The 576,716-nt window shown below is 37.6% G+C and overlaps 1 protein-coding gene across 5 annotated transcripts; it reads left to right on the top strand.

The window, feature by feature from the left end:
• The first annotated feature begins 122,368 nt into the window (after positions 1–122,368).
• pcdh11 (protocadherin 11) lies at positions 122,369–379,312 on the top strand. 5 transcript variants are annotated; one of them, XM_035409664.1, is made up of 7 exons: positions 122,369–123,145; positions 135,713–136,292; positions 142,134–144,620; positions 240,620–240,679; positions 287,385–287,522; positions 289,558–289,756; positions 374,433–379,312. In XM_035409664.1, exons 2-7 carry the CDS (start codon positions 135,753–135,755, stop codon positions 374,825–374,827), a joined length of 3,819 nt encoding a protein of 1,272 aa, XP_035265555.1. In that variant the 5' UTR covers positions 122,369–123,145; positions 135,713–135,752; the 3' UTR covers positions 374,828–379,312. The 5 variants fall into 5 exon arrangements, with proteins under 5 accessions (XP_035265555.1, XP_035265557.1, XP_035265560.1 ...); XM_035409665.1 differs by lacking the exon at positions 122,369–123,145 and adding an exon at positions 124,117–124,247; XM_035409666.1 differs by lacking the exon at positions 287,385–287,522.
• The last annotated feature ends 197,404 nt before the right edge of the window (positions 379,313–576,716 follow it).

Raw genomic sequence — 576,716 nt, 5'->3', positions numbered from 1 at the left:
AGAATGCACGGGCAAGTTCCTGCGTGTGTACATTCAATATTTTCAATTTGAAGTTTCCTTTTTAACACTGAATGATGATGCTACACAGTGCTTTTCTTATTTTTTTCTCCTTCAGCCATCACTCCTGTTAAATGATCTGAACCACACACTTACACGACAAATATATTTATGGATTTCCATTGCCTTGGAAAAATAAACAGATACGCATAGAGAAATGGCTCTTATAAGCCCTGTTTTTAAGACATTTTTCCCTTCAGACTAACAGGGAGGTTTATGAAAACTGAGCTTTATTTTCATGCAGTAAGCTCTAGGACACTTTATGTTACTGTAAAAGCAGGCTTGTTGACTCAAATGTTATTCTTATGAATTCATAAATCTTTTTTTTTTTTAAGTACTTACTTTATACAAGTACTCTATTGCTAAGTGACAGCCTGTCATTAACGCTGAAGTGGTTAACAGCCATGATTCCAAAGCTACTGTGTCAATGTCTGTCCCTGGCCAGCTGACAGATGCAAGTATGGTGATGAATAGTGATGTGTTCTGTATCCTTGCTTTCCTTTTCTGTTTTCAGTCAATTAACAGTGGAAACGTTCTTTATAACGTAACTACTGTATAATGAGGTGCCAGTCCTGCCGCTGGTAATTGATTAATTGCCCATTTGACTTCTATGCACTTCCCACTCCATGTACAAGTATATGGAATATATGGGTGAGAGTATATGTTGGCAATTGTAATTATGTAGCTATCCACTGAAAGGGCAATTTCAAATGCGCATAAATGTGTGTTCTTATCAGACATACTTATCTGGAATTATTTGTATTTCACACATTATTCACTTGTATGCTGGATGGTTAATGGAGCACTTAATTTAATTACATTGCTCAGAGGTAGAAGAGCAGCATTCCATCAGAGACTCAAAAATGCATCCTGCAGGTTACATGTACAGATCTTTAACCAGAGTGCCTTGCAGTGTCTGCTTTCAAACCAAAACCAAAGCACATACAGGTAGTGACTGAAAAGGTGGGGACACTTGGGTAAATGAGGGACATAAAGTACATTGAAAGCAAGCGCTTTGAGATAGGTGTGGTTCTTGAGTGAATTAAGCACGTAACATCCCATCATGCCCAGGGTCATTCTATAAATTTTGTTCGGGTCTGTTTGTCTGTAATTAAAGTTAACATGGCTACATGACAAGACCACTGTGACTTTGAAAGAGCAGCGGTTGTTGTCAGTTATGAAGAAGGCTCGCTCACTGATGTTTAACGGGCTGATGTTGGCATGGATCTCTAAGGAAAAGACATCATCAACGAAGGGCAACTGTGTTCAGAAGCGTATACTCCTGTATCATGATTTCCCAAAGTAAACTGCCTGAAAACTTTAGCCCAGGGCATGAGCAGGCAGTTTCATCAAGAACAGTCCATTAAGAATGCTATACAGCAGGATACCATGCCATTATTTTTTATTTACTTTACGATTATTATTATTGTTATTATTGGTTATCTACCGGTATCTCTCCAAATGCATATATGTTTTGTACTTAAAATTGATTTATGTGTAGGCAAAGCATTTGCTCAAGAAATAGATCCTGAATATATAGACGTTAAGATTAATTCTGACTGAACTGTCTGAATCGGATTGTATGGCATACACCATGGAAATGGAATTCTAGGCTACAATTATATTCGTATAGCTGTCGTTTATGAATTTTACATGAGAACATTGCCGGGGACATAAATAAGAAATATAATTATTGTAATTATTTTCAGAGCAGGAGGTGAATTATGCTGTACATATACACTATCATCACAGGTTCTTTGACTGGACAGATTACATTCTTCTTTTTGGTGATACAAAGGAAATTGAAGCTCTATATGCTGTTTGAAAGAAATCATACTGTGACAGAAAGCACTGTGGATGATACTTTTACATACATTTATTTGTGTTTTACAGTGTCTATTACTATGTCTGCTATTGATTTTTCAGGTGGATAATAACAGAAGCTGAAGAATAGGAAAGAGGTGGGCTTACTTCACACACAAATGGCATTTAAATTAAACAAACTTAAACTTTATTTATTTGTTAGCTTAAGTTTGGATAAATACCATTGAGAATGGTACAATTCATGTGAATGTGTTCTGCTTCCCCATCCTGCAGTGTTTTACTCTCAAATTGTAGGTTCTTGTTTCCAAGGCATTCGATTTCATGACCCACTATGTATGTATATGTGTGTGTGTGTGTGTGTGTGTGTGGAAGAGAGAAAGAGAGGGAGAGAACGTGTGTGTGTGTGTGTGTGTGGAAGAGAGCAAGAGAGGGAGAGAACGTGTGTGTGTGAGAGAGAGAGGGAGAGAGAGAGAGAGAGTGTGTGTCTCAGAGTGTCTCTGTGTGTGTAGTACGTGTGTTCCATTTTGAAAAGCAGAAACAGAAGAAAAGGTGTTTCTTGGAAAATACTGCCAAGTAAGAGTGCCCTAGCTGGCACTTTTTCAAATTGCCTGTTTATACATTATCAGCACTTACTGTCACTTTAAACATTATATTTTTTGTAAAATCTGGAATTCCCATGTGTATGTATTCATTTAAGAATATCATAATTGCATTTTGTGTATGAACCTTCAAATTTTAACATTAATATTTTACCTATTTAACTTTATCCCCCCCAAACACACACACGCACACACACCCCAAACAGAAGTACACACATACTCAATGTTTTCTTTTTCACACGACCACACACACATGCAAGCACACGGGGGCACGCATGTGCACACACACACACACGTGCATGCACATGAACACACACACACAGACACAAACAAGCATGCACGCATACACTCGTACACGCTCTCTTTCACACGCACACACAAGCACCACAGAAGTGATTTGTCTCTCTCAGGAGGGGAAGCAGTTGGGGTACATTACAACACTTTAATATCACTTTCTATTTTTAAGTGATCTCATTTCCAAACCAGTAATCAGGTAATTAAAACTCTCCATCATAGCTGCATTTATTGCTACATGTCCCTGACTGACTGCCTCTGCAACACTCTTGGAGTGGAAATTTTCCTCAAGCTGTGTTTTTTTTTAGTTTTTGCAAAGGAGAGTGAAAGAAAATAAAAAAGAAAACCTCTAAATTCTGCTTGCACTCATTGCACATTGAGGACACTTTGAGGCAGAAAAGCATAGGTGTGGGAATGTTTCGGCATGCTTTACTGTGAAGATAAGATAATGATTTCAATGTACTACAGAATCTGCACTCAATCTAATCAAGCTGTCTCATGTGAAACAGAGTGTTCCCATGTATGTATAATCATGCCCAGAGATTGACAGGTGCCACTGGAACTCTTCATTGCCATTCCACAGTGACATTCCCAGAAGGTCATTTCATATGTCTTGCAGTCATAATGCATATGGGGACTTTTCTGTCAGTTCATGTACCATAAATGGATATCAGCATCTAGGAGGGTGTTAAGCAAGATCTAAGTTAAAAGCCTGTTCACAGCTCAATGCAGACCAATACAAACTTGATTATAATGAAACTTCTGATCTCAGATAGAAAGGCAAGAGAATCCAAATGGTGATAGCTCTTCTGAACCTTGACTGTTGCCATTTGAGAATGTGTCAGAAGTATTAACTGAAAGTTATATGAGTGTTCTCTGCCTTGTTCACAACCAACTCTAAGACAGCAATTATTACAATGAATGTTACTAATGGAATTTTAGGCCACACTTAAAAAAAAAGAAAAAAGTGACCTGAAAAAGACTTCAAATCTGAGACGGTACAGTAATACATGATTTCACAGTTTCACATTAACGTAATATTTTATAACCATTCGTGTTATCAAATGTTTATAAAGAGGGTGCAGCTGACTTGGGTTGGCTATAAAGCCTTTATTTATTATTAACTGCAAGGCATTCACGGTTCTTCTACTGAGAGCAAATAATGTTAAGCCTCATACAAGAAGGATACTGTTGGCTTCTTTGTGACGGTCCACATGATGTTCATCCAACAGAGCATTTTCACATGAAATATTGAATAGAAAAAAGGTTTTGTTTTGATTTGGATTACTAGCAATACACAAGCACTGTAGCCAACTGCCAGCTCATGGTATGTTGAACTAAGTATGTAAATCTCTTCTCTATTCATGTCTTCCAGAATTGCAATGATGTTTACAAGACACCCTGAGTTATTTGTTTCTCTTTCTGATCAGTTTCTGTGAGGATTAGAATTGTTTTCTTTGGTCATGCCAAATGAACATACAATGACCATGCTTACAACAATGTCTTTATTTATTTTTAAGGATTCACACACACACGCACACACGCATGCACACACTCATTTTATACAACATACTAGACACGTAATTCACTACTTTACAGTGACTGACATTGCAGTTCAATATCTCATGATGCTGTCCAAGCCTGTGAAGTCTATAGTTTCTAATTTATTCTTTTCACAAACGTATCAATGTGGTGGGACGACAAACTACATTAACAGGTTATTCATGCAATATATTGCTGTTCAAAGACTGAGTTGTTGACAAGGGATTTATCTTATGTGTACATGTCATTATTGCACCAGCATTATAATCAGCATGACTTATGTACTCAGCATAAGGCTTTGAAATGTATGACTTGTACATGCACATGCAAATGTACATGCAAATTTATGTGTATCTACTGGATATCTGATGTGCATGTTAAACCAGTTAATGTTACAAATTATCCAGTTATAAAAATGTTGCCATTTTGAGATGTGAAAAGTACAAAACCAAGGGAAATTTGTTTGATTGGCCACACCAAGCATTAATAAATCAGCCCAGAAGTGCCTTAAACTTGATTTTTGTGTGATACATCGTTTTTTTCCTTTTTAATGTATGTGTTGTACTCCACTTTGAGAGTGAATTGTACACAAGTAAAGGCCCTTTTGATGCTTTTGTCTTCTTTTATCAATGTGTTATCATGAGTCTGCGTACAGAGCATATTTAAGAATCAAGAACAAGGCTAAGGTGCTCTTTAAGTGTTTGCCTTGACAAAGGTTGTCAAAATATTCAAGAGTGTACATAATGAGAATGGGACATTGACATGCTAATTAAACTGGACGTTGCACTTGTGGCTCAGGGGAACAGTATTTTTTTTAGAAGTTGCTTGAACATACACCCATACCTGCTAAAACAGTTGGAAAAAAACCAAAAAAAAAAACATTTGGACATTGTGTATTTTGAGTCAACTAAAGTTGATTGAATCCAGGCATTGATTTTTCTGCCAAAAGCAAATTTCAAACATGTGATTTGTCAGCAGCCGTGTGACCACGTACCCTGCTGTTGCCAAATGGCTAAAGCCAAGCTGGTGTGGGCTTGGTTAATACTTAGATGGCAGGCCTCTGGTGAAAATTAAGATGCTGCTGGAAGGGGTGTTGGTGGGCCAATAGGGGGAAATCTTCCCTCTGGTAAAATGTGCCCCTGTGCTGTGCCAGGGTCATTATGCGGTAGGAGACACTGTCCTTTGGATGAGATGTTAAACCAAGGTTCTGACTCATTGTGGCCATTAAAGATCACACAACACTTATCACAAAGTGTAGGGGGTTCCCTGGCGTACTGGCTAAATTATCAACCAGCCACCTAATCATCCCCCAGTTTAATTGCCTAAAATCGTTCTCTCCCTCTTCTCCTCTGCTGATGAGTGGCAACCATTCTGCTGCAAAATGGCTGTTGTGGACCACCTTGGTGGGTACTACACATTGGTGATAGTAGAGGAGATTTGCATCACTGTAAAATGCTTTTCAGTTTGAGAAATGTGTTATTCAAATGCAAGCCATTATTATTATTATTATTATTATTATTATTATTATTATTATTATTATTATTATTATTATTATTTTTTATTTTTTTTATTGTATAATCAATATACGTTTTGCCAGCAACATAATTTGTGAATAAATACAACATGGTTTGCAAAACATGTAAACTTGGTTTGAAAATGATTCACCAATCAAGTAAATTTATTTGGAAATAAATAGAATAATATTTGCAAAGTTGCAAGATGATTTGAGAATAATGCAAGAACATGTATGCGCTGATGTGCTCAGAGTTTTGACAATTTTGTGGCAAGACCCCAAGTTTTGTTGTTGTCTTAGAAGTGTGAAATGTGTGTTGCTGGATTTGCAAGCTTGTGTGACTCTTGGGGCAGGACATCTCACAGTCAACCAATCAGATGGGACTCTAGGCTGACAGGTATTATACTTTCTCATACTCTGGTTTTCGTAATCATCAAACATCAAATTTTGGATTTTCATGCATATGTAATTTTGATAGTGGTAGTTTTAAATCAATGCATTTAAGTTAGACTTCTCATGACACCTTCTCATGATTTTTTAATTTATGAATTTAACAGTGAATGCCAAACAAAGCTATGTCAAAAAACAGTGATCCAGACTTGAAGACATATGCTGACTGAATCAATGGCTGAATGTGCAAGAGAGAGAGAAACAGTTTTTTGATTATGATGTTGCATTACATTACATTACATTTGTATTAGGCAGATGCTTTCATCCAAAGCAATGTACAGTGAGGTCATTGGAACAACTACAGAACATAGGTCCAATAATTTACAATTCTCATTAAACATCAGTTAACCATAGCCATGGACAGCAAATCTAGTTCATACTGTAAGTATAGGCCAAGTCAGTAAAGTTATGGAAAGTGAAACTAGAAGTGAGGCATAATTACAGGAGATATGGTAAAAAGCTACAACCATCAAGATGATAGTAAAAGTGCAACACAAAAGTGCTAGGTGACAATACAAGTGTAACATTAAAGTATCTTGAAGATCAAAATAAAAGGATACACGTTATATAAGACAGTGATCCAAGATTGGGAGTAGCCCTGTGGAGGAGTAGCGTTAGAGTTAGTCAAGGTACAGTCTGAAGAGATGCGTCTTCAGTCCATGGTGGAAAATGAGCAGTGACCAAGTAGTTCGTAGAGGAATGAGGAGTTTGTTCCACCAATGGGGAGCTAGGACGGCGAAGCTCCGTGGTTGGGACGAGAGAAAACTATTCACCCAGATGACAGAAGTGCAAGTCACAGAGTTGTCAAGCTGGCATGTAAGGCTGAATATGTTGACTGGCTGGAGAAACTTGAATGTTGTTTTTACCTTGATTGTCTGAGTGATGAAAACTGAAATTAAATTCAGGCTAGGCCAGTGCTGTTGCAAAGAAAACCTGGCCATGCATGCAATCAAGGAATGAGGGTTTCATTAAATAGCACAACTCTTATGCTTTGCCCTACATTTCACAATTTTAATGAGTGAAAAGCTTCTGTAAGTTAATTGTACATTTTCTACACTTGTGTAAACTTGGTGCAGAATGGTTAATATCATTCAAAATTATTTATATTTTATCCCAATTACAGCCTTCTTGTGTTTCCTTGTAAAAAATGTCTAGTTGGCCTCTTGTGAGTCTTTTGACTTTTGTTAGTCTTGTGGGCAGCAATGTTACAGGCATCCCCCTCCCTTTTTTATGTTTTAACCAATATTTTGAAAATTTAAACACCACATCATAGAACAGCAGAAGTACATGTAATGGTAATAATTCTTGTTTTGCCCTCTAGGTATGGTTTTCCTTCAGTTGCTTTTACTGAGAGTTATGCGGTAATTTCACTTTATTACATTGAACTAAAAGTAGTCTCCTGTTATTGAGACAGCAATGGAAGGGAAACCATGAGACAGCCAACTACCCAGTTTCAACATTGTGAAAATACATTGTGTATTGCATGGTCAAAGCAACATATACGTAAAGAGCTACACCCTTCTTCTTTACGGTTTAGCTTTTGTCATCTTTGGAAATGATATTAACTCTAGCTGCGATTTAATTCTGTGGTGGTCCAAAAGGTATTAGCAGAGTTGATGGATGTTAAGATGTGCATGTTCTGACAATGTGTGGCCTCTTGCGAAGCAATAGATATTAATCATTATGAATTTCCATTGACACAGGCATACATGCTGCCAAGAGAGGCAGAGTGCAACAAATGAGAGCCAGTTTTTACTGTGAGGTTGTTACATATTTGCATACAAAACGTTATTGAATTTATTCAATGGTTTAAAACAGTTGAACCTTTACAGACATCTTAAGGACAAACTTGCTCAATGCAAGATCTTTATTTTTGTAATAATACGTAATATGCTATGTTGATGCTATGTGTATACGAGTACACATCAGACTTAATGAAATGTGTTGATGCACAACTTTTCACTCAGCTCTGCGAAAGCCTCATTCAACAGTGGATAAAACAGAACACACATATTGGTTGTTTCTCCACCAACATCCTAGCTCACAGCACTTACCTGTCCCCTCGCATTCTGCAGATACCAGTCACCATTGTTTTATATAACAGATATAATCTTCATCTGAGTACAATCTCTGTTTTTCTTGCATAAACAGCTGATGTGAATTTTTTTTTTTAGAATGAAAATCTATATTGCCTATTTTGTGCTCTCATTTGGCACATATGTAAATTCAATAATTCTCAAAATCAATTCAAAATTTTTGATTTTAATTTTCAAAAGTGCACTAACAGAAAGCTCCAAACTGTGGTGTGTTCCAAAATGTAAAATATTGCACACTGTTTCAAAACTAAACTCTTTCATCTTTTTTAGGTTATTCTTTTACAACATAATGTGTTAATAATTGTATTGTATTATTTATTTGTTTATAAGATGTAATTTCCCGTGTCAGCTTATATAGTTTACAATGTATATGCTTGTTACAAGGTGGAATGAACAGAACTATTTTCAGTTGAGAAAACTTTAAAAAATATATAGGTGTAAAAAATAAGTTTTTAGATTTATCCAATGTAGGCATATGTTTAATTTCAACTGTGGAGGAGTCACACCGCTAGACCATCTCGTCTTGCATAGTCAAACGTTAAGTCTTACAAGTACACTCGCTAGTCTAGCAATTGATGAAAATGAAAATATTGGGGGTGACAGGGTGTCACCCTGTCTCCCCCCAAACCGATACGCACATGGCTGAGACTTTTTCACATGATCTGGCAATAATTTAGTAATCCTGCTTTGTGTTATACCCTCAGATGTAGATGGCCCAATGTAATCAAGTGATTCAAACAAGGTGTAGCTTGTTTGCAATAGAGCAATTTTTTTGACAGCGACATCATTAAAAATGACAACATTCATTGTCAAAGAATGCATAGAGACAAACTTGAACTATTTGACAGACATGATGGTGTTGCCATTTATGTCCATTTTAGGTTAAAGAGCAAATATTCATTAATTCTGTTCAAATAACTGGTGGGGTTAAGTGGGGTTTTCAAGTTTCATAGCAGGTTTGGAATATAGCCAGGACCCCAACTCATTATTATAGCTGTTGTGAAATCTTTAATGACCATAGTGAGTCAGGACCTTGCTTTAACATGTCATCCGAAAGATGGGTCTTCCGACAGCTCAGTATCCCCATCATTACCCTGGAGAATTGAAGTTTATTTGACTAGAAGAATGATCGCCCTTGTACTGGCCCACAAACACCACTGCCAGTAGCAACTTAGTTTTCCCAGGGGGTGTCCAATCCAATTACTAAACAAGACCACACCTGCTTAGATTCAGACATTGAGAAGGAGCAGGGTACATAGTGGCATGGCTGCTGGCCAATTGGTTCATAATTTATTTCTGTTTTATTTACTGTGTGCTAATTTTTTCTTTGTACATTATTCAACAGTTGCCTTGTATCTTGATTAAAGTTATTGGTTCAATACTGGTCCCCCCAAAAAAAAGAAAAGGGGGAGGGCCCCAAATGCATTTTGGACCCGGTACCCCAAAAAGGTCAGGGATGGCCCTGTGGACACACACAGAGTTACATGCACAGTACAATTTTGTGCACTGTGCAATTTACAATATCCACCTGTACTCATCTGTATCTTCTGGACAGGTTGGCCGGAGCACCTAAGTGAATTGGGCAAGCGTATTTGATGCAGCTGCTGTAAGCCTGGAGGGAGAGCCTGCTCAGTCTGCAGGTAACAAGGCCTTCTTCCCAGTTTGTCTTGGCGCTACATTGAGGGTTTGCTCTCATTCATAGGAATCTAAGCTCTCCAGAGTTCACAATGCCAGGGCTGGAATTACTTCCACAAGCCCTGGAATCTTGTTATTCAGAAACCCCCAGCTCCCCTAATTGGCTTCCATCATTATCTCCTAAGCCAGACAAAGCCCAAGCCTGAGGTATCCAGCCCCTGTGTGTACTGCTTACTCTCGAATGGCGTCTCCAAGCTCATAACAAGATGCCCATTCTCTGGGTCTTGAGGGTGGGGGTGGTGTTTCATGATCCTCTCAAAACCAATCACAGCACACTCCATCCGATCAATGACTGACACTTTTTTGAAGTCCCGGCCAGAGATCAGTGGCATGATACTATGGTACAATTTAATTACACAATTCCTGTTCTTATCGAGCTAATTAAGCCAGAACTTTAAGAATTTACAAAACCTCAATGCTAGGGCAGTAATGTTTGTAGGAGTGTTGCACCAGTCCTACCCCCCACCCTGGTACTTCATGGACTTTTGTCATGGGTGACAGTTTACTTGTTATCGCTTGTTTTCAGCAAGTTGTTGACATTTGATGTGGAACAATACCCAAACTTCTAAAGTTTACTGGGACATGGCTGTAAAAAGGCAAGGCAAATGCATGTTGCACACTTTCACCTTCACAGCATTTGAACTGGTATGGCACTAAACTGCTGAAACAAAATTTCACTGAATACGAAAGGGGATTTATAAATCCCAAACGGATAAGAAAGAAAATAAAGAGCCACACAAAACAAGGATATAAACTATGATTTAAAAATAATGATTTGTATTACTTCCTTGAATTGTTAACTCAGTCGATTTCTTAATTTCCCATAGAACTGTTGAACACACACACACACAAGAACTGTAGTTTGTGTTTGTGTGTGTGTGTTTGAGTGTGTTGTCTACTAAATTACAGTGTGGGGGTGGGCCAGAGTGGCTTCAGTTATTCTTGTTAAAATAATGCAAAACATACCAAAAAAGTTGACCCTGGTTTGGGAGATTTAAACACTGAGAAGCTCTGATAATATCAGACGTATTTGCCATGGTCTGATTGAGTGGTGCAGGGTATTTAACATATCTTCTTCAGGGACAGTGCTCAAATTGCCAATAGTGATATCGACAAACTCAAATTTTATCTCTTTTAATATCCTGTTAAGCAAATCTTCTTTTTATTGATCACATAATTGACTTTTTAGAATGCAATATCAGGAACTATTTGAAAATACCATCCAGAGTGATTTTTAATGACACAAAATTGATTCGTGAAGACACTTCATGGCTCCTGCAAGATAATGTTATCATCAGCTCTACAGCTTTATCAAGGTAATAAATTCAGCAGACACAATTCATCTGTTGTACAGAGGATTCTATGTTAGAGCTCCTTACTATGGCAATTTCACCTTTCCATCATGAGGTCCAACAGCTAAGAAGTAGATAATCCCATATATTTCTCCACTTTACAGAATAACTTCTGAGCCCATGTGAAAAATAGATTTTCAACAATTAACTATGATGAAAAAATAATAAATACATTTTATAGAGTGCAACAATTTTACTTTTCATCAATTAACCATGATATGTCATTGTCTGAGTCTTAGAAATGTTTTATTAAAATTCTCAGATGTGCATAGCTGTGTGTCTAGTGTTGTTGTTGTTCAATTGTGTGTTGTGTTTTGTCCAGAGTATTAAAGTTTTTTGGTGGACGACAATATTACATTTACAGCTCATTACAAGAAGATGGGCTGGCAGTGTTACATTTTATCAGGACAAACTCATGCATGGCGTTTGGCCTTCATTACTGTTGGTTTATACTGAAACATAATTAACTGCATGAAAAGTGAATAATAGTTCTGATTTTTGGCTCATCTATCCATCCATTATCTCTACCTGCTTATCCTGGTCAGGGTCACGAGAGTATCTAATTAACCTACCTGCATGTCTTTGGACTGTGGGAGGAAACTGGAGTACCCAGAGGAATCCCACGCGAACCCAGGGCGAACATGCAAACTCCGCACGTAAAGGCCTCGGCCGGGAGTCAGACCCAGGACCTTCTTGCTGTGAGGTGACAGTGCTACCCACTGCACCACTGTGCTACCTTTTTTTGGCTCATAGCACTATCAATAATAATAACAACAACAACAACAACAACAACAACAACAACAACAACAACAACAACAACAACAACAACAACAACAACAACAACAACAACAACAACAACAACAACAACAACAATAATAATAATAATAATAATAATAATAAAATTCTGCATAAGGGAAGTATGAAAAGCTTGAAAGGGGGGGTGTCACCTAACAAAAATATAACTCACCATTGCTAACAAAAAAGATAAAAAATATTTTCTTTGTTACAGTTTCAAATTTCAATAAAACCTGCTTACTATTCTGTGTAAAATCTGCGATTCCACATTTAGTGATTACATATGCACCTATTTATTATAACTGATTATACTCTTACTTTTCTAAGTGGACTCTTACTTTTCAAAGCTGGTGATTCTAGCTTTTCTTAATGAGTAGTGCTGGTCCTGAGGTAAGATTGTTGGTTGTTTTTTGAAATGTTGAAGTGTATGTATAATTATTTATCTTTCATCCTACTTTGTAACCACAGAAACACACAAATAAACAAACAAATGAATAAACACATTTTTTTCATAGTTTGCAATATATGTATGTACTTTTATGTCTAGCCACCGTCTTTCATTTTGGATGACTTTACTCACTTTAATAAAATTAAGTAAAGAAATACCAAGGTTGCACACAGCAGCTAGTTATGTTACATACTTTCATATCTCTTTCTCTTTCTATCTCTCTCTCCCTCTCTCTCTCTCTCTCTGTCTAATTTGCCTCTTATGGTCCACTCTAGCCAGAATTTCACAAGTTTTATACTGAGATATATTTATTGGGCACTTAAAATTGTACTTTTATGTGCAGGGGATGGGATTTAGTCAAGGAAAACATCTTTCCTCAAAATGGTAGTGTCACCTCTTCAGGGCCTTCTAGAAAACAGCATGAGAGAAATTGCTGAAAATGCAGGGATAATCTCTGAGAGAACTTAACTGAACCTAGAATATAAAAACTGTGTGTGATGAATTCAGAAAGAATAAGAAAAATAATAATACATGTGAAGACATAAAAATTGGTTACACTTTCAAAACAAGTTCTGATAATCACCTGAATACGACATGAAAGTGTGTAGGGTGCTCCATAATGTCTGGGAGAAGCATTACAAAAAAAGTCTGGCTCTATACTCCACAATTTTAGATTACTTGTCAAACAATACACGTTGCTAAAGTGCCGATTCTCCGCTTTTATTTAAGGGTATTTTTATACACTTTGGTTTCACCATGTAGACATTACAGCGCTTTTTATACACAGCCTCCCATTTCAGGGCACCTTAATGTTTATGACATATTAATGTTATGCAAATGCAAGAAGTCATGTTTCGTACTGTTGCATATCCATTGCATGCAATGGCTGCTTGAAATCTGTGTACCATATCACCAGAGGCTGAGCCTCTCTGGTGATGCTCTACCAGGCCTGTACTGCAGGCATCTTCAGCTTGTTCAGTTGGATTCAGATCAGGGGGGACTGACTTGGCCAGTCAAAAATTTTCCAGTTTTTGGCTTTGAAAAACCTGTTTGTTGCTTTAGCAGTATGTTTGGGATTGTCGTCTTGCTGTAGGACTAAGCGTTGTCCAAAGAGTTTGGTTGCATTTGGTTGAATTTGAGCAGATAAGATTCACTTCAGAATTCATTTCAGAATGTATTCTCATACTGCTATCAGCAGTTCTGTGTGTGTGCGTATTCGATTAATTAATTAATAAAAAAATAACGTTAAAAAAATAATGCAGATTAACGCATATAATATTATTTAATGTTTATGTTAATTCATTGATGTACCAACGTTACTGTAAGTTGCTACACGTGGAATAACACTACCTATATTGCCAAATAACCACTGCATGATACAATTAAGCAATTAACATACTTTCATGTTCTGTGGCACGTATTAAAATGCTGAGAAGGCACAGTTGACCTCAATTTTTGATCAAATGGCAAGAGGAAAAGTGACTTTGAAGGAGGGTTCATTATTGGGGTACAGATGGCAGGAGATTCATTCACAAAGACTGCTCAACTGGCTAATATTTCAATAGGAACAGTGATCTTCATTTAAATCTATGGCAAAGACAGCAGTAAATAGTGTAACTGTTGTCGAAACCGTACATTCAATGACCATGATGCTCATGCATTGTGTGATATTTAAGGAAAAACAGAAGAGCAACTTCTCCTCAGATGACTGAGAATGTCAAATCAGACTGTGTCAACAAGAACAGTTCATTGACAACTACATAGAGAGGGATATTATAGTAGAGTTGCAGTACATAAACCCCTCATTACAAAGATCAATGCACGTTTGAGAGTTCCGGGGTAGAAAAACCATAGGCACTGGTCTATAGAGATGTGTAAAAAGTGATTAGTCAGATTAGTCATCCATCACCATATTCTCTACAAATGAATGAGAGTGTGTGTGTGTCGTATACCGAGCCTGGAAGATTGACCCTACAGTGAGAGGGTCCAGTGGCTCTGTTATGCTGTGAATAATATGCTTCACAGTCACCAGATCTCAAACCAACTGAACACCTATGGGAGATTTTGGACTGACATGTTATACAGCGCGTTCCACCACCATCATCAAAACACCAAATGAGGGAATATCTTTTGGAAGAATGGTGTTCCATCCCTCTAGTAGAGTTCCAGAGATGTGTATAATCTATGCCAAGGTGTATTTAAGCTGTTCTGGCAGCTCGTGGTGGCCTAACACTTCAGTAGGACACTATATGTTGGTTTTTCCTTTAATTTGTCACCCGTCTATATGGCCATATAATTATAGGCTTTATAAGAGGCCTAGCTTCCAGGCCTAAAGACAGGAGTTTTGGACAGTGTTTGGGGAAGCTGGGCTATAGTCTGGTGGGTTATTGCCTGTTTGTTTGATTTTTTGCTGTTTGTTTGCCTTTGAGGCATTTGGTTGCCATATTGACCTTTTAATGTTTTGGATTTCTATTGCTTTGGTGGGTTTTGACCAATAAAAGGTGGTAAGCCAAACTTTTAGGTTGTTTTTTTTCTGTCTTCACCACATGAGCAGTGGCCACCCCCAGCCCTGCCTCGCAGTCAGTAAGTATTCACTGACAAACTATTTTGGCTCTGCACTTCAGCACATTAAGAGTATTTGCATCCATATCTAAAGGTCCGAGCAATTATAACATGTGTTTGTACATAGTCCCCAGAAAGAAATGTGTAATTGTAACCTATATTTTGTAGTAACACCATCTCAGTGAATGACAGTGGTGACAATCTCAGTGAAATACCTAGAAAGCATCCACATAGCGATCACCTTTTTGACACTTATGTTAGCTCACATTATCCTACAAACAAAGCCTGAACTAGCTAGCCAGACAAAATGACCATGCAATGGCACCTTCATCTCTATGTCGATAAGGCACCCATATCATAATCAGGCCTTCTTAGCTTGCTAAAGTGTTGAATATCTAAGCCATTTCAAATAATTCTGAGTGAATTTAAATTGGTTTAGTTGGAACACATCCTCACCGTCTTGCTGTTGTTGCTTGAGAGAGAGAGAGAGAGAGAGAGAGAGAGAGAAGCAGGTAATGCTCCTAGCTATTGTGTGCAACTATGACATTTCTGTACTTAATAAACCATGTTTTACCATTGCTCTACTCTCCCTTGAGAAAACACAAGAAAGCAATAGTGTCCATGGCAACCTTGGATCCCAGTTGGACAGGTGGTTTTCTGACAGAGAAAGAAAGATACCAATAACAATGCCTGAAAAAACAAAACACAAATCTAAAACAAATTATTTTTCTTCAGATTAAAGCATAATATTACAAATATTATTTTGAGCCTTATTTACTTTGAGTATGTCTCTTATATTAGTCTACTCCTGAACCAATTTAAGTCTCACCTAAAGCATTAAAGCTGTTATGGTCTATATACAGTCTATATACAGCATACAGTTATTTTAAGTACTTTCAAGGGTATCTTAATGGATGATGTTTCTTTTCTTCAGCACAGAAATATTCATTATGTACCATGTCCGTTTCTCCACCTACTTAGGCTTTTATTAAATCTGCTTGATCAAAGTCCAGGACCAAACTATGTCAACAGCTATAATATGAAGAAGGAAATGTTGCTGCACATTCTCTTTAGCACCCTTAACAATGCTGCAAAACTTCAAAAAATACCAAACTGCTGGAGGGAGTCATTAAGGAAACACAATGACAAATGACATCTCAGAAATTCAGTCTTTCTATTTTAAGTCAAATTCCTTTTTTAGCCATTAAAAAAAATAAAATAAATTTGTAGACATAGCGTTTTGGATAACAGCCACAATGCAGACAAAGCCCACAAATTCAGAAATGGAACTGAACATTATAATTTAGAGAGCTGCATAATTAGGTTTTAAATTACTGATGACCAGGTTGTTCCAGGTGTATTCTGCAGAGCTGCAAATCGTAATGGATTGAAAAGGTGTTATTTGTTGAAATGTTACCAAAAAGAAAATGGGCGATATTACTATTGCCACACCGTCCTGACCTTTGCTGAGGCTTCACACTGCTGTTACAAGTTTTCTAACCCCTACACGCAATCCCCCTTGTGGCCATAATGCCAGCATCCTGAGATTCTACTGTCTATATCGGAGACTAAATATGGAATAAATATACAATTGTACCATTGGTTCTACATGTAGCTATGTCCCTTTCAAGAATGAGTGGTCGTATATTATCTTGGATAATCCGTTTGTGAAATATACACTCATTTGTGATGCCTGGGTATCTTCCAAAATAGCTGTGCATTTCAATCTGGCTTGATTGAAAATTATTTTATCCAGTAGATGTCAGTATAAGCTTTGTATCAATGTATAACATGTCAAATTTTACTTTTGGACTAACGTTTTATAGTCAGCGTAACCAAACGTTTTGTCTCATCATTGCCGCCCTATACAGTTTGTGATCTCAGTAAAATACACTGTATCCGGCAAAACGTAAGAGTTGAGTTCCATCATTTTTTGGGAAATATTATTATTCTTGAGAATTTCTGAGTATGACTAAGATATATGTTTTCTGATAGATCTCTGGAGTAAATGGGAAGAGTAGAACAACAGCATTGATTCACTGGAGGAGGGGAATGCCTGTGAACACATAAGATTTCATCCTTGATATGTCAGTACTAGTACTCAAAATGTTTCAGTTATATGCCTTATTTTTTGTTATTTTTAATTCCGTGTCTTTAAATATGTTGCTATTAACAATGAGGATATTTCACACTATAGCACGAGCGTTCGTTGGTAGCTCAGTCGTGTATATGTTTCATGCGACAAATGTTTCATCGACAAAATGTTTCTGCGGATGGGGGAATATTGTTTTAATGTCATCCCATCCCCTTGCAAGAAAATATTACTTACTGTTGAGTGCAGAAAATCATATGAGACTTGATGATAACCCATTTAGGTACGTGAACCACTTTGTGTCACAATGTTTTTGTGTTGTTTTAAAAAAAATCTGATATCAATGTTTCATCTTGAACCATCATAAAGGGCCCATTCATATGCTTTATAATGGACAAAAAGCATTTTATTCATTTCAAATGAGATTTTGCATATCTTTATGTATCCCCTGATATTTTAGACCACTTTACCGATGGGAAGCTTGTCATTCCCACTTGAAAATTATGCAATAGTGAGTTTCTTGAGTCAAAACAGTTGATTTGTAGTGATTATGTTGTGATTCACAGCAATGCATAATTTGGACATTTTGGAGACACTAGGTACACTGCTTACTTTTTTGCTTCATAGATATTTAGGAGTTCTCCATATCACCCTTAGATTTTGCACACTTGTGGTCAAGAAGCTTTTGATCCAGGACATGTATAGTTTAACTTGTTCAGTATATGCAAGCTAAAAATATATATTTTTTAAAACAAGTTAATTTACTATTTTTTGCCAAGATATTTGGTTTTGTGTTTAAATGGTACAAATCTGTGATACCCGCGACTTCATCTTAGCCATGAGGTAATATGAATTTGACTCTCAACCTGAAATAAGGCATTTTCTTTTAATTGAATTGTTTTAAATAATGAAAACATAAACTGTTGGATAATAAGTAAAATGTTTCACTATGATTTCTTCTGTGATTAGGCAGCAATTAGTAATGATATTCTTTGATAGCACTGTCTTTGCTAAAGAAAATATTGGCTTTTTTTCAGAAGTGGCCATCATCTAGCTACTCTACTAAAGATGCCAAATGTGTCAAGTGCTGACAAGATTTTTGATCTCTGGACAGTTTGTCCAATTTCTGCCAATGAGCTGTGCAAAGCAATGTTGTAGCTGGTCTTTTGATTACTTCTCGACAATTGGCCTTCTCACCTGTTTTCTCAGTTTTTAATAGGATGGCATCATCTTTGCAGTGTATGGGTTGTGCCATTTTTTATTTATTTTTATTTATTTTACATGTGTTACAATACACTAAACTGTGCTTCTTGGAAGGATCCAAATTATTTTATAACCTTCTCCAGCCTTTCCGTCCCAACAACTGAGGCACATTTTCAGAGGCAATTCCATGGTGTGTATGACTGCGTGACTGATCTGATCTGCTTTTTCCCTTGTGAGATCTCACACGAGTGAAATTTATTCTATAATCATGCAACTGAACACAAGTATATTCAAAATCAACATACAGTACTGTCCAAAAGTCAGATACCATCCTTTCGTTTATTCAGTTTCCAGACAAATCAGCCATTCAGTGCTATTGTTGTTTTCTATACCAGTAAAGACAAGAATACAGAAAAGTACAGAAAAGACCCCACAACTATAAGAACTGTTAGACCACCAAAATGATCACCATCACAAAGACAGTATTTAAAGATTTTATCTGAGAGAGAGGAAAAAAATCAAACTCTACTCTTGCTTCAAATCTGAACATATCCACAGGTGTTTCTGTCAATCCTACCACTGTGATAAGACAACTCAGTGTGATGGGTCTGGAAGGATGTGTGACCCCAAGCTCACTACTAAGAAGTTCAAGCTGTTGGTGTTCTCAGAACAATGTTCAGACCTCAACTTTATTGAGTGTGTTTGGGATTATTTAGACTGATAGAATCAAAAACCAACTTCTAAGACTGAATTTTAGAGGTGTTTACAAAAAGTATGGAAAAATATCCCTGTGTGTTTCTTTGATAAACTCAAATCAATCTCCCAAAATGAATGGAGGCTGTAATAAAGACAAAATAGTCTGTAATTCAGACATTAAATACTGAAATATTTGATATTTTACATAATTTGTGTAATTTTGTTTGAAATATATGTTTGCAGCATTATTATTTTTTAATTATTATTTTCTGTTTTCACTAGAAAGTAAATAAAAGTATGGGTGGTCTCTGACTTTTGCACAGTACTGTAGGTGGACCTCTTAAATAAATAAATAATAATAATAATAATAATAATAATAAAGAATGTAATCCCTACACAGAACACCAGATATGGTTGTAAATAGCCTTGAAATCCAATGGACTGGAGTCCAATATCTAATATAAAGCCTTCCCAGAAGAGAGGAGGTTGTTATAACAGCAAAGATTGAACCAACTCCATATTATTGCCCATAATTTTGGATGAGATGTTGGATGTGAGGTGTCAACATACTTTTGGCGATGTAGTGCATATATCATCGAACAGTATGTTTAAAGCTCTGGAATGGACCTTGGAATATAGGACCAAATGTTAAGAGATAAATACTCAACATTTTACTGTGTACTTTCAACAGAGCACAGCCACACTTTCTTCTCAACAGCCAAAATCACAAGAAACATTCCCTCCCCAACAACATCTTTAGATATCTGATTCAGTCCTTGTGTGCGGCAAATAAAAGTGGTTATTTCTGAACAAATGGTGCTAGAGACTCTGCTAATAAACCTTATCCCCAACCCATAATACACCCCCCAGCCCCCCCCCCCCCCCCCCCCCCCCCCCCTGCGCCCCCCCCCCCCCCCACACACACACACACATACACCCACCCCAAGCCTCTCTGCTGATGACAAAGTACATTATCATAAAACCACAAGTGGATTATCAGACAATGCTCTTGTTATGCATGGAAGAGGCTCATTCTTACTCGCAAACTTACAAATGTCTCATCAAAATAGAGACTTCCATGAAGCCTTTGTCATGGTTTCAGGGTTTAACAATATTAGGCTCAGATGAGCCCCAAAAAAGTAAATAAAATAGTAAAATAAAAATATATATTAGGTGCACAACTCAAAGCCTCTATGTGCATTACATAGGTGATTTATTCAGAATACAGATAGCTAATTGAATAGATGGATTTTCTGTCATTTGTAGAATAGAAATCCTCATTCTCCTGTCTCAAAAGGAAACCTTTTTTGACATGGGAATATCCAGACAGGTTTTACCCACAGCTACCCCCACTGCTCATTAAGATTAAAATTATGTTCTAATCGGAATGGACATTTTGAGGGTAATGTTTGTATTGTTGAATCACAAAGGCAGAAAGGGTCCTGCACTTCCATCCTTGAGTCTGGAATTGAAACTAATGGAATCTGCTGAAGACATGCAGCTATTAGGGATGCAATGCTTTTCATTCTATTATTTCCCGTTTTGTGGTTGCCACTGGAGAGAATTCATGTTTAGGTTGGTTTGAGTTGAAAATATAGGGAATCTTCATCTTCAAAATATTTATGCATAGTATAAAAAATACAGTGTCAACAACCTTAATTCAATCTACTGTCCTTATGCAATGAAAATGCATTATCATAGAAAAAAAAAAATCTAATTCATGTCATTCTATTTTGATTTTCTTCCATTCTGTAAATTTCAGTGTGTAAAATTATCAAACCCCAGTTTACTTATGTAGCTGGCATCAGATCAGCTGTTTAGGCACACTCTCCTGTTCTCTGATGACATAGTTCAGCCATTATCATTATCACTGACTTTGAATTCTTTATTCTATTTTCTAAGTTGCACAACTTATGTTTCAAAATTGAGATAATTGAAACATTGGTACAAGAGAAAAAATGATGATGCTGGACAGAAGTTTGGAATTTGCATAATTGCCATTGGTAGCACTGTGCAATTGAAGCTGCTGCTAACACTGAATACAAATTCCTCAAATATAAGGACACACATAATATTGTCCTCCATAAAATCTGCAGTACAGTTATTGCATGGTCATCATCAACTGTCCTGGGAGACACAATGACGAGGGCATCCTCAGTAGATCATTCTTCAGGAGGAAGCCCAAAATGAGAGCTTGATTTCCCTTGTGTAGCCACCTTACCAAGCTCTGCCATAACCATGCTGCATGTTCTCATTGGCAACATGGTGTTCTCACCTTTCCAAAATTTAGTGAGGCTCTTACCAGGGTGCTGTCTAGGAGAACCTGTGGGAGTTTTTAATTCTAAAGCCAGAAAAGTAAATGAAAACAAATATTGATTTTTTTCAACCAGGTAGTGTGTGTACATAAAGTCCACACACTGTGAAATAAACCAAGCTATTGAGATAATCAGAGGACATATACCCTCCTTCAAATACCAGTAGCTATGTGGTTTGGCACTGGGTACATGTGAATCTCAAAAAAGCTGAATATTTCATAGCTACATATCCAGTTGTTGCTATGTCCATAGCTCTTCCGTTTCACTAAACAAATGACATGTACACGTATGGCCAAGCTACTTGAAGCATAGCTTTAGTTTGAGTGTTTTTATGTTTATTGTAACTATATGCAACACAATTGAATTAGTTGTATAATTCAAATAGGCTATTGTATTTACCATTACTGTCATATGATCATTTGTTTGCTTCTTATCCATGCAGCATTACCATTAACCATTAACCTTGGTTAAATAGTAGTACTGTTAACCTCTGTCTTTTGCAGAATTATCATTTCTTCTGATTCACTGATTAACTTAGTTAGCTGCAGCCACCTAGCTTGGCATAGCTAACATATTTTTTATATGCCGCTTCAGTAACATTAGCTTACAATTTGCCTTTGTCCTGTGCATGCAATTTCCCCTTTCTGTGGCTCTCAAGTGCAAACAAAAAGAAAACGCAAAAACAAAAACTTTTGGCCCTGAGGTGCAGATGCAACATACAAAAACAAAAAGGAGTGGTCCTGAGGTGCAGATGCAATATACAAAAACAAAAACTAGTAGCCCCGAAGTGCACTGTTTTGCAGTTTGGGGCTACTAGTTTTTGTTTTTGTATGTTGCATCTGCACCTCAGGGCTGCTTGTTGTTGTATGTTTCTGTTTTGCACTTCAGGGCTACTAGTTTTTGTTTTTGTATGTTGTATTTGCACTCCAGGGCTGCAAGTTTTGTTTTTGCATTTTATTTTTGTATTTGTGTTTTGCACTTCAGGGCTGCACATTTTTGTTTTTGTATGTTGCATCTGCACCTTAGGACCACTCCTTTTTGTTTTTGTATGCTGCATCTGCACCTCAGGGCCAAAAGTTTTTGTTTTTGCGTTTTCTTTTTGTTTTTGTGTTTTGTACTTCAGAGCCACCGTATCCCCTGCATTAATATCTCACTCATTAGATATATGGTCTACTGTATTTACAATGGCAAGGTGTACTGGGATTAGCTAGATGTAGCTAACTTTAAGCCTAGCCCTCTGTACATGGCCATTTCCCTGGTTCCCTGGGCCACTTTAATATCACATTTTCTGGTGAGCACACACATAGGTATACACACACACACACACACACACACACACTAGTCCTCTGCCGTATCCTCCCTTGTTTAACCTTGGATTTTAGTTTAGATGTGTTTATTTGTTTAATAAATTCCATTTTAGTTGGTCTATTTTAGTTTTTTTTCTTTTTTTCTAGTTGGTCTGATTATTATTTGGGTAAATGTTTGAGCTTACAACCTGTAAGCACTTATGCATGTCATTTTATTTACAGTTATTATTTTAATATGTAATGTTGAAATTCATAATCATGTTTTGAAATTTTATTTTATAATACTGAAAAAAAATTGATCACCACATGAGGTAATAAATATGTATATCCACCACATTCCTTGGTACCTACTTGTGAGAACTGTTAAGACAGACACGTTTTAATTGTCTGTCAGCACCATTCTAAAATTAGTAGAGATGTTTTCTAATACAGAACTGCAATTATGGCAGACCTTAAGGCTAGTTTCTGTTTTACATGTTAATGTTAGCCCATCTGCATAAATTCCAACATTAAATCTGATGATATTTCTCTTTCTTTTTCAAGCTAAGTTGCCCAGTGAATGCATAACCAAAAAATATGTCTTTGGTTTAAACTTGCATTTTGATTACACACAATTTTTATATGATTTAGGTTATATCAGTTCATTCATAATTTGTAAATGGTTAAACGAGTGATTCTTCTCTCTCAATGATAATGAGTGAACATGAATGTGAAATACTAAATTAAAAATACAAACATGCTTATAAAAAACAAATATAGATAATAAAGAGAAGTGAGCTTTGAACTTGTCAGCTCATTGTGTCATTAGTTGCAGGGCTTTTATTTACTGGTGACATAGGTTTACTTCACTCTGTAAAATGAGTTTGAATAAATAAGGCTATATGGTATTGAAAAACACATTTACATCAGCCACTATCCAATGCATATGAAAACAGTATTGAAATAATGTAGATTATTTATGCATACAGATTATCAAGTTTCATAGTTGCATTGGTAAATTTATAGCATAGAAAATGTGTTTAATCAAATTTAGTGTTGTTTCACCCATGGGTAGGGCAGTTTAGAATTGCAGATATGGATGGACAATGGGGCAGGTTGTGGGTCTACTGAGTTCAAGTTCATAGCACCATGGGGGATCCAGTCAGTGCTTTTTCAGCACAAAAGAACACTTTTCAGATGAATCTGGACTTTTCTTTGCGCTAACAACCCATCTGTGAGATGTTCTCAGATGTTGTACACTGCTATATTTGGTCTATGGCTTTGTCTGAAAAGATCAATCAGTGCTGGCTCATAAACCTGGCACAGAGTTTCCAGGAGAGGGAAAAATAATGTCCTGCCTAATGTCAGTGCCCCAGCTGCAAGGTGAACACCGCTTTAACAGCACAGCTGACAAATTGTTGTTCACTGCTTTGAAAGAAAGAAAGTTTTAAGATTGTATTTAAACCACATTATTGCATTTGCTGATACTGCCATACTGACCCAAAACCATAATATGCATTCATTTCAAGAATAGAGAACATTTTGTCAATGGTAATAAGAGCGGAGGGTCTTCAGGAGGGTACTGAAGAGAAACTAACAAAGGAGAATAATTTGTCCTCTCATTCTGTAGCAAATGCTGGTCAGAGATGATTTGCACCATTTGGCTTTCCAAACTAATGGTTGTGCATGCTCTGATTAGCAAAACGAATGTGGACAATTAGTCTACTCTCCCTGGAGATCCTCCGGGACATATTACTATAAAGTTCACCAAGATGGTCATTGTGGTGAATCATCTCTGACAAGGAAGCAGGGACAACTGATTTCAGGACCAGCAGAACCCTACAGCGCAATTACCACCAGCAGCTCTGTAATTTGGTTATGACTTTTATCGGTCTAATCTAATATGCATATATTTTCCACTTAATCCAAAATGAGGCAGGGGTAATGAAATCTGTTCTTCTGGCAAAGTACCAGAAACGGAGCAAGCTTGAGCATTTCAGGTCATCAGACACCATTGCACAGTCCAAGAGCCTTCATATCCCCCCCTAAAAAAGTGTGTTCATCAGTTTTACATATTATTTTATTGTAATGTTATCGCTGTAGCAATTCTTATTAGAAATGTGCCTATTGTAGACTTTGGAGAGTATGACACATTTTATTCAACTGTTGTCTCATATTGAATAGCTGTTTGTCTTATTTGCAGTGTGTGCTCATTCACTGTATGGTATAATAAATAACACTTAAATAAGATAAAGCTAGACTTTCTAGTGCATGTGTTGTAATGTAAAGGTGGTGTAACTGCACATAGGATAAAATCTAAATCTAAAATCGGTATTATGACAAAGAACTGTATGAATAGCTGGTATTATCAGGGTGTCAGATTTCATTGCATTGAATGTATTTATTATATTTTTAATTTATTTAATTGTATGCCCTTGTACCTCATTCCTTATCTACATCAATTTCTCTCCATCAAAGCAATTAACCAGCAATTACGAGAGCCAGTAACTATGTGTCATGCTACAGGGCACACAGTAGTACACACGAGGAGAGGCGTATCATTCACTGATGACTACTGGTCAGAGTCTGGTGCATTGTTAGGTGGCGCTAATATAATTATAGCTCAACTACCCCCCAGCTCACCTAAATCCAGCATTCCCCTCGTAAAATGAACTTTGTTCCACTGCAGGCATGTGGCTGGCATAATCCCAGGCTTGAATCTAAGACACCTAAGCTTTAGGGCCCAGTCTACCCCCATGAAAACGTGCTGGTTCTTTTACTGACTGAGTCAATCTGGAGCCTGATATAACTCTGCTGTTTTGCTCTCAATATTGTGGAAGTACATTGATTATGATGTGCTTGTCATGCAAAATCTTCATGCCCATCGTTTGTATTTTTTCTTCTTTTTTTTGTTTGTTGCCAAATGTCTAATCTAGTTCCCTGTGCATATAAATGTCTCATAACTCAACAGCTAATAGGTGAGTTCAAAACTAAAGCATAACGTTGAAAAAAATAATAAACTGGTTTGCTGTTCCTAAAAGAAAATCTGTTTTGCAGCTGTTTTGCTGGCTCCAAGGCCATGCATCTCATCTTGTCATGATATCTGTGTAAGTATATAATAATAATAATAGTAATTATTATTATTATTATTATTATTATTATTATTATTATACACTACTCAAAAGAAAAATCACAGTTTTAGCATACAAAAATTGAGCTCTGATCTAAAAATACAGCCCATTCTATAAAAATGTGTGATGGTGTAGCTCTTTAAATACACTTCTTTTGAAAGAAATCAGGAAGCATGTTCTTTCTGCCTCAGCACCTCTGCTATGGATGATCAACCATTCCTCAGAGAACCAGCACATCTGATGCAGGCTGCCTGAGAATCTGAGTTTAAACTCCACATGGTATACAAGGTGATATTGACTCCTTCTGCCTGACTTGAACTGAGAAAGATTGCCATTTAATGATGAAAAGGAGGTGCCGATGCTCATCATCTGCAGACACTATGAATTCACTACTCTAGCAAAACCTGAGATTCATAAAGAAAAGATAAATACATGTTAATAAATGAACCAATAATAAATGTTCTTGAGAAAAAGGAGAAAAAAAGGAGAAAAAAATCTAAATTGGCACTTTGTTGGTATGTAAGGGACTTAAAGAGAAGAACTTTTGTCAAAATGTGCCACTATCATTCAAATGCGAACCGTGCACATCCAACATTACTTGTTTTAATGTTATTTCCCTTTCCAGCCATCTTTATAATACAACACTGTTCTAAAATGATTTAGATCGGTGGTGTATGATGATCAGATTGCCATGAAAGGGCTAATTACAAAGGAGACCAAAGCTGATATTACCATTAATAATGTAATATAATTATTATCATCATATAATTACATATGACAGTAACATTTGCAATTAACATACTGCTGTAATGTTGTTTAAAAAAGAGCAGTTACAATAAAATGGTATCACTAATAGAAAAATCTAACTCATTTGAGAGCATGTATATTTTCATCAAACTAAAAATAAAGCCTATACTGTTGAAACTGGCCCATTGATAATGGGCAAGATTAAAATTTTTAATAAAAAATATTCAGTTGTTCAGGTGTACTACATCACATCATTGTACAAGCTGTATTTTGGTGTTACTTGTAATGTATTTTTGTTGCTTTATGAAACCTTCCTTGGCAAATGCCTCATAATTGCCATTGTAAAGCCAGCTGGCCCTCACAAACTATACTGTAAATATCAAAATATATTTCATTGCACTGTGTCAATTTAAATCATATACAAAATCTTTTTTTCTAATCCAGAAAGTTATCAATTTAAGCATTTTATTCAGAATTACTCTCAATAACAATAACTTGAACTTGAATATCATAATATACTATTACACATAGCAATACAATTCAGGCTTAACACTTGTGTTGGTTAAGTCCATTGTTTTTTTTTTTTTGTTTCATATATTTCTTTGATCTCCTTGCTTTCACACCATATTTCCCACATCACATTAGAAAAAAAAAAAATTTTGGACCACCCATCAGAGTAAATCTATAGCAGATCTTTACAGAAGAATGAAAACTAAAAAAAATAAAATAAATTTAAAAAAAGCTAACGCATAAAAAATGCACATTTTAATGGTTCACATTCAAAGGGTCAACGTCACAGTTGTGGTAGTGGTTACACTTGATTTTTAATTTACATTTACAGTACACTGAGACAATTTCCATTGCTGTACCCAATGTTCCATCTGATCTGACAACCAGCTCTACAACAGGATGCCTCGTGACTCCTGCATGCTTATTATGGCATGTGATGTGTCAGTAGAATGTTGCTGACATGCTGCAATGTTTAGATTTAGATTCCGACCCAGACTACCTCCAGATGTGACTCAAACCGGATTTGGACAAATCCAAACCATATCCAATTTCTTGTGTTTAGACTATAGTTATTGTGTGGCACATATTCGGATTTGTCTAGAAATCAAATATATTTGAAAAGGCAAGTGTAAACCGGTCTATAATAACTTTTATTTACCTTGGTATAAAAATATTTCAATGGCAGCAGTAAAATTAAAATGCAGCAAAATTATGCTTTTTACAACATAACCACTATCTATTTGGCTCAAGATTAAATAGAATGAATGTTTATTCATGCAAACTAGTCCATGCAATAAGGTTTGTTGATTGTTGATTCCCTCCCAAAAAATTTTTTTATATATATATATATATATATACAGCCCTTATAAGGTTGTAACCTGCAAAAAAAAAAGAGAAATGCATGTACATTTACATTCTGCTCTGACACATTGCTCAATAATATGAGCTCTCCAGCTCACCATGGTGCCAGAGGATCTGACTCTCCATATTGACTGTAGCCTGGCTGATAGAACATTGACCCACATAAAAGCTGGGAACTTGCTGCTCTGAGTCTTGCTTGTTGCCTCAATCAGCATGATTCTCCTTCAGGTCAATCTCTGTGGTAAGAATGTTTGAATCACATCACAAAATTCAGAAAATTCCTGAAAGAAAATATGGTTATTTATATACACTTTATTACACTTACACTACACTTTTAGGTACACCTGTTCAACCGCTCATTAACACAAATATCTAATCTGTGATGTTCTGTGCAAGGACCCAAACGCAGACCAGGGAAATCCAAAAAACATTGTCTTTATTCAGTCCAAAGTTCAAAGCCAGGTAAGAGATAGGACGGTACAAAATCGAGTTTCCAAAAGAATAGTGGTAAACGGGCAAAAAATCAAAAACCAGGAGATCAGATAGGCGAAGGTACAAAGGAACAGGCAAAAGAGAAGTCAAAACAAAGTGAAGGTCAAACCAGAAAGCAATCAAACAAAAGGGGCAGGCAAACTCGAAGTCGTACGGAAAAGGCGTCGCAGGAATCTCGATAAACAAAGGCTTACAACACATCGGCACAGTGAATACGATCAACGTTCTGACAGGGAGCTGGTGGAAAAGACTGACATTTATACACTGGGGAAGGTAACAATCAAGGAGGGGTTACGTGAGAGAGGGCGGAGGAACAAACAACATCCAGGTGAAGAACATTAGGATAACTAATTAAATGACAGGGGACTGACAAAACGCGGACTGGAATCACATAGACAACAATGATAACAGACGGCCTGGGTTTAGCAGGTAAAACACGTGCAGAGAGAGAGAGGTGCAGTTAGAGCAAGAGACAGGTGCAGGCAATTGCAGAACTCAGCGTTAGGGCAGACTAGAAAGAAAAGGGGCGGAGCTACAGCGCAGCATGGAAAAGGGGAGAATGGTTAATGTATTAGTATAGTGATTTAAACTATCAAAAACCCAAAACTAGTGTTTGTTAATCCATTAGTAATATTAACATGTTAGTATATTAATGAGGACGGCACTGGGGAGACAAGTGACCGGGAGAATGAAAATACTGGGACGGAGGATGTGAAAAATAATAAACTTACAGAAACATAAAATAAACACTAACAGCAAACAGATACTAATACAGACTACAATACAGACTACAACATAATCAGCCAATCACGTGGCAGCAACTCAATGCATTTAGGCATGTAGACATCAAGACTCTGCTGAAGTTCAAACCAAGCATCAGAATGGGGAAGAAAGGTGATTTAAGTGACTTTGAATGTGACATGGTTATTGGTGCCAGAGTGGCTGGTTTGAGTATTTCAGAAACTGCTGATCTACTGGGATTTTCACGCACAACCATCTCTAGGGTTTACAGAGAATTGTCCAAAAAAGAGAAAATATCCAGTGAGCGGCAGTTCTTTGGGCAGAAATGCCTTGTTGATGGCAGAGGTCAGAGGAGAATGGCCAGACTGGTTTGAGTTGATAGAAAGGCATCAGTAACTCAAATAACCACTCGTTACAACCGAGGTATGCAGAAGAGCATCTGTGAACGCACAACACATCGAACCTTGAAGCAGATGGGCTACAGCAGCAGAAGACAACCCGGTACTAGCAAGGTGTACCTAATAAAGTGGTCGGTGTGTGTGTGTATATATATATATATATATATATATGATTGTTTTGCTTTGATGTAAATGCAAATTACAATGATCTCATTGAAACCTTTTACAAAGTAAAACCAACCATTCTGAATGTATTGCACTTTCCCATGGTTTACTGGAGAAATTACACCTGAATTCACAGGCCCAGGAAGCCAGGTTTCTTGATACTAAGGCATCCAGTAGGAAGCAGCAGTTCAAATGAATATTTGCTCCTTTTCAAGCCTCGGGAAGTGGCCTACTGCCATGCCCTAATGGCAGCCCACTCTTGGCCAGAACAGGAAATGCCAGCCACATCACACAATGAGGGAGGGAGCTCTGATGGACAGGCAAACATGGCCATGCCGCCGTAATGTTTCACTCCATTATCCGGGAGCCGACAAGCTTTCAGTAATTACTACAGATGATACAGCCTCCGGTGTAATTAAATAACAATTATTTGGAGTGGACCGTGCCAGGCCAAGATCACCCTCTGCTCCCCAGGACCAGAACCTGAGAGAGGGCTGTCAAGGAAAATGGATGCCACTCGCTGGCTGGGGCACAGGGAGCAGAAGGGCCACGTAACCAGAGAGGAATACCTACAACTGTGGATATTCACGGGACACAGCCAGCACCAGGAAAACCAGAAATCAATGCGACTCAGGCCACATTATTTTCTAACTCTCCCTTTTTCCTTGCTGAAGTCAAAGTGATTATGTATTCAGGATACAATGCATGTCTCGGCCACTGAATCACCTCACCCCAATCACATCAACACTCAAATCATCCTTCCTCAAGCACCTTTCTATTGTTATTCCATGTGTACCCATTGCCCCTGAACTGAAAGGCAAATTTGTTCTGTTCTGTGAGCAAACCCAGGTTTTTGTTAGGCTTCTCCTGCAGTTCAGGGCTTATGCCTGCCATATTGATGAGTAACACCTCACTTAAGTTTGGCAGCAAGTGTAGCATACCCATGAAGAAATGTAATTATGAATACGCAAACATTTTGCAAGTCCAGCATGGGGTCAGTTCTTCAGTCAAGGGGCATAGCTGTATTGCGTGTATGTTAAAATTAGTCATTCTGACAGAGCGGCAGGACAGAATCCCAGGAGTAAAAGGCAATTAGGAAATGAGGAATCCAGAGCCATTTGGCGCAACTTACATCTGTGTGCATGAAAAAGGTTGATCTATTGCATTAATTAAACTTTCAATGTGTTTTGTAATGACTGTTGCCCCCTGGGGTAACCACTAAATTTCAAACAGAAGTTGTTGTGGGTGTGTGTATAGCTCCATAATGTTTGGGACAAATTCTGTCTTGATTTGGCTCAGTACTCCTCATATGGTTAACGTGCACATTCTCAGCTTTTATAAAAGGGTGTTTTCATACATTTTGGTTTCACCATGTAGAAATTACAGATCTTTTTATACACAGACCCTCCTTCAAGAGCACCATAATGTTTGGGACAAATGGCTCCAAATGTGTTTCTGATTAGTTCGGTGTGTTAAATTGCTTCCTTAGTATTGGTATAAGAGAGTTTTTCATGTCTTGTCCTGATTCTAGGCTTTTGATGGCCTTTGGGATTTGCTATTGTCATATGTCAACATGAAGACAAGAGTTGCGCTAGTGAAAGTCAAGGAAGCCAACATGAGGCTGAGAAATAAGAAAAAATCCGTCAGAGACATAGGTCAAAGAGTCAGAGACATAGACCAAACTGTGAATTTCGAAGTCGTTAAGTGCTTTTAAAAAGTCAGTTGCTATATTAAAACTACAACTTACTTTTTTAAAGCTCATAACAGCTTGAAATTTACTGTTGAGATACTAATGGGTGTAATTTATAGCATAGAACAAAACGTGAAACTTTTCTTAACTGTAACATCTTATTGTAAAGAGTCTGGTAGGTTTTTTCACTAGATACTACGTTTACAAATCACTGGTTCTCAGTGAAATTAAATGGTAAAATGGTAAATGGACTGCATTTATATAGCGCTTTTATCCAAAGCGCTTTACAATTGATGCCTCTCATTCACCCATTCACACGCCAACGGTGAAAGGCTGCCATGCAAAGTACCAATCAGCAAATTATATATCCTACAGTTTGGTTTTGAATACTGTGCACTGCAGCCTGTGCCTGCCAACCTCAGGACAGTGTACAGTTGGCCATAAAGTCACTTACCCAGGGACTGAAGGCTTCAGTCTGTGCTCATTGTGCAAGAGGGTTGATCAGGCACTTCTGCGCACAGTACTTCTCTGAAGTAATAACTGCAAAGCTCTGCTGAATGAAAATAAGTGTTTCCTTGAAGACGCTGTGCAGGATTATCAGGATTGTCATTAATATTTATTCGTATAAATATATTATTACATATGATTTTCTTATAGTTCTAAAAAAGGTATGAGAAGAAACAATGAAGTAGCAAATACGCATTGGTTTTAAAGGCAGTGACAGAAAAATAATATTGTTTTATTAATTATATATATAATATAATTGATTCAACACAAAGCGTGTTGTTGAACGACCCCAGCAGTGACTTGTGTAATACTAATTCTAATTATTAAAATAAATGCTAATGAAAATACAAAAGAAGCACATTTGCCCTTTCTGTTTTAAATGCACAAATATGGTTTGCAGACTATTCCATGGAACTGCCATACATTTCTGGAACCAGATACTGATGTATTGGTTAAAGAGAAGGACTGTCATGAGTATGAACTTATGTCATCTGTACATCTGAGACAGCTCAGGTACAAATAGAGTTAGATAAAAGGAAAAGTGAGTATGATTCACTTAACTTATTTAGCTGTCATTTCTGGCTAACAGTTTCTCAAAATATCTGTTTGTCTGAAATACAGTACAGAGACTTGTAAAACAGCATTACAGAAGTTGATTTTACAATAATTGTCTTGATGGGTACAGACCTGCAGGTCATTTTTTATTGATTTATTTTTTTGCATCTCAATACTACATTTTTTTTTCATTCTACACTTGCTCAAAGAATAATAAAAAAAAGTATGTATATAGAGTTTTTTTGTTTATTTCTGGCTGAATATAATTATCTTTTTTGTATCATAGATACAACAAGAAAAGCAAAGTATACTGTCTCCACATTAGGCCTGGGAAATTTACAGCGTTGCTCTTTAGTGCAAGGTTTACTCACTCTTCCTGTCCTCACTGTATCACTCCTTACTGACATGCAGAACATGTCTGCTGTTCAGTTATATATGTAACACATCACATAGCTAGTTGAGCCAAGCAGTTTCTGACATCTCACTGTACCCTAATGTAATATAATATTGTTAGATTATAAATGGATGAATGGGAAAACATTTATTTATTTATTTATTTTTAATTTATTGTCACTCTTGAGATGAGCTACACAACTGTTTAAGTATTTGTGTTCTGCCATTTTATTTATTTATTGTTCAGCGGCCAAGAGCCAGAATAAAATGTAGTTTTTCTCCAGTTGTTTGGGGTACAATTAATGCAATTAAATATTACAGAAATAATACAGGTTAGAAAGAATATGCATATGTGTTTCAATTTCTTAGAGAAAGACATGCGTGTGTAACAGTCTCAGAAATATTGCAGTCTATATTCACAAAAATCCTTACGCAGCATAATGTTAGATATGTTCAGTACACCCACCTCCTCCCCCCACCCTGGTGAATATTTAGTGACCAGTAATTCATGTGAAGTGTCTTTCTCAAGACTACATGGATATTGCCTCACCAAAAAATGTTATATACAGTATATGCACCAATAACTCTCTGATGATGAACGTCCACCTCCCTAACCAACATGCACTATGCACCCCCCCCCCCCCCCCCCCCCTAAAAAAAAGGAGTTCATTTAACCAGTCTTTGTCCATGGCAGATCTTAGCTTTCAGATTCATGTTTCCTCTTGCGAGCTGGAGATGCTCTAATGTGTTCCATGTCTAGACAATACCAGGACAGTCATGACAAAGAACAATTATAACCACTTGGGCAATCAACATAAGTCATGGTAGATAATAAATATGGGATTCCTGTCCCATATAAAGATATTGTAACTACTGTTTCCGTTATTACATTAGCAACTGAACTAATAGAGATAAGTATGTCTGGCTTGCTGATTGTTTTTTTTTTTTTTTTTTCTGGATAGAGTTAAATGAGAGACTTAAGTATTATTCCCTAATACTGCAGTGCAATACACACAGTAAGCTCCACAATATCTGGGACAAAGACATATTTTTATTGATTTGGCTATGTACTCTACAATTTTAAATTTGTAATCAAACAATTCACATGTGATTAAATGCACACATTCAACTTTTATTTAAGGGTATTTTCATACACTTTGGTTTTACCATGTAGAAACGACAGCACTGCTGTATGCACCACAATGTTCGGGAAATATTAATGCTGTGTAAATGAAAGTAGTCCTGTTTAGTACTTTGTCACACATCATTTGCATGCAAATGACTGCTTTAAGTCTGTGACCCATAGACATCACCAGGTGATGAACATATCCTCTGGTGATGCTCTGACAGGCCTGTTCTGATACCTTATTGAGCTCCTGTTTGTCTTGGGGGCTAGTTGACTTACATATTCTCTTCTGCATGTGAAACACACATTCAGTTGGATTCAGATTGAGTGAATGACTTGGCCTGTCAATAATTTTCAAATTTTCCAGGATAAATTCCTTTGTTGACATAGCAGTTTGTTTGGGATCATTGTCTTGCTGTAGACTGTCCAGTGAGTTTGTAAGCATAGAGTTGAACTTGAGCATATAAGATGCTTCTGTACACTTCATAATTCATTCTGCCGCTGCTATCATCAGTTGCATTATCAAAGAAGACAAGTAAGCCAGTACCTGTGGAAACCATACATGCCCACACCACAACACCCTTCGCCACTGTTTCACAGATGAAGGTGGGTGGGTGCTTTGGATCTTGAGCAGTTCTTTTTGGCCTCCACATTTTGCTCTTACCATCACTCTGATACAAGTACAAGAATCTTGGTCTCATCTGTCCATGATACTTTGTTCCAGAACTCTGTAGGCTCTTCTGGTTACTTCTTAGCACACTTTAACCTGGCCTTCTTGTTTTTGCTGTTAACTAGTGGTTTGCATCTTGCAGTGTAGCCTCTTAATTTCTGTCCACAAAGTCTTCTGCGAACATGAGTCACTGACACGTCCATGCCTCACCAGCGCTCTCTTTCAACTTAATGATTTTCCAAACAGTTGATTCTGGTAAGCCAAAGGCTTGGCCGATTGACTCTGACTATTTCTCATCCTTGTAATGGCTTCCATGACTTTCATTGGCACAACTCTCATCCTCATGTTGACAAACAGGAATGTTTTCCACAGGAAAAAAAAACCTTCATTCATGAACATGTAACAATGTAACTATTGACACATGCATTTGAAATGGAATATTGTATTGAGGGTCCTTGAGCATAAATAAATGTGTTTATGAGATGCCCAAAACATATTTCACCACACTGAGGAAAGGTTACTTTGTTGACCCCCAGTCTCCATTGAGGAAATAAACTGCATGTGTTGCAGTGTAAACTCACTATGCAAAACAGATCACTTGCATTGTGGGCTCTGTGAACTTAGAGAGATAGAGGATCAATCAACAAGTAAATTACAATAGTAACTGAGGTACTGCTGGGGAAACAGCAGGGCTGAGACAGTTTCAAAGTGTCACTCTTTTGAGCAACTGACTGTGACCTTGGTGCCTGTCTTAGTATTGTAAAATCTGATTGAAAATAATCAATCCTTGCCACTTGCTACTTCTGAGCTGGATGCAAGCTGCATGCAAATGCCATATTTATTGATTTCAGAAGTAGAGGAGAAGAAAGATTTGAAACCATAATCATGTGCTTATATCTGAGCGAGACTTTGAATGAGCAGTGGCTTACTTGTGCCAGATGCACAGTATGATGCCAGCTCCAGCAAGCATTAATTGCAATTTGAATTGTTTTGAAATGTCAGCAATGCAGTTTACCTTCAGAATCCAAAACCTTAAGAATGGCTAAATCTACCCACAATCCATCATTAACCTCATCTTTAAATCAGTCCATCTCACCATTTTATGACAAACCTTATTAGTGTATCTGTATAATGTGAATTATGTTACTAATTCATTTTAAAGATCTTGATCCAACAAATAGTGTATTATGGTGACCTCCCTGGAAGTCAGAATTGCCTGCCAAAACTGCTGATATAGCAAACATTCAGCTCCCCTGTATAAATGAGCATTTGCCTGTTACATTACAGGATAAGATATATGTAAACAGACACTCAAAAACTTTGTTAGAACTACAATGGAAAATTTTTAACTTAGTGTATGAGTACTAGCACTAACTCTAAGTGTAGTGATACTCCCCACCATAGCCGCGGGAACATGTTTTGAATAGGGGTGCTGCGCTATCGACTCGACCATTTGAATAAGAGGTGAAACAAAGAAATGCATATTACCAGCATGTTAACTGGACCATATGTGACAGAAAAGAACAAGACCGGATGTGTTAGTTTCCTAGAAGTGAAGCAAGATTGATCAAAAACTGAAAGGCATGACTGTATAATGAGCCCTGTACAACTTAAGAGTCTGAAAAATGTTATCCTTGGATGAAGTGACTATAACAAAAAATTAAGTGAATTTCAGTGATAAGACAATGTACAAGTGAAATGGCATTCTAGTATTAGTGCTTATAAGCTATGCATTAATATCCCTCAGAGTATTTAATCACATTTCTTAATTTGAAATGACAATATGTGGAGCAGTCGCGTGTCCAGACTCCAAGGGGCCAAATATATATTGTATATTGTAGTCAAGTTTATACTTGTATAAATTATACAAGTTTCAGGTAAATTTGTCACTCCAAAAAAAAAAGGAAAATGGCCACTGCAGTAAGAATAAATCTGGACCCTGGCTCAGTACACACTGCCAATAGTATGTCAAGAGTCTGACTATATTGCAGTGTCACACATCATTTAAAAAAAAATAATAATAATTATAATTCAGAACTGCCTGTATCTTCTGGTAATGGGTTACACCGGATTCTTTTTATTTTTCAATTATTATTATTATTATTTTTTTTAAATAAATAGCACATCTTATACAACAATTGCAGTTTATTGTGCTATACATAAAATGAGAAAAAAAAGGAAAGAGAAAAAGGAAATAAATACTTTCTTTTAAAAAAATAAATAAATTTATTAAATAAATAAAAAACCTCCCGAGCATGTGGGATATACAAATTATAATCACTTATAGTAGGAACATGTTGGAGGAGCAGCCAATAAGTAGCATGGTAAAACATTTTTGAATTGTCTTTGTCCTGTGGAACATATTTGTGTCATGGTCAGATCCGTTTGATATGTTCTATCCCTGTTTCATCGCTACTTGCTAGCTACATTCACTGTGAGGAGAGACCCTCTTGATTATTTTTTGTGATATAACTAATGGAAAGTCGGTGCACATCCTTGAAATGACATGGGCAAATAAATCCAAAATATATGAAATATGAAGACATATATGCCATGTAGAGAAAGACAGCAAGATCAAATGAAAACCTTGCAGTCCTTCCATGCGTGATGATATTTATTAACATGTGTAGTGCGTACAAAACACCCTTTAAAATGACCTTCAAAGCAGCAATGCTTAATCGCATTAATAAGTCTACTGAATTTGGAGAATGTGCCGACAGGGTGTAGGGTGCTGAAAAGCAAATCTCTCAGGATGGAGAACATTACCTCCAAACAATTCACCTGCATATCATCCTTTTGGCAGTCTCATAAAGAAGACACCTTTGGTGATTTACCAAAAAAATAATAAATTGTCATCCTCTATGCTCTCATTTCAGGGCCCTTGCAAGGGTTATATGTCACTGGTTATATGGCTGGATTCCACAATTGATGTACATAATTTACTTTTAAACTGTTTTTTTTTTCCAATCAGGAAAATGAGTTTGACACATTTAAATGAGAGCTCACACTCCTAAGTCATTAAGCTTGACCATAATGTGAATTTAAATTCTGCTGTTGAAGCCAAAACAAAAGGATGCTGTCACATTTCACTGTATCAGTCTCACTTCTACATGCTTCTATATCCAGATCAGTCTTAGAGTACGTTTTAGTGGACATTTACTGGCATTCCACTAGTCAGGTACATTCCATCAATATCTGCAGTGTCCCACCCTGAATTCATCCTAGGAATTACCTGGCATGACCGTGTGCCTCACTCTGAAATACTCACAAAGACCAACTGCAGAAGTATTGAGGCTATGATCACCCAGCACCAGCTACGATGGCTGGGGCATGTGGTAAGGATGCCCCCAAATCGGCTGCCTCGCAGAGTGCTATATGGCCAGCTACACCATGGACGACGCTCAGCAGGAGGGCAGAGGAAGCGCTACAAGGACCAGCTGAAGACTGCGTTAAGGAAGTGCAAAATGAGACCCGAGGACCTGGATGATGTTGCTGCTGACCGTAACAACTGGCGGCAGCTGTGTCTGGATGGGATCTGCATGCTGGAGGAGGAAAGGACAGCCAAAAGACCGCAAAGGAGACTCAGGAGGAACACACCCATGGTTGCCACTACCACTACCATCAAATATACATGTTCTACCTGCAATATGACTTGTGGGTGCAGGATAGGACTATTCAGCCATAAAAGAATTCACCAATAAAAGACAGAAGTGGACGCCATCATCAGATTCGATGGACAACCAAGGGAGAGAGAGAGTGTGCGCGCGCGTGTGTGCACACGCGTTCGTGAGTGTTTGTGTATTGGTGGGGGAAGGGGGAGGGGGATTTTGTGAGGTAAATCAAACAGTAGTATAGGTGGTATATTGCAGATTTGTGAAATCATGAAAAAGTCACGAATGATGTTACATTGACGGAGCTCTAACAGCTGCAGACTGACTGAAGGGACTTTCTTACACAATGTGCTCATGCATTTGGGTGCCTTGGCTCGCAATAACTTTGCAAGAACTACGCTAGTACTTGTTGGACACAGACAGTGTTGTTTGGTATGTTCAAGTAAGCCTATGTACCAATATTTGGTATGTAAAGTGTGTACATTGACAGGGATTGGACTTTTTGGCCATTTGAATCAACCTCTATATACCACAACAGAAAATATCAGTTGATTAAAAAAAAAAAAAAGATCTTATCTGGCAACTCTGAATTTCAATACTACCCAGAAACAGCAATACACATTAAAATAAATAAATAAAACATTAACACCCCTCTTTGTTGAGCGCGTCTCCCATAAAACTTCAGGATGTCTGGCCCTCCAGCATTGTGGAGCTTGTGATTTGCAAAGTCCATTGGTTTATTACACTACCTACCAAGTTTAGTGTCTTTTTTTAATTAAAACTCACATTCTGTGCTGCCAAGCAATTGCACTGCAGCAACACTGCCTTGTAGCGATATTGTCTTCATCAGAATATTTTAATTTTGAATGCAACCACTTGCCATCGGTGCTTTGTGTGATTAAATGACAATCATCTGCCAATATCTCGGTGCATTAATTAGACTGCACCTGACTCTAGCCTGATAACATGAGGCACAAACGGCTCCCAGAGACAAGTCCTGGAAATGATGTCACTGACTGATGTGCTCAATACACATTAGAACAATCAGAAGGCAGACTTGTCAGAGCATGCCACATCCCTTTGTAACTAAAGGAAGTATACTTAACCTTCGGTCTTGGCAAGGGGGTGACAGGCAAGGGCACACTAACACACTATTTAGCAATTCACACAATACCTCCGGAGAATCAAGTACATGCAATTGTGTGTGCAATCTCTCCAATCAATCTCACTCCTTCAACAACAGTCAAATAATGCAGCATACTCCTGTACACATCTTTACACTCTACCATGGTGGTTTTATTTATTTTTCCCCAATGTGCTCAAATGCATTGTTTTTTTTTTGTTTTAGTTTTTTTTTTTTTTTTTTTTGATTAATCAAATTTACTGCACAACAGCACACTAACATGATGCAGTATGTTGAAAATGAAACACTGCAGAACAAGGGCACACGAATGATTGTGTAGAAGATTTGGATTCAAAGACAAAAAATTAAATAAATTATTTTAGCCCAACGTCCCCTTTGTTGTAAAGAAAATCAATATGGTCTCTGTTCTGTCTGCTTCCCTTTTGCCGAGTATGCTAAGCTCAAGATGTTCTCAATTCTCAGTGGCTTTTCAATGACACCGATACCCAGTCACTTGAAAGTCTTAAATTGAAGAAAGGAGCCACAGCTGTGAGCCCCACTAACGGGCAGATAATGGCCATGGATTTGAGAATCAGTGGAAACGGCACAGGTCGATATCAGATAAAAGCTAATACAGTTGAAGTCCATCCAAACATATTGGCTCCCCAAATATTGTTATTTATTTATTTCTTTAATTTGTGGCTCGACCTACTGCAGTTTTCTTTTTCTGCCCATATGAACACAAAAATGATCACTCCCTTCATAACCTCATAAATATTGATATCTTTATAACTTGTATCCTCCTGGGATCCAGCTTGACCAGTGCAGGCTACTTGTACTGACGATTTCTATAGGAAAGACAGGATGTACAAACTACATTCAGTATGAAACATACCATAAACAGCTTGTAGGTCTTTATGAAAATAATGACATACCTATGTACTAGAATCCAGCATTCATCAGTCATGAAAGTCTTGTACTGAAGTGAAAGGGCTATAAAGTGCATAAGAAGAGAATGCTATTTTCCACGCAGCCTGCAGACTAGCAAACAGAACAGAATATTACATTAAATTTCACAACATTCTAGTGTGCCTTTGAACCTGTCTTAAGTCATATATAACCTTCAGGCACAGGAACAAGGAGTAACAAAGCAGAACACTTGTTGCCATGGAAACTTTTTTTCTCACATAAAAGAAGTGAAGAAATGAGGAGGCACCCAAAAGATGAGTTTTTATTTTATTTATTAATTTAATAATTTATTTTTGAAGTAGTATACAATAAACAAAAAAAACAACAACACTGATAAAGTGTACAGTGGGGCAATTAAATTAGGTGTTATATATCCCTGAATAAAAGTGCAAAGGTCAGGTTCGTGGTCGGTAAATGAGACAGAAGAGCCTGAACAGAGCTCGACATACCCAATGCTAATGCTTGTCATTGAGTGGGAGAATATTACACTAAGACGGCAATACTTAATATCACTAGGGACAGTATTCTAAATCAATAAAAGTACCATTTTATTCATTCTTACATTTATCTGAGCATTCTAATTAATCAATTAATTAAATAAATGAATGAATAAATAAATAAAATGTACAATGGGAAAGCTACGGAATAGTTCCATAATGGTGACATATGCCACTTTAAACCAGTTTTCATATTAATTACAATCACAGTTATATGTAAATGTCTTTAAACTTGTACTTAAACTTATAGTAAAAAATAATAAAACCTGCAGTCATTACTGAAATTTTGCCATAAAGTCAAAGAGGAACCAGCAAAAGCAATTAGTAGCAGGGGAAAAGTATATTTGGAGAATAGTGTTGGTCAGGGGATTTAGAATGTGCAGTACAATGAAACGTAAGTGCGCAATATGACTTTAATTTGTGATGCAGCCAAGATCATACCAAAGCCTTTTGATAGGCTACACATATATTACCGACTGCAATGTACAATGTAATTAAAACCATGAAAGCTGATAAGCTGTTGTTGTATTGCACACACGATGCAACAGGGAACATGTGGCAACAGTGGTAAATACCATTTTGTTGCAATCTAAGGATTACTTGATAGCAGATCTAAATAAGCACATACATACCTATCAACACGTGGAATGACATTGTTTATATAAAAAAAGGTTGAGCATGACTTGATACAGTAAATCTGGAAAGACCAGAGACAAGACTATTTGGAGCAGGATTGAACTCATTGCACTGTGGTGGAGCTATACCTTCTGCTTGAATGACTGCAGGACCGGTTCCTCTTTGCTGTCATGGTGCGTTTTTCTACATGTCAAAGGCAGCTTACTTTGCAGTTTCTGACTCACTATATACACCACCCTGTCCTGCCAAATATTCTTGTATATGTATATACATATTCTTGTATTCAGGTATACATGTAAATTTTATTTTAGCAGACATTTTTATCCAAAACAAAAACCAATGTAGAGTATGTAAATGCACACATCTTTCAGTAAATGCAACCCTTTGGAATCAAACTTACAACCTTTGCAACACTCTAACAAATGAGCCTCAAGACAACGACTAAAATGACTAAGATGTAATGATACAGTCACTACATGATCTAGAATTATGAGCCAAATGCACTATATTCCACTGTGTGTATGTCATGTGCAATTTAAAACATACAAAGCAAACATGTTCCATGGTTCTTCAAAGCTGAATGACTTTGAAATAGACCAATGCCACTTTACTGATTATTATCTTCTATTTTTTAATATTTCCTTTATTGACTGGCTAGTTTTCAAAAGGAAAAAAAAAACCTTTTTTTGAAGTATGGAAAAGAGCTTGTGTTGCAATTGGTTAAATCCATACTAAGGTCTGTTTACATCAGGACAAGTTATCAGACGTTAAATAACAAATATTTCATTGCAATGAGAAAAATATGGCCATTGCAGTATAGTCTGGACCTCGATTGTGAGTAGGCTCTAAATATGTTGTTATGTCCACACTTCTCAAGGATACCATCTTTTTTCTGAAAGGAAAGTTAATCAGAAAAGTGAATGAACAGGGCACAATGTCTTAATCCAATAACTAAACACACAGCAGGATACAACAAATTGAATAAATGGAAGCTGATGATACAAGTTATCCATTTACTTCACAGTCAGTTCCTGCTGTATGGAAGTAAATACAATTACAAACCATTTTGGAAAGAGCATTGTGCAACATCAGTCGGCATTTGATAAATTAAAAACAGCACATTTTCAAGAATAACAAAATCATTCGGCTTTTTTCACATAAGTCACACAATATATTTAATATTAAATAAATAAATATTCCACTTGAAACAAAATAAACATTGGGAATCAAACTAAAGGTGCTGTACAGGCTGGTACTTATTTTCTACTAATATTTAATACTATGTTTAATATTATGTATATTTTAGATATTTTTTAATATATTTTTTAGATATTTTTTTATATTTTTGCTCTTGCTCCTACGTAGTTGCTGCCTGCCATGTCATAAGAATTTCTTTGCTCAGGATGACCTGTGTTATACTGTGCACTTGACAAATAAAAAAACACTTTGACACATACTTTGACACTTTGCATATTCCTGGCAAGTCATTTGCCTCCACCCCTCATTCGGCTCCCAGTAGTCTTGCTATGACATTTTAGAAATGTTAAATTTATGCAGTATTTTGAAGAAATTATACATGCTGGTTGGGTTAATTAGAATATCTGATGTAAACATAATTTACAGTTCTGCTGACAGCAACAGAAAAGATAAAGCATTGTTTGCTCTTAACATTTAAATTCCCTTTGCTGGTGTACAATACATTGGCTAAATGCATTTTGTTGTCCATTCTGCATGAAGCAAGTGCATTTTCAGAAGATTTTTATATTGTATGCAGTATGTACAACATAACTCACAAAAGCCATCAGAACATGAGGTGGAGAGGCAAGTCTTACGGGAATATTGAACTACAAACACCCAATGGCATCGATGTGTTATTGCAGTTGAATGGGATCCATTGGTCTGAGGAGCCCCAGGTGATCTGGAACTGTGGAGTAAGAATGCTCCAACAACACCTTAACAGTATGTAACCTTTTTTTCCCCCTTTTTTCCTTTGTTACATTTGTTTTTGGATCAAGGGTGTAAAAAAAAGATTTCTCTGGACACCAAACATTCTAACTGAATGTGTGCATGTGTGCACATACAAATAGTAAACATCCCTCGGATGTTTTAAGCAATAATGGACACTCAGTATGAACCAGATACTTAAAGCATTACCCTAGGGCCAATTTCTAGTTACAGGCACTTCCATATAAACAATTTAGTTCTCTTATTTAACATCTCTTAATACAATTTTGTGATTTGATTATCATTATTTTTCATATGGTCAGAATTATGACAGTTAGCTGGCACCTGAATCTCAGTAAAGGTCCAGTGTTAATTCAACTCATACATATGTACATATGTGCATGTAGTACATATGAGTGCAATAGGGCCCACATTTACTCTGTAAGGGTTCATTTAGCACTGGATATTTTATTGTGTAGTTTTTTTTTTTTTTTTTTAACATACTGTATAAAAAACCACTTACTTTGCATAAAATAAATAAATATTGCTTTAAAAAAATTATAGAGTATTACGTAAGGATAGTAAGATAGTTGTTAAAGATAGTAAAACACTGAATAAAATAAACCTATGATCTCTAGCTGCTTTAACCAGATAATGCAGCCAATTCAATTAGCCTCTTCATATTTAATTGCCATCATCTCTTTGTATCCACTTTGCCTTTAGTGGGAGATAGGACTTTGTCTGTCATGACACTTCAGAACGGAAAGTGTTGCACTTTAAATGGATAAAGCTAATGTGACCTATTTTTTTATTGTTGCATATATTGTTAATAAAGATATCGGGCTCTAAATCCTGCAGCCTAAAGCTGACTGCAGTTCTTTATTCAGGATCTTTAGTTTTGTCTCCCTTTCGAGACAGTGAATGATAAAAAAGACTTAATGTATGAACCTTTAAATTGTGTTATCCTTCTTTCAAGGACTTTTCCTTTGTAATAATATGAAATCTTGGCAATGCTGCCTGGATGGCTTTCAAAAGAATTTAATAAAAAGCAGCAATGATAAAATTAGCAAATGTCCATTGGCATTTTATCTTGGGTTATTATTGAAATAACTATATCCAGTTATGTCATATTTTCCAATGCTGGGAAATGACATAGTTCAGTTTTCTGATTCTTTTTTCTAATGAATTATTAGTGATAAATGAACACATGAAGAGTACGTCTTGTGCAAAATGCCTCCACTCTGCCTAGGTGTTTAGAAAAAATTTGGTTAAGCCTGCTTGTCTGAGGGATAGGAAGTTACTGAAATGTGCGGTATTTTGAGGATACCATGCACATGGTGAATATTTCTTTCTTTCTTTCTTTCTTTCTTTCTTTCTTTCCTTCAGAGCTTAAAGGCAGCATACTGTATAAAGTTTAAACATGTTACTTTATTTTTAAGGGAATAAATGTCACTTTTGCTGTCGATATATTTCTTGGTCAAAACATCATTGCATTCTTCTTCTTCTTCTTCTTCTTCTTCTTCTTCTTCTTATTATTATTATTATTATTATTGGCAGTAGTAGTAGTAGTAGTAGTAGTAATTGTAATTATTAATTGTTGTTTTTTTATTTTTTGCTTCGCTTTGCTAAAGTAGATCAATATACATATATTTATTCATTTATTTTATTTTGGTTTTTATTTAAATGCTCTGAACTCATCACACAAACTTTAACAATGAAGAAAGATGGCATTCTAAAATGCAGAAGTCTTGCAGTAGTGCAAATCATTTGCTTGTTTTACATCATAGAGGATGTCAGCTGTAATGATGGAGGCCCACGCAAGATACATGCAGACAAAGAGCGCCAGCTGTATGTCTTCGTAAGCCCATGAGAGAGTTGGCTTGTGAAGCAAAAACAGCTTTCGCTTTCATGTTTTCTTAAAATGTATTTTACCGAAGTTTTAAATAAATTCAGTATTAGAATAGTATCATGAAACACAGTTCTGTATGTCTCAAGCCATTTGACGAAAGTACATTTGCTTTAATGTTAGATGCATGTGCCTTTCACTTGAAATGCCAACGTGCAAACACGGATGAAAGTTAAGTTTGAAACAGCACTGCCTTATCTGATGAACATAATATATATATTTTGCTTATTTTTTTTATCTAGGTTTTCCCTGCCTCATAAATGACCAAATTTACATGAAGCAGGCTTTGGCTCCAAAAGCTTTGGCAGTTTAAGTGAGACAAACCTGCGAACAAGAAACAGGGGAATCAACTACTTTTGATACATTCCCTAGATAGCGCAACATTAATTTGAGCAACACAGTGTAATGCAATGGAGAACAAAATATAACCAGTTTATAATAATAATAATAATAATAATAATAATAATAATAATAATAATAATAATAATAATAATAATAATTAAAGCCGCAAGCGGCGTTGGGAGGGGTCAAGCATTGGCACCATCACGCCCCCTATGGAGAGATTTTAAAATGGCTTTGTCCTCATGATCATATGCCTTCACCCAACATATCTACTGAATATCATGATGATCCTATAAAATATTGATGACTTATGGCCAATTTTGTGCTAAGAGACGCTGTCGGATGACTTAGTTACGTCGCCATGGATATGTCTTGGCCGCTTCCCGTAAAGGCCTTTACTATGTCGTAACACTTAGATGGCATGTCGTAACACTTAGATGGTCCGGCGTGTATGCACAGCTGCAGTGTTTCTGCGCCGCAACTAAAAAAGGCGTCACACTAGTGTTGTCACGATACCAAAATTTTGACTTTGATACTGATACCAGGTTTAGTATTACGATACTCAATACTGAAATGATACTTAAACTTAAATGAAACTTAAACGATGCTAATTCGATACTCGGTACCTAACGATACTGAAATTACCTTAATAGATCAGAAACGTAATGTCCACAAGGGTTGACCTCATTTTCGAATTCATGGTTTATTAACAACCTGGTTCATTAACAACCTTTAAGTTGAAGCCTCTTCAACATATTAATATGCATAGGCCTATAGTGTTACAACACTGAACAATAGAAAAATATGTTAAATATATTTCAAAAATTAAACAGTTGTAAACTAGATAATCTTTAAAACAGGTCTTTCACCTTTAAATAGATTTAAAAACAGCATATTTTAATAACAGTACAGCATCTATCTATAATGAAATATTTCCTAATTGGAACACCTATTGCTACTGAAGTGAACTGAGTCAAAGCTTGCGCTGTATCAAGGAGCTGAGTGCACAAGCGCAAGTCACCTCACTTGGCAACCTTAGTTGCTATTGCCTTATAGCGAAGATTCTGACAAATTACACTTTTCATCCTCTCAATCAGTAATGTGGGAGACAATTTTCCCTGGCTTTTACATTTGACTCAAAACTACCGAACGTCGGAATATTCTAATACCGAACAATTTTTTTTTTAAGGACCGAAAAAGTGCTGAAGTTTCGGTATACGGTGCAACACTACGTCAGACACATATTCCAATCCATTGCTCAGCTTAGCAGAGAATGCACATTTCAGAGCGCCTCAGAGACAGATAGAATAATAACACATGAATACGCATTTCAAATAAAGACGACATTGAGAAAAAAACGAAACAAAAGACGAAATATCAACTCGCGACCTGCGTGCTGGCCGCAGAGCAGCCTACCGTTTTATTTATTTAGACATTGGCAGATGAGAAAATTTTTGGTTACGCTGACCTATAAAATGCTATTCCAAAAGCAAAATCAGACATGTTATACATCGTTAGAAAGCTTATACTCTCACCTACAGAATAGATTAATTGTCAATCAAGCCAAATTGCACTAAAAAGGGCGACAATGCCGTAAGCAACAAGTGTGGTATTACGCACAGCTATTTATGAAGATAGCCGACCCAGGCGTCACAGTTGCGGATTGTCCAAGACAATATATGACCACTCTTTCGCAAAAGGGACATCTACGCGTAAAACCAATGGTAAGATTGTATATTTATAAAATGTTTAGTCCCAGATATTGACTGTAGAATGACATGGTATAATTTTTTTTTTTAATTGTCTCGTTTATTTCGTTATTCAGTGAGCAGCGTTTTCACTTCTGTATTGGCATATTTTAGGGCTAATGTCGGGTTTATCTTGTTGCTACGGAATATTGCATTACATTACATTACAGGCATCTGGCAGACGCTCCTATCCAGAGCGACGTACAACAAAGTGTTCAACCATAACCAGGAACAAGTGTGTCGAAAACCCTAGAGGGCAGTAGCCTACCGTTCCATGTGCAGGGAACAACCGCATAGTTCAACTTGGACCCTGTATGTTAAACTGATTAACACTAACACAAACAAGAACAGCAACAATGCAGTCTATGCAAAAATACAAGCAATAGTTAAGACGAGTGCATTAACTAAGTCACCTATGAAACAGCTAACTAGTTACAACCCAAAGCTTATAGTCAATGTAGAGATTAAATTGAGAATACGATTTCTCTCAGCATAATGACGGATTTAAAAAGTAAACAAACTCACCCGATATTGTCTTCAAATGGATCCATGCCAAAGAAATCATCCTCTCAAAGCTTTTACTAACAAACTTGTAGTAGCAAAAAATATCAACTCGCCATCCATGCTAACTGCTTCCTACGCTCAGAGTACCGTATTATTTATTTAGACATTGGTAGAGTACAGCATAAATTGCGTCTTTTGTTTATATTCAATATTAGTAATTGCAGTGAGAAACTGCAGCTGTAGACACAAGATAGTCTGTTATGTTATGGTAGCAACGGAACGAAGCGGACTATATATGTATTACCGTCATTGTTTCATTATACCAGCGTGTTTTAGCACGTTTGCACAGAAACTCAGAACCTATCAATAAAATGGTTTAGCTATTTCTCAGCATAATGACAGATTCAAAGACTAAACGAGCTCATCCGATACTGTCTTCAAATGGATCCATGCTCAAGAAAAGTAATTATACATCCTCTCAAAAAGCTTTTACTAACAAACTTTTGGTATCCTAGCATGCACTCTGGGTGGCACTGTCTTCCATTCCTTCCCCGACGGTCAGACCCTCCCCTCACTGATAAAAACTAGACCCTACGGTGTCGGATTACTTGCGTCGCCATGGATGTCGCTTGCCGTAAAGAAGTTTACTAGATGTCGCAACACTTAGATTTGGAGCTCCAGCTCTTCCGCACCCCAACTAATAAAAAAGTCCAAATGGCGGGCAAACAATATGGCGGACATGAGTTGTAGAGCACATTCAGATGCATCAGTCGATGAAGTTTTGTGTTGATCTGACTTATGGTGTAGGAGTTATGGACTTTTAAAGTATGACCCTTTGTTATAGCGCCACCATCTGGTCGACATAGGTGATTTTTCGTGCCTGGGTAGTGGGGGGCCATAGGAACCCACCTACCAAACTTGGTTGGTCTACAACTTATGGTTGCTGAGCCTCAGACATTTTAGCGGAGAAAACTTCCACAGCCCAACTAAAAAGTCTAAATGGCGGGCAAACAATATGGCGGACATAGGTGGTGCCAATGGCAAAGTTGTAGAGCACGTTCAGGATGCATAGGTCGATGAAGTTTTGTGTTGATCTAGCTTATGGTGTGGGAGTTATGGCCTGTTACGCATGACCCTTTGTTATAGCGCCACCATCTGGCTGACATAGGTGATTTTTAGTGTCTGAGTAGTGGGGGGCCATAGGAACCCACCTGCCAAATTTGGTTGCTCCAGGACTTATGGTTGCTGAGCCTCAGACACTTTAGTGGAGAAAAATAATAATAATAATAATAATAATCCTAACAGATACAATAGGGTTCCACCAGCTTCACTGCTTGGACCCCTAATAAATGTATCATTTCTTAATCTGCATAATATTAATGGTGGCTGTGGTGGGTATATGCTTGATAGTTAGCATTGTAGCTGCAGCAAGATGGCAACTGTGCACATTTGCCTGTATTATTAATCGTTTTTTATTAGGGGCATTTTTATTATTTGTTGCATTTGTTTTGCTATGCGTGTGTTGGTTGGGATTAACAAATTCCTTGACCATGTTGTTTTACATTGTTATAACTTAATTTTATGAGACTGATTAAATTAACTAATCACTTAATACAAAGTAAGGTGTCACTAACCTATTAACGAATTACCCATCACAGAATTATCATTTCCTGATTAAGAATACTATAATATTATTCCTTATTGTGGCAGAGCTTGGTTTGCGGGAGGAATTCAGGACAATTAGAGGACCTTAAGTAGGCACACACCTGGATCATGAGACCAGGTATCGCCCACGACCAAATGGGAGAGCACGGCACGAGAGAAGTGAGATAGCTGAGCTACGATTTGTAATTAAATTAATTTTGTCTTTGTTATTTTAGTTTTTATTTTTACTCCGATCTCATGAGGGTGACAGGCAAAGTCTTTGCATTGTTTTATTTGCTTGTATTGAGAACGCTCTTTCTCACTCTGTGTTAATAAAAATAACCCGGAGTAATCCGGAATTCCCACATTTGCCTGTGTCCAGCTCTTCTGTCCCTACCAGGGTGGTCATGGTGTGTGACACTGATATTATGCAAATTATTGTTTTAAATCAGCCTTAATTCATTATCAAAGCCAATAAATACATATTATTTATTTCCTAACCATCACCATGTCTGTTATTTCACTAAGTTGGGCTCTACAGACTTACATAATTCTAATTGGTTGTTGAACTCACTTGTTCTGAATAAACTTCACCAAACCTCAGAACAGATGTATATTTACTTACATTTATCAATCAATGTATGACTACACGTATATGCACTATATGCCCGCCAATGGTTCCATTAGAAAATAATATTGAAATTATTTAACTATTGCTATGATTTCTCCCACAATGTCACTGATTTTTATCAATACCTCCTTGATGTAAAACCTCTAATAACTGCCCATGCTGTTTTTGATTCATTAAAATGTGCCATTGCTTAAAATACCCATGCTTTCCATTCTTTTACAAGGTGAATAATCATTGTTTATTCCACAGCAAAAGCAACCCATGTACTCCTCTGGACTCATTCACTGAGTGAAATATATTTGGATGACTTTATAAAAAGTGACAGGGGAATTAATTTTGACATTTTGTTCTCTGAATGGAATCTTTGTACATAGAGGTCTGCCACTGCAGTGCACATATTCTACTTCACTCTCGCATTGCATCAGCACTCCCACCCCTGGCCTGACCTGTGTTGCCAGGTATCCAGTTTTAAACTGGAATGTCAGGTTTTTAAAATATTTGTATGGGTTGTGATCCTGACCACTCAATGTAATGATTGGACAATTAAATTTACCGGTAGTTTGTAATGAAGTCGAATGTCAATGACTCCCTGGTCTGTCATCGGCTCCAAGGGACCCCCCACCCGTGGGTCTGACAGCTTCTAGCCTTGTTCACAATTATACTTCCAGCTGTGGATGTTTTGACAAATTCTAGGTCTGGCAACCCTACCCTGGCCCCCACACCACCGAACTTCCCGAGAAAAACACTATATCTGTGAGTCACAAAACAGAGTCAACTTGCTATTTTGCATAGAAAGAATCAGACGTTTTATCCCAGCATGATGCTGAATGAGTAAAGGATGCTGAAGCCTCCATTCTCAGGAGGCAAATGGAAGCGATAACCCCAGGGACGGGTGCTGTGGGCCTGACAGTTTTTCTCAGCCTGGTTGCTTTATGATGGGTAGAAACCATCTGAGATCACCCATTAACCTGTATTTTTATAATTTATCACCCGTCAGGAAACTACAGGACAGTGTTACACACCCAGTAACAAGGCATTCCTGTTTCCATGGACACAGAGAGGATCTGCATACTACATGTTACTCTGCAAACTCAAACTCCGACAAAAGGACAATATTTCCCTGCCCCAACTTCTATTTCTTTGTCTACTAATGTACTCCAAAACCTAGTAGAGATCTGTACACTCCAGTGAGTCAATGATTACATTAATGAAAAGGAAAAATCTTTTAGGGCATCTAGATGAGTGGAGCAGATGTCCATGTATCCTGGAGGCTGTTATGCTGTCGATGGTAGATTATTCGCCGTAATAAATTGTGGTTTGAAATAAAAGCAGCAGGTTTTGGCCTATGGTGTCTTCTAAATAAGGAGCTGGGATTGATGTATCCACCCCTGCTATAGGGGGTTGGGGGCAGTGTTTGTGTGTGTCTTTGTGTGTGTGATGAGAGGTGGGGTGATGGACTTTGGTGGCTCCACGTACTCCACTTTTGAAGTGAGGTCTGGAAGGACAACCAGTGAATGAAACCTTATGTTCTTTCAAACCCTTCAACTGCCCACCCCCCCTCCCCCGCCCCACCCCAAATCCAATTGAGATTTCCCTCAGAGCATCAAAGCGCTGCACCTTGCCCCTCCAGTCAGAGGATCAAATGCATCCTCCCTTGAACAAACATGGAATGGTAGGCCTATCTTAACTTCACATCAAGGCCCAGTTGACCGCCAGCAACTGGGTATTCTGCTTATCTTCTCACTTTGTTGGTCAGTGGAAACATTAAAAGTGTATTTATTTTATACATCCCTCCCTCATGACAATAACAAGATGCCCTGTTTTTTTTTTATGCTGGTTCAAAGCAACAAACCCGGGGAAAAATAAAATAAAAACAAACAAAAAGATTTTTCTGTTAAATTATTTTTTGGGGAACAGCATATTTGCCAAAAATGCATCAATTTGACCCATCTACTGGCGTAGCATATGTGTGGTGCATCAAAGGTAGAACGCACGATATTAAAGAGTAATTACATACAGATCATGCTTTTCTGTTGCAGTAAATATGTTTGTACTACTGTAATGACACATTTTATTCCATGCTCTTATTTCAACATTTCTGAAATCATATTTGGAAGAAATAACTGATAGGAAACATTGAGAATCATGCAAGAAACACTTGTATGGACAAATTTGTTCTTATGTGGCAGGTAAAAACAGTGTCTTATTTTGTGGAATTCACCAAGAAATTTAAGACTGGTAATGATCTCGTATTAACGGCCTGTTATTCACCTAAGCTAATAAATTATATTTTCCTAAACTGGATTGTTCTTGTAGTGATGAAATATTAAAAATAATCTTTTTTTTTTTTTTAAACTAACAAAAAAAACATGAATTTGTGAATTATATGCCATATGATCTCATAACCATAATGCATTTATCAGGTATTGTTGTGATTTTCTTAGTAAAATTATATGATTGAATTATTTAGGCCTATTGTATACAATAAAATAAATTATCTGCAAAAATGTATCAAAATGATATTATTGAAGGTCAATTAATCACAGTGTTTAAGGGCAATGGCCTACATGTCCATGCACAACACCACCAGTCTTCTGCTTTTGGATTCCTTGGCTTGCCAAGCCCAAGGAAAGAACTTACGTTCAGAGATTGAGCTGATCTGTTTGTGGAGATGGATGAATAGTTATTGTTCACATTTTGTTAGCCATAATGTGCACTTCTCAACCTGCACCTGTGTTGGAGCCACAGTTTAGAAGAGAAACATTCAGATTCAACCCTGTGTTACCACATCTCCAGGTGCTCACCACTATTGGCTAGCTAGCCACAAGAACATTTCAGAGAGCGACAGGGGACAGAACGGGTGTTGCACAGTCCTTCATGAGTCATGTGTTGCTCTAGGTCCTTTAAGGTTTCATCAAATTAATACCTCAGTATATCAAATTTCCATAAACCATGGACCAAAAAATGCAAATAAAGAAGGACCTTCATGCTATTTCCGGTCTCTCAAACATCATTTGAGCTAAAGTGCCCTCCCCAGATCCATTCCTCTTCCTACATCAAAAACAATACCACTGCATCAACATCCAAGTTATATCACATGCAAAATACAACCTTTTAAATGTCCTTGCTCACAGTGCGATGAGAATGTGTCTTGAGCAAGGTTCTCGTGAAGACGGATAACTTGTTGGTAAGTGACTTGTCAGCTATTAAACAGGCTACCTCCACACACTGACTAAAACAGTTTATTCACAACCTGGAGACTACTATTGGTTTTATATTACGTTTTATTAGATTAAATTCTCAGAACTTTGTTTATGCTTTCCAGACTTTTCCCAAGTTCAGTGCATATAGTTTACAGATATTTAACAAATGCTCCTTGATTTCTTAGGACTGCATCAGAAAGTACTTGTGTGTAAGGAGGTTGATGATGATGAGTGTCAGGTGGTTCCAGCTGTGGTGGGGATATGCCATCTTGGATCTCTTGTTCCAAAAATAAAATATATATTTAAAAAAACACAACCATTTGAAAAGGAATATCAAAATCAATTGTATTGAGAACATTTGGCATATATCTGGCAGTAGCAGATATATCCTACCAGAAAAGCATGTAGCGTACTGTAGACTGCAGCTTTTGTTACAGTGAGTGTAGGCTACAGTTCAGTTTATTGATATGATGGGCCTATCATGGGTAGATGGGTCCAAAATAAGATAAAATAGTCTTCGGATTTTAGAATATGACAAACCATGACTTTCAGGTGATGCAGCAGCTTCAGGTACATGTAACTCTCTGTCCAAAGGAATGCCCTCTGCCTCAGTATGCAACAGTGCTCCCTTGCGTATTATCGTGACTTCATGCCCCCTACTGTGGCAGTCATGGATGTTGCATTTTTTGTCATCCAATTTCATGTCAAAACATTTATTTATTTATTTTATTTCACGCACGGTGTGCCCTTCTGGTGACACTGTATCCGTTTTTTGTTTGCTATTCTTTAATTTGGCTGGTCCTTTAATTCCATTATGAACACTTTGGAAAATTACATTCTTACACTTTGAGATATCCAATAGGAGCATCTCTATCTCTGAACTTGAGAAATTATTTTTCTTTAGCTCTTTCTAAGAGTCATTGTTGTGAAAATAATTCTGGTTAGACAAGCAAAACAACTGGCATTATATGGCATTTTTTGGCTTTAATGGCAATAGGGAATAGGGAATTCACCTGAACATGTGTTGCATTCAGTTAAGAACATGTGGTACTCAGAAAACTTACTTGGGTCTGTAAGAAGGGTTTCTGGAGGTTAAGAATGTTTGATGATTCAACATGAAGCCCTCATACAAACATCTCTGAAGATTATATATGAAAGAAATTTAAGAGAAAAATAAGAGAATGTTCTTGGATGAGGCCCATTGTCTCATGAGTATAATAGCACACAAATTGTAAATGGTTAAATGCATGACATTTTACATATGGTCTACTATTGGACTGATTTAAACAATATCCACCAAAGAAAGTGCTAATATGCATAATAAAAAGGTCAATCGCTTAGGTTTCTATGACTTCGATGAAATTTTTTTATGCACATATTCCATCCATGCCTGTTGGACATGCATAATTCACAAACTGAATTCTTATGCATAAAATCAATGCATAATGTGAAATGTCAAATTTAGCATGTTTTTTCTTCCTTAATCTGAAAAAAAATATAACTTTTTTTTCTTTTTTGAATCACAGATTTGCAGTATTTCTAGTAACAATTGAACCGTGTAACAACTGTAACACTTTAATTACATGTTGGTTGACATGTTTGACCTTCACAAATAAGAAATTAAATACAATGCCATTTTTAAACCCCATAACCATATATTATCATTGTCGATATGTCAAAAACAAGCAAAGCGTCATTGTACATCACGCTCTGTGTTTTGTCAACTGTATCAAGCAGTTACTACAGACTGCAAGGGTTCATCTCCTTTTTTTATCCTTTTTGTATCCTCAGTGGACACAAAAAAGATTGTATGGGCCATGTATTGATGTGTCCTTGATGATGGAATAATAATCATACAAAGACCAATTTTTTCAATGAGAAAACGAGAGAGACAGCAATAACATTTTGCCATTCAGGGCAAATATTGACTGTTCTGTCTCTTTTATTTCTTCTGTAAACCCAAGTCTTTTTTGACCAGGTATTTCAGATCCATTTAACATTCCAAGACTGAAACCATAAATGAAATCAAACAACCTTAAATGGCACTAAGAGTAGGTTTCTGGTCATATTCCCTTCCTTGTGAATAATTACATAACTGGATCATAACAGCCATCAATGCAGATATTGAAGACAAAATATGAGTTAAAAAAGAAATACACTAAGAAGAAAAATAAAGACTTATGATTTAGAAAATGTAAAAAATATGGTTACAATGTTAGTTTGTCATTACAGAATGGGCTGCCCATAGCTCAGGGATATAGCCTTCATAATTCTGGGTACATCAAATAGAGCAACACTGAATTTCTTTAAAATGTGTCATGTGTCCCTCTCCTCCACAGCAACCATTTTGGATCTAAAATGGATTTTACAGTGGCTCTGCGCTTCCAATCTGATGTCAGGAGGAAATCATTATCAGGGCCTGCTCATCAATTGACTTGGCAGGTTTACAGGGATGAGTAATTTTAAAACTAGTTATGGGAGTTTTCCCAACCAGAGCAGCAGCTGCTCGTGTAGGCAGGTGCTCCATTCAGTGTGAGGTGATAGATTTACTATCACAGTAATCCGAAAGCTGAGGACGTATTCTACCATTATGTGTCAATGAATCCAATGCTAGTGCTCCCTGGCACATCTTCATAAGTTCCAGCATCCCTTTTTCTCATGATCCTAAATGCGGCATATGAATAATGCCAATAACAACCTGACACCTGCATTCATAGTGACAGGGGCACATGATTGCTGCGACTCAATTTGTTGTGAATGATAATGATACATTTGAACTACTTTCTGTTACTGAAAAAAATACTATATTCTACTCAGTACTCAGTTCAGGTGTTGTGACTTCATACTAGAGTAAACACAAATGTTTCATGGACATTATTTGAAAAAAAAAAGTTTTGTAGTAAAATTTTGTATATTGAAATGTATATTCTTAGATGTGTGGATGAAAATTAGCATGTGTGCACATGCTATATAAAAATATTGTGATGTAATAAATGTTGAAACTGTTTTTAAAAAGACCATTGAGATAATCAAAATCTTGCATAATGACAATGTAAGGACAGGGCGCCATGTTGGATCAACAGGTCAGATGGATGTCACGATCAAACATCATCATGATAGGGACTGGATGCAATATGTCACTTCCTTTTCTATAAAACAAGCCCTCCCTGCCTCTTTTGCCTTGATTTCTTGATGCTCAACAAGGCACTTTTTTAAGGCAATGGTAACCCACCCTGTTCCTGGAGATCAATCATCCTGCAGGTTTTCATTTCAACCCTAATTTGGCATACATGATTCTACTGATTAACAGATCAATGGGATCTCCAGCTGTTGAATGATGTGTACTTTGCTAGGGCTGGAGTGAAAACTAACAGGATGGTAGATCTCCAGGAACAGGGTTGGGTACCACTGTTTTAAGAGCACAAGCCCAAAGAGAGCAATGGCCTGCCTGTAAAGGAACACTCGTAGAGGCGCAATGTCTCTCTTGGGTTATAGCCACGGGCAACAGTTTTAACTCCCAGTAAACATGTTAGCTATACTGCACGTAAGCTAAAGAAACTTCCATCTCTAGAAATGACAAAAGGGTGGGAGGAGCAACAAGGAAACCCAGGATGGAGACTGGCCTTTCTGCAGAGAGGGCAACAGAGATCTAGAGACAGTGACCAAGTCCGAGGTTCCTTGGAGAAGCCTGGACCACACGGAACCACGTGATCCATCTATTTTCTAATCTACAATTTTTTTCAATTGACAGCAGCAAATGAGAGTCCAGGCATTTAGACCTAAATTCAACCAATTTAAATGACAGTCCTTGCTCTTAAACAATACAACAGATTTATTCAAAACACATTATTGCTTCTACAGAAGTAGAAAATAAATAAATAAATAAATAATAAATAAATAAATAAATAATTTTGCATTTGATCCAAACTAAGTGCCATTTAATTTCCGCGCTAATTGCTTTGCCATTAACAAGCAAGGGTTTGCTCTTTTTGGCGTGCTGTGAATAGAGCCATGAACAGCTCCCCCGCTGAAAAGGTACCCATGTGTTCATGTTGGTGATCTGTGTAAATCAATTCTCTTTATTTTTATTTAATTTATTATGAGAATAGAAGACAGTGCAGTTTAGTTTAATAAGAAACATTTCAGTCCAAAGCGCAACATGCTGAACCTTGCGTTACAGCCGAGAGAAAATAAACTAACCCCAAATATGGTAAATGAGAATATTTACAACACTTTTGATTGACTGTCCTTGAACATTTTTGTTTTAGCCTGGAATCAGTTTTTTAATTTGTTGTGTGTGGAAGTGTGTCCGTTTGGTTATATGTGTCTTTCTCTATTGAACTGTATTTGTTTGACTTATATCCATTTTTGATTGTCAGGATCTTTAGCTTCAAATATGTTATCTCTATTTTTGGTCCGTTAAATTATTGTAAAGGAAATGTCTTCATTGTTACAGATTCGATGAATTAGAATAGTTTGGATTGTTCCCAAATGGCTTATACCTGGATATTTCTTCAAATTGTTCATCTGTTTTGTTATAGTTAGCAACTGTTCTGCACATTGGAGATGTACTATGGAAACACCAGTCACATATGAAAATATTTTATATTGTTGTTTCTTTATCCAAAAATCTTTTATTTCTGTTTTAATTAAAATTTTACATGTCAATGATTCCAATCTAAGACTGAGTAGTAATGGGGACAGGGGGCAGCCTTATTTTGTGTTGCATGTTGTATGAATTATGCCTCATGATGTTTGTAATCAGAGTTTAGGCATAAGCAATATACATGGTTGGGTTCCATCAGTTGATAAACATTTTTGTCATAGTTTCTGTCTATGAAATGAACAGGCAATGTTTTATGTAAATAATGTAATTATGTATGGTAAAGGGCTTTTCGCACATAGCAGTGCATAAGGTATAAGGGATTTCTGCTTGATGTAACAAGTTAAATGGTTTTGTAGTATTACCTGATGAAAAAACATTTTTTTTTTAAATGAAGTTAGTTTAGACCAGGATTGATTTGTGCAAGAGCGTATAGTACATAGATCTAATACACACATAATTCTAATATTTTTAACAATGACCATATTGTCATGATCCACGACAGTGAATGGGCAATGTCTTATACATAACAATGGGTCCTTGCCATTTTGACTATTGCAGAAATTTATAATGAGAGGTTGAAGATGCGGTTGACCGTGTTTTATGAAATGTTTCTAGTAGGACTGGAGACTTGTTTTGAAGGCTTTGTAGGATTTTACTGTGTAGCCACCTGGTACAGGACATTTGTGCAAATTATGCATTTCCTCTGAACCAACTGGTTATTTTAGTGGAGCTCTTTCTTCTGAGATGAAGTGATGTCATTTAATGTCCTTGAAAAAATTGAATTTTAAAACATTTATTAATTTCTAATGTGTGTAGATCAGGATCAAACAAAGTAAAATACAAATCAAGAGATGAGATTAGGTTTTGTCGTGTTCTGATGTGATCTATTCTAATGGTAGCAATGCTGTGTTGGTTGCTATATTGCTGTGTTGGCTGCCAAGTCTTCCTGTCTTTTCTTTCTCTTCTCTGAATTTCACATGTGCTTTGCTAATTCTATTTTCTCTCTCAGTAGGTCACCATACTGAAGTTTTAATTTACACATCTGGACCAATCTGAGTCACTATATTCTTTGGCGGAGGCTGGCTTGTTTGCTTTCACCTCCTGTTTAGCACCACTGCCTCTTTATCCTTTTTTAGCGGCCTATTCATATTATCACCTCTAAAGCAACGCTTAAGATCTTCCCACACCATCCTGAAATTGTTGACTGCATTTTTTTTCTTTAAAAAAGTTGACAATATAGCTCAGTTTTTTAAACATCTGTGACGACATGAATGTAAGCTGAACCAGATGCAGTGATATGGAGTGATATGACAATAGGGTTAATGCATAATGAGCTTGAACTGTGTTTTGTAATATGTCAAGAGTCAAATATATAATCAATTCTGGAAAACGTATAATAATAATAATAATAAGAAGACGAAGAAGAATAAGAAGAAGAAGAAGCAGAATAAGAAGAAGAAGAAGAAGAAGCAGAAGAACAAGAAGAAGAAGAAGCAGAATAAGAAGAAGAAGAAGAAGAAGAAGAAGAAGAACGGAAACGCTAACAGAAATTAAAAAGGGGGGGGGGGGTGGGTGAAAATGCATGTGCCCATTATCTAAAAAGGCATTCAACGGTCAAACTCTTTTTGACTTCATGTGGTGTCAGTAGTTTCCAAAAACATACAGTCTTTCTCTGCTGAATCCAATGCATGAAATAGCTCTACATGTATGTTATATTCACTGAATTTTAGGACATGTTAAGGTTAAGGTTCTTAGATCTTAGATCTTAGTTTCCATTGTCAGAAATGTTTGTCAGCAGTTCCCACAAGGATGAATGTGTACCCATAATGTGCAGATGCATACTGTAAGGCTACAACGTCCAAGTGAAATTCTAATGGGAGTCTTCAACTGAGTTTTCATTGGCTTATGTGTGACATCTGTGGTCATGATGCATGTAGCCTATTTCTAATTAGTTAAATTGTACGCTGTTTGTTGTTCTTAGTTCAGGAGCATAGACTCATTAGCTTTCCTCTGGGCGGTCGGAAATTGTCGAATGCTTTGTGCTATTGTGTACTGTTGGGTTTGTCGGCAATGTGGGGTTGCCGTAGTGCTGTAATTCCTGTTATTATGCCTTTCCTATTTTCTAGCCTCTCTATTCAGGTGGCTGATTTTAGGAAAGACTAAATGGTGTGGAATGGTGTTTTTTTTTCTTTCTTGTAGACAATTTTTTCCTCCTTTCTCATCATGCGCGTCATTGATGTTTGTGAACTTTCTAATGGGCATTGCTAAAAGAGCAACAAAAATATATATATATATATATTTATTTATTTTTACTTTCAATGTGGTGTATTTGTATACATGAACATGAATACAAGGAGACTGGTAAAATACTAAACTGACTTATTCAATATTTAATTAATTGATGACTTTTTTTCTCCATTTCTGGTATTAATACAGGGTGCAGGTTAAGTAGCGCCATGTTTCCTCTGGTAATGGCAATTTATCATTTCTGGTATTTTGTTAGGATTTCTACCTGCCTGGCACCCCTTAACCCAGTGGTAACCAACCCTGTTCCCCTAACCAATCTATCATCCTGTAAGTTTTCATTTCAACCACAATTTGGCACACCTGAATCAACCAATTTGCAGCTCAACGCAGACCTTCAGATGTTGAATAAGATGTACTTTGTTAGGGTTGGAGTGAAAACCTACAAGACGGTAGATCTCCAGGAGCAGGGTTAGTTACCACTGCCTTAACCATTTTATTTTTATGCAACTCCATTACAACATGAGATCAAAGGGTCCAGAAGTAAATGTCTGGAATTAGTGAGTATCTGTGGTTATTTTACTTTTTCTGTGGAAAACCCTGAAACGTGATGTGTAAGAGCTGAGGTTATGTATGCTATTGGGTAAGGAACTGTACTTGTAAGCTAAAGGTCACAAGTTAGATTCCTGGGTCTGACAATGCCGTTGAGCGAGGCATTTAACCTCCACTGCTTCAGGATCTGGCTGTCTGAATGGATGCAATGTGAAATAAAAAATGTAAAAAAAGTTGTGTAAGTTGCTCAGGATAAAGATCTGTAAAATAACTTTCTCTTTTCTCCCAACTGTTCATCATACATTTGACATCACTAGCTTTCATATTATTATTTTTATGTGAATAAAAGTTTAGAAGAGAACACTTTTTTTACTTGTATTAATATGCAAATATGATCATGCAGCCTGTCCTGATTATAATGATTAATATGTGGAAACATACACAATTTAATGACACCAGCACATTTGTAACATTGTGTGCGCAACAGTCCAACAACAGGCCATTTTCTTTCTCTAGCATACCTTCCTTGATGGTTCATTAAAGCAGATGGATGACATTCAATTCTATGCTCAGCTGATTTGAGGTAACATTTCAAAATCTTGACAAGTTTCATAAAGCCTTGCTATAAAGTCAGGCCCTGCAGGTCTGTCCTTGCATGGAAAGACCAATTAGCAGGTTGAAATGCCTCAGATCTTATAATTGAGCTGATCTTTGATGAGAACATATAAGGGGGACATATCATTTAACAACTTTTAAGGGAAAAAAAAGAAAAAAAAAATCTCGGTTTTGTAATGCACTCTTTTAATGTGCTGACAAATGTGTCCCTGTGCCTTGGAGGTTTTTTTTTTTTTCTGTTCTATAAAATTAGTAAATGCAGTGCAATAGGCTATCTTTCAAACATTTTGCAATGCATTTACTAAATTACAGTATAGTAGGCACATTATGCGAAGCTAAGCAATACAAATTTTAACATTCAAAACCTGATACGTAGTAAATTATATGACATGCAAGGCTTTTGTTCAATTCATATTCTGCAAGTTCCTATCATACACAAGCATGGTGAGGTAAAGGCTTTTATCGTCTGTCACTGTCCCATCTTTGATGGAGAAATTATTGAAATGCGTGATAATGATTTGTGATTAATAACAGCAGGCATGTTATATGGACAAGCACACTAACACACACAAACTATTTCCTGACAAATGTGTTATTCAGGTCATTGTTGAGCTCCCTTTTTCAAATGTCTTGATTACTTTCAGAAAATCTACCAGCAGTAGCTGAAGGAACAGAGCCAAATTGCAGTGTTGACAGTTGCAACAGTAGTGGAGGACACCAGGCTTGAAGGTTTCAAAGTTCACAAGCAGACCATGTGTGCTAGAATGTGCCCTTCTCACTGCCAACAACCTTTACATATGCTTTGAGGTTTTGGCAAGAAGGTGCTTTTCAGCTGTAACCCACAGGTGGAAAGTGGGGGCAACTGCTGGGGATCAAGTGGGGAATGGACATCTGTGCACAAACCAGCCAGCTCTGTGTGTTAATTGAAGTTCCTGATGAAAGACTGGCAGGGACAGTTTTCACTGTTTTTTATTTATTTTTTGCTATTTATATATTTATTTACTTCATGGTTCAGATACTTTCCCTTTTAGTCCCTAACAATGTAGAGCCATGCTATTTGGATTTACCTGATGGAAATAGGTAGGAAAGAACTACGTTTTTTGGCAAGAGCGAAAATAAGACATTGAGTAAGGATTAGGAAATCCTGTCCTGGATGGATTTTAATTTAATTATTTATATATAATTGTTTAATGCCTGGTGCATACTACAGGAATGATCAAATCCTAACAAATATTTATAACGTGGGAAACCCCAAACATATTGACAGAATTGTTTTCCTTTGTCAACCGACTACTAGATGATATGGCTAAGACTGAGCATCACCCAGTTAATGTTCATACTCATAATCAATCCCAACACGTCAGTACCTGAGATTTTGCAGACACTCACATGATCAAACATAAGCATAAAACAAAAAAATTCAATCAGACAATCAGACACAATTTGTTGTGCTTGTTGTGCGTGCATTAATAAGCATTCGTATTGCTTAATGTCTTGCTGTTTTACTGTCTACCTGGCTCTGGAAACAACAGAAATCCTCTTTGTATTTGTCGCTATGTATCTGTAGTGAGTTCCGAAACTTCCAGTCAGCTCAGCCCATATTGGCTATTGCGGATTTCTGTTCGAGATTCCATCACTGTTCCCTTCACACTACAGTATTTCTGTTCATAGTACATTTACAGCTTCTGTCTGTAAGCACCTCATACTACAGAATCATTTGGGTAGATAATTGTTCAGACCAACTCCAATTTTGGAATGCTCTTGCCCCCCATGATTGTCCGGAGGGGCCCAAAATCAGCCCAATTATCCAGTAGTGTGCACCAGGCATAACTCAGCTTGTGTTCAGCATTACACCATGAAATAGTATGCAGGCAGACTTGTAAATGGCAGCACATCAAATGAAATTTTTAGAAACCGGGGGTTATTCCTAGAACACATGGCAGGCAGTGTGGCACTGTGGTTAAAGAAGCTGGATTCACACTCGCACGCATGCACTCATGCACGAACACACACACACACACTCATTATATTTCCCTTATCAGTTGCAAAAATAAATCAATAAATAAATAAATGGCATCCTGCCAACACAATAGACAGATCCCCCCCCCCCCCCCGCCCCCCCCCAAAAAAGTACTAAATAAATAAATAAATAAATAAATAAAATAATGCAGATGACAATTTGATGCAGCAATTATGACTATGCAGGAAAATAATTAGGGACACAATTCCAAGTACTTCACTTCACTTCACAGATATGTCCTCCTGGTTTCAGGCAATGTATTATGTTCATATTAATTAAAATTTAATTAATTGTAGCCCTGTACGACATCAGAGAAAATCGACTGACTAGCTGAGAATGGGACCGATAAGGGAGGCAAATGTTGAAGTGAGTCTGGAAGTATCAGACTTCAGATCAGTCGATAGATAAAGAAGGGGAGGGGATATCAGGAAAAGAAATGGCCTGTGGGCAGAAAGTCTGTTTTACACTAGCAGAGCCTGCAGGTCGCTGTGGGCAACATCCGCCGCAAATGACAGGTTTTGACTGTTTCCTCCCAGCCACTTGTTAAACTCCAGAGACCCGGCCACTCACTAGGCTGGTGTCAGCAGAAGCTGCCACTGCCCACTCCACCAAATAGGCAGGAAACACCACAGATCTGAGCCTCTTCTCTTCTCCTCTCCATCATCATTGTTATAGTGCTGTTTTCACACATTTATGCCCGAGCATAGTTTCACCTTGAAAAGAGAACATCTCAGCTGCTCTCTCACAGCGAAGCTTGAAATGTGTCTTCAAAAAAAAAAAAAAAAAAAGTAATGGGAAGAAAAATGCCTGCAAGCTTTTACGTTTTTGTCTTGAATGCATTTAAACTAGTTCTTGCTCAATCAAAGGAAACAGAACATCCCCTCCTTCAAATGAAACAGAAAACCAAAGCAGCTGTCTGATTTGGCACTAGTCCTGGAGTGATTTATGTTTAACTAGTTGTAGAGAAGAAGGGACACTGACTAGTTTGCCCTTGAAAACTCCCTCCCCCTTTCCCTCCAGAAGAACCTTTCAGCTTTTGTTACAACAAAGGCTGGAAACAGATTATGTAGGTCTATTATATGCATCTTCAAGGCTTTCAGTTGAATTACTGAGTCACTGGAATAAGTGGCTGAAAAATATCAGCAACAAAAAAAAAAAATGTTTTGTTTTTCCTGATATTTTTCCCCCCATTTATTTATTTATTTATTTATTTTTATTTATTTATTTATTTTTTTAATAAATGCACCTCAAAAATAGATTTTGGTAAACTTTGTCTCATTTGTTCTGAATTAAGTACTAATGACAGACATGGGGGATATTTAACCCCTTATGGTTTTCTTCAATAAAAAGTGTCTTGTTATTTGTCAACCTGCTATACCAGGACATGTTAATAAAGTGATGGGTTATACAAATGATGTGAGGGACAACCAGAAGACGACCTGAAAAATGAAAATTGCCAGTCATCAGTGACATGTTCTGTTTATAAGCAAATGTTTGGAATTCTTATACAATGAAAATTGTATAGACAGGCTTTAAGGGCTTTATTACATAAAACTGCACATCATCTTTACAAGGGTGTAACATTTATATAAAGAAAGGGGGGAATCCTCTATCTGTTCAATACTTAATTATTTTGTTGCTGAATTACAGCAAGCTCCATTATTAGCTTATGTTTGCAACATTCTTCCAAGTTTGTGTTTTTCTTTTCTACTGATGTGAAATGTTCCTTAATCAGATTTACATTTTCTCAATTAAATTATCTCTCCAAGCCTAAAATGAAAGTTTTATTTATTTTATTCTTTTCATTTTGTATTTATGTATTTACCTTGTGATCAGTTGTTAGAACATTCGTGTATTTTAAAGACAATTTACCCAGAGAGGGAAGAGTGACATTTAGAATATAAATGACAGCTTTAAAAAATAAATAAAAAATTAATAAAAATCTAAGTTGAGGTTTTCACTGGCTCAACCGAAAAATGACACTGAAACGAATATGTCAATTAAATTTAAAAAATTCAAATTTGTATGTAGGCATAAGGACCAACAGAACCAGTGTTGGGGTGCCCAAGTTTCACCTGTTCCTGCCTGCGCATGAAATCACTCTTTCCAGTTTGTTGGAGGAATGGGAATATCGGATCCCTTATATTTCTACCTTTGATTAAATGTGAGCTTGTCTTTGACTGTGTCACAAGGAAAATGTGAACATCATAAAAGAAAATAGAAAAAAAGGCTCAAATGGGAAAATTGTGTACTCGACCAGATATTCTCAAATTACAGCCAACAGTAACAAAAAGAACACCACTGGCCAGTCCATGCCATATTGTGAGTGATGTTGAGTTGATATGATGAACGTATTCAATGACACCCTGTCTCCTCAAGCAGGAACGAGTTATTTCCATTGAGAAAAACAAATGAAATGACACATGATCAGTAGCTGCTGAGCATTTTGTAGATGTTCAATCGTAATGGCGTTGCATGCTCAGATTACTCTTATTCTTGTTATGAATAAAGTCACTCCTAAATAATTATTGTGTGCTGTTCATCATATCTTTTTTATTCATTTAGCAAATAATGTTATTGGGGGAAAAAAAGACATATATTCATATATTCTGACTTCAAAGGCCTCAGTATTACACCATGAGTAAGATTATCTATTAATCAAAATTAGCTGTCGTTGATCCACAATTTTGAAAAAAAGATTGTGGTTACATCTCAATTAACCAGTAGCATTGAAAGGCCTTGGAATTCATCAATCAAACCTGACTATGATGCATTTGGCTATGCTTGCAGCATGTTGGAAAGCATTGTCTGGCCCATTTTTCAATTACATTTTTTTTCTATAAGGTCCCACAATTGGGAGAGAGTGCCTTTTTCTTTTCCTGCTTAGGCATTGCAACTAAAACCTTAAGAATATTCTATATTGAATAATATTCTTTTATATGGGTTTTCCACCAAAAAAAAAAATTCAATAAACTACCGAAAATGGCTTAGTAGTATCTTTATACCTTTACCTTCATTGAGAAAGCCAGAATATGAAAATTGGCAACGCCACCATGCCCTCAATGCCCCCACCCCCCTCCCCATGCCCCACAGCTAAGCCAGCTAACTGTGCACTTCATTCCATGATGGCAACAAGAGGCAACATTGGAGAAATATAGTCATAGATGTTCAGTCTGACTCAGAGTTTGAAGACGCTACTGTTCACCAAGATTGGAGACTCGTGGATGCATCTGAATGGCAAGTTTAGTTTTCAGTTTGTGTTTAGTGATATTGTTCACTATCGGCTTGCAACTGACAACTACTGTAGCTATCTAGATAGTAAGGTAGCATTGGTCATAGGTAGATGGATTTCAATATCAGAGCTGCAAGTGACTCAGATAACAACAAAGACTTTGCTGAGCTTATGATAGTAGATCTATGTCTAATAACTGTTAGCTGCAACAATAAAGCTCTTCTCTACTAACGTTATCTGCACCTTGCTCAGCTTACCAACAGCTCAAATCGCGGTGCAGCTACTGCTATCCAATTTGTGTGCACCTATGACCAATGTGTTTTGTGGGTTTGGTAGCTACTCACCTTTAGTAAACGACAAGGTAAGTGTAGGTATGGTAGTGGGTACTGTACTTCTTGTAGCTAATAGGCTACCGACTGTTACTTGTTTACAGTACCCTAAAGTTGGAGTTATACCTGGTACATTTACATCAGGTATTTACATTATTTGCAGTGTGCAAGGCAAATTGTCACCAACGTTGTCAGTAACATCATTATAAACTTCCCTGAGACAATATTATTCAAAAACATATATGCTTCCTTTGCCGAACATACCATTTCCTGTTTCTGTTTGTCTCGCTGCTACTCGCAGCAGGCATTTGTAGGCTATGTACTTTCGAGTTTTCATACTAATTGAATCTTTCAGTACATTTCATTCATTGAGTCTTTCAGTACATTCAGTACAATCAGTACATTTTGTTACTTTAGCCCCTTCAGTACATTCGGTACAGTTAGTACATTGTGTACGAAACATACGAAAAGACTGGTTTGACAGGCTTGCACTTCAGCACAGTCTACTATGTCGCCATCAGCATAGGGGCGATGTTAACTAGTCGGAGCATGACGAGGGTGAGGTAGTTCAACTCATTTGGCAAACTGAATCAGTCCAGGAGCTGTAATTTAGTTTCAATATGTTCATTGACCTTTCGTAGTGTACCAAGTTTAAAAAGGAACCGTTAAAAAAGATTTGTTCATTCAATTTGGAGCAACACTACTCCATGTCAAACACGTCCTAATGCAATGCTTACAGAATCACACTGCATTCTGTTATAACCAGCATACAATCCACAAAAGATGGTTTACAAAAGATGTAATGTTCATGTAAAGCACGACTGACCTGGATTAAGTGAATATTGAGGCTCAAAGCTGTGCTGTCAAAGGACTGTCAGGAACACGCATTGTTCTGCCCTCTACCTGGTGTAAGGTCACACTGTCAGAAATGCAGAAGGAATCATCACACTGCATTACTCAATAATGCCTTGCTTGTCAAAAGTATGACGGAACAGACAGAACAGACTGTCACAGACAAAGTTGTGAGAATGTGGGATGAATATTTTTGTGGCCTACCATAGTGATTCTGCTGCTTGCCTGGCAGTACATACAGTATATGCAGAGAAAAGTGAATGCACGGATGAACAAATGAATAAGTACGAATAGATTTATGTATACATTTTAATATTAGTCTGAATCGAGGCCTAGGACACAGCAGCAACAGATGACAGCAAAATGGTGTCAGAAGTCACTTGGCTACTGATGTTTGTTCCACTTCCTCGATTCAAACAAGAGGATTGTGGTCCTGTACATAAAACTATAACAATGTTAATACAGTGCTGGGAAGGGAAGCACAGCTGTGATGGAAGCAAAGGGCTCAGATGTGCAGAGACGGCAGAGACACTCCATCTCTCAGCTGGGAGGGGAAAGGGGGGGTAGGCCCTGTGGGAGCACTCTGTAAACCACCCCTGAAAAGAATGCACGAATGCACATCTGTATCCCAGCAGGTGTGCCTCTATTTCCCAGGATAGACTCTGGCTCCTTGGGAGGAGGTGGAACCTGCATCCCTGGACACCTCTGAACAGCTGCTGTGCTCGCTACACTGTGGAGCTAAGAGAAGTGATGGAGATCAAACGCACAGAGCCGTGTATTGTTTAACTTTTGTGCCTGCTGTCCGGCGGAAAGTGTTAGAGTCAGCAAGCCGTTATTGCTCATTGCTCATCCAAGTACCGGCTCCTTCAGCTATCCAGGGTCCCTCAATCTCTCTCACATCTCGCCCCCCCTCTCTCAGCCTGTGTGTGTGTGTGTGTGTATGTCTTGTCAAATAGTCTCATCTTTTTCAAGAACTTTGCAACAAACTGTAAACATTAGCGGGAAGGATAAATCTGCACTGGACTCCAGAACCAATGACAGTTCAAAACCAATGGCCTGGATAAAGTCCATGCTCAAACAATTAGATGTGTATTTATTGTCTCAGATAACAGTTCTTTTTCATGTAACGCACATGTATGTCATAAAACATGACAACCGCACTAGCCATCATTGAAATCGTGCTCTGACACCTTACATTTAACTTATTTTATTGAAGTGAAATATTTGCGTACTTTTCATTTCTGATACAGCTGTATTTCTGATGTTAAGACACTGACTGCTCTTTCAGTGTTTGCATTTTTGTTTCATGATTTATCATAAGACGTGAGAGGACATTTTTTCTGCACCTAAACCCACTTATTGCAGAGGTGATTCTCGTGAGTAGCTAATGATGTGTTTGAAGACCTTGGCCCCATCCTGACTGACAGAGAGGCAGACAGGTTTTATTGACTTTTTAAAAACGAATGGGATTTTCTCACCAAGGGAGATAGGCTCACCGCCACTGGGGACACAATTTCTGTCACAGAACCGAGGAGGTCTGCTTTGATAAAGCTGGAGCTCAGCTTGCCGTCAGCCCAGAGTCATTTGGCCACTCTGCCGAAAAGGTTATGCGAAACATCCATTCATTTCACTTGTTTCAACATGATGTCTTCCGATTTACTGAAAACTACAAATCAAAATTGAACATGATCTGTCACTGCGTCATTAACAATGAATATATTATTAATAAAATTATTTTTAAAAATTTCAGTAGAACTAGGAAGGTATGTGGAGTATATGAGTCTAGATCAAAACTTCAACCAATGAATAGAAGAAAATAAAGGCATTCACTCACCTGAAAACCATTATTTCAGATAGTTATAAATGCCATGAAAAATAAAATTTTCATGATAATATATTGCAAACAATACATGAGAAAAGTTCATTTCTTTTGGATGAAATGAAAGATGGGTTAATAAATAGGCTTGTAATTAGGTTTAATTTCTTTCCTATTTATTTATTTTTTTTCCTGAAACTTATTAACACATTTCAGACTCGGCTCATTACCATTTGCTTTGTTTTTGAATTATTCATTGTCTTCCAGATGGTTACTTTTATTGGGCACATGTTCACCAGTAAGGAGCCTATTGATTCACCTCAGTCTTTACTTTGATCAGTTAAAAATAATTAACCTCATTTTTATGTAATTGTTTGCAATGTAGTTCAACAAGTACAATATGAAAATAGTCATTTTAGTCATTATGGCATGCATTGCTATTTCTGACATAATGTGGTTTTAGAGAGTAAATAATCCCTCTGAACATGAAACCTAATTAAGAAAAGTTAACAGCTTGTTAAAATTCTGGGATTGAAACTGTGATTGGAAGGAAAGCCTGCATTCACTAGGGGGGATCCAGTGCCAAAGTGAAACAGTAATTGATGGATGATGACAATACAGTTACGATAATAATAAGCAGAATTGTTTTGCAAATTTAACTTGCTTCATGTTATGAAATAAAATGTGAATGATACCCATCCTGAGTCATGAAATGACCTTATGTGTGGTTTGCATGGGAAATGATAGAGAATGGATTTCAGAATTATACATTGATTTCACACAAAATTATGCAGCTGTAAAAGCAATAGTTTGAATGTTTTTGCATATAATTAGTTGGCAAGCAAGCTAGCTTCCACACAAAGATGGCAACTGCAAAGGTAAAAAAAAAAATGAATGTCCATTTCACGTGTGTATCTGATATTGTCATTGGCTGATGTAATCTAAGAATCCAGTGGGGAGAATTATTCATGATGGCACTGCAGTATTTGTGATGATGTAATTGGCAGGAAATAAGAAGAAGGAAAAAACACAAAATCTCGGGGCTTTATTGTGTGGACATGTGAAGTTGTTTGTGAATTCACAAACAGGAGATAATGTTCGTAAGGACTGTGGTCATTGTGGTGATTTCTGTAGGAAACTCTTAAAAGTGACAAACTCTCGGTGCTGTATAGGTACAGGGCATGCTGCCCCACCAAGGCATAATTCTGAGCCTGCATGTATTATAAATGGTTTATGAAATAAAGAATTCTCACTAGTTTACATCACAGCCTGGTCGGAACTGCAGCAGCAAGGAAAGGGAGATGACTAAACCCCTACAATTTTTCCATAGATTTAAAAGCATTGGATAACCTTTTCCCTCTAATTCACTCCCCTGAATATATATTGAAGGGCAGGCACTCCTCTGACAAGCTTCATACCTTTATTCCAGACAGGCACTGTCTCTGCCACTATCTATCCGTCGCACAGTTTTTGCTACTTTATACATTTTGGAACAGACATATCCACATTGGCAATGCCATCACATAACACTCAAATTATACAATTCAATTCTGAACTGATACAGTTCACAACTCCCCTAAAACATGCTTTTATATTCAAAAATGTGAAAGAATACACACTTTCACTTCTGATTATAAAATGAAGTAGAACATTATTTATTATGAGATAAAGGGAAATATGACACTATATTGACATTGCATGCGACATTGCAGTGCCTCAACAGCAAGGGAGTCCAATTTGCAGGGTGTATTGTGCAGGGATGATGGAGACAGGGGCAAGGAGACAGCCCACATCTTTCAGAAAGGATGACAGGCGACAGCTCAAGACAGTTATAAACGTTCAGGGCCGATTCCCTTCATCAGCAGTTGTTCACAACAAGTTGGCGGCAAACACACAACTGCAACTGCTTCATGTTCCCACGTTGATCTACATTCCATGCGCTTTGAAAAGTATGGACATAACAACCATAATAGGCCAGATTTATGTACATAAAATTAGCAGCACAAATTATGAGCTGACAAGAGTATGTTGCGTATCAGGCACATCAGAAAAGGTTCAGTTCAATCTTAAAAGGTGCAGTTTTGTGCATTGAATTCTGAGGAAATGTCCAGTGTTAATTTTATTCTTACAGAGTTTATATAAGTCCACTCTGGCCATTGTGAATTCATAAACTCTGTAAGAGTTGATTTCACACTGAAAATTGTACTATGTATCTCAACTGGATGTAGGGAAATGTATGTATCCCCTGGTGCCACGTAAGAGTGTATCCAGCACTATATATAGCGCAGAACAAAATGCGTAAATTCCAGCTGTAGCAGCGATTGCCAATTGAATTTATCCAGATACAATGACTATTGCCAGGATGAAATGCAAATGTTGTGTGGATGGTTCTAGGTCATCTATTATTTCTTCCAGAAGAGTAATTCCAGAAGGCTGAATGTATGAGTATTTTTTTCAAAATATTTGTCTCCACCATGTGACCTGCAGGGAGTTAAACTTGTATTTAAACTGTTATTCTTCAGGGGTCCCCATAGGCACTTCAATGGCACAGTCAAGTGACAAATCATACAATTGAATTTATAAGTGAGACATTCACCAAAACAATTAGTTGATCTATAATGGGGAGAGTTAGGAAGGAATGTACGGTGGCTCTGAAGTGCAAAATACAAAAACAAAAAGAAAACACAAAAACAAAAACTTTCTGCCCAGAGGTGCAGATGCAACATACAAAAACAAAAAGGAGTGGTCCTGAGGTGCATATGCAACATACAAAAACAAAAACATGCAGCCCTGAAGTGCAAAACACAAATACAAAAAGAAAATGCAAAAACATAAAGGAGCAGCCCTGAGGTGCAAAACACAAATACAAAAAGAAAATGCAAAAACAAAAAGGAGCAGCCCTGAGGTGCAAAACACAAACATACAAAAACCAGCAGCCCTGAGGTGCAAAACACAAACATACAAAAACAAAAACGTGCAGTCCTGAGGTGCAGATGCAACATACAAAAACAAAAACTAGTAGCCCCAAAGTGCACTGTTGCACTGTTCGGGGCTACTAGTTTTTGTTTTGTATGTTGCATCTGCACCTTGGGGCTGCTTGTTGTTGTATGTTTCTGTTTTGCACTTCGGGGCTACTAGTTTTTGTTTTTGTATGTTGCATCTGCACCTCAGGGCTGCTAGTTTTTCTATGTTTGTGTTTTGCACCTCAGGGCTGCTCCTTTTTGTTTTTGCATTTTCTTTTTGTATTTGTGTTTTGCACCTCAGGGCTGCTCCTTTTTGTTTTTGCATTTTCTTTTTGTATTTGTGTTTTGCACCTCAGGGCTGCTCCTTTTTGTTTTTGCATTTTCTTTTTGTATTTGTGTTTTGCACTTCAGGGCTGCACATTTTTGTTTTTGTATGTTGCATCTGCACCTCAGGACCACTCCTTTTTGTTTTTGTATGTTGCAAAGTTTTTGTTTTTGCGTTTTATTTTTGTTTTTGTGTTTTGCACTTCAGAGCCACCATAGGAATGTGAACATTGATGGAAGTTTAAATCCTAGGAAAAGCATGCCTTTCAGCCAGTGGTCCTCACTCCTGGTCCTGGAGAGCTGCAGGGTCTGTTGGCAGCACTTCAACAGCACAGCAATTTATCAGTTAAAGAAGTTAATTACACAGTTAACTCAGGTCACCTGGTTTCTTGTGCCTGATTCAGTCACTGATCTTAAGGGGGAAAAAAAAATCCAACATAATCTGTGGCTCTCCAGGGCCAGGATTGAGCCACAAGCTTCCGTGCAAGTTAAATGTTATATAACTGCTCTCATTTTTAATGTGGGCATTTCCAACTGCTTCTAACAAAATCATTCCCCTGTACAGCACTTAAAAATACTGCAGCATGTCCATGCTATTGAGTAATCAAACTGAATTTAACATGAGTGTTGCTTGTAAACTTCGCTGTCAATCATTGTCTGAGCTCTATTAGTGGCAATTACTTTATCAAATTAAATTACTGAGGTGGTGAAAATGGGATAATTGTTTGAAAAGGGGCTTTACGAAGAGACTGTTGTGACCTCTAGCCAGCGGAGGACTAAAGTACCATGCGAGAAAACAAGAGGAGAGGAGACAAACTGGTGGTTCTATTTACGTGTTAAGTGTTTGCTTGGTTGTTCATATTTGGTGAGAGTAATACCACAAATAATTAAATTGAATGTTAATAGTGGGCATGCTTTTAGTGTGTTTTTGTTGGTCCAGTGTATATTTGAATTACCTCAAAATATACCTGCTTGTATGGTTGAACTTTAAAATGGCCAATTTCCCCAAGCAGTTTAATATGGTTGCTTGGTGTGCTTTGGTGTTTGATAGGTAGTTATGAAAAGAATAAAATTTAAAAAAGTTGTATGTCAAGAATTCTGATCTTGGGACTGAGAAGATTAGAACCCATGTAACGCCTACCTTCGCTGATGTTAAGCACAGAAGGGTTTTTCTGAAACATGGATGGATTAGAGGTTAATCTTCTTTGACACAAGGGGTCATTTCAATTGATTCTCATTGATGTGTCAATATGGTGTGGCTTTATAAAATAAAGTCATGCCTGTTGACCTATCTGGATTCTCTAACTTTAGCTCCTCCATCTATACATGACATATATTAAACTGCTAATATTATTATTATTTCTATTTCCATTTTAAGCACACTTAAGCCCAATTTAGATCATAGATTTGAGACAGAACAAAACCGTTTAAAATGTTGCAGAGAGGAGTTGTAGCAGTGTTATATACCGTCTCAGAATGTCTGATGCTGGTGTTTGCCATTGCAAACTTAACTGCAGGCAGGAAGTTTCAGAGTTCCCAGTTTCAGCTCATCATGTTGCAAATCTTTGGTCTGAACTGGGCTTTATTTTTGTTTTATTTATTCAGATTTTTTCCCCTGTACACAGTCCACCAGCTGACCTGCATAGTCATTTCCACGGAGGATAACCCTTCATGCACAGCTGGTGCAAGCAGGCTGCAGATGTCTGGCCCACCAGGGGAATCCCTGGGGCAAGATGGACAGCCCCATGGACTAAAATCCCCCCCTCCCATGGTGGTTTTGTGAGTAGTTTTGTGCCAGCAGTAAGGGATTGCCAGCCAGCCAACACTGAAATGGTCAGGATTCAATTCCAGACTTTGGTGCACACACTGGAATCCATTATGTTTTTGTTTTTTTTAAACAGTATACAAAGGTATGAGTTTGAAAAGGCATGAAATGGCAGGTATCCCGACTCAATAGCTGTTTTCAGGGAATAGTCTTTGAGTTTCATTAATTGTTTCCTTGGCTTAAATTATCAATAATTGCTTGTGTGATGGTCCTGTTGTACAAATTGATGTTTAATCATGCAGATTACTTTAGATATGGTTGTATGCTGAACAAACATACACATGGCATATAATAACGGAACATTTCATGCAAAAGCTTGCATAAATACGCAGAGCTTTGGTTTCATGGTGCGTTGTATGGAGCAGTTTAATTTGATCATCTTAAATGTGGTTGTTATTTTATTTATTTTCCCTAATAGGTCAGATGTAAGACTGGCTCTTTCACTACTCCCTGAGAAATGGTAGTAAACTTTACTTGCAAACAACAATTGTCTGCCCCTGCTTGGAGAGGCGGGCAGACAATGGCACAAGATGAGCATTGAAGCAACAATGCAGCAAGATAATAAGTTAAGAAATCAAAGTATTGACATGCTGGATGGAAAGATTCACAAACACTCAGCATGTCACTCAGACCTACACTTGCTATCTCCCATGTAAAGAGTTGTTTGCAGGTATATATCCTAGCTAGAATCCACCACTAGGCAGAGAATTTGCTTTAGCCATGCTGATGATTTTGCAAAATCAGAAAAATTTTCAAAAAACTGACAAAAAAAAAAAACTATTACACCTCAGCAAGTGCTAATATATTACTGCATAATGATATGGTTTAAAGCACAACTCTGTGCTGAAGCAACCACTCAAGCAGTGGGGCTCTCACTATTTATAATAAAATTTGAATGAAACATTACACACACCACTGGAAACTTGTACTGTCCTCTACACGATAAAATAGCTATCAATCAAATCAGAATTAACTGAAAGGACTTACGACAATGAATTTTGATAAAGACGTGTTTACGTGCAAAACCAACAGTAAGATTGCATATTTATTCCATTTTTAGTAGCAGGTCTTGATAGTAGAATGATATGGTATAATTCCACCAAAATCCATTTTATTGGGATGGCAGCACAGAGAGTTTGGCACTTTTTAGGATTCCCTACAGAAATAACCACAACCACCACATACTCTCAGCCGTTAAAAACATTAATTTCTATACCTTCTGACCCCATTTCAACACAGAATTCACAAACAACTTCACATGTCCACACAATACGTCTCTTGTTACATTGCGTTCTTCCTGTAGTTATGGTGCAGATTTACAACTGATTATTTTGCTAGGTAACAAAATATTTTTCTTCTGCCACTTGATCTTCCTGGTCCTCGGTGTTAACATTATTGCCCATCAGCAGGGCCCTTCTGAGTGTGTACTGAACATTGCACCTGGAAATCTTAAGCTTATTTGCAAAAAAAAAAAAAAAAATACATAAATAAATAATCACTGAACCAATGACTGGGATATTTAAGATGTTGTCCCCTAGTACTTTGATTCTATAGGTAAGTACAGCTTCCCAGAGAATTCCCTAACTGATTTCTGTTTGATACATCATTATTTTACACTATGTATAAATCATTAACATGCCATAATTACAGTCTCTCTCTCTCTCTCTCTCTCTCTTTCCCTCCCTCGCTCCCTCCCCTCTTCTTCTCTTCTTTAGCCCTGAAGGGATGTTTCACAGAGGCATTGGTTGTTGTCTTGAATGAATTAACCTAGTTTTATACAGACTTGCCTAAAGCATATACAGATGTGTGACACTCTTCATGCAATGCTTGAAAAAACAAAATTGAGACGAGATGGATGTCTCTTTATCAGTAAGTAATGTTCCCATAGGAAACATTACCTCGGAAACATGCAAATTAAATCACATATTTCTTCAGCAATATCCCATAAGCTTTCACAGGGGAATGGGCAATATCTCTGCTTTGTGGTTGCTCTGTAATTGGGAAAGCAAAAGTTTATTTTTATTATGATATGATGGATTTGAAAAGGAAACATATTTAACCCAAAGTCAGGACAAACTGAAAAGCTAGACCCCTCCCCAGTTATTTTTATACTTGTCTTGAATCCACATTTTTAATGCAAAATTGAATAGGAAACCTACTCATTTATTATTTCCTTCCCCTCACAGAATAATATTGCTTTGATTATTCCATGACCACACTTTGTTAAACTTATCTTCCTTCCCAGATTTACTCAAACTTTGAAATGCTTGCAGCCATCTAAAATTTGCATTGCGCACATACCCCACTGCACCTTGGGGAAAATAAGGGAGTAACTGAAAATTCAAAGCATCACATATGGGATTTCTGTTATAGCCTGTTAAACATTAAATTGTGTGTGCACGCGTGCGTGCGTGCGTGTGTGCGTGCGTGTGTTTGCGCATGCGTGTATGTATATGTGCGTGGTTGTGTGTCTGTGTGTGCGCCTGCATGTGCATGTGTGTTTTGTATTATTACTAATGTTATTATTGTTCAAAGCTGAGTCTTGAAGGATTTTTGCACATGGGGTCACCAGACTACGTCTATAATGAATGCCTAGAAGAAAAACACTCATCACAATCCACAGAATTTCTGGGTCACGGAATGATTATCTACATCAGTGTTCACTTTTGTGAAAGTCTTTTGATTCTTGCATACTGTGTACTGTGTACCTTTCCTCTTTTTGGTACAGATTCACACATAAAGTGGCCCAACACACAACTGATTGAAAAGTAGCTACTTATTAGCTAACCATTAAACTATTTAGCTGTTCTGCATGGTCAGTAAAGTTATTTTATTAAACTTGGCTGTGTCTTTGCTGTTCAATGAGCTGTAGTAAATGTAAGTCTATGTGATACAAATTGCGCTGTAATTGATTTATTTTTTTTATGAATGGTATGTATTTGCTGCACTAAGTGCATGTTGATGCTGATAAATATAAAAACTGTTTTGGAATGTTCTACAACATGTATAAAAACTACAAATAATCTATTTATAGCATTAATGTAAACAATGTAAAGTGTAAAGAGCGCACATTTTAACTTTTATTCTGAGTCATAAACCAAAATTCTTTGCTTCGATATATAGAGCTTTAATTACCCTAGTAATTGCTTTCATTGAATTTAATAATTCAAATGGACCAAAACTTATTCAGCCTTAAATAACTGATAACCATTAACTGCATCAGATGTTCATTTGGGAATTGCCTGAAAGTACTTGTTACAGCAGCACTGAGTTGAAATGGTAGAGAGAGAAAGAATCTGTCTACACTTGACAGGTCAAGGCGTTATGACCATTCAGATGTGCAGACAGCAAAAGTGAAAATGAAGCCTCATGCAGAGATGGTGCCTAAAACAGTCTTAGTTTTAATAGAAGGAGAGGCCTGCGAAAAATCTGAGAGAATGTACGTCACAGTAGTCCTGACTGCTTAACAGAAAACGTTATACAGAAGACTGCAAACAATAGAATTGCTTTAAAAAAAAAATAATAATAAATAAATAAAAAACCCACACAGATATATGCACGATGTGTGTACTTTAACCCATTCACACAGATGCCAAATCTGGCCAATCCTCACCTTTAAGGGGGGGGTGTATAACCACAGATGTGAGCGTCACAGAAACTTGGAAAATGTCATAAATAGAGCAGGACACCTGTTTTACATTAGATTAGTATATATTCATAATTAATCACAAAAAAATAATGTTTAAGCAAAATGTTTGCATTTGCTGACAGCCTTTAATGGCAAGAAAAGAAATTGATCTGCCTTAATGCTAAGATCAGCCTGCCCTCCATCATGGTGTATCAGCACAGATCTTTGACAACTACTACAACCCTAAATATGTCTACTGTACTTCAAACAGAAACACTCTGTTCTGGTGTGGATGTGTTTGTGATTACTGTCCACAGAAGACTTCGCAAACAAAACTACAGAGGCTACGCCACACGATGCAAATCACTAGTTGGCTGCAAAACAAGATGGCCAGTATGCAGTTTGTTAAGAGGTACCTAAAAGAGCCTGCAGAGTTCTGGAAAAAAAAGTTTTGTGGACAGATGAGACCAAGATTCACTCATTGCAGAGTGATGGCAAGAGCAAAGTGTGGGGGCCAAAAGGAACTGCCCAAGATCCAAGACAATGACTCCAAACATATTTATAAAGAAACAAAGTAGGTTTTCAAAGCCAAAAACTGGAAAATTCTTGACTGGCCAAGTCATTCACCCAATCTGAATCCAATAGAAAATGTGTTCAATATGCTGAAGAGAAAACATTAGGTAACTAGTCCCAGAAATAAGCAGGAGCTGAAGATGGAGATACTCAGCACCTGGTGATGTCTATGGGTCACATACTTCAAGCAGTCATTGCATGCAAATGGTATGTGACAAAGTACTATACATGACTACTTTCATTTAAATAACATTGATATCTTCTAAACAATATGGTGCCCTGAAATAGGAGGGCTATTCTAAAAAAGTGCTCCGATTTCTACATGGTGAAACCAAAATGCATTAAAAAAAATGTAATTAAAAAGTTAAAAAATAATAAAATATGTCTTTGTCCCAAACAGCTTACTGTATAAACTGCATGTCACTTTGGATAAAGAAGTTAAAAAGCACATATAAACAGTGCATAAGTGTTTTGACAGTGCATAATATTTGTTGTTTTGGCAGACTGACAATGTTAAACATAAATGTTTATGGGTTAGTGCTATTGGATTGTGCTAGCTACACCATGCATCATACTAGACTCATATAGTGATCAATAAAAGTTAACAACATGCCAGCACTTCTTGTCATTTTGATCAACACTGCAGTGAAGTTAAAACAAATCAACAAACTACATTTTCTGTGAGAAATATATTGCCAAGCACACATGCACACTCTGCTGTCTACATTGTAAAGCTCCATTTTCCCTCTGTACTATAAATTTGCATTGAAATGGCAGAGGTTCAAAAATATTAGTTATATATTGGACAGCAAACCAATTCAAGCACACTATATATATATATATATATATGTGTGTGTGTGTGTGCAGGTTAGACTGCCTAATGTGGAATGGAAGGATTGGGCATGATAACTGCACAGCAGCTCATCTTGTGGACTGCAGAATGGAACCAGATGAAAACGAAGAGGAGTGCACTCAGTAGAGTGCAGATCTCCGCCAGGCGTGTTAGCTTTGCTGATGCAACAATAGAGGCTACACAATCAATGCAACCAGACAAATACAATATTACAAGTTTTTACCATGTGCCACTGAAAATCCCAAAAATGCCAATTCAGTGAAGTAACGCTAAAGGTGGTGACATGTTAGCTAATTTCATTCATATCAGCCACGATGTGTTAGACAGAGCTAACGTTGACATCATAGTCTGGCACTTTCATTTCGAATCTGGACAGCGACAATCTGGACAGGAACAATTCCAAAAACAAGTAATGTAACATATCAATTTCAACGTGAAAATGCCAACAAAATAATTGCCACAGATTCAAACATTAACGTACCCAGTTAGTTGGCGGATTATTTTTTTGGCATTTCAACGTTGACATTTTACATAGCTGGTTTTTCATTCCAAATGGAAGCAGCTGTTGATCACTTGTGGCCCCTACTGGCCGGTTAGAAGGAGTGAGGAGTTAGCAGTCAATGTATTTCAATGGACAATGATGGAAATTAATTCAAATAAAATACTTGTCGTTGACCAATTTGCAAGATATTCGAGAATTCAGGTCCTTGGCCTGCTGTCAGCATGCACAACAAGTATTAGGCTGATCAGTCCAGTAGTATGCAAGATTAGCTGTAGACAGATACACAAACACACACACACACACACACACACGCACACACGCGACCAAACACATAATCCACACCAGGTTCTCGCCTGAAAAATCTGATATTATCAATTGCATAAATTCATATTATCTATTATACATATGCTTGCTTCAGTAACAGGTTTGGCTTTATTTAATCTTATATTTTATGCTATCTCAAAATACAATAAAAGCAGCTATTCTTGTCACATTCTTGTGCCATTAAAAAAAAAAAAAAAAACATTAAACATAAATCTTGTATTGTTATTATGTGTGACCATAACAGCATGTATTTTGAAGCGTGAAGAGGTAAATTGTGTGTTGTGTACAAAACACATTGTGCTTTCCTGTCCAGATATATAACCTAGATAACACTGAATTCCCATTGAAAATCACTGCTCAGCAGGAAGATAATTAAGAAAAAAGCTTTGTTTTACAATAATGTACGATGTACTCATGGATTTCAAATGTAACTGGATTGTGTACTGGGTAGTTTATTGATCTGTACTTTAGATGTGCCAAGAACTGTTCAAATAATGTTGGCAAACATGTCTGGCAAACTCTGTGATAGAAGGTGAATTTGAGGCTAGTTTCTAATTTACTGAAATGGAAGAATTGAAACATTGGTGAGTTATGACAACAAATGCAGAGCACAACACTACAAGTGAAGGGAAAAATGCATTAAAAGCATAGTTACCAAGAAAAGTAGGTCAGCAAGTAAATAAAACCCATGTCATGGTCTGAGGTGTTGATTATTTGAAAGGAGGTTCATACCCCAAACTAGTTCTTAGTTCTCTAACTGTTTAAAAATAGTTAAGGCTTATTGTTTTTGGTTTTTAGTTTTCAAAATAAAAATAAAAAATCTAGTAATGTATCGGTGTTTATTTTGAATATTAAAGAAAAATGGGTGAAGTCTGCTTGTAAAAATAGCCTAATGCAAAAATCCAGGTGAAAATATGAGTGTAAAAATAACAATTCAATGATCAGGGTGAAAATTTAATTCCAATTGATAATGTACTGCTTTTCATTGCATAATCAGCAGCTTGTTTGTGCTTTCTTCACATTTTTTTCTCCACTCTCTATTTCTGGAAGCTTGTTCTGAGCTGTCTTGTATACCTGGGCTGCGTTTCCCAGAGTCTCCTTAGCGCTACGTGCGTCGTAAGGTAGCCTATACCTTAAGCTCTTTCTTTAGGTCCCGAGCTGTTTCCCAGCGTCTCCTTAGCTAAAGGTATACCTTTAAAAGGGTGGTCTGAAGCTGTCCCTTAGCGCTGCGCTCCGCTAATCCTGTCACAGTTTTGCCTTATTATGCCAACATTTTGCTTTTCAAATCGACAGTTGTACTACAGTGCGCATCTAGTAGCACATCGGCATGCGAAAATGAGTTTAATATTAACTTTACGAAAAGTAATTATCCAATCAACGTGTCTGTGCATAGCACGTCGTGAGAATGTTGTCGTTTTACCTGTCTATCCCCATCATGATGGTAATTAAGTATAGGGCCTATCCATGATACTAATCCAATTTGTGAAAAGTAAAAAAAAGTTTTTTTTAATTTATACGTAGTGGCGCTAACTTAGGATATGGCTTTTCTGACTGCATACCCTGTAGAAATTAGTTTGTTTGTGTGTGAGTCAATGATCACACTGACTTGGAACAAACCGCCGGTTTATTAAGAATATAAAACCTGTGTGTGCAAAAATAACGTTGAGTGAGTCTACTTGCATGACCGAACTAGAGCACGTTGATTGGCCTAGCCATAAACACACATACAGGTACAGTGGCTCATAATGGACAAACATAGCCAAATGATCTACATCCCCTTCCTTTAGCTCACACCTCCTATATAAAACAAAACAGCACTGGGTAAATATCAACATTACGGAACATTTTTCTTACCATGTTGTTTTACGATTTTCGGTAAACAACCCAATAATGATAGTCTTGGTTAAATTTAAGATTATCCAACAGCAAATTAAGGTGGATGAACAAATCACTTTAACAGGTAGACCTATTCATAAGGCACCCGGTATAGAATTCATCATGATCAATTTCCACAGACGCGCGTTTGCCTTTCATCTACAATCATTTTTGTAAAACTAGAAAGGGTTACATTTGCTGAAGAAAATGTATGTGGGAAGTATAAAGTACAGTTGAAGCTAAAGGTATTCAAACTCATATTTTCACAACTCTGCACGTTTCATGTTACCATACGTTTCTTTTGGCAAGTCAATTAGGGCATCTACTTTGTTCACATCAGAGGTAATTTTAAAACAATCAATTAGAGACATATTTATTTCAGCTTTAATTCACTATATCAGAATTCCAGTGCATCAAAAGTTACATACACCAAGTTGATTGTCTCTTTAAACAGTCTGGAAGATACCCGAAATTGATGTAATGACTTTTTAGAAGCTTCTGATTGGCCAATTGTCATAATTAGTATTATGGCGTCTTCCTTATTCCTCTTTCTCTTCTCAAAACACTTTGAAAACGCTTTATGGTAACAAAGATCGTGACTTTCTGTCTCTGATGGCAACTCAAATTTCTATGTCATAGATTAGGCACAAATGCAGGAAGGTCAAGGTGGAATAGTCCATTAAATGTGAAATGTGGGTGATAATAAATATTGGCAAATATAGATATCTAATTGGATAGGCCCACATTTACATGTAGACAGATTTATTTTTATTTATTACAGATTATCATTCGTTTGGAGTGACAAGAAAAGAAAAATGTTTTATAAATTTAAAAAAAAAAGGAAACACAAATTCACGAGGCCCCTTCGGTGGACGAGGCCCCAAGCAATTGCTCTTTTAGGTAATTCTTAGCAAACTGTAACCTGGCCATCCTGTTTTTGCAGCTAACTAGAGGTTTTTGTCTTGTAGTCTAGCTTCTGTTGTTTTGTTTTTTTTTAAGTCCAGCAGATGGTAGTCAGTGACACATCCATGCTGGCCTCCGGGAGAGTGTTTCTCTTCATTATGGTGAAAATTCTTGGTCATCATCTGTGGAGGTTTTCCTTTGCCTACCCGACCCTTTCCAATTCCGTCTTTTTTCAGCCTCATAATTGCTTCCTTGACTTTCATTGCTACAACGCGGGTCATCATGTTGAAAAACACCCATAATTGACTCCAAAGGCAATCAAAAGGCTAGAATCAAGACTAGATACTGAAGGCTCTGTTATATCTGCACTAAGGAAGCCAATGAATATACCTGTCTAATAAGCAACACCTGTGACGCCATTTGCCCCAACCTTATGGTGTCCTGATATGGCCACTTTAACCACATGTGAATTGTTTGATTAAAAGTCTAAAATTGTGGAGTACAGAGCCAAATCATTAAAAAAAAACATCATGAACCTCTCTCTCTCTCTCTCTCTCTCTCACACACACACACACACACACACACACATATATATATATATATATATATATATGCAAAAAAGTTATATATATATAAACCAAACCCAGGGAAAGAGAAATATTGTATGATACAAATGAATATAAATTAAATATAATTAAAAGAGTTTATTTCTATTATTTTATACTAATATAAAAACTACAACTATTAATAGAAAGTAATCATGTTCTTTGTCAAAGAAAAGTTCATTTGTTTATTTTTCACGTCTTTGGCCTGCATTTTTGAGAAATGTGCAGGTTTTTTCAATTTGCTTCAAGAATAACTTGACTCATTTGTCAAGGTTCATCTCCTGGGTGAACCAATCAATCCTTTGTTGCTAGAATTTGATTTCAATTCACTTCTTTTTTCAGTCAGTGTGTTTTTTTCTTCTTTTCTTTTCACTCCACTTCTGAGGAGAAACTAACAAAGTCTCACCTCAGGCAACCATGTCCACCCAATCCAGGAAAAATCAAAATAAAGCTGGTGAGGTAGGAGGAAACTCCCGCTGGTAAGTACTCCCCTCTGTTAAAAAGGAGATGAACATCTGTAGGATGCGACTCCAGCTAAAGAATGTCAGCCAGGTCAAACATTGTCAATGGGTTGAAAAGAGACTATCAGGGACTATTAGAGCTGCCTGATGCCAGGAATAAAGGCTTCTAAACTCTCAACGATGGCACTGTTCCGAACATTCAGCTTGCAGGAGCCAGTTCTCCAGTAGTTTCCCTGCTGCCGTTCAGGGGAAAAAAATAATAAAATGAATAATGATAAAATTTGGAATTCAATCATCCTGGAGAGATTAAGATTTGGAGAGATTATTTTCCACCTTAAAATGCAAATTGCATTAACTGATCACAAGCTCTATTATTAAATCAACACCCAAAGGGTACAGTATCAAGTATCTGCAGAAGGCAAAAATGTCAATGAAATATGGATAAAACAGGTCCAGGAAACCAAGCCAGAGATGTGGCCACCATGCACCAGAAAAAAACTGACCCCGTAAAAGCAATTTATATTGCTGTCCATTTCATGATCAGTTATGAGACAAGGTCAGCGCAGTGGTGTCTCCTCAATAACTCACCAAGACTGACCCAAGTAAAGCCAAAAAGTGCTTTAATCCTACTAAGTGTGTGTGTGTGTGTGTGTGTATGCACACACACATACTGTACACCCACCCGCACATTCACACACATATGTGTGTGTATATATATATATATATATATATATACTGTGTATATATAATATTATTTTAAAATAATATGTGTACATGCGGGGGGACATTTGAAAAGCACTTAAAACAAGAGACTGAGCTTAGAAAGCCATTAGGGCGTGGAATTGTGTGAAGGCTCAACTCCTGCCAACTGAAGTGTTTCTCTGTGTCACACAGGCTTATTGGCGTGTTGCATGCCAATTTCAATGAGCTTACACTGCTAGCACCACTGAGGGGCCCTGTCTGCTTTCCAGCATCGTGCGCACAAGCCGAGAGAGATCCGTCCCCGGAGCCTCTGTTTACCAACCAAGTCGGATTTACTGGGCGTGCAGACGGGCAGGCTCACCTTACCCTGGAGCTTTTCCTTTCGTCTCACATCCAGGCTAGCTCGGCTATAGCCTGAATCCGCTCAAGAGCTCCCCAGACTGAGGGGGCTTCTATGCAAATCACTGCACCAAAAATGTGGTTACAAGCCCATTTGATATTCAGACAGCCCGGAAGAACACTTCAAACAGAAACCATTTAATTCTCCCACAACAACATGGAGAACATTTCCATCATGGCTCTAACCCCCTCCAGCTGGTGGCTTATAGAGTTTGTTCATTAGCACTGCAAAGGAGAGAAATGTGCAGCTTTTCTCCTTTATTTCTTCAAGTGGATTTCCATCAGAAAGGATGAGAGCAAGATAGATGTGGATTTTGTTAGCCTGAAAATAAAGGAATATGTAAAGATGAGTTTGCTACATATTGTTATTATTAGTATTAGTATTTTTTTTTCCAGAAAATACAGTAGATTAGAAAATATTGGAGTTATCATGTAAAAACAGTACAATGCACATTGCATATGACTGCACATTTTTAAGTGTTTGGACAGACCTGAATCTGGAACCAGGGTATGAATTTCCAAAAATGGCCACAAGGGGAAGCCTATGACTTTTGGTTATTTTTTAAAATGTGGTTTGGAGTTCAATACCCAGTTTTTCCACAATGGACAATTCAGGCTTCTAGATTACCCTTAAAGCATTTATTTAATTCATAATGTATATGGCCTTCAAGCTTTCAAAATGTGCTGTCAACGGCCATGCTTGCTACTGAGGGATTCTCTCTTTATGCATAAACTTAATGTTTCAATAAAATTATATTAAAAAAATAAATGCTGTGCAGTTACACACATTTCAAAGGAATTTTATAGTTCTGATGAAAGAAAATAATAAATAAAGAAACTATGCTGAAAGGAATTTAGGAAAGAGCAGATAATTATAAAACTATCATATCACTGTGTTTCAAATGTTAAAATCCAGCTTTTTTCCTGTACAGTCTGAAATGTACATTACCAGTGCTGAAGGAACCTTATATAGAGATGGCACAGCTGATTTTTATTTTTTATTTTTTTATTTTTTCATGGTCATTCTCTCCTGGTCTGTCACGGGGGATGGAGAATGAGACAGATCCTGTCACTCTTGGCATAGGCTCTTCTGACCCTCAGACGTGAAATCAATATGGCACGCTCCCCACCTGATGGACGGGTACAACAAAAGACAATCTCCACCGCCGAAAAACTGCGGCTGATTGTTACAAAATTCCTCTTAGATGGATAGACTGACTTAGTCGGCTAAGTCCATCCATCTATCTATTGCCTGTCAATGCTTCAGTTCACGTCAGACAGACCAGGGATATCACAGATTGTGTGTTTTATCCACAGTGTACAAACACTGAGACACCATGAAACCATTTCTCATGTTTGGCATGAGAAACGGCACATGGTAAACAAACAGGACTGTTTTCAGGAGATAAAAATATGTTACATGTGAAAACAAATGTGTGACAACAAAAAAGGTTATGATTATTCATGCTCGTTGTTCTTTAGATATAGGCACATCTGTCGCTCTGCACCTTAATATGCAAATTTATTATAAAGCACATGCACGGATACCTGAGAGGTTGCGTGCATCAAGAAAATAACAACCAAGAGAACACAAACATCCTGATCAAAGTCCTTTCCCAATCCTTTGTGGATTACAGTATTCAGGGAGAAGATAGAAAGGACTGATGGTTATTGCACCATAGGTCTAGCTCTGTCAATAAGGAGTCTCATGTCATCAAAGGTCCCGACTGCCACACAATTAAATCAGTGATAACAGCGATGCATAGACCATCACATGGATAATTTGATTCTAAAGAATTTCTTTGTAGCAAACTCAGTTTTGGAATTGGTCAATTCCCATATGCTGGAGATGAGTGGAAGTTGTGTTCACTCTTGACTGGAGGCCAGATGGAATGCCAATCATACTCACATGGCTTGGGAAGTATACTACTTTTTGAAACCCATAGTACTGTAGATCAAACTTTTATTATTAATAATAATAATAATAAGAAGAAGAAGAAGAAGAAGAAGAAGAAGAAGAAGAAGAAGAAGAAGGAGAAGAAAAAGAAGAAGAAGGAGAAGAAGAAAAACAACAACAACAACAAAACAACACAAACGTATTATTATTATTATTATTATTATTATTATTATTATTATTTCCAGAAATTACATTAGATTAGAAAAGATCTAATAGTGGCAAGGATGCTAAGCAGTAGATGATATTGCAATTGCTCAAGTACCTGCCTCTGAAACATACTATGCAGTATGAGGTTTCCTTGGCCCGGGCCAAACAAGAAACAGTATGCACTCCTATGCAGTGGTGCATTGGCCTTAGTGGTTCTGTTGTTTCACTCTCTCCTTTCCCTTACTAAACCTGTCACTGGAATGCTTTCAAACACACTGCTGAATTACAGCTGATGCCCTGAGTAATCTGTTAAATGTTTGCCGCGCACTTGTTGTACCTGTGCCAAAATATTTTTTGAAGGCAGCCTGCCACATGCTGCGCCGCAAAATGTTTTCGAGGGTGTCAGCGAGAAAGAAGTTGCACAGAGGGGTTTTCATCCAACCAGCGTGAGTGAGTTTGTAAGACATGAAATCTGACAGAGCAACATGCTGGGGAAACAACCACGGGGAATGATCTTTATCAAAAATAACAATTTTAAATGCTAAAACATTTTTTTTTTAAAGTTTTTTCTTTGAAATGAACAGATGATATTTTCCTTTTTTAAATGAAGCATAGCATCATCGTATAACAACACATATTTTTTTTCACCCTTCATTACACAGCTCAACTTCATTCTAATGCTATATCTATAACTGCTATATCTATCATTGTTTATTTATTTATTATTTTGTATATACAGATGATTTTAATAAATATAAAACTTTCATCAGTAGTTAAATGTTTTCTCAAACATGAAGAAGAAATATGACAACATACATTCCACAGGTAAAATCACAAGTGACACAGAAATATATATATATATATATATATATATATATATATATATATATATATATACACACACACACACACACATACAGACGGGTGAGAAATTAAAAAAAAAAACCTGAATAAATGAGTGGAGAAACATAATGAATGTAGATGCTTCCATACAGGCATACTGCATGATACAATTAAGACATTAAAATCCTATCATGCTCTGTAGCATGTATCAAAATGCTGAGCAGCCCCAGACCTTGATTTTGGATCACGATAGCAAGAGGAAAAGATCTAAGTGACTTTGAAAGAGGTTTCATTGTTGGGGTATGGGTGGCAGGAGCTTCAGTCACAAAGACTGCTCAATTGGCAAGTGCTTCAATAGAAACGGTGACTAAAGTGACATCTGCATTTAGATCTATGATACAGACATCAGTAAATAGTTGGACATTGTGGTCAAAAGCGCACATTCGATGATCGTGATGCTCATGCAACTCTTTTTCAGTTGACTGAGAATGTCAATGCAGGGTGTGATCAGACTGTCTCAGCAAGAACAGTCTATCAACAACTACATAGAGAGGGATATAGTAGGATAGCAGTGCATAAATCCCTCATGAAGTGAATAATATACTATGGCCTTCACAGTCACCAGATCTCTACCCAGTTGAACACCTACAAGAGATTTTGGACCAAAGTGTTAGACAGCACTCTCCAACACCATCATGAAAACACTGAATGAGGGAATATATTTTGGGAGAATGGTGTTCTACTCCTACAGAGTTCCAGAGACTTGTAGAATCTATACCAAGGCGTAATTCTTTAATTCACACAAACAGTACATGCATTTTTCCTACCTGAAACTAAAACCATGACATACGTTAATTGATATATGTAATTAAATATATTAAAAATCTTAGTATACAGAAATATACAGAAATATTAAATACACACGTCAATCTAATCAAAAGGAAAAAAATTAAATGTCATGCAATGTCCCTTTCACACCACAGAGAAAATGTGCCTATGCAAGGTCTGGAGCAGTCATAAATATTTAAAGATACATTCACTTTTGTATTGAAAAATCTAATACTTTCAGTGAAACTGTGGGTACAACTTCTAAAAATGTAATTTCATTGCGCTCAAGTCTTATAAAGCCACTATCAGTTTTTTCATCAAAAACTCAGTCTGACAAGTTCAGCAATGACCAAAATGAACGCACCAATCAGAAATAGACAAAATAAAATACATACTGGTAAGTCAAAGTCATTGAAATAAAGGCAATGTATATTACATTTTCATCATTTGACAATCTTATTCACAGAAACTTTAAGTGAATTAAACTCCTAGAAAAAATATTTTAGACTATTGGAAAGAATGTCTGAAGTAACACAGAACAAATACAGCATATATATATACATATACTGTATATATATATACGCTTAATGTACAGTAACAAAGTTGTCAACAGAATTAGACACATTTTTTTTTTATGACACGGGAATCTACCAGCATGGTCTCTGCGATCGACCGGTCGATCATGGTCGACATATTGGACACCTCTGTATTAGCCTATCATATCATCCTAAAAAAGTTAAATGAAATTTTTATTGAATTAATCCACTCTTCATGCACATTAAAATTTATATAATTAAAAGTAGTGCATAAACTGTCTAATTAGGGGGAAGGTATTTATTTATTTATTTATTTGAAGGGTGGAGAAGAGTTTTATTAAGTATGAACTGTATTTGGTTCTCAGACCTTCCATGACGGCTTCAGGCTCCAGGCACTGAACTTCCCAAGGACAGAAAGTTAGTGTGTGTGTGTGTGTGTGTGCGCGCGCGTGTGCGTGTGCGTGTGTTTCTTTCTCTCTTATACATTCCCATGTCTCCAGATGGGTAAGCTTAGCCCTTCCTCTACCCTGCCCCTTGTTATACAAGGGAGGAACCGTGCCTGATTTCAAGTTCCCTTGTACTCTCAAAACTTATGTTGGATAAAGTCAAAATGCTGGCTCCTCAACATGTTTTTTTCTTATTCAATATTCATGATATGCTAAACATAGCCAATCATTTACTTTGTTAAATTTCGCTATATGCTTATGTATTAATTATTTGCCAATCATGTACTTGTACTTTTCAATTTAAAGAACCAGTCACTGCCCCCGGCTTTCAGTTTGGGTTTGTACACTCTGCTGTGTGTAAGTGCTAGACTCTTCCTGCAGAAATAAATCCTCTCGTTTATTGATGTACATTGCTTTCCTGGTCATCATCGGTGGAGTTATGAGGGGAGACTCTCTCCCCAACACTTTCTTTCTAAAATGGTCAGCTGTTCCCTTAGATAATTCATAATAATAATCAAGGCCATTCACCTGGTAGTAATTGCAAAGCTATTGCTGCTAGGGGTGACAAACCTTGGCCCTTTCCTCCAGCCTTCCTGTTATGCAGTTAAACATAGGCCCTGAACTTCTTCAGTGCAGACAAAGAACTTGATAGACATACAGGCCAAAATATACAAAACAGCACATGCTTTACCCTCTTATAATAATTTAAATTATAAATGACCCATCTGCATTCATGTTTAATTAAATATTTGGAAATTAATAACAAAAACTGAGAGTCACAGAATGATATTTATAGAGGGTTTCTGAAAAGTTTCCATAAATGCCAACTTACTGGATCTCCTTTTCCTGGATATGAAATCTCTGTGTAAATTTTCAATAGCACAGCAGTACAAAGTAGATATTTATCATGGGGCTATTCTGCCTGAAAGAGAGAGAATAGCACCTTTCTTGGCACTCTATTGATGAGGCTCATCCTGGCAGACCAGAGCATATACAGAATCATGTCTTCTTGCACCAGAGAATGCAGAGACAATGAATCCCTCAGGCGAGAGTAAATCTTTCCAAAGGTCATGGAAGCTACCGGGGAAATAAATATGCCATCAATTGCAGAGAGGGAGAGAGTATTTCTTTAGATGATGGTTCAATAATCAGCCTCACCCACTCAAAGTGAGGAGGATGAAAAATAAATAAATATATAAATGAGAAATCCTTGGGTGAATGAAAATGGCTAAGTGCCTTGATGGATTTGAAGGTACCTCCAGAGGCATGGGAATTCTAGCAGATGAGTTCAATAAGGCATCTTAGAATTGCAGTGCAATATGGTATTATGAGAGAAAAAAAATAATGTGCAACTAAGGTATTTTGAACCAGCAAACATATTTAAGGCAAACAAAAGACTGCTTGAATAGTTTTTCTTACTGAAATACATGAAAAAAAAATTATTGTGCTGTATACTGGGTGGCCACTTTATTAGGTACACCTATCGAATACCAGGTAGGACCTCCTTTTGCCTCCAGAACAGCATGGATTCTTGCAGCATGGTTTCATTTAGGTGCTGGAAACATTAGGGATTTTGGTCCATGCTGACTCAATCGCATCACGTATTTCCCACAAATTGTTTGGCCACACATTCACGATGCAAGCTTCCTGTTCCAAAGTTCTGTATTGGATTGTGTTCTGGGAACTGTGCAGGCCATTTGATTAAACTGTCACTGTCATGTCCGTGGAACCAGCTGAGATGATGTGTGTTTTGTCACATGACACGTTATCCTACTGGAAGTACCCATTTTAAAAAAAGGTTGTGGCCATAAAGGGATGCACATGGTCAGCAACAATGCTTAGACATGATGTGGCATTCAAACATTGTTCAGTTCGTATTAAGACATTAAGGTGCCTAATGTGTGCTAAAAAAACATTCCTCATACCATTATACCCACAACACCACCAGCCTGCACCATTGACACAAGGCAGAATAGATCCAGAAAGAAATTGCAAAGAAGCTTAAGGTTTCCAAGTGTAGTGTTCAGTGCACACTCAGAAGGGTCCGGTCGATGCTCAGCAATGTTAACAGAAGACCAGGAAGAAGAAGGATAACATCAGAGGCAGACAAAAATATATTGCTGTGTCTGTCAAAAGAAACCATTGTACAACTGCACCACAACTACAGAAAGAACTCATTTCCGTACTTCTGAAATGATTCCGGTGCACGTGCTGCAGAAGAGAAGGTCTATGCTGTGATATTGATGCATTTATTTAATTATTGGAAAATAATGCTTTAAAAAATGCTTTCTTTCTGTCTTAATACAATATAGAAGTTTTACAATTTTATGTTATTATCAAGCAATATAATTGATATGTGGGAAAAAAACAAAACAAAAAAAAACTAGTTACATGGCCACAACCCAGCAATTCCTTTCCATCCCCCGTAGAAGACATGATTCCTGGTCTGAATCTCAAGAACCATGTATTGTACTGTGCTGAAACACTATAAAAGTCATACTAGAATAAAATGTATTATATTTTAGAAAATATTTTCATAGTAACAAAAATTAGTAAAATGTTTGTGTAACTGACAAACATGTGATGTGGTGAACAGGCCCAACACATTTTACAGGTTTTAAAAACATAGCACATTTCAAAACATAGTTTTTAAAATATATTACATAGACTAAGATATTAGTGGTGCTAGTAGGCAGAAGTGTATTATTATTTTTTTTAAACTGCACAATTTTCAGTTTAATACAGTTTAACTACTTCATATCTTTTATCTATACAGAATGCATGCTTTTTTACACCCGTGCCCTGTAACTGCGCCTACGCAGGTAGCCCAACCAGCATGTCTTTGAATTGGAGGATGAGACCCACACAGACAGGGAGAACATGCAAATTCCACACAGAAATGACCTAGCAGGAATTTAAACTGGCAACCGTCTGGCTGTGAGGCGACAGCACTATCCACTGCCATTTAATTCCATTTAATTCAATGGAAAAAAAATGTTATCCTTACCATTATCTTTGTTGTCTGTTGTCCCTTTTTAGACATAGGTTGGTAATACATCATTACAAAAAAAAATTAAAAAAATCATTACAGCTCAGTAATGCTGGACTCTTTCCTTATTCTTAATAAGACATTTCCTTGAAGGAATGGATATTTGCCTGTAACTGTAATTTGCCAATATACAGATGAAACAAAATTATTATCATTATTATTGTTGTTGTTGTATAAAGATGAAACCTTAACACGTGTAAGTAATTGGGAGTTGAGGATAAATGTAAGATAATTCCAGTGTTGATATTTTTCAATGCATTTTTAAAGTATCACTTTCAAATTTGGCATTACAAGTTAATGGCTGCTGTCAGAATTTGCACTTATTTATTTATTTCTAGGTGTGAAATGTTCTTGATATTTCCAGAAGTGGCATACATTGCATCATGGGATTTATGTTTTTGACATAACACTTTTACAATATCAGGGGGTTGACACACTACAAAATTCTCAGGCAAAGCATGCGCTCTCCAGTCTTGTCCATGTGCACTTAATATGATTAAATGTGCAAAACAGAAAGGTTGTCAGCTATGGCATCCTCTTAACACCATTTTAGAGGAGCAACTCCATCATGAATTGCCATCTGCTGACATGTATTACCAGCTTTCACACATGTAAATCTCCGTGGGAGTGACTGTGCTCCAGTGGCTGTATTATTGTTTTTACATTCATGTATTGTATTGTGTTTCTCAGCAATAATCACATAGTAAATACATATGAGCCTCAAAGAGACACTGCTGATGCAAAGGATTGGAAGATTGGACAGGCAGCAAGTTAATACTATTTTTGCAAAGTGTGTGACTGCACAGCAGGGAACTAACTTTTGCAATGTGAGAGCTTTACTCTGAACTGCCATGGAAGCACTTTTACATAGGAATTGTGTCTGAATTGAATGGGTTTTCATTAAAATGCAGAGAGAAAAGAAAACAGGTGTATCATTTCACTTATCTGAGATCTGTTGCATTACATAAAATAGTCACTGTAAGTTATGGGGCAGGGTGAACCCATTGAGCTATAGGAAGAGTTTACTTTTGATTATCTGATGCCACAATGCAACTATACCCTTCACATTACCCTGAATGAAGGTCTCTTAAAATATGAATGATGTTGGGATACATTTGCCATACAGGAGGAATATTTATGAGGAACATGGATTAAGATAAATGTTTTCATAATGTATTTTTATCACAACCAAGTGAGGTGTTTTGAGAGTTTGTCAGATTGGATTCGATTTAGTATTGAATAATAGTTAATGTTAAGGTTTAATGTGCGATTCAGGGATTAGGTTGGGGTTTAAGACTGGCATAGTTTGTATATCCATCCATCCATCCATTATCTATACCTGCTTCTCCTGAGCAGGGTCGTGTGGGGTGTTGGAGCCTATCCCAGCGTTCATTGGGCGAGAGGCAGGCATACACCCTGGACAGGTCGCCAATCTATCGCAGGGCACACACACCATTCACTCGCACACTCATGCCTATGGGAAATTGGCCTATCTATATGTCTTTGGACCGTAGGAGGAAACTGGAGTACCCGGAGGAAACCCACGCAGACACGAGGAGAACATGCAAACCCCACACAGAAAGGCCCCAAGCCAAAATTCGAGCCCACGACCTTCTTGTGTGAGGCGACAGTGCCACCGTGAATATGTGAATTTTACAAAAGTTTAAATCTTGCGTTCTTCATATTTATGATGCATTTTAGTGGATTACATAATTCCTTATGTACGGTTATAAGACGAGGCATTATAGATGCAATAAACAACAGCAGTGCTGTGTAAAAATGGTCTGCAGGACCATACATGTTGCAGGTACATGTTGCAGCTTGGTCAGTTTTGTCTCTGTTTCCCTACTGACTGAATGTGACTGAAAGGTATTTTACTATGGTGTCACAACAAAGGATTCAGGATCTAAATGTGTCCACAAAACATCTCAGTCTTATTGACAAATCTGATTTGCATAAAACAACTGACATTTTTTTTCCAGGAACAAGCAGATTCAACATATAATGTTTATGAACAGAATGCAGGCATTGTTATTTGAATGGAAATTTGCATTTCTAAGTCTTATCCTGAAAATCAAGCACTGATAAACTGTCAAATGGGTTTGAGATGGCTTCAACATTTGGATAAAAAGACATGGTGGTTGCAACTAAAGAGCATAACAGGCAAATTAGACCAACATGATTAAGCTTAACTCCAGAAAGTTGCAAATTATCTGATCCATTATGTATGTGCATTTATTTTTGGATCATTCAGGGTATTCAGAAATTCTACATAAACCTCAATAAGAATAATAAGGTTTCTTATCATCCATTATAGCTATTTTTTTATATTTCTTGATATGTCTTTGTGTAAGGTTGCATTTTTGATCAGCCCAGTCAACAACAACAACACATAAATAAATAAATAAATAAATAAATCAGGACAGCCAAACATCTCAAAGGTCATTTTATGAAATAGTAAAGAAACCATTAATGCAGAAGAATATCTATCTCCCTATCACTTTCATGACAGAGTAAATGCTGACAGACATTGTTAGCAACAAACTTGATGAGTGTCAACGGAACACTATTTATTAATATAAGACGCATGTCCCTTCTATTTTCTCTCTATATCATCTAAAGATACAACAGACCTTTCTTTCTGTAGAACAAAGCGATTACATCACTATTTGTAACTATGAATGTGAGCTCAATCTGTAACACGCAGCTCTATTCTCCATGCATGCGCTGTCACTATAAGTATGCATTAATTCAGGGGTCCTCAGTCTTATCCAGAAAGGGTCAGTGTGGGTGCAGGCTTTCATTCCAACCAAGCAGATACACACCTGTTTCTATGAATCGACCACTACAGTCGTTGCTAAGGTCCTTCATTAGCAAAACCCTGCACCCACAACCAGCCCTTTGTGGATAAGATTGAGGGCCCTACATTAATGAGTCAAACCCATTTGGATATTTGTTACTGTGTCTATGAGACAAGAAATTCTGGCAACACGCTTCCATCAGAAAAATAAGGTTACTGTCATGTTCCGGTGTTCCTGTCTGTGTTTCCCTTGTTGGGCCGCCAGATGGCGGCACTTCTGTTTTGTGTCCTGCTCCCCCCCTGTTAATTGTATGATTGTTTTCAATTGTCTCGTTATCCCATCATTGTTCCCACCTGTGTCTTGTTATCCCCTCCTTCTGGTTTGATTGTTTTTTGAGTTCACCTGTGTCTTGTTACCCCTTGTCTATTTAAGTTCTTTGTCCCCTTGACTCGGGTGCTGGTTCCTTGTGTTTGTTCCCAACTTGCGTATGTTTCAGACCCTTTGTACCTGCCTGCGTTTTTTACCTGCTTGTGGTTCGTTCTGATTGTTTGTTCGTAATCCATGTGTTCGTGCCTATGCCCTGGTGTTCTGGTGTTTTTGGATTTTTTCATTTTCTTGTTCCTGTGTTTGTTCCTGAGATCTGTTTTGTTCCCGCCTATGTTTTTGACCGGTTTGTGTTTCTTACTTTGTTTCCGCTTGTGTGTTTCTGTGCGTTTCTGCCGTTTGTTTTCCGTACTAGTGTAGTTCTGTTTTTTTTTTTTTTGTCCTTAAGAATGTTTTGAGTTTGTTGTTTTGCCCTTTGTGGCCTTGCCTGTTCCCTGTTTGTGTTTGCCTTTTTTTGTGTTAGTAAAATCTTTGTTAATTTTCCCTTTTTGAGTTTCGTGTTTTTTTTTTTTTTTCCCCCCACTCTGCGCCTGGGTCCCAGCACCCATACTGTCACAGTTACTCAGCTAACCACTATTTTGATGATCCCATGTCAATGGATGCAATCAATTTCTGCAATGGAGGTAGGCAAAATTGTACTATAATAGAGAATGAGTTTCTGTTTTATATTAAGGGTGATTCAAATGCAATGAAGAACCTGAAAGTTATGTTCAATGGCACACCGTGGGCCAGAGCCAATGAATACTTCAAGTGCTCTGAAAGAGAATAGGAAAGGGCTGATTACAATGCACCAATACAAACAAGGAGCTGACAAAATCTTCCAAGTGTTAAACTGGGTTCGTGTCAGCTAATTTGACATGTGATTGACACAGAAAGCAGTTAGATCTCCCTGCTTTGCTTCAAAACAACAAAATGCAGCAAATGAAATCCAGCACTGCACAGCCAGTACATATAATGGGAACACATTACATATGGTTTCTGTTTGTCTTTACAATCTTTTTGTTTTTTAATCAAGTGTATCTTTTTGTACAAAATATGAACCAAACCTTTCCACCCTCAATTTTGGGTGAGCTCTGTCACATTGTAACATGCTCTGAAGTGCATTCTGCTGGCTTTCCTCCAGCTATCTGCTGGCAGTTTAGTATAATGGTTAAGGAACTGGTCTTGTAACCTAAAGGTCACAGGTTCAATTCCCGAGTAGGACACTGCCGTTGTGCTCTTCAGCAACTTGCATTCCTTCAGTGTTTACCCAGCTGTATAAATGGATGCAATGTAAATGCTATGTAAAAGTTGTGTAAGTTGCTCTGGATACGAGTGTCTGCTAAATGCCTGTAATGTAATGCTGAGAGGCAGCACAGGTGAAAAATGCAGGAAAGGTGAAAAATGTTGCAAAAATTACTATCTGGTCAAAATGATGTTACCAGAATTGTGTTCCTAACAATCAAATCTACCATTTGCCTCAATTTCAAAATTTCAATCATTGTGTGAACATGAGAAATATTAGAAGATATATGTTAAATATTGGGACTAACTCACGATGAGCCTCACAAGTGGTTAAGTGATTGCATACCTCAAGTGAGGCTGCGTGTATCTCAGATGCATCTGAGCCCTGCTCAGCTGGGAGTCTGCAAAAAGCAAAAAGCACTTAAGTTCTTCAAGTCAGAATTATGCCCTGTATGGGTAAAAGTAAAGACACAAGAGGGTGTGCTATATTGTGAATAGTGTCACAGTTAAAGGGTGTTGCTAGGCATAAACACAGCAGAGCAATTCCAATGACAAACTGTATGTAAAAAGGCACTAGAGGCAGAAGTCCACTCACGGACATAATCTCCCAAGCCTCCAAACCTGAGTCTGACAATTTCTGCACCAGGGTGCTGAAGTGGAAGCGATTAGCACTACTGCACGGCCTGGTGGTGCCCATGGCTTTACAAATCCTGGGAAACATAATAAGGTAATTTATCCCTATAGGACGTATAGTGCAGTGGTTCCCAAACTTGGGTCCTGAGGGACCACTGTGTATGCTGGTTTCCGTTCCACTCACAATTGCAACCACCGGATTTTAACAACCTGACTTCTCTTAATTATGTACTTTTTCGTTAAAGGGACTATTTACCCTCTTATACCATATTATGCCAGAAACAGCTATGCATGTCATGTAGAATAAAATATCCATGTTCACATTGTACATACTGTGCAACTAATTATACAAAAAGACTAAAAGAGGTGTGGATTTAATCAAATTTGTTAAAAATAATCCCTCTACACATGGAAAGCACCTAATTAAGGGAAAAAACAGCTTGTTAAAGTTATGGGATTGACATCTTGTTAAAATTGTGGGATTGCAATTGCGGTTGGATCAAAAACCAACCTACACAGTGGTCCCCACAGCCGAATTTTGACCTACGTCAGTTTAAACACCATCATTATGATAGCTAGCTGGCTAACACAGGCATTTTGCCTACTAATGTTGTTTATTCAACACACCTCTTCTGTGATTCCATTTGAGGTGCAAACTGGAAATTTTAGCTTGGCTTCGAATAGAGTATGACCAATCAGAAAACAGAACTGGAACCATCTGCCTCATAAATGAACATTAAGTCTAGAAGCCTAAAAAAGTAGACCAACGGGAGTTCCACAGCCTCTCAACAGTGACCAAATGTAATGGGCTCTGCTCACAATTCAAGCTTTTAAAAATGAATGTTGTTATTATTATTATTATTATTGTTATTATTATTATTATTATGATGATGATGATGATGATGATGATGATGATGATGAATAATAATGATAATACTAATAATAATAATGTCTTTGTTTAGGCTGCAGCACCTATAAGATGGTTGCAGACGAAAAACCTGAAAACAAATTATAGACAATAAAAATTACTGAAGCCAAGGTATAAAAAAAAAAAGAAAAAGCGTCACAGTGGTAAAAATTGAACAAGCATAATTTGAGTACAGAATCACACAGAAGCGAGTAGCTTACACAAAATACTGACAGCCTGTTGTACCTGCCTCCAAATCCCTCACCCTAGACTTAAAAGCCTTTTTTTAAGATTAAGATAAAACTTTATTGACCATTTTCCCGAAAATTTGTCTTGCATCAAAAGCTCCAGCAATCTTCATAAATATAGCGATACATGAAACATGATATACACATAAAAACAAGAACAAAAACAACAGACAATGATGACACGCAAAAAAAAAAAAAACATTTAAAAAAAATTCCAAGCGAACGGAGCAGCATACATAAATTCCCTTCTTCCCAATTCTGTGCAGCCTCTGGGGATGGAAAGCAAGAGTAGTTGCAGGGAGCGTAAACAGTAATGTTCTACACTTCTTTCGTATATGAATACATAAGGAAGATGGAACCAGATCAAGAATTGCCTTATACACAAAAGTATACTATTATTATTATTATTATTATTATTATTATTACATTAATTTAGCAGACGCTTTTATCCAAAGCAAGGTACAAAAGTGCATGATCATTGGACTACTACAAAACACAGGTTCAACGAGGTACAATACTAATCTCGTACAGATTTAGTCTACGGTTGAACAGTGTAGTCAATCCCCCCCGCTCAAACAGGGATAAATGGTGAATGTGTCCACATATACTATCAATATCACCTCAAATATTTCACCAATAACTCATCCTCCACCAAAAGCTTTCATAAACGAGAGATGGAACAGTCACCCATTAACATATCACCATCTTGAGTAAAATAAAGCAAGCACTTTGGGAACAACATCAGCTGATAAGAAAGTATTTGGACTCTATTCTGACACCTTTACTTACCTCTTAAAATTGACATAAATCCCATAAACTAAACTGAACAATGACAACAGAGCTGCTGAATCTCAAAAGTCATTACAGAATTGAGATTCCAATGAGATTCCATTCACTACAGGCAGCAGCATGCACTCAAACATTGCATTACAGAGTAAAAGGGAAGCACTGACTAAACTGAGGCCAACATTTCTGAGTTGGAAGAATAATCATTGGCTGGTCGGGCTGGCTGACTCTTCAGAGAGATCCGATTCCATTGGTTTCCTATTAGTTAACATTCCCCAATGGATTACCTCTCTAGCTGGCCATAACATCGAAATTGATTGTGCCCATCACCTGTGTGATGACAGTACCACTACAAGGGGAGTGAGACTGTGCACATCCATTTTCGGGCTCCTGAGATATACCGACATGCCATTTTAAAAGCCATTTTTAAAGAGGGCCAGGGATAATCACCCACTGAGATTTGGCCAAGCAACTTTACTTTTCTTCTTGGACTACAGTCCAGGGACAGAGTCAGAAAAAGTTACTCCGGTAATCAAGGGAATGAGCACCCTTACAGCCATTCCTCACGACCTTGTCTCGATTAAAATTTGGCACAGTGGTTAAAAGTTTACCAGAAACATCTCTCGCAAAGATTTAATCTGAGTGAATCTGTTCTCATCCAGCCATAACCAGAACTTCCTGAAGAATCATGCTGTAAGGGAAATGAATAGTTTTTGTTCAGGTACTAAATTTGTAGGCTATTTCCAGATTGTACATGTTTGTTTTTTGCTCTTCTTCTTTAGATGTGCTTTTTGGCTTTCAATACTTACCAATGTTATTTTTTTAATTTCTTTTTTTTATTAGCTAGCATTATTTAAGTTTTGCATAAACAAAATAACATTGAACTACACCTCATGTATGATGCTCTCTCTTTTAATATATTGAAATACAACATGTTTTATTTGTGTAATCGAAAGGTCATGTCTTACTAACTGGTGACTTTGTGTGGAATTAACAGCCTGTGTTGTAGTAGACAGAATCACTGCTCAGAAGGTCATTATGTTCTACAGGCCTGAAGGAGCATTATTTCCTTATGGTTTGATGTCCTTGTGGCATATATAGTTTTGTAACCTCTCTCTAGTTTTAACTACGAAGATGGCAATAGTTTAATTCAGTATTTGTAGATTTAGCTTCATGTACCCCATTGACAGTAATGGTGATACTTTTTTTTCTGTCACTTTGTTTTCTCATTGCAATGTGACAGCATGCCTAGCAAATCATTTCTGATATCATGGAATGTCCACAACCTTAATTCACAAGTTAAGGGAACTAAAGGTTTGGAATTTTTCCATTTCAACTAGACTCTATATCCCTGAATCAGGAGTCATGTTTTACGGATTGCAATGTATATAGGCTTCAGAATTGCTGCTACATCATTATACCCATATTTCCACTGCTGGCACTGGTCAGTTTTATACTAGCTAAAATAACCATTAATCAGTTTAACATTGCACTGGTACCAACATATGCTCAGACTAATTTGATTGGGATTTTCTACCTATAATTTCACACCCTGAGAATTTTTCGTGTTAAACCCTTAAAGTATGTAAGGATCTGTTTGTGAACGAATTTTAATGTAGGGTTAGTTATCCGCAAAGTTTGGGGGGACAGAAGAAACATTACCCCAATGCCAATGATGTGGCTGTTCAATTTAACTGCAGTAAGTTAGTAATTTTGTAAAGGAGGTAGACATTTTCACTGAAGTAATTTACAAGACATCCCAAAGGCTGAGTTTCAGACATGCATATTAGATGCTTATTGCAGTTCTATCCATACATTATTTTCAATTATTTACTTAAGGATGTCTTCTTTCCTGTGGCTGGCAGTACTGAAGTTAGGGAAATGCCAGAGTGGATGCTTTGTGCTTAAGGGAGACCACTGTGTAGTGCTGAAGTGGAAAAAAAATAAGTGATGGTACTCTGAGCAAAACGAAGAAGTCCTTATACGGCATACTGGCCTGTTCCAGCTCAATTCAAACAAAAGTACTGCCACTGACTACAACAGTCTTTTACTCTGGAAAATATGGTTAGACCGTGGCAGGAAGGAGTACTGGGAGCTTAAAATAAGTGCCAGTACGCAAGAAAAAGTCACAGTACTCCAAATAGCAAAATGTAGAAGTGTTGGTACTGCTTACTGGTGAGTACAGCCCACTTGAAGCACTGCTGCTGTGAGTCACCCCCTCGGTATCCACTGGCAACTGAAATGGCAGAGCCTTCAATGTAGAATTATTTATATCATCGGTTACTTGTAGGGAATGAACTTGTTGAGGTGGGGACTTGGGGGTTCTAGGGGATGTAATGACCATCAGAGGAACAAAGCAGGGGGTGAAAAACGGTCATATGTTATTTCTGGGTTAATTCTATGAAGCATTTGTTTGAAATTTCAAGGAGGAGGGTGCAGTTAAACTTGAATTACTCCAAGAAGCAGGAGGAGATATGGGCCTAAACATGCAGATGTGCGATTACCCCATCACCCCTCCCTTCCAACATCACCCCCACCCCCATCCCCACTTTAGTTCACTTTCCAGTGAACTGCAAAATCATTATGCATGCTGTGTTGTCAACCCCACAGTTCCATCTAAAGCCAGCTGCCTGTGGGACAAAAATCACCCAGCAAGTACATCCTTCTTCACACGGCGTGCATCGTCCCTCACCCCAGCGTCAGCAATTTACGAGACTCGCCTTCACTTTTATTCATTGCACAATGGCAGAATTTAGCTCAGGCTGATTTGAGACAAAGGAAACGCAGACGCCCCGTGATGCGAATCACAAGCATTGTTTTAATCTCGGTTCATTTCTGAAGAGTCAATAATCACCTTCTTCTCCTCTCCACCGTGTCAGTGGCCACATTTTCAAAAGCTGTACCTACGTGTTAAGAGCTGAAAAATACAAGTCATACCTATATCAACTCATCTACACCCTGCTCTTTTTTTGGGAAATAAAGAAAAGCAAAATAGTCCTTTTTGGCAAGGTAACATGGCAACTTTTTATGACTCTTTTTGGGAAAAAAAATTAATAATGAACATACATGTTTAATGAATTCTCAGCTTTAAACACATGTTCAGGAAAATCCCATATGGATAGAGTATCCTGTGAGGATATCCAATTTAAAACCTTGAATGAGATTCCAAAATGATTAAAATGAGAGAATCCACCACTGACATCAGAGGAATCCCCCACTTTGTTTATATAGAATGCTTCCCAAGATGATGTCCAAGCCATCCTTGCTCAAATATGTCTCCATTAACAGATAATTGCTGCATTAAGATACAGTAATGTGGTGGAACCTGACTGTGCAGGGAGTACCTAAAGCCTGCATTCCTCTGATGAGAAGTTGATTGCTCAGCGCCTTGAAAGCAAATAAATCATAGCAAAACAGTTCAGTTATGGAACAGGGCCTATAAACTTAATAATGAATTAATTTTAAATTATATTATAATTGCAGTCTACCAGATCACTGAATGATTTGAATCTAGACTAAAATATCTAAAGGTTGTGTTTATTTTGTGCAAAATATCAAAGTCCTATGAAAAAGAGTGGTAATTTGTCAAGGAGATCTGGCCATTACCTCAATTTTTGGGTACTTAAGTCACTGTATGGTTAAAGATTAACCTGACACTTATAGTTTACCCTCAGTATTTCAAATAATTCAGAGTGGGGGAAATCTATCACTATCCATCATGAATGTGTTTCACTTGCTATTGCATTTCTTCATTTCAGGAAAATTTATTTTCACCAAATATTTTAAGCCTTATTAAGAACAGATATGGATTAGTCCTAAATTCATAAACATAGCAACACATTGCTACACAATGTTTATTTTTCTCACTTCCAGAAAACAGTTATATAAATATGTGTGTTTTTATGGATTTTTGATGGTTTATTGGTAGGCTGCATTTGAATAGATGCTGCAAACTATCAATGATTCAAATAACAAGAACTTTACTGACACTTAAAAATGGCTGCCTGCATCACTCGTTAGATTCTGAATCTTTTAACATCCACGACCCAAAAAACATTATTATTATTTAAAATATATTAATGGCCCACATGCACACTGCAGTATAGCTTTTAAAAATACCGTTTGAAATGTTAAAGCATTTAAAAAATAAACCACTATGGGTCCAACTGTTGTAGATATTCCAATAGATGTCTCAGATTCTTGACAGCAAAGGGAATTTAAATTTAGGCTTGAAAAAGTCATGCCTTAAGGACACCACCCACATTATCGATATTATATATTTTAGCAAATTGAATCAATATTTTAATTCATTATATGTCTACACACAATTGTCTTATTAAATAAGCATGATAAAATCCCTTACATCTAAGGGCATGGTAAATGGCATAATGATACATTTCCTTGATCTGTGTGCAGTATTCCAGATTAAACAATTGCTGGACAATTGGCAAACCTAGCGATTGATGTAGATACTGATTCAGGATGTCTGGCCAGGCTAATGACATTTGTTACCTTATGATTTATGACTTTTCAGTTCATTATTACCTATAGGCATATGGACATGAATGTGGATATGTGATTCCCAGTTAAGTTACATTTTTAGGGCTCCCCTTCTGCCTCATGCGATAGTTTCCATGTGTAGCCCATCTCAACACATACACACAATAAAGGTCAAAGGGAATATGACTCATAGTAGGACACAAAGTTTGCTTTCAGACTTGATGTACATAATAGTATATTTAAGTCATGGTATGTCATGTATGGAAACGTATGAAGTCATGTGTCAGTGGAACATACTACATGTTTATTTTTTATTTTTAATTATTATTATTATTTTTTTTTTGTTTTGTTTGTTTTTTCCCTACTGCATATAACTAGCTCACAAAATTCTGCACAAAAGGTTTCTGGGATCCTTTTTTTCTGTCCTATTTCAATTAAGAAAAAAAAAAAGTGTAATTGTGACTGACAGCTAGATGACAAGTGAACCCTGGTACATTTTCCCAATCCCCACACATGATTCAGGTAGGGATGAAATAACTTTATTCCCACAGTCAGAGAGACAGAGCCATCAAAATAAAGAAAACAAACCTTTGCATCAGCCTTTGTGTTTCTCAAATGGCAAATATAAACAGTAAACTTTGTTTCCAATATGTGTCAGAGTCTATGTCCCTGAAGACATGAAACACGTTTTCAAAAAAATATCTTTAGGTCCTAAATATAGACACATTCAAAATGCCATTTTGGCCAAATTTTACAATAGTGGCATTTGGAACAAAATCTAATTCCAGAAGACCTTGGAAACAAACCATGTATTATGTTATCAATTTGAACATAAAATAGAATGTGTTCACTGTATACCTGAGAACCAGAGCGTTCATCTTCAATTGTGGTTTGTATCAACAGCTGCCCTTACTTAATGAGTAATTTTGTATTAATCCATATATTTATTTTCTTAACTTTACAACACACATTAAGATCATACTAGGTTGGTATACCTAATAAGCAGTTCACACTAATGTATTCTGTTTACCGCATAAGTAGCATGCCTTTTTTTAACACAAGCCCAAGAATGACATATCCTAAAAAAAGAAAAGGTTATTATTATTGAACCCTTTTGACTTAATTCTGGTCTCTTCTGAAAGGTAACACTTGGGAGTTTGTTTTCCAAGAGTTCCAGAATTACACTAAATGCTACTGGAACAAAGTAACAGAAGTTCAAACACAGTGGACATTTTTTTTTTCTCACCTTTATTTTCTTCTTAATATAATTAGAACAAAATACAAATTGATAAAAAACTTAGGCTGGGATTCAATCATCATTTGCCTCGTTTGTCCTTGACTAATTATCATCCATCAATCCATTTTCTAACCCGGGTGCTGAAACCTATCCCAGCATGCATTGAGCGAGAGGCAGGAATACACCCTGGACAGGTTGCCAGTCCATCACGGGGCAGACCATCCACTCACACATTCATATCTAGAAGCAATTTAGACTCTCCAGTGTTTAGCAGTTGTCTATGACCATGAAATGCACTTTTTGTACGTCGCTTTTGATAAAAGCGTCTGCCAAATAAATGCAATGCAATGTAATGAAACTGGAGTTTCATGTGGGGATGTGGGGAGAACATGCAAACTCCACACACAAATGCCCCAGCCAGGATTTAAACCAAGGACCTTCTTGCTGTGAGGCAACACTGCATATTCATATATTTATTTGTTTTGTCGCTCATTGCAAATACAGGTTGGCAATTTCAGAAATAACTAAAATGAAGTTGCCAAACTTTGTTTATGAAACCATCACTTGTGAGCCTTCACTTTTAAGTCAAATACAGTAGCATGAATTTTTCCCCCACAGTAAATCCATATTTTTATTAAAAATGTTTATTTATCAATATGAACAAAAACGTACTTATGATCAAGTACTAGACAAGTGCTGCATGACATTCATATTTTACTGTGTGAACGTATACAGGTAACACAGCAAACATTTTTGCTTCCTAATGATCCTATGTCTTAGCCAGGATGAAGTATATACAATCAAAATGTTTAAATTGACAGAATTGACTCTCATACTGAAATTCTCCATGAATCGTGAGGCCAACAATATTCAAGCAAATTAATAAAGTGGCTATGTACTATGCACTACTTTTCCACACGTAATTTGCTTCCACAATGGGAAACAGACTACATTGGAATACTATTGGTGTAAAATGCCTGTAATAGGATGTGTAATTTCATGAAACGAGGCACAGTATCCAAGCACCACTTTCAGTTGTTATCAAAACTTACAATGGATTTTCACAGAGAAGAGTGAAATGAGATAACTTGTGTCTTTCACCAAGCATGCAGATCTCACCCTGATCAGCCCCACAATGAGGACAATTCCAAAAATATAAAATCAATTAGTACCCTTCATCAGTACTTCGGTGTATTGTATGCAAGCATTTGCCAATAAACAAATGAAGCTCCAATAAACAATTGATAAAGTGCTCGCTAAGCATCCAATCATGCGCTATGCGAAAACACAAAAAGAAAGAAACTGGTTAGAAAGCAGCATAGCTAAGACATCATTTAAGCTAGAAGAAAGTCTTGAACTATGTTCAAATGCTATGTAAATGAGCTTGGAAAAGACGACACTGTAAGGTTATTGCAAAGTATACAGGGTTTCCAAGCAGGGGTATAAGTCATGATAGCTAGATATAGAGATGGTCAATTATTTCAGGTAGTAGCTTGCTTTTTGGTCATTTGCTCGACATTGGAATGTGTAATTGAGATCATTTTCTCGCTGTTTGCAATGTAAGAAGTTATTTTTTTGCTCCTGAAAATGCTTTCAGCTCAATAAAAATAACGCAAAATAAATAATAACTTTTGTTATCCTCTATACAAAGACCAGGGCTGCATTTCCGAGTTTCGATGTACCTTAACGTTTTACAAAGGTTCCTAAGGTATACCTTTCAAAGGGAAACCGCGTTTTTACAAGTGTTTCCCAGACTATACCTTAACAGTTGCCTTAAGGGACACCTCAAAGGTATATCGTAAGTTGGAGCTGGCCTTCACTGTGGTGCTGAAAAGTTTATCAATCGATGCCAAGCGAATCAATTGCCTCACTTGTAAAGGCTTATGAATGACGTTTTAATATAACAAGTGTTGTCATAATCATTTTACATCAATCTAATATTGCAGAAGAGGAAGCTATACCTACTAAAGATCATCTGCTAATCTCTTTAAGAGTCCATTAAGACGAGACCTTGTGATAGTTTCAATAAATACGTACATATAGGCTACAAAGGATAAAATAAAAAGCATCAATCGGGACATATAAGCCATAGTCTGGGACTTCGTGGAAGCCCAGGAAAAAGGATATAGGCTACATATGGGTGAATTATTTTGTTCTTATTGAAACAAAGGTCTAATGTTAATTTGTTTTTGTCACAATATATAGGCAACTAGCAGCATATCCACTGATTCCCGCAAACTTTTCTTTGCAATGCAAAAATGATCGTAGATGAAAGGCAATTTGCGCGTCTGTGGAAATTGATCATGATTAATTCTATACCGGGTATGCCTTATGAATAGGTCTACCTGTTAAAGTGATTTGTTCATCCACCTTCATTTGCTGTTGGATAATCTTAAGTTTAACCAAGAATATCATTATTGGGTTGTTTACCGAAAATCGTAAAACAACACGGTAAGAAAAATGTTCCGTAATGTTGATATTTACCCAGTGCTATTGTGTTAGGAGGTGTGAGCTAAAAGAAGGGGATGTAGATCATTTGGCTATGTTTGTTCATTATGAGCCACTGTACCTAGTACCACGTGCTCTAGTTCGGTCATGCAAGTAGACTCACTCAAAGTTGGCTTTGCACACACAGGTTTTATATTCTTAATAAACGGAAGTTTGTTCCAAGTCAGTGTGATCATTGACACACACAAACGAACTAATTTCTACAGGGTAGAAATTTTTTTTCTTTTCACAAATTGGATTAGTATCATGGATAGGCCCTATACTTAATTACCATCATGATGGGGATAGACAGGTAAAACGACAACAATCTCATGACGTGCTATGCACAGACACGTTGATTGGGTAATTACTTTTCGTAAAGTTAATATTAAACTGTCATTTTTGCATGCCGATGTGCTACTAGATGCGCACTGTAGTACAACTGTCGATTTGAAAAGCAAAATGTTGGCATAATAAGGCAAAACTGTGACAGGATTAGCGGAGCGCAGCGCTAAGGGACAGCTTATGAGTGCCTCAGACCACCATTTTAAAGGTATACCTAATAGCTAAGGAGACGCTGGGAAACAGCTCGAGACCTAAATGAAGACCTTAAGGTATACCTTACGATGCACGTAGCGCTAAGGAGACTCTGGGAAATGTAGCCCAGATTCATTGCTTAGGGATCAGAGTAAGCTTTTAGCAAAATCAATGCCATCACTGTAGTATTAGCAGTTGTTTGACTTGTTGTGGACAGTTATTGGATGATAAAATACCATAATCATCAGCCTGGGGTGTCAATTTCAGCCATCCTTTGGGGAAAGGGACTGCCTTATTTCTTTTGTTATCTCTAGTGGCTTGTCTGATTGAGACAGGGTTTTTTGCATCGAAGTGCAAAGAGTCAAAGCTTTACAATGGTGTAAGTGTTACAGCAGAGCACCTTGAATCAGTGACCGATAAAAGCAATAATTGGAGAATGATATTTTTAGATACCACCATCTAATTGGGGCTATAATAAATTGAACAGGTTTATCCAATAGATAACAATAGACTTGTTGCAACCCCTCATTTTTTCACAGGACTTGTCCCTATCTGGAAATGTCAAGTTTAGGCCTGGATATGATATGGATTAGTTGGTAGACCCTACTATAGGAGGAAAAATCATTTTCACTTACAAAAAAAATATTTCACTTGAGTATATCTTCAAATCCAAACATGCCAGTTCAGGTATATCAACTTAAATTGCAAGAATATGTTGTATGGAGTAAGCACATCATAGAGCCATGCCAATAGGACATAGCATTGCTTTAGATTGTATAAAATATCAGCAGAGTACCTGGCAAAAATATGCTTAGAAATTGTTAAATTATATTGTTTTATTTTGATGACACAACAATCAATTAAAACAATAAATAACTATGTATAACAATAATACTGTAAATATTATTCTGTGGTCCCAGTCCTATGTCTGCGTTGGCACTTTCCTCATCTTTTCTCTCTGTTGTAACAATGTCCACAAAAAGCTCTGAGTCAAAGTCCTCATAATCTTTCTCAACAGTGTATATATCTCTGTACCTTGTTCTACTTGGAGTATGAAACTTTGATTTACATGCTCTTGCATGTGGTTGAATTTTTGGCACTTTAAGCACTGTTTTCTCTTTGCTGGGCATTTTGTTAGCTTGTTGTGGTGCCCTCCACACGCACTACAGGCTTTGTTAAACGTCTTCGGGCTTTCGCTTGGCCTGCTAACGTTTCTCACAGCGCCTGGCTTTCCCGCCTTGCAGTGTACTGTATGCACTTCATGGCTGTTGTTAGCCAAAGCCTTTAGCTGCACCTCTGCTAGCTCGTAGGAGCGGCCTATATCGATTGCCTTATCTAGCGTTAGCTCCGGTCCCTGACTAAGCAACCTTTCACGCGCTCTAGGTGAGTTGGTAGTGAATACTTTACGGTCCCTGACCATTTCTTCACTATTTGTATAGTCACAGTCTTTAACAAGCAGTTTGAGCTCCGTTACAAAGTGCTCAAATGACTCACCACTCCCCTGCATCTTCTCATGGAACTTGTACCTGGGGAATATGGGGTTATCTTTCAGCGGGAGGTATGCAGAAAATCCGTCGTAGTACGTTTTTAACAATTTCGCATTGTCCTCCGTTATTGTCCAAGTGTTACTCATGTCCCGTCCTTTGTCCCCGATCCACAGCAGGAGGAAACTGCATTTCTCCCCCTCCGTTTTGTGTTGAAGCGGGCCTGTGAACATGAGCTCGGCATGTTGTTTGAATCATCACCACGCATCTGGTAGGTTGGACGAATCCCAGTCCATCCGCAGGGTAGGGACACCGAAAGCCTCCATTTTCTTCTTTTTTTTTCAAAGTGGGTTCGTAGTCTAACTATTTATTCTGACACCATGTTGTGACTGACTGTCGAATATAAAAATACCACCAGGTACACACAAATGTCTGGGAGAGTTTTAGTAGCTTTATTCCTCATGCTCTGCATGGACCATTCTGCTGGCAAGGTTGAGTTTTTCTTACCAACTCCGGTTCAAGAGCATTTCATAATAAAGGTAGCCTACTGCTTATAGCAGTATTAAACATTACAATTATACTTTTCATTAGAACCTCCTTGTATTTGTTACACTTATTAGTCAAAATACTTACAATACAAAAAGCCATTGTTCTCATACTTGCCATTTATAAATTAATTAATAAATGTAACCAAGCCCCTTTTCTTTGTTTCAGTGAAAAGTAGGAAGTTATGGTTGTATAATACCAAAATGACAGATTTATGTCAAACTATTATAGGGACATGACTATTTAAAGCTGGCTTGCTGCCGATGCACAGAGCGACAGATGTTTGAAGAAATTAGCAGAAAATAATTTCCTGAACAGTTCCTGTGCAATACGGAATACTGTGTTCTAGAAAACAAGGAATTCTGAGTAGATTTTAAGGGTTTATTTAACAGAGCCTTGCACTGAGCCCCAGTTTCAGAATGCACCCACATTATCACATGCCTATAAGGCTAGGTTTTTAATGCCATGAAGAGAATTTCCTCTACAGAGCTCCACCGAACAATGCCATCCTGTTTGAAAAGCAATGATTGCTACAATACTTACATCTTATGATGAATGATGAATAATACATTATAAAAAATACAGCTTTGTAACAATAACCACAATTTTGGGCTGGCACTGCAGTTTCCATGAAGTCTTTTTGATGAAATATAGTCTAGGATGGAAAACATAATTTTGTTCTTTACATCTCATTCCAATCATGGCATAATTTTTGCTCTGAAATTGTAGCCCATGTACAACTGTAGATCATGTTTTTTAAAGCTGTAAATGTGTTTGTATGCCCACTTTATAATGAAGCATTTAAATCCATGCCATTATTTCAACATTTCAGAAAGAATAATCGCAAAGAGAAAACTAGTAGAAAAGCATATTTTTACTTCCCTCTAACATTTGAACATTTTTTTCTGCATTCCACTCTAGCCCTGCCTCAATCGTGATGTCAGTATACCTCTTTGGAGGTACTACTACATCATATAAATGTCAATCAAGATATCCAGCCGGAAAATTGTTGCTGCACACAAATGTGTCCATTTACTTTCTAAAGGGTAAGCACCAGATATGGTAAAAAAATGTAATACACTAGCCAAATGGAAGAAGTTGTACTATTTTATAATTCACATTATAAAACAATTTTATTGACAGAGTAAGGAAGTGAGAAACTGTCAAATTAGCTATAGCTAGCTATAGCTCCATTAAAGAATAAAACTAGTGTAACAACCCTAATGGAAAATAAGTCAACATACACTACATTTATAAAATTTAATTGCACAATCTACATCCTGAAATAGCTACTGTAGCAGCAAACATGTATTGGTCGAGTTACTTTTATGATGCATTGCATGTATACCAACTTTCACCTAAATCCTAAGTAAAACTAACATGGACTATTGTTTCACAGTCTGACCATTCTATGAATAACCATTTATAAATGTAAATTTCACTCAGATACACACACAAATGTCATGGGTAACAAGAATAGCTTGTCCCTTTTTACAGGTTGTCACTAAAATGTATTTTCCTCTCCTTTCCAGTTAAAATAAGAGCAGCGGTAATTTGACTGTAAGCCACCGTTCTAGTTCATTTATGAGTCCTGTGGTCGACGAGTTAACAGCTAGATATGGATTTTAGTGCTCACATGGTTGTGCGAACAATAAGTAATTCCTGTATATATATATATGTGTGTATATATATATATATATATATATATATATATATATATATATATATATATATGCAAATTTGCCTCTGACAGGAAGATCTCTCAGGCGGCAGCACCAAATGAAACCTTCAACCACTGTAAACAGTCCATTGAAATATGTTTCTGAAAACATTTGAGAAATAAGCCATACATTTGATCTGCAATGCCTAGCATTACGGTTTGTTCCGAGTTTCATAAGCCGGGCGCAGTAAGGCTGTACAAAATCATTTGCATGGGGAATACTTTATACAAACGAGATGGACACACCTACTTCACCCACCTAAGGAAGCATTTTTTAAAACTGTGTAGTAGGCAGAGCCAGGCTGAAGCAGTGAGTGAAATTACTCTTTAAAGCTCATTTATATTTAAACATTTACCAATATCAGCAGATATGAATTGGAGGTCAGATTGCTGGCGTACGTATACACAACAATACTAATTCCAGCTCATATCAGTGACATACACAGGGATACATATGGACATTTTAATTCTCATGATACATTAAACTTTACCTATAGGAGATGGATTGTGAATTTAACTGATTATGCAGCTGCACACCCCTCCTCCACTGCCCCTCCTCTCTGTGTGTCTCTCTCTCTTCTCTCCCCTCTCTTTTAACAAGCTGGAACACATTGCCTGCATTACCAGAAGCTCAGCATCAAAATTTTTAAATGAACATGATTTTATATTTAAAGAATATATTATGGTAAAACTCTATTATCAGCTATAGCCAATGTTCTCTGGTGCATTTTTCATTGTTACCTATTTAATCAGCAGCATTTTTGAACTGCAGCGCTCATGTGGATGATTCTCCCTGCTTTCGAGAGACCGGCTTTGTTTGTGTCTGGTGACTGCCCCACAGTGGCACAGCAGAAACGGAAGAAGCTCATGCCTGTTTACTTCAACTGCGTGGTCTGGTTCCAATTTTTGTAATGCATGACCTATCAACATGACCTTGTAAAGCTCTTTGTCTCTCTCACTATCTGTCTTTCTGCTTATCCATCTCAATATGTTAAAAGATATTTTAGATTAAAGGCTATTTGATAAACTTAGAGCTTTTGTCTTAACTTTGCCACACAAAGCAGAATGAGAATGAAGTATTTTCACACAGAGAAATGTTTATTCCTGCTTGAATGCCAAACTTAAATGTATTTTTGTAAATAAGAATAAATAAAATTGAAATGTATGTAAGAGATGTGTTGGTCAGTATTTCCCAACTACTTTGCTGAGGTAGGGTATATATAAATATACACTGTATATAGTTAGTGTAATGTTAGTGACAAAGACATATTTGTTCTTGATTTGGCGCTGTACTCCATAGTTAGATTTGTAATCAAATAATTAACATGTGGTTAAGGTGCATAATCTCAGCTTTTATTTAAGGGTATATTTATGCACCTTGATTCACCATGTAGAAATGACAGCACTTTTTATATATACTGTAGCCCCACCCATTTCTGGGCAATGCAATATTTGGGATATATTAATGCATTGTAAATTAAAGTAGTCAAGTTTAGTACTTTGTCAAATATATTTTGCATGCAATGACTGCTCACCAGGTGCCAAGTTTCTTCTCTGATGATGCTCCTGGGGGTCAGTTGTCTTTCTCTGCAGCATATGAAATGCATGTACAATTGGGTCGGGTGAATGACTTGGCCTGTCTCAAACTTTCCAGTTTTTGGCTTTGAAAAACTCTTTGTTGCTTTAGCAGTTTGTATGGGATCATTGTCGTGCTGTAGGATGACATACCTTTCAATGAGTTTGGCGGTATTTTCTTGAACTTGAGCAGATAAGATGCTTCTGTTCACTTCAGAATTCATTCTTTTTCTAGTATCTGTAGCTACATCATCAGTGAAGACAGTGAACCAGTACCTGTGGCAGCCATTCATCCCAAAACCATAAAACCTCTCCCACCATACTTCACAGATGAGGGGGTGTGTTTTGTATCTTGGGCAGTTCCTTTTGACCTCCACACTTTGCTCTTGCCATCGTTCTGATACAAGTGAAACTTCACAAGGTCTCATCTGTCCATAAGTCCTTTCTTCAGAGCTTTGCTGGCTCTTTTAGGCACCTCTTAGCCAACTGTAACCTGGACATCCTGTTTTCTGTGGCTAACTAATGGTTTGCCTCTTGCAGTGTAGCCTCTGTTGATTTCTTTGTGCAGTCTCCTGCGGAAAGTAGTCTCTGCCGCACTTCCACGCCTGCCTCCCGAAGAGTGTTTCTGATCTATCAGAAGGTTGTTTGTTTGTTTTTTTTGTTTTTTTTTTCTTCATTATGGCGATAATTTTTCTGTCATCAACTGTACAGGTCTTCCTTACTCTGCCAGGTCTTTAGCGATTACTGAGCTCAGCAGTGCTCTCTTTCTACTTAATGATGTTCCTTTTCTTTTTCTATTTCTCAGCTTCATAATGGCTTCCTTGATTTTCATTTGAACACCTCTGGTCCTTAGGATGACACACAAGAATAACAGATAAAGGTAATCAAAAGCCTAGAATCAAGACTAGATACTAAAATATCTCTTATACCTGCACGAAGGAAACAATTGAGCACACCAGACTAATCAGAAATGCCTGTGCAGCCATTTATCCCAAACATTATAGTGCCCTGAAATTGGTGGCTATGTATGAAAAGTGCTGGTTACCACTGCTCTAGAATGGCTGTTATTTGCCCTATTATTTTACCTTATAGGGGTGAAACTGAAACTACACCATATTTCCAAGTAAACTTAAGTTTCACTCATTAACAATCATTCCTTCCTTGCTAACAAGGAGGACAAATATTTAATTTGTTTGATATATTACACTCCAAACCATGTGGCAATGCTAAGGGGGTACAAATGCAGGGTAGCTATGGAGGTACTGAGACTGTGGGGAAAAGAAGGAGACACATGCACACCAAACAAATATCACAAAGTCTCCCCTCCAAATGGATAAACTGTCTGCTGATATTTAAAGCATGAAAAAACAACACATTCCATATAAAATTAGCATTGGCGTTTATTTACTAGTTTTGGCTCCTTAGAAACTGGCATGCCATAAGATTTACTAAGTTTTGTGTGCCACAGTTGGGTAAAAAAAGGTTGGGGAACACTGATGCATGCAAGTACTCAATCCAGACCTAAGACAAAATGCAATGTTTGGCCATTTTCAGTTGAACAGCAATAACCAGTTAAGGGTTATTTTAAATTTAATCAGTTTGTTGTACAATATTTAGATATTTCTGCCCACTTCCAAAAATGTCACATGGGACTTAACCCCATTTTTAAGAAATAATACTTATAAAAACAATAGCATTTATAATTGTATATTACATTTTCACACTAGTTTTTGTCAACATTCTGTGATGGCTAATAAACAGGCCTGGATGGGCTTAATAAAGGAAAAGGTGACTGGAAATTACAGTACTCTGAGGCCTACATTCTAATTTACCTTTTTAACCCTCACTAACCCTTGACCAGCTGTACCAGACCGATAAGGCTAATTTGTGTGTGTGTGCGTGTGTGTGTGCCTGTGTGTGTGCGTGTATGTGTCTGTTTTCATTTTCCTCCAGTGGTTTCTGTTTTAAGTATAAATAATGAGTCATAGATCCAGTGGGTAAAACTAAAGCATGCAGATTAAAGGCAGCAGAAAGGAACACCCCATTTGATCCTATCTGGCAAAACAAAAAAATCCCTCCAGGTTTATGAAGCACTCATATTGACCTTTTTCCAGCTCCCAGTTCAGCACTTGTTTGGGTTTTTTAAAGGTAGGCGTGAGTCCTTGGTTCTCTGGCTTGGTATTTTAAGAGAAATGTTTAACATGTCACTATTCCCACGATGCACTGTGCTAAAGAACTGTTCATCATGCAGATTGCTTTGGGAATGTTTTTACCACATTGGGATAAAAATAAAAGGGCTACATGTGGTCTCATGCAAGCATGTCTTCTTTTTTCCCAGCAGTCTCTTCAACACATGAAAGATTTGCTTGCTGCTACTATACATTCATGTGTCCCTAGACTTTGCAGTGCTTGTTAATCACAAGTTCCACACTGGTTTATCAAATATACTGTTTAAAGGATGCATCACTTTGATTCCCACGCCTGACATTACTGCAATTACAGTTCTCTATTTAATGGTTTCCATAGCTCTGGTGGATAGAAGAGACAACTAAAGAGGATCAATGTAATCTCTTAAAGGTTATTTCTTATTTTATAATTGTGATCCTAATATATAGGTTACTGTACCATAATTATCATAATTTGTGGTCAACCTCATATTTCCATATGCAATACTTTATACACATTCTGATAGCTCGTTCACCGATCACTCACGTATGCTGAAAACACATGCTTGTGGAGTTCAATCTCTAGGTTTATATATATATATATATATATATATATATATATATTGAGATCGAACTCCACAAGCATGAGTTTTCAGCATGCAGGAGTGATCAGTGGGCAAGCTATCAGAATGTGTATAAATGTGATCAGGTTGTCTGTAGAAGACAGAAAGTGATGAAGGATGATTTTAAGAGTCTTTAAAAATCCTGAATTGTCAGCTTCAGTAATTGCTCATGATTTCCATATATTGGGGGTGAAAGTATCGCAGGTCACAGAAGAGTGCACAGAAGAGAGAGGCAAGTTACATAGGCTATACTTTCAGATGTAAACCTCTAATCAGCTCCAAGATCAGAAAGGCAAGACTGGAATTAGAAAAAAAAAATGCAAAGATGATTGTGATGCATTTTGGAAAGAAGTTTTTTGGACAGATGGAATGAAGTGAAGAAATGCACAAGTCTATTAATGCACTTACTTGTGCTTTTTTGCTAGCGACAACTGACCACTAATTATTTTTAAACTTCAAGAAATTGTTACTGTTGCTACAGTTGTGCATATTATTTCAATCACTCCCCATTGTCGTGCAACCTATGGTTAATTAAATACAGTAATAAATGTAATAAGTTATTGTCTTTTTTTACACACTCTCATTTCTGGCTCCATGATTTTAACAACTTTGCTGTGACCGCTCTGTGAAAATATTTCCCATGACAACCACCCAGCCTTAATTATTGCATGACTGCTCAATCTGTACCATTTTATGATTTCTTGCTCAGGGAATTGAAATAATGTGAATTTTGTTGCAAAGATTATCTCAGTGTGTTTTTGAGGCCCATACCTGTTTCTGTCTTGCTTTCATTTTGATTTACGCCTGCTAATTAGAGGCAGAGAAATTTCACACAAAAATAAACCCTCATTAATTGCATGAACATTAGTAGGTTAAATAGAATACATAATCAGATACACTAATATATATATATATATATATATATATATATATATATATATATATATATATATATATATGCCTGTTATTTGTATGATTCTCCCTTAAATACATAAGCATTAAGGAGAAACGTGCACCTTGTAATGACTAACGTAGATGACACGTAATCTGCGCTTCCGGACCCATGTGCCTATTTGACAGTACACAATTGTTTGTTGCAGTTTTCTTTGTATTGTTAGTTGTTTGTTGTAGTATTGTTTTTCACTGTTTGTAGATGTTCTACCGTCATGTTTTATTAAGTCAATTACATTTTTCTCAATCTGTGATTTGTTGTTTTTGGTAAGTAAAATGTGAAATTTTCAGTTACGTTTTTTTTTTTTTCTTTTCCCATTTGCACTATTTTCATCTATTATGTTGTATAGTGCAAATGAATAACTGGCATCCCCATTAAGCTGAATTTGTGCTGAATCAGTAGACATATCAGTAGGCACAATATATCGCTACTGTACAGTCAATAAAACAAAACATGCCCAAACATCCACTTGTAGGTTTGGGTCATAAAGGGTGAAAGTGTTTGCCAGTTTGAAAATATAAACGACCCTTATGAAGGTGTTATGAATACTTTATATGAAGTGTTAGTAAGACCTATGTAGACCCGCTTCGAGTTAAGTGCTATTAAAGGTTGTTTCTATGTGATAACTACTCCATATAAAGATTATCAAGGTCATTCAAGGTGTTATGAATATTTTATGTAAGGTAACGCAAAAAACAAAAAAACAAAAACAACAAAAAAAAAAAAAAGAGATGTGCCTGCTTGCTACAGCAAAGAAAGACTTCCAAAGTGGACTGATTCTTGGAAAAGGTGGAGTTGGAGCACTCTTTAAGACAAAAGCAGAGAACAAAGTTTTCCAGGAATCAGTCCACTTTGGAAGTCTTTCTTGGAATCCTTTTTGTCTGTTTTATGTAAGGTGTCATAAATGATTATGTAAAATATCCCCCCCTTTTCTTCCATGTTGGCGTTCACTTCGATAGGTCTGCTAATTCAATATCCAACGCAAGCTAGCAGCCCCTGCCATTATCACCATCTATGGCTTTTGGTAGATGCTCCAACCTTTTCAGAAATGCATAACTAGTTTCTTACAAAGTTCATTTTCAGATGGTTTCCTGAATTATCCATGAAGCTTGTTGTGACTTTTCATACCTATTTAAGGTTCAGATCTGCATATTTAAGACCCACTGTGAAAAATCCTTCAGTTGCATACAATACAAGATATTCTTCCACGGCCATTTGGGCATATTATTTTACCATTGTCAAGCAAAACTCTCGTTGGTAGTTCTATTTGGACTGTTGTTATGCACAAACTCTGGGCTGCGTTTCCAAGTTTCGATGTACCTTAACGTTTTACGAAGGTTTCTAAGGTATACCTTTAAAAGGGAAACCACTTTTTTACGAGTGTTTCCCAGACTATACCTTAACAGTTCCCTTAAGGGACACTTCCAAAGGTACGTCGTAAGTTGGAGCTGGCCTTCACTGTGGTGTTGAAAAGTTTATCAATCGATGCCAAGCGAATCGATTGTCTCACTTGTAAAGGCTTATGAATGACGTTTTAATATAACAACTGTTGTCATAATCATTTTACATCAATCTAATATTGCAGAAGAGGAAGCTATACCTACTAAAGATCATCTGCTAATCTCTTTAAGAGTCAAGACGAGACATTGTGATAGTTTCAATAAATACGTACATATAGGTTACAAAAGATAAAATAAAGAGCATCAATCGGGACATATAAGCCATAGTCTGGGACTTCTTGGAAGCCCAGTAAAAAGGATATGGGCTACATATAGGTGAATTATTTGTTCTTATTGAAACAAAGGTCTAATGTTAATTTGTTTTTGTCACACAATATATAGGCAACTGTAGCAGCATATCCACTGATTCTCGCAGACTTTTCTCTGCAGTGCAAAAATGATCGTACGTTGCCATTAATTGCGAAATTGGACATTGAAAATGGGAGGGGATGTAACTACAATTCAAAATCGAAAGAATAATGTTGCTGTTTAGCTGCTTTAGAATGCTGGATTTTGTAGCGCATTGATTTTAGAACTGTTAAAAGGCCGAGGTTTCCCTTTACTGAGAATTAATGCCCACCCTTGGACCAATCAGAGTTGAGTATTCAGCCAAGCCATTGTATAAGCTTCAATAAGGGTGTCAGCTAAGTGCATAAATAATATAATGCAGATGAGTGTAATTTTATTTTCCATTTCCATGGCAATGAGCATATGCCCATAAGAAGTTATTTTATACTTTGGGTACATTATTTGGAGTTTTCTTGTCTTAGTGTGCTTTTAGTTACCCTGTTTTACTATTTTTTTTTTTTTTTCCTTTGAGTAGCAGGTTTTGTATTCGGAACTGCCCATGCATTCTTCGACTGACATGGTTCCATGACTTTTAAGTGAATTTCTCTGATGGGCTGTCCTAAATACAACCTGCCATCTTTGTAAACAACTTTAGTTTTAATCTGACCATTGGAAGTCTGACAGAGCACTGGAGTATTTTTTCTACAGATGATAGAATTTAAAAAGTAAACTGAACGTTAATATGGCACCTTGAAAGCCAACAGAAATATCTAGAATTTAGTGTTCTATGAGTCATACACCTCCTGTCATATTACCTGTGCAGTCATATTTCTGAAAGAGACCAAACCCACATGGAATCTAGGGTACTGTTGTGCTCTTTCAGAGAGCTTCAAGAAACCATGTTGTCTGAGGATGTAAACAGGGCTTTGTGCATACGTTACAGTAAAATCATAGGTAGATGTTTAGGAATGTTGTTCACAAAATCACAAAACCAATGTGATACCTGATGTTCCAGTAGTGTAGTATTGAGCAGTTGAGTCACTGGCAGTGCGTGGGATGAACTGATAACCCTTGTGGAGGTCGTGACCTTTGAATGACCTCACCAATACACAATGCTATCTTACTGAAATCTCAACATTCCTGAGACTGGAAATCCTAAAATCTCTTAAAACAAAATTGAAGGATCAACAGCATAATACAAATTAAAACAAGTCAACTGCCACTGGAATATGACTTTAATTATTATTAGTATAATAATTATTATTATTGCTCTTCCTGGGCTTTTAAAATATCCTCCTCATCATTTACAGTTTAATAGTCTGAATTTTCATGGCCTTGTAGTTTTGGACTGACATGTCAGCTCTCTCTTTCCACCTTTATTTGATCTTAGTGTTGTCCACTTTTAGTTATGGAGGGCAATTACAGATGGCTATGCTAGATGATGGTTACTATTCACGGAGAATAAAGCCCTGCCTAATAGACTACTTAATGGACATCTACTGAGAACCCATGGGACATGCTTAACCATGATTACATATGAACATATGAAACGTCGTGCGGATCTTTCTTTATCAACCAAACGTCTTCTTGTTTGGAAGGATAAAGGACTTTCTCACACAATCACTGATAGTCTGAATGTGCAGGGAGAGCAATTACTATTGATCCATTTGCATGGTGGTACAGATATTGTATGCCAGCATAAATTAACCTGAGTAAATAAAAGAACCATGTAATTCCACTTTGAAAAAAGAAAGCATTCTTTATATGTAGAAAGCGGCAGGGGAAACATCACTACGCAATTCCGGAAGCACTCACATTAATATAAAACATGGGCTATATATATATATATATATATATATATATATATATATATATATATATATATATATATATATATATGACTGTACACCGTTCTGTAACGTTTCTGGGATAGTACCTCTCAGTAAAAAATAAAAATAAAAAATGCAAATAAATAAATAAATCACCATTTATTTGCAAAGCGAACAGTGCCCCCTCTAACTCACAGGCGCCAGTTGCATCTCGCATACTACTCTCGCTGAGACTCAGCGCAACCGGCCTACCAACGGCTAGTGCGGCTTTAAGGAAAAACCCATCATTTGTATTCTGTCCTAGGCTCCTCCTTCCACAATGATGTCAATCGGAGGTGGAGTGGTAGGCAGTACTAAGGGGCTGAGTTCATTCGAACACAACTGAGAGAGCTAGAGATTTGCGCACAGCAACCTCATAACGCGTAATTCAACAACTTCTGAGAGTGATGCTGAACCAAGCCATACTCGCATCCTACTTTTTCGGGGAAGATATGCAGTAACTACAGCCCCCACACATTTGTTTTTTTCTTTCAGAATAACTCTGGGCTGTGTCTGCCTTACAAATTGTTAACAATAATAATACCAATAAACGGCGGCAGTTATTAGCAGCGATTTCAGACCGTAACATTCTTTCCTACATGAGTCGTGGATCTAATACAAGTGTGTTCTATTAAGAGAGCTGGCAAATGTGCAGATCGATGAAAGGGACTCTGTATGACAGATTTCACAATTTTGAACTCCTAACAAGAATATACAGTTGAAATCCCTCATATTGCGAAAGAGACGACTTGGACCATCGGTGTCATCATTCCGTTGGAATTGCACAGCAGCTTGCCCAAGATATCTGAAGAGGAATTATTCTGTTTCTCAAAAATATAACAAAGTAACTGAATAACAATGTGTTTTTTTAAACGGTTCGGACCACAGACTGCACAAAGCAAGGATAATTTCCAGTAGTCGGATTTAATTTGATCAATACGTTATTATATTTCGGTTACCGGAGGAAATTTTTTTCTCTCACCCCCCCCCCCCCCCCCCCCATTCCTTCCTTATCCGTTCGATTCATGGCACATCATCTTCTAAAGCACTGATGTCGCTACGTATCGGGATTTGCTAATAATTTCGCATTTTGCTTCAAGGAATTAAAGGTAAGGTGAATTCGTTTTTGTCATCAAACTGAAAAATAAGAGGCCATTTGACGACATTGCTACACATTTCAGAATGTACGTTTATAGAATGTGGTCGTAAAAACCACCGGTCAATGTGCGTGTGTATGTCAAATTTACTTTAAGATTCCGCTTATCAAAGTTAATGCGCCATTATACCATAACTTCCATGGTTGGAAATTGATTTTCATAAGCTTCGTGATCCACGTAAATGCAAGTAACACTTTTCAGAGGTTATCGACTTATAAGAACAATCAAGCAAAGAAAGTCGTGGTAGGAGTTACAAATGCATCATGTTGCAATGGAAAAAATAATGAAAACCATTATTTATCCTACACGTGATTGTAGGATATTCGGATAGCCTACATCGCAACGCTGCGATACAGGTTAATCGTAAGTGCCGTTTTAATTACTGTAATTAACCATGCATTATGGCATTTTAGGGAATTCATATTGCCAGTCTAAATCATTGCACTGCACTGCGTGTTACAGCCGACAACGCAACGGCGTTTCAGGTTCGAAGTAGAACGAGCACATAGCGACAACTGAAAAACCAGTTTTCGCTCCATAAATTTCAGAGTGTATTACACATGTGATTGTAGCCTACAAGTTGGTTCCGTAGTATCTGTTACAGAAGGCCAATTATAACATTTATCGTCCGGATAAGCGTATTAGCGCTACATTACGCAACAAATACAGACGCACATTCCCAGGTAATTCAAACATGTTGAAAATATATTGTATATTGTTTCCAGTATCCAAAAGGCTTTATTAACATAAAAAATACTGCACGGTCAAACAAGAATGCTTAATTTCTTTTGAACAGTTAGACAGTGCGAGGAAAGGCTATTGACCGGCACTCGCGAGGCAACTTTGGGAGAATAGGGAAGATGATTCCAGTGGTGCGATATTGTTCCTTTTTATGAAGTAGAAGGCGGATTAACGTGCCATTCCATATCATCTACATTCCTAAATTCAAGCAGCAGAAACGGGGAACCATCCACTTGACACGCATACCTAGGAGAGTATGTAGACCGGTGATAAGATGGGGAACAATGTCGGCAGCGTCTTAACACTGAGAACTGTAAGTGCAAATAACCGTGATGACTGATTGTTTTTGACAATTCAGATAGTGTTTCTGACAAAATGTAATTGGCATACTCGTTGGACTCTACTTCAGGGAGATGTACTGGCCTTTTGGCTGCTGAGCATGTTTTTGAGCATTGCACGGCAGTGTTTAAGTTGCATGGCCATACTTGTACTAAGTATGATATAAGCCAACACATATAGTAGGCTATCTACAAGTTAGCATTTTCAGTGCGGTATTTGTGAAGTGCTACGTGCTTGGAATGATGGCAAATCGGATCGGCTTAAATACATATGCAACTTGTTCCTGTTAATTGACCGACAGGTTGGGCAAGGGTTACGTTTTGGTATTGCTAAGAAAATAATTTTGAGCTTACAGCTCAGCTGCACGTGATCTACTTTTGCGTGTTTACTATGAACACAAATAGTGAAATGCACCTTTTTACCATAGCAACTTGCACAGTTGCCATATTTTAGCTCAGTTATTTTGAGAACAGTGAATTTCGGCCTATGAAGAAACTACTAAATTAGTCTTAACTTTGCTATTTTGCTTATCAGGGTTGATTATTTATTTATTTATTTATTTATTTATTTATTTATTTATTTATTTATTTATTTATTTATTTATTCATTAATTCATCATTCATTGCCTAGCCTAATATAATATAAGTACTTGCATTTAGTCTTTAAATAAGTGGATGAAAAAAAAAATCACATATAAAAAAAAAATCACAAATAATTACTGGTTCTTACAGCAAAGTGGAGTCTGATATTACCCCTATTTTTCTTTTATGTATTCTTAGCATACCCTGATGTTTTTCTTTGTACTCAGACAAAATTGATTGTATTTTATACATAATATATGAGGAACATTTTGCTAAACAACTTACATTACAGCTCCTGAATTCACTGAAATAGATAACCTTCTTTCAAGATATTTTTGCAGGGTCATTTTACACAAATGCCCATCAGGTCAGAAATCCCTGGGTATTAATGTAGCTAGTCAATTTGCAAAATATTCTGTTTCAGATTGCTGATACACTTCTACTTTTCAGTACGGATAATTAAATCCTTAACCGCTACAGTTGTAAAGAAGTAAATAATCTCATGACAATGTTACCTTTTGTCAATTAATCATATTTTCTGCCTCAGTTGAACATCTGAAGCCTGGATGTATTTCATGAGATTGTTCTGTGAAGTGACCTTTACCAGAAGCTTTAATCCGGAATTATATTTATTTGCTAAATGTATTCCAAAACCATGTGTACTTTCACAGTATGTTGATTTTAAATGATACTGTTCTGTGATCTTGACTGTTAATCTCAAAATCTTTGTTTCTAGAGATGATGCTTGTCATTAACTATAAACTGGTAACAAATTGGAGAGGAAAGGCTCCTAGTTGGAGCATTGATTTGCTGCAACTACTTTTCCACTTTTTGTATCTGTAATTTCAGCCGAATTTACGAAGGTACATTCACTTTGTTACATTGAATATAGAAATCAATTGGCCAAGTGGCGAAACACTAAAGTGGTATTATTTTAATTGTATTTTACTCATTGCAGTATAATTTTCTTCATATTCAAAACTTACCGTTTTTACATTGCCCTGAAACACATCCCATGTAAATGACCAGGATTTGAGCAGCGAACATCATGGTCATCTTGGGTTGGTTTTCTTCAAGTATATAAGGAAGGGCTATTCTGCATAGCAAGTATGAAGTAAACTGTGAATTAACACTGTACAAAAATAGAGAATATTGACAACTGGTTATTCCTGGAATATGAAGTATACATTTCAGTTTAAATGGCTTAGTGTGTGGTGCAGATAGCAAGAGTTCTGGAATAAAAAAAATTAAAAGAACATTCGCTTGAATTTAACCCAGCACTAAAATTCACAGTACTTGGATGTGTTTAGTCGATAAATGGATATATGTGGATATGGACAAATTGATACGTTTCATGACCATGAAGTCATAGTTCAGTTCATGCATTTATTTATTTTATTGTGATTGATCAAGGGTACTGAGGTGTAAAAGACTATGCAATTTTAGTCCCTTGAATGGCAATGCATGAAATTTACCAATTTGCATGTACAAATTTGAATACAGACATTATTTGCAAAATGGCATCTCAAGCAAGTCATCCAAGTTTAAAAAACATATTATTTGACTCTCATTTCGTTGTTGCATCGTTTGGTGATGTACTGTACAGTCGATGGTATACACTGCTGATTTCATGGTTTAAAAAAAGAGTTCAGTATGTTTGGGTTTCTGCATATATGTCTATTTTGATTTTATGTTGATACATTCATTTTCATTGTAAGTACGTCCATTGTGATTGCAGTACAATTTGAGTTAATAATGGCCATTTGAGGCATCTGGTGTTCAGTGTCGCTCAGATATGATGGTAAAGGCAATCTCTATTACTGTAATTTAGTGAGTAGGAGATAATCTTAATTTTATGAAGCCACTGACTGATATGTCAGTATTTAATGTTCTTGATAAGGTGTGGTTTCTGAGCCTGTTGACTTCTGTAATTCCTTGGATTTTACGCATTCAGCCCTTGAGATTTCCTGTCAAAATTACCACTTTTAGACTGCCCTCTAGGGGTAGTATGAATATTGTTGCTACCATTTGGGCGCAGGTCTCTCAAATGAAGGTTGTAGGAGTTATGTGTGTAAAAATGTAACGGCAAATTATTGTATTTGCATGTTTCAAATACATAACGTCTGTCAAAGAGGTAATATAGATTTTAAATTTGAAAGATTTTTTTTATTTTTATCATTGTATTCAGTTGCAGCCCACAGTTGTGTGCCCTGTAACTGGAAGCTGCACCAGTCTTTTGAAGTGATTTCCAGTTGGCTTATATATTTATGAAAGGTCAACACTATTAGTTCTCTATAAACAAATGTGTCTGAGGTAGAATAAGTATGAGACATATGACAAAAATCCTAATTTCCTGTGTACTAAAAAGTACTGGCAATGCCACATTGCTGTTCAGCATATTTAGTATCAGTCCTGATTTGTAAACATAATGAATGCAGTTATGTATAACTGAGGCAACCTTTGGGAAGGGGGGGAGATTGTTAATCAATTAGCTTTTGGCCGCTAAACAAATGAATCAGTGTTTCTTTTTTTTTCTGAATATTATTCTTGTTGTTGAAAATTAAAACTAATTAAAATGTATCCCACTCATATTGAAAGCAAAGAAAAATTGAGTGCTCTCAGGACAGGTGGGACCATTGCCGTTGGAAAGTATTCTGGTCTACGCTTCTCAGGCAGATCCCATCGCTGTCTGCCGCAACATTGGTGGCAGCCAGTTTAAAGACCGTGGTCAGTATTACAGAGCTAAGGCAGAACCAGGAATTATTCTTTCCTGACAGCTTGATAAGGCATCTGCAAGGTCATAGATCTGGAAAAAGGATTTAATGGATCACTGTGGTAGGCCTGTCTCTCAGACTGCTTGGAAACACGAGAGTCATCCTCATTGTCAGCCATCGACTCTGAGAAACCCTGCCTTCAGCTGCCTCAATAAAGCAAACCCCCAGTATCTTGCAATTCACATCTGCGTCACATTTCATGTTCTCTGCTCACTAATTGCCTTGTCAGTTTGTGAATCTCTATAAGCAGATTATACCTTACCTCAGACTGACACAGTGCTGTTTGAAGATTTTTCAGCTCATGATAGCCAAACAAACTAAACTGTATGCAGATGCTCCATTTGCAATTAATGTGGATTACTTCATTGTGAGGCCATCATTTTAAAAGAACCCCCCAAAAAGGGCAGGAGTCCTTTTTCTGTGCGTATCATATGTTGGACAAGGCAAATGGGGAAATAGATAAAATTAGCATAATTCATATTTGTCTAAATATACTATGTATCTACCCGCTGGAAAAGAAAAAAAAGTGTACAACATGAGTTGTCATGCACATGAAAACTACTGCAATGCCCATGAAAAGCAAAGCCAGCTCATGCCCACATTCTATCAGAAAAACACGGAAAAATACATTTGCACGCAACTTTAAAATGTGAAGGATAAATACATAGTTTGGCAGAAAAAAGGTTTGGGGCTCCCAAATGTTAAGCTCAGGAGAGTGAAAGGGCGTGCGGTGAGATTAAAGCAAAGCGACACCTTGTTAGCTGCGAAAGGCTGCAACAGGACACACGAGTAGTATGAGAAATTGTTTCTTGGGGCCTCGACGGTGATGCGTCAAGTTAATTCTTTCGCCCTAGGTACATCCTTGCACCCCACGGTCTTGAATAAAATCCTGAATATGCCATTGCCAACTGGGGCCAAGAGTCCTGCCGGGAAATGAACAATCAGCCAGTGTTATCCAGAAAGGGTTTCCGTCAGCAGAGAATTTTCTGTCTCACCAACTCACCTCTGACTTCTATAAAATGTCACAAAAATTTCCCTGGAGAGAAACTCCCCAAAAGAAGATCCCCCCCCCCCCCCCCCCTCCCCAAATGTGAGTTCAGTACATTTGGTGTTTATTTATGCAGAAAATTTGCGAGATCGTAATACTGCACCCCGCTTGTGCATTTGAGCGTGTAGATTTAAAGACAAACATGGGGTAATATTCACCTACTCTGTGAATCATTCTGCGACAATACCTTTGCTAATGGTGCAATATAAAATTAATATCATTGATTGACTAATTTTGGCAAGTTAACTACATTCTAGGATGATCATAACATTTGAATATCCCATTGACAGCTATGTCCGCCTTTTTGTCCCTGGGCGTAGCTCTGTCGGTTTGATTAATTTAATTTCATACATTAACATGATTAAACTGTATATCAAATGAACTGATTCTTTTTTTCATGAAGAGGATGGATTTAATACACACACACACACACACACACACAAAAGCGTATGCAGTGTATACAGTAACTATACATTTTCCATCCAGATTGACACCAACCAAACCACCTCTTTCAATAACGGCTGTGTACTTCTTAAAGTGTAAATAGAGTTGTTTGTCCGCAATTATACTAAAGTAAATAAATAAATAAATGAATAAATTAATTCACATTTTAACTTATATCTGGCCACTTTTCAACCAGCGGTGGGTCACAGAAAACATATTCCCTCATTAAGTGGGCTGTGGGCTCAGACAGGACGGGAATCACTAGCTTAGAACATACTGTAATTAACTTTAATGATGAGAACAACCATTCAGCCCATCTTGGCTCATCGTCTGTTGTCTGAAAGCCCACTTGTGCTCTTTGTTTACATTGCAAAATGCACATGACTGTGCTAAGTACAACTATAAAACCACACACGTGGTTTTATAGTTGTACTTAGTACTACACCCACACTGACATGGTTTTTTAGGCAAAGGTATTGTGCTGCATGCAGCTATACTTTTTATTCTTTACCTGTTTTTGGACACAAAACTCTGAGAAAGAATGTGCTGTTTGATCACATAAAATAGAGACTTGGTCCCCAGCGCACTACTTTTGATGGTGTTATTTCAGATTTTAGTGTCACTCGGCTGCCATGCAGGATGCTAAATTGATAAATGGCCGGGATATTTCTCTTTGGGGGTTAGCTATTTTTTATTTGTTTTAAAGTCAGAGCTTCATCAGAGATTGTGGTTTGTAGATTAACAGTGGGACAAAGGTAGTATTTGCATCCAGAACCCTAGTTTAGTAAATAAAGACAGACGGCTCTGTCCATCATTTTTTAGTGTAAAGCGAATTCAGCTTTGGCTTCTATTCTCAGTCCTGACTCCTGAGAACGGAGGCAGGTTTTGTGCCTGCTGGATTAAATCATCCGTCTACGGCTCAAAATAGCCTCCTGGAGACCAGGGAAATGTAAGCATGGAAGATGGCCTCAAAGGCATTTGTGTTTCTTTTCTCTTTCATGCTCCATTCTTCAAAATATGTCTTCCCATACATACCACTGTGCTAGCCGTTCTACCGTTCTGCCGCACAACATGTTTTTGAAAAGGCACCCAGGGTGGTTCCCTGAGACAATAAAAACCTGGTGAAACTGGTCAGATGTATTAGACAGTTATGAATCATCCTCGTAAGTACTGTTGATTTGGTACGTGTTTGATATGTCCAAGTAAGTGTATTCCTGGGGATTCTTAAAATACATACTGACCTTATCTAGGAATGTTAACAATTAAATTAATGTGAAATGTGAAATTACATATAGAATTATGCATAATATATATATTATATATAGAATATATATATATATATATTATATATAGAATTATGCATAATATATATATATATATATATATATATATACACACACACTAACTTTATTACTGTGCCATTGTGACATGGATGGAAATCTATTTATTTTGTGAAAAGAGGATAACAGGTCTTGCCAACAAAATATCTGCGATGGATTCTACTGAATTGCCATATTACTACACCATTTTTGCTTTGTTTATATTTTTGGATTTTTTTTTCTATTATTTTTTTTTTCTTCTTCTCATTTTCATTCTTGTTCTAATTAGTTCAGTATCCAACACACCTTGCAGGACTGGTGCTATTACTTCCATAAATCATGGCATGGCACAATGGCAGGCAAAGCTAGCCTGGAGGCATGTTTAAATACCGTCTTTAAGCCAGTTGTCAGAAAGTGTTTTCCATGAGGGGGGGTCAAAGGGCAGGAATTGCAAGGTTCTTGATTGAGTGAGGTCAATAAATTGTCGACACTGACCAAAGAGCTGGTCACGGTTAGCTGCTTGGGCCACAGGGTGCTGCACCTTTGCGGTTCATCGGCATATGATCCAATACTTAGATTTCTGAGCATGACAATCTGAAACATGGCCTTCTGAGCTGTGAGTGGAGCAGTGTTAACAATAAGATGATTTATTCACAATATTTCTAGGTTCTTTCAATGACTAAGTATGTACAGCACTGGAAAAAATTGTGGAAAAGCTTCTGCACGAAGAAGAAGACTGGTGCTATTAAAACTTATTTGTGCCATTTGCTGTTGTTGCCATTTTTGTCTGTGAAAATATATTTGAAACAGTTATTTTCATGACCACGAGTGGTAATATCGTGACCATCAATAATTTTAAATATAGTATAAAAGCTGAAAAAAAGGTTTGAGTAATGAATATTATCATTTTATGTCAAATAAATATAATTCAAGCTCATTATAAAATGTCTAAAACAGTAGGGTATATTAGACTGCTTAATGATGTAGTTATTAATTAATACATATAAGAAGGTTGATAATGAATTGTTTAATACCAATGCTAATTATTTCTTTTTTTTGTTTTATGTTGATATTACATTTATTAGATATCACATTGATTGTGCCAAAACGAGAAATTGTTGCAACATTGCATTAATCATCAAACTGTTTATAAATTCAGTGTTTCCATAATACGTGCCAGCAGCATGTGCATGTTTGTGTGCGTTCGTGTGTGTATGTGTGTATATATATATATATATATATATATGTAACAAACAATGACATATATGTCATATAGCCATAACAGCTCTTATAATACTGAGGCAAACAGTACAATCTAGTTTTAAAAAATGTTTTTATAGATCAAAACTTTGTTATTCATCCTTACTCTGAACTGCATAGTGTGAACTGCATGAACTCCACCATCACCCCTACCTGAGGGACACTGAAGTCAATTATAAACTGAAAAATTGTTTTTATAATTTAAAAAAATTGTTCCTCATCTTCATTATGAACAATTGTATGCTCTGAACTCCTAATGAAATAATAATAATAAAAAAAACTACAGCATGTATGGCTAACATATTTTGTTGTTTTTGTTTGTTAATACTTTTTTTAAAGTCCCAAAGTCCCACTTTACCTGTATGTTTGATTTGCATAAGCTTGGATAAATTAAAGAAAAACAAAAGCTTCCCTAGGAGGAATACATCTTCAGCTATTATGCTCTTACTCTAACTATCCCAAGTTGTATTTTGTGGAGACAAGCTCCTTCCTTGAGCTGGGAGCAGTCTAGAGCGCTGGGGAGACACAACATCCCCTGCTACACACTTTTTGGGGGGCAGGTCAGATATTTTAGAGCCACATGAGCCAGTGCTGGGTGTTATTAGCCAACAACCTGTGTCTGTAATGTTTTAACTCTAGAAAGGCCACGTTTTTTACTACCTACTAACACATCTCTGATGTCAAGCGTTCTCAGATGTATCCAGCATTACCGCATCGATTTCCCCTTGTGGGGGGGGGGGGGGGGGGGATCCTCTACTTTCCAAATATTTTGGAAAGTAGAGGAAGGAGGATATAGCATTTACGGCATTGAAGTAATTTGAATTGTTGTCACTCTGTCTAGTGTTAAGGGAAACTTTCACTCTGACTTACTATCTCATTGCATGTATGTGCGTGTGTGCGTGTGTGTCTAATTAAGAAACTTAGTGCTGACTTTTGAGCAAATCACATCAAAGAAACAGGGAAAAAAAGATCAGAATCCAAATAATGTTGGCCAAATTCGAGATGAGAACGCATTATCTGAGTGTTGCCGAATACGGTATTTGTATTCAGCACCACCCCTAATATATATTTATGGCAAGAACAAGGTGTGGAACCCAAAAGGGACAATCCAAAGCACCCCTCATCTGTGAAACATGGTGGTGTTTTGGGCATGTGTGGGTGCCCCAGGTACTGGCTCACTTATCTTCATTGATGATGTAACTGTTGATAGCTGCTGCACAATGATGTGTATTACAAATACTGTAATGTCTGCATGGTGAAACCAAAAAATACCCTTAAATAAAAGCTAAGCATGTTCAGTTTAATCACATCTGAGCCGAATCTAGAAAAAAATACAATATATGTATATTTATATGAGTTAAAGATGTCCTTGGAGTCATCTCTGTACTTTTGGAGGTCAATCTGACAGCTTCCGTCTCTGTGACTGGCAACACTAAGAAGGATATATTTTGGCTTTTGATCTTATACCCTGCTCGCTAGATTTCTCCTTAGCAAGTGTGTTCTTTTCATTACATATTATATGGTGCAGCAAGGAGTTGCCAGGACCAGCGTGAGCTGTGGAATAGTAATTGCCCACACAATCTTTAAAAAGGTAAAACTTGAAAGTAAGGCAAATAAGGAGCCATGTCTTTTCAAAGGGCAACACAACACTTTGTGTAATGGTGCAAGGAGCGACTGGCACATTGATCACTGTCATGTAAATAACTCTGCTGGTTTTCTCCTGCCCAGTGGACCCATAATGAGTCTCTCCTGAGTTTTCCCTTCTTGAAAGCATTGCATTGTGACAAATGGCACGGCACATGAGGATTAGCATTAACAGTGGATGGCACTGCTTTCACAACTGGCCTAATCAAAACATTAGCTTTTTAGTTATCTCCTTTTAATAAGTTGCTCCTTTAAAAAAGGGTAATGTGAAGGTAAATCACACTGCAAACAGGGCAAAACGTGCCCATTTTCAGTGAGCAAAAATTATATTCAATCCTCAAAAGAAATTATATTAAGGTTTTTCTTTCTTCTTTATCCACACACAAACACATACACACACACACACACGCACACCTACACACACACACACACACAGGAACTAGGAACTACGATATGCTGACAATTGATGATTTTTTGAACAAGGCCGCTATCAACATTAAAAACTGTTGTTGATGGTTAATGGAACACCTTACATTAAGAGTTCTGCTCATTGTGGGGTTTGTAATGCCTCATTACCAGACAGGTGTTATTCTAATAAATATGCATTTGTCCTCCCAGAAAAGGCGAAGGCCTAATTTTTGTTTCCAAGAGTTGATCATTTTAATTCTTCTGGAGTTGGCGTTCTGTGTTGTGATAAAAATATTTGACCAGATAATGTGTCATGACTAAAATAAATAAATAAATACAAGTGATGTTTGAGCATGTCAGTTGTTCGGGGAAAAATCCCTGGAGGTTGAAAAATGCATTTAAAGATGCATAAAGGAAACCAAGTTTAAAAATTTAAATTTCCCTATGTATTTGTTTGCAAGAAAATAAAATAAAATAGGATGGCATTCCAGTGTGTCTTTGGAGATGTCAGAAATGTTCTTTCATCTAAGGATTGATACTGCATTACTTTGTAAAGTAACAGTAACCAGCTCTGGAAAATGCCTGACGTCTCATCCACCATTTTCACAATGACCTACTTCAACTTTTGTTGCTCACTGAAGAATTCAGCCCTTCAGCCATTTTTATTTATATTCAGCCAAAATTGGATTTGCATTGCTGTCGAACAATACAACATGTGACAGCCAACCCGGAAAATTTTTAAATTATGTCAGATATGACAAAAACCTACAGGCTCTTAACATGGAACTTTTTGCACTTCTTATCAAATTTTTTTTGGCAAACACATTAAATGTGAGTTAATTTCTCGTTTTTAGGGCACTGCCCAATACAATAATGGAGGTGTAACCTACACATTGTGGACTATGTTCTTTGTATGGGTGTTATAGAGTAAGCCTGCCATTGGTTGATAAAGTCAATTATTATAGATTGAACATGAAGGGAAATATGCCAGTGCTAATAAGAAAACACATTTGATCAATACTTAAATACGTGTAAGGTTAATGGTTAATGGCATGTACATGAGGCAGAGTGATCAAAAGTTTCTCTCAAGGAATTCATGTCACATTTTTTGCAGTGAAATTGAATGCACAATGTGTAAAATACATTAACCATGAATAAAAGTGAATAACAATCTCTCATCCTCGCCCATTTATTGGAAAAAGCAGTGTGCACGTGCCAGTGAGCCAATGAGCTGTGTTTCCAATGACAACTCCATATTGCACTGTAAAATAAAGCAGTAATTTACAGAATATCCTTGTGTTTTGCATCACTGATGAGTGTGATGAAGCTGTGTCCCAAGGTAACATAACTCTGAAACCATTTTGTTGTTGAAGGAAGCATAATTCGCAAGTGTGGATTGTTGTCATGCATATTCCCCCAGAAGCCGCCAAAGTCTGTCCACTTTAAAACTGAAACAGTGTTTCCATGGGTACCCTGGGAGAATGAGAGGATGAATAAACATCAGAACGAGCCAGTGACTGAATAAGTGAACTAATTACTTTTTCATGCTGATGCAGTCCATAGTTGCTGGCGGACAACAGAGGTTAATTGTGTGAAACCGCGCCGTAGCCTCGCGCCACAGCCCTCAGTATGCTCTAGAGTGGAGCTGACTGTGACAGAGAGCTGTTTATCATAGACCTAGGGGGGTTCTGGCTCAACACCGGTTTAGAAGGAAGGGGCCAAGGTCAAAGGTCAATCCTGTCACAGACAGGATGTGATTGTGCTGTGGGGAAGCTTAAACTCATTGGAAGAGAAAAGGCAGAACTGTGTTTTAAATGATTTGTATCACATTGGTAACACATTTTGCTTACTCTTTCCTCCTCAAATTTTGTAGGTTTTCAGAAAGAACATTTACCATTATTGTTTCTCTGTCAGTCTTTTTGTTATTTTTCACAAATCCATTTCTCTATTTTCTTTGTCAGAGCTGCAGCCTTACGGTGAAGGTCCTCCCCCATACTGAATATGGACTTAGCCTGTGAGGCGCACCTGCTGGTGGTTCTGATCACCTGCCTGGCCTTGCAGTCCTGGGCCCAGGAGAAGGACTACACGGTGCGGGAGGAACTGCCTGAGAACGTACGGATTGGGAACCTGCGCAAGGACCTGGACCTGGCTCTGGACCCCAGCTTTAAGCTGTCATCACCGTTGCAGTTCAAACCTGTCTACAAGACTGGTGATGTGCCTTTAGTGCGGGTGGAGGCCAACACGGGAGAGATCTTCACCACCTCCAACCGCATTGACCGCGAGAAGCTTTGCTCGGGCATCTTCAACGAGAAGCGATGCTTCTACGAGCTGGAGGTGGCAGTGCTGCCCGACGAGATCTTCCGGCTGGTAAAGATCCGCTTCCTGATTGAAGACATCAATGACAACGCCCCCTTGTTCCAGTCCACTGTCATCAACATCTCCATCCCCGAGAACACGGCCATTAATTCTCGCTATCCCGTCCCGTCTGCTGTGGACCCAGATGTGGGGATCAATGGAATTCAGCACTACGAGCTTGTGAAGGTGAGACTTTTGACAGATTGTCTTCTGGTAAATTAGACCTGTGGATGAGTATCATTGATCCCACAGAACACTTTCAGCATAGACCATCAGGATACCATCACAAGACATCAACAGAACAAGATTGTAGCACAGGTGAACATCTCATCAGTATTTCAACAGAAGCTTTACCATTTGATACCATTTAATAATGGGATGATTTGCTAGGGGATATCATTCATACTTTTGGTGCAGATTTTCTCAATGTCTTGACATGTCAGGATTTGCACCTTATGCATATTCCATGATGCCCTTCGGGTCACTTGAGATGCTTTAAAGGTGCAGCTGTTGTGTTGATCTTATATTCCTGGTAAGATATTGTACACACAAGAGAATAGAATTAATCTTCTTGGATCAAAATTTGTGATCTCTTGTTTTTTCTGATATTTATTTATTTACGCGAACACGGGGGAGGGGCTGAAGGCAGGATTGGGGGTGGGGGAAGTAACGCTATGGATTCTCAGTTTGTGGTTGTCGTGGTGATACTATACTGTGATTAGATTAAAGCATGAACAGTTTTTTTAAAAAGTATTATTAGTGTATTTATTGGGACCTTAATAACAATGATGGCTGCGTGCAGCCATATTATTCGAGATTCTGACCACCACTGTATGATAATCATAGTGCCTCTTTTTAAGATGGGAGAAAGGTCAGTGATAAATGGTTTAAGGTAAGTTTATAATTGGGGCTGAATGGAAAGGAAAAGATAAATAGATGCTGCACAAGGAGCGCATTTCTCTCTCATTGTCTAATTGATGTTTTAAATAGAAAAAAAGTAGCAGAAAAGACCTGGCGCAATATTCTCAGTAGCTAATATTGTCCAGGAGCCCAGAATGAAGCATAATGCAGTACACTCCCTATCATGAATCGCATATTACACCAGTTTCATTATGGAAACGGAACATTGTAGTTTGACAGAATTCATTCATGTTGGTTTTTAAGTTTCAGTGTGCATGGAAAGAAAACACACGTGCACACACACCCACACACACATGCAAACGTGCATACACACAAGCAGACACACACACAAACATTTAAACCCAAGGTAGGCTTTAAGGCTTTTTGAAATAAAGGCTTTTTCAATAAAGGCAAGCCATTTCTGCAATGTTGTACATCGCTCTGGATAAGAGCGTCTGCTAAATGCCTGTAATGTAATGTAATGTAATGTAATGCAACGACAATAGCATATTAACTGAACATGTTAATAGAGAAAAGCAGTTAGTGCTAAACGAATTGCTCACTGCATCCAGTTCAAGACTGCACACTCTTTCCAGGGATGGGTTTTTTTATTTTGAAAGGAAACAGGGATTCAAGGAAGTTCTGGATGCATCTGGATAAAGGTTTGCTGTAGCTTTTTTGGCCAGTGGTCTGCTTACTATCAAAAATGAATTAGCAAATATATAAATAAGTGCAAGACAAGTTCACTGTTTGAGGCTGAAGAGTTATTTGTACCTTTTTGGGGGGCAAATTAACAGAATTCCCTTGCTTTCTGTGTCTGACTTGATTACCAATTTGCATTTTTAAAGAGGTTTATCTCAGCCAAGGCCTCTGCTGCTCTGACCTGAATTGATGAGAAAACGACTGGAATTGTTTATTGCTGGAAGATGACCAGCTTAATGCTTGTAGCATCACAATGAAGACGTGGCACCATTTCCTCAGCCAGTGCTGTCATTTTATTTAATTATTTTACCCGTCTGTGTCACAAGAGGGCATTTGAGTGGACTAAACATATAGTATATGGCTATAATGATGTTAAAAGGCGATAAGAGAATTTGTGGGAACACGCACAAAAATGTTTAGTATGCATTTCTAATTTTCTGTGCCTTAAATATCATTGCCACCAATAATGCAGCTAGGTGTGCTAGGTCTGTGATTAATGTTTTATGAAACTTTGAAATGTCACAGATAATAAACAATCTACTCCTTGATTTTGAAGCCTATAGTTTTGCAGTTCACTTTTTAAGGTTATGGACTTTCCAATATTTTTTACTAATTGTTACTAATAGTTACTAATGTGTGTGTGTGTGTGTGTGTGTGTGTGTGTGTGTTTGGGTGTGCTTGTGCGCATGGATGTGTGCACGGACGTGTGTCCACATAGTGCTGCTATTTTTAGCCGAGCATAGCTAACTTAAATATACTTTTTCTTTGCTACCTGGAATGGTGCACTTTCTGCACCTCAGGAAACAGCCAAGGTCATCCCAGGGAAAGTAATACCATGCATGGCTAGAGCAGGGCATTCCATTAGGAGAGATTTTATCACTTAAAAAAGAGACCCTCTTTACACCTTTCATCTCAGGGTATGGGGCAGAGTGAAGCTCAGGGCCAGAATTATTGACTGTTTTTGGTCTGTCTTCTCCTTTATGTGTGTATGTGTGTGTGTGTCTGTGCATGTGTGTGTGTGTGTGGTTTTAACAATAACTTTCTTATAACAATAGTAGCTTTTATGTACCTGCCATTCGTGTCACTATGTATTGAACATGAAAAGTTGTATTTAGTGGTGAATCTGGTTCATTTCTGCACTTGGGAATGCTGGAGAAATAACAGTTCCATTTGTTACTCCGGCAGTAGTTTTTTTTTTTTTTGCTCAGTCGCATCAGCCTGGCTTTGGCAGTAGGATACACCGCAGTGTTCAACTGTGTTGGTAGGTCAAAAATGTTATCCATCACACAAGCAGAGAGAGAGAGAGAGAGAGAGAGAGAGAGAGAGAGAGAGAGAGAGAGAGAGAGAGAGAGAGAGAGAGAGAGAGAGAGAGAGAGAGAGAGAGAGAGAGAGAGAGAGAGAGAGAGAGAGAGAGAGAGAGAGAGAGAGAGAGAGAGAGAGAGAGAGAGAGAGAGAGAGAGAGAGAGAGAGAGAGAGAGAGAGAGAGAGAGAGAGAGAGAGAGAGAGAGAGAGAGAGAGAGAGAGAGAGAGAGAGACCACAACTATAAGCCCATGCAGATGCACCCATCCGTTGCTTCGGCCTGTTAAATTCACCGCAGGTCCTCACTCTCCTTTAGCTTCTTAAAGGTCGCGGAATTGATCGAGAGATGCTTCAACTGATAATCTGAACTATTGAAAGTGTCTGCGCATGGGCTTTGGAGCGCTCTCCCGCAAGCTAATGCCACCCAGGCTTCAGCACTGTTGTTCAGATGGTGCTTCACTGTATCAGTTTCACACAAGCTCGCTAGGGCTTATTTGAGTGGAAGGGCAAAATGTTCATATTCCCAGTTAAACATTTTTTATCATAGATGCCTTTGTTAATAAAAGAGCTGTTATTTTTCTATTTCATTTTGTGAGATAAAGAGGGACCTGGTTCTTTGTTTTATTAAAATGTGTCTCATTGTGCTGCAGGTCAATCAAATGTATGATTAGATGAGAATTATTTTATTTCTTTTTTTTAAATAACTTGCTTCTTATTTTAGAAGAGATAATGCTGTCTGTAGTGGCTGTCACTTAACCTTATAGCCAATGATTCATGTTCTCATTCATTTGTTTGTAAACCTGCCCAGGAGGTAATCAAAGTTGTGGAGGATCTGTCAGCCTTCTTTGGCATGAATGGCAATTTAAAGGGAGATGATTGATCACAAGCACAGGCTTCAGACAGAGCTTGTATTGGCTAATTAAACGCACCAGGGGTGTCATCGAAAGTCTGTAACTCTGGAAACAAAAACTGTGAAAAATACATCTTGTTACAATGCTGTCTCTCTCACAACGTGAGAATGGGCAGCATAATGATGGGTGTTTCTTATTTCTGTGCCAACTTCCATATGGATTGAGTAATATAATCAAATTGTTTTTCAATAGTTTTCAGCATGTGGCCAGTATGGGAACTGTGGATTAGATTCAAACGTACCTTTTTTTAAAGTGAAAATGCACATATTTAATCTCATTTGAGAGCTGTACCCAGGACAGGGTAATCTTTTTTAACATTATGTGGCACACGAAGCTTATCTCCTGAGAAAGATGCGCTTTCTTGTTATACCATGGAAATGTTTCTGACTGAAACGGCTTCAAAGAACCCCTTTGTACCATACATGTGTATGAGTCCCATTCACGTTCAGAGCCCTTTCTTCCTTCTTGTCTCAGCCTCACCCTACATCAGAAGGACGGAAAATGTGCCAGGTGCTAGCTTTACCGCATAGTCGGTCTGTAATCGTAAATATTAGCGCTAGTTTTAGGGGGGGGAGGCAATTACTTTGAACAGTCAAAGCTGGTTTCCCATGGGGATTACATATGCATTTGTTTTTCCATTTGCTCAAACTGTGCTGTTGCCTAGCCTGAGCTCTCAGAAGAAAAGCTTCTTTCTTCTTTCTTTTTTAATGCACAATTTTTTTTCTGTCTCTCCTCCCCCTCCCCACTTTAATCTATGACGCTCTTGCAGCATATTTTAAATTGAAGCTTAGCTCTTTGGCTTCTCTTTCAACACTCCCTCACACATATGACCTGCCCTTGAAATCCTGTGAGCTCCCTCCTGTTCATAGTAGCTGCCATGAGATAGCAGGGGTGAAATGAAATCTCATTTTGGGTGAGGCATTGGAGAGCCAAGTGGAGAAGGTACAGTGCTGAAATCAGTCTTTGATTAAAGGGCCACCATTAGATAAGGTATGGTGGCTTTGTACTGTGATTTGGCTTGGCAAACTCTTTGCTTTCTCACGACAGTATGACATCAGTTTTAACTGCTGTATATTGGACCCTGAAGTGCATCTCCAGGCATCAGCAAGAAGCTAAATGTATTTTACAGGAGGATGAAAAATGTTCAGAACAAGGAAAGCAAGAATAAACAGCCATACTAACAGATACAGAAGAAAAATAGGACACCAGATATGGGTTAGGTTTAAGATATTTTTCAAAACCCAGATGTTCATTGGGAAACTACAGAATGCACATGCAGTGTGCACATACATGCACACACACACACTCACTCACACACACACACACACGCACACACACACGCACACACACAAACACACACACACACACGCACACACATGCACACACACACACACACACACACAATTTGTTATGTAGGCACCTACATTCTGGTTAAGTTTAACTTTCTTACATAATGAACCAGCAATACTGGGGACTCAAATATGCCGTTTGAAAAAAATTAAAAACGAGAACAAAAACAACCATGCCCTATAATTATAATTTGAAAAATACGTAAATGTTTAGGACATATTTGGGAACATAAAAATTCACTCTGTTTTCTTGTGTTTCCATCTACTATTACATTTACACCATCAGAGATGTGTATGCAATTTAAAGTAAGCTATACAACACTGAGCTGTACAAATATATGGACCGGCTTTTTTCTGTTAATGCAGGGAACTGTGTGTTCTTTTATAGGGATTAATGTTTGCTTGAGTCATCACTTTTAAGTGGGTAATTTCCTCTGGTTGTGTTCTCTAAGTCAATATTTTGAAGACCTTATGCATCTTTTAATAGGATTAAATAACTTTCACCTCAAAGTAATTTGTAGCAAAAACAACTGTTTAATGCAGAAATAAACTTGAAATACCTCATTTGTTTTGTTTGAAAGGCCAAATAGCTGTTGAGATTAGCTGAAAATACTGAGAAATGTGTTTTTTTAGCCCACATTTTGGCTCAGGTCATCACTAGCTAGTGGATTGAGGTTTGCTGTAGAGTACACATCTCATTCCACATTCAACATATACTGAGAGGACATGAGCTTTATTTACAGCCAGTTAATTTGTATCAGCATTTGTAGCAACACTACTAGCTGACAAAGTAAAAAAAAAAAAAAAACAAACAGATGAGAATACAAACTTACTCTTTGCCCATTTTTATTGTTTCTCTTTGTAGAGTGTGAGTGAATTTGGACTGGATATCATCGAGACCCCTGAGGGTGACAAATGGCCGCAGCTCATAGTCCAGCAGAACCTCGACCGTGAACAGAAGGACACCTTTGTGATGAAGATCAAAGTGGAAGATGGAGGGACTCCTCCAAAGTCCAGCACTGCCATCCTACAGGTCACCATCTCTGATGTAAATGACAACAGGCCGGTGTTCAAAGAGAGTGAGATTGAGGTGAATATTCCAGAAAATGCACCCGTGGGCACGTCAGTCACCCAGATCCACGCAACGGATGCCGACCTAGGCTCCAACGCACAGATCCACTTCTCCTTCAGCAACCAGATATCCGCTGCCACCAAACGACTCTTTGCAATTGACAGCAACACTGGCCTGATCACTGTTAGGCAGCCCCTGGACAGGGAGATGACTCCAGTTCACAAGCTCATCGTCCTGGCTAGTGATGGAAGCTCCACACCATCGAGGGCAACAGTGACAGTCAATATCACAGACATTAATGACAATGTGCCGTCCATAGACACCCGTTACATAATGAACCCCGTTAATGGCACCGTCCTACTATCTGAAAATGCCCCCCTTAACACTAAAATAGCCCTGATCACTGTGACAGACAGGGACGCTGATCTGAATGGGAAAGTTACTTGCTACACTGACCATGATGTACCCTTTAGGCTGAAGCCTGTGTTTGACAACCAGTTTCTGCTAGAAACGGCAGCTCCTCTAGATTACGAGATTACTAGAGAATATGCAATTAAAATTGTGGCCTCGGACTCAGGAAAGCCTCCCCTGAACACTTCAGCTATGGTCCTCATAAAGATAAAAGATGAAAATGACAATGCTCCCATCTTTCCTCAGCCTGAAATTCAGCTGTCCATTCCAGAGAACAATGACCCTTCAACACAGTTGATAAAAATCAGTGCCACAGATGCGGACAGTGGTCGTAATGCTGAAATAACTTACTCCCTAGGCCCTGACCCACCTGACGGCTTTAACATCGATCGCCGGTCAGGAATCCTTTCTGTTGGGAAGAGGCTCGACAGGGAAAAGCAGGAGAAGTACACATTCATTGTCATTGCACGGGATAATGGCTCCCCTGCTCTACAGAGCAACGTGACGGTGAAGGTGATGGTCCAGGACATTAATGACAATAGCCCAGCCTTCACTCACCCTGAGTATAACTTTTACGTGCCTGAAAACCTGCCACTGTATGGTACAGTGGGCTTGATCACGGTCACGGATGCAGATGCTGGCGACAACGCGGTGGTCACCCTCTCTATTCTGAATGGCAAAGACAATTTCATAATTGATCCAAAAACTGGTGTGATAAAGCCAAACATTACATTTGACAGGGAGCAGCAGAGTTCCTACACCTTTGTGGTGAAGGCAGTGGATGGCGGTAGGCCGCAGAGCACCTCTTTTGCCAAGATCACAATAAACGTTGTGGATGTAAATGACAATCGACCTGTGTTTGTCATACCTTCGTCTAACTACTCCTACGACCTGGTCCAGTCTACTACCAGCCCTGGGTCTGTGGTGACAAGAGTCTTTGCCATAGACAATGACACTGGAATGAATGCAGAACTACAGTACAGCATTATTGGTGGGTCTCAAAGGGGTCTGTTTGCTATAGATAAAACAACTGGTAACATCACGCTGCAGGAGAAGATTGTTGCTGCTGATCAAGGCTTGCACAGGCTGGTGGTACAGGTCAAAGACCTGGGACAGCCGGAGTCATTGCATGCCATTGCCCTGGTTCACCTATTTGTGAATGAAACTGTGTCCAACGCTTCCTTCATCCAAGAGCAGCTACGTCGGAGCATGGAGACCCCATTGGACCGCAATGTGGGGGACACTGAGGTCACACCCCAGGCTAATGGCTATGTCATCGTGGTCATTGCCATTATTGCAGGCACAATGACTGTCATCCTGGTCATTTTTGTGACCGCCCTGGTGCGCTGCCGCCAGACACCCAGGCACAAGGTGGTTCAGAAGGGCAAGCAAAGCGGTGAGTGGGTGTCGCCCAATCAGGAAAACCGTCAGATCAAAAAGAAGAAGAAGAAAAAGAAGAGGTCGCCCAAGAGTCTGCTGCTGAACTTTGTGACTATCGAAGAATCAAAGCCAGATGACCCCACCCACGAGCACATCAATGGCACACTGGACCTCCCAGTGGAGCTGGAGGAGCAGACCATGGGGAAGTACAACTGGGCCACCACTCCATCCACCTTCAAACCTGACAGTCCAGATTTGGCAAAGCACTACAAGTCTGCTTCTCCTCAGCCTACCTTCCAGATTAAACCAGAGACCCCCGTCGCCCCCAAGAAGCACCATGTCATCCAGGAGCTCCCCTTGGACAATACCTTTGTGGTGGGCTGTGACTCACTTTCCAAGTGCTCCTCCAGCAGCTCCGACCCCTACAGTGTATCTGAGTGCAGCTGTCAAGGGGGCTTCAAGGCGCCTGGGCAAATCCACACCAGACAGGTAATGCACTTCTTCTCCTGTTTCCTTTTTAAACCCTGCACACTGCTATTGCTCACCCTCACCTCTGCACTATACAGTTCCTCTGTTGAGGGGGGTGGGGGGGGGTCTGGGGATTTCACCATCTCCCGCATTTGAAATGTGCATGAAAATCATCAGCACTGAAAGAGGAAGGAAGGAGGTTTGTAGTGAAGCAGTTTTGGCATCCTCGACCGTGGCTGAGAGCCAAGCATATGGGAATATCTGGAAGAGACAGAATCCGTAGGTGGCACTGTGGCACTTTTACCTGCTTTCAGGAAATATTATGAAATATTGAAATGTACTAAATACAAAAAAGATGTTAAAAAGGAAAATAAGAGGGAAAAAATGTTTAAGCCTGTGTCAGCTCTGCCATTTGTATGTGTGCAAGAATTTTAGATAATATAATCAGGCTGCAGAGTAATAACACATTTCAGGATGCATTAGGTTGGTTGTGATGTTAATAGAACAGTGTTTGGCTGCATTTGCCAAAGAAGGAGTTCAACCTCAAGGTCTAATGCAGGCCGACAAGACGATATTAGAAACACATGAGAAGGCTGGAGGGTGACAGAAAGATTACAGCCATGTTTAGGCTTTCAAGAACCGTTTGATTGACACTTTAAAGACAGCCGCTGTCAGACAGATGCAGTAATGTGATTCGACAAGAGACGGCTTAAAAGAGGTACACTTGTTTCTCATGCAAACCGTGAATGCAGTTTGGCGGGACTGACGCTTGCAGTCTCGGGACGGAACAATGCTGACTGCTTTGTGGTGCATTTAGGCGTGCGGCCGAAGTGGGAGATTTATACGCAGGAATCCGTCTGGCCGAGGCACCGGCGGTTTTATGAGAGAGAGAGAGATTCATTTGAATACCTGTGGCACATAGCTCACGCCTCCCTTTGCCAAGTGCCAAATGCAAAGTGGCTAATAAATAAAGGAGGAAAATTAATGTAAATCTGGGATGAGGAGAGTCTGCTTTTCTCAGCGGAGATGAGCGCCGCCACTCCGCATGGTAGAGAGTGAGGAGTGCTACGTATCTCCGGTCACAGGGATCAAGGTGGAGCCAGGGGGACCAAGACACTTAATTAGTTTGAGAGAGAAGATGGAGAATAGGTAATAGCTTTCCGTGCTAACACATGCCATCTGTTTAGACCTTGCATTACTATATTTTTAATGAGCAGATTAATAGCTTGTTGTTTAACACAGCAAATGACAAAAATGAATTTGTTCTTGATATAATCAGAAAACGATGCTTTTGTACACATACCCATGGCCATTCTGGTCACCTTTAACAGGTAAGGTCATGGTCATGTGAATATCTGTGTAATTAGAAAAACTGGAAAGCTACATCAGCCATTAAGTGTGTAGCTAAGTATAATTAAAAGAAAGAGGTTAGCACACAGAAATAAGTGTGACTGATGCAGATACTGTGGAATTCCACAGACACATGGAACATGTACGAGGCCATGTTCTCCTAAGCACATCTGTAGTATGATTGCATCTGAACCCATTACTGAAAGTGAGCTTAGCAATATATAGTATGCATTTGATACATTATAATGTTTTTATAGCAAAAAATTTGAGTTTTTCCACTGCAGGTATTTGTATTTCATTTGCACCAGTAACTGGACAGGGTTCGTACGGTCATGAAAAACCTGGAAAAGTCATTGAAATTTAAAATGCAATTTCCAGGCCCTGGAAAAGTTATGGAAAATAATATTTTTTGAAAAGTTTTGGAAAAGTAATGGAAATATAGCTAAAGTTGCATCAAATACAATTGCTAATTAATCCAATCATAAAAATGGTATGTATAGTAATAAAACGTAAATTGGCACGTAACCTTTGCGGTATTTTGGTGGTGTGAGAAGTTCATTCGGTCTGGCTCAGTCTGTTTACACGCACGCCCAACAGGCACGCTTCTCCTAATGTAGCAGTTAGTAAACGTAGGCCCTACTGTGCCAACAATATGCCAGGGAAGTGCAGCTTCAATAATATATCAGGGCTTGAAATTAACTTTTTTTACTTGGTAGCACTGGTGCTCCCAATTTCAAAAAGTTAGGAGCACCCACCAAAATGTAAGGAGCACCAACAATATATGCAATAGATTTTTTATTGATAAAAAACGACGATATAACAGTACGGTTTAAAAGTAACAGTTAAACTGTCACGCCTAAAATGTGTCGACTCTTCAAGGAATTGCGTGTTATGCATTCAAATGACAAAGCGCTTCTCGTCACATCAATACCGCTAATTAAATCAACCGCCAGTAAACTGCATCGGAGAAATTAGCTGTTTCAACCGGGTCGCTACACAAAACACTACGTTAATGTTTCAAAAAAAATGCCGTAATCGTTCGCTTCAACTTTTCAGCTTTCGATAACGCTAATAAATTGAACATAAACTTTTGTCTTCAGGTAACATAAGTAAACGCATTAGCTCTCTGTGTTGCGTGACAGTGGAGTGCTGCAAAAGGGAGTGATTGAAGGCTAATATTAAGCAATTTAAAATCAGCATTAAAGGTAAGAATGTCAAGCTCACGATTGGTTAGAAGGGTCACCGTTAGCTCACAAGGCACATACTGAGTGTACTAACTAGCGAATGTACAGAGGAAGAGACGTTCGACTGGAAAAAGAAAAAAAAAAAGTTGTACCAGAACAATTATTTGCACTCGCACAAATGCTCCCAATTATATTTCGAAGTCGCACAGATTAAATTTTGGGAGCATATGCGACCAAAATGGTCGCAATTTCGAGCCCTGTTTGAGACATTGACAAAATGTTAAACTATTCGAATTAAAATATGAAAGAATGTATCTAAGTGTGTCTGTCTGGTGTTTATTTGTTTTAGAGAGGCACCATATGTTTCAGATGCAGACCTAATTTTACTTAGTGTTACAATAAATCATTTTAAATCATCCCACTGAGATAAAGTCATTTGTTTTGGTCATGGATATTCAGTTAAAGGTTGTGGAGAAGTCATGGAAAAGTCATTGAAAATCATTGGTGAAAAAGTGTATGAACCCTGCTGGAACAAGGCAGAATATAGTATGGGTCTGGAGGAATGCATGGTATAAATATTTAATTCAACCTACAGTATCTTCTGATAGAAGATACCTTGAACCAAGTGTATATTGGAAGCTAAGTGGTATTCACTTAGTTCAGATATGCGAACCGTGAATATATTTGTGCTTTATTTAGATAAACCTCATTAAAGGGCAGCTCACTCAAAAAATAAATAAAGCTGTGTATACTTACACAGAGTGCTATCTATCCGTCTAAATAGTTGTCCAGATATCTGCTGCAGCTCACCATTTTACAATGGACATCAACAAGACCAATGCACAATGCACTAAAAATTTACATTAGAAGAACTGAACAGCAATATATCTTTCCAAATATAATGCAATGGTTACTCACAAATATCCACAGACCTTTTTGTGCATGGTTTCACAAATGTTGTTTTAAAACAATGTTGACACTATGCCCCAGAATACCTCTGTGCTCCGGTTGAGACTGCAAATATAAACAGTTAAATTTGACAGAAAGTAGTTTTCAATGAAACCATGCACAGCAAGATCTGTGAATGTTCGTAAGTAACCGTGTCATTATGTTTGGAAAGACCTTGTTGTTGAGTTGTGCAATTGTAAATGTTTGCCACTTTGAACACCAACTTGGTCTCATTGAGGTCCGTTGCATCAGAGCGAGCTGCTAGAAAACTCATTAAAAATCTTAGTTAAACTATCTGGATGGATGGATAGCATTCCAGGTAAGTAGAAACGGCTTTATTTTATTTTAGATTAACTGCCCCTTTAAGCTATTTCAAATTTAGACTGAATTTGTAAAATATAAGGACACAGCTATGATAGTATTGAAATTATGTTGAATATTTTTAAGCTCTGAGTGCCATTGTGACAAATATTGTTTCATATTGTTGACATTTGGGATGAATTATCATGGCAGAATTAGTTTTTGGAAAGCTTCCCTAGGGCCAAAAACATACATTTATATTCAGTATGGATAGAACCTGTAAATAGGAATGGGAAATCAATGTCATTTTATTTTTATGGGCCAGGAGTAATTTAGTGGCATAGAGCTATATAACAGAATGAGATTTTATTGATGAATATCAGCATAAAGCTTAATATAGGTATTGCTTAATAGACCCATAAAAACCAGACCTTTTGCATTACAACCAAGATTAAACTCTAATAATTATGACCTCTAAAGGTAAATGTGATATCATACAACAAACAAGAAAAATGTCTTGGCGATATCTTATCGTAATATTAGGTAGCCTTGCTCTATTTCATGGGATCATTTCCATACAAAATGTAATATATAATATATAATATACTCAGTCCAAAACTGCCTTCTTCAGTACTGTTCTTCAGTACTGACCCAGATTTTTCTCTAATGTCTGAATCTACATTTATGTTCAGTATATGCTGTATTAATGAGTGCTCTGCATTGTTAGAGATAAGCAGTGACTTGGAGACTTAATTCATTCATCTTTTGTTGTGTGTGTGTAGTACCTGTTAATGTCCACAAATTACTTTTTATTTTTATTTATTTTGTTCTTTTTTGCACCATTTCTGGGTACTTCAATTCATTTTGCGGGGCATTTAAAACTAAATCAAGGTGCAATGAAACGTTTTTTTTTTTCTCTCTGCACAACTCACTGAATCAAAACCTGCATTCTTAACTTCTATCCTCTAATTATTCCATCTCCTTGACTTCTCTTGCCTCTTGAACAGTAAATCCTCTGCATATTCCAGCAAATTACACTTTAGCCACTGATATGTTGTGTACATGGTAATTTAAGGTGACACCCACACAGAGTTGAAATTAGTGTACCACATCCACCTTTTATTTTTAAACCATAGCTAAAAGTCAACGCTGTGCCTTGGCACATTACCCATAAGCCTTTGTACAAACCCAGATTATGAAAGAGCAGATGATGTAACTCAGTGTACATTTACTATGCTCCTTGTAAAACTTGTCAGAGTGGCTTTCTGCTTCATTTCTATGTCTGTCTTTATATATATATATATATATATATATATATATAAACATGCAACATACATTTACAATGAGCACACTTGGCACTTTACAATTTGGAGTTAAATCTAAATTTCATAAGATCATTACTAAGATCAATACAAATACAAGAAAATGGTTTATCAAAATAAATATTGCTCTTCTGAAAATGATTTCCATTCCCTGTTCCCACAAAAGGGTCTGCACTAATTCAGTCAGTTCCAAGGCCATTAGGAAATGCTTTGAGACACTGCTATATTGCTTTTTTTATTTGTTCAGTTCTCTTTTTTTCACGTCACCCAGTGGCAATGCCTGCATTTGGGTAAAATATTTAGAGAAAATTTAGAAATGTGTTGCTTGATTTTAACAGTCATTGTTTTAGAGCTTCAGAGTAATATTGAATTGTTGTTAATCACAGTGCAGCGTAGTGGCTAAGTACCGTAGATGGGTTTGCTTCCAGAAGGTGGCAGTTTAGATTTCAGTGTGTTGCCTTCCCATTGTGCACTTCAGAAAAGCACTTAACCCCTAATGTTTCAGTATTTTCTGTATATCGAGCTGAAAAATAAGTTGAGTCTTGTTATCTACAGTGCTGTGAAAAAGTATTTACTCCTGATTTACTATATTATTGCACATTTGTCACACTGTTTAGTTTCAGATCTTTAGACAATATGCTATATTAGACAAAGGAAACCTGATTTCCACTTTTTTCTCTAATTTTTCAATAGAACATTATCCCAGAAGACTTGGGGATCATCCAGGTGCTTTTTATTTGGAAATATGAGATAAACATTGATGCTTGTCTTGGTTAGAAGTGGTTTCTGTCTTGCTCCTCTCACATTAATTCCATTTTGCCCAGCCTCTTTCTAATTGTGGAGTCATGAACACTGGCCTTAGCTGAGGCTAGAGAGGCCTATGATTCTTTGAATATTCTTCTGGGATCTTTTGTGACATCCTGAATTAATTGTTGGTGTGCCCTTGGTGAACTTTTGGAGGGCCGGCCATTCCTGGGAAGATTCACCACGCTTCCTAGTGTTCCCCATTTAGAGATAATGGCTTTCACTGTGATTCAGTTGAGCCTTAGATATATTTTAACCTTTTTTTTCTCATCAATTCTGGAATTCCCTTACAGCATGGCATACTGTGATTGTAGAAACCTTATGGTGACTACTTCACTCTGATGGTAATGTTCAATATGAGTGAGGTGTAGATTCAACAAGGCTGGATGCAATCAAGCCTGCATGTGTTCAATCATCTGAATACAAGTTCCAATTAAATTTGGTTAATTGGTTAACTGAGTAACTAAGGCGGCAGTTACTTTTTCACATGGGTGATATGGGTGTTTGATAATTTTTTTCATTAAATAAATGTAATAATTTTAAAATGTGTTTTGTGTTGATATTACATTTTGTCTAAAGATCTGAAACCATTCAGTGTGACAACTATGCAATAACTGAGGAAATGAGGAAGAAATACTTTTCATGATATTGCACTCTAGATGAAGATATATAATAAAATATCTGATTATTATTACTTGATGCATCTTTTTAATATAGGTGTGATTCATTTCTTACCTGGAAACAATGCACTGAAGGTCGTTATGGAGGTATTCACTGGAGATTTTATTTATACAGTAATGATATCATTCATATATTTCACATCTGCCCAAAAGCTGCGGATTGACAGCAATATATGCTGGACCAATTTAAGTAGTACTGAGTTTACTACTCTGATGACCACCGCATACTATATCACTTACTGTATTCAGTAAATCCCACTTATTGTTGTAAAGCTGTCAAGAGGTTTACAAAGGCTAATAATAGTCAAAAGACCTGAAGGGTTTGGTTATAACATCTGATTTGTAAAACACTAAGAGGGTGGGGACCTCCCACTTCTAAAATGATTCCAGCACCCTTGTTGAGATGTAAGGTCAGTGCTTGAGTCAATCAGAGACTCAGTTTATCAATGTCAGACTGGTCTGGAGGTTGAGAATTTGCGGGAAACATTAGTAATGGGAGAGTTAGACCCTGTGACTTTCCAGATGTGGGGAACCATTATGTCATGGAATGAGTTTAAATGAATCAGGGTTTTCTTATATGAAGTAAGTATTTACAGCAGATTGAAGCACCACACTTTGTAATGTAGGATTAAGGAACATCAACCTCCTGTCATTTATAAAGATAACCTGTCATTTCCCTGAGCAGTTCCTTTGTGACTCTGAGATTCAATCAGACCACTATTTGCTTTTTTGTGAATTGTGACAAATAAATTGTATGACAACGTACTCCATTAATATTTACAATAGTCAGAGGAAAATGAAATGGTTCATTTGATTTTTTTTTTTAATAACACCTGTTTACCTGTTTCTTAAACATAGCAACATATCAACCCTGTAATGGATACTTGTTGGAAGAAGTTATCCTTAATGAGCTTAAACCCAAGCAAGCATACTCCTACAGGAAACTCATTGTCTTTTGGATTTATGTGTACAACTAGGGCTATGATCTTAGAGCCTGTAATTCCAAGAGGTGGATACAGGACACTATGAATTTACATGTTAAGTGATCAACACATTATGGTACCTTAATCATCTCATTTAATCATTCAGTTTCCACAGGGGTGTCTAGTATGATCTAACTGGCTGGTGTGGGTGCAAGCTTTTGTTTAGGCTAGCACGGTTACACTTTAATCGGCAAATTTAGTTTACAAATCAGGTAATGAACTTGATTAGTTGAATCAGGTGTTTTGTTGCTGGAATCCAAAAATGGGAAAACGTGTTCAGATCGGACATTTTTGGATCGGATGTTTGGTATAGAGTGCCAGAAATCTCTTTTGCTTCTCCACTGTGTAACTGGTCACATTCCTTCAACTGTTTTCACTGATCACTTCAATTAGAATCTATACTAATGCCTTGAAGTTAAGGGCTGAAAAACAGAGTACATTTATCCGAGGACACACTCCTGATCTTTGTTTCATCACCCACTTGGCACACAATGTGTTAGCACTACTGTGCATTTTCAGATGTCTTATATTAATATAGCCATTTGGATTTTCAGTTTTCATAGACCCTCCTCGAGCCATAGAAGTCCATTTTGCTTCCGAGCAAAGTGGCAGAAATCCAGCCTGAGGATGAACTCTTTGTCTCCTTCTGAACTCAGATAATCTCCAGTCCAGCGGCAGCTAAATTGCCTGCTTTTAAGATAGAGTGTCTCAGGGCTTCTTTCCAGTTCAGTATTAAATAAAGAAACCAACTCGCCTTTACAGGGCCCTACCAGAAAGTTCTGCCAACCTGCCTCACTGATTGTAATGCCCCATAGTATTTTATTTTGTATATATTTCAAGGAGGACTGCTAACTGATAACGGCTTCATTGTCACAAAAATCCCATTATATAAAAGTAAACCCTGAGCTATGAGAACAAACCTGCTGTATACCCTGGCCCTAATACTGTATGTGGTTTATTTTTTTAATACCTTCTCTTATTGGTTTAGTTCTCTGCCTAATCATAGTGCAGTTTCAAAAAAAAAAAAAGGCTATGTAGGCTTTACATGCGATTTTAAATTAGACCTGCCAAGATAGCATCAAAATTTATGCAGACCCCACCTTACTGGCCAGACACAGGAGAAATATTGGTTTCACACATGCAAAGCCACGTGTGTGTTCTGATGGAAAGAAAAGTGAGAGGGAGTTCAGTGTATTTATATGAGATATTTGAGCACTCTCCATCAATGTTTGTGGGCGACCTTGTGCTGAGAGAGACTGAATTACAGGTAACGCTGCATCTTACCCGCTCCTAGTGAAAGCCAGTAGAGGAGGCCACTCAAAGGGCTCTCTTTGGAATTCAAGGAGCATTCTGCTTATTTTGATCATTGCTAACGAGCCAATCAAAAAGTATTAATTCTACACAGTTTTGTTTAAGCTATGAATAGTAAAGAGCCTGATTTACTCATGTAAATGAATTGTACTATACATATAATGAACTGCATTTAATTCACTATTAATATGGCACAACTTTCTACATGGACACTAAACTACAGTGCTTCATTACTTTGTAATTATTGTTATCAACAAATGTATGATCAGATGAAATTTAAATATTATGCATATTTTGAAGGTAGGCTTTTCGTACGTATTTGCCCTAAAGTCTATTTATGGCAAGCAGCTTGCTACTATTGATTTAGCATCCACTCACAAAAACAAAAAAGAAGAAATCAGGTAGGGATATATTGCAACAAATAATTATTTAAATTAAGACATACGGACAGTAGCTGTGGCAATAGCAATATTTAAAGGGAGAAGACAGGTATGTAAACATGAGAGAAGAAAGAGATGGTTTTTCATTTAGGAAGTGTGAGCGTACAAGGGAACTGAATGTTGTAAAATGTGTTCAGGTTTTCTAAAAGCAAAAGCTTGTCAGAGACCTCAGGGATTCCATATTTATGGCCCTATACAGCTCTCAATGCTATAGGAGTCCATTTGGACCAGCAGCATAGATGTGTACCACGCGCTGCCCCGTTGGAGTGGAGTTTTACAATCATTTCACATAGGCCTGCTTCTTGCTTGATTGGGACTAAGTCCAGACTAACTCCCTGCCCAATTCAGTGCCTGTTGTTTCACTGCTGGGTTTTCTTTTCATAGTCATGGGTAGAAGTAATGTTCTCCCCTTAATAGTTGGACGTGTGGCAGGCTGATCAGGATGGAGGCAGCTGATCAGTATGCAAACTCGTGCTCTGAGTCTGTGAGTGTGTGTGTGCATGTGTGTGTGTGTGTGTGTGTGCTCCCATGCATGCATTGTGTGCATGTTGGACATCTTGTTTATTCTTCCTTATTTATACTCAGTTTGATAAACTCATGTCATAGCAGGAAGACGGCAGTAAATTAAGTAGTAGAAACACATTGTTTTTTTCTGTGGAACATTCTTCTTTGTCCTTTATCTTCTTTATTCCATTATAAATACAGCCACATACATTAGGGAAATCTATTGCTACAGCAATGAGCAATTGATAAAAAAATGTGCATCCATAGGTATGTGAAAACAGATGGGAGGAGTGAGCACTTTTGTGCCCATTTCCTGGACTGTGTCTTGGAACATTTGATGACTACCATGATATGTTGGATTGTGCTCCAGAAAAGCTAAATCTTTTCAAACTAAAAAATGCATGTTAGCTCTGACCAAATTTATTTTTTTTTAATTGAAAAGACATGGTATAAGCTGCTTTCTCTGTCCCATGTCTTTTAGAGGTCATCATATGAGCCACACTTACTCCCTCTTCTGGCATTTGGCATTGCATGTATCTATGTGTGTGTATATATACACCGATCAGCCACAACATTAAAACCACCTACCTAAAATTGTGTAGGTCCCCCTCGTGCCGCCAAAACAGCTCTGACCTGTTGAGGCATGGAATCCACCGCTGAAGGTGTCCTCTGGTATATTTGGATTTTTGTATATATTTGTATCTACTCTATATTTGTATCTGATATTTTGTATCTACTATAAATTTGTATTAGATTGTGTTACTTTGTTGTCTTTGATACTGCAACAGTGCAAATCCCCCCCCCCTGGGATCAATAAAGTACACTACTACTACTACTACTACTTATTACATTATTGGTTTTTATTACATAAAAAATATAAAATGGATTACATTATTTGGAGTTATTACACTATTGGTAGTTTATTACATTATTAGTTGCTACAGGGCTATAAAAAGCTAAGATATTGTTAGAGGGTGATTTATTTCCACATGATTTTAAAAACTCTCGACGGGTCAGAGCTGTTTTGGCGGCACGAGGGGGACCTACATAATATTAGGCAGGTGGTTTTAATGTTGTTGCTGGTCGGTGTATACATATATATATATATATATATATATATATATATATATACACACACTCATAAAAATACACACATAGACATATTTTTTCTTGATTTTTCTCTGTACTCCACAATCGTTTGAATATTCTCAGATTTTATTTAAGGGCATTTCGATACATTTTAGTTTCACCGTTTCAAAACTGCAGCACTTGTTATACATTGTCTCCTCATTTCAGGGCAGCATATTGTTTGGGACACATTAGTATGTTTAGCACTTTGTTACATATCCTTTGCATGCAATGACTCCTTGAAATCTGTGGCCCATAGACATCACCAGATGCTGAGTATCTTCTCTGGTGATGCTCTGCCAAGCCTGTACTGCAGCCATCTTCAACTCCTGCTTGTTTTGGGGGCTACTTGCCTTAATTTTTCACTTAAGACTATGCAACACATGCTTATCTGGATTCAGATTGGGTGAATGATTTGGCCAGTTTTTAACTTAGCAAAACTACTTAGTTTAGCAGTATATTTGCAATCATTTTCTTGCTATAGGATGAAGCGCCATCCAATGAATATGAAGGCATTTGATTGATTTTGAACAGATAAGATAAGCTGTGTGCCCAGGGGGTAATGTTACCTCACATTATAGACGATTCTGTGCTTCCCCAACAGTTTGGGGAAGGCCCTTTCGTTTTTCAGTGTGACAATGCCCCCGGGCACAGAGCAAGGTCCTTATAGAAATGGTTTTGTCAGGATGGTGTGGAAGAACTTGATTGGCCTGCACAGAGCTCTGACCTCAATCCCATCCAACACCTTTGGGATCAGTTGGAAAGCCAACTGCGAGCCTGCCAATTGGTGCCCAACCTCACTAATGCTCTTTGGGCTGACTGGAAGCAAATCCTTGCAGCAATGCTCCAATATCTAGTATAGAGCCTTCCCAGAAGAGTGGAGGTAGTTGTAGCAGCAAAGGATGGACCAACTCCATATTAATGCCCATAATTTTAGATGAGATGTTGGATGTCAGGTGGCCACATACTTTTGGCCATGTAGTGTATATAGTGCAGTATCAACTTCAATTTTAGGATATTTACGTTCTTATTCAGTGACCCATGTAAGAATTGTACACCTTATTATACACAGTCCCCTCATCTTTGGGGACCAAAAGTAATTGGACAGATTAACATAATCTGTATATATACAGTCACAATAAAGAGATTTATGAATCATTTGGAATTATCTGGATAGTTGCATTAATTACTCATTAAATGTTGTCTGATCTCCATCTATGTCACAATAATAGACTAACACAGTCTGCTTAAACTAAGACCAAACATTGTACTTCTTGTCAATACTGAATGCATCATTTAAACATTCATAATCTAGGTTGGAAAAAGTATGTGAACCTCTAGGCTAATGACTTCTCCAAAAGCTAGTCCAGTGTTCCAGTCAATGAGATAAGATTGGATGTGGGTTTTAGGTTCCCTGCCCTATAAATAAAGCGCACAAAGTTACCATTACTGAAAGAATCTGCTATTCTAATGAAATATCTGTTCATGTGAATCATACCCTGAACAAAATAATTTTCAGAGGAACTTAGAAGAAGAATTGTAGAGATGCATAAAGCTGGAAAAGGCTACAAAGGCATTTCTAAAGGTCTGGGTGCATCAATCCACAATAAGACAAGCTGTCTACAAATGGAGGATTTCAGTACTGTTGCCACTCTCCCTAGCACTGGAAAGCTTGCAAAGATCACAGCAAGAGCGCTGCATGCAAAGCTGAAGCAGGTCAAAAATAACCCTAGGGTAACAGTAAAAGACCTGAAGAAATCTCTTGAACTTGCTGAAGCCTCTATTCATGTGTCCACTATAAGAAAAACACTAAACAAGAATGGTATTTCTGGGAGGACACCACAGAGAAAACCACTGCTCTCTAAAAAAACATTGCTGCGTGTCTCAAGTTTGCAAAGGACCACCTGGATGTTCCACAGTGCTTCTGGGACAGGTGAGACAACAGTTGCACGCTGGGCAGAAATGAACTAGGGAAGGAAAAAGCACTGCTCACAAACACCAAAACCGCAGCCTAACTGTGAACCATGGTGGAGGGAGCATCATGGTTTGGGCTGCTTTGCTGCCTCACAGCATGAACAGGTTGCAATTCTTGAGGGAACAAAGATAAATTGTATCAAGAAATTTTACATGAGAATGCCAGGGTAGCAGTCCGTCAAATTAAGCTTATTAGAAGTTGGATAATTCCACAAGACAATGACTCAAAACATATGAGTAAATCAACAACAGAATGGTTTAAACATAAGGAAATTCATGTTTTGGAATGGCCAAGTCAGAGTCCAGACCTTAACCCAACTGCGTTGTTGTGGCATAACGATGGCTGTTCATACAAGAAAACCAAGAAATGTCAATGAACTGAAGCAGTTTTGTAGAGAGCAATTCTCTAAAATTCCTCCTAACCATTGTGGAAGTCATTGCTGCTAAAAGGTACTACAACTATGAATATTTAGACAATGTGTTCAATAGAGAAATTAAAAATCCAATTGATTGTTATTAGTTTAAGCAGAATGTGCTTGTATGTTATTGTGACTTAAATGAAGATCAGACCAAATTGAATGAGTAATTAATACATGGATCCATGTAATTCCAAAGGGTTCACAAACATTTTGTTGCAACTGTATATATATATATATATATATATATATATATATGATTAATTTATTTGTTTCAAATAAAAATAAAATTCAGATTAAATTAAAATGTATAAAATTCTTAAGCTTTGTGCATTTATAAAATGTAGAGCAGTAGATGCCTATTTTATTCAGATCTGTCCTAGATAGCTTTGCAAGTACTCAGCTGCAGTATTGTATTTATTTTTTTTATTTTTTGCGAGAAAAGAGGAAAACATAGAAACGGCAATATGTGTGCTTGAGTGCACAGGATGAAATCACAGCAAGTGTTGGTGCGAGTGCCTAGAATTCAAAGTCAGCCTCTATTATGAATCTCATTAAGAATCTAGCAGATATGCAAATTCATGGCTGGACGGAACACAACTTTAGAGTACAAGAACCCTCTGTATGTTTTCAAAGCATTGGCATTAATTTCCCCTCGGGCCTTCTAGATACGTAGCTTTTTTAGCTGTCTTGGACATGCAATTAAGCACACTGTTTGTTTTCTGATGCTACGCTTTAGGGTTCTCCTTTATTTTATTTTGAGACAATTTTCAGGAAACCATATCTGCTTTATTATGGAAAATCGCAAAATTTCTCAGTTTGCAATTATTTGATTTATACAGGGGCACCAGATTAAGTCACATTTTTCAGAGCAAAAGGTGGGTTGTGCAATAGCGTGGTGGATGCAAGACAGAAATTGGAGCACAAAGCAGTAGGATAAGTCTGCATGCTGTCAAACGTAAAAATGTGCAAGCCTAGCACGCATACAGCCTTCTTCAAGGAAACCTGACAAACGAAGTCACCCATATAGAATCAGAGTGCCTTGAAGAATGCTCTATTCCTTCTCTGTTTATGTATCTCTAGAGATTTGTTTTCACTGATATGATTATTTTTTACAGTAGAGAATACACACTCTGCAGCTTAGCAACTACCCAGAGCTCGGTGATAATGTAACCACAATCTCCCTATATCTGTCTGTCTCTCTATATTACAGGAGACGGCACTGAAACCACCACTCTATGGCACACTGTGTGGCACAGGTACAGCTCGCTCCCACAGGATAAAAATCAATCTCTAGCTGCCAATACCTAGAGAGGGAGGAGGTCAAAGACTGAAGAGGTGAAACACACACTATACAGGTTCTGCAGCCTCAGACAAGACCTAGAGAGGATCCCCCCTTTTTTTGAAACAAAAGAAAAATAAGAAAAATACCTGAAACAAACATGTCTTGCTGCCTACTTGAAGCTTTTCAAAACTCTTATTGTGAATTCATAGGGGTCTTGAATAGCCCTGTTCAGCTTCCCCTATGCCTCGCTTTCCTGCGCCATATCAGTTGGCACAGGAGAAAAAATAGCCGTTTTGACCAGTGTTCACACCCAGTACAAATCAAACATTACAACCACAATGATGTAAAGATTGTTTATATGTATGTACATATGTTTGTATGTATGTATATTTACCACAGTCATAGTTGAAAACTTGTCTCTCTACCCATGGGTTTTGCTTTTTAACTTTGACCTCTTCACCTGCCTTATAGACACTTTGTTTTTGTTTTTTCACCTGTCCATTCCCATGGGACTGGCACTCTAACTCTTGGATCACATGAACACATGACCAATGATGTCACACATGGCCCACATGACTGCTCTGTCTGTATGTGTAGCCCCACTCTCACTATTGGTGACACTGTTCTAGTCCTAGTGGATGGTGCGGTTAGCATTAGTATGCATAGCTTTCATTAGGAAGTAGCAACTGACTACATTAACCTAACTGCTGTGCCACTGGTGGTCAGGGAAGTCTGGTGGGGACTCACAGGGATGAAAGAAGTTGTAATGCTTTGAGCTAAGCCATGTTTTGAAGGCTTCACTGCAGGCTTGACTCGGAAAACAACGGATGTCAATATATGACAGTAGAGCAGGTTTCCTAGTTCTATGTCTTCACAGTATCAAGAAGGTGCTTCTTGTACATGTGATGTAGACAGCCGCCAGTCCAATTGCCAAAAATAATCTAATTCAATCAGCGTGATGTTTTTAATGATATTCAAGATCAAGGCATTCATTCTGAATGGAAAACCTCAGGCGGTCTGTAATGAGATGCTGTATGACTCAAGCATAAGGGCCTGGTTGTGTGCACTTATTTACTCATTTATTTATATTGATGTATTATTTATTCATTTTAAGTAAAGATTTTCAAATGATATATTGAGCACCAAAAAATAAAATAGGCACCCAGGCTCCATATGACAGCAATAAGTTGTGTTGGTGAGGATTCATTATCAAAAATATAGACCAGGTACACTTATAAACTTAAGCTTTCATTTTGAGTTTGAGATTTGTGCTTTTATGAATAAAATAATGAAATTATTTACGTACATAAATACAATATATTTTATGTATATAAAGGCTATCTTTACACATCAGAGAAACACACAATCATATGCTACTTTTGAGACACCAAACCTCATGGAGTGACAGAATTGATTAGTGCACATGTAACTAAATATGCTTGATTTAATGGGGCCACATTATTGTACAATCAGTAATCAGTTTATCGTGGCCTACAGACTGCTTTGGTAGAATGGCTCTCTGCATCAGTACAATGGCTTCTTGTGAAGTGAAATAGATTTAGGGAGAATGGTCTGTATGTTTCCTCTAAGTAGGGTTTCAGCTGTATGGCTTTTGCATAGGAGTAACTATGTGTGTCCTGTCAGGGCACTTCACTGTAAATTACATCATGGGATTTGCCTGATATTGTGGAGAAAAAAAAAACCCAATGAGAGCTTTTTTTTGTTTCCTTTTATTTTCATTGTTGTTGTTGTTGCATAAGGGAGAGGAAGGAAGGATCCTCACCCAGGTTTCATGTGAAGTAAAATATGCACCTTAAACAATCTTTGTATATGACTTTGATTTGCCAGTGTGTGAAGAAAACATGAAATGTGCTTAAAATGTTTTGTTTATGTATGTTTGGGCTTACAAATTTATTAAAGTCTTTTGCATTGTATAATACATTCCCATGAGTCTTTCTTTATGACTCACTGATAGTTCTTAAGTACACCCCATATCCATGCACATTCAATCATATCAGTCAAATTAACCTTTAACCAATGAAAATGTGCTCTGCTCTGTAAAATGTTTACCCATGGTCTGTTTTTTTTATAAGAGCCACAAGGGTTAACAGTACCTGCGTAATGCTCATTCACAATCTTGAGATTTAAATATAAAAAAAGTACTGCATGGCCAACTATGAGTCATACTCTCTCTCCCTTTGCAGTGTAACCTCAACAGTATATTGGAAATGTAGCATGTTGACCTGGCTAAATAAAGGAAAATAAATGAATTGACTGAATTTGAAGTGAATATATTGTCCCAAATTTAAAGTAAAGGCAACAATTTAATATAATAATAATAATAATAATAATAATAATAATAATAATAACAATAATATATTTCAACAGCAGTTATATTTTATGGCTTGTTTGATTCATTATTGTATACAAGGCCTTTGGTCATTTAAAAATCTTTCCCTTGTGACACTCTACCCTTCAAGACAATGCAGTGGTTATTACCTCTACTGATTCTCCATTGCTTGATTATCTGTACTGATTCTGCTCAGGATCTCTGTGACTTCACAGAGAAAATGGCCAATTGTTATTTTTTTTGGGACAAATATTTTCTCTCCTCTAAAACTGTGGCTCACCAGTTATTACATTTTAATGTTTATGAAGATCAGTCAGACTCCTGCTATTTGCCTAAATATGATGTATGCTTTACAGTTCTTATTATCACAGTAATTATTATATATTAATCTAATAATTAATATTAATTATATATTACTATCATTATAATAATTTTTAGGTCAAAATTGAGTTCTGATTGCATTGAATACTTTATGTTTAGCCAATACTCTGTTTTAATATATTTTTGGAAGTTTTCTGTTAGAATTGCTTTCTTACATAATAATAATAATAATAATAATAATAATAATAATAATAATAATAAATTACATGGTCACTATCATCTATGTCTAACCCATCTTTTTCAACTTTGATCACAATTACGCGAAATATTGAGAGCATACCTTCTCACACAAGCCTAAAATGAGTGATTAGCACTGTGTTACAACTTCAAAAATAAGAAGACCTTGTGAAGGAGATACTTGAAAACAACTAAATTGTTCTTTATTCTGTAATATAAAAGCAAACGTTCCAAAAGTGCACATGAAAGGGAAATAATCTGAGAGCAGGAATGGAAATAATTTAATGACTTATCAAAGTTCCTCAAGATTTCTACACTGGAGTGCTAATCATTTCCCTTGAGGAAAGGATGTCCTTGGTGATTAGAAAGTACAGAGCACAGCACTACTGAGCACACACGGAGGGAGAGCAAATGTCAGACTTCTATACATAGCTTTATGCAAACCTGAAATTCACAAAGATGGTAATTTCTTCTCTTTTGAAACATTCAGACGGCACTGAGTTTATTCCAGCTTGTTGTTTTCAACCAAGAAAATGGATGGTGTGTAATGTTCTCTCAAACCCCCGTAGATTATTTCTTCTGTGTATGTGCAGGAGCTCTGCTTCTCCAAATGTGATATTCTCCGATTCTCCTTGTGGTGTGATTGTTTTGCTGGAGGAGCATGCCATTACCTGGAGGTCTTCAGAGCGACTGTGTTTCTGAGAGTAATGTGTCCGAAGACGCCATCGAAATGCAAGGACAAGGTTTAGTCTGGCATTCTTTCAGTCCGATGAAATCAGGTAGAAGAAACATGCCAGATTGGATTTCTCCAGGGTGTCAGGGATACCAGGGAAATTTATGGGGTGTTCATTACAAATATGTAGCTATTATAATTTTGAGCACAGGTCGCTGAGCATGTGTTGATGATATACATCTGTCGTCCTGCTATGAGTGTAAATTTTCACTGGTTTTCATCCGATATAGGATGACATTCAAAGGTCGTCTGCTGGTGGTTTTGTGCCATGGATAGGGAGTTGGGGGTAGTGGAGTGTGATTGGGAGTAGGGATGGTGTGAGGGTGAAAGTACATTTTTGAATCTTGTGTTCATGACATTTTTATCCATAATTTATGAGACACAAGCATATAGGTTTCCAGCCCATAGAGGTGGCCATATATTATTTATTCATATCTGTTTAATTACATACACTGCATTGATCTGTCTGCTCATCTATCAAGAAATTGATGAAAAAATCTTAGTAACATATGATTTTTGTACCAGATGACCACATTGATGTGAACACACACACGCGTGCACACACACACACACGCACGCACACACACACACACACACAAACATTTTTCTTTTTTTCATATCATACCCTTACTGTATACTCTTAACAACTATCAATAAGATCCTGTGGACAATTTCTATTGGAAAGAAAAATAAGTAGAAAAGGTTGTTTGTCATTAGTTCTGGGCGAGGATCTTCTTGCAGAGCTTGTTAATAATAGCATAATGCATATTCATGAGTTCCTTTCTCTGAACACGTTTCTCATATTAGGGAACTAATGTAACAGTGGGAGTGAAAAAGAAAATGTATTACGCATGCTGGCATATTCCATCGGTGAAAATGCACTTTAATTAAAACCAAGAGCCATTAACCTGTAATAACCCACATGCAGCTGCAGTAATATAAAATCTGTGCTTATAATATTTGATGTGACTTGACAGTTTTTCTTTCTTTTTTTCCCAAATTCACTCACATTCATTCATTTACTGTTTGTTAATCTGGATTTTTTTGTGCTGAATGCTTAACAGTGTGATGCATTCAAACATGTTGGGACACTATAAGCTTGTCAAAACAATATTACCAGTAGACAATAATCAGTTTGGTTTTATTGTATTAAGATGCATGCTAGCTGGTGCCATTTGTCTACACATCCATTTAGTTACAGTGAATAGATTTGTTATTTTACGCTCATCACAGATGCTATTTTACCAAATGTAAATCATCTCATAATTGGATAAAACTAATTTTTATGCCAAGCCCATTAAACGCAGGTGAATTAATGGTTATCATAATGGAAGGACCTATATAAGATGACTTCATTTTTATGAGACGTTACGTCGCAGATGTCTAAGAGCAAATTTTAAAAAGTGAAACAGTCAGAAACACATAACACATTCCACATAATATGTTTTTTTTTTTAAGGTAGGCAAGGCAAGGCCAGTTTATTTATATAGCACCTTCCAAACACAGTGGCAATTCAAAGTGCCAGGTAATTGATTTTAGCATTTTTAGCTACTTGGCTCTAAAAGTAACTCCCAGTAACTTGCATTCATTTCAAGGAGTGATTCATTGGCAGATTGACAGTTGGATTGAATTATTGTAGCTCATCTGTGGAAAATTGCGTTGAATGGGTCAACGGTGCTTACAGTTCACACTGAGTGCCCTCACGAGCCCCATCACTCTGTCATTACAAGGGTAGGCTGTTTGCATCGGTGCCCCTACGTTCTAGAGTATCCCAGGTCACACACAGATAAGTTGAGTGTTTCAAAACTGAGGTCAGGGATGGAGTGGCCTGGTCCTGAAGCCCACTGTTGGTCCGCACGGTACAGTATGTTTTGTGTGTGTGTGTGTGTGTGTGTGTGTGTGTGTGCTCTGTGCCGTGGTGCAGGAAACAGGAAGATGCTGTCTTGCTGCTGCTTACACTCACAGCACAGCTCCACACAGTCGCTGCCAAAGTGAATAATTCAATCATCCCCTTTGCTGCTGCGATTCTCCTTTGTGTGTGTACATCCTACCATGGTAATCAAATTGGTAAAAATCTAGCAAAGGGTTTGCTGTGACACTGAGTTCACCCAGAGGACCGGGGGCTTTATTTTTTAAGGACAGATGAAGCAATTGTCTTTCAAGACAGAACACTTCTAACCTCTGCTCCATGTCTGAATAAGACCTTAATAAAAAATGAGGTTTATATTTTACATTATATTTTACATTATATATAGTGTGAGAACCATTCATTTGGAAAACTATGATTTTGAGGTAGTTTGCATATTATGCTACATACAATTATGTCCTTGTGAAAGCAGGATTTTGTGATTTACTGATCATTTTGATGGTGTCGGTGTATCAAAATGCCAACAATATTTGAAAAAAGAGAGGTCAAATCATTTTCAGCTGTCAGACTAGGCAGATAGATAAGATCATAAAAGTACAACAACAAAAAAAAGATAAAGCAAACATTTTTATTGTAATTCTGTTCTCATGAGCTCAAATTCTACTTTCCAGTAAGCTGTAAAGCAGTAACTGGTATTTCTAAATGTACAGTTTTACTGATCTCATAGCTACACATATTTATGGTTTTGTTTTTATTTTATTGTTTCCTTTTGACTCCAATACATAATGAAGTAAAAGTCCGAAACATTGCATTGCATCTCAGTTGGAGGTACCACAAATGTTCAAACAACTTTTTTTCAGCAGCAGGATTAATGATATTATAAATTGTTTTTGAACCTCTTCCTCTGTCCTCTGAACCACTGTCTTTAAATTACTATTTTTAAAAAAATGTTTCCCTTTGTGGATTAAATACACCGAAAGTGAAACTGAACAAAAATTTTTGATTGACACGAATGGTCTTATGGAAGAAACAAACAAATATTGGTTAGGAAACCACACTTTAATGTACCGATAATAATTTCCATTCTCTGTCTTGAGTTTTCTTTGAGAGAGTGCTGGCCTTAACCAATAGACCTCTGGCACATGACTGTTTTATGGTCATGACCATCTGGGACAAGGGGAACTACAGAACCAGGTTAGCTTTTAAACATAGAGAACATTGCGTGCTTTTTCTCCCTGCCTCATTTTACCCTTGATCAAGCAGAAACCCTTGAGTTGGTCAGCACTCTGTCATGCGATAGGCTGATTGAGGGAGTTTTCGCTCTGGCTCAGTTTTCCCATAGGTCAATTGGCTTCACATCATAACGCTGAGGCCCCTGCTCCAAACCACTGAGTTCTCGGTGATGCAGGCACCAACTGGCAGCCTTTTGGTTCAATGTCTCCTTTCCCATTGTCCTTTAATGTGGCAATTGTGTGACCTTGACACACCCAGTGGCCCTAAAACAGCAGAGCATACCGACAAGGCTCATTAATAAAAAATGTTACCTTTGGTTTGGATGCATTCTGGTCTGTGTGAAGTTCTCACAGATATTTGCCTGTTCTGGGATATGCAGCACAGTGGGTTGCACTGGTTGATTCGATGAAAAAAGTAAAAAGTAAAGGTCAGAAGCAACAAAAATAAATAAAATAAGAAACAAAAACAAAAAGTTTTTTACCACGTTTATTCGGAACGTGGCCCTGTTGCCCGGAGGATACTTTGATCTGACATTCAAGGGAACACAAGCAGCCTGGATGTTTGTGAGCACTGGATGGGATTTGGATGATGAAAAGCCGGGGAAGCAGGAGGAAGCCGAGCTGAAGCACGGCGACTTAGAGATGGAGCTGAGAGCCATGTCTGCTGCCGTCCTAATCCCAGTAATCCCATACAGAACTCTTGATTTGCTTTTGCAAAAGAGATTGGAAGACGATAAGATCCCTGGCCCATCTTGGAATAGCTGGTAATCTGGTTTGGATCGGGGACTCTGGGGTATTTATACTATCCTGACATTTGTAGAAGCAGATGGTGGGATAGGGAGGGGGTGGGTGTGGGCCCGTCCAAACTTCTCAATTTATGTACAAGAAAAAAAAAAGAACAGTGGGTGATAATCAATGTTGTTTATTTTGCTGCTTGACTTCTTATGTACTTTCAGCCAGATTATAGGCTTTCCTGAGGATAATCGGAGACGGCAGACAATTGCCTTTTTTTCATCCTGCAGCTATCCCCTGTGAACACGTAAAGAGGGCGGTTTAGAGAGGATGTCGGCCTCTAATGCCTGATTAGTCCCGTTCCAGAGCCAGCTAAAATTAAACGGGCAGGGTGCTAATCACCGCGCTTCAGGCACCCCCTGCCCTGCTCCTTCGAGGAGCAAGTGTCCCGTGAGAGCTCTGAGTCCCGTCGAGGATCCATTACAAAACTGTCCCATAAAAGAGCCGTCCGCTCAAGGGACAAGTGATCTGACCATGCACGGATTTCCTTCTCTTTTTATATTTTTTTCCTCAGTTTCCTATTGCAATGTGTCCCCCATTGAGATGGTCATGGGCACGCCATACATGCAACAGTGCCACTTGTTTCCTATGGTGTGAATGCTTGGTGGAGACATCATTACTGCCCTTTCTCTAATGTCATGCATTATTTCATGGAAATAGCCATGAAATACCCATGGGAACCAAGTAATGGTATCTTGATGTTATATTGCATATCCAAGAGCACATTTAAGTGAATTAAGATTTTCCAACCCAGTAGTATTGTATATTGCCACTGTTACAGTGCACAGCAGAGCTTCTACCACACACTGATACTGTATAAACATGATGGCACGCAGCCTAAAGCACGCCTCCTCCTCCTTCCCTGCCACCACCTCACTAACCTAATGCTGCTGGCAATCTCTACAGTCAGAAGCAGACCTCTGCAACAAAGGCATTTTTCTCTAATTAGTTTGGTGCATTGAGTAATTTGATTTTGCATGGCAACTATGTTGGCAGTATTCTACATATTTCCTTATTGTGTCATCCTACTCAAATACATCACATAATGGTACCATACCTAAACATATTGGAAAAAATACGAGACAGCGTTTTACTGTTGTAGCACAATGGAGCTTGTACATTGGAATCATGCATTGTGAACATGTTGCCAATGGCTGCATTCCAAGAGTTTATTTTTACCTGCTTAGACAGCGAATTACAGTTTATTTTTAATAATTAGATTATTTCTGCAAGTTTTTTTAATCCAAAAATATAGATTTCAAAAAACCATACCTTTGTTTTTGTTTTTTGAAAAAGATTTGTCATTGATGTTTACCAAAAATAAACAAGTAGAAATATTTAGATGTATACTAGTCTTTTATCATATACCTGTTTTATTATTAAAATTGTTGGTAAACTTCTAGGACCCATGTGTAGTATTTGTTATTTACTTGTTTCATTTTGTTTGGTTGCTGGGCTCTATGTATGTACATGTTTCATAGTTGAATATGGAAAATCCCTAATTATTTCTATATTTTTTCTGCAATTAAAAAAATGATCTCCTTACTTCCTTTCCTTGCGTCCTTTTTAAGCTCCTAGGTCCACAAATCGGAGGACGCAAGGAAAGCAAGCAAATAAGGGTGAAGCCACACATCCTCCAATGAGAAGATAATTTTATTTATTTTCAATGAACAATGGTTCTTCGCATCTGCAAGGCATGCTGGGATACCTGGTGATGCAAGCCGGTGGAGTGGCCGGAAGGATGGGGAACATGGTGCAATAGGCACACATACTCCGATGAGTTCACCTGGCATTGCTCTCGCCTCCCACAGTCTGCTGCTTGTGGCCATGTTTTCTATTTTTAAAACAGTGTTTCTTAAATGCATATCGATTGCATATTTCAGAAATCCCCACACAGCAATAATTAATGAGTCCTCCATAACAGAACTATGGGGAATGGAGAAATAAAATTTGAAATCGGAGACAGTTTACGATCTTTAATCTGATTGGTTAGCGCACCATGTTCTCTGTCCTTCTGGTCGCTCTGCCAGCCCACCTCACATTTCCAGCTATCCCAGCATACCTTGCGGATGCAAAAAATCAGCTCCCAGGCGATTACGACATCACCCTTCGTTGGAGGATGTTTCAAGCATCAGTATGAAGCCATGTCAATTGCAGAAAAAATACTTCCGCATAGGATGCACTCATGTTTTCTTGCTCCAGCATCCTTTGGGAGACTACTAGCTATTGACTCCTAGCTACTTCAAGGGCATTTAATGGGTTGCAATGTACTTGAAGATGGTGGAACTCGATTGATTACCCGGGTCAGGCAAGGACTGAGGGGGCAACGACGAATAAAATAAGCGATTGGAATGAGGCCCACACGTCAATTTCGCATATTTTTGACCTGTTTGGCCTACCATACTGGGAAAGGATGCAAGGAAAGGAAGCAGGAATGGATGAAATAAGTGACTGGAATTAGCCCAATGTCTTGTCATTTGCCTCAGTCAGGCATAGACTGCTTTACACGTTGTAGGCATGTAAATGCATCTGTTAATTTAAAAAAGCTGTGGTATCAGAGAATTGACAAGAAAAAATAAATCCATGTCTAAATATTCCGGAAGCTTATATTATCCATTTGGACCTAAGTTGTACAAAACAACAAATCAAGTAAATTTAAATCTGATAACTGTAGTTTCCCTTTGAACGTTCAATAAATCTGGGGAAACTAATTCTTGAAAGTCACCCAATGAAAAGCCCGTTCACCTGTTTGTTTAACACAGTTTGAGAATATTGCCAGGACTTTTAAAGCTCTTCGAAAAAGTCTTATTTATAGCTCAAACACAGAGCAATGATCTAATAAACTATAAATCTATGTAAATTCATTGAGCCAAGAAGCAGTTTTAATCAGCTGAACTCAGCTTGACAGGCAGCAAAGATATCATCAAGCTTGTGGTCTAGAGGCTTCACAGCATACTGTTGTGAGAATATGAGGGGAGAACAGATGTACTTTTCAAGTACATACAGAAACCACCCAAGAGATGTCAAAATTCTAGACACAGAATTATCAAAGTATTTGTACGTGTGTAAAATAATTAGGTTGGATGCATATCTGTGAATTTTGTGCATTGAGGGTAGATACGTGCACAGTAGGTCATAATATATAGCACACAAGACTTATGCTGGAATTAGAAAATGTTCTAAAAGAGTCTCCTTTGGCTGACCTGTTCTTCAACCCAAAATGGATTGCATTATCTCCCCTTAAGAATCTGGCCACGTATTTTTGAGAAACAGTTTTACTTTGAAGATGTCTTAATGGAAATCGGTCCTGACTACACCTTGGTTTGCCTGTGGAAGACAATGCATTAGCTGTGGCATGATTCCCGGAGGTGGCAAAACCCAAACAGCCCTTGCTGAGACAAAACCCCATCAGTGTCAACAGCCCGACAGATCACTACATAACCCCTCGAAAGGCTAGAGTGACACTGCAGGTGATGGGTACAGTATTTTTATAATAATAATAATAATAATGTGTGTGTGTATTGTAAGCTCCATAACATTTGGGACAAAGTAATATTTTCCTTGATTTGACTCTGTACACCTTAATTTTAGATTTCTTATGAAACAATTCATAACACTTTTTATACATAACCCCACCATTTCATGGCACCATAATGTTTGGGACAAATGTAGAGGTTAAATATGATTATTATGGTAAAATAAATAAAAAATTTTCAACTTCAAATTAATTAGGAAGATGTCTGCAATGCTCTAGGAACTTCCAAAAACCAATCCTGTACACATTTATGGCTAAAACACTTATGATCCTATCGCCAAGGGGTTTTAAACTAAAATATTTTGAAACCCCTGGTAGTGTGGATTTGATGGTCTTAAGGAGCTGAAATGGTTTTCGAAATGTGTTTTAGCACTAATGTGTATGAGGCCTAAGAGGGCTTTCAGTATCTAGTCTTGATTGCCTTTGGAGTCTGTTATTGGAGTCTGTCAGCATAAGGACCAGGGTTGAGCCAGTGCAAGTTAAGGAAGCCATTATGAGGCTGAGAAATAGTTTAAAACCTGTCAGAAACATAGGCCAAACCATAGGCTTACCAAAATCCACAGTTTGGAACAACATTAAAAAGAAATGAAAAGGTTTTTTTTTTTAGAATTGAGCATATTTTTCGGTCATCCACTACTGTGGTCTTCCATGGTCTAAGAGGTTGTTTACTATTGCTGAGCTCACCAGTGCATTCTTGCTTCTGAACAATGTATGAAACAGTTGATTTTGATTTTGACCTGATGCTTTGGCTCTGATGGACATATTTGATTTTTCAGCCTCATGATGGCCTGGTTTACTGGCATTGACATTTATTTGGTTCTCATTTCGAGAAACAACGGCAGCAGACCCCAATTGTAAATGCCACACCTACATTCAACTCTAGACCTTTTGCTAGCTTTCTTGTACATGAACACCCTGGACAAAGCCGGTGATGCGTTTTAAGGCAGTTGATCAGACACACGCAAATTATTAGGTCATATTGATGTACTCTGCTGTCATGGCCATGCTGTTCAGTTGGCTGGATGTTGATTATCTGGTGATATGTATTCACCTCAGGTGTGGGCTGCGAGAATTATTGCCTCTTACAAGCACGTCACCACCTGATTCTGGCACCGTCGAATTAGCATTTTTCAAAAAGAGCTGCCATTCGTTGGTGTGAAGCAGGTTTGGCAGTGAATACAACGGTGATCCAAAATGAAACATGCCACAATAGACGATGCAAGAACATAGACACATAAACAAAATACATAAAAGCAGCCTTTGGCTATCATTAATTGAGCAATGTGTTTTACAATGGCACCTGAAACCTTTACAGTATGTACAGACCTTTACATACCTGCAGTGGCTTCACTCACAGGCATTTTGGAGCAAGAACACCCCCCACACCCCCTTTACAATGGCTTTGGCTAATTAATTACCAATCTGTGGTAATTAAAAAGGAAAGTTCTGGGTTTTACCAGGCTCCCATCAACTTGGCAGGTTTATCTTACTTGATTTAAAGCATAGGCCTACTGCTTTCAGTGGCTGGCTTGAAAGATTGATCAGAGGAAGGAAATCTGCATACAAGATACTTCACCTCAGCCCCTGAGGCTGGGCAATAAATAGAACTGGACTTACAGAGACCGAATTCTGGTACAGGATGTCAATACTTTCATCACAGAATATTGTGATAAGAACAAGAGGACTTGTCTAGTGAATATGTGATGAATGCTTGATAAACAATACTGCCAGCAGTGCTTCTGTTGAGATGGAATGCAGCAGAACTCTGAAGCTGGATTCTCAATTGATTAAATGTTCACATGAGTTTCCTTAAAGCAAAACTTGAAACGCCCCCCTGAAAGTAAAATCACTAGCAGGATGTCCTTCATAAAGTTTGCCCTGAATGATAGCTGGTAGGACCACTGGCCATTAGAGCACTGCAAATTCAAAAATGTATATCTCTGAGTAACACTGAGCATATATATATATATATATATATATATATATATATATATATATATATATATGCAGAGGTTAGAGCATCATTGTGCCTACAAAAGACTTGTTTTGCAAGGAGGAATCCATTGTACTCGTAGGCCATACCTTACTGTGAATATACCCCTGCGTGCATAATCCAAAATTGCTATTTGTTAAAATATGCTAATTTGGGCCGTGTTTAATATAAATAAGGAGTTAAATAATTGGTTTATCCATCTAGCCGCTGTATTTGCATGTCTGTACAAGGGACATTTCCTTCAGATCGTTTCGCTGCATAGATAAGCACACACAGGGCCCATATCTGCAGATACTTGCAGCTCAGGGGAGCCGACAGCACTTTGCTTGGTTTCCAGCACCGGCCCCACTTTAATGTCCTGAAAATTGTTTTCTCCTCCTTGAGATAATGACCATGACCTCCTTTGTGTTTGAGGTGGTGACCTGAAGCAATGCTGTTCGGGTGCAACCGGAGTCTGGTCAGACTACCGACTGATTAGGGTCACCTACAAAAATCACATTTGTACGACCTTGTACTCACATCAGCTGCTGTTTGAATTCACAGGGGTGGGGGTGGTGCATGTTGGGGGAATCGTTTATGTTATTCTGCCCAAGGCAAATAGTGGTCATTGATGGTTTGTTTGTAGGTGCCACCAGGGCAAAATGCTCTAGGAGGACTAATTTCAGATCTCTTTGTCTTTGTTATGAGCAAAAAGTCAAACAAATGTATTTCATAGCACCTGCCTTCTCATATTATTGGAGACCTAAATCACATTGGAAATGCGAGTGGTGTAAATAATGCATTACCCCTAATAGAAATACACATTCAAGGTCAAGCGTCTGAAATCGAACATGGCTGAAGTTACACAAAGACAAACTTATATCCCTGCGCACCTCCATGTCCTCTGGCAGTAGTCAAAGCTTATAGAGCTCAGATCCATCATATAGGTTTATCCAGTGTCAACAGACAGTGTCCCCTCATGATGCAAACCAGCAACCAAATTGATGTTAGGTGTGAGGGACGATGTCTCAGCACCCTGTCTGTGTCCATTATGGTTTCTCAAAGGCCTTCCGTTAATGATCCACTCCTCATGAGACTTTTCTCTTTGCCTGGTCCCGTCTGCTCTGACCTAAGTGACTGATGACTCTCTGGATCTCTGTCTCAGTGTCATATTCTTCCCATCCCTCTCATCTCTGCTGACATCACAGGGGACAAATGGTGCACAGAGGCATTTGGACACATGCCCCTTTTGCTCTAAGGTTACATCGCTCCATGAAAATGAAAAAATAATGATATAAATGAATAATTAAATGCACAACTTGTAACTGATAAGCAATCAACGGCCAAACAAACGGCATGCCTGCAAATCGAAGTTGTGTGTTAAGCAAATGGGCATATCGCTGCGGGCTATCAGAGAAAAATGCTGTGTAACCGCTGTGCCGACTGGCAGGCACTCCCTGGGCCGAAGTCTTTCAGAGTGTGTCATTCCGTACATGGTAGTTCATTTCACATTAGGCCCACTCAGTTGTATGGTTAATATTTAATTAGAAAGTCTTAAAAGGGGGATTTCTCTGTCAGAGTGACATGGTTCTGGCTGCTTGTGTGCTTGGGGGAGAACATGAATTGCTGCAAAATGGAAGCTCATACCTTCCCCTTGAGGCTGCTGAAAGTTCAGTGTGGCTAACACTGGGGTTTCTCTTGTATACTGTTACTGTTAGCTTCACCCAACATAAATTGCTAAAATGTTCTGTGAGGCTCTTGTGTATTTAAATTATTGTGTGTGTGTGTCTGTGTGTGAGTGTGTGTGGGTGTATGTGTATGTGCATGTTTATTAAACATTAATTTTGTTTTTGTTAGATTCCTTGTTAAATGCTAAAAATATCAAAACACAAAACCGACCAAGTTTTTTAAGTCTTTAAGAATGACTTTAAAGCAATCACATGCACATTAAGACATTATGGATGGCTCATGAAAACTTGTGTCAGAAACAAACCTTTAAAAAAGGGGCAAAAGCTGCACCATCAATAACGAAATAGTGTTACGTTTTGAGATATTGAACATATATGGTGTTATTTTTCATTTAGACAATAGAAGGTAAATGTAAACCTAACTCAAATGTTAAAGAAATTCTGAATCTTGTGCAGTGTTAATATTTAACCTGTAATTGTGATAGTTACTGGATTGACAGACTTAAAAAACATGACCTGATGATTTGACATTTCAAAGTTTCAAAAGCAAATACCTTCAATGTGTCATATACAATACATTGTCCTTGCTTATTTCTGCTTCTCTTTGTGGAGGTCATTTTTTCTAACAGTTGGAAAGGACATTTGCCACAAATTACAGGAGAAAACAATAGCTGTCATTTCACACAGTTAAACAGAATTCTGATATCCAGCTGAAGAACCTTCACAAACTCACCAAGTTACCAAATGGAGTGAAAATCGATGTGGACCTGTCTTACTGTCACTTAATTCACCCATTTTAAGTCTGAAGGGTATTTGAACCAAGAGTACCAAGAAATCTAGCTTAGAAAAGACAGCTTCCATACAGACACACGATTAGTCTCCATGGTGCTGGAGTCAAGAAGTTCAGCCAAGAGACATCTATATACAAGAAGTGCTGCAATTTTTAGTGGAAGTTTGCCATTAGTGAACAAGGTGTAGAGACCAAGAAATGTTTTACCAGTATCAACCCGACTCCCCAGGTCAAGGTCAATAAATTGACAATTTGACTGATTGATCTTAATAAGTCAGTTGTTCTTTGAAATCAGTTGAGTGGAATTCTACAGCTCTACTTATATCTATGAGCCCACTAATGCAGTATCCTACTATCAGCACACTTTGGTGAAACTTAAATTCCTTTATAGTCTACTCAATTATGTTGCAAGTTGACAGTAATCATTTATCAGTCGTGGCGAGCTTGAGCTTGTTTTACATTTCTTAGGGCTCAGAGTTCAAGCTTTTTTGAGGCAGGCCACTGAAATTGACACCAGAAGAATGGATAGCTTAATAGTTTCTTTCTCGTAACATTAACAAGAATAATTGCAATGGAAAGTAAAGCACTTTTAGAGATTCATTGCCCTGCAGTTTATTTTTTCAGTTAATAACAAAAGCCCAATTTAATTTTCATTTTAAATGTGGACTAAGGTGAATTTTGGTTCAAAAACAGTTTTACAATTCCCAAATGTAACCTTGTAGCTATGGTCTTACAAAGGTGCGACAAGAAACAGTATCAGAAACAAAACATAGGCTCCCTCTTTTTCTTTTTCTATATATATATATACACAGACACTATATATATATATATATATATAGTGTCTGTGTGTATATATATATTTATAACAACCTATTCTTACGAGTTTTCAAATCTAACCGTCCTTGGCTGTTTAACTTAAAAGAGCTGACATAAAAGGCAGATTGAGTCAAGACACAAATTCTCTCCAAAGTGAGGAACTCTGCCTCTTATGTGTTTGATTTTGCACTTGGGGAATTTTTCTTCATCTCTTTCTTCTAACGTCAAATGCCAAATTAATTTACATGCGCTGGAGGCAATGGAAGTTAAAACAAAGGATAGTAACTTAGCATGGCTAGCGACAGATTGGTTGGGATGATGTCTAAAAGGGGAGGAGGCCATGGCAAGTACAGGGAGGCGGGTCTACGTGAGAATGCATCACAGAGTTTGAATGCTTCATTTGACTATGTCAGCATTTCACTTCTCCAGAACTGAGTAAACTGGCCAGGCCAATGGATGTGAATTTGCATTCTCCTAGTGCTGTGAGAGGACGCAGACTCTATGACAAAATAAAATTGTTTTGATGATCAAAAATCAGCTTTAATTTAGTCTTACATTATTTCTGATATCTGACATAAGTTAATATATAATTGGTTAGGTTTGCCGTCTTTTGAATGCAAAAATGTTTAAGTGTTTGGAGGGATGTGAGCTGATTTTGACACTTAATTGAATATATATTCAGTAATTACGGAATCAGATTAGAGTTTGCCAAAATAAAACAATAAAAAACTTGTGAATTTTATGGACAGATGAGACCAAAATAAACCTTTCCCAGTGTGATGGAAAGCCAGAAGTGTAGAGAAGGGAGAAGCAATGAGAAGGAGAAGGAGATGGAACAGCCCATGATTCAAAGCATACCACTTCATCTGTGAAATATTGAGGAGGTAGTGTCATGGCTTGGGCATGTATGGCTGCTTCGCGAACAGGCTCACTTGTCTTTATTGATGATGTAATGGAGTATGGCAGCAGTGGAATGAATTCAGAAGCGCACAGACGGATTTCCTCAGGCTATGGACAAAGAAATTCAGCCGGCACTTTGTCCTGCAGCAAGACAATGACCCTAAACACACTTCTTCTGCAACCAAGGCATTTGTCAATGGGGAAAAAAGCGCAAAGTTTTGGACTGGCTAATTCAGTCACCTGATTTAAATCCAATCAAGCATGCATTTCACTTGTTGAATAAAAGACTGAAGACAGAAGCCCCCAAAACAATGATCAATTGAAAGTGACTGCAACACAAAAACTGCTGTTTCTGTAAAAACAATATATATGTATATATATATATATATATATATATAGAGAGAGAGAGAGAGAGAGAGAGAGAGATGCACAGAAGAGACAACACTATGGGATACAGTGTTATTCTATATAAAATAGCGACTTCCTCCTCAAGTAAGATGGAGCATATATCCACAACCAGTGCAACCTCATCCCAGATGGCCTTTACTCTTTAAAGCTTCTGGCAGGATTTAAGCAATAGAGGTGCTGGATCACCCCTTTCTCCATCATGTACATCACTCCATTATTTCCTATTCAGTTTCTTATCATCAAATGATTCTGCCTTTAACAGAGCCTTGTTCGTTGATCTACATGGCTACTGATGGCTCTTTTTGACCAGATGAAACACACATAGAAGCCAGAGAGAGGCTGGAATGAATTTTGAGGCTGTGTGTGTGTGCGTGTGTGTGTTTGTGTGTTGGGGGGAAATTCTCACCACCTGGCTCAGAATTTCTATTGTTGTTCTTGCATGTATGTGGTATGTGGGGCACGCTCACTAGCCTAGGGGTACAGGCATTTCATCTGGGAGAGGAGCAAATATTACTTGTAAATGCTGTTTAGTAGATGATGTTTATCAGATTGATAAGATGGGAGCGAGGCAAAAGAAACATTCTCTTGCCTTTCCTTTCCATCCTTCCATGAATATCTAATTCATCAATTGTGTTTAAAGAGGCATGCCATGCATGGAAAAGAAACATTATGGTGCTGGGATAATCCTTTTGAAGACGGAGCCAGAAGTCGCCTGGGGGGGCTGAAGGAGAAATAAGGGAGCAGAATCTTTCCTTCTAGTTCAGTTCACAGCCGTTATCTGGGTTCCCCGTCCTCTTGTTTAGTCATATTGTGTTGTGTTCTTTGACATGCTTGTTAATCCAAAAAAAAAGAAAGAAACGGGGAAAAAATTAAACAGGAGATTATGTCGTTCCTCTGAACACTGGATGATATGCAGTCTCATGCCTCAGGCCACAGAGTCTATCTCATCATTCCAAATTTTCAAATCAATAAACAGGTTCTGTATTTTTCCCTCTTTCTTTCACCTTTATTGTAATTTCACTCACTGCGGAATCATCTGGTTTAGAAATCGTGGAATTGAGTTGATATGTAGGATAGAACCATGTGCTATGTGTATGGTGCATAAATAACTGAACTGTTGATTAGCATCAGTCATTTTTTGTGATTAGTGCATTCTGTGTTGAAATAGGGATCACAGAATCCGCTGTTACTCATGAAAAAAATCAGTTTTTGCTTATTATTGATCTAGGTTATCAAAAATGCAAGCCAATACCAAGCTGATGACTGTTCTGTCATCACAGTTACAGTCTGATTAAGGACCCAAAATAGTTCTTGGGGAGTCTGTGTATTACGTGTGACATGTTGGCAATGCTGTGTATTGTATAACGTATTGTGAATAGTAACAAGGTGTTTCATTCTCTTCCTAAATATGGTCTTCAAATCTCTCTCTTCTGAAGGATATACTAAACCCAGTACCTGACACACTGTCAATTACCGATCTCATACCTCTTATTACAAAGAATAGCGGAGTCCCCGAGGTCCTGGCAAAATTCAAAACTTGGCTGTCTCTGTCTGTCCATTTAATCTTACCACAGATTAACTGTCTTAATAACATGATCCCTCACCCTTTTAGATGATGTGCACTGAGTGTTTTTGTACAAAGTGGCTCACGTGCAACATCCTGCTTGGTGCTACTGGTTGATAGTAGTACATTCTTCTACTACATGCTAGCTGTCTTATTTGCATACGCTGCTGTGTTCCATGCTCTATGAGTCCTTCCTAGGCTTCGCTTATTCTTTGTAAACAAATGGTTTGGTTTTTACATGGTTATTTGGTCAGTGACAATGTATAATTAGCTACAGAAACTCGTTTTTGTATGTATAATGTATTTATGAAAACTGTAGTGTTATATAATATATTGTTTTTGAGAACTTTGAAAACTCCAAAATCGTAATCCCAGGTGGGGCAATCCCTTTGTACCCATATGCACCAACATATACTGAAGGATATTCCCCATGCCCCATGACAGCAAAAGTGACCTTTTGGCTGCAGTGGTTAATTTTATTTTATTTTTTTACTTACCACAGGTGACCTTTTTGATATTAAGCATATGCTCCACAAAATGTCTGTGCACTGCCATGCCCGTGAGCAAGGTATACTTCCCCTGAAGTGCTTCAGTAAATATTCAGGTGAATAAATGGATAGACTGCACAAAGAATAAAAGCTCTGCGAGTCACTCTGGATAAAAGTGTCTGCTCGAGGTCTAAAGTGTAAATTCGTCATGATAAAACAGACAAAAGAAATACTGCAAAGAGTTTTTTTTTTTTTTTTTTTTTTTCAACAGATAGCTGCTAAATACAGTTTCCTTCTCCTGCTGGTTGGCTTAGTGCCAAACCTAGGCCAAATTAACTCTCTGAGAGGAGTGGGAGGAAATTATTTTCTTGTGCTCATTCAGTACCAACCCCATCAGGCTCCATGCCTGATGTGTGTGCATTCACATAGCCATGGCCAGGCCAAATCAACATGAGGACCTCCTGGTGAGTGAGAGGGTGGACCAACTTCTCTCCAGCAGTGTCCCTTCACATAAGCAAAGTGAGCAAACAGAATGTCTGACCCATTTCTGCTGATGGGAAAATACCGTCAATTACATTGTAACTCAGTGGTTGAGTGTGTGATCTGAAAGTTTCATACTGGGCATGCTATAGCACTTTTATTTGTAAATTGTAATTAGCCCACTCTCACATTGAAGAGAGTTCTGGTCGGCTTCCCTCATAGTTTCATAATCCCAAACGTGTATGAAAATTCACAGCTACCTTAACAAAATGCTAATGATGATTTTGTTTATTCATTTATTGTGGCAAAATGATGAACATCAGATCCTTTTTTAGTGTTTTAGTATTTTAGAACATCTCGGTAACTCCCCCAGGGGTTTTTGTTTAGTTTTTTGAAATGTATGACCTGACATCCTTTTGAAGCTGTTTACTGAGAGAACATTGGTAACTTCAAGGAAAATGTAGAATTTATACTTTATGTGAAAGTAATGATAAGCATAAAAGAAGAAAGATAAAGGAATAGTTTTTATATTTTTATTTATTAGCAGCATTAAAATAACCTTAAAACTGAACAGCATATTTGCTGTATGTAAGTTCAGCCAAATATTATTTTCTGAATGTGAAAACAGGCCATTTTCCCTACATTGTTAAATACTTGTCATATATTATATTACATTAAGCGCAGAACCTTGATATGTCTGCCATTTCAAGACCAATCTCAATGCCATTATGGGGGTCTGAAGGGGAAATTCCCTGCAAAAAACAGTTTTTTTTTTATGTAGCTACATTGCATCATTACTATGTTGTGGATACCATGTAAGAAATATCATGAAAAACTCAATTTAAATCCAATGGATCCTGACAGATGACCCCTCATTCAGTCGGTCATTTTGACACATGCTTGCTTTTTATATTTTCATGGCTGTAGACTATTAAATTTGAATGAAAAAAAAAAATCTAATTTTTGATGATGAATTGTCCATAGACTTTACATAGGCACAATGCTAACATAAATCAGACTAGCTTCTTCAAGTTAATAATTCCATCATTCTAGAGTTCTAAATGAACATGAGAGAACAACATGAGACAGTAATGTCTAGTGCCTCAGTTTCACCAGTAGCAGATAGGCACATCAACAGTAGCAGCCAGTCAGACACACAATGGCAATGCCAATCAGTCAATTCAAGATAATGTGTTGGAACCAGTAAAGAAAGGGGAAAAATGTGGGCAAAACCATGTAGCTAATCAGTTCTATTAATGTTAAGTACTGTATTGTCTTTGATGCCTGTTAGCTAGATAATCACAGCTAGGGTGACTAACATTATCCCTCTAGTAGGATCTCTATTGATAAACTGTCTAGCTAGCTAGATAACTGTATAACTAATCTGATATGCCGAGTATAAATGATGAAAGTTAAAAAAATGTTTTGTGTATTTAAATTGTGTTAACACTAGAAAGGCGTTCTTTACTATCTTAAATGCCCAGTGGCATCCGGCTCATCCAGCATAAAGGCATTGGTTTTAGCACCCACGGCCACCTAATTTCATAAAGATTATGGAACATTATGTTGCAAATATATTTTCTTCAAATAAAGGACATGACTGTTTTAATTTGCATTTCATTACATTTCATTTATTTGGCAGACACTTTTATCCAAAGTGACGTGCAATAGGTGCATACTGAAGGTCATTGGAACAACTACAAAACACAGGTCCGATAATGTACAATACTCATCATTTTATTTACGGTTGTGTGATTTCTCCATCCTGTTGTCTATTCAGAGTTTATCATCCAAAGTCACCATTTCAGTGAAAAACTGAAATTATCTTGGAGGCGTTATCTCCACAAAGTTATAAACCCATCATTTCTATAACTACAATGCACACAATTATTGATCCCCATGCTGTAGTCAATAATCAAAGTAAATCATCTTTATCTTTAACAATTTCAGTGAATTAACTTTATGTGATTATATGTGCAAAATTACTTTCAGTAGCGCTTGACCATGACTTGATTTGTATCAAAGTGTCTGTCATTTAGTTGCTGGATAGCATGCCGGAGGAGAGAGCAACCAAGTCACACCTGGGTATTTGTACCTGCCACCTATTGTATAGTGGATTTTGTGAAGAAAATGGCACAAAATTGCTGTATTTCTTTAATGAGTCTATTTTTGTTAATACTAAAAATGCAGTTATTTTAAACCCAGCTAATTAAGAAAAGTTGTGGAAGGAGGAGGGTATTGCATTTTAAAGTCCAAATGGCCAATGGCTTTGGCTCTGGCCTTTATATTGTTAAACTGGTCTGCATTTGTTCAACTAATTGCTAGGCAATACCAATGTGTTTCATTCATTTTTGTCACTAAGAACATAGCTAGCTACTGTAAGTAGCTAACTTTCCATTCTAGCTAGCTAACATGAAATGCATGGTGATTACATACTAACATGTAACAGTTTCAGATCATATTACTAGCTAGCTAGTTTTTGGAGGTGGTAGAGCACTGAATTGCACAATCCTGAAATGGCTATGGTAGCCCCATTGAACAGTAAGTTATTGACCGTGTTTCCTTTATCAAGCATTACATATATGGTAAATGGACTGCATTTATATAGCGCTTTTATCCAAAGCGCTTTACAATTGATGCCTCTCATTCGCCAGAGCAGTTAGGGGTTAGGTGTCTTGCTCAAGGACACTTCGACATGCCCAGGGCGGGGTTTGAACCGGCAACCCTCTGACTACCAGACAATCGGTCTTACCTCCTGAGCTATGTCGCCATATATGGCGACTCTTCGCTATATCTAGCCAGGTTTTAGCCCTACCACACCCCAGCTTGCACTACTGAATAAAATATGTTTTTGGCTTTTACTCCACTTCAGAGAAGTTTTTATTTTTATTTTACCTTTTCTTGGCCATCTTTTTTAATTGCCTGCAATGAATTCCAAGCTCCTTATATGATATTTTAGGGGGGGCAATTCCAATCACAATTGGCAATGTTAATCACAATTTCGGTGAGCATGGTTTTCATTTAGGATTAATATGTATTGATCAACGTACGCACATGGATATGAAAAAAGCTGTGTCTACGAGCATTTGATAAATCTAGTGGAATTTGTTAGTTCATTTCTGATTATGCGTAAATTTAAACACAGTTTTACGAAAATATTGATAAATGATGGCCATTGTTTCTCATTTTGCTGCGTTTCCCTGTCAAACAAAATATTTAATAGATACTGTTATTTTTCTACTGCTATTTACAATATATCACTCCCTATAATGATAAAACTAAAATCACATTGAATAAAGAGGTCAACCTATGTTGATTGTCAATGCACCTCTCATCGATTGCATGACTGCACTATAAATATAACTGACTTGGTGAGGTTCACTACTGAAACAGTACATGAGAACTGTCATGTTATCATGAAAACCAAACAAGTACTCATGGAACTTTGAGATTAAGATGTTAGGATGAAAAAAATAAATGTGGATAAGATTCTTAGTAGATTGGCAAACGTTTCTATGAACACTGTTACAGCCATTGTAACAAAATTGAAAAAAATAAAAAATGTGGTCAAATACAGACACTTCCAACTAAACTGAGCAGCCTGACGAGAAGGACAAATTGTGAGAAAAATCACCACGAGGGGCTGACTACAATGCTTAGAGAGTTGTTGATTTCATTGGCTGAAATGGGATCTCTTCAACACTTCATAAATCTGGCCACAGATTTGGGAGAGTGGCTAGTTGGAAGCTAATTCTGAAAAAGACAAACATTACCCAATATGACAGACCCTAAACCTTCTGGAATATTATTTTGAGGTCTGATGAGACTAAAGTTATTCTCTTTGGTCAGAAGGAAAAGCACTATATGTGGTGCAAACACACACCCAGGTAATGCCATCCCTACCATCAAGCATGGCAGTAGCAGTATCATGCTATGGGGTTGTTTTTCAGCAGAGGTGACTGGAAAGCCTGTTGCCATCATGGGCAAGATGGGTTAAAATATCTCCATGCCTGAATGGAAATGATTAATCTCTCCCTTTTTATCTGCTTTGCGTGTAAATAAATAAACACTAATTTAATGTTTATACCAATTTTATTCCTCATAATTGAAAGGTGAGCATTTATAAACACAATCAAGTGTAGCCAAGTGGTGTAGAAGTCACATTTAAAATTAATAAATGCATTAAATGTTTTGTTTGAAACCGATTCTCTTTAAACTGAAGGCATATTTCGGTCTCCTGTTTATTAGTATGCTTTCTTGAGGAATGCAAATTTGCAGACTGTGATTATTTGCAGTTTGATTTTTGAGCTTAAAAAGACCCACCTTTGCAAGCTACCAAGACTGGGATTCACATGGATTTATCAATATTAAAGCTTATTTTTTGCGAGCTCACACTAATTAGTACTTTGCATGCTTTATAAAAAGTAATTCAGGAAAACCTTTGTCTTTATTATCCAACTCTCTGATTTTGTATTTGATGGTAATTACTCAGAAATGTCAATTTTCACATGACCAATCCCTTTGGAGGTTGGTTATTTGCTGCTTTAGCGCTTTGCGCAACACAGTATAATAAGTGTGTAGCCCAATAAAATATTAATTGACGTTCATTCTTTCTATCAATGATTTATCAGGTTAGGGTTTGAAGAGACATGGTCCACCATCTCATTTTCAAACGTTCCCAGCATGAATAGGCAGTCGTATCATTTATACATATCTTTTGGTTGCCCCACCTCCTTTTGTTTTGTTTTAAATGATGGCATTGCTGTCAGTAATTGATTTGACAAATTGGATGAGATCAGAATTTAGTGAAAGAAAAAAATTAAAACCAACCGGCTATCATTCATGAATAAAAGTTGACACCTTTTATCATCACTGTTATGCATCATGTAGATGACCAGAGGATTGAACTATGTGGCTATTACAGTAAATATATGGAATGTAAAAGCACTGGCAAGGTTCCAGCTGAGGAGTGTCCGTTATGGAACTAAATAAAGGCTTAAGACCGAGAAGTTTATTCCCAGTTCACTCTTAATTTCATGGTTCATGCAGAAATATTCTCATTCAACACGTTAACGAGATGCAGATTTTGTAACAGTGTGGTGTTCAGGGTAATTGCATGAAAACTCTTGCCAAATGGTGTATGCAATTAACAAGACTCCAATGCAATAACATCAGTACAGTATAATTACTTTGCATCACTAAATGAACATTGCTGAACAAGCAAAAAAGAATATATCTGCATCAATATTGCATATATATATATATATATTATATATATATATATATATATATATATATATATAGATAGATAGATAGATAGATAGATAGATAGATATATCGATAGATATCTAGTCTGCACTGCACTTTTGTATGCTTTGGCTAGCTGAAACCAGAGGCTTTTCCAACTTTGCCTACTTGAGTACTGTCATAGGTTATTATGGATCACTGCTTAGCAATTGCAGATTTGAAGTTTGAAGAGCATTCCAGCGTATTAGTGGCAGCTAATTGCATTACCTGCAGAAGACGGATGGCGCCAGTTAAAATGGTTGGCTAGAGTTCAAACTGTGCTGAAGACAAGTGCATCTCTACAGCCTTTACATCATGTCTCCGGCTGAGATCTGATATTGTCAGCTAAGTGATTTTCTGGCATGTTTTATTTTCCCCACCCCCACCAACCACAGCAGCACACATTCTACCAATCAAAAAAAAAGAAAAAAAATGATGTCATTTTTACTTAATATCACAATTGCATTGTGCCATGAAAATGCTGATGTGTTTACAGCATCATTCTATTGGAAACTTCCATTAATGAGTACAATTGAAGCAAGATTTTTTATAAAAACCTGGTAATAATAATAATAATAATAATAATAATAATAATTTTAAAGTTCAAGCAGTTAACGCTACTGTGCCACAGCTATATTTAAGTGGTCAAATGGTTCAAAATGAAAACCCAATTGTTATGTGTTCATGTGCGTGTGTGTGAGTGTGTAATAATTCTGAAAAAGAAAATTCAAAGAAAGTGATTTGTTTTAGTAAACCCTTTATGACACCTTTACATTATTTTTTTTTTTATATGCCATAATTATAATTATACAAATTCCTTCTCTCTTTCGTCAATATCCATTTAATGTACTCATTGAGGGGATAGTGAAGCTCATTACTTTGATTTTACGGAAACACATCCATTTCATTTCCTGTGTGCTGTTAAAAGGTGATGCCAACAAACCGAAACTGCCTGTGGCAAGGAATCCAGGTCAAAATCATTTTGTATTTCAACAGAGATTCACAACTGAAATGTTTTTTGACCTTCCAAAGCAGTTGAAATCGAACAGAAAGACAGATGTTTCTCTGAGCAAACATCAGCAGTGACCAATGTGACCTCCTCTGTCAACATGGTAGCCTCTCTCACATTAAATCCTGAACAGGTGCTCTATATAAAAGAGGTTCAACAGGCAATCATTATAGCAGAACTAGTTCTATGAAAGGTTCCAATCTCCTGAGGATCAAGCCTAGTCTCAATATTCAGAAAAAGGATTCTTTCAGATATTTCCTGGAAGGAATGCAAAACTGACCTCACAGGCTAGGCTATGTTCCCATTCTCATCCATGAATGAAACCTAAATGAGAGAAGATATTATGACAAGAATAAATTCCAAAGAATTTGTGCTAGTAAGAAAAGGAATAATTTATCATTATTATAATAAATAAATATGTTCTTAATATGTATCATAGAACAGCCTTCCGAGGATTGTTTTTCTTGAAACCACTTCCAGTCAGGTTCTAAAAAACATTACTGTACAACAAGGGACCAGTTTCCATGGTGACATATGTCAGTTCAGCTCTTTATTAACTTTGTGAACTGCTGATACCATGAGTAGTATTGAAGAAAATAGGGCACTGGGCAATGCTCATTCTAAGCAAAATTAATGAACTTTGTATTATTATTATTATTATTATTATAAAATATATATTAAATAAAATATATATATTAAAAAAAAATATATATATATATATATATATATATATATATATATGTGTGCGTGTGTGTGTGTCTTTTTTAAATCCTCCCTCCTATTGGCTCCATCAATACACCAAAGACCAATGTTTTACCTGGACACAGTACCCTGGAGTCCCCTCATTGTTTAACTGACTTAAAGATGTTGTTATTAATGGATTTACAAAATAATTTGTGACTGAATTTTGTTTCATCAGAAAGATTATTTTGTTTTTATGACAGGCTGAATTTGTGAAAGAAAAACTGCATCAGAATGAGGTTGAGGTGCTGGGGGTGAGGAGGCGTTTTCCAGTGCATAGTTTTATCCGGGGGTTTGGACAAAAATAGCAGATGCTAATGTGGGTTTAGTGGGGGGGGGGGGGGGGGGCAACGGCTCATGGTTTTCCAGAGCTGAGAGAGTGCTACGACTTTTCAGCTGTTGTGATGATGCTCATTTGTAGAGTGGAGCGAAAGTGCCGATTCCTGGTGAAATTGGTCCACTGGGAATGCTACCTATTGGGATTGTTAACCTTCTGCCATTCAGCTAAAAAGCCAGTGAGTTCCATTAAAATATATAATTCATGAAGTGCAGCGATTGTTTGCGATTGATCAGCACTTGAATAAATTGAGTTGCCGTCATTTTACCCAACAATGCTTAAATTGAATTGTATATTTACGCTTAAGAGTAACAAGTATGCGTAAATGTATTTACCATCCTTTAATGGTATTTTAACAGCTTAATGCAGCAGGCAATAAGCAAAGCAACTGGTTTGGTTGCTCTGCTGAACTGTGTAAATTTTAAATTAAAAGCTATTTAAAATAGCTTTTTAATAATAAGAAGCGTGTGTGACATAACAGGGTTTTGATGTAAACTCTTAATTGATTGCTTAATTAATTCTGTGAATTGCTTAATCTGTAACAACCAACATGGACACATCCATTAAGCCCACACACTAAAAGTTCATGTAGACATCACATTATATTGTGCTTCATTTTGACTTTCTTTTTTCATATTATGTGGGACAAGCTAAGTGGTGACACTGCTCCAGTTCTGTATATATTTGTCTGCAGCCTGAAATCACAGAGAACATTTCAACTGAACCTCTCTCGAATATGAGTGGATATTAAATCCTTGGCATTTTAGCTCAACGTGTAGCTACTTGTTGTTTTTTTTTTTTCCATTTTTCTTGCCGCACACTGTCTGCGCTCTGGTTTTGCTGAGTAGGGCAGATAGCTCATTTAGCAGCAGGCAGTGTGCTACTTTGGGCTGGCGCCTGTCTCCTGCACCACAGTGTCTGTAGGCCTCCCTGACTGACTCACTTCCCCAGTGGCTGCACTCTTTTCATTCTTCACAAAGCATTTGCATGTACTCGCATTTAAGCAATTAGGGCCCAACCTGTCATTCCAAGAGGCAGTTTCTGTGCGCTTTTTTTTTTTCTGTGCACTGTCCCTAAATGCGCTTTCAGAGAATGCGTCTGTGCCGAGTCATCATGGGACGAAGCCGGCAACCGAACCAAGAATAATTAGGCCAATTAATTCAGGCAGATACCCATTTGCCATGTGTTTTCCCGGTCAGATCCGGCAAGTGGTATGTCACATTGTCCCGTGCGGACTCTGCCTTGACCCAAATTGAGGTAAGGAAGCTTTCCCCGGCAGCTTTTCCTGCTCCTGGCTTTACCGCTACAATGCCAAGGAATGCTGCCAAGAGAAGAAACCCTTCATAAATAAGTAATGATAATAATAATGCTGGCACTACTATATGTTGTGTCCCGATTTATACTGCAGAGAGGACCGCTCCATGAACTGTTCTGTAGATTTTGACTCAGAGACAAGGCCCTTAAGGGTTCTCAGTAGTTCTTTCTGCCTGCTACCGTGGCACCATCTTACAAATGTAAAATTCTAACATCTCTTTTTGTGGTTTTGCATTGCAATCTTACAATAACCACATGGTATTTTTTTATGTGTCTCTCAGCATGCAGGCCTTAATATGAAGCTCCAGTCCTTTCAGGAGGATCTGAGAAGCAATAAAAAGCTATCCTGAGATTAATAATTTATTCTTGAACATGAATTCAGCAAGATGGGGGTTGGCTGAGCACAATTAGCTCCCTAGACCCATCACACACGCATGCAACACACACACACACACACACACACACACACACACACACACACACACACATACACAGACACAGACACACACACACACACACACACACACACAGAATGCCCCAAGTTCTATCTGTCACAATATTACATTTGTTTAAAATCAAATGTATTGCCATATTGGCCTCTAATGTTCTTTAATAGTTTGACCACAAAATAGGGAAAAAAATAAAAATAAACTGGAAGCAGAATTGTGAGGTAGGCTTCCAAGTGGCACAATTGGTTAAGCAACTGATCAAGCCATTGAGTGCAAACTGCAGAACATGACTGAATTGGGCTTTGCTTTTGCTTTTTCAATAATACTCAATTCTAAGGAAACACCTTGATGTTTAGTTATACCACTGCGGGTGTGGATGTATAAAAACAATGGCATCCAAATGGCACCTCTGTCCATTAAAATATTTACATTAAAAAAATAAATAATTATACCATGATAACTTTCTTCTTATGTGGTATTTCATAGAGTGATATAGTAGATAATGTGACATAGGTGCGTCCCCCCTCTATCTACCCACATTATGTTGGAGGCTGGAGACTCAAGCTGCGGATGACTTCATAGGCCCTCAAGAAGGACAATGTTGAGCCCATTGGGTTGCCGATTAAACAAATGAATCTGATTAATGAAGCGTATTAATTTTGCTCATTACCTTATTTACCTGCAATACAAAAAAAATGACAAAAAAAATAACTATACCACAGGCCCATTTATGATAGGCATTTGCTATCAAGATCATTGTCATGATAGTCATTTGCTATCAAGATAATTCTAATTACTGAACATTGGCACACCCCGATTTACATCCTTGAAGGAGTGTTAATCCTTGTCCCTGTTACACATTTTGCGTGCTGATTTTTTTTTTTTTTTTCAAACTTCATGGACGTAATAGGGTATAGTCTAATTAAGATATTAACTGAACAATGTTCTGTATTTATGTTTTCATATTTATCTGTTCAGTTAATCTACTACAGGGCCAGGATTAAAGAATGAAAGATGAAAGAATTGTTATTTCAATTATGGTTGTGATACACTGGGTTTGTTCAAAATTATTATATCAATGGCTTGCTCAACATTATTATTATTATTATTATTATTATTATTATTATTATTATTATTATTATTATTATTATTATTTCAAAGTTAAAGTTTGGCCCTAAACCATTTCTGGGGATTTGTCTCAAATAGGCATCATTCAATGAAGCTTAATACAGATTTTATGAGTCATTTCTTTTTAAAGGATCACAGTTGAACTGAAATAAGTGGAAGAATCAAATTTCTTTTAATTCTTTGTTTGGCATAAATACCCTTGCTTCAGTCCATTGTTTCCTCCTAACACATGACGCATGATCAAGTTTCAGTTCCAGGTTTGCATTCTGTTACAGAAAGAGCTTAATTAAAATGATCTAAAAGCATCATACACTGTGTCAAGTATTGTCATATAGACCCAGACTGAGCAGCCACCAGCTTTAGGTTTCCTGTTGGAAGTGGTCCAGTCAGACACTGCAAAAGAGCAGATTTAGTAGATCTTTTGTCTGTGGCGACTGTAATCTGGGAAAGCATTAATGTCACAGAATTAGAATAATAAAAATAATACATATCTCAATAACATGCCATAATCTCCCGTAAACCAGAGGTCCCTGAAAGCATGTGGCATGTCTGCTTTCAAGAAATCCCACCAGATGACCTAAACCTGACCTATAATTTTACAAAACAATACATCTCCAATTTATTATGTTTTTATTATTATTGTTTTTTAAAATGTAATAATAATAATAATAATAATATCTTCTTGGATATACATATACACAATCTATAGCCAGGGTCCAAAACAAAAGGTTATATTTACATTTGATATTTTTAAAAAAAATAGAAAAAAGAAAGTGTCATTTTTTTCCTTCCAAAAACACAGTTCAGCAGTCCACAAAATTAACTCACCTAGCTGCATGACGGAATTCTTGCATTTGTTTGTCAGTCAAAGCTATGTATGTATGAACGGCACTGTGTGGGAGTGTGTGTTTGTGCGTGTGCGTGTGTGCGTGTGTGTGTGTGTGTGTGTGTGTGTGTGTACTACTGGGAAAATGGAAATACATCATTTATAAACAGTTTTCTTATTAATGCAATATCTTTCTTTTTTGCCATAATAAATGTAATATGTAACAAATGTAATATCAACACAAAACAAAAAATGAAGAAATAATTAGCATTTGTGTAGAGCAAGCAATATTGTGATGGAGTTGGAGTTTTGGGAGACCAACCGCGACTGAACAGGGGGGTTCTTTAAGCTATTAACCAGAGGTAAAATAGCCACAAAGTCTCAAGAGACACGGGAAAGGAAAACAATACTCCTTAGGGAGAGTATCCCAAAGAAAAGCTCTACACAACCCACGTACTGGGTACAAAAAGAACTAAAGCTTAAGGAGTATGAAAATAAAACAAAACTGCCAGAGCAGAAAACGGGGCAACTCAAAGAAAACAGACCTCGAACCGAGGCTGAAAAAGTAAAACCCTAAAGAAAGAATTCTGAGCTTAGATTGTGGCACTAACTGGTTGCCAACAATCTAAAAAAAAGCTAAAGACTGTTGTGCTAATTTTATAGCCACAACAATCCAATATCGCAACTCAATCCTATACCTTTACCTTTACCTCGCTTGACAGAATACCGGCTTTCGTGCAACATAAGTGACACTGAAGCAAAGCTTATCGGCTTGCTCAGGGTTTAAATAGAACACCAACAGGTGCAAATAGTAAAAGGAAATTTGCACGTGTATAATTCAATCAACTCAAATGGCCGTAATAACTGAAGAAAAGGTGCATGAAAAAACCAATGGCCGTAATAACTGAAGAAAAGGCGCAGGAAGAAAAAGAAATGGTGGCATCAGCCAAAACCATGACAGGACCCCCCCTCTAAGGGCCGGCCCCAGACGGGCCCTCTGAACCACGCCTGCGGAAGTCATGAATAAGCTCAGGGTCCAGAATGTCTCTAGAGGGGACCCAACAGCGTTCCTCAGGGCCATAGCCCTCCCAGTCAATAAGGAACTGAACACCTCGCCCCACTCGTCTCTCAGCCAGAATGCGGCGTACTGTATATACCGGCTCCCCATCAATGAGCCGAGGCGGAGGTGGCGGTTCATCCGCCGGAGCCAATGCGCTCACGAGAACCGGCTTGAGGCGAGAGACATGAAACGTCGGGTGGATTTTCATGGAACGAGGGAGCTGCAAGCGAACCGTGACCGGGTTGATTTTACGCACGATCTTAAAAGGGCCCACAAACCGAGGGGCGAGTTTACGAGATTCAACTCGTAAAGGAAGGTCACGGGTAGATAACCAAACCCGTTGACCCACTCGATAGGAGGGTGCCGGACGGCGATGCCTGTCGGCAAGTCCCTTCTGTTTGGCCGAGGAGCGCAGGAGGGACGCACGGACTTTCCTCCACGTGGCCCGACATCGCCGAACAAAGAACCCAGCAGACGGCACCTCGTTGTTCTTCTCCAGTTCTGGGAACAGAGGAGGTTGGAATCCAAACTGGGCCTCAAATGGTGAGAGCCCCGTGGACGCGTTACGCAGCGTATTATGGGCATACTCCGCCCACGCGAGATGACGGCTCCACGATGTCGGGTTGGAGGAAGCCAGACAACGAAGAGTGTTCTCTAGCGTCTGGTTGGTACGTTCCGTCTGTCCATTAGTCTCTGGGTGGAACCCCGACGAGAGACTGACGGACGCACCCAAAAGAGAACAAAACGACCGCCAAAACCGAGAGGCAAATTGAGGCCCCCGATCAGACACCACGTCTTGAGGCAGACCATGCAGTCTGAAGACGTGGTCGACTACCAGCCGTGCAGTCTCTGGTGCGGATGGCAATTTAGGCAACGCAATGAAATGGGCTGCCTTAGAAAACCTGTCCACCACAACCAGGATAACTGTGTTGCCATCAGAAGCCGGCAGACCGGTGATAAAATCCAAGGCAACGTGGCTCCATGGACGACTCGGGACGGGCAAAGGGCGTAAAAGCCCAGAGGGTGGGAGCTGAGAACCTTTGTTGCGGGCACAGACCGAACAAGCGGAAATAAATTCCCGAACATCCCTTTCCATCCCAGGCCACCAAAACCGCCTGGCCAGGAAATCCTTAAACCTGTGGATGCCAGGATGCCCAGTTAGATGGGAGAAATGTCCCCACTGCAGCACCTGGGCACGTACCTTGGATGGCACAAAAAGACAGTTAAGGGGTCCCCCACCTGGATCCGGCTCCAGTCGTTGAGCCCTCCGCACCACAGACTCAATGTCCCACATAACTGGGGCCAAAATCTGGGTGGTAGGAACAATGGGCTCAGAAAAGTGGTCACTGTCAGAGTGATCGAAAATCCGGGAGAGTGCGTCAGGCTTGATGTTTTTTGAACCTGGGCGATATGTTAGTAGAAAGTTAAAACGAGAGAAGAAAAGCGACCAGCGAGCTTGCCGCGAATTGCGCCGCTTTGCGTTCTGAATGTACTCTAGATTTTTGTGGTCGGTCCACACTGTGAAGGGGTGTTCAGCTCCCTCTAACCAGTGCCGCCACTCCTCTAGAGCCAGCTTAACCGCCAAAAGTTCCCGGTCCCCGACGTCATAATTTCTCTCAGCCGGAGAAAGTGACCGAGAAAAATAAGCACAGGGGTGCATTTTTTGATCCTGGGGAGAACGTTGTGATAAAATTGCCCCTACCCCAAGCTCCGAGGCGTCCACCTCTACCACAAACGGGAGTGAAGGGTTAGGGGTTATCAGGATGGGCTCCGAACTGAACCTCCTCTTCAACTCCGTAAAAGCAGCCTCGGCTTTGGGCGTCCACTCAAAGCGTGAAGGGGTATTTTTCTTCGTCAGTGTGGTAATTGGCGCCACCACTGAACTAAAATTGCGTATAAAACGCCTGTAAAAATTAGCGAACCCCAAAAACCGCTGCACTTGTTTGACCGATTCTGGGGTAGGCCAATTCATGACCGCGGAAACTTTCTCTGGATCCATTTGTACCTTCCCCTCTGTCACAATGAACCCCAGGAAAGAAACGGATTTGGCATGAAACTTACATTTCTCTGCCTTTACAAATAGCTGGGCGTCCAAGAGACATTTTAAAACCTGTCTAACATGTCTGACGTGCTCCGAAAGACTGGCAGAAAATATTAAAATGTCGTCTAAATAGACAAACACAAATTTCTCCAGCATCTCTCGTAGCACGTCATTCACAAATGCCTGAAAAACAGAGGGGGCGTTAGTGAGACCGAATGGCATGACCCGATATTCGAAGTGGCCGTTGTGCGTATTGAAAGCCGTTTTCCATTCGTCTCCCTCACGTATACGCACTAAATTATAAGCGTTACGGAGGTCGAGTTTAGTGAAAACTGATGCATCCTGGAGGCGTTCGAAAGCTGAGTTCATGAGGGGCAATGGATAGCGGTTTTTAATAGTGATATTGTTCAATCCTCTATAATCAATACATGGTCTCAGTCCACCGTCTTTTTTCTTCACAAAGAAAAACCCTGCCCCCGCCGGCGAAGTGGATGGTCGGATAAAACCGTTAGCTAATGCCTCTTGGATGTATTCCTTCATAGCGGTACTTTCCGGCGCTGATAAGGAATATAAGGAACCGCGAGGCGGTACTGTGCCAGGATATAGATTAATGGCACAATCGTACGGTCTGTGAGGTGGCAAGGTGGTAGCCCTTTGTTTGCTAAACACCTCAGCGAGATTCGCGTAATCGGCTGGTACGTTAGGTGGTAATGGAAACTGAAGCGCACCCACCATACTGGTATTTTCTGAACTAGCGGGAGAGTGGGGCATGGAGTCAGAGATAGTCTCTGGTTCCGTTAACTCCCCTAGGGATAAGTCATCAACCGGAGGATCCCAGTCGAACCGCGAATCCCAATCCAAACTCTCCTCTCTGTCCTCAGAATGTGGGGATGGCGCAATTGGGTTGGACGGAAACCCCTCTTCCTCATCGTCCCAAGCCGAATTAGTCTCTCTTTGCCAACCACGAAAATTAGGAGTTGGTAATGACCTCTGTTGGCAATGTTTGACACACTTGGGCCCCCACTGAATCACTGTGTTTTTCTTATTGCCCCAGTTAATGTGCGGCTTATGTTTCATCAGCCACGAATGACCTAAAACAAGTGGATAGGCTGGTGAATCAACCAGGAAGAGCCGGACTCGCTCCGAATGACCACCAAAAGGGACACGCATGCAGACAGGGTCGGTAATCTTTTTAACCAATCCGGTGCCCAGTGGGCGACCGTCAAGAGCTGTAATGTGGCGAGGCCGTGAAAGGAGAACCACAGGCAATCCAATTTCACTAGCCCAATTAGAATCCACAAAACAGTCAACTGCTCCTGAATCTAGAAAGGCGTCAGTTTTAACTAATTGGTTATTCCAGGATAGCTCAATGGATAAAACAGTTCGAAAGGCTGATGGGTTACGCCTCACTGGGACCTTTCTTTCACCTAGTGAGGCCTCCCGTTTCCCCCCAGCTTAGGGCACTCATTCTTAATGTGTCCCTTCTGTCTGCAATACCGACACCATTCGTTGCGCTGCCTTTGTTCCTGCACATTGCGTAGGCTGGAGCTATCTATCTGCATTGGTTCATCATAGCTCAGAGAGCCTAATGGGGGAACCAAAACTGCAGGCTTAACCGGAAGAGGCGCAACATATGGGAGGGAACGGTTCCTCCTCTCACTTCTCTCTCGCTCACGTTCCCGCACTCGGTTATCAATCCTGATAGCCGTCCTTACTAAAGCATCCAATGTGGCCGGGGGCTCAAGAGTTGCTAAAGCGTCTCTCACTGGCTCTGAGAGCGCATTCTTAAATAACGTCATGAGCGGAGCCTCTGACCAACCTGTTTCACCAGCCAATGAACGAAACGTGACAGAAAAGGCTGCTACACTGTTCTCTCCCTGACGAATGCGCGTTAGCCTTGTAGCTGCTTCCTCTCCGGTAATATCATGATCAAAGACCGACGCCATTTCTGCCATTAAACTTCCAGACGTGTTCATTACAGGGGCTTGTGAACGGATGAGCGGCTCAGCCCATGCAAGGGCTGTCCCTGTTAGCAGGGATAAAATAAAAGACACTCGTGAATCCTCCGTAGTGAAACGTGATGGTTGAGCTCTAAAAAATATCGTACATTGCGCTAAAAAACCCCTGCATCTCCCTGCTTCTCCATCATACCGCAGGGGAAGCTGCAGTTTAGGTTCGCGGACAATGACTGATACCATCGGCTCTGGGGTCGGGGGAAAGGAAGGTGCTTGTGGAACTGTGGGGTTTAATGCGCAAGCCAGTTGGCGAACACTGTCAGCAAGCTCCCGCAGTGCATTCTCCTGGCTGCGCAAACTTTCTTCCTGACGGTGCAGGCGTTCAAGCATTTCCCCCTGCCGTTCATAAGAGGTTGTTTGTTGGGAATGTAATATCTGAATGCCCCTATCATGGGCGGTTAGGGCAGCCTGTTGAGCTGCAACAGCCTGTTCTAAGCCCGTTGGAGTCGCTGGTACATCCATTTCGCGGCTTCAGTGTACTGTGATGGAGTTGGAGTTTTGGGAGACCAACCGCGACTGAACAGGGGGGTTCTTTAAGCTATTAACCAGAGGTAAAATAGCCACAAAGTCTCAAGAGACACGGGAAAGGAAAACAATACTCCTTAGGGAGAGTATCCCAAAGAAAAGCTCTACACAACCCACGTACTGGGTACAAAAAGAACTAAAGCTTAAGGAGTATGAAAATAAAACAAAACTGCCAGAGCAGAAAACGGGGCAACTCAAAGAAAACAGACCTCGAACCGAGGCTGAAAAAGTAAAACCCTAAAGAAAGAATTCTGAGCTTAGATTGTGGCACTAACTGGTTGCCAACAATCTAAAAAAAGCTAAAGACTGTTGTGCTAATTTTATAGCCACAACAATCCAATATCGCAACTCAATCCTATACCTTTACCTTTACCTCGCTTGACAGAATACCGGCTTTCGTGCAACATAAGTGACACTGAAGCAAAGCTTATCGGCTTGCTCAGGGTTTAAATAGAACACCAACAGGTGCAAATAGTAAAAGGAAATTTGCACGTGTATAATTCAATCAACTCAAATGGCCGTAATAACTGAAGAAAAGGTGCATGAAAAAACCAATGGCCGTAATAACTGAAGAAAAGGCGCAGGAAGAAAAAGAAATGGTGGCATCAGCCAAAACCATGACAAATATATCATTACACCTTCCTATATCCATTAGTTCATACCTAAATAATTGATGCAGTCCAATGTGTCTTAAAGCTGAAAATTTTATAATCAGCTTTTGTATTTATGTCCAGTATTTTGCAAAGAAAATCTTTTTTATTTTTTGTATACTTTATTTCACATTACTGACAGTTGTATGTCATCATCACTTGTGATCAAGAAGATAACTGTTTTGAATACAGTTTTAGAAATGAAAATGGCTCTGAAAAACATCTGAAGAAGAAAGGGCCCATCATTTTGTAAGGTGTGCCAGTACTGTGTGTGTGTGTACGTGCATGCGTGTGTAATTGTGAAGAACACTGCTTCCAGGTGATGATCATATTTTGCCTGGAATGAATATGAATTTTGAATTTGCATCAGAGGCTGAATTATGTGGGGTTGTGAATCTCTTGGGTGGACAGGACCTGTATGAAACACAGATAAGAATTCAGGTTCATTCCCTGGAGTAATGTCCTTGTCCATAACCTCTGATTCTAAAAATAGTTGTCATCATTTGTTTTTGCTGGCATCATGACATTTTTATGCTGGTGTTTATTTACTTGTGCAGACAAATTGATTTGCGAATTTGAGCTTACCAAAAGATACCTGCACGCTATAACAATCTCGGCAGCATGAAACATTAAAGGTTATACCACGTGAGAGACGATTCATAGTTGCCATGTGCTATCATACTCCTCACTAAGAGATGTATATTAAAAGTTCCTTGTACACTTTTGAATACTATAGCACTAAAGCTTATAGGTTTATTCATATAACTGCCAAAGGAATTCATCTCACAGAGGAAAACTTTAAACTTTTTCAACTTTGGCAGGAGCCACCTTTTGCCTTCCCACTGCAGGCAAAACAAAACAGAGCATGTCTCTGCAGTTTGTTCGCACAAAGACAGGCTACAGAGATAAAGGGACCTGAGAACATATTGCTTATGTGAACACTCATCTTACTGCTCTGTTTCAGGAAAGAAAAAGACAGAGACTTTGAACCTATGATTTTTTTTTTTTCTCTTGTCTGTGTAAGGCAGAATCTGAGCATGCGATTCTGATTCCCTAGGCCACTGAAAGCACAGGTTTCCTTAACTGTGTTGTCTTTGTGTTCACCAAAAAACAAAACAAAACAAACAAAAAAATCAAAGTGGATGCCTCACCTTTAACTTTTCCCTTTCTGGACAGAGGTTGCTGCTTAAGAGTGAATTTCAAGTATATAAGTAAATAACTAAATAAATAAATACATTCTGCCATTAAATTACTGGCAACATTTAAATGGCTTATGATCACCCCGTCCTAAGGAAAAAAAAAACAAACTCATTCCTCCCATTCCTGACTAAGTGAAATACAATTCCAGACAGCTGATAGCTGCAGGTGTATGGTTCTACATGACCATATCACTTAATAAATGACATAGCATGTACTTTTTTTGTTTAACCTCCATTTTTGAAAAAAAAAAAAAAACATTTTAAAAATGCATTTGCAAGCGTGGTCTTTTCTGTATTACTCTATTACTAAAACTATACTGATTTGAATAATTGATGAATTAATTCATAAAGCAATATTTGGATCAGAGCAGGACCCCTCAGATTAACCTTGAGAAATGTATCTTGATTAATAGCACAGCGTAATTTATATTTGCAAGTAACATTTGTTAAAACAAATGTGCAGACAATAAGTAAAACATTCAGTACCAGCAATTACAATGTGTTTTACCCAGCTGTGCTGCAGGTCACATGAGGATACTTGTTATCTTGCACCTGGGAAGTAGGCTAGTGTACTTGTACTTCCTAGTTTGTGTTTTGAACTCAATAAGGACGAGTGCCAAACTGTACCACAACAACTAAAATTATTCACGTGAGCATTACCACTAATAATTGTCATTATCATCATTATATTAGGAGGATGTCTCATATCATTGTATCACTAACAAAAGTAATAGTCATGCTGCCATCAACATCATGAATTTATGCAATTTCATAATTGTTATGTATAATTTCAACACACATGTTCAAATTAAAGTTAGTCAACCTTAACCCTAACCCTTCATGACTATCTTCATAACTTCATAACTAACATTCTTAGGACAGCTAGTCAGCTTCCAGGAACATATTACTATTTTCATTAAATCATAGTAAAAAAAACTTCATGATAAAAAAAAAAAACTGTTTGGAAAAGTTTTACAGTATTACATTACCGTATGATAAGTATGTGAGTAATGATTTCATGTGATGCCATGACTAGAGCATACAGTACAGTATAATGGCAGTATCCCATGTTTACATTTTGCTTGTATGTGGAATTACTATAAACAGTAGTAAGTTCTCAATAGAGATAACCCAAAGGAACTATTTTATCTTCTTTACCTGCATTGTGGCCTTACAAAATATACATCAATTTGGTCGTGCGAAATAAGATTTTCAAAGTAAGGAATTTACACCCACCATCCACCAAATACGGGTGATTTTTTTGCATTGGAAGGTAAATTTAGTAGGCGTGCCAGCCACAGTGGCAGGTACCTTTTAAGAGGATACAATTTAAGAGGGTATCTGCATTGCTAAATAGTGAAAACAATGGTGCTGACAGGTTAGCAACATACACTGTGTAAAATAACCGCAAGAAAATGTTAAGAATCTATGCCACTTATTCGTTCGATGTTGCATGCGTGGAGCTGTGAAATGAGCGCACAGAACAGTATCTGCACTTGTGTAATACCGAAGCGAACGAGGAGAGAAGCACGTGAGGGAGCATTTCTGTTTTGTGTACAATACCGCAGTGCAACGAGTACAGAGTTGTCACATGCACAAACTTGCTTTTCTCCTTCTCACAAGTCAAGAAGATTTTGAGACTTTGGGGGCGGGAATTGAATAGAGAGAGGCTGGAACTTGAGCGGCAATCTCAGTAGACAATGTTCAAAGAGAAGTGGTGACATGGCAAGGTGGGGAAGTTGCACAAATGGCTCGTTTACGAGTCATGTACTACATCTAGCTGCCGTGCTGAGGTTTTGTGCCGGTGGCAGCTGAACTGTATCACCTAGGTGTTTTTGTTGTCAGTGCGAGGGGGTGAGGTACTGGATGTTTTATACATATAATACATATTATTTATCAGAAGTATTAAATATGTGTATGCATTTTCTACAATATATCTTAATCCTTTTTTCTGATGTCCATAAAAAAATATATAAAAAATTTTAAGTGGTTATACATTGGGCTGGTTGGTAATATTTGGGCATCTACCAGCCACTATGACTGGTGGACCAAAAAGCTTATTTCCCACCCTGCTTACAATTGCTGATTTTGAGAATGGGGATCGTGGTCTTAAGGACCTTATTTCATTTCACTAATTAGTTTTGAGGATTCGGGTCAGGTGTTGTTTTGAGTGAAATACTAACCGTTTTGATAATGAGTGATATCATGTAGCAAGATATCAAGAAAACAGTGCAAGCCATTAATTTGGGGAAAAAAAAAAAACAAAACAAAAATAAATGTCTAAATCTGTTTGAAACCAAATGGAAAAAAAGTTTTAATTCATGGTTAATTAAGTTGTCACTGATCAATTTAAATTACTCAAATCACATAATGCTACTTTTCTGATAAAATGCGAACAGGAAATACCTGTCCTGGTAGGTGTTTTGTGCTCAATGACATTGTCATGTTATATAAGTATTGACGAGGTACTGTATATTGGGTGATTGGTTAAAATGAACAGTCTATCCATTAATTTCAAATGATTATGGCCCTCGGATTAATTAACTGGATTGATTTTATTATCAGTCATAACAGGATTATTTGGCTGATATATATTACTGTTTACTGTTGAACGCGATCTCTGACCTTGGCCTGCTTTTTGGCTTTGCAGGAATATGCAAGAATATACAAATAATACAAATTATACACATAATATAGAGTTAGCTCCATAATGTTTGGGACTAAGACATTTTTTCTTGATTTGAGTCTGTGCTCCACAATTGTGTTTTGATCTTTTGAACTGATCAAATTGTGAAAATTCTTTGGTCATCAACTGCAAAGGTCTTCATTGGCCTAGCAGGAACTTTGCGATTACTGAGCTCACAAGTGCCCACTTTCTTTTTAATGATGTTCCAAACAGTTGATTTTGGCAGGCCTAAGATTTGGCCTATGTCTCTGACTGTTTTTTTTTTCTTCTTCTTTTTTCTCAGCCTCATAATAGCTTCCTTGACTTTCACTGGCACAACTCTGTTCCTCAGTTGACAAACACTGATAACAGACTCCAAAGGCAATCAAAAGCCTAGAATCAAGACTAGATACTGAAAGCTCTCCTATACATACACTAAGGAAGCAACTGAATACACCTGACTAATCAGAAACACCAGTGAAGCCATCTTTCTCAAACATTATGGTGCCCTGAAATGGACGGGCTATGTATAAACAGTTCTGTCATTTCTTCATGGCAAAACCAAATACATTTAAATAAAAGCTGAGAACCTGCACTTTAGCCACATGTGAATTCTCTGATTGCAAATCTAAAACTGTGCAATACAGAGACGAATCAAGAAAAAAAAAAAGTAATTGTCTCAAATATTATGGAGCTCACTGTATATAACACATTAGTGTCATAAGTAATGTATGCATTGATGGGAGAGAGCAGTGGCAGCTGGTGAGTGATGTACGAGCGGGTGAACACGCTCTGTGTTCAGTTGGGAATCATGTAGCAATCCCCTCTGTATGCTGGCAATGCATTAAAACTGTAATTTTAAATTGAGAGTTGAAAGTACATAGATTGCAAGGCGTTGAAATGTTTTCAGCTTTCACTTTCAACCAAAGCCGGCTGTAGGAATGGGCCCAGGGGGGAACCAATCACATGATAACAATTAAAAGCTGAATTGCGTGCCCCACAGATGGCTGTGGTCCTAAACCACTGCATAGACCTGTTATGCCAGCGGCCGGTTCTGCTTTCAACCAAAACCAAACGTATATTAAATGAATTGCCATGTCGTCTTTTCAGTTTCGATGACAATTTGCTGGATGGGATTAAGAAACAAAAGTTATCCTTTCCTGGGCCTGTAAACACTGACCAATCCCAAGAGAATGTGCATATATTGCATTCTGAAAAGCTGTTTAACAGTTTGACTACCCGTCTCTCTTTGTGTTTTGTAAACAATTACTTTCTATTTGTCTTCTGGCAGGTAAGGGATCTCTTTTACAAGGGACATAATGAGGACACCTAAAACAAAGCATGTTGAAGAATACATTAACATATCCTTGACAGCCTGTTGTCTTTATGTCCATCATTTAATTTCTTCTGCCCAGGGAGGTAAGGGCTATAAGGCCTACATGTAGGAGATATCTAAACAAAACCAATCTCTCCTGTATATACAGTGGTACTTCTGTAATGTTCATGTGAATCATTTATTCTTTACAATTAACTCATAGTATGAGTTATGAGAAAGTACGTTTTAATTAGGTAAAAATAAAGAAATTATTCAAAGATCAGACAATGTTGAGCACATTTGTTCCACGGATGGAGCTTATATTTAAAGGGGTAGTTCACTTTCTGGGTTTTCAGTTTTAGTGCATGTTTTTGATTGGATTTTTTTCAATATTTAAATATTTAAAGAATTACTCTTCAAAGATAATAATAAATTAGTAATTAAAATAAAATAAAAAATAAAAAGACAAAGTGACATAACCATTTAAAGGGAACTGAAAAGAAAAGTTATGACAATATGATCATGCTATTTAGCTTGATGTGCCTTCATGCTTACTATGGAATTAGTCAAAATGATGGTCAAAGCAGTTTTATTAATCAAACAAGTTTATAAACACTGTCTATGGACATAGATCTATGTACTGTATATGTAGTGCAGAATTTGGACAGTTCAGCACATTGGATGAAACAATCAAAATGAAACCATGCATGTGGGCCTAAAGTCTGTCAGCTTTAATTTGGCAGTATTTACATATTGGGTGATCCATGTAGAAATTACAGGCTTTTTTATACATAGTTCCCCCATTTAAGGGCCCAAAATTAATTGGACAATTGGCTGCCCAGCTGTTTTCTTCTGTCATCCACTACAAGCACAAAATATGTAAATAATAATCAGCTCTCGTGATACTATTGCAGTCACACTACTTCTATTTCTCATAGTACCTCCATTAACTCCAATGCTTCTAACAGCATGAATAAATCTGTCTTTAAGACTGGTGGATTCATTTAATGTAATGATAAGATAATGAAAATTGAGTCATTAAGCATGAAGCAATGCCCATTGGCCGCAGTGACTTTTTATCATTTCCCTTTATGGAAAATAGCGTGTGCACCAATACGTGGCTGTCGCCCTACATGCGCAGTCGAGCCTCATTTGTAAAATGGATGTGGATGGCTATGCCTCAGCCCTCCGAGAGCTTGACCGTCCTGAATATTGCATGAATACATAAACACTGCAAACTGGTGCTTAGTTTACCATTTTGACCGGATCTGTTTATTTATTCCCTTTATACGATAACCCAGACATATTTGGAAGAATATTTTGTTTTCAAAGCACCTCCGCTACTCCGAATTATTCCACTCCATTCCCCTTGCATACATTCCATGGTCAAAAAAAAAAAAGAAAAAAAAAATGCTTCGCTTTCTCGGGCTTGATTGGTCTTTCTACAGACTCCAAGGCTTAACATTGTCTGCATTAAGATTGGGGTAACATTGAGCGGCGTGTCACAGAAGAAGTACAGAGACTCCATTGTGCATGAGCAAGACCTGTAGCAGAGTAAAAGGGCATCTTCCTGAACATGGGGCCTCGGCTCTTGAGCTTTGAGTAAAATGATAGTGGAGAAAGGTGGATGTGTGTGTGAGTGTGTGTGTGTGTGTTTTCAGAAGGGGGTTCTGTTGTGAGGGTAAGGTGCTGTGGGATGGAGGAGTTGGTGGGGGCGGGGGGTGGTTGTTAACTTTATTGTACAGATCTGTCTTCTCTGTTTGCTCTTTATCCAGCATCTCGAATGGGGGAAACGCTGCCTAATTAGGCTATCCGCGTGACAAATTGGATGTGATGAAGCTGTCGGAGCATCCCGGGAGGGCACAGCACTAATCACTTACAGAGTTTAGGGGCAGTAATGGGAGTGTTGACACTGTGAGGACACATTATCAGCTGGGTATTTCTGTTCACTGTATTTAACACCCCCCCACACCCCCCACCCCCCCAACACAACCCATCCCACCCCCCCACAAACAAATGCACTCCTTGATACTTGCCACACTACACATATTTTTAAAAGGGGGGGGGGGGGGCAGCACATTCCTTTATTTTTAAAAGCACTGTCTGCAGGCTCCTCCAAATTAAAAGCTCTATGGTCTTTCAAAGTCCTGAAATGCAATTCTCATTCCCACTGAGAGCATTAAAACAGGAGTGAAATGTCTAATTGATTTACTGCAAGATCTTATATATGCGTCAGGGTGTGTGTGTATGTGTGTGTATGTGTATGTATGTGAGGAAGCATGTGCATCAGTTTGTGAGCATGTGCTTTTGCCTTAAAACAGACACCTTTGATATCAGACCTACTTCACTTAGTTTAACACCATGTCTATAAACGTCTGGCTTAGCTTAGCATTTAAATCAAATTAACTGATTGATTAATAGGATGAATGAATCAGAACAGGAGCGTAGTCATACTATAGCTTTAAATGTAGTGATTTAGATCTTGCATGTGACAGTGGCTGTCTGTCATCAGGGATTACTTTATTTCCAATTTAGAAATGTTTTCCCTTGATGAAGAAATCAGTTCACTTAATATACTTTCTGTGAAACTGCCCCCTTTTGGAAATTCAGTGAATTGACTGTCTCCACAGATAACAAGATAAAGTTCTGGAACACTGACCTCGGATTTCTCCAAATGGATGTTTCAGAAATGTGTGTCTTTTCAAAGATTTGACAGTCTTTCTTCTGATTGTTAATTGCTAAGGGGATTATAAAATGTGTGTATCTCACAGTACACTTGTGTGTCTAATGCAAGTTATAAATAGAAGGGCTGGAAAATATGACTACTTACTCTACACATACGGGGATAAATAATACTTTTGCTGCTGTAGTTTGTTTTTATTACTTTTTTTAGTGCCATTTAAAGTCACTTAATTTCAGCACTGGGAAATTGGAACCTTGCTTCCCTTCTTTGAAACAGCTGTGCGTATACAGCTTATAGAGAGTTTACAGACAGCTGTGCAAATACACACTGCAATAAAGATTCCGAATGCTCAGAAAAACCACTTTCCTTAATCAAGCTAAAAAATCATCATGTCCCCAGTGATGGTCAGATTATTTGCAAGCTAAACTATTTCTGGGAGTACCCAGCCAGAGGTGTCAGTCACTCAGCAGAATCTGGAATGTGGAATTAAATTATTCTCAAATGAGAAACATTTAACAAGAGTGTGAACTTAAAATAATTTGCTACTAAGCAAGACATTCTGGCTACATTAGCTGTGTATTACAAATTATGTTTTTTGTGCGTGGGATTATTATAACAACAACAACAATAATAATAATAATAATAATAATGTCTTAAATTTATTATTACACTGCCAGAAATGCTAAATAGTGGCAATTGAAAACAGATTTCTAATTTCTGAATCCTTGTTCCAATGTTTAAAGGAATACAAAAATACAATGTCTTTCTGTGTGACAACCCTATAAGCAGTACTAGATTCACTAATTTTACCATTCATGTTTTGCTCTTTCACTTAAAACATGAAACTGCTTGTTTTTCTAGTTGGCAAAAACATTATAGTAAGTTACTATAATTTTGAGAATTGGCAGAACTTTGCTCAAATTCGTGCCCTTGATGATAAAAAGAATACATGCTTGCATTTCTATGTGCAGCAAAGGCAAGATATGTATTGTCATACCTCTAATTCACCATATGGTCTGTTCTGAGCCCTAGGAAACTTCAAAGGGCAAACCCAGAGTGGCCTAGAGATAAGATACTGAGAGCAGGACCCGGGGGGTGGGGGGGCTGGGGGCTGGGGGGGGTGGCCATTACAGGTGCGTGTGCGCGGTTATGGGTCTGAATGTGAATTTATGTGTGTCAACAGGGGTGTCCTGGGAAACCTCTTGCTGGTCTGGGAATCCTCATACTATTTAGATTAAATATTGGTTAAAAAAAACCTATAGCCACTATTTTAGAGATTCTGGGTCAGCCCATACTAGAATAAAGCTGACTGCTGGCTTTGTAACTTGGTCTAATTGTTTGCCTGATCTAGTCTTTCCACATAGTAGTGCACAAACATTTCAATAATAGCTAAAGCTGTCACTCACAAAAATAACTCAAAATCATTAATATACTGTATAATGTGACTATATTCCTTACTAGGAGAGGGTTAATTTCCCTAATGCGTTTAAAAAATATATTATATTTGACCCAACAGTAATATATAAAATGGAAGAAATCTTGTCATTAAGTGGGAAGTTGGCATCTGAGTCCTGCATGTAGTTCTAGCATTCTACACTTCATCCATTTTTTGATCTACAATTCACAGAGGTGTTTTTCCCTACACATTAATTTATTTTGTGGCTGTAACTTGTTTATGTCTGTTATATTCATTGTTCTTAACATAGTTAAACCTTCAGCTTTAAATTAGACATTGAATATTTGTTGTAACTTAATAAATCTCTCATTTTCATTGGGTTGGGAGTTGCAGATTTTTGATTGATCCAACTGATTCAATTTATTTTACCTGCAGGATACGCGAAGTGTTTTAACTGTTGATGCAAGTGTGTTTGGTATTCATTGATGAAGTGTTAGTTGTTAAAACTCCTGGATTCAGAAATTAAACACATTTACGTAACCCTCACTTCCCTGACAGTATAAACCTACACCCTAGCGATAAATTCCATTAGACCTTGCAGCCTTGACATAGGGTATATCCACTATTGGCCTTCAGGTAAAATAAATATCAAGCTGACCGATGCATTAGCAAATAATGTAAATGACTTCAATCATTAATTATGATGCACAAAATGTATTATATGGTATCAATATATGATATCAGAAACACTTTCTTCTAATATTTCCATATTATCTTGAAATGTTATCTGTGCGAACAATTGTCAGACAAATTCATGGACAACGTATAAAGCCAAACCATATCTTAACATTGTCTATTCTCCAAGTGTTTTTGGAGGATGAGAAATGTATCTGACTAAAAGAATATTTAACACTACGTATCGCTGTTAGGCCTTGTATGCAATAGGATTAAAATGTGTTTCAAAAACCATATCAATTTCTTAAAACCATTAAATCAGCAATGTCAGGGGTTCCAAAAATGTTTTAATGAAAAATTCCTTGGAGGAAGGATCAGAGGCAACCTTAACTGGTTTTTGCTGTGAACGTGTACAGAATAGGTTGCCGAAACCTACTTGTAGAATCATTTCAGACTGTCAGATAATTTAACAGCTGAACTTTTTTTTTTTTATTATTGTCATGTTTTATCTCAGTAGCAGCTATAGCTGCCAATCACGGTACAACTTGGACAGAGGAGAAGGTGTATAGCCTCTGCATAAACACTTGGAAAGCAGAATATCAATCTATATTGTTTTTTTTTTGTTTTTTTTTTTCCAGCTGTAAACTATGGTTACTAAGGAACATGACAGATCAAATCTGCTCTCAAGGAAAAATGCTGTGTGGATCACATTCTGGGTTTTGAAAACAACAGAATGCATTCAAGTAATCTGTATGAACAGGTCCAGGTAATGAAAAACTGTAAACTAAAACGTTTCCGAAACTGTAACCAAACCAAACCTGCCAGTGTGTACGATTCCTTACTCAGCTCAGAATTTTATCAGCTGGGACTGTGCAGCCGCTTCTTCATCAATCTCCAAGGCTCTTCTGCTTTGTAGGATTAAAACTGAAACCAATCCACGGCAATATTAGTCTAATTACGGCCGATGGAGATGAAGGGGAGGCGCGGATGGTGACAGGTGTCTCTGATTAAGGTTAATCTGCCGGCCCTCTCTGCGGTCATCTCTAATCTTAGCACGGTGCCTCTGGCTTCTGAGGCTCGGTAGCTGACTGCCGTAATGAGCTCTTCAGGCCTACATGGGAGGCCCTGGAGTGCAGTCCCTACAGAAGCGTAATGAGCACTCCAGCACACCATTGTGTGCTCTCTACCACTGAGGCTGAGCCCTCCCCTAGACGCTGGCACACGGGCAGGCACAGCTTGTTCTCCACTCTCCTGGTGGTGGCGGTGGGGGAGGTCGAGGGTGTTGCAAAAGGGGATTTCGTGTGAAGGGTTTGGGGGAAGGCATTGTGGTCCAAAGGAAGGAGAGAGAGATAGAGAGTGAGAGGGAGAGAGAGATTTTAAAATGTACCCAGCTGCCAACCCTACATCTGATTCAGTGTTTCTGTGTGCATGTTTCATCAGCCTGCCTTGGTCCTGCTCTCTTGAGCAACCGGAAGGGATGCCTTAGGCTCAAAATTCCAGCATGGTGGCCCTGGAAGGACAGGGGGCATTTACCTGTGTAATGCAGTCAGCATTAAAGGAGCAGTGAATGGCCATGGCAGTTTGTTTTTAGATTGCATAATTACTCCTTCTATTGCCACATATGGGACAGTACATTTTGTTATTGTCCTCATGATTACATTCATCATTATTTAATAGATTGGAATCGGAATGAAGTGGGATTCATTTGGCAGGAAAAAGCACTGCACAATCAGCGCAGAGTTGTTGCAGGGCACTTAATTATAACATTGAATATTCACAAAACAAATAAAGCCAAACATAATTTGCATGAGGCTTTGCCGGAAATGAGGAGCCACTTTGAGGAGACATCTCATTAACAATGCAGCGTGCACGTCTCTGTACGGGGTCTGGGTGCTCGCAGAGCGCAGGTTATCTGAGCTTCCTCCAGCCGCTCACATTCAGTTATAAAGAGAGTGAAATACGATCACATTATTTATGCATTAACATGCGCGGAAATGGGGAAGAATCTGCGCTGTTTGTCTTGTACTTTTTCCCCCCATTCGTATTGCTCTACGTTTTAATGAGTTCACCTCTCCTCTGCATGTTAAGCAAAACCTCTGCTGGCTAGAAACAGCCATCCTCAAACTGCCCCATCTGGGAATAAGGATTACAGTGTTATTATCTTCTGGGGATTAGGGATTTGTCTTCACCGCAGAGTGGAGTGTAGAGAGAACATAAGCAAATCACAACACAATGCTAGAACAAAGCCTTTATTGTTCCTTTCAAAATAAAACAAATAAATAAATAAATCCATAACAAGTGGGTAATGCCACAGAATGATGAGCATGTATTGTTTCATTATAGCAGCATGTCAGATTTTATGGATTTAAAAAAGGAAACATCAAACCCTAAAGCAATATATTACATGCACCAATAGCATTCGACAAGATTTACTTTATGTATGAAACGAATGATTTTATGGGAAATACAAGTGCTTCATGGAAGGGAAGAATGGCGGTGGTTCTGATTTGGACACAAATATTTACTTTGAAGCCGATTAGAAATAATAACAAAAAAACATACAATACATAAAGTCACCAATGAGGGGTGGCATTTCCCGTATGCTTAAAAGGATGCAGAGAGATATAACTTGAGTAAAGTTTAAATTAAAATGCCTATCTATTGATTTATCTATCTATCTAGCAATTTTAGATTTGTAATCAAACAATTCACATGTGGTTAAAATGAAGATTCTCAGCCTTTATTAAAGGGTATTTTTTACTTTCGTTTCACCATAAGAAATTAGAGAATGCTTATTCAGGGCACCATAATGTTTGGAACAAGTGGCTTAAGAGGTGTTTATGATTAGTCAGGTGTTTTCAATTGCTTCCTTAGTGCAGGTATAAGAGAGCTTTTAGTATCTAGTCTTAATTGTAGGCTTTTGATTACCATTAGAATCTATTATCGGCATTTGTCAACACAAGGATCGGAGTTGTGCCAATGTCAAGGGAGCCATTATTAGGCTTCGGAATAAGAAAATTTTAAAAAACAGAGACGTAGGGCAAGGAAGACCTCTACAGTTGATGACTGAACAATTGTCACCATAATGAAGAAAAAAAACAAACACCTGTCCAAAAGATCAGAAACACTCTTCAAGAGGTATGTATGAATGTGTCAGTGAATATTGTCCGCATCTACATGCACAATACATTTACAAATGTATGTGGCCAACGCTTCTAATTAGCCATGCAATCTCCATTGACAAACATTGGCAGTAGAATGGGTCGTACTGAAGGGCTCAGTGACTTTCAACGTGGCACTGTCATAAGATGTCACCTTTCCAAGTCAGTTCATCAAATTTCTGCCCTGCTGGAGCTGCCCCAGTCAGCTGTAAGTGCTGTTATTGTGAAGTGGAAATGTATAGGAGGAACAACAGCTCAGCCTCAAAGTGTCGGCTAGAGTGGTGTAAAGCACAATGCCATTGGACTCTGGAGCAGAGGAAATGTATTCTCTGGAGTGATGAATCAAGCTTCACTATCTGGTAGTCTGACAGACGAATTTGGGTTTGGCAGAATGAATAGTACCAACTGGACTGGCCCGAATAGTGCCAACTGGTGAAGGAATAATGGTCTGGGGCTGTTTTTCATGGTTTGGGCTTAGTTCCAGTGAAGGGAAATCTTAAAGCTGCAGCATACATTCTTGAGAATTGTATGCTTCCAACTTTGTGGCAACAGTGTGGGGAAAGCCCTTTCCTGTTTCAGCATGAGAATGTTCCATTGCAAGAACCATAAAGAAATGATTTGTGGAATTTGGTGGGGAATAACTTAACTGGCCTACACAAAGCCCTTACCTCTACCCCATCAAACACCTTTGGGATGAATTGGAATGCCGACTGTGAGCCAGGGCTTATGCCCAACATCAGTGTTCAACCTCACTAATGCTTTTGCAGCTGAATGGAAGCGAATACCCGCAGCCATGTTTCAAAATCTAGTGGAAAGCCTTCCCAGAAGAGGTGCGGCTGTTACAGCAGCCAAATGGGGTTCAACTCCATATAGTCCATGGTTTTAGAATGACATGTTCAGCAAGTACATAAGGGTGTGATGTTCAGGTGTCCACATACTTTTGGAAATGTAGTGTACAATATATAGATTATATATACTGTTATGAACCAAAACTCACCTGCGTTACAATAACCAGGTGTACACTATCGGATGTAACACAAAGCCACTTCAACAGTCACCACAACCCGAAAGAAGACCCAGTTAAACACAAAGTGATATATAAAACGGAAAGAAGGCGTTTATTATACAGCAAAGCAGGGAGTTAGATCTATTTGTCCTAACGGTGTTCTAAGCATATATACAGGTACAGCGCAGGTTGCAGGATCTCACTAGACAGGTAGATGTAACCCACACCAGAGTTAAAGATGGTCCTCTTTTCTAAAAGTCTGTCCTCCAGTTCCTTACTGATGTTTCATGTTGGAAACTGGGGTAATTGCTGGCTATCCTTACTATCTGCACTCTTATCTACAGTAGCATGCAATTAGTTAGACTGTGCGCAGGAATGGTTCTTTTACACGACAGACACCATTTACTGAGGTTGTATAAAACAACTTTCATCTCCTGAGACTACACGTCACAAGATTGGCCAATAATTTGACTTGATTTCTTCACACATAGCCACACAATGACCCAGATTCTAGCTTTTCATTTCTGTTTAAATGTACTGTATAAAGTGTAGATTAACATTGATTTGGTGGTATGGGATAAGGTTAATTGAATTGTGGCTACTAATGTCCAAGTAATTTTAACCAATGACTTAATTGACTAACTGAATCACACTCAGTTACTGTACTAATTTACTGGTGCATCTGTTATTATGAGGTTACAGAATTCAACTCAGTGATAGCATTAAGGACTCTGTACTAAACAAAAACTGCTGTTTGATAGTCATAAAAATGTATGAAATACCTCATGGTTTCATGAATCAATTGATTATCATAGGAGCTAAACTTTTTTATTGGGCATCCAAACTCAGTTCTATGTCACTTTTGTCTGTCCTACAGTATGCACTTTGACTGAGAGCTGCGATACTGATTCAATGGGACTTACTGGACCTCATGTGTCCCACATAAACATCATTCCTCCAATGGCAGACAATTCTATCCACAGTGACTGACATAACTTTTCATTTCATTCATTTATACAACTTGGTATATATGGAAGAAATTCAGCTTAAGTACATTGTTCAAAGGTACAATGACAGTGATGGACCCTGTCTGGGGATCCAACCTATACCCTGTGGGTTACAAGCCTAGTTCCCAAATCATTAGACGACATTGCCACCCCAATGCCAAACTTGCAAAGCCAATAAAGTGGGCATCTCTGAAAGAAAGTTAGACTTTTTATCCTGAATTCTGACATCCGACATTGCATTCAAAATGTATTGCCTCTGAGCCGCTCATGTTTACTATGAATTCACGTAATTGGCTGTTTTGAAATGTGCAGTGGGGCTCTGAAGGTTGTCATGCCACGAGTGCCGCAGGGCCTAGGGTGACCTTAGATACCATAACAACCTATTCCAATCATTTTTGCTCATCCTGATGGACAGTGTGCTGTCTCATTCTCCCATCTTTTACCTGCACAGTCAGTCCTTATGTGTTTATGTGTCCATTATAATCAAATAAAAAGCATCTAAAGAATAAAAAGCAAAAAAAAAAAAACTAATTTGCACAAATTATATAGAGTAACAGAAAAAGCATATTGCAGCTATATACTGGGGTTTGGTCATATTATGCCAACAGCAAATTACAAGCTTTTTTATGAAAGAAAGCTACTCCAATAAATAAATAAATAAATAAATAAATGTCATTCCAGGTTAAGAGACCATTACATGGCATCATAATTACACAATTACAGTAACAAACAGATATGTATTCATTTTTTGAAAATATGGATATAACAGTCAGGCCAGATATATTACAAAGTTGGCATAAAAAAATGCAAATCAGTCTTTCTAAAATTATGATTTCTTTTTTTTTTATTATGTAACCCAAAGGGTAGAATGCAATTGTGTGAAGCACACCAATACCAACTGGTATATAATTTAGAGAACAGATGATAATTTGCATATACGGCTGCCAATTTCACTTCCAAATGAGGTCTTTCCCTTTGTTCCCTAATTGAAACCTTTACAATTCCTTTGCTAATTAGTTAAAACCATAACCTTAAAAATCTAACTCACTACCTGGCAAACTGCCACAGGAAGGTTGTTGATTTGTGCATAATCAAATAGGGTTTGTAGCAAATAGTCTCTCACAAGGTCTGACTTGGGCTTTTCATTTTCCCTCACTGTATTTAAACCACTGGCCTGCTTCCCAAAACAGCTGAAAGGCACTTTTAAAACGACCCAAAATGCACTGCAAATCAGCCAGGAAAGTTTCTACTAGAGGAAGTTGTGGGGTCATGATTTATCTTAAGTCAACTTCATTTCTCACTCAGCAGGAGTTAAGGCTGAAAGAGATCTGTAGTTTTATTCCATGTTCCCTGATGCATACCGTATTCCATTTGCAGTCAAAATGCTGTACCATTTCCAGGTTTATAGATGAGAAATTTTATTTATGTATTGTAGTGAGGTTTTGTCTGGTTTAATCCGAATAAATTAAGTTCAGCAACCAAACAGAATTCTGTCCATCTGCAGGGCTCAACTTAGTGAAATAAAGCAGATATGACTATGGTTTGGAGGAAAAAAAAAACATTTCAAGCCATTTCATCAGTCTCATAAAATGAAGTTTTAACTGGGTAAAACAACAAGATCAATAATTTGCTATTCTAGACCAACACACGCACAGCAAAACAAAACACAACAACGAACAGCAGTAAAATGACCCAATTGGGTATTACAAGTTCACCCTATCCTATTGTTTGATGGCAGAGTTAAATAAAATTCATTTCAATACTTAATGGTAATAGAAGGGGAGGCCGGTCCTTAATTCCTTTAAGTAATGCATTAGCTCATCAGCTGGTCTCAAGTCACTGCAGGTGCGTGATGACTTCTTTGAAGTTTGGGTCACGATGGGGTTCTTGTAAAGACAACTTGGATGTGCACAGGGCTTCAACTGGGCCCGACCACGAGAGAGATATTGGAGGAAAAGTATGTGTTTGTTCCTCAAAACAGCTGTCGAAGGGAAATAAACCAGCTTGGTTTATTTCGCTGATGGTGGCAGACTAACTGTCTTGGTGATGAGGTGATGTGAAGGATGGGATGCTCAGCAAACTTCATCAATGAGTGCATCTGATCAGTTAGGCAATGTCCTTACACTCAGAGCAAAGTTGTTAAGTTTATGTTCAGCGCGAATATCATTGATGCGACAGAACCCCACGTGCATTCCATGGTGAAGGGGACAGACCAGGGTACCAGGGATTGGCATTCTCTCTGAAGCTTGCTAGTCCAGGGGTTACTTAAGGTATTGCAGATTAGTAAGCCTCTCTTGCCAAAAAGCAAATTTCCCTATTGAGGTCCATTTAAAACTAAGAATTTACCCTTGCCAAATAAAATTATTTTGGACAGTACTTTTAAACTCAAATTTTTTCACACTGAACTAATTACCTTCCAGGCACCATTTTTTTCTGATCCCCACAGAAAAAGATATGATTTATTTCATTCCAATTTTGTCTGCATGGTTTTATATCATAGTGCGCGCAACTGCTTACACGGGCACACCCGCACATGAATGAGTACAAGGCTTTGACTGACTCAAGTGACATCAAGTGAAAAGGGTTGAACTGAGTTGCCTGCACAGAACTGATGTATCAGAAGACGTTGAGTATTAAACCTTGACCTAGAATTATATGAATCCTACAGCAGTATCGTTTTGATCATTGTTATGTTGATAATATTACTATCAATATTACTAATAATGTTACCTGCAATACCGTTCTTGTGTCCATTGCTCATGGTGCTGTATCGTAATGAATAAATTAATAATAAGTAATAAAGCTGGCATATTTCGCTAATAAATTAAGATGCTATTATGCTGATTCCACCATGTTATTATTTGGCCCCATTGTTATTTTTTATATTGCTAATGATAGCCTACTGCTATTAAAAATATTATCAGTTGTATTTCTGCCTTTGCACGATAATGGTGCTGATGATAGAGTAATCACATATGAAAAACAAATAGGCCAATATAAATAAATAATGAGATTAGCTTAATATAGGCTATTCAGTTTGCTTTTAAATTATTTTTGAGACAATTCTATGGCGCTGATAGGTGAAGTAGTGATGATGGAGATGATAAACATGTCAATTACAAAGATGACAGCTGTAGAATATAAAATATAAAATAATACATACGTGTAAGGGTAGCACCGATGAGCCAGAGGCAAACAAAATGTGGCGAAGCAGCAGTGAGGTCAAAAAACTTGCTGAAGTAATTTTTTTCTTTTTTTTCTTTACAGTACCGGTACCGGATAATGCACTGCAAAATATGCACACTAAAACAAATAATAAATACTAGAAAATAAGAACTGCAACAAACAAAGGGAAAAATAAAGAAATAAAAAAGAAATGCAGCAATTTGCTAAATTTGGGCAAGCCTTGTGGCCCAAAGTTTGCTATGCAGGTTGAGTCAGGAGGAGCTCATTTGTTTTATACCACGTAGCTCCTCCCCCGACATAAACCACCATGAATTTAATCAGTTAACTACAATAAATGAACAATGCAGAAACCATGATACCAATTACAGAAACAACATAACATAAGAAAAGAAAATAAAGCCACTCAAAATTATTTACACGCAAATGATAAATAAATAAAAAATCCCCCCCTACAAACCTAGACTGCAGTCGTAGCTACCATGTACACGTACACCCGTCTATTTTAGGTTGGTTTGTCCCTTGCTCCGTTTGGCGGTTCCAGCACATGTTGGGATCAAGGGAAATGAAGCTGTGGATATATTGGCCAAGGAGGCTTTAGCAAATGAGGAGATACAGGTAGCAATTCAAATAAGTAAAGCAGAAGCAAACGGTGTAATATGGAAGAAAGGGATACAGAAATGGCAGGAGTGGTGGGATAGAGACATGATAGGTAGGCATCTTTACCAAATGTGACGGGTGCTGGAGAAAAGGTCCGCAAGTCGCAAATCTTTAAATCGCGCTAGGAGGCAAAAAGGGTTTTTTAAATTTTTTTTACTGTTTTCCTTTTTTTTCATATTACGAAAGTTAAAGTGTTGAAGAAGTCACTCAATAGAATACACAACATTTTTAGGGTCACTAAATACTTATAATTTGTCAGCAAAGTCGGCTTGTTTTAGTGATTCTTACAGCCGGGTTTTGGAGGCGTGATGGGGGTGCAGTTTAATTAGCATGTTTGATTTCGTTGGCTATTGTCACTTTGTTTCGGTCAAGCCACCGCCCATAAATAAAGCCGTGTGGTAGTAGTATTTTTTACAGTCTCTGGGTAGTAGCCTATGTTTGTTTACTGTGTGAGGTTGCTAAAATGGCGGACGCTCAATCAGTAGGTGAGAGTATAAGCTTTCTAACGATGTATAACATGTCTAAATTTGCTTTTGGAATAGCGTTTTATAGGTTAGCGTAACCGAACATTTTCTTACCATGGCATTCGCTCTATATGGTAGCATTAAAAGACGTTGCACCTAACGAAACGTTGTCAACGATTTTTTCGTAATTCCTTGGAAAATACCATTATTATTGAGGAGTTTTGGGCATAGCTAAGCCATATGTTTGCTGATAGACCTATCTGATATCGTTTTCTGGAGCAAAACAGAAGCGGATATAACTGTCATTGATTTACTGTCTCTTGTCTCCATCTACTGAACATAGATAAGATTATCATTGCTATGTAAGTATTACTGCTCAAAATATTTCGGTTATTACGTTATTTTAGAAATTGAGTGTCTTTAAATATGTTAGTGGTATTATGTAATGTGGATATTTCACACTGTAATGTAAGAGTTAGTTAGTAGTGTAGGCTAATGGTTTTTGTGACGCATACAACAGTGATGAGGAGAGTGTTGAAACATTGCCAAAACGTGGTGGACGGCTGAAAAATGTTTTTATATCGTCCCATTCCCATACAAGAAAACATAGGAGTGTACAGAGTATAGAAATAGGCTACATACAAGAGTTAATTGTTACACATTTAGGTACTGTGCAGCATTGTGTGACTAGCCTATATGTTTGCATTAGGCTATGTTTAAATTATATCTATGTTTCCTCTTGAACCTTCATAAGGGGCTCATATGCTTTACAATGGACAAAAAGCATTATATTCCTTTTTGGAGAGATTTTGGATTTGTTTCTGGACCCTTAGCTATTTTAGACCAGTGTTAATAATTTAGACATTGTGGGTAGATTTGGAGATGCTGGGTACACTGCTTAGTTTTTGCTTCATAGATCTTTAGTAGTTCTACATATCCACCCTTAGATTTTATGAACTTGTGGTCAAGAAGTTTGGACCCAAGAATGACGGAGTGTAGCACAGTGGGTAAGGAACTGGACTTGTAACTGAAAGGTCGCAGGTTCGATTCCCGGGTAGGACACTGCCGTTGTACCCTTGAGCAAGGTACTTAACCGAAAATTGCTTCAGTATATATATCCAGCTGTATAAATGGATACAATGTAAAATGCTATGTAAAAAAAGTTGTGTAAGTCGCTCTGGATAAGAGCGTCTGCTAAATGCCTGTGATGTAATGTAATGTAATGATCCAGGACATGTCTACTTTAACCCGCAATCTCCCAGTAGGCCTATTTCATTGCGAACTAAAAAAGGAGCAAATTCATTTTAGATTTTTTGACCATTGCATTTGTAGCACTTCATTTCTTCCACAATTATGAATATAAAGTAATCTACAATAGTAGGCTATTGTAATGGTACAAATGTATTGCTTCTTTTAAGCCATTTTTCAAGTCTCTGTGGTGTTCACATCTGGAGTTAAAGCTTTAAATAAGGTACCCCCTAAATGGGCAAGGATGGGCCAGATTTGGCATGTGCGCTAAGGGGTTAATGCATCAACTCAGGTGTCTGTGATTTGATATCAAGAGGAGGATGTTCCACTGGTAATAATGTGATTTTGTGATGAGGAAAGACAGATATAAAAGAGGTTTCAGTCTCTAGTTTTGATTATAGTCTTTTATCCCCTTCAGAGTTATTGGTGTTTGTAAACATGACGACCAGAATTGTGCCAGTGGAAGTCAAGTAAGCCATTATGAGGCTGAAAAATAACCCCACATTTCAGGACATCATAATGTTGGTGACAAATGGTTTTACAGGTGTTTCTGATTAGTCAGGTGTGATCAACTGATTCTGTAGTGCAGGCATAAGAGAGCTTTCAAATATCTAGTTTTGATTTAGGCTAGCTTTTCGATCGCCTTTGCTGTTTGTCATAATGAGGACCAGATTTGTGCCAATGAAAGTCAAGGAAGCCATCATTTGGCTGAGAAATAATAAAAAACAAACTGTCAGGTACATAGGCCAAACCTTAGGCTAACCAAAACCAATAGTGTGGAACCTCATTAAGAGGAAAGAGTGCACTGGTCAGCTCAGTAATCACAAAGAGCCTGGTAAGCCAAAAAATGAATAACTAACTAAAAATAAGAAAAATCTTTGTTGCCCTTATTACACCCAATTATAAATAACCAATCATGTTTATACAAATCCCATTTATTTTCACTCCACTGTCCATCAACTGTCATTTTAAAGCTTGGTTGCTCAGTCATGCCAACTTGATTTACAAGCACATTCAACAAAGCTATAATTAAAATCAGGATGGATGTCTTTAAGCAAAATATTCTGATACCCCCAATGACTGTTCTGAGAACTGCTATCCCAAACCAGATCCTAGCAGAAGCATTGGATAAAAAATATGTAACTGTTCCATGATCAGCACTTACTGCCTCTTTGGCAGGGAAACTTTGACTTGAGCCTTGGTACCAGTATGTTCCACCAGCTTACTACATTGTCATGGTAACCCATGCTTAGGATGCATTTGAATCAAGGGGCCAGCTTTCGGTTCTCAACCTCAGGACCGGATGCAATATCGCCCCCTAATGATACGTATGATTTTCGCTCAAAAAGCGAGTTTCCCCATTTGGCTCTATTCATTTTTGACAGCGAAAATAAAATACTTCCACTCAAATGTTGATGTTAACTCATTATATTAGGAAGAAAAATCACTTATTATTTTTTCAATGTAAATTTTTTTCCCCCCTAGCACACAGAAAAAGATATGATTTATTTATTTATTTTAGCCAATGTCTGTGCTATGCTTGTTGTACATGTGATTTAGGCATGTGACCAAGGGCACAACTGAGCATGTCTGTTGAGTGAAAAAATTCTACTTCCTGGTTCTGATGTGCTCCCCATAGGTTTCTATTGATTTTGCTGTCTCTACATATTGTATACTCTAAGATCTGAATCTTAACCAAAATGTCAGACGAGCATTGATGCTTCTCTTGGTTTCCGCCTTGCTAATCTCCAGTGAATCCCATGCATCTTATTGTCTTTCTTATTATGATGTCATGAACACTGACCTTAGCTAAGGCTAGAGAGGCTTTCAGTACTTCGGATGTTCTTCTACGATTATTTGTGTGCTGTTGCTGTACCTTTGGAAAAATTGTGGCAGGATGGCCACTCCTGGGAAGATTCACTACTATTCTACCTGTTCTCTGTTTGAAGATGTTAGTCCTCACTGTGGTTTGGTGGAGTCCCAGAGCCTTAGAAATGGCTTTGTAACCCTTTCCAGACTGATGCATTTCAACAATTTTCTCATCTGTTCTGAAATGTCCTTTGATTGTGGCATAGTGTACTCAGTGGTGATTTTAGCATGGTAGCTATTTCTGGTGGGGCAGTTTTGTATGACGTCACAATAACAAAAAATAAAGGTAGCCAATTAGTCTACGGTAGGCCTATGCTATTATATGGGCTGCGCTGTAAGTGCCAGGGAGCAGAAAGATTTCCAAACGGAATAATAAAATAAAGCTAGCTAGAATGAAAGCACCTATTATCGACCACCCTAACCGGTAGTGTATTTACTTCGTATTTATTAGAGAGAACTGGACATTGTTAAATGTTAAAAAAAAAAAAACCAAAAAAAAAACCGCTTCATACATATAGACATTTAGTTATATTAATACAGCCTTATTTACAATATCAACTTTAAGATAAGCAACACATTCGGAATAATCTCTTCCCGACCCATTAAATGCAATGGCGCAGAGGTTGCATCATAATTTCAAACTGCTTTCCTAACGGTTATTTTGCGTCTTGCGACTTGGGTTACAACAGTGAATATGTACGGATTTCTAGACGTGCTGATAGCAACCACCCTTTCTCATATCTCATATTAACCTCAAATGCGCAAGATAGGACACTTATACAGTATGCTAGCAAATTTGTGTCAAGTTCCATTCATTTATATGGGGTGGTCGATACACGTCCTCTTAGCAACCAAAAGCTAGCGCAGGACCACCAATTACATATTTGCCGACACAGAAAAAAATCGCTAAAGTACTGAAAAAATAACCACTGGAGGAAAACAATGACATTTTTTCCTACATAACTAGGTACAGGTTGTTACCGATATTTCGCCTATTTCATATATAGTTGCAAATCTGTTTACGTTTTCTTGTCTGTCAAACGAAGGTAGTAGCTAATAGGTGCTCTCAATCTAGCATTAGCGATAGACGCACATCAACCGATTAACGGTTACGTTTATTATATTTTCGTCACCTCAGGTGGCTCACCTGTTACAAGGCTGAATTCGTAGGGGCAGAAACATTTCTGCCCCTCCGCCCAACATAATTTGCGGGAGGTTTTCTCTGCTTACGCAGATCACACTCACGTTGTTCTCCTAGCAACGATGGGGCAGAGTGCTCTGCTGCCCCACAGGAGAGAGATAGGACAGGGAGCGCAGTCCACAGCGCAAGCACACGCATACACACAAGGGAAATTACTCCAAAACACCACTATAAGGATTGTGAGTCAAGTGTATTATATTTATACACGCCAATTTCACCATTGAATCACTATGTTGCATTAAATAGAAAATACATTAAGCCACAACGTTCAGATGTTACGATAATCTTGCACCACAGCGCCACCTTTGGTGGGGCACTGCCCCATGTGCCCCTAATGTAAAAACGCCCCTGAGTGTACTCATAGAAACTCTGGTGACTACTTCACTCTGATGGTAAGGTTAAATGTGAGTGAGGTTTAGATTCAACAGGGCTGGCTACAATCAAGCCGGGTTGAATATAGCAGTCAATTAAATTAGGTTATTTGGTTGATTAAGTAACTAAGGGGGCGATTATTTATTCATTATTTGTGAAATGGGTGTGAAAGAATGTTTTTTAATGTGTTTTTTGTTTTGGTTTGTAATTTTACATTTACATGTTGTCTAAGGATCTGAAACCATTCAGTGTGACACGTATGCAATGATAGAGGAAATCAAGGAAGGGGGCGGGGGTACTTTTTCACAGTACTGTATCACAGTATGCCCATACATACACAACAAATATGATTTTTTCCCCCCCCATAATCATCTCCTATCTAGGACTCTGGTATTACCAGTGCATGGATGCCAGGGTTCTGATAGGAAAATCTTAACACCCCTTGAATCTGTAAAAATACTACTGCCCCATGAATTTGCACCAATCTCCACCCCATATGGCTGACACAGCCCCCTTTCCACCCACCCAGGACAAGCACTCAAAAACATGGTTGAAAATAACAACCTAGGTGCAAGGATGACATCCTTGTGTCTCTTTGTGATGCTCTAAAGCTTCAGTTTGCGGTTGAAAATAGCTGCAATTATGTTAGCAGGAGCATATTGCATCCTCAAAATAGAGCCCTAGATGTCTTTGTTTCTCTACAGTAAATATTGAAAAACCACTACTTTGCCTTGGATACCTTTTCTGTTTGTGGCTAGATGGACAAACAGTAAGGTGAAGGAATGTCAGGGGCTGTAGTACCACATGACTTTATTAAAGAGATTAGCCATCAAGCTCCTGTGATCAGCCACATTGCAGTCTCTCGTTTGATGTCTCGAAATAATTTCAGCACATTAATGAAACACTGTTGAGCATTTTTAAGATTTTCACCAGTTCATCTTCACAGTTTTATTTCACTCTGACATTGATGATTTTTTTTCATGTAGATCAAGGGTGTGAGGATGCAACATCGAATGTTAAAACAGACAGCCTCCTGGTGCTGCCTGGATCTGATCTCACCCAGTGCAGGAAAAAAGGATACTCGGTAACACTTTACAATAAGGTCATATAAATGTAATTGTTAACAGTTATTAATAATGAAGAAATACATTAACAAATACATTAACTAATGCAAATTGAGGATAAATGTATAAATAGTTAATACATGCATTAACTGTTTTTAATTCCAATATGAATAGGGGTCAACTAATGCTGTTCTTAACATGAATTAATGATGTACAAATACATTAACTTAAAGTTACAGATTTGAAGGAATATAAATATTTTTAGCCTTGTGTGGTCCTGTGTTTACAGTCAAATAAGTTGTCTCCTCTGTCTTAAACCCCACCCACTTACCCTGAGTACCTGACTTAGACCATCTAACTACCTAATGTAGATGGTAACTTGTTTTGCTTCACTATCTGGGCTTCTCACGTCCGCCGTTGCAGCAGCTAGCTTGCTGACAACAACCAACAATCTGATCCCACACTACAGGCTCTGTAGCCGCACCCACCCCTCCCCACACAGAAAAGGGTGCCACACCCAGAAACATCCGGAACACATTTTAGGAAGTGCGTAAGAACAGATATTGCCGGTGCATCATAGAAATGCCTTAGCATTATATTTTCAAGGTAAAAATCCAGCATAGTTTCTTCTTGCTCTCCCCTACATGTGCACACTTTCACCAGTCAGGGGCCTATTGATTCACTTAAGTCTATAATTTGATCAGTTTAATAATTGTGCTACTTTCTATGTAATTGTTTGCGCAATTGTAGCACAATAAGCACAACGTGAACATGGGACTTTTAGTCTTCATGCCCTGCATAGCTATTTCAGACATAATGTGGCATAAGAGGGTAAATAATTCCTCTAGACATTGAAAGCACCTAATTTATAAAAAAAATAAACAGTTTGTTAAAATTATGGGGCTGCAACTGTGGTTGGAATGAAAGCGAGCATATACAGGGGGTCCCCAGGACCAAGGTTGGGAACTACTGTCAGCGAACATGATTCCATAACATCTTCAATCTCTGATATAAATTACAATCGTGGATACATGGCTTCTGCCAGGATAAACAGAAAGGCAATGAACAGAGCTATGCTTCAGCTGGCAGATGAAGGGAGATCACACTCAGTGAGCCCATCGTGGGAGGTGGTGTGTGGCTGCAGTCCTGTTTGAAGTAGGCCCTAGCAAGGTGAACAAGGCCTCCTCATGGAGCTTTTTAGTTAATGAACAGACCATGGGAAGAAGGTCTTATGGCCACAAATATCCTGTAAGAAGAGAAGAGAGGCAGAAAGTGAAGGGGGTGTGACTGAGCACTGCGGTTTTGCATTGAATGCATGTTTTGATTTAAAAGATGTTGGAGGAAATTCAGAAATGGGCTAGCTTAAGTTTAGGTGAGAAACAAGAGAGCAGATGGGCCTCTGGCTGTAGATGATGACACTGGCAGAGAGGCCAGGACAGGATGACAGTTTAGTATAACATTAGCCTATAACTTGGAACTAGTAAATGCATTGAGTAGGCAGCATGTAGGTGGATTCTCCTGATTTTTAGCCATGAAACAGTGGCTGGACTGGATCAGCACAGTGATGTTGTGAGGCCAGACACACACATTTTTGAAAGTAACTCTGAAGTTCTGGCAAGTTGGTTTTCTCTTGGGTGATGCTGAGATCCAGGGCCAGTGATGAGTCTGGCTGGGAGGTAATTGTATATGTGTGTCATGCAAAGTCAATGAGCTCCTACCTGATCCGCATCAGCTCTCACAGGGTAAACTGGATAAATCCATATCCCAGAAGTGTTGCGCTTCTGACCTACATACACTGGAAATCTGAAAATTGACTTTAGTGATCTCTGAAAGCCAACAATACAGGCAGAAAACTCATACATGGACATGAGCAAAAGGAAAATAGCTTGTGGTGGACATTACATCTGAGCCCTTTTTTGTTTTTGCATTCCGTTTATTTGAAGGGGGAAATTGCCCATTTAACCAGTGCATTTAGAGAAGGTATTCCTTAATTCCTTGTAAAAAGAAAAGCCCACTCAAATTCATGTTCAAAGTGTCAAATATGTCAACCCTCAGTAGTTCAAAGTTCCCTGTTTCAAGGCTCTAGACCAGAGAACTTTCAAGTATATAGTGAAGCTTTTATGCCAAAGTATGACATGGCTTTCAGTATTTCCCCAACATTTAGTTTTTCATAATGTTATGCATCTATGTTATCACATCAAAGATAAGAATAATAATAATAATAATAATAATAATAATAATAATAATAATTATTATTATTATTATTATTTCAGATTGAAAGTAAAAGAATCTGGATCTCAAACACAAAGGCTTAGAGCTACCACATTTAGTGAATAGGTTGGAAATGAAACCCACTACCCCGGCAATGAAAAATTATACTGCCTGGCCGTGATAAACATACTATTACCACTTTTATATTTTGGCCTATTAACTTCTGAACCATTTTTTCTGCTTGATCAACCTCAGGACCGGATGCAATATCGCCCCCTAATGATATGTATGATTTTCGCTCAAAAAGCGAGTGTCCCCATTTGGCTCTATTCATTTTTGACAGCGAAAATAAAATACTTCCACTCAAATGTTGATGTTAACTCATTATATTAGGAATAAAAATCACTTATTATTTTTTCAATGTAGGCTAAATTGGATCAAGTGAAATCAATCTATTTAAGCCACATCCATCTGCACCCGAGTATATTTTCCACCATTTTAATTTTGCACTCTTTGACCGTTCATACAATTACCTCCAAATTTGGTGGACTCCTGTGACTAAAAGTTGGTAACACTAGAAAGGCCAAATTTTTTACTACCTTCTACCGCAGAACCCAATATTACAGCATCGATTTCCACACTCACAGTGACCTAATTCCATACAGATTATGAAACCGTACATTGCAAAACTATTTTCTTGAAATAAAGGACACAATTGTAGCAATTTCAACATTTTAATTTCTAAATTATAGTGTTTTTTGTTATATAGGGAAAGTGAGGCACGGTATATTACAGGCACACTAGGAAAAACACTTAAGTGCACAAAACAATGCAAAATACAAAATGGAAAAAGCAGTTCAAGACATAAAATGCAATATTAAAAAAAAAAAAAATTTAGTCATAAGGAATTCAGCTCACTTCTTCCTTCTTTTTTGCAGTGTGGACTGTCTCTCTCCTCTTAGTCATCAATTCCACAGGGAACACAGAGCTTTGGTTGTTTGTGTGAACAGGGACTGCACACAAATCAATTGCATTTTGCACAGTTTTCTTTAGCCAAAGTTGCAGTTTCAGTGAAAAACTGAAAGTATGTTAGAGGCTTTATCTCCACAGAGTCCTATAATTTCTATAACTAGAATGGCCACTATTATTGATCCCCACACTGTTGTCAAACATCAAAATTAGTCATCCTCGGCAGATCATTTGCAATGAATTAATTTTGTGTGATTATAATAGCAAGATTAGTATCAATAGTGCTTGATCAAGCAATTTGTATCAAAGCATCCGTCATTCAGTTGCTTTCAGCTGCTGCAACCTGCAACTTATTCAAAATTGGGTACCAGCACCTGCTACCTGTTTCCTGGCTGGGGTTTTTTGTGAAGAACCTGGAACAAACTGCCTGTATTTTTTTAATGAGTCAATTTTTTTTTTTAAATTCTGAAAACACAGTTATTTGAAGGTCACATATTTAGGGAAAGTTGTGGAAGGAGGAGGGAATTGCATTTGCGGTGTTGGAATAATTTTCATTTTAAAGTTTAAATGCTTGATGATGTCAGCTCCGGCCTTTCTAGTGTTAAACGGTTTTTAGTATGCCTTATTGTTTGGCTGAATACATCTGTCATAATCTATTTTTATTTTCAGAAAAACTTACTCCTTCAACACTATTTGACCAGTTGTCACAATCTTTTGGATTCTGCCCCTGTAATGGCTGAAAATGAAATGTTGTTAAACCTTTTGAACATAATTTATAAAATATTTCCAATGGGCTCACAACAAACTGTTACATCAAACTAGGCTTTGCATGGTTGATGTTACCCTTGATATGAGTTCTGGTTATTATTGCAATGATAAGAATAATAATAATAATAATAATAATAATAATAATAATAATCTTACCCATTTATGGGGAAGTTGTCATACTGCCACCATATCAGCGGATACCGGCTGTCATCACCCCACACCATGTGACCACATGGCTCTGCGCTATATGTAGCTGCTTTGTTTAGTAGCTGCTGTTTTTAAAACTCTGACTTTATCTTTAATTTTGCCTGCAATGGATATCTGAAAATTTCAAAAATGGCCCATGTTCACAGTACCAAGGATTCTCACCCTTTGGAGTATGCTGTTAAAAAGCCATCTTTTTTTTTTTTTTTTTGCAATCCAAAGTGTTTGACCACAATGCCCTTTTAAAATTTGTGATGAATAGGGGCAAAGATGATGTGATGTACAGGTAACCCAGATCAGATACAGGGTTAACATACAGTTGTGAAGGAGCATGATAACTAACCAATCATTATTTAATGCTCAAGACAGCTTGCAATGGTTTTACCCAATCAGAAGGTTAGGCTCACCTCTGGGTATCAATCACCATTTTATGTTTCTCCAGTTCCCAAAACAGTCATGTTAGCAACATAAATTTTAAATGAATAAATTCTAGTTAAAGTTTCTTCAGAATTCTGGCTTTATTCACTAAGTTGTCAAACAAGTGGGTCATTGTGTTTAAGTAATACATTTGAGTTTTTAAATAATATAGAGAGAAGCATTGACGCTATATTCACAATAATGGTAATAAATACCATTGGAAGTGAGCTTATGCTACAACAATTAGCATTCCATAGGGGACTGTCTAAAGCTAATTTAACAAGTTTGAGCAAAACGTCTTCATTTTGGTTAAAGCATTTCATGTTTGTATATTACTGTAACATTTTGAATTTAACCAGAACATATTTTGCTCAGAAACTATGTTTGTGCAGGCAAATATAAGATGCCATTACACAGAGCAGTCACATACAACTTTAGACATGACGTACAGTTACTGTTATTGTTGCTAGTAGCTTTTAGCTTGCATGAAGCAAGCTAAAATAAAATAAAACCATCAATAATTACAAGAATTTTAGCAATAAAAACTATCATAGTAATAAAAACAAGTTAAAGTTAGCACATTGTAAATGTGCAAGTGTCTTGACTAGGTACTCAGGGTAAGTGGGTGTGGTTTTAGACAGAGGAGACAACTTATTTGTAGACACAGAACCACCCAAGGCTAAAAATATTAATATGCCTTCAAATCTGTAACTTTAAGTTAATGTATTTGTACGTCATTAAGACATGTTAACAACTGCATTATTGACCCCAATTCATATTGGAATTAAAAACAGTTAATGCAAACAGGTTAACCTGTTTACTATTGCCAGAACGTTGCCTCTAACTCCTCAACTATTTGGTCTACATTAAGAAGCTCTCAATTCCAAGTTTCATCAGAGCCTGATGTTTTATGTCATTCAGTTCATTCTGATATATGATACATAAGATTTTTCAGCTGTGCACAATTTTACCAGTAGTGCTTGGACTAGGCTATTTGCTGCTCAGGTTGAAGTTTTGTATCCTACACCGCTATAAAAAAACCCATAAACAAACAGGACATAAACCGCTTTTGTTTTCTAGAAGTTCAAAAGAATTAGGCCTATACGATCCACTCTCATGAATCAATGTATAAAATGAAAGAGAAAACCCACTGTTAGGCAAGAAAAAGGATGTTGATGTTTCACCCGTTGGCTTCGTCAGGTCATAATCTTGGAAATTTTGTTTTGGCTGGGTACATATCCAACTGTGCGTCACTCAGATTGTATTCCACTCCCCAAATATAGTGCTATCCCACAATCTATTGCTGTAAATTTTACAAAAAATAAAAAATAAAAAATTAGTCGATGGGGGGAAAAAAAATTCAAAAGTTTATATAATGAAAACCTAACACTTAAAAAAGTTAAAATATGCTACCCAACCTGACTGGTTCCTCCACAACTTTTCAGGTGGTGTGATGTCCTGATGTTTTGGAGATATTTATTGTACAAATATGGCCATTGACAGTATGGCCCTTGGAATAAAACTGTAGAGTGATTACAGTTAAAAAAATGTGATAACATTTTTGGTAGTCTCTTTATACATTATTCATCTTGTATTAAATATGCATAGAAAGAACACACTATGTGCTGACTCCGACTGAAATGCACCCAGATATACTTTTTAACAAGCAGTAATTTATTTATTTTTTGGGGGGGAAAGAAATGTCTATAGGATGTGGGAATAATAGTATAACTATGTACGAGGTGAGAAACCTGTACTTACATGCCATTATTCCACTTTAGTTTTTTCAGGGGGTGGGTATTCTTAAATATTCTTGGACTCTCACTGAAATTATACAGAACAATGTAAAGACCATGGAATAAAATAGAAACAAGAACTAGACTGCTTTGGTTATTTTGCTTTTCGGAGGACAAATTGCTTTGCCAGTATGCAACATATGCCAGTTATTGCATTTAGAAGCTAATGAAAGGAAATATTCACCACATTTACGCTTTCTTCTTTTTTTCATTTTAATGATTAATTAAGAGGCCTGTACAAATGTTTTGGGTTATATACCTAGGAGGCAGAGAAATTTAATTTTAATGAGCTACCAAAAACTGTTGCTAATCTGTGGAAAGCTATCAAAGAGATGTGTTAAAACTTCCTTAAGGCTGTGTAGGTTTTATTTATTTATTTATTTATTTATTTATTTATTTATTTGTACCCCAAGACACATAAATCAAACATGTCTGAATTTCAAGCTCCATGCTTCCTACTAGATCTCATGTATTTACATTTATTGGATTTATATGTAATCTACCTTCCAACTAAAATGAAAAGCTTGTGGACAAGTGTCTGTTCTTATATTGTCAAAGCAAAAGTGACATGTTCTGTATAGGTATAGAATAATCATGTCAAAAGCTAATACAAAATGCTAAAAATGAATTATTGGACCCTTGAACAACATATGTAGCCTCCATTTATTCAGTAACTATAACTTACATGAGGAATGAGTTAAATGTGGAAGATATGAACCACAGTACCAAAACCATATTAGATAACTGGACTGGTGATATTTTATTCACACATAATGTGCTTTGTACTCTTATAACGGTCAAGTGCAGATAAGTGGATGATCCATCTTACTTTTGCAAGTGGTATAATATTTTAATATCTGTACATACTAAATATTATTACATAGTTCTTACAGTTTAAATAGCCATATGCTGTAGTTCCAGGTATATTTGTACATGTTAATGAATAATATCATCGCTCATAAGAAAATACACAACAACATACGTTATTGCTTAAATCATGACATTTCGGCTACTTGGCTTTCAGGAATACTAAAAATAGCAACGGCAAAAAAAATCTGTGCCTGTCATGCAACGACAGTGAGAAAGTAGACAAAAAAAACACAATTAATTAACCACCAGCCTGCTGCTGCCTATCAAAAAATGGTTTTTGATGTGACACATTTCATTTATACATCATGATTATCCAGCTAGCTTTTCCTTTGTTTTTCCAATGTTCTTTTTATTTCTATCAAAGTAAATGAGAATGACGGGGCACCATTCCGTCATGTACTCTTCTTTAACACATGGATGAGGCGGTGGTATTCCACACAAAGGATGAGAGCTCTCAGGCTGCAACTGATCCAGGTACACCAGCTTATTGATCCCGACACCTAAGGGGAACTGCAATACAGTGCTTTCACCACAGAACATCGCATCAGTCCTAGTGACAGCCTCTGTAAGCAACTGGCATAAAAAAGCATTATTGTGAAACATAATCTTTTGCTCTTTGTTGTTTTATTTGAGACAAAGGAAATCATAGTTTTGTGTTTAATGTAAAATTGGAGGCCACTTTTGTGTGTGGATGTGTGTGTGTGTGTGTGTGTGTGTGTGATGGTGGGGGTGCATGTGTGCGTACTTGCATGCATGTTATAAGTAATGTATGTAATAATAACAACGATACATTATCATATTATCTCTCACCCAAGGCTTCTCAACGCCTTGTTTCAGTTTTCCCCCTTTAGGGACTTTGCTTGCTCTTATATGGAAACATATTTTGTAACAGCACTTAGATTGTTTAGAGATAGAACCCCTAACTGATATAACTTTGTACTGTTTACTTTCATGGTGTCTTTAAACAGCAGCATACTGAAAGCCTGTATTCTATCTAATCATAGATCGTATGAATTTTAGTGCTCAAATTAAACAGGCATTTCAGAGCCAGTGTTTGCTACATCTGCAATGACTGCAGACCCATAATTTAGTCAGAAGTGCATTCCAAGGATCTTGTGACCACCCTTGAAATATGCATGTCCCCATGCATCAGGTCCCCATGAAGGTGAAACATAGTATGAGCAGTGAGGGTGTCTCCCAGTGCAAAACTTGTTAACATGACTGTGATTAACTTAACACCAAACCTGTTTTTTTCCCTTCTTTTTTGTCTGAATAAAATAAGAAAGTGGAGGCAATCCAAAGAAAAAATGCTTTTCTCTTCTTCTACATTTTCTTTTTGTGCTTTATTCCATGTATTTGTCTGAAGCAAGACTCCGAGGACCAAAGCCTTTGGCCATTGCCTTGTGTAAATCAAATGTGTCTTCCAACAGAGCTCTCAGAGCCAGCAATGTAGAAAATGGCTGTGGAAGAGACTAAAGTGGGGTGCAAATGAAGTGCCTGTCTTTTAGTTAATTATCTGTTATTTATTACAATCACACAAACAAATAAATAAATAAATAAATAAATGAGCCAACAATGAGCACTGATAATTTGAAGAAAGGTGTAACAGTGACAGCTGCATTGAAATATAATTTTGCTTGTTTTGGTTGCTTTTTTAAAGATGTTAAGTGAATCATGCATGACTCACAACCAGCTGTTTTGATCTACTGCCATGTATAAATGTAACATACTTATTAGCTGCGACCACAGCTCTATAGCTCCTGACTGCATGCATGTTTTGTGTTTTAGTTTGTTTGAAACCCATGACTTGAAATATTGACTTGAGTCTCAACTTGAATGTATAGATATCTTGATCATTAGCTAACCCTTGCTGCTTTCTGAAATTCACTGCTGTAGCCCTGAGCGCTATGTATGTATGTATGCATATATATATATATATATATACTTTTTTTTTTTTACATGATACATCCAAAGATGTTTTTTGACTGACACAGCCTATATACAAACATGACAGATGGACAGCTTGACTGCCTTGCAGGGTTTCGTTATTAAAATGATATACATTCAGCATTTAATGGCTTCTGCCTGAAGCCACACCTAGCATTGTCTTCAGGTAGGCCAATCAAATCAAATAGTTTTGTCCCCCGAAGCAGCATCAAAATAATTATTCTGATATAGTGTGGTTTTATCTGCCATTGAAATTAATTGGAAATGAAGCAAGGAAAAAAATCAAAATCATTTTCAGTAGAGAGCATCTAAAATGAGCCATGAATTTTAGTTTAATTTCAGCTTAGCATCAAACATATGCAGAAATCTTACACTTGAGAATGAGATGAATTAGAACATTGACTGTGTGCCCGGCCTTATCGGCCAATATCTGTGACCGACCTTACTAATGCTCTTGTGGCTGAATGGAAAAGAATCCCTGCAGCCATGTTACAAAATCTATTGGAAAGCCTTCCGAGAAGATTGGAGGCTGTTATAGCAGCAAAGGGAGGACAAACTCCATATTAATGCCCATGGTTTTGACACATGGGTGTGATGTTCGGGTGTCCACACCTGACATCCAACATCTCCAAAATGATGGCCGTTAATATGGAGTTAGTCCAACCCTTGCTGCTATAACAACCTACACTTTGCTGGGAAGGTTTTATGCTAGATGTTGGAGCGTTGCTGCAGGGATTTACTTCGAACAGAAGAGCATTAATGAGGTCAGGCACTGATTGGCGATTAGGCCTGGCTTGCAGTTGGCTTTCCAATTGATCTCAAAGGTGTTGGATGGGGTCCACACCGACAAAACCATTTTTATATGGACCTTGCTGTGTGTCTGGAGGCATTGTCAAGCTGAAGCAGGAAAGGGCCTTCCCCAAACTGCTTGGAAAGCACAGAATCGTCTAGTAAGTGATTGAATTCTGTAGCATTAAGATTTGCCTTCACTGGAACTAAGGGGCCTAGCCCAAATCATGACAAACAACCCCAGATAAATTGTTTACCGATACTTTGTTTTTTTGTCATATTGTGTGTCTATATATATATAGCCAAGTTCTTTGAGATAATTTCTGAACATGACAACTATTGAACTTGTATCTGAGTTGTGTTAAACAGGCCTGGATCTGAGGGTGGATGATGAGGGAATATGAATTAGAATTGGGAACATTCTTAATTTTGATAAAAAATTAAATACAATATTTTTCATTTAACTTGTGATGATGTGCAAATATATTTAACTTAAAACTTTGATATCTTTATTGAAAGTAAAAGTCAAAGTAAAAACATTGCCTAAATATTCTTTTTACAACTAGTTTAGTCAGAGCAGTGAAGTATTACATTCCCCTGCAGAAAGTCCCAGATGTACAGTGATATTCACGACTGCAATACTGTTTAGTAAAAGCAGCTGCTGAAAACATTACCACTCTCCTTCTCACCAAACACATATATGACATTAAAAGCATACATTAAAACAAAACGGTAACAGTTGCTGCAGGTATTGCTCTGAGCATCTTGTAAAGGAAAGTAAGCATCTTGTAAAGGAATATGCCCTCAAACTTTTTTTTTTTTTTTTGCTTGCTTTTAACATTCTCCATTCTCACCAGCTGTCATCTCCCACTGTCATGCTACAAAGTGCCCCTGGCAATGTGACTCACAGAGATTGGGGGAAGAAAAAATAATCTGCAATGAGATCAAAAACATTTTATACACATGATCAAAAATTCTACACGTTAAAAAAAAACAAAAAAAAAAACGCCTTCCTTTTTCCCAGCACAAGAAATACAGGTTTTTTTTTCATTGTCGTTCGAGGGGAGAGAAAACCCAGAAGTAGCTTACCCAAAGTCAGGCCCGTTGGAGAAGCTGTCAGGAAGTAGACAACATAACGTCTCCTTGTGAGAGTGAAGAATGTCACTGGAGCAGGCTGCCACCCAATGCCAATGTGCCAGCATGCCCCGTGCTTTTCACTTAGGGTTGAATGAGACGCTTGTTTGGTAATGAGTCCGCCACAGCTATAGCTTTTTCTCCCCACCTGGTGAATGCTGGGAAGGACATACCAACATGCCTTCGCAACATTGGCAGAAAGAAGGTGAGGTGCAAAAGCATGACATAGGAAAGGCTACTACCTAACCTTCTCAGGCAAACAGGGTATACTAATGTAATCACAAATTACTCAAATGTGTCTGGTTCTGGCTCTCTCTCTCTCTCTCTCTCTCTCTCTCTCTTTACTTGGAACAAAAAATGGCAAAAATAAAGTCAGGAGACACATTACACCCAAATGACCGAAAATTATGTTATTGCATGATTTAAAATCATCTGTTTTTTTGATGGCATGGGAAAATGTAACTGGGTAGCAACAGTAAACATAATACCTAATAATATCGAAAACAAAACTATCACACCATGTTTATAAGCAGTGCAGTTAGTATGCTTATACGTAGTATATTGTATTATGTATGGAAATTTGTTTGCAATTGACCTACCTGTTTAAATAAATAAATAATTAAATAACAATGGGGCACTTGTTTACCCTCATACAATAAAGCACAAGAACCACTGGGATTTTTATTAAGGGCGAGGCACAGAAGAACATTTTTAAATTACATTGCCAAATTGCTGGTATTTTTGCAATAATGGTTTTAAACTGTATTGAGCACATTAGCTGAAAAAAAACTTGATATAAGTAATGCTTATATGTTAGCATTCATGCTTTATCAAAAGAAAGATCTGTCATAGTTTCAAAGCGATTGTCACAGACTGTAATAATAGCCTACTGTTAAATACCTCAGTTGTGTGTTTACTTTGAAGAGTGTAGTTATTTTTGGCTGCGCAAGCAAGAGCTGAATTTACACAGCATACCAACAGTTCAAGCTCTCGAGGAACGTGGCCTTTTGGCATATGCTTTTCAGTCTGGAAACATTGATGTGTAACTGCTTAGCAAGCACATCTCTCCCGCCTTCGCCCGGTTCTCTTTTCTCGAAAACCGCTGGTTTATTCGCTTTGTGTTCTGCCAGAGCCCTTTTTCTCTCTGAGACCAGAGCTAGGCAAATCCCTCTCTCAGGCTAATCTGTAGAGAGACAAAACCCTTTTCATCCGGTTTCTTGTTTTCTCATTGCATTTGTATGGACAGCTATTCATGATCTGCATACCAAGGGGTATTCGTGTTATTTAATATAATTATATATTAAATAAATACAAAATGATTGAGGTATTTAATTTTCACAGCAAAGTTGAATATAGTACTTGGTTGGCCATTTAATTCATTAATTAATTCATTCATTCATTCATCTAGAGTTCTGAAAGTTCCATGCAAAATCATACTTAATTTTAACCATAGTCACCACCCAGCCGGGGATTCGGCTAGGCCTGGCACTTGCTCATTCAGATACTGTACGGAGGCAAGCTGATATGCAAGTCAATATTGCGAAAGCCCCTCAGGTGACATTACCAATTTAAAACTCAGTCATTCTGTTCCAATTTCTGAATTAATTAATGGACACATTTGGAAACACAGTCCACTTCTGGTCTTGATATTTATGCATTTGTAGAAGATTACATATATGCTTTTCCACTGTGGTGATAAATGAATGTGTTTTTGTGTGAACAGCTTTGTTTGGTTTTGTTGTGAGAATGAGATGTGATTTTAAATGCAGTTAATCCTGTTAAAAGACATTGCAAATAAACTCATTACTGCCAAAGGAAAAATAGAGGTGGAGGGGGCCAGACTGTGCTTCTCTGCTGTAGGTGGAAAGATTAAGCACAATATGAAATACAGCATGTCATTTTCTTTCAAGACGTGAGCTCAAGACACTACTTAGATGTTAGTTCTTTTGTCATATTTGTGTTTGTCTACCTGCATTTATGTGGGATTTGGTCTCCTAAAATCGGGGGACTATGTAAAATTGGCTGTAATTCCTGGGTCAATGGACGTGGATGCACATAAACTGAAATTAAAGCTGACATTTTGCGCTTTAACCTCATATTCATTGCTTCGTTTCAAATCCAATGTGCTGGAGTACAGAGCCAAAACAACAAAAATGGTGTCACTGTCCAAATACCTGCAGACTGCTCTGCATATACAGTCAAACAATCCATGTGTGCTTAAAGTGCAGATTCTCAGCTTTTCTTTAAGGGTATTTCTATACACTTTGGTTTCACCATGTATAAATTACAGCACTTTATATACATAACCTGCCATTTCAGGGCACTATAATATTTGGCACATACTAATTTTATGTAAATGGAAGTAGTCATGTTTAGTACCTTGCTGCATATCCTTTGCATGGCTCACAGGTGTTTCTGATTTATCATACAATTAGTTGGATGTGTATTGCCTCCTTCGTAAGAGCATTACGTAGTCCTGATTCTAGGCTTTTGATTGCCTTTGGAATCTGTTATTGGCATTTGTCAACATGAGGACCAGAGTTGTGCCAATTAAAGTCAAGGAAGATATAATGAGGCTGAGAAATAAGAAAAAAAGCAGTTGGAGACTTAAACTTGTCTGACAGATCAGAAACACACTTCTGGAGGCAGGCATGGAAGTGTCGGTGACTACTGTCCGCAGAAAACGTCACAGACAAAAAAAGTGCTATAATTTCAACATGGTGAAACTAAAGTGTCTAAAAATACCCTTTTAAAAAAGTTGGGAATGTGGTGCTCTTCAGCAACATCTGAATTGTTTGCTAATTAATCTAAAATTGGACTACAGAACCAAATCAAGGAAAAAAATATGTCTTTGCCTCAAACATTATGTAGCTCACTGTGTATATGTTGAGATCAGGGCTCTGTGCAGGCCAATAAAGTTCTTTCACACCATTGTCGACAAAACCATCCCTATATAGACCTCGCTGTACGGGGCATTGTCAAGCTGAAATAAGAAAGGGCCTTCCCCAAACTGTTGGGGAAGCATAAAATCATGTAGAATGCGATTTAATGCTGCAGCATTAAGATTTGCCTTCACCAACTATGGGGCCAAGTCCAAACCACGAAAATAGCTCTTTCGGCCATGTATATATATATATATATATGCATCAATAGATGTTATTCTGTACATGTGTTCTGAAAGTGTTGTAAATTGACTGGGTTCACATACATTTTGCTTTGAGATATATTACATTACAGGCATTTAGCAGACGCTCTTATCCAGAGCGACTTACACAACTTTTTACATAGCATTTTGCATTGTATCCATGTATACAGCTAGATATATACTGAAGCAATTTCGGTTAAGTGCCTTGCTCAAGGGTACAACGGCAGTGTCCTACCCGGGAATCAAACCTGCGACCTTTCGGTTACAAGCCCAGTTCCTTACCCACTGTGCTACACTCCGTCCTATACTCAGTCATATAGGTCTCCTAAACTCCTAATGCCACATTATATCATAACTTTAATTGAGGACTCTCACTAGTGCTCAAGACCACAGAAAAAAAAATATTGGATTCAGACAGCTTAGCAAATGAGCTCACTGCAAACGATGTCTCAGTGCCCCATGCTCTTGTGGGTAGCTGTCATCGCAGAGAGAAACCCCTTGTAACAAGAGCACTCTGAGTTCTAGTCACGGTTCTCTTCACACTGCAAGCAGAGAGAATATTGTTCTCTGCAGTCTGCAGCCCTCCTCCAAAGATACTTTTCTGATGTGACTGTAAAGGTAGAGCCCCCCGCATTTACCAACTGCCTGAAATGCAGGACGGTGGGCTGCACTGGGATGGCCAATTACTAGGAAAACCTTTAAGGGAAATCCTGCAACATGACTTGTTCTGTTGTACTTTGTTAAAAAGCCAAAAGGTTTTAGAGAGGCATTTAGTTGTGTATAGTTGAACTATTTTTTGCATGTGGTTTACAGAGCCAAAAGATTTGAAAAGGCTTCTACAAAAGCTTTTAGGGGTTGATTGCTAGTGGTATGTCTGCCCAAGCTGTTTGTGTTCTTTGGGCACGCTATTATGACTGCATGACAATATTAAATCACTGGATAACGTATTAACCTTTTTGGTAGGCCTGATTGCCACAATCTAATGTAAAGGTTCAAGAAACTGGCATCATTGTCAGCAATTCAAAGTCAAATACATTAACATATCAGATGCTTAAAGCCACCTAAATATACAGAATCTGCTTTCAAAACTTCAAAATTACGAGTTTCAAAATTACATTTAATTGCATCATGCTCTTTACTCTCCATGAAAGAGAAAGAGAGGCCAATGCATATAAGTCAAGAATTATTAAATCATAATATTTCTTTTTAACTGCTTTGATCAATTTAGGTTAACATAACCCAGTAAAAAAATGCACACATGAAATGAATTAAAATCAAGAAGTGCAGATTAAAGGATTAACATATGTCTGTTGGATTGTGGGGCAGAATTCATGAGGTTTCAAATTACTCTGAGAATATTAAACTACTTTAGATATGCAAAATTTGGATGGGTGGAGCTTCAACCATGTTCTATCAGTTGCTATGAAAACGTATGCATTATTTGATTTCATAATGTGACTGCCAACATCTGTTTTAGTTAAGTTGCATATCTTAAAGTGTACTCATGTCTGAAACTAATTCAAACAGAAGAATTAGTTTATGATGCATTTGTGTCAAACATTTATCAAGTAACATTTCATCTTTCCTTGTAATTTTGATGCCAGGGATGGTCACACATGACTAGAGACAAAGACTTTTGTTCTCATTAAAAGCAAAGAAAATAAGACGAAATTTCAAAAACCAGACAAGGCCTGGTTTTTCTTTAAAGGGTGGTGTGTGGGTGGTGCTGTTAGTGAGGCTGTATTATCCAACATTTGGTGAAAACTCTTCCTGCCTTTAAACAGAGATGAAATATGGACATTGAAGCCTGGACAGTTCAGTGTTTCATCTTGTTCACTGATACCATAAGGAAAGCATTAATAGTGTCAGGGAGCATTAGCCATGCCACAGGAAGATAATTGGATATGAAAGTCTGACTGGCGGCACCTGCTCAAATTCTGTGCTGTATCGAGAGAGAGAGCGAGAGAGAGAGAGATTGCATATTGTCACATAGACAGTTCAGCACACATATGCTCTACTGCAATACAATTATCACTTATCTGGAACAATAATTCACATGCAATCCTAGGCAACAGGAGATTGTGACATCATATTTAGTTTGTTAGAAATTATAATTATTTGAGAGAGCAATGCATAACCATTGAGTTCTGATGCATAATAAAATCATATGCAAGAAATGGTATAGTACACATAGTTTATAATATTATGAATTCAGGATGTGGATTTATTCTGTTATATGTATAGACAGTAGTAGACCGTGGGGTCAGAGACAGGGCCTTCAACAATGCAACAACTCCCCACTCCCACCCACCCACAGAAGCACACTCAACCGAGCTCAACCTTTATAGCAAATACACACAAGCATGTTGCTCAATGAGATGTCAAGGGTACATGTCAATACAAGTCTTATTCTTATGGCATGCCAAAGTCTTACAGTGATCACTCTAGCCAATGGAATTCTGATTTTTTGGAAAACAGGACATTTAAAAATCTTTGTTTTACACTAATTCACTTGCGTTCTAATATAAAACATATATATATTTTTTGCTGTTATTTGTCAACGATTTGTCAGATTTTATTGTCACTCTTGTGATAGAAATGGGGTGAAATAGTGGGATTAACGGGATGAAGTAAAATACAAATGCTTTTGCGTTATGATCAAAACAAAATTTTTCTTTGTAGGCTAATAATACTAAAAAAAAACCCTAGCAGTGATTTCTGTTTTAATTTATTCATGCTGAGCAAGCTAGCTAGAGTGTGACATCTCGTTTAGACTTTTCGTTCAGATTGAGCGCTTTCTCTTTGAATCTTGCAATGCTGACAACAGCTGTGTGAATATGATGATCAATGAACAACACTGATAGGTCAGACACCAGGATTAGCTCAAAGAAACAATTATTTTGTTGTGGTTGAAGTCTACGTCTCCCCCCCCTTGTAATCTTTAAAAAAAAACTTTGTTATATCTGGGTTTATAGAATGTGATTTGATAAATCTGTCTTGAAAATGGGACTGGCATTAAATTCACAATGAGATGAAGTTCTTCATTTTTTGTTACCTTCGACTTTGAGAACTGTACATATCCACTTGTCTGAACAGCTGTTACTGGCGCAAACATAATGATATCAAACAGTGGTGGCCGAAACAGAGTAGGTGACCTGGGGATGTTCTAATCATACACATCAAAATTTGATTGGCTGATGCATCATCACTCATTGTCTTAATCCAATATGAAATTATAGAGGAGTCTGACAGTCAAAATGTGGCTAGCCCTCAAGAGACAGGAATGTCAGAAATGTGACGCACCTTCTGAGATCACAGTTTTGAACTAACAATTTTCTGATAATATGGAAAGGAACCCATTCAAATGTTCCTATAAAATTGGCTATATATGAACTCAAAATTAAATAATTTTATCAATAACCACAATCAAATTTTTTTTGCAATTTTTCTCCCATTTTCTCGCCAATTTAGTTGTTATACCAATTCCGCGAGTGGACCAGCCACAGTCCTGGTCGATGCGCTATCCTCTGTTGGTATGGGGAGGGTGTAGACTGCCACATGCCTCCTCCGATACATGTGGAGTCGTCAGCCGCTTCTTTTCACCTGACAGTGAGGGGTGTCACTGGGAGAGCGTAACACACGCGGAGGTTCACGGTATCTCCCCTGGATCCCCTCCCCGCTGGCGAGACAGCGGATCGGGGTGGGGTGGGGGGTGTAATTAGAAATTGGCAAGTGTTAAGTGTGGGGTTGGGAGATAAGTAGCGATTGTAAACTGGGGACATTTTGCTAACTATCATGAATGCAAAGTGCTCCATTCTCCCAATTTTTTCCCCCATCATTTGGTACCCCTCCCAGAGAGTTGGTATACCCATACAGATGGAGCCCTAGGCAACAGCCTATATCACCTCTGCCTACAATGGCCCTGCTGTCAGGCAGTCATTGACAATGAAGCTTTTGTATTCCATTGCATTCAATCATTAATACTCATTTTTAGTAACAACACAAGATCGGATTGTATGTCCCCCATTTGTGGCCTTACATAAATATATCATTTGATAGCTATTCGGCAATACCATTTTCAAGCACACTAGCTTCATGGCTACAATGTTCACTATGCATTCTGTGACCCTGACTCCTCAACTCCCACTCAGCAATGAAAGAGTCCATCCTTTAACAGTCGTCATACTAACAAAATATGAAATAGGATTATTGTGAACAGGTCCTTAACCGCCCCCCCCCCCCCCCCACACACACACATACACTCCCCCACACACCAAAAATGGAACAAAAATAAAAAGACCACCAACAAATTAGCTAACTGGGGTCATGATGGTAGCAGCTGGCCCCCTGCTGGTATGACCACAGCATCCGCTGAGGAAATTGTTCTTGACATGCTATTGTGTTTTTTTTTTTTTCTAGAATCAGAGCCAGACCCCTGACAAGTCATTCAGCTCAGTTCCGCCCACGTGTCCACATAAGGTGAGTGGTGGCTTATTCTGACTTATTCTGACTTGAAACTATGAAACTATATTCCATGAAGCAATATTTACAATTCGTATTTAAAACAATATGTTTTTAAAGTATTTTAAAAGAGATATGCCATCCGTTTTGAAGAAAATAAAGCAGGCTAAATGTTCAGATAATAAATTAAAGGACAAAACGTGCTACTATGACTAAATGTAGATTGAGAATGCATTTCACTTTTGAGGGGATAACCTAGATAAGCAGGTAGGGAAATGAGTCACCAATCAAATGCCAGTCTAGTCATGATGTGGGTAAAACATCTCATCTTAAAACTGAAATGTACTGCAGGATGGTGCAGGATCTCTAGACACGGGGCACTGATTTTTAAGCCCACCAAAATCATTTTCATTGGTAACCTGGTTTTCCCAAAAGGTGTTCCATTCTGGTATGGGCTAACCTAGCCCAGCCAAAGCCCTAGGCCCACCACTCTGTGAACTACTAGGCTTTTTCATTGATTTTAAGGGATACAGAAAACAGCATTAGACCTTAGGGTCAATAAAGGATCTCAATGTGTTCCTGAGGTGAGGGATCTGGGACTTCAGCTTAGTGAGATCACCATGTCACTTGTCAGGAATCATGCTTGGTCATTATGAAGACTGTGGGGTTTGATCCACAAGCCTGAAATATGATTCACATGTCAATGTGTGACATATGATGAGAATAATGTAATAATGCTCTCACCATTTTATGAGGAGCCCTTTTGGCATTCAAATTTTAAGCACTTTGAAGAAGGGATTTCAACTAGTAATGTGTGTATATATATATATATATATATATATGTATATACGGTGTAGTGTACCATTGCCTCTTAAAACTGAGCGCCAGTGAGAACTATTTCAGTTCTATTTTGATTTTCATCCTGCTGCCTCAGTTTGCCATCTGTAAATGTGCTAAATAGCAACGTCTTCACTTGAAAAGTTTCCCTTTTGGCAACTCCAAAGGGCTAAAGTGTTTGTGTCCTTTCATGGTTGACTAACAGGTCAATGCGAAGAGTGTGGCACTTGGTAAAAAGGCAAGGTGTCACATCTGAGTGCCTGTTAGTAATTGGTCAGCATGCATACTGTCTGGAGACAGCGGTCAGTGCATTACATGTCTCCACATCACTCCTGTTCTTCAGTCCCAGTGAGTCTGTAGCATTAGAGCCCACAGAAGACATTGTCACAATGGCTGAAGTATGCAAGATGACATTCCGTTTCCTTGTAAAATAAGAAAAAAAAAAGGCAATCACCATCGTTCTGACCGAGTCAACACAGAAAAAAAGGGTCTAATTGCCAGTGAGTCCTTCACATGAACCTGAACTGTTCCCATTAAGATCACCTTTAATGAGGTGTTCCGAGGAATGGCGGCGTGGTCTGGGTGTGCCCACACAACATCTGAGCAGACATCGTCCTTGGAATTTAAGGAGCGTTGCAGTTCCCGCATTATCTTCAGCTCATGTGGAAAGAACTGATCTGGACTGGCATAATGATTGGATGCCAAGCATTTGCAATGATGATAAAAAAAATTTCCCTGCAACCAGTACGACATAATCTTTCTGGTAGACTCACATTAGTGTCCATGGGCTGTGCAAACCAATATGCATAGAAAAAAAAATGGGGGCAGTGAAGTAATAATTTAGCATGTTACTTAATGCAGGATAAATGCATATGGATAAATGTGTGACTATCGCAGGATACAAAACAGTTTTTAATATGTTTTCATAATAGCAATGTGCACTTATGTGTGGCATGGCAGGGTGGTTATATTTTGAAGGGGAGAGTAAGCAGCACAGGGGTCTTTTAAAAACATACATATTATATAAGATATTATTACATGCAAGAGAGCAAGCAAGCGATTGGCAGAGATATATATATATATATATATATATATAGAGAGAGAGAGAGAGAGAGAGAGAGAGAGAGAGAGAGAGAGTGAGTTAAGTGGAAGTAATTGCACATGGTGTCACACTATACATGGGCCAGATTCTGCTGTGCTGCAACCAGACTGGGGATGATTAAGCAGCAGTCCAAGTGGGCCAGCAGCTCCTTCTCTCCAGAGTCCCCAGTCTCCAATAGCAATTCCACTCCAGTGGCAGTACTTCATATTCAAGTGCTCCCAGGGACCTGTGCATTGCAAAAGTCCTCAAACACAAACAAACACTGTACCCTCGCTGTCCAGGCACTATTGGTCACCAAACATCACTGTAGTGACCAGAATCACTGGCTGGGTTTACATGGAGCCTAATATTCCAATTAAAATCGGTTTAAAAGCCCAAGCAGAATGAAAATGCTCCATATAAACACCTCAATCAGAATAAACAGGCCCAAACCGATTGAAATTTCAATTGGTTGCAGAGGGGTAGTTTAAACCTTTTCATAAACCGATCACAAGAAAAATTATACCATGTAAACGATTAAACTGATTATTTTCTGGCTGCGTTCTTTCTGCGCATGCCCACCGTCTTGACATAAATGCGTGGTGACGTATACGTTTCTCTTCACTGATCAAACACATGGTGTAGGTGTGGACGATCATAGATATATATGTGGGCAATATGTCGATATTAGATTGTGAACGATTAAAATGTCTCCACGATCTGCCTTTCCAGAGAGATCGGGAGTATCGGGCTACAGTGAAACTGCACATTCTATCAGTTGCACTGACAGCGCTCATACAAGGCATCTAACGTTGTTTTCTCAGCCAAAACTAAAATCTATGTTTTCAGTAGCCTACTTTTGCATTTCTTTTCTGTGCCGGCAAATAAGTCAGAGGTGGTCCAGTGAGCTCTTTTGGTGGCCAAGGGGATGTGTATCGACCACCCCATATAAATGAATGGAACTTGACATAAATTTGCTAGCATACTGTCTAAGTGTCCTATCTTCCGTATTTGAGATTAATATGAGAAAGGGTGGTCGCTATCAGCACGTCTAGGAATCTGTACATATTCACAGTTGTAAGCCAAGTCGCAGGACGCAAAATAGCCATTAGAAAAGCAGTTTGAAATTATTAAGCAACATCTGCGCCGTTGCTTTTAATGGGTCGTGATGAGATAATTCCGAGCGCGTTGCTTGTCTTAAAGTTGATACTGTAAATAAGACTGTATTAATATAACTACATGTATATGTATGAAGTTGTTTTTTTACATTTAGACAGTTTATTATGCATATTTTTTTACAGGACTTACATTTTAATAGGTAACGATGTCCCGCTATCTCTAATAAATATGAAGTAAATACACTACCGGTTAAGGTGGTCGATACACGTCCCCCCCTCTGGTCGATAATAGGTGCTCTCACTCTAGCTAGCTATATAGATAGTACAGGTGCGCCATGCGGCTGGATGGCTGGCACTACGGAGGAGTTTGTCCCTAAAAAAAAATTTGACGTCTGTGATATGGAACTGGTTTGGGTTTTCCAAACGTGTAAACACCAGACCGTATTAGATCACATCCCATGTAAACGGTTGACCCAAAATCTTCAATCGGAATGATTTCAATCAGAATGAAAAAAAGTGTGCATGTAACCGCAGCTACTGTGTGCCTGGTCTTCAAGAATGTCTGTGACATGGCCAGCATAACTACTATGTTGACCATTAAAGAAGAACCTTTGGATAATTGAGTGCCCGAAACAAAACTGTGCTGTTTGCTTCCTAGCCATCATAACCACTGAGAACACACTTTGATTGCCTGTACCTCTATGCTGGAGTGTGAAAACAAGGCAGATGGAACAGGAGTTTACTCCCCCCTCTCTGAGACTTTTGCATGCTGAATCCTGGCACTGCCAGACATCCAAAATTGGTATGACAAACATGCCATTCCACACTCCCTGGGGAGGGGGGGGGGGGGGGGGTGTTCACTGTAGTGTTGTCACTTCCCCCATACCTACAGGCGTATGAAAACATCATTTCACAAACTCAAGGCACCAAGCTGGGAATGTCATGCATTGCGTCATTGGTAAAATATTAGGAATTTGGCATCACTATATATATATATATATATATATATATATATATACGCACACACACATACATGCATACATACTTACGTACAGACGGGCAACTAGTTCAAGGAAAAACCAACATAAAGTGTCTTAGTAAGGTGCTGGGCCACCACAAGCCACCAGAACAGCTTTAGTGTGCCTTGGAATAGATTCTCTGGAACTCTACTGGAGCAATGAAACACCATTCTTCCAAAAGATATTCCCTTGTTTGGTGTTTTGATGATGGTGGTGCAGAGCACTAACACATTGGTCCAAAATCTCCCATAGGTGTTCAGTTGGGTTCAGATCTGGTGATTCCGAAGGTCATGGCATATAATTCACATCATTTTTACACTCATCAAACCATTCAGTTGACCCCTCTTGCAATGTGGATAGGGGAAGTGTCATCTTGGAAGGGACCACTATCATCAGAATAGAAATGTTTCATCATAGGATAAAGATTATCACACAGAATAACTTTTTATTGATTTGCAGTGATCCTTCCATCTAAGGGCGAGTGCATGTGTAGTGTACACCAAGTGAACGGTACATGCCTGAATCCTTGACCCACCGGTCCGGTGTCTCTGTTATGCTCTGGGGGAATTTTCCTGGCATGGTTTGGGTCCACTTGTCCCCTTTGAGGAAATAAATTAATTACAATAAAATAGGAAAGGTCATTCCTTGTTCCATTGGTTTCTCCCACAGTGCGACTGTCATAAAAATGTATCATGGGATGCTGGCCAGCCCTGCCATACTGGCTAGTGTAGGACAACTACATTTTCCTACAATGAACGCCATGCTTTACAGTACACACGGGAAACATGTTTTCAGTGAGATAGCCAGATGTTCAAAGATCTTAGTGTACACATAACAAAGTCATTTTCAGCTTATTAGAGTGGCAAGGTATTTTGCACATTTACACTGTAGATTGGCATATTGTAATGATAGGTAATGTTCTTTTTCTCACCTCTTTCTCTTTCTCACACTGCAACATTGCAATTTTCACACTTCATAGTAGTCCTGTATATATGTGTATTCTTATAAGTAGTATACACTATAATTAGTGGTATAATTATGCATGGGCAGCACATATGCAATTCTATCAGAATTATGCCCAAAGGAAGTCAAAATAAAAGTATACAATTACGTCAGCAAGCTTGATAGTACTTAGTTGAGTTGTTAAATTTAAATTAATTTTTCGGTAACGTTGTCGTGTTGGTGTGTTGCAACGCCATAGTCACAGAGGCCGAAAAACCTCATTGGGGGGAGGGATGTGTCTAGGGGGTTACTGTTGTTGTTGGGAAGCTTTTGTTTGGTCATATCTAGTAACCCATCTAGTAACTATCTCAACAAGGTTGCTGGGTACCGCTCATAGACCATATAAAAATATGGACGAAGTGCTTCATGACATCGCCCACTGATTTGCTATGGTTAGTGTTCACTGGCGCATGAAGCCCAAACTAGGGCACAGCTGCATTGCCCGTTGCAACCAATGCAAGCGCAGTGGAGAGAAAGACTGGAGTCCACGACTACAGGAAAATCCACCCCGACTACCTTACATGGTAATTAGACATGCCTACGTCTGGACAACAAGCGTGGCCTTGCAACCACGGAACCGTACTGTCATAACATTTCAAAAAAGTTAATTGTGCAAGATACGTTTAGTGTTAAGATATTTACATAGAAAAATAGATCAAATAGATCACTAGCTAACTAGCTAGCTAGTTATATAGACAGATAGATAACAGAACTCTAGATAGCTAGACAGATATATCACAAGATAACTAGCTAGCAAGTTAGCTAGATAGACAGATAGATTGATAGCAAGACAGTAAGCTTGCTCCCCCTACCTAAGTAAATCGCACTAGCTTGTCTTCTTAAAGAAGCTTCAAAACTGCTTACAAATCTGATTTCACCAACAACATATACAAATTATAAAAGAGAATCAACTGAAACCCCGAAATGGTCAGAAATCGCATTCTGACATAGAACCTTGTTTATCTGAAAATGTCTCAAATGTATTAACCGAAAGAACTGGAGAGAGGAATCCTTAGAATAGCGGTTAGTACAGTTGAACGCAGCACACAACATTTTTGGACGTTGGACTTTTAAATGGTGAGATCGTATGTACCTAGCTAATCGGAATAAAACGACACGGCATCACACCTGCCGCTGAAGCACTTTGCCTGGCTTCAAGGATGGGGAAATCCTTATACGGTCATACGGTAGTAGGACAAGCCACATTGTGCGCACTGAAATTAACCAAGATTTGGGAATTTTGGGGGACTTATTTTTAAAAATCAGACCCAGGGGAGACATTACAATGGATGGGATTAACTAGTTAAACCATCATTTCTTGTGAAAAACATTTATTGACTTTAGCCTATATTTCCTCAGAGAAAATTGGCCTCTTTTCAGGCTTTCCCCATTGACTTAACATTGGGTGGGCGGGGTTTCAAGTTCTTTTTGCAACCAGGTGTTGCAGTTCACACAGTAACCACTGGGGTAAAAGGCTTCTCTCATAGAGGCGAGTTGTTGCCCCTTGGTACCGCTATGAACGCATTATGAACTAATACAATTATACGCACGTAGCATATGATTAGTAGGTGACAGACAACAATCAGTTACACTTGACTCATAACACAAATGTTTTAGCCATACAACTAGATTTACAGTCCGGCAGCTGTCTTGCTACTGCTAGCCTTGTACGGATGCACGCATAAATAGCTAACGGTATGTTAAACTTTGAATTATGATGTTACTTAAGTCAGAGTGTGGAGAAGAGAGGAAGAGAGGAAAGAGGGCGGAGAAAGTTATCCCCGAGACCCAGCTAAGTTCAAAGCCGGAAAATTCAGCTTGAAATGGAGTGCTTTATATTACAGAGCAGGGGCATCCTGCAAGCCAAAATTCTGGGCACAATTAGAGTGAGGGCCATAGGGGTCCTTCCCCAGAAAAAAAAGAAAATAATGACGCAATTATTATTATTATTATTATTATTATTATCATCATCATCATCATCATCATCATCATCATCATCATGTTGTTGTTGTGAGAATCATCATTAGGCTATTCACATATCTTTACCTGCTTCACACAGATCAGCAACTTTAACTGCCTGATTATCATCATCATCCCTTGATTGGTCTGAAATGGTCATATGAAAGAGGGAACACATCTTTCAATTAAATCTGCATACATTTCCATGAAGGAAAAATAGCCTATCACTATAAATCTCACCTAAGATAACCTACCTCTTGCACTATCAACCTCCTGACTGAGGACAGGGCTGGGGCTTTCTGTTGTTTTTGTAAAGAATGACGAGATTTTCCTCTGCATCTTGACCTGGAGATATCAAATGGAATTCAGTGTTTTGCTAACTATAACCTGTGATAGTGGTGGTAAAAACTATCAGCTCACTGCCATAAGATTCACACAGCTCTCCTTTACCAATGTTAAATAGAATGCTATGCTAGCTAGCGAGCCAGAAGGCTAAACAACCGGATTGAGGGATGGCTACTAACTTTAGCTGGTACTAGCCAACTATCTTGCAAAGCAAACTATGCCTATATTTCTCAAATGCAGCTAAGTGTGTATAACTAATTGCATTTCATTTTCACACGTTTGAAAAAGGGATTGATGCTCTTCTGACCACTTCAGCAACACATCGTTAAGCTGTAGCCTACATCTCCTCCGGCATTGATGCGCAACAGAGTGCTGTGCGTACCTGCTGTTGCGAACCGATTTCATCCTCCAACTTTTGGAAGAAACCAAGACCATAGGGAAAGGGGGTGTGTGACTTTTTGAGGTATGATCTATGACATAATTAGAAGAATACGCTTGACTCATAATATAAAATGATCATAACTACATATAATAATAATAATAATAGTAATAAAATAAAAATATAAAAAAATCCAGATATCAAAAATCTGGTGGGGCACTTGCCCCCCCAGCTTGAATGGGCATGACGCTTGAAATGGAGTGATTTATATTACAGAGCAGGGGCATCCTGTTACAGAGTATTCCAAAAAGCATTCGAATTGGAATAGTTTCATCCCATGGATTTTTATAATTGCATCAATAGAATATTTTTACATCAGATATTCTTGTAAGATGGTTGCACTGTAGCAGGAGTAGGCATGCCACCTATTTCTATCATAACTACTGTGTTGTCATGCAAAAGGGGAAAAAAAAAAATGTTGCACTTGCTTCATTATTCTTATAAATGAACAAAATGGATGGACTGTTAACTAACTAACTGTTAAATCACAAACATCAGCCAAATTTTTCCCAAACCCCTCTGGTTCACACAATTCCTTTTGGTAAGCAAAGAAAAATACAAACAACATAGTGGTTAATGGAAACATATGTCAGTCTGATGGTTTGCCTTCCTTAAGTTAATTATTTGAATTTCCTTACTCTCTCATTAGGTCTTCAATCATATATATATTGTCTTACATTGTTTATATGATTAGCAGGCCATTATATGTTGTGATACATGTAGTTAATATATTTTTACAGCCATATTTTTACCTGTTTATAAATGTATTTGATTTGAATGTGAAAATTTTCTGCAAGCCCAGTTACTTAACCATTGCACTACCCACCCATGTGAGAAAGTGGCTTTCATAAAATTCCTGGATTTTGTGGATCTGTGAATGTAACTTTTTGCTAGTGCACGCAATTCTGTTAGCACTTCCTGTTTTTAGCACAACTGTTCTCTCCACAAGTATAAATACAGTCCTGCTTTACAGCCTGTTGTTTTTCTCCCACCTGAGATGTCAAGTATAAAGCTCAGTTGGCATGATAATTGTGTTTATTTGACAAATATGAAAAAAGTCACAGCAGCAGTTGAGCTTATGTGTTTCTCTTACCCGTCATCTCGTGGGGGTCAGACATGATTTATGTTTAAATAAACAAATCACTTGGACTTATGCAATAGAAGTTATTTGCCATATGTTTTGATTTCAGAAAGGACAGGAAGAAGTATTTAGTAGTGGGGAAAAAATAGAATTGCACATTACACAAGATAGTGTTACTTGGGGTGAAAGCTGATATTTAAATCCTCACATTTTGCCAACATGGGTTTAATAATGACTCACACAAATCAATTCAACAAGCAAATAGAAAGTGTAACATTTCCATACAGCTCATGTAAAATATAAATCTGCTCATCTTAACGATGCAAATCTGCTCATTGGTATTCCCCATGTATTTAGCACAAAGTGTGTGTGTGAGAGAGGAAGATAGAGAGAGTATTAGGAAAAGGAATACCAGCTGCCCCCCTAAAAAAAGACAAATGAAAAAGCAGGAAGAGGCAGGAATATACTCTGGACAGGTTGCCAATCTATCGCAGGGCACACAAATCATTCACATCTATGGGCAATGTAGTGTCTCCAATTAGACTACCTGCATGTCTTTGGACTGTGGGAGGAAAACAAAGTACACTTCTTGCTGTGAGGTGACAGTGCTACCCACTGTACCACCGTGCTGCCCAATGATATATATATATATATATATATATATGTGTGTGTGTGTGTGTGTGTGTGTGTGTGTGTGTGTGTGTGTGTGCGCGTGTATGTGTGTTTTGAAGCTTCAGAGTCTGTTTTGAAGATCACACAAGTTTAGATAATTATATAGCTCCCCAGTGTTACTGTGACCATCGGCCTGTTATAACCTTTACCGTATGACAGGAGCAGCCTTCCATGTTACTAAGCACATAGGCTAGTGGACAGCAGAACTACTGTCTGGAAACTAACAGATACATCTAGCACACAACAGTGACAAATACTCTTGCTAGTAAGTCCCACAACAGTAAATAGGGAATACTGCTCACTTTCACAGTTTGGCACAAAGCAAAAACTGCATAGCTGCCATGACTACTACTATTTCTATTTGCAACCAAAAAGCCATTGTCCCCCATTAATTACATTGCCTCATCTTTTGTTAACGTTTTGTCCATTTCCCCTGCCCTAATTGGCTCAGATACACCATATCTTTGACAAACCATTAAGAGTCTGGCCATAGTGCACTGCATTTATTGGGTCATATGTTTCAAGGTCCTGTGGTCATGTTTGATCCAGATAATTAAAAGTTGAGTGGAATTCTAACCATGGTTGTGCAGCAGTGAACAAAGCAGACCAGATGATTTGTAACCAGAAAACCAGATAAATTGCTGAGATATTTTTCATATTAAGGACATTCCACTGTACAAATACTTATACTGATTTTATAATGTAGTTTGGTCAGGGTGTTCGAGAATACTGATATTCTTGAACTCCTGTGTATCAGAATCGTGCTCTTCTATGCCAGGCATTTTTTATCTAATAAAATATATTTTATTTAATATTGTTGCACTGGAAATCTCACATTATTGCAACATTTATCTCGTAACTATAATAGAAGCTATTCTCACAAGAGGGGTACAAACACACCCACACACACACACACACACACACAGAGTAAAAATGTATGTGCAAAATGTTCTCCACCTTTTCACAATAGTTACTTCTCCCCAAATAACTTGATTGTTCTGAATGTCGATTTGCATGTTTAAATAAAACTAAGAATGGACTTTATGCCTCAAATCCAATCAGTTAAGCCTAAATCAGTGCAAGCATCTGTGATGATGAATCATTACTCAAACTGCTTCACAGGGTTGAGTCCAGATACAAATTCCTCTCCATCTGGAAATTTCAGTAAACTCATGGCATTCTCTTCCCTGGTTCTGGAGAGCCATTGTGTGACTATAGAACGTTTCACCTGAGAACAGTTTAATATGAGACATTTCCCTAACCATTTAACATCCTGCAAATAATTGCTGGTAATTTGCCAAAATGTATGTATTTCTTGAATAAATATAGCATTCCATATAATGAAAAGAGCATACCCAATTTTATGGATTCTTTAGCTTTCATTTGTGCATTGTATAAATAGCAGCCTGGTGTCCATTTTAGCTTTCTCAGGTATCACCTGCCAGCACTGAAATCTCAGCCAGAAAGACATCAGCTCGAATGATGTCTGGCTTCATCCTTCATGCTGAATGAATCTATACCTCGACTAACAAGCCTTTATTTCATAGGCCCTTGTGTCAAATGGTCCTGTCCTTATGGAATTTTTCAGGCCACTTATTTGTGAGCCCTTTCCTGAAAGGGCATCATCATAAATGGCATTATCCAAACATCCTACATTCACACACACTTCTTCAAAACAGCCTCATTAACAGAACTACACAGCACCCTCATATTTCACACTGTGCATACTTATCGTGAGATCAGTTGTCCAAAGCTCACATCTGTGTTTTTCAACACGCATGCAGAATTCACTTTTTAGCTTTATGAAGGAGCAACTGGTTGTTGAAATCAATTTATACATAATATTAAGTTTTTAAAAAATCTGAACTTACACCTTAAATGGATAGTTCTCACTAAAAATAATAGAAGATCAACGCCAGTGTTTGTGAAAATTAGTCATTCAAAGACTGTAAGTGTAGTTATGATCACACCCAAAATGATAATTTTTATGTTATCTTGTTTTCATAAGAAGTGGCAAAGGAAGTCTCATTCTCATTCTCAACCACAGCTGAATCTTCTTTAGCACGGCTTGAATTAACTTTGAAATGGGGCCTTTTTTGGTAAACAAATCTGCAAATAAGAAATGCTGTGGTGTACTGTCATTGGTCAAAAATACAATTATTGAGGGAGCATCATAAGTCACAAAATATTTATTTTTACAAGCTAGGATAACTGTCAAACTGTCCTGTTATTTAATATGTTACGCAAATGAGGTACAAGGGTGTTGTTGATACAATGAGAGAAGCAATAAGAGAAGATTGGGTGATTTCTGTTGGCTGAGGTTTGAGGGCAGCCAGTTGATACCCAAGGGGATCCTAAAATTGGCATTGTAGTGCATAACCTATTTAGCAGCTACACAAATGAACCATAAGAAATATAAGCTTAAACCATGGACTGGGGTAATGTGCTGTAATTGTACCCTCAGAAAAGTGGGCTAATTGAGGTGTTAACTTCCTACAGAGATCACATACTAATTGAAAATGTATCTTGTATGCATCTGGTGTTATTAATGCTTACCAATGCAAACGCCACACTTACTATGGAATTATTTATTTATTTATTTATTTATTTATTTATTTATTTATTTATTTATTTATTTTAGTTTTCAAAATGAACCATACAGACTTGACATACAATTAAGTGCACACTTATATATTAATCATATTCATACATTAATCATATATTAATGTTCAATGCAAAATGTTTGCATTTGCCAAAAGATGGGAATTGAAATTTAAACAGCCCTTATGCTAACATGAGCCTGCTCGGCATCAAGGTGTGTCAGCACAGATCTTTGACGACTGCTACAGCCCTGTGTATGTCTACCGTACTTCAAACAACATGTACTCACCACTGGGCAGTTTGCTGAAGACTCAAACCTTCTCTCAAAGTGCCTTGTTGGTGTCGTGTGAACAGTGTTGATTTTCCATGTATGCAGTAGCGATGGCAGGTGGGGCTGGGCTAAGGTAATAGTGAGTGGGCCAATTTATTTAAGACTGAGATAGTGTCACATTAATTTAGTTTAAATAGGACAATCCTCTGGTAGTGTTAAAGTAATAATGTCATTTTCGGAATACAGAGACATCCTTTGCTCAATTAGTCAAATAAAGGCAAACGAATGACCCATGGAAAAACCCTAACTATTTGGAAGTGAAAATAACTGCAGACTAGCATTACGTCACGAATAAAAAAAACCAAATGCAAGGAATAGCTATCGTTGTTTTTATGGAAACATGAAATAACCATAACAATGAGATAACAATCAGCTAAATATAGATTTATAGATATTCTGCCGTAATTTTTCAATAAAAACAGTTCATTAGTCAGTGCTACACTGGATCAGTGTTGTCGAAACCAGGCAAAAGGATGTTGTAAAAACTTTGTGGTCACCATCTTGGTTCTGTATGGAAGCTAGCTGGCTTGCTATCTAAGAATTGCCAAAAAAAAATAATTATGCTTTTACAGCTGTATAATGTTTGTAGGAAGCTTATTTATATTTCATTTAAATGCATTCTGTATCATTTCACATGAAAACCACACATAATATTGTTCCATGAATCATGCAGGTACTGTACATGACTTCAAGGTACTAAATTTGTAGCCATTAACTTTATTACTCTTTAAACAAAACATGGTGTTGCCAGCAGCATAACCTAGTTTGTTTAATTCATACAGTTGGCTGGCTACTTAGCTACAAAGCGTGATTAAAGCAGCTGCATGGATAGCTAGCTTGCTAACTCTTAAACTCAGCTTGGTTAAAATGAAAAATCTAACTAATGTTACTGAAGTTAGCAAGCTAGCCAGCACTGCCATATGGCATCACTATAATCATTAATAACTTTAGTCTAGCTGGACAGCTATATATAAGCTGCCTGCTTAACACTGCAAGCTACCTTCTGTGCTGTTAACTTAAAAAAAAAAATGAACAGTAGCTAGCTAGCCAGTGACATTAACTATAGTTAAAAGTTCACTACTGGCTAGCTGCCAGCAGTTTCCACTCGTCACCCATAATGTTCAGGTTAGTTAGCTACCTATCTAAAATGCTTACATCAGGGGGTAATAATGGAGGAGAAAACTGTATTTATGACAATGTTATCATTATCTTTGTCATCACTGATCATGAAGTTTACCCACCTAAGCTATTGTTGTAAGTTACCCAAACCCAAACCAACAGTTGTAGTCTACAGTTTAACTACTTTAACTAGGCTAATGTTACTGTAACTGCCTTGCGAATGCCACAATTAATGTTAGCTAGGCCTACATATCATCTAAAGACACACAAACAATTAGGTCCATTGTTTATACAATAAGACCCATGGAAAACACACTGTAATCCATTTAAAACTAGACAGACACTTACCTTTTTTGTAATTCATGGTAAAGGAAAAATGACTGAATCCACATCTTTGTGTTTCTTTGAGCTAGGTTGTGTTTTTTTTTTTTTTTTTTGTACTTGTGTTTGCATGCATTTATGAGTATGCATGTCTCTATACGTTTCATTATCTCATGATTCATACATTTGTATGCATTACTATACGTTACTCATACCACAGAACAAAAATAAATAATATCTCAACAAAAACACATTTTCAACATAAAAAATGCCAAGTTACGCATACAAAGCACTGTCTATGTATGGTAAGATTAAAAAACACAGGGCCAAGTTACATGATATAGCCTAATTTATAAAACATTGGGTTGCATTGCTTTAGAATAGAGCTTGTTTAATTTTCATGAGCTAGGGTAACTAATATTGTTTGTTGTAACTTTGCCTCATTTTGATATCAATACTTTTAATTGCAGGCCTACATTTAGTGAGTTTATGACTTATAGACAATGCTTTGTATGCGTGAGTAATTTGAAATTTTTCTTTTACATTGAAAAATGTGTTTTTGTTTAAATATTATTTATTCAATTTTATGTGATGCAGATAAGCCGACTAGTAAATACATCCAAAATAAACGTATAGGCATTAATCCAATGATTGTTTTTCTTTTTTTTTTTTTTTTGCTTTTTCTTAATCTTGTGTATATGTGGGGAAAAAAAACAGTTTGTTGGAATAAAGACCAATAAATGGTGCATATTCATCTCCTATACTGTTCACCTATAATGGGCAATTGAAAAAAATGGATCACATATCTCCATCTAGTGTTGCTATAGTAAGTAAGTACAATTTAGTCTTCAACTGGGTCAAGGTATTAATATCAGTTTATTAAAATAAATAACTAAAGTAAAGCTGAATCATATTTATTTAATCACTTCCCTTGATCATAGTTAGTACAGGACCAGCTACTATTTACCATACATTTACAGTGTATAATTTGCATTTACATATAGACAGAGCAAATGATAGCACAAAACATACAACAGGTATGTTTTAAATCATTGAATGCATACTGTACTTAGCACAGAATAAAATCCCCCCAAAATAATATTATTATTATTATTATTATTATTATTATTATTAGAAGTATACTTTAAATCTACCATTTACAATTTAATCCATATGCTAGCTGCCCAGAGAAACTGCCCTCATAAGCTGCACAGAAGTGTTAACAAGGGACTCCCACTCCTCTCTGCTATTGGTCACAAATATGCAGAATTTTTTTTTATGATTTTCTCATGAGCTTTAAGGCAAATTAATGTTCCTCACCTTCTTATGACCTTTGTGCTTTCTTCTCCATGCCATTATTCATAGTTTTCTGCACAAAGTACTGCAATCATTTGTGAACTATTATTACACCTGCTAAGTCTTTCTCAAGGGAGGCTATTGATGGAACAGATAACGGCCTTGTTTGCCACACTATTTAATACCAATTGTTGTGTGAAGCAATTGCTGTGCTTGGTTTAGTTTGAGAAAGCTGTGATTTCTGAAATATTTCTTCTGAATCCAATATAAAATGACTATGAGAGGAGGCAGAGGAAATTGCATTAGTAAGATGGTCATTAAAAGGATGCAAGTGTCCCACACCAAATAATGATAGCAGACAATGCCCCAAAATATTCCATTTCATCTAAATTAGTTATTTTGCCATTTGTAATGAGGGAGCAGCACCCATGGTAAGGGAATTGCAAATTCTGAAGTTAAAAGAAAAGATAAAAGCATGATCACATATTATGAGAATAATAATAGTGACCTCATTTCATTCATTGCCTTGCTATCCAGAGCCGATATTGCCTGTGTATATCATTGTTAACATTTGCCATCTTTGCTGAAGGTTGCAGAGGAAGTGGTCCTGTTGATGAAATTATATTCTAATCAGATATAAAAGGAGGACAAATGGCTCATTTTCTTTTCTGCAGTTAACCTTTAAAAACAAATACTATAAATGAATTTATTTCAATGAGAATAAATTTACAGTCAGAAAATATTGAATGATACTACTTTTATTTTTAGATTAGCAATGACAGGTCCACCCAATAAGAAGGATCAATGATTTTATATTTTTTAATACATGTTATATTTTGTACAAAATATGGGAGTTACAAATCAGAATGAAACTCCTGTGGCCCTGTACAATAATAATAATAATAATAATAGTGTGTGTGACACTTAAATTTGTCTGACATTGACACCGACTCTTCTGTTCTGCTTATGTTTTGTAATCTAAAATATACACAATAATGATAAAAATCATCATTTTTGTATGGTTTGGGGTGAACGACTACACGTACTTCCCTGAATGAAAAGTGAAATGTTTACTTGCAAAACATGAACCATATTTATTAAAGCACCTGGAAAAGCTTTCTCTCAAGACATTTCTTTTAGCACACAGAATGACTGTAACCACTGGTTGGTAAGGTTTGACATTTTTAAAGTTACAATATGATTAATTTTGTGATATATAATAGTGTGTTTACAACTGATGTATAACAATATATTATAGAATACATGTTGAATAATAATAATTGCAATAATGATAATGAACTGACTGACATTTTACACTAAACAGGATTGATTGTAGGTTCAAAAGTTTCTTGTTGTGCTGCCTTATTATTTTTTGAGAACAACAACCTTTGACTTTTAGTTGCATCTTAGTATCACTAAAGTTATGAAATTATACCTATAATCTCTCTCTCTCTCATACCAACATACCAACATGCCTTCGCAACATTGGCAGAAAGAAGGTGAGGTGCAAAAGCATGACATAGGAAAGGCTACTGCCTAACCTTCTCAGGCAAACGTTACAATAATGTAATCGCAAATTACTCAAATTTATCCCTTGTCTCTGGTTCTGGCTCTCTCTCTCTCTCTCTCTCTCTCTCAAATTCAAAATGCTTTATTGGCATGAAATACATTTGCAGATATTGCCAAAGTGTACATACACACTTTCTCTCTCTCTCTTATACACACACACACACACACACAAGCACTCTCTTAAACTGCCAAATTCATGTTTTAACAGAGATATGCAAAAGTATTGGGATGGTGACACAATTTGGTGATATTCATTCTGATTTGTGACATCCAGCATGTATGTATGTATATATATAGTATATAGACAAAGACATATTTATTGATTTTGTTCTGTATTCCACAATTCATAGGTGCACACTTCACATATTCACGTGTGGTTAAAGTTCACATTATCAGCTTTTGTACATTTTAGTTACACCATGTATAAATCGATTTATATGTATGGATGTATGTATATACGCACTACACTACATGGCCAAATGTTTGTGGACACCTCACATCTAACATCTCATCCAAAATTATGGGCAATAATATGGAGCTGGTCTATCCTTTGCTGCTATTGCAACTCCAGTCTCCCGGGAAGGCTTTCTACCAGATGTTGGAGCATTTCTGAAGGGATTTTCTTCCATTCAACTGGAACAGCATCAGTGAAGTCGGGCACTGATTGAGTGATTGGGCCTGGCTCACTTTTGGCTTTCCAGTTGATCCCAAATGTGTTGGATGGGGTTGAGGTCAGTGCTCTGTGCAGGCCGTTCAGGTTTTTCCACACCAATCTCGACAAAACCTCACTGTATGCCCAAAGGCATTGTCATGCTGAGGCAGGAAAGGGCTTTCCCCAAACTGTTGCCACAAAGTTGTAAGCGCAGATTAGTCTAGAATGTCATTGTAGTAAGATTTGTCTTCACTGAAACTAAGGGGCCTAGTCCAAACTATGAAAAACAGCTCCCGACCAAGATGAGTCTACTTTTGTGTGTTTGTGTGTGTGTATATACAGTATGTACACATGTATATTCATCCTATTGGCCCCTGGTAAACAAAGGGTGTTTTTCATTGCCTGATGATGATTAGTATTCTAAAGATTCTTGTTCTTTGTTTTTTTGCTCTTTGCTATATTTAATGCCATTTTTGCCCACGTTGCAGTCCCAGGTGAAAGATAACGGCATTACAGTTCTGGAATTTTTTGCCAGGAAGAATAAAGATTTATGGCAGATGGTGACTGTTGAACATTTTCCAAAGCACTCCCTGACTTAAAACCTGAAAACAACTTTTAGAACAAACTTGCAAAAAAATAAATTACGCAAATGTGAATTATTTTTTTCACATTGTTTTGTTCACAGTTTAATTCCATAAAACCTTAGTAAACATGTGTAGCATACATTATCGTCATAGCCAGACATATTCATATAGTTGGGACTGCGGCAAACTAGGTGTGCGCTCACAGTTGGGTGTGGTGGTTCAGCTAAAAGAAATAGATGGGCCGGGATACAGTTTAGGTGGCTGGGGACCACCCTGGCCCACCTATCCCTACGTGGTTGGCATACCTTAATACATCCAGTAATATCTTCACGTCACACATCTTCAAAGGTTGACTACCTTTTTTAGGAAGCTATTATAAGCGTATGGTTATTTTACAGCACCGAACATGAAATACCACTTGTTAAATGTGTCTTGTTATCAGTGTAACGCAGAGCATCACTGTGTTTAATTTTATTAGGCGCTGCGTTTGTTTATAAATAGCTTATAAAGTACAATTGCCAGGCTGTCAATTGTGTTACTTCTTGTTTTATGAAAGAAGAATATGCTTTACATAAGAAAGTGACCTGACCCATTTTTAATGATAAAAAACATCCCCACCATTCTTCTTTTATCCCCTGTTATTATACTCATCCTTCTTGGAGTCACCATTCAATCTGGAGATACAAACATTATCTTGTATTCACATCACTGGGCTTATGATTTTCACAACCTATTATTTTGGTTGGCAACAATACTAAATATACTTTTAAGACTGGGAAAAACATATTGCTAAATAGTGAAAGAGGTGGCTTTCATTTGTGATGAAATGTTATCTTGGCAGACATCAATTACTTGCTAGTACCTATTATGATTTCTTAAATATGGCTTGGGATAATGATTTAATATGAGGAAAATTCCCATTTATGGAGTTTTTCATGTAAGCAAAGGTGAATTTCTGATGTAATTAGAGGATAGAGGAAGTTCCAAAGTCCATTTCAGCTGTAAATCTGTTGTGTAAATTGTAAAGCCCTGGCTGATTGTGCACATCCTAATTCAAACTGGCCACTAGTACAGCTATTATTCTGATTGGATAATCACTGTTGGAGGCTATAGCTTAGGGCAGACAGGGCGTGACCTTTGCTAATGTTCTGGCTAGCTGGCTAACAGTGCCAAATATACTGAGTGAGGGTATTCATTGAAAATGTACGAGGTTGTGTTTCATTGAAAGGATATTGTGGGGAGTCTGGGGGAGGATGCTAAATGAATGATACATATCCAAAATGGCTCTGCTCAACGGATTGGAACCGGGCAGAGCAACACACCAAGAAACCATCACCATTAGACAGCTTAAAATATTGACCTGTGCTAACCTGTAGTGAAAAGCCAAAGCATAGTTGGAAAAATTACGGAGGAAAGACAACATGCAAAAATGGCAAGAAGATTACAAATTACTAAAGAAAACCCAGTCAAGCAGGCAGTAGTTGAAACAGCAGGCAGGTAATGCTGAAAAAAAGACAAAAGTAAGTTCAACCCAAACAAACAATGTTGAACTGATGACAAAAATAAACGAAAAACAAGAAATCATATTGATACAAAACAACGTGTGCATAAAGTGGCAAATATGACAAGCTGTCTGAATGTCACTACTGAGCTACATGCATGAAATGTGCAGGGCAAGTTTGGTCAAGCAACCACGTTCTCGTATCAGCCAATTACATACACACATTACTACATGTCCACATACTCAACCTATCATGTGCACACACCACTAATTGAGGTACTGGGGGGTTTTGGTATTTCTCCCATTTAGTAGAGGGTATGCATTCGATAGGATAGCACACAGATGCACCTAAAGCAGATCAATTCAGCACCAAACCTACAATAATTACTTTGCGTATCCATTCATATATTTAAAAATAAACCAGCTTAATTTTAGTCTAATAAGAACGGGCATGTGGCAGTCTTTATATTTTTCTCTGAAATGGGTACATCATGACAAAACACATCTATTGCAAATGCCACAGTTTCAGCCAATATTTAAAATTCAAGACACGGATGTACACCAGAGATACAAATACACATTCCAGGTCCATTTGGTCCATTGTACTGTGGGAAGGACACCTGTTCAACTTTAAATCTGTAGGTATTTGCCATTAAGGTAGCTGCTATTAAGTTATTTGCTGATGATGGGTTACATTTTCTTTGTGGCACCATCTGTCAAAATAGTCTTGAATGTCTGCATTTTAATTATGGGTGACATCCAATGCCAGGGGATTACAAAGACAAATACTGCAACATTTGAACTTTCACTGCAGAGTCAAGTCAATGTTGTCTGTGACAGACTACACCCACAAAGCTATATAATGTGGTGCTAAGGAGGTATGTATCCATGCAATCCACAGCATCCCTATACCACACATCTTAGATTTCTTAAATTACAAACATAATGGTTAAGGCAAGGGGCTGAAAAAATGTTAGTATACATTTTATTTTGTCTATATACATCATAAATTGACATGTCTGTATTTAATATACTTGTGGATATTCTTATAAATGCTTGCATATATCTGTGCATTGTAAACGATGACCGTGTTTTCCAAAAACAGTTTACCCTAGTTCTTCTGTCCCCACCTTGTTCCCACTCCTTCCCCCAAAGAGTAGATTCAGTACTTTGACTGGAATCCACATCTCAGTTGTGTCTCGGCAATCCTCTTGAGTTTATATTGATTACTTTATTTCTTTCTTTATTCTTTCAATTCCTTTCTTATTTTCTTAGTCATTCTCTTTGATTTTTGAAACTGAAATTGAAATGGAAATTATGATTATAGAGCCAAGGTGATCATTAAGGCACACATTTTCATGAATGTGTAACTATAGCTTTGAATCCGTCTTTTAAAATGGTACCATAAGGCTTAAGGCAAAATTAAAAAAAAAAAAAAAAACTCTATGATTTTTATATCAACACCCATCAGCTGGAACTTAATATGAATCCCAGTGAAAGTTTTTGGATGGACAAACCAGGCTTTTGTGACTCAGTCATGTAAAAATGGTTGGATTCAATTATTGTTAAATATTCTTAAATAAATCCCTGAAATATATTTTCACACAGAAGAAAATAGGTGCCATTTTACAATGAGATGCATTTTCTGAGAGTCCATGGTCTGAAGCCGCCCATTGTTTATCACTGGCGTACGTTGTGTTCATTTTTCTGTTCAAATGAATATATGTATCATTGCAAGATGTATTAAAAGCCTACTTATATGAAGGATATCAATGGTAGTGGATATAAACAGAGAATTGCATAAGCCTGTGTGTCACTTCTGGTTTAAAGTATACCCTCTTCTGGTTTCTATCCAAATACATATACTTTGATCACTTTAACAAACACAGATACAAATAGCAGCATATCTGCACACCCATTTAGTGCAGAAATAAGTTTTTATTGGTTTGGCTCTGTACTCCAGTACATGGGATTTGAAATACAGCATTAAGGTTAAAATTCAGACGGTCAGCTTTAATTTGAAGGTATTTACTCTCATATTGGGTGATCTGTGTAGGAATTAAAGCCCTGTTTATTCATAGTCCACCATTCACGCTAAAATGGCATAAGCATTGTTTATATTAAAAATCTGAATAATTATTTTAATATTCAGACATATTTATTATTTGTTACAATGTCATTATTTGTATGTTCTTGAAAATGTTATAGTGATTGGTCATCACTGAGCTTGTTAAATTGTTTGTGATAAAAATTGTGAATAAATTTAATTTTGGTGCAATTGTTTTGTTCATTTTCTTGGTGAAAAAATCCTTCCTGACAAAACAGGAATTCTTGTATGAATGGACAAACAGCCTACAATAATGATAAGTAACTCTCCACTTGTTTCCTACACGAGAGCCAGCATTACCAGTCTCCATTAGGTTAAAAAAGTACAATGCACCTGGCCTTTTCTTTTCCGTGAGCAAAAGTGTTAGGCAGTTCACTCCACAGGCAGATCAAGCACATTCACAATTCACGTGTCACCAGAAACCTGTCATTGTACACTACCATCAAAGAGGGAAACTGCATTATCTTTTTTTCCCACTCGATGCCCCCAGTTGAGTCCTCCGGCTAATAAATAAATAAATAAATGCAGCCTGGCTGGCTTTGCTGCGTGACACAAAGGCTAGGTGCCTGTCTCCCTCAGGCCTCTGAGTGGGATGCTGTGCCACGCATGGCATCTCAGATTTGCATAGATGAAGGGAGCTCTGCTCCAACAGGACTGACCCGTGCTTTAATGAAGCCTCTTCAAAACATCTCCCCTGCGCTAGAGGTGAGGGGGGCAGGTGTGTGTGAGAAACAGACAGCCGCAGAGGTTCAGACACTACTTCCGTATGTCTGAGTGTAGGGCTCTCTTTCAGCATTGCACTTTCACTTGCTGAATTTTAACAATTGTCTACTGACGACTCTGGCCAAGCAAAGGAGTTTATTTTTAAAAACCTACAAGCAAACCTTCATTATATCACTTCAGACTAAAAAGGCATGAGCATACAGCCTTATTTCTTTTTTTGATTTGCTTCTTATGTCGACAGCTCCAGTGAAAGATGGTTAAGTCTGAGATGGCGTGACTTTAAGGGACCTCCCTGAACTGTGTCAGATTTCAAGGGATGGCTCAGCGAAGCTTGCTCTCCACTTTGTGGAAGGCATGCCTAATTGAATTTTAATACATAATTAAATCAAGCAATAATTCAGTTCAACTCCCATTGGCTTTTGCCTGTTCAAAACTCCTGAGCACCACAAACCAATTATTATGAACTTATTATCAGAACTGGTGAGATGTCAAAGATATCTTGTTGCTGTTCATCACATTCTTTTAAATGCGGCAAGCACATTTAAGTGATGAGAGATTACTAGTTTTAATCCACTTATTTTCTCTTCACATATAAACAGTAAATATGTAAATAAATGGCTAAATGACTATATTGTATGGGCTGAATAGCCCTTTCATGTAGTTATGTGTTTTACCCTTATTAAAATAGCAATGCATTGAAAATGCAGTTTATACAGATGGTCGACTAAGATTTCACTCCTGAAAAATGGCAGTGTAGTTACACATTTGATTTGTATTAAAGCACTGTTATGAAACAAACATTTTTTATTCGTAATGGGATATTGAGTCAATCCGAAAAAAACAGGTAGACTGATTGTCATGTATGAGTGATTCATTCATTTTTGCAAATTCAAAGCATTTCCTTAAATGCAACTTATAGATAAATAATAGTTTCTGGCCACACTATGTGAAGAAATGTTAACACTTTTTAACCCCATGAATTAACTGCTAGTGTCTGTCAGTTTTTAAGTCAACATGTTTTCTGTTTGTCAGTTTGTCAGTGATTGGTAACACATGGTAGTTCCACCCATTGTATCTTTAATAAAGCTTCTCTTTCAATCAGTACAGTTTAATACACAGCCTTGTTAAGAATACAGCTGAACCACAAAGACATAACCCTTAGTGTTAAAGACTGGATAATCAACCCAACGGGGTATGAAACTGAAAGTAACATACAGTGTTATATTTAGCTGCTTATTGTCACAAATACAAAAGGTATTAAGCAAGTTACACATCCATTTGAAAAATATGACAATGGGGCTTAAAAGACCAAAGACAGTAGGTTAGAAAGAGTTCTGTCTAAGGGAAGTCAGTGGGAAAAAAAGAGAACTCACTGGTTTGGTTTTAGGTAAAAAACAAACAAACAAAAAAAAAGATTTTAAAAGATGTATGGTGTATTTTGATGTCACTTTCAAAGCTGTGAAAAATGTAATTGTTCCTAATGACCTCCATTCCCACCGTGTTTGTATTTCTGAGGTTTAACTGTAGTTCCTGTCACTGAGTTCTAAGAAAGTAAGTGAGATGCCAGTTTGGGAAATATACCTAGAGAAGTAATGCTCCTTTTCATTTCAAACTTGAAGGTCAAACAACTTGAAGGTCATGAAATAGAAGGTTTATTTTTATTTTATTTTTATATACAATCATAACTGGGCAGTTTGACAGCCAACTGACTAACCACCTTCCAGCTTCACAGATATCTGTCCAGCTTCTGACATTGTCAATTGGAAGCCAGATTAAATCTTTGTGTTTGTGATGATTTTCACTGTCCCCGGTATACATTTTCTCTTCTTAAATGGCTGTAAAAAATGGCCGATTTAAAAATACCACAGCACTTGAAGCATGGCAAACCATTCTGGCCTCCCTGTGTAAATATTCATATATTGTCCCCTTGTTCCCCCTGTTTAATTCAGCCAATTTGTTGATCATAATGAGAGACTGAAAAGTTGGAGTGTGGGGTAATTAATGGTGCCGGGGCCTAATCAAATCAGAAGGGAATGGCATGCATACAGGGGATCGATTGAGTGGCTGGACAGGCTACAGAGATACTAATAACACTTTATCTCTCAGCGTGCTTGCTAAAGCTGGTGAAAAGACAACAAGACCATTGACATTAAAATAAAATCAGACTGAGAATGAAACTGTAAACTGAGAATTTATGCAGAATGAAGCACGCAGCCTGTGTCTCTTTGCAGTGGGAATAATTTTTGCAGGTTGTTCCATCCTATGGTATTTCTAATGATATGCCAAAAGTTGTGGCACTTGTTATAATGCAAACCTGAAAAGCAAACTTTGTTTCTCATGTGTAGACATGTCACACCTTTGTTTTACTTGTGCTTTTTATTTTATGAGCTGTGAATTCAGAGATAATGAACACCCTTTTTGAGTGTTTTTTTACACCTTAATGGATGGAAAATGAATATGCCAGCATATACTTATCAGACTGTCACATGTTAGGGAAATTATCTTCTGAGAGTGTTAAAAACTGTTAAAATGAAATAATAATGAAGTGAAAATAATCACCTAATATTTTAGTGCAAAATAATGAACATGTACATCTTGTTGTACATGATATACTTCTGTCTACTACCTAAAGAAGGAATCCAGTCTAAATGACATTTAATACAATGTATTGTGCTGTGACAGTAATTATGAGTGAGGTTTGAGTGTGAGCATTCCAAACCGCATCCTGTAAGCCTAGATCCCAGTGCTCTGCCTCCAGATAATGACTCACACCAGCCTTAATAGCAACTTGCCCAAGGTTTGTTTATATATATATATATATATATATATATACATAATCTAATTCTTGCCCAGCTGTCACACATCACAATGGAGTTTTTTCATTATTAGGAACTATGTGGAAAGCAACCTTGTGTTGCATTTGCGAAGCACCATGTAAACAACCCTGCAACTCACTTATTTTCAACTCAGCTACAAGAAGTTGCGAAAAACCTCAATCTTGTGAGAGTAGTTTTATGCAACAGTCAATCAAAATTCAGAAACCATATTACGTCAAACGTTGTCAGTGAGAGCTGACCTGTAGCCAACAGACTACAGCTACATTGTCAGCAGCCATACCACCATGCACCCTGCTTCTGCTGAATGGCTGAAGCTAAGCAAATGTGGGCTTGGCTAGTACTTGGATGGGAGACCACCAGGGAATACTGTGTTACTTCTGGAAGTGGCGTTGGTGGACCAGCAGGGGGCAATCTTCCCTCTAGTCAAATAAACCCCACTGCCCCAGTGCAGTGATGGGAACACTGTACTGTAGGAGATGCCGTCTTTCGGATGAGACGTTAAACCGAGGTCCTGACTCACTGTGGTCATTAAAGATCCCATGACACTTGTTGCAAAGAGTAGGGGGTTCCCCGGTGTCCTGGCTAAATTCCCCTTCTGGATATCTCCAACTTGCCACCTAATCATCCCCTGATTTAATTGGCTAAAAAATGTTCACTCCCTCTCCACCTTAGGTAATGTGTGGTGAGAGTTCTGGTGCAAAATGGCTGCCGTGCATCACCCAGGTGGGTGTTACACATTGGTGGTGGGTGACGTGAGTTCCTACGCATCACTGTAAAGCACTATGAGCGTTCATAAAAGTGCTATATAAATGAAATCATTCATTCATTCATTCCTACATTGAAATTGTTGAAAAAAGTAATGGACAGAAGCAATGAAAGAAACAGACAAGTGATTGGTACTTTCAAAATGGAGATTACAATCGTTGAGTTTATGCAAGATTTGTAGCCTAAATACAGTCATACTTTTACTTAGATCTTGTGTGAACATCTGCAAAACTAGTGAGCCAATGGTAAATTAGATTAGATTTGCTGAATACTCAATTATGATTGGTCCAGGGGTGTGCATTCATTTTCAATAACGGGACACCTTGGCTTTTTAAAAGTTATAAAATCAATGCGCTACACAGTCCAACATTCAAAGCAGTTAAACAGCAATGTCATTCTTTCAATTTTGAATTAAGATTACATCCCCTCCCCTTTTCAATGTCCAATTTTACAATTAACGGAAATTTCACAATTAACGGCAATGTTTTAAGAACAAAAGTAAGAATACTTTAAGAGAAGTCTTTTGAATAGGGTCCAATTTCTGTATTTTAACTGATTAGTGAATGTGTACAATGAGCTCCATTATGTGTCTTTTGTTTTTGTTTTTTTTCTTGATTTGGCACTGTACTCCACATTCTAATAAAACAATTAATGTGGAGATAAAGTGTAGATTTTACTAACACATGTTTTTGTACATTTTACTTTCCTGTAGAAATTGCTACACTTGTTATACTTAGACCCCCTACTTCAAGGCACTGTGATGTGTTCCTGATTTGTCAGGTGTGTTCACTTACTTCCTTAGTGCAGGTATAAGAGAGCTTTCAGTACCTAGTCTTAATTCTAGGCTTTTGATTGATCATTGATTGATTGTTTGGAGTGTTATTGGCATTTGTCAACATGAGGACCAGCATTGCACAAATGAATGTCAAGGAAGCCATGATAAGGCTGAGAAATAAGGCAAAAACAGTTGGAGACCTTAGGTTTACCAAAATAAAGTGGAACATCATTAAGAAGACTGAGAGAACTGGTGAGTCCAGTAATCGCAAAGGGAAGGATGATTGAAGAATTCTCATCATAATGAAGAAAAACTACCAAACACCTGCCAACAAATCAGAAACACATCATGAGGCATGAATCGTGTCACTGTCTGAGAAGACTTCATGAACAGAACTGCCGAGGCTACACTACACTACACTACTGCAAAAGGGCAAGTCACAGTTTGCTAAAACGTTCCTAAAAGAGCCAGCAGAGTGCTGGAAAAAGGTGGACAGATGAGACCGAAATGCACTTGTATCAGAGTGGTGGCAAGACCAAGTTTGGAGGCCAAAAGGAACTGCTCAAGATCCAAAGCATCCCCCTCATCTGTGAAATATTATGATGATTATGATGATGATGCTGTAACTGTTGATAGCAGCATTCGAATGAATTCTGAAGTGTACAGAAGCATGTTATCTCCTCAAGTTCATGAGAATGCCTCCAATCTTATTTGACGGTGCTTCATCTAACAGCAAGACAAAGATTCCAAACACACTGCTAAAGCAAAAAAGCACTTTTTCAATGCCAAGAACTGGAAAATTATTGACTAGTCAAATCAAGCACCCAATCTGAATTCAATCAAACATGTTTTTCATATGTCTAAGAGAAAACTTAGACATACTAGCCCCTGAAACTAGCAGTAGTTGGCTGCAGTACAGGCCTGGCAGAGCATCACCAGCAGCTAGTGATGTGTATGGGTCACAGATTGCAAGCAGTCATTGCATACCAAGAATATGCAGCAAAAGTACTAAACATCACAACTTTCAGTTTCATAACAATACCTGTTCCCTCATGCCACCTAGTGGTATGGGTACCAGCTCCCACAGAATTTGTGGCACTTTTCCTGCGCATGGTACTGGCTTGACTCGACTAGACTCGACTCTACTCGCTTTTTTGGATTTCCATCAGGAAAAAGTTGTGGATAGTACCTGGTACCTGGTACTTTTTTGGTATCACCTCCGTCGAGGTTCCAAGCGAGCTGAGGCGATACCAAAAGGTGACGTGAAAACACTGCAGATCCACTGATTGGTCAGAGAGAATCATCACTAGGTTAGCTTACCCTCTTGCGTTGCCTTTTATTCTAATGAGCAACCAGAGCAACCTCTCGTCGTCTGAGCTCTGATGTAGGATTTCCCGAACTCTCCTGTTTTTTTTCAGAAGGCTTTTGTCTGAAACAAACCTAAAGCTAACCAAACCTAACCAAACCTTTCTTTTCCCTTCCCTTTCTTTCCCTTCCCTTTAGCTCAGTGCAATAAAACAAAAGGTGCCTCCCTGTCCCCCAATGGGTCATTGCACCCAAAATCACATCATAAACTTATCTTTTAATACTTTCTACAGTTATCTTGCTGTGTATGACTTTACATGAAAAAAATCTTATACTGCACATGAAATTGCAAAATATATAATCCATTAAAATAGTTTTAAACATTCATATGTAGTGTAATTGTTCTCACTTCCAGTATATCCAATACTTGGATCTTTATGGTTCTTTTGTCCACATGAATGTTTTTCTAATCCAAAATAGCTCAGTTTGTTGCAAGCTGTCCCTAATTTAGAGCTCAGATTCCATTTTGAACTCAATCCAATACGTATCAGCTTGAGAACATTCCAGAGAAGCAAGTCGGTAACTGGTCTCTAATCGAAGCTTGGTGATCAGCTGATTTTTGCGGTTGTCTGAGAAGCTGTTAGTTTCCTTACAAGGAAACTGAACAGGGGGGCAAATTGCAGAGGCCTTTCAGTTTTAAAACAAGCCCTTATTGGAGTTTCTGTTTGAGGGCTGTTTAAATATAATATATTATATATGTATTTAAAGTGCTGTAATTTCTACATGGTGAAACCAAAGTGTGTGAAATACCCTTTAATAAATGTGTGAATGTGCACTTTAATTGCATGTGAATTGCTTGATTACAAATCTAAAATTGTCGAGTACAAAGCCAAATCAAGAAAAAATGTCTTTTTCTCATGATGGAGTTCACTGTTTTTAAAATGTCCTTACTTCATAAAATTGTGTTTGAGTGCATACACCATAGATGCCAGTCGATCCAGAGAGACAGCATACTATATATTTTTTTACTTTTTTTGAACAGGTAAATAGGAGAATGGTGGTAATAAAAACAGAGGTCAATATGATGTCATCCTACCGATAGTATCCATCACAAAGTCCTTTCGAGGACATTAAGAATGAGAGTTTCCTTGTTCAATTCAGTATTGCGCCACAATAGAAAACAATGTGCCTGTTATCCACCTCCTAAAAAGAAATACTTGTTTGTCAAGATTTAAAGAACGTAGTTTTCTTTCCCCTTACCAGTATCTGTTCCGCCCTAGACTTCTTGAAGCTCCCAGCTTTTCCCAAAAGACGGTAAAAAAATCCTCTGTTGCCTGAGAACAATGATGCCATTCCACTGAGTGTCCTCAACACAGTACAAGCCAAGCACAGGGGAGAAAAATGAAAAGAGGGGAAAAAATAGACCCATTCCTGGCTCTTGTCCCTCTCTTCTATCATTATATTTTGCCCCATTGAATTTAACCTCACCGAAGTACATGTACTTTTATAAGAACAATCTCAGCACTTCTTAGCCTGCCCATCTCTTCACAAGCATTCACAATAGAAGGGGATTGCTGACATGAGACAAGGCATATTTGGTGATTGTGTTTGAAACCAGACAAGGACGTTGCCTTGCTCCTCTTTGACAACGAGATGTTGTTTCTCACAGTGCCTGTCACTGGTAATGGCAAGCCGTTAAGAAATAATGATACCAATGACCTTCACATTTATGGAAAGCAAAGTTATATATTTGTTTTTAAATGATTATTTTGCAGCAGCTGACAGATAGTTAGCTTGCTAGCTAGCCACTGCAGTTTGTTCTCTTGCAATGCACAAAGTTTACTTCCTGGTTCTTGTCTAGCTAGCTTATTAGTCTGTCCAGCTAGATAGTTATTGGTGATTTTAGAGCAAGTCATTTTTGCATGATGGCCTTGGGTGCTGTACAGTATAAATAGGGCTCACAGCCACAACTTGTTGGCCGGTCTTGCGCATATGTTAACATGGTTATATTTTGCTGATAATAAACTTTCTTTTGGCTTCAAAAAATATTTGCCTGGTCTGTCTGTCTTGAAAATTGTGACAGTATATATGGCAACGTATTGCTGCCACAGTGAAACAATATATTTTCTACTCAGTTTCTCATTATACTGAAAAAACTTTTCGAGAAACTTTTCTTGTCATAGCAAGAAACTTTTCTTGTTATAATTAAAAACATTTCTCATTCAAATGAGATCATACCAACATATCTGCTTTTAATGAGAAAAGGATCTCATTGTAACGAGAAAGCTTGGACTCTATTATCCGACCAGCACAACATGTGTACAAATGGCTGCTTCGGTGAAATGGTATTTTCGTCAGGGAAGTCGTTAGGGCAAGTCACTAAAGTACCTGTTGGTAATTGCTGAAGTGCTGAAGTGGGAGTAAAGTCGCTGTTTGGGGTGTGTCAGTGAAGATCAAGCCGTGCTCTGAAATTTTGCTGCAGTCAATTGTAATTTTATGTGTCAGTGTATTCTTCCATGGTCTATGGCACCAGTCACAGCCCAGTGTATTGTGAGCTGCTAATTTTGGGGTTTCCTAACCAATGCATGCAGGATCATAACCTATTCAAAAGCCAATCAACTATTTTTGAGGATCATATGCTATCCGATTTGACTTTGATATAAATCAAACAGGAAAAATGAATTATTTTCCTTTATCATTCATTCTCTTTTTTCCCACGGCACGCAGGAACTGCCGCGGTGGGTTATGCATGGCACTCACTCACTCATGGATGACCTGAGAGGGATGTTTGGTGGGACGCATGCGCAGGTGATGCTTCGTTTAGTAGGACGCATGCGCAGGTGCATCTCCCAAAATCACCACTTTGAAAGGCACCAGATCTTTATGCACAGCTTTAGCGCCTAACGTTACTTTAGCTAACCCTAAACACCGGTACAGATGTATGGACACACGGAGGACAACAAATAACAGTACAGAAGTGAGGACATGCCATAGCTAGCTATGTATATAGTTAGCCACATTTTACTCATGACACTTTGTACATGTGTGCCGTGGCTCTGCACGGTTTTGTGCTTGTTATGTTAATTTCTGCATTTTTTACATTGCATATGGTAGTACTTGTACTGCAGTGTGGTCCCAGATTACTGTGGTCCCAAATTACGGTGTTCCATTCTTTTTCTTTCACACACCTGTAATGAGAAGAATGACAATAAACGATAAATGTAAATAAATTATGAACAATTAACTTCCCACTCTCTCTAAAACACTATTTTCTCATTATGATGGTGTATCTCAACATATCTAATAAGGAGAAAAGGATCTCTTTTTAGACAGAGAAGTCTCTTGTTTTAATGAGATTCTGATACCATTTCAGTACACAACAATATTTTATGTTTTTCTTAATATTGCTGTCTTTATCAGAATAATTTCCCTTCCATTTTCATTGTATGCATTGCACTGTGTGTGCAAAATGTCAATTATAAAACAAAGCAATGCAATTCTACTATCATAGCTGGCTTTTCTGTTTTGTGCTGACCTTAAAATACCTTGTGGAAAAAAAGAAAAGAAAAAAAAATCTGAAACACTGCCTGGCTTAATGTTTTGATTAATAATGTATTCTCAGCTTTCTCCCTCTTTGCTGAAATAACTTCTGATATTTTGTCTTTGCTGTAACATTTCTTCAGTCATAACATCCCTGATTTTTGGTAATATATCAGACCTGTCCTGATACATTTCTCTTCACATCCAGGGACAATCCCTGTCAGATTAGTCCCATTCCGGATCCTTGGGGACCCATGGGGAGGCTTGTTCTCTTTCAAACTATAGCCTCTAATAATTTGTTGTGATTGAGCCTCTAATAATTAGCTTTGATTTCAGAGATATTGATTTGAATACAGATCTGGGAAAGATGACACAGTGAAGTGACACAGAGAAGTCTGCAGGACCAACATGGTCTAACGCTGGGTTGTATAAGACCAACATGGACACATTCATATTATTCTCCAGGAGGCGCTGTATGGAGCAAGTCTCCTGGTCTTCTCTTCACTTTTTTCAACAGAAGCACAGAAAGTTTCAGTCCCAGCTGGTATGACATTTTCAGAGCACTGAGCTGCCACCGTGGGTTATGCACGACCGTCTTTTCTCAGACTTTCTTGCTGACCGCAACCACACACACTTCCAGAAGGATTGTGTCAAGCCCTCAGTCATGTGTAAAGTTCAGCAAACCTATTGCACCAGCAATAGGGGGCAGACCTGTCAGGATTTCCATCCCTCGCTTGCTCTGTGGTGAGTGTCAGGGGAATAGACATTTAAGCTGTGACAGGTGATATGCCTTTTAATGTCTTTCCTGTATGGCCAACAATGCCCTGTGCTTTGAGTGATAACAGGAAGGCTTCGGGTGAGAGATCGTCTGTCACAGGATGTTAAATATTTCCCAGCATAGCAATTAGATAAAATCACCTGGATAATGTTGTCTGTGGAGAACCTGCTCATGATTTCAAATGGCATTTCAAGTGCGGAACCTGGTTGACAGTCTGTAGCTGGAAATCAATGTTACACAATTACAGTAATTAAGCATTATTGGAGGGATTGGATTATTCTTAATGCAATAAACGTGGAAGCAGCTTGAATGGGGATGCTGTCAATTTTGGGAGAACTATTTAATTTATCTCCTTGATGATGTCTCTGTTGATTGATTTCTCTAGTGTGGAGCAGTGTAGGAAAGCAATTGTTTGTGCCTGCCATTGTATAAGCAGGTGTTATTGTGAAAATTAGGTGACTGGGAGTTTGCTGTGAATTTCACAATGCTGCAGATTGCCCTAATGTGAACAGAACAACACGTCTGCCAAGGCATAAATATTTTCTGCAAAAATTTGATGCATAGTTCCTGTCCCTCCTAATTAATTCCTGCATGGCTTTCTTTTGAACTAGTTCATTTTTCATGACTAGCTGTAAAATATTAGAATTCAGTAATGTGTGTCTTTCCACACCCAGTGCTGATTCTGTATTTTGTTTCTTGGCTAATAAAAGGCTCAGAAAAGAGCAGACAAATTAGAAATTAAAATGGCGTCTTGATTAATGAAATGTCATTGCAGCAATGGAAAATTTTATATCATTTATACAAAAAAGTTGATATGGTTTGCTCTGTGTGTACTGTAACCAACTGTGTACTATTGACACAGGTAAATGCATGAAGACAAAACTGGTTAAAATGAGATTTGGCCAAATGTATGAGAATTTAAAAGCTTGTAAGCCCTTTGGCTCAGGGCACAAAGTTCTAGTCTGAGTCTGGGGTAGATGGGGTAGATCCAGGGCTGGTTCAAGGCAAAGGCAATATAAATGATTGCCTGGAGCACCTACCATCTGAAGGATGTGAAATGAGGGGGGGGTGGGGGGGGTGGGAAGGCCTAGTGTCCATGATAGAGGGCCGCGCAAAGGCTAGGGCCTGGCTGGTCCAGAGGCCCACAACATTGTTCGGTTTGTTTGACACATAGCCTAATAGCCAACAGTTCTGTGTCGGCCTGTTGCTGGTATGAATTCAGATCCGGATCGCAGAGTCCCTTGCTGTCTAGCGTATCAGCTCTTAAGGCCTGCTTGTGTGTGTGGGCACCTGTGTGGATATGTCTGTGGTTCTATGTGTTTTTGTTCTTATATGTGGGTTTTTTAAAAGATGTAAAATCTCAAAGGCACCACATAAGAAACAACCAAATATTTATTCATTTGAAGGTGAAAAAAAAGTCTCAACACTGAAATAAATTGGAGTCTAGAGATAGAGCACAATAAGCCCTGCCGTTTTTAATCAATTATTAATATAATATTTTAATGATCAGAAAGCCTGGAATGATCAAAGCTCCCTCTAGTACATCACTGCCTCTGCTTACTGAGACACTCAGCAAGTGAAGACAAACTAGTCTTTTGAAGCAGCTCACCTACATGTGTCTGTGCATCCAAATTTCTCTTTCCGGCTTGCTTGTGTCTAGAAGAGGTACAGCTGCTTTTTTGAATACTGGCTGTGTGCAGGAAAGGGTTCACGACCTCGGGGCTCATTTAGTGTAGTATTGATAGATATACTGTTAAATATATTGGTAGTTATATTCAGATAGACATAGGTTACTAAGGCTATGAAAATGCTTGAGGAGCACCTTCCTTTGACTTGCCACATTATTTACCCTAAATTTCAAAGTTTAATTGATTGTAGAAAGATGTAAAAACATGTTAGTATATATAGTGCAGTTTCCAAGTATTTGTAATTATTATTTTTATATTTGTACAGCGGCATATTTTTATTATTTTTTGCTTTTATTTATTTATTTATTTTTGCTCTGTACTCCCAATGTATTTGAACTGAAGGACCTAAATTTTAATTGAAAAAAATAATATGAGGTTAAAGTGCAGACTGTCAGCTTTAATTTCAGGGTGTTTATATCCAGTTCAGGTGATCTGTGTAGGAATTGAAGCCCTTTTATACAGTACATAGCCCCCATTTTAGAGTACCAAAAGTAAAAGTTTGATTCTAGGTGCAGAATTTGCATTTGAAGTCTGTTGCTTTTGTCTCTGAACATGATGACTAAAGAAGTGTGAATTCCAGTATAGCAGGACAACGTGAGGCTGAAAAATCAGAATAATTGGTGAGCTCAGCAATAGCAATCTGCCTGGTAGCCTGGAGAGGCCCACTATAATGGATGACTACAGAACACGTACAATTGTGAATAAAAAACAATTTTAAATCATCAAAGAACACTCAAGTATGTAGGCATAGAGTTTTCAAAGGCTACCATAAAGAGAAGACTACACCAACATAACATCAGGGCATTCAATGTGAGATGCAAAGCACTGGTAAGCCTCCAGGACAGAATGGTCAGGTTAGTTCATGGCAAAAGTTTGCTTAAAAAAAAAAGTACATGAAAACTGTTCTGGAACACAGTCTTATGGACAGATGAGAAGAGTGTATTATCCATTTTTCCTCTTTCTGTTGTGATGGAAAGAGGAAAGTGTGGAGAATGAAAGGAACTGCTCATGATCCAAAGCTTATCACCTCATTTTTTAAACATGGTGTAGGTGGTGTTATGGCTTGGGCATGTAAGGCTGCCACTGGAACTGTCTCATTTGTCTTTAACGATGTGACTGCTGAGGGCAGCGGCAGGATTAATTTTTAAGTATACAGAAATATCTCACCGCTCAGATCCAATCAAATGCCTCACAACTCATTGGACAGTGCTTCACCTTGCAGCAGGACACTGAGTTCAAACACATTGATAAAGCAAACAGATTTTTCAGGGCCAAAAAGTGGGATGTTCCTGACTGGCCAAGTCAAACACCCATCCTGAATCAAAGTGTACATGCGTTTCAATTTCTGACCGAAAGACTGCAGGAAAAATGCCCCAGGGACAAGCAGGAGCGGAAGATGGCTACAGTACAGGCCTAGCACAGTATCAGCCGGGAACATACACAGTATCTATTATTATTTAAATTTGTGACCCACGTACTGGGGGGACTATGTAGTGTGTATGAGGACTGTAATCTTTACACCGATCACTCAATTTGTTTTTAAATACCCTCAAATTAAAGCTGACATTTTAACCTCATTGCTTTTTTGTATGTGCCTGAATACAGTGCCAAAATAACTAAAATTGTTTCACTGTCCAAATACTTTTGCATTTAACCCTATATATTTTCTTTGATAAAAAATAATTCAAGCCCCCTATAGTGATTTAGGAGCTAATTAATTAATTTATTATCATTAATAGTCTCTGGAGAGATTGTCAGTTGGCCATACCCAGTTGTATTGCCCTTCGGTCTGGACATTTTAGTACTGAACACAATCAGTATTTACAATATGTGACTCTCAATGATGTTTTAAATCGTCTCTAAAATTGGAGTGGGACATAGGAAGTTTCAATCATTTTTTCTTTAAGCATACGATATACAAAAAGTCAACATACAACGTGATGTGTGTGTGTGTCTGTGTGTGTGTGTTTGCCAGTATCTTGTGTGTTGTGAATATGGCCCAGAATTAAGTGTTTCAAACTAACTTACTTGTTTACAGTACAGTAAGTGTTGTCCACATCATTTGTGCCACTGCTGTATAATGAAAGATTATGTCAGTCTACCTGTATACATTCATGGCCTGTTAAATAATGTATTAGTATTCCACTCACACTGACACTAGAAGCACCAACAACCACAATATGTGTAACAATATAGGCCTATCTAAATAAATAAATAAATAAATAAATAAATGACTGGAAGGCAAAGTACAGATTGACTGAGAGTTGTCATCTATTATGCAAGGATACAGGGAAGCAGCAGATTAAATAGCACCGTTCTCTGAGGTCTAATAAAACAGCTCTTAATGAGGCATTTAGCGGGGTGTCGAGCACAGAAACAAATAATTAACATAATTACCTTCATGGATGCATCAGTGGTAGCTCCTACTTCCTCTTCTGATGGAGTGCTGCTTGCCTGGGTGTACACTGAGGGCTGTCACGAAAGGCATGCTGGGTAGCAAAGGAGGAACGCAAGCGGCAATTGCTTTTCCTGCCTGAACAAATTGCAATCGGTTTCCGCATCAGTTAGGATGAGGTTGCTTACAGGGGCCACGGTGACACGGTTATCATTCTGTGCTATGTGAGACGGCGCTGGTACGGCGCATAGCCTAAAAACCTTGACAGGCCGCATCACTCAGGCCCACCGAGACGCTCGTCTCCGGAGCCTCTCCTCCCTCGGAGGGGAATCGGCTCTGAACATTTTTATGTGATTTGTTCATTTGCCGACATGAATGCTTGCTTCCTGTTTGCCGGTAGATCAAAAGGTATAACCATCACTCCAACATTTGCAGCCATCCTACCCTCTCCCTCCTCGTTGGTCCCCCCCCATCAGATCTCTATTTCATTTTTTTTTGCGTTCAGTGAGATGCAGCTGTATTATTATATTGAGAACAAAGAAAACAAAGTCAGTGATTAAAAATTAAATACTGTTATTTCTTTTGGAGCTATTATGTAGTTCCCATGAGAGACGATGCTATTTTGCTGCCTCTTTTGTTTCCGATTTTGGAGGCTTGTCACTATTTATTGTTATTTTCCAATGGCTCTTTTGATATGCAGCGCTCTGTTGGTGGCATGCAAGGATGTCTTCATCTGTATGACGGTTATTGCTAACCATTCCAGGTTTGAATTGTGTCAAGAATTTGGAAGGAAAAAGGTGTGAAATTGGCTGAGTTGGACCGTATGGCCCAGATTCAACATACCCACAATGTGGCTACATCTTTAATTGTAAATAATGTCATTAAGCAAGTGAAACTTTCACAATCCTTCTACAAAATTCAGTTAAAAAAATATGCCAGATAGAAATTTAATGAGGCGTAAATTTAAAACTGATCTCTGCTCTGAACTGCTCTTTGTTTCTCTTCTGTATGTATTTCTTGTGTTAACATTTGTTTCCTTCAAGCTGCATTGAAGTGTAAACATTAGGTACATTTATTTGGATCAGGTTAAATGATCATGAAGACAGTACCTGTAACTTAAGAAAGCAAATCATCCTGTAGTTTGAAAGTATGCAACCTTCAGGATGAAGAGCAACATAAATGTAAAAGTCTTTTGGATATTATATTGGCTACATGACATTTGTAAAGCCTGATCGTGCACACATTCACATATTTAAAAACAAGCGCAAATTTGCAATAACTGCGACCGCCCACGTGCATGCAACCATGTGTGCATGCATCCACGCACACTCCCTCACACAAACACGTGACCCCTTCTTTGGCTCATGACTAACCTTTCCACAAAATCTTGTGCAAATCTGTCAATCCATTTGAGAGTTATGCGCCTTTTTGTGATAGGCCACACCCAACGTCATGCCCCCTCTTGGTCAATCGGCCTGAAAGTTACTCAGCTCTACCTTCGGTCATGACCAACCTCCATGCCAAATTTCAGCCTCCTGGAGTGAAAACTGTGGCCGCTACAGGGTTGGACACTTTTGTGGACCAACTGACCGACCGACCAACTGACCGACATAGCTCTAGAGCTGCGGTCGCTCTATAGAGCTGAAAATGTATCTTTTGTTTTTAATAAAAGCTCTTATGAAAAATCAATGTGGGATTCATGAAACATGCACAGAGCCAGGGACAGTTCTCGAATGCATTGACAGGCTGGCCATTTTGAAATATCAGTAGGGCTTCTATTTCATTTGATGAACATCTCTCATGCATCAATTTTAATTTCAGCGCTGGTATGAGCCAACAACAAAACAAATTAAAGAACTGAAGGCCAATGGCTTCTTTCTCAGAGGTTGTAACTTTAACAGAGAGAAACAGATTTTCCATTTATGTCTTCAACAATGTCCTTGTATGACTTTGCTGTTGTGTGAGGGGAGTGAGTGAAAATTGGCACACTGTCGTACCGTACAATCTAGTTTTCAAATTAGATTGACATCTTGTCAGTTGTGAAATAATGTAAGTTAAAACTTTATTTTTATCATTTTTTGATTGGTTGGGAAAGACAGAGGCTAGGGTGAGCAACTTCCAACCCCGAACCCCTCTGTCTCCGCCCTTGCACAGAATGAAGATACGCACAATTTTGTGCGTATCCAAGGTGTTTTAGGTGATGAATGCCAATTCTTCGTAAATTGATGTCTGCCTGTTCATGTTCATTAGCATAAATAAATACCCTAGCAATGCCATAAAAGGCATGCCGATCTAAGGGTCAGCAGTCATAAAAATGTTCAACAAATCAGCTATTCATCGCACTCTGCAAGCGTCTGTACTGTTCCTAATGACACACTCTCTCCCCAACCCAAGCCACGATTAGCCAAGTAAACAAGCAAACATGCCATTGTGTTAGGTTTGGCTGCGTGCTTGTGGGACTTTGTATATCATATATAACTTTTATCAATACAGAAGATTAATTAAATATGTTCCCAACAAGGTTGATTCTCATAAGCTAAAACCAAGATGAAAACTAGGTGTAATTTTTTTTTTTAAATGAAAATGAGTTTTTGAAAAAATGAAAATGAAATTAAAACTAGAAAACCCGCTCTTAAAACTAACTGAAACTAAACTGAAATTGAGATTGATATTGAAAACACATATATGACTGCAAACATTCATATGAATGTTTCGTAAATGAGGCTCAATGTGTGTCCAGTTGTGTTTACTATTTCTGAGTGAGGAAGGCTGCGCTTTTGTTAGTGTCAGCTGAGCTGCTATCGATTCTCACTTGTATGTCCTGTGCACCCTTTCTTTCATGACAATGGCAATAAAGTAGGCAAAGAAAGATGCATATTGGAAATCAGTTGGTCAAACATTAGCAGTTACAGTTTGTGCTCCCTTTCAGGCTCGGGATAGTGAGCTGCTGGCAATCAGGCACATTTGTCTTTTATGTCAATGGCTTTTCTACAGTTTAGATTTTCTGGTCAATTTCACTCAAAGAATGAAGGCCGTAGATCTACCACAGAAAAACACTCATTACACTGTGTGTGTGAGTGTGTGTGTGTGTGTGTATGTGGGGGAGAGGGGGTGGGGGTTGCTATAACCTCAGGGAAATAAGAATAGGGAAGTCTCATGACAGCACTTCATGCTTCCAGTCTGGCCTGTAGTGCACATCCAACCCCCTTCTGAGATAAGATCTCTCTCTCTCTCTCTCTCTCTCTCTCTCTCGCTCGCAGACTTTTGTCCCCTTACATTTGATTGACTGTCAAAATTCTGCCGCGTGATTTGCCTTCAGTTAATTCTGATTTGTCTTTGAACTGTGTACTCATTCTCATGAAAATTATGTCCTCTTGAAGAAGTACGTAGTGTAGCTTTTACCATTCTTTTTAGATCTTGGAAAGAAATGCAGTTGTCACTGTTGATGGCTGACCATACTCTAAGAAGTATGTCACCACCTGCAGCCCCCATTGTAGACCTGCATCCAGGGGGCTTGCCTGAAGTTTCCCATTGCTGCCGTGTATTTAGTGACAAAGCTGCTTTTTGTTCTTTTTTTTTTAATGGGCTCTTGTCAAACCAACTACATGCTTCACAAGCAATTTGTGTGATCGCACTGGCATCAAAGGCCCTTTACTTTTTCTAAATGTCACTCTGAAATTCACTGTGCATTACAGTGTTATGAGGACCTGGGGGCTTTTCTTTTTCGTTTTTTTTTTTGTTTCCCGAGTTCCCAGTGTGTTATTTGTATGGTTCCTTAAAGGGATATTTCACCCTTTAATAACAAGTAATTTTGTTGAGCCTACCCCATTGTTTTTGCATAGCAAGAATACTTGCACCATCAGATGCTCCTGTTGACCGTTGTCAGCATCACCATTTCTCCTCGTTGTCAGGCTTCCACTTCACTCGTTTATTTTACAGATCTTGCCAAAATCAATATTTTAAAGCACAAATATTTGATCAATGTTGTTCTTCTGTCTTAATAATTTTGAGCTGATAAGCTGTTTTCAGGTTTAGGTTAGCTCTAAATAGAGAAACATTTTTTATATAAATGAATAGTTTGATTCATTTCAATACATTTGCCCATATAAATCTCTAATTGTGTACAAGGATACTGTGATGCTAACAATGTCAAACAGGAGCTTCTGATGTTGCTATGAAAAAACAATGGGGTAGGGCCACAAAAATTGCTTGTATTATAAAAATTAGCAATATCCCCTTAACACTGATTTACAGCTGATGAGAATGCTCTATAATGTTGTCATGACAACTGAGCCAGTGACAGGGTAAAAGTTCAATATAAATTAAGTCTCAGCGATGGGCACGACTGTAATTGTGACATTGATTGTGGAAACAATTATACATTGCCTAGCTGTGAGTTGCCCTTTATTTATATGGACATATTAGTAATCACTGATAGATATTAGACAATAAAGCCAGGATAGAATGGAGAGTAAACATTCACTTACATATAGAATGTGTGGTACATCTGATTCATATTAAATTTGATAAAAGATAAATGAAAATACCTATGCAGCATGAGTACTGGCTGTACGGTTTTCTGTCTAATCAGTCACCATAATACATTCCATTTCTTTACAGAAAAAATGATCTGGTCAGTTAAATTTCAGCATTAAAATAATTTATGTGACCATTGAACTTGAAGGTTGTGCTTTCCATTGTGCATATTTCAGGATTCTTGAATTTAGTGAAATAAGTGTCCCATTTACAACTATTGTTGTAAAAATAATGTGATTAAGTTTTCAAAATGACCCATTTTCTTTTTTGTGTCAGTCATTTGGAACAGAAGAAAAAAAAAAATGCCATAAAACCTTTTCATTCTATTTAAAGCTACTTCAATTTCTTTAATCATTGACCAACAGTCAGCTTAGCTAAACCAGTGGGGATGGAACTAAATTATACGGAACTATTTGAATCAGTTGATGAATTCGTGGGAACTTTCCAACAAGGATTGTATCGGTCAGTATGGTTTATGTCTATATCCATAAGTGTCAACAACAAAGAAGAAAAATAAATACTACAAGAAAAGGACTAATCTTGAGGTGTGTGCCTAACAAGGTCTTCCAATCCCTTGTAAAATTGATGTATGAGTTTGTTTTAATGCCTGAATGCAAATATCTCTTAAAGCAAATGATGTATTGCTGTAGTTAAACAATGCATGCAGATAAAGGCATTGTGTCATTGTCCTTCAAGCTTTCTACTGAGTTCAAATGGCCTGCCACCATTCACTGTGTAGTAACTACCAGGTTTTTCCACTAAATTACGACACTCTCATTGCCAGCTGCTATGAGGAGATGATACAAGGACATTGATTTGTACAGCTTTTCTGCAGTTTCCAGGTCTTTTCTAATAATACATTTGTGACCGACTGAATTATTATGTGCTGAAAAAGTGATTGGAAATCAATACATCTGTGTATTCATAAGGGAAAATAGCCTTCCTCCACTTCCTCGTTGAACATGTATTTTAATGAATGAACAAACAAGCAAATAACTAAATAAATAGATATTTTATATATACAGTAGTATCCAGCTATATTGTTCTGAGGTATTTCTGCTGCAAAGTTGCTACTGCCAAGCCACCCTGCAATCATCATTAAACTCACACATGGACCTTAAATTATTTCAGACACACATGTAATATGACTGTATTTAATCAGATATTGCTGTACAGGAGAAAAAAATAACACAACCTTTACAAGGAGTGTGGGTTGCAGTCTTACCGTGGAGTTGCAGAGATCATTCAAAGTATACTTTTTTGAAGCTGATAAATCTGGGGATACACAAGTCTATATACAATATATTATGGACTTGTAAATCTGGGGATATACAAGTCCATCTTTGTAACTGTTTTTTTTTTCCTTTCATGCCCAGCCAATGTACATTTTAAGCCCTTGTGCTCTGTGCTAACTGAGCCAGTTTGGTCCCATTTGGAAAAATGTAGACGCAAATATTTGACCGTGGTCAAATCAAAGCTTTCTGGGCAAATCACTTGAACTTATTTTATATTAGGTTACACAGTAAAATGTCCAATGTTAGTTCAACTCTGACATATAACATTTGGTCCCCATTTTGTGTGGTGTTGTACATTTACATAGCAAGTAATTTACTGAAATATTTAAAGTTAACATAATCATGGCTTCACCAGTGACCTTCCCAGAGATATGGACCTGCAATGTCCAGTCCACACTGCCTATATTCTATATTCGCCATCATTCCGCCATTGAGCTCAGTGATCTTCTCCGCATTGGTCTCTGAGGACAGTTGCCTGTCTAAAGCTGCCTGGGTCCCTATATTCTGGTACTAACCGAACCTGCACCATTTGTTTGGTCTTTGTTGCTGCCAACAGACAGCAACAGGCAATTCTACCCAATTCCCGACCATGCCTACTATAACACAGCATGTCCTTTTAAGAATCTAGTAGTTTTATTCTCAATATGGGTAGGAATGAAGACATACATTTAATTGGTTTAAAAGTTCTATTATTTAACTAATCTGCCATAAAGATCTAAATCACAGCTTAACATGTCTTCGCATTATAACCCTAGTAAGCTGTGTGCAAATACCATTATTTCCTTTTTACAGTTTAATTTTTTTCCCTCAAATTCTGTTCTGTAGAAATATTTTGTGATCTGAAGTTTCTCTTTGGTGTGGTGGGCTGAAAATAATGCTCTATCAAATAGAAAAAATAATGAAAGATATCTCATCTTCATTCAGTTCAAACGTGACCAGCAAGACCTCAAAACAGAAAAAAATAATATTTTTCCCCTCTTGACATGTGACTCATTATTGTTTACTATTAATTGCATTATTTTCTTTGATTGGTAACTTGAATACTTGATTAATCACCACAAAAAGTGCATGAAGACCATTTTACACCACCACATTCAGCATTTAATTGCATTGCATTTTAAATGCACTATTTTTAAAATTTTATTTGATTTTATTATTTTTCCCCTTGCAAGACGTGTTGATAACAGTGAAAAGAAACTAACGCAACTATAGACTTGGCCTTATTTTTTATTGGACATATTTTGTTTGCCAGGGATACAACATGCACATTGATCATATCTGGAGCATACAGTATATGGCTTTGGGCCAAACAGTGGAAAGTTGATGGATGTTGCCGCCTTGCTGGCTTGCAAACAACAAGCAAGGCGATTGTGAACCCACCACAATTTATTTGCGGTCACTGGTAGGTGGGCATTCCAACCACCGAGGGACAATCCGCACAAATGCTTTTCTCTGAGTCAGCTTCACAACTCCCACACAAGTGGAAGTGAAAACCCATATAGGCAGCCTTGGATTGTGCTGGCACGGATGCCATTATGATCCCAGACTCAGCTGGGTGTGCAAAACTGTAATGGCACAAATAAAAATAAAAAAGTCTCCATGTGAATCCATGCCAACCATAAATTATTTAGCACGCTGTGCCTCTGTCAAAACATAACATCACTATTCACAATTTCCTCATAGTCTAGTGGTGAAAATTCTGCACTACTTGTATTTTTACCTTTAAATTGGGTGTTTGATTTATTTAAAATGCCAAAGAAACAGTTTAGCAAACATTAGACAATGAAACCAAGCAAATATGGTTGGTTTAATGAACACAGCAAAATTGTCAGGGTAAAATCAACTCTGATAGAGTACTTTTAACTCTAATAAAGTGAATCTGGTCCCTACTGGGCTCATATTTCACTAGAACTGATTTAACGCTAAGAATTCTTCTGTGTACCCAGCATGTATTGAGTAGGTGATCTTCAATGTGCAGTAAGCTTCAATGCTTTTTAAGATAAACTCAACCATAACAAGGTAACTCTCAAAAGACTTGTTAAGAGAGACATGCATGCAGTGCTGGACAGCCACCTAATTCAGATTTCCATGGCTTGCAGCGGATGGCAAATCTCACTTTACGCTTAATCGGCTTTCGGCAGGTCCAGGTGGGCCCGTGGGCTTGATTTTCATCTACACTGGCAGAACAAATCTCTTGTAAACCACTCTTTAGTGGTCACTATTTATAACTCTGAGAGAAGCACACCGACTATGTTCCCTTACTATGCAGTTTACTTGCTCTCTTTCCCCAATATTTCTTGGGGTACCTTTTAAGATGAGGCTTTAAGTTGTGTAACTCATTGGTCTGTGACTCTGGCATCTTCTTCGGGGGGGGGGGGGGGACTGCTATCTTTCCTTCATTCTCCCCATTTTAACAGCAGCCTCACCCATCCCTTCAATATGTTTCAGTCTGGATGTCTACCAATAAGGTACTTTGCATTAGGCTGGCTTGCACAGAACTGTTTTTTTTTTCTGTAGTCTTTTTTTTTATTTTTTATTTTTTTGTATCTTCATGCTCATACTTTTTTGATGACAGCATATTATCTGGTTGGCAAGGCTTTGTTTGGTCTTGATATCTCTTACTGCAGCCTGTGTTTGCTTTCTGGATTACCGGACATATTCTTTAAACATGTGATAACGCCTCACAATGCCCACGCACCTTGATTTTGACTTGTGTATGGCAATAGATTTGTTTTGTATTGCCTGCTGTGTATTTAAACCAAAATACAAAGAAAGGGGTTCACAACATTCGCACGTACATGGAATAAAGCGCCATGGGTGGTAGAGATCCATGTTAAAACGAATTTGACAAACAAATAATTTTCTATGGACATCTTGCACTTTGTTTGTTCAAACATGAGAAATAAATATGTACTCTCAATCTGACTGTTTCCACAATTTGATATCTGTTTACATTAATACAAAGAAGCGTGGCTGGATTTTACAGGCAAGGCTTTACCAGAAACAAATTCCATTGGTTGCAAATAAATTAACAAATGATTTTTCATGTGCTGTCTGATACATATATTTTTCCCATACGTATTTGCACAGTTATGTTTCTGATGCTTTTTTAAAAATTGAGGCATTGCTCCTCCAGTTTCTCCTCAAGAAACAACCCTGTGTTGCTTGAATTCATTGTAATTTTTATTTTCCTTTTTATTGAACATCCACTGACGCAAACAAATTTCACCAAGTTCACCTCCTTTGTGTGCACTTACACTGTATTTTCGTGGTTAAGCCTATATCAAAATACTATGCCTGTCTCTTGTAGGCGTAAACACAGCTACAAGTTTGGACTTAATTGTCTTTCATCTGGATAAAATATAAGAAGGACTGTCAGACTCATGATCATTTATTTAAACATTCAATCAACTATTGTCATTCTGGATGTGATTTTATTAACTACCATTACATTCTTGCCCCAGCCACACTATTGTTTCTTATATAATTTGTATTCACTTATCTTGTTCTTGTATTACCATGTAATAAAATGGTCCTTTTTTGCAAATACTGCCCTCCTCCTTCCAAAGCATGACCTTCACTGAAAGTCTAATGACAATCAATTTGAGGTAACTGCAAAATGAAGCTTTGTTATTAACTACCTGGAAACCTGTAAAAGTAATTCTCTAGATTGCATGGCCCAGTCTCTGTGATTTATCAGGTGGCCGTGCACTTTTTCACAGCTTCTTCATTATGACCACAGTATGTCTGAGCAGCCATTTTAGACACGTCTACAGGCTGTTGAAATTAGCTGCCCTGTACATGTTATTAGCTAAAAACGCCCTCAGAATTATTCACTTTGTAAAAAAACAAAAAGTCAGCATAAAAATGAATACATAAATGATCAGCGATAAGCATGGCTGAAAAATGTATTAGCATGGAGTACTTTGTTATGTTGTCCAGGTGTACCATGTGGAGTTTAGTGTGGTTGCATCTTTGAACTTGGTCGCCTGTAAATTGTAAACCTTGTAGAATAATCCGAAACCCCTTTATCCCAAATGCTGTCAAACTTTCATTACTTAACTTGCGCTTAAGTTCTGAGGAAACTTTACCTCATAGTTAATTATCCAAAATGGACTCACCCTATATAGACTTATTCTAAACAGTAGAATACAACCGCTCTTTCATGCACCATTGACTTCACTAAAATGCTGGATGGAAATAACTTCAACCCAGTCAAGTCAAGAGAGATGGAGTTGTGAGTAGATAAGTCATTCACAAATAAACAAATCAATTGAACTGAATGTAGTGATGCAGTTTCTTCAGATGGTTCATTCATTCACTCCTGACCCATTTGTTTGGGGCACATATGATCAGTTGTTGATTTCTCGCTATAGAGAGGTGCAGCCCATCCTGACAAATGCTCTCTATATCCATCCATCCATCCATCCATTTTCTAACCACTTGATCCAGATCATGGTCGCGGTGGCAACAGGGCAAGCAGAGCAGCCCAGATGTCCCTCTCCACAGCAACTTCTGCCAACTCATCCCGGTGGATCCCAAGGCGATCCCAGGCCAACCGGTGGATCTAATCCCTCCAGCATGTCCGAGGTCTGCCCCTGGGTCTGCTCCCTACATCCAGTACCCTTTTTATTGGCTTTCTTGGGCTCATTGCTTTACTCAAATTATTAAGTAAATGAGAAGCGACTGGCTGTCATTTGAGTGAGACTTTTGAATACGTAACAGCCTGAGAACAGCCAAAGTAATACATATAGTGTATTATTATGATTTTCTTTCTTCTTTCTTTCTTTCTTTTTTGATGGAGGCAATCCAGTTCATTGCATTCAACTAAAAGATTACCTCAAAGAAAAGTGTTAGTTTGAGAAATTGTCATCCCTACAACATATGGCCATACACCCAACAATTCATCAAGATGGATCTCTCATTGATTGTGACAAGAATCAACAAAGAAAGAAACATGCTCAACTTTATGGAAAATTTTAGCTTGCAAAAAGAAACAGCTAAGTTACATGAAATCACAAGCGCACGAGAGAAAGTTTGGTGCAGCCAACGGACAAATGAGATTGAGGTTAAGGTGACACGTATCCCTGTGGGTGCTTCCCTGCAAGTGACTACATTTTTAAATTTTTTTTATTTGTGAGTATTTATGCAACTAAATGTAAATCTATATGTATATATGTAATAAATAAAATATAAACAGAAGCAGAAAGAATGGACAAAATTATTATTATTTACTATATTTTAGGCAGATAGAGGATCCATTCATTCATTCCTTCATTCATTCATGTATTCATTCACTCATTTTGCAAGCAATTTCATTTTGTCTAATCTGAGACTAAAAGATAATTGGTGATTTTTTCTCCCAGGGTATGGGAGGGGTCCACATTAATCGCTATCTAGTTTTTGAGGAGAACCAGGGATATCTACAGTCTCCCAAAACAGCAGTGAGTTTCACGCCTGAATGTGGCTGCAGTTGCAGATAATTGGCCATTCCAAATTAGGGTTGAAATTACACATGCTCAGCCCCATATTGATGGAGGGACAGTTAAAATACCCATTGTGGAATGAAAGTATCATGAAATTAAGAGTATCAAACTGATTTTAAATTAAAAACAGGTACCCAGTCAATAAAGGTTACTTATTGTGTAAACTTTACTGAAACTAAGGTAACACATCTTACGCTGTCCATACATAGCTGACTACTACCAGATGCTATGTCTGTACCCATAGTCATTGTACTATTGTGGATGTGATTTCTTTTCCACTTTGATGCTTCATAAAGTTCATGTGTTTCTTTGTAGCATCAATGGCATATGGATGTTTATTATTTCATCAATAAATTAATATTTTAAAAAAACTGATTTCTGAAAAACAAGAAAATTTAATTTCTGCCACATTTTTCAGTTTTCTATGGCAACCTGGCCAGGAATGCTCTGTGACATTAGCCAACATTTTCCACAACAAAAACCTAGCTCCTCTGGTTTGGGGGCGTCGAAAGCCACTGTATTAATAAACAGTTGTTGAACTCAGCGAGCAGAGTAATAGCAGCACTGATCCACAATGTTTACTTTTTCAGGCTCAACTGATTGGGCTTCTTTTGGCCTGTGAGTGATAGGATTTGTCTGATTTTTTTATGTTTGTTTTGCTGTCCTCCATAATGTATTCAAGTAATTTTACTTCTTTTACAGTATATACCCTTTTAAAGAATACTGAAGGCCTTGCTGCCAGCATCTATTCTAATTGATACGCTTACCTGCTCCCCAAAATTGATCAATGGTTTCTTGTGGTAGCTAGCTAAACTGAATGGCTCTGTCCATTTTTCAGAAGCTTCACTGATGTAGCAGCAGTGAACAAGCATGGCTGGGGCTTGTAAATTAACGATATTAGAGGAATATGAAAAAATGAGCATTATAAAAGCAACCTGACAATAAATGAAGTGTTTTCTGTGGTGGGATCGTGGTATTGTTTATAGAACTTGCTGTTCATTTATAACGTTTAATTGAAACAGGCTGCTGAAACACACTAAAGGAACACTTTTTGTTTCCATGTGAACATTTGCGAAATGCAATTCCAAAGCTGGGAAATGTTCAGGGGCACTGATATAGTGTGTCATTATTTGTGACAGACGCAGCGGCGCGTGACCTTTCACCTCCCAGACGGCTCTCAGGAGAGCTGCAGTGACAGCGGCTTGGGCGACCCGGAGCCCAGTAGCAGCGCCAGCACCACCCAGCCTCTGCCCCTGGGCTTCACGCAGGAGGAGTACTATGAGCAGACCTCTCCCAACAGTCGTACCGAAGGAGACGGGAACTCAGACCCCGAGTCCAGTGAGTACTTCCAGTTGCATTGGATCATGGGAGCGGGATTTGGGTGGAAGTGTACACCTTGGTATCAACTCTACCTAAACCTTTGTGCATGTACTTTTACAAGTCACTTTTTGGATAAGGACACCTGCTAAATGTGTAATTGTAAACATAAAATGAAGAATAGAGAGAAGGCAGTTGTCTGCACTGATTTACATCCAAACAGCAAAGAATATTGATTCTGGTTCTATTTTTATTTCTCTGAGACAGTTTAAGTTTTTCCATCAGATATGAATTAATCAATATAAGTAAGGTGTGTTTGTTCTTTTTTGTTTGTGTGTGTGTGTGTGTGTGTGTGTGTTTGTGCGTGTGTGCGTGCGCACGTGCGTGCGTGCGTGCGTGTCTGTCTGTCTGTGTGGCCATGATGTTAAGACACAATTAAGCTTTGAGCATAGATGCTCACAAATGTCAAATGTCTTAAGCAAAAGGATAGAAAAATACACTATGAATTATAGGCTATAGTTGCATTGCTGCAAACATATTTACCATAAGCCTTAGCTTAAATGAACCAATAACCAACCAGTGGTAATTGGGATCTTATTAGAAAACCTTCTATGCTTCTTTCCAAATAATCTGTGTTTCAGTAACTTGATACCTTCTACCTCTTTTTACACCCTTCCAAACTGTTTGATTTTGTTTCAGTCTTTTATCAAGCATTGTTTTTTCCACATAATATCCTTCAGAAATAGTGTAAGTCATATCCATAATTTTTAAAGAGAGATTTATTTCTACTCATTGCCATCATTTTTTCATCACTAATAATGAAGGGCTTATTATTGAAAAAAAAAACATTTCTGTTGGTGGTGGGGGTGGGGTAAATGCTAATTTAATTTGAACTCAAATTGTACTAAATAATCATACCGCGTCTGAAAAAAATGCAGCATTTTGAACATCATGTGCAAACACATTTCTATTTATAGAGTTCTGACAACACATGATGGGTCCAGACAAAACCTTAACAGTGAAATTATATTCAACACATTTAAAGGTGGCTTTGGTCATGAAGAAAATTAATGTCCCTTCTCCATTTTCTGCGTAGGAATAATTTATATCCATGAAATTTATTTCCTGCATACAATGAGCTTCTTAGTTTTATTTTATTATTTTTAAAAAGTGATTTATAATGTCCTCCATTTAATTTACGTCATTTTATTTTTCCACAGCTTTTCAGGGCTGATATGGCACTTTAATTTAATTAGTCTGCTGATACTTTAATGAAGAGAATTCATCGGTTCTTTCAAATTGTTATAGTTCAATGAACCACACAGGGAAAGCTTGCAGATATTCTCATCAAGTGTATACAGTATCCCTTCTCATTGTCTACTAGTGAATGGATCAACTGCCCCTACTTGAAAAATATACTGTCACAGTTCATTAGCCAATGTCATTGGCTGAGGTTAGGTGATCCCTTGTCCAGTCTTCACAGGGGAAGTCTTTTGGCAGCTAAGTGTGATGTTGACATGGTAGGGTCTCCCATGTCTTTGGAATTACTTTAGACTGTCATAGCTTTTAAATGTTATTATTTTTATTTACTTTTTTTCTGCAATATTTCATTATAATTATTGTGGCTAACTGTACCATTTTCTGTTCTGATAGAACTGAATTTCTCCAGACTGGCAGAAATGTCTCAGTAGAAATAATAATAATAATAATAATAATAATAATAATAATAATAACAATCATCATCATCATCATCATCGTCATTGTCATCATCATCATCATCATCATCATGGGGGGGGAGGAGTTGTCTATCCCACCTCCAGCATTGGGCGAGAGGCAGGAATAAACCATGGACAGATGACCAATCCATCGCAAGGCACCATCAGCATTCACGCACTTACTCATACTCAGACTCTAACCTGCATGTCTTTGGACGTGGGAGGAAACCCACGTAGACACAGGTAGAACGGGCAAACGGCACACAGAAAGGCCATGGCTGGGATTCAACTCCAGGAACTTCTTTCAGTGGTACAATGCTATACACTGTACCACTGAAATATTATTATTATTATTGTTATTGTTATTATTATTATTATTTCACAGTTGTATATGGGTTCACTCTTTGGAACTGTACTTCCCAGAATTGTATTTCATTAATTTATTTTGTTATTTTTGCTGCAGATGTCCTTGCGGCCTTGGTCATAAGTAAGGCAAAGGGCTCTCTCTCATCAGTTTCAAAGCACAGCTGCTATAATGAGCATCAATGAGCATCAATACATTTATTAAACATTAGAAAAGGCAGATGACACCCTCAATGTTGAGAGAGCCTCTATAAGTTATAGTAACATTATTAATTGGATCAGAGCTCTATTCACGCTTATTATTATTATTACAGATTTGAAATATTATTATTATTATTATTATTATTATTATTATTTGCAGTAGTAGTAGTAGTACAGAAAATGTAATGCATCAAATGAAATTTGGGACTGAGTTTAGACTGAATCCTAGCTCTAGTTTTCACAGTGAGGTGGTACTGTAATAGCAACAAGCAGCAGTCAGCAATACTGGGGGAATTTTTCTCAGTTAGCTTATTTCTTTTGATGTATGTCAGCCATACATTCCAGGTTTATTTAAAGTAGTAAAAATCACCAATTATTTAATTATTTAATTATTTAACTTGTTATCATTTTTCTAATGTACCATAATAGAGATATTTCAGCAGTCTGTCCTTCACAAATACTAACATGACAGCCATATGTCAATGGCAAAACTGTCAGAATGAGAAATTAGCCATGGGTCTCAGATAACCATCAGAGCAGAGTGTAGAAACCACAATTACCAATTATTCATACTTTAATTAAATTATGGCAGTGTGGAAGGCTGATTTACAGATTAGGAAATTAGCTGCTAAACTTGCTTGTTAATATTTACATATACCTAAAAAACCAAAAATAATACTATTATTAATCCTGCAAATATAATAGTAATCCACATTTCAATATTACTGTTCTGCAGTAATACAATAATTGTTATACTTTTTTCTTTAAGGATTTAAAGCACAAAATATGAATTACCGGTGCACTGTGTACAAATGTACAGTATTACTGAAAACAGGCATAATAGTTCCTTTGTGGTGACATATACAAATAATTTGTTGTAAACCATAATCCTATCTATTTAGATTAATTTCCAGTACTAACAAATGTATCCAGAAATCGATGAAAATAACAAGACCTCACTATTGAAGAGAGTAAGAAAAAGATCACTATTAGACTAAGTTAGTAATTAATTCAGTCTTTCACCTGTTCATTCATTCAATTACTCAATCTAATTTTTTTGTGCCCAGTTTAGAAAGCCCAGTCCACACTCTAGACATGTCCCATCACAGCAAAATCAAGAAAAAGTCACACATTTGCACACAAGTTCTCTGAAAAGCAAGCAACCAGCTAACCGCTTCTTTTCACCCTGTAATTAATCTGCCACCCAGGCTGTTAACCACAGTTAGCGCTGACGCAGTTCACATTTAATCTGGGCTGTAGGGTGTACCTGCTGCTCAGCCTCAGCTTGGTACACCACCTGAGAGACTTCCTGATGGGTCATGATCAGAGTCTTTCCAAGAGATTCATGAAAAACCCAGATCATGTTGTTCACATTTATGAGACTGCAGCCCTGCTGAAAGAGCCCACACCCTAGGGAGAGTGGGGCCTTGGGGGCATGCCAGTTTTAAATACACAATAAAATAACATTAATAGACAAATTCATTGATAATCTAGTGCTATTGGACTCATAAACTGTTTGAATGTAAGCAAAACTTCCCACTGTTTGAGTTGTGCCCAGATCTGCATGTGTCAAGTATAATCTGAAGCAGAGTGCTATTTATGGGGGATAAATGGGGGATGCTGAACACTCAGTTAGAAACCCGGAAAGCTCCATGCACACACTCTCAGGGGTGGTGGCAGTCGACCACGCTGCTCGGCTCGCTCCCAAAAAGCTCGCAGATAAAAAGCTAACGCTGTAGCATGGAGTTGAGGCACAGAGACAGAGTCTTTCTCTGTTGACAGTCACTGAGATGAGCGCATCAGAGACGTAGGGAGCCCAAGACGGATTAGACATGGTTTTATCAATGAGCGGCAGGCAGCTGCGTCCCTGGCAATCGCTTATCTTGTCGTCTCAATTTGAAAGAGAGAGAGAGAGAGAGAGAGAGAGAGAGAGAGAGAGAGAGAGAGAGAGAGAGAGAGAGAGAGAGAGAGAGAGAGAGAGAGAGAGAGAGAGAGAGAGAGAGAGAGAGAGAGAGAGAGAGAGAGAGAGAGAGAGAGAGAGAGAGAGAGAGAGAGAGAGAGAGAGAGAGAGAGAATAATAATAATAATGACAAAGAAAAAACACAAGCTTTGAGGCTGTTTCCACGGCCATGTATGAAAGTTGGTGTGGAAAGGTCGGAGATGTCAGCTAGCACCACGTAAAAATCCACAGAAACGGCAGAGGATATCAGCTCTTCTCATGACAATGAATTTTGGGTCTTGTCTTTTTTTCATAAAAGAGGCATCTTTATTAGACCATCCGCTCTTGAAATAAAGTTCATGTGACATTTACGATTCTATTATTTATGAGGTTGGAGGCAATCCATTTTACAACCTTTTTTTTTTTTGCTTCCCCATCCTCTGGCTTACTTTATCAGCCTGTCAGTGCTCTTATTTGATTGTCTTCACTTCAAATGCATTCACTGATGATGTCCGCAAGGTTTGTAGCCATTTATTTGAAAAGCTGACCAATACAAATTTAAATGACCACGAACCACAATTAGCATGTCCATTGCCAGCTCCTCACTGAGACCCATTCCCAAATCCATCCTCTGCTGAAGAATGGATGACTGTCCATTTCTGCCTTTGAATTTGTGCATATGTATCAGGATACATAACGTGCACTGTCTATTCTTGCCTTTGGGAAATAAATCAAGACTTTGTATTTAACTTGAATATATGTTCTTGAACTGTCACCATAGAAACAGGAAGGAATGGTGATGTCTTCTTTCCCATTGGGTTTACCTAATACCTTGTGTCCTCCCAAGTTATTTCATTTGTACTCCTGAACATTTGAAACAACAGAGTGATTCTGACCGCCAAGTAATGAAAAAAAAAATACTTCGAGGGGGAGGTATTTTCACACTGTGGGTGTCCCTCCCTAAAGCACACATTTGTTCTATCTTCCAAAAAAGCCTCCTCATTGTTGAGTTGCACTACAGTGACTAGATAGGGTTGATTTGTGTGCAACAGAGTAAGGAGGCAAAACTATTAAATATCTAGAACTCTTCAGAAGGTTGCGGGTTTAGTAAGTTACCGTAACTGAATTTCTTCAGTATATGTCTACACATACTATTGTATCATACACAGACAAGAATCTATTTGCTCACCATATATATTTATATATGATATCATCATATGTTGAGAATATATTATTATATAAATTGTAGTAATTGTACTGTATTGTCTTTTGTTATTGTGAGGTTGAATTAAAATTGTGCTCGCACAAGAAATGATTGGTTATTAGGCTTCGCAGCCTCATCAAATGCCCACCAACAAAAAATAGTCACACTTGTGAAATGTTCTACAATCAGGCAGCTACAATCACGGACAGACTAAGCTGGCCTCAATTTTATTTGGAGTGTTGTGATCGCTAGGGTCACCCAGCCTTCAGAAAAAAGGGACCACATTCTGAAGCTAATTTGACTTAATTACATACCTCCTAATTGTCAGAGTCCTCTCTTTTTTGTGCATTTACAGTACCAATAAGATTTTTAAAGGGTAATCATAGACAATTTGTCCTAACGAGAGACTGCCAATTTGTTGATTTCCTTCTTCAATTAATATCTAACATGTCCTGCAGATGATTAGATGGGAATTATTGACATTTTTGTCCTGAGTAAAATGGTTATTCTCATGATTGAAAATATATTTTTAAAAAAGAAAACACAAAGACATAGTAATTAAGTGTTTTGTTCAGAATCAAGTTCTGTTTGCTACATCTCAAATTTTCTTGCTATTGTTAAGTAATAGATATATAATGACATAAATTATTTAAAGTAAATATATTTTCTTTTATTATTATTATTATTATTATTATTATTATTATTATTATTATTATTATTACACTGTTTGTTCTTATTTTTCCATCATCGTCTTCTATTTTTTGTTAGCTACTCTTAAAAATGTACAATCCAGTTATAGAATTAAATAATTGTATTTTTGCGTAAGGATGCATGTATGTTTAGGGAGACCTACAGTCAAAAGCTGGTGGGCTGATGGACACTGGAGTCACACATTGGTCACTAAGAGTTGAACATCCAGCTTTTTCTACAGCATATGGCCTTTCATGAACATTTTATGCTTTGCATTTCTACAATCTAGATCCACTAGGAAAAAAAGATCAATCCTTTGTACATGCTGTAAGTAGAATACTATTACAGTGTCAAGCTAGAAGACACTTTCCAGGAGTGCTTTTTTTAGGTAATTAATATTTCTATCCCATACAAAGATTCTGCATAGAGATATGGCCTGTCTATAATATTTTATGGCCTTGGTAACATTACATTTTTTCAACAAATTCATAAATTGGCCTGAAAAAAGGAAAGGATTCATAATGGGGTGTGCACTGTATACCCCAGTCATTTAAATATTGAGGCAAATGAATACAGTTTTTTTCAACATAAAATTTTTCTGAAAATAATGCTTACCTATTAATATTGTAAGTATGAGGCTTGGGTTTAATCAAATCACATTTGCCCTTAATTCTGAATAAAATACAATAAAATAAATCCAATTTTGAGAAAAGAAAAAAAAAAACATTTTGGAGGGCAGTGTAATTGTAATTGCATTTTTTTTTTCATTTACACATTATTATCATACTAAAACGATGCCATTTCAGTATAAGCACTCGTCCTTTAAGCTATAAAAGAATGAAAACAACAGTGACTACAACCCATGACTGAGTGGTCTGTAATGACATGCTTTGCTAGAATAAATTAATAAATATGTATTTTTTTATTTCACAATTATATTCAAAGAAAATGAATTTCAGATCATCTGTTATTTAATTCAATTTGTTTTAATTACTGTGGAGATTATTGAAAATAAGTTGTACAAATCTGTACATCCCTTCTGAATCTTTCCCCCATGCTTTGATGTGTTTACTTACACACTGTGACACAACAGATTCAACAGATTTGAAAGTCTGGGGCCTTTTAGATATTATTATTATTATTATTATTATTATTATTATTATTATTATCATTGTTATTATTAGTATTATTATTATTATTATTATTATTATTAATAATAATAATAATAATAATAATAATAATAATAATAATAATTTATTCTGTCAAGGAGGTTATGTAATGACATCTATCCATGACAGACATATCTGGAAAAGTAATGGCCAGATTGGCATGAAATTAGCTATGCACATTTATGGCAATTAGGAAGAAAATAATTGATTTTGGGACCCCATGACCATTCCTGTAGCATCACCAACAGGCCAAACTTATCAATAAATGGACACCCTAGACATTTATTATGTACATTCATACAAGTGGAGATTTTTGTGCCTTAGCAGATGTCTGCACTCTACTGAGTGTATTCTTTCTAGCTACTACTACTATGATTAGTAGTAGTAGTAGTAGTAGTCCTCGTCACACACCACTGTGTGCTAAATTTATTTCACAATAGTTATATAGCAGTGACTTCCTTTTCGCTGTATTATTTACAGATTATGCTCCAATGTAAACCCTGGTACAATTTCACTGCATTGACCATTGTACCATTTATTGGGATAACAACAATTAGACACTGGTTATGATTTCATTGTAGGGTCCCTTTAATAATAAATATGTATTGTTCTATATAAAAGGTTCAGAATGCCATACAATATTTTAAGGTACTTTTCTATCCTGGAGTTTTTTCAAATATTGTGTTGAGACATGATTAAATATTTCATTTAAAGGTATGCCTGATGATAAGAATTTTTTTTTCACATCTGATATGACAATGTGTATTATTGGCAATGAAATAGCTGTACAGTGGTGAGCTTATCTTAATTCATTGCATATGCATGTGGAAAGCAGTGGGAGTGGAAGTAAACGTGGAGCAGTTATTCAATATCCTACAAACGTAACCAGCCCTCGCCCCCACACTAATCAAAACCCTTTCTCTAAAATTGTATTTTCTTTTTTAATGTGTGTGTGTGTGTATTCAATGTGTGATGTGTTCAGTTGTAGAGGGTGGGGGATAGGATGGGGCTGAAAAATGTGCTTCATCAATATAATTACTCAATGGAGCACTCCTCCATCAAAGACTAAAGGCCATTCACACCCTTACCGAGGAGGTTGAATGTTCCAGAACAGCGATAGAAATCAGAGTTCTCTGTAAATATTTAATAATTCAGAAATGGCTTTAAGACAATGTTCTTCTGACCTTCTGTTGAAACAAAAAGGCTATTTAAACACACACTGCTTCGTCTTTGAGCTGTGGTGGACAAAAGAATTCCATTTTCAACTGATTTGAACAGAGACTTTATTTTGTGTTACATGTGATGTTAAAGGGCACAAAGAAAGTCTTTAAAATACTTAAAGTGGCACTAAGAGAAAATGGAACCAAATGAATACCTGGTTGATTTTGCCAGTGATTTATTAATACTTATTAATAGCATTAACGTGTGCTTGCCTCATGTAGCTACTGGCTTAAACGTTTCTGCTGGGATTTGCATTTGATTTATAAATGCAAAAGTAAACATAGCTGATGCCTAGTAATTGGCAGAAAAACAACTGACCATTTATGTACACAATCCTTGTTGTCTTTTTAATTTTTAATTTTAATTAGGTGTGTAGTTACTTTGAGACTAGTGATGTTTATAAACCTTTCTGTTTATAAACTTCAAGTTTTCATAAAAAAATGAATAAATCAAATAAATAAATAAAGAATTGCATTTGTATACAACAGTCTTTTAGAAATTTTTGTTCCCTAATCTTTTATGCAGCCAGAATGACTGTGGGGGACCTGGCGCACAGTTTTCCTGGCTTTCAGCACGACCAGACACACAATTATAATAAAATATCTGGTTAAAGTTAAAATTCACACAGTGCCTCATTGCCTTGTTTGTGACATCATGTGGGCATTAAGGCAGATTTACAGCTGACCCCATGATGATCCCATAGGATTACCACGGCTCATGAGCTCTGTAATCACGTTTAAGCATGCTTGCAAATTTATTTACAAATAAAACATGCCATGCACATAGCCACACTGAAACCTGCTCATAATATTAACTCTAACACAGCAACATTTGTGTTCGACATAGTCATTAAAATACACAACCCACCGGTCTCATCTGTGGACCTTTGACGTCTGCATAATTGCATAGCTCATTATCAAACAGTTTGACTTGAATTATTGGTGCATAATATGCACACTGCTTTATAATGTTTGAATCAAAATTTCAATTGCAGAGAAACTTGGTTCCCCTCCCCCCTTATTTTACAACAGTGTGCCCTCATTCTGGCTACAGCAGAACCTCCAATGTGAGCTCACACGTTCTACTTTAGACTTTTACACTAGTTTTGTGAAGTTTCAGCTGCCTGCATGTCCCATGCATGTTCTAGTCATTAAAGGTAGCTACCATTTTTTTTAGCTAACTACATGGATCTAATTCCAACAATCCAGAACAACGGTTAATAATAATACTCTGCTTTTGTCACACTTTTTAAACTTACTTGTAGATGACTGTAACAAGTAAGATACTATTTATTTATTTATTTACCGTAGTATCCACTAGTTCTATTATTTATTTTATTTTATTTATTTCACCAAGCTAATTTAAAAAATGGTAATACTTGAGATTACACTCATTTTGTTTTGAAGGTGAATACACATTTAAATACAAAAAAAAGTCTTTTCACATATGAAAATAAATATCAGAGATGTGCCCTAGCAAATGCAAACACTTCAGCACCAGGTTAGCCAGCCACAATCTCTTCTCTTACAGCTCAGAGTAAGTGTGGAAACAAAGACGCTTCACACAGACCAGTGGGTTTTAGCCATAAACGGATCTTGTTAATGTAAAATTTATGAGCACACAGCCACATTGGAACTTTAGTTCAAAATGTCTTATTAATGTGCCAGAACTCCAGGTTTCAGATTGCTTGTGACATTATATAAAGATCCTTGATACTAATGGCAATAAAATGAACCTTTGATGCCAAAACTTCACATTGGATTCTGAAAGCTTTCTTCAGACTATGTCTACACTGGCTATTAAGTCTATGCTGCCAGTGAACTGAGTTGTCATCTGTCTTTAACAAGGACCAACTCTAATGGGGACACGTTTAAAGATCTTCACCATTAAATTTGTCAACTGACTGTGATAACCCTCACTGTCATTTTTGCTACAATTAATGTACGCAGAGGTCAATTTACTGAGCAATATTTCGCAATTTACTAAACCTGAATAATGTGATTGATAGGATTCTAGGGCCCACGGCACTTAGCTGACACCTTCTTTGAAGTTGAACAGCGGTTTATGATTATTGAATTGTTAGAATAAGCAATTACTGCCTGGAGAAATTAGAAAATTTGTCTCAAGGACAGGTGGTCTTCCATCATTCTCTATTAGTCTATGCCAGATATTTTATATTTTATTGTTTTATATAATACCTTTACTCTCAACTCGCATGTTGAAATCTACTATGTTTTCAAACACAATTTTCTATGTTGAAATTTACTATGGGTGCATATGTTTTTCAACATACTGTATGCAGCCATGCTTATTCTGCATGTATTCTGCCGTACCCGCATGTGATCCACACTAATAATCCACCTTAACTCTGTGTAATTTAAAGGGCAACCTGGTAATAAATTAATGGATTGGTGCTACACACTCCCAGAACTTTCGCATTGCCACAGTGGGCCATGGTGTCGTGCTAAATGAGGCAACAGTGAAAATTAACCTACATACTTTGCGTGTCCTCCTTTAGCTGATTTTTAGGTAACTTCTCTCTCTTTCTCTCTCTGTTTCCTGTTTCTCTCTCTCCCTGTGAACTAGATGAGAGAACCTTTTGACTGTTTCAGATCTCAGCTTGAGCTGAATGGGATTTGAATGGTCTCATCTGTGTATCCATCATAGCCAGTGGGTTTTTGTAGAAGTATTCAGTTCTTAAAGGTGACCTGGAGGGTAACCCGTGTTCAGTCTGGTTCAGATACTGTGACACTTATCTCAGAGAGACAGGCTATTGATCTGGTGAGTCGATTCAAATCACAGAAACCGTCCTCATTTCCTTAAAGAAGAGACTGGAAAGTGCCAGGGAACACTTTCCCTCCTCAGTGTATTATGAGTTACTTCCTTGTCGCCTGGGCTCATCTGGAGTAAAGAGAGAGTCCAGGTAAAAATCACAACCCAGCAGACAACTTAATATTTGAGCATTTAATGGTCCCACTTTTACCTGTTTGTTTCAGCTGGTAATGGGTGCATTCACATATTAATTTATGATTTTTATTTATAATTTTGTTGACATATTTGAGTTAATTACAAAAACAGTTGTAACACAAAATTACAAAAATAAGTAACAATTAGTATGGAGACATGTTGAATGTTGTTTTCACTGATTAAATAATTGTATGTATACAGCGCCATTTCCTTCCTTCAGGCTACTCTCTTTACTTTGCTAATTTATTGCAAATATTTAGCAGGCAGTTGTATTATTCGTTATATTCTGTGTCATGATTTGCACAGTAAGGTTCAGTGATGTCTAGATTTCCACACTGCAATACCATCCTAGACAAATAGAGTGCTATAACAATGTTGGTTGGGTTGTATGAACACAAGTAACTTGCCATTCATATCTAACCACATTGTTGCATGCACTTACAATAATAGCATTTGGGCTACACGATAAGCCAACATCAAAAATGCTCTTTTTTATTTGCCACATTTCAAAAAACAATTTCTCATTATTACTAAAATTTATTTGACACTACAATTCCCAATAGAAGCTTTCCAAGTTCTCATAGAAATATCTTTTAACAAAAGCCAGTAAAGAATAAGAGAAATTCATCAAATAAAAATAAAAATAAAAAGATTAAAGTTTATAACTGTCACGAACATATTATTGTCACAAACTTTATTTATGTTTATTTTGCCTTTGTGCAGGATTGAACTTGAACATGTATGCATGCTACTTATTGGGAGTGGTATGTGTGCCTATGCTGTTTAAAGAACGCAGAACAACATAGTGGGATCGCAATACAAAGACATTACATGCCTGGGTGCAAGGGACTTACTGCATAGGCAGTCATTTGGAGCAGACAGTCATTTTTTGCCTAGGCAGCAATCTCACCACCTCTCTCTTCTGCTGCTCTTTATCATGTGACATACACGTGCAGCGAATTTACACATTGGCAGGTCTGTGCACAGGAAGTCTCCCTATTTCAGTGGATATTCTTCAAACACTAGAGCATGGAGGTATGAGGGCATTGACAAAAATATAAAAATATTAATTTTATACCGTTGCATATGGAATGCCCGGTATAGTGCCCAAGCCTATTGTGCAATTTCACTTTGTATTGTTTTGCTGATTAGCTAGATTTGTTTCCATGGCTACACTGTTTTAGTTACCATAGCAGTGGTGTTTCTTAATCATCTGAATTGAGCAACTGAATAGAAGATGGCCTTCACAGCAGCATTGTTCAATTAGCTATTTAGTAGAGCTATTTAACTGTGTCACAGTGGCAGCCTCTTCTGGAGGAAGACTCAATTGGAATGAAATATGAGCGCCTGTCTATGAGTGTCATTCGAGGAAGGCTCTATGTATCATCACATGAATGATGTATTATTGTGTATTATATTATTGTGATGTTTCACTCACACCATATATTATGGTTCAAGGTTGGTACAACTCAGCTTACATTTACACAGGTATAGGACTGTTGATTATCTGGTAGATGCACTTATGGTCTCTTTCATTATAAATGTCTCTGTATAAGAATGTCTGCTAAATAAATGCAATGCCATGTTATATAATGTAATTCAGCTTGCAGTGTAACTTCCTGCAAACCAGCATGTAATATTTAAAATAGCAAAATATTTCAGAAGCCAAAACACTTGTGAAACATTGTGAAATGAAATTGTCCAAGGATCAGGGCTATTAAAAAATGGTTTTGATCCTAAGGGTCAGGTGATTGAAAATAAATGGACTTCAAGTTGAGTGCAGAACAAGAGTGTGAAGAAAAATGGTGATCAGTACTTTTTTCAACATTCCCTTAAAATAATGTGTGATCAGCTTCAAAATATGCACTTCTTATACATTGCAGCTCTGGAGAAATTTTTTAAAGTATGCAATAAAGCAGCCTATCATAATTTTCTTTTGAAGACCTGTTTCACGTTCATTATGAGTGGATCACGCATTCTACTCCTAAGTAAGGAACAGCATCATAATGTCTACCTCAAGCATACAGAATAATACAAACACCAACGTCATCTGCTTTACTGGCAAGATGTATGAGCATGACTCCAGAAAATGCGGAGTCTAGGTAAAAGTACCTTACTGCAATTTATTGCCAAAAGGAACCTTGATTATGTTGCAGGGCTCTTTGAATCATTTAGTGCTACAATTCTCTTCAAGTTGCAATCACTCACTCCCAACACAAAAGCAAAATTGCTGATAAACAACCTCACACAAGACTTTAAAAATTCACCAAGAATCCCTGGGAATAATAGTACATGATGAAAGTGGCAAGCAAGGTTAATATTGATGGCTCTTAAAGTTAATAAATGCTCCATCTTTAAACCCTCCTTGTTCTTGAGGATCAGTGCAATTTATTGTAGTGATTTTCCAGTGTGTTTCCTAAAATAGAATTGTTAAAATTAGAATCGTTAAAATCTGTTATTTGGAATTAAATTACTTTTTAAATGAGGACCTGACACCTGCCATTGATAATGTAGTCATCATTGTCAAATGGTAGGCTCTCAAAGGTGCAGCTAGGAGACAGAGGTCAAAGCTCAAAAGAGGGAGGAGAAAGGAGTCACCCAGCAAGCCTTTTTATATGCATAGCTGATTGTCTAACTTCTTCCCTATCGCTGTTACAGGAAAGGGCGCTCAAATATCTTTATAATTAAAACAACCATTCTCAACTTGTTAACATGTTCATTACGTCTCATCTCTGGCCTAGGAACAGATCAATACCTGCCAAGTTTGATCATGCCTCTAGTCGATGAAGCAGTCAGAACTCTGTGGGGTAAAGGCTCCCGCATGCTTCAACTGAACTTGTTTTCAGACGTTGGAGAGCATCAGAAAGCCCTTTTCCGTCATTCAGATAGGGGGGTGGGCCTGTATCTGAAATTCCGAAGTTCACACCCACTTTCTGCAGCGATTGGAAATGTGTGCAATGGGCAGGGTTTCCGGTGGTCTGCAAATTCTCAAATGTTGTTTGTAGTGATGGCCATTCTGGCTTGTTTCAGTGAGTCAGATAATTTGGCTCAGCTTACCAATAAGAGCACCAACATTGTGCAAAACTGCTGCAGTCAACTCAGAAATAAACTGGCCAGTTTTTTCTCTCTCCTTCAATTATTATCACTGATACATTATTTTCTCAAGGTTCAGGGGGTTTGTTTATCTGTATGTATCATTGTTGACTTTGTGTCGATTCTCTTTGATTTAAAATAATACAGCTAATAAATATTTCCAGAACATCATACAAATAAACATATTGTGATTTAATTCAAATGGCTAGGCTAGCAAATGAGAATTGTTGTTGCTCAGTTCAAAACTTGTTCAACACGTCATCCATCTCTCTTTCAGGATGAAACTGTGTGCACTGATTTATTGACTGATTAATTTAATAATACAGTCGGCAGAGGAGATTACAACATAACACTTCAATGCAGTTTATTCAGTCTATTCAAGACCACGTACATCATCAGAACCGCAATGCAATCTGACCATCATGCTCACATTGCCAAGACACACTGAAGGGAGTCAAAGACATGCCTCGCCATTTCTTTCTAGATTTGGCTCTAGTATAAATCGTCATTATTTTGTTATTTTAACTGCATAGCTTATTTGGCTATCATTATTACCAAAGTCAGACGTCATGCGATTGTTTATCATCTACAACAAAAAAATCAAGTTGGCTCCCAACGTTCACCTAACGAGCAGGCTCAAAGAGCTGACTCATTTGTGAAGGACTACTAATTTGAGAATTCATAATGTGTTTGAATAACGGGAAGAAGAATCTGAGTGTGTTTGCTAATAGGCATTTGTATGACTCTTTGCATCACGATTATGGGCACACAGATGTCGCTGAATTTAGCTTAAAATCCCACCCCTCTCTATGACTCAAAAACACTGTCCAACATGGTCGGACCCTGCATTGTACGAACCAGTTCAGTCAAAGCATGCTGAAGCCTTACCTAACAATTCAGCATTGTCCAGCACATGTTTCTTTTCTATGTTGTGTGGTGTTTTTTTATTGCAACAGCAATTGCATGTCAATATTGTCTGGGAGTGAGGGGGTTAAATAGTTTCACATTTGAATACAGTAGTATTTGGCATTGTTGGCTTGAAAATTGCATGTCAAGAGTAAGAGATACTCTTATTTCTAAACCAGCACAGCTCAGAGATTGCTCTCATTGTTTTGAATGGCATCCTTCTATGTCATTTGACCTCAAGTTTGTCAACACTGTCCATCACTTCCCTTTCTATTCATTCCATAGTGCTTTTCTATAGTGCTTTCTGAAATGAAAGTTTGACCACAGATTTATAATGTGACTGGAAAAATTATGTCACTACTATAATAACATTAATATAATTAAAAATATGTCTCTTGATAAACCACCAAAAAAAGAGAGGTTGAAAAGTTATTACCTACAGTAGATGACAGGTAACAGAATTTACTGAAACTAAGAAAGTTTCATGAAACAGAGACACTGGCAAGTCCAAAAAATGTAGGCATGCAGTTCTTCTCATAACTAATTCAAAATGATGTGGCTTCACTTGGTTTAGGGCACTTGCTTATTGTACATGTCATTAGCAATTTTTGCTATGAGTTGAATGCCAGTGTTCTTGGCTGTTCATGTCATATCTATTCATCAAACTAAGCAAATTCAGCGACTAAATAAAAGATTTGGTCCAGCGGGCAAGATATTATTAGCAACACAAATTCTTCATTTCCAGAATGAAAAAAAAAAATCATAATACATATCTCCCCCTTCAATGCAATGAAATCATTTCTACAAAAAATGCTAATAAAAAAATAAGTGAAAATAAAAACGAAAAGGCCCAGGAAATACTCCAGTCTTGTGGCACCCTGGGAGACATGCTAGCTGATGTCACATTCTCACATCAGGGGTGTCTAAACTAGCCATCTGCTCTGTTTTACAGACCAGATCAACTGTGTGGTGGGGGAGATTTGGACTTGTTCAGAATGATACAAAACTTATTCTCTTCAGTTTATTCTGCCATTGGGTAGATGTCTTCATCCTCCTTTTTTCCCCTAATCAGGAGCCCATCACCTCGCCGATAAAACTCCTTGTACTCACATTGTCAGAAGGTATGATGTCTATGTACCGCAGCCTTTTCACAACTCTTACATGCAGGGAAAAACTGTATGCAACAATACATTTGAAATTTTGAGAAAGGGGATGTTTTAAAAAATCCCTTTGAAGTCAAACATTAGGCCCTGGGACACCAAACTGCTGAGGTTACTGTGTTTAATCAAGTGTGGTGCTGTATTGATCAGATTAAATGCACAGCTTAAAGACAAGGCTTATGAGAGGCTGCAATCACAGGGCCAATGAAAGTTACTCGAAAGCGCAGCAGACCACACCAAGTGTGGTTGCATAAAACAATAGGCAGCAGAGAGTTTCTATCTTAAGAACACTGAGATAAAAACTGAATGGCTGTCTGTGAAGCCTAATTTCCTCTGGATGCCTTTTTTATTACTCTTATTTGGAAACATGCTGGAATCCACAATCAAAGCAACATGCAAATGTAATTTGTGAGACACAAATCCTTTTTGTGAAGGAAGGAAATTGTCTTGCCTTTTTGACACTACCCAGTGGGGCATTTAAGCTTAAATAAACATAACAAGTATCCAATCTGCAAATTAGAAACAGAATGGATCCAAATGGCCTACCTTTTTCAACTGAATTGAAAATTGAAGACCCTCAAGCATAGATTCCCTCAAATCTAGGACACGTATTGCATGCAACAGCAAGACGTTGTTTGTAAGCACCTTCGATCAATACAGATATTTTCCATTAGTCTTTGTGTGGCACCTCCATATCAATCCTTCATTCTCATTCAAACATAATGGTATATTGAGCCTGCCAAGTGTCTTCTCTTTCTGTCTTCCAATGCAAGCCAACTCCCACTCCACAATGGAAAACTGTCGGCCGGCACAGCTTAAAATTCGCTCTATATATCGGTTGTTTATTGAATTGAATGAGGCTGCACTTTCTTTAACGATGCCAAACAGCTCTAATGCATGGCTGTCCGGACATGTGCACAAGGGGACCAGCTGCCTCACCTTCTGTCGTGTGAGAAGCATCAATATTCAGTACGGCGACAGAGCCCAGGGAGCTGGCACTGCCCCTGCAGTCTCAAACCTATGCCTCAGAGTGGAGGAAGTAAAGCTGGCACAGGTGTTAAAGTGCCCTCTGCAGCAGGCTAGCATAGGGTAAGATCCGTGTACCCCACTGGGAAATACCAGGGTCCAAATCTAGATAAAATAAAGATCTATATTGAGTACATGATAGAAAGATTACTATTCTACAGGCACAGGTCTGTGGCAACCTAAAATTATTTGAATGTTATAAATAGAGGAGACAAGAAATAATAGGGAGGAATGTTGTATGTACAAGCTGCATTCATTTTTTCTTATTTATTTAGTTAGCATTTAGGATAAACTTTAAGTGTATGCACTTACTATACGCTTGTTGTTGACTGACTATAGCAATGGTGCTGAGTTTATTGTTTCTTGATTGAATACTGTGGAAGCAGATACTGTCAGTCTTGGTAGATACTGTCAGAGAACTGATAGAATGAAATGCATTCAAAAAGAAGAACAGTCTCCAGAGACAGTTTCCAAATGCAGTCTATTCAAGTGCCTACATTATCAGACTTAACTGTTTTTAACTTAAAAGAAAATTCATTTAAATGTTATTTACTCTGTCTTTTTATGCACAAAACATATATTTGTGCAAAAAGTTTGATGTTTTAGTTATTCCACAAAAAAGTAATTTAAAAACATTGTTGGAGATAAAAAATATGCTTAGCCAAACAATGTTTGTCTTTGTTCTACACAGGAATATAGAAAAATTGGAAGTAATGAAAGAAAAACAGTTTTTCAAAGAGATTGTATTCTGCATGTGATCTGTAAAATGATTTTGCTGACAAAACAGCCATTGATATCACATCATCCATAGCCTTTGCTTCTGCAGACCTGTCTCACATTCTCCTTTCCTGTAAATAAACAGCATACATCTTACGGTTCAACAAAAACATGACCCATCTTCATTCATTGGTCATAACTACAAAAAACTACAACAAATCTACTGAAAAGGCTACAACAAATCTACAGCAATTTGAAACATGTTCTGAGATAACTCTTTATTGCCTTCATTGCCTTTATTGCGCATGTGTCACTTTGCCTGACAGTTGTGGACCGTTGCTGGATTTATTCCAATTTCAGAGTAATTATCGCCCATTTCATATGTTTGTACAAAACCATGCATGGGGCACAGGGTTGTGCCATTTTTTCAGACAAAAACCACAGTGATCAGAATGTGTGGCATGCACGGCTTTTTCCCATCAGTCTCTTTCGAAAGGAAGCTCGGATGGAGACAGTCTCAAGGATAGAAAGGAGTTTCAAAGCCCATCTCCACTGAACAGGGGAGAAGTGGATAATTGACCAAAACAGCTGTCTGTATATACCTGTCATTCAAAGGTTGAACACACTCTGATACTGAGGGGTTGTGCTGTGTTGATTCAGAAATGTAATACTGTTGACCTGCAACAGCCCTTTCTTATCCAGTGAAAAATGTGATTTTCGAATCGGACAACACATGTTGAAGGTCCTTTACTTAAGCTTAACTGTTATATAGCTTCCTTTTGCTGCGTGGGCACAACAAACACAGGGTCTGCTTGCCTATTAAGTCTGAATCTTGTCCTGTTGGAAGCTATCACACACAGATGACAGACTTGCTGTTGCCATGAATGTCCAACAGTCTATTCTACATTTTTACCAGGAAACACATAAGATGTAATACATTTTAACATTCTCCTTTCTAAGTACAATAATAATAATTACAACCACAATTTACATTCAGTATTCAATCTCCAGGTTTTTATTCATTTCCAAAATTACCACAGGAGCTTTGGAATTTTTCTGATAAAAATCATTCTAATGGATTATCATTGCTCAATGTCAGCAGTTCCAGTTTCTCTTTATTTGTGCATCCATCTCTGAATGGAAATGTTGTGATTACTGCATTGCCATATCTGAATAATATCTCAAAGGTGGTGACCCTTTAGAACAGGTAGAAGAAAACAAGGTAGACATCAGCCGCACTAACTTTAGAATAATGTAATGGTTGTGCTGTGACCTGGAAACTGTGAGAGAGAGAGAGAGAGAGAGAGAGAGAGAGAGAGAGAGAGAGAGAGAGAGAGAGAGAGAGAGAGAGAGAGAGAGAGAGAGAGAGAGAGAGAGAGAGAGAGAGAGAGAGAGAGAGAGAGAGAGAGAGAGAGAGAGAGAGAGAGAGAGAGAGAGAGAGAGAGAGAGAGAGAGAGAGAGAGAGAGAGAGAGAGAGAGAGAGAGAGAATGCCAACAAATTTTTTAAATGGTCTATTTTTTATCTCGTTTTTGTAAACACAACAGTGTCTGAATTGATGGCTCAATCTATGTTCAGTGACAAGGACAAATCCTGTGTTATTACCTTCCCACAATTTCTTTATTAATTTGTTATTGCCTTGTGTTCTTTATTAGACAGCATTATACATATGCCAGGGCTTAAAAAAAGACCATCCTGAGTGAAGGATTATCTCTATCAAGTCTTGTTTAAAATCAGCACTTCACCGTCTGATAAGCACAAATTGATTCTATCAAGCCATTTTATCAGAAAAAAAGTCATCTCACACACTATGTCACATGGCCAGAGGTAGCCTGGCCAAAGAGCTTGGCATTCATCATCGCTCTGATCTGTGATCACTCGTGCCAAGGATGTTGGATAGTAAAAACAGGGCTTTGGTCACTGGAGGCTAAAATGGCTCACCCCTCAAAAAGCCAAAGCCAGTGCCTTCTTGCTATGGTTTCAATACCTTTGGAAGCCTTTGAAACGTTCAGTAATAAATAATCAGTAATACATGGACAAATCAACAACGTGGCAGTCTGACCAGGCTCTGCAAGAAGTGGTTCACATATTTAACAATTAACTAGGCAATTTTTAAAAAATATTATATTTATTTATTTTTGCTTTTGGATGATACAAAGCACAGATCTGCTTTGATGTTGTGGCTTTGTCTGTGGCAGTGGCTGACACAGACTGTCTCAAGGAAATGTTTCACTGAGCAATTTCACCTTCAGTGTTGTTACTCCAATAGACAGAACCTAGCATGCATTAATGGAAACATACAGTAAGTCCCCTAAAGTTCACTGGCTGGATGGGCTTTAGTGATATTTATTTCGTATTACATTCCAAGCAGATCATCAGGCCTAACTCTCTATCTTACACAGAGAAAATGGCATTTAAGGCTTCTTGTTAGGTCAAGATAACAATAGGATGAATTTTGAAAAGGTTTTAATCAATACTTTTTTTTTTCTTTAAATTTATTTATTTTAATTTATACAGAACCAGTGGTGGAAGCAGGACCCTGTGCAAAATTTTTTACAGGCCGCCTCTTGCCCTTAGACTCACACGCACACGTACGCGCACTGCCACATTAGGCTTAGATATTTTTCAGTAGACAATGTGTTGGGTTGCACGAGTTAGGCTATCGAGAAAGTAGGTCAAGGTAGACTTCAGAACCACGAACAGCATTCAGCCTGGACAGTGCTCAGCCTCAGGCTGGTAGAAATGTAAACAAATGGTCACTGAAACAAACAACATCCCCACCAGCTAGGCCAATAACTTGCTTAGGCCAGCACAACACAACAGGTCAGACACAAAAGCACAGAAAAGTGGTATGGTTAGGCACGGAAGCTAACATTGTAGCAAGCTAGGCTATGTGTACAATGCGTACTGTATGTTAGTATCCGGTTGCAGGGGGAGTCAACAGTGCAGTTACGCGTCTGGTTAGATACAGTGCCGTGAAAAAGTAATTACCTCCTTCCTGATTATCTCTATTACTGCATATTTGTCACACTGAATGGCTTCAGATATTTAGACAAAATGTTATATTACACAAAGGGAACCTGAGTAAACACAAAACACATTTTTAAAATTATTACTTCATTTAATGAAAACATTTACCACACACCCATATCACCCATATCACCCATGTGAAAAAGTAGTTGTCCCCTTAGTCACTCAATCAACCAGTTAACCTAATTTAACTGATAATTAGATTCAGCTGATTGAACAAAGCCGTGCTTGATTGTAACCAGGACTGCTGAATCTAAACCTCACTCATATTGAACCTTACCATCAGATTGCACAAAAAGGTTTTACGCAATCACATACTTTTATTATACAAAGAATGCATAATAACTATGACAGAGATTAATTTGCTTATTGAAGCATATATAAAACATATGGAACCATAGAATAAAAGTATGTTTTTTTTTTGTTTTTTTTTCGAGGCTTTGAGTGTCTCCAATTTAATGGACTGTACACAAACAGGTTTTTTGATCGAGGATCCACTCGCGATGAGATCTTGGGCCCCCCCAGCCTGCAGACCCCAGTGCTGCTGCACTGTCTGCACTGCCTATATCTCCACCACTGTTCAGAGCATATATCTTTTATGTTTTTTTGTTTCATTCTCACAGTATTCATTCAAAAGGGACTCATACATGCTCACACACATGTACGCACATGCGTGCACACATAGCCTACATGTGTGCACACATACATACACACACATGCACACACACGCACGCACACACACACACACATTCCACTGTGGTGTCTCCCACTGCATCAGTTCCGAGGGCAGACTATTAATGGAGATTTAGGGCTGTTTTTGCATTTGCGCAAAGGAATGCTCAGTGGTAGACAACTGCTGATCAATGCGAGTGCTGATTCTGTAATAAATTGGTATTTGGAGACAAATGAAACACTTGAGAATGAGCTTGCGGGCCTGTAACACAAATAGATGAAGTACATGGAACAGACAGCTTTCCTGAATGAGAAAAAAGGGATTTTCAGTTGGGACATCCAAAGAGGATGGATGGAAGGGCCCTGGCAGGAAATGTTCAGGCTAACAGAAAATGACATAAGCTTTCGGGGGCTTGACTCTGAACATATAAAACCAGCCATGGTGATCCCTCCAAACAGGCAAATTGCAGCATTCATCACATTTGCCACGGTCAAGTTCACAGGCCCCGCTTCCGTGAAGCATCTGCCTCACCTCCGGGCAATGTAGCTGAGCAGGGAGGTCAGTCAGCTGTCTGCCTTTCCACGTTTCGTGGCTCCAGACCTGGCCATTTCCCTTTGCCAGAAACCATAATCCTCGGCAATGAGTGTTCTTCTGCCCTGCTACCTCTGGACACCCACTTATGTGTGGCTGCGCACATGCACAAGCACTCAGGCTCACACTCCTCTTGTTCATCATTAACTCCTCCTGGATTTACCAGTCAAACATCTGTCAAACAGTTTCCTCAGAACATCAAAGTCAAAACCATATTTTATGTAAATCTTTATCACTGTATTAATGATTTAATTGCATCTAGGCCTACAGGTCCCAAAAGGTATACATTTTGAAAGCTGTGGAATAGAACATGAAAAACCAAAGAAAAATATGCAGGGGCTTAGCTTTTCACTGATTAAATTTGAGCTTGACAGTTAAAATGTCTTCATCAACACAATGCATTGTTTCCATCACAGAGCAGTCTATAGCAGAGGGTTTAGAAAGCACTTATATGTAATTGTTTTCAAACAAACACTTATTCTCTGAATGGCCCAGAAATCAGATGAACTCCGTGACTGTGCAAAATGCACACATAACCATTTCAACTGTGCCCTAAGATTACTACCAATTCCAGATGGCTCTACTGAATAATAAGCGTCTGTTGTGAATTTACGACGAGCGCTTGCTTTTTCAGACCAAAAATAAATAAATAAATAAATTATAAAAGCATCTCTGCAATGTGTGCCCTACTTTGTTCTTCAAATAAGAATATGGGGAGGATTTAGAAGTTCTACACCTTGCTAGGAAATCATTGTGCAAGCATACCTGCTAGAATCAGCCCTGCTTTTGAGGTAGATGTGATGGACCAGTTGTCATGGAAATAGAAACCCCTGAACGAGTCCTTGTCACCGTGGTATGCTTGACTTGCCCGGTCGCAGGGGAAGGCAGATGTTCTCTCACGGCACAGCTACACGGCACACGCGTATACCGGCCGTGCCAGCGGGCCTCATCGGGACATCAGGTACGCCGTGCCGCAGAGCCAGTTCCCTCCCGCCACAGGCCAGAGCTGGAAGCGCGGAGAGTCGAGAACTACCCGTTTAATCCCCTCATGTATGATAATTGATGATCAGCCCTGCTGTCAAAGCAGGAAGAACTGCTGGTCCGTGCTTTAATCCACAGCTAGGCCTGCACACTCCAGACTGCTGGCGGAAACACCAAAAGCTCCCTGTCACCGACTTCCAGTGGGCTGCTGCTGACCCTCTATGCTGCACCACCAGAGGAAGCACCTTCCTTAAGATATGTGTCTGTGGCTGATTTCCATTGATGTTAACTACCTGAAAGGTGGCTCAGACTCAACTCGCAATCCTTTTCTGAAGCATACCTGTACTACATCTGCCCTCCTTCACACACAGCAGCTACAGGCATTGCCACACTCACAGGCCTGTCGCACCTCGACCCAAGCCCCGCCTAGCTTGAGAGTGTCCTTCGCTCCTTTCTCAATGAATGGGGTCATTGTACTCTTGCACAGGGTAGACTCTCCTCAATGAGTCTCTCTTGGTTGCTTGTCTCTGGTCGACTCAGAGATGAAAGTGCTTTGTGAACTAAAGCAGTCAGCTCTGTTTTTTTTTCTTCTAATAAAGTTGTGGTCACTTTTATGGGAATGGTGACTAAAAGGGATTTTCAATGCAAATATGTTAGCATTGCACATTCGGCAGGTGCTCCAGTGTGAATCTAGCATTTGAAATGTTTCAATTTCTATTCTTCGGTGCTGCTGCCTGACTGGTCAGGTTGTAATGGATTATGGTTTATGGTTAACCCTGCTCAGACCCTTGCAGCAATTTGAAATGTGAAAGGTATTAGAGTACAGCTGCTTTGCAACCATGTGCATGTTTTCACACAGTGAAACTACACACATGGTGAGAATAATAAATTTCACAATTTATCATTTATTGAAAAGGCTTATTACATTTTACAATGATGCCATCACTAAGTTTTGTAGACTGTTTTTTAATAACAATATCCATAGCTGAAGATAAGCAGAAGAGAGCAGCTGCAAAATGTTTATAGACCGGCAGAATTATGCATAGACATGGCAACCTAATGAAGCATGTCCATGCTGTCACAATATTATGTGTCACTATTTTACATTGTATTTCGGCACTGGGTCAAACTATGCAATAAGAATATGTTAGAAAAAAGCATTGAAACATAATCTGATAACAGAAAATATTATAAAAAGGAACAAAACTGTAAAATATTTAACGCTTGGATAATTAACTCACAACGGAGTCATAAGAACCCAGTAATAAGAGTGCTTGAGCACAAAAAATATCTTTCAAAGTATAAATAATCACATTTTTATTTGCATGTGCTTTGTGTCTCACAATCTGGGGTGCATATGATTTTGTTCCCCTACTTAATTTCCTTCACGCGCATGCAAATTAACCGCGTGCATCATGGCTGAATCCCGGGTCATGGTTTGGATCTGTGTACCCGTTTTTTCAATCCCTGAGGCCGGGTTCAGTGTGATATGTTACCCTTCACTGGAGCGGACCAGTTGATTGGCCCAGTCAGGCCTGAGTGTTTTAGGGTATTGTTAATCATCCGGAGCAGAAAGCAGCACATTCTTTGACCTGCTTCCTTCACTTCACTGAATATATCCTCCCTTTTTTACCACAAGGAAGGCTTGATATAGAGCCAGAAATTCTGCACACTTTGCACAGTGTCCAACATTAGTCTTTTTTTAAATGATTATTGGTATTATTAACCTGCCTGAATGCTCACGGCTGCATAGCACTGAAGTACATCGCATCTGTTTTACCTTATGAGCATCTGCCATGGCTGGCAGAAATGTCCACCTCACAAGATGGGGAAAGTTTGTGACATCTGTCCCAACAGATCAAAAATCAGGAGGCTCAATCCACTCTGTCGGTTCTCTGCCTGGCTTCCCGTGTCCATACAGCCTGCCAAGCTAACAGCAAGCATTAACCATAAACATTTGTCTTCTAGAAAGTTCTGAGTGCTGCTAATTTATTTGTTTTTTTCCAAGCTGAAAGAGACCATGCACTCACCCAATCGCCATCGTAATGGGGTTGATAGGTCAGAATAATTTTGTCACTGACAGCTACCTGAGGCATTGAGACAAAAATAGGAGAGAAAAAGAAAGCCACAGCATGAGGGCACTTCTTGCTCTTTGTGAAGGGCAGTTTGACTATTAAGAGGAAATATGCATTATTTAATATGCATAATTCTTCACTATTTCCCTCCCCCCCACCCCCCTTCCCAGCCCAGACAATTCTTGTAGATTGTATGAAATGTCTTTCATTCTAGAGACCTTTTCCACTTGTATTTCTTTTTCAAAGTTGACATGTTCTATTACCTCTGGGCAGATGTTGGCATATATGTATTTAAAAGCCTGGCTTCATGTGATGTATTGCTATAGTTGTGTACATGTGTTCAGGAGGTAACCTGTCAGAAATACAAATGGGCACGGAAAGGCAGTGTTCAATGTGGACTTTTGGATGGCAAGGCTGGTTTGGATTCATTTGAGTTAGCTGATTATTTATTCTCTTTTTTTCCTTTGGGAAACACATTTATAACCTTTTTTTGTATTGGTTACTGTTGTTGTTCTGTTCACCTACAGGCTTGTCCTGGCTCTTGCACTTATTAAATCATCTGCAGGGAAAGAGAAAAATAAACTCTTCATGGCCTGCTCTGTCCCCACCCTCTTCTTACTTTTAGTGGAATCTAGCTCATATTAGAACATAATACCTGTCTCTGCCAAGATGTTAGTGGCAGCAAGCACATTGGTCTCTGAGAGTTTTCTGGTATATCCTTCAGAATGCCAAGCTCTTCACTCATGAATAAATAAAATAGCACTTCACAGGTAATTATGGTGACTCACTACCAACAGTTGAGGATGCATTTTGTGCTGGAGATGTTTCCCAGTCAAGACGGGCATGAATCAAAGAAGACCATTTTTCAAAATTATGAGACAGCAGCCATGCCATGACTTGACACCTTACAACAACTTTTAAAATGTACTTTTAAAAATTTGTTGTAGAGGGAAATGCCTCTACTCATGATATAATAGTGAGTATAAATAATTAAAACATGTCAGTCTTAACAATCGTCACACATTGGCACCAAGGAATGCAGGGGATATAAATATATATTACCACATGTGTTGCAAAAGTTTAAGTCTTATAATTAATCAGTTTAATAAAATTAATTGTTAAGCCATGATTACGAATTTCAACATTAAATATTAAAATAGTAACCAATAAGGTAACAACATGCCTAAGTTCTTTAAGGTGGTAGGCTTTATCCAAATAATAATCAGACTGACAACATGTTTTAATAAAATATAATTTATTAAATAAACAAACACATCTAACTAAAATCCTAAAGGACTAAACAAGGGAGGATATGGAAAAGGGGCCACAGCATTACGTGTGTGTTCACTAGCACACGTGGTGCAGGAGAGAACAAAGAATATTCGGTTCGGAGGGAAGTATGAACCAACCTTCAGCATGTGATGCTAACAGAGGGCTAGGCTGCAGGAGTTAGCCTAGTACACCTTGCCATTATAAATATAAGAGACCATATATTAAATGATTTAGATATTATTGCAGGGGAGGTTGCATGCGCAGATCTCCGTTAAAAGAAAGAAAAAAAATTGAGTAATAGAGTAGCATGAGAACACTATTGTTCAAGCAATAGTCGGCAAATGTCAACATTTTTGCAAGCGTATATAAAAATATGCTAAATATTGGTAACACCCTGTATCTAGTTATGTATAAAAAATGTCCTTGTTATCCTCTGGATAAATATTGCATTTAGGTGGCAAGCATTTAGTAAATATTGCATTTAGGTGGCATGCTCGTATTGTATTGCTACACTCATAGCCATTTTATATTATATTCGTAGCCAAAAATTAGCACACATAAAGGACTTCACGACAGGCTATAAATAGCTAGGGACCATAGCAAGGTCGTTTAGGGCTTCAGAAAAGACCTGCTTTTGTTAGACCACGATCGAGTTTCCGACCAAATTTCTATTTGTTTTAGTCTATTTCCTTAAAAACAGTAGCTAGCTAGTTAGCTAAAATAACACAGAATGGTGGACAGTGCATGATGGCTAATTGACTGTAGGATTTCAAGCAGTCAGAAGTTGTGGCTAGTCTGCTAGCTATAACTACTTATTATGTTATAGTGGAGCACCACTCAATGTTTATATTGTTCTGTAAAGTTAGTTAGCTAGCTACAGTACGACTGTTCCACTGTCTAGCTCACTGGATAATTGTAGCTTGCCAGTTAGATAGATTGACAGCTAGCTTGTCAAACATAATAGTCATTTATTTAGCTAGCTAACCAAAACTTCTGACTAATTCAATCTAGCTAGCTTGCTTTCCTGCTAGCTTTAATGTTACAGTCAAGTGTACGGTCTTGACTAGCTGCCATGCTTCTATATAAATATCAACTGCCTTATTTAATACTTTAACTTGCAGAAACGTTAGAAACCATGTTAGAAATGTCCTTGTCATAATGAGTCACTTGTTTTCCTCCACTAAATCCCATAGCTAGCCAGCTACTAGATGCAAGTTTGTCACAGTTTGTCAGATGATGTGAAAGATTTCTCACCCCTGCTGGTTCACACCATTGCTCTGCGTTTACCGGTTTACGGTGATCCCTCATGTTTAGTTGCTGACTGCACATGCTCTAGTGTCAAAAAGCCCTATATTCAAACATGGCCACCTTCATGAATTGGCTTCATGCTCCAATGCGCACCTCCCATAGTTCCCCCAGTTCTTGTATATCTCGATGGTTTGAACATAGCCAGTAAAGAGAACTGGCAGTGAAGAGAATGCACTTTTATAGGACAGGAAGTGATGTATGATACCCAGTCACTATGAACAGCCTCTCCAGTCGTAATCATGTGAATATGAAGACATATTTTCCTGTTGATTGCAATATATATATATATATATATATATATATATATATACACACACCTTACATTGTCATATTTCAAAATGGGCTATTTGTACAGGTGCCTGTTTACTGTTTTGTTGTAGAACTGGAACTGCTTTTTCAAATATTATTTGGAAAACGTTGGAGACTATATACTTTTACAGCAGTATATCACTGGTAACAGTATGCCCTTTGTTCTGTAGATAAATCCCCAGGATTAGCTACATTGTGTTTTAAAGCATGTCTGGATGTACTTTGCTAAAGTTTGCCAGCTCTTCCTGGAAATGATGAAAAAGTATCAGGCTGCTAGACATTAATTAAATGCAGAATTTAAGGCTTATGCTTCAGGTGTAGTTCATCCCCCAAGGATTAGGGTTGTGTGATAGTATATATTTTGCTGTCTGGTGCTATCACATGCTAAGCATAATGAATCCTTATAGACCATAGAAAGAAAGTGAAAATATTATGTATAGCTTTGCGGTTAGCTATGTCAGAATATCTTCTGCAAAAGAACTGAGAAACAAAATGTCAACCAGTAATTGCAGTGTAATTGTAGTCACCTGAATGTATCTATGTAGGTGTGTGTGTGTGTGTGTGTGTGTGTGTGTGTGTGCGTGCATACATGCATTTGTGTGTGTTTGTGTGTGAGAGCATTTTTTAAAACTCCAGGAAAATGAAGGTTGTTGCGTGATAAAACTTTAGCTGTCAGTCGACTAAAGCATTTTTTATACTTATATTCCACCACAGAAATTAATTTTCTGCGAGCTGAACTTTTTCATCGCAGCCAATGTATAGTACCACGTTATGAATTGTCAAACGGTGACAGCAAAGCTGAAACAGAACAGACTCTAAAGAGAAAAGGAGGATATATCTTTTCCCTTCCCAAACAGCCTTTTTTGTGCCTGTGGGAAACCTCAAAGCAAACAGAAAGTGCCAAGCCAGTGTAAATCTAAATCTGCTGTTGAACACAGCATTGTTGATAGTCAACCCAAGGCGAAATGATCAGCGGCACATAAAAAGTCACCTGCGAATGCATGGAGAGAGGTGTACACAGATGCATGTTGTTGTGAGTTCAGGACCATGCATGCCCCAGGCTTTCCCAGTGGCGTGTTGCCCTAGCACCGGACGATGTGCAAGGAACCATGATGTGTTGATGTTGAAGGTGTGTATATCAAAATGTGTTGTCAGAAGGGTGGGCCAAGGCTTTTAGCATTAGATTGGTATATTTAAAATGCAGCCCATGTGCTCTGGGCCATCTGTAAACAGTTGTTGCCTGTGCAGCATTTTCTTCTTCCTGTCTTCTTTTTTTTTCCTCTGCCTACAATGGTATTTACTCTCATAAATATAGCCTGGCTAACTTTGAACTGAAACAAGAGTAACACCTGGAGCTTTTCCCCATACCTATCACTACCAATGCACCCTAGGCTTATGTGCTACCATATTGAGCAGAACTAAATGTCACACGCAAGCACATACAATAAGCTGAACGCTGTTCCTATGCTGCATATGACTGCATAAGCTGCATATGACTGCAAGAGTATGGGATGATGAATTAATAAAAAAAGTGATCAGATGGTTTATTTTACCCTGTTACTCATTGCCTGCTTACACATTTGCAATGATGTCTTTCCCTGCAAATGTTGCAATTGAGGAAAACTTGAACATTGATTGCAGGAGTCTTCCCTTGCCTGCACCCCCCGCTCCCTCACCCCATCTGTGCCCTTGCGCCTGGTGCTTGACCCACTTATTTTCTCATCTTTCCCTGTTTACTCATGGGGGTTTCGTCTGCCTACTGCTTCCCCCCATTATGCGGTGGATGCCTGCCAAGGATCCCGGCTGCCCTCTCCCAAAATGAGTTAGGTGATACCAGCTTAGTTAGTCAACATCATCAATCACCAGGTAAATTGACACATGTGGCACGAGAGAGGCAAGCCTTAAAAGAGTCTGAGGACTGCGTACATCTAAAGTACCCTGCGATCAGTGGGGATATCCAATGCTTATTGACAAAAGCACTTGGGAAAAATCGACAGTTTCAATTCTAACCCATTCCCCCTTTCCTTCAGGAGTACTGTATTTAAAATAGTTTTCTCTTATATTGAAAGTAATTGATTCTCTGCCATTTGTGGATTCTGAACGTTCATACCTGAAAAGGTGGCTAGGATATGTAGATAATTTAAAAAAATATATATATATTTTTTTAATTTTCTTATCTTTATTTAATTTTACTATGTGCAACAAAGATGTTTTTTTTTAAATATTTTTAAAATAGAGATTTTTAAATTTTAAAGAACATTTTTTTGAATAGAAAATGTATTTTCTCACATGTGTGTTCTATTAATGTATGCCACATGCAGAATAGACAGTAAACAAAACTTTGTCAGTACTGTTCGCTATAAATTAATTAATGCATTTAATGATTTAAATAATTTTCCTTTTTCTCTCTTTCCCGGTATTTTGTTGTCTCGTGCAGTGATGCTAAAAACGAGCAATGTGCATTCAGAAACGAAGATTAAATATTCCTGTGGAACCGGCACATGCAGTGTAATGACATATTGGGAGAAAACAATCAGCGACTCTCCGTTTATGTCTACTTACCATTGATTTTATGTCATTGTTCCCTGTCTTCCATATATTTCTTTTACCCCCTCAGAGGCCTTACAGTTTAAATGAGAGTTTGCAATCTTGAAACGTGCACAAAAGATTGGACCTAAAAAAAGACTCATACAATCCATCCATGTATCATTCCACTTTGATGGCTGCATTGTAGTTTTGGTGGTTGTAGTTTTCTGGAACATAACTAGGCAGACACCAGTTTCAAGTCAGAATGAGAAGGACATAGGTAAAAAGACAAACTGATGAACAGGTGCATGTGCCAATTAAGAAGAGTCATTAAAAATAATGATTGTCCTTTGGCTGTGAAAGAAGACCGAGGAGGAAACCCACACATGGGAATGTATGCAGGGTCTAGATATTTAATGCATGTGTGTAATTTCTCTAATGCATGGCAAAAGAAGGGAGCAGGTAAAATGTAGTGTTTATTTGTTTAGCTATTTGATGAGTGTGTACCAAAATGATGACATTTATTTATTTGTAACAATGGCAAGGACAGAGAGTACTACAATCAGGTTGAAAGGAGTACAGTTAAACTTGTAATCAAAACCAGACCACTTTACTGAACTGTTTGTATTCCATTGTACCCCGAACTTTTTGTATTTTGTTCTGTGATTTTCTCCCTTTTATTTCTTTGGCAAGAATTCTGATGTTGTCCCCAATCCAGTACATTAAAAAAAAAAAAACAACAACAACAACAAAAAAAAACACCAGCTCCTTTAGTGTATGTTCATAGTACAATTTAACCTCTGAGTGAAATAAATATATTTTATCCACAACCAGTTCATTCTTGGTGGAGAGATGTTGTGTAGTGGTCCAACACTTTATGTTTGTTGATGCTCACTGAAATCATTTCTTCTCTGTTGTTTTGGAAAATATACGTGGAAGTAGGCTCTTAATTAGTAAGAACGGTCCTATTAAAGTGATTACACAGTTGTTAATTAATGTGATGGTTTGAAGCTGAAACTCCCACTCTCCCCAAGCTTGTTTTGTCTGGCTTGCAATTAATGTGGAGATGGTACTACCGCTATTTCATGAGCACTTCAAGATAAGCAGGAAAACAATGCCTTTGTGAGTCTGTTTTTGAATAAATATGATCCTTTACAATGGAAATCATCCAGTGGGTTTGTAAATAATGGAGAATGCCCAGAGTAGTGTAAATGTATTGTGATAACTAAGTGTAGAAGTAGGGATAAAGCATCAGCTATAGAAAGCCAAAGAAACCCCATAGCAGCGTGAAGTGATATGGATATTCAGATTAACAAATGACAACCAATTCCAATGCTCTTAATTCTGGCTCATCAGTTCTTATAACTCAAATGCCGCAAGTACAGCTTTAATAATATTAATGTTTGAAGAGAATAATATTATGTGACAAGAAAGCAATAAGCATCATCCATAGTCTGAGGTTGGTTTGCTATAATCAAATGATATAATGTTCCCTAAAGGAAGAGAAAGGCTATCAGTATCCATGCACCTGTTTTTTTATGGGCCAGATTAGAAGTACTGTCAGTCAATGTAAACTAAGAATAAAACATTAGCTGTTTTTTTCAGTTACTGCTTAAGGTCATGATGGCCTATCACTATTTGAGAAGAGCTTTCTTTTTTTCTGTTGTCACTCTTCAGTAATGAGAAAGGATTTATTGTCCCCAATGCATTCTGCTAAGAACAAGAAGAAACCAGACTTTTAAGGTCAGGCAGAAGATAACAAAAAAGTCGGTAAGTCACAGCCCCACAGATTTAATGAAGGCCCTCGGTCCTAAAACAATGTATGAGCCATTATTAAAACAAAAGTATGCTTATAATGCACATCTCACATTTACTAAAAAAATTGCACAGAATTTCTCTCAAACCTTTGTGGGGTAAATATATAAATCATTTGTCTATCTGTCTATCTGTTGAATTAGTAAAGACAAAAGTGCTTTGATTGACATCTGCCCAATGGACAGAAAGCCGATCTGCCTTACAGGAAGGTTATGTAATAATTCACATTGTTTTTGAATGCATGCTGGGGGCATGTCTATATTAGCCGCGTTTCCACCAAAATTACCCGGAACTTTCAGTCCCAGGAACTACTTTACCAGGAACTAAAAGGTTCCTTCAGCCAATGGTTGTCTGCGTTTCCACCGGGGTCTAAAGTACCGCGAAGATTAGGCAAATTAGCCCACTGACGTTGTCTTCGGTCCATCTGTCATATGATTTCTTCTGTAACCCCATACTACCACCGAAGTAGCCTACATTATTTTCTAATAACCGGGACAGCCCGGAGGGGTTTATTCCACTTATATACAACGGGTTACCAACAATGACTATATATGGTTACTTTTGTATTTATTGATTTTCATATATCCTCTCAAACACATTCATTAACAGCAGAAAACATGCACACGTTGTAAACAATTTGCTGTTTTATTACTTTCTCGTCGTCAATTCCATATAGGCGAATCGCAAAATGACAAGAATAGAACGAAAACTCGGACTTGCGTGAAAATGTAAATTAGTAGTGGTACAGCCACCGTTTGCTTTCCTTCGAAGTTACTGCTAGCCGAGCAGCGAAGTGTGCCCTCCAGATGCGAACCATGCACCATAAATGAGTCCATAGTCTTCCTGGTCTTTTCGTGGAATTGAAAAAAGGCAGTAAAATTGAGTAAAATTACGGCAGTCTGAAAAAGCTAAAGGGAAGATTACTAGAATTAACCTGTTATTTTACCCGGATAAAAAGTGCGGAAGGTGATTTCCAGTTTGCTTGTACTGTATCACCAATGTTAATTATGCAGAACTACCGCATACCTCACATAACTGCATCAAACGTTTTGAGTCAATTACAACGGGCTAACAAAGAAAATCCGGAAGAAAATATTCAGCAACCGAATTAATCCGTTTGAATGTTTTGGTAGCCTACGTAATATGCTGTCCCAGCACGAATGGTTAGCATTTTATAAAACGAATACTAAAGCAAGAAAAGAACAGAAGAGCACACGTTATAATTCCAAGACGTTGACAGGCTATAACCAAAAGTAGGCAACTGCGCCGCATAACATACAAGTTTGATTTGAAGTTATTATGAAAATAAATTGGTTTGCCGCTGCATATTTTCAAACATGGCGGGTAATGGCGGAAAATAAATACAACACAAATGCCACGAGTACTCGACCAATCAAAAATGTTCAGCGCTGCAAGCTCCACCCAAAAGGTTCCTGTACTTTCGGAAAGTACTACCCCCCGAGCAGGAACGTTTTGGGGGGTAAAACAAAGCCCCCAGAACTAAATTTAGACCCTAGTTCCTGCGGTGGAAACGCACTGAGTTCCTCAAAAGGTTCCTAGTTCCGGGGTATAGTTCCTGCGGTGGAAACGCGGCTATTGATTCACTCTTCCACATCTAGATTATCATGTTTAAGAACTGCAGGATCACAGAAAAAAAGGAATTGCCGACTCATTTTCCTGTTTTCTTCAGATTTTCACATTAAGTGAAATAACAGTTTTAATCTGCCGAGCTTCCCTGTTTTTATACACAACTACACAAGACAGAAAATTCACAATTTTTAAACTGTACAATTTGTTTTGGAAAATAATTTTTTTTGGCACAACGGTACATCATTGCCAGAACATCCACCTTAACATATGCGATGAATCCAGATAACATCTATCACAGGTGTCATCCTCTGAACAGTTCATTTAATGAGAAGTGAATTAGACGACATCTACAGTTTTATGAGAAGAGAAGAGATCAGGCCGTTCAGCCCACCTAGTATCATCAAGTGAAAGCGCTGGATGCTCTGTAAAATATATTTGAACAGCAGTGTGACTGTACACTTAGCAAAGAAGGAGGAGAAATATTATGTTCGGTCAAGACCATCGGAAGCTTCTCTGTGTTCTGCACGCTGTGTGCCTACAACATTCCTGGCAGCCTTGTAGAATACTCGTACATGCTACCTTTTTATTTATTTATTTATTTATACTTGGGTCTCTTAGAAGGCATCCTTATAAATATTTTATGCATATGTATCACATGTGCATGATCAGTGCAGCAGTAGGTTTCAACACCAGTACGACCCTCACACCGCATCCAGTTTCGAAATCTGAAGCCTTGATGTTTCCTTGCTGCTGTGGATGTAGTGTAGTACAGACTATCTGTAAAAAATGTATTTTTTTTGCCAATTTCAGGTGTTCCACTCAATAGCCCTGCAGAGGCCCACGGTTTTCATCTGAAAGCCATGTTTGTGCTGTATATTGTGTCCCGCTAGGTAAACCAATTTCATGTAGAGACGCACAGAGTGAAATATGTCAGCATGTTAACAGCTACCATTAGTGAGGGATCACACTTGGTCTCTTTTAGGTCATTTGCAGTCCCACTTTGCTAATTAAATACACTATAATGACTGGTCCCCTGTATTATATTGGTTGCTGTTGTTTAACACTTTTATTCATGTGATAACCCTTGGCAAATGTATGCAAATATTGATATATTACCAGGATAGGCATTGAATGTCTGAATCGTTTTGGGTGTTCTTGTGCTCCCATTGAATTGATTGCACAAAGCCATTTGTAGTAGAGATTGGAGAGCGAGGCATCATTAATCTCAAAATGGGAAGAGCTTCCATGTGGCATCACTGATTCATGCCAAGTAGTGTTTTGCTACAGAGAACATAGTCCTTTGCTGGATGATAGGACTCAGCTGAAGTTGAAACAGCAGTCGATAGCAGTTGGAACCCCACTGTTTATGAGCTCACTAAAGCCTTGCTGTGTCATCACAAACATTTACTACCCATCTACTAACCTTAAATATCTCACACCTCAGAATGGATTAGACAAATAGATGAATGAATGGGTCATTTAATAGGTCTTTACAACAGAGTACGAAGACAGACGACAATAACATAAAAATTAGGAGCCCTCTATGTGCCATTCTGCATCATCTATTTACTTTTCATGCTGCCACTGGGCCTCCATTCTTAGAAAGAGGGATTTATGCAAAGAGAATGACGGCTGTGTTTTCCTTGGTTCTGTGTTTGAAGAAGAAATGCACAGTAGCACTCATCCATATGAAGCTTCTGCAGTAAAGATAAATAAATAATCTGAAAAGACAGGCTGACACTCCACTCTCCATAAATCCAGGACCTTTCCAAATCTCCACCTGTCAAGATTAGGAATTGTAGGGAAACAAAACTTTACTTCTCAGTTCTGTGCGAGGATTTTGAGCTTTACTTTGAGCGCTTCACTAAAATGAAATAGAATCAAAATAAATGCAGCTCGCGTCAATTTCCTTACCCTGATTCTGTAAGGCATGTGGAAAGGGATAATGAAAATGCTAGAAGACCACACAATACAGGTGTCGCATTTGAAATCCTTGCACTTGAAAGGTACTGAATCGTGAATGGGATTTAATCTGAGGATGAACTGTAGTCCACTTAATAATATCCAGCAGAACACTGACACGGCGGTTTTTATTCTGACAGAGTATGTCAGTTTGTACATAATTTACTTGCAATATAGTGGATCTGACAGAGATTTTGCATTCAATTGTGTTATGGATTTCCTCAACAGAATGTAAATTTATATTCTCCGCTCCACGTTATTTTTGAACACTCGTGAAATCAGATTATTTTCTGCTTTATTTCACTTGAGAAAAGAATAATTCTTTAAAAATATTGTTTCATCTCTCTAGTCCTAAAATCATGTTTTCAGGGTACATTAGTGTCTAGTAAAATTAGTATTCCAACATGTATCCAGGGTACTGTCACATTAATGCGGGCACAGCATATTCAGTTATGAATGGTAATTTATTCGAAATTGGAATTTACACAGTGTGCAGCATTGATGCTGCAAATGCACTCCTTTCAACATTAAATTCCCACATATATGAATACAGTCTCTCTCATTCCCTGCAGAAATCAGTGTGTAAAATAGGTATGGTGGTGTTAGAACAGGCTATACATCTGAAGACATTGTGACATGCACACTGAATACAGATTTGCACAGTTGGCTTTGCATCACTTTTGATTTCCTAAAATGGTGCCTCTGGTCTGTTGAAATGCCGGCCTAATTTTCATTCCCATTAAGTTTCACCATGTAAATGGCATTCCCTGTCCTCTTGCTCAATGTCGCAGTTGGAACTCAAAGCACACTCTTATTTAAATGGGTGGAATTCTCATTCCTGCATTCTTATTCCTCCATCTCTGTATTTATACTAAGTTCTTAAAATCTTACAAAAGCCTGCAAATAAATAATTTCAGGCTCATAAAATTGATAATGGATAGTATTTTCATAGTATCTATAAATATGCTGTCTTTTCCTTACAGTCTGAGCCTGTGGAATGCAAATCAATAAACAGCACTGTGATGTTACCATTGTAGTAATAAGGTATCAGCGGTAAACAGGAAGAGCCACATATATATTTTATCTTTAGTTCTCAAAATGATTAGATCCATGTGCTACGGGAACAAAGGGAAGACTTTCATCCAGTTAACAAATTTCAACCTGAATGGGGTTAGCATACCAGAGTCATTCCTTTCAGCACCCCATACCCTCTGTGAAAGATGGAGGTGATGAATCAGGTTTTATTGGTTTCCATGATGCCACAGGAGCAGCTGTTGAAATAACAGATCATATGATACGTCCACTCTAACTAGTTCTGAGACATGGAGTACAGCAACGCATTTGCTCTGAATGGACTTCTTATATGAAAATACTGCACATTTGTGTCACACACCCCATAAGTCTAAGGGCTACTGTTTTCCATTTCTCTCCCTACTGAAACTCTGCTGTATCCCTTCATTTTGTTAAATAAATTGGCATACAGTTTAAATTGCCCCTTTTGTCCTCCTTTACTGATGACTTATAATGAAAACAAAATGGCGACATTAAAACATTCCTAAATACCACAGCTGTCATTGTCCTTGTCTGTATGTATCCCCTTTGAAACATTAATGAAAAGAAAATTTGGGGGAAAAAAAATCTAAATCAAATTACTGAAAGCTTCACTCTGAGATATGATGTGCTTGAAGGAAAATGTGCCAACTCATTGTTGTGTTGGCCGGAGCTGACGAGCTAATCTCTTTGAAGTCATGTCCCTTTCATCATTAAAGCCTGTGCGCTCTGCAGGTGGTCAAAATAGACATGGCCTAAGAACCACACCAAACCTACGAATTGAGGATGTTAATATTGAATCGTTTAAGTATTTAATTGAATACAAACTGTGGAAATGATAATTATCTCTTCAATGGAATTTAAACTAAATTATTATTAAAAGCTGTGTGACCTACTATTTTTATTTTTATTTAATTAATAATTAATTTATATGAGTTATTTATGATTTTGTGTTCCAGGTATGTTTTTATTTTATTTTATTTTATTTATTTATTTATTTATTTATTTATTTATTTATTTATTTATTTATTTATTTTTATATATTACTTAGGCCATGGTGATTTTGCCAAGTTATTAATAAATTGCATAGGCTGCACTTAAGATTTTATATACAATATGGGGGAACAAAATAAACGCACACACAAGTTGGACTGCAATAAGCAGATTTTTGTTTTCATTAATGTTATGAACATAACGCCTGAATTCATTCAATAGCCATTACTTCTTTTTTTATTTTTTGGTGATGTATTAAAGTTCAGCAAAGTACTTATTTGTAAGGTGAAATATCAATTAAATTTTATACAGACAAAAGTCCTTTTTTTTCCATTAACACTGGTTTGTGAAAAGAAAAAAAATTAGAATTGATTATAAGACAACTGCACTCTAAACATCTGCTGAATTTAGTGCACAGGTTGCTTTTTTATTCAACTATGCCATTGGAAGCTGTAAATATATAAATATCATAACCCTTGTCAAAGGAATGGCCGAGATGAGTTAACTGACATGAAGGATGTATTGTAATTCTGAACTTCCGATGTCATAAACACAGTACATTTGTTAGCCTGACTGTAGCATTGTGTTATGTTTGGCTATCACTAATTATAGATAATCAAAAAAATAAATAAAAGTGCTTCCAAATTTTTATGTCCATCAAGCCAATGAAGAACAAAACTCTTCACCATCAAAAGACTCTTTTTTCGAGAATACATTGGCTGCAAATTTCCGTATATGAAAGTGAATTGTTTATATAGCACAGATTCTGAATTCCTCCATTGCTGAAACAACATACATACATTATTTTATAAATTTTCCCGCGGTTCTGGGTTGCATGGATCACCATTTACATTATTTATGAAAACAGGATATCAATAATAGCGACTCATCCCTCTGCTAGCTAACTGTTTTCTTGCAATATCATGCTTATAGCCAGCTATTTTTAGATCCCATTGGAGTGAATATGTTCAAGGTTTCTTTGCTTGCTTCCAGCTGGCTTGACATTCTTGTGTAAACAGCAGTCTACATGTCTTGTATACATGCTGTCAGTATTAACATAAAAGTATTTGTAAAAAAATATTAATATAAACACACACATATATACCTGTGTTTTTATACAGCTTTTTTTTGTCTTTATCAAGAACACCAATCATTTTGGACCTGACTGTATACAAAACTTCAACCATCTATACCTCTCTTTTCCTACCTTTATTGAGGCCAGGGGGCTTTAACTTTAATTTGTCCAGAAGCTAACCAGACAGGCCTACAATGTCCTTATTCATTGTGAAAGCTGCATACGGGGATATATGATGGAAGACATAATGGAATATGAGCACAGTAGAGGAGAGGGTCAGGAATGTCTCAGAGTATTTGGTGCATGGTGTTTCAAAATAGCTTGCAATGATGAAGTCTGGAGAGGCAGAGAACTCAGCCTCTTGAATGAATCTTTGCAGAATCGGGGCTGCTGTTCCTTGGAGGTAATTTGGAATCCAAAACTGGACTGAGGGATGCAGTGCCATGCAAATATATGGCCATGGGCTGATGAAAATGAGGTTACAATTGTGATCCAATTTAAGTTTTGATTTGATTTCAAGCGTATGTGATTTTGCATTACCTTTGCTTTAAAATGGAACTGCCTGGGAGTAGAAATCTACTGGAATACCCAGAAGTCCACTTTGGCAAACGGTGCTTTTTCCACATGGACTGCTGGAATATTTAGGCTTCATGCAAGATCATTCTAGCTCACTACCTCACATTCTGTCTGGCCCACTACAACTGTGCTGCAAAAGTTTCTTCATATGAACAATGTACACTTGCAGAAAACGTCAGTTGGTTAATATGATATCCTGCTTTCACAAATGTGCAACCAATCCCTCAGAGCAAACTCGGTGTGACTAATTAGGATTTTCCTGCAGACTGATTGTTTTGAATTGATATACTACAGATTGAATAACACAGTGACTGGAAAAAAACACCCAACCTTTTTGGAATGTACAGAAAGATTCATTGCCTCACTGATGCAACATTTATGATCTGAAATGGAATGTTCTTTACTTTTATTATGTGTTAAACATCCTGTGTAATCTGGCTTCCATTTTAGTCGTTGCTGGCCAATTATTTCTGATACAATGATAAACAATGTCCAGAATTATTGATGTAAGGTTCTGAAATAGCTTCAGGATTGCCCTGAGCCAGGAGACCTCTTCAGGTCTCTGCAATACGTCGGTGATTCCATAAGGTCTGTAGGAACAGATTCAGTTGAGTGGTCATCTCATTTTTAGATACAAATCTTTCTCCTCGCCTCAGGCTGTTCTCTGTACAAGTGAGACACATGCTGTTCACGACATAATAACAACACAACCTCTCATATTTGCTTCTGTGGTGTGTTGGATAATTTGAAATGCCTGCATTGCATTTAACCCAGCTACAATATCTGTTTATCTCAATGTCTCCTTTAATTCCATAATAATTGCATGTTATGAATTTCCAATCCGTTAAGGTTCCTAATTTCACACTGCCATGCATTAAATACAATAATATACATAGCATCATATGAGGAATGTGGAAAGTATCCATTTTCTGGGAATTCTACAGCCAAACTTAATTACTTAGAAAACTAATTGCAAAGCTTTCCTGGGAGTATTTTTTTATCAGCTCCTAAAGCTTAAATTCATAAATGTATTGGGACTCCCGAATTAAGTTCTATGTCCTATTTAGAAACTCCTTTCACTTGAAACTCTTTTTCAAAACTCTTGTCTTGAAATTCATGAAGTTGGTTTTAAGAAGGACCGCCGTAGTTTAATCTGGAGCCACCATTCAGAGCCAGATAAAGCCCCAGGCTCCTGACACTTGTGGATAAGTGTGCATGATATCTGTAACATTTCTCAGAGAAATCAGGAATAAACTTGCCGCACAGCTTCCCCTTGAGCAGTTCACTAGGACCAGTTGATCGTTCTCCAGCTGCTAACGGCATCTGTACACCAGCCATATGGTACGCATCAGCATCACAACATGGGGCAGTGGATTATTAGAAGTGATCTAGCCACACTAAGGATGATTTTTTTGTCTTCTGTTTAATGCATGGCATTTCCAAAATGGTCACTCATTGTGTTGTTCCCTTTCTTTCTTTAATCTGTTGGTGAAATTGCATTTTATGACCAATATGCCAGAGTCAACCCAGCAAACCAAAGTTCAAAAGGTTCCCTAGGGCAGATAATATACACATTCACTGTACAGTAAATTGAGTAAGAACACAAACAACAGCATGTTGTATCGTTCTGTCCCTGCTCAATGATTGCATCTAGTCTCATTAGTCATTAGACAGATGGTGGCCTTACATTCCTTTCTTTGTTCCTTTTTCAGTTAAGATGATGGTCTTCCTTTAGGATATGCAATTTGAATTTTATACATAGTTATGTGGCAAATTAAAGGAAAAACCGGAATAAATTAGTGGAGAAACAACAAATGAAACGCTTCCATACTGTACTGCATGATACAATTAAGCAATTAACATCCTATCATGCTCTGTGGCATGTAGAAAAATGCTGAGCAGGCCCAGCTGACCTCGATTTTGGATCAAGATGGCAAGGGGAAAATATCTAAGTGACTAACTTTGTAAGAGGGTTCACTATTGGGGCACAGATGGCAGGAGCTTCAGTCAACTGGCTAGTGTTTCAATGGGAATAGTGACTAAAGTGACATCGGCATAATGGAAGACATTTGTAAATAGGATCGTAAATTGTGGTTGAAAGTAATATGGTCAGATGAGTCAAGTGGGTGAGCCCGTGTGTTGCGTACACTAAGAGAAGAGAATGGTACAGGCCTGAATGCTTGACCCCATACAGTGAGGGGGTTCGTTGGCTCTGTTATGCTGTGGGGGACATTTTCCTATCATGGTTTGGGTCCACTTGTCTCCTTAGAGGGAAGGGTCTCTGCAAATCAATACAAAGTTATTCTGAGTGATCACCTTTATGATAAAACATTTCTATCCTGATGGAAGTGATCTGTTCCAGAATGACAATGCCCCCATCCACAGGAAATGAGGGGTCTCCAAATGGTTTGATGAATATGTGCCAAGGCATATTGAAGCTGTTATAGTGACTCATGGTGGCCCAACACCTTAATTTGACACTTTATGTTATATATAATATGTGTGTATTAATCAGGTCTCATTTGTGTATTGATCAGGTAATTTGCACTTCATTGGATAGAGCCCATATCATACCGAATTTGCATCTCTGGCAGAGCTGGGAATACAGTATCTTTATAAAAATGTATTGTTAATAAGGTAAGAGTAGTTTTATGCTTGTATCTAGATGTGGTTCTGTAACCCGATTTACACATTAGCTGTCTCAGACAAAATTCAACATAAAAAGGCAATTATAAAGTGTTACTTATTCTAGTTATCTTGCTTATGCAAATATCTCCCACAATTAATGTTATTTTGAGTCTCTTCTTATTTGCACAAAGTTAAGTATATCTGAGTCTGTGCAATGCTTAGAGACTGTGATCCAGTGGATACCCAAACTGGTTAATTAGTTTATTAATTAATTAGATTAATTAGTTATGCACAAAGTAGATATGGTAACCCTCAGTATTTGTATGGTTATCATAATAATATTTAATATTATTTGTTCTATAATACAGACAATGCTAAGATACTGTGCACACTCAAATTTATATATATATATATATATATATATATATATATATATATATATATATATATATATAAGTGCAACTCGGCCATCATGCTTTTGTGGCTTACTGGTTTGCATCTTGCAGTGTATCCTGTAGTTCTGTTTGACAACTGCTGACAGTAGTCACTGACACATGCACGCGTGCCTCCTGATGAGTGTTTCTGATCTGTCTGACAGGTGTTTGGGGGATCTTCTTCGTTATGGAAAAAATTATTCTGCCTTCAATAGATTTCTTCTGCCATGTAGACATCTTCCTTGGTCTACCAGGCCCTTTGCGATTACCGGGCTCATCAGAGCTTTCTTTCTCTTTAATGATATTGCAAAGAGTTGATTTTGATAAGCAAAAGGTTTAGCCTAAGTGTTGGCCTGTCTGTTGTTTTTTTTTTTTTCTTAGTCTTATAATGGCTTCCTTGACTTTCAATGGCACAACTGTGGTTCTCATGTTGACAAACGGCAATAACAAAGACAATCAAAAGCCTAGAATTAAGACTAGATATTCAAAGCTCCCTTATCTACAAACTTCACAAATCTAAACTTGTGGTGTTAATTTTTAATAATAAAAAATAAAAAAAAATAAAAAAATGAAATGTCTTTGTCCCAAACATTATGGACCACGCATTATGCACACACACACACACACACACACACACACACATACACACACACACACGCGTAGTGTAGAAACTGGCCAAAAATGACATTTTCTCAATGTACTGACAAGCTAATTAGGCACTTTGTAGATCACATATTTTTTATTGTGTCCTCAGTAAAATATTGGCAATGGAATACACAGAGACACAGACATAAATCTATGGGAGCAAAATCCATATTTCCTCCATGGTGGTTTGATGAATGATTGTGTCTACCTATAAATACAAGTAATAATCAGAAGTTGCTAACAGCAACTGACACGTGGGAGAAAGTAAAAAATCACACACAATTCCATAGTTGATTGTTTGAATAGTCAATGGATGGTATGCACTGCAATTATTGCCTTTACAACAGATCAGTTGCTCATAGCATGGTTTGAAAGCAGCTTCTTTTCATTAATGGGTTGTGAGTCCCATGATGGCTCTTGTATAATAATTACAATGAACAAGGAAATATTTTCAGAAGGCGAGGGGATATGTGAATGACAGCTATTATTAAAAAGTACCCTTTATGCATCTTTTAATGTTTCTGCCATGCAACAAAAATAAATGATAATGAATGATAAACTGGATATTTAAGAAATACGCAGATTGAAGAGGTAAATCAAATTGCCTTAGGTTGTCTTTAAAGGGGTATGACAACCAAAACGCATGTTTTTTGGATGTTAACAAATATACAGCTGTTCCTTTTTATAGAAGGTGATGATATATGTCAATTTATTCGTGTTTTTGTGCCTGTACAGATTACTTCTCTTTTAGGTGCTAAATCAGGTGATTTTCCTTTTACTGGGTTGAAATAAAAAATGGACAAACGTCACCGGATGTTACGTTTTACTGTTCTTTGGTACTATTTGACATATTTTATTTTTAAATCAACTTAGGTTGGTGACTAAAACTGAGGGTTTCTCATGCGTTTAATATGTGTGAGCCAATTCAATTATTTATCTTCATCAATTGCTTGGGACTACTAGAATTTAGGAAAAGAGGAAATAAATGTCACCTTTCAAGAGCTTATAGGATTATATGGAAACCATTACAATGAATTGTGTTTTCTACACCTCCTCCAGTGTCCAACCATGACCTTCTTTCCACTGTGATCACCCTGCCTGATTCAATATCTGTTGCATCACTTTGTGATCTCTCTATACATGGGAATCAATCATAAGTGTAATCCACACACCTGCCCAGAAGTTTGCAGGAATGCAATTCCCTTGTGGAAACACAATGTGACAGTTTTGGGGATAACAAATGAATCACCACGGCTGAACTTTGCTTTGTGAGATGTATTAGTCACTGTCCTTACACCTGGTCAAAGTGCCGATCCTGGGACATGTGATATGGTGACAGAGATTCTCCTTCATCATCTGTGTGTTGACTGTTTTTTGTATACTACACAGATTGATACTCCCAACTGTGATCTAACAACCATATTTTTATCTTGCAAAAATATCTATTACATTGTACATTTATAATACCATTTCATATTGTGCAATGTTATATTATACATATCATTCTTACTGCGCGATGAAAGAATACTTAATACAGTTCAAGGCCATTCAACTTAATTGAACTCGCATGAATACAATATATTTTACAGCACAGTAATTGCTGATAAAAAAGCTTTTTAAGAGAAGAGAGAATACAATAACAGTAGGAGCAGAAGAAAGAATATATTTGATTATATTTGACTAGCATATATTTGAATATGTTTGATTATGTTCAGGTGACTCTGACTATTTTAAACCAAGAGTTGTTGCAAAACCAATTTAAATAATTTTGTTTTTTCAAAAAAATTAATTTTTAAAAAATTCATAAGGCTTCTACTGTATATTATACCATGCAATGGTTGTAATAAGCATTTTTTCTTTCTGATATGATTTACTGCCAAATTATGAATGCTGTAATTTTTTCCTGTTTTTTTTAAAGCATTTTGTGATTTCCCATCCATTCAATGAGGAATGAGAGATAGTTTCCATCACAATTGTCTCCTCGTTCTCTTTGTTGTGGATAAAGACTGTTGTTTTGTGCTTAAATGGCAATAAGACTGGGTGTATCTAATTGTAAATAGTATTCTCCCTCTATATATTGGGTATAATCTTGCACCAGGCATGCTCGATCACAACACTTTCACTCCCAGAGAGTGAACACAATTAATCTGAGCTATAATTATGCACAAAAATCATTGGCTGGCACAACTGAGTTTATTTGAATAGGCTGCCTGGTTGTGATTATAAGACATATAACCCTTCAAGTATCACTGAGTAGAGTAGCACTGTTATTACTCCGAGCGATGCCTCATGCAAAGAATCAAGGCAGGGCCATTCCAAAGAATGAATTGTCCTATCCTTCTTTAAACCCCAGTGTAGCAAAGACAACATCTTTAACCAGGACAGCTCTATCTGGGGCATTTCTCTTCCTGTTTTTTTCATGTTTTCTTTTTCTTCTGTATCTTTTAAACAATATCTCTTGTCTGTTGAGGGCTGTGGCCGGCCGGCACTTCTCCTGAAATAACAGCTGTTTCCACTTGCGTAACGGCAGTGAGATGTCAGACAGCGGCTCTGCCGGCTGGTGAAGCTGTCATAAGTCATTACTGAAGCCCCTTCCGCGGGCTACCCTGTTGAGCCATGCGCTGCCGCGCGGCCCACGCTGGGGGAGGCTGTCGTTAACATCCGCGGTAAGGTACTGGCGAAGGGGGGAATGCAGTTGCGGCGCGGAGCTGACTTGTCAAAACCGCACCCCCTCCCTCACACTTACAGCCTTACAGCTAGCCCAGAGCACACTGTGAAGCCTCTTAAATACCTATTATCACCATACAAACAGATTCGCCGCCTTGTTTACAATGCAGCACCGGTGGCTATGTGTGCACCCATGCATGTGCATTGAACGTTTAACCTAAATTAGGGATGCTTGCAGTCAGATCCCTATGGGGCTCAAACCCCACACATCTTCGTTAGCACTGGTCTGAGAACTGGGACCAGATGAGCAGCTTTTGTCAGTGAGCAGGCTCATAAGTGCCGAAGAACAAGGAGAGCATGCTGCCTCCGTCGAGCCTGCTCATCCAGCTCCAGCCTTTAATGAAGACATATCACGCACGTCACCCATAGCCGCTTTAAAGCCGTGTGGTGCACGTCCCAGAGTCAAACAGGCTTGATGCCTCTGGCAAGCGCTCTGCAAGGCAAGATGCCTTTGGGAGCTCCAGAAAGAGATTATACACCCTCTACTGGCCATGAAAACAAGCTTATGAAAAAGTAAAATAAATGATGCCTGCATAAACCAAAATCTTTGTTCATATACTTGATATTTGTGTTCTTGCAGGAAAAAAAATAAAAATAATTAAATATAGAAATAAATAACCATCAGCAGCTTTGGTAGAAATTAAGTCTTCAACAATACCATAAGTGTGTGTATTGAGTATGTAATTTGAATGAAAACCATGTGGCTTATGAGGGAGACTGAGGAAGTCGGGGGGAGGGAGGAGGAGGGAAGCAGTGTATGCGTGCGAGATGGGGGCATTGGGGACAGCGGGTAGGCATGACAACACCACATTCTTTTATAACCATGCCACCCCATATTGTTATAGCTCCAAAGATAACAGGATAAAAGTTAAATGAAACAAGGCATGGACAATGCTGGCACTGCACTATTTCACCAAATCCTTTTAAGCCTCAGTGCTGAGGCGACATAAATTAACGCCGTGCCAGTGGTACCTGAGATTCCTGTGTCAGTCCAGGATACACTCGCGCACTTCTGACTCAGTTATGGAAGAATTGGGGCTTTACAATATATCCTAGGCGCAGATTAATAGCATAACAAAGTTGGAAAGGTCACAGCAGGGAGATGTTTCATGAGGCGGATGTTTCCTGCAGATCCCTTTAGTGCTATCAGCAAGTTTACAGCTCCAGACTAAAGCCCTGTGATGTTTTTCACCTTTGATACAGAGTTATCAGTTATTTTTGTATCAGTCGCTGATTCAAACCAGCCACTCCAAATTGCTCCTGTTTTTTGTGTTATTAGCAACATAACATATCAATTTAAATGTAATATTGGAATGAGATCAGACCTGAGAGGATTTTTTTTTTTTGTTCAAAAGAATAAAAACTTTCACCAGTTTACTTTCCCGAGGAATACTGCAGTTGTTTTGTGGTATTTTAGAAATTTAGGTTGTAGGTTTCAGTGCCAAAATTGAAAATGCAAAAATCAATGTGAAAATTGTCATTGTAGTCTTATTACCATTGATTGCTTTGGGATATATAAATGGTTAATGTGAAACATATATTGGTACATCTCCCTGAACATGGGTGGTAGATGAGTGAAAATGAAAGTTTTAATGGGCATTATCCAGGTGTTACAATATAGATTTAAAAAAAAGATAACTGACATTAAATTCATTTCAAAATGGATACTACTCAAAGAAGAAAGATTTAATTTAGATATTCGGTTTTAAAAATTGATTTGAAATTGAGAATAAATGCTGATTACAATTTTTAACACCCGCCCAGTCTTCCAGGTTGTTAAGTCGAAAATGAAATCCATTTGTTGAATAGGGCTGCTGAAGGCTGCAGATGGTTAAGGACTTTACAGTAATTGGATATTTGGGCATTCCAAATTAAACTTTTTTTTTCTTTTTAACTCAAAGGCAGTTTCAATCAAGTAGAAAGTTTGATAGTAGCAATTACATGTGTATTCAAGTTTGTGTGAGTCTGTGTGTGTTGGGGGTTGTGTGTCTATTTGTACATGAAACTGCAAAATCACTACTGTATGCATGGGTATACCCTTAGAAAAGCAAAGATAAATTGTCTTTGGGAAGTAAGGGTTAATGTTAATGTTAATGTTCAGGGCTCACATGATGCAACTGAAGTCATTACATTATGTTTAAAGTTGCTACTAATTATTTAGCTGCTGAGAATGGGTTTGATGTTATAAGTCATGACTTTTAAGGGTTCACCCCAGAGAGCACAATCAACATTCCACTTACTTAACATGTACTTAAGTCAACACTTCCCTGCTTATTTATACTTGACACACCACTTTTACTGCAAGTCCTCTGGGCTCATGCTAACCACTTATTATTAGCAGTGATACATAGCAGGTGAAGCCAAAGCAGGCTAGCATAATTTTCTTGATGCACTGTCCACCAAGAACAGTGAGAGTGGTGGTAGGAAGATGCCAGCTAAATGGAGCTGTTTCAGTATAAACTAGAAAGGGTCACATTTTCAGACATTTTCACATTTTGGAGGTTCTATTAAAAACCATGAAGGAATAGAAAATGCACAAGCTTCCCCTGGCCAATTACTTAAATACAGAATACATTTTCAGGGGAATATATCTTTAATTGTATGAAATCTTTGAAAATGTATGAACACTTAAGGCATGATCAGAGCAGTTGGATGTATAAAGCTGAATGGAAGTTCTATTGCAAAATGTGAAAGAGTAGAAAATTCTCACGTTAGCTATTTACATATCTTATTAGTCAGTTCTGTAATTTAGAGTGGAATGAATTGCAAGTTTTTGTGTGGATGTTCATTGTTAAGTTTGATGAATAAAATAGTGGCAATTATTCCTATTGAGTTAAATACAGTTGAAATTTTAGTGGAATATACGAGTACTTTCTTTAAATTGCTTTGCTTTGCTAGTAGCTTTGGCCAGCTTGAAAGCCAGCAGGCTAGCTGTGACATAAATAACTTTTGCAGCTGTGTTAGCTTGCTGTTAGCAAAATACTCAGTTGGAAAGCAGCATCAGAATTCAGTGGATCCAGTGTCGTTTCAGAGAGAAATGTGTCCAGGTAAAAAATGTTCAAGTTTTAAACGCCAGTTTAAAACACAGACTGTGATGGAGATGGTTATGTGAAACATCTCTTCAGTTTCTCCATAGAGAAATTATGCTTTGATCCAGAAATCCATATATGGGTACAGGTTTTCCTCTGTTATGCCAGACTTTTGAGGCCCATGGGGACATCATTAGCTGCAGGGGCTATAATACAGCTGCTAGGGGGCTACAGTGTATTTTGATGTTGCCATTCAACATTTCTGGACTTTCTGAAAAAGTATAATTGGCACAAATACCAAAAGTGATAGCAATATATACCAAAAAAACATTTTGATATGTGGTATGAAAATTGTAGGAGATAGGTATACAAATAATAATAATAATAATAATAATAATAATAACAGCAACAACAACTTTCCTGAGGAATAACTATAGTGTGCTTTTGCATGAATGGAAGCGCACTAATGATGCCATGAGAGAAAAATGTACTAAAAGGCACATAATATCTCTTTACTGTTATTCTGTGACAAAGATGTGTAAACATTTAACACAAGATTTTTCGTTTCCACCTGTCTGCTAAAGTGAACAACACGTCAATATAGCTATGCTATATTTAATCTGGAAATCCATTAAACCCGTCACCTTACAAGTAGCATACACTACTGGACGTTTTCCCACAAATGAGCTCTTGCAGATATAAAGCCATCATCAATAATTACAGTAAAAGACAAAGATAGTGGCTACAGTGAAAGTCCATTATTACACCATTAATATATTTATTTTTACATTAGGTATTCATACACATTATAAATATGCATTGGGAGTTACAGAGTTTCAAAGACAGAGTAGCCTTGAACCTTTCAATGTTCAATATGTATTTTATTTCCTGCTTGTTTGTTGTTTGTTTGTTGTTACTGACACGACTGGCACATACTAGTACTAGAACCTTTTAAAAATGATATGCACTTAATGGTCATAACTGCTGGTCATTAATTTGTCTATCAAGGGGATGGCCAGAGAGGAGAGGAAAATGGATGCACATGTGTAGATAATTTATCAGTGTTCAATTATGAGAGAGGTGTGATCCATGTATACATTTCTTAATTGACTGGCCTTATTAGCTTTGGAAGCAGTGAGCGGTGTGAAGACCCACCATGCTGAGACTGCAGCCTTAACGAGTTGATTAGAAATTTAAGGGAATGACATGTATTGGACCGTTGGTTTCCTAACAAGGAATGCATTATGTTATTGACCTAATTAAGATGGAATGCCTGCTCTCATTCCGGATGCATGTACAGTGATGTACTCATTACATCCAGACTGGTTTGTGAAAGATTCATTTGTATTGCTTGACCTTTCCTCAGTGGCCTTTGCCAGACTCTTGAGCAAGCATGGGTTTCATGGCTGAGAGGAAATCATCTTCATTGATCAAACTGAGGCTGGTTGGGGGAGGGTGGTTGTGGGGTGGGAGAAAGGGTACCAGATCCTTTCCTACGGCAATCAGTCAGCCAAAACCGCAGCATCATCGAGGCTGCCAGCCACTCATGTGTTCGGTGTGTGACTCAGTCCAGCTGCAAGCACATCTGGCCTTTAATGTGAAACTTCAAATGAACGAGCAATGAGACTCAGAAACAAAGAAAGAAAAAAGCTTCACCTGTTACATCCAGCTGTTGTTTCCCAAAATAAAATGAAACAACCTCGACCTGTTTTGCCCTCCATTGATGAGAGAAGTACGCTTATTGAAATTTCTGTCAATAAGTGGATGGTTTTTCATTAATATTCACATGTACGCGAAAGATCCTTCTATGTAATTCCAGTATGTCCTTTATTTAATCTCCAACAATAAAATAATATACATACATTTTCAGTCTTTATTGTGTTTTAAGACCCTTCTGTATGCCTTGCTTTTCCTCAATTCTATTCATATATATATATATATATATATATATATTTTGTATTCATTGAGACAAAGAGAGAGGAAGAGACAGAGAGAGAGAGAGGGAGAGAAAGTCATATTATCATGACAGTGCAGCCAGTTCTGCGCACCTAGAAAGCAGTCAAATCAACATAAGTAGGCAGAAAATGAATGTGCTTCCAAAAGAAGGATTTAGCACTTCACATGCCTTTTAAGTTGTCAAAGGACAACAAATGCAGAGCCAAAAAAAGTATTATAACATGAAAGCTTCAGCCTATTGTTTTTGCTTCTTTGGCTATTTGTTTGTTTCTTCTTTTGAGGGTGTTGGTGGTTGGGGTTGTGGGGGGTTAGTCAGCTTTGTATGGAAAAGTAATTGCCCTGCTTATAGTCAGAAGAGTTAGGGCAGGATACCCATCTAGACAATGCTTTTAAGACAATTGCAATACTTTTCACCAAATTGATGTGTAATTTTGCAGTGTTTTTCCCTTGCCCAATTTTCCCTCTTCTGAAATAAACAGTCTATTTAGACCTTTGGAATGACAGGTATTTTACAAAGGAGATGAAAGCATTACATTTGCCCATCTTTGCAAAATACTTTTTTTGTGGTATGAATACTAGTGTGGCTTTGTTACAAAACCTCTTTGCACTAAAAGGACATTGCTTACTGCTGTACTGCTGGGTGCAGTGGCTTAAGGTCTGGTGGGTCAAGGCCGACACAAATTGCTGAAGGTCAATGTCAGTATAAATGTTTACAAAGGATATACCTAAGATTTAGCATAACATTGGCCATCGACCTTCAGGAAGACATTGCCTCATTCTGTGCCAAGTACCTCACACTGCAGCATTACAAAATTGGCATATCAAATTATATGTTTGATGATGACAATCTGTAATATGTTTATTAAAACAGGAATAAAAGGATTCATACGTTCTATTACTGTATATGGTAATTACACATTGCTCAATTTTCTAAAAAGTAAAAAAACAGAAGGTCTGTAAATAAGATTCTTCATCCCTTGTCAATGAGCACTTGTATTATTCAGCCCCTGCTTTTAACTTTAAAGAGTTCCTGTCATGATACCTACCAATTCTTGAGTGCTACACAACGTTCCTCCTCTTCTCTGATAAATAATTCTTCATCACTCCCTTAAAGCAGGGTTTGATGTCTGAATATATTTTACTAATGGATCATAAATAAAAATGACCTGGGTCACCTGCAAGCAAATTAGTAAATTAGTTTTCTGCTTGGCATAAGGATGGATGGGCCAGAGCTTCCCTCTCAAAGCTTTGCTACGCACTGTTCAGCTCAAACAACTTCCTTCCAGAGAACGTAAATAAATAATGTGAGCTATAAAGAGAGTACGAGATAATGGACTGAAAAAGTAGCCTAAAAATGTCCAGTGAAAAAAGGCAACCATCACACTCCCATCCCCATTTCACTAGTAACCTCTTCTTTTTAATAGCCTCCCTTTCTTTCTTTTTGGACATAAATAACCAAGCTGTCACAAAAATAGTTCAGGGTATTTATTTTTAATTTCATAATTAGCGCCCTTGACATTTTCTGGCCTGTTTCACATCTCACTTTTGCTGAGACTCATCCAAGGCATTCACTGCAAAAAAAGTCTTGGCAACTGTTTTAGCCTTGTAGTGAGACTTTTTTTTTCTCTCATGTTGGAAATATTAGCTTAAGTTTCAGCTTGCTTGATAAATGAAATTTTCTTACCCCATTGGCAAATCTTGAAATGAGTCAAACTGTCTCACCTCATTGGCAATAGGTTTTGTCTTATAAAGCAAAATAGTAATTAAAATAAGTTTTTTAGTCTAAATATAAGACTTAAAAGTTTTTTTTTTTTTTGTTTTGTTTCTGCAGTGTTGTTATTAAAGCAGGGCAGCTCACATACGACCTGTCCTATATTGCAGAAAATCAGTTATTTTTCAATCCTGTATTGTGTTTCTGCATGGCACTGTGACATTTCTGGGTTACAGGATGTCTATTAAGTCTCAACTCTGCCTTGTCCCATCTGAATTCACATTAACACATTTCCGCCGAAACGATCACATTTTCTCTCAGCAGATGATCTTGTTGCATTATTCTGGTAGTGAAAAGGGCATCACAGGTATAGTGTGAGAGAGGCACAGCACAGAGGGAAACGTGAACACGAAATGAACATACATCATAATGAAAGTACCAATCCAGGTAAGATACATTTTGTGAACTGTTCTGAAAGCACGGCTCACAAAATCCCGTTCTTAATCAGCATGGCTTGCTATTAGCCTTATTCTGGGGTGCTGAAGGTCATGCGATTTTCCATTATGGACCAGAGAACGAGTGAACATTCATGGCGGTGTACAAAGAGGACAATGAGGATATTGAACATGAGTCTACAGAGAAACTACTGAGCACGATTAGTCTGATTGCATCATTTCAGGTCACGGCACTGTAGTTAGCAAAAAAAAAAAAAAAAAAAAGACTGTTGAACATTGATAAAAGAGACTGCAGATCTCAGTGAGTCCTTTCAATGTTGGTGAGATACAGTGAATTACCTTACAGGCAAGCATGAATTATTACACGGGAGGGTATCAACATTATGTTGTCCTAGTTTTGGTGGAGGGATAGGAGGCCATCCCTGCAAGATGGATAGTAGTCTTTGTGTGGTGGAACCAAGAACTAGGTGGGCCACCTTGCATGTGTTCTGGTGAGGGGTTACCCCTCAAAAACCTTGAATAATGAAACTATTTGGTGATGACGAGTTCTGTTTTAACAAATGAGTATGCATACTAATAATGTGCATATCTGTCACAACCCAATAATTCAATAATGATAATCTGTGTTTTAAGGTCCTACTAAAACTAAAAAACACAACATTTACATTGATTACAATTCTGTCTGTGTCCAAGTAGCCCTGGAGACGGTTCCATCCTGAATTTACTCATTCTGTTTTGGCAGTGTGCTACTTCTGAAAAGAAAAAGCACCATATTTATTGATTTGTATTAAAAAGTCTAGTTGGGAAAAAATGATCAATAACAGTATAGTTGTTGTTGTTGTTGTTGTCGTCGTTGTTGTTGTTGTCGTTGTTGCTGTCGCTGTTGTAAAGTCATGCATTACTTGAATAGAACCTGGGGGCCAGAGGAGAGATGGGAGGGAAAGCTGAAAATAAGCATGGCAGCTGCTGCAATTTTAAATTGTGATCATACAAATTTGAATTCATTCAATAATTTTCTTGACCTTTTTTCCACAGCGTGGAAAGCATAGACAATCAATCACAATGTGGCAGGGGAGGTCCCATAGTTCTAGTTTGCACCAAGGGTGTAAGTCTGGCCGAACCAATAATGTACTGCGCTCACATAAAAGTTGAAACTTGGCCAGGCTGTCAATCTCTATTATAAATTGATATTGATATTTCAGTGAAGGTGTGGAATAATCTGGTAGGTTGTTTATGCTGGGGGAGGTTATACACGATGTAACTCCATATGTATTATTATTATTATTATTATTATTATTATTATGTAGTGACCAATTGGTTTTCATGTCTTGAGCATGAAACATCAGTTTTCCTTTGTCAGTCACTATCAGATAGTGAAGTAGCCGGTTAGGTAAGTCAATTACCTAACTATATAAGCACATTGATATAGCCAATGAAGAGTGTAAACTATAATTGCAGGCCATGTCTGCAAACATTCCCACAAATCCTTATGACAAGGTTAGCAGTTATGTCTACAAATTGATCAATTTTCATGGCACTTTCATGACGTTTTCTTGTTTATGATAACATATATTGTGCCATAATACCACAATTGAATTGTGGAGTAAGCTGCCTCTGAAAGGGCATGTAGAAACTGGTGCTGTACAGAATATAATAACAAACTTCACGAATAAAAGAGCAGTAAACTGGTTGCATTTTAAAGAGCCGGATATTCGAAAAGAAATTCTTCAGACCAGATGTTTCCACATCATAAATTATAAACTGAATATTAGGAGAAAATGTGTTAAAAGTGATTGAACACATTCTTCATTTTTTTCTAACACAGCCTGGTGTTATTGTTTGCACAGTACTTAGGTCTGAGAGACATTAGTTCACTTGAAGCTGACATAAAACCCCTTTTCATACTATACTCTTCATTTTGGCAATACTTCCTCTTTTGCAGCAATTGTGCAGCTATGCTAGCTAACAAATTGAAAATGTATGTGTCTTCTGTATGTGTTATGGTGGGTACAAACATAAAGCAATGTTCCTTGGTGGCAAGACTTGCTCCATTCATTTTCAGTTAGAGGTGGTTGGCCACGTCTGCAAGGCATGTTAGCTGGTGGCACAAAGCTGGAGGGGTGGAGGGGAAGATCTAGTTCCAGTTTAACTTCAACCTGAAGCAGGACACATTTGCAGTGCGATAACCAATAGATTTGATCTTCGACATGTAAATTGTCCCCTTTTTTCAAATTTTTGTTCCTCATTCCATAGTTCCATCGTGGAGGACGTTAATAACATGGCGACAATGACAATATTTACAAATATAGTCCTAATATATGCACTATTTAACAATAGGTTTGTGCTCCTGTGAATGCAAGCAACAAACGTTTTAATGTCATGTTTAACAGAATCTTAAAAATAAATAAACAGAAGGAAAAACAGCAGTAAGTTCACTGGCCAGTCTGTGTGATCAATGCAAATAGCTACAAGTTGCTAGGAGAAGATGGATGATGCCCACAAGCGGCCGATTATGGGATGCAGGAATGGTGTCAGGCAGTCTGTGTTTTCAGCATTAGGGGGAAACTGTGTAAGAACATAGATACCAGTATTATATGCATACTTGTAGCAAAGCAACTGAATTGTGATATGTTGCTCAACCTAATTTGATCTCTGATCAAGATTATTCAGCTTTATTCAGTTGAGAAAAGTTCAAATGCATGTAAAACTGTTAAAGCCATAGCAAGGAAAAAAAGGAAGAGAAGTCATACATTGCCTGGTGCAAAAGCTATTATGATAAGCTCGAGCACACATAGTGATTGTCTGGCAGAATAAGAGGACAGTAAAAAAAAGTGAAAAGTGTATTATATGTAATGACTCATGTAGCACATTGGGTCCAATGCAGAGTATCACATATGGCAAACTGTATAGTGGTAATCTTTGAAAACAATGTAAAAACATTGTGACATAAAACTATTATTGTTATTTACTACCAAAGTAAATTTAAGTGTGAACTGTCCATGTCAGTCGTTCTACCATCCTTTGCTCATTTAAATGAACTTGTACACACCCTGTTGTGCACAACAAATTTATTTATTATACTGTGCCAACACATTCTGTAAAACTATTCAGATGTCCAAGCCATGACTATTTTTATTGGCCCCAATGTCAAAGGGACCTATATCAAATGATTGGCCTTTTTTGGTCTGGACATTGTGAATTCAGATACATTGCCAGGCTAACTTCAATTTAATTTAACATCTTGGATGTGTTGTCATGATGATAAGCCTGACTAGATGCTGCAAGCTTAGATTCTTGAAAGCCAAATTTATTTACAAAAATATGTTTTTATTTTTTGTGTTTTGTATTTGGTAGCACAATAGTCCCTTTAAAATATCTCCTGATGAGTGTTAAACAAACAAACATATAGGTTAATAAATAAATAATTAAATAAATAAAACGAACATGCTTGCCTATTTCTGAAAATGAATAGGATATCATATTTTCTTGTTTATTTTGTTTTTAACAATGGATAGCTCTGTTAGCTTATTTCAGTCATTCAATCAATGAAATATAGAGAAAAGCTGTGGTGCCTAATCAACCCACTCTCAGGCAGGTAATTAATAGCAGATTAAAAATCAATTGTCTGCCTACTTCATATTTCAATAAGCCAGCATTACCTTATTTATGTCCCCTTGAATAGCTTTTGAATTTACAGACAGGAAAATGTTTGCTGTGGGAGCCCTGGGCTGTACAAATTAGATTTTTCGATAACTTTCTCTCAAGTTGGCAATAAGGCCCAATTCTACGCTTAGTCTTAAGATGCATGCCAATAAATATAACCTCACTCAAGCATTAACACTGCCAGCAGATGGCACGCTTACAGAACCAAGGATTCCATGGCCTTCTTTTATATTCTTTTGAAATGCCATATTGCACATTTCCAGAGGAAAACTGTACATCTCCTTTCTGATATAAAAGGGGCTGGCCAGTGGGAGATTTCTTGTCACCTGCTAAAGCAGAAGACAGAGAAGTATGAGTCGGTTTTCTAGACTTATTTTGGAGGTGTTATACAAGGCAGAGGTCTTTGAACACCCATGGCTTCATTTTTTGGAATCACATTTGTTTCTGATATTGACATCATTATCTTCTCCTCACTTCTTGGCTCACATCCTATTTTTGGAGGTAATAGGTGAAGGGAAATGTAAGAATTTTCTATCAGCTTTTGCTGGAGCCCAACTGCCCTAAATCCACTGTGAGTTTCAAGTGAAAAGTGAGAGTCCCCAGAATAACCATCAAACTGATTGGCACCATATTGACTCTGTGGCTGCTTTCATTTCATAGAATGTCAATTTAATTGTACACTTTCTTCTGTGTTTACCCCCCATCCCCCAAATCCCCCCCCCCCTCAAATAATTGTCTCAAATAATTGAATATTTTTGTGGTGATGTGGCAGATACAAGTTGGTTGTTCCACCAATTGCTGCTTTCAATATCATTCTCTCTAGTATTACAGGGGCAGGTATTAATTTCATATTTCAGAATAGTCCATAGATTGGTATAATAATAAAATATGAATTTCCTGTACCCTAACAATATACTTAGGACAGAAGTGCGAGTGTGTGTGTGTGTGTGTGTGAGAGAGAGAGAGAGAGAGAGAGAGAGAGGGAGAGAGAGAGAGATGTCACTCAGGCACAAGGGAATACTGTAGTACCCACTGATGTTTGAGAGGGTTAATTTGGGTCACTTTCAGTAATCGCAGTAAATTACTGGAAGGAACATATCCAAAAGCATCTGTCTTGTCTGAGTGAAGGGTGGACACCAAAAGCTTGGTTGCAGTATGGTTCAAATTAAATTAAATCCCTTTTTAAATGGTAGCCACCACTATTCTGAAAAACGCCATCGTCTATAGGGGTATCCCTGTGCTCTATCCAAGGTCACCTGAGGAGACTAGTTTTAATTGAAAATTAAATTGTCTACCTGATGGGCCCACCTAATTATGAACTGTTAGATTGGAGAGCAGAAGGTTTAGGATACAGCAAATTATAAAGGGGTCACCTTGGTTATTACTTGGAGGTTAAAGTGTGCTCACAACTCATGGACAGGCCTTAAGCAACTAACCTTTATGCCAACATACTTCTTTCCTTTTGATAAATGTGCATGTCTGGTAAGATGGCAATGTAGCGAACCTGTGAAGTCAATTGATGTGACAACTTATTTATTTATTCATTTTATTTTGTCCTGTTTCTGATGTAATTTGAGATGCAAACCATCACATTCATGGTACTGGTTTCCTTATACATATGTTTATAGTGATTCACATAGTGAACCATAGCCAGAAAACAGAGAGCAGTCCAGGCCATACCCACAGGCTGTTTTGTGATAGGAAGTGATGAGAACAGGGAGCCTGGCTCCACTGTCTGATGACAAATGCTGTGCGACTCCTTGACATTTGGTCCATAGAGTTTTTGTCTGTCCATGCCATCTCCAAACTGTGTTAATGGGCCTTGACATTACAGCTGTAAGAGATTCCAACCAGAAAATGTGACAAACCTTCGTTTTAGAACAGGGTAGGGGCAGGGGGAAGGGGAAAAGAAAAAAAAAAACATAGCTACATGTAACGCAGTATCTTGATTGTTCAAGCACTGCGGGGCACAGAGAGAGGAGCGATCCAGGGTGGATAGGTAGAAGCACAAATTGAGCATGTTAACATTCAATGGTCTTCCCTTCTGGCAAAACACAAATGCTCAAGGCAATGGGGTCAGTGGGTTTGGGGCAGTCTTTTGAGCTCAGGCCTTGTGCCCAGTTCTGATCCTTTTCCCTGTGTCCTTGTCTATCCTGTAGACCCCTCTGCCCATTATTCATTCACTGCTGGTTTTTTAAGCTATGGCCATGTTAAAGATCAGCTTGAAGAATGAATTTCTTTATTCTCAAGTCCTATGTATTCTATTGATGTTTTAGCATCTGTCTTAACATTGAGGCGACAGACTGAATGTGTTAAATCATACTTTTTTGTCAGTTTGACTGACGTATAGTAAATGCAGACATTCAGATGTTAGTCATTCCTGAACTTTGATAAATTCTATCATAATTAATGGGAATTGTGTTCAAGACCTCCTGTTTCAGCTAATTTAACTTGGCAGTTTCCCAGACTCACTCTATTCTGAGTCTAGTAATCTGGTTGTTACATGAATCAATGGCCAGATGTTATATATAGTGTCAGAGGATACTACTAAGAAGTTGTAGATGTGACCTGTGGCAACATTTGGAATGATTTGTTACATTAGCTGACATTGATGAAAGGATATAAGTATAGCTTTTTTCCACAGAAAAGAAAGACCGTGGTGTACTAAAAGCCATAGTAGAAAGCATAGTTTTGTGCTGTGGGAACATTATTTTTTGTTGCCAGTTTCAAACATGTCACTGGCAACTACAGCAGTAGCCTTTGTTAGAGTTGCATGAATGTGTCATTATAGTTTTAAATGCTCTCACATTAAGTTTATGTATAGAATGCCCTCAGTCACAGTTTTGTAGTACACCCTGTTGTGTAACTGTTCTACCTCTGCCATTTATATTCCATTTTCTATTTTTTCTTTTTCTTTTTCTTTTTTTGCACTAAAATCCAGCAAGCTGTTGATGTTTCATAAATATTGGCTTAACATTGCACATAAAATCTCTCTTCTTGCCATGCACGGTTCTCAATTTTCAACAATGCATTGTGCTTCTTTTTAACACCAACAAATCTGCTTGCCACCTTCACACATGCACAGTGTAAATTATAATAGTTTCACTGAATACAGTAATCATTTGTAGATTCACAGTGCAGTTCAAATGAAAATTTGGCAAAGAATGTAAGTAGCAGTGCAAGGCAGGTGTATTCTTGAAGTATTGAGTATTCAGTCTTTTCCTCTGTATATCTGAAATGTTGTGACATACTTTAATTGCTTTGCTACTTTGGTCAAGGTTTTGGCAAGGGACTCTGACCCAAGTGGAAATTAAGGACAGAGAAAGTGAAGTGAAAATCCAACATGTCATGTTGAGAAAATCATGGAAATAACTGGAAGTCTGACAGGAAAAGATTAGAAGTACTCACCCAGATTGCTGTCGCTGGAGCCTGGGTTAACAAAATTAACTCTATCCATCCAGTGACTATGGTGAGTGTTTATAGGCTTCAGGAGAGCAGGGCTGGGAACATCAGCTCCCTTTTCATTATGTTAACTCATTTCTACCGCAGCTCTAATTAATCTGGAATCCAAATCCATATTTTTATTTGAGATTTGCATTGGTTTCTGAGGATCATATGTCTACAAATAATAACAAAATTGCTACATGAAACATGGGATGGATATTCCTCCTCTGTAGACCCACAGATTGGACAACACTGGCACAGAGGTGAAGAAACCGATTTAGTAAACAAGGCATGAACACAGTGCTGCACGCTTGACTCCCTTGAGCAAGGCACTAAACGTGAAGCACTGATAAATACCCAGATGTACAGATGGATAATGAGTAGCATGTACGTTCTGTAAATCACACTGGATTAGCTTTATTGCTAATAAAAGTGACTCAAATGTACTCTTCAGCACAAAGGTGCTATGCGCTCCTCACATTCACACCTCAATGCGATTCCTTCCTCGGGAGAGCTTGTATGCAACGCAGTTGGATGAGTTCTGATGTGAGCTTATTGCACACAGCATCATGTTGTAGTGGTTCTGATGAGCACCAGGTTGGCCAGCTTTGCGCCTGCCTCATCCAGACGAAATTGGAAGTGGCTCCATTTTGGACGCAGCACAGAGGCCTGCGACGGCAGCGTTATCCCCACTCCTGTACTTTGACGGAAATGAGAGTGGCGGCTCTCAGCAGGGGAGCGCGGGTGAGATGCCGCACTGGGGCAAGGAAAACAACCTCTTTGAGTTTCCCCATGCATTGCATTGATTCTGGAAAGAGCATTGCTTTGTTGCCGCTCCTGGTGTAATGTCTCAATACTGCTAAGGGCAGGGCATACTGTATGCTTTCATCTAAACTGCATGTGTTTGAAATGAGGAAGGATGCTTGACTGCTTTCATGATAATTGCCAATCACAAGAAACATTTTGATAATCACCTTTCAAATCATACTGACTTTGTATATGAATAAGAAGATACCACTTTTCCAGAGTGATTTCTATATTATCACTCTTAACCTAAAATGCTATGCAAAGCTGAATTGATTAATCTGTGCCACCTGTGCCATATTGAACCACACAGTCTACGATAGGGATAAATTAAGTAGACAGCAGTATATCCCATTGCCAACTGGTTAACCACCCCATCCCCTGCCACTTAGCATAAAAATCCTTTAGGCCATAACTGACTCTGTTTGAGAATGTCATACTGTATAACCTCTAACACACAAAGTTCATTGGCAAGACTGGAAGCACTCAGGCATTAATGCGATTTGAAGTGCCACAGGATTCCTTGGAGAACTTTGCCTTCCTGCCAGGCACTCAGATTATACCCATACAGATTTCAGTTTATGTTGAACACTACTTGACGGAGATGTCTTTTATTTTTTTCTTATTTTGATAATTTATTTTGTAAATGTCTAGACAAGTACTTAAAATAGCATCAAAAGTCAGCTGGATCAATAATTTAATTATCTAACAGATCAGCGCTATGACTGCTGTATGTGTATTGTACTGTATGCGATGCTTTTATATTATATTTTTAATATTTATAATTGCATGAAAGTGGATAATATATTGAAGCTTTAAAGACTACTCCAATGATATTTATGTATTGCTGTGCTCTTTGAGTCTGATTTAATGTAAAATATGAATACTTTTAAATTAGGGTATAAAACCTATACATCATTCTAAAACTGGGAAATTAGCTACATGCAATACCTTGTCATACTTGCATTCTGAGCACTGCCTGCCGTCTGCTTGATTCAGACAGTCCATTCTGGTGTTGGTATAGATTGCATTGTCTTCACTTCATCAGTCATTCAGCTCATTCCGGGTCTCTGAAAAGAAAATATGACCACTAATGTGCAGTAAGCAACAGTGTGCCAGTACAAAATATTGGTTCATCTGCATTGATTTATCATATACTCAGCTGTATAAATCAATATCGTGCAAAAGTTCTGTAACAAATGCTCTGATAACAGCGTCTGCTAATGTCTAAAATGTAATTCAAAACAGGATTTCTGAATGAAATCCAAATCAGATGAGTCAAATATTTTGTAGAGGAAGCTAGCTAGGATTATATGCTAATTCCGAACCATTCCAATGTTTTTGACCCAAATACAAAGCCAAGAAAGCCAGCTCTCTTTCTAGGCAAGCTATAACAGATCATGGTATTATTATTATTATTATTATTATTATTATTATTATAATAATAGTTAATACAAGTTGAAGTATGATTTGGTTATGATTGAGTTCAGTACAGCCACTACCTCTAGATCCTCTTCCCTGACTAATTCAATTTGTAGTTCTGTGTTTTAGCCTCTGGTGCAGGATCAGTTGGCAGCATTCCCAAAATGAGTACCTGTTATATGCTGCACTAGCTGTCAGCTTTTAGGATTTAATACTGAGTAATATAAAGACATCAATGTCCTTTTTCTTCTCTCTGTCCAGGTGCCCATCCTTTTACCTTTGTCTATTCATCTCTTTCATCTCCATTGTGCTTTGTCCTTTTTCTTATTCCTTTCTTATGACTCCCTAACTGATGTTAAGGAGAACCATGCCTTGTGTATTACGGAATTGCATCAATTTCAGGATCCATTCTTTTTTGTCAAAATGACCTTTTAACTCATTATTATTGGTTGTTTTGCCGAAGGCATAGTCAACGACTATTCTTTGCATTTTGTTATTCCACATTGGGTTTAAAAAATAGTTGCTTTTTGGTTTAACCCCTTAAGTTGTGTGGGCCAGAGTGGGTTTATTTGCATTCATTCCATTTTTTTATGGTGAAATTTGCAATCGGTTTAGTCAAACGATATGCCGTTTGGAAGTGTTAAAGCTCATGGTCCTATCTCTATAATCTATTTTACAGTGCCAGTGTTTTACAACAGTTCCTTATTTTGTAACATGTGGCGTAGCAAAACAAGCATGGGGGTCCTCACCTTCTATGCGTTTGGAAAATCCACAGATGACATGAATCAATGCAAAGGTCCCTGAGAAGAAAATCCACGGTAATTTTTGTCCAAAAAACTTGATGGACTTGATCCAATTTTATATCAGTGAGCATCTAAATACATTCTGTAAATATATGTATTATTATTCAGGGTGCTTATAAATATTGAGTTGACCTGATTTTGAATAATACATGCCACATATGAAATTGGGGGACATGTTTGATATGTTGTGGGGGTGGGGTATTTTATAAAAACTTCAATCAATGGACCTCAATCAATGAATTGGTAAATGTTAGTTTGCAAATGTTGTTATTTTCCACAACCATCCAGAAAATTCTGCTGCCAGAGGTAGCAAAGGGAGAGGGTAGACAGGAAGGAGAGGGGGAAAGAGGGTGACAGGGAGGGGAAAGCAAGCTAATTTTACCGATATAGCAACAGGTGGGACAACCAGTGATTTGGGAGGGAAACGTCATGGGGTTTGAAGAAAGAGTAATTGTTGAACTTGTGAAGGGAGAAGGCTGCAGAGTGGTTGAAGATAAAAATATTCACTATACAATTCCGTTTAACACAATACCCTACCAAACACAAACACAAGAAGGCAATTGATTAAATTCAGAACTGCATTTTTATAAAAACTGCTAACTGATAACAGTACTGTTATGAAACAAGAATAGTATTACACACATATTATTTGTGTTATTCATATTTGTATTGTGCTTTCTTTTTAAGGGGAGGCACCACCGTGAAAAAATGATGATTTTGGTTCCATATGTCAATTTTGATATTTTTTGATATTTTGCTTCTATAACTTCTATAGTTTCATAAAATGAACAAACTAAAGGTAAATAATCGTTATAAGTAGTTTATTTAGGTGATAATAGAACACCATCGTCAAGAACGCGAAGCATAAAATAAGCTTATGATAGCATCTTTTATGATTAAATGCCTCCGCGGTTTTAAAACTGACCTGGTTGAATCTTATATCGTTAAAAAGCTTGTTTCCTGGAACGTATAGCCAGTATGACCACATGTGGCTATTTCCTTTGCTGTCACTGTGAGGATGGACGAAAGACAAGCAGAGCTCTTCGATTTCATTTACATTAGCAAATCTTTAACAGCCATTTCCTCAAAACTGTATATTGCCCATAGGGTATTCAATTTATCTCAACTTTAACAATAGATACAGCTACATAATTTTACATACTGCTTCTTAAATGTTATAGCTATGGCGTGTCAGAGGCTTTTTTTGATATTTTTTTTTTGTCATTTTCTTTTTATGTGGCATTTTCTCAGTAAAAATAGTTTAAAAAAAAAAACATTTTTTTCAGCATGTACATATTGTTTTTGGAATAATTAATTTAAAAAACAATATTTTGACAAAAGCCTCTGACAAGTCTTAACTATTGAGTTATTGATCACATATAAAAAAAAAATCAGTTTGTATTTTATCTGTTGAGCTTAAATATTGAATACCTTATATGCAAATTAGCACATATTTAATAAGCAAATAGATCATTTGCATATTTTAAAAATAAAAAAATGAAAAATCATAATCCCAAAAACTTGTATTTGTGTGTTTATTCAAATGGTAAAATTTAATTTCGATATGAATAAAGGAATGTTTTTTTTTCCTATTAAGGGGTGGTGCCTCCCCTTAATATTTCAAGCTTTCAGAAGTAGGCTGGGGCAAGATTGAGGCACTTTGTCCTTCAGACTTTTTGGGTCAATTGCAGTCTGCATTGGAGTTTAAACCTCAGGTTTACAAACCCCGACAAAACAGAACTGCATTATGACTGGAACAGCTATCCAAATTTGTGAATTAAGGATTAGCTGTTCTAATTGTAATGATGGTCTGTGGCCCAGGGATTTAAAGATGAGCTTTAAACTCCAGCTTAGCACACTGCAAATTATCATTTTTAGTATTATTATTATTATTATTATTATTATTATTATTATAAATTCACTCATAACCTCAATGGGATCAGAGGAGATATGGATACAGAGGGCGGAATAAATAAATATAGGATGTTGTAGTATTATTCTACCATAAAGTCACACCTATAATATGCACATTTCTTTTAGTTTAAATTGTATTTTTGAACAGATGAAAAACATACTTTGCCAGTAGTAATGAAAAGTTTAACTAGACTGTCAGTCTGACCTGTGTGCTACAAGAATGAACATTTTTGGAAGTTTGTGTTCAGTGAAATTCACAAGGCCAGTTTGCTCCTTCCATTTGATCATAAGAGCATTTTTGAGAATCTGTATGCAGGCATAGAGAAACCACAAGTTTGAATAAATTGATCTGGGGTGCTGGCAGAAAGGAGGGGGGCATTTTCTTGAACTACTTTTGTGCTTAGATGTTAAATTTGAGTTATGCATTTCAAATAGAGCAATTTGTTTCAGAGCAGGTTCATAGATTGGTCTTGCCTGACAGATAACCTGCCCTGCTATGAATCTCCAAGTAACACCACAGAAACCAAACCAAGCTGTGCGATGGCACACAAGAGAGAAGTCACTTGATTAAAGGGGGGGGGGGGTGGGGGGGTGGGAGGGGTGTACTATAGAATATACCATTGACTATAACATAGTACTTTTCTTCTTTTTTTTTCTTTAACCCAGCACAAATCACATGCTGTTCTGGAAAGCAGTGCGAAAGTCCAGGACCTTGGTTTGTTTGAATGAAATATTGATGTTTCAATTCATGCAATGGGGAAGGGAGTGCCAAGCTTCCCCACTGTGCAAGTGTCATCATTTCTGGAGCATGTGTCTGGATACCTCTGAAGCTGAGAGGGACAGGCCTTTGAAAGGCTGGAGCTGAGTCCACCACATGCAGGGCTACGTATGAAATCTGCCTTTTACAACTACAGAGAGAGCAGCTCTTTGTTCTCAGGGGAGAGGGGTATGAAGTTGAGAGATCTGTTATTAAAGAAATAAAGAAATAAAATATTATATTGGCTGCATAGTATTGTTTACATACGTGCAGGAGTATCTCATGCAGTTTTCTTCCTACTGTGTCCTATGGATCTGTTATTTATTACTGGTCTGGCTTCCAACCAAACACATCTACTCAGGATCTTAATTGATTACTTATCTTGAAATCATATCATTTTGACATATCTTTTGTCATTGCTAGAAAGTCCTTTGTGACAGAAATGTAAAGTCTTTCAACAGTTTAAACTACATTCAAGCCTGTAAGAATTTTTTTTTCTCAATTTACTTTTGTTGAACACTTTAGTGCTACAGAACACTTCCCAGTAAATTCATTATGATCCATTTGTTGTTCAATTAATTTTTAAAGGGCCTTGAACAATTAGGCAGCTAATGAAGCTTAATCAATTGAGACAGCTAGGCTGCGTTTGTTTACAGGCAAACATTAATGAATACAAGTACCATTAAAAAAATAAAAATAAAAATAAAAAACTTTTATCTACTTTTTAGTAGTATCTCCACTGACACATTTAATTTACGAAGGACTGGGAAATAATTACTAAGAGATCCTCACTCAAACAAGTCAGTCCCTATATTGGAATAGAGTGTTAGTGTTCTAATCAACCTATATACGGGCTTCTCAAATAAGCATCCTCCTTCCTTGTTAATGTTTTGTAAATCACAGGTGCATATTTACTTCTTCTTATTATTTTTGGCTGATGTCTATTTCCAGTGTGCAGCATGCATAATGCTAGTCATATATTGCTGAAGGATGACAGTGTGTCAGAGGAATAGAGCTATTTTACCATGATGGGATCGGGTGGGAATGGTATTAGGGGAAGCAGAGGACCTTGGGGCAGCAGTAGCTTCTCCACTGATAACTCCTGACCAATAAAAATGAAGGGGTTTTCTACTGTCTGGTTTGGTTTTCTTTTTGGGAGCATGTATGCATCTGTAAATTCACCACTCTATTGAGAGCACTGCCTCTGTATACTCTGCCTCCTGTATATTCATTAAAAAAAACACTGAAATGCTCAGAATTTTGCTTCATTTTTACATTGATTATAACAAAAAATGATTTAGCATGAGAGCATTTCAGAATATACACAGTAAAATGATGTGTTAAATCAACTCTTACAGAGTACATATGATCACTGTTGGATTATGTACTCTGTTGGTTGTGAATTATTATTTTACTGTATAGTGAAGCTTAAAGAATCATGGCATGTTTAGTTTAGAGTTGTGCTTTTAACATATATTAATAGACTGATCACGCCTGCTGTGAACAGAGCACACATGAATATTTAGAGAATTTCTGTTTGCTGATGTTTTTTATACTATTGCTTTTATTTTGATGCACGGGTTGTAAGAGATGAAGACATGAAATTTTGAAGAGAGGTGACTGAATTCTCTTTTTTCCTGAACATGAGAACATTTTTTCTGTGTTGATAAGGAGCTTTTAAGCTTGCAGCTGACAGGATATATCAGAGTGTATAGATAGTAAAATTATTCATTATTCATTGCTAAGATTTAGTTAAAAATGTATGACTGTCCCTTTTCTTCTGGGATTGGTGTATGGTCTACTGAGTTAAAAAAAATCAAGACAACGGAAAAGTGAGGGTAAGAACTCAAACACAACCTTATATGGCAATGTGAGAGTACTTGATGCTATGAGACATCTAACCGGAGGCTGCAGGAGGGCGGTGCTTGATGTCAAACCCAACCCTTTGACATCCTACCCTTTCGTCCAATCCAGGGCTTTGAAATGTGGAATTGTTTTTGACCAATTGCATGTCTGGATGGGTAAGGTTGAACAAACCTTACCCATCGACACCCAACCCCACCCCTCATACATCCTGCAGTCAGATGTACTTGTCAATGCTTGAAACATATAATGTTATTAGCTACAGTACTCTCAGCCTGATCTCATCTCTAGAAAAAAAGTATATACAGCATTCCATCGTCAGATCTTGGATGTGTTCAAGGGCAAAAGTCATTTCAATTTCATATACATTTCATACAACCATAGATTTATATGGCTGTATTCAATTTCAAAACCCAACCCTACCCTCCCTCATTGTATTTTATTCTGAAAAGCTGTACATTTAAAAAAAAAAAATCAGTCTACTTATATTGTACTTGTACAAAATGAAGAATGTTGCATGAAAAAAGCTAAACATCATAGATAAATGAGCAAATCATTTTGAATTCACCTCAGGTTCGGTGGCCAAACTGTCTTGTCTTTGGAGTCATTGCTCTTTCTTGTTTTAATGGGGATCAAAGATTGAACTCCTTGCCAGCATGTGGTTCATGGAGGATATGCAGGGCACTCTGTCTTCTTTAATTCTCCAAAATGAACTCCAGATTAGTTCCCTTTCCCTTAAACACAAAGAGGGGCCTTCAATTCAGTATGCAGCTGTAAATCAAACATTGATAACAGTTAATTAGCACTACCATTCATGGTACGCTGTAAAAAGATTTTATTGTTTCCAAGGTCATTAATTTACAAAGACAACGAATAAGTAGTGGCAGCTGGTGTGCTGGCCTACCGGTTAACAGTTGAAAGATGGGTTCCCTAGGGCCATCATATTCAGCGACTATCTGCCTGATCACAGGAGCGGTAACAATAATATATAGCCAAGAGAACTAGAACAAATCAAACCTGACTCCCAGATATATGGCTTTCGCAGTGGCATCCAGTTTCTTTTCTATTCCCCCCGTGGAATTCAGCGAAAGCACAGATTGCTTCAAGTGTTAACGGGAGGGCTGCATTTCATTAGGGCAGCTCTCTTTGTAAATCCAGCCCAGCCTGACGTTCCTTCCCTGCCCAACCTTGCACCGTAACTCATCCTAAGTGCCAGATTTTGCACGATCCACAGTATAGCGGCGCACGAATGGCAGTTTAATATGTACCATTCGACAAGGCAGATGAAGTGCATTTAATTTGATGGTGTTCGATTTCCTCTGAGAAATCGTATCATCTCTTAAAGTGAACCGATTGCCATACAGATCGATATGGGGAATAAAACATACTTCATATGCAGGGAGCATTTTACAATTTCATGGGCAAAGGCTGTGAAGCTGTCAGTTCCCATATAGCTGTGGTAGTACAGTAAAGTAACTGCAAATCCTGGCTAGACATCTCTTTTGAGAATGAGGAATAGTTGTACTGGGAATCTAAGCAACTGTGCGGCATCAATGCCTTTCTCCTGCACATCGATCTGTTCGACCAGTGCACTTCCTTTGTATGATTTATTGTTAATTCTTTAGTATGTATTTTAACTGAATTGACATAAACATAACTTGACCCATATTACTGACATGCCCTGATACATGAAACGACTTAATTTTTTAAAAATTAATTAATTAATTAATTGATCACACAAAGACATTACATAACACATTAGCTAACGTATTCTAAGAAAAGTGTAGACCAGGTTCTGTAATAACCAGCTGATTAGTGCATAAAAACTACCAACGCTGCTATATGACTGGTTTGAAAAAAATTAATAGTCCTGAGCCATCTTTAGTTGTGGAGAAAATCAAGGAGCTGAGGGGGTGCTGATAGGTCTAAGGCTCTGAGTTGTAAATATTTCAGTAGAAACAATCCACACTGTGCTCAGAGCAGATGCTGGAGGGAAATATCGGGGGGGGGGGGGGGGGGGGGGGGGGGGGGGGGGGGGGGGGGGAACCATGAGCTATTCCGAAACCAATACACAACTGTACATTACCAAGGCTAGCTAATTTACAAGCATGAAAGCAGTGAGGCTCATTTTAGATGATCTGTTTTAATAAATATTTATATGAGCTAAATTTGTAAAGATCTCATAAATAAATAAATAAATAAATAAATAAATAAATAAATAAAAACAAAAAAATTTAAAAAATGATGTGATTTCTATTGTGTTATTTGTTTTCCCCATGCAAACTCCAATACAGAAAAGGACTCCTTGCCTTGGTGTGTCTTGTACTGTAAATAATAGTAATTAGCCCCAAAGAAACAACGGTCCTTGCTTCATTGGGTTGTTGAATAGAGGGCTTGAAAATGAATTGTCTGTAGTATCTTAAATGGTTACCCAGTGCATTGTTTTATAAGGCCTGTCCTGTCAGTGCTGATAACTTATGATTCAGGAGGAGGCTGAAATGTGGATGAGTGCCACACTGGCTCTGGATTGAATAAAATGAGAGAAAAAAGAGAAAAATAAATAAATAAATCGGCCACTTCCTTAATGGAAGACTGATCAACTTCCACAGCGCTCATTACAGCCATTCGGAGTGCCTATATAAATGTTGGAGTAGTTAGAGATTGGGTAGCGCGCTACTCCATCTTTATCCTTACCTTCCTTGCACTTTTTAATCTGTCTCCCCCAGACATCACTCCATCCATCTCTGTTATTTCTGCTGCCAAGAACCATCCCTGTATCCATCTTTCCATCATCTTGTGAAAGGGAATCACTTTACACATTGAATTTCAATTGTGCAGGCAGATACTTTCCATTTCTCCCCATCTTCTTGCTGGCACTTGCAGTTGGACGCTTTCCCAAAAGAGTCACCATTTCATTTTATTTCTTCCACCCCATCTTGCCCCCTTTTTTTGAACCCCTCCCCTGTTTTTTTCACCAGCATACTTTGGTAAATAGGAGTCTTGGTGTTGATGCTCAGTCTAACAAACATCTTTTCAATCTCATATGCAGAACCAATGAAATCGCGAAAGCAAAAAAAAAAGCGTAAATATGGTTCTGTTTCAGAAAGATTATAGTACATCCAGACTTTTTTTTTTGTTCTTTTCTATCTTTATTCTTCGGGGTGGTGTAAATACATCGTTTCTCTCTGCTTGCGATCGTGCCTGAAAGATAACGGCTCTTGGCAAGACGCAGAAATGCATGGCGTGGATGTGGGAGCGCTTACTGTGTCATTATCATTATCAGTGCTGATTGCTGATTGTTATGGTGTTTGCTCCGCTCGGCTCTCGAGCGCATGCTGTGTGTTTGGCCAGCGCTGATTGTGCGGCTGCCGCCGCCCCCCTTCTCAGCTCCTAATGGAAGACAGGCTTGTGGCTTGAGCTGCTGCCACGAGGAGTGGGGTAGTGAGCAACACATAATAAATAGGCTGCAATCAGAAATAGCACAGTAAAGAACATGGCACAATAGCCAGGAGGCTGAATGCGCCACACTCATGCTCTCCATGGTGCACCCTCTGTTTCTGAGGGGTGGGGGGTGGGGGGTGGGGGGGGGCACAAAGATTGAGATGCATGCATTTCTACCTCTGAAATTTGGGTCAAATGCATAATAGTATTGCATAAAACAAAGCGAGCAATAGTGATTTGAATTTATATGGAATTTTCTATGGGCAAGGTCAGTCTGAATGTGTGTGTAGCAATGTGAAAAACAATAAATATATTTGAAAAATCGTCAGTGCATCGCTTTAAAAACTCAACAGACAACAGACAGTTGTGAATGAATGCACGGCAGATACATTCATTCTTTGTGCACTTTGCCCAAGATGTCACATTGTGATTTTGCTGTTTTAATCTCGGAGCAGTCAATAATTTTCTTTGCAGTTGAAAATTGTGTTTCAGAATCCTCCTTTGGTACCTGTCAGTGACTTCTCTTTGTTGGTATCTCAAATAATCATTTAATGCTGCACTCTGGCAGTTACTTTTGGTCTTATATAACAGGCGAGAGGAAGAGAGAAGCAGGAGATGCGTGTGTATATGTGTGTGTCTTGTGTATGTGTGTATTTGTGTTTGGGGATGGATGTGATTTTTTTTTTTTTTTTTTTTTTTGGGGGGGGAGGTTTGTTGGCAGAGCTGGGGGTGGCTGCGGGGGTTTAGATTTAGGCACAGCACAGCCATGTCCTGCTTTTTGAAGATGTAGAACACTAGTGAGAGTTTGACTTTTATCAAGAGTCTCCATGTAGTAGCAGCAAATTGGATTAGAAAGACTACATTTGAAAGGTTTCCCTTTTTCAATTTCATATTTCAAGCTTTGGAAATGTCCCTATTCATTTCTGCTGGAGAGCACAAAACCTTCAGCAGGATCAATCCTGCTAATGCACTTGTGCTTCTTGTGTCATAAAAGTACAATACTTCTTTTTAGCCAGCATTAATACGTTTATTGAAGGCTTTTAATGGGTAGCATTAGGGATCAAATTGTACTTCTGTGATGTTATAGTCTCTTGTAATATCCGTTCCACTTATTTTGTAATAAAGTCAAAACAGCAATATTAACAATTGAAAACGGAGAGAATACTTGAACAAAGCTCTTGATCTTGTTGATATATAGTCATATAAGAAATCCAAATTTAAATACAAATCCAGTACTGTAAGTAGCAATGTAACATCTTAAGGCAATGGGGCTGTCTGTAAAAGGAGGATTCTGTGCAGCTGGGCCGTACTTTTTAATTGACAGTTTTTTGAGTGTTTTGACAATTTTTAGCTAACCTGGGAATAAAGGAATTCTGTATGTGGAGTTGGAGTGAAAATGTCTTGTGTCACAAAAAAAATCTATCTCCAGGAAATAGATATCTCCAGGAAAAAGCCCAGATGGAAACCTAAAGCTGTCAATCTAAAGCTCTCCTCATACACTTCATTTTGCAAGGCTCATGAAGTGGAAATCATGTTTAGTAGTGAAAGATATCCCTATATTACAACACCAATTAAACGTCTTCACATATTTCACCAACAAAGTCCATTCTTATTTTTTCTTTTCCTAATAATAGTCTGCTGTGTGCTTCCTGTGAAACCTGGTATTAAGACGAAGGGAAGGTAGATAAAAGGCTTTTAGAGGCCTAGTGTGAGAGGTGCTATGGAGTGAACTAGGAAAGTGAATTGTAGACGAGCCTTTTCACGTTGGACTGCAGGAAACTTATTTTTGTGACAGCCTTTTTCTGAAAGCAGCCTTCTGTGGGGTTGTAGCCTGCAGTGTCTTTGAAGGCCAACAGAGCACTCGGCCAGCTAGTTTTCACCAGCTTGAGGGCAGGCTGTTCCTCAGCACAACACTGAGAGCACTCAAGAGGCATTGGTGAACATGTTTTAGATGTGAATATCAGGGACATGGGAATCTTATTACAGGATTCTACAATTACATTCCAGCTTTTGGAATTTTCCATTCTGTCATGTCACACTTGAAAGCTCAGTGCTGGCACTTTTCAACTGAATGACTACTGAACTATAAAGTACCAAATTGTGCCATCTCTTGCTACTGTGCAACCTAAAATTACTATGTAAACTTAACTGAAAATGTAAGTGTATGGAGAGTGTAAACTGTGAAAGTAGACAAGTGCAGGAATTTTTGGGATGGATATACAGTAATAAACACACTTCTAAATCAGAGGGTAGTACGATTTTCCCCTGGAGATCTGGCTATCATTACACTAATTGTGCACCATTAACTTTTGTTGTAGTTATCTAAAGATGGACCAAATACAAACATTTTTTCTGAGAATATTAATGAGAACTGAAAATTTCTAATGTGTGTACTGCTGCCTAAGTATTGCTGCAAGTGTAGTATATGTTTTTATTTTACAATACTGCATCTTAGTCATGGTTTGATATATATTTTTTATAGGTTTTATATATAATTTATTTGATTATTTTTTACTTCCAAGTTGTGAAGTAAGGGAACTACATGAAATGCAGCAGGACAGTAGCTTGGGCTACTGAAAATTTGGAAAATGGGATGGATTATGATGATGGAACTGCTAAAAAAAAAATGTTGCTTATGTTGCTTGCTCGCCATGAAGAAGTGTAGGCTGTGAACATTGAAATTGAAACGCTGTGGTATTCCAATTAGGGATGTCACTGTTGACAATGAGATTTTCAACAATATTTTTTTGTCTGAGGAAATATCACGGTCTCGCCATTTTATGGGGTTTAAGTATTATGGGGTCATTTTAATGCAACACTATGGAGGGAATAAGCAACCATTTTATTATTAAATGTATGGCTGCAATATTTGGGCAAATATGTTAGGGCGATTAGCATGTTGGGTATTATGATCACGATATGACGTGCGTTGAGACAAATACGAATAAAGAAAAATATATAAAATTCTAAATATTTTAAATATTAAATAGCTAAATTCTTTATTATTGTTATATAGAACATATTTATACATATAATAAAGAGTGTATGTGTGAGTAACAGATGTCAGTAACAGATATTTCTGATATCGCTAAAATACCCCTCTGTGCCATATGCAGTCAATCTGCTCTTTGTACGCAGGCTAGCAAAAGTAATTATTCATTAAGCATTATTTCCATTCAGCTGAAAGTGTTTCCAGGAGCTTTTGAAAATGAGCATCTCTATGTACTGTATGTACATAAAATTGCAATGCAAAACTAAAAAAGCAACTTCTTATCATAAAAATTATCTCAATTAGACATTCCAGTGCCAAGCAAATTACCTATAAGCAACTACTACCTGAAAAAAATTACCCTCTTTATGACCTACCTATTTTGACTTTTGCCCCTGCTTGGAAATCCTGTATATGTTAGAGTAGCCTTACAGTCTCACATTTTTCAAGCACATTTAGATTGCTTTAAAATGTAGTTTACTGTGTGTTTCTAGCCAAAATAATGGTGTAACTATTCTGCTGCATACCCAGTTACTTTCACTTTGCGTTTTCACATAGGGCAGGAGAGGATGCATTGCACAGGCTTTATCAGTTGTTTATCAATTTGTTTTCTTATGCAAATGTTTTCTTAAAAGATACTGAAGTGGTGATAATGGGCACTATATTATTGTAAATTGTTTATGATTTGATTTTATAGTTTTCATAATTTTCCTCCTTGTGCTATCTTACCCTGACTGCTGGTGAAAGACATGAGTAAAATCGCTTCAAACTTCCTGGTGAAATGCCTTTTAAAACTTTTAAACTAAAGCTGCGCTGAGAGGATGTGCCTCATTTCATACAGCCCCAGTTTGCATATGCAAATTACAGCAGCCTACTTACTGCTTACAAGCTTGATATACACTAGCCTGACAGGTGAGCACAGGTTAGAGTACCCAGCAAGGTAAAACCATTATGAACACATTTTGTACTTAGAAGCTCTCCAAAAGAATACAATTTTACTGAAATGTGGGCCTTAGTCAAAAAGAGAGTATGGGTAAATAACAAATATTTGTTTTGCAGGGTTCCAGATGGTACAACCCTCAATGGAATTAGCTTCTGGAAGTTGAATATGGCTGAGGAAAAATGTATACACAATATTCCAATTTGGAGAGGTTTGGTGCCATTAGGAGAGGTCTTGGGGGTACTTGGGCTCACCTTTGGGAAAATGAATGTAAAATGTTACTGCTTTGTTCAATCCACTCCAAACTGTTATCCTGGTGTAAACTTATACTTCCTGGGGTATGATTGGAAAAATAATTCTGGTTCTGTCCAGTATCAGAAGTACACATAATCACTACAGATTAAAGAAACTACAGAATGGTTTTTAGATGTCTTTCAGAATATGAATGAATGAATCATTGCATTTATATTCCAGAGATGAATGGGAACTCATCTCACCCACCACCAATGTGTAGCACCCACCAGGGTGATGCACGGCAGCCATTTTGCGCCAGAACGCTCACCGCACATTAGCAAGGGTGGAGAGGGAGTGAACTATTTTTAGCCAATTTAATCAGGGGATGATTAGGTGGCAAGTTTGAGAGAGCCAGTTTGGGAATTTAACCAGGAACACTCTATTCTTTGCGAGAATTGTCATGGGGTCTTTAATGACCACAGTGAGTCAGGACCTTGGTTTAACATCTCATCCAAAAAATGAAAGTATAAACATGCCATGTGTGTTTACGGAGTGAGATTCCCATAGGATCAGGGGACTTGGTCATTTTGGTACGAACATGCTCTTTATTTCAGGCTTTAAACCATTTCTGCACAGTACACTATACAATGTTGGAGCTAATAGGGTTTACTTAAGACGGGGGATTCTCACAAAAAGCCCCAGGCTTTATGTGGGGTTTAAAGGGTTACTCTGCTCCCTACAGTTGGCAGTAAAATAAAACCATGCTAGCCTATTCATTAATTGGAATATTGTTAAGTGAGTGACATGTACAATAGCTTCTCACAGCTTATTACATTAATTAAACATCTATGTGTCTTCTTTTTTGGGAACACAATTTGCACAATTTGTACAGCCTCTGAAGTTATCTGGTCAAAAATAATGATGTACAAGGCACAAGGACACTTGCCCTTCTCTGCACATCTGAATAATCAAGACGGAATTCAGCCAGCGTATGCTTGCGCACAGCTTGTGGTGTGAATTAAAAGAAATTAGCCCTGTTTTTCAAAAAAACCCTGCTGTGAGAGTTAAGACGATTAGGCTGCTCAGTGCTTCTTTGAGTGGATGTTCTGCTGTTTTTAATTCTCCAGTAGGAGGCAGCAGAGAGGGCACTTCAGGTCTCTGCTAAGATGAGCTCAGCTTCTGAGTTTCTTCTTAATCATTTGTAGACCAGGCAGGCAGTATCAAGGGACCAGCACAGCACCTGGAAATGTTACATAAAAAGCTTGTTCAAGAATACCACAAAATGTTTCAGCCCACTTAAATCCGACATCAAACCTGACTGCAGAGCCTGGTCGGTGCTAGCCTCATATTGCCTGTGCTCATGCAAGTATACCAGCCTTGCACCAAGGGGTTCATATCTGCAAAACAGATAAGAACAGCCATTGTACAACAAAGCAGTAGGGGAAAAAAATGACTTGTACTTTTACCTTTGCCAAATATGAACTGAACAAGGGTGGAGGAATTGGGGAGATAAGCACCTCGAGATGCACATGGCACTCATTACACAGTAATTGAAATATGGTGAGATGGTGGGATTGCAGTGAAGTCACAGAGCACACAGCCATAGCCCTTTCCTCAGACTCAGGAGAATGAAACATGAGCCTTTCATTCTAGCTGATGGTTGTGCCCAGTCCTCTAATGAAAAATGGCATCTTTCCCCTTGTAAAACGCCCATGGGGTTAAACCGCTTCATTATTATTAATGACCAGCCATTTGCCTGTCCAGATGTAAGGTTGGAGTGGGGGCCAAGGGGGAAGGGAAATAGAATGATAAAGTCTAAGTAATTACAAACTCAATTATTTCCTTTCAAATTTCATTTGTGGGACAGCATGAGACACTGTTAATCACATGTCTCTCTCTCTCTCTCTCTCTCTCTCTCTCTCTCTCTGTCTCTCTCTGTCTCTCCCCCTCTCTAAATACCACCTCAAAGTGTTGGGAAGGTATGCTGTACATAGATGGAAAGAGGACTCAGCATTCATCCCAGAATAATATTTAATCACAGGACAATCAATGAAACCAATCCAATTTTATGTATATAGCAGATTTTGCAAATGATTTGTCACAATAAGTTTCACAATTTACCCTGGCCTAAACCCACACAGAGCCGGCCGGAGGCAACAGTGACAGGCAAAATCTCCTTGGAAGACATGTACTGTAGGAAGGAACCATGATGAGTCAGAGGAGTCATTCTCATCTGGCGACTCAGGGTATAGGTCACAAATACTGTATAAAGCCAGTCACTTTTGGGCAGTTTGCTTGAAGCACCCAGAAGTGGCGGTCTAGGGGTGAGGTTTCAGGCTGGAGTGATGGATCTGCATACAGGGGACAGACAGCAAGCTTGAGGGGACCCGGGCAATTGCCCCATTGTGGTAAGACTGGGAAACAAAGAAAAAAGTTAGGCAAGTCACCTTTTAGGGAAAGGTTAGAGTGGGCGACATATAACCCCCAAGTTTATTTCAGAGACAAAGAACCCACACAGGCATGAGAAAGCCAAGAAACCTACCCACCCTCTAAGAGCCTGCCTGTAAAAAAGGGGTAATGACTGTTGAGAGGGAAAATAAAGTTTGTCACCCCATAATACTCTAATAATAATATGTCTGCATGCTTTTCCAGCTCTGTGTCAAGACTATAATTGGTCATAAGATTGACTGAAAAGGTGTGTTTTTAATGTTCACATAACATTAAGACTATGTCTGATTCCCGTACAAGTTCAGATGGTTATTCCCTAGTAGGAGAGCTCTAGAGGAAAGGGGCCTACCACCTCTCAAGCTCTTGAGAGATTGACAAATGCTAAAGATAAAAGCAGCAGCCATGACTGTTGTATTGCAGACAAAATTCCAAAAAAAGACTACGTAAACAATTCCCAGTGCATGGCAATAAAACAACAGCATACTTGAGGCTTCTGTTAGAGCCAATAATGTTTGTCTTTGGCTGAGTTGCTCATGTCTGCTCTTGAAATATACTTCTTGGGCATGAAATTAATTCAGCGTGCATAAATCTGTAGACTTTTGGCAGCTATTTATTTCTTTTGAGTCACTAATATCATATTTTTGGCAGTTTCCTGCTAATTACAGAAGTCACAAAAGATAAGGTCTCACGCAGTGAGTGTTTCCCTTGAAATCCCCCATTTCAGCAGTTGTATGTAAACAAGTATTGCTCTCTCCTTAAATTGTATGAGTTTGTTTTTAAATATTGGAAAATGCATGTAAAATACATTAGGCATTGTTTTCAGAAATTTGCTTCTTTTAACAGTCCTCGCTGACCTGATATATCTGGTTTGCATAGACCCAATTACAAAATGCAGCTCTCATTGTTACAGATTCTTGTAAAATGGTACTTAACTTTAGTAGCTGAGTTGGTTTCTAGTTTGATATAACTTCAGCTGTGAAATATAAACTGTATTAAACCATTTTTCTCTGAAGGCAGCATGAATTTGTGCCAATGTTTTCTAAAAGGCATCTATAAATTTAGTAAAAATGCATAATATTTTACTTTTATTAACAGATATATGTTTATGAGAATCATTTGAAGTTGAATTTCAATGCTGGCTTGATCTTTGGGGGGAAAAAATCTAATACATTTTAATGCCTTTTTTATGTCAATACTGGTCATAGGTGAAAGTACACAAAATTAATTGATGTCTGATTCTGTGCATTTTTATTATTTTCACCTTGGACTTGGACACATGTTGCCCTGTGAACACACTATGAGAACTTTCTAAAACAAGAGAGCATATCCTCATTCACTACTGTGCTATTTTTGTGGTTGAGGATTGAGGTAGGGATTAAAACATTGCAAAGTCTCAATATTACTCTGAAATTATTCTTTACAGAACTAAATTAATAGTGTTGTGGCAAAGTTGTCAGCAATTATCCCTTTAATCACTAATAAGTGGTTCCTTCATACAAGGCCAAGAATAATTACCTCTTTGCTTCTGTTAACCTAAAGCATCATCCTGGGTGTTCTTCATTGGTGTATCTGTCAGTGTCAGTCGCCATAGTTTCACTGCCTAGTTATATCGATAGCCTGAAGCAATGTTGTGTACTGTTTAAGAAACTGTACTAGAGACTGAAAGGCTGTGGGATGGAGGTTGACTTCCACCCATGAATGAGATACAGAATCGACTCATTTGTACAGTAGCCTTGGACAAAGGCATCTCAAGGGAAAGAAGAATGTTTATATTACTAATCTTTTATTATTGTATGCCCTAGTCATGTCAGAAGTGTAATGAGGGTTCTACACCATTCACCTCCATTATCATCAGCTTTGTCTTTACTTATTTAATTATTTTATTTATGTATCAAGACATGGAATGCAAAACATTTATTGGTAACACTTTTAAAACTTTTGTCATCCTTGAATTTTTAAAAACCATATATGATCAAAAGAAACACTTTAGGGTGTTTAGCAATCAGCTGTTCTTTGTTAGGGCAGTCCTTTGGAACTGCTCACCAAGTTTAGTAAACACTTGACATGACAGATGGATTCTGTAGTGTATGTATATCTAGTACTATTCTGTACTATCTGCAACATGCCATGAATATACAGTCATGAATGAATACATGTACTCATAATAGGACAATGGGAAGTGGCATCAAATGCAGTCAATTTAATCACTTTACACTGTTACCGTCAAATGTAAACTCATGTCCAGGTAAACCTTAAAATGAATTATTCCCTTTGCAAAAAATGTGCATAAATAACATATATTTGCTAAAAGATTGAGAGCAAAAAATAGAAGAGGAATCTTGTTAGGTTATGTTTTATCTGATCATCTTCTTTGTCTAGAAGTACATAACATGCATGTGCAAAGGTCAAGACCTCTACAGGGATCAGATGGGTTGAAACCTTGCCCCAAACTAATGTTCTGAGCAGAATTAATAATGCTGCCAAGAAGAACTATTCTACAGCAAATATAAATCACAAAAGAAAATAAATACAATATCACAAAAGCAGAATGGGGAGTATAATTAATTGAAAAAGCTCTCAGAAACGCGGTTATTTCGTTGAATTGAAATCGACTCTGAAACAGCTTCAGAGGCTGCACCTTGCCTTTGGCTGACAAAGGCAGTCAAAGCTGTCATCAGCATCAGTCTAGCACAACAGGTCCCAGAGGACAGGAAACAGTTACGGGCTACACCTTTTGAGCTGCTTAATGTGAAATATCACATGCAAAAATAGTAGCACTCCTGGCTGTTGACACAGCAACACTGACAGCCCGTGCTGTGAGTCCATACAGATTATACCAGCAAGCACTGCGGCATGAAATACCCTTCACACATTATATAATTACAAACAGTTCAACCCTCTTTCCCTCTCAAACACTTCGACATAAGTTATTAAATACATTTCAGAGAATCATTTTAAAGCTACAGCAGAAAAAACAAAAACTGTATTATTATATGCATGTGGCATTTGTTTTATGAGTATTGTGTCTGCATGTGAGTGTTGGCCTACAACAGAAAACACTGCTATCATGTTTATCAAGGAGATGGGTACAATCTCTGGTTTTAAACCAAACTCGTCAATAGGGGTTAAGTCTAGAAATTCAATCATTGGACTTCCTGGATATGGCTTGCATTTTCTGGCAATTGTCTGTAATGGGAGACTGCTTTCTTTGTGTTATAAATGTAATTAGTCATAACAGATCTTATATGAGTGGCATGGGAATGTTAAGTTTGTGTTCAAATTGTTCTTTTTCCTCTATTTGTTTTTTTTTTTTTTGGAATATCTCCCAACAATGTAATATAAACACACATGTAAGCAGAAAAACACAATGTCTCATGACACATGGAATTGATAGTCCCTTTCAAGCTGTACATAAAAAAATAAATAAATGCATTTTTAAAAAATTAAGTGATCTAACAATAACCAGGAGAATGACAATGACCCAAAAGCAGGACAGGCAGACAAAAAGAATGAGCACAATGCCTTTTTACCTGGCACAAACAAAATCACTTGACAAATCCTGTTAGAGTTGCCTGCAGTGGGCCGTTCACTTTGAATGCTATTCCCAAGAGTGACGACCTTCAATTTAAGGGATTGGTAGAAGCACATAGGGCATTCTCTGTTCACAGCTAGGTTTGTTACTAAATTAAAACACCAGTTAAACTCAATGGATAGGCTGTTTCCTCAAAATAAAATTTAATGAAGCAATTGAAACTATTTTGCACTACTGTGTAGGCCAGTTTTTGCTGTGTGAAATAACCCTAATTCACTGTAACTTAAAACATGAAAGACTTTACACCAAGGAAAAGGGTTTTTTTATGCTTAACATCATACTATTGAATAAAGGTAAGTAGCCTAGGCTTACAATTTCATTTCATCTGAGGCTGATTATTAAGAAAAGTAGCTGCATGCAAGCTAAGTGATACATAGTGTAATAAAAAAAATCAGATGCTGATCTTTGATTATATATATCTCTCTAAGTCTATTACATTTGGGATTGTATGCAAATAAACAGCTCCATGTACCTATATTTAATGTATAAAATAGCATGCCTTAGTTCTCTACACCATTCCACCATTAAAACATAGTTTTAAATATTTTTGATACAGACTTGTAGACCTGGGAACAATGTTTTATTCCTTATATTTAAAATAGACAAAACCTCACTCACCAATGTGTGCGTTCGCATACATATATGCTGTATACATGAGTGTGCGCATAATATTTGTATATATCTCTTCTCCATCAAAAAAACTGGTACTTTTAGATAACTACAGCACATATGAAAGATTCCAGGAGACAGAGCTCAGATTCTATTTTTATTTTTTCTGGTTCATTCTTCTTGCTGGTAGCATAAGTGAACCACATAATTTTTTTCCTTAATGAAGCCACTGACCCTGTGAAAGGTCACATGTTTACTGCTCTAGTGATTTAGTCACTAGTGCTGGAAGGCTGAACAGATGAAAAGCTGAGGTGGAAAACAGGTGAAAAGCCAGCTTTACATTTCTCCAGATCGGTGTGTTGTCTGTCTGGTCATATTCCTGTTCAGTCAGATCAATGGATATCTGACCAATGGTCAGGTCAGATAATTACTTGAATCAACTCAAGCAGTACATCAAGTAAAAAAATATGAAACCAAATGTCTGTGTAAATGTAGCTTCTAGATGCATGTTAGTGCATGTCATAGGTTACCTCAAAATGCGCATATTTACCACTCTCAATATGAATAAGACATATAGTGCTCACTGGAGAGACAGAATATCTCTAAGATGTTTTTAAAGGAGGATGAAATTGACATGCAAGTCTTAATCCAGGAATAAAGTACAGTGCGTACGTCTAAGAGAGTCAGCAGTCAGTCCCCCCCCCCCCCCCCCCCCCCCCCGAAAGTAAACCTCTAGCCAGCAGCATGAGAATTAGACCAGGCAGAGCATGAAAAGCCAGCAATGCAGCAAAAATCAGAAAATGAGTTGCATTCAATTATTGATAGCATTCTTACTTATGCAAATATGCTAAATAATTTCTACATGACAGCTTGAAGTGCAGGCCTGGAGGACTAAAGTGATGTTCCTCTCCCTTTTTTATTGGGTTAAGGAACATAACATTGTGGGCCTCCAGCCAATCCTCTTTTTGCCCCCCCCCCACCACCCCCCACCCCCCACCCCCCCATTTTTGTGCACACTGTTTTACATCCTAATTATCTGGTTTATTACTGGGGGTCGATGGCAAGGTCTTTTCCTACACTAATTTTACATCTAAAGTGAGAGCTGTCCATGTGTCTTGCCACTGCGACAAGTGCAGGTCTCAAAATCCATAGCTTATAAATACATATTATATAAATACATATTACGAATTCTGTGATGTTGGATTAATATAAGAAAGGAAAATTGGAAATAAGAAGGGGAACACTTATCTGAGTCTATATGTACAGCCCTCAATTTGCCAGTCTTATCAATGGCTTCAGAAATGTAAAAAAATAAAATAAAATCAGGAAAGAGGGATGTGTTTCCAGAGTGACAGTGATTAAAGTAAACAATAGTTTGTTGAGCAGCTCATTAATTATTTAATATGATAAACCTGATCACATGCACAAACAAGAGAATGCATTTTTTTTCTTTGATTTAATTAAACTACTGGGAGTTCACTTTATGTTGGAGGTAAACAGTAGGAACCAGGGGAATATAGACCAAAATAAAATGTGCTGTTGTATTTTTCTCATTAATGCATGCATTAAACATTTACTTATGCCTTTAATTTCTTTAAAAGGTAGACGTCTCTAGACCCACAGCATCATTTCACTACTATACTGTGAATATATACCTGTATATACACACAAATTTGAGAAAATTATTAAATTATTAAAATGTGTTTTAATAATGTATAGTGATTCAATATGGACTTACAGTATAACTAAACTAGGCTCATGACTCCCCTAATTATTACATAATTACATAATCAACTTTGTAATGGCATCACCTTGCTTATACCCAAATAAAGTTTTGTATTTAGAAAAAAAAAAAAAAATCCTGAGGTGCACATCAGCACAATATGCATGCATAGAAGAAATATAAGCTGGTGCTTTCAGGAATGCAGTCTATAAAGTTAATTTTATTATATACTGAAATAGAGGAAATGCTGTTTCTTCTTTTCTTTGTGCAGCCATTGAAGTGAACCTGCAGAAAGCCCTAGCTGAAGCTTCAGAGACCTGCACTCAGGAATGCCTGATACTGGGCCACTCCGACAGCTGTTGGATGCCTCCAGCATTGACCCAGTTCCAGCCATCCAGCAACACCACAGTGCCCACCTTCAGCTTCCAGCAGGCCTGGGCCCGCGGTGCCAAGCTGGATGGGCGTCACACCCTCGGCAGGTCGGTGCCCAAAGACGATCTCGACAAGGGAAGCAACCGGCCGCAGTTCTACAACACGCTGGAGAGACACTGCGGGAAGAAGGAGGACCCTGTCAAGGTCATTCCTCTGGCCAACTTCAACCCATCTGCCCAGCAGACAACGGCCACTGGGAGCACTGCTGGCTTTGTCCATGAGCATCAGCTATAAGAGCACACTTCTGGGAAGCTCGCCCCCTGCTGGAGTGTATGACAAGTGTAAGACTTGTCATTTAGTGTCTGTGCCATGTACCAGGTAGCGGTGTATGTGAGTGAAGGAAGATTCAGAAAAGAAAAAGAAAAGCTTGCCAATGTTCACATCAAAGTATATTTATGGCAAATATAATGGCAGTATCCATGACTCTAATATCAATGTTACCGAATAGGAAAAAAGGCAGTGTTATTTGAAAAAAAAAAAAAAAAAACTTGTGGTTTTGTCATATGCTTTGAAATCAGTTTCTGTACATAGAAGGTAGTTCTAAACCAAAGTAGCTCCTCAACTGAAGAACAAAAGAGAAGTCATGAATGTTTGGTAGGTAGTGGCTAATATAAAAAAGCTACAGAAATATTTATTTGAAATGATAGTGATGATATATATGGGAAGACTGTGTATGTGACTTTAAAATGCAATTTGTTGTAGTGGGAGTTGGGGTGTTATGGTTATTCAGTTTATTAACTTTCATGTTGCATTATCTTTAATTTTCACAGCTTGGGTAGTCACTACAATTGAAATTGAAGTGTTTTAATTACAAATGTTAGACTAAGGACAAAGCACCATTGTGGTCAACCTCCATGCCCTAGTTTTGATCATTTGAGAAGTTCTCAAACTTTGAAATTGACTGGCTTATTTTTTGACATACATTACCAGCTCTAATGATGGGGCAGGCTAGTTTCCTTAGATCCTTGGCACGTTCATTGCTTTCACACTTTTGACACCTCCACTCTTCTCCCCCTATTAAGAACCTGCTCATTTCCAACGTTATCTCATTAGCATGGGAGTCATGGAAGTCACAGGCAAATGAACAAAAAAAGAGAACAAAAAATAAAGCAATTCTTTTGTTCCAATTCTTTTCCACATCAAGGTTTCCTTTTTAAAAAGGGGGAGGGGGGAGAGAAACATACAATTTATGCATCATAATAAGTGCTATGGAGCCAATTATGAGAATCTCCCCCTTGTATAATTACTTTGATCTGTAATCAACGGAACAGTCGTAGTTGTGGAAGACTGCACTTTGAGACTTTAATTGGCTCAGAGTTTTTTTTTTTTTTCTACCTTTGCTGCATGCTCTGCTCCTCTCTGTAATAGTGTTGAGTGATAGTCACTGGCTCAGAAGCTACTGAAAGGACATAGCCACTTCCCACAATTATTCAAAGAGTAAAAGAAGAGACACATTACACTTAAGTCTTTATCATTTCTGTAAATATGCCAGAACACTGAAATTTAGCTTTGAATCCTGTTCTGTATTCAACACCTTTTGTGAAAAAGAAAGTGATGTTTATTGCATGACCCCAATTAAGGGCCAACACAAGTAATTTTTGGAACGCTGCACTGTTATTATTGATCAATCTCCAAATATCATGAGATAGAGGCCAGTTTCTGGAAAGCTGCTATCATAAAGGTATGGTTTCCAACATATATATATATATATATATATATATATATATATATGTGGATATTGTATTAATAAAGGAAAGATTCACAGTAACCATGCAAAATATTTGCCCATGTGAAATGACCACTGTAAACTCATGTAAATGGAAATGTGTAACATTATTACGCATGTAGCTTACTCTTGTAATATCTGTCTTCTTCTGAAAGACAGGATCCAGAAAGCAGTCAGTAGCACTTCACAGCTCTGATACCAATTTCTCTGTGCCTGCTGCTTTGTCCTTGTGCCTGTGTAATAAGCTTTGTAAAAAGATATCTTAAATTTTTACCCCTACGTAAGAACACAAATCTGTTCATTCGTACTTAGAAGTGACTCATTGAAGGTTCTTTCTCACATGAGAAATTTAAGAAACATATAATGCAACATTAGAAATGCTATGTCCACATCAAATGTGCAGTACAAGATTAAAAGTGAGCGAAAATGATCTTAAACATCATTACATTTTTTTTTTCATATACTAAAATAGCTAACGGAACCCCTATGTTATCACTCACAACACCAGTTGCTTTTTAAAATTGATGTTCAGAATCAGCATCAGAATTGTAACACTGCTCTGGAATCATTTATCATGTGCAAGTACATGACATTTTGCATTGAGCACATGTCACAAAATTAATATTTGTAATAAAATAAAAAACGCAGGGCTTTGCAAAAACAGTTTCAGAGGGGACAGGCAAGTACAACTATAAATAAGTTTTTTTTGTTTTTGTTTCTCCCAACACTATCACCTAATTCCAGATTAAGAAAAGGTGGACTCCACTGATCCTAATTTCATTCATTTGTACTGCCTTTTTATTTTATTTGTTTTACTATTATTTACAGTAAAAGTTTCATCATTTTTTATTCAAAACTTAAATTTCCAATCGGGCCTATTATATTGCTTCCCATTTAACAACAAGAAAACAAATAAACAAATATTATTCAGCCAATCAAACTAATATATTCTAGTATTTTGGAATGTGAAGTGGTTCTTGTGATACTCAATACTCTCTTAATGTAACAAAAATGCAAATCAATATACATACATTAATTAAATAGCTGGACTATTAATTAGCAAAGACAGAGCAAATGTGTTACTATTTTTCAGTTCTATCAGTAAAATTCAAGCAAATTTGTGAACTGTAGCACACAGTGTTAGCACACATCAGTGGTAATGCTGCTTAGTATGTTTTGCTGACAGTCAAGGTTTTTCAGGTCAGTGCTCCAAATAATGACTTTGTTATAAATTAGTCTAAGCACCAGTGATGTAATATGCACCATAATAGTGTTATGTAGAAACAGGGTGGACATTTGCTTATTGAAGCAGGATGGTAGGTACATTCATATCTAGTGATAGTCACTCAACTGTCTTTATAATAGTTTAAAATCTGGTTACTGCCTGTGGATCGAAGTGGTTAAATTGTTAAATCTTTCTACCCTTTAAAATCATTAATTCCGAAAATGCAGACTATGTTTTAAGTATCCCCACAACTTAAATTCACCAATTGTGGCACCAGTTTGTGAATGCAAACTAAATGTTTCAGCTCAATTATCTAAATTCAACTGATCAAACAAAAAGTGTCTGGTTATTGTGTATTGTTATTTATCAGCAGTTTTAAAATGAAATACAAATGCTATCAAATTCCGGCTGTAAAGATTTTTTTCTCAAATGACAGATATGAAAGATGGGGATTCCAGGCTGATCCTGTGCAACATTCTCATTAAACTGTGGATAAACAAACTGCATATGCGCAAGCATACATGAAAGTTATTTTTAAGTCCGGCACTGTAACAGCAGACCTATGCACATTGCCATATGTACAGAAACAATCACTGTCATTTCACACAAATTATATTTAGATTTTATTTTTTAGTCTGATTCCTTTTCTCACATAACTACTATTTAGGTGCAGTTATTGTAGTGAGTCAATGATGAACAAATATGTGCCAAAGGTTTAACTGATGAACCAAAACATGTCAGAAAAAAGATAAGATCTACATGCAATGAAATTATTTTTTATAATACTATCATATGCATGGCCATTTTTTCCCTTTTTGTCGTCTGAGATTTTACTTATCGAATAAAGAAAGTTTTTTTTTTTCTTTATGCAACTATATTTCAAATGGTGTCACAGATTGTAAAAGTTGGTTAATACGATTCAAATGAGATAATTAGCTCTCCCACATCCTCATCTGCATGTGCAACCAGCAATAGCTATAGCCTTTAAAATTACTACTTACTCCCTTGATGTTCCACGACAACTCATTTTTCATCACATGGCTGTCACTTTATTTTGTTGTAGTTATATTCCCTTGCAGGAAGGAAGGAATGATTGTTTTTGCAAACACTGTCTGAATTGTAAACTTGTCTTGGGACTGAGGAAGTATATATATATATATATATATATATATATATATATCAAGAACAGTAAGAAATGAAAAAAGCAAAAAAAAAAAAATCTATAAAATCAGTTGCATTTATTTAAGATAAAATGTTAACAAAATACATGGTTAAAAAAGAAGACAAAACTGTAGCATCAACCCCAGGGAACTTTTAAAAAAATACTTTCCCGTTAAAATGCTTACATGTTTTAATTTTTAAATGAATAAATGACAATCTATGTTGTAATATTAATACATATGCATATATTAATGTTTGTGTGCATGTGCGTGTACACATGTACACACAAATACACACAGACAAACACAGACACACACACACACTACCAGATTATTCTGTACATATGCACCATGTATCTTGTAAAAAAATGGAAGAAAAAAAAACGTATTAAATTATTGCTATAATATTAACTGCTTGTGAATCGATATAAATGGCTAGTTTTATGAGTCAGTGGAATTCAAATTTGCTTTGAAGGAAAGCTTTCTTGTTCGCCAGCAGTTCAATGTACAGTGTTGGTCATTCAAAGTATATATTGTCACATTCTTGTAAAATATCCCATCCACAATCAGTGGCTTTGATGTGGAAAAATGAAAAAAACCTAACCATATGCATTTGGTGTGATTATTTTTATTGTCATGAAATTTCCTTGAACCATTAAATATTGTGTACATTTAAAACATATATACATATATAAATATATACACTTGTGTTTGTCAGGTTATTTTTCTCCTGTGTTTTATCTTTATAAAAAAATAGGATATCAAGGGCTTTGGCATCACAAAAAAACTGATAAATATCTTCATTTTTGCCCTTTTGGTTGGAGATGAGTTCAATTAGATACATGCATGCACATGCACACATGTTGGCCTCCATAATGTTTGGGACATATTTTTTCTCTATACTCATCTGAAAAGCTATAATTGTCGTCTGACAATTATATCCACTATATCCACATGTGGATATAATGCTGATTCTCAGCTTTTATAAAGGGGTATTATTATACATTTTCATTTTACCATGTAGAAATTACACCAGTTGTTTTATACATAGTCCCCAATTTCAGGGCACCATAGGACAAATGGTTCAATTGAGCCGTTGGTGCAGGTATAAAAAAGCTTTCTGTATCTAGTCTTGATTTTAGGAGTCTGTTATTGGCGTGTGTGAACATGAAAACCAGAGCTGTGCCAATGAAAGTCAAGGAATCCATTATGAGGCCGAGAAATAAAAATAAAAAAAATAAATTAAAAAAACCGTCAGAAACATAGGCCAACTCTTAGGCCTGCCAAAATCAACCATTTGGAACATCATTAAGAAGAAAGGGGGCACTGTTGAGTAATCACAAAGTTCCTGCTAGGGCAATGAAGACCTTTGCAGTTGATATCCAAGAAATTCTCACCATAATGAAGAAAAACTCCCAAACACCTGTCAGACAGGTCAGACACACTGCTGTAAAAGCCCTGCTATACAAGTATGCCAATTATCTTTGAGGCTCAAGTTTTTTGGTTTAGTCTGGACCAAAACATTTTTAAACCAGGCAGTCATGCTTTATTGCATGACACTTGTGGAGCCGTAAATCAGGTACAGGATTTGACAGAACAAAAGGTCCCAGGCATGTGCACTGATGCTTAAGGCACCAACATGCTTAAGCAAATACCCCCTGCCCTGAGACAGCAAAACTGCCCTTTTGGCTGCAGCAATTTTTTTAAAATGATTTTATTTAAGCTTATCAAAGGCACTCTGGCTGGATGCAGGCAGGAACATGGAGGTATTGTCTACCAAGATATCTCTACTCCTACTCCTACTCTACTTCTTTGACTGCGTGTTTGTATCTACTTTTATAAGTGAGAGAGATAAGGAAAAATGCTTCGGCCAAAGCCTTTTTTGGGGTCTACTCAAAACCCCATACCTGTATTTATATAACACTAATGGGTTTATTCCAACAACGCACCATATCCAGCAATGAAGGCAGACAAACAATATGCATGGTGTCCACCAGTGTTCATACACTAAACAAATGCACGAGAAGTCATAAAACAAGTCTAACGTTACAGTTGTCATAGTCATTATCATAGTATTCTTACACAATATTTTCCATATTTTATAGATCAAAATATGCAGTTATAGCAATAATCAATTATATAATATTAACAAAACTTTATAAGCATAATTGTCATAAAAGTAATTGTCCTGTCCCACATGAGCAAGAAATCTGAATTGGGTCACTTTTACCAGGCAGTGTAAACATAAAAAAACTTATGCAGCGATTGTATTGCAAACACTATTACTTAAATTATCTGTGGTACTTTATTTTGGTAATGCCTTATTTTCTGATATGCAAAGATTGCTAGGTAGTTAAGCCTGTGTTTGTTTGTCCAATGTCCTGCATCCATTTTATATCATGTCATGATGCAGAATGATGTAACCACGAGGTAACTATTGGCGGTGAAATTTAGCTAGTGTTAGTTTTGGTTAAATTTAAACGGTAGCAGTTAGCTAATGAGTTAAATAGCAAAAAGGAAATCTAGCTCCAAAGAAGCAAATCAGAATGCCTTATAAACAGCAAATTGTATCTAATATGAGACAGGAGAAATGAAACCAGCAGAAAACCTACCGCGACTCAACATCAGGGCTCCAGAGCTGAACTGGAATGAATTGGAATGGAATTATTTCTAATTTAATTATTTATGGTTTTGCACTGCATATGGCTCATCAGAAGCCCTTCAAATGAGTGAGCAGACAAAGAGCTTTTCAAGGAGATTGGTGTGTGGTTTCTGATGGGCTGCAGTGCCAGCCGGTTATAATATGACTTGGGCTGCTTCTGTGTATCTCAATAATTGTTTTTTTATTGTGCCACCATGCTGAACATGGAATTTCTTAAAGTGAAAGCACCAGACATTTTACACACTCAATCTTGAGTTTACACTCATTTGCTTTTGTTGCAAACCAAAGTTCCCTGTCCACAGAGGACTAGTCTGACCCAAAAGTGCACACATTAAGCGTGTTTATACTTAACTAGGTGCCAATACTGTAAACTGTGACATCCTAAACATATTGCATAACCTAGCCTACCATTCCTGTGACTAGCTTGATATGTTACTGTCAATAAAACACATGCACCCATTATAGACATGATAACAATTACCTAGCCCCTTAGTTGCTAGTAAGCTCCGCTACCCACAGCTACATACTATATTTTCTTTGCTAGCCGTTAGCTAAATAGTAGGGGGTGAATAACGTTATCAACTTGCTAGGACTTTCCTGGCTAATTTGTGTGTCTAGCTAGCTAGATAACTGCCTAACTGATTTGAAAAGACTAGCACAAACAATGAATCCCTTTCACAACTGGTTTTGTGCATTTAAAATTGTGTTAAATTGGTCTGCCTTTGGTGAGCAACCAGCCAGCTAATACCGTTGTGTTTCATTTATTTGTATGATTGAGAGCATAGCTACAGTAAGTAGCTAGCATTAGCTATAGTTGACAATCAAGCCATTCTAGCTAGCTAACTGAATGGATTTTAACCTATGTCTTTTTTAGCACGTTACTGTTTTGGATTCAAACCAGCTAGTTAGATGTAAATACACTGTTAGTAAGTGGAAACATATAGGAGCAAGTGTTAGGCCACACAAGCTCACGGAAGGGGACAGCTAAGTGCCGAACCACATAGCACAAAAAATAATCGGTCCTCGGTTGCAACACTCACTTCAGAGTTCCAAACTACCTCTGGAAACAACGTTGGCAAAATAACTGTTCATAAAGAGCTTCATGAAATGGATTTCCGCTGAGCAGCCATCCACAAGACAAAGATCACCATCTGCAATATCAAGCGTCGGCTGGGGTGGTGTAAAGCACACTGCCATTGGATTCTGGAGCAGTGAAAACACATTCGCTGGAGTAATCAATCGCACTTCACTATCTGGTAGTCTAATGGACGAATCTTTGGCGGAATGCATAGGTCCAACTGTACTGGCCTGAATTGTGCAAAGTAAAATTTAGTGGAGGAGGAATAATGGTCTGGGGCTGTTTTTCATTGTTTGGACTAGGCCCCTTAGGTCCAGTAAAGGTACATCTTAATGCTACACCATACAATGTCATTCTAGTGAATTGTGCACTTCCAACTTTGTGGCACCAGTTTGGGGAAGATTGTTTCCTTGTTTCAGCATGACAATGCCCCCGTTCACAAATGAAGGTCCATAAAGAATGGTTTGCTGAGTTTGGTGGGGAAGGACTTAACTGGAATGAAAAGAGCCCTGACCTCTACCTCATCAAACACCTCCGGGATGAATGGGAATACCAACTGTGAGCCAAGCCTTACGCTGAACATCAGGGCCCAACCTCACTAATGCTCTTGTGGCTGAATGGAAGCGAATCCCTGCAGCCATGTACCAAAATTTCCTGGAAAGCATTCCCAGAAGACTGCAGGCTGATACAGCAGCAAAGGGGGGTCCAACTCTATATTAATGCCCATGGTTTTGGAATGAGATGTTCAACAAGTACATATGGAATCGCAATATTATCTACCCAGCACATCACATTTTATTTTTATCTTCGCTTGCATTTGGCAATGAAAACCTATGGGGTCCCTAGCAGAGCTCCCTACACATACAATACATGTCATGCTGGACAGGAGAAATGGAACAAGGGGTTTAATTGCCACTCTTTACACATTTCTCCTTAGAGTGTCCTATAAACCCCTTGCAATTCACTCTGTGTGGGACAAAGATCTATCTATTAGTGATGATGAAATCCTTCTGGATACTATTTGGAGTAATCTTTAACATTTATCTAAAAATCCGGAGTACCAGTCTATGCATTCTAACTTTCTTCATAGAACATACATAACGCTGATAAAACAACACATAATGAAATTTGAACATTTTCCAATTTGTGAGCTATGTTCTTGGGTCTGTTGGCACCTTCATGCATACAGTGGCTTAGGGTTTCATGTGGCGCTGCTGCCCCAAGAGATCTTCCAAGTAGAGGTATACAGTATTGTTACATCCCCGTTGTGGTCTAGGGGTACAGGGGAGTAACAAAATGACTGATTATTAAAGATTAAAGTTTATTTACACAATTAGCTATACAGTGAACAAACGGGAGGGGAAACACTGGGCGGTACCAAACAAAAGAAGATAACAAACAGAAATATAAGCTATTAACAATTCTAGAAATAAAAGAAACTAACTAACTGAAACCCGAAAATCTTCCGAACCTAACTAACTACTCTAACTATTCTAAACTGAACAAAAACATACAAGGGTGGTACACGCCCGTATCTATATATATACACAAGTGAAACTAACAGTGACAGTGAAGAAAACAAACATCTACTTAAATCCCACTCCCAATATATATATACAAAACCAGCAACCAAACCAAAGACGCAAATCCAAACTCAAAGTCTTTTCAGAAATTCGATCGTTTACACAAGTCAAAAAATAGCACTAAGTCACACGAGTATACAGAAGTGAACGAACATTCAAATCCAAGACACACCGAGGTGTAACTGACAGTGTTAGGTTTTTATAGGTGTGGGTCTGTTCCTCATTGGCCGCCAGGCAGGTCCGCAGAAGAGGATTGGGGGGGAAATGGCGCACTCTTCCTTCTTCTTCACCAATGGCGGAGTGACCCGTAACAGACCTCACGGGATAATGAGTCCGACAGAAAAAAAACAAACCTGGCACGTAACAAGTATACAGTAAAATTGAATTATTGTAGTACAGAAATATTTCTTTATATATTGATGAATAATTATAGCTTTTTTCTAGGCATCTTTGAGAGGGACCAGCAAAGATATGTGCAGAAAAGAGACACCACAAGCGAGTTAGGGGATAGTGAAACCGGACACCACAATATTTTTGAATAAGTAGTTGTTAGATTTTGTATTCAATGGTTTTCACTGGCAGAGGTCAAATAAAATACGTGTTTTAACTTGTGCAGTGGTTTTAAAATTCTAATAAATCACTTGTGTCTTTTTGTTTACTTTAAAGTAAGGGGCACAAGTGACCCTGAGGAGCAGTTGTCCCTTTGAACATATTCTGTTTGAAGTCAAAATGTGCCTTTCACGTTTGCAATTGAATTAAATAATCACCTAAAGTTAATAGACAGTACCAAGTTGTTCATTTGAAAACACTGCCATTTGTGAGTAAGTGGTCTCTCAGTGATCATGTAAAAGCCTAAATGAGGCGCAACCAACTAACTGGTTTCTCCTACAGTCAGATAGCAAATACTTTAACACTAGACAGGCCGGAGGTGACGCCATTTGGCATTTATACTTTAAAATTGAAATTACTCCAACACTGCAAATGCAGTAGCTACTTCCTCCTTCCATGACTTGTCCTAACTATTTGGGCTTAAAATTACTGTGTTTTTAAAATGCTAAAAAATCAAATCAGTAAAGAAGTACAGGCAGTTTGTGCCCGCCAGACAATAGGCAGCAGGTTTTGGTACCCGGCCATGTGCAAATGTATCGCCCTCTCTGCTGCCACGCCATTCATACATTTCAATCTTGTGACAAAATTGCTGTGTCTGCCATATTGATGACCTACTGATATTTACTGCTTACCAGTGTAGACAGCAGGTGATTGCGACCTAACTTACTTCCGAACAGTGATACAAATACAAAATCAACCTTCTTGGTGGATGTGATCCATACTATTTGCCCCCTGAGCTTTTAATCTTTAGCTGAGCTATATTTAGCTTTACCTGTTCCACAAACGATCGCCTTACAGTGGAGAGAGCCTCAAGAATTTTAAAAGTACTGTTGTCAACCAGTTTTTTTCTTGCGGGCTGGGTACATGAACCACAGGTATCACATATGAAGGATAAGAAAATATTCCTTACCATTGCAAAGGTAATGTTTCATTTCTCAATTTTCTGGTTAGCAGAACACTACTAAGACCTATCTAGCATTAGATCAGTGAGCTAGCTATATGTACACAACATTAATGTAACGGAAGATGTTTGACAATTACATGTTTCTGTTTTAAGACACTTATAATCATTTTAATTTTTTTATTTTAAATAAATAAATAATGGAGCAATGGTCTTCTTTATTTAAATAGTGTTTTACTTGCCTACAGTAATGTTTTACTTAGATGGGACAATTGCAGGACACACATTGCACAGGGCACAACAAGCATGAACAACCTTGTCCGAAGCACTGACGTTTCTGGGGGTTGTTGTTTGACAAAGAGGAATGTGAATTGTTCCCTAAAGGATTGTGTATTTATTCCTTACCAGCCCAATCACTCTTTCCACATGGATCCTTACAGAGGCCAGACCCCTGGTGGGTTCAATTTCTGTTTGATGCAGCTGTGTTTTACCTCTGGTAAAAGCTGGTATTTTAGATGTGCATTCGCCAAGCCCATTGATTCTCTTAAATTAAAGCCCCTGTCTGCCAGCACAACACCTCCTGGAGACAGTTTGTCTAAAAATCCAGTTCTCAGTTACATGTTTGTCACTTCTTCTGCCGCCCCAACCTTTTTAAACAAAAGAGATGATTCCTTGTGGAGTTATATATCAAACACTTGACTGAATTATGGTGTTTGTATTGAGAGTTAATGTTTTTGGTTCGTGCTCTCAGGTTTTTGGGTTTTCAATGAAAATTTCAAAACAATCGATTATTGAGCTACAATTTCTGAAATTGTTGTGGTAACATGGTTAGACTTATGATTTTAACTAGATTAGGCCACACTATCAAAGAGGACAATCTATCATACATGACCTTTAAGGTGTTGTTGAAAAGGTGACGTGCATTTGTTAAAGAAATGTGGAAGACATGAGCCAAAAGTATAGTAGCATGTTAAATTTCATCTGCATAATGGTCAACACAAGATTCTGGAAAGGTGTCAGTGAGCTAGCCTTCAGGAATGAATAGTGAAAGTAAAGATTACCATCATTTTGGCAAATGATAGTAGACCATTTAACCACTGCACATTGTTTTCCAAGCTTGCTTGATTGAAGGACAGCTTATTCACATTCTCTCTCAAGTGATGCACCTCAGCCCCTAAAGCTTATCATTTAGCCTTTATCACGAACTGGCAGTTAGGCCATTCACTGGGGGTGATATCTACCTCAGCTGGTGCAGCTCCCTCAAATTCCAAGTGTTTTGATGGTGGGGCATCCAACTGTTGTGATGATGGGACATCCTCAGCCTCTAGCTGGTTTGAATTGGCCTTTGCTCCTTTTCTCTCTCCCCTGTGTTGCCTCAAACTTAGCTAAACTGCTCACTTTAGTTTACCTCTGAGCAGATGTAAGGTACGTGAAGATCGGGACAGAATCAGGACTGAGTGGGTTGTTGCTCCTCCCTGTGCATGCTGTGTGTTAACCTTGCAGCTACATTAACTGTTGACTTTAGAAAAGGTTTAATGTGCTATTTTTTGTTGGCTGGGATGCTTATAGTTCAAGAACATAAAGGACATACTATGCAGGATTCTTACCTTTAAAATATTATAAAACCCCATTCACTATTTATGTCAACATAATTCCTTTAGGATTTTATTGATCTTTAATTGTGTAGAAGACAAGCTTATGGTATATGTCATGTTTCATTTGAATTTTATAAGAAGTATAAACCTTCCCTGGAACTAAGGGGCCTAGTCCAGACCATGAAAAACAGCCCCAGACCAAGGAGTGTCCAGACATTTTTGGTCATATAGTGTATATTGTTCATAGTATTTCCATTTGGACTGAAAGGGAGAGAACATTTATGATAAGGCATACTTTTATTTGTTAATGTACATTTTCATCTTAACTGTGCTCTTTGTTCAGTCATTTTGTTGGTCTTACATATTTATATTCGCCAACTTCTGTGAATTATGACACAGCCAATTTATGTCACCAGTTTACTGCAAAGTATTTAACCCACTTAGCACATAGGGGAATGCATTGTGGGCGTACAGCAATGAGCTTTTGGTTTATTTAATCAAAAGTCTGTCATCTTTTTGAAGAACTCAGTGGAGTGACCTTTTTATAAGCCTAGTAGTTTAGTGTATGACAGCTTTGCAGCTGTAAACATTGTTTTCCTTTGGCTCTGCACCTGCTGAAAACACAGTAAATAGCTGCCTTCACAATTTTGACATGTCACTACTGCAGAACTTCTCTTGTTGGTTTGTGTCCCATTACCTTATAACGTGCAGGTCTGTCGTCTTGTTCTTTCCATAGATTTTTACTTTTCTTGGGCGGTCCATTTATCTGCCATCCACAATGGCTCTTTTACTCATCGATTGGCCACTCTGCCTTCCCAACCAATACAGAGGATGATGCGTCATGTCTGAAAAACTTTTCTGTGCATGCTTGATTTAGTGTGCCACATAGAAAATGAACGTCTCGCCTAACAAATTGTAACACAAGGTTTCACAATAAAGGTGGTGGAAATTGCTTGCCTGGCCAAATCTAATGTTCTTCATTCTGAACAGGCATATATAACAAAGGGCCCCAGTGGTGCAAATCAGAACAAGGCTGTTTTTGTCTGGGATAGAAAGAAACAAACCCCTTGGGATTGTACTATAATGGACTGAAAGCCTCTTCTTCAGGATGTTTTTTCTTTGCCTTAGAAAGATATGTGGCCTGAACAAAGGAATGAATTATGACTAACATTATTATCTAATGCTATTGATTAATCTCTCCTACTGCAAAGCATCCTCTTTATATGTTGAGTGTCATAATAGCATTCTGTTAACCATACATGTGGAGCTTCACCTTCAGAAATGAAGGGTGGTGAATACTATCCTGTTCTTTCAACAGGTTTATCAAATGGAAACAATGCCACATAGGGCCTGTCTGATGAGCTTTTGTTTATAATGGGGACAGCTTGACATACCATTGTTTTTATACTATGATGTGCCTTCGTCACAACAACAATCTTTGATTTCCGAGTTAATACCTTTATTTTTTAAATGTTGGACATTATATAATTTGCAATATATGCAGCGAGCTCCAGAACGTTTGGGACAAAGTCTCTTTTTTTCTTGAGTCGTCTCTGTACTCCACTATTTCAGATTTGGGGTGTGGAGCATGTATATAAAGTGCTGTCTTTTCTACATGGTGAAACCTAAATGTATAGAAGTACCCTTTAATAAAAGCTGAGTATCTGCTCATATGAATTGTTTGATTACGAATTTAAAATTGTGGAGTGCAGAGCTAAATCAAGAAAAAAAAGTCTTTGTCCCAAACATTGTGGAGTGTGTGCGTGTGTGTGTGCGTACGTGAATCCGTGCATGCAACAAAGCACATACTTTGGATACATGTTTCAAATTTATATTTAATTTTTGCATCAGATGTTAAAATACAGAATAATAGCTACAGAATGAGATATATTTATAGAAAAATATTTGGAGATGTGGCTGTCTCTGTGTCTTGGGAAAACTGGCTTTGTTGTGAATTTTTCCCTTTCCCTTCATAAAATACACTGTCAAACCATGAGCTATTATATTAGATTGTTATTTTTGTGTAGTTCCTAACCCAGCGCTTGCTATGATTTATACTTTCAGTGGTTCTCAACCTCTTTGCCCCCAAGGCCTGGCATATACACAGAAATATTCTATCCCCGTTAACCCCATCCCCCCCCCCCCCCCCCCCCCCCCCCCCCCACACACACACACACCTTCCCCCTTCGACAGGAGACATGGTAACCTGTCTGCCTGTCATCATCGTGACATCTGTGCACACTCCAATGCAGTTAGTCAAGCTTATTCCATTTAACCCTATAAATGCATAAAAGTGATTTTAAAAATTTGCCATTGTTGTAATTCTCAAATATTCTTCTTTATTTCCTTTTCCCCATTCATAGCAAACATGAGAATTGTGTTATTTCACTGAATGATTACTTATGTCTTGTGATTGAAGCGTTCATTCATTTATATAATCTCAAGGACCCTCTGGCAGGTCTCTGAGGCCTCCTTTTGAGCCCTGGCTCCTCTGTTGAGAACCACCAATTTAAACAATAAATTCTTGAAAAAATGTAAAAAGACATATCTCATTTTTGACAAGACTGGCAACCTGTCCAGAGCGTATTCCTGCCTCTTGCCAAATGTATGCTCCAGCACCGCCCACGAACCGGACCCAGCATGCATTGGGCGAGAGGCAAGAATACACCCTAGACAGGCCTCCAATCTATCGCAGGGCACACACATGATTCACTCACACACCACCGTGCCGCCTTAATATTATTTTCTTTTTCTTATTTTATTTCTGCCTAGAGTTCTGCATGCTACTCCTACAGCTTTTAAACCACCAGAACCTCCTCATGAAGTCCATAACATACTGACCTCCCACGTGGCCCGTCAGGCGAGAGGAGTGAGCTCACTGAAGAACCTGGGAGCGTATTGCACTGTGTACAAATAGATGCTTAGTCGGAACCCCCTACCCCCCTACCCCCCCACCTCGGGTCAGGCTCTCTGCACTGAGCATCCCTCAGTCTCGATACCGCATGTGAACAGGTCAATGATGAGGGAGCTCAGGATGACGGGTTCAGGGTGCCTCTCCCACTCAGAAAGGTCAAACTGCTGGAAGAGGGCATCTGGCTACTGGTTCTTGGACCCTGGGCAGTACGAGATTTGAAAACAGAAGCCGTTAAAAAATGGAGCCCACCTGACTTGGCAAGAGTTGAGCCTCTAGGCGTCTTGAATGTAGGCAAGGTTCCTGTGGTCAGTCTGGACCACAAAGCGATGTTCAGTCCCCTCCAGCTAGTACTTCCACTCTTCAAGGGTCAACTTCACAGCCAAGAGCTCACAGATCCGAATGTTTTAATTCTGCTCCTCGGGACTTTAGCATCTGGACAAGAAGGCACATGGGTGAAACTTTGAATTCTTGGTGGAGCGCTGAGGGAGGACTGGTCCTACTCCCAGGCATCGACCTCAACTGGGAAGGGCAGTGCCGTATCTGGATGGATGGGCACCAGGACTGAGGAAAATCATGTCTTGAGCTCCAGGAATGTCTTCTCTGCCTCAGGAGACCAACAGAACCAGGTTGAGGTCATTGTGAAGGCCGTCGGGGGAACCGCCAGAGAACTGAAACCTCTAAAAGGCGGTAAAAGTCTGCAAACCCCAGAAAGAACTGGATCTGCTTCACCAAGGTGGGCTGGGGCCAGTTCAACACTGCTTTAATCTTCTGGGGATCCATCTGCAAATCCATGTTGGACTCTACAAAGCCTAGAAAGGAGACCTTGGAAATGTGAAACACACATTTCTCTGGTGCTTCAGGATATGAGTGAGTATTAAGCGGACATGGTTAATTTGCTCTGACAGGTTTTTTGATAAGATGAGTATATTGTCCAGGTAGATGAAAACAAAGCAGTTGAGCATCTCCCAAAGTACGTAATTGATGAGGGCCTGAAAGACAGTGGGGGAGCCCGAAAGGCATCACCAGCTACTTGTGGTGCCCAGCAGGGGTGTTCATCCCCCTCCCAGATGTGCACAAGACAGTCGATGCTGCACAGGTCCATCTTGGCAAAGATGGAGACCCCCTGGAGAGGCTCAAAGGCAGAGGACATGAGTAGTAAGGGAGAGCAGTTAATTACCATGATTTTATTAGGGCTATGGTTGTCAATACAGAGCTGCAGACAGCTGTCTTTTTTCACCACAAAGAAAAGCCTAGCCTCGGCAGGTGAAGTAAAAGGTCGGATGTGTCCTGCGAGGAGGATCTCTTGAATGTAGTCATCTATGGCAGTAGTCTGAGGAGCGGACAGAGAGAAGAGCCTTCCTCAAGGTGGGGTGGTGCCCAGCAGCAGCTCTATGGTGCAGTCGTAGGGCTGATAAGGTGGTAGCTCCCTGGCTAACTTTTTACTGAACACTGAGCCAAGATCCCAGTACTTAGGCGGATCCAGTGAGAGGTCCGGGTGCTCCCCCTCAACAGGTGCAGGCTGGGGTCCTGGAGACACAGACACAGGGGAGCTGGGGAAACTAGCTAACGGAGTTAGACAGTGAGATGTACAGTTGCCCCCCCATGTTATCACAGTACCCGCAGGCCAGTCAATGTAGGGGTTGTGCAGGGTAATCCACGTATGTCTAAGCAGCAGTGGGACCTGTAGTGAATCCTAAGGAGAAACTGGATATTCTCCTTTTGGGAACTGCAAACCGCCAGCAAGAAGGGAGAGGTGAGTTGTTTGACCTAGCCTGAGTTGAGGGGTCTGCTATCAAGGGTGACAATGGACAGAGATTGAGGTAGGTTGATGAGTGGGCCCTGAGTCAATGAAACTGGGTGGTAGAACAGTGATGGTACGCTGGCAATGGGGTGCAGGAAACGGAGAGATCGGGAGAGGTGTGTTGACTCTTCAGAACTCTCCCAGTCCCTGATGAGTCAGCTCATTTTCCCAGAAACTCCAGACAGGATGCATGGAAATTACCAGGCTGACCACAGTAGATACACCGTCTGTCTTTCACATGCTGTTCCCTGAGCTGCAGTTACAGGTTCTGATTCTGATGAGTAGTGCTGGGATGTTCACGGAGATTCACGCTATCTCCCCCAGATCCCCTCCCTGCTGAACAGGCGCCCGACCAACCAGTAGGAGTCGCTAATGCCACGATCAGAAATCATACCCTCACCGGCTTCCTACCCACGAACAGTGCCAATTGTGTTCGTAGGAACGTCTGACCAAGCCAGAAGTACCGCTGCCGGGGATTGAACCTGGGGATTGTCTGTGCGGTGGTAGGCGAGTGCTTATACCGCTACACTACCCAGACAGCCCAGTGAGCACTATATTTAATAAATTCTAAAGTCAAAAACTTGAGTTTTATTAAATAAAAAGTCAGAGTAGTGGGACTATATTTGATGTGTATCCTACAATTTTATGTATTTATTTTTGTTAAGGGGTGCATTGTCTATTATTCTTTAAATGCTCTGCACTATGATTGTTATGATTATAAAATGACTGAGCGAGAGTGAGTTTTTGATGCATGATCGGTTTGATCTAAATGCAGTGACAGCAAATAGTCTTTTTTTTCCAAAGATTTTATTTTTTTTTTAATATAAATTTGTGCCACCCTGGTAACACATTTCTACGATTGCAGGTCAGGCACTCTTTGCGGTAAGAAGAAATTTTAGGACAGCACTTCTGGCATTGCTTTTATCGAAAGTGCTGCAAGGGGTCACAGCGATAGATTCGCTTGCAGTCACATCTGTCCAGAAAGTAAACAAGTCAGGTTAGAAGAAATTTTACCTTCCACTCATACGGCTACAAACTCACAAAATCTTGCAGTGCACGATTTGAATTTGGGTGATTTTTTAAAAGATTTATACTGCACCCATTCAATCATTTGATTGCAACCTACTGAGCCTACTGGTTAGTAGCTAGAGACTACCAACTGCATGATTTGAAAGGGGTTGGGGTCTTTTTTTAAAGATTGAGTTCCATTAAAAAGAACGATATCTGCTGCATTGGGTGGACTTGTTGATTGCGCTCTCCTAGCATGCCTTTCAAGTCAATGGTGCACGTTTCTTTTTTCGTTGCTAATGTTGTGGTGGGGGGCAGGGGGGTGAACTGTTTTCAATATTTCGGGACTCTGGTGGTAGGTAGCCCGAGCAGAAGTCATACAATCTCAGTATATATTCTGAACTTCTGAGGGTGGTAACCAAAGCTTGGGGCAAAGCCAAGGGCTTCATCAGCAACCAAAGGCTGTTTTTAATATTAATATGCAAGTGGATATTAAGTTGTTTTTTTTGTTTTGTTTTTTTCATGATGTCCGGGCAAACAAGAACATTTGTTATTTGTGCAACCATACTGCGGAATTTAAGGCTCACTTAGTTTTGAAAGTAGCATCTGTTAGCAGCGATAGGTGAACATAGTGATTGTCAAACAGCAGGCTCATTTTAAATTGTAATTAAACTGGCCATCAGGTACCTTGAGGCTGTTTCGTCAACAGCAGGATACTAATTACTGTAAGATGACCTTTGGAATAATATCTGGTGAATAATTCATAATTGAAGACCATGCTTTAGAGTCACAGGAAGAACAGTCCAAGAGCACATCTGAAAGTACAGACAGACTTGGTGGCAGACCATTCCAAAGCCATGTGATCCTATCAGCACCATATAGCCACGCCATAGAATGGGTAATGAGGTATTTTGACAAATCCACAAGGCTTTGAATCACAGCTTTGATAGCAACCTGTGGGATCACTCAGCATTTATTAGAGCATGAGGAGTTGTAGGGCAGGGGCAGTACTGTGCAGCTGTCACTCTGCCGCCATGCCTGCTGGCCCAACGCAGTGTCATCTGAATGGGAGATCCACCAGGGAAGCAGCTTACTCTCAGCTGTGAAATTGTGTGTCACTTTGCAAGCAGTGTGACACATTTTGGGTGGCATTCCATTTCCGGGACCTGCTTGTTTAAGTGACTGCATTGTACTTCTGGATGACGTCTGTTCTGTTTCTGTTTTATGTTTAGTTGCTCTTTTTTTCCTCTTTTCATTAAAAGATAATACATTTCAGCCATGTCCAATTCCCTGACTCAATGTAAATTTTGTGGAAAACAGGCCTATTTAATTCATGTAATGTTCCCTGGTAATTTCAGAGAATGCAGAGCATGTGTGTGCCACCCGGCCATCATGTCTTTCCACGCAGCAGAACACCAGCTGAGCAATGCAACCGTTGTGTCAGAGGAATACATTTCATGTACAGCTGACACAGGCAGACAGCGGGCACCTGACTGCCCTGAACACTCGCTGGTGTACAATGAGACAGGGACATTCCCGCCAACTTAAATCCTTCCTCCCTGGGTGAGACTAAAGTCAATTATGTGCCTATCTGCCAGATCGTCTTCCTCAATCGGCACTGGCACAGTCAGGATTAAATACCAGGCTGTGGGGCGCCTCATACCCTGAAGCCAAGTGTAAGTTCTGCAGTAGCCAGAAAATGATTGTCTGTCATCCAGAACTGATTCAAGTCAAGGCTGTCCCTTGTTAAATTATTCTCTGCATGTGCAAATTCCAATTTTGATTGACTCGTATTAGAAAATGCTTCCGTTCATGATTCATAAAATTCATGCTCATATTTGTGTACACAGAAAAGGAGCATTTCTCTGTTATGTGGGCAGCATTGCTGAATTATTATTATTATTATTATTATTATTATTATTATTATTATCATCATCATTGATTTATTTATTTATTTTAATGCATTTTTTTCTGAATAATGTATGGTCAGTAACACCCATGAGAGAGGTATGTGAATTAATATCCAAACATTTTGATTAGTTTTTTTATCATATACGTTACAGTCACAGATCGCTGAGTCTGCCTTTTAAAGTTTCCCCTGTACAGACAGTTGAAAAGAGGAAAGCTCTTGTTTCAGTGAAAAGTGAGTTTTGTGTGTATGTGTGTGTGTATGTGTGTGTGCGTGCGTGCATATGTACGTGTTATGCCTTGTCATCTCCCACCATATTGTATATGTCATTGTGAGAATTCAGCCTTTTCTTCTTCCTGTTAATGTGATATTCTGGAAAGATGTGCCCAGGCACTTCCAACTTATTCTGTTCTATGATAATAATGCATTCTTACCTATTCTTTGTAATATGTACATGTGAATAGTTAAGTATTTTCCAAATAAGTAAAGTCACGGTTAAAACAGAGCACACTTGATGGCCATATAATAAAGCAGAAACCTATTTATTATTATTATTAGTATTATTATTATTATTATTATTATTAATATTATTATTATTATTATTGTTGTTATTATTATTATTATTATTGTTGTTGTTGTTGTTGTTGTTGTTGATGTTCTTAGTTTTTTTAATTCTTCGTAGTTGCACTAAGTGTAACACAACCCTCCTTCTACATGGGCTGGGATAAGTCACAACAGTATAGATACGGCAAGACAAAACCAAATAAGTAAAGTCAGCATTTGTCCAAACAATCATTTTTAAAATGTAGAAATCACTGGGAGATGCATGAGGCTAGTGGCTCGATAAAGCCTTGGACCACATGAACACTCCCAGTTCAGCATAAAGCCTGATTTATACTTCTGTGTTGAATCTATGTAGAGCCGTAGCCTACGCAAGTGGCCTACGCTGTTGTGAGCATTTACACTTGTGCGCTGGTCTGTTTGCGTCGCTCTGCAATATACCGCCAAAACGCTAGTTGAAAATGCGTAGGAGGAAATGCGATGCTACCAAGCGGACCAATCACAGTTGTTGTGGTCTGCGTCACCGCAACGTGTAGTTACATTTCTGGGGAGGTGCACGTCAGGCTACGGCGTAGGGAACGCGGCGTACGGCGTAGATTCAACGCAGAAGTATAAATCAAGCTTAAGAGTGGAGAGTGCAGTACCTTATTTTAAATAGGCTGTACGATTTTGTAAATTCTATAGTTTATGGTAATACCTAATAATCCAGTCAGTGAAAATAAAGATTCTTCCATTTTCCCCCTACAAAGGCCTTCAAAATCATACATCTGATTTTCAGGGATACTTACATTTGACTTCATATACAATCAATTTAATTTTGTTCCCAGGTCTTCATAACAAATGTTGTTTCCCACTTTGCGTTCAAAAAACAATGCCAAGAAATGCCACTTTGTCTAATTATGATATTGTTTTGAGGTTTTTTTTTTCTTGTTCTTGTTCTTTTTTTCTTTTTTTCTTCCAGTGTGTGTGTACAGTTGTATTCTACCTCTGATTTCAGAACTATTTGATTGACAGGTCAGCCATTAATTCTACAGTTCATATCTCTGAGGTTCTACCATTCTACAACTCAATTTAATGTTGTACAACTATGCAAGAAGGCTATGCGATGTGGTCTTTACAAACATGACATTGACTCACCTGAATGTTAGAAATATAGCACGGTGCTGCCAGTGCCACCCACAGTGCCTTTGTGAAATTCTGATGATCTGAAATTGGGGGTAAGTGTTTCTAGTGGTCAAAACGATTACCGCCAGTACAGCGTGATAATGAAAATGGCATCTTGGTATGCCTACCTGCTTTCTGTGAACTAAACTGATCCCACTGAATGTTGTTAACATTTTGGTGTGAACTTTACACTCGTGAGAGGGAAAAAACACTTCACAACTTCATGGAATGTAGTTGTATTAAATATATTCCATTAGAGGGTTAAGTGTACAACTGAGTGTGATCAGTTGGAGGTTCAGTATCTGGACAGTGCCAGTGAGTGAGATCAGTAGTGTACTCATGCAGCCCCAGCTGCCAATAACTACTGCTTCAGCACCTGAGGCCAATGGTGAGTGTGTGTGTGAAAGTCATGGGAAATTTTAAATGTCCTGGAAAACAATTAGCTGTCCTGGAAAATATTTTTAGCATTAAATATTTTTTGTGTCATAAAAGGCCTAAACCCAAGCTCCACTCCTCGGATATTTTTCTTTATTGAATAATTCTGTGGAGATAGACAGTGCTATCCAAAAGCTTTATAATAATGGCCATTAAAAAAAAAAAAAAACAACAATTATTTTTCTAGACAGACTTTAATTCAGCTACAAGTGTTCAACTATACAGTATGTGTAGACACAAAATGAACAGAGCTTATCCGACTGGGAAGGTTATTTTCATAAGCACCTACATTTTCCTAGAATGAATGGATGTCACATATAGTCCTTTTTTCTTTTAGACAGTAGTATATGTACACCAGAGAACCATGGATTTTCCTTTTTCCGACACAGGTCCTTGCACCTTAATTGGTTAAAGGAAAGTTGAAACTCTTGGTATTCTGGGTGTCAGCTGGCTACTCTTTCATTGACATCTCACCACTACCTTACCATAATGAAGATTGTGTCTTAATTGCAGTATACACAGCACAATCATATTTTTTCCCAATCTGAACATCAGTGAACCTGAAATGTGTCAGACAATTGATGTTGAAATGCATATTTGACTCTCCTGTCTATAAACTATATTTTTGGCATCCTGAAATAACACCTGATTTCCATTATTGGCATGCGTAATTGCAATTGATTTTCTCCTTCTGCTTCTCTTATTATCAGTTTGTGTAGCACTGTTAATTTTTGTCTGAAGTGACTATCTTTCCTGGTGATGAGCAGTGCATATTTCTGTTTCATTGTACGCTGGACGCTGTAATTACAGGGAAGTGAACGGCGGGCTGATTTCTGTCACACACGCAGTCTTTTGACTCCTGGCTGCAGTTCAAATCTGCTGAATTGGATACAGCAATAAATATAATTACTACAAATGTAGTTCCATTCACTGTTGTTCCATGTAAGCACATAGTATTTATTTATCATTTGTTTTGTGACACAAATAGCTTTGAAGGTAATAGTGTTGTAATTCAGCTTTTCAGTTAAATAAAAAGGATATTTGGAACACTTATTGAGGAAGTATCACTGAAGGAAAATTTGTAAACACACATGTTGAACTGTTCTTTCTTTATTTGTATTTTTTTCTCCCTTTTTTTCTTCTTTGTGAACCTTGCCCTTTATGGGGCTGAGCAAATTGAATCATGTCAGTGAAGTAAGCTGGAGTGGACAACATAACAATATTATTGTACCAGTGAATTGTATATTATGATATAATTAGTCCCTTCTCTCCACTTATCATACCATCAAGGGAAAAAATTATGAGATGAATTTGCATTGGTCAGATTTAGTTCAGATTGGAAATGTGGAAATAAGTCACACATTTTTATCTTTATATTTTCCCATTCCATCCATGTGCCTTTGACAAACCCCTGTGTGTGCATGCATGTATGTGTGTGTGTGTGTGTGTGGTGATTTAAAAAATTATTTAACTGATAAACCGCTTTGTGTTAACAATCCACATTTTACATTTTATTAACAGACCACACTAAATATGTTAATGAGGTCCATCTGTGTTTATTTCAAATTTTCGATTTCCTGAATGAACAATAAATATCACAGACTTTGCGACGTCTCATAACTAGGGCTACCAGTTTGAGTCCACCATGTGACCTGTAGGGATTTAAACTTGTATTTCAATTGTTATCCTCCATATGCACTCCAATGGCACAGTCAAGTGACTAATCGTACAATTTAGTTTATAACTGAGACAGGTATAGCATGGCAAGCATGGTATGGCTAAAGAGCAAGCACGTTATGAGCCTCTCTACAAACCATTTGTGATAATAAAAACAAAAGTGAGATTTTGATTTTTTTGCTGTCAATTTTGGTTTAAAGCCACTATCTGAGGGCTGTATTGTAATGTACCACCCGACCGGTCCAATCATCTGAAACACATTTTTTACATTCCAAAGGCTGACTCAATCATTGACCTAACCCTGCAAAAATGCATACTTAAAAGTCAGCAGTGTGTTCTGGGCTCCATGTATAGAGTAAGTAACCACAATTTTAATAGATAGCCAATGTCTGTCAACAACAGCCATTGTAAATGTGCTGCCTGTAAATATTCTGTAAATATCGCATAGCGCCGCCTCATACAACATCCCATTATGTACTCCATTTGATTGCAGTGACAGTTAAAAAAAGAATGCAACAAGGACCAGTGCACGGACACATTTCACAATCACGTACCTCACACTATTTTATGGGTGTAAAGCTGGCCTCCCACATGTCTCTCATTCAAGAAGTTTACTTTGATTAACTCAATACAGGTACAATGCCAAAACAGCTGATATTTGGCTACATAATTGAACATAGCTTGCATATCAAATAGTCAAATTGAAATGAAATATTCCTCGCATTTGTGTTATAGGTTTCATAAGTGTGGTGCATTCACAGTGCCATCAAAATATTACAATGCAGCAGTGTTTGCATTTAATCCTGATCTGGGTTGGCTAAGATTGTTGACCACAAAACTTGTACAGCACTGAATGTTTCTATTGACAGACCCCCTAATGTGCCACCCAACCCATGTTGATGCAAACAGGTTTACTGCAGAATACAAAACTACCAAACCTTGCACAGGCAACACATTCTATCTGCATGAGTCACAACTAGCAATTCCACTTGTGCCCAGATGCATTTGCAATTAGAGTACACTGCCACGCAAATAGAGCCCACAGACATTACCAAGAAGACTCATAGCTGTAATTGCAGCCCAAGGCAGAACACTTTTGTACCTGAGAAATTCAAGTTTAATAATTCAAAAAATTGCATTATAAACATTTCTGCATTATATATGTGTTGATTTATTGTTTTTTTGAATGAGAAAACGTGTCAATGCTTTAAAATTTAAGGTAAAACAGAATAAAATATGATAAACTTAAAATGAGGTACATATTTTTCTGAAGGCACTGTATATATGTGTGTGTGTGCGCATGTTTGTATATGTGTGTATATACATACAGTCAGCTCCATCATGTTTGGTACAACAACATTTTTTTCTTGATTTGGCTCTGTACACCACAATTTCAGACTTGTAATCAATCAATTCAGCTTTTATTATCATTTTATTATTTTAATTGGTTTCACAATATATAAATGACAGATCTATACATAGCCCCCCATTTGGTCTGGTCTTATAACCTAGGTGACAGGTTTTATTCCCGAGGAAGACACTGCCATTGTACCCTTGAGCAAGGTACTTAACCTGCATTGCTTCAGAATATATCCAGCTGTATAAATGGATGCAATGGCATTGGTTTGGTCTGGCATTTTGATTGGCGGGGGCACTCCCTCTCTAAGAAAATCTTGCTGGGTCGCAACAGTGTCACAGAGCTCTTGGACTAAAACAATTCCATAATCCCTCACAAAAGTGAAAGTGGTGGTTTTTCTTTACCCCTACAACTTTACAGAAGTATGTGCCAATTAAGCTTGTCCAGCCATATGTTGCTACAATGACCTCTCCATTATGTTTGGATTGGACGAATATGTTGTGAATTGGTGATGGGTCTTTTCTTTTTTTGGCCAATTTAGTCCTTCATTTTTTTTAACCTGCAACCAGCAGCTAGTATAAACCACTCTCTGAGTCTGTCAGTCTCTGTAGATCAGTCTGCTTGTCCAAAATTCTCAAGTTGAACCACATGTACATGAGCACTCAGTATTGTCACTGCTGATTGGATGAGTCAGCGCTATCTAATCTACATACTGTGTACCTTCCATTATCTTCTAACCTCCTTGGTACCTGTGTGCATTTGGACTAAATGCTGAAAAGAAAGCACAGTCGATAAAGTGACATTGACAGTAGGAAAGTGGTCTGGAATTAATCATTTAGGAACTTTTAAATGGAATGTTGCAACAAGGCAAATCTATATCTTTATAGTTTTGGCAGCAAACCTGCAGTTTTCAAATTGGACATTCCAAATTTGGGTGGAATTGGAGACGCTACATAAATAAATAAATAAATAAATAAATAGGCCACCATGTGGAGCTACACCACGTGGAGCCACCAATTTTGACATATCGTCCAGTCATACTCTCCATTTTCCTTGCGACAGACTTCAGCAGTGTTGATATGGGAGGATTTCTCGACCACTTTGACGATGTCATTCTGAACAAGCACTTCACTAGACCAAAGCACCAGTACTTTTTTTTTCCAACAAAATTTGTTGCGTCCAGTTAGCAGGAAGGAGAGGGTGATGCCCTGTTAACATCCTCCACATCAAGTACGAATTCTTGTTTTGTCCACTGCAGGTATCTGCATGTAAATGGATGTCTTCTTCACCCATGTCATAGTGCGCAAAGAAGTAGTGAAGGCGTGACACTACACTGTTGGCACCTTTCCCTGACTGGCAGCTCTCAAGTGGAAAATTAACCTGCTTTGGCACAGCTTCACATTCCACCCTAAAGAGACCACATTTCCAGGGTCACTTAAAGTACTCTGGACCAGGCTGCAAGGGGCCTGATGCAAAATGGACCTGCTGTGAAAAAATCCAAACTGTAATGTATCTTCCCCAGGAAGCTGCAGGCTGGATGTGGTCCTATTTAAGCACCACAGGGCATCTCCTCCTTAGTTGTCTTACAAATATTCTGGTAGAGGGATCTCTCCATTGCAGCTTTAGCCAAGAGGTCTACGTCACAGACTGCTGTAGTTTTCTCAGCCTCTGGATGATTGGCAGCATGTGTAAGTTTAGCGACGTCTGACTGGCAGTACCAGCACAGGTCAGTGGCAGGGCACATGGTTGACACAAATGGCACTGACTGCTGCCACAGTGTCCAAAAGGTTCTCAGGAATGGAATGCCAGTATTGTCCACTGCTGCACAGTACTTCTCATATACCTTCCTCTTGCTGCAGTTGGTTGGCAGCAGTTTCAGTGCTTTGGTGTTTCAATGCTTCTAAGGGTCTTCAGCTTGTGGACCCTTGTTTCCACCCCAACAGCCTTGTAATGCTTTATTAATGCATTCAATTTATCCTGCCCAACCCCATGGAGATACTTGAATACATCACAGCAAAGCGTATGCCCATGATAGAATTAAGGAGTATGTTGGGCTACATAGTCTGTCAGCTCTCTCGTCCTGGAGCCGGCTGCACCGCTTGAATCTTGATGTTGTGTCAGGAGTTGCATTCCATAGGCAAGCTTGGGGAGAATGGCAATGTCAAGCGGTACATGGGACAGTTTGAGGTACTGCAGACAGACATAAAGGAGCTCCTCATTGAGAAATCTGGTATAGCTAGGCTTTCCTTCATTGAGCTTGCAGCAATGGTCTCAATCTACTCCAGGAAGGCTAACAATGCCATGGTCAGGAGGACTAATTTTATTGGCCAGGTTTTTGAGAGTTGGATGTGGCTCTGTTTAAAAACGAAATTATGGGCCGGTGAGCAAACACTCTAAATACTATGTTGCGCCAATGCATTTGATTTCATTGTGTAGATATTGACAACCAATTGATGACATTCTCTGCACTTTGCTAACTGTCAGTCACAACACCATCACAACAGAATGTGTCAGAAATTAGTTAATGGAGAAAAAGTTAGTACTTAGTACTTTTATCTATAGTCTTCTGTTGTTTCTCAGAACCATTTTTGTCTGTAACAATGTATTCAAAACAGTTATTGACCAAGGGTAGTAACATCCTTATATGACCATCAAAAATTCAATACAACTTTTGCAGTGGATATCATTTTATGTAGAAAAATACTGGACAGAGAAATACATGCTCAAGGTGATTATAAAATTTACAACAGTAAGATACATTAGACTGTTTGATGCTGTATGAACTATGAACTATTACATATGAGAAAGTGTAATGATTATTACTTTTTTAACACAAATGCTGATTATGCCATTTTTGTTTGATGTTTGTTTTATGTTTATTACATATTGCATTCATTATGGCAAAAAGATAAATTATTGCAAAATATTGCATTGATCATCAATATATATATATGAGAGAGAGAGAGAGAGAGATACAATGTTTAGAATGAAATGTCGACCTGACTTCATAGTCCAGAAATGAATTTTCTTCTGTCTGATATGGTTTGGCCAGAATGAGCAGCTAGGTCAGAATCTCAACATAAATAAGGAGGTAAATATCTATCGCATGCATTAGTCTGTGGAGTTATAAAATTTATAAATATGAGAGCAACATTTTCTCCCTTCTGTGTGTGTTATGAAAGGTCACCTTTGAAATATTCAGACCAGCTTTGACCACAGCAGGTGGGTCTGCGATCTCACTGATAAGAAGCAGGAATGGAGCGAGTAATGAGTTGTCTAGGTTGACAGCTCTCTGACAGCACTCATTGAGTGGTTATTAATGAATGACAGCCACATTGCCTGGCTTTAATAATGCAAATCTAGCATTGGGATAATGATGCTCAAATGCACCAGTAATCAGTGGCAGAATGTAACGAGGGGAACAATCAGGTGTAAACAAGCCATTTGCTGTAAAACAACCATTTGTCAAGCTCCAGCTGGTATATTCTGCTCTGGTGCACATGGACGGAACCGTTACAGGACAAACTGATTTGCAACCTGGTTGATTTATTGCGCTCTTTGACATTTCACAAGTCTCAAGACGGGTCACTTATATGCATGAACCCACGAAAGTGCGTATGTTTGTGAATACACCTGTATACATTAAAGCATGTGTGCTCATATACAACCCAAATAGATGGACAACACTTAATCTACTTATGTTTTTCCTTGAGATTAAGGCCAGTACATGACAAGATTTAAATATTATTTAAATGATGTTTATGCAGTAAAAATATTTTATTTTCAATTGCAGGTATTTCCAGAAAGTAAACGTATTGTCATATTTGCTTCTTCACTTCTTGGGTTTGCAATAACAGACAGAATAATGAGAGCGAGAGTGTAAGCCTTGTTCAGAATGTAATCATATTGTCGCTGTCGGAAGCAAACCTCTTAACTCAAATTTTTATTCATTTATTTTACACAAAACAGCAGTAGTAGTTCCCTTTTAGGTCTGTATCAAGGTTCGGAGGCCATTTGGACAATAAAGCATATTCAAAATAGCTTGTGTGTTAACTTAATTGGCTCTGAAAGTTGTCTGTCAAACCACATATCTTCTCACTGCATTCTGAGGACGTTTTCTTTTGTGTACTGGAGATTTTTGTTTGAGTACTGGAGTGTTATCTGATTTCCATACTTTATCAGTGACATTTTCATAATAATTTACACTTAAATTTACACTTTCATTATAGGTAGTGTGTATGCTTTTTCTAAAGAAATCCTGAGGTATCCTGAGGTACCAAATGGAGAACAAGTGAGGCAGCACAGTTAAGTAGATTGACAAGTATTAAGATCAAGCGTTAATAGTGTTATATGCACTCAAAAGAGTAACTACACATAGCAAACACAGTATTCATGGAGTTGATCAAATAAAATGTTGATTGGATCAGAAATTGTAAGAGATTCCGTGGACAGCCCTAGTGCGCGTGGACATGATAGACATTTAGTTAAGTAAGCTATAACAACATTAATGGGAATCACAAATAAAAATTGGTATGCCAGCAAACTTTTTTAAATGATCACACAATTAAATGTTCTGACTTTAATCAAACCATGAATTACCCTGCTACTTGCCAAGTGAGGTGGCAAACCTATTGTAACTTGGCATTATTTTGCAGATGTGTTATTACATTGAGTATTACAGGGGGGTTCTTTTATGGGGTAACAGAATCCCTCTGCCACAATGTGTAGGGTAAAATATTTCCAGTTTTCTATGTGAACTGAACCTCTGCAAACAAGTCTGACATTCTTGCTTTTAAGGTAATGAAAAAGGAATGCAGAAATATCATTGCATTCACTGGGGCAGACGCAGCTCATTCTAATCAATGAAAACAAACCCCCATATCTTGAAATATGACATGAACAACACTCATAACTCCACTATTCTTTCTTTTTTTTGTTGTAAAATATGGTGTGAATAACTGCGACTAGGTGTAGTCAAACTCTGAACTTCATGACACTGTGTCTATTTATGTTCAAATTACTTTTTACACTTCCTGAAATATTGCCATTTTTGAGATACAAGGTCTGCGCACCAAACAACGATATGCTATAACACTGAACTGCAGTTTCTCAATAAGTAGTGTAATCGCATATGTGACCTCCAAGCATTAACGCCCATGTCATTGCCCACTGCATTACTGGATTGGTAAGATAGTTTTTAACAAGTTAGACAGCAGAGATATTGCTTTCCTGTCCCTTTAGCCTTGCAACCCAATGAACCCTCACTTTATAGACTGCACCACTCTTGAGGTTATTTCTTAGTTTGTTTCAAATATTTCAAAGATATTTGCAGATTGGAACATGCTACCTTTTTCAGGCTGATTGAATAAAATGATTGAATTTATTTTACACAATCAACCGGTAAATGAATGCATTACAGAAACAAAATGCAGATTGATAAACCCATTTTATAAATTCGTCTAAATCAGCTCACCTTTATTTATTAATGTATTACTGTTCCCCGTGGGTTAGTGACTTACTGGACCAGTATGTACATAACCATTGCAGAATCTCCAACTGAAAAGGTATGTACATACAGTATGAGTGTCCTGACGATGTGCAAAATGCTCATGGACAAATCTACTCACACATTTTGGTTATTCCAGTCTCAAGCCTGGATCCATGGGGGTTTTCACATCATTGTTTTCAGTATTCATTCGAGGAGTCATGGAAAATACGGAGGATACTTCTGACTCATTATAACAGGTTGATCATTTTAACTAGTGGAATTACCAGTCGCACATTGTGCTTCCAATTAGGCATTGACATCAGTGCAGTAGAGGCAACTGCACAAACTCAAAAACTGTATCACATTACACACAAATTTCTACTGGCTCCAAGAACAATGTCAGCTCCCACACAAGTGCTACAATGTCCCAAAAGGCTTTGGGATCATCCAGGTTCTTTTTTTTCCAAATGTAAGACAAGCATTGATGTTTTTCTTTGTTAGCAGAGGTTTACATTTTGCTACTCTCCCATGAATCACATTTTTGCCCAGTCTTGAACACCGACCTTAGCTGAGGCTGGAGAGGCTAGAAATGTTCTCATGGGATCTTTTGTGATTTTCTGGATGAGTTGTTGCTGCGCCCTTGGAGAAATTTTGGCAGGCCAGCCACTCCTGGGCTTTGTTCAGCTGAATCTAATTATAAGTTCAATTTGGTTAATTGGTTGATTGATTAACTAAGGGGGGGGGGGGTTACTTGTGACACATGGGTGATATGGGAGTTTGATACTGTACCTTTTTTAATTAAATAAATTAAATAATAATTTCAAAAATGTATTTTGTGTTTATTCAGGTTTCCTGTCTAATAGTATAGTTCATCAAAAGATCTGAAACCATTCCGTGTGACAAATATGCAATAATATAGGAAATCAGGAAGGGGGCCAATACTTTTCATGGCACTGTATTATTTGGAAAATCTTTTGCCAATTTCAGAAGAACAGTCAGAGAAGAGGCAAGCAGCAGCAAGGGTTATTTCCCCGTGTATCTGCAAAATCACCTTTAATTATTCATTTTAATTTACATTTTTTTAAGTTTATATTTGTTCATGTATTGAGTGCTATTCTCAATAATCCCACTATACATTTTATAACTTTGCTTTGGTTGATAAAATTGAAGTGTGATTTGAGTGTGATTTATACCCCACCAGTGCCATACCGGTTAAAAATATATCTGAATCCAAATGTTAAACACAGTCTTGTCATACAAAGCTTCCACTGGTATTTGACACAAAGCAAATAGGAAAGCCACTGAGTCGAGCAAGAAGACTGCAGAGCTACAAGATTAGTGTCAGTACAATTCCCATTTCATAGCCTGACTTTGATTATGAGGCAGGAACTCAGGCACGCACACACACACACACACACACACACACACACACGTGAGCTCCATATTGTCCGGGAAAACTTTTGTCTTGATTTGACACTGTAGTTTTAGAGTTGTAATCAAACTCAAACTGGTTAAAGTGCAAATTTTCAAGGGTATTTTTATACATTGCATATGGTCAGAAGATCTAAGGTGACCTAGAAGCAAAAAAACCTAGCAGCATCGTTCTGAACTTGCCACAGGCGAGATGAGAGACTGATTCCTGTATACAGCAAATTACAGCAAAAAATGATTTGAAGACACGGATGACTTTCTCGAAATCTTGGAATGTGAAGATTTTTAGCATATGACTAATGAAGAAAGTGACTCTAGGTGGCCAGAGTGTGGCAGTATTGGTGTTTGTCAACATGAGGATCAAAATTGTGCCCATGATGAAAGTTAGGGTACCCATTATGAGGCAGTCAGAGAAATAGGCCAAATCTGACGCTTACCAAAATCAACTGATTGGAATATTGTTAACCCTAAAATGCAGGACATGGGTAATACAGGGGAATGGGGAACTACCAAAAAACTCTTCTGGGAGAAATAAAATATGGCCTAGAACCTTCCACACAACATTCCCATTCCATCCTGGCGATAGTCAAACTCCTTGCAACATCATACTATCTCATATCTGGATTAGTTCAATCATCAATTGTCAACTCAGCTGGAATATCAGTCTGTAATTTGTCCTGCGTTGTTCTGGGTGCTGGATACACTCTTACCTCATACCAGAAGACATCAATTTCCCCACATCCAATGGAGATATCAAATACATTACGCAGGAGTTTTCGGAACTGTGCCTTATAAGCTCTGCTTCATACGCAAAATGCGACGTCCCATTCACTAATGTGCATGCATAATTAGCTGTTGCCTTAGTAAATAAAGCATTAATTTTATATAGAATACATATGCAGCAACAGACCCTCATCAGGCTGCATTTTGCAGTCTGATTTTATGTATGTACATCAGAGTCTTAGTGAGAACTCAAATAACATTCCAAAATATGTTCCAAATACCCACAATAATGAAAGTGATGTTTGTTGTTCTAAACTATTTAACAATTAAACAAAATAAGATAATTCACAAGTGTTAGATATAAAAAAATTTGAAAAAAGAAATATATATATATATATATATATATATATATATTATTGTTTAATTCATGCTTAGGCTGGGTATGACAGCTGCTCAAAAGAGAAATGGGAATTAGATGCAAAAATCTAAACTCAGGGAGGTTTTTTTTTTTTTTTTCCCTGCTATAGCTGCCATTTGAAAACAGTCAGGCCCCAACAGCAATCCATCCAGTTCTTTGCTTTGGCTTTTCCTCAGAGATCACCAACTCCCTCTATCATCTCTCAGTTTGACTCGTTACTGTGCAGTACATGATCATGCTCCAACAATCAGAGGCATCTCTAAACCCTTCTCAGGCTGACATGCATTTGGAGATGAGAACTCTCCAAGGAGCTGATCAATTTTGCATCTGGCTACAGTGCAGCTATCACAATAACTTTTATACATTTCAAGCAGGCTGCCCTTAAAACATACTGGCAGAAATCTAAAGTGTAATGCTTGTCAACATCACTGTCACTACCAGCAAATGCTTAGCATTTTGTTGCACTCAGTTGCATTTACCATTTCCCCCCTCATATTATGGTCTGTTATGCAAGGGTGAAAGCTTCCCAGGTGTATGCTGTTCAGATTTCACTGATTTGTGTCTTCTTTCAGGAAATAACATGAAATATGTAGCAAACTAAAGCAATAGTTTTCTTCGCATATTCAACAGCAAAAATAGTATTCAACAGAAAAAATAGTTTTCAACAACAAAAATGGTAAATTTCCATTTATTATTTTATTTTTTGACAGACTGGAAACAAATATCAAATGAAATACATGGTACTATCTTCTGTTAAAATATAGAATTTATGTTTTATTAGCTTTATACAGAAACCAAAAAATAAATAATTCCAATAAACAGCTAAATTCTCTCAATGTTATGAGTTTACTTTAATCTAAATTTATGTTAATACATCCAGACTCCTTGTTGACATGGCAATTACAGTCATATATATATATATATATATATATATATATATATATATATATATATATATATATATATATATATATGCCAATAATACTTTTTCTTTCAGGGACAATACTTGACAATTTATTTGTTTATTTTTTTTAGTTTTTGGAAGCCAAAAAAATACAGTACAGAAAAGCTAGCAATGCAGTTTTTTTGTGTGGCCCATGGCTGTTTCTAGCTGTTGATCTAGGAAATACAGGCGGTTATACAACCACGCTTATTTCAAATACTTTATCAAATACATAGAAGAAAAAAAGTGAAATGTTAATGATTGAATAGCAAATGTAATGAAGAGAAAAATCCCCATGTTACACTGAAATGCCTCTTTACAGTATAATGAACAGCAACATAAATAACAAGGTAGGTGTACTATGGAAACAAATAAAATGCTTGTTTGTTCTAAAGAGCTCATCCTATTGCTAATTTGATGGTTTGGCTTTTGTTTTCAGTTGCTTTATTTATTGAGTTATTTGCAACATTGTATCTAAATTGCTGAATTATAGATTGTGTTCTCCACAAACAATAACCACCTCAGTGTAATGACATTAAACAATTTCGGATGATAACAATATCTAACTCAAGTAAATTAAAATATGTGGCACAGCATATCCATTTTGCATATCAAATAAAGGTGTAATTGTCAATGACCAAAAAATAAGTACCATCTTTCAGACAGTTATTGCTAATACACTTCCGGCTTATACAAATTAAATGAACCAATTTGTGCATACACCTTACAGCCATCTCTGCAGCCCAAATAAGGTTGTATGAAAATTAGCCCATATATATATACATATATACATATCCCAAATACATTATTTTTCTTTTGCACATATTATTATTGTCATTATTGATGTTGTTGTTCTTGTTAAAACTCCAGAACGTGAACAATTCCTTTGCAGGGGTTGGTGGTGCATGATGTGTCTCAGGCAACTGAAACCTTTGCACCTCTGGGTATTGCCACAGCTAATCATGTGTCACACTGTGGAGCACCCTGCCTTGACTGGTTTTGATTCAGTACCTGACTGTGGCTCATCTATGCGTTTTAACCATGCCTTAACAGGATAAGCTACCCAGCAGCCCTTACAATACATTTTCAATAACCATATGATGTGTATTTCACATTGTGCAGAGCACTTAACCTTGAATCACTGACCGATAAACGCAATAATTTAAGACAATGTTACTGCTTGATGCCGGCGTCTAATTTAATGGTCATTGGGGTTTACAGTTTAATAATTACAATTTTTAAAAAAGGTGTAAGATATGTAGTGTTTTCAGACTGCAACAAATGCTCTTTTCTTTATCAAACCAGAGGAGAAAAAGAATCTGTAATTCCTTGTGTATGTGAATGTTATACAACGATACTGCAGCACATGCTGATGCAAGAATAGTATTCACAGAGGTTTAACTAAATCACAAACAAATGTCTCAAAATACCAGTGCAGCTGCCACAGTACAATTAGATCATCACAAGAACATTTCACGGTTGCTATGGTTTTAGAAGTTTGGCCTTGATACCCATGTATTGTTAGCAACACACTGTAAGCTGCGTATGTTTATAAGAATGCTGAGAATATTTACAATTGTCTACATTTATTTATTTATTTATGCAGTTTTACCATGACCCTGCAACACCAACATGTCCATTCTGTGCACCTTATGCATAATTGTGTGTACTATTATGGCTATTATACATCTGTATGTATGCTTCCTAAAATCACTGTGCTTACTAAATTATTAATGTCAAAATGATACCAGCTTAAAATAAACACTTTCACACATAAGCTTCACAGAGACCAGACAAGCACTGTCCAAGGGTGTCGAAAGGAATAATCATATTTCACACATTTACAGTGCATCCAGTTACAGAAACAGCTTTTATTGGGAAGTTAAAAATGTTAGGTCTGTGCTGCAGTCAAATTAGCTATCTGAGTCACAATAAAAAAATACTGTCACGTAGCAAATGTTGAGTGAAGCTTTAAGTCTAGCAAGTTGGGAACCCACCTTGATCCAGTGCTAAAATGCACTCGGCTTCATTTCTGGTGATTCCAAGTGAGGTGTATTATGTTGAGTGGATGAACATTTGTGTAATCTAGGAGCCAATGTGAATATCTGTCCTGAGACTGATGACAGTGCAGCTGCCTTCTTGCAGTTTAACTGCTGATGCTAGAGTTAATGTGTCTGTGTTGTTGTTTTTTTAATTGGCATTGTAAAATTATCATAAAGACGGCGCTTGATGACATTAAAAATCTGGAAAGGAGTGGTTTGTAGACTCCTTGATAATGACTCATTATTCACAACCTGTATTTGGCAATAAAACTTTGTCAACTCACAAACTGCTTGATGTGAACACGTCTGACAGCCACCAAATGACTATAAAATAGTAATGGATATTTTTTATCCATAAATGAGCTATACTGCCTCTTTTCTGTTGAAACCATATGATCAACGGTGGGAATTCCCCTTTCTGACAATCAAGGTTCTACATTAATTATGTAAAATTAAAAAAGTTTTTCAAGCATATCATGGTCAGACATGAATGATCAAATAAACAGACGGTATACCAACAGTATGCAAAATACATATGCTTGAATCATTCCCTGATGAATGTACAAACAAAGTGAATGCATACATACGGACATACATATAGTACAGGCATCCAATCGTATATACATACATGCAAACATACAGCAGCCAAAAATAAAAAAAAATTAAAAAAAAACTTGGGTGAATGAGGGATACAAAGTGCATTGGAAGCAGGTACTTGGAGCAGTTCAACAATTAGCATCCCAGCATGCTCAGGGCTAAGAACAGAAATGCTGAGCCAGTGTAGTTGCCTATAATTATGACTAGTATGGCTGGAAAAGAGACCTTGCTGAAAGAGGGGTGATTGTTGCGGCACATTTTGCAGGAACTTCATTGATGAAGTCCAACTTAACTTGCTGATCCTGCATGAGAAACAGAGTCTAATATTATGTCAATACTGGGGAAAAGCCATCATCAACTAAGTGCAAATGTGTATAGATTGTGATGTCCATGTATTAGTACCAGGTGCAAGTCTAAACAGGCAAACAACTGAATCAACTGACTGCAAATCCAGGTTGCGAGCAGGCAGTTTCATCAAGAATGGTCCATTGAGAAACCTACAGAGCAGGAGCATTGTTGGGTTGCAGTGCACAAAGCATTCATTACACCTCGCAAAGTATGTTTTGTGAGTACAGTGATGGAAAGAGCTCAGTCATATGGTCAGATGAATCATCCTTTGCCATGTTCTTAACAAATGGACAGCCACACGTGTGGCGCACTCCTAGGAAAGCTTACAGGCCTGAGTGATTAGTTACAACGGTGGAAGGCTCTAGCGGTTCCATAATGGTGTGGCATGCATTTTCCTGACATAGTTTTGGAGCACTCATTCACTTACAAGGCGAAGGCAATATGACAACATTTCTTTCCAGCTGGGTGGGGTGTCTGCCTCAGGGTGACAGTGCCCTTATGGAAGTTGCTGTGATGCAAAACATTGCGTAAGTCCTCTAGGAATGAAAGGCAAAGAAGTAACAGTTGTATTGACTTCAATGCAGACAAGTAATTTGTAAAATAATAAAATAATAATTTGTAGTTAATTTGCAGCATTACATTTTGTTAGGATGCAAGTAATTTGAAAGTAATGACACCCCTCAGAATTCAGCTAATAGAGTAGCATTTCAGCTAAGTTTCTTCTCAGCATTTCATCACTCAAGTGCATGGGCATAATGGTCCAAGCAACATGATAGCTATAATTAGAATGGAAAACTAGATTTGGCAAACATTGTTTTCCAGCTTTAAAATATTGATGAAATATTGTCCTATTTTGGGCCTAAACCAAGAAGTGCCGCTTCCAGGTTAGGTCACCAGTAAGCCATGGCAATACAATTTTTGTGTATACAATGTTCTATGTATATATATATATATATATATGTGTGTATATATATATATATATGTGTGTGTATATATATATATATATATATATATATATATATATGAAACTTGAGTGGTGGTGAGGTGACGTTGCGGAAAGCAACCGTTTATTGTAGTTTCAATATAGCAACGTGTTAGCAGCTTGCTTTATAAAAGCACATAACAGCTTCTAAACTCATGGCTGAGACATATGATGTAAATTGCACCCGTTAATAACACAATTTGAAACTCACTTAGGCTTCTGTTAACTACAGACACCTTATTTTCTGCATGAATAGAAAAACCTATGGGTTAAAAAGCATGGAAAATCTGTATAGGGAACCCAGGACTCAAAAATGCTAACTCACTTCCAGGTTTTAAGAAAACACTGTCTGGCATGTTTTCTTTAAAACTTAGAAGTAGTAGTAGTAAAACTAGGTAGAAGAAGTCGTTCTTGATGAAAAGGTGCACAAATTATGCTCTGTGGACATCCATGATTAACCATGGGATTATATTTGGAGGTGTTTCTGTTGAACTTTTATAATGTAAATTTGTGGCACTTTGAGCGAATATCTTGAAAAAAATTCATGAAAACTATTTTGATCGACAGATACTACATTGGGTAAGTGGAAACATACTTTAATTTCCTTTTTGGGTGAACTGCCCCTTTAACCACTGTATCATCACCTTGTCTGGCAATGAAATGAGGTTTACCAAGTCAGTGAAGGATATAAAACCTACCCATGAATAGAAAAATATCTTGAGGTCATCTGCACAAGGAATAAACCCTTCTGTATGTCTGTTCCTTGGCAACACATGCACTCTTGTGTCACAGTCTACGTCCCAGCCTACAGTTTGTCACAAGTAAGAAAATCAACAATTATCAAGAGGATGTAATAGCAAATAAAGGGAGCTTTCAAGGAGTTGATGTTCTGAGATTTAATTTAAAATTACTTGGTGAAAAGCAGTAAGCTTCACATGAAGAAAAGCCTTTTGTATGTTAAGAAAAGTTTCAGAAGAAGAAAAGAAGGAGCACAGTTTCAAAAATGATGTGAGATGTATCATTTATACATGTAGCCACCCATGATCTGGAAAATATTGAATCTGTATTTAAACCTGTATTCTCAAGGCACCAATGTACTATGGGCACTCAAATTGCATCTGTGGAAAGAAGTCAAAGACCGCGACCAATTAGACAATTAAGAATCAATTTAAAAGTTTGTTGGCACAAGGATGTATGTCTCCCAACCAATGATACCCAATCTTATTTTAGGCTTTATAGTACTGACTTAGCAAAAATAAATAAATAATAAGTTGGAAAATGTGAAATAATACATGTTTTAGTATATACATAATACATCTACAAATCTATATACTGATGGGTACATACACTGTGATGCCTAAATAAATAAATAAATAAATAAATAAATAAAACTAATCTATCTAAAAAAATATTATGGGCCACTCATACAGTCAAGGTAACTCTGCTGTATTAACTGGTGTCTCTCTGCTTTCCCCATCCTCCAAAATGATATTTTCTCATAGGATGTTAGGCTTTCTTCAGCACTCTTCCAAGGAGGGAACACACTGCAATTCTGATTGCTTCATTTCATAATAGTACATGGTGCAAACTCATTCGACCATAGGTGCATATATATGTTTATTTTATGAAGAAACATAAGCAGCATGGGATATATGTCAAAATTATAAATCTGAGTAATACATTGATGAATTTGCAGCCACATATTCCTGATTGCTATCAGGGGTGTGTAGTGAGGTGTGGTAAGGTTTATACAGAAAAAAACATCATCAACAGCCAAGCAGAATTATGTACGCCTGTACAGCCAAACTTGGTGAAATAATGTAGACACAAAAATGGTTTAAAAAATGATATATATGTATTGGCTATGATCATAGATTTCATAGAAAATCATAGGAAAACAATTGCATAATATGAGAAATACACGATTCTTAATCAGAGGTAATGTTAACTCTGCGACGGCTAAGCATAGCGTTTATCAGTACTACTATTTAACCAAGGTTAATTAGTCTCATGGGTTTGTGCCACACTACTCTATATCATGTGGTTAGTTTGTTTAATCAGTCTCATAAAATCAAGTTTTAACAATGAACAAATTACGACTTCCCAACCTCTAAGCCTTAATGGGGGCAGAGGCAAAGCACTGTCACAGGTCCTGCCTGTTGATACACCGGGTAGGGGCTTAAAAGTGGGCAGTATTCTCCTTATGATGTGCAAACTTTTTGAAAACAAACCACCGGTGAATATGTTGCCAAACACGTGGTTAGTACTCAAAATGAATGTGTTCTTCATGATCGATTTATTCAATAGAGTAAATCATATTCTATAGTGCAAGTGGTAGGCTATACATTTTTAAAAATAGTAGCAAGTTCACAACTTTGTCAAGCAGGCCTCTTGATCTCCAGCAACCAAAAAAAAAAGTTTAACATGGATTGCAGTGCTAAGATATCCTCAACAAAAGACTGCTGATAGGCTACATTTCTTAAGCCTATAACATATTGCACAAATATGAACAACTTTAGCTTGACTATATGCTATTACCTAGCTTAATGCCTCAGCATTTTTGCCTAAGCATCAATTGTTTATATATGGTTAATGTTCGACAGAATGTAGTAATATATTAAAGCATTGCATAAGTGTTAGGGTAGTTCTAAATACAACATTTGAAGTACAATGAATGCTTGCAATACTTGTTAAAGGTTAGTCTAGAAATTTGGCTGCTAGATTAGAGTATTAGCTGTATTAGCTGTCTGTTCAGGACCATTGGCTTGCTGTAGGATGAAGAAAGGTACAATGAGTTTGGAGTCATTTGGTTGAATATGAGCAGAAGAGATACTTCTGTACACTTCAGAATGGAAAGTTTAAAAGCTACCATTTTCTGTTAATTGTAGAGTGAAGTGCGTGCTTCCATAAGAGAAAAGCCGATCTCCTCAAACAAACCTAAGCTTATTAAATGTAATAACAAAACAAGGGGGAAATGTGTAAATATTGGCACCAGAAACAACCTGGTAAGAGACAAAGAGCTGTATAAGGTGACCTCAGCAAGCACACCTGAAACACATGGAAATTCAGGGTCACAAAGGTCCACAACACACACACACACACACACATTCATGGACACGGACAGAAAACTAATCACAGGGGTATCCTCAAGTCTGTTGCCTCTATTGAATAGAAACTATCTGGCATGCTCACCTGGCTCAGCAGTGTTGTAGGTTGGCCGGATTTCCTGGAGGATTCAGTGAAAGCATCAACAGATTCTCCATCTGCTACGTGCTCGAAGATGAAAGTTCTATGGCAGCAACTTGATCTGATGGAATGCAAAGCCAGATGGAACAAATTAAATTTTTTGGAGTGTTTCTTTCCAGCCCAAAAGATTTATATCGAGTGTGGATTTCCCCAGAGGACTGTCATTTGAAAGAACACACAAGTCTATACGAGAAGGGCTGTTAATCATCACATGAGGATGATAATGTTAAGATTACTGAACGTTCGCGACCGAAAACACATTATGAGAATAGCTAGGAAGAAGGAAACAATCCAAAGGGGAAGCCATGAATTAACAATCTTCCTCAAATTCTCCAAAACAAATTATTCAAAAAATAAGATCTTAAATGAATGCAAGATGAGGTTCACCTAGTCATTATTTTCTTTGTTCTTCCCCTTTGTCTTGGTTATATTTTAGAAAGTGAAAATAGAGCTTTCAAGATTCCGTTGAAATCCTAGCTTTAATTGAACCATTCTGCCTGAACAGCCGACCATAGATTAAGGTATGAAGAACTAACTTTCCACTCTGGCTAATGGTACCGGAAACTCGATTCAAATTGTGGTTATATTCCCCAGGAGTGACAATCGATTGTCTTTTGCATATTTCTTTCAGGTTTTTAACCCAGTTATAACCATTCAATTGTAATAAACACTATTAGATTACTGTGACTTGTTAAGCAGATAAGGACACGGTGGGTGTGTATCCTGCGCTTATTAAGATTCATATCATGTCATATGTAAAGCATTCCTCATAGCTAGCTAGGTTAAAGCTGATTAGAACAGATTGTCCCACGCAGTAACCTTACACTACAGACAAAAAGAAAGATAGCAACATAAACTAGGCTTTACCATCACATAGTTAGTTAAACCTGAAGATCAATGAATGTGTAATTATGTTATGACACTTAGCTACTGTACACTATCATTAGACTATATAACAGTCTCATTCTCAGGACATTACACCTGAATAAAGAAATTCTTTGATTCCACATGCCTAAGCTTGAAAGTTGCTAGCTAACGGTTGGCCTACTTACCGATCTGCATCATTCTGCAACACATTCTGGGCGAAAATGGGCAAATACTAACTGTAAGGGTTATTGTAATGTTGCAGTGCCCAACCTCCATTCACACGTGGCTTTTTAAAATTGTCTGCTGGCTTTCAAATTGTTTTCTGGTTGTTTTCTGGCAGCTGGAAGAACTAGTTGTGTCTGAGTTCAGTGTTGATAGCCTGCTGTGCAACTGATGCTGATAGTGGGCATTAAGGCAGTAACATTTTCTACCATTATTTAATTGTCCATCCGAGGGCAGTCTTTCATTTATGTAGTGTTGGTGGTGGTAGTAAAAGACAGGAATGTGTCAAAATTTGGTAATAGGAGCCTGGTCTGCCAACAAGAGATTTATCTTCTTTCATTTGTGACAGTGAGTTTGTGTCTGACTTCAGTGTTGACCAGTTTGTCACGCGTTACTGTTTGCTGTCACTGTTACTGTTTGATGTCCCACTGGTGTTCATTATGAGGCCTGATCCCTGGACTGGAGTCACATTCTTATGTAATTGTAACCATCGTTTTCCCAATATTATACAGTGCTGTGCTGTGAAAAGGTACCCCCCCCCCCCCTTCCTGATTTTCTCTATTATTGCATGTCACACTAAATGGTTTCAGATCTTAAGGCAAAATGTGATATTAGGCTAAGGGAACCTGAGTAAACAAAAAAAAGGGTGAATGGAAAGATATGCTATGTTTTTTCTTGTCAAAAAGTATCACCTCATGAAAACTGAGGTAGAACGGCTGCTGCTCTGTTATGTGACCACACATGACTGGAGTGAGTGAAAATGGCGCATGGTCCTACTCAGCAAGTTTAGTATTCAAATTAGTTTGACATATAGTCAATCATAAAATAATGTAAAAGTTAAAACTTTCTTCTTCTCTTTTCCTGATTGGTTGGCTAAGTAGGAGGCTACGTCCAAAGTTACACCCCCCTCTCTCCACCTCTGGTGTGACTGCAGCACGTATGAGCGAGCACATATACAGAAACCTATGTGCCACACCCACCCACACACACACATACAATGTGGTATCAGCAGATTTTTTCATTTTTTAAAATTGTTATATTATTTGCACCTTGTAGATTTCATTATACAATTTATTTCTGACGACATTTTTTTCTAAGCATTTCATAATCTGCTGGCAAGCACTCCTTTACTCAACTAAAAGGTCCCACCCTTTATATAGTACATAGTTTTATCATTTTCTCAAGCAAAGTCAGGTGGATTCTGTTTATATACCTCTGAATGCAATGTAGTTTATTGCAATAACAGTGCAAAACAATGCAATATTGTATCCCTTATGCATCACAATCAGTTATATTTACTGTTTGTCTTCGAAGAGAACATTGCAGCCCTTTACCTTCAAACACTGATGTAAATAGAATCTCATAAAAAACACGTTTTCAACGTACAAAAATGCCAAGTTACTCAAAAGTATTGATATCAAAATGACGCCAAGTTACGGTACTACAAACAATATAGGCTATCTTGCCTCACTAAAATTACATAAGATGTATTTCAAAGCAATGCTACCCAATATTTCCTCAATTCTTTCAAGTCACTTGGCCCTGTGTGTATATAAGCGTGCAGTACATGGACAGGCCAAACATATGTGTGGATGGCTTTCTCACAGTCAAGATTGATTGAATAGGCGTCTATATGTCCAATTTGTATTGGTATGTATGTATTTTGGTGCCCAGCCTTTCTGTTGCGTGAATGATTGTATGTTTCTTGGCATAAATGTCTGTTCGTAAATGTGAATGTAACATGCTACGAGGGAAATGTCCCCATGGGGATAAAGAAGTTCTCTATGTATGTATGTACAATATGTATTTTACATGTATTTATTGTACGTTGCAAATATACAATCACTTGTACATTTACTCAAATTCAGTTCAGAAGCAAGTATAAACATATGTTTTCTGGAAAAATAGCCTATGCTTCCTGTAGTGACTGACCAGCAGTTTTCTACATGAATTTCAATGTGTTCCATGAGGCAATACGAATTTGACACTTTGATCTGACACAAAGTTTGCATGACATTGTAATATGGTAAGATTACAAAACACAGGGCCAAGTGACTTGAAAGAATTGAGGAAATATTGGGTAGCATTGCTTTGAAATACATCTTATGTAATTTCGGTGAGGCAAGATAGCCTATATTGTTTGTAGTACCGTAACTTGGCGTCATTTTGATATCAATACTTTTGAGTAACTTGGCATTTTTGTACGTTGAAAACGTGTTGTTTTATGAGATATCATTTCTTTTTGCAAAGCGTTTTATTACGAGAGTGAGAAATGCGAAGTGACCCTGTAAGAAACGGTTGTGGATTATGCCTTGTGTGAATTTGTACAGTCTGACCACTCCGTTTAGCAGTTTCGGTTTGCTTTATATGTAAAACAGTGGCTGTGACAAAGGGTGCGGTGGCGTAAATGTAAACGCATCAGAAAAGGTGAAATATGGCCAGTGTATGTAGGCTACTCACGGATTTGACGGGCATCCAACGAGCCTTGATTGACAAAAGAATCAGCAAGCCCGTAGAATTAGAGCTGCCTAGGTCGGAACTTGTGTACCCTTCTGTCCTGCTCCGTTGTATGTTATTTCGTGAAGATGCACTTTTCGTGTTTGTAAGGTTTATAAGGCATTTTGATAGGCTTATCTGCAGGTAGGAATCCTCTTTGCTGTTTTGTTAAGCTAGAACCAGAAAAGTTGATAGTGGAGAATAGGAGCAGACGCATATGTCCCAGCAGGCTTTGTATATGAGAAAATAACAACAGTGGTGAGATAAATTAGGCGAAATGATGAAATTGCGTAGTTGAAACAATATGTTTTTAGCAGAATGGGCATGTAGGTGAAGGTTGACATGATCACAGACTATAATGCGAAGTAAATGAAGTGACCATGAGCAAGCTTAGTTTCCTTATCAAATCGTATATATAACAGTCTGTATTTAATGTTAATTGTTAAAGTGGAGGGTTAACGTGTGAAATCTATTGCACTGCTGTGTTTTTCTCATGTTCAGTGGTAGTAGTTATAATTATGAGTGAATCATGATTTTAAATGTAATGTTTTAATTCGGAGTTGCAGAACGTACATACGTAGTAATTGTTTGTATGTGTCTAGATAGAGAACAGGGCGAGGTAACATGAATGTAGAAACGTGGCGTTTGCTTATAAGAAGGTTTTGTACGGTAGCCAAGTGAAGAAATATAGTTAGTAGAAATGGCACAGTGGTGAACTGGTGTAACTTTTTAATAAAAGGAATACATTTGCCGTCATGAAATGCATATGGGTGGCCGTGAGTGAGTTTTGGTAAAGAAAATATAAAAGCGTAAGAAAACGTTAGTGTAAAGGAGGAAATTATCTGCCTGAGGGCGAGGCGGGATACAATCCTTCAACCGGAGGTTTACCAGTCTGTGACTTCGTTAGTGCAGCACCATGCCATAGCTATGCAATGCGTGAAATATCATTAGCAAACCTGCCGGTGGTTTTAAAGAAGAACACAGGCCAGTAAGCACAGAAGCACAGCTATATGTATGCCTGTATTTGTTTTTTTGTAGATGTATTTTTATTTATTCTTTTTTTTTTTTATCTGCTTGCTTGCTTGTTTGCTTTTAACTACAAGAACTGGTTTGCAAGTTTGCTGGTCAGTGGAAAGATCAAACATAAACTAACCCTGCTGTCCTCATAGAAAAGCACTTTTTGGACTAGGACTAAACTCCAGGGAAGAGAACCTTTTTCAAGAATTGCTAAAATGCTCACATGAATAAAGAAAAGGAACTGTCAATGGAATATATATATGCAGTTTGAAACATTATGATAATTTAAGAGGAATTACCACTTGAACATTAACCCCTTAACCCCAAGCATTTACACTTCTCTACCTGGTTTGCACTACTCTTAAATAAAGCTTTACAACTTAGGTGTTTGTTAGTATATGAAAAAATAATGTTTTTATTATTGAATAAAACATGGTGTAATAAAAAATTTTTTTTTTTATGAATTGTTGACGGTTATATCATTAGCCCAGCCATGATGACCCCTCCTACAGTTTCATCACACACAGTGCTGCCATTCACATGCATAAACCATTTGCAGTTTCTTGTTATTGTGTATTAAATTATCCATAAATCCGTCCATTATCTGTACCCACTACTCCCGGTCAGGGTCATGGGGGGTGCTGGATCCAATGCCAGTGTGCATTGGGTGAGAGGTAGGAATACACCCTGGACAGGTCACCAGTCTGTTGCAGGGCAGTAATAAATTACACGTTTTTCCATTTTGTACAGTCCTATATATCATTGCAAATGATTTGCAATGAAAAATCTTTTTTGTTGCGGTTGTTATTATTGTTTGTGTTCTCTTGAGTAGTTTATTTTAATTTCTTTGCTGGCTTACATTAGCTTTGCTTAGCTCGAAAGGCCTTGTCATGGAAACTCTAACTATGATTTAACATGGGCAGCAGTGTTAGCTTGCTGTTAGCAAAATAATTCTTTTGGTTGGAAAGCGGCATCAGAATTAATTGGATCCAGTACCATTTAAGAGAGAAATGTATGCAAATGAAAACATCCCACACTTTAAACCACAGCTTAAATCATGGACTGTGACAAAAAAATAAAAAAAATTTTTTTTTTAAATCATGTGAAATTTGCCTTTTCACATTTGAAAATCACACTTTCACATGTGAATTTAACATTTTCCAGTTCATGTGACATTTTCAATTTCACATGTGAATTAAAATATTCACATGGGAAAAGAAAATGTCAACTGGACATTTTCACATGTGATTGGCTTTTTTCACATGTGAATGGAAATTCCCACCTGTAAAGACAATAGGCCACACTGAGTCGTTTGCATATTCACATTTTCACGTCACTGACTTTTTATAATGTGACTACAATTTTCACTTGTGAAAACAAAATGTTACTTTAAATTCCATTTTACCGCTCTCGTCTTATGAATTGGGTTATTTTTATTGTGTATTCTTGACATTGGTGTAAAAGTAAAGGGGTTGTTGTGATTTGGTCAAAACTTCACATATGATGGTAGTCTAATCAAATGATATCTTTCTTTTTTTCAGAAAGGAAGAGGACATTTTTTAAAAATTCAGTCTTTATTGTCCAATAAAAGTGAAAAATACGTTGTCCTCGCAGTTATTCACCCCAGGACCACCCACAGCACCGTGCCTCAAGTTCCAAGCATTAGCACAACTGCAGTGCAGTTGTAAAAATAATAAATAAGCTGGTTCAATAAGAATAAGTAAACTGTGGATGTGGTGGGGGTTTGGTTTCATTACTGCCAATCAGATAGCCCACTTTATTTCCCTTTAAATACAGTGCACTAGCGCTACACCCAACTACTGTAATTTTAATTTTAACATTTATTTTCCCCCTCAAACAAAGTTTATTTTCCACTTATATGCCACTGCTAAAAACCATATTGAATGGTTCCTGTTAACAGTTCTGCAGGGTGAATATTCCCAGACTGGCCAGGAGCAGGAGGCAGGTGGCAGAGACACACTCCAGTTGGCCTCTCGATCGTGCTGCTAGCGTTACTGTTTCAACTTGGCACTCATTACACTTAAGAACCAGAGGACAGGAAAGAAGACGGAGCATTTAGTTTGAATTTACTGTCGCTTTTTTCTTTATTTGCTATCAACTTTTGTTTAACACTATTCCAAATAAAAAATCTCACCACTCCAACTTCATTTAAGACATCCACTTAGGATGAATGTACACTCTCTAGGGAAACAGCTCTGCAGCCAACCAGTCCCTGCTCTCTCATACACTCTGTGCCTCTGTGATCTCCATGGCAATCATTACATGTGACTCTGCATTTCTCCATATGAGAGGGCTGTAATGTGTCCTCAGTGAGGCCTATGCCACATCTAATGTGTATGGCTATTTAGTGTAGAACACAGTACACCACAAAGAATGCACTGATTCTCTGAGGGATGTATTGTATTGTACAACCCAACCCATCCAAACATCTGAAAAGCATTTTTTAATATTAATCATTGACCTAGCTCTGCCAAACGTATGATTAGAAGCAAGTTGCCAGCATGTTCTGGGCACGATGTAAGGAATAAGTAGCTAGGATTTTAACAAATGTGTATCTAACCTATTTTATGGCTGTGCAGCTGGTCTCCCATCTTCCTTGTGTCTCTCATTCATATAGCTTACACTATTAACTGCATTGCCTAAACAGTTGGCATTGGGTTGCATAACTAAGCACAGCTTGCATTTCAAATAGGCAAATTGAAATAAATGAAATATTTCTTGCATTTATGTTATGTGCTCATGCATTCATATGTTCTGCACATTCATAATGCCAGCAAAATAGCACAATGCGCCAGCATTTGAGTTGAAACCTGATCTGGGTTGGTTTAAACACCATTACTCAACATCAGACTTGCACAACACCAAATGTTTTTTTTATTGACAGAACCCCTGGTGCATCATCCAAACCCTGTTGAGGCAAATAAATTTACTGCAGACCTTGAAACTACCAAACCTGGTGACCTAGTGATGACAAGAAATATTCTGTTTGCATGAAACAATTACCAATTCCCCTTGTGCCCAGGTGCATTTGTGCTTGCATTGTCACCCTTTTTGTGAATTTGTACAAAATATTTTACATCCTGACATTTTCCTCCTTTCATAACAAGGATGAATATATCAAAACATATTTGCAATTTGGGTCATAAGTAGTTTTAGAGAAAATCGTGCAGACGATATCTTGTTGTCACAATAAGGATGACACCAAGATGTCATCAGTATGATGTACAGGTATGGTTTAGAAATTACATGGTCTTAAAAGAGGTGCCTATAAGGCCCAAAATCCCCCCAAAATAGGCACATTCATCATCAATTCTGTTTGAGAAACTTATAATCAAAATGCTAATTTCTTTACATTTAGAAAATTAAAAAAGGGCATTATAATGGGGCTGATCCATTTGACTGAGGATAATCAACCAGGAGTTACTTGAGCTGAGCGGGCACTGCCTCCAGCAATATGTTACTTAAGAAAGCTTGCCTCCATACATGGTTAGTACATGGCACCCCTTCTGCAACCTTAAGATGTGTAACCTCACTGGCAATGCTGAAGACGGCTGCATCCAGTTGGAAGGGAGGCACAGATCTGACAGAGACCAGGTGTTAGGGGGTCCCATTTGATGCATCTGACTGGAAACAACTGCCCCCTTGGACCCTGCATATGGTACTTAATATTCACAGGACTTGCAACTCATTAGAAGCCCAACAGTCAAATGAGAGCCAAAAGCATCTGCTGCAAGACTCTGATCTCGATTTTGTCAATGTCTCTAATCAAATGCTGCAGATGTTTCCTGTCCTTTAAAATTAAATCAGAATAAATATATATGTATACTGTGTGTGTGTGTGTGTGTGTGTGTGTGTGTGTCTGTTTGTGTATGTGTGTGCGCATGCGTGTGTGAAAAGTAAATAAAATTTGTGAAATTTAAAAGATGAAAATAAAGAAAAGTTAGTAGTCATGGTAATGTTTGTGACTGTGTTAGACCCCCTGGATCTGAAAGTAGGGATGAAAATAAATAAATAAAATCTTTAAGTTTCCAATTGTGGTCTTATTGTCATATAAATGTTATTCATATTGAAAGAACACTGCTTTCGACAGGCTTGTCAACCTTTATCTTTGCAAACATCAAAATCCCAGTACAAAAAAGGTGAAAATGAGATATTGATTTTCCTTTCTTCCTTTTTGTCTGCTTACCCTTTTTCCCCTTCAGAATTGCCATTCTAGAGTCTAATTGAAGGTCAGTGAAAGTTCCCCTGTCAAAGCCAGCATCCTACTATTGTGCATCAGTCCAACACAAATCACAAGCAGATACCTGTTGTGGCATAACATAATATTTGTATTCAACAAAAAAAATGGCAACATGTGAGTCCTTTCAATTGGAATTCATGGCTGAGCTTGGTAATGCAGCCTCCAGTGATGCCATGGGCCATAAGTAACCTTGAAAGTCTGTGCATATTGATATAACCCATAGTTTCTACTGTGGCTGGCTTCAATTATAAATATTATGATTTATTGTAAAATTAAAATAAAAAATCAACTGCAAGCAGTTCCTCTTTTATTGTTTTATGGAAGTTTCATTTGAATTTATTACTGCTATCTTAACTGAAGAATACATTCATGTATACAAACTGTTACATTGGGACAAGCCTTCATAATACTACCTGCTTACCCATGAGGTACTGTACGCATTTCCTAATCTACAGCCAACACAAAAACTGAACCTATGGAATTATTCAAATGTGCATATAATATATGTGAATATTTTTGTGAAATGTTCTGAAGCAATACAGAGAAAAAGAATAAGCTCCTTTTGTTTTCATTTGAATGCAATGCTGTGCATATTGGCAATGATATGTAAGCTGCAAGCCTCATGTGAAAGCAGAGCAGCAAAGCTTTAAAATGGACTGAAGTCCCCCCGCCCCACCCCAACCTGATGTTCACACTGAAAACAGGAACGACTCATAGCAGGCAATGCATATGTTTAAGTGTATCAACCTGTCTCCCTGTCACTGTCCGGAGCTGCCAAATATTACAATTGCAGGAAAATAGTGTTAAAGGTATGCTATTTATATAATTATTTATAAGATGGAACTAGTTGTAAATATTAGCTACCATAACACATTCTTTTGACCAAGGTACAACATAACAAAATCAGTCAGCTAAGATCAATGCTGCACTTTGACTACTTTTTTTTTTTTTAATTGTGACATTTCCCGTTCTGTTACATGATGGTGGCTAAAAGTGTGGTTATAGGCAGGGCAAAATTGAGGTTTAGAACAAAGAGAGCAGTGCATGCATGTGAGCGAGACAATGCAATTCTCACAGAAAACCCCAAACTTTTTTTTTTTTTTTACTTCTGTGTGAGTTCTTGCTAGTTATTAAATCTGTACTGACAGCATTTCTATGAGGCACTATAACCACAAAACTCATGACTACCAACAGCTAATAGCACTAGCCCACAAAATAACATTGTTAACATGGCTTTATGCAATCGAATGTTGAAAAAGTAAAACCGTTCAATTATGGTCAGTGGCTATCCTTCAAATAAACAGAAAAAGTCTGAGGATAATATGGAATGAAATCTTTAGAAGTTACAGTCTGTACTTTCTGAATCACAATCAATTGTGTGAAGTTCAAGCGAAAATTTCAAAATTTCAGAACTTCAATTTGAACAAGCAACTGCCAGAAATGAGACAGCTGCCTTCTTCATAGCTTCATAGAATTGATTTTTAATGTTACTTGCACAATCGAACATTCAACAAGCAACCCAAGCAACTGGTAAACTGAGCAACTAAAGTTGCCCGAAAAATGGTTCATCTTTTAGCAGGCATTGACCGTCAACAGCTAATCAGAATTTTAGGCTATCTATTTCCACAACCAATATGATTCCATTACATGGATAATTGTTCCGCTCAATGAGGGGAAATGGAGGAATAACTTATCATTAAGATACAATCACACCTGGTACGGGGACAAACGTCTAAAAAGTGACGCTTGGATGGCAGTTTAAACGTGCTTGCTAGCTAGCTAGTGAGAGAGAGAGGTTGCTCTCATTTGGTATTTAGTTATAGGCCCAATTTCACAAAGCAGGATTTCTGATTTACCTCCCAATTTTTTTTTTTATATAGTGTTTAAATTTTTTTTTTTTCTGAAGACTCAAATATTCTTCATACAGTGATCAATTAAACAAAGACATTGAATAAAATGTATTGCAGGTGGGTCAATTAATTAAAATGAGGTGTAACATGCAAACTGAGGAAAAGGGACTGCAACCTGCCAACAAACCAGCTGCAAGATTTATTAACCAAACAAATAAACCAAGCATGTGCAGTTATTCAGCCTGTGGTGAAACAGACAGACAGATGGACAACAGCTAACTAACACAATTATTATTAAAGGTTATTCGTCAGATTTTTTTCTCGCGCTTTTTTATTCCATACACTACCGCACAGACACAGGTTTGCACTGATCACACCAAGGGTACTTAGTCCAACTCATTATCAAATGCAGGCCAGATGGTGGAAATACATGAGCATTGATTATTATTTGTTCTGAATTATAAAAGACATGCATACAATTCATATGACAAGCCAGCTGAAAAGAAGCCACCTTACACAACATGTGCAGGAAATATTTTCTGCCTTGGCATGTCAGGGACTTCAGAAGCCATGCATATTTCAATTTATGTACTACAGCATGAAATTATTAAAAAAGAGGAACTGATTGCAGACTAAGGGACCCTGTTGTTTCTTTGGTTAGTTATACCTAGAGCCAAAAGTAATAATATGAAGAAAGATTATTTTTTAAATCATAAATCATGTTTTTTTTCTGCTTTTATGTAATGCTTAATGAATGACTGTAGATGTATACATAACATAAATATGAATGCACAAATGTTCTTCCTTGTACATTAAGATACTTGGTAAAACTGTCCTGTGAGTTCTGTGGTTGTCTTGTGAATCTCATTGTCCCTCAGTGAAAATCATAGTAATTTTCTTCATTTGCTTATCAAAAAGGCAGGTGCAACTACATAATTACTGGCTAGTGATCACAGTCACATTGATCACTGGCAGTCAGAATTCACATGCATATAATGTCATCTGCCCAGTCATCTGATCTGCTACTTCAATCCCATAATTATTTAATTATCAAAATGAATCTCAGTCTGGTTTATGATCTTTTTTATTTTATTATTTTTTTCTCAGTTTCTAAGCATTAAATGGTAAATGGTAAATGGACTGCATTTATATAGCACTTTTATCCAAAGCGCTTTACAATTGATACCTCTCATTCACCAGAGCATTTAGGGGTTAGGTGTCTTGCTCAGGGACACTTTGACACACCCTCGGTGGGGATCGAACCGGCAACCCTCCGACTGCCAGACAACCGCTCTTACCTCCTGAGCTATGTCGCCCCTGCGTTGTTCCTAAATCCTATGTTGTTCCTAAATTTTTGGAACACTCCCGAGCACCTTGATACAGTACACCACAAACATCAGAAGTTGAACTAAAATATAAAAATATAAAAAATAACCAGGATATGTGCATGCCTACGAAATATAAATATGGAAATATGTCATTATCATCCAGGTATACTGTATATGACTACGCATATTTTGCTAAAGTATACTTCTGCAGATCATAAATTGTATTTTATTAAATTGTATTTTGAATTAGTTTCTTTACAGCTCAGAATAGATTTCTCTTTAAAATAAAAAAAAAACAAGTATTTTAAGAAACATTTATCAAAAGTCCATTGGTCGTGAGTTCATTTTAGTCTAACTGACCAAAAATGTGAATTGTGTGTAAGAATCAACTGTGTTCAGGCCACAAACTGGAATTATGCTGCTAATCTGAAAATAAGAGTTCACATTGTATTCACTCAATTTTTTTTTTTTTGTTGCATAAATATGCAATGTGTTGATCCAGTTTAACAGGTTGTAGTTTGTCACCTTGAAGAACTTCCATGCTATGCACAGTGGGAATACTTGTCATGTACAGGAAATAGCTACTCCTGTAGAAACAAGACAAAAAGAACAGTGACTAGTGTGAGCATTGCCCTCAATGACACTGCATTGATTTGTACTAAGGCAGGATCAAGAGTGAGATATGTTTTCACAATCAAGCTCCCCAAGGAACCTTGTAACTGGTAATGACTGTCAACTTATATAATTTGTCAAGTTTGTTCTCCCTTAATATAATGTGTTCAGCTTTATTAAGGCTCACTATTACGGAAATTTCCCTTCCCCTACACAGAAAGTGCTATAGACCTAAAGATCCATGATTCAGAAAAGTAAGGCTTTGGTTTTAGCTAGTGATCATGCTACAATATTAGTACTATGAAACTGTTTGCCCATGCAACAGTCGTGGAACTATATCATTTTAATATCTAGTTTCATAAAAATAAAATAAAAAATGGTTAAAAAATAAAACTCCTAAATAAACAAAATATCTGCTCTTTTTATATCTTTTCAAATATAATGTATTCTGCTTCACTGTTAAGATATGTGCAAGTGTCTTTCTGCAAGGATTGCAACAATTATAGGCAATGAGGATAGAATAGCCTGTTTTGGAATGAGGTCATAGTACATGATGGTCTTTTTGCTTTTTTTTCTTGAACTTCATGCCATTATCCATATTATATACTGAGTGTATTAGTAACTACAAGACATTGTACTGTAAGTATATTGCCCCCTTGTTGCCATGTTTCCAACGTTTCACAAATATTTCTCACAAGGTGAAAAAGTGTGTCATTCACTTTGCTGATTTTTCAAACACCTGTGACTCAAGTGGAGTGACTGAGCCTCAACAGCAAACCTTACAAGCTTTTTTATTTTTGTTTGTTTCTCCAAATTTGTGAAAAAAGTGGCTGCTGCAGGTGGTGACCATTCTGGTGAAGAATGGCTGTCATCCACCAAGTGGGTGCTACACTGGTAGAGTTGGAAAACGGAAAAACAATTTATTCAGTGAAGGTAATATCTGAAGAGTACTGAGGTCAGGACTGCCTTGCAGAAAAATAGCTCTGGAAATGCTGTGTGAGAGGGGACAAATTCACTTGAGATGAAATTATCAAAACACGGTATGTGATTGGGAATGTGTAAATGTACTGCCTGCTTTTTGATACCATTGTCTATTCAACTGGAGAGCCATTCTGGCAGGCAGTCAGATGGCAGGAGAAGTATCTGAACATGATTGTAATTGGGAACACAGTTGAGGAATGTCTGGTAAAATAAGCCAGGACAGACACAGCAGGTATTGTCTCCCTGGGGGAAAAAATGTGCATAGATTATAATTGACCCATTCTTACACATTGTGCAGTTAATTTAAAAAGCTATATCTCTAGACTGTAGAAAAAATATTACATTGTGACACGTAATCTGTATACTTCAATGACAGCTTTTGTAATGGTATGCTGCCCAGATCACTTATGAATTAACTGATACAATTATGATATTTTCACAATTCAGAGTTTAATTTTTAATGCTTCATCAGATTCCAGGATATGTGGCATTTTAATTCTGTTAACATAACCACGAGTCAATGCTGACAGGAAAATTGCACCATTGCCTTCCACATACTGAAAAACAACTGGCAAGGCATTGTGTTGCAGCAATAAGAGAAGTTATAGATGGCCTGCACAGAACTTCACAGGGCTTCATAAACAATTAATGCTATGAAAGTACTATTAACATGAGCTGTGTTTTGATAGCATTCAATTGGTAATTGAGAAAATATAGGAACAATAGACTGGCTTTAGATATACTTTAGATATTTCGAACTGAAACTTAATTAGACTTCACCCAATGCATGGTCTCTCTAAGATAGGACTGCTCAACATGTTCAGAGGAATCTGGACACATTATATGATATCAGTATACTAAACACTGTACAGTACTAAATAGTGGTTCTCCGCATGTGCAAAAAGAAGGCATTGCTCGCATGTACATTGTGTCTAGAGAACATAATAATTATCATTTTATTTCTATTCCAAGTAGCTTTGCTGTAGTTCAACTACCATCAGTGTGAAGCAATTGGTAATTTGTACAACTACATACTTTCCCCAACACTGTTCTTTTTGTTTCTTTTTCAAATCCAAGTTCTCTAATGTACAAAAAAAAATTGTATAAAAAAATACATGTTTCCATCTTCCTCTCTTACTAATGTACGTGTAAACACGTAAATTTTGAGTGCAAACTACAATGAAACATTGAGACATAAAATGATGATATAAATGTGATGTACAAAATGCTTCTTCAACAGAAGTTGAATCACTGAGATTCCTGATGTGCAATGTAGGCAAAGGGAGAAAAAACATATTTCAAACAGAAACAGTGACAGAAATTCTCAACCTGAGGACTCTATAGGTTCTGTTGTAGTCAGAAAAAACTTCATTAGAAGTGGAAACAAATGTCCTCAAACAATTGTAATCATACTACTATGATTGAGCTTGGCAAATTTTGTAAAAAAAAAAAAAAAAGATAAAGGGATAAATATTTAGTTTTAAAAAATGCATGGAAAATAACGAGACCTAATTTTTTTTTTTTAGTTTTAGTTTTGTTTTTTTCTGAGCAGAAGCATACAGTAATATTGCATATTCAAGGAAACAGCCTCAGCTATGCAAATTACATTCAGGTGGTCACAGAGAAAGATTTTGGCTCAATATGCTTTACAGATTTACTTATTTCTTTGGTCAAGTTTTATCACATCTCATTATCTGTATTATGAAGACTAAAATATTTTCCCTAACTAGAGCACCAATGCTACAGTATATCTAATATAACTTCCATTGTCTCTTTGAAATCCAGTATGCTTTGTTAAGAATGTCATCCTGTTTGATATATAGGTACAGTACATAAATTCATGCAGAGCCTTCAAAATTTTCTTCACCTGTTGTGACTAATAACATGAATCAAAATCATTTATTTGAAGGGACAGTTACCAGTGTAAAAAACAAAAACAAAAACAAAAAAAAAAACATTTCAAGCCCTGGCCATATAAAGAATTATATATATATTTTTTTTTTTGTCTCATCCTCCCAAGAGGGATATTTTAAAAATACATCCCTTGTGAAATGGGTTGTCTGTCATTTAAAAGCCCTAAGTGACTGGCTTTTCCCATCTGTCCATGCCACTCTGTCAGGCTTGCATATGGTTAGAGGTTAAACACACTATCCCCTGAGTGTGTTTCAGGTGCCGGTTCATGCTGTCAGCCAAGTCAAACAGGTGTAACCTCATTCTATATTTGTGCGCTGGGTATGCTGGTGAGCCTATGCTCTGTAAGGCGATATTAGAGCTGACAGAAACAGAAACAAAAGGACAAAGTAAATAAAATAAGTAAATAAATAAATAAAATGGAAAGCTTCTAGTGCTGAATATGTTGTATGATTATTATTTTTTTCCCATAATCATGAGTATTAACGGTGGCACATATCTATACAGGTATATAGAACAGAAATATTATTTTGTTGTCACCGTTTCTCAGATGACATTTCGGTAAATCTCATACAGTAACTATGAGCAAGGGGAATTTGCCTTAGGCTGCAAAGGATGCTTTAAAGTTACCATCTTAAAGGCTACACCGTGAGAACACTGCTGTATCACATACATGTGTCTCTTTAAGTGTTGTTTTCTCTTATGCAGACCTGTGCAAAAACATGAGGAGTTCACTGAATTACTATGCCTAAGAAATGACAAGGCTTTGAACTGAAGCCTAAATATTTAGAATCCCTGCACTGAGACCCTTGGAGAAACACAAAAGTCCCATGGATTTGTAGCTTCTTGGTAAAAGTATAAATAGCGATCATCATCATTGGTCTGTATATCATTGATAACCCGTGGCACGAACAACTTGACAAGTACAAATTGCATTTGTTTTGTACATCGCTTATGCACAGAGGGCCCATGGAAGTGGCATCTTCTCAGCATTAAATTTTTTTAGAGCAATGTGAACACTGTACGGTACAATTTGATTCATTTTCAGTGTCGGTGGAGTGGCTCCTGCAAATATAACATCTTTTTTCACAAAATCGCTTTTCATCTTTTTTTAAATTAAATAAAATAAAATAAAAAGAAAAGGGATATGGAAACAAACTGAAAACTAATTTTTAAAAATTGCAATTATATATATATATATATATAATAACCAACATAATCCACAATACCATTATTGTTAGTGAAGACAAGTTGTCAGTAAATCAAAAAAACGTACTTATACTTCAACAAAAGCTATTACATCGTTTTCAAAATGTGCCCTGTTATTCATGGTTGGTTGGGCAGGTCATTTCTCTGCTTGCTTTTGCATATTTCTCAAACTCATGACGTTATTCATGGTTTGCTGGTCAGGCTGCCTCCCCCGCTTGCTCCAACAGCTGCTTCATGGTGACCCCTCCCCAAAAAAAGGTGGCTTTTGAAAACAATGCAGTCTGCTTGCTGTCAATTTCTCCACACCACATGAGGATTTCAGATGGTCTCCTATTCAGCCATAGCTTGGGTCACATGAATATTGTATTGTGCTGTTAGCCTGGCCTTGATATTTGAATTTTGGAAAACCAAGGGTTTACTTTCCATTCTGTTGACAGTGATTGTTCCTCCTGCACTTCATCTAAAAATGTTGGGAGTGCAGTCAGTGATCTTGAGATAATGGCCTTCCCTCTGATCCACTTTATAGCAGAAACAGTTGCTGTATTATTTTCCAGGACTTTAGCTGGATCATAACTGAGATGCTGACAACTGCCATTCTCTTAGAGGGGAAATGCTGGTCACATATGGCAATAAACTGCATATTCATAGCTTGGCATACCGTCATTTTCATAGTGATATTTTTTTCATAAATTTTTAAGTTCTCTTTCTTTATATGTTTGGCCCTGTTTTTAGACACAGGTAAAAGTCAAAACCTCTTGTTTTTTGGTCCTTCATGAACAGCTTGTTTATTGACCTCATCATTGTGAAATATTGCTTGTCACCATGCTTCATTGTGATTCTTCTCTTATTCATACGCAGAAAGCAGCTAATTTGTCAGTACCCCAGAATTTAACTGCCTGAGATGAAGCTAAACTAATTTAATTGGTTCAGTTCAATAGGTTCGACCCATCTGACACTGTCTGTATGGGGTTGATTCTCAGAGTCCCTTCAGCCTTGGCATCTTTATTGTCTCCAACCTTTGTTTCGATTACAGTTCTGAAAAAAAAAAAAAAAACATTGGGTAAGGAAGCACTATTCATTGTAATTTTTTAAACATGTCTTTTTTTCTTCAAGGACATTCTTCCTGCTGCCAAGAACTGTCAGAAGGGAGCATCTCCGTATAAAGAGGTGAGAGGACGCCAATTAAACGGCCAGCCCCGGCCAGGAGAGTCAGCGGCACAGCTTGCCACAGGAAGTGGGATGCCCGACTTCCTGCTTGGGGTCACAGCTGTTTGTGGAAAGACTGATGCTGCCAACCAAAGCGTGAAGCATTTAACGTTGAATGGGGTGGCCTTAATCTAAATTGCAAACGACCCTTTCAATGTCACAAATGCATTTGCATTGTCTTACGCATCTACCTTGAGGTGAAGCAGCTGGGTGAGGTTGGGGATGTCACCAGTGTTGCCCTTGCCCAACCAAACTTTGTGTCACTGTTGCTCTGAGGTGATAAAAGTCCACTGATGTACCTAGTTGTGTACTGTTTCTCAACCAAACAATATGCATGCAGGACAGAGAAGCAAGGAGACAGCATTAAGATTGACTTGAGAAATTGATTTTACCCTTTGATTTGATGAGACCATAATGATTATCAGAGATTACTTGGCGAATTAGTGGTGCTGGTACATTTATCTGTGGTTTCAACCACTCACTGTATTACAATTTAAAAAATATAAATACATATAAAATTTAAACAGCTGTTAATTTAACATATTAGTGACTGACAACTGAAGTCAGTTATAATAACAGAAATATACTGCACACACAAGTAACATGGCTGTGCAGCTAAGATTCGATTATAGTTTGTGTACTTATACATAAATGAATTTTGTGCTATAATATGTACAATTGTATTGTTTGTATATACAGGCAATACAAATAATACAATTTAACAATAGAATTGTACAATGGTACAGATGATAGACAAATAACATACACTATACATGCCACATGCCTCTTAAAAACAGCACACACCCTGTGTAATTGCAATGTGGCCCAACATACAGTGAATGGCAGCATTTTTGTTGTCAATATTTCTTTGACTACATGTTGCATCTCCAGTCAAGGTTAAGGAATTTAGATTATATATGAAATTCAGTATAAAAACTTATATAGAATCAGCCTTCAAATTGCATTTTTTGCATATGTCTCAACACCCACAATGCAGTCAGGTTGGGTTACTCATTGGAGAGGACTATGATTGACAGTGTTATTCCTCAGATGTGACAACTCTAGTCTTGCTTTCACTTAAGAACTTTCACAACTTGAGGACAACTGAGAATGACCAAGAAAAGCTTACATTTTAGCCCTCAGCCATCAAGATAAGACACTTGGCAATATCAAGCAATTTTTACTTTACTTTAAAATTGAGATTATTGCAAACTTTGAAATACTATTTTAAATGGGGACATAAGGAACAACTGAAGCAAGAAATGTGTACACACCTCTACTGAAAACCTTGTTTCTGGCTGAACTTTGATTAAAAAAAGAGCACAATTAAATTGATTTGGCCGGTTTGACACCCACTGATCCTTTTGAGAACTTCTAACCTCTTCCTACTTTTCCCTAAAGGTACTTTTTCAAAAATATTTGCTCCCCTCCATCTGGAGGGCATGAATGTTCCTACCCATGGTGAATAAATTACCCACATTTCCATGACGTCTGGCATAGACGAGGAGGTGCTATCAGCTCCCGCTGTGAGCAGCTGTCTGTGTGCACACCTGCCCCAACCCAATTACACCCGGCACACCGCGGTCACTCTGCTGCCACCCAGCCAAATCCATTCATCTCTACGGCTGAGCGTCCCGCCATGTAATAAGCAGGCTGCTCGCACCACAACCCAACTCCTTCGGCCTGACACATCCAAGGGCCACAGAACTCATTCATCATTCATTCATCTCCCAGTGCCCGTTAAGGACCTGACCATCCCACCCTGTTACAGGCATGAACACCCCCAGTGCATTATATCTCAGTTAAACATCAGCCCACGCTCGAAATAAGTCAGTCACAAACACAACTTTGCAAACTGCTCCCAGGTAGACAAATGGGAATGCTTGAATCTTTGTTTTCCCAAGAACGGGTGGAGATGCAACACATTGGAGAGTAGACAAAAGAGCCTTTTGACTAGATGCAAATCAATGATTAATTGCATAGAACAGCTCTACCCAGAAGTGGGTTTCATGAAAGTTTCCCAACATATACTTCTCTGGCACTGTTGCCAACTTAATGACATTGTTGCAATATTTAGTTGGTTTTCAGACCCCTTTAGCAAATGTATGTCAAAAAAAAAGCCAAGCAACAAATGTAGTGGCTTTTTGAGCAGATGTCAGCTACTTGGAAAAGGAAACTCACCAACACCTGCACTCGCCATTGCTCAACAGCTCAAATAACAGTGGCTTTTTAGTGAGTGCAGAGAGAAGCTGCCCACCAGTGAAAAGGTAAGTGTATCTACATTTTAATGTTGAGGGTTCCTGCTTGATACTTATGGACCATTGATCAAAGATAACAGATACATAGTTTTCCCCTTAAACTTAATAGTTAGTTGCACCACGTTTAGCAGCAATAACTGCAACCAAACCATATATTTTCATATCAGTTTTTAGCAACACTGTGGATGAATTTTAGTCCACTTCTTTGCAGAACTGCTTTAATTAAGACAAATTGGTAGCATGAACTACCTGTTTCAGGCCGTGCCACAGTATCTATTGGATTCAAGTCAGGACTTGACAGGACAGGCCACTCCAAAACAGTGTTTCTTTTCAGCTCTTCAGATGTGTACTTGCTTTTGTGTTTTGGATCATTGTCTTGCTGCTTATCCCAATTACGCTTCAACTTCAGCTCATGGACAGATGACTGGACATTGTCCTTAAGAATTTTCTGGTACACAAGCAGAATTCATGGTCCCTTCAAAAATGGAAGCTCTCGAGGCAGCAAAGCATCCCCTCACTATCTCACTACCACCACCATGTTTGACTGTTGGTATAATGTTCTCACAGTGAAATGCTGCATTTGCTTTATGCCAGACATAATGGGACCTGTGCAGGACAAAAAGGTTCCACTTTTGACTCATCTGTCCATATAATATTATCACAAATGTCTTGAGGATGATCCACATCCACACTTTTTTGCAGATGTGAAATGAGCATTGATGTTTCTCTTAGAAAGCAGTGGTTTCCACCTTGCAACTCTCCCACGAATCTAATTTTTGCCCAGTGTCTTTCTCATTGTAGAGTCATGAAAACTGACTTTGGCTGCGGCTATACAAGCCTGCAGTTCTTTGGATGTTCTTCTGGGATGTTTTGTGACTTCCTGAATGAGTTGTTGCTGCGCACTTGGATAAATTCTGGTAGGCCGGCCACTCCTGGGAAGATTCACCACTGTTCCAATTGTTTTCCATTTGGAGATAATGGGTTTCATAGAGGTACGGTGGAGTCCCTGAGCCTTAGAAATGGCTTTGTAACCCTGTCTAAACTGATATATTCCTAAAACTTTTTCTCATCTCTTCTGGAATTTCCTTTGAGCATGGCGTAGTGTGGTTGTAGAACCTCCATGGTAACTGCTTCACTCTGATGGTAAAATTCAATATGAGTGTGGTTAAGATTCAGCATGGCTGGCTGCAATCATGACTGGCTGTGTTCAATCAGCTGAATATGATCGTCAATTAAATTTGGTTAATTTAATTATTGAGTAAATAAGGGGGCAATTACCTTTTTATATGGGTGATATTAGTGTATTAACTACATGAAAATACTAATTGTTTGTGTTTCCTCAGTTTCAATATTGTCTAATATCACATTTTTCTAAATATCTAAAACCATTCAGTGTGACAAAATGCAATAATAGAGGAAATTAGGAAGAGGCTATTTTTTCACAGCACTGCACTTAAGACATTTGGATTTCAGATCAAAAGAGAAATATGAGCCAAAAGTATAAATAATTAGCTTTTTTACTGGTATATCAAGTCATGGTAACTGACTGGCCAGTTCAAAACTTTCCACGTTTTTCCATGCATTATGAATGCTTTGGTTGTGTAGGCAGTGTGTTTGGGGTCATTGTCTTGTTCAAAGATGAAGCACCTGCAAATGAGGTTGGATGAATTTATTTGTACATAGAGAGGCAAAATTTGTCTGGACACTTCCAAATTCATCCTATTGCTGCCAACATCCATTACATCATCAATAAAGACAAGTGTGCCTGTTCCACAAGCAGCTATATATGCCCATGCCATTACGCTACCTCCATATTTCAAAGATGAGGTGGTACACTTTGAATTCCATCAGCTTTCCATCACTTTGGTAAATGTTTATTTTGGTCACGCTTGTCCAGAAAATGTTGTTCAGTTATTCTTCTGGCATGTCTCTGTATTTTTGGCTAACTCTTATCTAGCTTTTTGATTCTCACAGGGTTAATCTCACTGCAGTTTTCTTCATTGGCCAACCTTTACAGTGCTTATTTCAGAGTCCAACAGTGGTTTATTTCTTTTTCAGAACTGCTATACTTGATTTACCCAGTTTTTGTACTATCCTTCTTAATGAAGCCTTCTGTTCTTTCAGCTTCCATGCAAAAGGAAATGTCTGAGCAACAAATAGCATGTCAGTCATCTGTTAACTTAATTTGCACAGCTGAAAATGGGGGGAATCAACACAAAAACAGATGTTTTTGTAACATGGTAGAACATATATGCATGTAAGTACCATGAAATAAAAGCTGATTGACATGTTTTGTCTCATAATCATGTTTTGTTCTCAAATCAAAATTCAAATTCATACACATTCCATTCTTTACCACACACTTTTGAAGGGCACTGTATATTGTTTGTGGTGTCCACTATGAATGTAGTAGTCATCATGCAGAAATAAGTTATGCAGCACAAGAAGGACTTTGCCTTCTGATGGGGTGACAGCTCATAATGAACATAGTCCTTAGGCAACCGACCTAATGTTAATTTAGGTGCACTGGCTTAATCGGGGTCTGCATAACAAGGTCCCTGAGATACCGGATGGCAATCTTTTTTGTTCCATGAGATTAAGGGAGAGTCAGACGTTGCAGCATTGCTCAGTTGGGAACAGAAACTCATTTGCTAAAATGAAGAGTATCTTGCAAGCATAAATCATGTTTCCTAATCCCTCCACTAATGCCACATAATGCAAATTCTATACTGCAGGACTCCTGCTAAATGATCATACAAAAAAGTCAATGAAGGAAGATGTCAGCACACAATATTTATTCTTTTAGACCGGTGATGAATAGGGAGCGATTTAATAGGATTCCAAGACTTCATTCATTCACACACCTGGCCTGTACATACATAAATAAATAAATAAACCCCATGCAACTGTAACATTAAATTCACTTGAAACGTTCCACATACTGTGCACAGCAAATTTCTGGAATTCCAAATACCGGAGGATACAGTGGTCGACCAGGACATAGAGTTGGATGTCTTTCTAGACATTGTAATAGTCAAAGACGTGTTTCATCATCCACACCAATTATGGTAAGTTATGTGTAACTCATTTTTAAATAACTCTTACTTTTTAATCATATTACTTTTTGAGGATTATATTTTGATTGCAAATGAGAGAGAGTATCCATGTGTCTAATGCTAACCACTGTGCTCATAAAAGTATAGTATAATATTTTGTTGCAAATTGTTGTATATTTACTCTCAACAGTGCAGTAGTATGTGCATTTCAGAACTTCCACTGCTCCATCTGTACCTGGCCAGCCAATGAATCATTCTCAGGGGTAACTTCACGGGAACCACACGAAAGGTTAATGGTGGTACTATATCGTGCTAAATGGGATAACCAGAGCAGACCTGTCTGAACATTAACTTGGTGCACCCCTTAGCATGCTAGCACGCTAAAAAGACTCATACCTTATTAAAGCAGGATTTTTTTGTGAAGCTTAATCAAAGTGACATGACCATCACTGACAGGCTTAATGACTGTCACATGAATACATCAATGATCCCAGTACATTTTTAATTATAAAAATTATACTTTACAGTAGAGTACAGTATGGTAGAACACTCAATACGACATGGATAACATCTTTTGTTAATGCATATGCCTGATTAGATCAACAAATTGCTAGTGTATTATTATTATTATTGTTTTTGTTGTTGTTGTAATGTCATGTTACCAACATTTTTGTGTGCCTGTATCCACTCTGAATGCATGGCTGTTAATGATGCCACCCTGCCAATCCTAAGAGTTGGGCACAGTTGAGGCTTCCTCAGTGCATTACCTGGAAGCCCCTCCCAGCACACGGTGTTAATAAGAGGTTGATGAGTTAATGAGCTTATACATAGGTCACACATTCCAGCAGTTAACAAGCATGTGACTAAATGCAAATATGCTGGTCGAAATATGGGAAAAACACAATGTGTCTTGACTGATAAAGAGCAGGCACATGTTCTATACTGCTGTTCCAAAATTAGATCTGGAGTATAGATTAGGCTCCATTGAGAAACATATGCAGTAAATTGCACCAATATAATTGCACCACAAACAACATTGTACCTTGATGCCATTATAATAAACTTGCATTAGTATGCCTGGAATAAAGACATGAAGCATATCAGTTTAATCCATACCCTTTTTCTGGCTTCCTCTAACAAACTGCTTGAGAACAATAGTACCAATAGGACAGCAAAAACTCTTTCTGTGTAATCCTTTTATTTTCAAGGTATGATTCTTTTGCGTTGAAAGTCACGTGACGTGAAGGATGTGAAAGAAAGTGCAATCTCATTATTCCTTTTCTTTTTCCTACAGGCATTTAAACTCAGTTCCATCCTTATCTAAATGCATTAAGAGGAATTTAATGTTTAATACATCATCTCTCATTACGATTTCTGTAGACCCCAGCTAATATCTTCAGTCATATAAATTACAGAAGATGGAGGAAAAAGTAGCGGTCTGAATATGTAATGTAATGGGAAGTGGAAATTAACATTGTCAAAACATAATTTTTACTTTATTCTCATTTGTTTTATTGCATGCTCCATGCACACAGTTAAATCCATATTTGATAACAGCTTGCAATGTGACTGAGAAAGACACATCTATTCATTGATCTTCTGCTCATATTACATTTGAAGCATTTCATACAGTCATTGCCCCCTTACTGAATACTTAATTTTGATCATTTCAAACTATTACATATCTGCACCAAAAAGGGCAAGTTTATTCCATTCTAACAAGGTAGCATTTTTTTTTAAAAAGTCTACACCTTATAGTTTCCAGTCCATGACTCCATTATGCCATTTACTGATTAACAAGACCACTCATTCACAATGGTGGGAGACAATTGGCCTTATCCCATCAGAGGTTGACTGGAGATAAATTGGTGAGGGGTTCCTTCTGGCACCACAGAATCATTTCTTTCTAAAAGATCACCAGTTGTCACCAGTAAAAGATATATCTCTCAGTACTAGCTCTCTCACAGTACTGTGTAGCTTTTAAAGTGGATGATGGGCATGTGTAGAGTTAAGCATTGTTCTGTGCAGGGGTGAGCAGAGTAGCAGTGACTTGAGAGCTGCAATTGGCAGGTTGTATGTCACATGACTGTAATGCTGTGATAAACATAGTATATGTGTTGATATACTTTAAAGACCCTATATAATCCTTTTTTTTTTTACATTTTTGGCTGGACCGCAACAGTGGGACCAGCCCTACAAACACGAATGTATGTGACTGAGTGATGAAGTTACACCATTGGTCGGCCAAGTTATGAAGTTACACCATTAGTCGGCCGGTCCAGCCATATACTAGGTTTTGACCTGGTTGTGTTAAATAGTTCATTAAGCAAACTGAGCATGTCTGCTTAGTTTTTCAAAAAATCTAGGCAAGAAAATAATGCTGTATTAGTGCGTTATTTCTAAATGCCAGAACTAGAGGTCTCGCATGACATATCCATCTTGTAAAGGATATTCACTTCAAGTTCACTTCAACTGGCAGCCCACTAAACAGATGTTTGGCTGATTTGTTGAAATGTAAATCACCAGTTTCCTTGCACATTTGCAAAGAATAGTGCTAATTAGTGCTGGAGAAACATGCACTTGTACCATAAGTACATATTTTCCCATTTGAGAGGGTATTTATTAAGGCAGATTATGTAAATGAACACAGACACAAGTTGTCTATTTGAATAGTGCCACCACTATACTTATACAATGTTTTGACTGATAGTAAACCACATCAGTGTTGTTCCAATTGTTTTATTTTGATCTCACATTGATTAATTGAACTTGAACTTAAATTTACTAGCTAAATTTAAATTGTAGCACTTATGAAGGTATAGAGCTGAAAGAAATTGGATTTATGGAATTCTTATCTCAGTTACGGCCCCTATTTTTCTACATATCTTGGTAGCAGAGTGGAGTAGCACTAGCACCCCATTACCAAGAAACCAGAATTCTACATCGAGTGAAGGAGGAAATGTGCATTTTTCCTAATCAGATGTCTTGCAGTCTTACAGTCTTATACAAATACATACAAATAATAATAACACAGTCATCTTGAAGATGGAATTGAAATTGAACTGGAAAAGAGATACATCATCCAGAAAGCCGACTTACAAATGACAAAATATTACTTGTTGTAATCTGTACTGCCACTGGTTTTATTATTGATAAATTGATGCAGACGTTGCACCCCTGCAAAAAAAAAAAGAATGAATAATGTATTTAAATAATAAAAATGGGCACATGCTTGACATACAGTTTGACATTTGAGATTTCTAAATCATTACCAGTGCCAGTAAGAACTATGCACTATGTTGCTTTCAGAATATGATAGTCATTTAAAATTCCAAGTGTTTAATACCATTGCATGTTTCCCTTGGCTGGTTATCTATAACATAACTGATTGCAAAAGATCTTTAAGATCTGGACATGTGACATTTCCACAATCAAACGTTTGAGATCTTTATATATAATATAATATTTTTTAACACAATAAGGAATTTAAGGCTTTGGAACGGCATTAATATTGGTTCAGTATGTTAGCTCCTAATATTTGCAAATGTCCACTAAAAAAAGGTCTTAATATTCATGGCACACCATGAGCATCTTTAGTGCTTTATTGCTTTTCCAAAATTAGGAACTAGTAATTGAACCATTTATTTTAGATATCCTATCATAATCTGGTATAATAAAAGTGTTAAAAATAAACTTGTTTCATATTACCTTCATATTTATCCACCAATCAAGTTTGGTTGCCATCTGATTAAGATTTATCTCTGACTAAAATAGAGCAGGAAGAATAATTGATTGGAAATGATTGTTTTTTTTTTTCTTTCAGATGCATTACAAAAACATTTTTTGGAAATTTCTGACTAAAAAATAATTCCTTGGAATAATAATAATAATAATAATAATAATAATAATAATAATAATAATAACAAAAATAATAATAATAACATGTTTTATGTCAGGATGAGGGTTACAATGAGCTGGTGGGGGAGCATTTACATTTCATGTCAGAACACTCACTAAACATCAGCTGAGGTGAAGAAGGAATTACAATTAAAACAACCTGACAGACGATTAAATGGTAGGCCAGGCCCTAATTGCCATAGAACCTTTAAAGACCAGTGTGCCAGGATCTCATTACTAAGTCGCTGCACAGGAGAACTGGTTGTTTGTTTGCTCCAATAGGAAGATCCAAATACTGGCCTGACAACCAAGTTCACTGCGTGAACTGAACTGTGTTCTTGGCTATAAATAGAAGTATGAAATGAGTATTGTACATGATATGCACTTGTGTACGTCGGTTTGGATAAAAGCATCATTTGCCTGATGAAGACCATGTTAGGTTGCTTTGCTTTTTTAGTCAATAAAGTATCGGGAGCTGTAATACAGATGTAAACACACCCAGTAAGTTTTGGTGATGATTTGTATGTCCACGATGCAACTGATTCATTAGGTAGTTGCGTCAAAAAAACCTTTCCAACTTTAATCTTATTACTGTGTATGGAAACATTAACATTTCATCATTTTTTCCCCTTTTCAGTAGTTAGAAACTGCAGTGAATAGATTTACATCTGTTTTGATAACTGAAAATGCATGCTGATTTGAAATCCTTACGCTTTTTTCATACTACATCGGGTACAAGGCCAGAGTAAATTTCCCTTACCTTTCCTCATCCGTGTATGTTTGCATTGATCAGCTCTCCCATGTAAAACAGTGATATTTGAAACCCAATATCTCCGCCGTTTCAAAACCAATCTCAATGCCACATTTTGCAGGTTGAGTACAATCGCCAAAAAAAAAAATTCTTATGGACCTTGCTGTGTGCCTGGTGACATTGTCATGTTGAAGCAGGAAAAGACCTTCCCCAAACTGTTGGGGAAGAACAGAATTGTATAGAATGTGATTGTATGCTGTGACATTAAGATTGTCCTTCACTGGAATGTAGGGGCTTAGCCCAAACCATGAAAAACAGCCCCAGACCAAGGGGTGCCCAGATAGTTTTGTCATATAGTGTACATTGTTATCATACCAAAGAAATAAAAATTCAGATAAGAAAAAAAAAAGATGAATGCTGAAATGTTTGTGGAAATGTTCTTAAGTACAATTTATGATCAAATCTGAAATGCATGTTCTTTGCAGGAGGCCCAATGTTTTTGTTATATACCCCAGTATCCTGTTAGCTTTTTTAAAAATTGATTGATTGTTTTTTTTTTTTTGTTTTTTTCTCCTACCATATATACTATGGGACTATGGGGTGTCACTTTCTTACTTGATCCTGTTATTCATGAAAATATGCAAGTATAACTGAAAAATCCATACAATATCATAAAACTGAACAGAAGCCCACATGGCTAATTTGAATAGAAAATGTGACCACCCCTGTTAAGTATATAATTTCACAGAGTGGATAAAAGCATACAGAATGCTTTCCAATGTCTGAATTGCTTTGTGTTGCATGTAGAGGGGATGAACTTAAATCTCAAGTTTTAAATGGGTGGTATAATAAAAAGCTGAACTAATTTAGCTCTTAAATGGAGCATAGTTCAGCTCAACAAACCCATGCTGTGCACTGTAGCAGTTCAATCATTTATAGGTCTGAAACATTTAAGCTCCATGATGAGAAGTTACAGTAGTATGAAACTTTTTCCTTGTCTTCTTGAAAATTTTCCAGATAACGAACAATCTGATATATTTGTGTTATCTCCATTCCCAGGACAAAACATAATAGTAATACTAATACTACTATTATTATTATTATTATTATTATTATTATTATTATTATTATTATTATTATTATTATTATTATTAATAATAATAATAATAATAATAATGATGATGTAAGGACAGGGCACCATTATGAATCACTGGCTCAAACTGACGTAACGATCACATGATCACGGACAGACTGTGCCCAAGTCAGAGTTTCCTTAGAAAAGCCAGCACCACACAGAACCATCTGCACTCCCACAGTAAGACTGCCAAACATACAGCCATTATCTAACTCAGGAAACTTCTGTTTGTTCTTTGTTTTCAAGAAAGTGTTATATTTTGTATGTAATGTTGTAATTAGATCATATCATGTTGCTTGTTCGCTGCAGCCGCCTAACCAGTATATATAACATATAGACAGGTGACACATTAAAGGAAAAAACTGAATAAATGAGTGGAGAAACATAACAAATGCAGGTGCTTCCATACAAGTTCACTGCATGATACAATTAAGGAACTGACATCCTATCATGCTCTGTTGCATTTATAAAAATTCACAGCAGACCCAGTTTACCCCGCTTGGATCAAGATGGCAAGAGGAAAAGAACGAAGTGACTTTGAAGGCGGGTTCATTATTGGGGCATGGATGGCTTCAGTTACAAAGAGTACTGAACTGGCTAGTGTTTTAATAGGAACCGTGTCTAAAGTGACATCTGCATTTAGGACAGAAATAAATAGAGAAACTGTGGTCAAAAGCGCACATTCGATGACAATGGTACTTTTGCATTAGTGTGATATGTAAGGAAAAACAGAAGAGCAACTCTTCCGCAGGTGACTGAGAATGTGAATGCAGGACATGATCAGATTGTGCCAGCAAGAAACTAGTCCATTGACAACTACAATGAAAGGAATATTACAGTAAGGTTACAGTGCATGAATCCCTAATTACAGGACAAAAGCACATTTGAGAGGTCAGGGGTACAAAAACCATAGGCACTGGTCTACAGAGATGTGGAAAAAAGTGGCATGGTCAGATGAGTGATCAGCTTTATACTACAATGAAACATTTCTATCCTGATGTGAATGGTCTCTTCCAGGATGACAATGCTCGAATCCACAGGGCATGAGGGCTCACTGAATGTTTTGATGAGTAAGAAAATGACATATAACTGGACAAACTATACATGTCCTGGAATTATTTAATTATTCTTGGCTAACTGTAACCTGGCCATTCTGTTTACGGCAAACTAGTGGTTTGCATCTTGCAGTGTAGCCTCTTTAGTTCTGTTGTGAATCTATGGCTGCATCTGATCTGTCGGACTGGTGTTTGGGGTTATTTTCTTGATTATGGTGAGAATTATTCTGTCATCAACTGTAGAGGTCTTCTTCGGCCTACCAGATCCTTTGCAATTACTGAGCTCATCAGTGCTCTTTTTCTTCTTAATGATGTTCCAAACAGTTGATTTTGGTAAGCCTAAGGTTTGCCCTGACTGTTTTATTTATCTTATTTCTCAGAAAAAAAAGTATTTTTCACTGTTATTTGCCTTTCCCCGTGCAGATGGATGAGAAAGGGATTTTGCAAGTGTATTTCCATAACTTCCCCAGTGAAACGGGAAGTTATGAAAAAGCTGCAATACAGTTCCTGAAGACTGGGATTAAGTATGCTGCTGCTGCATCATTGATTCAGAATGCTGCTCCTGCCCGACTTGTCTTCAGACTTCCCAAGTTCTCTCATATCACTCCCCAGCTGAGGTCACTCCACTGGCTACCAGTCACTGCCAGGATCAGGTTCAAAGTCCTGACCCTCACCTACACTGCAGCCAACAGGACAGACATTGCCTACTTACAGGACATGATACAATCCTACATGCGAGCTTGACCACCCCGCTCTGATGCAGCAGGGTGACTCGCACTCTCCGCCATCCGGGTGAATGGTTCTCGCTCATCCTTACAATGTAGCCTCTCCACCCTAGCTCCTCAGTGGTGGAACAAATTCCTCTTTCCTCCACAAACCACTTTTGCCCATCTTCCGCCATGGTCTGAAGACTCATCTCTTCAGTCTATGCCTGGACTATCACCACTCGGGGGGGCACTTCCAATCTTGGATCACTTTTATCATTTAAATCCCCCTCTTTCATGATGCACATGTACCTCCTGTGTCACTTTCATGTTACATGTACCTTCATCCATTGTACTTTGTATCATTTTCTTGATGTTGTAGCTTATCATGCCTCCTAGCTTGACTTAGCATAGGTTAGGGCAGAGTAATGTTTACTGCATGAAGTGGACTTAATGTGTTCATGGCTATGAATAACTGTTACAAAATGAGTATTGTACCTTATTGTAATGATCTTTGGTATGCACTTATTGTACATTGCCAAATAAATGTAATGTAAAGTAGACCCTTCTTAGAGATTAATTTATTTGAGAAATAAAAATGAGGAAAATACTATTTAAAGTTAGAAAATAATAATAATAAGACATGTATTAGAATATAATGATAGTTTTTCTATATGTTTAAGCAAAAGTATAGCTTATTACCTGGGTTGTTTATTTTTATACAACTTTCTTTCTCATTTTTTATCAAAGGTTCAAATAATCCTGGACTTGACTATATAGCCTCCCACCAAACATAAATCTAAAAATTGCATAATATCTGTGTATCTATGTATCCCAAAATACATTTTCTGATTCAGGGACAAAGAATAGAACTGCATTTTTAATTAATACATGTTCATAGTTGAAAAACTGACTATTAAACCAAAGCAGGTATAACTTAATTACATAACTTACATTATGAGACATATTAAATATGAGATGGGCAGCATAGTGGTGCAGTGGGTAGCACTGTCGCTTCACAGCAAGAAGGTTTGGGGTTTTGAATCTCGGCTTGGACCTTTCTGTGTGTAGTTTACATGCTCTCTCCGTGGCCACGTGAGTTTCCTCCCACAGTCCAAAGACATGCAGGTAGGCTAATTGGAGACTCTAAATTGGCAATAGATATGAGTGTGTAAGTGAATGGTGTGTGTGCCCTGTGATAGACTGACAGCCTGTCCAGAATGTAATCCTGCCTCACTGAAGGACAAAGTTACACGCTTGGGCTTCTTTAAAAAAGGACAAACACCACTTGAGACACCAACAGGATTGCTGTGGAATAGAGTTCCAATTGCTTCAAAGTGAGAAACGTATAAATAAAAATGTGTATGGATAGTCCTTCATTTATTCAGTAAGCATTTATTCTGCATTTTTGAAACACTTTTATACTTTTAGCGAAAGTCTGTAATACCAATGCAAAGGGCATTCCTTAGGTGAGACTTCTCTTCCAAAAAATAAAAACTAAATCTGCAATTTGTTTTAATCCAGCACACTACAATTCACTGACGTACCTGATGTTTCATACAAATGCTGATACAAATAGGATAACTAATTTTACATGTATGTATGTATACTTCAAAGACAAGGACATATACAAAGAACTTCAGTCTTGTTAGACTCTAACACACTCCTTTTTTCAGTTTCACCACAACTACAGCCACCATACTAATCATGCAGCACTCTAGCACCAACCTGATTCAAGTATGCCATTTTTTGGGGGGTCTAATGGAAAATTAGGTAAATTATTATGATGCGAAATGAGGATGTGATCCTGCTATGCCTATTCATAATGCAGATAGTATCCATTCTCACCATAAATGAAAAGACCAAAAGAACAAAAAAAGCTTTAGTTGTGACACAGAGTCACATTGGACTGACATGGGGTAACACGTTAGAGGCCACAGATAGGGACTACTGAAAGGCAAACAGATAGGGCAGCCCATTATTTCTCAGTCCTGGCTCATTATGCCTCGATTCCTTTCAAAGTCCGCCATTGGATTCACAATCCAAATCCACGGCAGCTAACATCTCCCCTCATTAAGATCTCCAGTGTGACAGATGTAACCAGGGCCACTGCTCATTAATTCAGATGTTTTACTTATATTGCACTCAGACCTTGTCCAACAAACCAGTTTTTAAAAATCTCTTCAAATTTTTTTTTTTTTTTTTTTGCATCCATTAACCCTGCACCAATTACAGCAATGCTTGTCTTAGCTTGTTGGCTAACTCTTTTGGGAGATCAGACAGGAGTCTTGGCCTTTGCCTAGCTATCAGCCAGATGTCTCGTTCTGTGAAATGGAATCTGTCCACCCAAAAACTTTGATGATGTATTATCTTCTCAGATCATGTTGCATGACAAAGTCCAATGACGGCAGCTGAAATGAGAAACAGATACCAATTTAATTATATTAATTGTAATCACACTGGACACAAGAAGGGATGTGGCAATTACTTCTAAATCAGCATTAATTTTAGCTGGGGCTAGTTAACTGACAGTCTCTAGACAGAGCATTGGCTGTATTAATCGGCAGTCTGAAAGCCATAGATCTTTGAAGCCTGTAATGTTTAATTTCCGTCATATTGTTGCATTATCAACCAAGGGTCACTGTAATGTCAAAAGAACTTCCATATCCATCATATTTACACTGCTGGTACCATTTGTCCTGTTGAAGGGCCACATGACTGCTTTTGGCATGTGCAGTTTAACTCTTAATTTGTTGCATTGAGTCAACATAATATACACAAATCTACCATTATATATAGCTCTTAAATTCAGTATGTTCAAGTCATATTCTGTAATGTGAACAATGTATTCGCAATGCATAGCAATAGGGGGGTATAGGCAAATACTATATCTAAAAGGATCTTTCTTATACAGAATTACAAAGAAGTTGCATGACAAATGGAAGATAAATAACCAATTGGGGGTCAAGCAGCGAAGCTGCATAGGCACACACTGTGTCTCTACCTTTTCTGATTATTCATCATCATCATCATCATCATCACCTTTTCTTCTGGCTAGGGTGTCTATGGCAGCCCCTAGAACCGTATGGTAAAAAGTTTTTAAATTTGGCACACTGATTGGGGACAGTCCTATGATTCTTTTCACCAAGATTCATGTCTCCACCTCGAGCGCTCTAGCAGCACCAACGGGTCAAAGTTGGAGGTATGTTTATGCATGTAAGTTTTGAGTCATTTACTGTTGGATTCCTTGGATCAAGCCGAGTTCAATGAACCCATTGACGTCAATTTCCGCGGTTTAGATCCGGGACTGCTACCAACCTTACTTCAGAAAATGTATTGTCTAATTGCCTCATCCGCATCCCGCCACCTGCTGACCCATGGCTCGATTCAGGCTCTAACATGCATGCACTAATAGACAATAGACTAATAGTCAGATTATGACTTGAGTGTAGAGATGGAGATATACATATGTGAACCACATAATAAGGGATACTGGCCTGCTTAGAAACTTCTCATTTTCCCGCTTAGTACAGCATATATCCTCTCTCTCCACAAATGCCTTTTCATATTGTAATATTGCCAGGCCATAGACTTCAATCGTGGTGAGTATGTATTTTGATGGATCCCCTGTCTATTTGTCATCCAGCATGTCAGAGTATTCTGGCTAGGCCTCAGAAAAACAGCCATTTATCATGCTTTTCAAATGCAGCTATAGGCGGAGTTCAAACCGTAATCCACCATCTTCCAGGGTTGACCCAGGAGCATGCACTTGAAGTTACTGGAGATGGATGGGGAAAAATGGCCAGTAACCAACAGTCCCTTAAAGGGAGTTAGCTTAAGGCAGATGGCATCATGACGCATGAATCTGAGTAAAGAGAAACCGATGGCGATATTTTGAAAAAAACAGAGTTTGGCTGTCTTAGAAGGAAACAAATTCGGAGATAAATGCTTTTGAAAATGGCTCCTTCTCTGCCCTCTAACTAAAATGCAATGAGACCATTGTACTGTCACACATGTGATGGATGATTGAGTCTTGGAGATATCACCCAGATACTTTATTTACTGAACAGGTATTCAGCTCTGTATATTTAACACTGAACAATATGTCTTACCCATTGCTGAAGTTAAAAATGTTCTAATTTGTCTCCCTGTAAATATCCATTTCAACAACATGCACTAAGATTCACACTTATTACCAGCCCTAATCCACTTAACATTAAAGTTTAACAGATATACGGTCCAACGAGTGGACATCTCCTCTTATACTGCCAACACAGTGTTTGGGGTTTTCATCAGAAAAGGCACTATAAAAGCATCAGTGTTAGGGCAGTGCAGGTAAATGGTTTACTGAGTAATTGCAGTAACATTTCCCTATGACAGAAAAAAACAATTAACACTTGGTCAAGAAAGGTAAATAATTGATTTATTTTGCGCCTACATTAATGACACGTTTATTGTCAACAAAGTAGATTATATTATTCACGTCAAGTAGAAATGTGACTGCTCAGAGCCATTTATTTGAGGCAGTAGTTCTGTTTACTTTTCTAGTTTTATTTGGTTTTATAGTTTTATAAATCACCTGTGTGGCATGTTTGCACAACATTGTTGTTTACACTGATTTTAATGGGAAGTTACCTATGTGTAATTTAAAAAAGTAATGAATGTGTCCAACACTTTGTGTCAATATTTTACAGATAAAAACTGAAGCAAGTGAAAATGCAGGTTTCATTCACCCCCCAGTTTAACCGCTTACCAATGTTACTTTAAAGACCCCCTCCACTCAAAAACATCTTTTTTTTAAATAACTCTTCGTGAAAGCATGACTTTTACTATACAGCTTGATTTTTGGGCAGAACTTCAGAGCACTTTTTTCACATCTTTCTAACATAGAGAGATAGCTTCTCCATACTTCCCTGAAATTTGAGTCGGAAATAGATGAGCAAAATTTACTAATCTAAAATCTAATCACAAATGTTAGGTTATTCATTGAAATAGTATGTTGAAATTTAACTGTTTAATCAATAAATTAATCTATCAGCATTATTATTAACGATTAACAGTGAACAATTAACTGTTAACATCCCTAGTTCCACTTGTTCAAAAACAAAAATGGGTGGAGTTTGTTTATAAAATTGCAGGGATATACCTGACAGGATAGAATTAATCTGGGTTTGTAGTGCACATTTTGCAGACCACTGCTTCCAGAACCTCATGCAAAAGTCGGGTTTTGTGAAGAAATTGCTTTTGACACCGGATTTCATGCCTACTTTTAATCCTCGGACCAGAGCAGCAAGTGGGAATACACATTTAATTTTCATCTATTTTATTGACGGATGTGTGAAAAGACAACTTTCGCTATCTACACATTTCCGAAGGTATCCTTTGTAGCTCATTGTTCTCATTGTTCTCATCAAGTTCTCATTGGCTAGTTGTCTAAATCTGTCTGTATGTATTTACAATAGTACAGACATCTATGATGATGTAAGAACTTGGCAAATGTAATTTAGTCATGCGCAACTATAAATACATCAGGCATTACACAAACTTTAGGTTACTGTAAGCAAGTAATAATTGATACCCTATATGCTACAAGAAATGCAGTACCTACTACCCTACCTATGCTTATCTTATGATTTTATAGCAATCTTAGGTTGGATTTGTTTACTAAAAGTGAGTAGCTACCAAACCCAAAAAAATACATTAGTCATAGGTGCACACAAATTGGACAGCAGTATCTGCGCTGTGATTTGAGCTGTCGGTAAGCTGAGCAAGGTGCACATAACATCAGTTAGAAGAGCTTTAGTGTGGCAGCCAACGGACATTAAATACAGGTATACTATCAATAGCTCAGTGAAGTCATTATTTTTATATAAGTCACTAATGACACAGATATTGAAATCCACATACCTATGACCAATACTACATTACTACCTACTTAGCTACAGTAGTTGTCAGTTGGAAGCTGATAGTGAACGATATCAGCAAACGCAAATTGAGAACTTTCCATTTAGAGAAGTTTCCCATTTGTTAAGGTGCGTTTCACCTAAAATATCTCAAAACCGATATGAAATATGATAGTTAGAAATTAATCCATATTTCCTGACTAGTTGGCACACTCTAAGTGGTTTACTTTCAAGAAAATAAAACAAAGCTACTGGTAACTGCATGTTATCCTGGTGAATTATATATACTCCTAAGATGGTGAGTTGTAAAACCACTATAATTTGGCAGTCATCTTTAGAACATGGAATGAGTACTAGTTGTATGCACCCAACCAATGCATCTGCTTACATATTCTTTTTTAATCTATTTTTTAGTGACTTCACAATGAAGTAAATATTGAATGAGTCAATGTTTTACAAAATGGATGGATGGATGGAATAATTGGAATCTTTTCAACATACTATGTTGCACGTGTGTAAATTCCAAAATATTCCACAACATAAACAAAGTATATAATTATAAAGCATTTAGTCATTCCCACTTATTCACTGTAGACTTATAATGCATCATGTCATATTTTGCATGTTTGAAAAGTCAGAATCTGTGCAATATTACATTTGCAAGAGAAATATATTGTCAAATTTCTCAATTCCCTTTTGAGAAAATAAGTTGTCAAAGCTTTCATTTTTCAGGGACAATGTGCTAACAGGATTTCACCAGGGAACTGTGATTTCCAGCTGATACTTGTGCTCCCTGAACAAGGGAAAATAAATGCTTTCATAAGGTGAGACAGAACCTTAAGTCACTGTAGTGGCATCAGATGTTGGCAATAAAGGTTCAGAGTGCTAATTGATGCTAGGAACAAAGGCAGTTACCTTCTCTGGTCTTGTTCTAATCTCTGTTGATAGGTGACAGACGTGTTCTGAGCCACCATAAACAAAAGCAAATGTGTTTTATTGAGGTAAATCCAGACCAAAGACCAAAATGCCTTCGCCTGAATGTCAAGGGGCCTCCTGAGGCTGGATCATCTCTTCAGGGATGAGAAGAAGGGTCTTCCGAAGAGTATTGATGAACTGTGGCAGGTTGCCGTAAAAACAAATGACAAAAACCAAGCCACATTGACATTGTGACATTGGGATGGGTTCAAGGGCCAGTGTGAAATGTTACACCAAGGAACGCATCGACCTGCATTATAGCTTTGTAAGCTAAAGCTATGGGGGCGCGGGGCAGCTTGAACCTGCAAACTTTACTGCAAACGCATCATCGAAGTACATCGAGACAATGGAATAATACAGCAAGTGATACAGCTGCTGATTAATTTTTGTGTTTACCTGATATTGAAGTGCTTATGGCTGTGTACATAAAGATGGGTGACAAATTAAAGGAAAATCCTGAATAAATTTGTTCAGGAACAGAACTGTCATTGCTTTGGCCACACAGACGTGAGAAGCTCGGAGTGCAGAGCACGCCAAGCTCTAGCCGATCAATACTCTTGTTGGTTAATGTCTACTACAAACCAAACAGTTAAATAGGAGGAATATCTGCAGCTTCAGCCAATGGCAAGTTCCCAATTTTACTAACTAAAAGCTGAACAAAAGGAACAAATCCTTACATGGAGGTGAGTCAGTTCCTTTCGTTCACCAAAAAGATTTGTTCAAAAGGACCGAATTGTTCACAAACGACACACCACTAATACTCTGTTACTAACATTAGCTTACAGTCTGCCCTCCTTTTCACAAAAATCTGTGCATGCAATCTCTCCTGCACTAACATACACTGCTCCGATAATGGTCTTGTATATTTAGAATGCCAAGGTGAACTGAAATTAGCAAGCTGTGGCTAACAGAAGCTCTTCGTACCCCTGGCTTCCAGGCCACATTTAGCACCACATGCTAAAAGCTGATTTATAATTCGCTCCACAAGAGGAGCCATTGTTCTCTCAGGCACCATTTGTGCTGGTGAACACACACAGCTTGACACATACACACCACACAGTAGCCCCCTTTCATATACTTTCTTATTTAGCCTTTTAGGATTTTAGTTTAGATGTTTAATAAATTCTATTTTTTAACCAAATGTTATTTAACTTCATTGTGAATCTGATTTACATGGATAAATGCTGGAGTCAACCACCTCAAAAAAAAAAAAAATAATAATAAAAAAATATATATATATATATATATATATATATATATATATAAATCTGCAGAAACTGTGTGCGGCTATCATGTCAATATGGGCCAAAATCTCTGAGGAATGTTTCCAGCACCTTGTTGAATCTATTGAATCTATGCCACAATGAATTAAGGCAGTTCTGAAGGCAAAAGGGGGTCCAACCCGGTACTAGCAAGGTGTACCTAATAAAGTGACTGGTGATATATATATATATATATATATAGTACTTATTTCCTTGTGAAAGGCAACCCAAGATCATATATTACATCTAAGAGGGGGAGGGGGGAGGGTGTGGGAAAATGTGGGTTTTTTAAAAATCAATTGTGCGTACAAATGATGGATCCACACAGAATCTAATTGAGACATGGTGTAAGGGGATTGTGGGCAAACGCTTCTGTCGATACCTATAATGTTCCATATCCCTGTAGATAAACAGCCATCAAATATCATTGCTCACTGTGGGCAAACTGCAGCATTAAATGGTGTGACTCAGTTTTAATAGGCCTTTTTTTGAGTGTTTTTGTTTTTTTCTCCTTCTTTAAAATCTGTCCCATGAGCCGGCTATAGGAATTTGGGGCCCTAAAATCAACTTCATATAGGATAGACAATGGTTATACTTGAAGTCAGCTTCACATGACTCCAAAGAATAGTCATTGCTAAACAGTTCTGAGAGCTGGAGAATGTAATGCAAAAATGGTTACAGAAATTACATATTGATACTTCAGTGATGCGGACAGCTTGGATTTCAAGTCGACACCACAGCTCTATTCCAACAATTTTTCACACATGCTGTACAGGGGAGGACAGGGGTTTGACAAATGTGATTGTACTGTCTTTGTATGCTTGAATGTACCACGTGTCACCTTTCTGATTACTCCCAGGGAAAGCAAAAACAGAATCGCCATCAAAATAAATAAAAAATAAAAATACAAAAGCACGTTCACATTTATTGTTTGATTATAATTGTTTTTGACTAGTAAACTGCATGGTTGTTCTCATTCAGTTTATTTGCCAGCAGAGTGTCAATTAAAACTACTGTCTCATTTGGATTTATGTGGGTGGCTGGCAATTTGCCAATTGAAGCAGATTGATTTTCCATACAAATTTAAAGAGAGCTGAGCAGTTGCAGCATAATAAATAATGTCTTCCCAAGTTAGTGGCAGGCTGGATAGATTCACTGTGGTTTCAGACAGTGCTGGTGCCCTCAGGTCGAAAACGTTACTGTCTTCACATTGCTAGTTTCTCAAGCACTGGTATTGATTATTAATCTTACTTTCTACACTTGCCTAAGCTGGCGAAAAGAGAAAACAAATGCTGCTAAGCAACCCTAAATAATTATTTCCTCTTAACGTCTTCTCTCAACATCGACCACTCACTAAGTGAATGCCATTTATGCCTATATTTAGACATGCATACAATTAATGAATGATTGCTCAAGAATATATGCTAACATTCATCATTAGGCGACCACATAATGCGTGTTTCACCATAAGGATCATGTTTCGTCACTGTAGAATTTAGAATTAGGATATGTAGGTTCAGGTATTTATTAGATTGGTGCCCTGGTGTGTCTGACTAGTTATTACATGCAATTAATTTATTATGTTCTTATGAATTGGTACATCCAATAAGAGAAGCTTCCTTAAAGTAGTACACTTGAAATACAGGATAAAGCAACATGAGAAAATATACACTTCAGTCAGTACAACTCACGTAATAAAATATATGTTACATCACTGCAATATGTAAGTACATTCTTGGTTTGGTGCTGAATTGACGTGCTTCAGGTATTAGTGCACGCACCAGCATTCACTACCCTATCTAACAGGGAGTACTGTACATCTCCCCTACTAAACAGAAGAAACTAATACCAGAAAACTTCCCGGAATCTAGAAGCAGATCCAAACAACAGGTGGTGCTGGGGTGGTGGAGGGTGAGCACAATTCTGAGCAGAAACAGTGGAGCATGCAGGTGTAACCCGGTAGAAAATGTAGGCTACTAATATTTTTTTGTTAAAAAAGAGGTGAGGTTAAACCTCTGTTAGGCTATCCAAAGTGAAAAAAAAATAGGAAAGTCCTGCCTTTAATTGATTTTTAGTGACACTTATTGCATGTGTGCACTGCGTGATCAGCAGAGTAGTGGTGGGCGGACCAATTCTTTTCACAGTATCGGTTCCTTCGAGTTGATACATGTAAATGCAACGAACCTTTCGAACCTCTTGAGTTTTGATAGTTTTTCTAAAAAATGGCATCAGTTTCTCCGTGACACTCCGTTATAGTACATGCACGTTCGACAACTAGTGTTGCACGCCCCACCAAACTTCTCTTCAATGCATTACCGTTTCATCATGTATAAGTTTATATTTATAAAGATAAAATATTAATTTTAATATATTGATTCTGCATCCTACTTGTATGTAGGTAGGCTATGTACGCTCAATACGATGTTACAGAAATGTGACAGACCAACGATTAGTCGTTCTTTTTGAGGGGGAAGTAGCAGACGTCCTAGTTCGAGAGAACGGTTCATTCGATCTCGTTCAGGCTGCCTGTCTCGACTCAAGTCCGATTCAACTCGCTCATTCATTGACATCCTATAGTTCGAGAGAACAGTTCATTCGATCTTCTTCAGTGCGTGCAGGCTGTCTGTCTCGAGTCAAGTCCGATTCAACTCGTTCATTCATTGACGTCCTATAGTTCGAGACAACGGTTCATTCGAACTCGCTCATTGGTTGTTCTACTTGCTATGCTTTGGGCGCTGCATCTACCACAGCAGGCAGCAGTTTTGAGTGGAAAAATGCAGGGAGAGTCCGATTCATGAGCACTCAGACATTCGACAGGCTGACCCGGTACACACCGGGCACTAAAAAGAGTCCTTCAAAAAGATTTGGTTGTTCATTTTCGCCCATCACTACAGCAGAGCAGTGAGACCAAACAAAGAAAGAACATTCCGTGAGTAGAATGTGTTAAAATAAGTTCATAATTTGATCAGAACATGATATAAATGGCTAAAACCAAATTCAATCAAATTCATTGTAGGAAGGTTAACTCCGGTTAGTGGCGCCAAGTTAAATTCATGCTCAATTCATTAAATAGGTAAATGTAGTTGTTTATTTGAGCTGCCACGGTATAAATATTGGTACATGTATTCAGCAGAACGTGTGTTATGGTTACCATTTGATCATTTCATTGAATTAACACAGTCGTTGTTCATGGATTTGTAATCTAAACTGTGCTGAGCGTACGCCATGTTGAAACTAGCCAGTGCCGCATGTATTTGGTTAAAACTTAAAAATGTTTCATGTCGCTGACTAACTTCCATTTTAATATAAATTGAGTTGAAGCACTTAATATAGCTGAATAAGCTAATCGAGTTTAAGCACTTATTCCTGCTACATAAGCTATACTGTTACTCAGTTTTATTTCATGCGTTTGAAGGAACTTCCAATTCATTCTCTTCCAACTTCCAATTGAATATTATACTGTACAGTTAAAAGGGATGTTATTTTAAGTTGATACTTGAAATTATTGAACTAGAGTATAACAGAAAGGGCCTATACTGGTATTATCCTAGTATAATATTGTATAAAACAGAAAACTGTGTAAGCCCTGTTTTGTAATACAGGTCAGGTATTTTGGAGACCCCCAGGTTTTTGGAGACCCTCAATCTTTGGGAGACCCTGGTCTTTTGAGGAGACCTTGGTCTTGGTGATCTTGTGATTGTGATGATCCGATCTTCTGAGGAAGGAAAGGAGTCCAGTGTTAAAAAAATCAGTCTATGGCTGGTCCATGATTATCGATGGCGAGCCACCCAGATTGTCTTCATTGACAACTGCACATAGAGGACAGAAACTTCATCTGCTGGAACGACCAAACGTCTCATTGTCACCACAGTGTGGTAGGACTGTATCCGCACAGGACATAGATATTCACATTAACATTAAATCTAAGGGTGAACCCAAGACAAAGGCTTTCAAACAAACGCACACACTGAAAAAGGCCTGTTTATTTTCTTTTCTTTAAAAGGAGTTTATTGATGCGCGCTCAGTACTTTTGTATATTTGTACGAACCTTGTTTTCTAATTTCACTAAAGCAAACCATTTTCTATACAGTTTACACGTTGTGTCGCCTCCATTCATTTATGGTACATTGTCTACTCCCATTGCTCCTTCCCAACCTGGTGTACATACCCAGAAGTGGGTTACACAAAGCAGCACAGGCAAGCAGCAGCACTGAGGGGTCTAAAATGTGATCCATTGGTGATGTGTGCTTGTGATTGAATGAGTAAGAGAAAAGTGTTGTATGTATGAAATTGGTTGATTATGGAAACACGTGAGTATGCGGTTACTGGGCCAACTGGTTGGCTGCAATTTTGAGTTTCCTGACAAAACTTGCTTTTCACATTCCATGGGTGCCGCTCCTTTGAGCAATCTTGTCTGAAGTCAGCAAAAACACAAAAGTGTTAATCACTGACTGGTTAATTAACTAATTTCTTCTTAAAATTTAGACTTGCAGATAGCAAACAGAGGAGCGTCCAGTCCTCTGAGCTGGATATGCTGTATATTAAGTAGCCAGCTAACTAGGTATGCTCTTCCATCCATCAAGAACAAAATGTTGTATACAATCGGTTGCCTTTGTGACACATTACTGAAGCTGTCTTTGAAATTGCCCAAACACTGACCAACCCAAATGGAAGATCAAACACTCCGGGACCTAAAATGTAATAATATTTCTATTGTGCAGATGAGGCTGAGCAGAGACATGTTCCAGTTGAGTTAATATTTGACCACTTTCTGGACATACTCTTGAAAGGGGAGTAGAATCAGCACTCAAATACAAAGAATGAATTCAGAACAAATGGTATGACTGCAAGCAAAGCGTTTCTTTAAAGTCAGCTCCAGATATGAACTGCGTGACTAGAAAAGTTAACATTTCTATTTAGTAGAGATACTGCAAAAGTACTATAATCTGCAAGTTCTAAAATGTTCCATTTATCTGCTTTAGAAGGGCAAATGTTTTAGGTGTGATATGGTCACAGAGTCTACAACTGCACTTAGTATTTAACTGCAGAACAAAATTGTTCTTTTGCTAAGTGATTTGCAAGAGTGCAAACATATTACTTAACATGTGATCCTCATCTGGTGACTGTCCTCAAATTTAAGTATTAAAATTTCTCATTAGCTTTTTGGATTGTAAAAAGTAATGCACCTTACACCTTGCACTGTAAACACTTTTAAATTTAGATATTTTCTCAGTGCTACAGTAATTAAACTGGCTTGTTTCATTTCAGAGAATCATTGGCCTTCCCTTGTATTATTTATTGAACCAAATAAAAATCACTGTGTCCATTATTGGATAATACAAAATGCTGTTGTTACACTGTTCATTCAGACCTGAATGAATTTGAAAAACAGCCACAGACCAAGGGGTATCCAGAAACTTTTGGTCGTACTTTTGTGGTTTTATTCCTAAAATGTTGAATATACAAACATGCATGATATTATTCTATTCACTAAATTATTCTTAAACTTCTTTATCAGATTTTGTTTTATTATTTTTTGTTTGAAATTGGAAGCAGGCGAACATACTACTGGCAAGTTAAGTTGCTCTTTTTGCCATGGTTACCAACTTTCAAGTTTGCCAAAAGACTGGGTGAAACAATTATTGTATATAAATTTACTGTACAAGTTAGGTAGGACTGACAGACCAAATAATAATTGTCTTTTTGTTTGAGAACATCCCTGCAACATTAATAAATGTCTCATCACACATAATTTTACTGAAGAAAATAAACCATCTAGTAAGCCATGATTTGAGGTTAAAGGCATGTACATATTTTAGCAGATAGTATTGAACTGAATGAAAGCACTTTTTCTCTGCATCAACCAGTTCAGCTCACTGTTACTGTCTCTTACAATAGAAATTATTATATTGCCCCTTAGAGGGAAGCAAAAGCCATGTATTGCAGTCTGGGAGAATGACTCAGTTGTGAAAATCAAACAATGGATCAGTGTTTTATGTAAAACAAACAAAAAAAAATCTAAATCTAAATCAGCATTGCGATATAAAGGGCTTAATGTATCTGTGATATCTGTGCTTACATTCCATGAGACTTTGCATTGAAATACAAATGTAAATGCAGATACCGTCTCTGTTTCTATCTGTATTTCCATATTCCCTTCATGTATTTTGACGTAATTTGTCAAAATAAATTAATAAAAATAAAATTCATATTCGTAGGCAGAATAAGTTTTATTTTACATTGGAAAGGATGGGATGTTAGAAAGTTTGTTCAGAAGTTTATCATGGTCAGTTTCATTATTTTATAGAATTTTCTTTCAGAATGATATTGTAAGAAAATGTGTTTGAAGAATGCATGTTCTTACATTTACTTTTCAAAAATTTCCATCCAAACTCTTAAAATGTAGCATTTCACAATAGGGTTTTCAAGTCAGTATCTAAAGTGTGATTACCTGAACAATGATCAGTGTCTACTCTCCGTGTATCTAACCTTGTAAAAAATGTTTTGCACCAAAAAGCTTGTAAAGAAAAGACTCACTTTATATAACCAGCACAGGCAAAAGCCACAACAATACAATGTGGAGAATAAAGTTTCCATAGCAACTGATAACAGCAGAAACAGCACCAAGGAACAAATAAAAGAAGGCCAGGGTGAGCTGTTTGTACCTGGAAATTGACTGCATCTAGAAGTCTACAGCCTTTGGAAAGGCTGGGATTGTTTAACTCTGTGATGAAGACAGTGTTCTGTATTTTCTCAGACCAACACACTATCATGGGAAAAGTCTGTCTCTGACCATTCTCTTGCAAAGGTGGGGATACTGTTCAGCACAGTGTAGTTATTTATCTCTTGTCTTTGTTCCCCTTGTACCTGTGACATGGAAATGGAGGATTATTCAACCCAGAATTAAAACTGAAATTAAAATGAAAATTTAAATTTAAAAAGCAAATAGGTATGGAGGATTATTCATTTGCTTGCCTTTTATTTATGAGGGGGCCACACCCCTTCATTGACAAACTGTTTATACTGCTTGAAAAAGAAAATGAAAAGAAAAAGAAAAAAATATTCTATATTCTACTTTACCTCTGGGCTGAATAATCCCCCATACCTATTTTCTTCTTCCTTTTCCATTTTCATTTTCATTTTGATTTTAATTCTGGGCAGGCTTATCCTCCATACTCTAACCCTTCCCTGATGATACAAGGAACCAATTTGGCATCAACATTGGGGATGAAATAATACAAACAGCAGATAATCCATATTTTACAGTTACCTGCTCGGTTGTAGTGACATGGGTCACAGGCTGCGTTATTTGATCACAAATGATAGGTGCACATTAAATAACGTGCATACTTGAGCACTCTTGAAAAAGCTGAATGAACAGTGACCTGAGGGAGAACCACTGCTGCTGCTGACAGCAAACTCACTGACTCAGTTACTAGAGATCCATCATTCAGAGGATCAGACCCTTTCTCACAAGAGAGTCTGCCCAAGTCCTGATCCAAGCTGTAGTCATTTCCAGATTGGAGGAGTGCATCTCCCTCCTTGCATTTATTTGGTTCTGCCGTGAAACCCCTCCAACTCATTCAGAGTTCTGAAGCCCAGCTGATTCTCAACCTGCCCCAGTTTTCACACCCGGCAGTTCTCATTGCACTGGCTCCCATTTGCTGCTCGTTTCCACCTTCAAACACTGGTGATGATCTGCAAGTCCCTTAAAAGTATTTAGCTTGCTAACAGCAACAACTCTGGCAGTCAAACGTGCTTACGTACTTAATTTGCTTGATTTTATCAAAATCCGTGTTGCATTTTGAAATGTCATGTCCTTACGATTCTTTTTTTTTTTATGTTGACATAGCATTTTTTCATGACAACATGAAATTCTTTTTTTTCCTTATGTTATTTACATCACAATACATATTTTGTTGTACCCTTGGGTACCTCCATTACTGCAAACATTGTTATTATAATAATAATGATAATAAACAAATACAAACATTTATTTAACAATGCAACCTCCCCTATTACAAGCATTCATGTTCATTTCATGATTTCATGCTTGGTGAAAGTAAAAGAACTACAGCACATCACTAGGGCAAACCACGGTAACTGTGATTGCTACAAAATGACAATTTGCCACCCGTACTTTTGAGACCGGAACCTTTTTTTGAATTTGCGTATCATCAGCATGTTTATACAAAGGGTCATTGAATGGTATTGGTACAACCTCTGTCCCCTATGTGTGTGTCTGTCTGTCCAATGTGCCCTGCAGTTAAAGTGAGCATTGTCATTCTATGTCATCTTGTAATTCAGATTTACTCCCTGACTTTGCTCATTTAACCCAGTATTTAATGAAAATTTGAAAAAAAAATCTTTTATTAAAAAATCTTTTTAATATGAATAGCAAAAGACTAAAATAAATATCATACTGCTGAACTCAGTGGACAAAAATAATCTGTAAAAATATATTTTAAAGTATGTATGATCAGGCAGGGCTGTAGTGATAGATCTTCAGTACTAGAACCAGTTAAGGCACAGAAGGGACGCCTGAATTTAATAATTATACTTAGAAATTGCTGTTCTGACAGTTGGGATTAGTTTCTAGCAGATGCAGTACATGTGCTATATGATTATAAGAGAGAATGCATGTAGTGAGGGGCCTTTGAGTGCCAGGAAGCTATGGTAGCATGACAGTCTTAAATTTTATTGAAACAGTGATTAGAAGCCAATTATAGAAGAAAATGGGGAAGCAAGCTAATATCACTGGGAGGCATGATCATGGTCTGAGTCATATTGTACCAGTGGTGGTTGTTGAGCTGAAAATAGATGGGACAGAAAATTTAAACTGATCATTGGTTTTGACCTACATGTAGGAAGGAATGTCTAAAACAGTTGGCATGAGAAAGAGGTACTACATGCCCATCTATAATCATAGAGGAACCCGGTGTAGCGGGTTAAGGAAATCGTGGTAGGGTTACCTATAAATTTCTCTCCCGAGCCTGTATTTAATGACAACAATCAGTGACATGTTAGACTATGTAACCAAGTTCTAGACTTGTAGATTTACCACATTGCTTGTTTAGCTAGTTTGCAGGTGCTGCTGCAAGATCAATGTTTGTCAGGTAATGATGGGTATATAAAATATCTATATAATAGGTAGCATCTGGCAAGATTTTTAAAGCTAAAAAACAACAGAAAAGAAGGTTAGCCTTTTCAGCACCACACACCTTTAAAAATAACCCAGCTCACAATAGCTTACGGTGTACTGGGCTGGGAATTGAAAAATTGTTACAAGATAAGACTTGAAAATTAACATCCAGAAACAACTACAGCCTTACAGAAAGAAGGTCCTGGGTTCAAATCTTGGCCTAGACCTTTCTGTGTGTAGTTTACATGCTCTCCCCATGTTTGTTCGGATTTCCTTCGGGTACTCTGGTTTTCTCCACAGTCCAAAGACATGCAGGTTAGGCTAATTACAGACTCTAAATTACCTATAAGTATGAGTGTGTGAGTAAATGGTGGGTGTGTGCCCGGTGATAGATTGGCGACCTGCCCAGGGTGTATTCCTGACTCTTGCCCAATGCATGCTGGGATAGGCTTCAGCACCCCCTCCAGCGGCCCTACCCAGGAATAAGCAGGTATGGATGCTTACATCAGCCTCCTCACTCCTCAAAATCTTGACAGTTCCAGCAAGCTGAATTTCGTCTATGGCACCACTTTTTCTTCAACGGAAACAGCATTGTACTCTACAAAGACCATTTAACCAATCCTGATGACATCAAACTTTACATACTGTAGATGCTGCCCCCTCTGCCAGTTTTGGGGAGAAATTCAGAGCTGTGGCCCCACATGCAGACAAAAATCCAACACCAGTTCCACCATTCTCATCCACGATATTAAACCTGATCTTAATAGACCTCGTCAATTTTTATAAATTACCCATCATATATAATGTGGCATATTGGACAACAGAGAATTTTTACGGCAATATATATGTGTGTCCATCACAATCCCTACCGCTAAAGTGGATTAAGTTACTTTTCCAAATCCTCACCCGAACTCCCTGTTCTCTTGTAATGCACAGCCAACTGTCGTTACTTATTAGAGGCCTTCAGTGACAAGCTTCTATGGATGTAATGAAACATGAATGCATCAATGCATCGCAACTGAAATGCCACAATACAGCTGCATCAATGTGCCATGTATGAATCAATTTGTATTGTGATGAATCATGAATTTACAGGCAGACTTTTATATAGGCAGATTGAGGTACTTAAGTTGATAAACACACTTCTTAACTTTGAAGGTTATACTATTTGTTACTTCAATAATCTCTTGCGCGTCATGGGGTGGGGGTAATCTGTCAAATCCAATGGTCACATTCACATCGCAGCTAATCTCACCATGATTAATATTTATTATTTATATCACATCGTTATAAATAAAGTAAAATTGCGTAGAATCGTATCATCGAGTATCCCTATCATATCGTGTCATTGTATCGTATATCGTATCAAGTTGTATCGTTACACCCCTAAAAGCTTCCCAACCAAGCACCTATTGACTCCCTTTAACTGCCTATCTACTTTTCTGTTGTGTCACCACCCTCTGTTCCTGCTACCTGTCTCCTCTAGTCATATGAAAATCGAATGGAATCCATGTTCCTGCTATCTTTATCAGCTTCTTGCAATAAATTGTCTGATCAAACATGATCAAACTAATGGGTCGCTGGTCAAGTCAAGCCTATGAACTCTACATCCACTCAGATCTATGGGATCTTTGAGTAGTGCAGTCAGCGCATTTTCTTTAGGAAGTCTGAGCCTGGGAGCTATGTTGAATCATTCGGCAAAGTCTTTTCCATACCACAGACTTGTCGTCCATAACTTCACATCCTCTATCTGTAATGTAGTGCTTTCAGTTGCAAACACCTGCTCAAAAAACATCATTGTTTGTTTTTATTTGATGGAGTGGTCCTTAACATGTGAATTGGAGCTACATTAGCTGAGGTTCAGGAGCAGGATTACACCTCAGACATGCCCCTTCTGCTTTTTCCTGTAAGAAACCTTCCTGCTCACTGTACCTGTTTGTTCTTCTTCATTATAGTTTTACATGCCCCACCCTCTCAGCCCTCTTTTTCTCTGTGTCTCTCTTTGTCTTTTTCTCTTCTTCTATCTCTCCCTCTCTCTACTACAGGGTCCAGTGGGGGTTCACCAAGCCTGGGAGCTCCCTCACTCCACAGACTTGTCGTCCATGCCTTTTCATTGTCTATCTACCAATTTATTGCTTTCAGTTGCAAACACCTGCTCAGTTAGCATCCTTGTTTGCAGTCAGCTGATGGTGGGGTCCTTACCTTGTGAATGAACTTGTGGGTATGCATAATCATTCATTTCTTTATCAGCTGATGTGTATGTGCTTCAAATCTTTTGAATCATTTCAGCAATTCATATTTTTTTTTAAAAAGAGTGTTGAAAATTTAAACACACTTGCTTCTGAACCATCACTAAGCTATCCCACCACCCTTTTACCACGCTAGCTTTCTGAATGGTGGGGGCTGATGTTGCTTGTCACAGTAGTCCACTGGGGGCAATCAGCAGTGATGTCCCCTACGTGGCTAGCAGAGCACAAGCTCCTGGGCTTTCTCCTCCTTTCCCTGGCTCCGAGGCACAGTTAATGACTAGTTAGGGAAGAGAGGCAGAGTGTGTGTGAGTGAGAGGGAAAGCGTGACTGCGTTGCACTGTGTGATACTGAATATTTGATTGGGATTGGTTGCCGCATGACAGAGCTGCTGCTCCCTTTGTGAACCTCTGAAACATCCCTGGATAATTACTCATTTCATTGTTTTATATATATATATATATATATATATATATATATATATATATATATATTTTAGCTTTTTCCCTATCTCTCATGCGGATAATGATTATGCTTGTAGCCATGGATCATAGATTGGTGCACTATGCAAGGGAAATTAACTGGCAAAGCTTGTGGAACCTTCTTTGTAGTTCTAGTTTATTCAATATAGAATTTTAAGTTTGTGATGAGGGGGTGATGTAATATTTCACAGTCATATTTTTTTATGATTTAATTTAAGATCAATATGATTATTTGAGTTTATTAGAAAATTCACTATCTAAAGATGACCTGAAATGTGTTTTAACCTCCTTATGTTCCTGAAAAAGTCTTCCTTGGAAAAGTCTTTGTTCTGCTGAAAAGGGTTGTGACAGTAGTATAGGACACACACCCTGTCACCATGTTGTTACAAGGCTATGAAAAGTGATTTATCTTGTTGCAGCTTAAATAAGTAACAACTGGCCTAAGTCACTAACTGTGTAGCTTTTAGGCACAACTGAATGCTTTTTTCTTTTTATATTTATGAAAAATATGACAGATATCATCAGAGCACCTCAATCAAAAGGAGCATTCAATGTTCAGCCGATAATTCCTGACCAGACAAATCCTGCCTCTTTCAGTGTTCTTCTTTACGTGACTGCAAATGTTAAATATTTTTTTGAAAAAGTCATATAACAAGAGAACATAGAATATATTTTTTATTTATTTAAGGAGATTAATTGGATTTCACAACTTTTTTTATATTTATTTTCTCATATACATTATTTTTTATTTATCTTGGGTGAATATAAAATCAACAGCAAATTCAGTCACTTTACTGTGATTCTTCACTGTAATTGTGATAACATTAAATTTATTTTAAAAGCAATACTCTGATGTTGTATAGACTAAATTTACCTTAACCCAAAGCTTTGTTACTTAGTATAACAAATAATGTTGAAAATATTGGCTCTTACATTAGTTACACCATAACATTGCAATGATTGTTCAAATGTGAATCACAGTATTGTATGCACAATAAACACACACACGCAATGGATGCACACACACACACACACACACACACACACACACACACACACACACATAGCCATGGAAGGCAGTCACATTTTACAGGCTTTGCAAATATCTTTTGACCATCAGAGGACCAACAAGGCTTCTTTTATCTTCCTGTCCCCACAGTTACTGACTGAACAAAGTCTAATGTAATACACAGCAAAAGATCCTTTTCTGTTTATGACTGTATTGCCCCCTGTAGGCCAAAGCATATCTCCAAGAAAATATAAGCTTTCAGCTCTATTCTGGAGCCTGTGTGACTGTGCCTTAACAGAGAAAAATATGTTTGCTGATATAAATTAATTGCTGGCATCCACTGTTGTGCACTCTTAATCAGTCATTGTGTACAGTGCTGTTTAAAACTTAAAGCTGCATCTATAAAATTATGCATTATATTGCATTTTCAATTAACAAGTATGTATTATCTTTATTTGTCTGCAGTCATTAAATCTTAGGTGCCTTAGGTAATCTTAGTAATATGTTTAATGAAGAAGCTATATACATCATATCTGTAATATTTTTTTTAAGTCCATCGTTCCTTTTTCTTCTCTGTGGACAACACATTTTGTTCTGGTCATACAATATTGTAACTATATTCACTGGTGGGAAATAGGCCCTGACAAAAACGGTTCTTTAAGACTAAAATATTGACATAAATGTCAAGAGGCTAACAATGTTTATTACTGCATGTACCATGTTTATTGGGTTTCCATGTTAAGAACTATGCCTGGCTGGATTAGTGCGCTGTAATGTATACGTTTTCATAACATATAATTAAGTTGAATTTCCACTTCATAAATGATTGCAGGAATCAGAACAGTACTTGCTATAAATTAGTTTCTGGGGCAGGCACACTGCAGTTTTATTGTGGAACAGTGGAAAACAAACAGCAGTTCACCAGCATCTGGAAGAGACACACAGCAAGAAAGTTCTTGGTTCGAATCCCGAGGCTGGGGCCTTTCTGTGTGGGGTGCATGTTATCCCTGTGTCTGTGCGGGTTTCTTCCAGGTACTCTGGTTTCCTCCCACATAAGGTAATTGCCCCTAGGTGTGTCCATTCCCTGACAGTGAATGGTGTGTGTGCCCTGCGATGGACCCTAGAACCTCCTGTGACCCTGACCTGGAATAAGTGGATATAGATAATTGATAAATACATGAATAAATAAATACATACTGGCTAATAATATATCATTCTATGTTTGCAAATCATTGACTACCCTATGTGTGTTTACATATGTTTTTGTTAATTTATTTTAGGGACTGATCGAGTTTGTTCTGACCATACTACTGATTTTAATAGTGACTTATTCTGGCATTATGCTTACACATTTTTGAGTCAATGATAATACAGGACTTTATATTGATAAGGAATCATGCTTGCCCCCCCCCCCCCATATGTATATTTGTATACTTCATTATTATGATAATTGTGGTTTTAAAATAGTTTTAAAAGTAAAAAAAAAATCAGCAATATTGTTAAACATCTCTATGTATCTTGCAACCATTGTCCAACAAAGTGATGACAATAGTGCAAACTCTGATATATTCTTCAATAGGGAGCATTCCCAACTGGATTGTATGCTTGTTTTTATAAAAGCATGATTGCAGGTGACACTCTCCCCAAAGCATCAAGGCAGTTGTTTGTGTATATCTGTTTTAATAATTAATGTGGGACTTCAATTAGAAGGCTGCATGCAGGCTTGAGGTTTGCCCTATAGTTAAAGGTTGAAGGCTGAAGGCTGAAATTGCTCAGCATTATTTTAAAATCTTAAATGTATAGATCATCATGTTTCACCTTACATATTTGAAACTTTACACAGTGAGTTGGTAATCAACCATGATTATGTAATGTAATTAATTATATAATATTATAATTCCAATGTTGTGAAGTGGTTTGTTTGCAATTATGATTTTTAAATCATTATTTTTTTATTTTTAAATATAATATATGCCGTAATGTATGGATCACTCCTGTATTTATGTATTCTTAAAATTCAGTGTCAGTACCAAATTAATATCAGTTATTATAAGCTCCAGTCTCATCTTTTCAATAAATTGCCTGGGATTCTCAGTAGTCCTCAGCAACTGATACACAGGGCAATCTAAAATTCCTCCTGATGTCTCCCTACAACATGTGTTTCATCTGCTTTTGAATCTAAAATTATGAAAGGAAAGTTCATCGAAGGTGTTTTCTTGACAGCAGCTTGGCTTTCAAAGTGTTCGTTCTTTTTTCTATGAAAGTATTAAGGTATCTGAGGTTTTATTTGCTATATTGCTGCATATACCCTTCTCAGCTCACAAGAATTCAGCACAGCCATGCAGTAGAACAAGGCGGTGTGAATTCTTTGGTCTTTGGTCGGTCTTTTCATTTCATTGCTGCAACAGAGGATGAGTGTGCTCTGTGAAAAGCAACCTGGAGTGGTGCAGAGTTTGTGTCATATGGTTGACAGGATTATTTTTTCCCATAATCTTTTTTTCCTGCAAAAATGTAGCTAATTTTCTGAAAATTGGATTCAAGCGCAGTCATTAAAATTTTAATTTTAGTCTACTCTAACTGAATTTTTAATAGGGTTTTAGATTTGGCCATTGTCCTGATGTTACACTGCAACTGCATTTAGACAATATGCATTTCAGATATGCATTAAATCAAAAGCATATAGAAAAATTTTGTCAAATGTCAACCTCAGAGAAGAAACCACGTAAAATGCCCAGTATACTGAAGACTGATATACCTCCTTTCCTAAACCTTGCTTTGGTCTCATATTGGGTATGATGCATTTTCCAAATGCTTTTATTACATTACAGTGTGATTGAGATTTCCTAGCCCCATAATAAATAAATTACACTTTACAAGGGAAACATGAACAGGAGTTGAAGAAAAGCAATTACTTGCATCTTTATACCAGCAAACAAGTGCATGCTTTTCACAGACTAGCAACAGATATCCAATGAATGATGTCAAGCTCAGATCAGCATTCAATTAACAACTCAATCAAACCTAACTAATTAAGAGCTCAGCTGGGGAAGGAAAACCATCATACACAGCACACCCCAGGACTAAGCCTGGGAGAAGCTGCTCTGCGAGAAAGGTGCTTATGAGGAAACGTGTCATCTAATCAAAATGAATGTCATTCTGGCAAAGTTCATCAGACCAGGGTAATAGGTTATGAAGTGAACAAGCTATTTACACGAAGCCTCCAAATCACCATTTAGAATTATTTATTTATTTATTTATTTATTTATTTATTTATTTATTTATTTATCTATATGTTTATTTATTTAATTATTTGTTTTTTGTTTGTTTGTTTACCATTGGAGTAACACACTACCCCCTGCAGTGAGTGATGACAATTCACACTTTCCACTTGACTGAACAGATTCACTTATCTTTGAGAGCAAATATGGAGCCCCAGTCTGCTCATAGAGAAAGGACATGGGGATCCAAATCCATGCCTTTTCAAGGTAGCACATGGAAGTCTAGCGCTACAGTGCTGCCCAGAGGGGAATACGTCAGGATAGAAAACTGTACAAGAAGTGAATTAATTCTGAAAAGGACCCTTTCCAATGAAACAGAGTAGCTGATGTCTAACATGTCTTGACAAAAACTGCAGGGCCAGGGAACAAAGAGATAGATTCTTAATCATCTGCATGATTTTTGACCATTTTATTTGCTAGTTTTCTGCAAGTATTCTCCTAAATTTTGAGCAGCAACATAACAATATGGGTGAGACGACTGGGTGTTGGTTAGTTGATATCTCTCCAATCCAACCCTCTAAATGTCTCCTTTAAAAAAATCACTATACCTGCCATGTAGTTAGTGGGCTTGCTTCTGGCATATATATATATATATCATATTTATTATCTGCACTTTCCTGCCAATTTTTCTAGCTCTAAGTAGTCCTACAGTTTTTACACCATGACCGGCTAGTTCCAGACATTGCTTCTTGCATTCAGATTTTTGAAATATTCAACATTTTTGTGGTTACTCCATAGAGGGTCACTCATGGATGTTTAGCAGAATGCTTTAGAGGGACGCTTTAGTAGGACGCATGCAAAGGTGGTCACTCACGCACTGATGGACGTTTAGTAGGACGCACTTGGAACAGCACAAGATTTTTAAGCACAGATTTATCGCCTAACGTTACTTTAGCTAAGCGTAACCCTAACATGTTAGCGTTTCGCCTACTTTAGTTAACCTAGTTAGCGTGTACGGATGCTATCCTGCACACATGAGTAGGAGCTATGGACACACAGCTACAACCCGCGTACGGATGCTATCCTGCACGCATGAGTAGGAACTAAGGACAGCTACAACCACCGATACAGATATATGGACACACAGATGCTACAACCACCGATACAGATGTATGGACACATGAAGGATAACAAATAACATTACAGAGGTTAGGACATGCCATATCTAGCTACCTATATAGTTAGTCAAGTTTTACTCATGACACTTTTAGGATATGACTAATCCCTGGAACATAATCGCTACTTGCTGATCTCCGGCTGTATATGTAACGCTATGGTGCGCCGTGGGTCTGGACGGTTTCGTGCTTGTTCTGAGCTATGTGCACTCATTGAAATGCATTGAGGCTTGAGGACAGTGCCAGTTGGAATTTGAAGCAAGCCCACACAATTCCTTCAGGAATTGTAACCTTTCTAGTTTTCCTTGAACTTTGCATGTTACCTTTTATCCCCACGTCAAAACCTCTTTAACAATTCTAGATTTAATCAATAAAGGAGTATGTGCATTAGCGTTATCCGTAGAGTAACTGTAAAGTATGTCTGGATGGGTTCCCAAGGATTATTTATGTCTGGACTGGGTAAGAAAGCTCTGAAAGGGGAACTCTCTGTTGTGATTTTGAAAGCCTCAGTAGTACATATATGTATATTTTCACTATTTCTATATGTAAAGTGTTGCTATTTATTTACAGTAATTATTTCAAGCAAAATCAATGCAGGAAATTATATGAAAGCACTAATAAGCACATAGGTCTACAGCATACACAGCATAATATACCCCCATTACCTGGCAAATATGAGAAGTTCAAAATTCATAATTAAACAGCAGAAGCCACAGAAAGAAGATAAGCGATGATATTTTTTGTTAATAGTCCTAAAAGAGCAAAGCGATAAGTTCACAGTTCTCATTTTATTCTTTCTATGTTATAATTTCACAATTATGCTATGATTAATGGCTGCTGCCTGGATAGACAGCCATGCAAATGGCTGCCCATTTGTATCTGAATGTCTGGTCCATTGATCGTAAATGTCAATGGCAATCATGTTATCAGTTATCTGTGAGAGAATATTGCAATCCATCCATTTCAGCAGCAGTTTGGACAAGACCCTTTTTAATGCCCACAACTTAACAAAAGTGGGATTTTTGGTATCCTGTTCATTGATTCTCAGTCTTAATTTTTATGCAAGCAGCACGGGGGGTTTGATCCTGCTTGGATCTCTGAATCTCTGAGGCTTGAAATGGGCACTGAGATGTTTTGGCAGTTCTGGTATCAGCAGGGTGCTGGGGGGCTTGCTGTGATACTTTCATCTTTAAATATACCCCCTCTCCAATCTGCTCGTAATTGCAATGTGGAGGGAACTTAATCATGGTCTGAGAAGCTGTTACATTGTTGAAAATGGGGCCTTGAATTAAGCAATTTTTCTGTGAGGGGAGGTTTATAAATGTAGAATGGCTGTATACAGGTTGCCAGGCAACTAGGAATCTACTGTCTCCACTACCATGAGGGTAAAGTCGGATTAGTAGGATGGTGGCTCTGCATTGTCAGTGTCAAAATCTAAGAATGTAATTAGATTTGGTATTTTTATACGCATATTGGAATGTTCTCATCCAGCTCTCTGTAGGCTTTCTGTAAATGTCTCATAGATGAACAACAAATAAAGTTGGCCTCAAACCTAATGTGACAAAACCATAATGTTGTGTTGTTAACAGGAAAAACTAAAAATAAATAAATAATTGCATTCCTGATAATTACATTTTTTGTGATGCTCTATTTTTTTCATTGCTCTGTTTATATCTAGACATGGCACTAACTGATGCTATTAATTTTGCTCAGGACAAGTTTTAAAGTATTTACTTGTGGCAAAACTTTAGGCCCCTATTCCCATGTTTGTATACAAGTTCTGCACATAATACACAAAGTAATATGATGAACGTTGTTGCAGGCATCATATTACTCAAAGTTAGTCTCTTCTTTCAGACAAATGATTTAATGCAAATTAGCACAGTAATGCTTTATAAATCATTATTTTTGTTGAAATTTATTTTATGTATGACTTCCCTGATTAAAAATGTGAAACAAGAATAGGCCATAAATAGGCAGCCAGGTTTGGTATCTTCCAGTGATATTAATACATTTTATTAAATCTTTAAACTCAGATTGAAAGCATGTAAACCTTATTTGCTCAGCAAATATGTCTCTCGTTATGTTCTTGTAAATAATTGCATTATTCCCAAGATGTCTTGGTCTAATCCCCAACCTGGATATTGCAATTTAATCCTTTATTCACCCCACCGCATTCATTTGTTTAATAACTCCTTCCCACTCCACCTGAACAGTGCGGTGATACTGAAGCAAAATGGCTGCCATGCAATTTCAGGTTAGTGAAGGAAATGAGCAGCACTTGAGTCTTGAGGACACCACAGACCCCCATCCTCATAAGTTAGCTAGCAGTGAACAGTTTAAAATGTTTTTTTTTTTTTAAATATTTTTAATATAATTGATGACTGAAATGTTAAACCTTTGGGCCCATTATGCCAACCATGCATGTATAGTTTTGGGCTGGGCTTGTTTTGCACTTGGATAGGTACCTGTGTTGTTTGATCAAGAGAAAAAAAAAATGTTATGCATTAGTGTTGGGTACATGGAGTCAGATAGATTTTTAAAGGGCTTTGAGCCCTTTGAAAAGAGATTACACACACTAAATTATTGTTATTATGTTTTAGTTCAGGTTAATAATTGTTTTAGATGCATTCCCTCTTGTTACACATTGACATAAGGAAAAATATATATATTACATGAGCAAGTGCTTGCATTGGATCAACCATGGGCTCGCTATAGATTTATTGTCAAGCTGAATTTTTCAGTGTTACCAAAAGGGGGAGCCACATAAAAAAACAGTACCTTGTTGTTGATATTTCCATGTTGGCTTACTCTTACTGTGTTTGGGGAAAGTTTGTTGTAGATTCTTGAATACAGACATTTTGAAGACACCACAAGAGATGCAAACAAATTGGATTTTCAGACAGCTCATGCCCCAGAGCTGTTGCAGTGTACAGCAATCTTCTCTAGTTATTAGGTCAGGTCTTCAGTGAGTGATGCTGTGCCCTTCTGCTCACAAGAAAATCCTGGTGTGTGTGTGTGTGTGTATGCGTATGTAGGTCTGAGTGTGTGTGTGTGTGTGTGTGTGTGTGTGTGTGCATGTGCATGTGTGTAATGTCCTGATTTTTTTTTTTCCCACATACCTTTTTGCTGCATTAGACAGAGAAATCATTGTCATTGTGCAACAGGTTTTTTCAATGTAGCAGTCAGACCTAAAATTTGCATGGTGCTTCTGCCAACTCACTTTAATCCTCATAAAACCGAATTGTCTTAATTTGCCTGACTTAGTTGGCAATGTGTATATTTCAGTTTGTCAGGTTGTCCTTTGGTAGAGTTCAGTGTATCCTCTCAAAAACAATTTTATCATACCCCTGAAGTAGGAAATGATATTTCCTTTGAAGGGAGGACCAGTTCGTGCAACGTTCAGAAGTCCCATTTCTTAAATAAATGTGGACCAGACTACTCTCTCATTTTAACCACAGGATTGGAATGTAAGGAAGTTAGGGAAAACAGTTTGAGTGTACCTCAATTTTACATTTGAATTTCTCAACCAATGACCTGATGGATGTTTTCTAATGGGATCTCAGAGGAAAAAATATATTAAATATAAGTTTTTTATTGCACAATAAACATCAGACACATAAGTATATGTCATTAAGCTGCCAAGTGTCTTCACTATTCCAAGATTTTTTTTAACTCTCTCTCTTGAAAGTTCATGGATTCGTAATGTATACTTTGAAAAATACGCAGAGCGTTTTAAAAAGGAAGTGAATAACCTGCATGATAATGTGGATATGGTACCCACACCCTACTACCATTTAGTTACACATTACGCATGAGGGCTCTTTCAGATTAAACATTAAATGTTGGATGGCATTAAATGTTGGATGACATAATGGTGCAGTGGATAGCACTGTCACCTCATCGCAAGTTTCCAGGTTGGAATCCCAGGCTGGACCTTTCTGTATGGAGTTTGCATGTTCTCCCTGTGTCCATGTGGGTTTCCTTCTCACAGTCCAAAGACATGCACGTAAGGCCAATTGGAGATTCTAAATTGCTCGTAGGGGTGAGTGATTAGTTTGTGTGCCCTATGATAGATAAATTGGCAACCTGTCCAGGGTGTATTACTGCCTTTCCGCCAATGTTTTCAGGGATAGCCTCCAGCCACCACCCCAACCCCCGACCCCCTCCCGCCGCCGCACACACAAATTAACATTTTTTTTCCCATTGATAAGCTACATGACAGCCAAATGCCCTGAATTCATATTGATAAATGTCCCTCAGAGCGAATGTCAGCTAATTGACTAAATAAAAATAAATGTTACAGCATCACTGTGCAATAAAATTTCCTGTGAATGGTTCACAGTAGTATCGAGAGGCCAATCTGATCACTCGCAAACAGTATGTACTTTTCAAGCATTACCTGCTCTATCATAAAATGATTTTACCACAGCATTATTCTTGGAAGAGACATCAAAAGGAAAGCAAAATACAGTTGAACAAAGCCCTAAGTCTAGAAAGGCTGAAAGCAGGGCCATCAAGTTAGCAGTCAAATATGTCTCATAGGCTTGGGGACTGTTAACATACAAGGAAACCTGGAGGTGCATAAAAGAGTTCATGTGGGACCAAGCTTGCTAGACAAGAGGGCCCACAAGCTAGCACAAACGCAAATCAGATAGTGTGTTCTAGATGTCAAATAACCAGTGGGGAAAGCACCCATTCATAACCTGCTCTGGAGATCCAGGGCATCTGCAAATGACACATGAAAGATTGGGGGGGAAAAAAACACTGTACAGCATCCAGGGTGGAACAAGTGGACACTCAGACCCAATGGCGAGTCCTTAAGCTTCTCTGTGATATGCACTGATGTGAATTGACATAAGAATATCTTATGCGACTGCCAAACCCCGAAGGTGAACAGCAGTCCCCATGTAAAATGGCATAAGGGAGAAGAACGCATGACCTGGCAACTCTGCCTGTTGATGGAAGAACCACTACCTTACCGTGGGTAATTTTTACTAAAGCTTATTTTTGATTAAGAAACATATTGTCGTTCTAGTGCACTTTATAAAATTACAGTTTTAAATTAATTTCACTTAAATTCTGAAATGGAAATGTCAACTGAACTTGAATTAATACACATAAAAGAATACACAAATTGAACTAAACAAGTACAGGTATGTGCTATTGTACCTGTGGACTAGAATTTAGGTTCAAAAAGTTTTATTGCCATTTACCTCCCGAGGATTTCTATGGAATGCTTGAAGGAGAACACGTATTCCTACAGTACATGATATGCCCTAGGGCTTACTGTGTGCTATTAACTGGTTTTACCATGCGCTTCTTCTATTAACTGTACTAGAAAGAGAATGTACTGAAATAGTGATGTATCTCTCTGTGAAAGGCACTGTGCTTTGGAAAATAATTGTCAAGTCACATCTGGAGAGGGTGAGGCAGCTGATGTGAAATAAAATATGTTACTCCATGCGATATTACATCTACTATGTAATGCCCTTTTTGAACTGTTTGCTTCTCATTTATTCTGAATACATTAGCTTTCATACATAATAGATGAATCACAAATTTAGTGGCCGCACACAAAAACTGCTCTTCAAAAACTGCACTGCACTTCAAAAGATGTTCATATGAGAAGCAGCATCTTTATATATTTCTATAATGTGAATTATCTGAATTTTATTAATAATAGATATGGCCAGAATTTTTATATTTTGTCTTACTTTAATCCACATATTGTCTTCTCACCTATAGTCGGACAATTCCCCAAACACGGACACACTTCCTTGTGGCATATGTCCCATCCTTCTCACTGAACATTTTGAGAGGACGTGGGCAAAAAAAGTAGCTGTCCGGTATTTTGGGTAATTAAACTACCTTCGTGTGAAATTTCATGTCCATCCAAACATACATAAGCATATTAGGATGAGCTTAATAAACATTACCCTGACCGAGTGTATAAAATGGGCCAATTCGGCACTGGGCGATGATATTGGTAAAGTTTACTCTCTACTCTCGCAGGCTTTGAATAGGGGTGTCCGTCTATGGGTAGGGTAGCCATGCGGCTAGGCTAACCAGTGAAGGTCTTCTAGTTTTCCCACAAGGAAGAAAAATAAGGTTAGCTGAACTTACAATTCATATATGTACAGTATGTGTTTGTGACAAGCTGTGCTTTGTTTCAAGCTGTTTATTTATTGGGAAAACGGACAAGGAACAATGCCGGCACATATTATTATATGAAAATAGTGAAAAAGCAACCGCCTATGAGCAAACTGATGATATATTCACTGGAAATGAATGAATAAATATCCTAGCATAAACTGGTGGTGAGGTTGCAAAAGCACTTAAATCACCTATTTTGCTTTTGTAAGTATTTCCAGTTTGATTATTGAAGGAAATTGTGACATGTTTCTGTTTAAAGACATTTTTGCATCATTGTTTATAAGATACTTGATAGGTGTAATATGATTTTATATTTATGACCTATCTATTTTTTAATACTGTTCTCCATTTCATTAAAATTCTATCAGTATATACAAAGCTCAGCTGATGGTTTTGTGTATTGAACAAGGTTTCAATAATTGTAATGTGAATCAATTCACCATCCTGCAGAGTTGGGGTTAAATCCTATGGAACTGATTACTATGACTGGGATGTCAATTTAACAACACATATTACTCCATTAAAGGAGGAATTCTGATTAGCCAATGAGTGACTTGAGAGTTTTCAAAGTGAACAGAAGGGCACCAAAGGGCTATTGATCTTGTACCTTAATTAAACAGGGCACATTTATAATAAAGTGAAAGCTGCTATGTAATGCATGCAGTTCTTGAAGGATTCAGGAAATATTGGTTTTAACTAGGAAATACTTGTTGCTCTGTGAATATGATGATCGTTGACCCCTTGTTGCTATAATAGCCTTACTGTAATATATTTTCTGGTTCTTACAGTTAGACCTAAACTTATAAGTTATAAATGAAACTGGGAACACTTGTTTGTGAAAGAAGCTCTTCCTTGAAATACCAGTTGTCCTCCATTTATAAATCTACATCTTTATCCGTGTATAGCTTTAAAATATATTTGCAATTCTATTCTAAGTTTGGATAACGCAGCTTGCATATTAGATGAGAAAGCAGTGGGATTTTACATTACGCTTTGTCTCTGTGCGTCACCATGACCACAACAAGCTGCTGTTTGGGCATAGAGGCTTTCCGTGGAAAAATGAAAGGTTTACCACTGTGATAACGGATTCTATTACATGCAGCATAAAGAGAATTCACAATGCATCAGTAAGGTGCTTTCTCTGAAACAAGTCAGCAAGCTATCTGATATACAGTGAGCTCCATAATGTCTGGGACAAAGGCATTTTTTTTCTTGATTTGGCTCTGTAGTCCATTATGATAAAACAATTCATATGTGGTTGTAGTGTACATTTGCAGATTTAAATTTTTTTTAAATAAACAATGTTTGGGACAAATGGCATCACAGGTGTCTCAGATTAGTCAGATGTGTTCAATTGCTTCCTTAGGGCAGGTATAAGAAAGCTTTCAGTATCTAGTTTTGATTCTAGCCTTTTGATTGGCTTTGGTGTCAGTTATTGGCATTTGTTGGCACGAGGACCTGAACTGTGAAAAGTCAAAGAAGTCATTATGAAGCTGAGAAATTAGAAAAATACAGTCAGAGACATAGGCCAAACATTAGGCTATGCAAAATCAACTGTTTGGAACATCATGAGGAAGAAAGAGAACACTGGTATGCTCTGAAATCACGAAGGAGAACTTAAGCAAAACAGCTTTATCTTGAAGCAGGGCATGTCATTCTTTAAAATGATCCCTTAAGCATACACAGTCTGCCACAGGCTTATGAAAAAAGACTGCTGTGTTTTAAACAAAAACAACACTAGTTTCATTTTGTGATTAAAGAGAACAGCACTCAAATGCACAGTGCCATGAAAAAGTATTTCCTGATTTTCTCCATTATCTCATATTTGTTGGACTGAATGGTTTCAGATTTTTAGCCAAAATGTAATATTAGACAACGGGAACCTTAGTAAACTCAAAAAACATTTTATAAGCTATTATTTCACTTATATAATGAAAATATCAGACACCCATATCACACATGTGAAAAAGTAATTGTCCCATAAAACGTAATAAATGGTTGCACCATCTTTCGCAGCAAAAACTGCAACCAAACACTTCCTATAATTTCATATCAGCCTTTCACATTTGCCATAGACATGCTATGTGGTATTGCTTTGTGTTTTGAATAATTGTCTTGCTGCAAAACTAAATTGCACTTCAGCTCATGGACAGATGACCAGACATTATCCTTAAGAAGTTTCTGGTACAATGCAGAATTCATGGTTCCTTCAATAATGGCAAGTCATCCAGGTCTCGAGGCAGCAAAGCATCCCCTCACCATCATACTACCACCGCCATGTTTGACTGTTGGTATAATGTTCTTACTGTGAAATTCTGTATTTGCTTTATAATAGGACCTTTGGCATCCAAAACGTTCCAGCTTTGACTCATCTCTCTATAGGACATTATTCCAAAAGGCTTGGTGATCATCCAGGTGCTTTTTTTGCAAATGTGAGATGAATTGATGTTGGTTAGCAGATGAATTTCATGAATCCAATTTTTTCCCAGTCTCTTTCTTTTCTGGAGTCATGATCACTGACATGAATTTAGAGAGGTCTGCAGTTCTTTGGATGTTCTTCTTGGATCTTTTGTGGCTTCCTAATTTAAAAAAATAAAAAAGTGTTTTGTGTTCACTCAGTTTCCCTTTATCTGATATTACATTTTGACTAAAGATCTGAAATTATCTAGCATGATAAATATGCAATAATAATGAAAATCAGGAAGGGGGCAAACACTTTTTCATGGCACTGTATCTGTATCATGTGCACTGCATGTGCTGTCATCACATCATCCGATATGCCCTTTATATACATACGTATGCAAAAGTAGTTTTGCACCCAGCCAAAGCATTCAAGTGACTTGTTCAACATGGCCATGGCATTTTGCTAATGCATTTTCCCTGCACGGCAAGGGGCCTTTGTGTAGTATAAAACAGGATGTATGAAAATAGGACAGCTTTCATAACAACCAGACTACATTACTGCAAGGCTTATTTGCTCTTTGATTGTCATTTAATGTGCCTCAGTGATGCCCCATTGCTTTCCTTAAATAATCTAATTTTGCTTCATTGTGCTCACACCATGTTGCGTTGCACACTTTTACAGTATTTAAGCGCAAGCTCACCAAATGAATGACATGAATGTTAATTGAAGAGCTGTAAGAACAACAACTCTTCAATATGTAATATCACAATAGGGAAAAATAATAATAAAATGTCATTCATCAAACAGTGAGCACTGTAGAATGTCTATCCCGAGATATATGACTTGGGTCTTTCTATGTACTGTACAATCAAAATGAAGAAGACCAGCACATTCTTCGTCCGTATCGTACTAGATCTGGAGGCCTGCAAGGGACTACACTTCACTAGCTAGAATTCAGAATTCCTGATAGAAATTGCTGATAGAAACAAGTGCAGCAGGGGAAATAAATCTACATATCTTGACATAATGCATGGCAAAAAAAAAACAAAAAGAAAAATTGTAGTTTACACTTTTTTTTCTTGTAATATTCTGACTTCAATCTCAGAGAACTTCTACATTTTTTTCTTGCAAATATCTGATTTTAATCTCAGAATTCAGAGTTTTTTTTGGAATATTACTGACCTCGCAATGTGGGGGGAAATGGCTTTAATACACCATTGTACGTTTTTTGTAAATTTCACTATAGAAAATCAACTAAAACCAGAAAACCTGAAAAATGGAGTCATGTAAACAGAAAAAAAGTGATAAAAGTAAGTAATGTGAACTGTACCACCTTTTCTTTTTTCTTTTCCTTTTTGTGTGTGGTCACTGCTGGATTTGTGGATGAATGGAATAGTGACATTTTATTTCCCTTTAGTTTTTCCTTGGGATGAACAATCTTGGAATGTCTAGTAATTTAAAGTTCTTAAATCAAATAGTATACCTGATCTGTTCTCAATAATAATAATAATAATAATACTTATTATTATTATTATTATTATTATTATTATCATTATTATTATATTGATAAATTCCTACAAAATGTTTAAATGCAATGTTTAAGCAATGCAATGTTTCATGAAATAAACTACATTAAGTACATTTCAGACAAATTTGATTATTGACAATTTATTTGGGTATGGCAAACTCAAATAATGACTTAAGTGATCTTCAGTAACTTTATTAAGACAGGGTAACTTCTTTATAATTGCCACATTTACAAGGTCACTGGATGGATTATTTTTGTGTAGATGGAATGTAGCCTGCTAGCTGCTACATGTAAGTGAAATAAAGAGTTGCCATCAGGAATGCATCCAGCAAAAAAATAAATGACATGGCACAGATGTCTTTTTGAGTACATACTGTAGCAGCATAAGTTAATTGATCTCAATTTTGTAGGTAGCAATTTAATAGGTGATTATTTAAAGAGACAGGACAAATTGGAAACACTGTTTTGATTAAAACCAAACTGCTATCAAAAGACAGAATAAAATTGGATAATTATTGAATTTAAAATGATCCTTGACCAAAAACTGCATAACTAGAGTCTGGCAGTTGATCTGTCTACAAAAGCTGTCACACAAAGAATGTTACCTCCACTTTAAATTTAAATACTCCATTTTTTTTTCTTGACAGACACAAGTTTTGAATGCTTTGTTTGAATTATTCATGAGTACCCACAAAATATATCAAATATTATATCATATGATCCAGGAACTGTTTATTTTCCTGTGATATGTAACATATAGAAAGTTCATTAATGCATCAAATTTCTGATTTATTCTTAATCCGACACTGAAATAATAACTTATAACTTCAAACTGAATTCTAAACTTTCCAAACTGTGTTTGCGAAGTAAAGAAAATGTACCCTTAAACTTTTCTCAAGTTTCTCAAGTAAAATGATGATTGAGTCTCATTATATTATATTACAGTGAGATTTTCTTATCAAGCACTTACAATTTTTGATTAATTTTATGAATATGCATAATAGTATCCAGCAAGGCTCAAGAATATCTTAAATATCTGGAATTTGGTTCATATTTCCATTTTAAAATATTTCTGGTTTTATAACTGGACATTTTTATTTTTTCATAGCATCACCATGGTACTGCTTAATGATCAATATAAATTCAATCAATTTACTTCTACAATGAAGATGGTATTTCTTCTTATGCCTATTTATTATGTCTCTCAGCAGATAGCAGAACAGTCATGCCGTTAAATTGAAGTATGCTAGTAGGAACATATCGGCTGAAACCAATTCTTAAACTCAAGCTACAAAGATGCTTTTAGTAAGGTATTATGGAGAGGACTTGCTGTAGCAGACATCCTTATTAAGCACCTTTGTCTTGTTCACAATAGCAAGTTTGTGGCATGCAGCCATATTTCCAGGTATCCGAGAAGTTACTTGAATAGCTGTTGATATGACAACACAAGATAAATAGGCTCCTTTATATGAAGGAACCCTATAATTAAAAAAAAAAAAAGTTTAGATAACAACCTGAAATGTTCATGGGAATAATAATGTGAAATCACACAGTTCATGCCTCGATAGCATGGAAACCTCTCATGCCTATTCTGGGATTATTATTTTATTTTTTTCTTCTTCTCCACAGTCCAGCCTGTTACACAAAAACTTGCCTTGTGCATTGGAGCGAAACTTGCTGTATCTCATAGGACATTTTAAGCCCTTTAATTAAAGTACTGAAGCATATACAGTACAATTTGAGCCTAGTTTTGAAAGAAATACATGTTCTGTTCATTTCCTGGTAGTTCATTGTTTCTACACCTTCACTTAATATCTTCACTTCCTTCTCCACTCCACTCTTAATTTCCAATCTAATGATGTTTTGGATTTATCCTGCACTCTCATATATCTAATATACGCTCACTGGCCACTTTATTAGGTACACCTGTTCAACTGCAAACTGCACCCGTTAATGCAAATATTTAATCAGCCAATCACGTGGCAGCAACTCAATGCATTTAGGCATGTAGACATGGTCAAGACGATCTGCTGAAGTTCAAACCAAGCATTAGAATGGGGTGATTTAAGTGACTTTGAACATGGCATGGTTTTTGGTGCCAGACAGGCTGGTTTGAGTATTTCAGAAATTGCTGACCTACTGGGATTTTCACGCACAACCATCCCTAGGGTTTACAGAGAATGGTCAGAAAAAGAGAAAATATCCAGTGAGCGGCAGTTCTTTGGGCAAAAATGCCTTGTTGATGGCAGAGGTCAGAGGAGAATGGCCAGACTGGTTCGAGCTGATAGAAAGGCAACAGTAACTGAAATAACCACTTGTTACAACCGAGGTATGCAGAAGAGCATCTCTGAACGCACACCACATCAAACCTTGAAGAAGATGGGCAACAGCAGCAGAAGACCACACCGGGTGCCACTCCTGTCACCTACTGAAGTGGCCGGTGAGTGTATATATATATATATATATATATATATATATATATATATATATATATAGTGGCCTTGTAAATGTGACAATAATAAAAAGTTACACTGTCTCCATAAAATATCACTGAAATGATTATTTCAGTTGGCCATACTCAAAACATGGCTAGAAGTCTCACATTTTAAAGTTTGAAGTCTAACGTTTATTTATATTTAATTTCATGGGAAGAAATGAGGATTTGACAAACAAATCACATTGCATATATTGTATATTGTTAAACATTGTGTTGGAATTTACTTAATTCAGATTAGACAAGGTGTACAATTTTATTTAAGCTTGAGCTTTAAATTATTATTTGTTGCAAGTCAAGATTATTCATCCTGAACTTAAGAAAACTAAGTAGACATCTGCCGCTGTTCTAGAGTTAGTGCCACCCACTTTGCCACAGTTCTATGCAGTGCCGCAAAAATTATTTTTAAGTTGCAAAATGAATGTTGTTACAGTTGCTGAAAAGTGTGCTTAGCAGTAGCTTCAGTTCAGATGGTTATTGAGTTATTGGTGAATTTGCACTATGAGGGAATTTGCTGTGCATGGGAAGGATCTCCTTGCATTGTGCTTAGCCGCTGCACTTCTCATTTTACTAAAAGATTGCACGTTTTTTAAGAGGTAGTAAGAAAAGAGCAGTGCAGTTTGCCCAAACTGTCATAGTGTTATCATAAGCATACAGACTTTGCAATGGATGTGGCATATTAAGAACAAAACAACATACTGATTAGGTTTTCTGTAGTATTTACTTCTTTGCATGGTACTAACTTTAATTAATCAGGACCAATTCAAATTATCAGTTACATTTATTCCATCTTTAGTGTATATGTAACATGATTTCAAAGATTTAAAATCAACTGAAAGAATGTTACAGCAATAAAATTTTGTAAATTGGAGTTTAGGTTTGTAGTATGTAATGTAGACAATGAGGGTTTAACTTCTGGTATTTATAAATATCTTACTTCAAGCATACCATCTTCATCACTATTAGCTTTTTCATAGAGCCTATGCTACTGTTAACCGATGCTTTGAAATTAAACTCCACATTTTTTTATTTCATTATATGTACTTTTCTCTTTGTAAATGTTACCATTTGGATGATTTATCCTTTACTCTGTAGCTGTTCATGTTTTTGAACAATGAAAATAAAAATATGGATATTTAAAAATGTTAAAACGATTAAAATGCATTAAAGTTTTAAGCTGTACCATTCAAGGGCTGACTTTGACAGTGCAAAAAAAGTGCATGGGCTGGGGGGAAGAAAGACAAAGTCACAAAGGGTATACACTCACACACACAAAATCACAGGCTATGGGTAAGAGAGCAGAGGTGCACAAAGGCCTGGATCTCAGAACTGACCTGGATCTTCTCAGTCCATTTGGTGACAGTCATGCAAGTTCCACATGAGTGACGAGGGCAGGTCGGGGGTATATGGTGTAAGCGCCGGTGCAGCAGGTGTCTGGGGGAGACAAGGCCCGCCGACAGATGTGAGGTTTAGGTTTTGCTGGAGGTGAAATTCAGGGTGAGTGTGCACAGACCTCAGGCCACAGCTGCTTTGGGCTTCTCTGCATATGACAGTTTCTGATACCCACCTGCTGACTTCTCTGCCAACATTACAAATCCCCACACAGGCATGGGCCACATCTTGGACCACATATTGTAAGAGATGTGACTTGCATTTCATTTTTCATTTGTTTGGCAGATGCCCCTATCCGGGGTGACTCTAAGATGTGTACAATTTTTATGCATCAGCCATTTACACAGCTCAACTAAGTAGAGCTGACTTTCACAGTGCAAAAAAACCATGAGAAGAAAAAAAAAATATCTGAGCAGCATCCTAATATGGTGTGGTGTGGGGCTCCAACCCCCCTTAATAAACTGGCAAAAAAACTGCATTTTAGCCCAACTACATGAAGCAGCAGGTCCCACAGTTTTTCCACTTCCGAGACAGAGAGTGCACCACAAATCACTCCCCAGAGTTTAGAGCGTAAAGCAGGAATTTGGTAGGTAAGGGATAAACCATGTTTTGTTTTTTTTTTGTTTTTTTTGATAGAAGAGACTTTAAATAATTAGAATATAATATTAATTATGATAAAATGTCATAAATCTTCTGACATTGTTATTTGGCCTTTTATTAATAGGCATTTATGGTTCAATAATTTTTTCATCACATATTTCAATGAAGGACAGTTAAAGGGTTAAGCATAATCCTTAAATTACTCAGGCACCCACTGTAAAATTGATTTTAATGTGCAATGTAAAAGGCAGTTAGAAAGTGGATGAAAATCTGTAATTAATGCTGAAAAGTAACTCCAGAAAGCAGGGCTGAGTTTTGTTACAAAGCTTTCCAGAAATGTATTCCAACCCTATTCAGTCTTTATAATCAAAGGTTTCAGCATCGATACGTCTTATGAATTTCAGCCAGATTCCTTGGAAGTTTCTTCTTTTGATTAACATACAAGCTTGTACTCACCTGTCAGCATTAGCCAAATATGTATTTATTCATTTTTAATTGGTCAATAAGCAGAGACATTTGTATCAATTTTGAGGCTAGGTGTCCCCTGCCACCTATCACAAAAACAGCAACACATGGTTCATTCAATCCACAAAGTAAACCATGTAATAAGCAACAGGAGAAGCCCATAATGCATTAGAATCAAGAGGAGTGTTTGCTCTTAGACAAGTCTAATTGTAGGTCAGAAACAACTGCTGATATATCAAAGCCCAAACAGAATTTCCATTACACTTCAGCAGGTAATTTGACTGGAAACAACAGACAATGTGCATTGTTGTCCTTATGAATAGATTTTTAAGATGGATTCGGTCTGAACAGATTGTACATGACAGGTGATAATATTTCATTTATAGAGCTATATCACAGGAACACAATGCAATCAAACAATTCACAGGAGAGCTTTATAGTTGCCTTTCATGCCTTTTGGAGAAAAGCATTTTGTTCAAACCATACTTATTGTACACTCAATAAGAGTGATACGAGGAAAAGAATCCATCCAGCTCTATAATTTACATGTATTACAGGTAGACTGTCCAAAAGTTTTGAAATCACCAAAACTCTGATAAATAGGTAGCGTTTGGTAAACACCAATTTGAAATTTTTCTGTTATGTTTTGATTACAGGAATCATAATGTAAAACAATGTTTGTCTCCAGACAAAGCAACAGACGTCACCCACTGAACTTGATGAAGCATTCAGTGCTGGAATGATGTGCCAGCTGGTATCAAATTCCATGCTTGTGTTTTCACTGTGTTTGACTTGCAAAGTCATTTGACCACAATGATAAAGTTAAATTCCCCCTAAAGAATATAAGGTTAGCTATCCTTTGAGTTAACATTCTTTCTTTCTTTGCAAAACATTTACAAGTGCACAAATGTGTAATTTTTTTTTCCGCATATCTTATGAATAGCTTCAGACTTACAAACATCCTCTATTATATACCTCAATCTAATTAATTGCACCTATTCTGAGTAATGAGACTGAACAATGACCCTGTAAACAAATTTACAAAGCTAATCTTACATCATCTATTGTACCAAAACAGCCACAGAGCAATAGAAAAATAATGTGCTAATAATGTGCTAATCTGAATGACATAAAGGTGTTGTGAAACATTCTGTACCAGAAGAGGGTATAGCTCTCAAATACAGTTACTTAAGTACAAGTTCTGTTACTTTAATAAAGACCTACTCAAGTGAAAGTTTTACTCTTAAAAATGACTGAAATTCAGTGTAGGATTGCACAAAATGTTAAGAATCCCGTATATATGTCTGCAAAAAATCCCACTGATTAAGATGAAAATTGTTTTTTGTTAATACCCTATTTGTACAATTGAAAATATAATTGTGAGCGCAGTTCTGTAGGCATGCTGAGGCAATTTCATGTAAATAATGAATATGTGTGCAAGTGCCCCATCTGCATTTGTGAATTGCAAGGAAAAATTATAGGGGAGCGCGGGGTCAAATGTAACACGTGGCAAAATGTAAGACTTTTTAGGCAGATGCATTGAGCTTGAATGACATATTTCATGTTAACCACTTCATTCTTTGTAACTTCAGCATTTTTACATTGTGCCAACCAACCCTGTGTTGGGGCTGGTCATATATGTCAGATTAGCTTAGTCTGATTAGCTAATTGGCAAGCCATACTGCTTGAGAGTGGTCGCTTTACTTGTCTATCATAGGTAGTGTTGGTATTCCTGTAGCCTATACATGCTCTGTCCTGAGGTCCCATTGGGGACAGATGAAGTGGCTATGTCTGAGGAGCCCTCCTCAGTGAAGGCTGGTCAGTATCATGATGAAAGTCTAGTGTAGAACTGGAAGCCAAATAGTTTGATTCAGTTGGTAATCATCACACTTTTTAAAAAGCAGAATACTGTGAGTGGTGTAAGTCATGAATTAAAGATGAAACTTTGAGTGATTAAAATGTTAAAAAAAAAAAGAAAAGACAAAAAGAACTGGTCTTATAAAGGCAATCTCTTTATAATGAATAGTGACAGAAGGAAGTGCGCATTTGGAATATTTTATTTCAGATGTTCTCAACCTGTTTATCACCCATGCCCTCCTAACTTTTTTTTACCCATTTGGTACCGCTCTCCTCTCAGAAAAAGACTTGATTACCTATAGTCTCTGTATGATTTTCTTTTTTCTCCAACAGACTTGTCCAACAGATTTGACTGAAACACATATGACATGAAAACATTTATCAATAAATCTTTCATTAATTATGTTCAATAAAATGTCTTTCTGATGCTACTTTATTAAGTTTTCTGAATAATCACAATTAATATTTAGGACTTATTGTGAACTGTTTCGCCACCGCTCTCCTTTAAAAAAATATATTTATTTTTTTATTTCTTATTTTTGCTGAATTGCATATTTTGGTTGTGTATGTATTGGCTGGTTAATTGAGAGAACATTTCATCTCTTGGTATTATGTTGAAATATATTTTTCTATATTTATATGTTAGACCCACATTTTGTGGGTTATTCAGATGACATTCAGCCTTTCATTGCCTGAGAGAATCATATGCACCAAAATTGGAAAATTAAATTTTGATTCCTGTTTTTTACTCCCCAGCACCTTCATTTCTCAGCTGAAACCATTTCGGTGTTGTGGTAAATGTAAGCAATTAGTAAATCTATGCTAATTCAATAAAGAAGTATAGCTGTACATCCACAGCCTCAGCCATAAATCTATATATTTCCCAGCAATATGGGGACATTGTAAACCCTCAAGTAAACTGCCTAACAAAGCTTCTTGTACTAAAATGAATAGGAAGGACCCAAAAAAATTGCAGAGCTGCAATGCAGAGAATATTTGCATGAGTAGTAACGGTGGTCAAAAGGATATAATACAATGAAAAATGTATATTTTCCTGATGAACCACACTTATTATTTTATATGTTTACATGTATGTGCTTTTGTTGTATAAACTAATAATGCAGGTAACTAACACATTAAAATGCAATAGTCATCTGCAAACTGATATTTCTTGCTCACAGTTAAATGATATTTCTTGCTCACAGTTAAATAGTGCACATCATGTTCACCTGAATCCAAGTTTCTTCGTGGAGGTAATTTGATCCAGAAAGAATGACCCTCACTGCAAATGTTGCTCTCACCTTCACTTGTTCTGCAGTGTCTGCTGTCGACTCATCAAGAACAACAACAAAAGCTCTGCAGATGGACATTGGATGACTTTGCTCGCAGTGCACAGAGGAGCAGAAACCATCTAGCTCTCAATAAGGATGCAAGGCAGTATTTCCAGCGGCTGTTTTTTTTTTTGTTTTTTTGAGCTGTTGGACATCAATAAGTCAGAGGGGCATCCTATGGAGGATATACTGATGCATTTGCAGATCATATCATCAAGGGCATTGGTTTCGTTTGACAATTGGGAGGGACATTGTCCCTTTAACCCCCACCCACCCCAGTCAAAGCCAGCCTAATGTTATGGCCCAGCATTCGAGATTTCAACCATTTCAAGCATTTCTATGCTCAATCAAGCCCTTATCTCTCAGAAAACTCAGCATGTATGAGTCTGAAACAGAGATGCTGAGGGGTGACCGAGCCTACACTCAACACAGAAAAAGACAATGAACTCAGGAGTGGATAACTTTACGTGCATTCAATAGGGAAATACTGTCAACGTGGGAACAGTTTGAAATTGCTAGCTTGTCTCCAGAAAAACTGGCAGACTGTCTAACTCTATTAAATCCCTTAAGGCAGGCTCCCTACGGTATGGTATTAAATATGAACTATGCAAGTGCTGACTGCAGCCAGCAGCCCCACAAAGCAACACACTGCTGGCTCTAGCATCATCCAGGGAAGGAAGAGTTTCAGTTGGCTGGAATGACACCGTGTCATCATGTTTAACAACACCTGTTGGTCAATTGGGTGCTTATGTTTTCTCTCTTTGGCAGCAGATAATCGTCCTACAACTTTAATCTTCCTACTACTCATGTCCTTGCAAGCCCTACTGGTGAAATGAAGCAGAGGTAACATCATTTCAGAAGAGAGCACAAGTACTTCTTCTGCTCTCCCAAATAGACAATGGAGGTGGCAATGACAATGGGGGTGGCAGTGTTGCAGCGTGAGCATGATTAGACATTCTGAATTCAGAGAAAAAAGGGGTAAAGCTAACAATTAATCTCTCATGGTACAGAAACAATTTATGATGGGTTAACAAGCAAAGATAGCTTAATTTAACTCTAAATGTTTATTGTCACTGCTACAGCGGTCATTTCTGCTTGATGTCAATTTAGCTGGCTTGCTTATGTTAGCTGATTATTTTCAGATCTGATTTAGGAAAAAAAGTGATTGCAGTAGTAATTCAGGTGATTTTATCTATATGTGAGTTCAACCATTTCTTTATAGACCTTCCTTTGTGCACGACGGCTTAATCATGCTGAAACAGGAAAGGGCCTTTCTCAAACTGTTGTCACAAAGTTGGCAGTGCACAATTCTCTAGAATGTCACTATATCCTATAGCATTAAGATTTCCCTTCACTTAAACTAAGGGGCCTAGCCCAAACCATGAAAAACAGCCCAGACCATTATTACTCTTCCACCAAACTTTACAGTTGGCACTATTCGGGCCAGTACAGTTGGCACTATGCATTCCGCCAAACCCAGATTCCTCAGTCAGACAGCCAGATAGCAAAGTGTGATTCATCATTCCTGAGAACAGGTTTCCACTGCTCCAGAGTCTAATGGCCATGTGATTTACACCACTCCAACTGACGCTTAGCATTGCATATGGTAATCTTAGGCTTGTGTACGGCTGCTCGGTTATGGAAACCCATTTTATGAATCCATTTCATTTCATTTCTTGATGAACAGTCCTTGTGCTGAAGTTGTTTCCAGAGGTAGTTTGGAACTCTGTAATGAGAGTTGCAACTGAGGACTGATGGTTTTTACATGCTACACACTTCAGCGGTATGAGAGTTCTATGAGATTGTTCTATGAGATTGTTCGATCTACTGCTTCGCAGCTGGGCTGTTGTTGCTCCTATATGTTTCCACTTCACAATAACTTACAGTTGAATGGGGAAGCTCTAGCAGGGTAGATATTTGACAAAATGACTTACTGGAAAGGTGGCATCTTATGACAGTGCCATGTTGAAAGTCAATGAGTTCTTAAGAATGACCCATTCTACTGCCAATGTTTGTCAATGGAGATTGCATGGCTGTATGCTTGATTTTATGCATCTGTTAGCAATGGATGTGGCTGTAATAGCCAAAACCACTCCTTAGAAGGGGTGTCCACATACTTTTGAAAATGTAGTGTATATCATCAGTATGCAATTCAAGATGTCTAACACATCCATGAGGAACCAATAAAAAATCAGTTCATACCAAAAAGCTGAGGGCTTTTGTAATTGCATTGTAAATGCATGTCTTTATTCCATTTAGAAAATATCTGTGCAGCATGCCCAAAAAGTTCCATTTCACAGATTTCAAAACAAAATGCCAATACAATATTGGAGAGTATGAATGAGTCTGAGAACAAGGAGGTTTCTGGATGGGGGATCCTCAAGGGGAGAATGGATGTCAAATAAATCAAAATAACATTCTCAACTGATCAAAAAGAAGATAAATAGGGCCAATTCAACTGCACTTCAAGCAGGACCTTTGGGCTATAGAAATTCAAAGCCACCCCCTCTCCAGTGAGCTACAAACAGATGAATAGATTTCATTTCTATCCAAGTCTACTTTTTGCTGACAAACTATAGATTACCTGCAAAGTAAGGGCACCCTATTTTACAAGCACTGTCAAACCTCACCCTTCTCAGACCAGAATACTATTCATTAGGTAAGGAAGACAACCACAGGATCGAAACCAACCACTGGGAACCCATAGCAGGATGCAATCGCGGAAGTAGCACTTGTTTGCATACATATACAGTACAAGACAAAAGTTAGCCTCCTGAATTTTTATTTTTTTAAATGTTTTTATTTTATTCAGGTAGAGAAGAATTCAGTTAATATATGCACATTTGTTGAATAACAAAACCAAAGCACAAACATCAAATCTTTTTTTTTTCAAATTCTACCTACAATGACACAAAATCATGAGTTTTACATAAAGTATTATTACGATATTGTCAGCTTCATCATGTTTGGGACAAATAATTTATTTTTATTTTTCTTTCCGGTGGGGCTTCTGCCTCGAATCCCAAGAATGTTGTCACCTGGACTCACCCACTGCTGCGGTCTGGCCACTCTTTCATCGCCACCTCCACACTGCCCATTTTAATTTCCACCTGCCACTCGCCACCACCGCCACCCAGCCCCGCCCATCATCCAAGCACCTCCCTCAGGATTGTCACTTAGCTGCCACTAATTTGATCAACGTGAACATTGACTGACTGATCATGTTGGTCACAAAGCTAAACCCTGAGCTGACCAGAGGAGGATGGATTCCCCCCTTGAGCCTGGTTCCTTCCGAGGTTTCTTCCTATCTGCCACAGGGAGTTTTTTCTTGCCACTATTGCTCCAGGCTTGCTCCTGGGGGTTTAGAGCAGGGTTGCTTGTGAAGCGTGTTGTGACGATTGTTTGTGAAATGCCCTACATAAAATACATTTTGATTTGATATGTCACTGTACTCTGTCACGGCTCTGGTTCCTGATCACTGAATGCCCACCACCAAATTCTCACTCTGTTCCTTTGATTTTCCTGTCTTTCGTTGTATCATGTCTCGTGATTTCTGTTGGAGTTTTTTTTGTAATTGGATAATTGGTTTTCACATTCTGCACTTATCTGCTTGTTTTCCGTGATGTGTCTCACTATGCATTTAGGTTCCTGGTTTTCTTCAGTTCTGTGCTTGGTCTTCATTTTGGCCAAACATGTTTTACTTACTTCTGCCTCTGTGTTGGTCTCTGCACCTGGGTCCTAATTCTTTTGTGTGCCCTGACAGAAGTCTACATTTTATATTTGCAATCAAACAATTTACGTGTCATTAAAGTGCAGATTTCAGCTTTTATGAAAGGAATTTTTTTGTAGAATTTGACTTCATGTAGAAATTGCAACACGGTTTATACATCGCACCCCCATTTTCGGGAACCATAATGTTTGTGCCATATTAATGTTATATTACTGTACCTAGCTAGGATAATTTGATTATGTTAGTGTATCTGGCAGGATTGTTTTTGTATGATTAGGTGTGATTCCAGTGCTAGTTTGTACTTGGTAGGATTCTTGCTTGCTGAACAAGCTTACTCTACAGGGTTGGAGTCCTGATCGATGTGGTCACTTCTGGCACTACGATCCTTACTTCACTCTAGTGTTTCTTTTGCGCCTCTACATCATGAAACCTATGCACTTGTTGTACGTCTCTCTGGATAAGAGCGTCTGCTAAATGCCTATAATGTAATGTAATGTAATATAAATGTAAGTAGCCAAAATAGCATATCCTTTGCGTGCAATGACTCCTTTAAGTCTGCAAACTATAGAGATCAGCAGGTGGTGAGTATCTTCTCTGGTGATGCTCTGCAAGGCCTGTATGGCAGCCATCTTCAGCTGTTTCAGGGGCTAGTTGTCCCAATTTGTCTATTCAGCATATAAAATGCTGGTAGACCATGATAGACCACTGTGGTGGATGACCAAAGAAAACTTTCAATTTTGAGGAATAAACCCCTTTCAACAGTCACAGATCACAAAGACTCTCCTGGATGTGGGTATTGATGCATGAAACAACCATAAGAGAAGACTACACCAGCATAAGATCAGAGGGTTCACCAGAAGAGGCAAACAACTGTTAAGCCTAAAGAACGGAATGGCAAAGTTAGAGCTTGAAAGGTCAATTAAAACTGTCAAGTTCTGAAAAAAAAGTCTAATGCACAGATTAATATTAATCTTAATCAAAGTGATGGAAAGAGGGTAGTGAGAAGAAAGAAAGCTACTGCTCATAATCCAAAGCATACAACCTCATCGTTGAAACATGGAGGAGGTAGTGTCATGGTCTTGGCATGTATGGCTGCCACTGGAACAGGCTCACTTGTCTTTATTGGTGATGAGACTGCCAATGGCAGCATTAGGGTGAATTCTGAAGTGTACGGAATCGTTGAATCTGCTAAAATCCAACCAAATGCCTCAAAGCTCTTTGGATGCTGCTTCACCTTGCATAGAATTGAATGATTTTGAGAGACTAAGGCAATCACCCGACCGGAATCCAACTGAACATGTGTCAAAGGCTGAAGACAAGACCCCGAAACAAACACAGAAATGAACATGACTGCTGTTAAGAATTGGCAGAGCATCACCAAGAAAACAGCAGCTGAGCAGCCAATTGTCCCACTACTTTTGTTCCCCTAAAATGGGAGGACTGTGTATAAAAAGTGTTGTTATTCCAACATAGATCACATATATGGATGTAAATGCCCTCAAATGAAAGGTGTCAGTCTGCACTTTAACCCCATATTCAGTGTTAAATTTCATATTCATTCTCATTTCAAATCCAAATACTTAAGGACTGCACTGTCTGAGACATAATGTTTCTTAATTTTGTTTCTGTGCTCCACAATTTTTTTTTTACATATACATTCCAGTCCATAAGTATTTGGACAGTGACTATGTTTATTTGTAAAAATACAAATACAGAATTATCATTTGCCTGGCAAATGAACGGTATATGGATATTTTGTTGGCTTCAGATAATCACTTGAGTTTCAAACAGCTTGTCAATGGGATGCATTGTTGTAAATTAATTTGCAATAGCACAATGTCACTGTGAAGTGGGCTTATTAATAGCCTTACTGTGGCTGACTCACATGCAGGATTAATTTATCTGGTAAAGTCTTAGTTATTTATTTTTTCTTCTTTTCTTTCTTTTTCCTATTTTGAGACTCTCTGATGCATCATTTCATTCCATTGTTTCATGTGATTTCTGACACTAAATAAACAAAAAAAAAACATTGATATCTCTAGAAGAAACACACACGAGAGAACTATCTGTGCTGCTTGTATCTCTAAAAATAGTGGTAGAAAAGCAAAATCTTTTAACATCAAAATAAATCGTACTCCTAGGAATAAACACAAGGGTCTGTGTGGTCGTTTGCCCCAAATCTTACATGCATAAGGCTGTCATGAGTAACAGGAAAAATAAAAAAATATAAAAATAATAGCAACAAAGGAGCTCTGAAGGACAGGGGAGTATTTGATATTTCTGGAAAACTGCTCCAGCAATATACTGGGACACATTAAGCATCTGCACGATAAACTTCTACTCATTTTCCAAGACCCAATTTGTACATACAACAGTAAAGTCAAAACTCACTGCTCCCCTGTCTCCAAAATGGCTTAGATCATGTTTTTGAGAAAATATAAGAAGTAAAAATAAAAAAATATATATATTTGTTCATATTGCTTGGGTCAACTATGGACGCACAAAGACCTGATCCCTAATATGCCTAATATACTTCTGTTTAATGCCAATGTGGCCAGCATGGTTTTTGATCATTATTGAAAGAAAATGAATATGAGAGACACTCATCTGCTGTGGTCATCTGTGGACAAAACAACTTTGAAGACGAGCTCATTAGGTCAAAGAAAGAACTCTTGTCTTTCCACAGAGAACAGTTAGTTTAGTAGTTACTGGAGCAGATTCACTTCTGAATGATGAGTAAGCTCTGTGACCCAAAGGCATTGCCAGGCTTTATCAATTGAATAAATTGGATGATTTTTACTTGGTTATTATATCGTTCAAGGCAAACCCTTTTTTTAAATATATCATTGATTGCCTAGGGCAATACTCCTTTTCTTTGATCTACTGCAAGTCTCTGCATAAAGGATCATAAGGAATTGTACCATTAGTATGTGGAGAAAAGGGGCTTTTATCAATTACATCAAAGTTCAGCTGGTGCCCGGCCATTAAATATATGCATATATACGGCTCTGGGAAGCAAAGAATTGTTAGCAGAAACAAGGATCGAAAGCAATCTCTCAGTTTCAGCAGAGCTAAATGGGTCATTTTAACCTTGAACTAAAAATTCAGCTAATTTTGCATTCCAACACTGCTAAAACAATTTAAGAACCTAATTATTTCTGTGGAAGATTTTTATGGCTGTATTAAATAAAATACTAATAATATGTATATCTATATTCAAACATTTTAGCAGTAGCTGTATGATGCCTGGGAAGCTTTCATTCTTAGTAATCATTTCTGACCACCCCTGATGTATGGCATTTTATAACTTTATATCCTTTAAAGCACCTGTAGCACTATGTGAACTATGAGTTGTGGCTACATAGTTAGCACTGTTAGTTGTATTCCAGCATTGTGTCTGTGTTTGATGAATTATTGAAATTGTGCACTTTTATCTCATTCATGTGGTTTCAAAGGTAGAGACTGACACATTATTTAACATACTCATTAAAAACTCAATATTGTAATAAACACAAATAGATTTTACTATTTGCTTCGTGTTTATTATTCAAATTGAAAATGAAAACAAATGTTCTGTATCTGTAAGAAGTAGACATGCACCATGTCTGGCTCATATTATTCAAATAATAGTTGGAGTGCTATTGTATTAAATTATTATTCTTTTTTGTATCTTTTTTGTTTCTCAGGAGTGTGAGTTGGCTGAAACATGTTTCCCCCCCAGTTGTAATATTCTCAGTTGAATGTTTTAATGCATGATGGTCCAGTCTTTGCTGTTAACCTGTTGTGAGAATTTTGAGTTTTATGTTTTTTTGTGGGTTGTGATTCCCAACTTTCCAAACGATGGATGAGGTCAATTATATTCTTGCAATTTTGCATAACAAAAAAGATGTTTCTCCATTTTGGTTGCTGCCCAACAGCTATGTTGTTTTGCTACAATGGTATTCAGCATAATGTTCATCTCCCCAAGCCTTAAATAAAACCTGATGTATTTCAAATGGTACATTGCAGCGCATCACCAAGTTCCCCAACTGATTTTCCATAGATCCGGAGGCAGTGATCTTATTAGTAGTGAATAACCTTCCCATTCAAATGTGTCTGTTTGTTTATTTGGACCTCCATTAGCTGCGGTAGATGCAGCAGTCATTTTTTCTGGGGTCCACACAAACAGAATAAAGTTGCGTTCAGTACATACACTACATTTCCAAAAGTATGTGGACACCTGAACATAATACCTATATGTGCTTGTTGAACATCTCATTCCAAAACATTCTCATTCTTTGCTGCTTTAACAGCTTCCACTCTTCTGGTAAGGCTTTCCACTAGACTTTGTAACATGGCTGCAGGGATTTGCTTCCATTCTGCCGCAAGAACATTTGTGAGGTCACCTGCAGAGGGATGCTAAAATAATGCACAATGGTATTCACCACATTTATCATGTATTGCTTCTAAAAAGCTTATCTTTATGGTGGACCTGAGGAAACCTCACAGTCTCAGCTCATCATACTTATCTCAACATCCATCAGCCTCAGCTATATTTCTATCAGTATAAGCTGCATGTTGTCAGCCTTTGCTCAACATTCATCAGTTTAACCAATAACTTCAGTCTCAGCTGTGCTTTGTTAGTGCACTAATAGTAGCTGTAGTGTGCGAACTGCCACCACCCATTTTGGAATGGCCTGCCTGATTTGCGTGGAGTCAATTTCTGGTTCATGTGCACAGTAACAGCAGCCTATTAACAATGGGTAGCTGAAATGGATTTTTCAATATGATTCTGAATATATGCTGCCACACCTCCTTGACCATTTCTATCTTTTCTGTATATATTGTTGCTCCATATACCCACCTTGAGTCCCCAAAGGAGGGATCTAAATGACTTTTAGTAATGGTAAATATGTGTCTATTGCAGAGATGGAACATCTAGGTTCGGAAAGTAAAAGCCCTCTCCACTATTTTGTTCCACTCACCTGGATCTGCTAATTGGCACAGTTCTTCAGACAGGAGGTAGAACTAATTTGTGAAATCAGCTGGCTGATGGAAGGACTTTCAAAACCGTGGACATTCCACCTCCCGTATTTTCTGACAATGTCTGTATATTGTTAGATTATAACCGTTCACTTATTTCTTGTACTTTATTTCTTAAGCTGCATTTGACACCGTGTATACAGTATGTATGTGTGTGAATGTGTAAGTGTGTGTGTGTGTGTGTGTGTCTATCCATTAGAATATGCAAGTTTTTATGGCAACTTCATTTTTAGCTACTTCCATGAGGGAACTTGTGTGGGAGTGTGAGGATGTGCAATCAGCTGATCATACCTGAAATAAGCTAAGTTGCCATTGCTACGTGCAACAAAAAGATGAGGCAGTAGTTCTTAACTTCTTTCAAACCTAGCTTCAGTCTTTCAAAAAAGTCCCCATTGATGAAGATCTTCATTCCCTTTAGACACTTTGACCTTTTAACGATCTTGTCCTTTAAAGGGGTATTTCACCCTTTTATGGAATAAGTAATTTTGTGGAGCTGACCCCATTGTATTTGCATAGCGTGAATATTCACAACAGCAGATGCTCCTGTTGACTATTGTCAGCATTGCCATTCCTTCCCGTTATCAGGCTCCTAATTCACTCATTCATTTTCGGGATCTCACTTAAATTAGTCATTTTAAAACCATAACTACGAAGGATGTTTGATCCATGCAATATTTTTGTAATAAAAGGCATCTGTTTTATTTTGAGTTGATAAGCTGTTTTAAGGTTCAGGTTAGCTCTAAATAGAGGAACTATTTTCAGATTGGTTACTACGTAGGAACACAGAAAGCCATAGTTTGACTCAATTCAATGCAAACACACATGTCAATTTGTTATCATACACCAGGATACATCACTTATTTAAAATAACAAAACTTTTTTTGCAAACAGATACCTTTTGGCTTTAGTGCTTTATTTTCTTGATCCATTATCTACTGTAGTTAGTTTGTGTTATTCATTTTGGCGAGGTCCTGAAAATGAATGTGAGTGAATAGGAGACGACCGGGAGGAGCGGTGATCATAACAGCAGTCAACAGGAGCATCTCATGTTGTTAGTATTCACACTATGCAAAAAGAGTAGGCTCCACAATGTTACTTGTGTTACAAAAGGGTGAAATATACATTTAAGATGTTCTGCATCCCTTATTTCCTAACTTGTTTTACCACGTGTTCTTTAAAAATGTACTTCATTTTGGATGATACACCTAGTATGACCTTAATTTAAATCATACTGCCTCTCTTGTGTATATCTCAGTCTGTTGTCTTTGTGTTTGTATTTGTAAGTGTTGGCCTATTGTAATCTTTGTCCTGCAGTCTAAAAACAATTTGCAAAAATAATTACTAAATAATCTGTCAGCACGCAATGTACCATTAGGATATTGTTTTACTCTCTGTTGTTGTTTGTGTCCATGTTTCACTTCCTCCACACTTATTCATGTCAGCATCATTTTAGTGTTTTGCACTGCTGAACATCTTGTAATCAGCTTCAAATTATAACATTAATCATGTATTTGTGCTGATTGCCAAATTATAACTGAACTCTGAGTGCCCAGAGGGAAAACTGGAGGATAACAGCTGAAATTCAGATTGACAGCTCAGAAGGTCACATGCTCAAGATTTTCTCTGGGCCCTAATAATAATTGGACTTTTGAATAAGACATTTTATTCAAATGACTGAATGAAAAACATGAACATATTTTTTTAAAATAAACAATTTAACCACTGAGCTATTTATGTAATAACAGCTAAAAATACAAAATTTTGTGACTTAGGCCCACCTTCTGGTAACCATTATTTACCCAAAGGAGAAGCTTATCAGAAAATGTTGATCCACATGGAGGTTTCTGAGTAAATATGATATAAACAGTGACATTTTACAGAATGATCCTGCTTGTCTATTATCAGAGAGATCCTTACAGTAAACAAACCTTCCTTCAACTGATCTTTCAACTCTTGTTCCTCATCCCTGTTTCAGTTGAGGTATAATGGAACATGATGATTCTCTATTGAGAGTATTACTGACAGAAACCACAGAAATGATGACAAACTCTGGCCCATATTTTGCCTTCTTGATATATGATTGCTGCTGTGAAGACACCAATCCTGACTTTGCAACCCCTCATGTTGTTATTGAGCAATAACAGCCCTGATGCAAGAAGGGCTTATTTATGCACATCCCAGTCCAAGTGTTAATTGTGTTGTTAGTTTGTTATATCTGCAATGTACTATGGGAGAGGTGGGATCAGTCAACAGGAGTGGTGTATTTCCGTTTGATTGCAACTAGTACGTCAGGGTGACATAAGGAGCCAGGTCATTTTGAAATAACTCAACATTGCTGATTTGATTTCATTTTGGCCCTGCTGCTGATGATTACCAAGTAATAGCCTAGACTAATGCTATAATCCAGATGTAAACCAGAAATGATATGGAGCTTGTGTGTGAGCCTGTTTACAGGCACAGCTTCTTTAAAAAAACACACACAGTATTGCCTGCTTCAAATCAATGCTCAACTAACTTGTTAAATGTTTATACAGCTGTATTTGAGCTTTCATGCTTATGTTTTCCCTTATGTTTTTTCTTCTGTTAAACTTGACATTGTGTTTTTCACATGCAGCTCAGCAACAAACAGCAGAAAGTATGTGTTTGCATGAAGTATGTTTGTAAAATTCAGGAATTATTTATATTTTAGACTCTATAAGGATCAGAACAGGCTAGCCAGCTAGATGTAGGGCTCTATTTTCCGTAATCGACGTTACGCGTTGCATGGGCTCAGTCAGTGGCACAGTATGTAGGCGCACTAGCCGTGGCTAGTGAATGTTGGTATTTTCAGGGCCAAAGGTGTGGAGCACACTGCGCAAAACGAGAGGCACACCTGGAAACAGGTCTGCGTAATACCGAATGTCAGTCAAACTTTATTTAATTTCAAGAAACCATTGAGGAAGAATCCTCATTTACAATGGTGTCCAATTACATACATTAAAACAGTAAAACTCAGAGATCTGAATTTTGACCTGGTGAAGTGGCAGCAATGATTTTACATTTAAAGTGCTCTATATTGATTTTATTCCAAAGGTTGGGTCTCACTGGTCGTACATGCAGGGTAAGCGTACCATGACTGTTAGTGTACCGAATTAAAAGAGATCAGATATATAGGTGGCTGTTTATTGAATGTTTTATAAATAAATAAATAAAAATGATTACTGATAGAAATGACCACCAAACCTTTGCATACAAGAGACAATTGTGTGTGTTATAGCTGTCACCGGTGATAAATTTTAGTGCTGAGTGGTAAACAGCATCTAGTGGTTTCAGGGTAGTAGCAACAACTCGGCCATAAATTATATCTCATTACTCCAGTGATTCTACTATTTTTTTCCTGTGGAGCCAAGGAAAACAGCATTTATTTCTGTACAGAAAACTTTGTTACTATTTTGTTAATGTCCACAACACTATGTCCCTTGCCCAGACATTTGAGGAGCCCTCTGTGTGTTCAGTGCTGCAACCACTGAGACTGGGGACTGTGGGGGAACACGGGTTGTGAGAAGATAAGGTAGTGGGGAGAAGAACAGAGGACATTGTCCCCATACCATTTCCTTGGATAGTAGTGGACAGCTCACGTAACTCCGTGTGTGTGACCTGTCCACATTATCATGCCAACCATTTTCATTCTCAGGATATGACCATTCCTCAAAAACAAAAACATGGTCATTTGCATGCTGACATAATGCACAACTCACCAAATAGAGTATTACTCATTACAATGTTGAATTTTATGTTTTGAAGGTAAAGAAAATTACATTACTATTACTATACATAAATACCCTAAATCAATTAGAATACCTCCACACACAAAATTATGCAATAACTCACACTCACCACTTTCTGTTACACTCTGAAAACTAAAGTATTTCATTAGATCTCTGTAGGTTTACCACAGCTTGAATAAAGAATACATAAAGAACCAATAAAACTTAAAGCTAGAATCACCACTACCTTGGCTGACTAATCAAATCATTAGAAAATAGAGAAAAATACAACAAAAATTCTGACATTTATTATTGACACTTGAATTCCTTGGCTGATTGGTGTAGTCGTTTGTTGTGACATGAGAACCAGCCTGTTCTCTGTTAACAAAGTAATGCACCATAGATACATTAATTCCCAAGGTGATCACAGAAGTTAAATCTAAACTAGAACGATTATGTGAAGAGAATGCCCATACCTCATTAATTCAAAGCTTCCAATTAATAAAAGATGACCTCTAATTAGTAATTTAAACCCTACATTATTTGACTGTGCACCCACATGAAGCTTCAAGGTTTCAAGATGTATGTTTTGACAATGTGCATTAGATGAAACATGCTGTTGTTCAATCTGTACTTATTGCTTATTGATCAGATTGACTAGATTATATATATATATATATATATATATATATATATACAATGTCTGCTTAACGTTTCTGGTCAATGATGTTCACGAAAAGTTAGCTAAACCAAGTTACTTTAACCCACAGTTTACCGACACAAATTATGGAAACGCTGTGCTTAAAGAACAATTATTATTAATTATTAACAATTTACAAGTGTTTCAGAGATCACTGAAAATATGAAAATCTGCAGAGTGACTAACTCATAGCTTATAGCCTAATCTGATTTTTTTTCCATTCCAACATAAAAACACTGAAAACTGAAATATGTGAATTATTTGCTGTTCTGTTGTTTTAATACTTTTTTGCATTCACAAATGACCAATAAATATTTTTCAATGATTCTTGCGAATAAATAAATAAATAAAGAAATAAATAAATAAAAGCCTGAGCCAAAATTGGTTCAAAAAGTGTTGTTGTGGACCCACATACTTTTGACCCAACATATTATAGAGTGTTTAAAAGACAATAAATAGTGCACTGTATCACTTGATTTCACAAGATATGAAACGTATCATAATTAGTAGCATGTATGCAACAAACATTATGGGAATAGGCCAGACAAGTGCTGGTTAAGCCTGAAAAGTAAAGTGTACTTACCATCATTATTCTTAACAGCATGTGTGAGAGCAGCTCACATACTCTCACTGTTGCTTTCACTCTGTTACCTCTGGGTAATTCTGTCTCATAAGAATGATGGATTTCACCGTCCTCACCTCCCCCTGCTTCTTTTCAGCTGCAGAGAAGGGTAGTGATAACTTGGATGACTTTTGGAATTCAGAATTATTTCGTTCTGGTGGATTTCTGTGTCACTTCTATTGCCTCTCATACTTTTTCAGCCTCACCCAGCACAATACAGTAAGCAATAATGCAAGCAGAGGAAACATTGCCAATCAGTATAAATGTAAATGGTTGTAAAATACACATGACTCAGCAAGAGAGGTGGTTTTCTTATGTGAGTAAAATAAATTTTATATATGGCATATATAATTTTTATGTGACATTTATGATCACTCTCTGACACTTGAGGTTACATACAGACAATCATGATTGAAATAGAATATAATAAGAGCTACTCATTTGACAACCTTTCAAAAACAATGGTACAATTTGATTGCCATGAAAGATGTTTCAGGAGTATATTTGACAGAAAAATTTACTCACTGAATAATGCTTGTAAAGTGAAAAACTAAAACATGTTTACATTTATAAATATATATTCAAAGATGAAGACAAATGTTTACTGAATCCATGCTGGACTTTACATTTGCGATAGCTGAAGTTGCTAAACTGTTTGTGAATCCAGGCCTTTCATGGAAGTATGTGGTACAAAGCAATAAGAATCAGGATTTAAATGTGAAATTAAATAGCATCAAATGGAGACTAGAGACTAGATTTTAATAATTATTCCAATCTTGTCTGGTAATTGGCTACAATAAACAGAAAAAAACTATTAGCTGAATCCCTTGAAGTTCTGGCTTTATTCAAATGAAAAACAAATAGGGAGGGAATCATTCTATGTTTGGAATAGTTTGAAATTTAATTTTATGTGTTTAAATTAGGTAAGATGGCACAAACAGTATATAGTATAAAGGCTGACTCCAGGGTCATTATAGTTGCTTCTGTGAGAAACCATGCCCAATCTGCCCACAAGTGGATGGATCTGGATGGCAGGTATGTCATCTGCAAATTAGGCCATGTTGGGGCATGCCAGATACATATACAACACCAAGTGTTTACCACATTTTTGAAACTCACGTAGTTGATGCACAACTTTATACAGTCACATAATTAAGCCCCAAACATTGGTCATCACGTGTTTGTTCTTCATTGTAACCAAATGCAGAACAGGAAGGTTACATGATTGATATTAATATATTATATTACTAATGCTATTCATTCAAGTAATGTTATTTCAGCCAATATAACAAGTTGAACATGCCAAACTATCACTAACATTTTTTTCTCCCCTTCTGTTGTTACTGCTCTCTTGCGAGCTAAAGGTGACTGAAAGATTAATACTATCAATATTTATCACAATTTCACACACAAAACTTGAATTAGGCGTGCATCATATGTAAAATCAATATCTTACCTTATTAAGCAGAAAGAATGTATTTTGAGAGATAATATAAGAGCCTCTGTTTAACTTTAATTTTGAGTGTGGCTGGTAAAAATGAATAAATAAATACATAAAAGAGCTTCAGAGGTCTATGATAAGTCTGCTTTTTGAGCAAGACATTTCTGACTGATTTTACAGCTTCAGTGGTGCATCAAATGCATTGCCTTACTGGTGCATGTATATTGCATCATCATATCAACCGATCATATTGCCCATACTCTTAGCATCAGGCCAAAACTGATCAGTTTGTTTAAAGTTATCATCAGTTGATATGAGCCCTATAAATAGGCATCCATACCCAGCACCATATTGCTCTGTAGTTCATGTGTACTCAGTGTAGTCCCCAGGAAAGATACCTCCAAGCTGGCACCAGAACTAGGCATAGGCAATAAGGGCAATTGCCTATGGGACCATCCATCTTAGGGTAAGTAAATAGGGAAAAAAAAAAAAACATTGTTGAAACTGAAAGTTGACAATTTCACACTTTCTGTCTGGAATGCACCCAGGTGTGGTACTACAACTGGCAGAAACCTCTACACTGGATGGCCCTACAGAAAATAAAAAAACAAATTATGCATAAAGACTGACTTTTTTGTTTGTGACACAATTTAGCAGCTGATGCTCTGATTTCCTAGAGGTGGCTGTGGCCTTTGGAGAACTGTTAGATGAGCTGATTGCCAGTAGTTGAGGAGGAAATGCATTGCAAGTGTTCGAAGAGCAAAGTGCTTTGTTGCTGTCCATGGTTCTGAAGCATGATATGTCACCTGGGGCCCTAGTCCAGTCACCACAACCACTACTGAGGCAATACTGAGCCTTGTGTGCTATGGCTATCTCACCATGGAGTAGTATTGCAGTCTTTTCTGCAATACTGCACTTCTGCAGTGGCTGGACTGACTCTATAATGGAGATGTGTTGCCATGACAGCTTCAGGGCTTGGGATGTGAACAACACGCATCCTTTTTTGCCGATTAATGTTGGATACCACTAATAAAAACATGCCACTATTTGAATCGTGGGAGTCACAAGATTGAAACAATTTAAAAAGTAAAAAATAAGCATTGCTATATTTTTTCCATAATGATTGTATGCTTCTTCACTCACTGCTCAGGTTACAGAGAGAGGCGGCTGTTTTACTATGGACTGCATTTATATAGCGCTTTTATCCAAAGCGCTTTACAATTGATGCCTCTCATTCGCCAGAGCAGTTAGGGGTTAGGTGTCTTGCTCAAGGACACTTCGACATGCCCAGGGCGGGGTTTGAACCGGCAACCCTCCGACTGCCAGACAATCGGTCTTACCTCCTGAGCTATGTCGCCCCGATTAAATTAAAGTTGAGCTGTGATGGGTTTCTTGTGCAATGGTGTATCACACAGGAGTATATTCTGGTTCAACAAGTGCCAGTAGGTCCCGAGACCCTTTGCCCTTTACTATGTTGATGGGGACCATGTCTTTCACTACCATTTTAGTAAAAGCAATGTAATCTGTTGTGGTTTTAGCTGGACAGTTGTCACACTAATGAAGTCTCACTATGAAGTTGGGTGTTTGGTTTCAATTTGCCATAATAGAGTGTGAAAATCATCATCTCGTGTCAGCAGTGGAAATCCGCAATGGGAGTCATGTGGTCGGTGAGTATTACCAAGTCCGGCCGCAAACATTAACACTGACTGTGTCAGCACTCACAGCATGAATATCAGAATGACTGGAAAACATATCCCTTCGTTTGGTGCAATAATTAGTATTGGGTTTTTTTTTTTTTAAATCTTTGTGTGCTTATATTTATCCTTGCCATTTAATTCTGCAGAATCATTTTCTATATTCTTTACATGTTAAGATGAATGTGTAGCAGTGAACAATTTCAAGCAATTAGAATATGTAGTTACTGAAATAATCATATTGTATGTAAATGTAAATCAGCAAATGATTATCAATAAAAACAGAAATAAATAAAAAGATACTTCTGAAATTCATATGATCTGTAAAGTTGATACTCATATTAATAAGCAAACCTGATTTAATGTCTAATGCTATACACTCCTCAGTATAATGTATGTAACATAAAAATGATTAGTAACTGTGTTTTTGGTTGTTGGGCATATTATTTATTTAAGGGAGTCACATAACATGGCCTTAGTCTCATAGGACAGATTGGGAAGAGTCAACAAATTTCTTCCCTCTCTGATTTATGCCATATAGCACCTAATGCAACTTCCTTATAATTTTTTTTTTCTAAACGTTTTAACTGTGTGCACTATCTGCAATCTATGTTTTTCAATGAAAATTTTTTCTGACATTTTCTCTTACATGACAAGAACAAACATGCAATATAAAGTATGTAAGTGAACAAAATTGTTGCCTTTAATGGCTGTTCTGTATTTCGTCTTGCAAGTTATTCATGATATTGCGGCCAGACCTATACTTTATCTTCCTCATAAAAAAATAGAAATGAGACATTGGGTAGGAGTGCTGAAGTCTCATGGCTTCCCCAGATCACAAAAGCTTCATAGGCAGTCCATGAAAGCTGTTATTCTGCTTTATATTTCAGCAAACTAATTTTATTTAGAACTAAACATTAAGAGGACTAAAATAATGCTGCACCTTTGGGGCATGCTCAGAATGATATTGTGACGGGAATTGTCTGATCAAGGCCATTCTGTGAAATGGCAAACACAGTCAGTAGCCAAGTGAGACTTACAACAAAGCTGGCCCCATGCCTCTTACAGAGCTGTGGATCTCTTGAAAGGCCAGCTCATAACAGACAATATTGGGGACCTTCTCTCTGAGATTACTTTCATCAGGGAAAAGCTGGGATAAAGCCACTAGATCTCCTTATAAGGCCACGCAACCGCAGAGGGTGCCTTTCATTCAGACAATGGTTTCTCCCCTGTTTCGCTCTGTTATTTGTGGCATTCCATTACTGATGTGATGCAATTATACTTCTAGAAACAGCAAAAAAGTTTCTTCAGCATCAAGATTTTTTTTTTTTTCCCCATTTGGAGGGAAGTCCCATCTGTCCTTCTCACCCTCCCTTATCATGAAAAAACAACCAACACAAATGACATTCTTCATCCAACAGTGACAGATTTCTGATTAAGGCCATTCTGGGAAACCCTTGGTAATATGCCTTAATCATTTTGTGCATGAGAAATAGAATTGCATTGACAGCACACATTAGCTCCACTTGCAGCTCAGTGCTATGACTGTTTGTCAGAAATGATGGATTTTACCTGACTTTAAATCAAATAATACAATCGGACATGAATGAATAATTAAGACAAACAAGTTTTGCCTTCCTTTGAACAAGAGCATTCGTCTTATGATCAATTAGCATGAATTATCCTGACAAATCCCGCTCTTGAAATCAAGTTCCTTTGTAGGATGAAGAGGTGTTTGTTATAGCTGACAGCTAGTAATACACACAACATGATGAACAAGTACATTGGGAACACTGAATGATAAAGAAACCATTCATTGCTAAAGAATCTAAAACCCATTCAAGCAGTCCAAAATTGCCTTGATTTTGAAATCCACAATCACTTCAAAATAGTGCATCTGTATTGCATGTTCACTAAATAGAAGCCTATTTATTTATTTAATTTACTTCTTGTGTTCATATTAAATCCTTTTTATCTGCTCTGCTTCAGGCCTGGATAATTAATTTGTCTTTTTTTCCAAAGCATGTATTTGTCTCTGGTTATGGGGGAAAGTTTTCCATTGCGCATTCTGTTCACTAATGCCTAATCGTACCAATGCCGCAGGAGAATTGAATATCCACACAGTAAGTAGCGGCATCCTTTGTCTAGATCCATATATAATCTCTTTGATCCTAAAACCATTGTCTGAAAAAATAGGGAGTTTTGGTGGCCTTTTCAATGCTAGCAAATGTACATATTCATGAAATAAAAGATTTTAGGAATTATACAGTATATGCATGTGCTGCAAATGACACGTCAAGTGGATTTTCATGCACTGTAATGAACAGAAAGTATTTTTCTTTTGGTTAGTCTCAGATATTACTTTTTTTTCATAGTAAAGCTTGCATGCGAACAACTCAATTAAAGTATATACAATTTGTTATCAAAACATTAGGATTCAGCCAAATGCATATACAGTGTTAAGCTGCACTAATTAGAACACAAGCCAACGGCATTGGTAACACATTTAGTGACACTGAGATGGCTTTACATGTCAGAGCCAGCTTGCATAAATGCCGAAACATACTGTAATAGAAATAGCACAAAAGGGGAAAAATGCATGCATCATACAGGATTTTCATTGGCCATGGATGAAATAGCTAATGTGTTTTACCTGGCTTAAAGGATGTCCTTGACAGCATAATGTTTTCCAGTGGGTGATTTTAGAGACATTTTTATATAGCATTTATTTAAAAAATGTAGCATATATTTTCAGATTTTAATTAATATTAGTATATTTTTATTAAGACAGAAATGCTGCAGATATAATTGACATGTGGAATGCATTAAACGAAAATGACCAGTATGACAGTTGGATTTTATGGAACATAATATGATTTCAAATATGGGTTCTTTCAATCCTGGATGCTGATTGGCAGAGACCACATTCCACAGTGATTACAAATCCGATGAAATAACAGTTATTCAAACAGCCTATTTATAAATACTATCACTCCATGCACAAACCATTACAAATAATGTCCCAAAATATGCAATATTGTGTCATCAATTAATTGTTTGCAACCGTTTTGTAAATGCAATACTGCACTGAAGGCCGTGCTGTATTGTGAATACAGTCACGGCTACAGGGGATTGCTGGCACTATGCTTCGTGACATGCCTAACAACACCCCTGTCACTGTGACAGTATTCATGATACAGCATTTCCTCTCATGCCGTATTGCTTAAATGACATTGCAATGAATATTTGATCATATATATATATTCCCTCCCAGTGTCTTCTAGCCTTTACTTTCATTTTCAGTTCAGGAGATGTGTTAAAGTAAATTTTAAAAATTTAAATGCATTAAGTTGAGTATTGTGGGTATCATGTTGAAGCTTGACACAAAAGGTAGCTCCAAGAAAATACACTTCAGCTCTAAAGCAGCTTGTACAGCAAAGTTATGTTTCCAATGGTTGTACATGTGTATATTACCCACTTCTTCAAATAATTACCTTAATTATTTGTGGATAAAATTACTTCCAATGGCTCATACAACTTGAGATTGCTGTGCTTGAGGAAAGAAGTGCTGGCATGAGATCAATAAACTGATATTTATTTATTTAACTGTGGAAAAAAGTATGTACAGCCTCCAGAAACATATACATTACACTTCTGTGCACGCTGCTTTGGAGTTACTTGAAATGTGTTTTCTTGCTTTAGACCACAAATCCAAAATTCCAGATAGCAGCCTTGGCAAAGCTAGTAGGTCATCAGAAACGTCTTAAAATATTTAAAATATCCTTAATCACATGCAAGGACTGCACTAAAATTGAAATAATTTCAAAAACCACAGAACGTGAACTGTCCCTTTAAAATGAAAACTTTATAGTTTATTAAGTTTACAGACATGCATGCTACTTAAATAAATCTGGGCCTTTCATCAGCTTGTGAAACTCTGTGGTGGGAGGCGGAGCTGAGATAAAGATCTCCATGCAGAGAGCCCAGCGACTCAAATCCCTGCAGTCTTGTTAAATGGTATGGCAGCTCCATAGAAATATGGCCTGCTCTAACTAGGCAGATGTCATCGCCGTCAGCAACAGGGGCCTTCTGAAACAGTTTGATCCTCCAGGACCAATCAAAACAAACAGAAAAGCCTTTCATCAGGGCTGTATTTGTTCTTGTTTGGCTGTGTTGGACATACTGGGGCTCAGTGGTTGAGAATCTGTGGTAGGCCTTTAACTGAAACAAATGCTTTAGATATCAATCTCCCAGCATCGTAAGCAAGAAATTGACACAATGCAGCCAGTCACTTGCCGCAAAACTAGCCTCAACTGGTTCGGGAACACTGTTTCTCCTGCGTGATATTTAATGTGTTATAGTTTGCATTGTAAGGTGCACTGTTCTGCAAGGTCAAACAATATGGGTAAAAGATACAAAGAAACAGACACCAGATGAATGCCATTTTATTAATAAGAATCTATTGAATCAGAAAAAATACAAATACAAAAGTAGCAAAAATGACTTTTCTTAAAAATAAATAAATAAATAAATAAATAAAAAACAGCTAGCATTTCAACAAAGCAAATTTCACCCATTCAAAAGCACAACCTAAGCCACTGTTCCTTATCAGTTAATCAGACCAATTAACAGCATGGTCTTGAGAGACTGGATGTGAAAAGTGAATGTAACATATCAAGAGAACCAAAAATACTCAAAATCTGTATTTTATCACCCAGTAAACAAACATAGCCACAACCTACACACCTGTTTCTGTTTCTTTTTGTAGCATTAATCCCAACTGATAAATACTTATGTATTGATGAACTCAGAATATTAGAAATCAGAAATATTAATCAACATTGTTTCATATACTTGTTTTCACAGAACATGCAGTTGTAAGTATGGAAAATAAATTATGCCTACGTGTCAATATTTTTAACCCCTTTTCATCAAAATTTAGAATCAATGAACTCATCACTGAAGTCACAACTCTTACCACCCACAGCTGCACAAGGAGCACTGCACCTGCAGTATGAAGTATGCACTCCTTCAATGTATTTACAAATGAGCTAGGGACTATTTTCCACACAATGGGATGCCTGGAGGGCCTGACAGATCATTTGGAGGATCTAATGCAGCGAAAACCAGAGGAACGCTGTCTCATTTAACCCATGCTACACCAAACCCCTGGCGTCCCGCCACTGATAACTCCTAATAAATTGAGGCTAACGACTTACCCCAGGACGAAACCTGCAATGTCCCGGCTTTTAAAGTCTAGAGTCTGTACTCACAGCAAACACCTGTACTGGCTAAGCAACGCGAGAGCTCAATCAAACTGAACTATCTTTTTTTTTTTTTTTTTATCATGGCTTTGCTGGGAAGCCAGGTGCTGGATCAGGCAAGGAGGTGAGAAGTTGGCATTTACATGCCCTTGCAAATTTCTTATTCCTAGGCAACTCGAACATGATCCAGCACTGCAATTTTCACAGCACATTGCATACAAATACCTTTTCAGCTTAAGCATTTAAATAATTTATCCTCCTCGCACTGGTCAGAGTGGTAAGAGCATGAAAGACACTGGACAACTCCTGGACACAACCCACAATTTCAGCAGTACTGGCCTAGTTCCTGTGTTGGAGTTTTTCCATCAGCACTCCACAGTCATGTGATTATTTATAGTTGTGCTGCCTAGGTGATGACCGGTCCCCCACAGGACTGCAGGAGATGCAGTGTAGCCGAGCAGTCATTTTCACAACCACATGCTGAATCCACGATGTTTGTCAAATTGTCATGTGTTTGGGACATATGGAAGATAATTGTGTGGGCTAATGTACTGTACGTCCACACGCTTTTTGTGGCCTTTTTTGATTTTCAGCCATGAAACAGGCACAGTGACATTAAATGTTTCATTGGGATGCTCCACCTCAATTCAATTCAGTTCAGTTAAGTTCAGTTCAATTCAGTTTCTGTTTAGTTCAGTTAAATTCAATTCAGTTTAATAGGTCTCCACACTGTCCTTGATGGGCAATGTGATATAATGCTTATTTAGAAATCACAACACAGGAAACAACAACACATGGACACAATACCAAAACCTAGCCAAAGGCAATACAAAAAATAAATACAAATCTATTAAAAATGTAATATAAACAGCTTTTGAAATTATACTTGCTTCCAAGTATTCTGAGTTTAGTCACTGATGTCATTGATATTACTGCATTGTGCCATTTAAGTTAACAACCTTTGGGTTTATGAGAGGACAGCTTAATTTAGGTAGAAGTCTAGTCATCAGCAGAAATGTGTCCTTTGGGTGATACTCCATCCATCCCTTTTTCCAGGGGATCTGGGTCTCAAAGGGCACTGAACTGCACGTTGTGTGCATGTAAAACACGTTTGTAATGCTGAACGAAATTCCCCTGTGGCACCAGTTAAAACCACTTTTGCTCCTAAAGTGGCAAGACAACTCTGCTCAAAGAGGCCGTACTTCTGAAAGGGTTTTGAATGCTTTGTTTTTGTATCCACACCCCCCCCCCCCCCCCCCCCCAATACATTATCTGCACTGTTTACACCAGTACAAGTAAACAGCGGATGGGCTACTTATTCTGTTACAACAATGTAATCCTGCCATAATTCCCTGCCTGGAAAAAGGCCACATACTTAATGTGATATCCCATATCCTGGATAATTCCCCTCAGAACACACAGAACAGCCGTGAAAATGCTTTGATAGACTATGCACCCTACATGGGATTAACACAAAAACCATAATATGAATTACAAAGCACAGTAATCAGCACTGCTTAAATCTCAGTAAGTACAAATACCACCTGTCATAGACAATGAAATATTTTGCGATGTCATCATCAGTGTCATAAATTACCCTTTTTTACATTCTGGTGAAGAAATAGTTGATGCGTGTGGTCATACAACACCCTTATTAGTCTATATGGTCTGTAATCATGATTTATCTTTGCATAGTGCTTACAAAGGCTTGTCAAATATTTTATAGGACCCTTAATAAAAAATATATCTTAAGGTTTTTCTCAATTTATCACATGTTATAATTATAACAATCTAAAAGTGAAACTGTACTGATTAAACATGAGTGTCTAATCTAGATTCATCCCTCATTTTTAAATATGTGGGTATTTTAAGAATTTCTCTTCTGAGAACAGTAAATTAAGTGGAAGTGGAAAGCTTAAAATAACATGCCATTCCGTCCATTATAGAGAATAGTGTCTGCAAAATAGATTTAGCCATTAAAGCAATAATTTACTGTTTGAGAAATTAGTTCTTTTTACATGTAGGATAAAATTTGCCTATTATTATTCCTGCTTGGCAGTGGCAGAGAAGTCATTTTGAATTGCCGGAGGCTGGAGTTTATGGAGAAATATGGGTGAATTTCATCAGATGCTGCATCTCGATAGGGTTAAAAAATGTGCAAGCAGGATGGCGGTGGCCTGCCTCTCTGCAGAGGAAATGAATTCCACATGAATAACAAAGCTGTCTAGTGAGAGAGAAGGAGAGAGACACGAGCCTTCCAGCATGGCGAGAAAGAAGTCACAGTCAACATGGCTTTGCACTGGAGAGGGGAAAAACATGGAGGTGAGTTACAGTAATGAAGACACGGGATAAAAAGGTACCACTTTGGTATTGGCCCCTTAAAAATAAAAATAGCTTGCTCTTTTTTGTCTTGGCATTTCTCCTGCCATCAAAGCCAGAAGTTAAGTGGCTGACTCCCCCCTGTTTACACTGTAACATTGACTGTACTTAGACAATTCTCAGTGCTGTGTATTGATTCTGAAAGGGTTTTTGGCCCCATTTTGATTTCTCTCTTTTGCAAGCTGGGCCAGTGAAAATTCAAAGGCTCGTCTCCAAACAAACGTTCCCCTGCTTGCGACTAGCGCTGCACAAACCCTCCATCCGGGAGAGGTTGACATTTCAGTGTTTATTTTCAGTGACAGCCTCTTTAGCACATAATTGGGCTAGTGTGAGGCCTCTCACCTGCGGCTTTGGTACCAACAATCTCTGTCATCAGAATCAGCCATCTCACACAATGCACTTGATTGCTGGGAGACCACAACATGGCTCAGGCTTCTGCCACAGTAATCCTTCCCTTTCTACAGCCCTGTGAGAACTGCTAAATGTAACAGTGACGCATAATGTAGCAACTGCGCATAATGTAATAAAAAGTAATGCAAACTCATAATGTAATAACCTGCCGATAATGTAATAAAACAGCTGAGCAGATAATGTAATATGTTTTTCTGCATATTGTGATAACGTACTACATTATACATACGGTATTACGTTACATTAAAGCAAGTAAAATCTTTTTGAGTTACTAGTGCAATAACGTTATTATATTATAAAAAAAGTAAATAAATAATGTATTAACAGGGCAATTCATCCAAGTCTGTGTGCAATAGCACAATAAAATCACTCTTTTAATGGCTTTTGATGTAACGCAAGACCGAAAATGTAGGCTAGATACTCAGATCGATACAACCTAAAAAGCATATTATGGCTTGGACTTGGATTGTGCTTTTAATCACACAAATACATAGTGGCAAAAATGGCGCAGTACCACAAGGAGCGAGGTACTAACCATACAGTATATATACACACCACCCCATTCACCACTAACCACCACCACACCCTTCCCGAGCTCTACACATCATTCATACACAAGCAAATCACCTTTCTCTAGGTTCTAGGTGTTTTATTGCCTTTGGAGTATGTTATCGGTGTTTTTCAATATGAGGGCCAGAGCTGTGCCAATGAAAGATAGGGACGCCATTATAAGGCTGAGAAGAAAGAAAAATAATCAGAGACATAGGTCAAACCTTGGATGTATCAAAATCTGGTGAGTTCAGTAATCAAGGGCCTGGTAGGCCAAGGAAGAATTCAGTTAATATACAGTATGTGCATTTACTGATTAAGAAACCAAGGTATAAAAACTTGCCTTTTCGCAATCTTCTTTGTTCAGTGCTGATGGTGCTTGGCCCACTGGAATCTTGTCTTATGGTTAACAGCACATAGCAAGGGCTTTTTCGTAGATACACATCTTTTCAGACCAGCAAATCGTAGGTGCTGTTTTGTCTACCACCTCTTGATCTTCCTGGTTATCTCCTGTTAACATTACTGCCCATCAGCTGGAACCTTCTGAGTGTGTACTGATCACTGAACCTGGAAATGTTACAAAGGAACTGCACCAAAAATATATATTTTTGCCATTATTCTACAAGCCCATCATGAATATGTTCCCCCCAAAAAAATGTTTTTATCATCAGCTGTTTTTGAGAAATTCCAGATCTCTGAAAGCAATATTCGCCAGCCTTCTCCTGTTTCTGCAACATTCACAATGCACTGCTCTACAACTTGATTTGCTGGGCATTCCCTGGGGTGGAGAGGGGTGGTGTGAAAATCATTTTAGCCATATCAACAAAGCTGTTTAGGAAGCTGATTCCAAAGAAAAGTTGCTTGTTTGTACGAAACAATTGTGCATGTTTATAGTTTGTTTTAATTATAATGTAATCAATTGGTAAAATGATTTAGTAATGTTGTAATCATCTGTCATGTTATACTACTATTATATACTACTAAACTATACTACTTTATTAATTTATTTATCTTAATTTATTTATCTCTTACTTTTTGAATGTCTAGCAAAGGTTCAGGCCCATTTTATAATCTATCTCTTTACTCTTTATACCTCTGTTTGAGACGCCTCATAATTGTGCTGACATGAAGTTCAGGGAGGAATTTTTCTTTCAGTATTTGAACGTTTGACCTGCATTATGTTCGCAATTCTTCTGCCATTCTTCTAGTATCTGGATGCTGGGTATATGGTCTGTATTTCACCATAACACTGATTCGTTTGAATACCTGTTAGCTTTCTGGGCATTTGTGAGCTGCAAGGAAGTCGATATGCTTTGTTCAATTTAAGTTCTGCTCCTTTTTCCTCTGCTTATGGACACACTTACCGAAATGATCACGTGGCAGCATAATGCAGAATATCACTCAAAGTAAAGGAAAGGATGCATGTATGTTGAATGCTGGTTATTTTGTGCAGATGTTGTGCATATAGAAAGAAGTCAAGCAGAAACTGGAATAACATTTCCAATTCTTTTGGCAAAAAAATGACGGAGGCAGATAGGAAAGTAATCATGACATGCAGTCTTCTTCTGTGTGTGTGTGTGTGTGTGTGTGTGTGTGTATGTGTGAATGTGCATGAGTGTAATGTGGAATAGATATATAATTTATCTTTTAGCAAAGTATTTCACAATTTAGCCAAATCTACTGCAGACCATGGAGTAAGCGTTAATCCCCATAGTACTATACAAATTCAGTTTGCAAAGCTTCTCTGTGTCCAACTATTTTCAACTGGGTAGCAGTGTAGTATAATGGGTAAGGAGCTGGTCTTATAATCTAATGGTCTCTGGTTCAGTTCCTGGGTGGGACACTGCCATTTTACCCTTGATCATGGTACCGAACCTGCACTTTAAATACTGTGCGAGACAAGAGGAAAGCTGCACATAAGTGAAAAATTAAATCTATGTCAGGGGACACATAATGTATTAATGTACCCATCAGATTTTTTTTCCCACAGATGTCTACCGATGATGCACTATAAAATTATAGAGAATTCTATTGCATGTTAAATATGATTGATTATACCAACTAAGAGAGTTTACATGGAGAAACTACATTTAAATAAAAAATCACTTTTACGCAGATGCTTACTAAATAAAACTCTTGTCTCAGCTTCAATCTGTTCCAATAAGTTTTCTTCCCTGTACAATGTCCCTGCTAACAAGTGCTCTCATTAAAATTTAATCAGGCAATTAATACATTTACAATAGATCACTCTGAATAGTCTGTTAATTGGAATATAAATATACACCGATCAGCCACAACATTAAAACCACCTGCATTCTTCTGCTTTTTTAAAAATATTTTATTTTCTCTGTTTGTAATCAACCAATTCACACGTGCTCAAAGAGCAGACTCAGAGTTTTTATTAAAGGGTATTCTGAGCCTAAAACCGCCATGCTGCTGCCAGATATGCAGTAGATACTACAAGCATTGTTTCTCCTGATTAATTTTCCGGTTGAACTCAATGGAAAAAATATTCAGGAGAAACAATGCTTGTAGTATCTATTGCGTATCTGGCAGCAGCACGGTGGTTTGAGGCTCATTTGATACCTTGGACCCTTGATGACTTAAAGCCATTTAGCCAACAAATGTGTTCCATACTGTATCAGCATAAATTACAGCTGGATCTAGTCCCACCCCCCACTTCCCATAGAGATCCATTCAAATGCGAAGAGTTTTTGTGTCGCTTGTAGGACAACTTGACAATAAGATATCCAGACTCTGATGATGTTGATAGGTCACAGACATCAGGAAGTCATGGCATGCAAAGGATATGCAACCAAATACAAAACATGACTTTTATTTGACATTATGCTAATTTGTCTAAAGCACTGAAATTGGGGACTACGTATAAAGATTGAACAGTATCTTTGTCTCTTCTGAGTATCTTTTCTGAGGCTGGTTAGTACAACCAGAAATGAATCTTGCAACTGGAGGGGTCATTCGGAGTATGGTTCCACTTTGGTGGAGGTGGAGCCTGCTGTCAATATCTCACGGTTATGTCCATGTTCTCTTTATGTGCTGTATGAAGGCTTGTAGCAGCCAATAATGTAATAACTACCGTTAATGTAATAACTGCCAATAACATAATAATTTTTCTGTTCTTAAAGTGACAATCTCGAAGATTTCAGTTTCGTTCTCTATGGCGGTACCAATGGCGAGAAGCGGTAATTGCAGGTGTGTTTTTGGACCTCACTTCCCATAGATCCAACTGGATCCAGCCAGTGTCGCCTGTGTGACGTCAGTCAGTTGGCACGCCAACTATAACACTTACTATTTACTGAATAAAAAACGGTTGTTATAAAAGTAACGTTATGTACATACTCGTTCGTTGTCTAACATTAGGCTAACTCAAGATGTCTTTACACTGCCGAGCCGGGTTAAAATGCCGTAGTAAACCTGGGGTAGAATTAGTGATGATCAATTTCTGCAAACGTTCTTTACCCACCTTTTGCCCGGTATGAACATCTTTACACTGCAGTGAAGAATTTGCGGGATTCGCTGTGGCTCGTGCAATTATGTATCTCGTGCACAATAAGCAGTCTTTTTCGTGAATGATTGTTGTGTGGTATTTTTGAAACAACTGCCTTTCAAAATGTTACCCCTGGTGTTTCTGGTTTTGCTAGCTAAACTGTTTGAGAATAAAGCTGAGCTGGGTGTTAAATTAGCAATCAGAACAAGAAGAATAAAACAAAAACAAAGGAGATTTCATCAAAAAGGACATAAAGGCTGAAGGAACATATGAGGAAGCGTAATAAAATAATAAGAATGCTAATCCATACTGCCATATTCTTTTATTTAGTTTTCTCCTGCATGACGTCTTAAGAAATCAGACCCGGCTCTGCTCCACATACCCCGGCTTTATTCCGATCATTATAATATATTGATGAACTCAATGGCAATGTAAATAACGGTAACGTTAAGGCCAGTTCAGATCAATGATTCGCAACGAGGCAAAACGGTTTTAGACTGTTGCAGAGAAAATTTCAGCGGTGTGAACTGGCTAGTAGCAGAGCCGTTGCCTGCCCTGAGGTTTTAAAAGACCGTCCTTGTCAAATCGCCAATAGCAGTTTTAGAACGTTTACAATCAGACATTGTGGAATTTTGCAAGTTGCACCCAGTCTCGTTGCGAATCATTGATCTAAACTGGCCTGAAGTTAGCTACACTGCAACTTTGCAACAAGGTAGCATTGCATTCAAGAGACGGTTTGCGAGGTTGGTACCGGTCGGTAGCGTTAGCTAGCGTTTTTTTCTAATTGTTAGCCGACATTAGATTGTGTTAATTACATTAGCTAGCTAGCTAACGCAACGTTACCTGATATGAGAGATGGATACTGTGCGCAACGTTGTCTAAACTAATGTTGTCTTTCTTGACATGGTCCGGTAGCTAGCGTTAGCTGTGCAAATAGCTATGTAATTTAGTAAAGTTACATTGTCATTAAATGTAATACGAAATCTACATCAACAAATAATATGATCTCTCATGTTACACAAAAACTTTTTAGAGTTCCATAACTCCCCCAACCCCCCTTTCTCTATTTTATTGTAACGCATGCAGACACCAGAAAAAACAGTACGCCGCTCACACACAAGTGAGTTGAAGAGCGAGCCTGTTGCGTTAGTTCCGCCTACCCTCTCTGGCGGACCAACCACTGATGGGTGATGAAAAACGCATCACTAACTGTGCGCCGCTTGTGATTTTTTCCCGGGAATGTCGCCACAGACACCAAGTTTTTAAATCATGAATTATGATAATGATAATAGTATAAATTAATATAAAAATAGGCTCAATCACCATTGTGTTACCCAATGCAGTGATAGATAGTGACTTAAAAGACATTTATTTTAATGAAAATCTTCAAGATTATTACTTTAATGTAATAAAAGTAGATAATGTAATAACTTACCAATAATGTAATAAAATTTCTGAACCAATAATGTAATAACTTTTTGCACATAATGTAATAAGTTATTAGATTATTGACTGGTTATTACATTATTAGCTGGGTTAAAAAAAAATCAGTAAAAATGTAATAATAGGAGCCGATAATGTAATAATATACTTGTATCACTATGTATAAGTTTTATTTATTATCAAGTGTCAGACTTCCATAACACTTAGGCCTACCCTTACTGTTGCTTCTTTGAAATAGCTGCTCAAAAACCAGGCCAATCCTGACCCCTGAATCTTAGTCCTAACTCTGAGAAAACACACACACACACACACCTACTCTCTCTCCCTCTCTAGGAATTAATTGTTTATGTAACTTGATGGTTAGACTTATCTCCAGCCCTGCCTTATACTCCTTTGCCATTTGAGTACCAAATTAAGTGGGAGCACACATGTTTGCAAACACAGACAATTACTCTTATGTTGTATAATATGAAATCTATAGCTCTTTGAAGATGCTGTGTTCTCAAATAAAAAAGACCACCACTTCTTTCTATGAAAAATATAATATTTAATCAAGTGTATTTAAATAACTTCTTCAACCAAACTGGCACTATTATCCCTTGTGCTCAACTTTCAACCTCTTAATGCAAAATTCTAAACTGTAAAATATAGTATATAACATGACCTACAAAGATAACTTTGGTAACACATCTTTCAGTTTTATCATAATAATAAAGGATGGTTTACCGTCCCTTTTTTAAAGAACTAAACATTCTCTTGATACACATTACATTTACAGTACCATTGGTCCCAGCATCATGTTTTGTCTCAGAAAATAATACGTTTCATTTTATCAACAGAACTATTTTGTTAAATATTTTTTGCCCAAACTAATATAAAAGTAGTACTGATAATTCTTTTAACAACATGTATTTTGCACTCCAAATTAGGAAGTACCGATAAGAGTATTGATAAGTATTGGTATTGATAAGCAGTATCAATAGTGGTATTGGTATTGATAAAATCCTAACCATGCCCATCCCTAGTTGTAGAAAAAGGTGCAGTTTTCTCATGACATGGCTTGCCATTGTGCCCCTTTCTTTCTTGTTTTAAGCACTTCTTTCATGGTGACTTCACTTGTGACTTGCTTGACCTGAGCAATGACTTGACTTGTCTTGTCTTGCTTGACGTTTACTAGTGACTCGACTTGACTTGCTTGAGTCTAAACACAGTGACATGGGACTTGCTTGAGACTTGAAGGTTAAGACTTGAGACTTGCTTGTGACTTGCACAAGTGTGACTTACTCCCACCTCTGCCTCACTGTCAGGTGAAAAGAAGCAGTTGGCGACTCTACATGTATCAGAGGCATGTGGTAGTCTACACCCTCCCCAGACCAACAGAGGATAGTGCATCGACCAGGACAGTGATACACACAGAGAATTGGTATAACGACTAAAATTGGAGAAAATGGCAAAAATAAAAAAGAATGAACTATAGATATAATTTGCTTCGGTTTTAGACTCTTTGTTGAGCTTGTCATGACTGCATGCAAATAGCCAGGGATGTCAATAGGGCAAGGATTCTGATTTGGTAATACATTTTCATGTAACCTTTCAGGAGTCAAGTTTGGTATATATACATAGAGAGAGAGAGTGCTGAATAGCTATAATAGTGTGGTTGAAACAGTTTGCTTGAAAAAGTTATTTGAATACATTTAATTAAAGATGACATTTTTCATGAAAAGAAATGGTGGTCTTTGTATTCATGGACAAAGCATCTTCAAAGAGGTATAGATTGCATATTATATGACATAAGAGTAATTGTCTGTGTTTGCAAACATATGTGCTCGCACTTCATTTGGTACTCAAATGGTTAAGGAGTAGAAGGCAAGGCTGGAGATAAGTCTAACCAAGCACCACAAACAAATAAATAGTCATAATTCCTAGAGAGAGAGTAGGTGTGTGTGTGTGCGCGTGCGCGTGTGGTCAGGTTTTTGAGCAGCTATTTGAAAGAGGAAACAAGGGTAAGTGTCATGGAAGTGTGACACTTTATAGCCAATAAATAAAACTTAAAGCGATATAAGTATTACATTATCGGCTCTTGTTATTACATTTTTTATGATTTTTAAAAAAACCCAGCTAATAATGTAATAATCAGCCAATAATGTAATAACTTATTACATTATATGCAAAAAGTTATTATGTTATTCGTTCAGAAAATGTATTACATTATTGGTCAGTTATCACATTATCGACTTTTATTTCATTAAGAACGGAAAAATTATTACGTTATTGGCAGTTATTACATTAACAGTAGTTATTACATTATTGGCTGCTACAAGGCTGTATAAACAGTACAGGTAATGAATATATTGAATGCAAAAACATGGGAAAATGACTTTTTTATATTAATACATTGCTATGATAAAAAAATATTTTGTTATGAAGGTATTTATTTTCTGAAATTATATTTCAAAAAGATTTCACTTTACTGTTTTCTACACTCTGTGCACCCTCCCTTCAGAAGGATAACACTAAGTCTTCTGCTGGATTTTTTAATTAATTCTTTCAAACAGAATCTCTGAATAGAACCCTCCATAATCTTTAAATCTTGCATATCCCATCAGATCATTCAGTCTGTGGTTGTGGACTACCTTCTTCATTTAAAACCACACATTTCAAATAGTTTTCAAGTTTGGAGACTGAGATGGCAATTGCAAAAAGGTAATTGGTGATCAATTTACCATTGATCACCAAATTGGTTGATTTTGATTTTGAGGTACCCTTGGAATCACTGTCTTGCTGAAAGACTGATCTTTGCCCAAATTGGAGCTTCCTTGGTTTTTGGCCTAAATAAATAAATAGAAAGAAAAGAAACTCTCAATCCCTATAAAATGGAATACAAATTGATTTTTAAAAAATTTATTTGAATGATATACAATACTTTTTTGTGTGCTTACTTTCTAAATGCACTCAAAGCAGGATTATTGTTTGGTAAATAACAAGCAGTAATTTAGGTGAATTGTAAACAATATCATTATGCAAATGCATGCTATTAAAAACAAAGCATTTGAACAAATAATTTAGACTACAGAGCTTGTAGCAAATTATTGTTCATTAACATAATTTAAGAGGGCATGACCTTTAAGCCCCAGTACACCATTCTAAATTGCTGATAAATACACAGCTGAAATAAGTCCTCCCTCTCAGGCCTCTGCAAGTGTTTTACATCGATAAACTATCATTCATGAATTGGAGACTTGTATGAATCATTCAGTTCATATTCAGGCAGCTAAATCGTGTATCCAGTTTTTCTTGGTGTATAAAGTTACCTCTGCGTGCAACCAGTCAGCTAGTGCAATGCACAACTTCATCATTTAACCTTTATTGCAAGAGTCTGTAATGAGATTACCTTAAATGAAAATGTCGAGATGCAAAACACATGACTAATTTATACTCTCAGGGATAGCCCTGCAATTGTCTTTGAATATTGTAATTTAACTTTGCACACTTTGAAGTTCCATGTATGTGTGGTTGCTAACTATAAAGTGCAAGGTCGTTCTTTGCTGGCTTACTATTATGTTTGGTGATTAAATTTTTACTTTTAGTGCACAAAAATATATAATTTGGTGCATCCTCACAAATTTAGCCATGATTTACAAACAAGACACACCAAAGCTCGTTAGCCAGGTCACGCTGACCCGAAGACATAATGGAAATGTTTTGATGGGATTACACATCAGAATGACAGGAAAATGAACCCCCCGACTAATGGAAATGCTGTAAGCTTGGGGAATGATTTCAATGCCTCCTTGTGTTTTCTTTTCAAGGTCATTGTATATTAAAATAGACATAACTCAAATGTAAAGTAAACCTGCTGCCTGTATTAATATAAAATCATCTATGGATAACTCTGGCAATATATACATGTTACATAATCCATAAAGTAAGCAGCAAGAGTAATTCACACCAATGATAATAGGTCTCTTGGCCCAAATTTTGCTGACATAAAGATCGAGTAAATTTGAGTGCAACAGCTGCCTCTGTTTCTTCTGGTCTGTAACAAATTTGTTGCAGGTGCTTTAATTTATTGCTCTGACAAAGACTGGACTCTCTCTACTGAATCCATGCATCACTTGCATCTAAATTGCTACTTGCCTACAAAGATCTGTATGTTCCTTATGTAAAAAAGTTCTGGATAGTTTTTACACGTGTTAATGAGTTGTGGTTTTCAGGGTGGCAATGGCAATGACAAAGAAAAGGCATTAGTATTTTGCAGTAGATACTTTCCATCCATTTAATATGTGATTTAACTCTGTATGTTGTGTATTGCAAGGCTTAGAGGCTAGACTGCCCATGCACCACAAATATCTTCACACAGACACAGACTTGCCACAAAATGATTTTCCCAATCCTTATTGCCACTTTCAGCCAATGCCACTGCATTTTGACACAAATGTAATATATTTACAAAAAATCCGAAATCAATTATATAGATACTCATTTTAAAGATGCCTAACTGGAGTATATGAGACATGGATGGATCCACCTGTTAATCTGGATTTATTAGGTAGCACAGCCCATATGGAACAATAGCAAGCATCAATTATTTTGTAGCTTTTTGTGATTAAGAAGTTGACACAGGAAGATCTGTCTTTTGTTATGCCTTTGATTCAATCAATTTCCTGTTCACATACAGTAGGTGTAATCACAGTTCTCACTGTAATTCATGTATATGTGTATCTCATAAAAAACACGTTTTCAACGTACAAAAATGCTAAGTTACTCAAAAGTATTGATATCAAAATGACGCCAAGTTACGGTACTACAAACAATATAGGCTATCTTGCCTCACCGAAATTTCATAACATGTATTCCAAAGCAATGCTACCCAATATTTCCTCAATTCTTTCAAGTCACTTGGCCCTGTGTGTATATAAGCATGCAGTACATGGACAGGCCAAACATATGTGTGGATGGCTCTCTCACAGTCATGATTGATTGAATAGGCATCTATATGTCCAATTTGTATTGGTATGTATGTATTTTGGTGGCCAGCCTATCTGTTGCGTGAATGATTGTATGTTTCTTGGTATAAATGTCTGTTCGTAAATGTGAATGTAACATGCTGCGAGGGAAATGTCCCCATGGGGATAAAGAAGTTCTCTATGTATGTATGTACAATATGTATTTTACATGTATTTATTGTACGTAGCAAATATACAATCACTTTTACATTTAGTCAAATTCAGTTCAGAAGCAAGTATAAACATATGTTTTCTGGAGAAATATGCTTCCTGTAGTGACTGACCAGCAGTTTTCTACATGAATTTCAATGTGCTCCATGAGGCAATATGAAATATTTGACACTTTGATCTGACACAACGTTTGCATGACATTGTAATATGGTAAGATTACAAAACACAGGGCCAAGTGACTTGAAAGAATTGAGGAAATATTGGGTAGCATTGCTTTGGAATACATGTTATGAAATTTCGGTGAGGCAAGATAGCCTATATTGTTTGTAGTACCGTAACTTGGCGTCATTTTGATATCAATACTTTTGAGTAACTTGGCATTTTTGTACGTTGAAAACGTGTTTTTTATGAGATATCATTTCTTTTTGCAAAGGAACGGTTGTGGATTATGGCTATCATTGTGTGAATTTGTACAGTCTGATGAGCGAGTACGTTTAGCAGTTTCGGTTTGCTATATATGTAAAACAGTGGCTATGACAAATCGTGCGGTGGCGTAATTGTGACCACATCAGAAAAGGTGAAATATGGCCAGTGTAGCTATGTAGGCTACTCACGGATTTGACGGGCATCCAACGAGCCTTGATTGACAAAAGAATCAGCAAGCCCGTAGAATTAGAGCTGCCTAGGTCGCAACTTGTGTACCCTTCTGTCCTGCTCCGTTGTCTGTTATTTCGTGAAGATGCACTTTTAGTGTTTGTAAGGTTTATAAGGCATTTTGATAGGCTTATCTGCAGGTAGGAATCCTCTTTGCTGTTTTGTTAAACTAGAACCGGAAAAGTTGATAGTGGAGAATAGAAGCAGACGCATATGTCCCAGCAGGCTTTGCATATGAGAAAATAACAAGTGTGAGATAAATTAGGCGAAATGATGAAATTGCGTAGTTGAAACAATATGTTTTTTAGCAGAATGGGCATGTAGGTGAAGGTTGACATGATCACAGACTATAGTGCGAAGTAAATGAAGTGACCATGAGCGAGCTTAGTTTCCTTATCAAACGGTATATATAACAGTCTGTATTTAACATCAGTTGTTGAAGTGGAGGGTTAAAGAACGAGTGTAATCTATTGCACTAATGTGTTTTTCTCATGTTCAGTGCTAGTAGTTATACTTATGAGTGAATCATGATTTTAAATGTAATGTTTTAATGCGGAGTTGCAGAACGTACATACGTAGTAATTGTTTGTAGCCTATGTGGTTAGATAGAGAACAGGGCGAGGTAACATGAATGTAGAAACGTGGCGTTCGCTGTTGATGCAAAAGCAATAATTGATAAGTAGGCTAGTAGACAGTTATTAGTGATGGTCGAAGCAGGTTAAAGAAATGGGTTCCTAGCTGGGCTTGAACCTACGACCCTGTGTTCCCAAGACTATAACCTTGCCCACTAGGCCACAGGGGGACTAGCTGTGCCGATTGCGGAGTTGCAGAACATACATACGTCGTAATTGTTTGTAGCCTATGTGGCTAGATAGAGAACAGGGCGAGGTAACATGAATGTAGAAACGTGGCGTTTGCTGATAAGAAGGTTTTGTACGGTAGCCAAGTAAAGAAATATAGTTATTAGAAATGGCACAGCGGTGAACTGGTGTAACTTTTTAATAAAAGGAATACATTTGCCGTCATGTAATGCATATAGGTGGCCGTGAGTGAGTTTTGGTAAAGCAAATATAAACGTAAGAAAACGTTAGTGTAAAAGAGGAAATGATCTGCCTGAGGGCGAGTCGGGATTCAAGCCTCGAACCGGAGGTTTACCAGTCTGTGACTTCGTTAGTGCAGCACCATGCCATAGCTATGCAATGCGTGAAATATCATTAGCAAACCTGCCGGTGGTTTTAAAGAAGAACACAGGCCAGTAAGCACAGAAGAGCTCCCGTTGAATCCATATGGCTTAGCAATATTGTAGCCGGTTAATAACTGAACGTACAGACGGTAAGTGATAATGCATATGGCTTAGCAATATTGTAGCCGGTTAATAACTGAACGGTGAACGGCGGGTAGATATGGTGCAAAAGCAATAATTGATAAGTAGTAGACAATAATTAGTGAGGGTAGAAGCAGGTGAAAGAAACATGTTCCTAGCTGGGCTTGAACCTACGACCCCGTGTTCTCAAAACTGTAACCTTGCCCACTAGGCCACAGGCGGACTAGCTGATTAAACAGGAAATGTTTCAGAGTAAAAAGGTATGGGTATTTTGCGTGTGTATGCGCGTTTTTGATTGGGTCGTGTAGGTGAAGATTTGGCTGGTGTCAGTGAAATGTCCAATGGGGAGACATGTTGTTAGTGGGATAGGCGGCAGGAAAAATAAGAATGAGAAGAAGAAGAAGAAGAAGAAGAAAGAGAAGAAGAAGAAGAAGAAGAAGAAGGAGAAAACGCAAAATCCCCTTAGTTTGGGGCTTTATTGTGTGGACATGTGAAGTTGTTTATGAATTCTGTTTGTTGAAATGGGGTCAGAATGTACAGAATTTAATGTTTTTAAGGGCTGAGTGTCTGTGGCTGTTGTGGTTATTTCTGTGGGGAACCCTGAAAAGTGCCAAACTCTCGGTGCTGTATAGGTATGGGGCATGCCCCCGCCAAGGCGTAACTTGGCGGGATGGCATACCTGCCATCCCAATAAAAGTCTGGTGAAATAATATACAAGGAAATTGTACAATGTCTCACTGTCTCACTGCTTTAATCAAGCAATTGTGTTTTGTTTTTGCTTATTTATGAATATTTTACAGAAACATTAAGAAAGCTAGAAATACCGCCTCTCGGTTGTATGCCTCCGCCAACCAGTAGCCAGTTTGGATATAAAAAGTCATCACTTCATCATTTTATCCTATTTATGTGAAACTTTGTTATAATTAGCACATGAATTTTTGAGTTGTGGCCAAAAACATGTTTTGTGAGGTCACAGTGACCTTTACTTTTGACCACCAAAATCTAATCAGTTCATCCTTGAGTCCAAGTGAAAGTTTGTGCCAAATTTGAATAAATTCCCTAAAGGCGTTCATGAGATATCGCATTCATGAGAATCGGGACGGATGGACGGATGGATAACCCGAAAACATAATGCCTCCGGCCACGGCTGTGCCGTCACCGAGGCATAAAAATTTCATTTCAAAAACATCAGCTTAATTTCATAATTTACTGTTTGTGACAAACTGCTTTGGTGTTACATTCAATCTTGAAAATTAACTTAAAATGCAGCTTAAAGTAAACTATACATTTGTTTTGTTGGGGGATAAAACATTTGCTTATAAGAGAAGTCAGTGTTTTTTGTTTTTTTCCCCTCGCATATAAAACCTCAAACTATATCTTGCACAATACCATAAATGCAGAAATTATGTTTCTTTTTGTGTCTTTTTAATTTCACTAGTTTTGCACACAAGAAAGCCAGAGGTCCACAACCCTTGCCCCGGTGAGCCACAGAATGTGCTAGCGTACCTTGATGTTCTGCATGTTAAATGGATTTGTTACACAATTACCTCACCTGTTTTTATGTAGGTTTCTTGTTTGCAAATGTTTGGGTGAAAACAAAAATCAGCAGACCTTGTGGCTCTACTGCAGCCGAGCTGGTGAATCCTGAAGTAAGCTTCACAAGCCAGCTTCCATTGTAAAAGTAATCAATACCAAAACAATGGATTCTAGTTCATCAATTGCTTCATTATTCACTTTAAATGGAGCTCTAATGTAAGTTCTGCCAATCAGGCTTACATGTCACTTTAGTCTCCTTTTAACCAATAAGTGTACATTTTAACCTTGAAAAGGCCACTCAGAAGTTCCAATCCTAACTTCAGTGGACCATCACTGCCACCAAGCAGATGCAGAACTGTTCCTGCCAATCCAAGACTCCTGGAATAGAAGGTCCTTAAAACAGATTTTTTCCCCCTTAAAACCATGTAATTCCTTGCCTTAGACGCTTCCCTGGTTGAACCATGGGTCTTTTTTTTTTTCACATGATACATCCATTTGTACATTTCCATTGAAATCTGGGTGTTGCATAAAATGTTTGATTATATGTTGGTTTTTTATCATTTTTAATCAGAATATATGTTTAAGATCTATTTCATTTTTTTAACTTTAAATTGTTCATTTTTAGCAGGGAGAACCACCTTAATTGTATCTATAGCTACACGTCATTTCCAAAATTAAGTGGACACCTGAACATCATACCCATACGTACTTGTTGAACATCTCATTCCAAAACCATGGCATTAATGACCCCCATTTGCTGCTGTAACAGCCTCCACTCTTCTGGGAAAGCTTTCCATTCAGCCACATTTGCTTCCATTCAGCCACAAGAGCATTAGACAGGTTGGGCACTGATGTTGGGCGTAAGGCCTTGCTCGCAGTCTGCATGCCAATTAATTGATGGGGTAGAGGTCAGGGATTTGTGCAGGCCAGTCAAGTTCATCCTCACCAAACTCAGCAAACCATTTCTTTAAGGACTTTGCTTTGTGCACGGGGGCATTGTCATGATGAAACAGGAAAGGGCCTTCCCCATGACTGCCACAAATTTGGAAGCACACCATTCTCTAGAATGCCATTTTAATGCTGTAGCATTAATATTATCCTTCACTGGAATAAAGGGGCCTAGCCCAAACTATGAAAAACAGCCCCAGACCATTATTCCTCTTTACCAAACTTTACAGTTGGCACTACACATTCCACCAAATCCAGATTTGTGTCGGACTTCCAGATAGTGAAATGTGATTTATCACTGCAGCAAACATGTTTGCACTGCTTAAGAGTCCAATGGTGGTGTGTCTTACACCACTCCAGCCAACACTTGGCCTTCTGCATGGTGATCTTAGGCTTGTGTTCAGCTTGGAAACCCATTCCATGAAGCTCTTGACGAACACTTATTGAGCTGATGTTGTTTCCAGAGGTAGTTTGGAACTCTGCTGTGAGTGTTGCAACTGAGGGTAGATGATTTTTATATGCTACTTGCTTCAGCACCCAGCGGTCCCTTTTAATAGCTGAGCTGTTGTTGCTCCTATACATTTCCATTTCACAATTACAGCACTTACAGTTGACTGGGGCAGCTCTAGCAGGGCATGAATTTAATTAACTTGTTGAAAAGGTAAAATACTATGACAGTGCCACATTGAAAGTCACAAAGCTCTTCAGTATGACCCAGGATACAGCCAGTGTTTGTCAGTGGAGATTCCATGGCTGTATGCTTGATTTTATGCTCCTGTTAGCAATGGGTGTGGCTGAAACAGCCAAAACTACTAATTAGAGAGGGTGACCACATACTTTTGGAAATGTAGTGTATATGGCCAGCACATCTGTGGTTCAGTGTTTTCAAAAATCAAAACAGTTCTAACAAAATGAAAGACTCACAGACAAACCAACAAAAGGCGCATAGACCTTACTGCTCATCTTTGTTGAAAGAAACAAAACCAGTTAATTAAATAATTTACATTTATTAACCTTGCAGATCTACTTGGCATCTGGCTGGGGGTTGATTAATTATTGGAAGAGCATGGCTCACTGGATTAGAACTTGCCTCAGGGCTGGAGGGAGACTTTGGCACTGTGTTGATATGCTTAACGAAGAGGAAGCTCAGGACACCTGGATAATCATTTATAGTGGTGCTGGAACACCAGCAGTATCTGCAACATCAGGGCAAGCAAATTAACACAATTTCTGCAGTGCACAGATGAGCAGACAATCTGACAAGTGAATAGCCCTATTAATTATGACATGCTGCGTGACTCCAGCTCACAAATTAAACATCGATGTCTACTGAAATGAATTTCCCTGTAATAACAACGGAATTGTTATCATCCACCACAATAACAATACTTATAACTAATCCTGTACTACTATTACTTATATTTCACATTTTCTAATTCTGACACACACACACACACACTCACACACACACACATATATATATATATATATATATATATACACACACACACACAGTGAGCTCCATAATGTTTGGGGAAATTGAAAATTTCTTTTGATTTGGCTCTGTACGCCACAATTTTAGATTTGTAAACAAACAATTCACATGTGGTTAAAGTGCAGATTCTCAGCTTTTATTAGAGGGTGTAAAAATGACAGCACTTTTTAAACAGTGCGTCTCCCACCCATTTCAGGGTGCAATAATTCACACCCTTGATAAATAGAAACTAAATAGAATATTTCTTTCATTCAATTTAGATAAAAAATAAAGGTAAATTAAATAGAGCAGGTATTGGGCTATATTTAAATACTCAGACAATAACACCCCCCTCCTCCTCTCCGATTTTCAAAACTTCCCTATTTCAAAGGCCCACGAGAAGACACACATTTTATAAGATACCTCGAAAATCATCTTAGCTCAGGAGCAATGCTACTCCACAACCTGATGCATTGTGTATATTTGCACTGGACAACTCGAGGAAGAGAGTCCATTGACAGAAAGACAAAGAATGCTGTGTGGTGGCTTTCAGAATTTTCCACACTGGATGGTACAGCCAGAAAAATATGTAACTGATACAGTCACAAACAAAAGGTTAGAGGCCTAAACTAAAATTTGTACAGAGAACGTGTTCCCAAAATAAAGTGATATAATGACACCAAAATAACACTTTTCTCATGTTACAAATGTATTTCCCAAAAAGGCAGTAGTGTCACAAGTACCTGTCATCAGTACTGTATGCACCTTCCCATCATAAGGATAACACTAATTCTAGTGTTTTATGAGATGGGTGAACATTGGCTCGGGGGGGAACTTCCTCCAGATAAAATTTCAGACACATTAAAATGCCTGGTGTTAATTTGACTCTAAATGAGTCCAATAGGGACCATATGTACTCTGTAAGACTTAGTTTAACACTTAATATTTTACAATGTATCCTTCCACTTGCACTTGTGGACTGTCCTCTTCAATTCAAATCACAAACTTACTGCAAACAGTAATTATGTGGCTAGTTCATTTTTTAGCTGATTTTGAAGTCTGCATGATACAAGATCTATTAGAGGCCACACTTCCATGCAGAGACCACCAGGTTATTTGCCAAAATTTACACTACATGACCAAAAGTATCTGGACACCCCTTGGTCTGGGACTGTTTTTCATGGTGTGGGCTAGAGCCCTTAGTTCCAGTGATGGAAAATATTAATGCTATAGCATACAATCACATTCTAGATCACTATTCTTCCCCAACAGTTTGGGGAAAGCACTTCACTGTTTCAGCATGACAATCCCCCCAGGCACACAGCGAGGTCCATATAGAAATGGTTTTGTTGAGAACAGTGTGGAAGAACTTGAATGGCCTGCACAGATCCCTGACCTCAACCACATCCAACACCTTTGGCATCAATTGGAAAGCCAACTGCAAGCCAGGCCTAATCAATTTTTCAATTTGTTCTATTAATCAGTTTTTCATGTTCTATTAAAATGTACATCTCTCAGTCTGCTTATATCATCAGGTATCATGTAACATGAGACAATTGAGGCAAACCTCCTCTAACTAAGCAAACAAGCATGATGGTTGTTATCAAACAAGCATCCGACTAGCAGGGAAATGTGCCATGCCGTGCATGTTGGTAGCAACTGGCTGAAGTGAACAAGACAATATTATCATTCTTGTGAATAGCAAATCCAGTGATTAGTAACACACTGTGTCAATGAATTATATATATATATATATATATATATATATATATATATATATTGCTGTTACTGATATGTGACACTTTTGTATGAATTTGTTTTTTTTATATATAAAAAGGTAATTAATAATACAGTTTTAATAATAGACCAGCTGTTATGTTCCTCTGTCTCGCCTGTCATGCATTTTGTTTTGGTGCTGCTCTGTGTTTGTTTTTTCTTCTTTTTTTGTGAATGGAGCTGAGGACACTGGTGAGCAACCAAGTTTGAGGATGCTGTGGAACTGATGACACTAACACTCATTGCAGAGCAGCTCGACTGGATGATGCCATGGTATAAAATGGATAATCTGCATTACCATTTTCCAGCTCACATCTTGTCACTGCTATGCCTGTTTAGCCTTGGCATACTACTGTCTCAATTTTTTTTTTTTTTTTCATTAATTGTCTTCATAGTTTCACTGGTTGCAGTAGGCAGTCAATCTTTTAAAAGATAGGCTTTAATAGACTTAGGTTATGTTGCATCAAATTATTTTACCTTTTTAAGGAAGAATAATCCTTATCTTTATCTGACAGGCTTCATCGCCTCCCTGCCTGCCTAGCATCATCCTGCAACCTGCATCTGTATGTATATGAACCTCTATGTTCATTTCATGTTTTGTTTTGTAAACAAACTGTTCAATTGCTTTCTGCATTTTGGTTTGCTCAATTAGGTCTTCAATTTCTGTTGATGTGGCTTGTTATGTGTTATGTCCATTGTTTCCACAGTGATTTCCTTATTTTTCCCATACAATGTCATTGTAAAAGGTTCATTAATGGAAAACTAGAACCTCATGTTCTTTCTCTGTGAAACTCACTCTACTGAAAGTGTTCTCACCATTTTACATCACTACATATTTCCCACACCTTTGTTCCATTCATTAGATTTGAGTGACAGTGTTTACTTAGATCATGCTGCTCCACTCGCATGCCTCTGACTTATGTTTGATAGATCCAAATGTTAAGGGGGCCAGTGAGTTGTTTCTCTCCATCAAATGCACCAATAAACCAAGTATGTACCTAATAAACACTTCTCAGATAACATCTACAAGTCAACTAGGCATCAAAACAGTCTTATTATGCAGTAAATATTACACTGAAAAATAGTTGTAGAATGAGGTGGTCGTGCCTGCATTTCTTTAAATATCCCATTGAGGCCATTGCATTTTACACTCAGCCTGTATTAAACTTTCTGGAAGCACAGAAGAGTTCAAATGTATTTCTCACACATATAAATAAATACTAAAGAGGGAGGGAGGAGCACAATGTATTTCATACAGCTTATACTACCAAGCTAGATGATGTTTCACATGATTCTGACATACGGTGCTTTCACATAAATTGCAGTTGACATTATTCAAGGTGACTTATATAATGTGTAGATCACCCATCACCCAATTGTAATGCTGGATAATACAAGTGTGAAAGCAATTTACTTTAGGTACTCCACACTAGGGTTCAACAGAATTGCTTGGAATTTGAAAATTTGCTCATGTCAAGTTACAGTAATGACTATAGCACAATACCACTCCAAAAATACAAAGTCCCCAAAAACATATTGCATATATTGATGTAAAAAGTTGCAAAAAAGCAATACATTAGAAAGCAATTGGACTAGCATGTGGCTGAAAATATTAAAGGTGATGTTTCAATGAGGAAGTGAAAATAATACCCATATTCACATTGTAGTGGTAGCACTCCTGTGGAGTTTGTGTAACATGTAACACAAATCTACAAATTCAAAAGCACATACATATGCTGCAATCACTTCTGATAAAGATCGTATACTATATTATTGTTATTTTTATTGGTTTCTTAGTTGTAAGTTATATAGTTTTTGGTTTGGGCTTGATTCTACAAATTAATTAATTAATTAAGTTTGAGATTAGATTCAATTATGGGCGGAAAATCAGGAATATTGAAGAATCAGAGAGAAATAACACATTTTTGTGAAAATATTTTTAATTGTTGTAGTAATAATGGGGGGACAAAGCAATAATGTTCATTAAAAAATTAATGAGCAGACAGTCCAACTCAAAGCAAACCGCAAACAGGAAGAGGCAATTCAGAAATGTTCATTTTACTGTATCATTGAGACCTACTTCAGAAAACCTACTGAAGTATTAGCAAGAACTATGCTCTGCTGACAAATATATTGCTGTTGTGTATTTGGATAATGTATTTTACCTGGATTAAAGACACGTTTCATGTTTTGCACTCAGTGTTAAGTGAACATATAGTACATAGTTCAAGCAATGAGGGAAATATGCTTTCATAGCATTCATGTAATTATAAGCATAGCATCGAATTGTAGACCTTAATGGCCAATACAATAGAGCTCAAGGCTGATGTTTGATTTAATGCTATTCTGTTATCTAGTAATATAAGCTTTTGCTTGAATTACAGTATTGTGTGTATGTGTGTGTGTGTGTGTGAGAGAGAGAGAGAGAGAGAGAGGGAGAGAGAGAGAGGGTGTGTGTGTGTGTGTTTATGTGTGTACGAGTGTGCATGCACTTGCACACAACTGTGTGCGCATATTGCATATGTTTTCAGGTATTTGTATGGTCATTTTTCAAAATATATTTTTGTTTAAGGCTAGAGGAATGTTCCTCCTTTGGTCAAGTTTAAATCAGGCTGTATGAGCAGGTTACATTCAATATTGTTACTGAAAGTATACTTTCGCTAATTTCCCTGTGATATTCTATAAGGTTGAGTTTGTATGTCATCATGTGCCAGAATAGGAAACAAGAAGTTTTAAAAGAAAAGTGAACAGATTCATAAACATCCACCAGCAATTGGTCTGAGACAATTTAGAGCTCATTTGTGGTGACTCAATATACTTCTTAGTTATTTTGGGTTTTTGATTTCATGTATTTGATTTTATGTATTTCAGTGCTGCCTACTATTATGCAATTAACAATTCAGCAGATGCTCTTATCCAGAGAGATTTAAATAGTAGAGCACCAGGATTTTTCCTTCTTAGGGTTTGTGACAACAACTCTATTTGAATAGGTCTGCTATTCAATTTCTGTTCTCACATTTTGTGTGGTAAATTTTTGATTAGATGCATTTTCTTTTCATCTGAATAGAAATGTAAACACCAAAGTGACTTCTGATTCACTGGTCTTACTGGTATATACTTGTTAATTTTCATGATCAAACATGCGGAAAAAAAATCATAATAGAGCACAATATACCTATCTGAAGCCTGCACTTGTGTAGTTCACACTCTAGTTTTCACCCTTGGGGTATTGTGTATGGAGTATCCATGATTTGCACTCTGTAGTGAACAGTACCAAATAATGATTTGCCATTTGTACCATATACAGGAATGCTCATAATGATGTTTAAATTAGTTATTTAACTTGGGGGACCAATTAATGAGTTGTATCTACACGGGACCATGTGTGTCGGAATATAATTGCCAATTTGTAATGTCCTGGGAAGGCTGCGTGTGATAAACCACTTTAGATTTGATTAGAACAGTGTTGAATCATGGTTTATCCAGAGAAAGATGAATCAATTCAATCATGTTTCATGCATTAAATTACTTTATCACTGAATTTCATGATGCATTTTTAGTTCAATTGACTTGCAGTGCTAAATTTAATTCACTTAAACTGATGTTGTGAATATTATTCAGAATTATTTTCTTCATGCTTACATTATGTTAATAATATACTGCATTTAAAATAAAAATGTTTAAAAACAGATCAAATCATGAGAGATGGATGAGTGTGAAGGATTTGAAAGATGTTGGACTGACATATGTATCACTACAGTATGTTTAAGGCTCCTAACATCATGAGAAAAGTAATTGTATGATTCATATGGTTTTCCTTCTCCAAAGTGATTCAACACTGTCCCTAAAGGGTTTCTGAATGTACTTACACACCTATTCATACCACCTAGCAAGTTAACATTTTACCCCCATTCAATTGGATTCTTGACTTAGCCAGATTTGTTTTAGCAGTAAGTTTGGGATCATTGTCTTGCAGTAGGACAATGTTGTCCAATGATTTTGGAGGCATTTGGTTGAACTTGATCAGATAACATGCTTTTGTACATGCTGAATTATTTTTGCTGCTGATATCAGCAGGTACATAATCAATTAAGTCAGCTAGTAGCTCTGGCACCCATAACATGTCCAAACCACAACACCCCCCGCCACCATGTTTCACAGATGGGGGGGATTTGGGTGTGCTTTGGATCCTGGGCCAGTTCCTTACAGCCTCCACGCTGTGCTCTACCCATCACTATGATACAAGTGAATCTTGGTCTCATCTATCCAAAAGCTAGAGCTATGCTGGCTCTTTTGGGTACTTCTTAGCAAACTGAAACCTGGACATTCTGTTTTTGCAAGTAATGGTTTGCATCATGCAGTGTAGCCTCTGTAGTTCTGCTAGTGAAGTCTTCTGTAGACAGTAGTCACTGATTTTGGTAAGCCAAAGGTTCTGACTTTTCATATTTCTCAGCATCATACTGACTTCCTTGACTTTCTCTGGCAATACTCTGATCCTCACATTGACAAATGGCAATGAAATACTGCAAAAGCAATCAAAAGCCTTGAATCAAGACTAGATATCGAAAGCTCTTATTGGTGCACTAAGGAAGCAATTGAACACACCTGACAGATCAAAAACACATATAAAGCCATATGTCCCAAACATTATGCTGCCCTAAAATGGGGAACTATGTATAAAAAGTCCTGTAATTTTTACATGGTGAAAAATTAATAAAAATACACTTTAATAGAAGCTGAGAATGTGCACTTTAACCACATGTGAATGGTTTGATTTCCAAATCTAAAATTGTGGAGTGCAGAGCCAAACCAAGGAAAACATGCTCCAAACATAATGGAGCTAACTGTATATATCTATACCACCAATTTTTCTTCTGATTAAATGAGTCCTCACAGATGACTTTTGATCAAATAATTATGTCAGGAGTAGGCTTCATAAGCACGCATTTCCTGGTGATAGAAAGTGGAATTGCATGACATTAGATTTTTTGGCCTGAGCACAAGTGACACATCAGGGCAGCGAATGTCAAAACTATATTACCAAAAAAGTACCCACTGTGTACTCTAAAGTAGGACTCTCTCAGTTCTATATTTTAATTTATAGTAGGGGTTTATTTATGAATATGGCCTCAGGTTTCATTTTGAAAAAAAAGTAGTATAACGACAAACATGTCTTTCTCTTTTTTTTCCCAAATTGCCGTAAGTGTCAACACCAAAGTAAATGTAAATGTCACTGAAGCCGTGTGGGAAAATGAGACTTTTCCTTCCTTGTTTGACAGTCTTTCAGTAATAAATTGCACAGCAATAGCTACAGTAGCAAGCTAATGACTACCACTCAAGTCCTCTTCAAGATCTAAAAAATAGAGCCCCCTCTATCACTATTTGTCAAACATGTGCAAGGGAGCAGGACATTTGACATACAATTGACATAAACAAACAAGGGTATGCTAAGCACAAAGCTAAATTAGGTTGTTTTTAAGTTTTCAATCCCCTATTTTTCATTTTCTTATGATATTAAATGCCAAATTGTATTCTTATTTCGGAATGTATATGGGCACAACCCCCAAAGCAAATGCAGCCAGCCATCTCTTTATTTCACCCTGCTGTCCATACAAGCAGGTGAACTGTCTAGTCATTGATGCAGGAAACTAAACTTTATTTGCAACTGGTGCAGGAAGACAGCAGGCACTCAACTGACCAGAGGCACTGGGTATGTCCCATTATTTTTCACTGCTGAACTCCTTTCCTCCACTCCCCACTACCAGTCCTCCCCTACCCAGAAGGGGAGACAAGTTTGAAACTGCTTCACCAATACAGATCTGTGCACTTCGATCATCTCCTCCAATTTTGGGACACTGGAGGGAAAAAGGACAACAAAGATCAGTTTCTGGGGCACGGAGGAGATGAGGTGGAACTGGAGGAAAGGAAGATATATTTTTTGAGTATTGGGATGCAGGCATCGTTGCGCAATAAGTGGGGCATAACCTTGCTTGTCAGCACTGGCACAGTCAGGGTTTAATTCTAGATGATGTTTGTCAGTGCATCTGGCGCTAGTAATTTAGATGCACCCCCAAAATCAAATATTTCTAAATGATATGCAATGCTGCAGAGTTGGGGTCAATTCCATTTCAAATTCAGTCAGTTCACAAAATGAATTTAAATTCAGTTCAGTGGACTGCACTGTTTTTTTGAACTGTTTTGCTACAAATGGTAGTATCAAGCTAGCATTTAATATTGCCAACTTTTTGCAGTCCATATTTATAGTAAGGGTAGGCCTCACAAGCTATTTCAGTTTTCAATATTTAACTTTCAGATCTTGTTGGCACATTGCATTGCTGTATCAGAGTTCTTGGAGTAGTAGTCTACAGTACAATTAATAGTAACCATATAAATATATATAAATAAAATGTTTTAAAATTTGAGAATTTCATCAAAATTTGTGAACTTCATGTGATCAAAAGTATTAATTGTTTGCAAGGGCAAAATTAATGTACTGTAGGTAGTAGTGACACATATTTAAAAGTAAAAAGGACAGCTACCTAATATCAGTGCAATTATTTACAGTAGAAGATTTGTTGTTAATTGCAAGTTAAATCAAGAAAAATTGTACCTTAGTCTTGAATGACAACCTGTGTGCAACATTAAATATGCAGTTGCTATGACTGTATAGAATGTGAGGGCTGATATAATGAATTTTGCATTATGTGGTTATATATATTTTAAAAATCAAGAAGTATAAAGTATTAAAGTATTTCATGTCACATTTTGAAAAACAAAAATGTTCAAATACCAGGAATATCTAAATATTGAGAGGTCTTTTTTAAATGTCCAGAAATTTAGTGGGTACAAATAATGTGCATCCACCTGTATTTGTAAAACAATGATTGCATGAAAAATAGAAATGACATATGTAATGTTTCAGTAACTCAGAAATGAACCAAAGTAAACTGATACTATTTTGACTCAATTTATTATTAAGAACTGCTGTAGTCTTTAAAAATATACTTGTTAGGACATTGAATTGAGTTGAACAAAGTGTGTTTACCAAAAACACAAGATATGATATAGTGATACATGTTCATGAAAGAACCATGTGTTTTGTAATGTTCAGTGAAGTAATATGTATTTCCACTTTACACAAATAACACAAATATGTTACAGCAAAATAATAACCTTATCCAAAAAAAAGATCCAAATAATCAAATAATAAAAGTTTTCAAGTAAATGCATTAAGATAATTAATGTATGTATTTAGCACCAATTAAATCCAACTGGAAAAACAAGGCCATTATTCAACACATTAAAAAATAAATTGCCAATGTAATTATATGCAATGATGGCTGAGAAAATGAGATATAAACAGCTTTCAAATGCCTGAACCAAATGTACCTTCTAACTGGAGATGCTAAGCATGCCTCTTAGCATGTCAAACTAACAGGTGGAATGTTTTACTGTGATCTCTGCAGCTGTCGTCTAATCCCTCAGAATATATTCAAAAGGAGTTTATTTGTGGCATAAGTGTCAGCCCAATCAATCTTTCCCAACCATGTTATGAAAATTGATATTCCTATGAATCTTTCTTTGCCCCCTTATGTGGATACTCATTAATGGACCCTGACAGCCGTGTGGTTGTTATTGATGGCTCTGTGGAAGTTAATGAAAGTGGAATCACACCACAACAAAGGTGGCAAAGCTAAAGGATAAAAATGTTCACTCACTTTGACAGTTTAACAAGCATTAACCATTTTGCGCAGATGCCAAATCTGGCCAATCCTCACCCATTTAGGGGGTGTTCTATTTAAGGCTTTATAACTTCAGATGTGAGCATCACGGAGACTTGGAAAATGGCTTTAATGAAGACAGACACGTGTACCATGTACAATACTAACATTAGATTACATTATTTCCATAATTAAATGCAATTATCTTGGTGAAAATGAAAAAATGAAGTTGTTCTACTTGTTCTATACAGCAGGTAAAACTATAAACTATAAACTCCTTGACCACAAGTATGCAAAAGGTTAATTCACAGAACTGCTAAAGATATATGTAGCAAAAAAATGTAGCAAAAAATAAGCAGTGTACCCTGGTGTCCTTTAGTGTCTCCAAATCTATCCAAAAATAGAATATAATAAGCATCCAGTAAACCTATCCAAAACCTCTTCAAAAATGAATATAATTTTTTTGTCCATTATAAACCATATAAATGTGCCCCTTTATGATGGGTTAAGATAACACATAGATATCACATTGAGAAATAATGCAAAAACATTGTGACACACTGTGGTACACATTCCTAAATACGGAATCATTCACACTTGTATGCTTTTCTGTACGCTACAATATGTAATCTTTTGTTGCGTGGGGATGGGACGACATGATTCTGTTAGAAGCACTCCTATGGAATTTTACGTTCATCTAGCCCATTTCATTTAAATGAGCATTTTCCATACCATTCCCATTTCATACTAACTGTTGGAGTTGGTAATTAGTCCTCAATACAAATGAAAATACAACAATATCAAAAATATGACACAACATAAATAACTGAAATGTTACAATCATTAATAAGTAATACATACAGATTGTTCAAGACAACAAATGACTGCTGAATCCTGAGGGAGACATCTTTATGTGTAAAACCAATGGCAAGATTGATATATTTAGTCACAGATATTGATAGCAGAATGACATGGTATAATTCCACAAAAATCACTCTTGTTTATTTCACTATTCAGAGAGCGGCGTTTCTCACTGCTGTATTGTCATACCTTCCAGCTGTTGTTGGCTTTATCTTGCTGCTATGACAGAATACAAAATAATATATTTTTATGAACTCCCAGATGGATGCTGTTCGGTGTGTCATGCTTGGGGGTATTGTTGCAGATGAGAGTGCAGGGAGGGGGTTCTTGTTAAATGGATGAGCTATGCAACAATGGTGGCACTTAGAAATGTGTAGATTTATTGTAGAGTATATAAAGCTAAAATATAGAGTCTGTTGTTTCCACTCATAGTTTAGTTACAGGAGCAATGAATGTCTGATTTGAGCAATAAAGAGTTAAAAAAAAAATCTGCCAGAGTAGGGATCAGCTTTCAGTTGACCATGAGAAAACAATTTGAGAACCAGTATGGCTTTTAATTTCAAACCTCAACCAACGCTCCCTGCTCCTCGTTCACCAGGGATTCAAAGCAACAGGTAAATGAATCATTATCCAATAATACCACTAAGGAATAAAATGTTGAGACGTAATTGGAAATGAAATCATAGCAAAGCATTATGAAAATAAATGCATTACAGTCATTCTCCAGGCTTCAGCCTTTTTTTTTCTCCATTAAGTTTTTACAAAAGTAGATTTTGAGCGGACGGACATTGTAATTCTGGTCAGTTGTGCTTTGTGGTCATCATTAATTAAGACTCTGGCACTCTGGCTTATTGACCTCTGTGGAGCAGGGGATTTTGATGGGGTGCGAAGAGCAGAACGTGGCCGATGGAGTTTGGCCAGTGGCCAAGTTGTCTTCCACTTGTCCATAGTGCCTGATGCATGGCAATTTAAATCCCACTTCCAATTAATTGTGATCTGCACTCAAGCTAAATGACATTTTTACAGAGCAATGTCAGATGTTTTGAAGACAAGGTGACATTCCACTTTCCAGAGCAGGGGATTATTATAACAGACGGGTGGAACGACATAGAGCAGGACAACCTGGGACACATTCTTGATTTTTCTCTTTTTTTTAAATCAGTTCCAGAGATGTGCAGGCAGCCAGGGGGAATCGGAAGGATTTGGGCTTTAACTCCCAGCTTAGCCAACACATCCACAGTGTCAGCACAATGCAAAGTTCAGGTCTGGATCATTAATAAATAATCTTATCTGTTCCAGTCAACTTCATTTTAAATGGTCTCTGCCTTTATTTCAGAAAAGAGGCAATTATAAATGCACGGAATATTCATTTCATTACACCAGTTTTTAATGACTGAAGATTTATGTTTTATGTTTGAATGCTTAGAATAGTAGCAATAAAATGCAGTAAAATGTGTATTGGATTCATTAATTGAGCAGGTCATGGAGCAAAAGGTATTGGCCTATGATACTCACTGGTACTCACTATGTGGTGGCTTTGGTACTTTGGTAATGCTTGAAGGATGAAGAGGTCCTAATACAGACGCTACATGCACATTCTTCATTGATCTAATTGATCTGTGCAAGTCCCATGAAAGACAGGCTCAAGAAAACTCAAGCAGATATTGATCGGTCTGATTTTGAATGAGGCAAAGGGTGAGCTTTGAAGGGCATCAGTGGTAGCATTAGCTACTCATTTTAGAGGTCAGCACATCTTGCTTGAGATAAACTGTAATAATATTGATCTTTCTATTTACTGTACATTTCATGATATGCCACGCTCATAGGTTTCATGGCATAATAAAATATTTTAAAATGCTAGCTCTTGGCTGGATTTTGTGTAATTAGGGACACATTTGTTCAAATGATAAGCAACTACTTAGTTTTTTTCCCCCAAAGGTAGACCCAAATGTATGTAGTCCCAGCATATTTTCTGCTTTCTCTTTTTGTTTTGCAGAAAGAGAAAACATAAAATGTGTTCGATAACTGACAGATTTTGTATTTATATTCAAACATTTATTGTGGGGCATGTGAAATGTGATGTGTCTCTTTTTAAACCCTTTACATTGTGGATCAGAAAATTTTCAACCAAACTGGCAACTATTGTATGTCAAACTGAGAGAAGGACTGACATCACAGTGGGTGACACCACTGTGCTAACATAACCCAGTGTACACCTCAGCTTGGCATAAGGAATTTGTACTGACCTAGTGACCAAAGTTCCACAGTGCTGTTCACATGCCTCCAGACAAACTGGCAAAGAGCATTAGGCTGTGTGCATACTGTGAAAACTGTGCAATAATAATCAGTGCTATGAAAGCAAAATATTAAAATTGACCCGTCCTCTTTTAGGTACCACGGGATCATTACGCACATGGCTGTGTATTTCTCTATTCAGTTAAAGTAGGACAATATGCTAGTCCTGCAAGCATGGGCTTGACAGATGTATTTCTCACGCTTGTGTTTGTTTTTTATTCCTTCTGTGTCACATAGAAATGGAAGCCTCTCCTTTTGTCTGAAATGGTATGTGTTTCTGACTGGAAAAATGGTTTTCTTGTAATAAATAGGGGTGGCGGGAAGAGCAGTACCGCACATGAACAAGAAAGTATGTTTTGTCTGAGTTCAAGCATGAGCACACACATTCTTTCTTTCACACTGTGTGTGTGTGCATGTGTGCATGCTCACATGAATGGTCTAAGTCTGACACACGTGGGCAATGATTCACATGAGAAACATATTTTTGTCTAATTTAGTTTTTAGTTCAAGTCTCATTTGAGTGACTGCCTTTAAATGGTTTGTGTGCATGTTTTTTGCATTTGAGTGAGAGTCTGAGCAAGTGTGAAATGCTGAAATTCCAAATGATGCTAGTTTTTTTTTTTTTTAAATATTTGCTCCGAGCAGAATTGGAATTTTAACATTTCTGTTATTTTGTTCTGCCCGCAACATAACATTCTAGAACTGGTTAGAATGAGAAAAACAAACTGCTCATTTTGTTCCTTTTATCCTACATGGTTTACACTGAAACAGTCTAGTAGCCTGTCTCAAAATGTACTTTGATCATGCTTCCAAAAATAATAAACACGGGTTAAGTGAACAGTTAATTTTCAGTTGTGAAGCAGTCGTTCTATGAGATGCATGTGGCTTTTGACTGCTGTGTTAACCAGGGCTGCCTACATGGAAACCTGCACCCCATCACCACCTGCCCAGTTTAGAAAAAGAAACCAATGGATGATGAAAAACACAGCTGGCAGACAACATCACACTGTGTTAGCACTGAATAACTTGGCTTGGCTAATACAGCACAATGACCAAATAACCATGTTAGAATTGCTTTCATATAGGGAAATGATGGGGAGAAATCCTGTTGGAGAAACAACTATCAAATCGCTCACAGCAACACAAGCAAATAATCAGATCAACAGGCATGTACAGGGTGTCGTGAAGCACAGAGGTAATAGATATACAAGCTTTATAAACTGTATAAATCACATCCAACAATTGACATGAACATAAACGATGGCAACATCAACATTGCCCATGTTAAGAAATAATAACTGCCGTCGTTTGCACTAACAAATCCACTGAGATAATTTACACAGTAGCTTAAAATAAAAAATGAAATGATACCAACAAGCTTTATTGTGACACAACTGAGCAACAGTGTGGCAGCTTGGAGCTTGTAGCAATAACATGCACTGACTGGTCTACTCATTTTCATTAAAAGAACCAACAGCATGACAAAGCATTACCAATAATATATTAATCTATACAAAATACCACCACTATGATATAAATTAAATGTGTCTCAGCCTTGAAGGTCTTCTTCCTCCTACCAAAAGTGGTCACAGAGGCTATCCTTGAATTCCAGCTTCCTGACAAGGTCCGACTTGTCCATCGATGAACTAAAGGCATTGCTGTCCCATTTTGGTTTGTGTAAGCCTACTAATTGGCATGCTAGCAGCAGTGGCACGTCTTGTGGTAGCATTAGCATGTAGCAGCCGCAACTAAAAAAAATTTTTAAAAAAGAAAAGAAAAACTGATCCAGGGTTAGGTTCTGCACCATCTGCAGAACTGCTGATGAGTCAATTTATACTTTGCAGACCCTCTTGAATGATACCGATCCATTGTGTCCAGCAAGCCAGGAAGTCAATCTTGCCAAATAAACCTGTGTAGCAATTGAGAAGTGCTTACCCATTTATAGTAGCCTACATTGGGCAATATGAGTATAGCTCATTTATTAATAAGTGGATTAAATTCAGGTACAATGAACAATCACCTGGCCTTGATATCCATCCTTGACACCAAGATATCCATGTAAGATTATATAGACTACAAAAATACAGTATCCAGGGCTTTCAGTATGATTTGCAAATACTAGAAACCTACAGACATTTTTTAAGAAAAATTTAATCTAAATAAACGTGGCTTACCAAAGAAGAGGAATGATCATTATGGTTGCATCTATTAGAATGCACAGATTAAATTGCATTTAGTTATGTCTTCCCATCCCAATTTAGTGAAACATTCTGACAATTTATGTTAATAGAATTTGTCTTCAACATGGAGCAAAGCCACAAAAAACATGCAATAGTGCATGTACATCATGTATGGAAGAACTACAAGATAGTCTTTGGAGATTTGGAGATTGATATTCACAATTATGTAATTTCCTGTTCCCTACATATAGAACTGTTGACACATTTATGCACAGTTAGTCTCATTTCAAGGAGAAAGTAAGTTTTTGTATCACAGCCTGTTTTACTGTGTCAGTTGGTTCTTCAGCTGCTTTTTATTGCATTCCCAATGAGACCTGAAGATGTTGTGCCAGTTTAGGAACTAATGATGACTGGATCTAGGAGAGATTAAAATAAAAGTGGTGAGAAAACATGCATATCATATGTTTCACCTTGCGGCAAGAAATGTGATTTCTATTTATTTATCTATTTAGTTATTTTGCCATTGCAGGGACACTGTGCCCATCTGCTTTTTGACACCAACCTCATGTGTGAAAACAAGGAAATAAAGGTTTCTTGCTTCAGCAAGCCTCATTAAGACAGAACAAGTGACTGTCCTTACACCAACAAGGGAGACATATTCGCTCTCCATGCAGTAACACTCCACTGCTGGGTCACGCCTCCTAAGCGCTTAATTGCTTGTCTTGTGGGAGGACTTTAGATGCCTATTTTAAAGTGAAGTGCAAGGGTAAACTTTTTTGCCTCTTGTACCTTGTTTAGGTGTTTAATATGCAAGGAAACATTATACTGTAACATGACTTGTAATGTAAATTATGCTGTAACACTTGTTAGGCAGATCATTTCATTAAACGACTCTTTGACTCAGTCTGACTGAAGTGCTTGTGGGAGCAGACTGCATAATGTAGATCAAGAAAATATATAAAAGCCAATAAGTGATGCAGTACCTTATTTACATATATTTCTCCCTCCTCTGTTGTGACAAATGAGGGCCTGTGGTTAAGTACCTTGTATGTGCTTCCATGTAATTCCAGATGATGTTAATACATTTTCTGAATGTCACTTACTGTAAGTGATGGTCATGTTTCCGTCACAGTAATGTTGACTATCTTACATCAGCGTACAGTATACCTGCACTACATTTCACTTTTAGCACATGGTGAAGATTTTTTACAATTGTTTGTAAGATTCCTGAATTTTATCACAAATCCACATGATCAGGTAACAAAGAGATATCAGAAACTCCCCCTAAGGACACCCCCGCCCCCCCAACCCTCCCCTCCCATCCTCTAGCACTCCTCCATCCCCCATCGAAAGGCTGCCTGGAAAGCCTCTAGCTTAAGATAAGACCGTCACATGTCCCTAGGGTGGAACATAGGAAGAGAAATGCTCTATCCCTGTAGGCAGAAGAGATTGGGGTAAGAATACCGTCTCCTGCTGAAAGCTGACATTTGATCTTTTCTGAAATCCAAACGATGGATGTCATGTTGCATCATGTGAGATGGTGTTCTATCAAGAGAGGAGCGGTAAGCATGAATAAAGGTGATGAGCTCAGAAATCACACTCAGTTGAAACGCATTCAGTACAGTACTTACTGTATTTGTGTTAAAAAGAACATGTCAATCATTCTAAAGATCAGTCCCTTCCACGGGCTGTTTGCTTTCTGAGGTGTGCACTGAATACAATGGTTGTCCTTGAGATTGCACGTTGGCCAAACGTTACATGAAGGGATCAAGCTGCAACATTTTGACCTTCTGTGTACCCACAAATTGATGTCAAATGAAATGCCACAGCCAGCCCGCAGGCAGAGCAATACGTATGCTCTCTGTCTTATAGCAGTTATAGTCATTTTCAGGAGTGGCACTTTCAAACATTATGCTACTGATGCCAGCTAAGTATGCACTGATGTTTTGACAACACATGTTTTGAATTATGGTGCCAGGAATTCAACTAAACACACAGAAAAAAGTCCTTCCCAAGACCTAAGAATGAGCGCCATGTACTGTACAATTACACCAAATCATTTACTTTTAATTGAAAATCTTTGAAAGTGGGCCATTACCGTGTTACAGTGATCTATAAGTATTTTGCACCTGCTACTCTACAACATTGCATATGATGTTCCACAGGATGTTTGATGTGGTACACAGGATGTATCACATCAAATAAGCATCAAAGCAAACTGATGTGCTCATGTCTTATATTACCTCATGTATTACCTATAATTCTAATTGTCATATACGCAAAAGGTGTAACTATCAAATTATCTTCAGGAGGTCCATTTTATTTGATTAGGACCTTGAATGATAATGTGTTTGACAAGGTTTTGGAGCTGAATACCATAAATGTAAAATGTGGGTTATCTTTTTTTGAGTCCCTTACGTATCTGCGGGGTGGGTGGAGTTGCGATGACGCCAACATACCTGAGGATCACCTGGACTTGTCCCTAATCAAGAGCTTCCTACTATTTTTCTCATAGGGGAGAAGGTGAAAAGGGAGAAGAGTTTCACCTTGCACAACATGCATTATGTTTGCGTGTTTAGTTGGTTGTAGTTGCAGGGTAGAATAACTTAGTTTAGTCCAGTGCAGAAGATGAGGCTGCGGACGACTCTGGTTGATTCATAGGTAAGTACAATATCTTATAGTAGTACCTTTATCCTTCTATACCTATCCTGAGGTCTCTTGTGTTAAAATTTAGCCTTTTATGTGATCCTGACTTGTGGTGTGCCATCCTACGTTTGGTGCTGTGATACCTTTCCCGGTTATTGTAACGTAGGGAGAGGCGTGGGCCTTAACATATATGCATGTAAAGCATGTTAAACAAGTATGAAAATCCTTTCAGATTCAGTAGTAAACTTTTGATATTAATAGAATCCCACTGGAATCCCCCCTGCCCCCCCCCCCCCCAAAAAATAAAAAATAAATAAATAAAAATGATAATAATAATTATCTGACTACAGCAGTTTCAACTATTTGTTTTTTTAAAGACACGGTTTGTTTTTCTTTGTTCTGCAGTTTGTTCTCAAATTTACTAACAGGCCTCATGGGGCAGTTCCATCAACATATTCATAGTTAATTCAGAAAAGCACAGACATGCTGACCTCTAAAACCCATACTGCCAGATCCTGGTTTCTCACTTTGTGATCCCACAGGTGAGATCCACAGTAAGTTATGTGTTGGAGGACTGCTTCTTCATACGCATAGCTGGTGCAGGGAGACTACAGGCATGTGACAATCAGAGGAGTTGTTGAGTAACAGGACTGTTCAAGTAGCCTCAGTTTAACATCAAACTTTATGTGCATTATCAATTCTGTGAAGGCTGTATTGGTAGGATAGCAAGCAACAATGCCTAGCCTAGCTTAGAAACCACTGGATAAATTTGGATAACAAGCTAGCTATCTATGAGCATTTTAGAATAAATATGTAAAAGTCTTATCAAATATATTGACTTTTTAAAAATGATGTAGCTTTTTTGGGTTTTTGTAGATTGATTCAGTAGCCTGCGATTCAGTGGATATCCATATGTGCTGTAGGAAATTAATTGACTTTGATAAACATGTGATTAATTACACTAAGTGAGACCAATCACAATAAATTTGTGCACCCTAATAAATTACCATGTTAACTCGATTAATTTGTTTGGGTGAGTTGTAAAACTTTGAAATAAAATACAAATGGCTTCGTTTGGAAACTCGCCAGCATCAAATAAAATGTAAAATATGTAATATTGAATGTGCACTGCTCTGTGAATCCATGTGCAATTGCCATAATTAATAACACTGACAAGACTAACAGAGATTCCAGATGTGATTACTCTTAATGATTGCTCAACAGGGGACTTGCATCAGAGGAGCTGCATCAGCATCTTGCTTCTAGATGACTGAATTACATGTTTTAGAAACTGGTTGCAGAAAACCCAAGGCCATAATTATTAAGGCATGCATAATTCTATTGTGTTGGGAGAGCTGAATCACTCCCCATTACATAACTCAATGCTTTCACCCTTTGGAGCCATGTGCAAAAGGGGAGTTGCCTTGTACCTCTAGATGCACATAAAGCCCACACTTTCAGAAAAATCATGAGGGCAGCAAAGGACATTTTGCATTAAAAAAGCCCTCAGAACAACGCTCTAGCAGGTAGTGTTGTAAAATAATGAGACTGCATATCAATGAGTCATGAATTTTAAAAAGACATGCCATGAATGGGATGGTGAATTGTCGCAAAATGGGGAAAATTGAGTGCAGTTCTGAAATATTTGATTCCCTCCCAGTGGAGGTTTATACAGGACTGACTCTTTCTCTTTTTTTTTTTTGTCAAGCTCTCCATTAAGGGTTCACCTATTCTTCGCCGACCACAGAGAAGTGACATTTTCACTGTCCCAAGTTAGATGCCTTTGGCATTGTCACTCACCTTGCTTCAGTTAGATTTTAAAACCATGTCACATCCCAGAAGTCAGTAGAGACCTTTATTTTCTATTATATGTTGTAGGGCATGTGACAAAAAATGACTACTATTTGGAGAAAAATCAGTTTGATTCAAATTGTGATTTACTTTTTTTCTTTTTGGAACAAAGACATTTTATTGATTTGGCTCTGTACTCCACAATTTCAGTTTAGGTGCTAATTCTCAGGTTTTCTTTAAGGGTATTTTTTATAGATTTTGGTTTCACCATGTACACATTACCACACTATTAGTATACTATTAGCAGTTTGTTTCCATTCCTGGAAAGTGTACTATTATTACAGTTTTCTAACACATATTCAGACTAAAGGCAATCCACTGTACAGCCCTGTTGCCTTGTTTATTTGTATTATTTTTGTTTTAATAATTGTATTGTTATTTTGTCTGTAATCATCAATCCTGGTTTTATGTATTTCAAGTATATGCATATTGGTATATGTATATATGTTTTTAATTATTAATTTGAGCAGGATATAGTTGTGTGTTTCTCCTACTTGAAGTGTATTTGTAATGGAACACAATGGTTCTACATGTTACCAGAAAAAATTATGACATATCAGACAGACAAGTCATGGTGGAGTAGTTGGTAGCACTGTTACCTAACTGCAAAAAGATCCCAGGTTTAAATCCCAGCCTTGTTTGGGATTCCTGTCTCTCTCCAACCCAACAATGTACTTCAAGAGGTGTTCTACTGTATAGTATAGGTTGTGATATTACTACACTATAAATACACTTCGGTACTACCATCAAATTACCTTAATGCAATTTAAAATATATTTTGAACATAGTAGTAATAAATTAAAATGGTACTAAATGTGTATTTCCAATACCGATAAATCATCCTTTCATTACATTACATGACCTTTATTTGACACTTTTATCCAAATGGACGTACAAAAGTGAATATACTTTGGATTAGTGTGTGCTTAATATACTTTAAATTTGTCTACAAATGTATTAAACTTAAGTAAAACTAAGTGCACTAAATCTGTAGAAAAGTTGCACAAGAGTACAAATTTCATGTACTGTATGTAGTACACTTAAAGTGCAGACATTATAACACAAAATTTGTACAGTTAGCACGTGATCACTACATATGTATTAGAAGTATACGTAGTGTATTTATGTCTTCCCTATGGCAAAAGAGAACAGAAAATTGATGGAAGTTAAAGTAAAGCATGTAAAGTGAAAGTATCTAAAGTAGATTAATTATAAATGTAAAGTGAATGTCTAACTTTCTTTCAATAGTTTTTTTGTCCTGTGCTATTTCTCTCTCTAAATATTCATTAATGCAAGATCACATTGAGTATATTTTGGAGCCTTAGCAATGGTTTTTGAATGTTGGAATAATACTTGAATCATGCAGTGGCTGAGGTCATTGCCAGTAACCCAGTGAATGAGGAAGGCTGTGATTAAGATCATTCCATGGGATGAAGTGTACCTGATGATGTATCAAGGGCTTTGCCCTTGGCAGATTAATTCATATGCATACCGTGGCACTCTCATCCCTTTCTAAGACACAACCAAAAACTGCATAAGATCACATTCCTTGAGGCCCAAGGCATTGAAAAAAAATATTCCATGATTTTTGCCAGCACTTCAGTACATGCTGTGAAAATTCATGTGTATCTTTGAAAAAAAATACTTTTGCTCCACTTATCAATGCAGTGTTTTAGACACACAAATAGATACAAAATGACAATATAGAATATGATTGGCAGAACCATGTCTTCCATTTTGAGATGGGACATTCTTCAATCAACTACTCATTATGCAAGGGAAATTCCATATTGATGTGATCTAAACTTCACTTCCCTGAAAGGAAACTTTAACAGTCTGAAAGGAAGGATGTCTGATGTTTCACTTTATATGTTCACAATATAAGTGTCAACCACAGGGGGATTGTTCCATCATTAAGTAGAATGAAGAGCAATGTACTGTAAACAATGCTCCATTGATGCGATTTAATCAATGCCTCCAGTGATTCTTAAACATTACATTGTCTCATGGGAAATTAGCATGTAGCGCCAACAACAGTGCCATGAAAATATGGAGACATTGTGTGTACAATTTCAACATTTTAGAGATGCACTTCAGAGTTTCAACAGCAAAAACAATGATCAAACTGAATGTCATACAATGGAATAAGTCAGATATCCAGGTCATTTAGACCCTTAACAACACAGACACAGGAGTAAACATAAAAGATTCCATCATTGACTTATATGAGGAAATAGATATGTTGCAACTGGCATGATTATTAAAAGAAGACTATGCATGATTGTTTACTTGAAAATATTATAAAATGACCATGCTTAGGCATATTTATGATGCACTGCCAATCTATGTCTTTACTTAGTTTCACCAAATTCCTGCACCTTTTGCCTGTATGTGTTATTCTAAAATGTGTTCAGGACACTCTTTTCTCGCCAACTACGTAAAAAACTACTACTACTCCTACTACCGGTACTACTACTACTGCTAATAATAATAATAATAATAATAATAATAATAATTTGCATTTATATAGTGATTTTCTCACACTCATAGCGCTTTACAGTTATGAGGGGGAAACTTGCCTCAACCACCAACAATACAGTACCCACCTTTTTTTTTTTTTACAGTAGCCATTTCGTACCGGAACGCTCACCACACATCAGCTGAGGTCAAGACAGAAAGGACAATATTTTGCTAAATAATTTGGGATGATTAGGTGGCAGGTTGAGGGAACCAAGTTCAGCCTGGACACCGGGCAACCCTCTACTGTTTGCGATGAGTGTCACAGGAGCTTTAATGACCACAACAAGTCAATCTCCTACACCACAGTGTCCCCATCACTGCACTGGAACATTTGGCAAGTGCATAATTCTGGCTCATTCAGAAAAAAAACAAATAAAAATGACTGTATTTCTCAAAAAAAAAAAAAACTGCAGTTGAATTGTGCAATTTTTACCCTTGGATTATTGGTTTTATAGTGAAACCCTCCTCCTAGCATGAGACTGTCACCTTAAATTCTGTATGCCGACTAAACTGAGCGGTGGGAAAAGACGTATTGGAATTTGGCAGGATTATCTGGCTTTCCCAACCACATCAGATAGGGGACATAAACTCTTGATATTATCAGTCTGCCTCTTGGCCTCAGCATTTAAATCCATTGATGATGCAATTCACAATATAGGGTCAGAGGACCGGCGCTGGATAGTATAGTTGAAAAAAGAAGTTATCCAACAGACCCAGATTAGCATACAAACAATATGAGGTCTAATGGACATACAGTTTTTTAAAAATCATCTAAAGCATTTTTAACTCGGCAGACTCTTGTTTATATATGTTATTGATGCTGAAAGGGATAGTAGAAGTTCTGTTCACATATGTTAAACCATGGCTTGATGGGGAACAACAGGTAACTCTTGCATGTATGGAAAGTGCATGCATTTAAGTGGAAAATGAACAAGATAAATAACTCACCAAACATATGGCATCTGCATTAGAGCTTTGCATCCTTACCCAAAAAGGATGGGGTATGCAGCAATCAGGCTGGGTATTGGGCCTATTTTAGCTTTGTGACATTGGGTCAGATCGGATATGGGCCTGCTGCCAACTCGTAGGTTTACAAAGAGCAATTGACATTGTTCCATTGCTGTTTGTTGCAGAGGTGGATTTGACTAAAAGTCACATTTAACCGAAGGGAAAACGTGTTTAAAAAAATAAGTGTGAAAGTGCATATGGCTGTTTTAATTCAATAATTGAGCATGACCCTACACTATAAAACTAGTTAATGTTTTATGTTTTTTTTCTGGTTGAAACATGGTTGTGACCTCGGATAACTAGAATGCAACTAGTTTTCAACATCACGTACAAGACCTCAAAACAACGACATCTTAGAAATGCTGTATCTTGGTCAGTTTCTACTAGTAAGCTGTCATAAAATTGTACAACTTCTCCAAAATTCCAAAGTCGCTAAGGTGGCCAGTTAACTAAAAGCTCCTCTAAACAGTTAAAAAAAAGTGAATCCAGGTGACATAGATATTGATTGAAGAAATGTAATTAATTAAATTATTAGGACATGAAAATACAATGGCATTTCACTAAGAATTATGGGAACTAAACATCTGCTATCAAGAGCAGTTATATACTTAAACAGATGGCAGGTTATTTCTTTTTATTTTCATATACAACTAATGTCTTAATTTTTAATTAAGCTACACTATTTCTATTTAGGAGAATTATAAGTGACCGCTGTTAGCATCTATGTCATACATTAAGAAATATTTACAGTAATATGCAGAGTTGAATACGAAGGTGATATGTTACCAGCTGTTTAATCTGAACAAAATCATAGAGGTGAGAAATTAAATGACAATTTTGAAATACAGTATATTGATTGTATACTATGTATTTCACTCCTGTAGGCTTACCATTGAGTTATATTTCATATGCAGCTGTTCATATGCTTAACTGTTAATGTTTCTTACACAAGACAATACGTTAAATATCAGTCTAAATCATGACAATATAAATACCTGAACAGAACTCCATAAGAAACAAAGAACCATAGATTGTGGCCCGAGGGATCTTGAGGTGCAGCCCCAGATCAATCCCCAGAAGGAGACCACCATTAACATGGAGAATGATGGAAAGGATATATATAAGAAGTAAATAAGTAAATAAAAAAATAAAAGTTAAAAAAAACTGTTTCACTGAAGTAGGTCTAAAGCAATGTTTGCAAACAGTTACTTCACTAACCCAAGATCTATGCTTCCGTCTAAAACCATTGTTATTTTGATGATGTATGGATTGACTACTGACAAATGCAACCCTTATCTTCAAGATAGATTTCCTTTAAATCACTTCAGCTATCTATCTATCTATCTATCTATCTACTCACTCAATTTATTTGTATATCTGTGGATTTTAATAAACGTTAAATCTCTCTTTCTAGGAAAGGTAGGGAAACGAATTGCATTCAAAGTTCTTAAACGCTCACTTCAAAAATGGAATAGTCATGGAAAAGGAAAATGGATTGGATTCAAAGTCAGAATTTAGCAAATAGTTCAATGCATAGTAACATACTCAATTTTCTGTCTTATGTTGACATCTTAAGTGTCTTTCTCATACATGTAATGTGTATGCATAAATGACCGCTCTATACATTATTTTGTATATTTACACCACTATGATTACAAAAATAAATGTTGAACTCATTCACAGACTTCCCGAGGTCACCACACACATTTTCTCACTGTGCATTTAATCTGTGAACCCACATATCTGCACACATACATACTGCAACTGTATGATATATACAAATATATGTTTGCAGGCTGATCACAAAGGTTAAATGAATTGTGTGCATATGCACATCCACTTAGTTGGCATTTATTTTTTATTTTTTTTATTTCACTTAATATGAAAGACATACAATCAGAGGTAGACAGTACATTTCCCTATATTATAGCAAAGAGATTGTCTATAATTTTAAAAATTACTACAAAGGGTGCACTTCAAAGAAATAATTTACATGAACCTTTTCAGGAATTCTGTTAATCTGCTTCACAAGGAGCACTGAAATTTGTAACCTCCTGAGGCTGGCATGCTGCCAGATGGTAGTTAGCTCCAGTCAAGATTCTGCTCAGAGGCCAGAGCATCTGCTTGATGTCATATGCAGTGAGAGATCTTTCCACAAAGATAGTTTGAAGGTGTATAAGACCTTCTTACACTCTCCAAATTCTGCTAATTATGTTTATCAGAATTATATTTAAAAAGAATTAATTAACCCAATAAATTTTAATGGAGAAAAATGAGGTAGAGAGACAGCAAAACACTTATTTATACTCATTTATGCCTTGCACAAATTACACATTTCTGTTGAATGCATGTTTCTGTGTGTTCTGACAACTGGTGGAGTCTCCCTTCTAACATAATTGCCACATTTACTGATATGGTTGCAAAAAAAATGTTTGTGAACCCGTTGAAATTACTTGGATTTCTGTATTAATTACTCATTAAATGTCATCTGATCTTCATTTAAGTCACAATAATAGACAAACACATTCTGCTTATACTAATAACTCACCGTCAATTGCACTTTCAAGCTTTATTGAACACATTGTCTGAGCATTCACAGTTCAGGCTGGAAAAAGTATGTGAACCTATTTATCTAATAACTGGTAGGACCTATTTAGCAGCAATAGCCTGCACTAAATGTTTCCTATATCTGCCATTCAGACTTGCACAATGGTTAGGAGGCATTTTACAGTAGACCATCCCTTCTTACAAAACTGCTTCAGTTCATTGACATTTCTTGGATTTCTTGCATGAACAGCCCTCTTCAGGTCATGCCACAACATCCCAATTGGGTTACCATCTGGACCCTGACTTAACCATTCCAAAACATGAATTTTATTCTGTTTGAACCATTCTGTTCTTGATATATTCATGTGTTTCGGGTCACTGTCTTAATCCCACTGGCATAACCCAACTTCTGTTAAGCTTCAGGTGACAGGTTGCTGCCTAGACATTCGCCTGTAAAATTTCTTGATACAATTTTGAAATGTTCCCTCAATGACTGAAAGCTAGTCAGGCCCTGAGGCAGCAAAGCAGACCCGAACCATGGTGCTCTCTCTACCATCCTGTACTGTTCGGATACGGTTTTGGTGTTGGTGAGCAGTGCTTTTTCCCTCTGTAAGGATATTTTTTTATTGCTGGTGAGACAGAGTTGTACAGCTTTGAGTAGATATATTGTGTACCTATCATACATTGTGTACCCTGTGTTTACTGAGTACATACACCTTGGGGCTGAGTAGTATATATGTGCCTCGAAGCCCTGGCCCCGGCTATCTTTCCTTGCACCCTGGTCTGATAGGTTGGAGGCTTGTTTTTAACTTGTGAGGAACTCAGAGGCCTAAAACGTGTTACGGGTATAGATGTCATAGGCACACTTCTGCAAAGGATGCACTTGTGTTTTCTTATTCAAGCATCCTTTGGGAGCCTCCTAGCTCATGGAGCATTTAATTGGTTGGAATGTCCTTATAGATAATGGACCTCTACTGAAACAAAGTCTCTTTTTACCAAACTTGAAATGATTAAGCAACTTGAGTCTTTCCTCATAACATCATTCATACAAGGAGCCAAATTTAGTTGCCCTTCTTTGAAACTTTTCTAGAGCCTCTATATCTTTAGTATGGTTCCTAGAATATCGCACAATACTCCACGTGTGGTCTGATGACAAGTGCTTCCTTGGATTTACACTCAATTGTTTTGGCTATATATCCAAGAATCATGTTTCCCCTTTTACTGCAAATGCACAATGCCTAGAACCTCAATGGTTCCGCTAAACTATTACACCCAAGTCACATTCTAGTTTTTGTTTATCAAATGATATAGTCCTGCTTTATGTTTTAATTTTGCACGTTGAACTTTACATTTTGATATATTGAATTTCATTTGGCAGATTCCTGCCCACTTCTGGATTCTACATGTTAGCTCCAAGAAGATGAATCTAATTCTAGAATGTCATTCAAAAATTTACATTCCCAAGTATTGGCTTGCTTTTTGAATTAGACATATCTGTAAAGAATATTTTATTTTCCCATCCTTTCACCTGGAATTAAAAAAAATTTCAGCAGTGCAATACTATAGCACTTATGACAGAATACTTCAAGTGAGGCACTAAAGGATTACCAAAATAAAGATAAAAGTATGAAGATCAAAAGATCAATATAATATTCATTATGCAATTATAGTACCCTCAAATGTATCAAAATCACAATATCCACCAAGTGCATACTGAAGAGTCAAATTGCTATATTTTTTAGTAGAACTTTGCCTTAGGATCAGCAGCATGGTAAACGTGCATATGGTGTTTAATAATATTTCTACAGATATCTGTATAATCCAATGATATTAATTTTTATCTAATTATTCTGATTGTGTGTTCATTTATGACCCAATAATAAAAGAAAATATCTAATGCTGTGTGCATATATATATATATAGACGGGTGACAAATTAAAGGAAAAATCGGAAGAAATTAGTGGAGAAATAACTAATTCAGATGCTTCCATACAGATGTACTGTCAGGAGGTGAGCCTGACAAGCCGCCGGCTTCGCTGTGTTGGAATCACAGAGGGATTAGTCGATTGGGATCCGCGTGTGGAATGCACTCCAGGGTAATTGATTGATTGCTGGTTGCACTGGCGGGGAAGCGGCGCAGCTGGTTCTCATTGAAATTAGTTAATGGGCCAGGTTATGAAGAGGGGAGGTAAGAGGCAGAACACAAGAGAGACGCTGGATGAATGAATGGGTTTCTGCGTGAGAGGATTCTAGCGGCGGTTTTTCACCTTTAGTTTTGGTTTTGCTTTCTTTGTCGTTCATTTCTTTTGTGTATGAGTTTGTTGTCTCTCGTCCGTCTGGCGGTGGCTTGCTGGAGGGCAGTCCCGGGGGGGAGGAGGAAAGCTGCGCTGGTCCTGCGAGAGGTGCTGCGCTGGCCCTATGAGGAGAGGTGCTGCGCTGGTCCTGTGAGGGGCGATGCTACGCTGGCCCTGAGGAGGGTGGTGAATGCAGCGAGTCTCCCGCTTGGCAGTACCGACGTTCAGGACCGGGTCAGAGTGCAGGGTACAGCGGTGCAGTCCGGGACATAGCCGAAAGCAGACCAGGACTAGAACCAGTGCCTGCTCTCTCCTGAGCAGTGTGGGGTGCAGTGAGATCCTCGCGTGGCGGTCTCTGTGACCAGGTCGGAGTACAGCATGCAGCAGAGTGTTCCGGGACGCAGCCCAGAAGCCTAGTGACGAAGTGTGGACGGGCGGGAGGCAGCGTGTTTTTGTTGTGTTTTGGTTTTTATTTTTGGGACGTAGGAAGGCCCGGCATAGACACGCGGGCCAGACTACATCCCATTTTTCTTTTTGTTATTGTTTAATGTGTGTTCGTGTTGTGCGTGTATGTGGGAGTGAGGTGTGGAGTGTGTGTGAGAACCCCTTTTTGCGTTGGTAACTCCGCTGCACCCCCCCACCCCCAGACAGCTGAGTAGGGTCCCCCCTCCTGGAGTGGGGCCATGTGCAGGGGAGCCAGATTGGGGAACTCCAATTGATGTGTGGAGTGAAAACATGTGAGGGGAAAACCTGCAGTGGCCTGTGTGTGTGTGAGGGGAATGTGCTCTTACCTGTGCTGGGGCTCCGTGGGAGGGAAGGGGGGCCATCGGCGGGTAGCGGGATATAGGAGCGGGGGGGAAAGCAGTAAGGGCAGGGGTTAGTGCGAGATCGTGGCGTACCCTACTTGTACAAACTGAAAATGAGAGAATTTGCCTTTTATCCACCTCGTCCTGGTTTCCTTGTGGTGGGTGGGTTACTGTTGGGTGGCAGGAGCTAGCATGTGCGACTCCTGACAATACTGCATGATACAATTAAGCAATTAACATCCTATCATGCTCTGTGGCATGTACAAAATGCTGACTAGGCCCAGTTGACCTATTTTGGATAAAGAGGAAAAGATCTAAGTTACTTTGAAAGAGGGTTTTATTGTGCACAGATGGCAGGATCTTCAGTCACAAACTACTCAACTGGTTAGTGTTTTAATAGGAAAAGTGATTAAAGTGACATCTGCATTTAGATCTATGGGAAAGACAACAGTAAATGGGATTGGAAATTTATGGTCAAAAGTGCACATTTTATGACTGATTCTTGAGTATTCGTGCGATATGTAAGGAAAAATAGCAACAGCCTGTCAACAAAGCAACAGTCCGTCAACAACGGGGCCGGCCCATGGCATAAATGGTCTATGCGGTTGTTTAGGGCCACAACTGCTGGGGGGGGCCACACGATCCAATTTTTATCTAAAGTAAATAACGGCATTTTCGCAATTACATTATTCATCCCCTATCGCGGAACTAGCAGTATTAATTTTAAACGGAATGGAAACCAAACATTTCAATGTAATGTAAGAAGGATTTTACCAAGCGAAATGATGTAGGTGACCAGTGGCCGGAAGTCCATTCCTTCTCTATGAAGCTGAGCGATGGGCAGCGACTCGAGCAACTGGGCAAGTGAGCGACAGAATTTGCCTGAGAAATGTTGCCCACAGTTTATCGTTTCGTAGGCATCGCCCATCAACAGCCAATCAGAGTGTTGGGTTTCCTATGATACCATTTTGTGAATAATTGTTCCGCTCGGCTTCACTCAATGCAATGAATGTGCATCTAAAAATGATAGGCAGCAGGCTGTATGGCAAATAGGTGCCTTGTTCTATCTAAATCAGTCACATTGTCACCAAAACATGTACAGTTGTATACACCACTACAGAGCTGCCTATTGCTAGCAATTTATCTTTCTCACTAGTTAGAGAACGTTACAACCAAATGCCTCAAAACTCATTGGAACTTAACTTACCGCTAAAGCACCCAAGGAGTTTTTCAGGGCCAAAAGTGCAATGCTCTTGACTGGCCAAGTCAATCACCCAACGTGAATCCAGTTGACAATGCGTTTCTCTTAATGAAGACAAGACTGAAGGCAAGATGCCCCCAAAACAAACAGGAATTGAAGATGGCTGCAGTACAGGCCTGGCAGAGTATCACCAGTGTCTGGAATCTCTGAATTCAGGCAGACATCAAAAGCAAAGGATTTGCAACCTAGTACTAAATATGATGTTATTTGTCCAGTTACTTTTGCTCCCATAAAATGGGGTCTATGTTTAAAAAGGGCTGTAATTCCTTCACGGATCACCTGGTATGGTATAACCTCATTTTGACGGTCTGTATTTTAACTTCAGATTTGTTTTATTTTGAATCCAGTGTTCTGGAGTACAGAGCCAAAAAAAATGTATGTGTTACAATACTTTTGCATCACTCTCCATTAGCAGACAAGCAAAACTTTCCTCACAGCTCACTGTACATCAGATTGTTGTCTGGCTAAGTGTCACACTTAACCTAAATGAAATGATGGTCAGACCCCCTGCCTGGGACAATAGGAAGGTTAATGATCTGGCCAATGGGAGAGGAGAACCACTTTTCTCACAGAGCAAAGGTCTTCACACAAATTATGGTATGACAACTAGCTACCGGTCTTGTAAGTTACTAAAATCATTGTATTTGGCTTGTGCAATAAGGAGATGAGGAAGAAATAGGGCACTGGATATGCATGTCTCTGGCCAATGAGCAAATCGGAGAAGACTCAGTTTGTTCATTTGAAAGATTCATTTGAAAAGATTTACTCTTTTGCAAACTACCAGCAACATTCACTGAGCAGTGACTGATGTTCCTTTATTACATAAAGCAAATGTGCATACCAGAAACTGACCAACTATATTTTTACAAGCACATTTTTAAGCAACCTGACATACAAGTTAATTGAATACATGGTTCTATAAACAATGAAGGGCTGTTTTTGGTTTTCTAAATCAATTATTGCTGCATTAATTCTTCCCAACACATCAGCCAAACGAATAACAGATGACATCACTGAAGGATACACTTCTCTTCCGATTAGTCCAAGCTTTGCCAAAGTACTATACCATGACATATTCTAGATTTTTATCAGGGTAACGGCGGCATTAAGTAGTGGTATCACATCCATTATTCGTTACAGAGTGTGGGCCAGTCTGCAAGAGTCCATCTCAAAGCATTGGAACTGAGAACTGCTCAAGGTACACTCTGCTAGTGTGTCTCAACATGAGTCCTCAGGGGAACAAAAAAGTCTACAGATAATGTATTCTTTTAGTTCTCAATTGCATTACATTACAGGCATTTAGCAGATGCTCCTATCCAGAGTGACTTACACAACAGTTTACACAGCATTTACATTGCAACCATTTATACAGCCGGATATATACTGAAGTAATGCAGGCTCAGTACCTCGCTCAAGGGTATAACAGCAGTATCTTGCCTGGGAAAACTTGTGGCCTTTAGGTTACAAGACCTATATGTGATCTGTGGTCATATATGTGATCTTCTAGGAGCAACCCATTGGGAAGTTACTGTGAACAGGACAAAAATGGCATTAAATATGATGGAAAGAAGAGGCTTTTAGCTAAATTTGAATATGACATTCAGGAAAATGTAACTATAAAATTGTATTATTGTTTTTTAAATGTATTATTATTTCTCTTTCAAGAGACCAACTATTCCCCTGTGGACTAGTTGGCCAGGTATAACTGTTATTATTAAATAACAGAATGGCATTGTGGGTTTTGTAAACATAATTCACAAAAGAAATGACAAAAATAATAATTTGTGAGCATGAATTGGAGACCATATTTTCTTAAATACAGAATTATGCAGGAGCTAACGATTGCGGAAAATGGCAGAATAGGTACTGTGTAATTATGTGGTCAAAAGATATTTCATTTTCCTTCACAAAATTTCCTTCAAATTCAATAAATACATAAACAAGGTTGCCCTGATGAGACATTAACTTGTGGAAAAAAGGATAGTCAAAACACAAAACACAATGATAATAACAACATACACATAAATTAGTTTTACTTGTTAATTTAATGTTTATAGCCTGTACTTCCATGCTTTTTCTATGTTATGGACTGTATTGTCCTATCAGCTTGTCAGCGTTCTATTTTTCTCACTTTTTGCACCTTTTCAGACCTTGACACAGCCACCTTTCAGCAACAGGAACATTTTATCAAATACAACAACATATCACACTTACAAAAAGGCATAAAATCTCAAATCAGGTTATTGAGCACTGAAAACAAACAAAAATATAGTCAGCGTGTGTTTAAGTCCCAAATAAGGATTCAGGGATTATAGGTGATTATGTGGGACAACAAGTTGTATGAGCTACATTATATGAAGTCATTGCTGTCTCAGCTGAGTTGTTCATTAGTCACTGAAGGTGTAAAAATAAGTCACTGCTAAACACACAGGGGGGAATGGAGAGGGGCAATCTCAGGACATACTGTGATAAAGATGCGATCCACTTTGTGTCACATTCCTTTCTGTGGCAAACATCCATTCTTGACCTTGGGCCTACTGCGAGGAAGGGGGTGGGGGTAAGGGAGCTGCTTATTTGTTAAGTAAAACCCCTGCAGTTTAATTAATCAGTCTGTAAAGTTTCTACCGGTCTTTCTGATTGTTTTAAATTGGGTAGCTGTGAAGACCATCTGTACCATGCCAAGTAAGAAAAGAGAGAACCACTCAGCCTTTTATTTACCTCGCTCATGGTTTGTGCACTGTACATTCTAAAATATAGCTTTATTATATATGTATATACATACATTTCACTAGATGGCAGAAGATATACCATAACAAAATTCCCTTAGCTATGGATTTGTTTATGTGCATTGGCATCCCTAGTTCTATGGTGATTTGATTCCAGGGGTTTGATTTATCCAAAGGTCAGGTACATACACTGTATGTTCAAATTATAAAGACTATTAGGGCAATAATAATACTCTAAGAGTGGCCCAATATATGAGGAACACATTCTGACATTAAATAGGGTTTCCAAGGATTATAACTGAAGTCAAGGTAACTGTCAAACCATCAAATTATGGACTGTGTGAAACATCAGCTCTGAAAGAAGAAACTGTCAATTCTGTGAAAAGCATAATGATAATTTGGCACTCGCTCAAATGCTCCTGCGATCTTCCAAAAGGAAAAGAAAATCACTGTCAAAACAAGTCTTTGACTGGTGAGACAGTTCACTTATAACCATATGATTTAGAGTGGTGGGAAAACATTGAATGAGAATAGTTCAAAGCAATGTCTGTAATTGACATGCTAACAACAATATAACTGAGCATAAACTGTGTGTACCATACTCGTTTACGGTTGTCCTAGCATTCATCCATTACTGTAATTGCTCACGTGCAACAATGGCTTTGTCACTTTATGGTGAAGGCATTCTAATCAGTACTCAATAACTGAGTCACTTGTCCTTTAAGGAGCATTTAATGGCATATCACTTTTAATGTCAGGAGACAGTGGGACATTACAAAATCATAATTCCAATGCAGGCACCAGAATAGTACTGGTGCCTGCATGGTTATAGTTATCTCTGAATGGAAGTACCTAGTGCAGTATGTTTAAGTTCTGTGTGGCATCTCCCTAACCTGCGCCCACTATGTTAAATGAATCAAGGTACTGTATCCAATTCAGTTTCCACTGATATTAATTAACTAGGAGAGCAATGTGTTCCTGGGTTTATGAAATACCAGTGGCCTTTTTGTAGATTTCTAAATGTACAAATTTGCACAAATACATTTGGCACTGTTCATTTCCAAAAGGAAAAAAGTAGTAAACTGCAGGTATGCTGCAAAAACATGGATATTAAGCGTAAGCTATTAAATTTAGGAAAAATGTTGCATTTTCTGATTGGGGAATAAAGGCAAAGTATTATCATTTGTCTCTGAAACAGTGTTTGTATATAATAATGTGTATTGTCATGTGTGCATACCATGTTAAAGTACATTTATCAGCATATGTTTTGGATGACAAAACCTGTTTAACATAAGAGTTTAATAGATGGTATGATAATTACATGCAGACATATGGAATTTATTTTGACTATTAATGTGATTCAAATTTTATTATGATTTTCTGCCTCAGGCAAAGAAAGACTCATTTGGATTCTGTCCTATGACTTCATTTTTCTTTCCAATCAAGAACTCCCCCAAAAATATCAATGGAATATTAACATTGTGACATGTGTCCTCAAACTGAGTAAGCTTTTCTGAATCTGAACATATTGAGAATGGGGTATATTGACAAACTGTGATAAGGAGTAGCAGTAGGAGTAGTAGGAGTAGTAGTAGTTGTCGTCGTCATCATAGTAGAAGTGTCATTGAACAAACCTCCAGTTAGTTATGTATGTTAACAATATGAATTGTGTCAAAAAATTCAAACATTGTTAATTTAGTTTTGTATCCTATACTCTAAAGAGAAGAAACATATTCGTAGATTCCATGCATTAACTCCATTTTGTCATTTAGCGACAAGCAATTATCATGGCATAATTATTTTAAGAAGCAGAGAAATACATTTTTTACACAAATTCAATTTTGTTTCTTCTTTCCTTTACAAGCAAAAAATATATGTGGCTGTTGCTCACTTTTTTCTTGTCTTGAATGTGCTTATGAATTACTATTGCAAAGTTTAAAGTTCAACTTCTGGGTCACTGATCTGGCAAGTGGTGCAGTGCTCACAACATATCAGATGGCACTGACCTCATGACCATTACATCATTTATCAATGATATACTCTGGTTAACAGCTAAACAGCAGTTCTCTTTTTGGCAGTGGAATATGAGATTATGTATGGCCGTTAGTGTGTAACATGCTGCTATCACGTCAGTGTGCTGTGGTCACATATGCATCCACATATGCAACCTTGTAAATCCATCACTGGTGTTCATTAGCAAATAGACATATCACCCACAGAGATTATGGAGATGTCTTAAAGCAGGTCTATTATTCTGGCAGACTGGGGGGAAATGCAGCCATCAATTGATGCACTCTTGGGCATTGAGAATAAAAACAAATAAGTAATAATACAATTGAAATAAAGGGCATTTCATAATGTCCAGGTCTGCATCTGCACAATGAGAGCAAGCTTTCTACTAAAAATAAGTAATGTATGCTTATTTTAAACTCCTGAGACTCTGTGTCCCAACATGTTATAAAAGGACATAACATGTTGGCCTTCCTGAGCTCTATACAGTATTCCTCTTAATTTACAACTGTTTTACTCAAATAAGGGTGCTTTGCACTATTGATTACACTAGCTGGCAGCACAATTCATGGTACTGATTGAAAACAAGATGCCCGCATATCACAGTGCATATTGTATGGGAGAAGAGTGAAGAAAAGTGCAAGTGGTAAGAAACTCCATCAAGTTTTGATGTAGAAATCATCATTTCATCAATCTTTATTTATTTATTTATTTTTAATTATAAATATAATTATTAATATTTGTTGTTTGGTGTGGCATGCAATCTTGTTTTATTAATAGTCATGAGCCAGCATGCCACATGGAGACATTGGGTCTTTATGATCATGAGGTTCATACATAGAGTGCAAAAAGCCTGATTAGCCACTGTTTTTTATCATGCTATATATAATTTTGAATGTAAAATTAGTCTACATTGATTTTAACATTTAAATAGCTTTTTATTATGGGTTCAAGCAGCGAGTTATGTCAAAATAAGGCCATGATCTTAAGTGTTTTCAGTAGGCGTGGCTTATCACAAAAATGCTAATAATTCCAAAACTGTTTGACATAAAGTTATCAAGCTCAAATGCACTGCTGAAATGGAGGAATTTTCAGCTAAAGTAGAGGAGAGACACCATAAATGCGTTATCCATCCATCCATTATCTGTACCTGCTTATTCTGGGTCAGGGTCACAAAGGGAGCTGGAGACTATCCCAGCATGCATTGGGCGAGGGCAAGAATACACCTCGGATAGTTCACCAGTCCATCGTAGGGTACAGAACGCCATTCACTCACACACATACCGGTGGAACCTGGGGTATCCAGAGGAAACCTATGCAGACGCGGGGAGAACTTGCAAACGTCACACAGAAAGGTAACATAAATGTATCATTTTTTTGGATTTTGCTCATTAACTCAGAAAATATTTGGCCTAGCACAGATTAAACAGTGAACATTTTCCTGTATGGGGAGAAGATCAATATGTTATTGTTTTACTTTTCCCAGTTTGATAGTAGGGCCTGGATTCATCAATATTTATTGTCTGGTCTTGACAAGCAAATTCAAGGATTTGTTTGTTTCTTCTTTATATTTTACTCACGAATATATGAATGAAAAAGTAGTACTTGAATTAATTCAGAAGAACAAATGTGGATTGAATTCAGCTTGACATCCTTAAACCTGTTTGTACATTTAATTGGACTACCCACAAAATATTGTGCATAACAGGAAATTTACATTTGAATACATAACTGAAATGTTTTTCCTGCGCTTTTCTTTTTCTTCTTTCTTTTTTGATAAAAGATTCCTGTGTAACTTTATTTTCAGGAAACTGATAAAGGGAACTATTAACTAATAATTTTTTTTTAAAACAGAATGAGGTGTGCTTCAAGTAGCATTACTGCAGAGCAGAACAACACGGCTTAACTTTGGACAATCCAAAGGCCTAGGGCAGTGTGCAGGAATAACTTAAAATAAGGAGATAAACAATCAAATGTCAAATCAATATTTTTAGAGCTCCAAATCCCTCTTGTAAATATTCACCCCACATCAAAAAGCATATGAAAAAGTGCCCAAATCTGCTGTGAATAGAAAACAATAACTCTCCCGAGACCCACAGTATAAATGCAACTTTAAGCATTTACACTTCAGTTTCCCCACACTTAGACATTTGAAATAATGAGCATGCAGAACTGCAAGAATTTTTTATTTTTTTATGTATTCATTTTTCCTTAAGTTGGAAAGAATGACTGACAAGCAGACACTGGAAAACACTGACATTATATTATATAACTGCATAATTTGCTCTCAAAGTACAGCAGTTGCAACAGCACAAGTGTACATTGAGAGTTCAGAATTATAGCGTTATCTTATAATCACATTGCATACATATTAAATAAAATTTAATAGAATAGATTTTAAGCGTGCTATCATACGAGACCAGAAAACCTTTTCAAAATGATATGTGTGCACATATACAATCCATGTGCACATATTTATTGCATAAATGTCCTGGAAAACCTGAATTAGTAGAGTTGAAAGGATGGAAAGGATTATGGGGGTTTATTCATGAATATTAATACGAACAACTGTTTGGCTCAGAAAATCTCCACAGCTGTTATGTTTGCCAATTCATGAAGGTAGCTTTTCAATAATCTGTACAACAATGTCAGCTTTTAAATACATTGTTTTTATTGGCCAAATAGTGAACAGAAAATACAAGAAATTAGTAGAGTGCATATATAAGAAAGTAATAAAGAAAACATTTGGGAGTACTAAGAAACTGGCAGATCCAGGTACAGTACAGTACCACAAGATTGTACACTACTTTACTTGTGAAACTACTATATGCTTTCAAAGTAATACTCGAACATATAAATACCTTTAACGTTTGATTTGTGATATATGGAGAAACAAAACTATTCCATATGATTCCATACAGGTGTACTGCATGACACAATTAAGATGGCAGGAGCTTCAGTCACAAAGACTGTTCAACTGGCTAGTGTTTCAATAGGAACAGTGACTAAAGAGACATCTGTATTTAGATCTATGGGACAGACATCAGTAAATAAGGTCTGAAATTGTGGTTGAAAGTGCACATTCAATGGCCGTGATGCTTTTGCAGTTGTGCGATATGTAAGGAAAAACAGAAGAGGAACTCTTCCTCAGGTGACTGAGAATGTCAATTCAAGACGTGATCAGACTGATCAGAATGTTTGACCCCTATATATGAGGGTGTCTGATGGATCTGTTATGCTGTAGGGGACATTTTCCTGCCATGGTTTGGGTCCATTTCTAGGAGGACAATGCCCCCATCCACAGGGCAGATCAGGTGAATAGGGAGGGTGGTCAGGTACTGCAATGCGTTTCTCGACCAAAAACTGCTGGCGCATTGTCCTGATGAAGGATTCAACCATTTTCCCACAGCTGTGGCCTTTTCTTCTGACCCTTTCTTCTGACCCTTTTAGAGCAACAGTGAACCAACACTATTAAAAACAGGTTCTAGAAACTTTGCGAGAAATTGTCAGAAGAAAGAGGCCTGGAGGCATTGTCACACTGAAACAGGATACGGCCTTCCTCAAACTGTTGGGGAAACACAGAATTGTCTGGAATATCATTGCATGCTGTAGTATTAAGATTTGCCTTCGCTGGAACTAAGGGGCCTAGCCCATATCATGAAAAACAGCTCAAGGAGTGTCCGGATACTTTTGGTCATGTAGTATATGTCCTGTCAACTCCCTGTACATCAATGGAAAAACATTAATATACTTCAGGCAAAGTTTGTCCTTTTTAGTTTGTATTGTTTTCCAAAATATCACAAGTATGAATTTTAGGTTTTGTTTTTATGGTACTCACTTGCATGATTAGCTAAACCAAAACAGTGGGAAATATTATATTGAAAAATAGATAAATGCATAAAACATGCACATGAGCACACACACACACACACACACACACACACCAATCCATCAGAGTCAGCACATGTATATACATGATCAGGTGATTTGGTTGTGCAGGCAGAGGTGGAATTTGAGTTGCTGATGAAGGAACATGAAAATCTGGAAAATTGAGGAAAAAAGGTAATGCTTTCTTTAAATGGGTAATCAAAATGCCATAGCTCTAAAGCGATCGGGATGCAATCAAGTTTCCATGGTTTGAGTATAAGATTTTTGAAAGCACCAGGTTTTTTATGTTAATCAAATTTGACTACTATCATCATCTCCTCGCTTTTATTCAGATGACGGTCGGCCTCCTCATTATATGAACATGATTGGATTTCTAGTTTCTCTTATTTTGAAATACTATCTCAAGATGTGAAATGAGCCATAGATAGTTACTATCTACATGGAAAAGCAGCTGCTGTCCGCCCCCACCCACCTCAGTTATATCAAAGAATGAGAAGAAATGAGAACAACCAATCAGAATTAATCATAAGGTACATTTTGTGTGTGCTATATGAAAATTGTTCAGAAACTAAGGCTTAGCTTTAACTTTTGCAACAAGTTATGTAACTGTTTGCCACAGGTGCCAGGAGTATCCACATCTCTCTGAACTGGTATGCAACCAAATTCAGGCAGTTTGAACAGCCTTATTGTACTTTTTTGTTTTTGTTAAGTTTAGTCCATTTAAAATTCTACACTAAGTCATTTTGTGATTTGAGATACAGAATTTCTTTTGTAGTGGGGTAGGAATACATGCAAATCTCATTGTACATATACTGTGGTTGTGTGTTCATTTAAAGTATCAAAAACATTTAAACTAAAGTTTCATTTCCATTCGTTGAGATTCAATTTTCTCGTGGAAGCTGCAAATATTAAGCAGTTCTAAGTATTCAAACATTCCCATTTGATTACGAATATCTGGAAGCTGACTACTGAAGCGGGACTAGTCCTAATGAATTAAAAGTGGAGAGAGAATTACTACAATTGCTCCTGGAAGGCTTTGTTAAAAGAAATAAGAATATCTCACATACAAATAGAATGTGGGAGACTAGTTGAACATTACAAATACACATTTTCCTGTTTTGGTTCCCCCATCCATCAGCAGTGTTTCATGCAATCAGATGCATATTTCCTTTAATATGGTACAGTGAGCTGTGGTAATTGCAGTCAATGTGAAGCTTTTCATTGCACATAGTATTTTTGATGCTTTTTGTTTTTTGTGCACAACAATATTATAACATTATTAGACCATTATAAAGCAATATCATTTTGGACTGTTGTGGATAACAACATGGATAACAAAAGACATGACTCTCCTTACCATCTCACTTCACCGACTACCTGTTGCAATTCACATAAATGTGAAAACCTTGGTAGTAGCCCACATGGCAGCTCCACCATATCACCAAACGATCTTCAAACCTTACATGGCAGCCACCCTATGTGACTGGCTATTTGCTCCCTGCATAGTTTCTCTTCCCAGTCACAATCCCTATCTGTAGTACCCCGCAGTGGTGGAACAACCCCCTCCCCCCACCCCATTATGATCTCAACAGCAGCATCACTGGCCATTTTCCCACACAGACTAAAGACCCACCTCTTCAGACAGCACCTTGGCTCTGCTCCCATCCCCACCTCCTAGCACTCCTACCTTATATAATTAATAAAGCCTATTATGAAATTTATGTTGTTTTATGGAATGTTATTGATGTTGTCTGTAATTAGTCATAATTTGCATCATGGTTCTTGGTTAACATGGTTGATTTAAGTTATATTTAGAACTTTACGGATGTTGCTATACACTTGCTGATCTGAGAATGATGTTAGCCAGGCAGTGTTACTCATATTACTCAGGTGGATGCACTAATATGCTCTTGCATTTTATGTTGCTAGGGTTAACAGCATCTGCTAAATGAATGTAATGTAATACTGTATGCTTCTTAGCAGGCAATTCAAGGCCATGAGTTTTGGCGGCATCTGTGACAACAAGACACTAGACTTAATTTCCATTGGTCACATAAGGTAACAAACCCTGGCATACACCTACTTCCTCTTGAGGACAGTTTATGTATTTATTTATTTATTTCCATTTTTAACACACTGTCAAACACTTGAACTACATAGTGTGCAGTGTGCTCAGTTTGGAAATTGGGGACATTTTACTGATCAGCAACTCTATATTAAGACAATTGCTGTACAAATGCTCCAATTAAAATACTTCCATTAAGAAAACAGTGATTAGGTATGCAGTTCATAGACATTCTCCAGCCAACAGGTAGGCAGATGATTCTCAAGCCATATATGATTCCCCCCACCTGGGTATTCAGTTCCCCACTAAAAAACCCTTTATTTGTCATCTTTACTTACCCTCTTTTCTGAGGCTCTATTTGAGGGCTGGCTCTGAGCCATCTCATTTCGCTTTCACAAAGACTAGAATATCCATAAGTGTTTAATAAAGTTTGCTCATTTTTATGTCAGTTTTTTCCACCTCAAAAGAACAGGTGTAAATCAAACCGCAAGTAAGTCGGAGACACAGGTATACTCCTCATAGATGCATTGAAATAATCTTTGCAATAAGAATCACATTATGTTGATCGATTAGTAGTATGAATTATTATTAATTTACTATTTCAGCACAGCAATAAAGGCTGGATGTAAAGCAATAAAGGCATGGCAAAGTAATTTAAAAGACTATTTAAAAACATTAATTCAGTAGTTTCCAACCTCAGTCCTGGAGTACCACTGTGTATGCTGGTTTTCGTTCCAAACACAATTGCAATCCAATAATTTTAAGTTTAAATTCTTAATATTTTTTAATTAGGTGTTTGTGCATTTATTACATAAATGAGGTAAACTTTTTGGACCAGCTTGAAAACTTTTGGAACAACTTGTTGAAATTCTGGGATTGCAACTGTGGTTGGAACAAGGGCAAGCAAACACAGGGGTACTCCAGGACCGAGGTTGGGAACCACAACATTCATTTATTAAGTTAACCAATAGATCTCACGTGTAGCAGTGGGAAATTTAAATAACATGTGCAGATGTAGCAACAGTAACAAGTGCTTGAAGTTTTTTTTTTTTTTTTTTTTTTTTTTTAATCAGTGGGCAGTTGCCGCTAGTAACTAAATAATATGTATAAATGCATTCATATTCTGGTGCATTAAATTGTATTTGTCCATCATAGAAAGAAAATGATTTTTGCCTTTAACAGAACATTGCATTTCAAAAATAATAAAACACAGGGTTACTGTGTATTTGCTTTTATTTATTTAAAGTTAGATTTGGTACATATTGCAAGATGTGTGGCACCAGAAGATTTCTGAAAATTACACAGTAAAATTTACAGTGTTAAATCAACTCTTACAGAGTTTATAGGATTCCACTTTAGCCAGAGTTGAACTAATACTGAAAATATTATTGTGTATTCAATGCACTAAAAAGTAGTTCCTTTTTTATTTTTAACTGTGCCTTTTAAGCTCTGATTCATATGCAAACTATGAATAGTAGGCAGTACCATTCGCTGACAATACAAAAAGAAATTATCCCCAGCCTTCTCATTCTTTGTTTCAGGGTAACACCATCTTATTCAGGTTTTTAAAGCAAATAAAACCTCTGTAAAGGTTTAATTTGCTGTAATAATTCATTACAAAGTAAGAGAGTGATGTGGCCACATGTGCACAAAGATTACTGATGTATGTGACCAAAGGCATGATGTTTTCAGGTTTACTCGGTCAATAGAAAATAGAAAAACATAAAGGAATCACGGAATTCAGTTGTAGTGGAATGTTTTTAATCTATGCAGGAATGTATGTGAGACTGTTATGTGAGGGGAAAAACATCTGCACCAACAATGTAATAAATGTCTTGCATTTGACTCATTTCTCATGAGATCTTCATCAACAGATGTTAAAACTCCTATGAAATGAAAGCCTGTGTTATGGATGCATGTGGGAGACATGTTTTGTTAATGTTGGAGAGAAGTGTATTGAAAGAAACTTGAATTCATTGTTAAAAGCAAAGAGAAATACATAATGTAACTATTGATCCCCTGAAATACAGTTAAGGTTTAATTCACTCCAAGAATGAGGTCCAGAAAAGTTCATTTTTTGATTGTGAATAAATGCCACAGCAATTCAAAGTGTAGTTGTAGCAATGTTGAACAAAACTATTCAATGGTGTCCTATTGCTTTAGCAAAATTTGCGACAGTTTTAGATGGGAGCTCTCTGTTCTCATGCCTTTGTTGAATGAAATTGTTCTAAAAGTCCAATAGACTGGTCTGCGAACTTCAGGAATTCTGATGTATGAGTGTAAGACAAACTGCAGGTGTCTGAACTATTACTTGATATAATTACTTTATTTACTTGCCTTCAATTGTCTATGCACTCTGTTTCATGTGATCAGTGCTAGCTAATGAGCATGTTCGTTGTTATTTTTCAACAAGTAAATACTCAAAAGTGGTGAAATACATTTTATGCAATGTCTATTAGAAATATGAAGATAATGTAATATCATTGTATGTTTTATTTTTTTTTAAAACTATTTAAACTATAAAAACAAAGTACTAATAAAGATATCCTGAGTTTGATATCATGACTTCTGCAGAGACAAGCAATACACTGAACCAAAGCCTTAGCAATGACAACCAGAACATATTTAATGCATGTGGTTAAATTAAATATAAGTATACACAATATTCTGTTAAAATAGGAAATTCAAAACAGGGAAGTTGCATTATTAAAGTAAATGGTTCTGTATTGAAAATCATATTTGCAGCAACTTACGTAGGTTGCTGGAGGTAATATAGAATTTCCTAATTTCTATGTAACAACATTAGTGTTCTGGAAAGTTCAACTAACATACAAACTAATTTAAATGAATTCAGATTAGAGCTACATATTTCCAAAATTGCTGCTCAGATGTCAATTTGCATAATACAATTGTTATGCAAACTAGAACCATTATTTCCTTCCCCGCTTCAGGGTCTGATGATGAGGTGATAGTTTAGCAAAGCAGGGTGAAGGAATTGTCTTCTGAATCATACTACTCTTTGTGAAAGAGTTGGACATTCAAGTCCCCATTGCCTGTTTCATCTGTAGAATTGGTAACCAGTGTACCATGACCTGCAGGCCGCTGATGTGCAGTGACTTCAGCCAGGGGGAAGATATTTGCATAGCTGTGGGGTCAGGGACAATGGGTGTGCCTGCGACCTTCTATGCCTCCTCACACGAATGACTGATTGGTCATGCGTGCTTCCGCTTTCTCCTCTTACTTGGGCACACAAAGCATTCTTAGGGTACTTGACCTTTGCAGACATTGAAGGGAGCATACTCTTATGTGTGAAAGCTACTTAGACAAATGCTTGGGCTTGGATTATCAACCGCAGTAAATGTTTATCTTTATAGCAGTTTAATTTAACACGTGCTTATACAGTCTTATAGATTAGTGTATACATTATGTATTGATGAACAATAGCAATTATGCACTACTTGTCTTGGCCAAAAATGAAATAAGGGGTTTAAAATGATGGCATGGTAAAAGCTGTGGCACACAATTCCCACAGTGATGGGCACAAACTTAAAAAGGCAGTAATAGCCATATTTCCTATTGTGTCAATCACATAGTGGACCAGATACTGTAAATATGATGTAGATGTTCTGCCTAAAAATGCACTGTAACAACGGATAATGTGAATAAAAGGGGAGACAGCTCTTGAGCATAGGGCCCGTGTGATGGCTTAATATTTGAGGGAGATGTTAATGTCCTGGCAATGCAAGCTGCCTGTGTTCATACTATGTATTCTTCATCAGTGAAACTTTACTTGTATTTAGGAAAAGGGGAAAATAGGTAAAGTGTGGCCCATCAATCAGGACAAAAGTTTATCTATGGAATTTTACTGAGATTCACAATTAATTGCAAGTGTTGATTGTTTTCCAAGATGATTTTACAACTGAGGCCATGTGTATTATTATTATTATTATTAGTAGTAGTAGTAGTAGTAGTAGTAGTAGTAGTATTGTTGTTGTTGTTGTTGTTGTT

This window comes from Anguilla anguilla, chromosome 3 (genome assembly GCF_013347855.1).
Source record: "Anguilla anguilla isolate fAngAng1 chromosome 3, fAngAng1.pri, whole genome shotgun sequence".
Taxonomy (NCBI): domain Eukaryota; kingdom Metazoa; phylum Chordata; class Actinopteri; order Anguilliformes; family Anguillidae; genus Anguilla; species Anguilla anguilla.
Note: the sequence above shows the minus strand (reverse complement) of the source record. Positions and strands in the feature narration are given on the sequence as shown.

Excerpts from the sequence above, each read along its gene's own strand:
- pcdh11 (XM_035409664.1), top strand. The coding sequence starts at position 135,753 with ATGGACTTAGCCTGTGAGGCGCACCTGCTGGTGGTTCTGATCACCTGC. Across the intron at positions 136,293-142,133 it reads AGCACTACGAGCTTGTGAAG|AGTGTGAGTGAATTTGGACT; the intron begins GTGAGACTTTTG and ends TTCTCTTTGTAG. Across the intron at positions 240,680-287,384 it reads CGCCCACGTGTCCACATAAG|ATCATGGTCGCGGTGGCAAC; the intron begins GTGAGTGGTGGC and ends CACTTGATCCAG.